We start from the raw sequence: 408,991 nt of genomic DNA on the forward strand, positions 1-408,991 counted from the left end.
CTCCTCTTCTTCTTCCTCTCCCCTCCTCTTCCTCTCCCCTCCTCTTCCTCCCTCCCTTCCTCTTCCTCCCTCCCTTCCTCTTCCTCCCTCCCCTCATCTTCCTCCCTCCCCTCCTCTTCCTCCCTCCCCTCCTCTTCTTCTTCCTCTCCCCTCCTCTTCCTCTCCCCTCCTCTTCCTCCCTCCCTTCCTCTTCCTCCCTCCCTCCTCTTCCTCCCTCAGCTCAGTCCTGCAGGAAGGGCCAGGGCGGGCCCAGGTCAGGTACCAGACCGAGGCGCCCAGGTTTGAAAGGCCGCATCTTCTCCCTGAATTTTATATTTTCAAAGTGCCCTCGTTGGAATGACCTAGGTGAACTCAGAGGGGCCCGAGGGAAACAAGAGGGTTCAGAGGTCATGAGAAAATAACAAGTCACTGCCTCAAAGCATCAGGAAGGACAGACAGAGGAGCCCAGATGGCTGCCAGCTGAGCGGTGGCTGCAAGACAGGAGCCCTGTGGGCCGTGGCAGCTGCACTCACACCAGCAGATGTCCCTCTGCCTTCGAGAGATCCGATTTCCTCTCTGCAGCTTCCTGCACTTCCTCACATTGCAGGAGAGCGTCCCGCAGCGCAGGACTGAGGTCAACGCTTAGATGTTGACAGAGTGTCTAGTGACAGAGACTAAAGCAGTGGCACAGCCAGAGAGAAAGTTAAAGAAAGGGAGGCGGAGACTGACCTGGCGCTGATGTTGCTGCCCCTACTGGCCATCGTCCTGCCCTGGGCACTGCCTGGGCCTGGAGCCTGGACTTCGATGCCCCTGGTGCCCCCAGCCTGGGACCAGTGTGGCTGCCCAGCGCTGAGCAGGAAGTGGGTGAGGCTGCCCCCAGTGGGCTCCACCCAAGTGGGGAAAATGAAAGTGGAGGTAAATACCCAGTGTTTTCAGACACTGTCTCCTCCTCCTGCAGCCCCAGCGTGGTTCTCAGCCATCAGGACAAGTGGCAGCAGGAATGGAGGACAAAGAGGGACAGACAGGACCTGGAGGACCCCAGCGAGGAGCAGGACCAGCCCCCAGGGGTCTCCTTGTTTGTGCAAAGACACCAAAAACAGGGAAGTAGCCTGAGCCAGGGGGCCGGGAAACCTGGAGAGCACAGAGGCAGCGACCGAGGAGGGGCAGGGGGCAGAGGACGTGCCAAGGGGACAGGCTTCCTTAGCCTCCCCAGGAGCAGCTTCCATTCGGATGTCAGTGGTGGGCTGAGTGTCCAGCCTGGGAGACCCTGTGGGGACAGAGTTTGTCCCTGAGACAAAGCAGAGGGACCTGAGAATTCACAGGCAGGAGGAAGGAGCAGCAGCAACAGCAGCCACTGGGCCGGAGGACAAAGACCCGGCGCCTCTGTGGACGCAGAAACGGAGAGGAGGGGGCACCAGGGAACTAAGGGGGAACCCTCAGGCCCCACACCAACGTCCCCTTCCAGGAGGGGCCCCTCAGTCGGCAGGACTCCGGGTCCCCCTGCCCTCCCCTCTTCCTGGGGAGACTCAGGCTGGGAGCTCTGTGAGGGTGAGAACGCTCCTTGTTGGGTCTCCTGGGCTCATCCTGCTGGAGAGGCCAGGGCTCTGTGCTCCTCCGAGCTCCAGGGCACAGGGCCAGCGGCCTGGAGTGTGGGGGGTGTGGTTGATTGGAACAGCCTGAGACCTTGAGGCTAAGCCCAGTTTCGGGGTTCAGACTGAGGAATGTTTTTTTGGCACACATCCAGCTTTTACCAGGAAGAAAGCTGGTATTTTGGTGCCCACCTGTCTCGCCTGCCTGTCAGTTGGTTTGGAACTCAAGTGGTGGAAAGGCATGTACTTTTGGGGCGCCCACGAACATGTTAAAATGAGTCAAGCACCTGGGTGTATGTTTTGCTCCTTGATTTCTTGTCCACTTTGTGCCCTAGATGGGTAAAGAGGTGGGTCGTCAGGTCCCCTTCAGTTGCACGGTTGTGTAGACTTGGTGGCACCTGGCGGCAGTATTTCGGCTCTCAGAGACTGAGGTGAGGTGGAGCCCCTTATCCCACTTAGTAGAGCCTTAGGGACTCGGCTCAGGGATGGTACAGCTGTGGACTCCTGAGTCTTCCTTCAAAGTTGGTAAGAACCCAGAGGGATTGATGGCGGTGAAATGTGATTATTTTTATAGCGAAGGCAGCGAATCCTTGGGAAAGGGTATGGGAGGAGACATCTGGGCAGAGGGGGCAGAGGTTAAGGACTGAGGGTTGTAGGGTGTGCAAGAGAGAAGGGGACCAGAGGGGAGCGCAGTAAGTCTGTCTGGGCCACGTTCGGAAGGTCTAGGGCTATGCACGAGAAACACCCGGAGGAAGCTCACAGTCCTTGTGCAGCCCAAGAAGGAAGGAGGCTGGCCCAAGGCCACATGGTCATCCCCAGCCCACAGTTGCCACCGTCACCACAGCCCTTCACCTGGAGCCCTGGGCTCCACCTCCGGGGGGTTAGTGACCTGCATCCACGCCGGAACCAGGACTGATCTCCCTGGTACCTGGTTACCGCTCGACAGCACCATACTCTCTGCAGCGCCCTGAAACCACCTCACGCCTCTCTCCCACGGCCACCCAGCCCCAGGCACACGGCGTGGAGCCTGGTACTGCCCTCGCATTTCTCATTTTAGCCCGAGTGTCCCCCTACCGCAGGCTGGGCAGCCCTTTCCTCCCCTCCTGGACTTGGCTCCAGCCACGTCTGCACTTCCCTCTAGGGGTCGTGCATCGTATTATTGTCTCCTTAGAGCTGGGTTTTGTTGCCTGTTCAGAGAGACTGAAAGCAACAATCCCTCTCCTCTCCAGGCTGCGTCTATCTAAGCCCCTCTAAATTAGCAATAGAAGTGCTATTCTTTCTTTCTAAATAAAGGTGAAACCACTTAAGGATTGGGTTCTGAGATAATTTTGGTATTTGGCTGTTCATCAGCATAAAAATGTGCTTATGACCTGGACAGAGAAGTCTGGGTTTAAAATTGAGGGGTTCCTGAAACTGTGGCCCCTTCCATCTCCCGGCAGCCCCTGTTTCCCAGAGAGTTTCATTCTGTCCGGGAGCCCCACGGTGACCCTGCCTTCTCCACCTTCCTGGAGACAGAACTCCTCAAACCTGTCCCTCCGCAGCCTGAGGCCAGTGTTCCCAGGGTGCACACGAGAGACTCACCCTGAGGTTCCTCCCAGGCATGTTGATTTTACTCGATGGTGAGCAACGTAAAGCAATTAAAATCATCAAACAAGTTTCAAACATGAATGGAATAGCCCTGGCAGGTGTGGCTCAGCTGGTTGAGCAGCATCCCATGTGCCACATGCCTGGGTTTCAGGCTCAATCCTTGGTAGGGCATGTGCAGGAGGTAGTAGATCAACGTTTCTCTCTCACATCAATGTTCCTCTCTCTCTCTCCCCCTCTCTAAAATAAATAAAAACATTTAAAAAAATGAACAGAGTAGAATGAATGATTAAGAGAAAATGTGAGACCACAAAGAGGTTGTGGGTGTCATGCAGACTTCAAGCAATGCCTGTCATCCCCTACCCCCATCTCTCTGGGGGATCGGCTTCACCTTCCTCCACAGTTAGGGTTCCCTTCCTCCTGGAGGATCGGAACCTGAGTGTCTCAGCTTCACCCAAGTCTTACTGACTCAGATGCCCAACTGCTTGGCTGGAAAAAAAAGGATACCTTTTATGAGGTTCACCATGGTTAATATTCTGGGAGTCCTGGCGGAATCTGCATGTGTTTTGTGAGTCCCCACTGGCACTTGCTGCCATCACTGGTGTATCTGGAACCAGGCAGTTCCTCATAAGCCTTGTCCCATAAGAAAAAAGCAAGGCTGTAGGGGCCAGCCCTGCCCTCAGGAAGGGGGAGGAATGTTTTGTGGGAGTTACCTTGACCCGGGGTCTCCCAGCGAGTCCAGAGTGTCAGCCGGGCTGGGTGCCACAAGGAGCAGGGATGCACCAGGGAAGGAGATGATCGAATGAGCAGGGAACCCTTTGCAGCGTCCCCAATTCTAATCTTTCTGCAAGTCCCCCTTCAGCCATTACTGATCAGGGTGACCTGGAATGGTTCCCTGGGCTGTCCTAGGCCTTAGGACAGCCCAGTGACGCCTGTGCAGGAAGAAAAGACGTGCACTTGGTGGCTCATTCTGATCATCCCCGCTCAGCACAAAGAAGGAGCCCACTGGGAGTGGCCTTCACTTCTTTTTGGCTTGTAAGTGGTGCTTCTGTTGAGAGGAACATCTTGGCAGGGACCTCAGAGTTGCTGCACGGAACAGAGACAGTGGAGGTGGCCAGTGCAGCTTCAGGAAGACCCAGTGGTCGTGAGACTGGAGGTGGGATGTCATAAGGGGGCTCCACCATGGGAAAAGGGCGAATTAAATGGTCCTCGCACAGAGGGAGTCAGAGGGATATGCACACAGAAGGATGCAGGAAGGACTTGGCAGCCCAAGTGTATTTCTAGTGTAAAGAGTGGTAGAAACAGAGCCACTTTACAATGGGGTGGAGCTGCCGGGCCAGAGGCACTGCCTTGCATGTCTTATACCTCAATCCTTTGGAATGTTAAAACAGGGCAAAATAACCTTTGGACTGGGACTGAGCAACCTTGTGTCCTAAAGAACTGTTTGGAAAGACAACAATAAAGCAGTTATGACTACTAGACTGATGACTACTGGACTGAAAATGAAAAATGTTGTTTAAAATTAGTATCACTGCGTCGTTACCTGCACCAGTAGAGATGCCTGTCTTCTATTGATGTCATTACTCCCCTTCCCTTTCTCATAAGTACCCTCTCATTGCCTCTGTTTCCTAATGGGGACATTATTTGGACTTCTGCCCGAGTGAATGTTTCCCGAAGAGCTAGTCTCATTGATTTCAGTAAATATTTGTTGCCTGGCACTTGAAAAGTTCTTTTTATTTTTAAGTTAACGCTAGCAAGGCCCCTGCACACCTGCTGACCATTGCCTGGAGGTGATATATAGGGAAGGCGTGGAGCCTGCTTTGCCCACAGAAGCTCTTGCTGGGCACTGTTGTGGTTGGGGAGACAGCTGAGACGGGATGCCTTGGGCACTTTCAGAGCACCTGTGCCCAGGGTACAGAAAGTCCTGCACAAAGGGAGAGGTGTGACTTCTTAGGAACACCAACTATAACAGCTCTGGCTCAGAGGAAACCTAAATACAAGCTCTCCCTCAGGGCCAAGTCCTGCGCTTTCCCTCTACCTGGTGCACGTGGATCTCATGTGTACACATGCTATGCCCATGAGGAAGGTTGGCATCCTGGCGGGTCCCAGCACACTAGCACAGGACAATCACGTGGGACTGGTCGGGTCATAAAGTGGCCCCGGGAATACACAGGTGTGACCCTGGAGCTCCACCAGGTTCTGGGGGACATCCAGTGTCTCACCTTGGCATGAGGCTGGTCAAGTGTAGGTGGCTTCTAGGTTCTCCACGTAGAATGGCTTACAGACGGACCATGCCCAGCATGGCTCCGCTGGTTTCTCAAGATGATTACATTGAAGTTGAAAACTCACCCATCTTATTTTATCTTGGGGCATAAAGGGAATAGAGGGAAAGTTCCCTGGAGGTCAGATGCCATTTCCACAGGTACTATTTGAGAACAGCCAGTGGGTTGTGTAACACATGGCACCCTCCTCTCCAGAGAAGGAAGACATCACTGCCTTCTCCTGCATGCCATCTGGACCCTCCCTTCCACAGAGAAGGAAGACCTCTCTGCCCTCCCCACATGCCATCTATAGCCCATGAAACTCCCTTCCATGAACAATTGTAGGGACTGAAGGCTGCTGAATATGGAGCCATGGGGAGTGAGAGTGGGAGGCTCACACATGCCCACGGGCCTTGGTTCCAGGCTGAGCTGTAAGTGAATAATGATTTCCTTGAGCTGTGCCTGCACAAACCAAGTACTGGAAATTGCAGCCTCACCCACTGGGGTGCTGGGCAGGTTAGACCTGAAGCCACCACTTGCCATCAGGCAGGAGTGTAGCATAGGCGCATAGGGGCTGCCTCGTGTTTCCTGAGTAAGCAAAAGCAGAGCGAACCAGTCAGCTCCTGCACATACTCCAGGTCGCACGCTGTGGCACAGGCTTGGCACAAACTTCGAGAGCAGACATGAACATAGGCATGCAGAGTGCACCCGCCATCGTCTCAGTCACCCTTCTCAGAGACCCCGAGGAGTGGTCACAGACACCACATGAGCCAGAAGCTGGACTGTGTCTTCATACAGCTCAGACTTGTGCTCCTGAGACCTCAAGGCTGGGGTCCTAGATCTTCCTCCCCATCCAGACACAGGCAGCTGTGGATGAGCCCTTGGAGGTGTGGGAGGCAAAACATGGTCCTCCCTGCCCCCCGCAGCTCTGGCAGAATGCAATGAAAGGTGCCAGACAAGTGACTCGGCCCAGGAGCCACCCCTGCCCCTGAACACTCCACACCCTAGTTCCCAGCTAAGGTATTGGAGAGGTTACCACTTATGAACATAGAAAGCACTGTTCTTTGTTATGTTTCAAAACTTTTAAATCCTCACCTGAGGATATGTTTTCTAAAACTTGATTTTATAGAGAGGAAGGGAGGGAGGGAGAGGGAAACATCTATATGAGAGGGAGACATTGATCGATTGCCTCCCATAGGCACCCCAACCAAGGATGGAACCCACAGGTATGTGCCCTGTCTAGGAATCAAACCAGCGACCTTGCAATGCACAGGATGATGCTTAACCACTGAGCCCCCCCAGCTGGTCAGAAGTTCCGCCATTCTTAAAATTCGGACCTGTAGCAGGCCTTCCTTACTGTCCACTTTCCAGCTTCAGGTAGTAATTAATATATTTAAGGCTGTCAGGTTCTCTTTTTAGCATATTAGTGGAGCTTAGACATAGCCAGGTCATCATACAGTTCTGACAGTTACCATTTCTTTGAAAATGCTAGACAACTGCATCAGTGCCTCTTCCCCTATCGCGCCTTCAGTTTCCCACAGGTGAATGTTTTTGCAACTGCACTGTTCCAGTACCCCAGGGACTATCAATATTGTGCCTGTGATCATCTGGCTAGACAATGATCCATCTCAGAACTCCATGCTTAGGGCTGGCTTGCTAAGACCATTATGCTAAGTTGGGTTCCCTAAAGGCAAAGCCTGAGATAAAGTCTCTTCAGTAAGCGATTTATTGGGAGAGTCCTCTCAGGAGGAGGGATAAGGGAAGCAGGGTACCATGGTGGGAAAAGCTCAGCAAGGGCGTGGTCATAGCTGGAGACTAACCCCAGCCTGACTCACTGGGGAGCACAGGATCGAGAGTCTCTCCACATGGTTGACTCAACCTTGATGCTGGGAAGCAGCCCCCAGGACACAGAGATGTAACCTTCATGTGAATCTGGCTCCATTTGGCCCAAAGCAATACACGGGGGGAGGTGGCATCGGCAGCCAAGCCTCATAGCAGCTGGGGGATGAGAAATCTGCCTGAAGCGGGACTTTCCAGGGTATTAACAGCATCCACCACACCAGGGAGCTGTTTTAATTTCTTTTCTGAATAGCAAAGACTTCTTTGAAATTCTTCTTAAATTCCTCCTCTATTCCATCTGAGTCATTGCACTGGGGAAAAAAACAAAACAAAACAGACAAAAATAATGACTCTCAACGTCAGTGTCATTAGACACCTTGCAATTAAAAATGATCAGGGCTCGTCTTAAACACCTAAGTCACATTAACCAGGTTAAGTTTAAACCTAGCAGCTGAGAGAGACTTCCTTCCTAGGAGCGACTTGTTTCCTCAGAGCATGGTTGTGTCTCGTGGTCTGGACGGAAGTGGGAAATCATGACCACTCCGAGGACCCCTGTTCATCGGGTTTGGGGTGTTTCCCTCAGTGAGAGTTAGAAAAGGAATCTAAGGTCTTAGTAAGAACCACCTATTACAGATGTTTCCACACAATCAGTGATCTTCCTTTCATGTGGTCACTTCTGTTCCCCTCTGGTGATCTGTTATGTGGTTCATTTACACGCAAAGGACTCTGCAGTTTGGGACTTGTGAGCGGCCCAACGGAGATATTTGGGGAGAGGAACAAGATGGTTTAGGAAGCAACCCTCCCCTCCTTTTGCAGCAGGGAGGACGGGACTCTCCTCAGTGGGCACGGAGTGGGATGACCTCTCGGGCGCCTGGAGTCTGGTTACCGGGCCGCCTCCTGACTCACTGTTACTCTCCCTGGTGAGCTTAAACGCTCAGCTAAAAACCCCACTCACCTCCTGAACCCTTGCTTGTGTAGGCTTGTCAGAGGATGGAGGAAACTCTAAAATTCCCCGGCACCAGGATATGAGGGCGGAGTGACTCAAAGGAAAGAAAAGGAGATGGGAGCAGGGAGAGCCACTTACGCTGGGGCCCTGAAAGATGCGATTCATGTCCCGCACAAACCCCTCCACTTGGGGGTAGCGTCTCTCAGTTAGAGTCTTTTTGATTTCATCCAATGTCTTAAGTTTCTCTAGGCATTGAGAAGCCTTTTCAACCTGGTGAAAAACAGATCAATAGGAGCATCAGCGACACAGTTCTGTCTGCGGTCTGTGGGTTCCCGTGACACCCAGCGGAAAACCAAGGTAAAGGAAAGGCCGCTGGAGCTCTCCCTCCCGCGGCGCCGGGTTTCAGGCCCAGGAGAGCCCCCGTCCAGGTCAGGTAACACCTCGGCGGCCTGGAACCCCGGCTTGTTGTTACTCACGTAATTTTCATGCGGAATAGCCCGGAGAACGATGCCCTCTAAACGGCAGTAGACCTTCAAGAGGGAGTACTCACATTTCTGCAAAGGAAGGAGGCAGACAATGAAGAGCAGCTTGGAGAGGACAAGCCCACACGCGTGCCCAGACACATGCATGACCACACCAGCCTTCTGAAGTTTCCCCAAACAGGCATTGCTCTTGGACGCTCACAGGTAATAGCTGGGTTTTTCCTGCGAACAGGTTCCGGCGGGTTTTCAGCGTGGTTGAGGCACGGTCAGAAGAGCAGGCGCTCTCGGACACCCCCCCCCCGCCCCATGACTGTTGACTTCTCACAGTGAGCGGGAAGAAGGCTTGGACTCAAATCCAACTCACCAGCTTCTCCTCGGGCCCCATCTGCCTCGCCAGGACCTCAGATTCGCTGTAACACTGCCGAGTTCTTGAAGGCTTTTTTATTGCGCAGAAGGTGCAACTCCAACGGGTCCTGAGATGTCAGATATAAGTGAGCAAGGCAAAGCCCCAGAAACACCCACTGTCCTTTCAGGAGTGGCCAGTGGACACAGCAGGGAATGAAGGGAACACCTCCCAGATTCTCCAAGTCTCTCCTGTGATAGCCCTCCTCCCTAGATAGTAGCAGCAGGGGGTTGGTGGTTCGAAGGTGGTGTCAGGGTGCATGGTGGGCTCTCCTTTCTCTGTCTGAGCTACTGGGAGCACTAGGAGCCCTGCCTGCCAGGCCTGAGTGCCAGAGACTGGGCCTTAACCCCTGGGGCCTCAGGCCTCCGTTAGCCTGCTGAGGACATGGCAAAATGAGGGAACCAGGCCATGTTTCCTGCCTTTTCTGAGTAAGCACAGAACACAAACAAGTAAACAGGAGTCCTTTCTGGGAAAGCTCTGGAAAGGACAGTAGTAGTATGTAGGCAAAGGACCCAGCCACTGGCCTCAGCCTCCCAGAGGAGAGAGGTGAATATTACCCTCTACCTGACACATCTTTAAACAGCTCCCGGGACCATACTGTTGGACCCTGTACCTCTGACCCTGCTCTTTCCCCACCAGGACACAAGGAGGAACTCTGATGGGGGATTTGCATGGCAGGAGGAAGGTCCCTAAAAGGAGAGGGGGTTGCATCTCACAAACCTCCCAGGTTCCACAGGTGGGAGGTGACAGTCCCAATGAAAGACGTCAAAACAAGAAATGCATTTGAAGAGCTTTCCTTCATCCAGGCAGATCTTGCATTTATCTGAGCTGTCCAGCTAGAAGGCAAAACAACATTAATGTCCCCAGTGCCACCCTGAAGACCAGCGCTGTGGGAATCTAGACCTTGTTGCCTTTGTGCGAACCTGCATGGAGAAACTTATGTGTTTCTCCTTGAGCTGTGAACTAACTGCATGGAGTGGTGGTTTCAGAAAAAGAATTCTTGGTCTGCAGTGAAGTTCAGGATGACTGGAAAAGTTCTTCCTATAAAACCAGAGATTCTAACACAGAGAGACTAGCAACAAAACAAGAGGATGCTTGTGACAGAAATGTGAATCATTTTATTACCTTGCTGATAAAACAAAGTCCTGTAATAAAGTGTTAAATGCATTTGCCTACACTACAATGACTAAGATGTGTCAGGGGAAGATGGTATATTGAGAAATTAGTAAGATGGAATAAACTTCTAAGAAAGCATGGCATCTTAGTTACTTGGCTGTAGGCTCCCTCTGAGTTGAAGGGCCTGGTAGGGGTTCCTGAACTATGGATTGTCCCTGGATGTCCTCTGAACCTGTGACAGTGTCTTTGGGCTGGAAAGACCATGGGCACAGATGACCAGGTGGTGCCAGGGAGGCTGGAGCTCTTTGGCTGTGGAAGCCTGGGGACTCAGCTTGGCATGCACGGTTTGGAGGCTCCGTCTCCGAATGGCCAGGGAGTGTGGCAATTGCTTTGTTCTATAAACAGTATAGAGAGGGCCCCCTTAAACAACTAATACTGGATTTCTTACGAGTCTCAATATGTGGCCTTTAATTAAATTTAATTTCACTTGGAGAAGATAAAATTAGGTAGTATTTCCTTCCACCCAATCTTGTAGTGTAACTCCTACTCACTGAACCCAACAAAATTTATAGAGTTGCCCGGCTGGGCGTGGCTCCAGCGGTTGAGCGTCAACCTAGGATCCAGGCGATGGGGGTTCGATTCCCGGTCAGGGCACATGCCCAGGTTGCGGGCTCGATCCCCAGGCAGCCGATCAATGACTCTCTCATCACTGATGTTTCTATCTCTCTCTCTCCCTCTCCTTTCCTCTCTCTGAAATCAATAAAGATATATTAAAAAAAAATTTTTAGAGTAGATATGAAAAAACACTGTGTTATATACAAATGCCTGTGTATTCCTGAGAAAGAGCTGGCCTGTGACTGAGCCCTTTGCTAATCAAAAAAATGTGGTGTAAGGACTGATATTAAAGCTCAATATTATGTGCTGCTGTGACATCTGGCAAAATTGAGAAGGCCTCGAACTGCCTATCTGCACTTTTCCCTCTGCACTCTGCTCCCCTGGATAAGGTCCCACAGCTAAACGATGCTCCTAGTCAAGAGGCCATGTGTAACCCTGCCCATCCTGGAATAACAGGTTTCAGTTCACTGTCAGCCACGGAATGACTTAAACAAGTCAGTCATGGAGACCAGGGGGCCAGCCCACCGTCCAGAGCCCTGGGTTGCTCCCTCCGCTCCCAAGGGCAACCTTGGTGAGCCCTGCAAAGCTGGCACTGCCCTCCTTCCTTGGTCTCAGAGGGTATGTGACTAATAAACACCTGTCAGTCCATCTGTCCAGTGACAGATGCCATTGCTTCCCCTCCCCAGACTGTCCGGTGGACACCACCTCCTTGTCAATGGGGTGAAGAGGAAGTGATTAAAACAGAAAACCACTTCATTCTTTTTTAAAAAAATGAGAATCAACATTTGCATACAAATCCAGAACTATCAGAAACTGTATTTGCTCCTGGTACTTCTACTGGTTCTGCCTTCTGAGAGAATCGAGGCAGTCTGAGAACATCTCTGGGGTAGTTCTATCCGAGGTAGAAGCATCCTGTCTATCCCATGGTCTATTACAGAAGTTTCTATTCTCTTGACCACTCAGGTGACAAAACGAGATTGGCTTGGGGACAGGCCCGCCCACTGATGAGTGCTGGGTGGAGGGAGAGGTCCCCCGGGGAGCAGGAGGCAGGGATGACAGCGTCCAGCTTTCTCTGCCACGGCCACTCGTGCTCCCTGCAGACGCGGGTGGTCTCTGCGCTCGCTCTCCTGGGCTGCTCCCTCAGCCTCCGCTCTGTCTGTTTCTATTCCCCTCCTTCCCCTCCAGCGTGTAGACAGAATCCCTGGTCTCCACCAAACTCTCTCCAAGCTGCAGCTCCAGCGCTGTCTCCAGCTCCCAGGCGTGCAGCCTGCCTTCTGCATTCGTGCACATCCCTGCGCTCACCAGCATCCTCCGGGCCCTTAAAGCACACCCCAAACTCATCCAGTCACAGCCGTGTGTCCTCCTGTCCCCACACCACTACGTGTTCTTTCTTGGTGCTGCCATCTCATAAAACAAATATATACCTTCCCCCGCAAACCTGAGAATCCATCCTGGTTCTATCCTCTCGCTCGCGTCCCAAATCCTATCTGTCCTCACTCCTCACACGGATTGTTAAACTTCTTTTGTTAGTTCCACTGTCTCTGTCAGGCCCGCTGTGTACAGGATGCGGAGACCCTGATGAATGGTTGGTTCCACCCTGATACACAGAGAAAACTGGTCTGTTTCTCAGTCTGTGTTATATCTCGGTTAACAGCCCACAAAGATCAGAAATGTCCTTCTGGAAGCAAATGGGCAGAGTAATTTGGAACACAGCTATGTTATTTCTCTTTGTGTAGAAAGTAGTTAAAGATGACCAGTCATTCTGGGCTTTTGGGTGAAGATGCTTATTTTAGGGGAATCAGGATTCTTGGTCATTTCTTTTGCTTTTAGAAATGGCCATATATGAGAAACTGCAAGGTTCAAGGAGCATCTTGCCAAGGGCTCCCTCCCCAACAGCACCATCCTCATGAAAAATCTGCCAATAATTTCTGCTTGACAGAGAATTCTGTATGTCTCTGTGTGTATTTTATGGAAGGATGGGAGAGGGTATAAAAAATCAGAAAAGAAATATGCTTTTAGTTGCCTATGTTATGAAACAGTATGTGGTTTTGTACATGTCTTAAGATAGACTAAGTATTAGACCTGGTTTTTCTGGATGTTGGCGAGCAAACTTTTGCTCCATCAGATTTCATTAAAGTTATGAAATAGTAATTTTTATGAAAAAAAATCAGGGATTAAGTTGGAGGTGAGCCTGTGACCTTATTAAGAAATGGTTTTATGTATTCCATAATTATGTTTGGTTTTACAACTTGGACACCCTGACAGCACCTGTATCTAGAGCTAAAACTCAGCTATGAGGCCTATTCTGATGGCTCCTGATCATCCCCATCTCAAATGGTTTGCCATTCAAAGATGACCTTGCGTACAACTTAATGCTGAATGGAGCAAATCTGAAGGCACTTGCAAAATAAATAACTAAATGAAAATAAAGGCAAGGGAGAGGAGAAAAGGAAACAATGTTAATTACACAACTCAGACCATAAAAAAGATGCTGTACATATAAAGAACTTGTATATAAGAACTTGTATAAAGTAATAATCACCTTTTTTTTCATGCCACACGTTCCTGGGGGGGGTGTAGGTAGGTCAAGATTCTGAAAGAGTAAAAGATCCAAGTGTGTGGTTAGCTTGTGTTTGTGTTTTGTGAGTCTGGCATTCTCACCTCCTCACAAATATTTCTACTTGGATGTCCCACCCTCAGCTCTAACCAAGGTGTCTAAGTGAGACACCATCTGTTCTTCTAGAATTCCTCAAGGGTAGCTGGAAAATCGTCGTCAGAATCTTTTCCATTTCTTTTGTGTTATTATTTGCTTAAGTTTTAAGAGGTTTTCCTTCACAATCTCATTGACACCTCTTGCTTCCTTTCCATTACTACCTGTGCCACTCAAGCTTACATCCTCACACCAGGGCTATTCAACCAACACACATGTATCCCACACCTACAGGGTGTCAGACGCTCTGGAAAATGTTGGGCACCCAAAGATGTACAAACCCTAGAGAGGTCTAGCGAGAACAAGAGGTTGCATGGGAGGCAAATATAACACAGTGTGAGAGGGGTCTTAATAGTGGGCCAGGGGGCCCAAGGATGGGATGACCCGGCAGGTCAGCCAGGGAATATTCCAAGAGGGGTGACATTGGAGCTGAGCAATGTAGGTTGACTATAGGTTTTTTGGGCTGAAAGACAGTGAAGTCATTTCTAGGCATGATGTTGTTTGAGATATTGTTTTAAATATGTCATTTCACACCTCAGGAGACCTTCCTGGCTCTGCATTTGACTATATTAAGAGTTTAAACTCCTTAGCCTGGCATTGAATCCCTCCACAAACAACCCCAACTGATGGATTATGCCATATCACACACAATCCGTATACCTCGACCCACAGAGCCACGTTAGTCATGGTTCTGGTTTCACCCCATTCTTTCTCTGGAGTGCCTTCTGCCCGCTTGTTTGGCTGTAGACTGTCTCCTTTCTTTCAAGGCCTAAAGTTGTGTGCAAGCACCTGAGTCAGAATGACCCTTCCCTCCTCCAGGCTCCTGCATCTACCCCCACAGAGCCCCTCTGACAACATCAATGTGCTGCCTTGTGCTGAGTATGAGGGTTGGGCACCTCTCCCTGGGACAAAGATAAAGTGAGAGGCCTGGGGGCTCTAGCCACAACTCAGCATGTATTTCATGAGGAAATAGTGACCTTATCTTTGACTACAACAAAAAGTCACATCTCCTGCCCCGTCACTGGCGTACCTCCATCAGGCATTTTAGGGTTTCCCCACCACAGCGCAAACTGGTCTTCCAATTACTTGATTTTTCGTAGCCTCCTTCGACTTCAAATTCCTTGGGGCTGAACCAGTTTCCATCTTCTGTCCTTATACACTTCACCGTGGCTCCTGAAAGGTCAGAGTAAGTTGATTGTGAAACCTCTTTGTCCTCAGAGCTCAGACAGTGGCCTCCCACCACATTGGACCTGAATAGCAGAAGAATCTGGCCTCACCTTTCATGCTTGAGAATCCCCAAACCCAGCCTGTAAGTCCCTTGTAAGGGGATTTCCTACTTTGGATTGAAATCTCAAGTGGGGGCCCCACTGTTCACAATGGCACTAAGGAAATATCTCTGCCCTATATTATAACAATTTTCTTCCAGGTGAATGGCATTATGGAACAGATATTTTTCCATCCCTGAAATCATGGGTAGCTAACATTAAAACAATTGTGAAATATATTTCAGTGGAAAATCTAACTTATACATAAAAGATAATCATACACTTAACAACACTAGTCAAAAAAAGGAAGTCAAAACGTCATGGAGGTGCGACATCATACCCACGAGGACGGCCGTAAGGAAAAAAAGAGACAATGGCAAGTGTTGGTGAGAATGCAGAGAAATTGGAGCCCACGGATTTTGCTGGGAGGAATATATACTGGTGCAATACTGCAGAAAATACTTTGGTTTTTGGTCAATAATTTTAACATGGAATTGCCATATAACCCAGAAATCCCCCTCCAGAGTATATAGTGAAAAGAATATAAAAAATATGTTCACCAAAAAACTTTACACAAAACTGCATTATTCATGATAGCTAAAGAGTGAGGAAACCCAAACTGAGAGGTAAATGCAATATTGTGTATCCATACCACGGACAATAAAAAAGAATAAAGTATAATACATGCTACTGCATGGATGAACCTTGGAAACATGCTGTGTGAAAGACCCAGGCACAGAAAGGCACATGTTACATGAGTCAGTTGGTATGAAATGCTTACAACAGGCCAGCGTATAGGCCAGGAAATAGATCAGTGGCTGCTCAGGGCTGGGCGGTGGGGTGGGCATTGGCTGCTGAGAGACCTGGGGTTTCCTTTAGTGGGGGGCAATATGTTCCAAAATGAGACTGTGACGATGGCTGTATAATCTCGAGAACAAATAATAGGAACAAACAAAAACTCAGCAGTGAATTCTACATGTCAAATGGTGAACTGTGAGTTATGTCTCAGCAAAGCAATTTAAAAATTAGTTAAAATGCAAACATTTACGTCAATTGGTGCTCCTTAGCCACATTGAGAATAATCTGCTATGAAGCTCATCATAATAGACAATTATTGGAAAGCTTTATAATGTTAAAATCACAAAATATTTTATATTTATTATGTAAACTAACTCTCAAAGTCACCGTGAGGCAGGTTTTAAAGGACCCATTTCTTAGATGAGAAGTTTCAGGCTCATTCTTTGCTCAGTCACTCTTGGCAGAGCTGAGGCTGGGGCTCAGGTCATCTGATTCTAAGTTTTGTGGTCGTCTCACTACATCAAACACCCTGTCCTGGCGATGATTTCCAGGAGGGGTACAGGAGATGAAGGTGGAGGCTGATTCAAAGTAAAATATGCAATATTTTCCACTCATAGACTGACGTTCCTGCACTTCTCTTGGTTCTTTGGGCGTCCTCATGGACACTTCCACATGGGAGTGAGCACTTAATATGCGCCATTTCTTAAAATATGAAAATATCATTTTAGGGACCCCTACCTCCTCTCAAGACAAAGGGGAATAATTCCTTAAATGATGGGTAATTCCATTACTTCTTGTGATTCCTTATAGAGGGGCTACGAATTAAAGTAGACCTTGAAACTTACCTCGTTTCAATTTTCTCTTAATTAACAGCCCCCTCTTCTCCCCACAGGTCACGGGAAGTATCTCAGAGCTAAAATCCACACTCTCTTTTTTGTGGCTTCTTGGCCCTGAAAGAGAAAATTCTTCATTCTGTCTCGTTTTACAATTGTACACGTGCACCTTCCTCCCACGTTGAGGTCGTTTCTATACAGACACAGGGGGACTTAGGAAACTTTATTCCTCAAATCTCCAGAATTCAAAGCTTTCCTTTCAGTGGCAGTTTGAAGCATAACCAGAGTGTCTACCAGGATTTTACCTCTCAAATCTCACACAATCAATACAGTGGCACCTCGGTTTTCGAATGTGATCTGTTCTGGAGCCCGCTCGAGCTCTGAAACGTCGGAAAACCGAGGGATCCACAGCCGACAGCTGGGCCTCGGGATCTTGCCCTCAGCGGGAGCCGCGGGGCATGTTCGACCTCCGAGAGGAGCTCGGAAGCCGCAGCATTTCCGTCCAGGTTCAGTGTTCGTAAACCCAAATGTTCGCCAACGGCGATGCTCGAACACCGAGGCACCACTGTAGTTCACCAGAGACATCAGGCACCAGTAAAACCGTCTCAGCTCCCGGCCAGCCCCCTCCCCACTCTTCCCTGGCAGCGAGACACAGCGCGTCCTGCTCTGCAGGAAGCCCCCGGCTTTGCTGTCCCGCTGCGGTGAGGCCCCGGAGACAGTCAGACTGTCCTTGTGCCTCCCCGGCTGGGGTCTGACTCAGGGAGCAGAGGGACAGTGATGGGGAACCTGGTGAGCGTGGCGTCTGCCCGCTCGTTGTGTTCTCTGCTTTGCCTCATTTCTCCCCACACCAGCTTTCCCCAGAGACAGAGGAGCTCAGGAAACTCTAGAACCACCTGCCAATGGCGCGGCCGGCTGGACCATTTGCCGTCTGACGATGGCGTGCCCTTTATGAAAAGCTACACCCAATACACTGATCATCTAACTGTGACCTCGTCTCCCCCCGTCTGCACACTTCTCCGCTGTGGCTCTTTGGTCACTGAAGGCAGCTGTCCCCAGTGAAGGCAGAAAGGGACCAGCTGCTTCCTGCATTGTGATCAGGACAAAAGTGGTGGGGATTAGTGGTATATAGGCCAACTCTGAACATCTGGATTCTGTTCTGACCACTGCTGGTAATGATGCTTCGTTCTTTCCCACTCTTCGGAGTGCCTGGAGGATTCAGATTTAATCTGGGTTATATGTTTTTTGGAAATGCCTTTGCCCTGCTTGTATCTGACCCTTCTGGATGAAAAGTCCGAGTGACAATAGGAGATTATCGGAAAGAAAGATGAAATTACAGCCAGTGGTTGGTACCGATTTTGTGGCACTGAAGGAAGAACATAGATCCAGGCACCTGAGGAGGAAACACCTAGGAGGTGTGGGAAGTGGAGAGGCATTAATGATATCTGTCTTTCAGAACTGCCCCGAGTTATCCTTCCAGAAGGACATCGTCCTGGTCCAGCTCTTCCACGACATAGATGCTGAGTCTGCTGCTCTGCATCAGGTAGGAGGGAACAGGGCTGGTGCCAGCATCTGTACAACCCACGCAGAACATCTCTGGACATGGTCCCCACACTGATTTTCAGCCATTTCAGGGGAACACATGCCATCTGGACATTATGGACAAAGAGAACAGATTGGGTAGAGTGTCTTGCCCCTACCTCCTTCCAAACCCCAGCGGCAATGAACAGAACTGAAAACTCTAAGGTTGCAGGTGAAGGAGCCCACCTTACCCATGGCTGATATATTCCCCTTAGGAACCTCAGCAGTTGTAAATGCCTCTTTCAGGGTCACTGTGTGTGTCCCTGAGATTGTAACACTTGTGTGAAAGCCAGGCATTCACTTGCCTCCCTCATGCAAACATGGTGACTTAAGCCTTGGCAGTGTCTGTGTGTATGTGTGTGTGTGTGTGGGGGTTTCATAGGAGACTTAAACAATTATGGTTTACAAAATTTGTTAAATGCTGAAGGAAACAATTTGAATGAACCTGTTTCTATCCTTCAGGGGTCAGATTAATCATAGTGTCTGGTGAGTGATGTACTCATGGGGAAACTGCCAGAATGTGCTGTGTGAGGTGAATTTGTTAGGAGGCAATTCTCCATGGAATTCCACATGCCCCAGAGTATCTTCTCAAGGACGTGTGGAAGCTAGAATTAATGTAAACCCACCCCCTTGCCCGCCAGGTCAGAAGGCACATTTGTTTCCTGACCAGTATAAAACCAGAGAACATTTCCCTCCTTCTAAACATCCCAGGATAGTAAAGTCTCTTCCTCAGGGGACAGCTGCTTATGTTCCAGGGTGATGGTCATGTTCTGTCCCTTCATAAAGATTTGGCTTTTACAGGAGAATACTTTAATCAGAACTCCTAGAATGACATAATTAATATTTGTACATCTCATTGCAAATTTCATCTCAGAAGAAAAGGAAATACAAATATTGAGTCTTGTTAATGATATGCACTCTAAAGTGTTTGGAGGGAAGTGTACTATTGTCTGCAACATTAAAATGTTTCAAACTTGAGGATGGTTAGTGGATGGATAGGGACATGGAGAGATGGAGAGAAATGTGATACAGCAAGAACAGTACATGTTAATTGTGAATCTATGATTAGTGTAAAATTTCCCAAGGTTCTGGTAGCCTTAAAATTTTCACAAGTCAATATAGTTGGAAAAAGAGATTTTTGCAAGAAAGAAAAGCTCCTCAAGCAAAGCATTCTAGTTAAAATACAAGGAGAACATTCATCAGTCACACAATAGATTCCAGAAGACAATGCAGTAATCATATTAGTTTACTGAAGAGAAATAAACGTTGACCTAGAATTTTTAATCTTGATAAAAAATTTCTTTCGAGCCCTGGCCAGTGTGGCTCAGTTGGTTGGAGTGTCATCCCATACACCAAAAGGTTTCAGGCTTGATTCCCAGTCAGTGCACACAATTAGGTCGCTGGTTCGGTGCCTGGCTGGTCAGGGCGCATACGAGAGGCAACCAATCGGTGTTTCTCTCTCACATCTCCCTCTCTCTCTTCCTTTCTCTAGAGAATCAATAAAAAAATTCTTTCAAAATAAAGGCAGATTTGCACATATAACTCTTGGCAGGTTTGCCACTTAGACACCCGCACTAAAAGAACCAAGGATTTACTCAGCTAGACCAAAGATGAAACCAAAGAGAACAATGAGTGCCTAAAAGGGTGAAAAATGATAATAGTTTCAAAATTTATAATGAAAAAATAATAAAATATTAAACTATAATAACTAAATGATGGGGATGGGATGTTCAACTTGAGGGAATCCCTGCTAAGACCCTTGTCATCTGTTGAGATTAGGGCATGGTTAAAGTAATTACACAGGGATTAATCAAAGAACTTCTATGCCGATATGCAGAACCCATGGACACAGACAATAGTGTGGTGGAGGCCTGGCGTGGGGGTGGGGTGGGTGCCAGGTGGAGGGGATTAATGTGGGGGAAAGGGTACATATGTAATACTTTCAACAATAAAGATTAATTTTTAAAAAAAGAAATAGAAGAAATTTTTCTCCAATTTCCAAACCAGCAGAGAAAAAAGGTAGAATACAAAATTCTATCTCAATCAATCAGAAAGTAGGTAAGAGACACACAAACACACAAAAATAATGGTTATGAATAATATAGATATATAAGTCCACATATATCAGGGACCATAATAAAAGTAACAAATAAAACATAACTATTAAGAGATGAGGATTATCAGGGGAGATTACAAAAAGTTAAGTGTCGTTACAAGAGACATAAAACAAAGCTGCCTAGGAGGGTATAGAAAAAGGAGAAAAAACATAAAAGTTAGTGTAACAATATTAGCATCCTGAAAAAGAGATTTGAAGGCAAAAAGCATTTATACGGATAAAGAGGAACGATAAAAAAGAAGTTATCTAAGTTATAAAAACCATAAATAGCATCCAAGTTTTTAAAGTAAAACAACAGAACATGGAGAGTTGGCAAATACTCAATCATTTGGAAAACTTAACACATCTTTATACGACATGATGGAACAAATACAGCCTCATTGACCATGGATCTAGTAGACTTAAACAGCTGTGCTGGATAAAGGGGATGTACACGGGAGAAGCTGCGCCCAACCAAGAGTTCAAATGTACACACTTCAAAGTGACATAGAACATCTACAAATATTGGTCACACAGGTTCCAAAGGGACTTTCAACACATTTTAAAGAGTTAATGAAGTCAATTCTTCATATCGTGCTCCAGAAACCCATTTTTAATTCTTTCTTACTAACATCTGCATTCTTGGAGATGTCATAGTCCAGACAAAATACCATAGTTCATAACTTCCCTAACAGCTGGCAGGGCGAACGGGTTAAGGCTTGATGAGTGAGATGAGAGCAGAATATTGTTGTGGGACGAAGGAAACTCTAGGAAAGCTTCCCACAAAGGGGACAGGCCTTCGCGGGAAGATATGTTCTGCTGTCCTCCATTTCTCTCTTGGATGGCCTAGAACATGGCCATGTGGCTGGGGCGCAGCAGGCGTGTTGGAAAGTGATGCGATCTTAAAAGTGGCTAAACTGAAAGATAGAAGAAGCCTCCATACACTCAGGGCCTAACATAGCCAAAACCATTTTGAAAAAGAGAAACAAAATTGTAGGCCTTCGAACCTGATTTTGGGGCTAATTATAAAGCTAGTAATGAAGATGGTGTAGTATTGACATAAGGGTAAACATATCGATAAATAGAACAGAAGAAGCGGCTCAGAAATACACCCGTATCGTCATGCAACTCATATGGCCAACTGACTCTCAGGAAGGATGTGAAAACAAGTGAATTCAATGTAGAAGGGATAGTCATTTCAACAGATGGTGCTGGGATATTTGGATATCTCTACATCCCACCCCCCCAAAAAAGTTCTTATCTAGCATCATAAGCAAAAATTAACTTAAATTGGATCACAGATCTAAATGTAAGGGCTAAACCATCAAACTTCTTGAAGAAAGCAGGATCTTGAATTAGGCAAAGATTTCTTAAATAGAATCCCAAATCACAGATTATAAAAGGAAAAAAACCCTGTTAAATTAGACTTCATCAAATATTAAAAATTTTTGTTCTTCAACAGATGTGCCAAGAAAATGAAAAGGTCAGCCATAGACCGTACGACATAATCAAGTAAAGGATTTGAATACAGAACATATAAATAACTTTCACCCGAAAAACAGAGCGAACCCAATTCAATAAGGTCAAAAGATGTTGACACTTCACCAAATGAGACCTGTGGGTGATGACAAGTGAAGGAAAAGACGCTCAGTACCTTTAATTATAAGGGAAATGCAAATTAAAACTACGAGGAAAACCATTACACACCCACTAAGAATGGCTAAAATAAAAAAAAAAACACAACTAACAATACCAAGTACTGGTGAGTATGCAGAGCAACTGGAAGTTTCATGCATTGTTAGTAGGATTGTAAAATAGTATGACCACTTTGAAAAACCTTAGCAGATTCACAAAGTGTCGACCATGCACTTATGTTCAATTCATATGACCCAGTAGTACTTCTTCTAGATATTTATCCAAGAGAAATTAAAAATATGTCCGCCCATATATTTGTATGAATGTGTTCCTCGTAGTTTCTTTGTAATAGCTTCAACCTGGAAATAGTTCAATGCCTACGAACAGGTGAATAGACAGTCTGCTTAGTCATAAGTGGAATACTTCTCAGCGATAGAAACGAAGGAACTACTGACACAGGCAGCAATATCAATGTCTCAAAGCATTATGCTAAGTGAAAAAGAACACATACAAATAAACTACACATTGTATAAATTCATTTACATGAATTTCCAGGGAGAAAAAGTGATAAAAACAGATCAACTGTGGTCAAGGCCGGAGGGTACAAAGAGAGAAAGAAGTGGACACTGGTGGATGATGGAATTGTTGTGTCAAGATCATGGTGGCATTTACATGACTATCCACATTTATTAAAACATATTCAGTTAAACCTTTAACGAGATGAAGTCTATTGTATATAAATTATATCTCAGCAAATCTGACAGGAAAAGTAAAAATGTGCACAATCTATATAAAAAAAACTATAAAATTTTATTGAAGAACAAAAAAGGTGACTTGAATAAATGCATAGGCCATTCCCCTTTAAAAAAGTTTCAATTCTACCCCAATTAATCTGTAAATTCACTGTACTTTTAAATTCCCAAAGGAATCGGAAGGTTTCAGAACATCTTGATTAGATTCGAAACCCACAGAGGTTCAGCATTACCAAACTGAAAATCCGTCTTTTCTGTTTGTCTTCAATGTATCTTTTCTTTTTTGCAACACAAAACATAATGAGTGAAAAAAGCAAATTTTACTTTAAAGCTTTCTAATTAAGCCAATTTTGTACCGAATTATAAACAGATGAGTGTCTCCGAGTAGATTGCTATTCACAGGCCCATGAACGCAGGGAAAGGCACCACCAAAGGGCATTTCAATCCACGGGATAAAAAAGTGTTGGGGTAATTTCTTGTAATTACCATCTCACATCACACACGAAGAGGTGAACGCTGTGCGGATTACAGGTTCTCGAGGTCAGCCCCATTCCCGATGCCCTTCCTCTGCCCCCGGAGCCAGCAGCCGTGCAGCTCTCTGACGGTTCTTCCTCAGCCCCCTCTCCCTCTCTCCACAGCCAAGAAGGCTTCTCCACTTTTTAAGGGCTATGGGAGTATATTGGGGCCACCCAGGTAATCCGGGATAATCTCCCCCATCCTAAGGCCCCTAGTTTAATTCAAAATGCAAAGTCCACTTGCCATGCTAGATAACAGATTAGGGGTTCCAGCTATTAGGACACGGCCATCCTGGAGGAGCCATTGTCCTGTCCACCACAATACTGTACGTAACAACGGTGGTGCTGAAGCCCTGCTATTTAAATCTCATTTCTTACAACAAAAGCAAATGAAACTTTAGTCTTACGTTTTTTCCTCCTGCCTCCCTCCGAAGTAGATGTCTCTCTAAGATCTGCAGCACCTAGAAAGTAACAGGCGGAGGTGAGAAAACCAAATAAATACACAGGACTTACACATTTTAGGATGACCCACACTGCAGAAGGCTTGAGTTTATAAGGGTGTTTATTGTTTCTTTTTTCTAAAGGAACTGAAAATCCTACTAAATTGAGAAGTAGGACTTCAGAATTGGCCCGGAGTCTTCCTTTATTTCTCAATAGCACTTTAAAAAATACTGTTAAATACTCAGAGGCAGGAATGGGTATCACATACTGTTTAGATCTTAAGCTTTTGATGGGGAAGGTTGTGCCAAGGTTTGTATGACATCACTGTAGAAACCTGTGACATGCTGGAGCACAGACATCCATCAAAAATATGTGCTGGCTTAAGAATAGTTGATTTGACGTCTTTTTTCCTAACAGTTTAGTGGCAGAATCAGTCGTTTCTGAGGCCTTGTTAAGACTGTGACAAAATGACACTATTATCTAGAAGCAAAAGAATGCTCGGCTTTCGTGGGTTCCACGGAATGTGTGATGGGGATGGAAACTACTGTATAAAACAAGGCTGCCCATAGCATTAGGCAAGCAGCATTTTGATAACCATTTCAACCTCCAGTTTTACAGAGGAAATAGCACAGAGTCCAGGCCAGTAGCCGTGCCTTTCCCGTATCTCCACGAGCCTTTTCGGGAGACCCTGAAACGTTTACTTGGCTGTTTCCTCACCTAGAAACAAGGCCAATGATGTCCGTCCTGCTTACTCCTCAGGGCTGTTGTCAAGGAAACAGTAAGACACTATTTGCAAAGGTCCTTTGAAAAGTTACTCCATGTATCAGAACTTGCTGAAGAACTCTGTCCAAAACAACACTTTGGGTTTCAAAATACCTTCTCCATTTCTGCTGACACTAGAGAGCTGGAGGAATGGACCCTTGACACTATTCAAAGTTTGTGATCAGATGGGAACATGACCTTCCAATCAAGAGATATTTAGCTTTCTCTTCTCTTCAGAAATAATTGTCTAAATCCAACACTTTATAGTCATAGAATTAGTTTTAAAATAAATCCATTACTTTGCCAGCCTATGTCTACTATACAATCAATAGATGGGTGCATAGGTGGATTAATAGGACCCATCAATCAATAGCCTTATCTTCAAAAAATATAAATATAATAACTTCTTATTGCCTTGCACATCCCAAAAGGTCAAGGAAAATAAATGCAGAGAATGGGATTCCAGGGTAAACTGGATCCATGGTACAGAAGGAACTCAGAATAGATGCCTCAGGAAACAGTAGCTCTTAATTCAGGTTCCCGCAGCCCAAGCCTTGAGCTCCCACCTCCTTACCAGGTCCCCTTTTCAATGCTGAGATGGAAGCTTGAGGGGGATTCTCTTCATTGCTGGATTCTGAGGATTCCTCACTCTGGATCACTGTGCAGAGGAGAAAAAGCCCTTAGTGTCTCAGGGCGGGGCCAAGGAGCCCCCAGACAGGAAACCCCCTCATGAGAGCTCTAGGAAGACCTAGAAGCTAAGCTAACTCAGGTCCCCCTGGTCTGTGCCCGATGTGTGTGACCTGCAGGTTGCTCCAGGTCCTATCCAGAAGGTGGTGAAGTTCAGGGGGCAGCTTTGGCCGCCCTGCAGCACTCTTCTCACCCCAACCCTCCCCCTGCCTCCTGCCTCCTGCCTCCACCCTCAATCTACCTCCCATTCCCACCCCCATTCTACCTCTTCACTTTCCTAGGGGCTTCAACAGTTTCATTAATTATGCCAAGTGATGGTATCTCTTTAGGACTCTCCTTGTCTGCATTACTTACTTTTCTTGCCTCTAATGAATATATTGGCTCTTCATTTTTCTTCCTTTTCTTTGACTCCTACGCCCATCACTTTCCTTTCTTGCATAGAATAGTCTCTCTGACATAAATACTTAAAACAACCATTTCTGCGTTTGCGTATTTTTTCAATTACTGGGGACATTTTTCTGCTGAATTCACTGCATAAGGCGCTGGTTCCCTCCCCTTCTTACATCTAACCAAGCCACTGGACTGTCTCCATGGCCCCTGATGATGTGTCCCACACCCTTGCCCAGGACCAGGATTCACATCACACGTGCTTTCAGTCTGCCTTGCCTATTGGGTCAGGTGGCTGGTTACAGTCAGTCCTTCCTTGAGCTTCCCATTCAATTCCTGAATTAAAAAATGGCTTTTCTTTCTTTATATCCACCAGGTATACAGAGCAGGAGTTGATTTGGTTTCCATGGTGGGGTGGCTCCGCTCCTGGACAAAATTATAATAAATGAAGCATTTCACTTGTCTTCCCTAAGGGAGTGAGCACCCTCACTGCAGGCAACAAGCCTTCACCCTGAAATTCCCCTGCAGGGAAAGCTCCCCCACCCCTTCCCTGCTGCTCCGCTCTGTCCTTCCTTCCTGTTGCTCTTCACTCTGGGGTTTTGTTTGTACTTTCCTGGAGAGGGGCCTATTTTATCTGAGAAGGCTCCAGGACCATTTTGATCACGGTGGGCACCTTACCTTCTCGGGGCTGTTAGGAACACCCCTTTGTGCCTTCTTTGTGGTGACTGTCTCCTCAGATGGGACAATGCTTGGTCCGTGCTCTCTCTACCTGGTCCACTCTGCCAGCCCTTCATTCATTGTCCTTCACTCATGCTCGACACAGTTCTCCTCGCCTCTCCCCCATTTTCTCTATGTACTGGTATTCATCTCCCTCTGCATCTTTCTCTCTTCATACTTATTTCTCTACATCACTTTATCATCGCCCACCAGGGTCCAGCAGGGTCTAGGGCACCAGAGAGTGAGCTCCTCCTTCCACGTGCCCCAGGGGCTCCCTGCCTCACCCAGTTTGGCCCTGCTGCCCGACCTGGGTTTCCAGTCTATCCATTCTCCCTTATGCTTCCTACTTCTATACTATTTCTGCTTCTTAATTATTCTAGTGACCAGTGAATGCTTCTCCTATATCCTGTTTGTTTTTCTTTCTACTTTCTTCATTTCTAGCATTGCAGTTAACACCACAGTCTGCCCTGGGCCTTTGCACACAATACAGAGTCCCCCCCCACTTGCCAGTTCCCCCACACTCATCTTACCTGCTGGCACAGACTCCTGGGCACGTTGTTCGTTTGCTTGTTGGCTTTCTAGGGCATTGTTGTTGCTACTGGTTGTTCCTGCTTCATTCGCACTTATCTCTTGTGTTTCACGGCGGTCCTCTGAGGTCCCATGTTCAGCTGTGGCTGTACCTAGACCACATTTTGTTTCATAGATATTTTATTCGTTCCCTGCATCAATCAGGGTCTAACAGGAAAATACAAAGCTCTCAGCTTTAGAGCAGAGGGAATTTAACCCAGGGCATTAGTTATGCAGCTGATGGAAGAGATGAGAAGTCCAAATGCAGGAAGGCCACAGCCTGAAGAACAGTCAACAGAAAGCTAAGGGGGCGGAACCAAGGGGGAGCCCAGGAGCCAGGGCCACAGGGTAGGTGGAAGCTGGACCATGGCTGACCTGCCTGGTGGGAGGTGGAGTCGTGGGAGATGCAGCTGCTGCCAGAATTGCTGCCCATGGCAGGGGTGGGGAAACGCGCGGTCTTTCCCTTGCTCCCACTCGCCACTCTCTTGCTCTGTCTCCCAGCTTAGGAACCCAGCAGGAAGCAGCAGCAGGGGAGGTGACAAGCAAGACTGCAGGGGCCTGTGCCCGGAGAGAGAGGGCAGAGCAGAGCAGGAAATGATAAGGAATGAATCCCGGGGTACACCACGCAGGGCAGGGCACCCCTTCCCATGGTGAACCTCCATCGGCCCATCCCACTCTGTTCCCACCAACCTCAGTAGTGTATGAATGGACAAATATTTTTACAGTGAAGTTTAGATTGTTTTCATTTAGTGGTATTTTTCTGAACAAAAAAATTTATGATGCTTTCTTGTGCATCATTAAGGTTGTGATGTCACTGCCCCCCACCTCCCACCACACTGAATCCCTTTTCTGCTCCTTAGTAGTCACAATTCCTTCCTCTCATCCCCTCCTATTCCCACCCGCTGCACGGATACAGTGACTACTAAGAGTATGGATTGATGCATGTGGGATTTTTTATGTTCTTAACTTTTTGACCTAATGTAAGTTGTTAAAAGTATCATAGTACTTTCAAAAATCACTCTGTAAAGTATTTCTCTTTTATAAAAATGTGTTAGTAATGTAGAACATTCATTCTTCAACAATACATCCCACAGGAAGCTATATAATAACGCCTTCCACGGTGCAGGAAGTTCCCCAAGTCTTGTCCATGTCACTCATTTCCCAAGGACAGTCATGGGACAAACACGAAACTTATTATAGACTAGTGTGCTCTAGGGTGGGGAACTTGTGTCCCTCAATGTATTTACCTGAGTCCAAGGCTAGCATTGGATTTGTCACTGCTCGGCCGCCCAGGGGATAATTGAATTCACCATGGACATCTGTGGGAAAAGAAAGCTCCACCGTTTACTGTAGTGGTTAAAAGCTTAGACTCTGGCTCAGCTTTTAATGATCAATAATGATCAGTAATGATCATTAAACGCAGTACTATTAACAAATGCATGGAACCCTGACGAAGTACCAGGCATGACTGTGAGTGCTTTTCATGACATCGCTTGTCTAAAATGCATCACCCTGGGAAGTAGGTATTTTTATCACCTTCATGTTATACACGAAACTGAGGGACAAAGAGGGGAAGTCACTTCCTCAGAGTCACAGGGCAGAATCTGAAGCCAAGTCATAGGCCGTTGGACCTTCTGCTCTGAAATTGCCCAAAGGCAGAGGCCCATCTCTAGTCTCAGTGGCTGAACTTGCACAAATTACCAGAGTCTCTGAGCTGATTCTCTGTCCTCTGAAAAAGGAGGATGATACACCATCGCTTTAAGTGCTTGAGAAGATTAAATAAATTATTACCTGTGTCAATATAAGGGATATGGTGACTGATCAGAACGCTACCTTTGAGTGATTAATGCCTTAAATTTATAATACTTCACATATTTTAATCACTTTAGTAAGAGTATTACAGATTAAGGGAAGGTCAAGAGTTGTAACAGTGGCTATCGTTCGCCTAACTATCCATGGTTTTTTCAGAGGCCCGTCTTGTGTTTTTAGAGCAGCACCAGGCCTGCTGCGCTGGGGATGATGGGAGAGAGTTTGCACACAGTGTCCTATGTAAGGGACTTGTGTAAAGGAGCCAACAATTGAGAGACTCTGCCCCCAAGGAACACAGACATCACCGCCGAACCTCTCTCCTGCAGTGCTGGCCGCCACCGGATGCAACGTCAAATGGCTGAGGCCACAGCCTGATTCAAGTAAGACGGCCTCAGAAAGCCGTGGAGCCAAGCACATGGGCAATGGGTCCCAGAGGTGTCAACAGCTGGCAGCAAGTGCATTTGAGAATGAGAGGACCAACCTCCCAGGCACCCTGTGTATGAAGAATCTGTTATCTAAGTCCTTGGAGAAACTGCAGAAGCGCAGACGGACCATTCTGGGCGATCAGTACGAAAAAGCAGCATCCCTCCCACCACAGCACCTGCCAGATGGGACAAGAACAGGAAAGGATCACACAACAGTCAACAGGAACACACCATTGTCACTCGAGGGATCCGGGGCCAGCCATGGCAATGTTTCATACAAGTTTTTAGCAATTCCTGGGGGAAGAAATGAGAAGTTTATATCAGAAATTGAAGAATGGGCCGTGCCACTCTCCCCTAATCCCTTTTAAATCCTTATAAAGTAAGAGCTGAAGACTCCCCTCCCTTCTGGTATCCATACAGAGCTGCACCGCTAGCCTCAGGCCATCTCACTGAGATCACCCACGAGCCACTAGGTAACCGGCAGTGGCTTCTCTTGTCACCCACAGCCACAGGGAACCTGTTTTGTCCCCAGTGCTACCCCTGCCTGGTGGCCATAGCTGACTTCCCATGGCCTGCACCCCACTCTCCCTCCGCAGGTCTGCTCCCTCTGTCTTGTTGGCCATTTCATCAGGATTCGGGGCCCGATTCCCGTGCCCTCCTCCAGCTCCTGTATTCCTCCTTCGGTGTCTTTCTCTCTGCACACGTCCCTATTTCTGTCTCAGCTTTCAGCCTCTGCCATGAGATCATCTAGATGTGCAGAGGGGTGAGAACACAGGCCCTGGGGTCAGAATGCCTGGGGCCATCCTCCTGGTCTGACCCCCAAGCCAACTACACACATGGTCTCTGTAGATTTCAGTCTCCTTTTCTGCACTTGGGCAGACAGTGAGCGACGCAACGCCCAGGGCCAGCTGTGAGCAGGAAGCCACAGCTGCCGGAGTAAACGCTCAGGAAGTGAGCTCTGAATAATGTGGTGGCTTTTATTGTTCTTGACCCCTTTCTCCTGTCTTTCATTTCTCTTCCTTCTCTCTCTCAAAATACCCGCATCCCTTTCTCAACACCTTGTCACTTCCCCTCCTCTCTGCCTACAGGACTGCCCATCTCCTTGAAGGTTTCTGCTCTTGAACAGCACCCCTGACAATTAAAGCGGTTCCTCAATCGGCCGTCATTAGGGGTCTGCTCTGTGACGATGACCTGGACCCAGAGTTCTCAGCCCTTCACAGCTTCACACTGATCTTCTCCTACGGGGGTCTCTCTAAATCACAGTTACTTCCCCGTCAGCATTCTCTTTAAATCTGGCTTCCTGACACACTGGGTTCCCGTTTCTCTGTCTTGGTTATTGGATTTATTGTCTCTTCTCACAGCTCCTCCTTCAGGATCAGCCCCTGGTCAGACTCTCAGGTGAACAGCCCTCCCTGCCCTCTCCATGCTCCTCAACAGTTCTTCCCTGATCCCCAAACTCCACTGAGGACTCAGGGCCCACCTCCCCTTCTCCTTTCCTCTTAGCAGATCAGAATTGATTTTTATCTGGTTGCAATCACCTTGGTCAAGGCTTAGCGGGGTGTTCAGGTTCTTTGCACTCCTTTCTCTATCTCTTGCTTCTTGACAAATTTTCTCAATGATCACTGAGAAAAGGGAGAGAGAAGACGACACTTAGGTATTTCCATCAGAGACCACGGACATTATCTTAAATTTACACATTTAGAAATTTCTAGTGCTGGGTCACTCAAAGCTCATTGAGTTCCTATCCTCATGGTTAAGTTCCCCATCAGCCCAGGGACAGAAGAGAGGACCCTCAACAAGGGAGCCCTTATGCTTCCTGTACAGAAAGGGGCCCCTCAAACGTCAGGATAAAGGAGTCATGGAAACCTTGCGAGCCTGCCTTTTATGTTACAAAAGTTACAGATGTCTGGGAGAGCATATATCAAATAAATAATGAAAGTGAATGGGTTTTCTGACCTGTTCAAATAGTAAGGAAGAAACAGGAATTTTGGGGGGAGAAGGAAGGCCCTATAGAAGTTTATGTGTATGAAAGGGAAAGCCCAAGAACTTTAAATAAATGGTTGGTGAAGAGAAGGTGGAATGAACTGGGTCAGGAGGATGAGCACTTCCCAAAGGGACACCAGAGGACACAGGAAAGGCTAGAAACACCCCCAGGGGGACCCAGATCCCAGAACAAGGGAAAGACACTTGGACGCTGCAAGCGGGAGTGAATATTGCGGCACTGGAGGGTGTACCAAGAGGCTGGGACAGGGGCCCTGGACGCTGCCAAAAGGGGAGATCAGTGCACCAGCAAAGGATTTCTGCATGCAGGTGACCCAGTGAAATAAGAGGAAGGAAATAAACCAAGAAGCTCAGGGTGGGTATCTGAGGGGCCTCCAGGCAGGAGGAGACTAGGAAGGTGGTGGGTACACTTTTCCCTGGGCTGACGGCAGGTGAATCTCCTGGGTCAATAAACCTGTCCTTATGAACCTAGAAGTCTGTATTATCTCTGTAATGCCCAGCAACTAAACATCGAATGCCTTAGCTTTGGATGTCCAAATTTCCAAAATCTTTCCAGGTTTATTTTTTTTAATTTTTAGAGAAAGGAAAGGAAGGGGAGAGAGAAAGAGAGAGAGAGGGATCCAACCAGGGATAGAACCCGACACCTGGGTATGTGCCCTGATCTGTGAAACCCACCACATTTTGGTGTATGGGACAATGCTCCAACCGACTGAGCCACAGTGGGCAGGCCTCAAATTTATTCTTTTGAACCAACTCCCACAATCTGCTTCTCACTCTCTGATTGAGAGAAATCTAATTTGTCCTTGTTTTGCAGATCTGTGGGACCCTTTGGCACTCTATACATTTTCCCATAGTATCTGCCTTCCTCAGCTCATATAGTTATTTTTCTCATGAATTCTCCATCGTAATTTGGACACTGTGGTTGATACCAAATGGTGTTGGAATAGAAATTTTTCCAGTCAAGTCAAAACCAAAATTACTGGAGAGACAAAATATAACCAGGGACAACCATCCAAAAATAATGGGAGGGACAGTTTCAACCACAAATTCAGGCTACAATGAAAAAGAATAAATTGTGAACTCAGGAAAATGTAGTGAATCAAATCTACAGTTTTGTGTAGTATGGAAAACAGTCTCTGGCCGAGCAAGTGTTTTTGAGGTTATTTAACTAATATTAGCTTCACCTCTGTGGAGAAAGAGCTCATACAACCATTATCCCTCACTAAGGCCAATTTGACCTGGGTTAACTTTCTCGCTCATAACTCTGGAAACTTGATGCAGGTGGTCTGTCTTCTGTATTACGAGGCCAACACTGGGTTTAGGGTGAAAAATGACCCCTGACTGAAAATTGTATGTGGACTCAGAGGGACTATGTGTAAACTAGAAGTCATAATTGGCCTTCTGCCATTGTGGTGGCCTCTGTAACTCAGCTGTCCTTTGTGGGGTCCCTGAAAGTTATGACTACAAAGTTGTTCCATGAGACATTGACTCCCCTGGGCATGGTGCTGCTAAGACAGGTGGGTCCTGCACTTACAACTAAGCTGTCACTTGAGGTGGGTTGTGGTCAACTTGGTGGACTGGTGTGTGGGCCCTTACAGAGGGTCCCATAAAAGAAGAGCCACTGATGTTGCCTTAGTAGGATGCAGTGTTTCTTGTCATCTGTCCTTGTAAGTAAATCTGGTGTGACTGTGACTATGACTGTGATTGCCCTGTGAGTTTAAATGCTTAGTTAAGCTGTCCTCCAGGTGGGTGTTGTATTCTGGTCCTTATACCAAAAGCTATGAGAAGGCTTACGATACGTCTCTTTTCTCAACTGACAAATTTCTACTGCCAGCATCGTGTGACACATGTTAGACACTTGATATATATTCATAAAAAAAAAAAAAAAATAGGCCATGGGCATCCAAAGGTAGGTAATAAACCCAATTACCACATCTGAAGCCTTCACGAATGCCATTTAAATCAGGGTAGCTCTTCATGATGACCTTGCAGAACAGTGTATCCAGAAGGGGTAGCTTAAATGTCTTCTCCAGTTCTTCGAGAACATCATACACCACCTTTTCTATAGGTAACGACTTTTCCCAAGATTTGCGAGACTCCTTAAAAATTAACGAATGAGGCAAATATAAATACAGACATCCAAGTTACAGAAGAGCCCTAGACAGTGATTTTATTGTTAATGCGTTGCAATTTCCCAACATAGGTACCTGCTCATGTAAAGTTTTAGAATTTCTCTATATTTGTATGACTAACTCGAACACCTAAATCCCTCCTCCTTAAAAATACCCATTTGTGAATCTGATCTCCTCGCCCTCATTTGCATTACATGGAAGAAAGAGCAATTGTGAAGAACAAAACCAGGTCCACAGGTAAGGGATGCGTAGCCTTTTCAGAGCCTGGCCAAATGTTTTAGGAAGAGACTTAGTGGTGATGAGCTGCTGTTCTACTAACTGGCAACCCTTGTCCCTCCCCCCAAGAGTGACCTGTCTTGGAAGGGCTCGAAGAAGCCAAGTGGTAATTTTCTCCCTTCTGTGAACTTTGCCATAAAGAAAGCCTATTCATGGGGAAAGAGAAGGCTTTCATCTCTGTATGTCCACCTATGTCTTTTGCTAAAATTAACCTAAATTACAAGACTCCAGAAATACCAAAAGAAAAGAAAACTGAAAACTACTGGAGAGAGAATAGCAAGCAGCTACCTCCAAATTTACCCTAACAAGACATTAATGCTCTGTAGATTTTAATCTTAGATCTAAGTATTTAAATTGATGTGCATTCAAATGAAATGCTGTCCTAATTATTTTATTAAATCATTATTTTTAATTTAATTTTTAATTTTCCCCCATTATCATTTACCTCCCCATACCTTCTTCCACTTCCAACCACCCATAACCCCCTGCAATGACCACACTGTTTTCAGTGTCAAAGAGTTCTTTCTTTCTCTCTTTTTTTTTCTCAATCGCTCCACCCCTCCAGCTCTACTGTTGACAGCTGTCAACCTGCTCTCTCCATAAGTCTGTCTCTATTTGCTTGTTAGTAGTTCAGTTTTTTCATTAGATTCCACATATGAGTGAAGTCATATGGTACTTGTCTTTCTCTAACCGGCTTATTTCCTATAGCATAATGCACCCCAAGTCCATTCATCTATTCATCCACTCATAAAATTACTTTAATTCCCAGTTCATGCTATATTGTATACATAATTCCTACATGGCATTAAACATCAGTGGAGCCCCCAGCTTCAGATGCTGCCTAATTTCAATGCTATTCACCCCAACTTCAGTGGGCACCATGGAGCCCTATTCCTTCAGTTAGGAGCAGGACTGTCCCCAGGAATGCCTGCTTCTCTTCTCCCTTTTGACCTTATAGGAACACTTAACAGCAGTACTCAAGAAGGTCCCCACACATAGGAGACTCCTCAGTTGTCTCATTGTGCCCTGACATTTGATTCCAAACTATGAAAACATAAGTAATTTGGGGCTGCTTTACCAGCTTGTGACAAAGTAAGGCTCACTTACTTCATAGATCTTGTCTGTGATGAATCCACGGTCACGAAGAATCTCAAGGAAAGGAAACACTTTTTTTATTGCATCTGAAATGTCAACCTTATGTTGTATGAAGTGCTTGTGTGCAATTTTCCTGAGAGCATTGTAGTCTATTTTCTGGTCTTCTGCAGATATCCTAGGGAGAATGGATACCATGATTTTGAGATGCTTGTGGAGGCTGTGACACTTTCTTTGGGAAGGATATAAAGATATATGTGAAGAATGAACGTGCATAGCCCAGAATAAATGGAACTGATACAATAAAAAAGATACAATAGAAGAAATCATGGCGGATCAGAAAGCCATACATATTATTGAAAAGTCCAGATTGTCCCAATCAAGGCCATTGTAAACATATTTTCTCCTAAACATGTCTGGACTTTTTTTTTTTTATGAAAAATTTCACTTCTATTCAACATAGTATTGGAAGTTCTAGCCACAACAATCATACAAGACAAAGAAATAAAAAGCAGCTAAATTCGAAAGGCAGAAATAAGTCTCTAGTTATTGGCAGATGACATGATATTATATTAGAAAACCCTAAAAACGCCATCAAAAAATTATTAGAATTAATAAATGATGTCAGTAAAGTTGCAGGATACAGAATTAATATAGAGAAATCTGTTGTATTTCTATATACCAATAACAAATGATTATAAGAAGAAATTAAGAAAACAATCCCATTTACAATTGCATCAGAAGTATAAAATACCTAGGGATAAATAAAACCAAAGAGGTAAAATACCTTTACTCTGAAAACCATAAGACATTGATGAAAGAAACTGAAGACGATACAAATACATGGAAGGATATACCATGCTCATGAATTGGAATACTATAGAGCAATGAGAAAGACTGAAATCTTGCCTTTTGAGAAAACATGGAGAGGCCTAGAGAGTACTATGCTAAGTGAATTAAGTCAGAAAGAGAAAAACAAATACCTTTTAATCTCACTTATATGTAAAATAAAATAAATGAATGAAGGAATAAATAAATAAATAAACAAACAAACAAAACAGACCCATAGACACAGAGAACAGCAAGCTGATGGTTGTCAAAGAGGAGGGAGTGGGGAAATGGGAATTAAAACAAGAAAAAAAATTGAATTTGTACAACAATGAGATGGAGTAAACAGGTCATCCACGGAGGAATAAAAAACAATGAAATAACAATAGAATTTAACCTTAAAAATGCATCTTCATTAACATCTAAGAGAAAAGTGATCTCAGAACAATAAATACAAAGTGTCCCCTCACTGACGGACATCAGTTAAGAGAAATACCACCCTGAATTATAAAACTAGTTCATAAATGATAAGATGTGGTTTAAGAACGATGTGGTATAACCTGAAATTTCACAAGAATATCAATTTTTTTTCCTGGGACTTCTGCTTTGTGTTAACATATATCTGTCTGTGCTATTTTTGTATATAATGAATCTTTTTAAGCATCTGAATTTCAGAAGTGGCTGCTGTTTCCTGTGACAGTAGTTGTGAACCCGTCTGTAATTCTGCTTCTTAGTTGGTCATTTTATCGCTCTGATAATAATGCTTTAATTAACATCTCGTATTCCTAAACATTATGAAGACTCAGAAATTTGTTCTTCAAACCAGAAGAGAATTATCTACTTCCCAGTATCCAACACGCATTAGGGAATAATAATGTCACATGACTGTGTCAAATTCTGTTTAAAATTTTTTTTGTTAAAGATAAAGATTGATGCAGTGTGCAGATGATGTTTTGCTGAATTGTACACTTGAAACTAATGTCACCCCAATAAATTCAATCAAAAAAAGATAGCAGATTGAAGAAAAGCATTTGTCTCTCTGTCTTATTAAAAATGCCACTACAATTATAATTTAAAATATGGTTTCACAATGACAACAAGAATGGCAGGGGGGCAAATAAGGGATTTCATCCAAAATCTATAGGACAACAGGCTGAAGAATCTCAGAGGGAAGGAGGGAGGGGCGGCAGGAAGAGATTAACCAAAGAACTTTTATGCATATATTCATAACCAATGGACACAGACAATTGTGTGGTGAAGGCCTAGGAGGGGGTAAACAGGGTGAAAATTGAGGGACATCTGTAATACTGTCAACAATAGAATAAAAAATAAAGCAAATGGGAAAAGGCAAAAAAAAAAAAAGCAGTAAAAAATAAAATTACAAGAAAACACAATTTGCATTTTTAGACAAAAGAAAACAATAAAGAGCATAAAAGTTAAAACAGGATAAAAAGTATAAAAGTATATTATTTAAAACACTAAATGTAAATGAAACAATGGTGATATTGGAAGGCACAGGATCAGAATCGGAATTCAACAAGAAACACGAGGAAGACAAAGTGCCACAAAGTTGTTAAAATCAAAGACAGACAAGCTACAGCATGCACACATCAGCAACACAACAGACGAAAACGAGGCTCATACCCATGTCACAGAAAAACTCAAAAGACAAATAGCTTATGGATATTGAAAAACATTCACCTCGAGTGTTTGAGTATTTACACATAGGCAAAAATGATCATACAGGCTCTGGAGAAATTACCAAGAAAGACATATTTCTTAATTTTATGTCCTAAAAACAGGGAACACACAATTTTCCCCAATACTTTTGAAACATGTATCAATACATCATAATCTTGGCCACAAAAGAAGTCTCAGAAAGTTATAATTGGTAGAAGCTAAACGGGCATGTGAAAAAAAAGAAAGGCCCAAAGATTTTATGAAAGAAAAGAGAAAACACTATGCTGAGTAAAAGAGAAAATAAATTTTGCAGTTAGAGGCTATTTTGAAAAAGAGGAAGAAAAACAGGGAAATAGTGTCAAGGGATGGACCAATATTAGAAAACCTCTTTATGTAGTTTATTGCAACAACAAGCAAAAGCAGAAAAAGCATTTAATTATATCCATAAATTAATTTAAAAGAAATTTGGAAACACCTAGCAGCTATTTTTAGAAAAACTATGTGAAACAGACGGAAGCTGACACAATATAAAGTCTCCCCAAATAGCAAATGCTACAGTAAACACTGAAATGATGAGGAGGCCATTCAGATACAAAAACAGTGGTGCCTACTGTTACCACAATTTATATATATATGTTTTAGCTAACATAATAGGACAAGAAAATAAATTTATTGGTATAAATATTAAAATAAGATACAACATTGTGTGGTATATGATTATATATGAAGAAACAATAGGGACCTAACTAAATTCTCTGAGTACTAGAAAAAAAATTTGCTAAGGAGCATGAATAAAACACACACACACACAAAAACAGGCACATAAAACTAAGAGGTTTGACTTACAGCAACAAAGATATATACTGAAAAGAAATAAAATAGGACTTCAAACACAGTAGTAAATACACACACATATATTTATAAGCATCTAAAAGTTATGAGCCTCTATGAAAATGACTATAATGTCTTACTGAAGAAAATTAAACAAGATCTAAATCAATGGAGATGTAGAAGGTGCCCCCAATCAGGAAAATATAGCTATTTGAAAATGTCAGTCCTTGTGAAATTATTGCAAAAGTGTGGTGCACTTGCAATTTGTAATCCCACTGAAACTGGATGAAGGAATTTATAAATTTATATGACAGACCAAATATCTGAGTCAAACAAAGAAAAGTATTTAAGAAATGTAAGTAGACAGAGACTTAATAAGTTTAAATGCTAAAAATACAGTAAGATTAAAAGAATGTAGGAAAATACTTTCAGTGCACATGTCTAAGCGTTCATATATCTGATACACAGAACACCAGCCTATTTACAAAATATGACAGACGACCCCAAAGGAAATGCACCTGAACAGTCACTTAGAGGACAGAGAATCAACACGTGCAATAAACAGATGACTACGGACAAACTGAAACGTCAGCAAGGAACCGTTTCTCCCGCACTAGGCCGGCAAAGCGATTTCACAGGTGGCGGTGCGGCGAGGGGAGTACAGGGGAGCCCAGGGGAGTCCAGGGGAGCCCAAGGGAGTCCAGGGGAGCCCAGGGGAGCCCAGGGGAGTCCAGGGAAGCCCAGGGGAGTCCAGGGAAGTCCAGGAGAGGCTGAGGGGAGCCCAGGGGAGTCCAGGAGAGGCTGAGGGGAGCCCAGGGGAGTCCAGGAGAGGCTGAGGGGAGCCCAGGGGAGTCCAGGAGAGGCCGAGGGGAGTCCAGGGGAGGCTGAGGGTAGTCCAGGGGAGCCCAGGGGAGCCCAGGGGAGTCCGAGAAGCTGACGGTCACTGCGGGTGGGAGCCCGAGCCGCAGGCCCTGGCCCCGGGGAAAGGGAACGTGGTCTCGCCTCTTACAGAACATATAGGAGCAAATCTCTGTGGCCTTGGGTTAGGCAGAAAGGCAGCTGTAACATCGAAGGCTTGATCCATAAGAGAAAAAACCTGATACCTTCGGATAAAAAACACCATTAAGAAAATGAGGTTAACCCCGTCCAGAGGGAGAGAAAAGACAAGATGGCGGCGCAGGGAACCGCTGCACCGCCGCCTCCCGCAAGGGCATCAAAATCACAACTGAAATCCAGAACCACCGTCACTCAGGGCCTCCTGCGATCCGGCTGCACAGAAGCCCTAACACCGGGGGCTGGAGAAGCCCCGAGACCGGCAGGAGGGGTGGAGACGCGGGCAGGTCGGAGACGGCCCCGGGCCATACCCGGTGCCCCGGTTTAAAACGGGAGGTGAGGGGCCATCTCGGCGGTGGAGGTTTCCCGGAGGAGGGAGGGGTCCCAGCCCCACAGCAGCCCCCAGCCCAGGGCTCAGGGCCCGGAAGAGACGTCCCCACAGCTTCGGGCTGTGAACCCAGCGGGGACTGTCCTGAGGGTCGCGGAGGCTGCGGGAGCCCCAGCAGCTCCTCTAAAGGGCCCGGCACGGACTCACTCGGACGCTCCCTCTGAGCCCAGCGCCGGGAGCAGCCTGAAGGGACCCGGGACACTCGGGGGGGAACTAACCTGCCTGGAGTCGGGGCGAGAGGCAGAGGGCGGCTTCCTCCCGGGCAGAAGGGCTGGCGGAGGCCATGGCTCCTGTGGCGGGTCCTCCCCGCACAGCCGGCAGGCAGGCGCCATGTTTGACTCGCTAGCACCTGATTCACCTTTGGCCCCGCCCCGTGACTCCCAGAGGCCCCGCCCCTCCCCACCTGCCGGTCATCTGGGCCATTCCCAGGGGCTTTTCTGTGCAAGTGGCCTCTCAAGCCTCATGCTTAGGACTTTCCTAAAATCTCTCAAACAAGCAGCAGCTGCCCCATGCGGCTTGATAAGTGACCCAGGCCTGGCACTAGCGGCAGCTGCACTGGCTCATAGCTGGGCCTCTCCTGGGCACCTCCAAGCCCAGCACAAGCAACAGCCAATTACGGTTTGGTGTGGAGCTCATGCTGGGGGGCCCTGGGCAAGGCACTGGCAGAGGCTGACTTTGCACCTCCTGGGAGGCCCCAGAGACAGTGCACCTGGTGGTCAGACCCAACCACGCTGGATTACAACCCTACCACATCCATGAATGACACACTCAAGGGGCGCACTTGGACAGCACCAAAGCCCTGCTGAAGTAAATCCTGCTCCATAGAGGTGTCTCCAGCACAGCAGCTCTTTGGCTGTAGTTGCAGCGGGTCCTCACAGCTGATTGGCCTGGGGGTCAATTCCTCCCAGTGAGGCCAACAGCAACCAAGGATCAGCTACAACAGGACAGTGCACACAGCCCACACAGGGGAGCACCTAGAAGGCCCAGCTCAGGGGACTGGGGAGGCTGAGCCACAGGACCCTACAGGACACCTAATACACAAAGCCACTCTATGAATTCCAGGAGACATAGCAGCTCTACCTAATACATAGAAAGAAACACCAGAAAGCAGCCAAAATGCAGAGGCAGAGAAACATGTCACAAAGGATAGAACAGAAGAAATCTCTAGAAAAAGAATTAAATGAAATAGATCCAAGCAAGCTAACAGACACAGAATTCAGAATTTTGTTTATAAGGATGCTCAACCATTATGGTAAGAGTAGTATGAAAATAACTGACAAAAATCAAAGACATAATAAAGTACCAATTTGAAATGAAGGCTACATGAACTGAAATGAAGAATAATTTACAGGGAGTCAACAGTAGAGTAGAGGACGCTGAGAATCAAATCAGCAATTTGGAACATGAAGAAACAAAAAACACCCAACCAGAAGAGCAAAAAGAAAAGGATTCCAGAAATATGAAGATAGTATAAGGAGCCTCTGGGACAACTTCAAGAGGCTCAACATTCGTAATATTGGGGTGCCAGATGGAGAAGAAAGAGAGTAAGAAATTGAAAACCTATTTGAAAAAATAATGACAGAACACTTCCCCTCCCTGGGGAAAGAAGTAGACTTACAGGTCCAGGAAGCACAGAGGGTCCCAAACAAGAGGACCCCAAAGAGGCCCACAGCAAGACACATCATCATTATAAACGCCAGAGGTTAAAGACAAAGCAAGAATCTTAAAAGGAGCAAGAGAAAAGCAGTTAGTTACCTAGAAGGGAGCACCCATACGACTGTCAGCTGATTTCTCAACAGAAACTTTTCAGGTCAGAAGGGAGTGGCAAGAAATATTCAAAGTGATGAAAAACAAGGAACTACAACCAAGATTGTTCTTCCCAGCAAAGCTATCATTTAGAGCTGAAGGTCAGATAAAGAGCTTCACAGACAAGGAAAAGCTAAAGGAGTTCATCACCACCAAACCAGCACTACAGGAAATGTTGAAGGGTCTTCTTTAAGAAGAAGCTAATGAACAAAACAATCTGATGTACTAAATAGATCCAGAGACATTGACACAGGCAACAGACGATCATATTTCAGAGGAAAGAGGGAAGGGGGGTGGAGGGTAGGACGAGATTAACCAAAGAAGCTATACACATATATGCATAACCCATGGATATGGTCAAGAACGGGGTAAAGGCCTGGGGAAGGGGGGGAGCGAGGTGAAGGGGGTCAATTGGCAGGGAAAAATGGGACACCTGTAATACTTTCAACAATAAAGATAAATTTAAAAAAAGAAAATGAGAACATTAGTCACAGACAGAGAATGAGAATCTGGGCTTGGGAGCAAGGAAGACAGATAAGCTTGTGATGGTCTTGCAGGGCTGGAGTGAGGGGCCCCAACACAGTCAGTTTCTCCCTCAGGATACACAGTCAACATTTTCAGGCCAAGAAGCTCAAAACACCGTGTCAGGGGTCTCTGAAAAGCAGAGTAGAAGTATCCGAAGGCTCACCTTTCAGAAATGGCAATGAAATTATGATGAGGTCCAGAGAACTTAGAGAGTTGAAAGCTGTGAAGTCACCTTGTGCTATGAAAGCATATGTCAGTTCTGGACACAGCTAGAGGCTGACTTGACTCAGGCAGAGGGCTCAGGCTTCAGGACAAAGAAACTAACAGAATCAACATTTAAAAAAAATTAGTAATAACCAGAAACCACAAGGGCTAATAAAAATTAAGTAATTGTCATAGGAGAAAGGTTTGAAACAACCATTATGAACAGAAAGTAAAAAACTAAAGGGATTATTTACTAGGGATAGGGAAAGCTGCGAAGGCTAAAGTTGCACCAATGGAGGAAAAGTTTTGCTTCCAAATTTAAAAAGAATATGTTTGTGAAGATAGTAGAGAAGAAACTTTCCCTGAAGTAAAGGTAGACTTGAATCCTCCACCTTAAGAAAGTGAGAACTGTGGTTAAAGACAGTGTCCATGGAGCTCACCAGTAACTTCCTTCACCACTTTTATTCGTAATAAAAAGGGTGCATCTATCTTATAAAATCAATGCTATAAGTTTTCACTCTAAATTTGAAAGCTTTAATAAGGTAGACGTCACCATAAAACAGTTAAAAGACAAGGAACTATATTTCTAAAGTTGAGACTTCGTAGCCAACTCTCCCTACCATTGAAGAAAGAACAATCACCCCAACTGATTACATTGGCCAAACATAAACCTGCAGTTGACAGATGAGGCCGTTTAAAAGGCCAATAGACACAAAAACCTGTTCGACTTCCCATGTAATCAGAGCATGCAAATAAACAGGATGCATCTCTTTATCCATCCTGTGTGGAGCTGGGGGTGGAGAGATGGTTCCTCAGCTGGTGGGAATTTAGGGCTTCAGCTGCTAGGAAGGCAATTTTGGAGGCTCTACAAACAACTGAATATTAGTCCCCTTTCCCTCAACCATTTTTTCCTTTTGGTTTTTGACACGAGACAAATACTTGCATAAATGCAAAAACAGAGAAATATATAATTGTTATTATCGCAGTTTGTTGGTAACAATTGAAAACAACAGAAATGGTTTAAATGGAACATAATTTAAAAATAATGGTATATCAATTCTGTGGAGTAATATGCAGCTGTTAAACTGAAGGAAGTAGGTGCATATGTTTATTAACGTGAAAAAGACCTCTAAGAATTTTAATGTTAAGCTTTTTAAAATTTAAAATCCTGCCACGTCCTCTTCCAACCATGTCGCCTGACAAGATCCGGACGTGGAGAGGAAGCTTCAAGGAAGGCGTCTTCTGGGGAGAGGACGTGGCATGTGGGTGGGAGGAATTGGCTTAATGGGAATATCTCTTCTCCTTGGAGGGGGATTTTGGGCCATAAATCAATAACTAACCTGGGAATGGTAAACAATGTTCTCACTTCTGAAGAAATCCCGATTTCCCCAAGTCCAGTCACTATCACATGTGCCGGATGCTTTAACAAATTGTCATTAGAAGAAGCTAGGAAAACTCCCCCTGGCGCCCCCAAAAAGGAATTTATGGAGGAACTAGAGAAAGCTGAGCTCACACAGCCGCCTATATTCAAGTGCCCCGCCTATGACTGCAGGATTAGTCGAGGACAGGAAAAAGGCCATCGCCCCTCGCCTGCTGTACAAGGACCACCCTGGGTAGCACGTAGAATAAATGGCAGATTGTGGCATCCCCCTGAAGGGGCTAACAGTGGGGAAAGGCCACCAGACCCTCCTCTGCCTTATACAGGTGCTTACGATGAGAACAGTATCAAAATAGTTAATGTAAGTGGAAGGCCTGTTCAGTGTGAGAACTTGCCCTTCATGAAACGCTCGGCAAGGCGGTGGCCACGCTGGTGCTCGCTCCCAAAGAAACAAAAGAAAAGCATTCTTAGCAGTTAATCCATAGCTCTGGCAAAAGGCACTCTTTTCTTAGAAGAAAATGGCAAGAAGAATATAATAGCTTATGAATAGGTCCATAGTTAAAATATAACCATAAGAAGTAGTAACCACAGGCAAATATTATATAAAATTTCTGTCCCACAAACTAATATATTACTGCTGCAAACAAAGCCGCATCTATCACTCTATAGGTCACTGATTTTTCCTTTCTCCTCTATTCTAAAAAATAAAAGTCAAAATTGTTCCGTTCTGATGAAATTGAAATTTGTATGGTTTAACCTATGAATAATATTTCTTGCTAACCAAAGAAATGTAATCATAGCCAAAAAAGAAAGTATAAAAGATTATGTTGATTCTCAATAAAGTGGAACAGTGTCACACCACCTCCGAGTCGTGTAGTTTGCTGTCTCCCAGCGCCGACGCCTTGCCCACCTTCGGGACCCCTGACTCCTGCTGCGGCTGGACCGCTGCAAAATCCAGAATGGTGTATACACGATAATCTCATTCATTAAAAAACAAGACAGAAATTATTTACTTAGGAAAATAAGTTATATGTGTAAATGCGGAGAGACATAAAACACTATGCTCACTACACTCAACAGGACCAAGCCTGGAAGCTGCAGGGCGTGGGTGGGACGTTCCCCTCTAGTAACATCCCGGCCATTTGAAGTTTTATGACCAAGGACGTAGAATGTATTTGTTTTGAATGTAAAGAACCAAATATTTAACATATTAAGTCATGTTATTTCTGACCCCTTCCTAGAGAAAAGGAAGGACTTCTGGCCTTTTCCTTGTCGAGTACAACCCGCTGCAGAGCAGGAAGTCAGAGCCCAGGTGGGGCTCAGCCTGCACTGCGCTGGCCTCCCTCCCTCCCTCCTCTTCCTCTCCCCTCCTCTTCCTCCCTCCCCTCCTCTTCCTCCCTCCCCTCCTCTTGCTCCCTCCCCTCCTCTTCCTCTCCCCTCCTCTTGCTCCCTCCCCTCCTCTTCCTCCCTCCCCTCCTCTTCCTCTCCCCTACTCTTCCTCTCTCCTCCTCTTCCTCCCTCCCCTCCTCTTGCTCCCTCCCCTCCTCTTCCTCTCCCCTCCTCTTCCTCCCCCCCTCCTCTTCCTCCCTCCCTCCTCTTCCTCCCTCAGCTCAGTCCTGCAGGAAGGGCCAGGGCGGGCCCAGGTCAGGTACCAGACCGAGGCGCCCAGGTTTGAAAGGCCACATGTTCTCCCTGAATTTTATATTTTCAAAGTGCCCTCGTTGGAATGACCTAGGTGAACTCAGAGGGGCCCGAGGGAAACAAGAGGGTTCAGAGGTCATGAGAAAATAACAAGTCACTGCCTCAAAGCATCAGGAAGGACAGACAGAGGAGTCCAGATGGCTGCCAGCTGAGTGGTGGCTGCAAGACAGGAGCCCTGTGGGTCATGGCAGCTGCACTCACACCAGCAGATGTCCCTCTGCCTTCGAGAGATCCGATTTCCTCTCTGCAGCTTCCTGCACTTCCTCACATTGCAGGAGAGCGTCCCGCAGCGCAGGACTGAGGTCAACGCTTAGACGAGTGTCTAGTGGCGGAGACTAAAGCAGTGGCACAGCCAGAGAGAAAGTTAAAGAAAGGGAGGCGGAGACTGACCTGGCGCTGATGTCGCTGTCCCCACTGGCCATCGTCCTGCCCCGGACCCTGCCTGGGCCTCTGATCCCTGCAGCCGGGGGTCCCCTGCGGCTGTGGAGTAGTGAGCAGGAAGTGGGCGAGGCTGCCCTGAGTCGGCTCCACCCGAATGGGGAAAAGGGAAGCGAAAGTAACTGTCTGAGTGTTTTTAGACACTGTCTCCTCCTCCTGCAGCCCCAGCGTGGCTCTCAGTCATCAGGACATGGGGCAGCAGGAATGGATTACAAGGAGGGACAGTCTGGACCTGGAGGCCACCAGGGAAGGACCTCCATGGAGAGCAGGGCCAGCCCCCGGGGTGCACTCATTTGTGCAGACACTGGAAACATCTTGCGATTCCCTCTGTCCTCAGCTGCCCCAGCCTTCTAAAGGGTGCAGAGCTCTCGTGGGCAGTGAACTCCTGGTCGCCCTTGCCTGTGTGCAGGTGGCTGTGGGGAAAGAGGGAAAGAGAAACTTCAAATCTGCAGTCGGGCCGAGGGCAGCCTGCAGCCACCTGAGTGGATCGTGGGGTCTGGACACGGGCGGGGAAGCAGATTCCCTAGAGCGACGGTTTCCACATTTGATCCCTGAGTCTGGTTGCTCCTGCTCTGACGAAGGTTCTCGCCCGGTGACGTAAGATACAGGGGCAGGTTCTACCCTCTCTCCACGTATGTGCTTTCTTTTTTCTTTTCCTTTTTTAAAATATATCTTTATTGATTTCAGAGAGAGGAAAGGAGAGGGAGAGAGAGCTAGAAACATCAATGATGAGTCATTGATCAGCTGCCCCTGCACGCCCCCCACTGGGGATCGAGCCCCCAACCCGGGCATGTGCCCTGATCAGGAATTGAACCGCGATCTCCTGGATCCTAGGCCGACCTCAACCGCTGAGCCACACCTGCCTGGGCCGTATGTCCTTTCTTTTCCCCACAAGAGTGAATATCAATCTTATTGGGACAGGTTTCAGGACACTGATGGGACATCTGTCCCAGTGGGCAGGGTCTCAGTGTGTCCCAGGTGCTGCACACATGGGGATCTCCCCTACCCCTCAGCTGAACCTCTGTAGGACCTGGCTGTCCTGTGTGCCTGGTCTCCATGGTGCTTGGGGCTCAGACAAGGTCTGACATGTGACACCAGCCTTTTCCAGTGTCCCCTCTCCTGTCCCTGGGCAGCAGCCTGACTAGGCCACCATTGTGCTGGGTGTTAGCACAAATGTGCCAGCTTTTCCTTGGGTTTGCTTAGAGGCACCAAGGTCACCACAGTCATTAGAGGCCGATAGCAGTCAGCTGGCTGGGAAATGCACAAGGACCAGCCTCCTGGTGGATGCTCCACACTGGGGTTGCCCTGGCCAAAGGGAAGGGGACGTTTTTGTGGGGCCAGAGAGAGCTGGGCAGCACCCCACTCTGCAAACAGCAGTGGTTTCTGAGGGGTCAGGAGGCCTTTGTGGAGAAATCAAAGATTTTTGATCCAGAAAACGTCAGACCCACCCGGGTTAGGAAGTGGGCAGGACCATCTTCAGAAGCAGGTTGAACCCCTAACAATCTGCTGAACTGATATGGAGGAAAGAAGGGAGGGCCTGGGGCATTGTCCATGGTGGGAAGGAGCACTGACAACAGGGACCATTTCTGCTGTCAGGAAGTAGCCCTGGCTCTGGGGCCGGGAAACCTGGAGAGCACAGAGGCAGCGACCGAGGAGGGACAGGGGGCAGAGGACGTGCCAAGGGGACAGGCTCCCTTAGCCTCCCCAGGAGCAGCTTCCATTCGGATGTCAGTGGTGGGCTGAGTGTCCAGCCTGGGAGACCCTGTGGGGACAGAGTTTGTCCCTGAGACAAAGCAGAGGGACCTGAGAATTCACAGGCAGGAGGAAGGAGCAGCAGCAACAGCAGCCACTGGGCCAGAGGACAAAGACCCGGCGCCTCTGTGGACGCAGAAACGGAGAGGAGGGGGCACCAGGGAACTAAGGGGGAACCCTCAGGCCCCACACCAATGTCCCCTTCCAGGAGGGGCCCCTCAGTCGGCAGGACTCTGGGTCCCCCTGCCCTCCCTTCTTCCTGGGGAGACTCAGGCTGGGAGCTCTGTGAGGGTGGGTCCGCTCCTTGTTGGGTCTCCTGGGCTCATCCTGCTGGAGAGGCCAGGGCCCTGTGCTCCTCTGAGCTCCAGGGCACAGGGCCAGCGGCCTGGAGTGTGGGGGTGTGGTTGATTGGAGCAGCCTGAGACCTTGAGGCTAAGCCCAGTTCCGGGGTTCAGATTGAGTAATTTTTTTGGGCACACATCCAGCTTTTACCAGGAAGAAAGCTGGTATTTTGGTGCCCATCTGTCTCACCTGCCTGTCAGTTGTTTTAGAACTGATGTTAGGACACTTGGGGATGTTTATACACAGCATTTTAGGTTCCTATCTGTGATTTTCTACCTCCTGAGATTTCCCCCTTCATTTTCAATGAGCATGGCTGCCCTGGGTTCTTCCCTGGCGCTGCTGACCAGGAAAAAACGACTTTCTACCAAAGTTTGAGTTTCCCCCACAAGTCTGTGTCTGCTCTGAGTAGGCAATCGTAAACAGGAAACATCTCTTGCAACAGGAAACATCTCTTGCTGGCTGCTCGAGGCTCACTTTATCTCCAGACTCACCCAGCTTTTGTTCTCTGAAAGCGATTCCTTAGGTAAGAGCTCACTCCGCAGATCAGAAGCAGAGCTCTCCATCCTCACTGGAAAGACGCAGACCAGCCCTCCCACTCCCAATCCCAGCCCTGCTTCTGGCTTCTTAGACCCCAGTGGTTCCTGTGCCCTGGAGCCCATGCCCACCATGGAAGGGAGATGCTACTGTGCCCTTAACTGTATACCGGTTAAGAGACACACAAGCCAGGCTAGGTACACTTTGTATTTCTGTGCTTGCTAGAGCACGAACACACATCCACTTAGAGTGGGCTTGTTTCATAAACAAAATAAAAGAACAAATAATATGCCTAGAAAAAAAGACATGGTTTATTGTGGAATTTCAGTTGGGGTTAATACTTCAAAATCATTTATACATAGGAGACATAAAAATTGTTGCTGAAAAGCTTAAGAATATAGTTTTCTTGTTGAAGGAGGAGGTTGGGTTATGATTGTTGAATCTGGTTTTTGTTTCAAGGACTTATTTACGCAGCAACTCTTTCCAAGGGATTTGGGCCAAGGCCTTCCTTCTGCCTCCTTCCGGCTCTAAATTCCCTGTGCCTGTAACAAAGGAAGAAAGGGCACCCAGCTGTGTATAGGTGAGAGTTTGGGCCATGTTTTTACAAGGTTGATTACATTCCTTTTATTTCAGCTTGAAGAATGCCCTTTAGCGCTTCTAAGGCAGTTCTAGTGGCGATGAGCTCTCTGCTTCCCTCTGGATGGGCCTTTCTCCTCTAATTCTATAGGACAGCTTTGCTGAGTGCTAACCTTCGTTAATAATTATTTTCTTTCAATATTTTCAATATATCATCCACTCTCTGTTGACCTGCAAAGTGTCTGTTGAGCAATTTGCTGATAGTCTTGTGGGGGCTCCGTTGTATGTGACATAGTTTCTTTTTCTTTGTTGAACTTCTAATTTTGTTCATGCATCTTTTTCTAATTTAATTTTGTAGTTTGTATGTTCTTGTTTTGTTTCCTGAACAGCAAACACTTCCTTGAAATGCTGCTCAAATTTCGCCTCCAGTCTAATTCCCCAGCAAAAGTTATTGCACTGAAAAAAGAAAAAGACAAAAATAATGACACTTATTCTTAGTGTCATTAGACACCTTGCAATTTGAGTATGATCAGAACTCTTGCCTAAAACACCTAAATTACATTAACCATGTTAAGACTACAAACTCATGTGGCTAAGAGTAATTTTTCTGTCCTAAGTGAATAATTATTTACTATTAACTAGGCAAAAATGAAAAATGATTACTGTACCTGAGGACTTTTACTCATTTGGTTTGGGTGGTTTACTTTAGTGATAATTAGAAAAGTAATCTAAGGTCTGTAACAATCAGATATTATAGATGTCTAAGTACAATCAGTGATCTTCCTTTCATGTTGTCACTTCTGTTTTTCTCTGGTGACTCCTGTTAACTATATGTTCATTTACATGAAAGGAACCTGGAGTTTCAAATTTCTGAGAAGTTGGACTGAGATATTTCGGGAGAGATAAGAAGCACAATATAACTTTAGGAAGCAATTCTCTTATCCGTTTGTTTGGAGCAGGGAGAACACAGGGTCCTCAATGGACACCTCTTACCTTTGAGGAGAGGAATGAACTCTCAGGGGCCTGAAGTTTTCATTGTAGGGACACCTAGTGACTTACTGTGATGTACTATCTTGAGTTTTAAAAGTCACTCACTTTTAGATCCCTTGCTTGTCCAGCCTTGTGATAGGATGAGAAAGACTATAAAATTTCCCTGCACCAAAAACTGAGGGCAGAGCGACTCAATGGAAAGAAAATGGAATGGAAACACGGGGAGCCACTTACCGTTTTAGATGCCCGGTGGACCTGAAAGATGTGGCGCACGGCCTGAACAAACCCCTCCACTTTCGGGTAACCCCGCTCACTTAACTTCTTCTTAATTTCATTCAACATCAAAAGATCTTTCATGCACTCAACAGTCTCTAAATTCTGGTGGAAAAAAAATATTGAGAGAATTTCTGACACAGTGCAATATCTGCCTTCTGTGAATTCCTGTGAGATCCAGCCGAAATCTAAGGTAAAGATAACGGCAGCTCCTGCCCTCCCTCCCGTGGGCTGCAGACCCCAGATCCCATGAGAGCCTGTGGCAAGGCCGGGCAACGCAGCGGCGGCCTGGAATCGTGGCCTGCTGCTACTCACCAAACAGCCAGGTGGAACCGCCTCCTTGCTCTCCGAATGGCAGTAGAGCTCCAGCAGGAGGAAGTCACACTTCTGCAAGAGAAGGAAGACATGAATGAACAGCAGCTTGGAGAGGACGAGCCCAGGTGTGCGTCCAGGCAGAGGCGTGGCCACACCGGTTTCCCAGAAGTTTCCTCAAACAGCTATGGCTCCAGGAAATAGACATGAAAAGGCTGAGCTTCTTTTCTGAAAACAGGTTCTGGTGAGTTGTCAGCATGGTTGAGACACCCTTTAGAACCCTACCCCTCACCCACTGACTGTTGACTTCTCACATATAAGCAGAAAGGAGAGACCTTGGGGTTTGAATTTGACTCACCAGCTGCTCCTCGGGCCCCATCTGCCTCGCCAGGACCTCAGATTCCCTGAGACACTGCTGACTTCTTGAGGACGCCTTCATCCTGCAGAAGGTGCAACTCCACGGGCTCCTGAGAGGTCGGGCATGAGTGAGCAAGGCAAAGCCCCAGAAACAGCCACTGTTCCTACGGTTGCCACTGTCCTGCTTTCAGGAACGGCCAATGGGCACAGCCGGGGGATGAAGGGGACACTCCTCAGAGACTCCAAGACCCCCAGGTGGGGTCTGAGCCAATGACCTTCCTCCCATCAAGGGTAGCAGCAGGGGGTGAGTGGGTGGAGGGTGGTGTCAGGGTGAGTAGTAGGCTCTCCTTTCTCTGTCTGAGCAGCTGTGAGCACAAGGAGCCCTGCCCACCACGCCCGAGTGTTGGAGACTGGGCCTTAACCCCTCAGTGCCTTGGGCCTCAGTTAATCAGTGGCAAAAAGTCATGTGTTTCCTGACATTTCTGAATAAGCACAGAACATAAGCCACTAGCATTTCCACTCCTATGAATAGGAGTCTGTCCTGAGAAAGTTCTGGAAAGGACAGTAGTGGTATGTAGGCAAAGGACCCATCCAGGGACCTCAGCCTCCCAGAGGAGAGAGAACATTATTCTCCAGCTGACAGCGTCTTTAGACAGCTCCCCGGACCATACTGCTGGACCCTGTACCTCTGACCCTGCCCTTTCTCCATCAGGACACAAGGAGAAACTCTCCTGGGGGATTTGCATGGCAGGAGGAAAATCCCTAAAAGGGGAGGGGGTTGTATCTCACAAACCTCTTAGGTTCCACAGGTGGGAGGTGACAGTCCCCATGGAAGAATTTCAAACAAGTATCACAGCAGAAGAGATTTTCTCCATACTGGCAGATCTCACATATGTCTGAATTTCCCAGCTAGAAGGTAAAACAGTGTGTTTCCAGTGAGACCCCTAAAGGCCACCACTATGAGAATTTAAAATGCACAACCTTTTGTGAACCTGGAAGAACACATATGAATCAGGAACTATCAGAAACTATATTTGCCCATGGTTGCTTTCCTTCTGCCTTCTGAGAGAATCGAGACAGTCTGAGAACATCTTGGGGGTAGAAGCATCCTGTCTATCCCATGGTCTATTACAGAAGTTTCTATTCTCTTGACCACTCAGGTGACAAAACGAGATTGGCTTGGGGACAGGCCCGCCCACTGATGAGTGCTGGGTGGAGGGAGAGGTCCCCCGGGGAGCAGGAGGCAGGGATGACAGCGTCCAGCTTTCTCTGCCACGGCCACTCGTGCTCCCTGCAGACGCGGGTGGTCTCTGCGCTCGCTCTCCTGGGCTGCTCCCTCAGCCTCCGCTCTGTCTGTTTCTATTCCCCTCCTTCCCCTCCAGCGTGTAGACAGAATCCCTGGTCTCCACCAAACTCTCTCCAAGCTGCAGCTCCAGCGCTGTCTCCAGCTCCCAGGCGTGCAGCCTGCCTTCTGCATTCGTGCACATCCCTGCGCTCACCAGCATCCTCCGGGCCCTTAAGGCACACCCCAAACTCATCCAGTCACAGCCGTGTGTCCTCCTGTCCCCACACCACTACGTGTTCTTTCTTGGTGCTGCCATCTCATAAAACAAATATATACCTTCCCCCGCAAACCTGAGAATCCATCCTGGTTCTATCCTCTCGCTCGCATCCCAAATCCTATCTGTCCTCACTCCTCACACGGATTGTTAAACTTCTTTTGTTAGTTCCATTGTGTACCGGGTGCCGAGACCCTGATGAATGGTTGGTTCCACTCTGATACACAGAGAGAAGTGGTCTGTTTCTCAGTCTGTGTTATATCTCGGTTAACAGCCCACAAAGATCAGAAATGTCCTTCTGGAAGGAAATGGGCAGAGTAATTTGGAGCACTTTATTTTTGTTTGTGTAGGAAGTAATAAAAGATGAAAAGTTACTAATTAACAATTATTTTAAATATTGTTATGGACTTTTGGGTGAAAATTCTGTGCTGGGCAAATTTAGATTCTGGTTATTTCTTTTGCTTATAAAATTGGCCATATATGAGAAAGATCAAAACAGAGAAACGTCTGGCCAAGAGGTCCCAATCAATGTTCTGGAAGACTCCTGAACCACATCCCCAGTGGGGGCTGAGGCTGCTCTAGTGTGGAGGCCTGGGGCCGTGTTCCTCCTCACTGTTGGGACTCCAGAAAGTGGTGGCCTCTGCCTAGAAGAACAAGGAAATAACAGATGTAGCCAGTACGTAAGAACCTTCCATCCTAATCTGCAATCCAGTCCAGGGCCCTTTCTCTTTGGCTCTTTGTTTCTTAGCCCAGCCGCACATTTGAATTGCCTGAGGAGAGCATATAGAATAAATTCCTGGTGCCAACATCAGAGATTCTGAATCAACTGGCCCGGTTTGAGGCACAGGCATTGGTATTCTCCTTAAGTCATAGGAGGAATAACTTGTGTATCAAAATCATCTGAAGACATTTTAACAATTCTAATGTCCAAGTCATACTCAGAATGATTAAATGGAAATTTTCCTAGAGTGGGATTCAGGCTATGTTATTTTTCAAAGGTCATCAGGTGATTCCAGTGGGCAACCTGAGTTAAGATTTAGCCTGAGCGCCCGGCTGGGCATGGCTCAGCGGTTGAGCATCGACCTAGGATCCAGGCAATTGGGGTTAGATTCCCGGTCAGGGCACATGCCCAGTTGCGGGCTCGATCAATGACTCTCTCATCATTGATGTTTCTGTCTCTCTCCCCCTCCTTTCCTCTCTCTGAAATCAATAAAGATATATTAAAAAAAAAAAAAAAAAAGATTTAGCCTGAGCAAGTGTGGTTATTAATGCATGAGGACATTAGAAGGCAGTGTTGGATTGGCCTCTAATATCTACCCTAGGAAAGACTATTAACAGGAGTGATGGTATTCTTGCTGGAACAGTTGCCTTCTCCTTCCCACCGACTCCTGACCATGGGTAGTGTGACATGACCCTCTGGGTCTCCATCTATTGTTCAAGGTTCTGGGAACCATACGATACCCCAAGGATAGCTCCACCATGTCCTGTAGCTCTTCTTGGCACTACCCCAAAGTTAAAATGAATCCAAGGTCCTTGGTGCTTCAATTCTTTTTCCAGAAGGCCATCCTCAACTCCCTTCCATCCAAATCCCAAGATGGCACCTGGCTGACTTTTCACAGGAAATTGACTTCCAGGTGCTACACTAACATTGCTTTTGTACGTTCAGTACAATGGCTTGGCTTCCTTCCCTTCAAGCAGCCTCAGCTTTTATCTCTACCCAGGGCAGAGAAATCATAGACAAGTGTGATCCACTGGAAAATGACCCGGGAAATGTCATGTCACTGCCTGCCTCCCTGGATAGCCTAGAATCCCTGCTCCCCAGTAGTTATTCCTCCATGGTAGACAATGAAGTTGAAACAATTCTTAAGGTCAGGGACATTACTTCAATCTTCTTCAATGGACACTGAGCATTTCTTATGCACTCAATAGTTGTATGTTGAATGAGTAAATAAATGAGTATTGCTTCATTTAGGAAAGGGGATTACTTGCTATCTCTGAAGCTAATATTAGCATACAATAAATGATTGTTTTGGCTGAGTATTTCAGGTTATTTGACACATAGCAGCTGTCACCAGAAAGTATAAGTGGCCCTCAACAGGAGACAGGAAGCTGTCATGGGGTGCCAAGTACGACACTGAAATTTCCAAAAACTTCAGGCTCCATCAGCAAAAGAAGTCCTTGGAGGCACAGAAGACCCACCGAGGTAGTAATGAGTCCTGAGATCTGCCATTTTGGGCCACTTCAGTTCTTGATCAAGGAGACAGAAAATATGGGGGCAATTGAACCTTGTTGCTGCAAAGTGTTGCACCCATGAAAAAAGATAGAACCTGGGGGTTGGGAGCTGCTTGCTCTTTTAGGTCATCTAGATTCAGTGAGCACAGAGCATGGTGGAGACACTGCTCTTTGAAGCAGTCAGTGAATAAAGTACGTTAAAAATATTTTATCTTCAGTAAACCCAGTGGATGAAATGGCCCAAGGACTGATAGTTCCAAAGACCCAGAACATCAGATAATGAAAAGGCCTGGACCTCACATTTCTAGCGTTAGCGATGTGCAACCTAATGTAGAATTCTGTGAAAGTCTTGGCTGGTGTTTCTACCTGATGTTCATGAGAGTGACACTTCTCACCTTCCCCTCCTTCTTAAGTCCTCATTCATACTCAGTAGTGAAAAACTATCACCTTATCCTGAATCTGCACTGCACATTGTGTATTTTGTTTGCTGCCTCCATAGTTTTCTTCCACAGAGGGAGAAACACTTTCCTAGGTAGACAGGAGGCCCGCACAGCCCTGGAGGTGGAGCCACAGGGGTGGCATCCAAGTAAACAATTTCCCAGGTCGACTCCTCATGTGAGATACATTGATCTCCCAAGGGCTCCCTCCCTAACAGCACCATCCTCGTGAAGGGCAAATAATTTCCACTTGAGGAAGAGAAGAAAATGTTAAAAATAGGAACAAAATCGGATTGAGTTGAAGGTGACCTTGTGAACTTATTAAGAAATTTTCTAATGTATTTCATAATCACGTTTGCTTTACATTTGACACTCTTACAACATCTGCAGGTATAGCTGAAACTCTTCTATGAGGCTATTTTGATGGCTCCTTATTATCCCAGCCTCCAATGGTTTACCATTCCCACATGACTTTGCATACAACCCAGTGTTCAAAGTAGCATCTCTGAAGGCACATACAAAAAACACAAAAACAAAAACAAAAAAATGGCTGGGGGCGTAGGAAAGGAAACTTAATGATAACCAATTGAGAAACCATAAAAAGATGCTGTTCATATAAAATCAGTTATATAATAAGAACTAGTATAAACTAATAATCACCTTTTTCTTCTTGCCACCTTTTCCTGGAAGTGTACGTATTATTCCTGCCTGAAAGATAAAGAGATCCACGTATACAGTTAGTCTGCGTTTTTGGTTTGTGAGTCTGACATTTCCAACCTCCTTGTAAATATTTCTTCTTGGATGCCCTGCTGTCAGCTCAAACCAAGGTGTCTAAATGAGACACCATCTCCCTCTCCTCACCTGTACTTATTCTAGAATTCATCAACAGTATCCAGAAAATCACCTTTAGAACCTATTGCCCTGCTCTTTTGCTTTTCCCATAAGCTTTCAGAGCTTCACAATCTTTTTGACATCTCTCACTCCTTTCTATTCCACTAGTGCCACTCAAGCTATGTCCTCACAGAAGGGCTATTCAATCAACACTCACGTATTCCACACCTACAGGGTGGAAACACTCTGGACAATGTTGGGCACACGAATATGTATAAACCCTAGAGAGGTGTAAAGAGAATAAGGGATTGCATGGAAGGCCAAGTATAAAACAGTGTGAGAAGGGCCTTAATAGTGGGCCAGGGGGCCCAGGGAAGGGATGACAAGGCAGGTCAGCCAGGGAATATTCAGAGAGGGGTGACATTGGAGCTGAGCATTGTAGGCTGACTATCGGCTTCTTGGGCTGAAAGACGGTGAGGTCATTTCCAGGCCCCATGTTCTCTGACTTATTGTTTTAAATATGTCATTTCACACCTCAGGAGACCTTCCTGGCTCTGCATTGACTATATTATGAGTTTAAACTCCTTAGCCTGGCACTGAATCCCTCCACAAACAACCCCAACTGATGGATTATGCCATATCACACACAATCTGTATACCTCGACCCACGGAGTTTCTGGTTCTGGTTTCACCCCATTCTTTCTCTGGAGTGCCTTCTGCCCGCTTGTTTGGCTGTAGACTGTCTCCTTTCTTTCAGGGCCTAAAGTTGTGTGCAAGCACCTGAGTCAGAATGACCCTTCCCTCCTCCAGGCTCCTGCATCTACCCCCACAGAGCCCCTCTGACAACATCAATGTGCTGCCTTGTGCTGAGTATGAGGGTTGGGCACCTCTCCCTGGGACAAAGTTAAAGTCAGGGGCCTGGGGGCTCTAGCCACAACTCAGCGTGTATTTCATGAGGAAATAGTGACCTTATCTTTGACTACAACAAAAAGTCACATCTCCTGCCCCATCACTGGCGTACCTCCATCAGGCATTTTAGGGTTTTCCCACCACAGCGCAAACTGGTCTTCCAATTACTTGATTTTTGGTAGCCTCCTTCGATTTCAAATTCCCTGGGGGTGAACCAAGTTCCATCCTGGCTTAGTATACACTTCGTTGTGGTTCCTGTAAGACCGGGGTAAGTTGATCATGAAACCTCTTTGTCTTCAGAGCTCAGACACTGGCTTCCCACCACATTGGATCTGAAGCCAACCAATTTGGGCTCCAGCAGGAGAGTCTGGCCACCCCTCCCAGACTTCAGAACCCCCAAGCCCAGCCTGTAAGTTCCCTTTAAGAAGTTTTCCTGCTTTGTGCACCCATTGCTTTGAACTTCATGCAACAAAAAAGTGATCATTAGCATCAAAATCAACATTATAAAAAGTATTCCAAATCGCCTGCAAGGAAAAGCAAGTGATTTTGAGCAATGATAGGTTTTCAATTTGCTATTGAATTCTGGGGATAGAGAACAGGCCAGACTCTCTGATGGCCTTGGGTGAGTGTGGAGGCAGAAACTCTAGTTGGGCTGAAACCTCAGGTGAGGTCTCCGCTGCTCAGAATGGCATGATGGTAACATCTGTACCCAGTATCATACCATTTTTCATCTAAGTTAATGATATTATTCAGCTGAGATTTTACCATCCCTGAAATCAAGGATAGCTGACTTTAAAATCATTGTGAAATATTATTCAGAAGAAATTTTAAGTCATACATAAAAGATAGTTATAACAATATTAGGCATTAGAGAAGTGGAAATCAAACCCACAATGAGACACTTACTACATTACATGCCCTAGGATGACTGTAATAAGAAAGACAGACAATAACAAGTGTTGGTGAGAATGCAGCGAAGTTGGAGCCCTGAGACTTTGCTAGTGGGAGATAAGCTGGTGCAATACAGTGGAAAATAGTTTGGTTTTTCCTCAGTAAGTTCAACATAGAATTTCCATATAACCCAGCAAATCTACTCCTCGGTATATTCCCAAAAGAAATGAAAAAACATGTTCACACAAAAGCTTCACGTGAACGTTCAAAATAGCACTATTTATAATAGCCAAAGAGTGAGAAAACTCCAACTAATGGATAGTTAAACAGAGTATGGCATATCTATACCATGGAATATTATGCTATTTGGCAGTAAAAAGAAGGAAATATAATACATGCTACTACACGGATGAACCTTGGAAACATGCTGTGTGAAAGACCCAGTCACAGAAAGGCACATGTTACATGAGTCAGTTGGTATGAAATGCTTAGAACAGGCCAGCGTATAGGCCAGGAAATAGATCAGTGGCTGCTCAGGGCTGGGCGGTGGGGTGGGCATTGGCTGCTGAGAGACCTGGGGTTTCCTTTAGTGGAGGGTAATATATTCCAAAATGAGACTGTGACGATGGCTGTATAATCTCGAGAACAAATAATAGGAACAAACAAAAACTCAGCAGTGAATTCTACATGTCAAATGGTGAACTGTGTGAGTTATGTCTCAGCAAAGCAATTTAAAAATTAGTTAAGATGCAAACATTTACGTCAATTGGTGCTCCTTAGACATATTGAGAATAATCTGCTATGAAGCTCATCATAATAGACAATTATTGGAAAGCTTTATAATGTTAAAATCACAAAATATTTTATATTTATTATGTAAACTAACTCTCAAAGTCACCGTGAGGCAGGTTTTAAAGGATCCATTTCTTAGATGAGAAGTTTCAGGCTCATTCTTTGCTCAGTCACTCTTGGCAGAGCTGAGGCTGGGGCTCAGGTCATCTGATTCTAAGTTTTGTGGTCGTCTCACTACATCAAAAACCCTGTCCTGGCGATGATTTCCAGGAGGGGTACAGGAGATGAAGGTGGAGGCTGATTCAAAGTAAAATATGCAATATTTTCCACCCAAAGACTGACGTTCTTGCACTTCCCTTGGTTCTTTGGGCGTCCTCATGGACACTTCCATGTGGGAGTGAGCACTTAATATGCGCCATTTCTTAAAGTATGAAAATATCATTTTAGGGATCCCTTACTTCTTTCAAGCCACAGTGGGGCCTTAGTTCCTTGAATGATGTGTAATTCTGTTACTTTTTATGATTTCTTCATATAGAAATTATAAATTAAAGTAGACCATAAAACCTACCTTGTTCCAACATGTTCATAAATAACATGCCTTTCTTCTCCCCACAGGTCACGGGAAGTATCTCAGAGCTCAAATTCACACTCCCTTCTTCGTGGTTTCTTGCCCCTGAAAGAGAAAATTCTTCATTCTGTCTCGTTTTACAACTGTACACGTGCACCTTCCTCCCACGTTGAGGTCGTTTCTATGCAGGCACAGGGGGACTTAGGAAACTTTATTCCTCAAATCTCCAGAATTCAAAGCTTTCCTTTCAGTGGCATTTTGAAGCATAACCAGAGTGTCTACCTGGATTTTACCTCTCAAATCTCACACAATCAATACAGTGGCACGTCGGTTTTCGAATGTGATCTGTTCTGAAGCCCGCTCGAGCTCTGAAACGTCGGAAAACTGAGGGATCCACAGCCGACAGCTGGGCCTCGGGATCTTGCCCTCAGCGGGAGCCGCGGGGCATGTTCGACCTCCGAGAGGTGCTCGGAAGCTGCAGCATTTCCGTCCAGGTTCAGTGTTCGTATACCCAAATGTTCGCCAACGGCGATGTTCGAACACCGAGGCACCACTATAGTTCACCAGAGACATCAGGCACCAGTAAAACCGTCTCAGCTCCCGGCCAGCCCCCTCCCCACTCTTCCCTGGCAGCGAGACACAGCGCGTCCTGCTCTGCAGGAAGCCCCCGGCTTTGCTGTCCCGCTGCGGTGAGGCCCCGGAGACAGTCAGACTGTCCTTGTGCCTCCCCGGCTGGGGTCTGACTCAGGGAGCAGAGGGACAGTGATGAGGAACCTGGTGAGCGTGGCGTCTGCCCGCTCGTTGTGTTCTCTGCTTTGCCTCATTTCTCCCCACACCAGCTTTCCCCAGAGACAGAGGAGCTCAGGAAACTCTAGAACCACCTGCCAATGGCGCGGCCGGCTGGACCATTTGCCGTCTGACGATGGCGTGCCCTTTATGAAAAGCTACACCCAATACACTGATCATCTAACTGTGACCTCGTCTCCCCCTGTCTGCACACTTCTCCGTTGTGGCTCTTTGGTCACTGAAGGCAGCTGTCCCCAGTGAAGGCAGAAAGGGACCAGCTGCTTCCTGCATTGTGATCAGGACAAAAGTGGTGGGGATTAGTGGTATATAGGCCAACTCTGAACATCTGGATTCTGTTCTGACCACTGCTGGTAATGATGCTTCGTTCTTTCCCACTCTTTGGAGTGCCTGGAGGATTCAGATTTAATCTGGGTTATATGTTTTTTGGAAATGCCTTTGCCCTGCTTGTATCTGACCCTTCTGGACGAAAAGTCCGAGTGACAATAGGAGATTATCGGAAAGAAAGATGAAGTTACAGCCAGTGCTTGGTACCGATTTTGTGGCACTGAAGGAAGAGCAAAGATCCAGGCACCTGAGGAGGAAACACCTAGGAGGTGTGGGAATGGAGAGGCATTAATGATATCTGTCTTTCAGAACTGCCCCGAGTTATCCTTCCAGAAGGACATCGTCCTGGTCCAGCTCTTCTGTGTAGAGTGCAGACACAGATCCATGAAAACAGGGAAAGGCACGTAAAGAGCATTTCAATTTATGAAGAAGTAAGTGGGTAAAAGTAATTAATGACTTTTACTACTTTCAAATATTCTAAGAACAAATATAAAATGTCCTTAAAACCTTCAGGTGGAAAAAATTTTATGAATTTTATATAAAACCTATAAACCATAAAGGAAAACCCTGACAGAGTTCACTACACAAAATTTTCAAATTTCTCTAGGACAAAATATATAATTAAAAACCTAAAAATTAACATTAAATGAGACAAAATATTAACAATATACATTTGAAAAATTTAACATATGTAATATAGTAATATACCGATTCTTGGACAGCATGGTTAAAAAATGACCAACATAACAGCAACACTGGTAAGACAGATACCAGGCATTTGTAGAGAAACAAATGACCAATAACCAGTGAAAAATGCTCAACTACACTAAAAAATTATAGTAATGCAAATGAAAACAGAAATGAAATAAAAGTATTTACAGTTAAATTGGCAAAATGTTGTGTGCATGATATACTGGTTAAAATAAGGGAAATGTAACAGTATGAATATATTAACTCAAATAAATAATATAATTCTAAATGTGTTAATGCATGGACAGAAAAAATCTGGAAAGATATCCAACAACGTCTACAAAGTTCATTGATTTTAAAATTAAAAAGCAATAGAAAGATGTGAGCATTTAAAAATATATAAAGTGCTGATTTAAAAGATGTAAACTAACTATATAAAGGTAAAGTATTCTTTTTGTTTGTTTGTTTTTTGGTCTTATGAAAAGTGGTAGTTCTCTGTTGTGGCTGTAATAAATTCCCATAAACTTTGTGGCCTAAAGCAACACAAATTTTTATCTTACAGTTCTAAAGGTCAGAAATTGGACACAAGTCTCACTGGCCTAAAATCAAGTTGCCCACAGGGCTTTGTTATTTTCTGGAGGCTATCATAAGAAAGAGTCCATTTTTTACCTTTTCCAGCTCTAAGGGGTGCACACACTTCTTGACTCATTGCCTTCTGCTTTCATCTTCAAAGACAGCCACATTACATCTTTCTGATCTTTATTCCATAGGCACAGATCTCTCTCTACACAGCAGGGCAGTTTTTCTGATTTTAAGCATCTATATGATTTGATTGAGGCCACCCAGATTATCTAGGATAACCTCCCCATCCCAAGATCATTAACTTAATCACATTTCAAAGTCATTTTCTCCATGTAAAAAGACAGATTACAGGTTTTAGGGATGAGACATGGATGTCTCTGTTTCTTTTGGTATAAATTTCTTAAGAACCTTATAGGTCTCCCATGTATATCATGGGGATTTGCTCCATTAGACAAGAGGCTCCTCCACAGATCTTTCCTATATAATCACATATCATATCTATTTTTTGACTTCTGCTGAGATGGCTGAGGGGATCTTTGAGTCACATGCTTAATCTCGTCAAAGCACCTTTCTGTGACTAAATACTCTGACCTTTCACTGCTTCTGAGGCTCTAGCAAAAAGTTGTACAGCCACACTCTTGGTCATTCGACAGAGCACACTTACCTGACAGTAAATCTCATAATTTTAGCATCTTTTGCAACCTGAGTAAGTTAAGAATAAGCCAGATCATCAAGTCCTGGTTCCTTTTTGTTGAGCAGCTCTCCCCTCAGTTTATCTTGTTCCCACATTTTACTTTAAGCAGCAAAAAAACCCCAGCTGCATATTCTTTAATTAGAAAACTCGTTAGTGTATATCCAGAAAGTTCCGCTTTTCACATATCTGCAGGACAGGATTTGGCTATGCTTTCTGTCACTACATAATAAGGATCCTCCTCCTCCAGTTTCCAAAAACATGTTCCTTATTTCCTTCTGAGCCCTCCCCAGTCACACCTCTAACCTATTTGTACATATCTGTGCTGTTCAGGATGATTTATGTATTCTCTGAGACAACACAGGTGTTCTCTCCTATGTTCTCCCCTCTTTCTGAGTCCTCACTAGGTCTTCAACATCCACATTTCTACAGACTGCTCAAAGCAATCTAGGCTTTTAAAAAACATCATTTTACTTAAAATTCTTCCAGCCTCTGCCCACTGCCCAAAGCCTTTGCCACATTTTTAGGAAAGTTTTATAGCCATAACCACTTTTAAGAACCAAAGTCTGTATTATTTCCCTATTGCTTCCATAACAATTTACTATAAATAGTGGCTTAAAACAACACAAATTTATTATCTTACAATTAATGTCAGAATTCTGACACGGCCTCACTGGGCTAAAATTAAGTTTTTAGCAGACCTTCCTTCCTTTCTGGAGGCTGTAAGGGACAATCTGTTCCCTTGCCTTCCTGCTTTTTGGGTCACCCACATATCCTGTTCCCTTCCTCCGTTTTCAGAGTCAGCAATATTGCATCTGTCTGACCATTCTTCCATAGTCACTTGTCCCTCTCTCCACAGCCAAGAAAGGTTCTCCACTTTTTTTTTTTTTTGGTAAATATATCTTTACTGATTTCAGAGAGAGGAAGGGAGAGGGAGAGAGAGATAGAAACATTGATTGGCTGCCTCCTGCACTCCCCCTACTGGGGATCGAGCCTGCAACCCAGGCATGTGCCCTGACAGGGAATCGAACCATGATCTAGATCCTTGGTCGATGCTCAACCACTGAGCCACGCCCGGCCGGGCAAAGGTTCTCCACTTTTTAAGAGCTATGGGACCACCCAGGTAATCCAGGATAATCTCCCCCATCTTAAGGTCCCTAGTTTCATTAAATCTGCAAAGTGCGCTGGCCATGTAAGATAACAGGTTATAGATTACAGGGATTCGGACATGGCCATCTTTGAGAAGCCATCATTCTACCTACCACAATATTGTAAATAACAAGGTGATGAAACTCTGGTATTTAAAAACTCACTTCTCACATCAAAAGTAAACAACATCTCATTCACTCTTACTTCTTTTTCTCTTGGCTTTTTCTACAGTAGAGTTGTTTCCAAGACCCACAGTACCTAGAAAAAAACACAGGTGATGGTGAGAAAACAGAAATAAATAAATAGAAGCTGCAGATCTTAGGGTGATTTATATTGCAGAAGGCTTGCGTTGATACGGATGTTTCATTTCTTGTTTCTCTCTTTCTTCTAAAGAAGCTAAAAACCTACCGAATTGAGAAGTAGGAGTCCAGGATTCGCCAATATCTCAATAAGACTTTGAAAAACGCCTTAAATACCTTAGTGCTTCAGTTTAGGCAGGGATAGGAACAGGTATCCTATCCTGTCTAGGTATTAAGATTTTTGTGAGATGTCAGAGCCCTCTCAGCTGGGTCCTCAAAAAACAGTTGAACTCCTTTATCCTTCTGTTTGCATAAAAATACACTTGCATTGCTCTTGTGCCATTGACCTTTTATACCAATTAACACAGCCCACCAAATGCAAAATGTTTAATGTGTATCATCTAAAGTCCCAACAAATTAATTTTTTTATTTTAAAGAAAAAAACAAAAATATTTGAACAAAGCCTGTGTAGCAAAGAAAGCTATTCATTACATTTGCTCTTAGGTCTTTTCAGATTTCTTATCCCCTAAATAGATTTGTTTTCAATGTCCACAGGATTTGGAAGTAAAAGAAAACACACCCAGTAATCTACAACTAAAAGAGTTGTGAATCCTATGGCGCCTCACATTGTAGAAGGATTTGGAACATAAAGACGTGATGATCATTTCTGTCTCTTTCCATCTACAGGAAAGAGATCTCTACTAAATGAAGCAAAGGCCCACAAGCCTTTAGCTCATGTGCAAAATCAAAGACGTTTTGAAAACCAACATTTTTTTTTATAGGTTTGCAGCTAACTAATTTGGCAGTGAATTTGGACTTAGCTGCCATGAATCCATGGAATATCTTTATCACACAATTTGCTGCAGAAACATTAATATATTTGAGAATGGGGTTCTGCCACAGACACTATTGGGGTCTTTTGTAACGTATAGGATATAAACCACAGTGTCTTTCTAAAATAATAAAATATAATTTTACACGTGGCTTCAGAGGTTTTGAATAAAGTATTGTGGGTGTTTGCTAGGAGTCCAGCTGTTAGTTCTGCTTCTTCTGGTAACTTTCCATGTGATGTGTAAAGATCATTAAAAACTCATAGATACATAGAGCAAACTGATGGTTTTCCCACTGTGGAATGGGGACAACAACAGTTATCGGGCCTAACTTTTAGATTGTTGTGAACATAAATAGATATCTTTTTTGTGAAGACATCTTTAAATACTAGGTAGGCCAATGTCATGTTGGGGTTCATCTGTCAAAAGCTATAAATGGAATTTGATAGTAATAACCAGAAGCTTTTCTATCAATAATGAGAGAATAATTAGAGCCTATTGAACTTTGAACAAGTTTGTAACCAATCTGACCAATAGCTGACTGTCCCACTTTCTCTGCTCTGCGCAGAGTAGGTGGTGAGTAGGGAACATCACTATGTGATTCACCGCACTGGAGGGTGGCATGTCAGCGAACATGGAGTAAGATGCACTGCCATCCAACTAGATTTGCCTTGTTAAGTCTCAATTTGTAGCGATTTCTTTCTTTGTAGTTTTACTTATTTTTTAATTTTTATTGAATTTATTAAGGTGACATTGGTCAATAAAATTATACAGGTTGCAGGTAATCAATTCTACAATACATCACCTGTATATTGCATTGTGTGTTCACAGCCCCAAGTCAAGTCTCCTTCCATCACCATTTCCCCCCCTTCACCCTCTTCCACCTCCCCTGCCCCACCTTCCCTCTGGTAATAACCATACTCTCATGTCTATGTATGAAGGTTTTTTTGTTTTGGGTTTTTTTATTGCTTAATTTCTTCACCCTTTTCACCCAGTCTCCCAACCCCTCTTCCCCTCTGACAGCTGTCAATATGTGCCCTGTATCTATGAGTCTGTTTCTATTTTGTTTGTTAGTTTATTTTGCTTGCAGTTTTTGAAATGGCATGAGATCAAGACAGGAATGGGCTCCTGGGCCTTGGTGTGTGTTCAGAGAACCAGGAGCTCTGAGCTCAGACTCCTGATGTCCTAGGGCCAAGCAATGGTAGTCCTTACCCTTCTTATCAGGACAGCTTCTCAGTGTACAGTCACAGGATCCTGGGGGCTTCTTATCCACACCGAATCCTGAAGACCTTTCAAGATTTCTCACTGCAGAGCCACAGGCTCCTGGGGGCTTCTTATCTGCACTAAATCCTAGAGACCCTTCAAGGCTTCTCACTGCAGAGCTACAGGCTCCTGGGGGCTCCTTATCTGCACTAAATCCTAGAGACCCTTCAAGACTTCTCACTGCAGAGCTACAGGCTCCTGGGGGCTTCTCCTCTGCCCTGAATCCTGAAGACCCTTCAAGACTTCTCACTGCAGAGCTACAGGCTCCTGGGGGCTTCTTATCTGCAATAAGTCCTGAAGACCCTTCAAGACTTCTCACTGAAGAGCTACGGGCTCCTGGGGGCTTCTTATCTGCCCTGAATCCTGAAGGCCCTTCAAGACTTCTCACTGCAGAGCCACAGGCTCCTGGGGGCTTCTTATCTGCACTAAATCCTAGAGACCCTTCAAGGCTTCTCACTGCAGAGCTACAGGCTCCTGGGGGCTTCTTATCTGCCCTGAATCCTGAAGGCCCTTCAAGACTTCTCACTGCAGAGCCACAGGCTCCTGGGGGCTTCTTATCTGCACTAAATCCTAGAGACCCTTCAAGGCTTCTCACTGCAGAGTTACAGGCTCCTGGGGGCTTCTTATCTGCCCTGAATCCTGAAGGCCCTTCAAGACTTCTCACTGCAGAGCCACAGGCTCCTGGGGGCTTCTTATCTGCACTAAATCCTAGAGACCCTTCAAGGCTTCTCACTGCAGAGCTACGGGCTCCTGGGGGCTTCTTATCTGCCCTGAATCCTGAAGGCCCTTCAAGACTTCTCACTGCAGAGCCACAGGCTCCTGGGGGCTTCTTATCTGCACTAAATCCTAGAGACCCTTCAAGGCTTCTCACTGCAGAGCTACAGGCTCCTGGGGGCTTCTTATCTGCAATAAGTCCTGAAGACCCTTCAAGACTTTTCACTGCAGAGCCACAGGCTCCTGGGGGCTTCTTATCTGCACTAAATCCTAGAGACCCTTCAAGGCTTCTCACTGCAGAGCTACAGGCTCCTGGGGGCTTCTTATCTGCAATAAGTCCTGAAGACCCTTCAAGACTTCTCACTGCAGAGCCACAGGCTCCTGGGGGCTTCTTATCTGCCCTGAATCCTGAAGGCCCTTCAAGACTTCTCACTGCAGAGCCACAGGCTCCTGGGGGCTTCTTATCTGCACTAAATCCTAGAGACCCTTCAAGGCTTCTCACTGCAGAGCCACAGGCTCCTGGGGGCTTCTTATCTGCCCTGAATCCTGAAGGCCCTTCAAGACTTCTCACTGCAGAGCCACAGGCTCCTGGGGGCTTCTTATCTGCACTAAATCCTAGAGACCCTTCAAGGCTTCTCACTGCAGAGTTACAGGCTCCTGGGCGCTTCTCCTCTGCCCTGGATCCTGAAGACCCTTCAAGACTTCTCACTGCAGAGCTACAGGCTCCTGGGCGCTTCTCCTCTGCCCTGGATCCTGAAGACCCTTCAAGGCTTCTCACTGCAGAGCTGCAGGCTCCTGGGCGCTTCTCCTCTGTCCTGGATCCTGAAGACCCTTCAAGACTTCTCACTGCAGAGCTACAGGCTCCTGGGGCCTTCTTCTCTGTACTGAATCCCGGAAAACCTTCAAGACTTGTCACTGCAGAGCTACAGGCTCCTGGGCGCTTCTGCTCTGCACTGAATCCTTGAAAACCTTCAAGACGCTCTCCTACAGAAGGAAGAAATGTTTCTTCAAGGTCTCAGTGTATGACAAAGTAACCAACAGAGTAAAACATCGGGACGCTCTGAAAACCCAGGGCTAGAATGCCCCTCTCTCAGACCTTTTATGATCTGCTTTTTTTATTTATGTAAACTGTAGGTCAGTATTTTATCCCTCACTGTCCCCTGAGCTGGGACTAAGACATTTCACCCCAGCGGGCTTCTCTGCTTTCTCTTGGCCCTACATGTTTCGCACTGCATTCTTTCTTCTTTTACATGTAGCTTTAGGGATTTGTGTTCATGTCTGTAATTTTATTCATTACTAGCTCTGCTTCACTCACAAGGTGGTCTTAGAAATCTGATATTGAGGAAGGCAAGTCTGTCACTTGGCTGCTTCTCAGAATGACTTTGTGAAATAGAGCCCCTCCCCTTCTAAAACCCCTTGGAATGTTTACTTGGGAAAAATAATTTAAATTCTACTGTGTTTGAGTCATTGACCTCTTTGGGCTTATTTGTCACAGCCATTAGCCTCAGTAATACAAAAGTTAAAATACAAACTATCTTAAATGAAAGCAAATTTGTATTTTACTATAAAGGACACAGCAAAGAATGAGAATGAATCTTGTGTAGAAAACACTGTTCATTTGTAACCACAAAAGGTTCCTACTTGCCCTTACTTGCTTTGCAAAGTCTCTTTCCAAAAGTAGGTGCTTTTCTTAAATCCACGGACTTTATAAAGTAAAAGGGAGAAAATAGTCATTTGTTCGCAATAGTCTTACATATTCTCTGACAACTCACACAGCAGATAAGGTTTGTGGCAATATCAGTGTTGAGATGATCAGTTTCTTCTCTTTCAGTAGAACCCGGTTCCGGTGCCCAGGGTCATAATGCTGGGCTCCTGCCCGGCTCTCCCCCCTGCTGCCCCGTGAATTTGTAAATGACCCTTGAACACTATTATCTCCAGTGTCCTCCACTATAATGCTGGGGGAGCCTAGTTACCCCATCTCCCTGCTAAGGTTGTAAAACAAAATGAACATTTATTCACAAAAACCCTGTGAAAAATCACAATGTAAGCCAATAGTGTAAGTATCATTTGAGTTTGAGAGTAGTTGGTCCAAGCCTTTTTTCCATTAATAATTAAATGTCCACACAAATTAATCTGTGAAGATGTTCTATGTTTTGTACTAATGACAATATTGCCAACAGATAGTGAAAACACTGTGCTCTCTTTGCTCTGTAGAATATAAACTTTTTAGCATTAATAGATATGACAGCATGTAGTAAAAAAGACTGTCATTTACTAGTATATGATTGCTACATTTTCAATATAGCAATTGATTACGCTCATCCAGTCAAACAACAATTTATAATGCCTCTTGCTTCCTCCTATTTTCCAATAGAGCTGAAAAAGTTAAATGCTCAAAATGGTATCCTAGATGTAATTGAATCAATGCATATAGAGAAAGTCCTTCTTTATATCCACCAGGCGTACAGAGCAGGAGTTGATTTGGTTTCCATGGTGGGGTGGCTCCGCTCCTGGACAAAATTATAATAAATGAAGCATTTCACTTGTCTCCCCTAAGGGAGTGAGCACCCTCACTGCAGGCAACAAGCCTTCACCCTGAAATTCCCCTCCAGGGAAAGCTCCCCCCCTTCCCTGCTGCTCCGCTCTGTCCTTTCTTCCTGTTGCTCTTCACTCTGGGGTTTTGTTTGTACTTTCCTGGAGAGGGGCCTATTTTATCTGAGAAGGCTCCAGGACCATTTTGATCACGGTGGGCACCTTACCTTCTCGGGGCTGTTAGGAACACCCCTTTGTGCCTTCTTTGTGGTGACTGTCTCCTCAGATGGGACAATGCTTGGTCCGTGCTCTCTCTACCTGGTCCACTCTGCCAGCCCTTCATTCATTGTCCTTCACTCATGCTCGACACAGTTCTCCTTGCCTCTCCCCCATTTTCTCTATGTACTGGTATTCATCTCCCTCTGCATCTTTCTCTCTTCATACTTATTTCTCTACATCACTTTATCATCGCCCACCAGGGTCCAGCAGGGTCTAGGGCACCAGAGAGTGAGCTCCTCCTTCCACGTGCCCCAGGGGCTCCCTGCCTCACCCAGTTTGGCCCTGCTGTCCGACCTGGGTTTCCAGTCTATCCATTCTCCCTTATGCTTCCTACTTCTATACTGTTTCTGCTTCTTAATTATTCTAGTGACCAGTGAATGCTTCTCCTATATCCTGTTTGTTTTTCTTTCTATTTTCTTCATTTCTAGCATTGCAGTTAACACCACAGTCTGCCCTGGGCCTTTGCACACAATACAGAGTTCCCCCACCCCCAAGTTCCCCCCACACTCATCTTACCTGCTGGCACAGACTCTTGGGCATGTTGTTTGTTGTCACTGGTTGTTCCTGCTTCATTCGCACTTATCTCTTGTATTTCAAGGTGGTCCTCTGAGGTCCCATGTTCAGCTGTGGCTGTACCTAGACCACATTTTGTTTCATAGATATTTTATTCGTTCCCTGCATCAATCAGGGTCTAACAGGAAAATACAAAGCTCTCAGCTTTAGAGCAGAGGGAATTTAACCCAGGGCATTAGTTATGCAGCTGATGGAAGAGCTGAGAAGTCCAAATGCAGGAAGGCCACAGCCTGAAGAACAGTCAACAGAAAGCTAAGGGGGCGGAACCAAGGGGGAGCCCAGGAGCCAGGGCCACAGGGTAGGTGGAAGCTGGACCATGGCTGACCTGCCTGGTGGGAGGTGGAGTCATGGGAGATGCAGCTGCTGCCAGAATTGCTGCCCATGGCAGGGGTGGGGAAACGCGCGGTCTTTCCCTTGCTCCCACTCGCCACTCTCTTGCTCTGTCTCCCAGCTTAGGAACCCAGCAGGAAGCAGCAGCAGGGGAGGTGACAAGCAAGACTGCAGGGGTCTGTGGCCGAAGAGAGAGGGCAGAGCAGAGCAGGAAATGACAAGGAATGAATCCCGGGGTACACCACCCAGGACCAGCGCACCCCTTCCCATGGTGAACCTCCATCGGCCCATGCCACTCTGTTCCCACCAACCTCAGTAGTGTATGAATGGACAAATATTTTTACAGTGAAGTTTAGATTGTTTTCATTTAGTGGTATTTTTCTGAACAAAGAAATTTATGATGCTTTCTTGTGCATCATTAAGGTTGTGATGTCACGGCCCCCCACCTCCCACCACACTGAATCCCTTTTCTGCTCCTTAGTAGTCACAATTCCTTCCTCTCATCCCCTCCTATTCCCACCCGCTGCATGGGTACATTGACTGCTAAGAGTATGGATTGATGCATGTGGGATTTTTTATGTTCTTAAATGTTAAGTTTTTGACCTAACGAGAGTTGTTAAAGGTATCATGGTACTTTCAAAAATCACTCTGTAAAGTATTTCTCTTTTATAAAAATGTATTACTAACGTAGAACATCCTTTCTTCAACAATACATCCCACGGGGAGCTACGTAATAACGCCTTCCATGGTGCAGGAAGTTCCCTGAGTCTCGTCCATGTCACTCATTTCCCAAGGACAGTCAGGGGCCAAACACGAAACTTATTATAGACTAGTGTGCTCTAGGGTGGGGAACTTGTGTCCCTCAATGTATTTACCTGAGTCCAAGGCTAGCATTGGATTTGTCACCGCTCCGCAGCCCAGGGGATAAATGAATTCACCATGGACATCTGTGGGAAAAGAAAGCTCCACCGTTTACTGTAGTGGTTAAAAGCTTAGACTCTGGCTCAGCTTTTAATGATCAATAATGGTCAGTAATGATCATTAAACGCAGTACTATTAACAAATGCATGGAACCCTGACGAAGTACCAGACATGACTGTGAGTGCTTTTCATGACATCGCTTGTCTAAAATGCATCACCCTGGGAAGTAGGTATTTTTATCACCTTCATGTTATAGACGAAACTGAGGGACAAAGAGGGGAAGTCACTTTCCCAGGGTCACAGGGCAGAATCTGAAGCCAAGTCATAGGCCGTTGGACCTTCTGCTCTGAAATTGCCCAAAGGCAGAGGCCCATCCCCGGTCTCAGTGGCTGAACTTGCACAAATTACCAGAGTCTCTGAGCTGATTCTCTGTCCTCTGAAAGAGGAGGATGATACACCATCGCTTTAAGTGCTTGAGAAGATTAAATAAATTATTACCTGTGTCAATATAAGGGATATGGTGACTGATCAGAACGCTACCTTTTCGTGATTAATGCCTTAAATTTATAACACTTCACATATTTTAATCACTTTAGTAAGAATGTTACAGATTAAGGGAAGGTCAAGAGTTGTAACACTGGGTATTGTTCGCCTAACTATCCATGGTTTTTTCAGAGGCCCGTCTTGTGTTTTTAGAGCAGCACCAGGCCTGCTGCGCCGGGGATGACGGGAGAGAGTTTGCACACAGTGTCCTATGTAAGGGACTTGTGTAAAGGGGCCAACAATTGAGGGACTCTGCCCCCAAGGAACACAGACATCACCGCCGAACCTCTCTCCTGCAGTGCTGGCCGCCACCAGATGCAGCGTCAAATGGCTGAGGCCACAGCCTGATTCAAGTAAGACGGCCTCAGAAAGCCGTGGAGCCAAGCACATGGGCAATGGGTCCCAGAGCTGTCAACAGCTGGCAGCAAGTGCATTTGAGAATGAGAGGACCAACCTCCCAGGCACCCTGTGTATGAAGAATCTGTTATCTAAGTCCTTGGAGAAATTGCAGAAGCCCAGACGGACCATTCTGGGTGATCAGTATGAAAAAGCAGCATCCCTCCCACCACAGCACCTGCCAGATGGGACAAGAACAGGAAAGGATCACACAACAGTCAACAGGAACACACCATTGTCACTCGAGGGATCCGGGGCCAGCCATGGCAATGTTTCATACAAGTTTTTACCAATTCCTGGGGGAAGAAATGAGAAGTTTATATCAGAAATTGAAGAATGGGCTGTGCCACTCCCCCCTAATCCCTTTTAAATCCTTATAAAGTAAGAGCTGAAGACTCCCCTCCCTCCTGGTATCCATACAGAGCTGCACCCCTAGCCTCAGGCCATCTCACTGAGATCACCCACGAGCCACTAGGTAACCGGCAGTGGCTTCTCTTGTCACCCACGGCCACAGGGAACCTGTTTTGTCCCCAGTGCTACCCCTGCCTGGTGGCCATAGCTGACTTCCCACGGCCTGCACCCCACTCTCCCTCCGCAGGTCTGCTCCCTCTGTCTTGTTGGCCGTTTCATCAGGATTCGGGGCCCGATTCCCGTGCCCTCCTCCAGCTCCTGTATTCCTCCTTCGGTGTCTTTCTCTCTGCACGCGTCCCTATTTCTGTCTCAGCTTTCAGCCTCTGCCATGAGATCATCTAGATGTGCAGAGGGGTGAGAACACAGGCCCTGGGGTCAGAATGCCTGGGGCCATCCTCCTCGTCTGACCCCCAAGCCAACTACACACATGGTCTCTGTAGATTTCAGTCTCCTTTTCTGCACTTGGGCAGACAGTGAGCGACACTACGCCCAGGGCCAGCTGTGAGCAGGAAGCCACAGCTGCCGGAGTAAACGCTCAGGAAGTGAGCTCTGAATAATGTGGTGGCTTTTATTGTTCTTGACCCCTTTCTCCTGTCTTTCATTTCTCTTCCTTCTCTCTCTCAAAATACCCGCATCCCTTTCTCAACACCTTGTCACTTCCCCTCCTCTCTGCCTACAGGACTGCCCATCTCCTTGAAGGTTTCTGCTCTTGAACAGCACCCCTGACAATTAAAGCGGTTCCTCAATCGGCCGTCATTAGGGGTCTGCTCTGTGACGATGACCTGGACCCAGAGTTCTCAGCCCTTCACAGCTTCACACTGATCTTCTCCTACGGGGGTCTCTCTAAATCACAGTTACTTCCCCGTCAGCATTCTCTTTAAATCTGGCTTCCTGACACACTGGGTTCCCGTTTCTCTGTCTTGGTTATTGGATTTATTGTCTCTTCTCACAGCTCCTCCTTCAGGATCAGCCCCTGGTCAGACTCTCAGGTGAACAGCCCTCCCTGCCCTCTCCATGCTCCTCAACAATTCTTCCCTGATCCCCAAACTCCACTGAGGACTCAGGGCCCACCTCCCCTTCTCCTTTCCTCTTAGCAGATCAGAATTGATTTTTATCTGGTTGCAATCACCTTGGTCAAGGCTTAGCGGGGTGTTCAGGTTCTCTGCACTCCTTTCTCTATCTCTTGCTTCTTGACAAATTTTCTCAATGATCACTGAGAAAAAGGAGAGAGAAGACGACACTTAGGTATTTCCATCAGAGACCACGGACATTATCTTAAATTTACACATTTAGAAATTTCTAGTGTTGGGTCACTCAAAGCTCATTGAGTTCCTATCCTCATGGTTAAGTTCCCCATCAGCCCAGGGACAGAAGAGAGGACCCTCAACAAGGGAGCCCTTATGCTTCCTGTAAAGAAAGGGGCCCCTCAAACGTCAGGATAAAGGAGTCATGGAAACCTTGAGAGCCTGCCTTTTATGTTAAAAAAGTTACAGATGTCTGGGAGAGCATATATCAAATAAATAATGAAAGTGAATGAGTTTTCTGACCTGTTCAAATAGTAAGGAAGAAACAGGAATTTTGGGGGGAGAAGGAAGATCCTATAGAAGTTTATGTGTATGAAAGGGAAAGCCCAAGAACTTTAAATAAATGGTTGGTGAAGAGAAGGTGGAATGAACTGGGTCAGGAGGATGAGCACTTCCCAAAGGGACACCAGAGGACACAGGAAAGGCTAGAAACACCCCCAGGGGGACCCAGATCCCAGAACAAGGGAAAGACACTTGGACGCTGCAAGCGGGAGTGAATATTGCGGCACTGGAGGGTGTACCAAGAGGCTGGGACAGGGGCCCTGGACGCTGCCAAAAGGGGAGATCAGTGCACCAGCAAAGGATTTCTGCATGCAGGTGACCTAGTGAAATAAGAGGAAGGAAATAAACCAAGAAGCTCAGGATGGGTATCTGAGGGGCCTCCAGGCAGGAGAAGACTAGGAAGGTGGTGGGTACACTTTTCCCCCAGGCTGACGGCAGGTGAATCTCCTGGGTCAATAAACCTGTCCTTATGAACCTATAAGTCTGTATTATCTCTGTAATGCCCAGCAACTAAACATCGAATGCCTTAGCTTTGGATGTCCAAATTTCCAAAATCTTTCCAGGTTTATTTTTTTTAATTTTTAGAGAAAGGAAAGGAAGGGGAGAGAGAAGGAGAGAGAGAGGGATCCAACCAGGGATAGAACCTGAAACCTGGGTATGTGCCCTGATCTGTGAAACCCACCACATTTTGGTGTGTGGGACAACGCTCCAACCGACTGAGCCACAGTGGGCAGGCCTCAAATTTATTCTTTTGAACCAACTCCCACAATCTGCTTCTCACTCTCTGATTGAGAGAAATCTAATTTGTCCTTGTTTTGCAGATCTGTGGGACCCTTTGGCACTCTATACATTTTCCCATAGTATCTGCCTTCCTCAGCTCATATAGTTATTTTTCTCATGAATTCTCCATCGTTATTTGGACACTGTGGCTGATACCAAATGGTGTTGGAATAGAAATTTTTCCAGTCAAGTCAAAACAAAAATTACTGGAGAGACAAAATATAACCAGGGACAACCATCCAAAAATAATGGGAGGGACAGTTTCAACCACAAATTCAGGCTACAATGAAAAAGAATAAATTGTGAACTTAGGAAAATGTAGTGAATCAAATCTACAGTTTTGTGTAGTATGGAAAACAGTCTCTGGCCGAGCAAGTGTTTTTGAGGTTATTTAACTAATATTAGCTTCACCTCTGTGGAGAAAGAGCTCATACAACCATTATCCCTCACTAAGGCCAATTTGACCTGGGTTAACTTTCTTGCTCATAACTCTGGAAACTTGATGCAGATGATCTTTCTGTATTACGAGGCCAACACTGGGTTTAGGGTGAAAAATGACCCCTGACTGAAAATTGTATATGGACTCAGAGGGACTATGTGTAAACTAGAAGCCATAATTGGCCTTCTGCCATTGTGGTGGCCTCTGTAACTCAGCTGTCCTTTGTGGGGTCCCTGAAAGTTATGACTACAAAGTTGTTCCATGAAACATTGACTCCCCTGGGCATGGTGCTGCTAAGACAGGTGGGTCCTGCACTTACAACTAAGCTGTCACTTGAGGTGGGTTGTGGTCAACTTGGTGGACTGGTGTGTGGGCCCTTACAGAGGGTCCCATAAAAGAAGAGCCACTGATGTTGCCTTAGTAGGATGCAGTGTTTCTTGTCATCTGTCCTTGTAAGTAAATCTGGTGTGACTGTGACTGTGACTGTGATTGCCCTGTGAGTTTAAATGCTTAGTTAAGCTGTCCTCCAGGTGGGTGTTGTATTCTGGTCCTTATACCAAAAGCTTTGAGAAGGCTTATGATACGTCTCTTTTCTCAACTGATACATTTCTACTGCCAGCACCGTGTGACACATGGTAGACACTTGATATATATTCATAAAAAAAAAAAAATAGGCCATGGGCATCCAAAGGTAGGTAATAAACCCAATTACCATATCTGAAGCCTTCACGAATGCCATTTAAATCAGGGTAGTTCTTCATGATGACCTTGCAGAACAGTGTATCCAGAAGGGGTAGGTTAAATGTCTTCTCCAGTTTTTTGAGAACATCATACACCACCTTTTCTATAGGTAATGACTTTTGAAAAGATTTGTAAGACTCCTTAAAAAATAATGAATGAGGAAAACATAAATACAGACATCCAAGTTACAGAAGAGCCCTAGAAAGTGATTTTATTGTTAATGCATTACAATTTCCCAACATGTAAAGTTTTAGAATTTCTCTATATTTGTACGTGCTCATGTAAAGTTTTAGAATTTCTCTATATTTGTATGACTAACTCGAACACCTAAATCCCTCCTCCTTAAAAATACTCATTTGTGAATCTGATCTCCTCACCCTCATTTGCAGTACATGGAAGAAAGAGCAATTGGGAAGAACAAAACCAGGTCCACAGGTAAGGGATGCGTAGCCTTTTCAGAGCCTGGCCAAATGTTTTAGGAAGAGACTTAGTGGTGATGAGCTGCTGTTCTACTAACTGGCAACCCTTGTCCCTCCCCCAAGAGTGACCTGTCCTGGAAGGGCTCGAAGAAGCCAAGTGGTAATTCTCTCCCTTCTGTGAATTTTGCCATAAAGAAGGCCTATTCATGGGGAAAGAGAAGACTTTCTCCATCCACCTATGTCTTTTGCTAAAATTAACCTAAATTACAAGACTCCAGAAATAGCAAAAGAAAAGAAAACTGAAAACTATTGGAGAGAGAATAGCAAGCAGCTACTTCCAAATTTACCCTAACAAGACATTAATGCTCTGTAGATTTTAATCTTAGATCTAAGTATTTAAATTGATGTGCATTCAAATGAAATGCTGTCTAAATTATTTTATTAAATCAATTCATTATTTTTATTTTTAATTTCCCCCCATTATCATTTACCTCCCCATATCTTCTTCCACTTCCAGAAACCCCTACACCCTACAATGACCACACTGTTTTCAGTGTCAAAGAGTTCTTTCTCTCTCTTTTTCTCAGTCGCTCCACCCCTCCAGCTGCACTGTTGACAGCCTGTCAACCTGCGCTCTCCATAAGTCTGTCTCTATTTGCTTGTTAGTAGTTCAGTTTGTTCATTAGATTCCACATATGAGTGAAGTCATATGGTACTTGTCTTTCTCTAACCGGCTTATTTCCTATAGCATAATGCAACCCAAGTCCATTCATCTATTCATCCACTCATAAAATTACTTTAATTCCCAGTTCATGCTATATTGTATATATAATTCCTACATGGCATTAAACATCAGTGGAGCCCCCAGCTTCAGATGCTGCCTAATTTCAATGCTATTCACCCCGACTTCAGTGGGCATCAAGGAGCCCTATTCCTTCAGTTAGGAGCAGGACTGTCCCCAGGAATGCCTGCTTCTCTTCTCCCTTTTGACCTTATAGGAACACTTAACAGCAGTACTCAAGAAGGTCCCCACACATAGGAGACTCCTCAGTTGCCTCGTTGTACCCTGACATTTGATTCCAAACTATCAAAACATAAGTAATTTGGAGCTACTTTACCAGCTTGTGACAAAGTAAGCCTCACTTACTTCATAGATCTTGTCTGTGATGAATCCACGGTCACGAAGAATCTCAAGGAAAGGAAACACTTTTTTTATTGCATCTGAAATCTCAACCTTATATTTTATGAAGTGCTTGTGTGCAGTTTCCTTGAGAGCATTGTAATCTATTTTCTCGTCCTCTGCAGATATCCTAGGGAGAAAGGATATCATGATTTTGAGATGCTTATGGAGGCTGTGACACTTTCTTTGGGAAGGATATAAAGATATATGTGAAGAATGAACATGCATAGCGCAGAACAAATGGAACTGATACAATAAAAAAGATATAATAGAAGAAATCATGGCGGATCAGAAAGGCATACATATTATTGAAAAGTCCAGACTGTCCCAATCAAGGCCATTGTAAACATATTTTCTCCTAAACATGTCTGAAATTTTTTTTTTATCACAAATTTCACTTCTATTCAACATAGTATTGGCTAGTCACAACAATCATACAAGACAAAGAAATAAAAAGCAGCTAAATTGGAAAGTCAGAAATAAGTCTCTAGTTATTGGCAGATGACATGATATTATATTAGAAAACCCTAAAAACGCCATCAAAAAATTATTAGCATTAATAAATGATGTCAGTAAAGTTGCAGGATATAGAATTAATATAGAGAAATCTGTTGTATTTCTATATACCAATAACAAGTGATTATAAGAAGAAATTAAGAAAACAATCCCATTTACAATTGCATCAAAAGTATAAAATACCTAGGGATAAATAAAACCAAAGAGGTAAAATACCTTTACTCTGAAAACCATAAGACATTGATGAAAGAAACTGAAGACGATACAAATACATGGAAGGATATACCATGCTCATGAATTGGAATTCGACTTAGCAATGAAAAAGACTGAAATCTTGCCTTTTGAGAAAACATGGAGAGGCCTAGAGAGTACTATGCTAAGTGAATTAAGTCAGAAAGAGAAAAACAAATACCTTTTAATCTCACTTATATGTAGAATAAAATAAATGAATGAAGGAATAAATAAATAAACAAAACAGACCCATAGACACAGGGAACAGCAAGCTGATGGTTGTCAAAGAGGAGGGAGTGGGGAAATGGGAATTAAAACAAGAAAAAAAATTGAATTTGTATAACAATGAGATGGAGTAAACAGGTCATCCACAGAGGAATAAAAAACAATGAAATAACAATAGAATTTAACCTTAAAAATACATCTTAATTAACATCTAAGAGAAAAGTGATCTCAGGACAATAAATACAAAGTGTCCCCTCACTGACGGACATCAGTTAAGAGAAATACCACCCTGAATTATAAAACTAGTTCATAAATGATAAGATGTGGTTTAAGAATGATGTGGTATAAACTGAAATTTCACAAGAATATCAATCATTTTTCCTGGGACTTCTGCTTTGTGTTAACATATATCTGTCTGTGTTATTGTTGTTTATAATGAATCTTTTTAAACATCTGAGTTTCAGAAGTGGCTGCTGTTTCCTGTGACAGTAGTTGTGAACCCATCTGTAATTCTGCTTCTTAGTTGGTCATTTTATTACTCTGATAATAATGCTTTAATTAACATCTCGTATTCTTAAAGTTTATGAAGGCTCAGAAATTTGTTTTTCAAACCAGAGGAGAATTATCTACTTCCCAGTATCCAACATGCATTGGGGAATAATAATGTCACATTACTGTGTCAAATTTTTTTTTGTTAAAGATAAAGATTGATGCAGTGTGCAGATGATGTTTTGTTGAATTGTACACTTGAAACTAATGTCACCCCAATAAATTCAATTAAGAAAAGATAGCAGATTGTAGAAAAGCATTTGTCTTCTCTCTTATTAAAAATGCCACTACAATTATAATTTAAAATATGGTTTCACAATGACAACAAGAATGGCAGGGGGGCAAATAAGGGATTTCATCCAAAATCTATAGGACAACAGGCTGAAGAATCTCAGAGGGAAGGGGGGAGGGGCAGAGGGAGGGAGGAAGGGGACAGGGGGTGGGAGAAGGGGCTTAAATGGAAAGAAAATTGGAGGACATCTGTAATACTGTCAACAATAGAATAAAAAATAAAGCAAATGGGAAAAGGCCAAAAAATGCAGTAAAAAAAATATAACAACAAAACACAACTTGCATTTTTAGACAAAAGGAAAACAATAAAGAGCATAAAAGTTAAAACAGGATAAAAAGTATGAAAATATATTATTTAAAACACTAAATGTAAATGAAACAATGGTGATATTGGAAGGCACAGGATCAGAATTGGAATTCAACAAGAAACACGAGGAAGACAAAGTGCCACAAAGTTGTTAAAATCAAAGACAGAGAAGCTACAGCATGCACACGTCAGCAACACAATAGACGAAAACGAGGCTTATACCCATGTTACAGAAAAACTCAAAAGACAAATAGCTTATGGATATTGAAAAACGTTCACCTCGAGTGTTTGAGTATTTACACATAGGCAAAAATGATCATACAGGCTCTGGAGAAATTAGCAAGAAAGACATATTTCTTAATTTTATGTCCTAAAAACAGGGAACATACAATTTTCCCCAATACTTTTGAAACATGTATCAATACATCATAATCTTGGCCACAAAAGAAGTCTCAGAAAGTTATAATTGGTAGAAGCTAAATGGGCATGTGAAAAAAAAGAAAGGCCCAAAGATTTTATGAAAGAAAAGAGAAAACACTATGCTGAGTAAAAGAGAAAATAAATTTTGCAGTTAGAGGCTATTTTGAAAAAGAGGAAGAAAAACAGGGAAATAGTGTCAAGGGATGGACCAATATTAGAAAACCTCTTTATGTAGTTTATTGCTTTTTCTGCTTTTGCTTGTTGTTGCATTTAATTATATCCATAAATTAATTTAAAAGAAATTTGGAAACACCTAGCAGCTATTTTTAGAAAAACTATGTGAAACAGACGGAAGCTGACACAATATAAAGTCTCCCCAAATAGTAAATGCTACAGTAAACACTGAAATGATGAGGAGGCCATTCAGATACAAAAACAGTGGTGCCTGCTGTTACCACAATTTATATATATATGTTTTAGCTAACATAATAGGACAAGAAAATAAATTTATTGGTATAAATATTAAAATAAGATACAACATTGTGTGGTATATGATTATATATGAAGAAACAATAGGGACCTAACTAAATTCTCTGAGTACTAGAAAAAAAGTTTGCTAAGGAGCATGAATAAAACACACACACACACAAAAACAGGCACATAAAACTAAGAGGTTTGACTTACAGCAACAAAGATATATACTGAAAAGAAATAAAATAGGACTTCAAACACAGTAGTAAATACACACACATATATTTATAAACATCTAAAAGTTATGAGCCTCTATGAAAATGACTATAATGTCTTACTGAAGAAAATTAAACAAGATCTAAATCAATGGAGATGTAGAAGGTGCCTCCAATCAGGAGATATAGCTATTTGAAAATGTCAATCCTTGTGAAATTACTGTGAAAGTGCACTTGCAATTTGTAATCCCACTGAAACTGGATGAAGTAATTTATAAATTTATATGACAGAACAAATATCTGAGTCAAACAAAGAAAAGTATTTAAGAAACGTAAGTAGACAGAGACTTAATAAGTTTAAATGCTAAAAATACAGTAAGATTAAAAGAATGTAGGAAAATACTTTCAGTGCACACATCTAAGCGTTCATATATCTGATACACAGAATACCAGCCTATTTACAAAATATGACAGACGACCCCAAAGGAAATGCACCTGAACAGTCACTTAGAGGACAGAGAATCAACACGTGCAATAAACAGATGACTACGGACAAACTGAAACGTCAGCAAGGAACCGTTTCTCCCGCACTAGGCCGGCAAAGCGATTTCACAGGTGGCGGTGTGGCGAGGGGAGTCCAGGGGAGCCCAGGGGAGCCCATGGGAATCAGGAGAGGCCGAGGGGAGTCCAGGGGAGCCCAGGGGAGCCCAGGGGAGCCCATGGGAGTCCAGGAGAGGCTGAGGGGAGCCCAGGGGAGTCCAGGGGAGCCCAGGGGAGTCCAGGGGAGCCCGAGGGGAGCCCAGGGGAGCCCAGGGGAGTCCAGGGGAGTCCGAGAAGCTGACGGTCACTGCGGGTGGGAGCCCGAGCCGCAGGCCCTGGCCCCGGGGAAAGGGAACGTGGTCTCGCCTCTTACAGAACATATAGGAGCAAATCTCTGTGGCCTTGGGTTAGACAGAAAGGTAGCTGTAACATCGAAGGCTTGATCCGTAAGAGAAAAAACCTGATACCTTCGGATAAAAAACACCATTAAGAAAATGAGGTTAACCCCGTCCAGAGGGAGAGAAAAGACAAGATGGCGGCGCAGGGAACCGCTGCACCGCCGCCTCCCGCAACCGCATCAAAATCACAACTGAAATCCAGAACCACCGTCACTCAGGGCCTCCTGCGATCCGGCTGCACAGAAGCCCTAACACCGGGGGCTGGAGAAGCCCCGAGACCGGCAGGAGGGGCGGAGACGCGGGCAGGTCGGAGACGGCCCCGGGCCATACCCGGTGCCCCGGTTTAAAACAGGCGGTGAGGGGCCATCTCGGCGGTGGAGGTTTCCCGGAGGAGGGAGGGGTCCCAGCCCCACAGCAGCCCCCAGCCCAGGGCTCAGGGCCGGGAAGAGGCGTCCCCACAGCTTCGGGCTGTGAACCCAGCGGGGACTGTCCCTGAGGGTCGAGGAGGCTGCGGGAGCCCCAGCAGCTCCTCTAAAGGGCCCGGCGCGGACTCACTCGGACGCTCCCTCTGAGCCCAGCGCCGGGCAGCAGCCTAAAGGGACCCGGGACACTCGGGGGGGAACTAACCTGCCTGGAATCGGGGGGAGAGGCGGAGGGCGCCTTCCTCCCAGGCAGAAGGGCTGGCGGAGGCCATGGCTCCTGTGGCGAGCCCTCCCGGCACAGCCGGCAGGCAGGCGCCATGTTTGAGTCGCCAGCACCTGACTCACCTTTGGCCCCGCCCCGTGATTCCCGGAGGCCCCGCCCCTCCCACCTGCAGCTCATCCAGGCCATTTCCAGGGGCTTTTCTGTGCAAGTGGCCTCTCAAGCCTCATGCTTAGGACGTTCCAAAAATCTCTCAAACAAGCAGCAGCTGCCCCATGCGGCTTGATAAGCGGCCCCAGGCCTGGCACTAGCGGCAGCTGCACTGGCTCATAGCTGGGCCTCTCCTGGGCACCTCCAAGCCCAGCACAAGCAACAGCCAATTACGGTTTGGTGTGGAGCTCATGCTGGGGGGCCCTGGGCAAGGCACTGGCAGAGGCTGACTTTGCACCTCCTGGGAGGCCCCAGAGACAGTGCACCTGGTGGTCAGACCCAACCACGCTGGATTACAACCCTACCACATCCATGAATGACACACTCAAGGGGCGCACTTGGACAGCACCAAAGCCCTGCTGAAGTAAATCCTGCTCCATAGAGGTGTCTCCAGCACAGCAGCTCTTTGGCTGTAGTTGCAGCGGGTCCTCACAGCTGATTGGCCTGGGGGTCAATTCCTCCCAGTGAGGCCAACAGCAACCAAGGATCAGCTACAACAGGACAGTGCACACAGCCCACACAGGGGAGCACCTACCTAGAAGGCCCAGCTGAGGTGACTGGGGAGGCTGAGCCACAGGACCCTACAGGACACCTAATACACAAAGCCACTCTATGAATTCCAGGAGACATAGCAGCTCTACCTAATACATAGAAAGAAACACCAGAAAGCAGCCAAAATGCAGAGGCAGAGAAACATGTCACAAAGGATAGAACAGAAGAAATCTCTAGAAAAAGAATTAAATGAAATAGATCCAAGCAAGCTAACAGACACAGAATTCAGAATTTTGTTTATAAGGATGCTCAACCATTATGGTAAGAGTAGTATGAAAATAACTGACAAAAATCAAAGACATAATAAAGTACCAATTTGAAATGAAGGCTACATGAACTGACATGAAGAATAATTTACAGGGAGTCAACAGTAGAGTAGAGGACGCTGAGAATCAAATCAGCAATTTGGAACATGAAGAAACAAAAAACACCCAACCAGAAGAGCAAAAAGAAAAGGAATCCAGAAATATGAAGATAGTATAAGGAGCCTCTGGGACAACTTCAAGAGGCCCAACATTCATAATATTGGGGTGCCAGATGGAGAAGAAAGAGACCAAGAAATTGAAAACCTATTTGAAAAAATAATGACAGAACACTTCCCCTCCCTGGGGAAAGAAGTAGACTTACAGGTCCAGGAAGCACAGAGGGTCCCAAACAAGAGGACCCCAAAGAGGCCCACAGCAAGATACATCATCATTATAAACACCAGAGGTTAAAGACAAAGCAAGAATCTTAAAAGCAGCAAGAGAAAAGCAGTTAGTTACCTAGAAGGGAGCACCCATACGACTGTCAGCTGATTTCTCAACAGAAACTTTTCAGGTCAGAAGGGAGTGGCAAGAAATATTCAAAGTGATGAAAAACAAGGAACTACAACCAAGGTTGTTCTTCCCAGCAAAGCTATCATTTAGAACTGAAGGTCAGATAAAGAGCTTCACAGACAAGGAAAAGCTAAAGGAGTTCATCACCACCAGACCAGCACTACAGGAAATGTTGAAGGGTCTTCTTTAAGAAGAAGCTAATGAACAAAACAATCTGATGTACTAAATAGATCCAGAGACATTGACACAGGCAACAGACGATCATATTTCAGAGGAAAGAGGGAAGGGGGGTGGAGGGTAGGAAGAGATTAACCAAAGAAGCTATACACATATATGCATAACCCATGGATACGGTCAATAACTGGGTGAAGGCCTGGGGAAGGGGGGGAGCGAGGTGAAGGGGGTCAATTGGCGGGGAAAAATGGGACACCTGTAATACTTTCAACAATAAAGATAAATTTAAAAAAAGAAAATGAGAACATTAGTCACAGACAGAGAATGAGAATCTGGGCTTGGTTAAGGACAAGGAGTTCTGCTGGGAGCAAGGAAGACAGATAAGCTTGTGATGGTCATGCAGGGCTGGAGTGAGGGGCCCCAACACAGTCAGTTTCTCCCTCAGGATACACAGTCAACATTTTCAGGCCAAGAAGCTCAAAACACCGTGTCAGGGGTCTCTGAAAAGCAGAGCAGAAGTATCCAAAGGCTCACCTTTCAGAAATAGCAATGAAATTATGATGAGGTCCAGAGAACTTAGAGAGTTGAAAGCTGTGAAGTCACCTTGTGCTATGAAAGCATATGTCAGTTCTGGACACAGCTAGAGGCTGACTTGACTCAGGCAGAGGGCTCAGGCTTCAGGACAAAGAAACTAACAGAATCAACATTTAAAAAAAATTAGTAATAACCAGAAACCACAAGGGCTAATAAAAATTAAATAATTGTCATAGGAGAAAGGTTTGAAACAACCATATGAACAGAAAGTAAAAAACTAAGGGGATGATTTATTAGGGACAGCTAAAGCTGAGAAGGCTAAAGTTGCACCAATGGAGGAAAGTTTTGCCTCCAAATTTAAAAAGAATATGTTTGTGAAGATAGTAGAGAAGAAACTTTCCCTGAAGTAAAGGTAGACTTGAATTTGCCACCTGAAGAAAGTGAGAACTGTGGTTAAAAACAGTGTCCATGGAGCTCACCAGTAACTTCCTTCACCACTTTTATTCGTAATAAAAAGGGTGCATCTATCTTATAAAATCAATGCTATAAGTTTTCACTCTAAATTTGAAAGCTTTAATAAGGTAGACGTCACCATAAAACAGTTAAAAGACAAGGAACTATATTTCTAAAGTTGAGACTTCGTAGCCAACTCTCCCTACCATTGAAGAAAGAACAATCACCCCAACTGATTACATTGGCCAAACATAAACCTGCAGTTGACAGATGAGGCCGTTTAAAAGGCCAATAGACACAAAAACCTGTTCGACTTCCCATGTAATCAGAGCATGCAAATAAACAGGATGCATCTCTTTATCCATCCCCTGTGTGGAGCTGGGGGTGGAGAGATGGTTCCTCAGCTGGTGGGAATTTAGGGCTTCAGCTGCTAGGAAGGCAATTTTGGAGGCTCTACAAACAACTGAATATTAATGTCCTTTGCCTCAAGAATTTTACCTTTTGGTTTTTGACACGAGACAAATACTTGTATAAAGGCAAAAACATAGAGAAATATATCATTTTATCACAGTTTGTTGGTAACAATGAACAACTGAAAACAACAGAAATGGTTTAAATAGAACATAATTTAAAAATAATGGTATATCAATTCCTTGGAGTAATACGCAGCTGTTAAACTGAAGGAAGTAGGTGCATATGTTTATTAACGTGAAAAGACCTCTAGGAATTTTAATGTTAAGCTTTTTAAAATGTAAAATCCAGAATGGTGTATACACTATAATCTCATTCATTAAAAAACAAGACAGAAATTTTTTACTGTGGAAAATAAGTTATATGTGTAAATGCGGAGAAAGAGACATAAAACACTATGCCCACAACACTCAACAGGACCAAGCCTGGAAGCTGCAGGGCGTGGGTGGGACGTTCCCCTCTAGTAACATCCCGGCCATTTGAAGTTTTATGAACAAGGACGTAGAATGTATTTGTTTTGAATGTAAAGAACCAAATATTTAACATATTAAGTCATGTTATTTCTGACCCCTTCCTAGAGAAAAGGAAGGACTTCTGGCCTTTTCCTTGTCGAGTACAACCCGCTGCAGAGCAGGAAGTCAGAGCCCAGGTGGGGCTCAGCCTGCACTGCGCTGGCCTCCCTCCCTCCCTCCTCTTCCTCTCCCCTCCTCTTCCTCCCTCCCCTCCTCTTCCTCCCTCCCCTCCTCTTCCTCTCCCCTCCTCTTCCTCCCTCCCCTCCTCTTCCTCCCTCCCCTCCTCTTCCTCTCCCCTCCTCTTCCTCCCTCCTCTCCTCTTCCTCCCTCCCCTCCTCTTCCTCCCTCCCTCCTCTTCCTCCCTCAGCTCAGTCCTGCAGGAAGGGCCAGCGCGGGCCCAGGTCAGGTACCAGACCGAGGCGCCCAGATTTGAAAGGCCACATGTTCTCCCTGAATTTTATATTTTCAAAGTGCCCTCGTTGGAATGACCTAGGTGAACTCAGAGGGGCCCGAGGGAAACAAGAGGGTTCAGAGGTCATGAGAAAATAACAAGTCACTGCCTCAAAGCATCAGGAAGGACAGACAGAGGAGTCCAGATGGCTGCCAGCTGAGTGGTGGCTGCAAGACAGGAGCCCTGTGGGCCGTGGCAGCTGCACTCACACCAGCAGATGTCCCTCTGCCTTCGAGAGATCCGATTTCCTCTCTGCAGTTTCCTGCACTTCCTCACATTGCAGGAGAGCGTCCCGCAGCGCAGGACTGAGGTCAACGCTTAGACGAGTGTCTAGTGGCGGAGACTAAAGCAGTGGCACAGCCAGAGCGAAAAGAAGGGTGGCGGAGACTGACCTGGCGCTGATGTCGCTGTCCCCACTGGCCATCGTCCTGCCCCGGACCCTGCCTGGGCCTCTGATCCCTGCAGCCGGGGGTCCCCTGTGGCTGTGGAGTAGTGAGCAGGAAGTGGGCGAGGCTGCCCTGAGTCGGCTCCACCCGAATGGGGAAAAGGGAAGCGAAAGTAACTGTCTGAGTGTTTTTAGACACTGTCTCCTCCTCCTGCAGCCCCAGCGTGGTTCTCAGTCATCAGGACATGGGGCAGCAGGAATGGATTACAAGGAGGGACAGTCTGGACCTGGACGCCAGGCGAGGAGGACCCCCAGCGAGGATCAGGACCAGCCCCTCGGAGTCCCCTTGTTTGTGCAAAACATTAAAAACATCTTGTGAATCCTGCTGTCCTTAAATGCCCCAGCTTTCTAAGAGGATGCCAAGTAACAGAACAGTGGCTGCTCTCAGGGTCAGGTGAGAGTCGACTGAAAACATCTCATGTTGGCTGCTTCTGAGATTTGACTTCCCTCCAGAGCTGTCCTGGCTTTGATCACTCTGCAGAAGTCTCAAGCATTGTTCTCTGAATATTGTCCCGAGTTTCTAGCTGTTTTCTTCCTGAGGATGGCTCGTTCGGAACTCACTCCTGGGAATAAGAACCAGAACTCTCTGTCTTCGCTCGGAACTCACTCCTGGGAATAAGAACCAGAACTCTCTGTCTTCGCTTGCGACCAGCAGACCAGCCCTGCCCATTCCCAGGCCCAGCCCTGCTTCTGGCTCCTTAGACCCCAGTGGCTCCAGTGCCCCAGAACCTGTGCCCACCAAGGAAGACAGATGCTGCTGTGCCCTGTGTCAAAGGCACTTCTTTGTTAGGAGATACACCATCTACAATGATGAGACATAAGTTGTTGCCAAAAAGTATAAGAATTAAAAAAATTATTATTATTTTGCTAGAGGAGGAGATTGAGTTATGGTTCTTGACTCTTATTTTTGCTGCATCTGTTTCCAAGGGATTTGGGCCAAGTCCTTCCCTCTGCCTCCTTCAGCGTCTAAATTCCCCAGGTATGTGACAAAGGAAGAAAGAGCACTCAGCTGTGTATAGGTGAGAGTTCAGGCCATGTTTTTACAATGTTAATTACATTTATTTTATTTTAGCTTGAAGAATGCCTTTTAGCGTTTTTTCTAAGGCAGTTCTAGTAGTGACGAGCTTCTCGACTTTTGTTTGTTTGGAAAAAATCTATTTTTCCTTTTTCTTAAATTTATTTTTAATTTTTAATATATCTTTATTGATTTCACAGAGAAGGAGAGGAAGAGATAGAATCATCAATGATGAGAGAGTCGTCATTGATCGGCTGCCTCCTGCACACCCCCGACTGGGGATCGAGCCCACAACCCCAGGCATGTGCCCTGACTGGGAATCGAACCACGATCTCCTGGATCTTAGGTCAATGCTCAACCGCTTAGCCACACCCAGCCGGGCTATTATTCATTTCTGAAGGACTGCTTTGCTTTGCTGGATACTATTTTTTTTTTTTTTAATCCTCACTGGAGGATATGTTTTTTATTGACTTTTTGTTTTGTTTTGTTTTTTGTTAGAGAGAGAGACACACACACACATCAATGTAAGAGAGAAACATCCTTGGTTGCTTCCCATATGTGCCCCGACCAGGGACTGAACCCAAAACCTAGGTGTGTGTCCTGACCAGGAGTCAAACCCACAACCTTTTTGTGTATGGGACGATGCTCCAGCCAATTGAGTCACCTGGCCAGAGCCTGGATACTATTCTTGGCTAACAGCTCCTTTAATTCAATATTTTGAATACATAATCCTACGTTTTCTTGACCTTCAAAATGTCCATTGAGAAATTCACTGAGAGTTTTATGGGGGGTCCCTTGTATGTGACGTCACTTACTTCTTACTGCTTTCAAAATTCTTTTTCTTTGTTTTTTGACAATTTAGTTATAAAGTATGTCGATGTAGCCCTATTCAAGTTTAACCTATTGGGTCCTTTGGGCTTTACAAATATGGGTGTTCATTTCTCTCCTCAACTTTGGAAATTTTCAAATCATTATTGCTTTAACCAGACTTTCTATCTCTGTCTTTTTCATTTTGCCTCCTAGGAGTCCCATAATGCGTTTATGTTTTCCTTGATGATATCTCCTAAGTCCTGTAGGCATTCTTCACTCTTTTCAATGCTCCCTTTGCTCCTCTGTCTGGATAATTTCAAATAACCTGTCTTATAGTTCACTGATTCTTTCTTCTACTTGATTGAGTCTGTTGTGGAAGCTCTTTATTGAATTATTCAGTGCAGTCATTGTCTTCTTAGCTCTAGGAAATCTGTTTGACTTTTTGATAGTTACTTTTACTCTGTTGAACTTCTAATTTTGTTCATGCATAGTTTTCCTCATTTAATTTAGTTGTCTGTCTGTGTGCTCTTGTAGTTTATGTAAATTCTCTAAGAGGATAATCCCAAATTTTTTGTTAGACAGTTTTAAGATCTCCATTTCTTAAAGGGGCAGTTATTAGCATTTATTAGTTTGCTTAGGTGACTTCATGTTTACCTGATTCTTCAAGATTCTTGATTCCATGTATTGGTATCAGCACATTTGAGTAAGCAGTCTCTTCTAGAATGTACAGGTTTACTTCAGCATGGGAAGACCTTCATCAATCAGCTCAGGTTGGGATACTAGATGGAATAGCTGGTAGCATTTATGGGCAGGGGAGGCATGTTATGAGGGTCTCAGTTCAGCAAGCCCAGTTCTGTGCTCTGAGGTTGAGGAGTCAATGTTGGTGGTTGGTTGAACTCCCTGATTGTGTGGGGCTGCTGGCTGTGCACTGCATTCAGAGGGGCTCACTTGCTTGGCTTTGCAATTATCTCTGATCTGGTGAGGATGTTAGGGTGGTGTTACTGGTTGGACTTTATGATTGGACAACGTTATAGGGTAGACCCTGTTTGGGTGAAGTTTCAGGCTATGTTCTCCAGCCTGGTTGTAACATAGGATGGACTCTATGTTTAGGAGGGGCCACAGGCAGGACTTCACTGTCAGATATGACTTCATGCTGTCATCTGTCATAAGGTAGAGCAGAAGCCTGTTCCCTGAGTCAGGCAGGGCCACAATCAGGCCACTGGCTATGCTCTGCTGTTTTGTATGGTTCTTGGCCACACTCTGGTTGGGATGGGCTTCCAACTATGTCCTGCAGTTGGTGGATCTAGAGACTGCTCCACTATTGGGAAAGATTGTAATCCATGCTCCCTCATTGGGTGGGGCTTAAGCTAAACTCTATGTTTGGGTGGGCTCACTGGCTAGGCTACTGCATAGGTGAGGCCACAGGTTGTTTTTTGACAATTGAGCAGGGCTCTGCTCTTGGACAAGGATGTAGACTGGGCTCTGTGACTCATCAGTACTGTAGGCTTATCCCCCTGGCTTACCCAGTTGCCTGGCCAGACTTCCTGAAAAGCCAGGACTGGGAGTTACTTTCAGTAGTTGGGCAGAGTTGCAAAGTTGCTTCACCATGTCGGCAGGGTAGTAGAACTGGCTCCATAGCTGGTATAACCTGACTGGGGACCTAAATCAGATATAACTGACAAGCAAGCTTTCTGGCCATATGGGACCACTGGCTTGGCTCTGCAGAAGGGCAGAGTCACTAGCTGGGATCTCTGCTTAGGTACCACTACAAACAGAAATGTGGTCCTACAAGGTCTGAGTGCTAGGTGCCGCATGCCACACCTTTGCTTAAGTTTTTAGTAGTAATCCCATAGCCATGAATCATCTAACTTTTCCAGAAGCCAGACTGCTGAATCACATGGAGATGTAATGGGGATTATTACCCTGGCATATTTAAAAATTTGCAGGTGGCACTAATCTCTGTCATTCTCTCCTTCACCAAGAATATGATACCACTTTTAAATTACTATTTTTACAATAGACTTCATTTTCAGGGCCCCTGCCTGGCCTTTCCTAAAATAGTCATTGCTATTTCATAGATTACGAAATGATAGGTTAAAAAATCAGTTTGGTCAACTACTATGTGTGTCCTGATTATATATTTAAGACCTTGGGATGTGACTGCTGAGTGGCTCCATAAATCGAGTGGACTCACTATTAGATGAACATTATTTTTCCTCCATACACTCTAATAGGTGTCATGCTGGTGCTTTGGGTCTATAAGTATTAACATCAGCTCAGATGCTATATCAACAGACCTCAATAGTTGGGTGTATTTTTTGTGTATGTGTCTGGTGTATGGTTACTTGAATAAATGGCCATAGGTCCTGTCAGTGAAGAACTCAGGGAATCACTACTATGTACATTTGCAAAGTTTCTTATGAGACTTGCACTCATTTCCATTATCAGGTTCTAGGTCTAAAAATTTGCTCAGATCTGGAAACTGAGCATAGGATCTTCACTTTTATTGGGGTAGATGGCCTTAGCCATCTGATCAGCTATTCTTAATTAATGTTGATGATATATATAAAGTAACATTCTTGTGACTGTTCATCTGTCTTGCTTTAACAAAACCATGTCCTATTAGCTATCTCTACAGATATTCATGGGCCACCCCTTGCTGCTTACAAAAGAAATTACTTCATCTAGCTCTGAAAGTTAAATTATGCCACCTGCTTTGAGTGTTCTTAAATCAAATCATTTTATTTGCTACTTGGGAATCCAGTCCTGTGAAACATTCCTATATTATTTCAACTTACCGACAACAGCTCCACTGAGCATCTCAAGGACGCTGGTGCCCCCTGAGCAGTGTGTGCCTGGTCACCTTGTTCATTCAGTGTCTAGGAGACCTCCTGAAGACACATCCACGTGATGGATGGGCTTTCCAGTTGTAGAGAGTAGAGCCATGCCATCTTCCCTAGGACTTTGGATTTCCCTTGTCCATAGTCTACCCTAGCGAGTCTGGTATCTGTACTTCCACTTCATCTAGTGAGCACCTTGCCTAATAGTGAGCCTCTAAGAGCCACCCAGGAGCAGCATGGAATCATCGCCTTGGCCCTTTACAGGCTAGTTCAACTCTGTGGCACAGGAGAGTGCACCTGTCTCAACAATTTTTCCTTTTCAGTTTCATATTCCCCTTCCTTCATAGAAAATCCACGCCCCAACTCACTCTCCTAGCACCTGCTGGTACATGTTGGTCAGCCTGGAGTTCCACTGGAATAGAAACCCTCTCCTCACCCAGCCATCCCACCCAGGACTTGTTCATTGGGTCATGCTGAGAGGACCCTGCATATTCTTTATTCAAGCAGGAGGGGAGGCTGGGTAGGGGGTCTGTCTTCCAAAATGGGGCAGGGAACTCTTCTGCAGGCCAGTGGGTTCAGAGGTACCTGGAGTTCAGAGCCACCAAAGTCCAGTTCTTATAGTTACTATTTCTCCCTTTGTAAATGCCAGTGAACTGTACCAGCTGGAATACTTCTTCCCCTCTATCTCATCCAGTTTCCTACAGGTAAAAGTTTTGTCAATGGCACTGTTATAGCCCCCAGAAACTATCAACATTCTGCCTGCATCCTCTGGCAGGACAGTGATCCAACTCACGAATCCCATCCTTAGGGCCTGCTTGCTAGGACTATTATGTTAAGTTGTGTTTCCTAGAAGCAGAGCCTGAGATGAAGTCTCTTAAGTAAATGATTTACTGTGAGAATTCTCTGAGGTGGACAGGTGGTGAGGAAAACAAGATTTTCTGGTGGGAAAGCTAAGAAAGGCTGTGGTCACAGCTGGGACTAGCTCCAGCCTGATCCCAGTGGGGAGCATCAGTCATGCCACTTATTGATTCCACGTTGAAGCTAGACCCAAGGCCAAGGAGGTATAACTGTTATCATCGTAATTAACTAGTTTGTTAATATTAATAACAGGAAGAGGGCAAAGGTGAGGCCAGACATTATAAGCATGGTCATCTGGGCAGTGTCACCAGGAAGCTACAACCCCATGCTCCCCAGGAAATCTCCAGTCCATTCCCTGCAGATGACTGTGTGCTTGCCTGTTCTCTCTCCATAGCCATGTGCCCTTAAGGAGCCACATGGCTCACGGCTGTGTGGACCCCACATGCAAAGGACTGCGGCTGAGAACACAGCTAAGTTGGCCAGATGCTTTAATATGAAACAGAAATCCTGGGCAGTGGCCTTAATTCTGGCCCTGCTGAAGATAAGATTGGACTTCTTCCATGGTGAGACAGATAGAGATGGGACCTTGGAGGGGAACCCCCTTAATTTTACATCATTAATAAAGCTTTCCAAAAAACCCCATCCTGCCATGAGGGCCTCAGGAAATTGTCTTCCTCGTGGCACCCCAAGAACTCCACTTCCGCTGATAACAACCTCCATGCCAAGAATGCTCCATTGATGGGGTTCAGTGCAATACTTTGGGGAGAGACTGATTGGCAGGCAACCCTCACAGCACTGAGGGGATGAGAAGTCTGCCCCCAAAGGGGATTTTCCAGGGTCCCAACAGCATCCACTATGCCAGCAAATTGTTCTCATTTGTTTCCTGAATAGCAAACACTTCTTTGAAATTCTTCTCAAATTCCGCCTCCAGTCTAAGTCCCATTAGGCCAAAGTCATTGTACTGGGGAAAAAAAGATAAATAACAAAAGTAATGCCACTCATGATCAGTGTTTAGAAACATTGCATTCAAGAATAACTGCCTTAAACTCCTAAGTTACATTAACCAGGTTAAGATAAAAAACTCATGTAGCTAAGAGTAACTTCTGTATCCTAAGTGCACAATCAATTCTTGTTAACTAGACAGAAATGGGAAATCATGATCACATGTGGGGACTCTCACTTATTGGTTTGGGTTGTTTATTTTAGTGACAGAAGAGTAATACAAATTCTTAGTGACAATCAGATATTACAGACGTCTAAATACAATCAGTGATCTTCCTTTCACATTGTCACTTCTCTTCCCCTCTGGTGACCCCTGTTAACTATCTGGTCCATTCACATGGAAAGGACTCTGGAGTTTGAGATTTCTGAGAGGTCTGATTGAGTATATTTGGGGAGAGATAAGTAGAACAACATGACTTTAAGATGCAATCCCTTTCTCCTTCGGTCTGGAGCAGGGAGGAAGACTGAAGAGACTGTTCTTAATGGACACCTGTCGCCTTTTCCGAGGGGAATGAGCTCTCAGGGGCCTGGAGTCTGGTTGTGGGGACACCTCCTGACTCACTGTTATTCTCCCTGATGAGCTTAAATCCTCAACTTAAAAACCTACTCACTTCCTGAACCTTTGCTTGTACAGGCTCATCATAAAAGGTGAGGGAAACTAAGATTTCCCAGCGCCAGGAAATGAGGGCAGAGTGACTCGATGGAAAGAAAAGGAAATGGGAGCAGGGAGAGCCACTTACCTTGTAAGATGCCTTGTGGTTCTCAAAGATGAGGCGCATGTCCCGCACAAACCCCTCCACTTGGGGGTAACTGTGATCATTTAGTCTCTTCTTGATCTTGTCCAACCACATGGGTTCCTTCAGGTGCTGAGAAGTCTCTTTGATCTGGTGAGGGAAAATATCACTGAGAGCATTACTAACACAGTGCGATGTCTGCGGGTTCCCATAAAATCCAGCAGAAATACACGGTAAAGATAACAGCAGCTCATTCTCTCCTTCCTGTGGGCTTCAGATCCCAGATCCCACTAGAGCCCGTGTCAAGGTCAGGTAACATCGTGATGGCCGGGAATCATGGTTTGTTATTGTTACTCACGTAATAATAATATGGAATCTTCGCAAAAAATGAGCTCTCCGAATGGCAGTAGAGCTCCAGGAGGAGGAACTCACACTTCTGCAAGAGAAGGAAGATGTGAATGAACAGCAGCTTGGAGAGGACCAGCCCATAGGCATGTGTGAGTATGATCACACCAGCCTTCTGGAGGTTTCCCCAAACAGGTATGGCTAGAGAAAAGAGTCATGTAATGGCTGAATCATTTTTTATTTTTATTTTTGCAAACAAGTTCTGGTGAGAGGCATGGTCAGAAGAGCAGGTATCCTTAGGCACCTTACCCCTCACCCACTGACTGTTGACTTCTCACATATAAGCAGAAAGGAGAGACCTTGGGGTTTGAATTTGACTCACCAGCTGCTCCTCGGGCCCCATCTGCCTCGCCAGGACCTCAGATTCCCTGAGACACTGCTGACTTCTTGAAGACGCCTTCATCCTGCAGAAGATGCAACTCCACGGGCTCCTGAGAGGTCGGGCACGAGTGAGCAAGGCAAAGCCCCAGAAACAGCCACTGTTCCTATGGCTGCCACTGTCCTGCTTTCAGGAATGGCCAATGGGCACAGCCAAGGGATGAGGGGGACACTCCTCAGAGACTCCAAGACCCCCAGGTGGGGTCTGAGCCAATGACCTTCCTCCCATCAAGGGTAGCAACAGGGGGTGAGTGGGTGGAAGGTGGTGTCAGGGTGAGTAGTAGGCTCTCTTTTCTCTGTCTGAGCAGCTGTGAGCACAAGGAGCCCTGCCCACCACGCCCGAGTGTTGGATACTGGGCCTTAACCCCTGGGGACCTCAGGCCTTCATTGGCCAGCTGGAAGGGTGGTGAAATGAGAGAACCTGTCCATGTTTCCTGTCTTTTCTAAACAGGCACAGAAAACAAACAGCTGGTATTTCCACTTCCATAAACAATAGTTTGTGCTGGGAAAGTTCTGGAAAGGACAGTAGTAGTATGTAGGCAAAGGACCCAGCCACTGGCCTCAGCCTCCCAGAGGAGAGAGGTGAATATTACCCTCTACCTGACACATCTTTAAACAGCTCCCGGGACCATACTGTTGGACCCTGTACCTCTGACCCTGCTCTTTCCCCACCAGGACACAAGGAGGAACTCTGATGGGGGGTTTGCATGGCAGGAGGAAGGTCCCTAAAAGGAGAGGGGGTTGCTCTCACAAACCTCTTAGGTTCCACAAGTGGGAGGTGACAGTACCCATGAAAGGATCTCGAACAAGTATCGCAGCAGAAGAGCTTTCCTCCATCGCGGCAGATCTCACACACGTCTGAATTTCCCAGCTAGAAGGTAAAACAATGTTCATATCCCCAGTGAGAGCCTGAAGGCCAATGCTGTGGGAATCTAGAAGTCACTGCCTTTGTGTGAATCTGCAGGGACACTTATGTGCTTCTTCCTGAGCTGTGAAGGGACCGCATGGAGTGGAGGTTTCAGAAGAATTGTGACTACAGTGAAGTTCAGGAGGAAGGATCTATGTGCCAGACCAGAAAAGTTTTTTCTATAAAACCAGAGATTCTAACAAAGAAACACAGGCAACAAAACAAGAGGATGATTTCATGGGAATCTGAACAATTTCATTCCCACGCAGATAAAACAAGCTCCTGAAATGGTGTTAAGTCCATTTGCCTACACCACGATGACGTCATATATTGGGTGAACAAAGCTGCTGTCCTCTCAGACTTGCTCCTTACTCCTAATCTGCAGGCTAGCCCTGCCCACTTCCACTTCACAGGCCTTCTCTAAGGACCCCGGTGGTGTAGAGCCCTGCCTCCCATACTAACGGGGACACAGGCAGGTGTCCACCAAACAAATGGAAAGGATGCTTTCACACTGAGACACTCAACTCCAGAACCGTCTATCTGGCGTGGGTGATGTGTCTGCTGTTCTCTGCTCGTCACACACAGCAACATGTCCCAACTGAGTGTGAGCACGCTTCAGGGAAAGGTGGCAACAGCATAGGTAATGTATCGAGGGAAAAGGCCTGGATTATTCTGGGGTTACAGGTTGGAGTTAGTACTTACATATGGATCAACTAAGGTATTGTCATGAGACTTTGAGATTCTCCGCTGAAAAGAGAGAAAGATTGAGTGACAATGCTGAATGTGACGTTTGCATCCATCACTTATTTAAACAGCCATCTCTTGAGGGACTCAATTCACAGTCTACCCATTATTTCACACATATATTTATGGATCTATATATCTACAAGGAGAGTGAAAAGTGCCAAAGTATCACTGTTTGGCCCTATCTAGTTACATTCCCTGTTTCTCAGACTCAAGGGGGGCCTCCGTGAAGTTATGCAGGGAGCCTGGCCCTGACTTCCACAGGTGAAATTGGGGGATCTCTGCTGGTTCTCCTACTTAGAGGAGCCCTCAGGCATTCTTCTCCATATTAATAAGTGTCATCCCACCAGAGTAGCTGCAATGAAAGTATCAAGCTGAGGACTCATCACCAACAGCCTCCAGCAACCTTAAGAGTCCAGATTCATGGAATCCATGCAAGTATCTCAGAGGAGAATTCCACTACCCTCTGAACCTCTTCTAGGGTGCAGCTTCAAAGGTAAAATGTGTTCAAGGACCCCAGCATTGCAGCTCTTCTTCCAGAAGGTCACCCTTCTCCATTCAAATCCCAAGATGTCAGCTGGGTGACCTTTCAGAGGTAACCAACTACCACCCATGAGACTTGCATTGCTTGTGCATATTCAGTAGAATGGCTTGATGTCCTTCCCTTCTGGATTCAGGCAGCCTCAGCTTTTACCTCCAGCCCAGGGCAGAGAGGTCATAGACAAGTGTGGTCCACTGGACAATCACCTGAGAGGTGGCCATGTAATTGCTCACCTCTTTGTGAGATTTCCCCAGCCCTACCCATTAGTTATTTTTCCATATTAGACAATGAAGCTGAAACAATCCTTGAGGTCAAGGGTTTGTTTGAATTTTCTTTAATGGACATTGGGCATTTTGTATGCACTTGACAATTTTCTGTTGTACAAGTGAATAAATGAATATTATTTCACGTAGGAAAAGAGATTCCTTGCCATCTCCTAAACAAACATTTGCATATAGCAAATGACTGTTCTTGAGGGTACCAATATTATTTCACAAAATATTGTCACCAAAAGATATTAGTAGCCCTCTTCAGGAGGCAGGAAGCTGTCATGTGGTGCTAAGAAAGACACTGAAGTTTCCAGAAGCCAATGGGCTCCATCAGGCAAGAGAGGCTGAGAGACAGAGGCAGTTATGGGCCCTGAGACCTGCCATTTGGGGAGCTTCTGTTCTTGATCAAGGAGACACAAAATATAGAGGCAACTACAGCTGGTTGCTGAACAGTGTTTGGCTCATAAATGAGGGAGTTGTGTTAGGAAGTTGCCAGCTCCCTTGGGTACTCTGAGTAATTCTTGACACATGGGGAATGGTACAGATGCTGGTCTTCAACATACTCACTAAATAAGTCTAATAATAGTTTCTAATTAGGAAATTCAGTGAATAAAATATCCCAAGGACTGACAGTTTAAACCATTCAGATCATCAGATGATGTAAAGGCCTGGACCTCACATCCTCAGTGAAAGATGAAGTCTCATTGGCCATCTATGTGTGACCTATCTTAGTATTCTTAGAATGTCTTGTATGGCCATTTCCACCTGAAGTATATTAGAATGGTATTTCTTTCCTCCCCACTCTACCTCGAGTTCTCATATTCATACTGTCTTGGAAAAGCCATCACTCTGTCCTGAATCTATACTGCACATTATTTATTTGTTTGTTGCCTCCATAGCCATCTCCCATGGAGGGAGAGATCACTTTCACAGAAGAAATGAGGTCTCCTGACCTCTTCTGTTGGAGCCAAAGGGGCAGCATCAAAGTAAAGAATTGTCCAGGTCAGGCTCTTCTGTATACATGGATCCCCAAAAGCTTCCTCCCCCAAAGCACTATCCTCATGAAGAGCAAATAATTTCCCCCTGAAAGAGAATTCTGTATGTCTCTGTGCACATTTGATTGGAAGGTGGGAGAGGATGCAAAGGATCAGAAGGAACATGCTTTTAGTTGCCAACCTCATGAAATGGTGTAAGGTTTCATATACGTCCCAAGATAGACTGTCTACTAGAGTGGGGCCATCTGGATGATGGTTAGCAAACTTGCTCCATCAGATTTCAACACAGTTAGAAAATAGTAACTGACTTAAAAATAAAAAATCTAGGTTTGAGTTGAAGATGACCCTGTGACTTTATTATGAAATGCTTTTATATATTCCATAATCATCATTGCTTTTACAACTTTGACACCCTTACAACATCTGCACCAAGAGCTAAAACTTGTCTATAAGACCTATTCTGATGGCTCCTTATCATCTCCATCTCAAATGGTTTGCTATTCAAAGAAGACCTTGCACACAACATAATGTTCAAAGTAGCAACTCTGAAGGCACATGCAAAAAAAAAAAAAAAAAGGGTACTTAATTATAATTATCCAACGGAGAAACCATAAAATAACATACTGCATATGTAAAATCAGTTATGTGATGAGAATCTGCAGGAAGTTATATAATCATTACCTTTATTCTGCTTCTTGGAGGATTGTTTAGAAATCCTTTCTGAAAAATAAAAATATCCAGGTATATGGTTAGCCGGTGTTTTGGGTTTCCAACCTCTTCCCAAATATTTCTACCTTGATGTCCTGCTGTCAGTTCAAACCAAAGTGTCTAAGTGAGACACTGTCTCCCTCTTCTCACCGGTTTTTCTTCTAAAATTCATCAATGGTACCCAGAAAATCACCTTTAGAACCTATTCCCTGCTCTTTTGCTTTTTTCATGTGTTAAGAGGTTTTCCTTCACAATCTTTTTGACATCTCTCACCTCTTTTCTATTCCCACAAGTGCCACTCAAGCTACGTCCTCACACCGGGGCTATTCAACCAACACACACGTATTCCACACCTACAGGGTGGAAACACTCTGGACAATGTTGGGCACACAAAGCTGTGCAAAGCCTAGAGAGGTCTAGAGAGAACAAGGGGTTGCATGGGAGGCAAATATAAAACAGTGTGAGAAGGGCCTTAATAGTGGGCCAGGGGGCCCAGGGAAGGGATGACAAGGCAGGTCAGCCAGGGAATATTCAGAGAGGGGTGACATTGGAGCTGAGCATTGTAGGCTGACTATCGGCTTCTTGGGCTGAAAGACGGTGAGGTCATTCCCGGGCCCCATGTTCTCTGACTTACTGTTTTAAATATGTCATTTCACACCTCAGGAGACCTTCCTGGCTCTGCATTGACTATATTATGAGTTTAAACTCCTTAGCCTGGCATTGAATCCCTCCACAAACAACCCCAACTGATGGATTATGCCATATCACACACAATCCGTATACCTTGACCCACGGAGTTTCTGGTTCTGGTTTCACCCCATTCTTTCTCTGCAGTGCCTTCTGCTCGCTTGTTTGGCTGTAGACTGTCTCCTTTCTTTCAAGGCCTAAAGTTATCTGCAGGCACCTGAGTCAGAATGACCGTTCCCTCCTCCAGGCTCCTGCATCTACCCCGACAACATCAATGTGCTGCCTTGTGTTGAGTATGAGGGTTGGGCACCTCTCCCCGGGACAAAGTTGAAGTCAGGGGCCTGGGGGCTCTAGCCACAACTCAGGGTATATTTTGTGAACAAAAAGTGACCTATCTTTCGGTGCAACCGGGAAAATGACACCCAAGCTCCGGTCACTGGAGTACCTCAATCAGCCATTTCAGGGTTTTCCCACCGCAGGATAGGCTCATCTTCCAGTTCTTCCATCCTGCACGGCCTCCCATGACTTCAAATTCCCTGGGGGTGAGCCAGTATCCATCCTCACTCTGTATGCACTTCCTGATGCCTTCTGTAAGACCAAGGTAAGTTGATCCTGCGCATTCTGTCCTCAGAGCTCAGACACTAGCCTCCTCCCACACTGGATTTGGAATCACCCAATTTGGGCTCAAGATCACTAGCAGGAGGGTCTGGCCTCCCCTTTCATACTTCAGAATCCCCAAACCCTGCCTGTAAGTGTCCTCCAAGGAGATTTCCTGCTTTGTGCACACATTTCTTTGACTTTTGTACAACAAAAGAAGTGATCATTACCACCAAAATCAACATTATGAAAGTATTCTAAAATCACCTGTAAGGAATCCTCTCATTCTGAACAATGACAAGATTTCAATTTGCTCTTGAATTCTGGGGACAGAGAACATGCCAGACTCTCAGATGGTCCTAGGGCGATGTGGAGGAAGAACCCCTAGTTGGACTGAGATCTCAGGTTGGGACCCTGCAGCTCAGAATGGCACCACAGAAACATCTGTGCCCTTTATTACAACATGTTTCATCCAGTTCAATGGCATTATTAAGCAGTGATTTTTAAAAAATTCCTGAATACATTGACAGCTGATAATAAAAATAATTGTAAAATGTATCCAGTGGAAAATTTAAGTTATATATAAAAGATAATCATATGCTAATTATTACTCATGAGAGAAATGAAAATCAAAACCACAATGAGATATCACTTCACACTCAGTAGTAGGACCATAATTTAAAACATCAGACAATTACAAGTGTTGACAAGGAGAGAGAGAAATTGGAGGCTTCATACCTTGCTGGTGGGACTATAAAATAGTGCAACCACTGTGGAAAAATATTTTGGTGTTTTCTCAATATGTTAAACATAAAATTACCATACGAAGCAGCAATTTTTCTCCTGGGAATATACCCAAAAGAATTAAAAACATGTGTTCACATAAAAACTTGCACACAAATGTGCAAAACGGCAATATTCATAATCCCAAAGAATGGAAATAACCCAAACTGGTAAAGGGATAAACAAAATATGGCATAGTCATACCATGGAATGTTATATTATTTGACAATAAAAAGGAATGAAGCACTAATACATGCTATTTACATGAATGACCCCTGAAAACATCATGCTAAGTGAAAGAAACAGTCACAAAAGGGTACATATTATATGATTCCATTTATATGAAATACCTAGAATAGGCCAATTTACAGAGCAGAAAATAGATTAGTGGTTGCTTAGGGCTGAGGATGGGGTGATGTGGGAACAGGCATTGACTACTGAGAGACATGGGGTTTCCTTTAGTGGGGGACAAAAAAGTGTTCTAAAATTAGATTGTAAGTTCACAATCCTGTGAACATACAAACATAACTCAACAATGAATCATACACTCTAAGTAGTGAATTGTATGGTTTGTGAATTATATTAGGAAACCTGTTTAAATATTATGCATCAATTATGTAAATTAATTCCTTATAGCTATACTATGAGGCAGATCATCTCTTTTTCGGATGAGAAATTTCAGTGTCAAGAAAGGTCCCCTTCTCTACTCAGATGAATCAGTCATTCGTGGCATAGCTGAGGCTGGGACTCAGGTTTTCTGATTCTAAATTCTGTGATCTCACTACATCAAACACCCTGCAATTGTAATATGACCCAGAAGGGAGAGAGGATATGAAGGTACAGGCTGAAGGCCTCTTCCCTTTTATTTCGGATTCACTTTTCTTTGGTTCTTTGGGCATTTCCATGGTCACTGCCATGTAAGTGTGAGCATCTAATATATACAGCTTCTCAAATTGTGAAAATACCATCTTCAGGATCCCCTCCTCCTTCTCTCGAGCCACAGTGGGGCCTTGAAAGATGGGTAATTTACATGGTTAATTCATGACTTCTTGTCATTCCTCCACATAAGAACTGCAAATTAGACCTTGAAACTCACCTTGCTTCAATTTCTTCTTATATAACATCCCTTTCATTTTACTACAGGTAACAGGAAGTATTTCAGAGCGAAAATCCACACTTTCACCTCTGTACCTTCTTGACCCTGAAATAAAAGGTTTCTTTATTCTGTATCACTTCACATGTACCCCTCTTCCCATGTTGAGTTTGTTCCTATAAAGACATAGGAGTACTTAGGAAACTTTATTCCACTACAAAATTAAGTGAAGACATTTAGAGATAGAAAAAAATAGAAATTCTGTGCATTAAGAAAAACCCTGGGGTGAGCTTACAGGTGAGAAGTGCATTATGCACATTGCCTTGAATGGAGTTATTTGCACACTTGTGCAGAAAGTGGTGTAAAAGTGAAGTAAATGTGACCAAGGGCTTTGTCCACCTTGGTTTGAACAAAGATATTATCAGCTAAGAAATGACCAGAAGAAGGCTAATCAATAGAAATGGGTAGAATTGTCTTATGAAACCTTAGTTTCAAATAGTAAGCAAGGATTGACTTGATAGATGTTGCAGCAGAGAATGCTCCTCTATTTGTAAGTTAATTGGCTGTGAATGTGCATCTCAATGTTTGCTGTCCTTCAAATGTGTTTTATTTTTTAGGGCAGGAAGACAATTCATTTCCTTCTCTCTGTGTTCAGTGCCCACCATCTGGTGGTGCTGGGTGGAGTTATGTAGACTTCAAGAAGAAATACATCCTGGACTACCCAATGCCCAGAGCAGTAAATGCTAAGCACATTAGGAGCATATTAGATCAGCAAAGTAAAAGGTACATTTCCTTCAATCAAACCCAAAATGGACCCTACCAGTTGGTAAAATCACCCCACTTTCTGGTCTTTAGGCTAAACAGTTACTGAGAGGATTTTAGCTCTTCAAGATCAAAGTGGCCCCCGGGGGACAAACATTAATAATTATACTTTATCACAAGATCAAACGAGTTATAGGCTGGCCAACTGTCACCTTATTATTGTGTAATCAAGATAATAGCAACTCAAACAAGATGTCTAGGGAGATTGATAAACTTGTGTAAGAAAGTCAAAGACTTGCATATTACTAGCCATGGGCCAAGAATTGTTAAAACGGAGAAGATGTGGTTTTGGAAGAGGCAGATTAATTATTTTGCTCCCTCTCACTTCCTTCCTCTGGAAGGTGGGGTCACTAGGCAATAGAAGACCATCTATTGCCACCCAAGCATGGCTCTCTGAGAGGCTCTCCTCACCTCTTTTCACCCAAGATGCCAAAGGATGAGGGACTCTGGAAGCCAGGCTGTCTCTGCCTCTCCCTCATTCCTCCCTCCTCTCCGGAAAGGCCATGCTCATGGCCCAATGAGAAGGGGTCCAGGCTTCTTATTCTTGCCTACCCCATATTCCAGTGAAGCTTGGCACTAAGCTCTAATTACAGCCTTGAAGGATCCAGCAAATACAGACTTCTTTCTGTGTCTCTCTGGTTACATCTTTCCAGAGACTAGTGGATATGCTGGATTTAGCTTTCATCACACTTGTTAGGTCTAATATTTTTAGGGGAAAAAAGGAAATACATTAGGAGTCTCAACAGTTGGGAGTAATTCACCAAGTGCCAAAAGGGGTCAGAACTATGGGGTACTCAGGGTCCAAGATTTTCAGTGGCAAACTGGGAAAGTCTAGGGCAAACCAGGTTGGGTTGGTCACCCCACATCCTAAAGGCAATGCACCAGGCCACCTATTCAGCTACCGTACAGAGTATTGGTGGAACTGGTTATGTCAGCTTTAGGTCTTCAGTCACATCCAGGCAGTAGAAGAAAGGCTACATTTCTTTTGAAAGAAGTCAAGCTGTGCTGTTTGACCCTGCCCTACCCTCATCGTAGAGCTGATAAGAGCATCTCACAGAGGACAGAGCTAGTGACTGTGCACTGTCCATATCCAGTGTCATCTCACAGCTGTGCCCATCAGGTTAGACACTTCCACACTCTTCTCTCTCTTCATCCTTCCATCTCCCCATCCTGGATGGACCCAAACCAACAGCTCTTGAGTGGGAATAGAGCCGAGAAAGTGAGAGAAGTGCTAGACTTTTCCATCTCTCCACTGCAGGTGTCCCAGTCCAAAGCTTGCCCAGGGTGAAGAAGGGAAGGTGCTTTGAATTGAAGAAAATATTGAAGTTTTAATTATAGACCAGGAAGGACTCTCAACTACTGAACAAGAGAACAGAAAAGCTACCAGGCCCACCCAAGATTGGGAAAACTCATCTAGAGGGTAGATTTGAAAGGTCAGTGAGAGAATGAACCTTCTTTCTGCTTACAGTTACCAAGTCCAGCCATTTTAATAAATCAGTGATGTAAGGTAAAGGCATTTCCATGAAAAGCAGATAATGCTCAGGGAAAAGATTATAGGTTTGGGCAGATAGGAGCTATGATATAAATGCAAACAATTGACAACCACAGCTCCAAACAGGATGGCTGTCTAGATTTCACAGCTCTCAAATTGACTGATAAGCTTGACTAGTGAAAAAGGAGGCTATTATCCTCAAAACCTTAGCAGAATTTGTAATGACCTATACATAGTACAAAGTGGGAGTGGCACAAAGTTTATCTTTTGCCAAAGTCTTGGCAGGATCCTGCAGATTTATTTTCACTGTCTTACTACTTAAGACCAACTGGCCAACAGCTTTGCTGTTGTTTAGAAACAGGCAGGGAAAATCAAGTTGGACAAAACTGCAACTGACGTGTGAGACCACCTTCACTCTACACTCAGACAAGAAAGCAAGTTAACCATAAGGGATCTCAAGCAGGTGTCCAGAATTCTCACTTTTAGGAAGGACAACTTTTAAACTACATACAAAATTTTACTGTATTTTAATAAGAAATAGTTCAAAATTTATCTATATACACATACACCTAAATGAAAATGTTATGATTATATCCCAATATTTGGTGTTTTGAAGATAACCATTCTTCAAGTGGATGCAACCACTTTCTTTTTCCCCAAAAGAAAGTGTACAAATTCACTAACAGGGCAGCCATGTAAATTGGCAAAAACATAAAATATGCAGATTGGTGAAAATTGGGAATGTTTAATTGGACTCTGAAATCTTATTATATAGATCTACTGATTCAGAACTTGCAACAATATAGAAAATGGGGTCTCACCCTCATTGTTTCAGAGAAAAGAGTTCCTTAAATAACTACTAAAATAAACAAAATGTCAGGAGTCTGATTAGAAGATATATATACGGCCACAATTAACTTGTTCAAAAATATCCTCCTAGGCTTTTCTCTTTGCATATGTTACTATTTAAATAATACTTTTTTTAAAAATAAAAGTTGAATGTGTTACTGTTTTTAATATGCACTCATACATTTATAAAACACAATAAGAATATAAACATCATCAATGACCAAATATAGCCACTGCATATATTTTTATGGATGAGCTGCCTTTGATTTTTCTACATATCTATATCTATGTTTCTCTATATAGAGAGATTGATGACTATGTATAAATAAGCATTTATACATATATAAAACATATTTGTACAAATATGTTTATGTGTATATATTTTTACCACATGTACACACATATAAACACATACAGTCTGCTTTCTTCATTTAGCCTTCTTTGGAATATCTTTCTTAATTGACAAAAATTTCTTGATGCAGTAAAGCCACATAGTGAGGATGGCAGTGTCTCCCTATTAGCCCTGGATCATTTAGCTCTGGAGGGTTACATGTATAAGAAATAAACATTTTGTTGAAGCCACTGCATTTCAGTCCTCTTTGTTACAGCATCTTAGCCTATATCCTACCTGACATAGTAGCTGGGAAACTATCACGGCCCTTAGGAGACTGAGGCTGTAAGGATACAATAAGCAGTGCCTTAGTAAACTCAAAAGGTGTGACTACTGTACTTCACTTTGCCCACTTACTTTTTCGATATATTTTTCTCTGCCATGTCCTTTTATTTCTTCTTGTCCAAGAGTACCCTTTATTTTTTCCTTCAAAAAGAAGAGAATAAAGCTAATTACTTAGAGCTATAAATATAATTCTCAAAGCCTCGTAGGTCAGTATTTTTCCAGACTTTGATCCACAAGAATGAAGCAACATTCTTAACTACCAGTGTAGCAGTGTGAGGTTGATTATAGAATTATATTTTACTGTGTGTGGACTTGGAAGACTGTAGGAAATGACCTTTCTTTGAAAATTAAAAATAAATCACATGTAAGCATGGGTTTATTTCCGAAATCTCAATGCGGTTCCACTGATCTATGTGTCTGTTTTTGTCCTAGTACCACTCTGTTTTGATTACCATAGCTTTGTAGTGTAGTTTGAAATCAGGGAGCATTATATCTCCAACTTTGCTTTCTTCTTTCTCAAGATTGCTTTGACTATTCGGGGCCTTTGGTGGTTTCATATAAATTTTAGGATTATTTCTTCTAGTTCTATGAAATATGCCATTGGCATTTTGATAGGGATAGCACTGAATCTGTAAATTGATTGGGTAGAAATAAACCCACACTTATATGGTCAATTAATCTATGACAAAGGAGGCAAGAATATACAGTGGGGGGGAAAGACAGTTGCCTCAAAAAATGATGTTGGGAAAACTGAACAGATACATGCAAAGGCAATTCTCTGTGGCATCTCCACACACATCGAAACCAAGTGAAACCTAATGCACTCGTACTTCTTTTCCTCCTGGGTCTCCTCAAAGTAGAGCTGTTTCCAAGATCCACGGTACCTGGGGAAAGGAGGTTGTGAGGAAACATTAATAGCGAAAAGTTACCAATCCTATGATGATTCATACTACAGAAGGCTTGAGCCTATAAAGTTGTTTGGGTTATCATTTTTCTCTTCCTTCTAAAGGAACTAAATATCTCCTCAATTAAGAAGGAAGAGTTCAGGATGGGCCCTGGGTCTTCCTTTTTTTTTACTCAATGTGACTTTAAAAAAACCTCTTCAATATCTACGAACTTCCATTCACTCACAGATAGGAACAGGTGTCCTATCCTGTCTGGGTCTTAAGATCTTTGTGAGGATTAAATAACATCTTACGTTCGAGAGTTTGTAGGAAAATACGATATAAATTAGTGGCATGCAGCAGACATCCATCGAAGATATGCGCTGGGTTAAGAGAAGTTGATCTGAAGTCTTTTCTCCTGACAATTAAGTGGCAGGATCAGCTGCCTTTGAGGTCTTTCTAAGGTTGTGTATAGCAGAAGTACACCTTGTTTTCTTGGGTTTTATAGAATAGTGGATGTGACAACAATGGAAATAACCACATAAATTCAAGGTGCTATGACTAGGATACCAATGTATCAAACTAGATATTGCCACTTGAAGAGTGTATTTCTACTACATCATCCATATGTAATCAATAGCCCCATCCCTTTAAACATGACATTATAATGGTCTCTTGCTTCCCTGCTGTTCCCAGTGAGGTTGGGTTGAGAAAATGCAGAGAACAGGCTAGTGGCGTGGACTGGACTGCCTGGTGTCCTGGTAACTAGGGCTTCACCCTCACACCATGACCCTTGTGCAGCGCCTTACCGCGGCTGCTTTCAGTCCTTGCTCCTGGCAGCTCTGTTGGGAGACACATAACACAGGAACAGTTTTCATTTCCAAGTGCTGGTAGTTCTGATCCTGGCCTCAAATCACAATTGGTGAAGCACATCACGCAGGAACACTCCTCATTTCCGTGTGTTGGCAGCTCTGTCCAGGGACAAAAATCATAGTTTATGAAGACTCTTATATGCCCCAGTGATCCTATTTTTGTCACCCTTGTGAATTTCTGTTTTGCTACTTCTTCCTCTGAAATGTATTATTAATCCTAACTCTTCCTTTAAGTCTCTGTTTTTTTCTTCTCTTGTCTTTTTATCTTTATCAGAACTCTGTTTCTCTAAGTCATGCTTACCTTGTCCATGATGGGACATTAGGCTGGAGGTGGGCTCTTCGGAGTCTCCTTCTCTACCCACTTGGGGAGCTTCTAGTTCTCCAGATACTAAAGGGAAACAAGAAAGTTTCTGTTCGGTGATGAGAGAAGGGCTCCTGGTGCTCTCTAGCGGCACACTGCTGTTCTGAGCTAAGATGAGCTGCTTCCTCGGATAAAATACACCTGCTCCAGTAATCACACCTGACTCCTACAGGCCACGCTTTCCCATCTTTTGCAGCGCATTCTGCTTCCTCTGCTTTTATTTTCCTACTTGTAGCCCTAAGTGTAAAATAAAAAGATTGCATTCTTCCAGGAAAAAACTATCTGTTCTTTGAAAATTGTACAACTACCAGAACCACTTTTAAACTCCTCCCAGTCGGCCGATGACTACTTATATCGCCAGCCACATTTAAAGTCAACTTATCAGTTGCAGCCATACCCTTTAAAAATTGGTCATAATCTATTGGCTGAAGAAAACCCATTGTGTAAAAAAATGTTAGAGTATCCAAAATTATCCAAAACCAATTCCTAAAAAACAAATGAGGAGATATATAGAATTAACTGGGTATTGAAGACAATAACTTTCAAAGTTTTCTGTACTAGTCTTCCTACATTTGACTACATCAAATATGTTAGAGCCACTTTCATGGAAACCACAAATTGAGCAGAGTTTCAGGACCTCAAAATACTCCCTCAACAGCCATCTACACGGATCCCCCATATTCTCAAAATCCTTTTATTTTATATGTACATAGGAAAATAGGCCATGGTCTAGGGGTATTAGTTCAATACACGACAGACATCAAAAACCCATTGCTAGTAGCCACAGCCTATCTTGGTCGCCTCAAAGCAACTGCAGATGGCCATTAGTTTTAGCTTTTTGAGATTTTGGACTTGAATCACCTTTACATCTGATGGATTCCATGCTGTACAACTCTGTTCTTAACTGAAAGCATTCAACAGTTTTCTGCCATTCAATTATTTATGAAATATTACTACTTTCTCTTTCTATCTCCTGTACAGACAAAAAAATTCTCCATCTAGCAACTCTGGAAGCCTTACTCAATGAAGGTGAGTCCTAGGATTTTGCTTCCAGTGTGCACTTCCAGAAAAGGTATTTTGGATACTTCCATGCTAAATCCTGAATAATATTACTTGGTGATAAGTATTGTCTTTAAAATAAAAATAAAGTAAAACAAAACAAAACAAAACAAAATAAAATAGCAAGCTGGTTATCCAATGAATGTTCCATTGTAGACTCCATTGCCTTACATAAAACAAACGAACTGTCTCAAGTAGCTGACCTTGGGGCCTTCTCTAGGACATGTCAAATGCTAAAACTGAAAGCCAACATGCTTTTGGTCCTAACTTCTGAATGCTATGGAAACAAAATGGTTTTAAATGTCTTCGGGTACCTGTATAGAAAATTTATATTAAATGAATTCTTGGATTTTTTAGCACCCAGAGATCCTCAGACATGCAGACAAATGTATAAAGTAGCCTGCTTCCACGCAAGATCAGAGTCAGATTTTCCCAGATGCCAGGGTTGTCACAGTGCTTGTCACATTCTCCTCTGTACTTTCACCCTTTATCTTTATAAACTTAGCTTTCCTATTTACTGATTTAGTGTCTAAAAACTCTGACTCTCCCAAAATGTACTCTTTACCACTGATTACAAATTTCCTAGATGAATTACACTTGGATCAGCGATTTTCAACCGGGGTGTCGCAAGAATTTGTAAAACATGCAACACCTGATTATTTAGTCAGGGGCACTGACCTCTTCCCCTTAGATTGTCAGATAAAAAATGACAACAGCCAGCACAATGGCTGTCTGGTGTGAAAGAATCAAAATTATACCTATTTTTTGCCAGATAGGCAAAAAATATATTTTTTGGTGTGCTGCAGAATTTTAGTAATTATTTATGTGTGCCATGAGATGAAAAAGGTTGAAAATCACTGACTTAGATGACAGCCACCTGAACTTTATAATTAATCTCTTCCAACATATTTCTAGTGTAGCCAATTTGAAGTATCTTTGAATAAGTCATCCCAAGCCAATTCCTGGAAAAAAAATAATGGTTTTACTTGCAATTATGAAATGAATTTTAATCAAGGATAAATAGCCTTAATAAATATTAGCCTGATAGCTACTGATGAACATTCAGGACAAGGTGCTACAAACTCCTTATATAAAGACCATGACTCAACCTAATCATAAGAATCAGCTTAAACCCAACTGTAGTTCATCTCTGAGATTTCTCCACAAACTGGCAAACACATCAAACACCCTTCTTTCCAAACAAGATTGCACACACTCACCTATAGAGCAGTCATGTAAATTGATAAGAAGATAAGATACGTAGGTTGGTGAAAATTAATAAGTTTTAATTGGACTTAAAATAAGTTTAATTGGACTTATAATATGTCTACTGATTCAAAATTGTCAATCATGTAGCAAATGAGGTCTCACCCTTATTGTCTAGAAGAAAGGAGTTCTTTAAGTAACTGCTAAAATAAACAAGATTTCAGGATCTGATCAGAAGTAGTACATATACATTACTGAAAAATTAGAAAATAAAAATTGTATGAAACATCATCTGCAAACGACCACAGTTAACTTGTTCAAAAACATCCTTCTGGGCTTTTTCTTTGCATATGTTACTATTTAAATAATATTTTTATTACAATAGTTGAACATGTTTACTATTATGAATACACACACAGTTTAAAAACATAAATAAAAATATAAACATCACCTATATTTCAATGACCAAATGTAATCAGTGCATATATTTTTATAGATGAACTGCCATTGATTTTTTCTGTATATCTATTTCTGTGTTTCTCTCTGCATATATGTTTATACGTATATATTTTTTACCACATGTACACATACACATACAGTCTACTTTCTTCATTTAGCCTTCTTTGGAACATCTTTCTAAATTAATAAAAATGTTTTACCCAGTAAAAAAGCCACATAGTGAGGATGGCAGTGCCTCCCTATTAGTCCCAGATCATTTAGCTCTCTGGAGGGTTACATGTATGAGAAATAAACCATTTTGTTGAAACCACTGTCTTTTCAGGCCTCTCTGTTACAGCCCCATAGCCTATATCCTACCTGACACAGTAGCTGGGGAACAATCATGGCCCTCAGGAGGACCCAGGGTACAAGCAGTGCCTTAATAAACTTAATAAACTGCCTCACTTCGCCTGCTTACCTCCTTGATGTGTGTTTCTTCTCCATTTCCTTTTATATCTTGACCAGGAATGCCCTTTCTTTTTTTCTTCAAAAAAGAAGAGAATAACATTAATTATCCAGAGCTGTGAATATAATTCTCAAAGCCTCATAGTTCAGTATTGTTCGAGTACTTTTTTCAAACTTTGATATACAAAACAGGGCAAAATCCTTAACTCCAGTGCAGCAGCGTGAAGTTGGCTGTAGGGTTATATTTTATGCTGCAAGGACCTGGGAGACAATAAGAGATGGCCTTCATTTAAAATTCTTTTTGAGAGTTAGAAGCTAAACTCCCGCTGGTGCCCTAGACTAAATGACAATTGTGGTGATAGAGAATTATGTTCCCTTTTCAGGGGTAGATTCAAAAGTGCAATGAGGAAACCTACCCCTCATTATTATATTCCTAAAGAGTGTCATGGGTAATGTACTGGTCTAGAAGGCAGGAAACAGTCTCAGCTTCGACGAGGAGTGTTTTCATGAAACAGTCTCTGAGCTCTTGCAGGTATAAAGCAGGTCCTCTCACTTGTATTTTAATCCAGTGCCTGAAGCTCCTGGAGAATTTAAAGACCCACAGCGAGTTTTTGTGTGGTTGTGTCTTTGCTTTCTCATGAACGACATGAGAACATGTGAATGGGAGAAGACCATGGGCTCTGGGTAAATAGAGGTCGTGTCTTGTTATCATCATTATAAATATCCTAACAGCCAGCCATTAGATTTTTACTGCTGAAAGTGAAGCTCAGTCCATGGAGGGAGGCCTGTGGCTCTCCTTCTTGAGATTCACATTTTGAGGTGGGTTGACTCAGCTCTAGGACTTACAAGGCAGGAAGGGCCAGGAAGCCTTGCTCTTCCAATGGAAGTGGTATATTCAAGAATGCAGGGACGTTGCCCCAATGGCACCTAGGGTTTCTGTTCTCTTTCACAGCCTGAAGCAAACATTGGCCTCACAGGGTCCTCAATTCCGCAAGATTCCCCTGGTGGTCTGGGCCTGGTGCCCTAATGCCTGGCCAAGCTGACAGCCGGTGTCCACTGGGCTGCTGTGGCTGCTTGGCCTCAGAGCCAACTGTGCGGAACCAAAAGCAAACCTGCCCACTCCTCTGCCTGGCAGAACACAGACAACTGGGCTTCCGGACGTGCCTAGATGCTTTGTCTGCCAAGTGGAAAACTACAGGCTGACAAGTTAAGGTACCCATCTCTCGGGCCGTGACTGAGGAAATGAACTTGTGGCGGTGACAGACCAGTCTGGGCCCCTCATGGGCATGCCCAAGTATCTGGTGTCTGCTGACAGAGGCTGACACCATAATTCTGATGCAGGGTTGAGTGCCAGGTTCATGACTCCTGCTAAAGCTGACCTTTCAGCCCATGGTCAGGGAGCCACATCACAAGGGGCTTTGCTCTGCCTGCCCCTGACACACTGATCAGGTCTCAGACCCTTCTTGGGGCTATGGGTGCTGGATCAACACAGTCAGCACTTCAGCTCACAGACCAACTGACTCTGACAACAGCATTGTGACCCTGGGAACTCACAGGTGGCATCAGCCTGGCTGGCTGGACTATCTGAGTCTGAGCATGGTGTGCCCTTCATCAAAAGCTACTCCCAGTGCACTGACTGACTCAACGCGCCTCATCTCCTCCTGTCCACACACCTCTGTAAGGCTCTTTGGTCGGTGAAGACAGCTGTTCCCAGAAAAAGATAAACTCCTTCCTGCATCATGATCAAGACAAGAGCAGTGAGGGACAAATGGTGCTGTACAGACCAATTCTAAGATGTCAGGATTTGGCTCTGACCATCCCTGGGGATGACGTCTCCTTTCACCCACAACCAGCCTCTGAGAGCGTAGAGGAGTCAGATTTAATTCTGATTACATTTTATGAAAATGCCTTTTCCTGCTTGTATCTGATCCTTCTGGATAAAAGATCTGAGTGACAATTAAAGATGATTGGGAGAGAAAGATGAAGGTACAGCCACTGGAATGTACACACAGATTCTGTGGCAGAGAAGAGCAAAGACCCAGGCACCTGAGGAAGGAGCACCATACACCTTAAGACATATGAGGGAGGGAGAAGCATTAATTATATCTGTCCGCAGGGCTTTGTTCATTTCTGGAGGCTGTGGGGGATAATCCATTTAGAAAAATCTTTTCCAGTTTCCAATTTCTCGGTTCACCGTCCCCTGCCTGCACCTTCAAAGCCAGCCTCACTGCCTCTCTCTGATCACTCTTCCACAGGCACACGTCCCTCTCTGCACAGCAGGAATGGTTTTCTGATGTTAAAGACCCATGTGATTTGATTGGGGCCACTCAGATAATCCAGGATAACATCCGCATCTCAAAATCCCTAATCGCATCCTCAAACTCTCCTTCTCCATGTAAAGAAACAGATTACTGTTTCCAGGGATTAGACAGGGACAGCTCTGTTCCTGTTGGTATATAATTCTCAAGAACCTCATGGATCTCCCACGTATGTCATGGAGATTTACTTCATAGATAAGAGCTCCTCCACAGATCTTTCCTACGTAATTGTATATCTGTTTTTTTATCTCTGCTGAGATGGCTTGAGGGGATCTGTGTCACACACTTAATCTTTTCAAAGAACCTTTTATGTGACTGAATACTCTGATCTCTTGCTACTTCTGAGGCATCAGCAAAAGTTATTAAGCCACACTGTTGGTCACTTCTACAGACCACACTTTCCTGACAGTGGATCTCCTAATTTTAGCATCTTTGCAACTTGAATAGGCTGAGAATTTTTCAGATCAAGTTCTATTTTTTGTTGTTGCTGTTGAGCAGTTCTCTTGGTTTATCTCTTTCCTCTCATATTTTACTCTAAGAAGAAAAAACAAACAACTGAATCTTTATCACTTGCTTAGAAATCTCCTTAGCTATATAGCCCAGAAAGTTTTGCTTTCACATATCTTCAGGAAAGAACTTCACTAGGCTTTCTGCCTTTATTTAATAAGAATCCTCCTTCTCCAGTTTCCAAAATCATGTTCCTGTTTCCTTCTCAGCCCTCACTAGCCACACCTTTAACCTCCCCATTTCTACTAACACCCGTTCAGCGTGATTTATGTATTCTCTAAGGCAATATAGGTTTTCTTCCCCTTGCTCTTCACCTCCTTCTGAGTCCTCACTCGTAGTCTTGGCACATTTCTACTAACAAGCGGCTCCAGGCCATGTAGATATTTTCTATCAATCTACTTAAGATTCTTCTCATTGCCCAATTTCCCTCTGCCAATTCCCAAGCCACTTCCACCTTTGTAGGAATGTGTTATAGCTGCGCAATAACCAAAATCTGTATTGCTTTTCTCCAGCTGCCATAACAAATGACCACAAATTTAGTGGCTTAGAACAATTCAAGTTTATTATCTCATAGGTATGTCAGTTAGAAGCCTGTCGAGGGTCTACATGTCTGAGAAGAGCTAAAATAAGGGTTTCGGGAGGCTCTCATTCCTTCCTGGAGGCTGCGGGGAAGCTATTTCCATGGCTCTTCCACCTTCTACATGTAACCCATGTTCCTTGTTTCTCTCCTCTGTCTTCACAAAGATTGCATCTCTCTGTGACTATCTTCCTCTCTCCGTATCTGGGGACAGTTCTTCACTCTAAAGTTCATTGATTACATTGGTGGCACCCAAATATCCAGGATAATCTCCCTTTTCAAGGACCCTAGTTTTATTATATCTGTAAACCCCGCTCTGCCATGGGAGAAGACACACTATAGGTTCCATGATTAGGATATAAGCATGTTTGAGAAACCATCGTATTATTTATTATCACTTATTTTTTTAAATTATCACTTATTATTGTAAATGATAACAGGCAACTCTGTCCCTAAAACACACATTCTCACGTCAGAACCAGGTGAAATCTAATGCACCCTTACTTCTTTTCCTCTTGGGTTTTCCCAAAGTAGAGTTGCTTCCAAGATCCACAGGATCTAGAAAATAAGAGGTCGATATGAGGAAACAAAGTAATAACTAAAAGTTGCCAATCCGAGGGTGATTCATACTCCAGAAGGCTTGAGTTTTTAAAGACACTTGGGCTATCATTTTTTCCTTCCTTCTAAAGGAACAAAAAATCTTCTGAATTGGGAAGTAGGAGTTCAGGATGGGCCCTGGGTCTTCCTTTATTTCTCAACAGAACCTTGATAAACACTCTTAGAGACCTATGTCCTTCAATTAATTCAGCGAGAGCAACAGTTACCCTATTCTGTCTAGGTCTTAAGATTCTTTAGTGAGAATGAAATAACATGTTACGTGCAAAAGTTTATAGGGAAATGCTGCAGAAATTAGTGACATGCTGGGAGACATCCATAAAAGATGTGTGCTGGGTTAAGAGCAGTTGATCTGAAGTCTCCCGTACTGATAATTAAATGGCAGGATCAGTTGTCTTTGATGTCTTTTTAAGGTGGTAAAAAAAATGACACCATTATCTACTAGCAGAAACACACTCTCCTTGTTTTGGATTCCATCAACTTTTCAGGTGGGACAGGGATGGATATCACTGTATAAATACAAAGTCTATTGCTGATATACTAATGTAGTAAACTAGATACTGTCATTTTAAGAGTGTATTTCTACTACATCATCCCTGTAAAATCAACAGGGCCCATCCTGCTAAACATCACTTTATAATGAATGGTGTCTTGCCTCCCCGCTGTTCCCAAAAGGGTCAGGTCAAGACAATGCAGAAAACAGGACAGTGCCATGGATTGGACCACCTGTCCCACTCTACCTGGGGCCTATGGTACCTGTAGATCCACGCTCATGGCATGACCTTCGGACAGCCTTACCTATTGTGTCACATGCTTGGCTACTTTCAGTCCTTGCTTCCGGACCTCCTGGCACGTCGTCTGAGAAGCACATAACACAGGAATAGTCCTCATTCTCACCTGCTGGTAGCTCTGCTCCTGGAACAAAATTGTGATTTATGAATATCTTTCATTTGCCCTAAGGATCCTCTCTCATGTAAATTTGTTGATCCCTGTTTTCTACTTCTCCTTCCAAAATCTTCCATCGATCAACCCTATATCTGACTCATCTCCCATTTTTCCTCTCTTTTTTTTTCTCTTTATCAGAACACTGTTTCTGTTTTTATTATTTTTTAAGTCATGCTTACCTTGTCCATCATGGCACATTAGGCTGGAGGCAGGCTCTTCTGAGTCTCCTTCTCTATCCACTTGGGGAGCTTCTAGTTCTCCAGATACTAAAGGGAAACAAGAACGTTACTGTTCGGTGATGAGAGAAGGGCTCCTGGTGCTCTCAAGCGGCACGCTGATGTTCTGAGCTAAGATGAGCTGCTTCCTCGGATAAAATACACCTGCTCCAGTAATCACACCTGACTCCTACAGGCCACGCTTTCCCATCTTTTGCAGCGCATTCTGCATCCTCTGCTTTTATTTTTCTACTTGTAGCCCTAAGTGTAAAATGAAAAGATTGCATTCTTCCAGGAAAAAACTAACTGTTCTTTGAAAATTGTACAAGTAAATACCAGAACCACTTTTAAACTCCTCCCAGTCGGCCGACGACTACGTTTAAAGCCGGCTTACACCGCCAGCCACATTTCAAGCCAACTCATCAGCTTCAGCCACGCGTCTGAAAGTCAGCCAGTCAGCAACAACCACACTCCAGAGAGCCTGCGTCCGTGGCTGGGTGCTAGTCTGTTTAAAATCACTCCTGTTTCTGCACGTCCGCAGTCCCTGAACTACATGCTTGCCAGAGCTTCATATAAAATCAATAGCTTCCATTTTAAAGAAAGTGTCCAATAAGTACACTGCCTCCTCCCACTGCATGCCTTGTGAAGCAGGAACTCAATCCCTCTTTGAGCTTCAGTTATTGTGCCATAGACGAGCCCTTCGAAATGGCATTTCCACCAAGATCACCTTAAAGACTTTTGCTTAGAAAGGCCCTGTGGGAACCTTGAACCGACAGGTGTAAATCCTCAGTTTCAAGAACTACTTGGGCTCTGACTAGTTACACGAGCTCTTTTTCCTGAATTTATCTCGTTATTTAATATGTGTATGCAATTAGAGGCAAAGCAGTTAGACATTTGGTTAAAGGTGTAGCATTCAGCAAGAATTCTGTTAATTTGCTTCACCTTTTAATACTTCATCTACTCTCACTCTCCTGTTTATTATAAAAAGTCTTTTCTCACGTGTGCTTGTTCGTGATTTTCCTGTGCTTCTTGACTTTTAGAAGAAAGTGATCCAAAGCAAATGGGTGGAGGGAGAGTCCCCTACACAAGCCAGCCCCAAAGACTAATTAATGGGTGTAGGTCCATTAGACAGTCGCCAATTTGTACAAAGCTATTTGGTAACACTTTGTCTTGAGTCCCTCACCAAAAGTTTCATGAAAGCACTGGACATCCTGTCAAATTGTAAAGAGAATAATTTTCTTTAGCACAAAATCTGAGGTCAACTATCATCATATAATCAATCACATGTCTCTCTTTTGGTCTCTGCTTGGTGGATGAGCCCAGTAGCCCATTCACATACAGGACTCCACTCACACTTATGGCTGAATGTTGTGGCCTCTTTGCTGTTTGTCAGGAGCTTATCTTTGCCAAAGCTACCGGCTCCCACTGGCAGACCTCCGCTTCCTCTTTGCACTCTCACTGTCATTCTAACTGTTGCACATATCTTTATAAATGACAAAGCTTTACAGACGATGACTTTGGGTTTCAATGGGGAACATTTGACACATCCAAAGTATCAGTGCATTTGATAATATTTTTATAAAAAAGAGAGAAAAATGTCTAAAAGTTCCTATGTCCCAATCACTAAATGTTACTTTCAGACCATTATCCAACAAACACCTCCTTTCCTTTAAAAAAAATTATTTTATTGCTGAAAGCAAAAACCTTATATATTTAATCAGTAGGGATCTATTCCACAAATGAAGCTAACAGATTAAATATCCTAAAGAAGGACTACTTAAGAATTTCTGGAAAATTCTTTTACACATGATCAATTTATAGTTAATGTGCACATTAGTACACATGCACTACGCATGGTTCAAGATCTACAGGCAATAAACAGAACAAGTAGGAAAGCCCACCCTGGACACTGAGGAAGACTTAGGCGGCTCAGGTATCTCCTGGTGGGAATGTCCCTGTCCTCACTCGCACCCTCCTGCTTTTGAGTTCCCCTGACCTAGAGGTTAACATGGCTCCTGTCATGTCACCAGAGGATGAGAAGAGTCCATCAGTCTCACTCCCTTCCCTTACATGCCATGCTCTCAATATTGTTCATCCTTTCCAGTTGGCTCTACACATTTCTGTTTGGATATGTGGAGGGGAGCAGGGTAGGAGGGGAGAAGAAAAGGGGAGATTTTCCTCCTTGCAGACAGACAAAGATTCAGTTTGTTACATGGGAAGTGAAATCACCATTACCTTCGCCATTACATAGTAGTTGACTGGACATCTCCTCTGGTTCCTCTTTAATCATTTGGGGAGTTTTGGGATCACAAGACACTGAAGAGACACAAAGAAATGAGCTGAGCCAGGCTGTCCAGGGCACCAAGGACCGCACCTGAGACCCAGCCAAACCCTCCCTGGCCTGCCTGTTTCCACCTCATTCGCTGCACTCTCCGCGCTCCGCTTTTCAGTTACCTATAGATCTGCCTCCAGACATTTCTCCTTGTGCACCAGGAGGCTGTTTGTGCATCTCTGATTTGTGGGCTCCGCTCCCCCTGACTTCTCCTATCTCTTTACTTCTGTCTCTTTTCCTCAGTGATGATCTGGATCTCTTCTTCCCTCTGGATTCTCCCAGCTATGCTCTCCTGGGCCTCTCCCATTCCTGCACCAGGATCCGGTCGCTCTCTCACTGGCTCTCTGGATTTCTGCCCTCCCTACCCACATGCTTTATTTGTGAAGTGGGAGTGTCTCTGCATCGAGCCTTGTTCTCCTTCCCCTGGGAGCTTACAGTCCCCCTTTGGACTCTATGTCACCCCGTTGACCCCCACCAGCCTCACACCGCCATCACCTGCAGTGAGACACGCGGGGCTTCGGTCTCTGCTTTCCCTCCTATTTTGATCTTGGGGGAAAAACAAGTATCCCTTTTCTGTGCTTCCATTTACTTAACTCTAAGGAAGGGTGATTACAGCTTCCCTGGCTAAGTCCTAAATTTTCGTGAGGAAATCACACGTGTCAAAGTACTTAGAAAGAAAGAAGTGCTATGTAATCCAATAACCTAATGAAGAATATGTGGAAAGAAACTAATTTGTGCTTGAAAGTCATTGGGGTTTTTTTTTTGACAAGTAGATCTAAGAACCATGTTTCTTTTGAAGCCCATCCAAGTGTTATGGCAACATATTATTATTATTAAGCACTAAATAAATACTAAGTTTTTATACTTTATATAGAAAATAAAGGTGGGCAGGGTTAAAATCACAATATTGAATCTTTAATATAAATAAGTATAAAGAATGTGAAAGATGATAGCTTTCCTTGATGTTTATCTATCACAAAAAGAAGAGGGTCCTATTCTAACACCAAGGGTCCTGCTACTCGGCTCTGGATTCAGCCTCCTGACACCCTGCAGCCCGGGGCTGGCAACCCTCCCTCCCTTACCTGACTGACACCTTCGTGGGAAGCTCAAGTCTTCCTGGAGCTCTTCTCCATCGCAGGGCTCCCAAGAGGCATCGCTGTCTTCTGCAGAAGGAAGTGAAATCCCACAGAGGTCTCAGTATACAATCAGGGGGAATCACGGCAAGGAAACTCATAGTGAAGATGTGGGAAGCTCAAGTATCCCCTAGGTGGGACTGTCCCTGTCCCAGACCACCCTGGTCTGCCCTTTGCATTCACCTGGCCTGAAGGTTGACTCCCTTCTTTCATCATCACCAGAGGCCGAGAACCATCCATCATCTTCCTCCCTTCCGTACACCGAACCCTCTCTCTACTTCTTTTCTGGCCCCATTGCCTCTGCACATTGTTTCTGTCTCTGCCCTGCTGCCTTCTGCCAGTGTCCTCAGGTGCTTCTAGTTGTTTGGATGTGTTTCTGTTTCCCCCACTCCGGTCTCTTTCTCTCTTGAGTCCTGACACTGTTCTGTATTGACTTTCTCCACCTAACTTTTCTCCTCCTCACTCCCTTCTGGGAAAGGCATCCTTGGATAGTATAATGTAACCTGCTCAGGCAATGGGTTAAGGAGCAGAGTAGGCCAAGGCAACACCACCAAACACAAGGCAAACTTGTTCACATGCAAGAGAAAGATCAGAGCGTTGCAATCACTGAGAATATTTGTGCTCTTGTTAGAGATGAGGCAGAAGAAACAGGTTGGAGCCCCGTGGTGAATGGAAGGCAAATAAACCCCAGGAACAGCGATAACTGGTTTAATCCAAGGGCGACAAAGGTCACCAGGTTTTGGTGGGGAAATAATGTGATCTGATTTACATCTTGCAAATAACAATTGTGCTCCAGTGAAGACAATGGATGGGCTGGGGGCAAGAGAAGAGGGAACATGCACGTTCCCTTTGCTGAGGAAGCCAACCCTGGAGAAGGAGGGGTTTCTGTCTCACAAAAGAAAATGCTGGTTTCAACCTGGGAAGTGTCAGTTCCTGAAAGACATACAAATGGACAAGGTCTTGGGATAAATGCCATCAGTTCATAGACTGGTCACCTTGGGAGACGGGTCTGCCTCACAGACATGCACTTCGGACTCATTCAGTTACCTGAGGGTAGCTGGGGGGCCGGGGAGAAGAGCATTATTCTGAGTGTGTTATGGGCACCACCCTCTTCCTGGGGAGGCCTTCACCTGAAAACTCACGACTGGGATGCCCCCTTTTGCTGGGAGATGCTTCTGTCTAGGGACCTGTACTTGGCCTTAGAGGATTCCAACTTCTCTCCTTTCCTCCTTGTACAGCAGTTTTCACTTTTCGTAGATTTTAAAACTATTTTGACATAACTCTTTCTCTGAGTAGTTTTCTTTGTGCTTCCTTCCATGTTGTTGTTGTTGTTATTATTTTTGGTATTCTTTATCCTCTCTATGTAATTTCTCTGATTTTTATCTCTGTATCTCATTTCTTATTGAGGCTATAACCTTTCTACTTTGTCTCTCACCCTCTCCTTTTCTCTCTCTGTTTCTCTGAGTCTTCACCTCCTGGATGCCTGTAATATTTTCCATTATTTTACATATTTTGCTCATTCTCACAGATCCTTTCTCCCAAACTGACAAAAATTCTTCCATTTCATGTGGACCACAGTGCCAGAGAGCCTCCCGTAAGCAGCCCTAGCCTACCAGTCTCACACAGGACCTTGCTAGATTGCGAGACTCTCAGTCATTCACAAAACTTATTTCTGTGTTCCTGGTACTTCCAGAAGCGGGCTGACAATGATCTCCTCCCTGATTTTCCAAAACCTGCTGATATCTGGATTTTGTGTGCATTTAAGAAAATCATCTGGGCACATCGGCCTTGGTGTCCCACCCTGCCTTTAGCATAGTCTGTCTTCCTCCATTCTCCATGCAGGGACCCCTTTCCTTCCAGGAGCCCAGCTCACCTTTATTCTTTATCTCTCTCAGTTTGGAAAAAAACAAAGCAATCCCATCTGTATGTGTGTGTAATATGAGGAAGAAAGTGGGAGAGTGGGGAAGCAGGGAGATTTTTCCCTGCTGACGGGAAAACAAAGACAGACTGAGGAAGCTGGGCATTTACATCATAATTACCTTCGCCCTCAGCAGGCTGCAGGCTGAGCACCTCTCCTTCTTCGTTGGTTATTTCTGGAGCTTCGAAATCATAGGTCACTGCCAAGAAACGAGAAAATGATGGGCATGGAGGGCAATCAGAAATGGGCCTCAGCGTGCTTGTGCCGCCGTGATGGGAAAGCGGAGGGCCTGCCCCAGAGGCTGCTCCTGAGAGTCACACTGTCTGGTTTTGCTTGTTTGCCACCATGTGACACTTCCTTCCCCTTCTCTCTGGTTCTCAGTGCCCTTCCCACAGCTCTGCATCCACAAATTTCTGTTTCCTCCCTGCGCGTTGCTTCAATTGTCAGGTCGTTCCCCCCCCCCCCCCCCCCCCCCCCCCCGCCTCTTCTTCTTAGGTCTAGTTTTTGGCTTTGGCTTTTTCAGGGATAACGCAGCATTTCGCCAGGAACGCTTTCTATCTGGCTGATCCTAGCTCTCTCCTAGCCCGGGTGGATGGGACATTCCTATGCTCTCTCTCTCTCCATGGTTTCCCTTCCCTCCCCATCAGCATTATTTTTTTCCTTAATTAAGGCCTTACATTGGAATCTGGGTGCACTCCAAGGGAATCTGCAGAATTCCTGACTCCCCGTTTCTCATCTGACTGTATGACCCAGCCCTGACCGCCTGCTGGCTCCCCTAAACTGTCACCCTTGTGCCACTCTTCCTTTTCTACTTTGCCCTTGAAAAGGCATCTCTGAGACAGAATGTCATTTCCACATACATTCACCCAATCAGTGAGCAGCATGGAGAGCGGAGGGGGCCGAAAAACGGCTCCAGGTGCAGAGCTAAGAGGCTCAGGTGAGAGAGAGTCGTCAAAAAGTCTAAATTCCTGGAGTTTTACACAAAGTTTTGGAGCGATTGCAGGAGAGGCAAGAAAGGAGCTGAAAGAACTGGTCTTTGTCTATGCCGACGAGAAAATAAAACTTTAATGACACAATAGGTCATATGAACCCTAATTACCTTCTCCATCATAAGGCAGTAACTGGGGCATTTCTCCCAATTCTCTTCTTTCATCCATTTGTAGATCTACGAGTTCCAAGGACACTGAAGAGAGACATGGGACCTTGATGAACAACTGAGGGCGACCTGAACTCCGCCCGGATGCGGGCACGTCCGGAGGGCTTCCCTGGGCAGTAAAGGTGCCTTGCACCAAACGAGCTTTGCCCTGCGCCCCGAGCAGGCCCCCGCCCCTCGCTCCTGCCCGCGACCCGGCGGACCCTGTGCTACACGTGGCTGCACCCGCGCCACGGGCCTGTGTGCCATCTCCGTGACTGTGGCTTCCTATCCTGGCTTCTACCTCCTCTGCATTCGTGTCTTTTTCTTCCTCCATGATGTTCTTGACCTTCTTGCTCCACTGTCCTTCTATTTATTCTTTTACCTACTTCCTCATTACCTTTCCTATACATGGGAGTTTGCTGTTCCCATGCAATCCCCAGACAGTAAGTTTAAAATGATCTCTTTCTCCCCAAACTCCAAACTGGTAGTATGGAGATTCCATACACATTTAGATAAAATTGGGCCTAATTAGGCAACTCCACTTGGTGCCCCAATCCACATTTTTATTACTTTGTACCCTTCAATTCTCCTCCCAGAAGAGTCCTTGTTAAGGGGCTTAGCCCTCCTGCCCCCCTGCCTCCACATACCCAGGGAAAGCAACCAAAGAGAAAGCAAAGAAGTGGGGATTTATGTTTGAGAGGAGGAGGCAAGCGTCCCTTGCATACAGGCAGGCAAACAAATTTAGTGAGGTAGGTGGCCATTTAAGTCATGATTACCTCCCCCATCACCTGGTAGCAGTCTGGGTATCTCTTCGGAATCACCTCCACTGGTCCCTTGGAGAGCTTCGTGCTTACAGGAAACTGAAGGGAAACATGGAAATGACTAGCCCGTCCTGGGGACCCGGGGACAGGCTTAGGGGGCTCGTGTTGAATTCCGGTGGTGGGCGCTCAGGTGAGCTTCTCCTTGGGCACAAGGTACAGCTGCCCAAGGACCTCGCCTAAGGCCTCCCCAGCCTCGCTCTGCCTCTTTGCCTTCTGTTTGCGCTCAGCCAGCTCATGTTCAGCCAGCACACACTTTCCTTCCGCGCCATGACCGATCGGTCATCTCCTTGACTTTCTGGCTTCCCCCTTGGTCCTTTACTTCTTCATTGCTCTTTGTCACTTTCCCACTGCGGCTCCCTTTTTCTTTCTAGCTCTTTCTAGATCTCTTGCATCCCACATGACAAGCCCCTTCCTACCATCTCTCTCTGCTTTCCCCTGCTCTCGCCAACGATAAATGCTTGTTGAATGAGAGTCTCCTGGCACCAGGTGCTGTTCCACTCCCCTGGTACCTGCAGACCTACTGGGCTCTCCTGAATGAACTCAGTCCAGGTGACCTTGGTCGCCCTGACCCGTTGTCAGCCCCACATGACCATAACCACACTGAGCCATCGAGGATTCTGGTCCATCCACTTGCTTAACTAATTTGAACTGGTGAAAGACCCTTAAACACTTCAGATAAAATGACACCTTTTTTGCCAAAGTTCTTAGAAAAATTGCATAACATAATGCAAAACATTTGACGAAAATTATGTTAGATTTGAGGGCAGTTGATCTGAAGGGCCATGTTTCTTTAGAGGGTTTTTCAAAGTTAGGCACAAAATAATAACATTATAAACAAAGAGAACAAAACTTAGATTTTTTTCTGTAGGGATGAGTAAGGGTGGGTAGGCATAAATTTAGGCCTTTAGTATTAACAGATGTAAAAGGCATCCCCTTTCTTTACCTATTTGCACTAGAATATGCATTTAGAAACATTTATGTGACTCATGAGATTTTAGGACACGCTGATCTTTGGACAGTGGACTATGTTCACAATTTACCGCATCAGGAAACACCAGTTCTGGTTTCAGCCACCTGACGTCCTGTAGCCCGGGGCCGCCAATCTCCCCGCTCTTACCTGGCTCAGGTCTCGGTGGGGAGCTCAAGGCTTCCTGGGGCTCTTCTCCATCACAGGTTACACAATAGGCCTTGCTGTCCTCTTCAGAAAGGAATGAAACCCCACTGACATCTCAATTTATGACCAAGAAGGAATCACCACAAGAAAATCATAAGAAAACCAAGAAAGTCTGAGAAGCCCGAATGCCCCATTCTGCAAAACCACCTGAGCTGAAGGTGAGCTTTGCTTCGGCCCGTTTCCCTCCTGAACGGCTGGCTCACTGCGGGAAATTCTCCTATTCCCACGCCTCATCCTCTTACCCACCTTCCTTTCCTGTGTCACACTGTAGGTGTCATCTGCCTTTGCCTTTGTTTCCTTCTGTTGGTGGCTCTTCCTCTTGGTGTGTTTCTCTCTTCTCCTCTGTTCTTACAGCTCTGTCTCCTGCTTTCTATGACACTGCCCTTTCTCTCTCACCCTTTACCCTTTACCTCTCAATTGTTCTTTCTAGCTTTCTTAAAAAACAAAAAAAAAGAGCAGGGGGCCTCTCTGAGAGAGTCTATTTTAAACAGGATTTAACCAGAGTGGAACATGAAGACTGTTCTGAAAAGGCATATGAGAAGGCTCAGAAATGAAAGGAAAATTTAACAATTAAAATGACTGGGAGAAAAGGTTTTTGCTGTCTTGAATGGTGTAGGAGGCAGGCGATGAGATGGGAAATAGGCAGTTGGCTCATTGTGGGTGACCTTGGGTGCCACCGACAGAAACATTTATTTAACCCTCCCCTATTAATAAAGTAAGTAGAAAAATAATACAATCTAATTTTTATTTTCAAAAGTCCCATGTAGCTGAAATGCAAATAGCTCATTTCGTGGGACCAAGATTAGAAAGAAGAGATGAGCAGACGGCTGTTGCTCTGAGAACCATGACCGAGATTAGGATCGGCGACTTGGGCTTGGGGATGTGACAGAAAGACAGGTGGGAGATATTCTAAAAGACAAACGACTGTTTTAAGGGGGACACAGGCAAGTATTTGAGGGCAAGAGCAGTCATGGTGACTCCTAGGTTTCCAACTTCAAAAACCACGGGACAATCGTGACCCCTCACTGAGACAAGAATGCTGAGCAGGGGGTAGATCCCGCATGAGCAATGAAGGTGCTGCTTTCAGGTCTGGAATTGCCCAGTTTAAGGTTCTTGAAAAAATTCAAGTGTAAATCTCTATCCAATCCCTGGTCCTCAGGTCCACGGGTAAATGGAATCTGAGATAATCTGGGTGGAAGTTTGTCTTGGGAATCATGGGAATATTCAGGGAGAGCCTGTTGCAATCTGAGTATTTTGCAAGAGCCACTTTGATAACTAAGGACAGTTCCGTCTGAAACCTCACAGCTAACGCTGTCAACCTTGTACCCTAAGATGCCTATACGTAGCTCTTACCTCAGACCTACTGTGTGCCAACCTGTGTCTCTCCCCGTTGCCCTCTTTCACTCTCAACCTATTTTCCGCCCATTCTCCTTTCATCCTTTCTCCACATGTTGCCTTTGTACCTCTCCCTGACTTTCCCTGTTTTTTAGCATTTATTTCCTTTCCACCTTTCTCTTCCTAGATGGTTTTCTCTCCGTTTTTATGTCCGATCGTTGAAAGATTTCTTTAGCTTTTCTGTCCTAGGATGTGTCTTAAACTTCCTCCCTTTTCATCCCTGTGTCTCCAGCTTTACCTTGACCTTCTGGCCGCCAATATGGCTTTAACTTTTGTCTCTCTGTGTGATTTAATCCTCCAGGTCCCCTCTCTCATCAACTCCAAAAGTCTCCTCTTGGACTTTGACTAGAGGACCAGGGACCTCCAACTGGCCAGCTGCACAACGAGGGTTTCCCACGTGAGCCTGACCTGTCACGTTAGTTCAGAGGTGCTCCAAACTGTTCTGGGAAATTAACTGAAAATTATCCCCATCCCAAGCTGGAATGCTAGGATTGTATGTTTCCTTTAAAAACCTGGATCCATTCCTGTAATTTGTCATATATTACCTCCTGTCTACTTTTTCCAATTTCTCTTTTTATAGTTTTCATCAATAGATACTGTCAACTCAGGAGCTCAGATTCCTTTCCTCATGGTGTCTCTCACCTCCATGGGCAGGTAAGGGCATTTAGGGAAAGTGGGGCCAGCGTAGGCCTAGGGCAGGAGATACGACGTCGTCTTAGCTTCCACGGGGTCAAGAAAACAATTGCTAAGTTAAATGATAGTTACCTTGTCCATCTTGAGGCAGTAAACTGGATCCATCTTCTGACCCTCTTATGTTATTCATTTGGACAGGTGAGTGTTCCCAGCACTCTGAAGAGGGTGACAAGAAAATGACAGAGCACAGTGACCAGAGACCTCTGTGAGCTCAAACTGAACTCTAATGTTCAAGCACCAAAGACTCCACCAGAGGCCCAGCAGAGCCTTGTTTCCCTTTTCCACCGACATGCACATTGCTTAATTGAAAAACAGTTGTGTAACCAACATCACAATCAAGATTTGGGGCATTTCAGGGGGTGGGGGAGGTAGAAGAGGGTATAAGGGGGATAAATGGTGATGGAAGGAGACTTGACTTGGGGTGGTGAACACAAAAGGCAGTATACAGATAATGTGTTATAGAAGTGTCCACTTGAAACCTATATAATTTTATTAACCAACGTCACCCCAATAAATTCAATTTAAAAAGTAAATAAAAGTGAAAAAAGGAAAACAGAAAGAACGCAGTAGAGAACGTGGCCTAGCAAAAAGAGCAGTCTGGTATTTGTTCTGGCTCTTGGAGGAAACTTCTAAACGCTTGGAAATTCCCTAGGGATGGAGTTTCTTTGCTATTCACAGTGAGGTCCTTGGACCACACCTAATAGTCTGCGTTAATGAGGCGACTCAGGTAGAGCCAGCCACTCTAGATGGATTTTCTGTGAGGGCTGGCCTCACTGCAAAACTAACCGCATGATGGGAGGTGGGGGCCAGAGATTCAATTCAACCACAATTCAATCAATCATACTTATATGACAAAGCCTCAGTAAAGACTCTGAACACCAAAGAGCGGGTGAGCTTCCTGAATGGATAATACCATGAAATATTGTTGGTGATGCTCTGAGTATGGCTACGCATCCGCGTCAGGGCAGTAATGCACCCTGAGAACAATGGAAGCTTTGACGTTGGAACCCTTTGGACGTCTCCCACACTATGCCCAGTGCATCTTTGGCTAATTTTAATGTATCTTTTCCCTGTAATAAATGTAAATGTAACTGTGAGTATAAAAAAAAAAGATTTGGAACATTTCCACCATGCCAGAAAGTTTCCTTGTGCTTTGTGTTCCACTCGGTTTCCACTGTCAGCAACCACTGTTTTGATTTCTTTAACCATTAATAAGCTCTTCTTTCTGGTACAGTGCCTGCCTGTACTGGGGCTCATACATATAGGATCACACAGTACGTACTCTTGTGACTGGCTTCTTGTTTTCAACTTAACGTACTGGGGATTGGTCCATGGTATCGTTCATTCCTCTCCATTGCTGATGGTGTTCTACTCTATAAATATGTCAGAGTTTGTTTAATTACTCTTCTGTTGATAGTCATTTTGTTTGGTTCCAGATTTTAGCTGTTTGGAAACTAGCTACTATAAACATTCCTGTAAAAATCTTAATTTCATCTCTCATTCTTAGGCTGAGTCATCAGATTAAGTTCATAAGACTCTACTAAACAGTTTTCCAAAGTGGTTGTATCACTTTACATGCCTATCAGCAAAATATACGCAGAAGTTTGAATTGCTTCATAGTCTCACAACATACGGTGTTTTCAGCCTTTTTAATTTTAGTGATTCTAGTGGGTAAATGATAGTCTGATGTGGTTTTAAATTTGCATTTCCCTGATGAATAATGACATAATGTACTTTATGTTCTTGTTGGCCATTTAATTTCTTCTGCATGAAGTGTCTGTTCAAGTCTTTTGTCCATTTTTTGAATTAGTGGTGTGTCTTTTTATTATTTGTTCATAGAAGTTCTTTATATATTCTGGGTAAAACCTTTTGTCAGGTATGTGTATTGCCCATATTTTCTCCCAGTCTCTCAACTTGCCTTTCTTTTCCTTAATGGTGTTCTTGGATAACAGAAGTTTTTAGTTTTGATGAGGCCCAATTTACCAAGTTTTTATTTTATGACCCATGTGTTTTGTGTCCTCTATAACAAATTTTTGCCTACCTAAGTTGCAAAGATATTCTCCTGTGTTTTCTTCTAGAAGCTTCATAGTTTTAGCCTTGACTTTTCGATTTGTGATTCAACATGAATTGTCTTTTGCCAATAGTGTGAAACAGGAGTGAGGGTTCATTTTCCCATGTTTGTGCTGCCTCTTTACAACCTTTCTACAGCTCATTCTACTTCTCTCCATTTCCCACAATTCTACTTCTAGTCAGGCTTCCGCTGCCGTCTCTGCCTCAGAAACTATTTGTGCATCCTTGGTTCTGAGGGCTTCTCTCTCCTTGGCCACTCCTGTCACTTTGTGTTTTTGCCTCTGTCTTCCCCAAGAAAGCTTCCAAGTCTTTCCCCCTTGTCTCAAGTTTTTCCCTCCCAGCTCTCTCTATGCTATCTTCTCTGTCTTGTGTTTTCCCCCCTCATTCCTTTGCCATATGAACCAGAGACCCTTTCTTGGTAAATATATGTCTTCTTATCTTAGACTCTGGTCTACTTTTCTGCCCTATTTCAGGCTCCTTGGAACCTCATTTCTGAATTACAACCACATGACATAGATCTTCCCCCCTCCTCATATGTGCCAGAGTCACTCAGATCATCCAGGTGAATGCTGGACTGAGTCAACCTTACCTGTTTGTTGAGATTCTTGGGCAGATTCATTTGTCATTTCCTGGGTCTCCATTGCACTACCTGGGTCACAAGCTGAATCTTCTTCCCTTGTGCTCATTTGCTGTCCATCACTGAAATACTCTGGGGTTCTGGCTCTAGGTAGGGTGTCACCTGGATCACATTGGGAATGCTGAAGAAATTTTTTCTCTTTTCTTCATCATAAACCTCTTTTACTCTTTACTAATATCTACTACTAAAGTTAGAATTGGTGGTTATTGGTGCTTATTGGTTACATAGTTCATATGTGAGCATCAAACAAGTTAATTCACATGAAGTGCTGACCTTATGCCTAGTGGTCCATAAAAGTCAGGTGTTGTTACTATCGTCATGGTTAAAGTTATTACTGCCCTTTACTCTCTTCTCCCCTTTGTACTCCTTTCCATTTCCTTCCTTCTTTCCTACACAGCACCACTCCTTCTATATTCTCTTCTACACACAAAAACTATTCACTCTCTTCCTCTCTTTTCCTATATTATGAGTAATATTTACAATAGTTCCTTCTTTTGGCATCCCAAAGTCTTCTTCTTTGGACTTGTTACAAAGGACCAAACCTTTACTCCTTCCCAGGCCCCTGAATTCCTAACTCACAAATGCTGCAGTCAGTTCTTCCCTTTATTCTGCCTTTTGTTCCCAGTAAGACCTCCTCTCTTGGGTGTATGTTCCAATTTTTTAGTTGTTACATCTGTCTGAAAATATTTGTGGATTCCACATCTGGTTGGTTAATTTAGAACCCATGCAACACACCACTCTGGCTTCCCATCTCCTTCTGCATCCCTTTCACAGGGTCTACTCTCCACTCAGGAGCGCAGTCCCCTGATCTGTGCTCTCCTTTCCTCTTAGAAGATGAGAAAACATGTTTCTACCAAGTCACAATTACCTTGTTCACAGCTTTGTTGGCAGTTGAGCATCTCCTTTGTCTCTTCATCATCAATAACTTGGTAATGGAATTTATCATGAATCACTGAGAAGAGAAAGAAAAAGGCAATTAGAGGTCTCAGGCAGTGACCAGCAGATGTATCTCACAATTGTACATCCAGATACATTCTGGACTCCAGTAATTCAGAGGGAACCTTTCAGCTCTCAGGGAACCCTGAGCTTTTGTGGGTCTCACATAGCCTGTGACTTGATGCTGCTCTGGGAATCCTGTAGCTGTTCCACACAGAGATGCGCCTCTCAAGTTTAAAAATGATGGAGAGTGGACAAGTTGTAAATCAGGGATAAACCCCTTCAGAACGATCAGAGAATGGTGAAAGCCAATATAAAATAAATAATATATATGGAATGTGTTTTGTAAATTCTACATGCAGCAGGAATAGAGAAGCAGCACAGAGATTTCTTCAGGAGAAAGGTAATGTTTATAGAGAAATAAACCTACATTTAGAAAAAAAGCCCCAGCATCTTTAAGGATGGAGAATTGAAAAGAAAGGAAGGAGAGAAGTGAATGAAATGGACTTGAATCCCCAAATGTCATTGAAAGTTATAATTACCATTTTGGAAGCTTCTGCAAACTTCATGTAAATCAGGATAGGCCTTCAGGTTGACCATGCTGAACAAGACATTCAGAACTGATATGTCAAATATCTTCTCCAGTTCATTGAGAACATTATATGCCACAGTCTCCATAGGGACCAGATTTCGACAAGCTTCTTGAAAATGCTTAAAAACATTGAAAGTGCAATTTTTAAAATATGCATTTGTGAATTATAGAATAGTCAGATTGTAAAGAGGCCATTTGTTGTCTTGTAAAATGTTAGAATGTTACATATATTTAGATGACTCCTTAAATATTCTCCACCAGAAAAATAGACTTATTCTGTGAACCCAACTCTCTGGCATTGATGTACACTTGAGAGAGCTATTTTGAAGAATAAAAGAAGGTTCAAAGTTGAATATCGTGCAGGGGCTCTAAGAGTCTGGCCAGGATGCTTCAAGAGTTGGCCTGACTTGTCATGATGGGCCATTTTGGTGACTAGACAATATTCCACTGCTCTCCACTGGTCTGAAGTCTCCAGGAAACCAGACAACCACTCTCCCCTGCTCTAGATCTGGCCAAAGGGCAAAGAAAATTCACAAATAGAAAGAAGGCTTGTTTTTAATAGCCTTAGGAAGACCCACTGCTAAGCTTTAGCTGCATTATAGGGCTCCAGAGATATCTAAAGAACAAGAAGCAATTTGGAAAGAGAGCAACAAGCACTTTCTTTCAAATTTATCCTAATGTGACACAACTTCCCTGTGAATTTCAATAATCTCAGGTCCAAGTGTGTCAAATAAGAGGGCTTTGTAAAGAAACATTACCATACTCACTTATTTACATTAATTATAGTTATCAGTGTTATATTGTATAAATATACCTAAGATGCTCTATAACTATGGAGCATTCCATTTCCAGTCTTGCCACATCTCCTTCCCGTGTCCCTCCATCAACACTTACTGCAGAAGAAGGAATACTTTCTGGGGTGCTGCTTTTCCTGTCACCTCCTAAAGTATAGGATGGTGAAGGTCCACACTCACAGGGGGCCCCTTAGCTTGTTCACTGCATCCTGAGGTTTGCAATAATAAACAGCGAGGGGCTGTTTATCAGGAGGAAAGTCTCCTTACTTACTTCATACTTCTGCTCAGGGATGAAGCCACGGTCTCGGAGGCCCATAAGAAAAGGAAATGGCTTCGTTATTGCACTTGCAATCTCCACCTTATTTTCTTTGAAGAGTCTGAAAATGAACTCAAAGAAAACCTGCTCCTCTAGAGTCTGGTCCTCTGGGCTCTGGTCCCTGATGAACATCCTGAGAAACAAAGACATGATATAAAGATAGTCATTGGGTTTCTAAGAGGCTTGTGGTGGCTGGAAGATTTTAGACATGAAAGATAGTCAATGGAGAGCCAACACATGCAAAATAGTGTTCTTGTGAAGAGGCCAGAATAAATGGAATTTATTTATTTAAAGAATAATCAAGGGTGCAATACAAGAAAACACTGAGCTTAAGAAAGGCTTGTACATAGAAGTGAAAGATTTCACCCTGTGCCAATCAAAACTACTGTAAAAGGACTTTTTCACCTGAACCCTCTGGGGAAGACATAGAATTTTGAAATGTTAAAATTTTTACAGGAATTAATATGATATTGTGATGCTTAATTTTATGTGTCAACTAGGAGGGTGTTTGGGGACAAGATTAACATTTAAATTGGTAAACTTTGAGTAAGCAGTTTGCCCTCTATAAGGTGGGTGGGCCTCATTCAATCAGTTGACAGCATGAATAGACCCAAAAGACCAGCCTCCCCAAGTAAGAAGAAATCTTCCAGCAAACTGTTTTCAGACTGCAAATGCACCATCAGCTATTTTGGTGTCTAGCCTACTGACGGCCCACACTGCAGATTTTGGATTTTCCAGCCTCCATTTTGTGTGAGCCAATTCTTGTAATACATATTTCATCTTTACAGAAATAAAAAACTGAACAAACTAAATATCAATGATTTGTCATGTACCTAACAGAAAATTGAGGTCACAGAGCAAACTGCCACCCCAAAATCTGTATTGATAAGCAAATTTGGAGAATCACAGATAAGATCAGCTACCTGAAGCAGAAGTCACTAGATCCATAGGCCTGCACCTCCCAGGAGAACCCAGAGCCAGTGTGCCCAGTGGACAGCTTCAGACCACATCGAAGCACCACCCACAAGTGAAACACTCAATGGGCAGACTCAGAATGCATCAGAGCCCCACTGAAGTAAGTCCTGCTCTGTAGGGTGGGCCCCAGCACAGCTAATAATCCACAGTGGCTGCAGCCAGTCCTTGAAACCAATCGGCCTGGGGGTAGATCCCTCTCCATGATGTGCCAAGAGCAATCAAGGTTCAACTACAACAGGAGGGTGTACACAGTTCACACTGGGGGGCACACCTGGATTGCCCAAGTTGGATGAACCAGGAGGCTGTGTCACTGGACCCTATACGACACCTAATAAATTAGGCCACTCCACCAAGCCCAGGAGACATAGCAGCTCTACCTAATACATAGAAACAAACACAGAGAGGCTGCCAAAATGAGGAGACAAAGAAACATGTCCAAAATAAAAGAACAGAACAAAACTCCAGAAAAAGTCCTAAACCAAATGGAGACAAGCAATCTACTAGATGCAGAGTTCAAAACACTGGTTAAAAGGATGCTCATTGAACTTAGGGGAAGCATAGATGAACTTAGAGAGAACTTCAACAGCATAAAAAAGGACATGGAAACCATCAAAAATAACCAATCACAAATGAAGAATACACTAACTGAATTGAAGAATAATTTATAGGGAATCAACAGTAGAGTAGATGAAGCCAAGAATCAAAACAGTGATGTGGAATATAAGGAAACAGAAAACACCCAATCAGAACAGCAAAAAAAAAAAAAAAAGAATCCAAAAACATAAGGATAGTGTAAAGAGCCTCTGGGACAACTTCAAGTGTACCAACATTTGCATCATTGGGATGCTGGAAGGAGAAGAGAGAGCAAGAAATTGAAAACCTATTGGAAAAAATAATAACAGAAAACTTCCCTAACCTGGACATACAAGTCGAGGAAGCACATAGAGTCCCATACAAGATGAGCCCACAGAGGCCCACACCAAGAGACCCACACCTAAGTAAAATGCAAAAGGTTAAAGACAAAGAGATAATTTTAAAAGCAGCAAGAGAAAAGCAATTAGTTGCCTACAAGGGAGCTCCCATAAGACTGTCAGCTAATTTCTCAACAGAAACTTTGCAGACCAGAAGGGATTGGCAAGAAGTATTCAAAGTGATGAAAAGCAAGGACCTACAACCAAGATTGCTCTATATAAATATAAATATAGAATCAAAGGACAAATAAAGAGCTTCCCAGACAAGGAAGGCTAAAGGGGTTCAGCACCACCAAACCACTACTATATGAAATGTTAAAGGGTCATCTTTAAGAAGAAAAAAAAGATTAAAAATATAAGTAATAAAATGGCAATAAATACATATCTATCAACAATTGAATCTCAAACACAAAATAAACAAACAGGCAGAACAGAAACTGACTCATTGATACAGAGAACATTTTCATGGTTGCCAGATGGGGGGCTTGAAGGAATGGGTGAAAAAGATGAAGGGATTAAGAAGTACAAATTTGTAGTTACAAAATAGTCATGGGTATGTAAAGTACAGCATAGGGAATATAGTCAATAATATTTTAATAACTATGTATGGTGTCAGATGGGTATAAGATTTATCAGGATAATCAGTAAGTTATATAAAATCTCATCACTGTAGTATGCACCTGAAACTAATATAAAATTGTATGTCTACTGTAATTGAAAAATAAAAAATTATTAAAATTAAAAAAAAAATTTTAGTAGTATCAAAGAACATGAAACAGAAATTGATAAACTAAAAGAAAAAAATAGACAAATCCACTAATGTTGAAGAATTTGCAGAAAGAGCAAAGATAGGGAATACATAAAATGGAGGAAAGACTCCATTCTTGTTTTAACTAGCCCGGGTACTTAAATTTTTTTGAACTTTCCAGTCCTATGTCAATGCCAAGATATACATCTAGACCTCCACATAGGCCTCTGATTATCCTCTTAAGTGTTCAAATATACAAACTTCTAGATAGGCTAACGAAGAAAAAAGAAGACAAATTGCTAATATCAGAAACAAAAAAAAAAAATCACTATTCATATCATGGATGTTAAAAGAATAATAAAGAAATAATACGGACAACTCTATGCCTACAAATTTGATAAAAAATGAAATGGACAAATTCCTTAAAAGACACACACTACCAAAACCCAACAACAAAAAATAGATCCTCTGAATAGGTCTATATCTGTTAAATGAATTGGATCATAATTAATAGCCCCCCTCCAAAAGAAAGCACCAGGCCCAGATGGTATCAATAGTGGATCTACCAAACCATTGCAACTACAATCTCTTTCCAAATATGGAAGCAGGGGCATCACCTCCTAACTCATTTTATGAGGTCAGCATTACCCCCACCCTCCCTTCTCAGTGCCTTTCTTTTCCTGTCTGAAGGCCAAAGGCTGTCTGGACTTCTAGCTCTACTCACTCATCTTCCCATGTTATGGGAGTCGGTGGAGGAGTGGTGGTCAGGATGTGCTTTCTGCTGCCAGGAGAGACGGTGCTAAGTGCTGAGGCCCCACCATACTGCACTGCTGCTGGCAAAAATGCAACTGCCTTCTTGGGGCCTGGCCAGTGCCAGAAATAGCCCCAGCTCAGAGTTCAGGGTTAGGGGAGTTTCCATACAATTATACCTTGTTTTAATTTTTACCAGCAAGAATATATTGTCTTTATCTTGTACTTATAATATTATTTTTTAACTTATTTTTTAACCTTGTATTTTATCTTTTATTTATTTATTTTTAATAAGAGCTAGTGCTTTATTATTATTTTTAATATATCTTTACTGATTTCAGAGAGAGGAAGGGAGAGAGACAGAAACATCAATGATGAGAGAGTCATTGATCGGCTGCCTCCTGCACGCCCCCCACTGGGGATCGAGCCCGCAACCCAGACATGTGCCCTGACTTCCGAACCATGACTTCCTGGATCCTAGGTCGATGCTCAACCGCTGAGCCACGCCCGGCCGGGCTTAATTTTGTATTTTATAAGACAATTTGCATGCTCCTCTAATCAGACAAAATAATTCACTCCCCACCTATTTTCACTTCCTCCTGTCAAGTGTTCAGAGGCACTTGGATCGGCTATGCGGCTCTGAATAAAACTGGCTCCCAACTACCTGGAAACTGAAAAAGGTTTGACAAGAGGCATTTTATTGGAATGTTAACTTTTCTAAAAAAGACCTTTTCTGGACAGAGTTGTCTTTGGGTGGGGATAGAGGAGGCGTGGGGGAAGTGAGAGGGCTCAAGAGTATGAGAAACCGTTGAGCCCTGCAGCAAGGCCCAGCTGCATGGCCGTTGCAAGGAAATACGGTAATGTGAGTCATGTGGCCTTAAATTTCCCCACTTTAATTTTAAAAACCTAATGTGCTCATTATGTATTTATTTGTAATCTCACTCTATTGCACACCTGCTGAAGGGGAGACAGAAATAACAAGAGTAGACGCTGACCTTACCAGAGATGAAGGACGGGAGAGGACACCAGGACTGACCTGCAGTTGAGATCAAGGCCTCCATCTGCCATCTGTTGTTCCCACTGGGCCATGGCCCTGGCCTAGGATCACGCTTGCTTAGACTTTCCCTGACCCTCTGCCTCCCCACAGCTCAAACGAGAACAGCTGCCCACTGAAGGATCCTTCAAGCCCGGTACCCAAAGGGTAAAAGAAAAGTGAAATGGCTGATCAGTGTGACGTGTCTGCCCCTCCCCCCAACGTCCAAGGCTGGTCTCAGTTCCGGGGAGGAGGGACATGACCAAATCTAGGCAGAATACGGGGGCCACATGTGCACACAAAGGAAAGATGGCAGGGAAGGCTCATTAACTCAAAGGAATCAAAGTTGTTTTGAGGTGAGATGGCACCGTCATATGGGGATTTAGTGAGCTTCATGTTTGCCCCTTCTGCTTGCTCGAGAAAGAAGAGGGAACGTAAAACGTTTCAGATCCTGTCCATGGGTTGTGCATATACGCACATAAGTTCTTTTGTTAATCTCTTCCCACCACCGCCACCCCCATCCCTCTGAAACACATCAGCCTGTTCCATGCTTCCATGTCTCTGGATCTATTTTGTTCCTTAGACCCATGGACAGGCAACGGTGTGGTGAAGGCCTGGGAGGGGGCCGGAGCAGGGTTGAGGGGGGTCACTGGGGGGGAAAAGGGGGACATCTGTAATACTTTCAACAATAAATTTATCAATAAATAAATAAATAAATTTCAGATCTCTTAGGCCTGTGGGCTGCCGGGCACAGCAGTGAGCCTCAGACTGGAGGAGGTAGGCCCAGCATTGGAATACGGGGCTGGGGACAGCCCAGAAGCCCAGTGTTATGAAGTGGAGAAGATGTCCTTCACCATTCTAGAAAGCAGCCAGAGAACTCTCCCAGCTCCTATAGAGGGAAGGGCCCAGTCTGGGCAGAGAATGTGGAATCCTAAGGTTGCCTGAATATGTGGGCACTTTACAAACACAGCCAGAGTTACTAGGACAACTCCTAGTTTCCGCTAGTCACTGAAATCTCGAGGAGAGCAACAGGCTTCTCATAGGATGGGAAAAGGGTTAGAACTGAGATACTCAGCCCTAATTCTGCAAAGGATTTGAAGCAATTTATAAAAACACACCGTATAAGCATAAAGTGGAAAGATAAAGAAATGGGAGCAGTGTGAAAATAAAATAAATACGCAAAACCAGAGGATTAAAATCCAGGCAGGACCATGGGTCAAAGACAGAAATGAATGGGAACCAGTGTGTCTGTGGAAGCCAGGGCCTCAGTCACAGCTGTGAGCCAAAGGGTTGGGAAGCAAAGCAATCTTTTTCCAAAGTGTGGTCCACTGAATCCTACTTCCTCTGGCTCATTATAAATGTGCTAAAAATTCTGCATAAATATGTTTGCAAAATATAGAAAGCAGGGATTCTACCCCTCTGCCAACTTGCTCTTTCTTTCCCTCTGACCAGATGCTGCTGCACACAAGGGGTCTCCCTCCCTCCCTCCCTCCCTCCCTCCCTCCCTCCCTCCCTCCCTCCCTCCCTCCCTCCCTCCCTCCCTCCCTCTCTCCCTCCCTCCCTATCTCCTGACTTTGTGGGGTAGAGGAGCTGATAAGCTGAGTCTCTGTTAGGCACCACTGTCCTCTGTTCTCTATGGGCCACAGTGGCACAAAGCCTGGCACAGATTACACCAGTCACTCTGGTGTCCTTTCTCCTCTCTGCCCTAGGCAGCAGGCAGACCCAGGCCACCACTGAGCTGGGCAGTGACATAAATGTATGTTTCTTTTGCTTATAAGCACAAGGTCTTTGGTGTTCCTCAGCTGACTGGTGGTGAGCCTGGGATTGACAGGTATTCCTCTCACATTTACGGGAAAGCCCTACTTTGCAATACCATGCACTGGCCCAGATAACAATGAGCTGGACCTTTAAGTTCTATTTTCCACTGTCTTGTTTTTCTTTACATTTACTAGAGAATCAGTCTCTCTGGGATAAAGGATTCCTGGACCAAGACTCTCAGAAGGTCCCTGTTTTCTAACACAAGTGTAGACCTGTCTTCTTTTCCTTCCATAGGGCCCATGGGGTAAGAAAATTCCAGCCTGCCTCCTTCCTCTGTTCTCCCATCCGGATTTAGGCCAACTAGGTGGTAACCTCTGAAGGCAAGTTGATGCTTTCTTTCTAGCTGGAAGATTTCTCTCCATTGTGCTAATCGTGCCAATACCTGACACTTGGAATTGGGAGTGAATAGCAGAGTCCTGATCACAAGCTAGTGCTACAAGTTCACTTGCTCTTACCCCTGCTTGCCGAAGTCTAGCAAACTCCCATCTTGGAACACTCGTGGGATGTTCACTACTTTTATGTTCAATTAAGTCAAATAACCAATCCCAGATGGATCATGTTTCTGTGAAGATCTGTAGCTCACCATTCACTCTCTGGTACCAATTTTTTAATCAGTTGGGTTTTGGGGGTACGAGTAACCAAATGGACTCTGGCTAACTCAGCAGAAAATCAATTTCTTGGAACTATATTCGGTAGCTCACAGAGCTTATGTGAAGGCTGGAGAACTGGGATAAGAAAACAGGCAGTCGAGGCAGTAACATCCCCAGCCCAGGTCATCCCACTGGCCTCAGGTACATGGTGTGTGTCCATTGATTTAGCAAATGTGTTCTGTCTATTGTGATTAGAAAGAAGAATCAGAAATAGTTTTCATTCTCACCTGACAGATAAGGGTATTCGTTTACAGTTTTGTCTCGGGGTACCATTAACTCACCTGCCCTTTGTCGTAATATAGTTCGAAGACTTCTGGGTCTCCTGGACATCCCATGGACCATCACACGGATGGGTTACATTGGTGACGTCGCGACGACCAGAGAGAGTGAGCAAGAGGTGGCCAGCTCACCCACTGCAGAGGAATAAATTACTGACCTGCAGCAACTGAAATGAGAAGCACATACTGGCCGTTTCCATCGGTGGAAACGCTAATCCAGACAGAATGAATCTGTAGCGACAGAAAGCGGGCCAGTGGTTGCCTGTGCTGGGGTGGCAGAGGGGACACGTGCAAGGGCCCAGGGGGATTTCAGGGCTGACTCTCCCACCGGGGCTCCGCACGCTCCCTGCTCCCAGCCGCCCGCCTGGCTCCCACACTTCCCTCGGGAGGCCCACCTACGTCTGCCTAATTCCAGTGTATATTCAGGTTCCCTTCATCTCCGTTTGCTTAGGTAATAATTGTATCCTGACAAACTGTAGGCATTTCTGAGGCCCCTCGTTTCCCCTTTCATTTCTTGTTTGTTTTTTAAGCTTTCATGGTTTCTAGTAAACGTACTCAGGTATGCGACTCTCGCCATCACTACAACCCAGTTGTAAAACATTTCATCACCCCACAAAGTACAGCAGGACGAGTCCTGGGAAATAGAGGTGGGAAAGGGACGAGGCCCTGGTGGCTTCTCAGAGCCCCCGGGCCCTGGGCCTGGACCCCAAGCCTCCCCCTCCACTCCCCTCCCAGGCTGGCCCCGATGGGGAGCGCCCCTGCCCCCGCAGCCCCCCGCACCAGCGCCAGCCCCAGGTACCCTAGAAATCTCCCGTGGCCAGGGCCGGGTGGGTGAGGCCGCAGCCCGCGGCTGCTTCCTGCCGGCTCCCTCCGAGCACTTTCGCTTTCGTTTCCCGGAGCCGGCGGGCTGCGTGTGCGGGGCTCAGACTTCCTGCCTCGCCCGCGTCTCCCGGTGTCCCAGCCTCCCAGGGACCCGGCCGCCCGCTCCCACCAAGGGGAAGGAGCAGGAGGGAAGCTCAGCATCCAGGTGGGTTTTCGACTCGGCTGCTTCGTTGGGATTTTTGGCGACTGGGCTTTCGTGGCTTATTTCCTGGCGGCTGCAGGGAGGAAATCCTCTGCTTACACCGCGGGGCTCGCCCCATTACACTGCTTCCCAAAGAAATGGGGTGTGGAAGATTTAACAGGAGGCTGCCGGGCAGGGACAGGCGCAGAGGGCAGAGCACGCGCAGCTCGCCTTCCCCCCAAATCCAGCCTGGTGTTGCGGGTGGGACAAGCTTCCCTCTCCACCCTCCAGGCCCAGGTCCTGTGACCCTGCCCCCTGCCCCCAGGGCAGCTCATTCATCATCCACTGTGCAGAGGCTCCAGGGAGCTGGGAAGCTGGTGGAAGAGAGAAAATGAGAGTGCATTTCACTTCCTGTAGTGTATTGTAAACTTTCTCTATTTTTTCTTGAAGCATATTCATAATTATTCCCCTCAAATAAATCCCTAGAGGTGGCATCTATCCGGGACTCAAGGGAGCACGAATTTGAGGACATTTGACGTGGTTGCTAAGCTGCCCTTCGGGGCATTGGGAATGTTTACATTTCCACCGGGAGAGTCTGCGTGGGTTGCTCTTATTTTCTGTCCGGTCCACCTGACAGGCCAACGTGTTATTAAGTTGTCTTCATTTGCACTGTTCCAACTCCTAGTGAGTTACCATGTTTTTTATTATATTTATTACACGCTGGACCTAATTGCCTGCTTATGTCTTTTGCTTTTTTTCTGTGTGGATGTTTGTCTTTGACTTGTTCATTTTTAAGACTTCTTTACATAATAAAAATCCGGGCACTCGTATATGAAATGTGTATCAGGCGCCGCTTGGGGCAGGTGCGCTCTCCTTCGCCACCGGATACCTGGGGCAGGTTTTTAACCTCTCTGTGCTTCATCCCTGGGCATCATTACAGACAGGAATGAGGAACGTCTGTCTGGCGGGGGGATCGCTCCATAAGGTATAGAAGTGTCTAACCACTGTGCTGTGCACCGGAAACTAATATATAATAAGGAATTTCAACTGTAATTGAAAAAAAAATTTTTTTTAAGAATGAGGAAACGGGGTGTTCTGTTCCGTATGTCACGAGGTCATCACAGACGCACCCCCAGGACCCCTCCGCCTCCCAGCATGTGTCCACCCTGACTGTCTCTGGCTCTGTGCTCTTTGCAAGTCCTTCCCGCGTGCATGTGGCGGATGGTAGATTTCTCTCCCACCTGTTCTCCATCCTCCAGGACTTCTTCACAATTATAGACCCCCGATGGCATTTTTCCTTGTTTTCTAGTACTGTTCTGGATTTTTCTTTTTTTATAATATTTTTTTCTGTCAAACTTAAAGGATTTGAGAATAAGGAAGGAGACAGGGGTGCTCAGTCTGCCACTGGGATTAAATCCCTGGAAAGGGGCATTAATTACTCTTCCATTTTCTCTTGGACACAAAGTTGGAAAAATAGAATCTGTGTTTGTTTGTTTGTTGAATATCTCTAGGTGAGTGAATATTTTGTTAATGCCTCCCTCTTCCTGACAGTTTGTCATGAATGTCATCTGTAAATTTGCTGCCTATTAAACTTACTAATATTTTCTCTTGACCTATAAATGGTGAATTTCATAAATGTGGCATGAGAAAAGGCACACGTCTGTTCTGAGGTATGAGATTGATGTATAGATCAGTTAAATCACCTTTGCTAATCGTGTCACTTATATTCTTGGTGCTTTTATTCGTGTTTTGCCTGTTTGTGTGTTGAAGGTTGTGGGCAGCTTCTTGAAGTTTCTAAGCACGGTCAGCGTCCATCTCTGCCTGTTTGGGCCGTCCCTCCTGCATGAGCATGCTAGTGAGCACTGCTCGTGTGCGCGGTGCAGGACATCTTATGACTGTGAGCCAGGAACCAGAAAGTCGGGATCTGTCCACCTGGACTGCTTCCGGTCGCACAGCTTAGGGCGGTGACTAAACCTCTCTCTGTCCCCCTGTCCTTGATGATAAAAATAGGTGGGATCATAGTGACCATCTTACAAGGGTTTTGTGAAGATCAAATAAGTCACTGCATGGGAAACCCTTAGAGCAAGGTCTGGTACACTGGAAGCACTCAATTAATATTCGCTATTTTTCATATTAAAAATATGATGTTTAAGCAGCAGCCCCTTTGGGCTTTCGGGGTCACGTTGCCCATCACTTTTACCTCCATTGTTGCTGGGGGTTGTCATTGCTCCCTATACCCATGAGTCTTTGAGGCAGACGTTGCTTTGCAGACTGCTCAGGGGTACCTTAGGGATCACAATGCCCACGGCATACAGAAGGCAGCTTTCCAAGCTCCACAACATCTTTGCTTCTCTTTTTGTCTTGTGCCGCTTCCATAGGATGTACACCATCACCCGAGACCTCCTAGAGACTCTTCGGCAGCACTTCATCCTTCAGAAGCTGGCGATCTCCTATGCCATATTCAAGCCATTTCCCTTCTTCGAAGGCCTCCGAGACAAATCCTTCATCTCCGAGAGAATGTACATGGTGAGTCACGTTGACACTCGCCCATGGCGGCCCAGTCCTCACCAAGAATGCCCAATTATTGAGGTCTAAAACCACAACCCCCTCAGGGCTTCTAGGGTTTAGAAGGCCTGGACCCAAATGTTGATTGTCAGGGAAAGAGGGTGTGATAGGGTGACCTCAAACCAGGTGACTTAAAAGAAAAATATGGCTCTGGATGAGTAGTTCAGTTGGTTAGAGCATCATCCCCATACACCAAAGTTGTGGGTTCGAACACCAGTCAGGGCACATACAAATACAAGAATCAACCAGTAGATACATAAGTGGAACAACAAGTTGATGTTTCTCTCTCTCCCTCACTCCCTTTGTCTCTCTCTTCCCTCTCTCTCTTCCTCTCAAAAAAAGATCAATAAATAAATAAATAAAAATTTTTTAATGTATTCTGTCACAGTTCTGGAGGCCAGAAGTCCAAAATTAAAGTGTTGGCAGGGTTGATTTTTCCTAGAGATCCTGAGGGAGAATGTTCCCTGCCTTTCTTCTGGTAGCACCAGCAAAGCTTGGTTCCTGTGACTTACAGAAACATCTCATCGCTGCTCCATCTCTACCGCACCTGACTTGTTTGGTGCCTTCTCCCTTTCTGTCTCTTCTAAGGACACTGGTCATTGTGATTTAGGGCCCACCCTCATCCAAAATGATCTCATTTCAAGATCCTTAACTTAATTATATCAGCAAAGGCCTTTTTTTTCCAAATAAGACCATGTTCACAGGTTTCAAGTGGACATATCTTCAGAGGGAGGGGACACTGTTTATCCCACTAATGGCACCATTCTAATTCCCAAGAGCATGTTACCCATAGTCCATTCTAATGTGAAGAAAGGCAAGCAATGGGAGATATGACCATGTGTATAAAAACGGCGCTCTTTTTCATATAATTTGGGGCATTGAAAGCATTTCCTGAGCCTAGGGAAGTGTTCGCAGTGGCAGAACTGTCTCCCCCAGTCTTGGCCTGGATGGCTCCAAGCCCTCTCCAGATCATAGCCCAGCTAGGAGGGAGAGGCGTCCTTGACCTACTAATCTAATTAAGACCTCCTTATTATTCCCTCTCCTAGAAACCTATGATTTCCCTTAGTAAAACTTCTCTCAATCGCAATTGGGTACTTCTTTAATTTGTGTTTATTACTTAATGCCCATCTTCTTTGCCTGACAGTGCCCTTCCCCCAGTAAAGATAGCACCATGTGGATCTCCTCCATTGCTTTGTGCCCAAGGACTAGCCCAGTAGGTGCTCCATAAGCATTTTACAATCAATTGTCTCCTGCCGTGTTTGTCATTTTAGCCATCCTCTCATCAAGAAGAGTTCTGTGGGTCGTTTCCTCATGGCTGAAACCCATCAGGCCATCTCAAGTCCAAGAGAGAAAGAGAGAAAACAGGCTAACAAAAATCAACAGAATTGCCACTAGGGACCGACCATTGGGTCAACTGCTGAAGTGTCCTGCCCAGAGCCTTAGAGAATTAATGACACCAAAACAGCCTTTGACTCCACTTTCCTTCCTTAAAATTTCTCTCTTCCCTCAAATGGACCTAAAATAAGGTTCACAAAACAGACTTATTTTTAAAAAGGCTAAATAATTTATTCCTATAACTAACTATCAAAATATATGTGATGTTCCCAAAGTAAACACGTGAAACTGTGATTTCTCCACATTAGAGAGTTAGGCTGTACATTTTACATTAAATTTCTTCTTAAAAGAGCAAAGTAGCTTTCTTACACCTTAGAAGTCCGCAAATGTATACTAAACCTTCATTTCCCTTTATAATCATGTACAATAACCCTCGTTTCGTTTCTTAAGGAGTCTGTGGAAGCCTGTAGAAATATGGTCCCCGTGTCCAGAGTGGCGTACAACATTCTCACCAAACTGGAGGAGCCGTTTAATGTGACGTTTCTGGAGATGTTGTTCAGCCCAATCAACCTGCGCGAATACCCCGACCTGAGGGCAGTGCACAGAAGCTTCATGAACGGTATGAGGCCTCCTGGATTCCTGCGGGGCTGCAGAGTACAGAGCCTGGGGTGTGAGGGAAGGTGCTGCGCTGAAAGTTTGCATTGCTCTCCAGCCCGTGGGGGGGGCACTGGAATTGCCCGCTTTCTCTCTGGCAGGGAGGGAGGCGTGGGCCGTGGCCTCTCACCGGCGAGGCAGCAAGGGTCGCCTGTGGCCCTGGCTCTCTAAGATGACTTTCCAAGTCACGAATGTTTCTGTCTGACCTGTTCTCTGAATTTGGGGGGAAATTGTACAGTTTAGCACCCTGGGCAGTCTCTAGGGAATGCATAATGTGACGGAAATGCAATGTTCCAGACACCCTTACTGATGGAAGGACAGGGAGAGCCAGAAAGGGAGAGTAATGGGTAGGGATAAGTAATAATATCTTTTTTTGCGAGGGGGTTTTTCTTTTGAGTGATTGGTATGTGCCAGGCAATATCCTAGGCACTTCATATGATTATCTCATATCACATTTAAAACAATCCTGTGACATCGTAATTATCCCATGTGACACATAAGGAAATTAATGCTCAAAATCACTTTCCCAAAGTTATCTGTCTGTTAAGAGCAGAGCCAGAAGTCCTACTTGGATCTCCTAATACCAGGGCCTGGGATGTTAATCGCTTCTCTAAAGAGGAGACCTGGGAGGCTGGAGGAGGGAAGAGGGGGAGGGGAATTGGGGACACAGAGACAGAAAGAGACTATGAGAAAGACGTGGAGCATGAAACACACTTAGGGGGGAAAGAACTGAATAAATAAAGGAGTAGTAAAAATTGCAATGATAGAGCTCGGAAAAAAGAAGTAAGAGGAGCAGATGATAAAGCCATTTTGGGTTTGAGCAGAAACACAAGGTTCACTTATCTGAGAAGGGCGGGGAGACAGCAGCCAAGCACCACCGCCGGTGGCCCTTGCTCTGCTCTCTGACACTTTTCCATCCAGAGGCTCCTCCCCCAGGAGAACCGAATCCTTGAGCTAAAGGGGCAAAAAGGAGAAGAGTCACCCTCCAGGCAGGTACAGCTGCATGGGGGCTCCTGCGCCTGGCAGCATCGGGGCAGGGCTGGGAGAAGTGTGTTCTCAGAGGCCGTGCCAGACAAGCCTGACAGCCAGAGGGGCCACACACTGATGTGTCCCCTGACCCGGCTGAGCTCAAACATCCTTCCAGGTCAACAAATCTGGTGATTTTTTTTCTGGGCCCCTCTCCAAAATCTCACCTTGCCTGTTTCTCTTCACTGGTTGAAACAACTTTACTCCTGAAGCAACGCTGGAGAAGAAGCCTAAGAGAAAGCCACCACTGGCTAAGCAGGGGACAGCCTGGGGGAAGCCGAGGGCCTGGGGTGTCAGGGGTGGGAAGGAAGCTGAGTGTGGCCAGGTCACAGGGTGCAAGGCGAGGAGGCACAGAAGCTGAGTCTGGGGAAACACTATGAAAAGAAAGTTATATTTTATCTTATTTGCTACAGGGAAGTGTGATATGTTTATTTGTTAAAACAGGGACATCTATTTCAATTAAAGCATTGTTGTTCATAATTGTCTAAATTCTGAAACCAAAATTAAGGAAAAGCTAAAAAAAAAAGTAAATCCCTGGGGACAAAGTGAAACTCAACTTTATGTGTGAAACCACTTTCATGTTAGATCAGAGGCGAGATACAGTTATTCTGGCGCTGAGCGCCCAGATCAAATTCATAAATTAGAAAGTGGCCACAGATGGACCGTGATGACAGATTGACTCCCCACACCTCGGGGACAGTGAATAACTCCATGCCCCAGCCTGGCGGAAGGCGCGTGGAAAGAAATCCCTGCCCCATGTAACTCCGAGTTCTCTAGGGTGCTGATGTGCTCCTTTACCATCCCCAGTCATCACTGCCTGCCAAGGATGGAGCAGAGCCACAGTGAACCTCTTTGAAGTCCCAGCCAACCCCGCAGAAAGAAGCCTTCCCCAGAACCGGCTGCCGCTGCCAGCCCCCCAGAGCCTCCCACGGAGATGCTCCACGGCTGTGCCCAGTGTCAGTCAGCCCAGAGCAACCCCTCAGTACAGTGCTACGGTCCTGCACAAGCCACCCAGCCCTGCCAGCCCTGCCAAGTCTCCTCCCAGGGTCGTCCAGAAAGGAAGGACCACTCCAGGTGAGAAACAGATGCTCTGACACCTGTGCATCGCTGGCCTGGGTGCCTATGGCCACGTCTAGAACCCCAGGGTCCCATCTTGGTGTTCATCTGCCCCTTCCATACACCCACCTCCCATCCTCAGCCCTTTCTAGAAGGATTATGGACACTGTGAGGGGCCTGGGTGGGAATAGGGCCCAGAGCACCTGCTTCCACCCCTGCAACAGCCCAACCCTCTGCCCTTGGACCTTCATACTCCATCTGCGCCAGGCCTTTTTTCCCTTCACTCTTCTCCCCCACATCCTGTCCCTGTAACTTGTAATGATTTTTCTTCCTCTCCTCAATGACCAACTTCACAGCCCACATAAATGACGAAGAAGACGCACTGCAGGAGCCCGACACTCCCCCTGCCGCTGCGCAAGGTAATGTACTTGGGGCTGGCTTAGGTTAGCTCAAGGTAGCTGTGAAGGGCGGACACACACCTGCAGACAGGGAGGCTGGTGGCAGGAACCCCAAGAGAAAGAACTGGGTATGACCAAGAAAAAGAGGGGAACCAGTGGCCCTACCTGGCGCAGGACCGCTTGTCAGGGACTCGGCCACAGCCAGTCCGATGCTGTGATGTCCAACAGGCCCGCCCAACTGACGCTCAAGCGCACTGTGGGGGGAAAGCGAGGGAAGAGGGAAGGACTGAGCCAGGGCGGGGTTGTGGGACTCGGTGACTCTCTGGGGCTACTTCATTAAGGTAGAGCTCAAAACTGCTCCATCAAAATGCAGAGCGAAGTCACTGTGTGGCCCTAACACTGAATCGGTGCCCTGGACATGGATGATCCTCCTTCTCAGCCCCCACCCTGACTGTGGGGAACTGTCACTGTCAACCCTCCAAATTTCTATAGGTTTGGATTTTTAAAATTGATATTAAAAATTTTTGAAATGTAGCAAATTGTTTAAAGGGTTTAGTGACTGTTTGCCACCTGCCCCAGTTCCCTGTTCCTAAACAGACCGGAATTTGAGCCGGATGTCACAGCCTTGTGAAAATGAAAAGGTGACAGCCTTTCCTGAGACAGGCCTCTGTGATGGCTTTGATCCCTCTGTCTCTCCTAGTGCAGCAGAAACTAAGAACTTTGTGTTTATTTGCTGTTAACAAGTGCTAGCAAGTGCCAGCTGGCGCCTGCTTTCTTCAGCTGAAATGTATAAGGCACTTAGCCTCTTTCCCTGTTTCTCAAGGTGAAACAGTCACAGGTAGAACAGGTTTAAAATATCCATTCACAGACGTCTAAGCAATAACATGCACTTTTCATATGGCAAACATTTGCCTTCACTGTGACCTTCAGAATTCAAGGCCACCACTTCCACTGCTCTCAGGCGCATTCCCCAAGTGAGGGCTACTGAGGGCCCCTCCCTGTACTTGTCTGCCATTGACTAAGGGGAGTCCGTCCACATGGGCCAAACTGAGCCCTCTGCTGGCAGCTGCTCCCTGGTTCTGTGATACTCACGCAGGTCACAGTAACCACGATGTTGATCGAATCAAGGCAGAACCAGGGAACCCTGTGGCCACACATGCCCTCCTTCCTTTTGTTCTCGCATTAAGCTCCCTCAGCACTTTCTCTTGAGCCCATCTGACCTCTGAAACGAATTGCTTCCCTTGTCAGTGATAAGAAATGATTCTCCTGAGCCAAAGGAGCCAGAGGAGCCCCAGGAGGCAGCCAGCCCAGCCCCCGTCAGGAAAGGTAAGGATGGCCTCCCTCCTGCAGACGTCGGGAGGGGCCTGCGGAGCTCTGGAGCTCCGTCCTGTTCTGATCGGATTTTGTCGTGAGCACTCACCCTGTGGTTGTAGTCATGATGCTCAGTTCAAGTCATTTCTGCAGCTCCTTCCTTTAAGCCCTTCACGAAATCATAGGAAAAGCAGAAGGCATTTAGGGTCACGCAGATAGACACCCCTTGAAATCGCCTGTTCTGAGATTGCCAAGCTCTCCTACATCCGCCGCAGCTTGGAGGGTTAGTTGTACCTCCTTTAACTGAAAGGTGGTTTCCCAAGAGCACGCTGCTGTCCCTTAAGATGTAGCTACATATTCTCTGCTGCTGCTCACCTCAGCGTGAAAGGCAGGCTGGATGTTCATGCCTGCTCCCCGCTGTCCCCAGCCAGCCCCTTGCTCCCCCATCCCCTTTTCTGAGGCTTAACCATTCAAGTGAAATATTCACTCCTTCATCAGTGTCACTCCGTGACTCTCTCTCCACTCCCCAGCAGAACACAATGGTGACTTGGAGTTTTTCTGTTTCAAGCCCTGTGATCATCTTGGACACCTTCAAGGTGCACGTGAATAACAGGCCCATCCAGCACCCTGACCTCTCCAGTCTTTCATCTGCTAGTTTCCAATCACTTTTCCTCCACCATTCTTGGCCTTCCACACCCAAAGACAATTCACAGGCCCTTCATCACTCAAACCTGGCTCAACTTCCCAATGATTAAATAATTCTTTTCTCGACACCAAATCCTTGAAGTCTCCTCCTTCTACAACAATCGTTCAACCTCTGATTTCCCTCCTCAGCACAATCTTAAAAAATTAATTCAAAAATATCCTTCCCTGATTTCTTCCTGTAGTGTGTTCCCTCTGTAGCTGCCCTTCAACCTCATGAGGATGACCAGTCTGCTGGCCTCTCCCTTTTCCAGTCCGTCATCTGCCTTTCCTCATGCCCCTTCATACCAGCTTAGAGCCCAAGAGCCATCATTTCAGTAGCCTATTGCCAATACCCAACCTGCCTTGACTCTACCTTTTCCTAGAACTCTCTGGAAGGCCTTGGAGGAGTCCATTGTTGCTTTCTGCACACTGCCTCTAAAAGCAGGCTCTGCTGGGGAGAGGCACACAGCAGGGCAGACTGCACCCACTGTGTTGTCACGATTTCACCTAAACGATCCCCCCACACCATGTGTCCATCCCACTTCCTATGATGATCCTTTCAGACCTTGAGCTCTTTTTGTCAAACTTCTGACCCTCTCAATGCTCCTTTTTTTTCTCAAGAGATCAGTTTTCCTCCTACTTCATAGAAAGGCCTCAGACAGGAATCCCCAAACTTCAGGCTACCAATGTCCCCTCCTCCCTGGCTCCCTCCTTCTCTCCAGGGCAGTCCTTCCAGCTCGCCTGACAGTAGGGTTCAGCATCGGCTTCCCACAAGGGTCTGCATCCAGCCAACGCCCAAGCCTATCCCAGCTCACAAAGGAACTTTCTCTTAACCCCCATCTCCCTTCACCTGCCTCCGTAGTTCCCCTCCATTTCAGAATGAAGCTTCTAGAAATCCGTTACCTAGTCTCCTTTTCTTCATGTCTCTCCCTCCGTGGCCACTTTAGAATTTCCTTTCCCTTTCCCCCATTACTCCGAGAAGCAGCATCACCTAAGGTCACCTCCTAGCCACTGTGGTTTGAGCGTTGTTGACACAGAAGCTTGTCAGATTTATGTGTGTGGTTATAAAAGATGATCTGTATTCTTTCTTTTAAGGAAAGAAAAGAAAAATAAGTGCCTGGTCAACTGAAAAAAAGAGACAGAAGAAAAAAAGGTTTTCAAGAGGTAAGATGACAGTAGGAGGCCGGAGGCTGGAGGCGGCAGGCGGCTCACGCTTGTGGGTCAAGGTGCGGAAGGTGAACTGTATTCTAAGTGCAGCGGGGAGCCATTGAAGCGATCTAAGCGGTGAATGACACGATCTGATTTTAAACTTGAGACCGATTTTGGTGCTGTGTTCTTTATTTCAAGAAATAAAGAACACAGATAGTCGTGCTGAAAATATACATACCACACTCTTACATGCAAAAAAGGTGGTGTTCTTTATTTCTGTAACAGTTCTCATTTCTCTGAAACTCTCCTTTTGTGACAGGGGAAAACATGAAACTTGCCAGTTAAAGGTAAAGAATGAATTGGAAATAGAAAAGAATGGAAACAGGGCAACCATTTGGAGAGTAGGTGCCATGAGAGTTGACAGTGTCCTGGGTTCAAATTGAGCAGTGGAGATGGAGAGAAGGGGGCCAGTGCAAGGCCAGTTCGGAGGGAATCTCACAGCAGAGCAGCAGAGCCCACACAATCCTCCTTGTTACCCCTGCTCTAGAGCAGGCGTGAGTGGTCTGCATGCCCTGTGGCCAGCATCCCAGTACGGAGGCATCCACTCCCATAGTGCTCCAAAGGTTTATAGGACCAGGACTGGGGCCAGGAATGTCTGTGTGACTATGCTACAGTGCACGATCCCCGGTCAGAGTGGCCTTGTTAGAAAAGGGGAGCCACCGGGGCTGGGGTCAGCCTGTTCTGTTTGGGTAACTGACCTGCTTAGACTTCCCTCCGCCAAGCTACCAAAAGGAGTAGGAAATGCCAGGCCCTTCCAAATTTGTCTTTCTTCCTCTTGTATTTAGATGAAAAATTTTACAGTGATGTTCCTAAGAGACACATTATTCTACGTTCAATCAGTCACTCATTAAAAATATTGAAAACACCTGAAAAGTGATACAAACTTTTGAGAAATAAGGAACACAGATAGTCATGCTGAAAATATACATACCACACTCTTATATGCAAAAAAAGTGGTATTCTTTATTTTCTGTAACAGTCCTCATTTCTCACACTCTCCTTTTAGACAGGGGAAAAGCATGAAACTTGCCAGTTAAAGGCAACTATTAGGCTCTTTTAGGTGGCCCCAATGTCTTTTGGATCAATACTCATTAACTGCCATGACTCAACTCCCTGCGGGTCTGGGTACCTCCTCTCCAACTTTTAGCCACTCCTGCCTCCTATATAAATAAGTGGCACTTGGATGTCTATATATATATATATATATATATATATATATATATATATATATTCATGTGTCCATCTGCCAGGAGGGGACCTGGCTGTGCCACATGTGCATTCCCCCTGGCTTCCATAGAGATATCATAGAGATATGTTTTCTCCACTGGGCCATGGTCATCCTACTGGGATCAGCTTCTAAGTCGACAGCCAGAGAAAATTGTGATCTGTTCTTTCAACAATGAAGCAGACTCTCCCTGCACACAGACACCCCTCCGCCCACCCCCATCTCTCCCGTTCCACACATGGGTCCTGGGGAACCCGGAGAGGTAACTTTAGAAGGCTCTGGGATGCCTCCAAATTTCTCTGGTTGATTTCAATAGGTTGAACAAAGAATGAGACCAGATGGTGAATTGGGGGCCGCGGGGAGAGTAAGGTGCACACAAGAAAAAATGTGTAATTACAGAGAAATAGCAGGAGAAAAGTAAGGCACAAGGGTACAGAGATCTCAAAGTTTGGGGGCTGGAGGCATGAGAAGGAAGATCATTAAGAGGGCGAGGAGGTGGTCCACTGGGGACCCCAATGGAAACTACTCACAAATCACTATTTGGCTCAGGAACCACTTCCTTTGGAAACATAGTCCAAAAGAAGCGCCAAATGGCATATCAGGCGACTCAGGACAACTCAAGCAGGAACTTAGTGTTGGTGACAGGGACCCAAAAGGCAAGAACCAAATGTGCCCAAATGTCTAAACATGAGGGTAAGGCTGGTGACAGAATCTGCCATTTGAAGGCTCAGGATGGGAGGGGCTCTTGTGCAGCGGGCACAGGGTTAGGTGGACCTGAGAAGTTAATATGAGGAGAGAGCAGTGCAGGGAAAGCTGATGAGGTGTGACAAGAGAAACAGAGAGGACACAAATACCTGTCACATCTGAGGAGTTTTTGTTAAACAGCTGTGATCACAGGGTACAGCGGACCCCAGCTGGGACCTAGGGCAGCAGCTCTCAAACTCACCAAAACTCAGCAAGGGAGAGGTTCTTAAAGGCTAGCTGTAATGTAGAATCTGAAACCACATCCATGAACTTTTTAAAAAAATATATCTTTATTGATTTCAGAGAGAGGAAAGGAGAGGGAGAGAAACATCAATGATGAGAGAGTCATTGATCGAGCCCACAGCCGGGGCATGTGCCCTGATGGAATCGATTGGTGATCTCCTGGATCCTAGGTCTATGCCCAACCGCTAAGCTACGCCCAGCCGGGCCATATCCATGAATTTTTCATTCTCTGTTGCAATAAACTGCATAATGCTATCTTGCATGTTGAATGAATCTTTTTATGCAAGGTTTATTAATATCATGAACATTTGAAAAACATTAGTCACTGAATTTTACAGTGAGTCGCATCTCAAACAGTCACACAAGTATTTTTCTTGAGACTCATGGAAATTCGAGGTGCAGTGAATGGCTTTATGTATACTCTCCAATTTTTCACAAAGACTATTAAAAAGGATGTGTACTCAAGGGTAGACATTTAATAAAATTAATAGTTTTTACTGGCTTATCAAGAACATTCTTAAATAAATCTGGCTTCTTGTTTTACAGCATGTGGCAGTGAGGATAACAATAACTGCTCCTAGGCTTTGGGGACAGTGCTTTTTTTTAAAATTTATCTTTATTGTTGAAAGTATTACAGATGTCCCCCTTTCCCACCCACTGATACAGTGCTTTGATTTGTACTAAGGCACCAGCAGCTCTCCCAGCCAGGGCTCTTGCTCCCTGTGTACAAAGATTTACATAGTGATAAAGGCAAAGTACACCTCATTATGAAAACAGTTTTGACTTCAAAAATCTCCTGAAAGGGTTTCCAAGACCCCCCAGAGGTTCAGGACCTCACTTCGAGCCTCTGGTTGAGGGGTTCAGACAACTGCTCTCCCGCTGGACGTCCCCGTTAGTAGAGGAGCCTGGCCCTGCTCTGCCGCCCGAGTGGGAGAGACCCTGTGGTGTATGCACAGGAAGGCCCCATGGAGGCTCTAGCAAGACCTCACCTCCAGCCTTCAGCTCCAGAAGGTGCAAGGTCCTTCCTGGATCTCTGGGAGAGTCCCCATGAAACTTCCTAGGGTGCGGCTACTGGGATCTGAACGGGATATCTTTTTATTTTTTATTTTTCAGAGGTCAGTGATGACACTTCGGAAGTGGATGAAGCAAAGAGTCCCCAGGGCCCACCTGTCATACCACCAAGAATCACACAAGGTACAGATGAGGGATTGCAATCAGAGTGTGGTCTCTGGAGCCCAGGTTCAGAACTGTTTTACTCTAAGCCAGAGTTCCTCAGCCGCTTCTTCACCATCACTGCTCTAGGAGCCCACACATGTTTGTTTTTTTCTAATGAAGAATACCCCTCATGATATTTTAATATCACAAAGGTATTATATATTGATTTAGGAACTGTGTATGTTTATTTGTGCCTTATAAGTAAAAAGAGTAAGATTTTCCCCCCACGAATCAATTTTTAGGCAACATCCCCACTGCTGAGAATTCATGCCCCAAGCATATTCTTGGTACTTTATTGGAAGTGCCGAAGCCATGGGTCAAGTTTTTTCCTAGGGTCCCAATCTCCATGTTTCTCACATGACTTTTCTGGGAAAACCATGAAGAGAACGTCTCATCATAAACACAAACGTAATAATAAAACTGGGCTTGAGCAACTGATGTTGTTGACATGGCTTAACTTAAATGTTAGTGATTTATATCTTTGTTACTTCTTTATTCAACCTTTTTCATTTCCAGGTAAAATGGAGTACTTTTTTCACACAGGTCCCATGGTTTTCTGCTTCCCCAAAGTGATGGGAAGACAGAAATAAGTTGATTTATAAAGTATTGACATCTGGAGTTTGTAGATCAATATTTATATCCATAAGAGATTTTTTTGTTCTGTTTTAGGAAAAGGGAGAAAAAAACCTAGCAGGCCAACTTCAAACTTAAGACAGAAAGGAAGGCTCCAGAAAGGTAAGCGGGAAGAGTGAAATCATCACTCCCTTGCTCTTCATGAGGATCCTCGCTTAGATGACAAGCCTGGCCTCGTTTCCAGCCGCATGGCCACCCGGTGTCCCTGGGACATGGCCAGTCCCATCCCTGTCCCCTAGGCCACCCCGTCCAAGGAGAACCCAGAGGCCCTGTTGATTCCAAAGGCTTCTCCTGCCCTTGGGGAGCAATGGGGCAGAGGTGGCAGAGGCACCAGGCAGCTCTGAGGTTAGGACTGTGCCTGGCGCCCGTTCGGAGCCGGGAAGAACAGACGGAGCAAATGTGGGTTCGCAGCGGGACTGACTCCCGACGCCAGGCCGGGGCCCACTTGCTGCCACGGAGCATCGCTCGCCACCTGCAGCGCCTCATGCCCACTCATCCCGCACCTACCAGGACAGTGGCAGCGCTGCCACACAGGAAATAGGAATTCGTGGAGGTTTTCTGGCCCCTCGGGTCGCTCTATTGTCTTCATCACCCTGTACCCCCCCCGCACCCTCTCCCCCCTCCTTTCTCCTTCCCTTTTCTCTGTAGCTCAAGGTGGCTCGTGCGCGAGGAGTCTCTTGGATTCCCTACCTTATGGGGGCCTGGGAGCCCTCTGAGGGGACCTCATCTCAGCCCCCGAACACACAACATCACACGAGCTCCCCTGCTTTGGACACACCCCATTCTTCTGCTTGCTTCCAACACCCCTGAGTCTTGGGGTTGACGGGACTCGGGCCTTCTTGCCTGCCCCCCTCCAACCCTTGTCTCTTCTCCCAGCTCCCAGCCTCGGTGCCTCCCTAGGCTGGAGGAAACTTACTTTTTGTCAAACGCTGAGTTTTCTGTGACCGGTGACTTCTATGAAAACTTTACATTCAGACCTCCAAACTTTTCTGCTTGGTACCTGAAGACAATTTTTGGAACTTAAAAATCCCCTTCGTTTTCAACAAATTCTGTGTTTCAGGATGAGCAATATCTCCAAAATGGTCTCAAATGAGCCGTGACTTCTTGGTGCTAGCCAGCATCTGCCCTCCCCCCTGAGACTTGTTGACTTAATAATTAGGGACATGGAGGTATATAAGGATGAAAAAGACATAGTTCTAGTACTTGCAGAAATATGCTGCCCTTGTATATTCATTCAACAAAGATGAATTGAGTTGGGGTGGGTGCTAGGCATGTGTCCTAGGTTCTTGGAACTCATCGGGGACCAAAACAGACATGGAGGTTACATTCTCACTGATACACTTGTAATTACAGACAAAATGAGAGGTCGAAGGGGAACAGAGAACCAGGGGGTATATTATGAGGAAGGAGAGGAGCATTTATAGAGAAACAGTAAGATAAAAGCAGGGTCCAGGGATACAGAATTTCCTGACAGTGTGGAGACAGGGAGCATGAAAAGGAAGGTCACTAACAGGGGAAGGAGGAGCTTCACTGGGGACCCCAGTGAAAACTACTCACAAATCACTATTTTGCTCAGGAACCACCTCATCTGGGAACAGAAGCCAAACGAAGCTCCAAGCAGCTCAGAAGAAGGACAACTTAACATACTCAGGGGTGATGACAAGGGCCCAAGCGGCAAGGGCTAAATGTGCCCAAAAGGCAAGGGCTGAATGTACTCGAAAGGCAAGGGCTGAATGTGCTCAAAAGCCAAGGGCTGAATGTGCTCAAAAGCCAAGGGCTGAATATGCTCAAAAGCCAAGGGCTGAATATGCTCAAAAGCCAAGGGCTGAATGTGCTCAAAAGCCAAGGGCTGAACGTACCCAAACGTCTGGACCTGAAGGTAAGGCTGGTGACAGAATTTGCCATTTGAAGCCTCAGGGTGGGAGGGTGTCTCATGCAGCAGGTGCAGGGTTAGGTGGACATGAAAAGTTAATATTAGAAGGACATGAAGACAGAACAAGGGTCTGTTGGTCTGACAGTGGTTGCTGGAAGAAGTAAATGTGTCCCCAGGGGGGCAGCTGACCTCAGCTGTGCCCTTGGACTCACAGGACCACTTCCCAGTGTCTGCTGTTTACATTTCTGGTAGTAGAGTTACCACTGCTCCACTAAGTCTGGGGGCTCCTCTCCCGTTCAAGCTGACCCAGTGAGGAGAGTGTCACCAATCCCCAAAGCAGACACATTCTCAGTAGTATTTCCAATGGCTAATTTTTAGAAGTGAGGTCAACCGGTTGATGAGTCTGTATATTTAAAATTAGCACATAGCGATGACCACATTATTGCCACTTTAGGCTCCCATTAACATCACGTATCCTTTTCCCTGTACCGTCATCAACGCTAGAAATAATGAGACCTTTCTGTGTGCGACAAATTAAAAGCATGGAATGATATGCCACCAGTTTCCCTCTGAATTTCTTTGCACTGCCCATGCGGTTAAACACGCTGCGACATTGCATCAGTGCTCGCCAATATCTCAAGGGTATATACCCCGGCCCTGTGGACCGGGGGACGGCCATGTGACTCGATGTAGACAAAGAAATGCAGGCAGAAGTGAGAGGGTCGTTTCCAAACCAAAGCTTTAAGAGCCCTCGCGGCGCCATTCTCTCTGCCTCGGGACCTGTGATGTTCTAGACAGAGGCGTCTCTGTCCCAGGCTCTGTTAGTGTCAGTGCTGTGGGACGTCACCTACCTTGTGTTTTCCGAAACTGGAGTTTGGCAAACCTCTTCTTATAAGGGACAGATAATAGATGGTTTAGGCTTTGCCGGTCTTACGGTCTCTGTTGTAGCTCTTCAATACTGTCATTGTAGCACAAAAGCCACCAGAAACAAATATATAAACAAGTGGACCTGGTTGTGTTTCCATAAAACTTTATTTACAAAAACAGGCATTGGGCCAATTTGGACCTCGGGCTATAGTTTGCAGGCACCTTTACGTAAACCGCTGAGGTCTGGGAGGATCATAAATGACCAGAACCTGGTTTTTAATAAGTGTTGTATTAAAACTTTTTTTCTTTTAAGAATTATATGTGTCCATTTTTGTATCAGAATAGCATTCTTTGTTTAATCAAAATCAACCCTTTGTTGTCATATTGTAATTTTGTTTTGTTTTTATCTTCTCACTCAAGAAAATTTTGGTTGTGGAAACTTTTTTTAAAATTTGAGTTAGACAGATCAGTTTACCTTTTCCAGTATGGTTTATGCCAGAACTTTACAAGGTTGGCGTTCCTGGTATATCGGGCCAGATAATTCTTTGTTGTGGGGCCTGCGCGGTGCGTCACCAGAGGCTTAGCAGCATCCTTGGCCTCCACCGGTCAGAGGCCAGTAGCACCTGCCTCCCACTCATGACAGAAAGAAAAAAGAAAAAAAACCCCCAACATTGCAAATAGCCCCTGGATTGTAAAATCCCCCAGCATTGAGAATCACTGCTTTACGCCCTGTACTTCTGTCTTAAAAAGCCCTTTCCACATAATATGTATAAGACTAATCCTTTATGAACTTCTAGCATTTGTATTAAATATATACATATACATTATTATACATATTATTCTATATAATAATTTGGAATTTGGGCTTCTGTAATATTTCACCCTTCCTATCTTTTAGCATGAGCTTGCTATGTTTACTTGGTCAATGCTATGCTTTTCCTTTCATAAGAATTTATATCTGTCTTTCTCCAAGCTGGAAGACGGGAAAAATTACTTCAAAGTAGTAGTTGACAAAACATCTAAATGTATGTTTCCAATTATAATGGACTGTTTATTTATTTTTTTAGAAAAGAAAAGGGGAAAAAAAGTCTCTTCAAATTCAACAAGAAGTTGTCAGAAAAATGTTCCCCCAAAAGGTAAGTAAGAGAGAGGCAGGGAAGCTCCGCCCTCAGGCCCGGGGCCACTGCTGCTGCGAGCTCCAAGCTCCGGCCGCCTCCCCGCCTCGGCTTTGCCCTCCCTCACTGTCCACCCCCCACCCCCCCTCGTCCCACTCTGACCTGGCACTGCTCGTGAGATCCCCGGGGAGTGCCAGCGTGTGGGGTGTGCCTCCCACCGGGCTGCCCGCGGCTGCCCAGCAGGCATTCTGCACAGAGCCCTAAGGGCCCAGGGATGACCAGGGATGCTGACCAAGCCCACGGGTCGAGTTCTAATACAAACGCCTGCCTCCTTCATTCTAGGAGTTGGTGAGAACACTCGCCCGAGCGAATCCCGAGAGGGTCCCCATTTTGGGTGGGACAAGCTTTCTCTTCCTGAGTTGGTCAGGGCGCAGGTCTGGGCTCACTTCTGCCCCTCTGACCTGTGCCTCCGGGGGTCACTGTCCTCTCCTCCCCCTGGCCCTCCTCCTCTCCCTGCGCTCACTTTTCTTCTGCTTTTATAACTTACTCAGCGTTCTCTCTTATCGCTCTCTCCTTCCTCTTTGGCACGAGCCACAGTGGCCTTTTTTGCCCCATTAACTTATAATTAAAGTAGAGCAGGTGGGGCCTTCAGGCTGGTACCGCCTACGAGCCTGTGCGTTGCAGGTCTGCAAAAGTACAGAGCCTGTGAATCAGCTGTGACACAACACAGTTTCCGTGGCCGGACCTCCTCAGCGTCCCAGGCCACGTGCTGGGTGGCACGGTACAACGCGCTTACGGACAGATGCAGGCACCGTAAGTGTGCCGCCTGAGGAATTAACAGAGGGCAAGAGCCCACGTGTACCCAGCACCTGGCCAAGACACAGAACATAATCCACTCCCATAATCCAATTCCTATCCACACCCCGTGGTCACCACCAGCCTGAATTCTCAGCCCATAGGTCCCTTTGACACTGAATGCTTCACCCTCCTTCCCGCTCAGGGCCTGCTTGGTGTGCCCCCCAACACACACGCGCACACAACACAGACGCACACACACACACACACACACACACACAAGCTCCCTCATCCCTCTCTTTGCTACACACTTTCAGGCCTCACCTGGGACAGAGCATTCCCTGCCCCGCAGGCAGGGGTAGGGCTTCCTGTATTTTTACTCTGTGGCACTTATCACAGCTGTAATTAAGGGTCTGTGTACGTCCTGTTCACTGTGGGAAAGTCAAATGAAGTCAGTAAATGGGTCAGTCTCGCTCTGTTCCCTCTCTGCCTTGCACATTTTATGCTTAAATAACTGTCACGTCATCAGAACCTTGCTGGTCCTCCCTCATCCCAAATGAGCGCCAGCACCAGGGCCTCCACTTAGCCGCATGCCGCACCTGTATGAACTAGAAAACCGTGCTCCCTCCTCACCCCTGCGTCCGCCAGAGCTGATGCCCAAGCCGTGGCCTTTTGTGCCCCCTGCTGGAAGGTTGTGGTAGGAAGTGTACAGATGGAGTCGGCCTCGGATGCAAATCACGGCCCCTCGGGGTGGAATCCCTGCTCAGTGCGCAAGCCACACAGCTGTACGCAGAGGCCCTGGCAGCAACGAGTGTGCGCATCACTTTACAATGGTCAGAGCGCTTGGCGGTGCAGTTTGCCGTTTAACCCTCTTATTTGTACGATTCGGCTCATTTTACACAGTCGATTAGAACAGAAAAGACTTGTGTGAGCTAAAATCAACTTAGGTGTTCAAATGTCAAGTCCTTTGTTTTTTACACTAAAAAAAAAAAAAATGCCCCTGTCGTTTTAGAAAACACAAGAGTAGGCAAGAATCCAGGCAAACCTGACAGCTGTCCAGCATCAGCTTCTCGTGCCTCCTTGTCATCTCCCGCTGGCTCTGCCATCTGAGTTAACGCAGTGGCTCTGTGCTGGCATCACTTATATAACAGGGAGCCCTTCTGATGGCACGGGAAGAGCACTAGACTAGGGACGGCACGTCCGGATCCCAGTGCCGGCTGCCCCTCGTGAACTGTGACGACCGCCAGGAATTCTCTCCAGATCTATAAAATGGGGACCCTTGGCTGCCTTCCCTGTTTCACAGATTACTGCGGAAATGAACACTACAATGTGTGTGCTGATCATAAAGCTCCCAGATCTTTCCCCAGGCTGTGTCTTTCCATATAATTTTCACCTAGTGCCCTTTTCCCATGTTCTGCGAGAATTCCTGGAGTTAGCCCTCGCCATCACTAGCTGGGTTTTTGCCCACTCTGCTCTTCCTTGTCTGTTAGGCTTTTCTTTTCATTTCCTCCACGGGGCTTTCCGTTTCCACGAACTCTCTCTGTTCTTCAATTGCTCGCTTTTGTAGCAGGCTCCTCCTGTTGGCCATCCCTTACCCATGGTGATCTAATCCGGGGTGGAGAGCTCCGGGCCGGCCTCCCCTCAGGGTTCTGCCCTTGAAGGCCTGTTTGCTGAGATGAGTGGGGAAGGCTGAGCCAAACACAAGATTTGGGGGAACACATCAGAAAGCTGTCTCCCTCCCTTGGGGACAGGGTGGTTGTTTTGGAAATACTGGGGACACAAGGTCCCCATGGCGCAGTGAGCTGCCTGCACTAGGTAAAGGAGGGGTGCTGCTCAGGCCCTTGGGAAGGGGGCTTCATGAGGGAGGTGGCATGAGGACTGAGTAGTGCACTGTGCTCTTCCACCTTCAGGAAAACCTAAAGACGAAACTGTGGACTTCCAGTCTCCTGAACTCCCTGTTACCTGTGGTAGTGAGAAGGGCACTTTATTTACGGAGAAAATGAAGAAAGGTGAGTTCCTTGATCTTCTGCTCTTTGGGACCCCTGGACGAAGGAGTCACTAGGAGGGAGGAACGCACCCAGGTGTGTGATTGTTCAGGAAATGGACCCTGAGAGCGAGGCTGCAGAAGAAAGAAAAAAAAGTATTTGCTAAGAAGGAATTTTCAAAGTTTTCCATGTCGTGGTACACCTGGTGTCCAGGCCATAGCACTCCCCCACAGGAGTCATCCAACCATGGACCCTGTGACACTGATCACCATGTCCTTGCCACAAAGGTGTAGGTGTCACATAAAATGCAAATTCTCCCCCAGCCCCTCACCACTCAGGCAGGTTTTAGGGCTTCCTTCCATCTGAGAGAGGAGGGACCCAGACTCCCTGCTATGGGTCCTGCCTCCCAGGGAGCCTCCCTGAGCCCAGGAAGGTAGAACACCCCGATCCGGGGTGGGGTGGTGGTGGTGGTTGGAGGTGTAGGGTGAGTTCAGAGGGTGGAAATGGATCCTGGAATGGGCTTTCTCCTACAGGATCCTGGGAGAAGTGCATTCAGAACGAGAAGGGAGCTTGGTTCACGCCAAGACAATTTGAAGTTAAAGGAAAGGGGTCAAGGTCAAAGGACTGGAAGCGGAACGTGCGTTGCGGAGGAAACTCCCTAAAACAGCTGATGGAGGTACTGCAAGGACCAGGGGCAGATAGGTGGCGGGTTTAATTCCTCGAAGGATGGGGGAAATGTCAATAGCAAAAGTGGGAAAAGCTTCCCATTAGGGTTCCACGGCACGATTGAGAAAGAGGTAAGCCTTCGCAGAAAAGAAGATGCGGGAGATAAAGTTACAAACACAGGTTGGTGCTCACGGTGGAGACCTTGGAGTACAAGCAAAGGGTTTTCAGGTCAGGGGGGATATAGGAAGCTGCGCCAGGTGGTATTAGGTAGGGTGGGCTAGAAGGAAACCGGATGAAAACATAGACCTCAGCCATAGCTTCCCGGTGTCCTCCACCCGCCAAACGCCTCCCCAAGCCCCCGTTGCATCTGGACCCCTGCCATCCTGTCCATGGTCAGTCTCCTCTGCACTTCCCAGCACTCTGTTCCGTCCTGTGAGCAACACGCTAGGGTTCTGGCGATCCCAACACAGAGCCTCTAAGTTACGCTCAAAAATTACCACTGGGGTGAAACCATAGATTTTATTTAGAGAGGAAGGAGTGCAAACTAAAAGGAGTGGGTGGGGAAGGGGCTGAGAGAAAAGAACCGACAGGCCTTAGGCTTGAGTAGCAGGGTGAAAATGATTTTATCAAGTCCAGAAGAACTGACTGGAGGAAGGAGCTCGCTTTTCTTTTAGACACCCTGGGTTTGAGACCCAGTAGGATGTCCAGGTACAAATATTCACTAGGAAGCGGGAACTTTGATAATTACAAAGAAAGGCCCCCAGCATAACCTAATTCATTGACCTTTTCTCTCTTTCAGAAAGGACTTTTGTTTTGCCCTCCAAGAATAAGTCTCAAGAGAGAGTAAATAGCAAGTGAATGTCTGCCACATTCTCAGTCACCATGTTGCTGACTTTTCATGCCCAAAGGCTCACCCTCGAGTCTTCGAGCTTCCGAGTCCCGAGTGACCACCACACTTAGACTCTGTGCCTTCTCCACGCTGCCTGCTTTAGCGCTCGGTGCCTGTACATGCTGCTGTTATTTTCGTAGCTGACTTGAGATAGGGAAGCAAATAACTCTTTAAAATAAAGATGAGGTCAAAAGCTGGTGATGTCTGTGTGTTGTAAACAAAGGGCTGGCTGTTTGGATGGTGGCAAACCCAGGGTCTCAGAAATCGTGTGCCCTGGTTTGAAAAGTAAACGCGGTGTTGAAATAGACAGGAACAGAAAGGGCAAGCTTGGGGCCCTTGGTTGAACACCGAGCCACCCCAGTTCAGCGAGCTCTTTAGCGAGAGCCCCAGCGTGGAAGGATGCGTTTGAACTAAGCTTTGTGTCTGCAGAGCCTGCGCGGGGTGGAAATGGCAGCCCACTGGCTGTGCCGGCTGCTTGTCCTCAGCTTCTTTACTTGCTTAGATGCGTCCTCCAGACACAAGTCCCATTCCTGGGCTTCCCATTAGACCTGAGCCTCCAGGAGAGGCCACGGTGCCACTCCCATCTTGCCCTGGAGGCCAGCTTGACCCTTGGCTGGCTCCCTTAGACGTTTGTATGACAGTGGTCCCCCAGTGCCATTTTTTGTATAAACTGTCTTTTCCATTCTGATTTGAAACACCTTGATGCGTACAGGGATGCTCCTTGTAACAGCAAAATATCAGGGAAGACTAAAATTGTCCATCAGTATATAAAATAACCTACGACATCTACAGAATTTTTTTTTTAAATGCATGGATTCATAAGTAAAGATTTATCCTTCCGCCAATGGAAAACCACACAAGGGTTTTGAGGTCAGGAAAGCTTTTGGAAGCTCATACGGGTAGATACTATGTGTAGAAGGAGCCCAGTTTTGTTTATGTGAATATGTAGGTCTATGACTTTAAAAAATCTGAAAGAACTAGTTATTTGGGGAAAGGATTATAGGGCAAATTTGCCTTCCATATTATACATTTATGTACATGTGGAATTTTTTAAATGACCACTTATTACTTTTGTAACCAGAAAACACACACACAATAAAGATATTTAAAAGCCAGATCATTAATCCATGGCCCCAGCATTATAGCTTCTTCTTACTCATAATGCCACCTGTCAGTACATGATAGCCGGGGCACATTGAACCGACCTGCCAGTCCCACCTAGCAGGAGCCGCGCTGGGTTATGAGAACGAAGTCTAGTTCTGACTTCAAACGGGCTAACGCAGGCCTTTCCTGAGACTTGTCACCCCATACATCACTATTGCTCCACAGTGACCCAGCCCCACTGGTGTGTAACTGTACGTGTGTACCATCAAGACTCCTGATGCCAATACTGCAAAGGTGTTTTGTGGCTTCTGAGCGCAGAAAAAGTGTTCTCTTATCCATGTTGAGTCCCTGCTGTCTGTCCGGGGGCCGGGAGCAGAACCAGAGCTTTACCCAGCAGTGAAAATGAGTCCTCACCTAAATCACTTGCAGAATTTACTGGGTCCTATTTCAAGGCCATGAGAAAGACCTTGAGTTCTCAAGCCCACAAAACGACCATTTCGCAGCAGCTCTGTCTTTGTGTGTGTCCTTCCGTCTGTCAGCCAGAACATTAGGGACCCTTCTGGGCCATCCCCATGCTTGCCTGGGATGGCACCTAGCAGGCAGGAACAGCTCGGACCCCAGGTATGGCCCGAGTGCCAGTCAGGTACTCAAGCATTTCATCTTCCCAGGCTTGTGAAATGAGGGAGTTGCCCAGAGCTGTGTTTTCTCACGTTTCGCAGACAAGGCCCCTGGGATCCAGGCAGAATGCAGGCTCTGACCCAGGAGGCCTGTGTTTCTAACCAGCACCCTGACCGCGCTGAGGCCCCGGTCCTCAGGCCAGGCTGTGTAGGAAGGACTTCCATGCTCTTGCAGTCCCTTCTGGGACAGCGAGGGCGGTGTCCCAGGCCCCGCAGTGTCAGTGCCCAGCGGGTCCTGCTGACCCAGCGGTGCCCGCGTTGTCTCCTCTTCCAGCGGGAAAGCTCGGATAAGTGCGAGGTGTGCTGTAGAGGGGGCCAGCTGCTCTGCTGCGACACCTGTCCGCGAGCCTTTCACCAGGACTGTCACATCCCACTCACGGAGGCTGAGAGGTTAGTGAGACGAAGCCTCCTCACCACACCCTGGTCCCAGCTCGGCCTCTGGCCCAGCTCCCAGTGGAAGAGCAGGCCCCGTGGGCATGGTGGGCCCGATCCGGCACAGCCCATGCTCCCTCTGGTGTCAGTGACAGCCTGTGTCTGCGAGTCTGCGGCTGGGCCACCTTGGCCCTAGGCTGTCACTGCCCCAGGGAGATGGCCTCTCCTAGGTTTGCTGCACAGGCTCCTGTCCAAGGGGTGAGGACCGGAAATGCCGGTTGTCTGAGTTCGGTGCTTACTCAGAAAAGGCAGGAAACACGGCCTGGTTCCCTCATTCTGCTACATTCTCAATGGGCCGATGGGGGCCCCAGGTCCCCAGGGGTTAAGGCCCAGTCTCTGGCACTCAGAGCCCTGGTGGGCAGGGCTCCTCATGCTCCCAGCAGCTGAGACAGGAAAAGGAGAGCCCACCACTCATTCTGATACCACCTGGGGGGCTTGGAGACTGGAGAGCGTCCCCCTCATCCCCCGGCTGTGCCCACTGGCCGTTCCTGAAAGCAGGACAGTGGCAACCGTAGGAACAGTGGCTGTTTCTGGGGCTTTGCCTTGCTCACTCGTGCCCGACCTCTCAGGAGCCCGTGGAGTTGCACCTTCTGCAGGATGAAGGCGTCCTCAAGAAGTCAGCAGTGTCTCAGGGAATCTGAGGTCCTGGCGAGGCAGATGGGGCCCGAGGAGCAGCTGGTGAGTCAAATTCAAACCCCAAGGTCTCTCTTTTCTGCTCACATGCGAGAAGTCAACAGTCGCAGGCTCAGAGGAGGGGCACCTAAGGGTGTCTCATTTCAGAGAATGGCAATTCAGTGCCCAAATATGCAGTTGGAACAGAATTCAGCCCATCTCAGGGCCTTTGCCAGATGCTGTTGGAGGGCCAATTATCTGGATGCTCCTGGTGCGTGTCTGGACACAGGCCCGCTGTGCGTCTCCCAGCTGCATTTCCCTTTAAAGCCCTCTTGACATTTTACAGAAATGTGAGTTCCTCCTCTTGAAGGCCTACTGTCACCCACAAAGCTCCTTCTTTGCGAAGACCCCACGTAACGTAAGTCACATTCGATGATTCTCATCTTCCAGCCGTCTCTGACCTAAAACTCATTCTAGGAACTTGGAGTATGAGTCTGCGGGGAGCAGGACATTTAGCTGCAGTAGCTGGAGCGGGACCAAGTCCACCTACCGTGCCAGCTTCACCTCCCTTGGGTCCTAGTTTTACCTTCCCTTAGGGGGCAGAGTCTTTCTTAAGGAGAGCTTACCAATTAAGGGCTCAAACTCAGGAGCCCAACCATGGGTTCAAGTCCCAGCTCTACCACTTTTTGCTGGGACATCTGGGGTAGGTTACTTAACCTCTCTCCCTCCCTCGGTTTCCTCATCTGTAAAATGGGAGTAATTATAGTGTCTATCTCATAGGGTTGTTGTTGTGACCACGTGTTATTATAGTGGCAGGGCTCAGAACAGAGCCTGGCATGTAGATGCCAGGTGGTCTTACCATTATTTCCCCGGGAATAAAGACTGGTCTCGTGTTTAAGTTGGACCCAGCCAGTCATGCTGGCTGTGCTAACGTCACCCCTCTGGTGGCTTTGTCCCTAGATTCGGGATTATGCTGAGCCCTTTAGGGAAGCCATGTGGCTGGACCTGGTGAAGGAAAGGCTGGCTGAGAAAGTGTATACAGTGGCATGGTTCGTTCGGGACATGCGCCTGATCTTTCGCAACCATAAAACATTTTACAAGGTAAAGGGCCTGTCCTGCTTCCTTCTCACGCCCTTTCTACTTTCCCCTAATTTCCGGGGTGACAGAACTTTGCAAGAACAATACCCAGTCTCTTCCTAAAGAGGGCTCAGAAGACAAGGATTCCAGGGGTGGGTGTCAAAAAGAGCCACACGCAGGCCAGGGACGCATCCTTGTGAACTGCCTGGTTGGCAGGCTGCTCCCAGTGAGACAGTCAACTTTATCCCGCCTCCTTGTGCAGACTGAGAAGGGCAATGCACGCTTCCACTGTTCCTCATGCCCTAGGAATGCTGAAATACAGTAATTCCTTAAACAAAAGGAAACCAATGAAACTTGCAGGGTGCCCGAGCTTGGACTTGTGACACTTGATTTACCAGTGGACTCAAACATCATCCGAGATTGTCCTCAGCTCTTGTCTTCACCTTCCTTTGTAGGGAGAGACAGTTAGTTGAGCTCTTTTGCAATCCAAGACATTTTCAGCTTTGGTTTCTTGAGTTTCTCCTGGTTTTTACTCTCACTTGTAAGGACATTTTTGGGGAGCTGGCTGAGGAAGATTCTATCTTCACCCAGCCTCCCTCCCTCCTCCATGCCACAAGCCGGCATGTCCACAAGCCACAAACTGTGTCCACAAGTGGAGCTGGAGGTAGCAGTGTCGACCCAGGGAGCCCCCACCCCACGCCTGGCAGTCTCTGCTTTGGAGAACAGGAGGGTCATCCTTCCTTTAAAGAGCTGGCTGCCAAGAAATGCTTTTACTTTACCTACGTGACACCAACCTCGGGCTTCGCAGTGACCAGAGTCAGCTCTTCCGTGCAGACCGCCTGCAGGCCCGAGTTAACAGCCAGGCGGAGTCTCATCCATTTCAGCAGCACCCCGACCCCCACCCTGCCTGAGAGCTGGGGGAGGGAGGGAGGGAGGGGTCCCTAAGACGCAGGACTGATTTAATGGTCCTGTCCTCCGTCTTTAGACACCTGCGCCTTTGCTTTTTTTCTCTTTCAGGCTTCTGACTTCGGTCAGGCAGGACTAGATTTAGAGGCCAAATTTGAAAAGGGTGTCAAAGAGGTGCTTATTTTCCATGAAGCCACTGGGGACAGTTTCCAGGCTCCCCCTTGATCCGTCCTGGAAGGACCGAGGCGCCTCTACGTCGGGATCCAGAGGACGCGACCCTGATCATGCTTAGCTGGCCAGTGGGCCTGGGGTGTGACCAGCTTGATGCAAACGCAAGCCCCTCGTGGCATCATCACCCCCCCACCTCCTTTTAGTGGTTCTTTTTGAAGTGAAAAAATTATACCTTGCACCTGAAAAGTTGACTACATCCTTAATACCATTAAATGCCCATCATAGCTTACATTCTCCCTGCTTCTTATAAACCCTTTACATTGATTTCTTTGCATCAAGGTTCAGCCGGCTTCCACACACTGCATTTGGTTCCTCTGTCTCTTAAGGCCCTTTCATTCTGTACGTTTGCCAACGTTTTCCTTTGCCGTCTACTCATGGAGAACCTGGGGCCCTCGACCTATAACATTTTTTCATATTCTGGGGCTTTTCTACTCTCATACCACTGTGAAAAATTTATTAAGTTGAATTCTAAATTTGTGTGGAATTTATTTTTGTTTTTGTTACATGTTTAATATACCATCGTCGAGAGTAAATTTTTAGGATTTTGATTTGTATTTGTAAATGAGGTTAGTCTGTAAGTCTTTGAATTTTGCCATAGGCAGGCATAGGGTTATCCTTGCTTGGTAAGATAGCTCATAAAACTTTCTACCATTTTATATGTTCTGGAATAGTTTATAGTGTTTTAAATTCATAAAATTATAGTGCCTAGAGTTCTTTAGGGAGGCAGTAGTGACTATTTTCTCTGCTTTTTCATGGCAATTAGACTATTTAGATATTCTATTGCTTTTTGAATCAGTTCCACGTTTATATTTTTCTAAGAAGTAATCTATTGCATTCGTTTTTTATAGTTGACCTTATTTTAGCATTATTTTATTCTTTCGCTTTTGAACACTTTCATATTATTTTTGCCTATATTTCTTTGTTTTTACCTCCTATTCTGGAGACATTGTAACAGTTTTTAATTCTTCTAATGCTTACCCAAAAGTTTCCCAAGTGCATTTTAACTTATGTTCTAAATATCAGAGCCAAAAATAAAATATTATTAATGTGCTACATGTTTAAACCAAGGTGTCTGTCACTTTTATACCTTCAGCTTCCTAATTCCTGTCTATCTGCTGTATTATAATATGGACATGCATTATTATTAATAAAATGTTTATATTTTACTCTAATTAATTATTTTAATTTTATTTAATTATATTACATAAACCATTATTCCCATTTTGCTCCAGACTGGGTTTTCAGCATGCCTTACTTCTAGCCAATATGAACTACTTATAAAGGCTCTTCAATTACCTGAACCTGGCCTAGAAATTCAGTGATTGTTAAGCAAATGTATACACAAAAATAAATCTGTAAGAATAAAAAAAATATATCATTATTTTGTTATTTTTACATTACATCAATTATTTGTTTGGTAATATATCATATAAAATAACTAAAAAACAAAAATTAAAATTTTGTGTTATATGATAATCCATAGTCATGGAAACAATATTGATGTATTTCTGGTTTTACTGTTCAGGTTTCCCCACTGTTTTTTTCTTGCATGACATCTCCATATGTCTTCTTTGCTCCATCTCTCAGTCAACTGACTATACCTTTAAGTCATTTTAAAAGAAGAGCACATGGGTGGTATGCTTTCTGAGTCTCTTCATATCTCAGAATGCCATTTATTGTTTTCATAAATTAACCACTTATAGTGCTACAATATATATATCTTATCACAACTTCTGATCTTCAAAATTGGCTTAGACTTTGTTTTACTGCCTTGGGGCATTTTGTTCTATAGCCCTGAAGTCTGAGTTCAGCCAAAATTCTGTCTCTGTTAGTGTGTGGACACATATGAGACTTATCTCTGTGGCAATGTATTTAATAAAAAATTTAAATATGTTTAATTATTGATTTTAGAAAGAGAGAGGAAGGAAGAGGGCAGGAGAGAGAGAGAAACATTGATCGGTTGCCTCCTGCACGCAATAGACTTGAGATTGAACCAACAACCTGGGCACATGCCCTGACCAGCGACCACATTGGCCAGAGGTACTTAGTTATTTTTGACTAAAATAGGATTCAATGTAATATTCTTATCATTGACCTTGCCTGGCACACTGAACCCTCTCAATATACATACCTAGTCCTTTCTTCAGCTCCATTGAATCTTCCTGGTCCATTTATCCTGGGCTCACTTCCAAGAACATCTATTATCCATATGCTGACTATCTGTTCTGTGTTCTCCCTATGCATCATTAAAACAGAAGAAAAAAGTTTCAGAAAGTACTTCTCTCCTAGATCATTGTATGAAACTTAAACATATTAACTTAAAACAACTGTAATTCTATGGTCGATATTGTAAACTGAATGATTTTTCAGCATTTTAATAATGTGAATTGCTATCTATTAACCAAGCCTCAAAGGATATAAACTTTTTATCACAATACTTTTCTTTCCTCAACACAAAAATAGAAAAAGTCATTGCAACTTACAAAGTTGTCCTGATCTGTATTTCTGATGTCTCATTCTTACTTAGTATCAAGGAGGATTGTTATGGACTGAATTGTGTTCCCCCAAAATTTATATGTTGAAGCCCTAATCCCCAGCGTGACTGTATTTGGCGAGAGGGCCTATAAGAAGACATTTAGAGGTCAATGAGGTCAAAAAGGTAAGGCCTTAAGCAGATGAAATTCGTGCCCTTATAAAAGAGGAAAGAGACAGCAGAGATGTCTTTCCACACAGGCACCGAGGGAAGGCCATGGAAGGATGCAGCAAGCAGGTGGCCATCTGCAAGCCTGCAGAGCGCTCCCACCAGGAACAGCCGGCTGACCCCCTGGTCTGCTGCTGAAGCCCCCCGTCTGTGGGGTTTGTTATGCAGCCCACACTGACGAACACGAAGCATGAGTGACACCCTCAGAGTCCTCCCCCCAGAGCAAGGCAGAAACTGTCCAACAGGGTCTCCCAGGTTCCCGGTGAGGAACTGCGAGGAGAGTGTGGCGGAGTTTCCAAGTAGGTACTAGTGCCACCGACGGATAAACAGAAAATGTGTAGACATCGCCTTAGCTCCTCCTTCCAAGTGTTTCCACAGAAATGTGAACTGCAGAATGGACTGACTTCGCCTGCCATCGGGAAAAGGGCGGAGGCAGTTTGAGCACGTAAGAAAAGCATGTAAGGAAATATTGTGTGGGAAGACGGCAAATATGGCCATAAAGACGGCCACTTCTGGTGTCATTTCGGGCGGGAATGGTGGCTCCTAGAAACGGTCATTCAATCGGGATAGACTTCGGATTTCTAAATCCTTCTAAGGGGTGAACTGAAGGTTTCTGTTCCTAGCATATTATGATAAAAGGTCCCCTTCCTTACTGGTTCCCAGTGGGCAGAATTGCTGTCTTTTACATAATCTTGCCTCCATTGTGACCCTTTCTTTCACTCTGGCACTGATAGGCTGAATTAACTCTCTCCCCCTCTCCCCCATCCCTGTCATGGGTCTGGGTTGCTCTGTTACACACACACACACACACACACACACACAACCCCACCAAAGAATCATTTATTTCTTTCAAGTGTGAGGTTTCAGCCGCCAGCAGTCTGGTTGCCACGGCAACCAAGACCCCTCTCTCTGGGCCCAGCTCTCCCTTTGGCTCCCTTTGGTTGCTGCACCGCTCTCCTGGTTTTCAAACTATTTCCACCCCAAGAGCAGGGTTCGGTGCATCCTGCTTAGCTCAGCGGCCTTCCCCCAACCCCTATGAGCTGTAGGCTCCGGACCTTTCTGACCCCGCTGCCCAGGCCCGCGCAGCGTCGGCACACACCTCCTTGGACATTAAAGACCCTCCACGCAGTGGCAGGGACAGCCCTGCACACGGTGCCATTGCCTCCCCGCGAGACCCCTTGCAGTCCTGCACCCAGCTCCCTCTCTGCTGGTCCAGCTGGGTTCCATGCCCTCCCTCCGCCGCCGGCGGGCTGCTGCCGGGCCTGCCTCCGGCCAGGCTGTGACGCGGGACATTAGAAACTACTCCAGGCTGGCCCCCCGGAGCTCAGCAACACGAAAGCCTCAAAAACGGAACAAAGAAAAGCTTTGCGGAAAAGCGGCTGGAGGAATGCTATGTAAAAACATACTCTCCCCTCCGGCTGCCACCAGAATTCAGCCTCGGAAAACTCATTTTTAGGGGCCGGGAAGGCACGGTCTCCTGGCCAGTGCACCCGCCCTCGCGCGGGGTGGGCTTCCTTGGCGGCCGGCGCCTGGGCTCAGGCCCGCCGGGCTCAGGTGCTTTCCCAGCCGCCAGGCCGGGCTCAGCAGCTGCACGCGGCACCAGTGCAGGCGACCGCAGCGCCGTCGCACCGCCAGAGGGCACTGGGCCCCCTCCAGAGACCCACGGGCAGCGGGAGTAAAACCGCGGGCGCTGGAGGGGCAGAGTGGTGAGGGCTTCTGAAGGCGCAGCCGCGCTCCCCGCGGCCCGGCTGAGCGTCCACCAGGAGCTCGCGCCAGGCCTTCCCGGCGGGGCCGGCCGAGGGCAGCCAGAGCTGTGTGATGACCCGGGTCCAGCTCACACCGCCCCGTGCGCCCGGTGTCGGTGACTGAGCAGCTGCCACAGGGCTTCCCAGGTGAGCCAGTGGAGGGCATCTTCGAGATACCTTGATCGGGGTCAGTCCTGAGGGACTTGAGATGTTTCCCTGAGATCCGTGCGGCAGCTTTTTTTTGGATGGTGGGCTGGTTTTCTATTTAAATGTGAAATCACCCTGGGCTGGCTGCAGGCGCTCCTGTTATACGGGGGCTACGAGCAGTTGTAAACAGCACCGAAGCCAGACCACTGGCGGGCCAGATGGAAACGCTTTCCTGCCAAATAGAGAAACAAAAAGTGAAGACAGGAGGGGCCTGGAGCTGAGCACCGGGGGCCCCAAGGTGGCAGTGAAGCAGCCATAGTCAAACTTTGAGACAAGCATTGGGGACACCCAACTTCTAGGGACCCGGTAAGGAGGGGAGACTGGAGGTGGGGGAAAGGGGCGCCCCTAGTATAACAACGCCCCTCCCTTTGAGTACTGTTCAGCTTTTCAGGGGATAAAGTACATATGCAAAGTGCCTGGCACACAGTGGCGGCTCCATAAAGCTAAGTCATCACGGTTCCCTGAGATAAGTGAGTTCCTTGCCCTTGACCTGAGTGGTCCCAGGTCCTCCCTTGCCACCCTGCCCATCTGTGTCCGTGGAGCTGAGGTCCCAGCATGCTTCATGCTTTGGCCGGGATAAAGAACAGGTGACCAGCTTCTGACACGCTGACCAGAATCAATGACCCTGGCTAAGGTCAGGCAGGGGGATCCCCAAAGAGAAGTGTCCCAGCCCCAGCCCAGAGGAGATTGTCTCCCAGGGAGTGAGATGACTGGAGACTAAGGGAAGCTGTGAGGGTGGAATTTCTGAAACTGTCTACCTTCTGTTCTTTATTTTCCTAGATACAGTTTTTACTGTGGGAAACCTTTTTTAAAAAGAGGGGGGATGTTTTTCTCAGAAACATTCACAGCAAGGCGTCATCCTGCCTTACTCTTTGCCCCATCCCTCCTCCAGCTCCCAGGGTGGAAATTCCCGGTCTAGCCCAAGGTCTAGCCTCAGTGACAATCCAGACAAGACGTGGGAAATTGTAAACAGCCAAAGAGCTGGCCCATGATCTGTTGGCTCTGCCTTTAAGTAGCATAAGTGTAGAATTGGCCACTAAGCTGTGGATTCCTTGGCCATCTGGAATGCTGGGTGCGTGTGGAAGGTAAGGACTGAAACGGAGTTTCATATGCCCCACTGCTAAAAATTCCCAGAGAAAAATATCTTTTGTAACTGCCAAAAATATGATAGGACTTTCCATGAAATCAGCAATAACAGTTATGAAACATGAGTCATGGTTCTGTTTGTTCTGAAACTATAAAAATCACAATTTCTCATCATGATAGAAATCAAACACCTAACTTATTCTAGATATCCAATCCTAGAACAAGTGGATATCTGTATGCAAAAAATTCCCAAAGATGTCTACTCTCTAACCCCCAGAACCTGTGAATATGTTATGAAATTTGGCAAAAGGGACTTTGCAGATATAATTAATGTTACAGACTTCAAAATATGGCAAGTATCTTAGAATATCCAAGTGGGCCTAATGTAATCCTGTGACCCTTTAAAAACAGAGAACTTTCTCCATCTGTGGTAGAGGGAAAATTAGTTTCCAATCATGAGAAGGACTCCATGTGCTTTTACTAGTTCTGAGAGTTAGGGACCCATGTTCAAGGATTAGTGAGAGGCCTCCAGGAGCCACAGGAGCCCCTGCAAGGAAATGGAGATCTCAGTCCTACAACCTCAAGGAACAGGATTCTAACAACTTGAATAAACTTGGAAGTAGATTCTTCTTGAGATTCTCAATAAGAACCCAGCCAACCAAGACCTTGGTTTGGGCCTTGTGAGAAACCAGAGCAGAAAAACCAGCCAAGGAACCCATACTTCTTACCTATAGAACTGTTAGATAATAAATTTGCATTGTCTTATGCCAAAAAATTGGTGGTAATTTGTTATGGGAGTAACAGAAAACTAATAAAGAGACCTTGGGTTAGACAAAGATTTCTAAGATAAGACATAAAAAACATAAACTAGCCCGGCTGGGCATGGCTCAGCGGTTGAGCATCGACCTAGGATCCAGGCGATCAGGGTTCGATTCCCAGTCAGGGCATATGCCCAGTGTTGCAGGCTTGATCAATGACTCTCCCATCATTGATGTTTCTATCTCCCTCTCTCCCTCTCCTTTCCTCTCTCTGAAATCAATAAAGATATATTTAAAAATAAATAAATAAATAAAACATAAACTACAAGGGGAAAAATTTGATAAATTGAACTTCATTAAAATTAAAACCATCTGTTCTTTGAAGATACTTTTAAGAAAATAAAAATTTACAAAACCAAGCCGAGACCAGGAGAAAATATCTACAAAACATATATCTGATGAAGGACTTGAATTCAGTGTGTGTGTGTGTGTGTGTGTGTGTGTGTGTGTGTTTATGTATATAAATATCTTACAACTCAATAATTAAGAAGATAGAACACCCAATTTTTTTAAAATGGGGACAGAAGATTTAAACAGACACTTCAAAGAGGATATACAAATGGCAAATTAAAGCACATAAAAAGATGCTCAACATCCCCAGTCATCAGGGAAATAGAAAGTAAAGCCCCAGTGAAATAGCATTACATACCTATTGCCACAGCTAAAATTTGAAAAACTGACAATACCAAGAGTAGGCAAGGATGCTAAGCAACTAAAAAACTCATACATGGCTAATGGAAATGCAAAATGGTACAGCCAAAAAATAGTTTGGAGGGGACATCTGTAATACCTTCAACAATAAAGATAAATTTTAAAAAATAGTTTGGTAGTTTTTATAAAATTAAACACATGCTTATCATTTGATCCAGCAACATCCTCCTAGGTGTTAAAATGAAAAACATAGATCCACACAAAGACCTTCATGGAATGTTCATAGTAGCTTTATTTGTAATGGCCCCAAACTGGAAATGATTCAAATGTCCACTGACAAGTGAATCATTAAACAAACTGTAGTACAGTCATGCAGTGGAATACTACTCAGCGATGAAGAATAACAAGCTGGTAAATGCAACATGGATGAGTCCCAAGAGCATTGTACTAACTGAAAAACGTGAGACTCAGAAAACTGTTGTATTAGTCTGCCAGGGTTGTCTTAACAAAATACCACAGACTGGGTGGCTTTAATAACAGAAATTTATTTCTCACAGTTCTGGAGGCTGGAAGTCCAAGATCAAGTGTTGGCAGAGTTGGTCTCTGGTAAGAGCTGTCTCTTCCTGGCTTGCTGACTCTGCCTTCTGGCTGTGTCCTCGCATGGTCTTTCCTCTGTGCATGTCCACCCCTGATGTCTCTTCCTCTTCTGTCCAATAGGACACCTGTCACACTGCATTAGGGCCCCACCCATAGGACCTTATTTAACCTTAATTATTTTGTTAAGGTCCTATCTCCAAACATAGTCATGTTCTAAGGTACCGGGTTAGGATTTCAATATGTGAATTTGGGGGAACACCATTCAGTCCATAACAGCTGGCAGTGGTATAATTTCATTTATATGGTGCCAATTATGTGACATTCTAGAAAAGGAAAAACCATAGAGACAAAGCACAGGTTGGTGGTTGGCAGTGACTGGATGGGGGAAGTGAACTGCCTGCCAATGTTCCTGAAGGAACATTCTGGGGTCATGGGACTGTTCTGTCTTGATTGTTGGTGTCACATGGCTCTATACATTTGTCAAAACTCCTGAACATACATTTAAAAGGGGTAAATTTTATTGCATATAAATTATGCCTCAATAAACCTGACTTCATGATCTATTGAAAGTAAACTGTAATTAAAAATTGAAAATTATAATTGAAGAAAAAAAAAAAAGACTACGTGATCAAGCAGTCTGACCCCCATCCCACCAAAAGCGAGACCCCACATTTGGGTCCCACCCGGCCCACATGACCCCCAAATTGATCATTGTGATTTGCACTTTCCAGTGTGTCTTCTAGACGTTTTCTGCAAGTACCTCTGCAGTGGGGGCCCATTTAAAGGCACAGTTCCCAGGGGAAGGCCCTGTGTGCTACAAGCCCTTCCCCCTCTAACCCCGGATAATGATTTAGAATAAACTGCCTACTTTCCTGCCCCCCATCCAGACTAATGTTTCATCGTCAGAGTCCGTAAGCGTCTGAAGAAAGAGCTCTGCTTATCTCATCTCAGAGCATTTGTTCCCCTTCCTTTTACGGAAAGCGATGGCTGGATTCTCAGCAGTGGGGACACGCTGGCTGCCATCCTCAGCTGTGCTGACAGTGGGCACCACAGAAAACAAACCCTCACCCCAGGCTTCCTTGGCACCAGCTACCCTACCTGGTACGGAGACGGTCACTTCCCAGCAAGATCAGGGCAGCGCCTGCCCGGGGCATCCCTGCCGTCTGCAGGCCAGGTCCCGGGTGGCGGGGTGACATCCAGGGGACAGTGAACGGAAGCCTCCTTCGTCCCGATGCTCGGGCCAGCTAGCTCAGCCACCGCAAGGCGCCGCAGCCCACGGGGTCGCTTATTCTGCCAAGGGCCACGGGGGGCACATGCCAGAGAGCGCGACCGGCTCAGAAACCTGCCCGTCATAACCGGGCCTTCCAGGGCCCTTCCAGCGGGTTCCTCCGCTGTGTCTTTCCCGCGGCCACTGTTTGCGGGACTCTGAGACCGGAGGTGGTGAGGAAGGGAAAGAAGACTGCAGATGTAAGTGCGCCGCAGCGCTTTCTTATTTCTTAGGGGTTGCACTGCGGCCTTAAAGAGCTTTTAAACTTATTTACACAGACTTCTTTAATCCTCTATCACCTATGGGCCCATAAAAATATAAATGTAAGGAAAATCCATTGCTTAGGGTGTTCCTTACATTGATTCGGAGTATTATTTTTCTGAATATATTTTATATCAAAGTCAAACTTTATAAATGCATTGGAATCTTTTTTATTAAATTTATTGAGGTGACATGGGTTAATAAGATATCGATTTTCAGTGTACAATTCTATGATACATCCCCTGTATATTGCATTAAGGCAAATTTTTTCTGCAAAGGGCCAGACAGCAAATAATTTAGGCTTCGCAGGCCACGTGCCCCACTCAACCTTGCTGCTGTGATGCTGAAGCAGCCACAGGCAGTGCTGAAATGAGCGGGCATGGGTGCGTTCAAAGCAATCTCAGTGGCCCAGGAATTTGGATTTCATATCACTTTCATGTGCTAGGAAATAGTCTTTTTCCTTTTTGTTTCTGTTTTTACTATTTAAAAATTTAAGAAACCTTATTTATTCACAGGCTATACAAAAACAGGCGGTGGGCCCGATTTGATCTGTGAGCCACAGTTTGCCAAACCCTGGTCCATGCCATTGTCTTTGAACAATCCATTCCACAGGTTTAGATATTGGGAAATATTCATCAGGAGAGACTGGGTTATGCCACAATAACAAAGAACCCAGTATCTCAGTGGCTTAAAATAACAAAGGTCTATTTCTCACTCATGCAAGGTGCCCTGAAGGTCAGGGCTACTTTCCAGGGCAGCTGCCCCCTGCAGTGACTCACCCTTACTCCTCCACGTGGACATGTGCCCCCTCAATACTGGCGAAGGTCAACAATGTGGAAAATCACCCACCAGCTCTTAAAGGATTTCCTCCAGAAGTGACCTGTGGCTTTTCATTGGCAAAACCAATTTATATGGCATGGTGGCTTTAGAATACATCTAAAAATTCCTTGATAGTCCCCCTTCCCTTGCAAGTGATCGAGACTTAGCCCCTTGCTGCTAACAGGTGGGCTGTGGCAGAGGGGTGCTTTGTGACTTGTGAGGCCAGGTGTCTAGTCTGTTCTGCAGCTATAACAAAATACCACAGACTCGATGGCTTATAAACAACAGAAATTTATTGCTCACACTTCTGGAGGCTGGAAGTCCAAGATCAGGATGCCAACATTGTGAACAGAGGGGGCCTCTTCTGGGTCACAGATTTTCTGTTGTATCCTCACAGGTTGGAAAGGGTTAGAGATCTCTCTGGGGTCTCTTTTATAAGGGCACTAATTCCATTCATGAGGGCTCCATCCTCATAGCTTAAGCACCTCTCAAGAGCCCTACCTACTAATATCATCACATCGGACATTAGAATTTTAATATATGAAGGGGGGGAAACATATTCAGACCATCATATAAAGGATACCTTCACCTGGTTCTTCTCTCTCTTTTTCTCTCTCTCTCAGCTCACTCTAGCGAAGGTTAGCCACCCTGTCATGAGGACATTCAGCACCCCCTTGAGAAGTCCATGTGTGCCAATGTCCATGTGTGCCAACGTCCACGTGGAAAGGAGCTAATTCACCAGCAACAACTTTCCAGCCAGGTCAGTGGATCCTCCAGCCCTAATCAAGCTTTTAGGTGATTCTAGCTCCTGAGCCTTCCAGCCGAGGTCCTAGCCATCTATGGCTATACCCTGTCTGAGCCTCCCCGCCCCACTCACCCCCCGAGTCTCATTTGAATTACTGACTCACAGAAACTGAGATAATAAATGATTATTTTTTTAAGCCTCTAAGTTTTTGGGGTGATTTGCTATCCATAAATAGACATGATGTGGAAGTCACTAGAATCTAAAAACATTGGGGGCCTTGTACCCCTATGTTCATTGCAGTGTTATTTACAACAGCCAAGATCTGGAAGCAGCCCACGTGCCCGTCAGCAGACGAGTGGATAGAAAAGCTGTGGGGCGCTTACACCATGGAATACTACTCGGCCATAAAAAAGAAGGAAACCTTACCTTTTGGGACAGCATGGATGGATCTGGAGAGTGTTATGCTAAGTGAAATAAGCCAGTCAGAGAAAGACATGTACCATATGATTTCACCTATGTGTGGAATTCAATGAACAAAATAGAAATAGATTCATAGATACAGAAAACACATTGGCAGCTGTTAGAGTGGAGGGGGTTGGGAGCTTGGTAAAAAAAGATGAAGGAATTTAGCAAAAATAAAAGTGACAGACAGACAACAGCATGGTGATTACCATAAGGAAGGAGGGTGGAAGAGGCAGGAGAGGGTGAAGGGGGGATATATGGTGATGGAAGGAGACTTGACTTGGGGTGGTGAACACACCGTACAAAATACAGGTAATGTGTTATAGAAGTGTCCACCTGACACCTGTATAATTTTATTAACCAATGTCACCCCAATAAATTTAATAAGAATTTAAAAATTTTAAAAATAAAATAACCTTTTTACCAGAAAAATAAAATAAATAAAAACAACGAGGAGAGAGGCCAAGGACGGGAGAGTGTATGCAAAGCGAAGGGTGAGAAAAGGCACTTTGCCACAAGCCAGGTGTCTGCACCTGGAGCAGAGGGAAGAAACAAGGCCCAAACATCCCAAGCAATTTGTCCAGCTCTCGGTAATGATGAAATGATCACCCTGGGCCAAGTCGTGTACATGGCAACTCTTAAAGGGAAGATCCTGGCCTCCTAAGCTCCTGCAGGGCCTTTCTAAGGCTCAGCTTTTCTCATCTGTAAATCAGGAATAGTAATACCTGCATTATAAAATTATTGTGAGGATTTAGCATAGTGTATATAAAATGGCTTGCATTGTGTCAGGAGCGTGATAGGTGCCCGATACATGGCATCTGTTTTCTTTGTTATCATCATAGTCAGTCGTCGTTGTTGTTACCTGTGAGTAAGGCTAAGTATTGTGATGGTGGATCTCATGGACTGGCTCGTTCAATGCTCATGTCATAAGCCTTTTGGGGTAACTACATTTCTCAGACTACTTTGCTCTTAGGGTCTGGATGTCAGGTATGTTCCACCAATTAGAGGCAATCATGTAAGAACTGGAAGATGGAATGTCTTCCTCTTGCTGTTTCTTTTGACAAATAAAATCACAGAGCTATGGGTGGCATGAGGCAGCAGGGGCCATGGTGGAAGCAGCTGCTTGGCCTCCAGGTCACAGCTGCTTGGCCTCCAGGTCACAGCTGCTTGGCCTCCAGGTCACAGCTGCAGTGATTGGCTAACATCAATCAGAAAGTCGGGTGGCTCTGACTTCCACTCCTCCAGCTTTTCCAGTGACTTTGTAAGCATCTAATTCCTGTATTAACTTGTTTCTGTTTAAAATACCTAGAGTGGTAATTCCTGTTCTTAGAAATGAATCCTGACTGATTCACAAACGGGTGTTTCATATAAAGAAATTTAATATGTAAACTTCTCTGAAAGAATTTATCTCATCCTGCTGCCTCAAACTTCCTTAGATTTAAACGAGTTAATTCTCATGTTTAAACCAGTCCAGTGTTCTCCTTATTGACGCCATTCTCTTCGAGCACTGCTGACATGACACAATTAAAGTTTTCTGGGATCCTGGACAGTTAATGCTGTATTTGATATCATACTAAAAGGCAGAATGTATTTTTGTGGCAATCATAATGCATCCATTCTATTTTTTTATACTTTATTTTATTGAGAAAATGATCCCTGAGATAGTTTTGCCTCCTGATATTCATTCGTCATTCCTTTCTTAGCATTAAGAATGCTAATTTTGAACTGGGCAGCTGGGGACACTACACCTGAGCTAAATAAAATTTATTCCCACTCTCCCTTAAAGCCAGGCATAAAGCCACATCACTAAATTCTGGCCAGCTATATGTAAAATAAACTGTTTTGTGTGACTTCTAGAAAATGTCTTCAGAAGGGGAGTACAGACCCTTCTTTGCCTCTTGCTTTTTCCTGTTGGCTGGAGTGAGAATGTGATGGTAGGAGCACTAACAGCCGTCTTGGGTCATGAGGCAGCATGCAAATTCTGTCAAAGGAAAAGAGAATGAGCCTCTTGCCTGCAGAGCTGCCACATTGGTCTGGATTGTCCAGACTTCTTTCACAGAAGAAAAAATCAATCTCTAACTTTTTAAAGCTACTGTTCTTTTGTTGTTGCTTTGTTATTATAAGTACCCAAACCTACCCCTGATTAACATAAGGCGAACAGCCAAACCTCTCCCTTTCATATCAGCCATGGACGACTTCTCTGTTTCTAAAAACAGGAGCATTCTCAAAAACTGCCCAACGACTGCAACACAGTCAGGCATGCTGCCAAAATGTTGATCTGGGTTTGGAATTAAAGACATAAATGATTTCACCGAGGACAAATCAGTATATGTAGCAGCGAAGCTTGTAAGTCAGATGAAACTTTGCCCTACGAATATTATCTTCAACATCAGATCAATGCGCCAATTTGAGGCCGAGTAAAAGCCAAGTCCTTAACCCTGGCCGATGGTCCACTGGGACTAGAGTATGTGACTCGAAGTGGCTGAGCTTCGTTCAAACCGGCCCTCCGCTGCTCATCCTGCGACGGCGCCACGGCCGACAGAACATCCAATAACACAGCCTGCTCTGCAGCTCTCTATTCCAGAGCCCGTAGATTAGAGGGTTAACACACTGGGCAAACGCAAAGACTCCAAAAAGCACCAGATTTAACGTAAAGAAAAACACTCCGCACATCTTTCCCAAACCTATGAATATCAGGGTTGGTATTACATGTAAGCTCAGCTGCACTAAATGAATGAGGATGGTTTTCCTTGCTTTGATATTTGACCTATTAAAATGGCCAGCACGTTTGCCTTCTTGATATATTAGAGAGTAACTTATAAGAATGACCAATAAAGGAAGGAGAAAGAAAATCATACCAATGACTCTGGCAGAAGTGCCGTTCAGAACCACGGGGCAGAGGGGCTCGGATTTTAAGACAGCGACCGGAGTGGGGATAGTGCCCTCCATGGCGAACAGGCCAACATTCTTGAGGACAATGGTTATCCAGGTCCCAGCCAGAACCCTATACTTCGTGGCATCGACAAAGGACAGAGATTTCAACGGCCAGCAAATGGCCAGGTAAGTGTTGACAGCCATCAAGGCCAGAGTAAACAGGATCCCTTCCCCAAAACTTATCTGGGCCCCGAACACCAGCCAGCACATCAGCACAGGGCTGTTGGCCAGCAGAGCCCGCATCCCTTGGAAAACCACCCCCAGGCCGCAGTAGGAGGAGATGCACAGCAGATGGTGGCAGAGGAAGACGTAGCGGACCTCTTTCCTCAGCTTCGAATCCTGCCACACGACTGCCACGATGACGGTCGTGATGAGTGTGGCGAAGGAGAAAGTGACCATGTACACAGAGGCCTTCACCGTCGCTTCGAGCCTCAACCAATCCGAGATGTTGCAGCGCTCAGAAGACGAGTTCATGATCTTCAGGGCAGCTTGGCTTCTGGGGAGAGAAGAGCAAGGGGCGTCTGTCTCAAAGCCCCTCGAGGTTTCCCAGCTCTGGCCTCGTGCACGGTCTCAGGAGCAGACCGCGTGTTTGTCAGTATAGCGGGTAACAGTTTTAGATCGTTGGACAGGGACCGAAGAAACAGGAGAAATCATCTGGGGTCTTCTCTTTATTTCGGGGGAGGGGCATACACTCAAATCACCTAAAAGGAAGATTTGAAAGACACTCTCCATACTCATCAAATTGCACAAAATGAGGTCAAGGTCCTACTCCCTAGGCACCCCCTTCCATCTCTGATTGTGAGAACTTTTAAAATTCGAAGCACAAAATTGTAAACGTCAATCAATGAACCAACAAGCCCTTGTTAACACTTAGCGCTTGCAAAGGTCTGGGCAGGAGCTGTGAGGAAGGCGGAGAAGTCGCTGATGTGGAGACTTAACTTCCTCTGGGTCCGTAAGACAAAAGAGGGAGATTAACAGTAGTGATGACAATGGGGGGGGGGGATATTTACTGAGCACTTTCTAGGGATCAAATCTGTGCTCAGAGCATTTTCCTCCCAAGCCCTGGAGGATGCTTTCTTTTCCACCATGTGGTTTTATTACATGCTTTTCACAAATGAGGAAACGGGGGCTTGGAGGGGCTCAGTAACCTGCTCCAGGCTGGCTGCGGGATTGTTGCCTGGTTGGGGCCAGCGTTTTAATTTGGAAGAACTCCAGAGCCCACTCACTCACCCACTACAGGGAGGTTTATGCCTAACGCGAGGCCAAATGAAAGCATTCCCTGAGTCTCCTTTGGCCAATATCATTGGACTGGACAATTGGAGCCCATTTGTAGGAATGTTTTTTCTATTATGAAGAAGCTGGAAGACTGAACATCTAGGAAGGTGCTGGTGTCTCAGGATTGCTGATGGACTGTGACCACTAGAATGGAAAGATGTGTGTGGCAGCCTCTAAAGTCCTCTCAAGCGTGCAGAGCAGTGAATGGTGCACTGTGTGGCAGCCTGGGGAACTCCAAATCACAGTGCCTTCGCTGTCTCTGTGGAAGCCTACTGTAGAGAAATCAGCTGTTGCCTCCCCACACGCACCCCATCCAAGGTCAGGAGCCCACCACGGCCTTGCTGCCTGCTTCCTTATGACCTGTGGGATCACCTCCTCCCCCCTCAAAGCTGACTGGACCTGGGGTAGAGATCTGACTCAGAGAAAATCATTCTGTAGATTACGCTGAGCTAACGTCTGTCTCTTAAAAATTCGACCTCAGGGTTTTCACATATGGAGTCCAAGTGTGATGTCATACAAGCGACCTGCCAGTCATTTCGGAGTGTAGATGAGCGGAAGAGAGAGGCAGAGAGAGGTAGGAGAGAAGCGCAGACAAGGGGAACCATGCAGCCCCTGAGGCCACAGAAGCCCTTTCAAGACAAAGAGAACAACCTTGGCTCCTGAACTTCTGAGTCCACCCAGATGCTCTGCATTTTCTGTCCTTTGGTTCTGAAAACATAACACACCCATCTATGACTTGAGCTAGCTTAAATGGGTTTCTATTTCTTTATTCTGGCCCCTAGAGTTCAAAGTATATAAAATGGACCCCAAAGAGGTACACTAAATTTTATTGATTTCCTAAAGGTCATATCACAATGGAGACACAACTATTGCAACTTCTTGAGAACCTAAAATGTCATAGCTCCTTACAAAATCCCTTGCTGAAGGCATACATTCCCCCCCTCCCCCCCCTGCGTACTGTGTTGTCACCCTTTGTGGAGAGTTTTCCCTGTTCTGATGGATTTTTTTTTTTTTTTTTTTTTTTGCCCTTGTCATGAGCTCCAGGCATTTTTTTGGCCATTGTATTGAACTCCAGGCATCTATTTTCTCTACCCTCCAGCTCTCAATAGTCCCCTATCAGGGCCTGAAACCCAGCCTCTGAGCCCCAGGCTTAGGGTGGTTGCTGCTGGCAGGCTCCACAATGATTGGAGGCCTCCCTGTCTCCTTGGGGCTCCCAACAACACCCACTCCTGGGCTCAGTGTTGCAGGTTTGCTCCAGCTGATGGACTATATTCCCATTATTGAGTCTTGCTCCCCACCCCCTATTCTGCCCAGAATCCGTCATCAGCTGTAGCATCCCAGCTGGAGTCCTGCTCAGCATGACTTCCCTGCACCTGGATGGGGCCCTCCTTCCCCCCTGGCCCCCATACCCGCACCTGTCGAGTTTATTTGGCAGCACCTCCCCAAGAGCAGCGAGCGGGGCTTGGCCTGTCTGTGTTCTAAGACGTGAAACCCTACACTGAGCGTGAGTGACTGCCATTGTGCCTCCTTTAGAATAAAATTCTAAAAGCTGTTCTTTCCCCTGAATTACTGCAGCTGCAGCTCCAATAAAGGCGAAACCACCGGCCACCCTCCCTCTGGATCTGAATGCTTTCAAGGAACTATTTATTGAGACTGAGCAAGGACTACTTTCTCTGGTTTCCAAATATGTTTAACACACCAATCAATGTGGCACCTTGTTAATCAATTCACTCAACCAATCCTCATCGAGCACCGAAATACACAGAGCACAATCCCCAACAGTGAGGTTCAAGGTGGTGAAACCCCATCACTGCCATACAGGAGCTTCCTGCCCAGTGGATTCGAATTACAGAATACAATATAATCAGGTAATAATCACCAAAAACATCAGGTCTAGTTTTACTCATTTACCAAAGGCGTGAGAAAGCTGGGTGTGCCCTGGGAGGGTGGTTTAGAAATAGAGGGATCGCAGAGGCAGTGAGAGAAAGCTCCCTGGAGGAGGTGAGACTTGCATTCACCTTCCAAAGATGTAAACCAAAGCAAAGCAGGGTCAGGGTGAGGTGGGGAGGAGAGAAGAGAGGCACAGATTCCAAGCAACAGAAAACCACAGGGGCCAAGGTGGGACCTGACCTGAACGGTCAGGGGACAATGAACAGTTTGGGTGGAGTGATGGCTTGTTTAGAGGATTAAGGGTAGACTGAGGCTGGGTCCAGACTTGCAGGGCTTGGGTACACTCCAAGGGTTAATATTTATTTGTTGGCCCTGCTTGATTAAAATTAGGAGCAGCACATGCCACAGGGTAAGAGCCAAGGTGAGAAGTCGACCCTTGCTTGCCTAGAGGCGTTTGATAGGAGGTCTGCAGAGCAGGCAGCTGGGCCAACGACAGATTTGCACAATGCAGACGCTGCTAGCAGAGCAGGCGGTTCAGAATGCTTTCTGTACACATGAAATCTCCAGGAGGGCTGCAAATCTACAAATCAACGAGGGCTAGTATCACTGCCTTTCATTTATTTGTGAGACCTCAGACAGATCAGTAATTTATTCAGGATCATGCAGCCAAAAAGAATCTTCCAATCTCCTAATTTAAATCTCTTTTCAGAAGTATATTTGCATATCAAGAGCTCATGGCAACCAAACCCATATAATAAGCCCTCATCTATTCATATTATCTCCACTTAAGGACAGTTCTTAGAGCCTTTTTCTTCTTCTGAAATTCTAAAATGGGGAATACACTTCCTTCTAGCCTAAAATGTTACTTTGGCTTCAGCTTTGAGATAAAAACCCTGGTGCTGAGACACTTCGGCAAAGAATTGCATTATATCTACAACTGCCCTGACACAATCAACACCAGCCACCACCGCTGCCTGCAAAAACCCCAAAAGGAAGCAGACGTGCGGGAAGGGCTGCGCTGCGTCTCATCCCTAATGTTTTGTCCCTGCTTCCAACCTAGGGCCAACCAGAGCAAGGCAAACATGCGCCCCTATCCAGCCACATAGGACCCCCACTTCCAGCTGGCCGCCTGGAGCTTCCCAGGACCACCTCCGCCCGTCGAGGCAAACCTGGCTCCTTCCCTTTCTCCTCCAGAAAGCTCTTCGCTCCTCTGTGTGACTTGGAGTCCCCACCAAAACCTAGGCGACAGTGGCTGCCTCCCCGGCTACAGCCAGCTCCGAATAGCGGCCGCTGCTTTTCTCCTCTGGTCGGTCCGGCTTTGTCCCCATGTCCCTATGCGAAATGGTGTTAGCGCGTCCGCAGCAGGACGTTCGCTCTGCGGGTGAGCTTGCGGGAGCCGTGCTTCCCCTCCATCCTGTGCCCCTTCTGGGCAGGCAGCTTGGGCCCAGTGAGCAGACCCTTTCCTGGAGGAGCAGCTGCTACCGTGGCCTCATCTGAGATCTGGGACAGTTTCCCGCTGCTCTCACCTCTGACGGTTCACAAAGCAGCCGTTCCTGAACAGACACCCCACATCCAAAGAAAGCCAAGGGCGTATTGGGTGTGTGCTAATGTGAGTGGAGGGCCTGTCTTTGACACAGACAAAATACACTAGTAGACAGCATGTGTTGATTGCTCACTGAGACGGCTCTAGTGGGGGCTGACTTCTTTAACCCGCACAAGCCTGTAAAGTAGGCACTATCATCATTGCTATTTTTCAGAAGAGAAAACTGAGGGATAGGGGAAGGAGGTAAGTTGGCCAGAGTTAATTAGCTCATGACAGTGATTCTGGAATTTGGACCAGGCAGTCCAACCCCAGGGCCCACTCTCTACAGCCCTGGGCCAGGTGCCCCCTGTCAGTGAAGGTCAATATTTAAAGGTTGTGAGAGGCTCCCCACACTTCCTCACGGGGACTCCCTGGGTAATGGTGAAGTCTTACTTCAAACCCAGCTCTTCTGAATTCTGAGATGAATGACATTTTGTTGAGGTTTTCCTAACAGCACCATATTGAAGTGTGTGAATTAAATTCTTTTAAAGAAAAAAAAAGACTGAGTAGGTGTTATGGTCTCAATTGTGTCCCCATCAAATTCAGATGTTGAAGCCCTAACCCCTGAACCCCCGAATGTGACTGGATTTGGAGATACGGCCTTTAAAGAGGTGATTAAGTTAAAATGAGGCCATGGGGGGGGCCGCAACCCAATCTGCCCTTGTGTCCTTGTAAGAACAGGACATAAGAGCACGCAGAGAGAGACCCAAGAGACGTGTGCACAGAGAAAAGACCACCTAAAGAGGTAGCGAGAGGAAGATCACCTACAAGCAAGCCAAGGAGAACAGCCTCAGAGGAAAGCAACCCTGCCAGCACCTTGACCTTGGACTTCCAGCCTCCCCTTTTCTCTTGTTTAAGCCCCCAGCCTGTGGCATTTTGCTATGGCAGCCCTGGCAGACTGGCACACAGGGAAAAGCAGTTGCCAGCTACCACCTTATTTCTGGGTATCTGAGAACGGTTTCTTGTGGGTCCTACCAGACTCACCCCAATACCTCCACCTGGGAATTTCGGAAGAAGGAAAGACCCCTGATCTCTGAGAGGGAGGAGGCCTTTCCTTCCTGGGCGCTCACAGTCAGGCAGGTGGTGACTGCCACCCTTAGGGACAGTGTCTGACTTGCCCCAACGAGAAGAACTCGTCAACTGAGAACAAACTTCAGAAATGATGTCAAGTGCTCAGTGGCTGCTGGCAGAGGCCAATGAGAAGTGGACACCTCCAGATCGGCCCCCCAAACCCCCTCCGAATGACCAGGCCTTCTCTCCCACAAGAAACGTGCCCCCTCCTCCTTAAGCGTGCCTTCCCCTTTGCTCCCATTGTGGCCACACTCTTTGGTATTTTAAAAACCTCCCCAGTCGGTGAAGCCTCAGAGATCTCCTGTTACCCTCCTCAAAGGGTGGAGGAAGGAAGGGAGGAGCTGGCGTCTACTGAGCGCAGGCTCTTGACTGCATAGTAGCCGTGATTGCTAAGCGTCTGAAAACGCTCTCGGAGACGCAGGGAGCTGGGGGAGTTACACAGCCTCTGGAGGGACATCCTGTGACTTCCGAGCACAGAAAAATAACACGTTTTTCTCATGAGTGCTTTCCCAGGCAGCTAACTTCTGAGTATTAACCTGCCCTTTTTTATAAAAACAGAAATCCTCTAGCTCTGCCTTCCAATTTTTTGTGAACAAAATTTTGATCTACAGACATTCTTCTAAGTACTCATAGGATTCATGAATCTAAAGACCTCCTGTTTTGCTGTAATAAAAGCATGTCCTTTTCTAAACGAATCAGTTCCTGAAAACACATCTTAAAAAGCAACGTATACACACACATTTACCGAACACCTTGAGATTTTAAACCAGCAGGCTGCCCATGGACCTGGGCGGGGTCGTACAAATCCACAAACCTGCAATATGAATAGATATTTAAGAAAAAACTATTGGAAAGAAGTAGCTCATAAGAATAGTGACGAAGCTATTTTCATTTTTAAAGTTAGATAATGATAATTGTGTCTGATCCAACTTACTGCAGCAACCATGAGCCCTGTGGAAACGAAGGGGGCACAAGTCCGTGACGCACTCCTCTGCCCCGTCTGCGGGCAGGAACGAGCCGTCGGAGCCATCCCAGGGTCCAGAAAGGCTCTTCCATACTAACCAGAATGGTGTCCTTTGTAACAGCACATTTCTTCTGAATCTTAGAAGCTTAAACAATGAGTTTATATGAAATGATGGTACTCTGATGAAAATAAAACCATCATTCAGTTCTACTGGGTTGGCGCTCTCTGCATTGGCCTGAGACTAGCCAAAAAAATGGAAGTGGCAGAGAGGGACATTTGCTAAATTCCAACCACCTCTGTGCCCCAGCACGAATCTAAGGGCTGGAGAGACACAGTGACCCGCACACACCGAGTCTCTGACGTCGCGGAGCTTGTGCATTCCCGAGTCCGCTTACCATTACCTAGCAGGTAGCAGACAGATGGGCCTTCTCTCTTCCTCCCTATCTCTCCGGATGCCAAAGGTCAATATGAAGTCTGTGAACCACAAAGAACAAACAGCCGCCATTCTGCAGCTGAGAAAATGATTCACTGCCAACCCTGTTCCCCAGAATCTGAGAGGTTTTCGTCTTCGGTCTGCTGGTTTTTCTCTAACAAGAGTTCATCTTGTAGCATTAACTTTTGAAATGCGCTGAAGCTATCTCAGTGTTGCATGACTGCAATTATTAAGCTAGTGAAAAGCTATTTTCCCTGTGTATGACTTTTTAAAAAATATGCTTGATTGGTTTCAGAGAGAGGAAGGGAGAGGGGGAGGGAGAGAGAGAAACATCGATGTGAGAGCAAAACATTGATGGGCTGCCTCCTGCACGCCCCCTACTGGGGATTGAGCCCAAAACCCAGACCGAAAATCAAACCAGTGACCTCTTGGTGCATAGACGACCCTCAACCAACTGAGCCACACGGGTCAGGCTTACTTACCTGTGTATGACTTTAACATTATTAAAGCTTACAAAATAATACATAGCAGCCAAATGGTGAGTTTTGTTAGTAGGCAATCCTCTACTCCATTGCCAATGGTTTTCTTTCACTGCATAGTTAAGGCAGTTGCCCCATCCTAAGCAACTGTCTGTCATCCTAAGACATCCCCTGCCTGTCTCACAGAGCATGCCTGGCTTCAGCCGTAGACCAAATGCTTCATTATCAGCACAGTCTTGGCAAAGCAGAAATCACAGACCCCAAGAAGTGCTTGGGTTTTTTCTCTCTGACTCAGCATTAAGGATTATTGTTAACTTCTGTCAGGTTTAAGGTGCAATTTAATTATAGCTATTCTCACTAAACTTTTTTGTATGCTGTGATTTGTTTCACTAATAAAAAAGAACTCCTTTAGCTTTGAAATCTACGTACGATATATATTGCTTTATTAAATACCCATCTTTATTAGGTATCTTTGCACCATTCATATTTTGCATGTCCTGCAAAGTCAACTTTCTAGACTGAAAACTGTATGATTTTAAATAAATCTTATCATTGAAAGTGAAAATTCATGGAATGCCTAAACCATTTGCCTGCTCTGAGAACTTTTACTTAGCACAGAATTGATTATTAATTTGAGCTTTTACTTAATTACATAATTGATTTCTGTCCATTGTCCAAACCTATGTATTTATAAAGTTCCTTTGGCAGTGACATAAGCCCACCTATCTCAGCAAATTCTCTATTCCCATTTGGATGGCATTGTATTTTTTCATAGCAAAGCCCATTATTCCACGTTGTTAATGTTCTTGGTTAATTTCAGTATCATTTGCATGTGTTTTTAGAACAGGTGCAGAACTGTGACTCATATTTATAGAGAAAATGACTGTTTCAATATTAGCCCTTGTGATCATCAGTAAATATGACCATTATATTTATCTTTTTATTTAATGGACTTATTCCTAAATAGAAAATATATTATTGTCCCTAATGCTATTTTTGTAAACATTATTTGTAACTCTATTTTGTATTTTTCAAAAGATCTCACATTCTCAGTGTTGGTGACAAAGAAAATTATTAACATTGAAAACCCCAGCTACATTATCATTAAACCACTTTCTGAATGATCCAAAATTTTTTATCAGAATTTAAAAATGCATGCCCGTATCCTAATTTCACTTATGCACTCACTCATTTATTTATTCAATGAACATATTGTGTACCTGCCCACACATGTCAGGCACCGTGCCGAATGCTGGACCTGCGAAGAGGAGTGAGATATGGTCTCTGTCCCCCCCAAATTTATTTTATTGAATGGAAAGTAGGAGAGGAATGAGCATGGGTATAGTTTATGAGAGAGAGAGTAAAAACATAGATCAGCTTCACATATTGCGAATTGGAGAAAATGTGTGAAAACCACAAACCTTTGGTTAGAGAAAGGTGAATTCCTTTCCCCTTTTTCCAAGAAGTTGATCTAGGGAAGGTGAAGTTCCTTCTGCTGCATAGAAAACCAGAGCAGCGGTGTTGAGGCGAGTCCCAGGCAGCACAGACGTGGGGCTAGCAGAATCTCTCTGGAAATAGCAAGGACACCGGAAAATTTAGTAAGGCTGCTTGAGAAACACAGAGGAGGGTGAGGCCCTCTAGAAAACCACAGAGCAAAAAATAAATTAAAAGGCTGGCACTGTGGATAGGAAATGAGGGCAAATCTGATAAAAGAAACTTATAGATAACACCTAAAGAAGGAACACAGACAAGAAATTTTCTAATTTAAGGAAACACGTGTTAGCTAGATCAAGATACTGGCCAATGTTAAGATTTGACCCAAATGACTAAGAGATTTTCAATGCCATCAGGATGCAGAAGTATGGAGAAACTACCCCATCAAAGAACAAAGGAGCAGTCGTCACAGGGATTCTCAGTGTAGGACACAGCTGGATGAATCCAGACCACAACACAAGGGCAGGGTGCAAGGCTTCCTGAGAGGTGAGGGTGGGCCTTAATAATACTGAGACGTGTAAACCCCAGCAGTGTCTGTGCAACAAACGCATGGTGGTGTCACTGCGGTCTAGTGAGACTTGCTCCAGCTCTCAAAGAACCTTCCAATAGAACTTCCTTCTCATTGCCCCCCCAGCCACTCAAACCACCCACATCCATCGGGTCAGGCCACACAGAATAGCAGAGAATATAGAATTCTTGGCCGCAGCAAACTGCCAAAGAAAGAGGCTCACATCACTCTTCCCTGGTTATCACCAAGTTTACATAACTTGAATATTTATCTTGTTTCAGCCTCCCAGCCTGCCCTGATCTTAAATGTGTGTGTGCCACTTAGTCTATGTCTTGACTTCCTAAGTTGCTGGTCTTAAAACATTGAGTATTACTTTGGAAGATCCAGGACTGGGGACCACATGGGGCCATTTGCTTGTTCAGAGTTGCCTGAGTGGTGGCATGCATACCCTGACCCCAAAGGAACACCACCTGCTCAGACGGCAAGTGCACCTATCAAGGAAGGGCAGCCTCCAGACAGAGACCACGGGTGTTAAGAGGTGAGCCAGAGTGAGTGCGGCCCAGGCTGGAGACTTCAGCTTTTGTGACCAGAGCTGGAAGAAATCACATAAGCCAAGAGAGATGTGCTATGTCACGGTGGCCCTCCTGGAAGTAACGCGCCCTACGCTTAGACTTGGAGACGGTTGGCTGGTAAGACAAAGTAAGGTGCTTCATTGTATAACAACAGGAGATGACTAATTTGATCCTGGAAATGTAACCCACAGAAACCATTTGGTGTATTTGTAGGTTCAACAGAGAGATACTGAAATGATAGCTGAAAATAAAAGGGTGCTTGTCCCCTTGGAAGCAGTGGAAAACACAGAGCAAGAAGTTAATATGTACCACCAGCAATGAAGAAGAAAAGGGGCCTGATTAACGGAATATCCTGACCCACTGAACGAACAGATCTCATGGCCCGAGAGCTATTCATGAGGTTGCCACGGTATTATTACTTTACTCAGTGAATATCTACTAAGTGCCAGAGTACTGTGAAGTGTCTCTAGTTAATGAAGTGAAAAATAAGGCAGAATCCCTCCATTTGTGGAACTCACAGTCTTTTAGGGAAGAGAGATATGTAAGCCAACCTTGGGATTTGACCCAAATGACTAAGAGGTTTTCAATGCCATCTGGAAGCAGACAGATAGAGAAACTCCCTCATAGTTTCAGTACTATGAGTGAAGTGTTTTCATCCAAAGTCGCACAGAAACCCAGAGGAGGGAGTCTAATATTCCTAGAGGGGTCAGGGGAAACTTCTCAGAGGAGAGTGGCTCTAGAAAATAATACCAGCTCATCCATCCAGCGAGCCGGCCTTCCGTTCATTCATTCATCGCAGGCGTGCTGAGTGCCTCCCACTGTTCTGCATGCTGTGGATACAACATCGAACAAGACAAGCAAATTCGTAGCTGAGTGAAGTTTACACTCCGGTGGGGTGTGGATATTACCAGTAGACACACAGGCTGGCTCCTTAAGACCATCCAGTACCCACCTTCTGGCCTCATTTCCTTTCCCACATGTATTTTCCTGCTGAGACAGAGCGCCCTGACCGCTTGGAGCATTTTGATCTTTTTGGTAAATGTAGCTCTCATCATGAAACCAAGATGCCAGTTTATTGTTCACCATCACAATGGAATAACTCCAGAAGGGCATGATCAGACAAAATCAACTTTCTCAAACTGCAGTGCTGAGAAGCAATTTCACAAAGAAATAAAAGTGAGAAATGAGATGTCTAGGCTGACATGAAAAATCCTTACCTTACTTTCCCAATGGAGGCCTTTTCTGCCAGTGGGGGAAAAAAATGGGTTCTCTTTCCCAGAAAAAAAGTTCATGGAAGAGCAGCAGGAGTTTCTTTGTGGATCCCAGGAAGAACTCCCAGTGCCCAGCCTCTAGCAGCAGTGAGCCAAGGGACATGCCCCATTTCCCATTCTCCCAGGACCCTGAGCTTTAGGCCTGGGGCCCTCAGAGGTGCCTGCAGCCAGTGTCACGCTCAGATTCACAGTGCACAGAGCCGCCGGACCCGAGACCGCCAGGGACTCGCAGCGGCCACTTCCTGAAGGAACGGTCAGCGCCTTCTCTCCGAGAAGGCAGCGGGAGAGCCGGGGCCAGCGCCTCCCATTCTGCACACAGGGTCCCTCTGCGGAGCGCCGCGTGCTCTCTGCACCCTTCTGGGATGGGGACCGCTCGATGGCATTCAAAGGTGACAAAAGAAAGCAAAAAGGCGTCCCCACCCTAACATGAGGGGGAAATTCAAGCTACTGCAACCAGTGGTTTTAAGCCAGGCCAGCCTTCAAAGATCTCAGACTAATCCTATAGAAATGACCACAATTTCATAACAGAACAAGAGAAAGGAAGTGAAAAGCTTCTGCAAGGCGCAGTTGGTATCATTCTGAACACGCATGGTTCCTGTTGGCCAACACGTCTGCTTTAAATCCCTCAAGCTACCAATTATCAGTGTTATAAACCAGCTTTTCCTCATACTTATAGCCTCTGTTTCTTTTAGAAGTTATTCAAATAATGCGTTTTTGTTGTCAAAAATGTAAAGTACAGGTACGCATAAAAAAGAAAATGAAAAATTCCCTATAATTCCACCACCTGGCACTTGGTTGAATATCCTTCCAGCCTTTTTTCTGTGGTGAGGTGGATCTTAGGATGAGCTCTCAACATCCATCCCACCCCACCCCATTCTGGAACGTTCCTTCAACTTTATAGGGTTTAATCCTATCCCCAGCTCTGACTAGGTCCTGATCTGGCTAAACAGAAGTTCAATAATTATATGACCTTGACACAATGTTTATTTTAGGAGCCAGCGCCTAACCCAGACCTAACCCAAGCAATACAAGGTGTTCCCCTCGTTGCCCTGAAAAGCGCGCGATCTAGACGGTCCTGTTGGAGGGAAGCCTGGGATTCTGGGATCCCTGCTAACTCTCCCTCTCTGGGCTTGAACCAAATGGTCCTGGGAGCTGTTGGCAGGCATCGTGCCACAAGACAGACCACTTTCAGGTGAAAGCAGATGGTGCAGAAGGCAAAAAGGAGATATAAAAAGAAATTCACTTGCTAAGGAACATTCTGAGCTGCTAAATTAAATTAACACCAAAATCTGTCTCACTTCTGGAGTTTCTAGTTATATGAACCAAATAATCTGCTTCTTGAAGTCAGTATAAATTGTGTATTTTATTACTTGTAACTAAATGCATCCTAAATGATTCGTGTAGTTATTTTTATTTAAAAATGTACATGTTGTTTTATAGTTTCCTATTTAAAAATGCATCATAAACCATCCTTCCTTTTTAAGATAAATACACTTTTACAAAATTATTAATTGCTTTAGAGTAGTCTGTTATAGGGACAGACACTAAATTACTTCTCCAACACCCTATTGTGGGGCATTTACATTGTTTCTGGGGCCTTTCCATATTATCTAAACAATTCTGTATCAAGTCTCCTAAATATTAGAGAACATACTTATTTCCTTAGGATACATTTCTAATATAAAACTTCTGAGTCAGATTATGTGCTACTTAAAAGGTTTTTGACTCACATGCCAAAGGCCCTTCCAAAAGATAGTTTCAATTATATTCCAACCAACAGAGCATGAGAATCCCCAAAACTCTCCCCATCTCCCAGCCCAGGGCCCTCGACACATATAAAGGCTCAACACAAATAAAATCTCCATCTATGTGAAAAATGGCTCCCATCGCTGTTTAATTCACATTTTGAAAAACCATATAGAGTGCTTGTAGTGTTTAATTTTCATATATTTATTTGTTTATTGTATTTCTTCTTTTTCTGAATTTCCACGGACATTCTCAGCCCATTTTAAATTGAAGCACTTGCTTATTTTTACACCTTAAAAGTGAAATATAGACTTAAGTAGTTTTTAATGAAAGAGAAATCTTCTTTTTATTTAAAGAGTTACTATATGACCTAGCAATTTCATTCTAAGATATATGTCCAAGAGAAAGGAACACGTATGTCCACACAAAAACTTGTACACAAATGTGTACAGCAGTGTTACGCATAACAGGCAAAAAGTGGAAATCATCCCAATGTTTGGCGAATGAATAAACAAATCCTGGCCCGTTCATACCGAGAATACTACTCAGGAACCAAAAGGAATGGTCACGCTACAGTGATATCCGCCGACACGCACAACGCGGGTAAGTCTCAAAAGCATTACACTAAGAGAAAGAAACCAGACGCGAAAAGACCCAAGTGAGAAATTCCATTTATATGATATTCTGGAAAAGCCAAAACTGTAGAGACAGAAATCAGACCAGTTGTTGGCAAGAGTTAGGCGCGGGGGAGGGAAAGGCACAAAGAGGTGACGGGGAGCTTTTTGTTTTGATGGGATTGTTCTAGGCCCTGTTTGTGGTGAAGATTGGACAATATAAACATTTGTGAAAACTCAGAGAACTGTGCACTTCAAAAGGTAATTTTTTACAGTATGTAAATTATACCTCAATAAATTCAATTTTTAAAAACAATAATAAAATCTAAAAAAAAAAAAAATTTAAAAAAGTCAACTACATTATTATGGCAACTTATTTTTGTAATTTGGGGAGATTCCACAAAAGAAGAAAAATCGGGAACATTTACTTCCTCAAAACTTACATTCACCATTTTCTAAAACACAATTAAGTACCTATGAACATTCACACATCACCAGCCTAATAAAAATTTTTAGCGACAGCTTACTTACTTTTTGAGAAAGAGATTAGCTTTGCTAAGGTTGTCCCTCCCTGTTCTCGTAACCTGGTCCCATTTGTTTTAAGGCTGGCAACGTGGCTGCTGGTGGAGAGGATGTTGAAAATGTTTCACTTCCTCTCCGAGGAGGTTACCATGAGCAATGATAGATAAAATCTGGAGAGATCAAATTAGATCCAGTCTGCTCCTATGAGGGCAAATATCTATTTCATGTGGTTTCGGAGGCAGTTACTCCTAAAGCTCCTCTCCTTCGCACCAGCTATCTCTTCTGTAAAAGTGTTTGTAATTCTACCATTAGAAATGATGAGCTCTTTAGAGTTCTCTGACTTTTTTAGTTTTCCAAGAAAGTGGTAGAAAAAAGAAAACCAAGAAAGCCAATGCAGCTTAACCTAAACAGGAACCTTCTTAAATTAAAGAGACAGGACGTGAGATTAGGAAGTGGCTCTCCATCACGGGCGGTGTTCAAGATCCGGTCACGACACGCAGGGCAGGTGAACAGGGTCTGGCTGGATCAAGTATTGTCAAACTTTGTGTGTAAAGGAGTAAATAGTAAATATTTTTGGCTTAGTGGGCCATATGGTCTCTGCCACAACTGCTCAACTCTGCCGTTGTTGCTACTTTATAGCACAAAAACATTTATAAATAGATGGGCGTTGTATTTCAACAACATTTGATTTCCCCCAAATGGCAGTCAAGCTGGATTTGGGCCAGTTAGCTGACCCCCGGCTTAGATAATCTCCAACATCTTTTTCAACCCTCAGATTCTCTGACAAAGTAACGTTCAAAATGCAAACACCCCCAAAAGTGGTTCCTTAACAGTTCAAACTTGAGCCTGGAATGAGTTTTATATCCAGGTCTATGGGAATGGGAGCCGGTGGGCCCAGGGATGCCTGGGGAGAGGCCAATGCCCAGAGGAGGGGCAAGGGCTGCTGAAAACTCTGGTCCTGCTTGACCTTCAGAGTGTAGGTGACCTGAAGTCAGAGGGGGCCCCTCCATGGCCGGCTTCTGTTGGGGCCCATCTCCCTACTGCCCCGCCCCCACAGCAGACGGGGTGCAGGAACCAGGAGAGTTCTACTGGCTTCGACCTCCATGTGTTGAAATGAGCGACACTAAAGCAGGTTTAGAGCAAGCGCAGAGGAAAGGCCGATTTCCTCATCTCCACAGTGAGGCGACTTGAAAGCTGATGCCCGCCAGTCCCTAGAGTAAGGGCCTCGGCTCCACGAGGGGCGCCGGCTGTCCAAGCGGCTCAGAGGTGGAGGGGTGACACAGCCTTCGAAGGGTTGATGACAGGGAAAAACGGAAACAACTGCAGCGGGCTTGCCTTTGCCTTTCCATCGATTACCTTCACTTCGAGCCATTCTGAACGGAGTACGTTCCGTAGAGCTCACCCAAGGACAGCGGGGGGGAAACGGAGCTCAGGGCAGGAGGGAGCCACAGCTGCAGGAATAGCAGGCCCTTGGCCCTCCTGAGTTATGCTGCTCAGGCTCAGAAGGGACACCCTCAGGGCGCCTGCTTCCCAGCCGCGTGCTACGTGGCCCTGCCAGACCAGAGCCCCCGAGGTCCCCTGAGAGTGGAGGGCAGACAGAACTTGTCTGGGCTTGGTTGTCCCAGTGTCCACCTTTTGTGCTCCCTCTTTCTGTTTCTCCTCACTGTGGGGAAACAAGACTGACCCATGCAAGCACCTGGGCTTGTGTGGCACGAAGTGTGTCCACGTGGGAGCGTGTGGGCCTCTTCTGTGCTCCGTCTGGCCCAGCGCGTAGGCCTTATCAGGGTGTTTACACATAGCAGACACTCAGAGAGTGCGAATGGGTAGCAAATGGTTTAACTCAGCACTTTAAAATGTCTGAATGTATGATATAGAATAATCACTAATTCGTGCAGCATCCTTAGGTATCCCGGGAGTGATATTCAAAATATGTCATATCTGGTAATGCAGTTAGTTACCCACCAGTCAGAATGGACCCAGTGTTGGCAGGGGCTTGTAGTGAGGGGTCAGGAGGCAGCTTTTTTCCTGTTTACCAACCATGATAGAAATGTGTCAACATGCTGACACCCTGTATGGCCATCCTGAACATCAGCCTTGCTGTCCTCAAAATGGACTGGGAGACAGTTTTGGACATATCACATGGCCTAAGCTTGTCTCTGCGACTCCTTTATCTCAGGCCCTTCCCTGCACACTCACCTTTTCCTGGCCTAGGCCTCCTGCACCCCTGGGTGCAATCCCTCCATTGCACCAAGATGCAGCTCAGGTTCTTGATACTTTCATCCAATAACAAAATGCCTCACCTATAACAAAATCCATGGAGAGTGATGTTTAAGGGAGAAAAGCTTTTAATCTTTTCATTGATTTTTAGAGAGAGGGAAAAGGAGAGAGGGCAAAACATCTATCGGCTGCCCCCTGCACACCCCCACCAGGGACTGAGCCCACAGCCCTGCATGTGCCCTGACCGGAAATCAAACTGGCTCCCTTTTGCTGCACAGGACGCCGCCCAACCAACTGAACCATACTGGCCAGGGCTAAGGGAGGAAAGCTTTAAACTGTGCTATATAGTTGAAGGGGGTTAGCTCTATCTCTTGTGCGTAAAGTTGACTCTGATTCCCAGAAACACACCCTTCCTGGGCTCTGTGGGGCTGAGCTGGATAAGTAAAAGGAGGGCTCCTCTGGCCATGCCACCTTCCATGGTCCACAAAGAGCTACCTCACCCGCTCCGGCCACCGAGTCAGTCGGCTGGGACTGTGAGACTAGGCCAGAACTAAGGGTCTGAACTTGAGGACCACCTCATCAGAACTCAGACTTGACCTGAGATCAAGGGAGTCCACAGCACACAAAACGAGGGGTGGGGGGACAGAGAAGAAGTCCTGTCTCAAAATATGCTTCTCCCACCTACCTTCTGTCAGAGACCTGAAACCCACTGAATCATACGATCTTTTTAAGATTACAGAGTCAATGATAATAAATACAACCCTTGGGAAAATGTCATAATTCACTGTTACTCATCTATTCATCTTTGTCAAATGTTTTTGAGCCTTGGAAATAGGCAACACATCTACAATTTGTACCATTTAAGAGTGATCAAAATACATCTCAAGCCCCCGAATCCCTCTGTATCACATCATCGCGTTGCGTTTTCATTTATCATGGCTCTGTCTTCATCACCATCTGGAGTGAGGTCATCTGTTCGTTTACTGGTCTACTTGTCTCCTTTCTCCCCTCCACTAACATGAACCTTACAAGGGCAAAGACTAATCTGCCCCATCGCTGTAATCCCACTGCCTAGAACAGTGCCTGCCACCTAACAGCCTTCCATGAATACATAGTTGAAAAAGTGAGGTTAAGATGGTGACGGTGATGATGATGATAGTGGTGATGACGACGGCAGCTAACACTGTGAGCAACTACTCTGCACCAGGCGCTATTCTGACCTTCCTGCATTTATTATTTTATTTAATCCTCACATGGTCCAATGAGGCCTGTGCTATTATTCCCATTTACTCAGAAAACTGAGGCCAGAAATTAAGTGAAATGCCCAAGGTCGCACAGCTAGGGAAGGCAGAGCCAGACTGGGACCCAGAGCTCATGATCATAACCACTGCCCCACACTGCTCTGCGGAGAGTAAGACCCACCTGGTCCCTTAGGGAAAGTGGGGAACGTGAAACAGTTGCAGTACGACAGATGCCCTGTGGCATGGCCCAGGTGAGGGGTTTGTGGACTATAAAGGGGTTCTGCAGAAAGTAACCTCTCTGGGTGATGTAATCATACATCTGGCAGGTCATGGCGAGTAGTCAAGCTGTAGGTACATAGCTTCTTTAGTAAAAGGTTTACCTTTGCCTCAAGTCCTGTCCATTGTTTCTGTGCACCTAGGTTAACACACCTTTGAAAGGGCTCTTTTCAGACCCCTCCGCACATAACCTTGTTAACTCTCCTATAACCCTCGCCCACCTTGCTCTCTCCCACCTCCCTGTAATCTTCCCTATGTTCGTCCCCTCCTTAATTTCAAATGCATAAAAGAAGCTGCAAAACTATTATTCTCTGAAGCTTTTGAGGTCTTGCTGCCCAGCAACTGTCTTCCGTTTACTTCGAATAAATTCTTATAAAAATTCTCCACAGGTTTGGAGGTTCTTACGTCGACAGGTTATTTCAAGGATTATCAAGAACATCTCTGCTGAGAGACAGAATAGGGTCGAGGTGTCCTTGAGGTAAAGAAAGGACCAGCAGGAAAAGATGGGGGAGAAGGGCATCCCAGGAAAAGGGAATTATACGGCAAAAGGCACAGGGGTAGAAAAACGTAGGGCCACCAAGCAGAGACGGGGCGAGTACAGGAGGATCAGCCATTCTGGCTGGAGCCCAGGCCGTGCAAAGGCCTGGGGACTAAATGGTGGGGCCTGGGGCTGGGAGAGGAGGAGGTGGGGTGCGGGTGCTTTCAGTGGAAGACTTGATTCTGCAGGGGTGTGTACCATGATCTGAGACTCACTTCTGAAATGAATTATGGTCATTAAGACACTGGGGACTCAGGAGGTGGCAGTTTGGCCACAGGGTGAGAAATATCATTTCCAATAGTCTAAGGTAAGTGATGTGAGACAGCCAGCTGGATGCGATTAGACAGAGGACAAGTTGACCTCAGTGACTTCGTGAGAAAGACACCAAAGGGAAAGGTGGGCCATGGAACTGGGAATGAGTTGCACTCCAAAGACTCTTAATTTGCTTGACAACTTGGCTCTGCACTGTCCTGGTCCTACTGAGACTGTCTTCTGCCCCTCCCCTGATGGAGAAATGGCTCCCTGTGAATCTAATCCTCTCTGTGCTGCTGCTAATTACAATGCCCAGAGGCAAACTTCAGACAGGCACACCCTTGAAATCCCCAATGTGGGGCTTTTGGAAAAAAGAAGCTGATGACACATGGTTCTGGACTGAACAAGTGAAAAGATGTTTTCCCACAGCAACTGTTTTGCTGTCAGCAATTAGAGAGAGTCTGATTTCCATAGACAGAACTAGAGAGGCCAAGAGTAGCAAACCAGAAGAAGCTCCCCAAGCCCCCTGGGAACAGAGTGGGCTCCTCTAACACACCTAAGAGCAAGGAGTATGACCCATCCAAGCGTGCCCCAGGCTTTACTGAAGGCCACTGAGAATCAATCACACGTGAGAGCCGTGGACACCATTGTAATACAAGGCACACGGGCCAGGTGTGATTCAGGATCCTCACACTTCAAGGGATGGATCTCAGCTCAAACTGACTTAAGAGCACACATTGGTTCGTGTAATAGAAAAGCGCAGAAGATTCTGGAAAACATGGCTGGGCCCATGCTGCTCAAATGAGGGCATAATTTCTATGCTTTTCCAACTCTCGACTCTCTTCTCTTTGTGCTGACTTTAACCTTACATAGTGCACCCCCCTGTGCTCCATGAGATAGCAAGAGTTCCCCCTGGCAGCCTCAGGCTTGGGTCCTACCAGCTTCGCAAGTCCAGCAGAGAATGGCTCTTGGCCAACAGTTACAGCCAAGGGGCTGGGACAGGGGTAGTTGGCAGGGTTTAGGTCATGAGTCTACTCCTAAGCAAACTTCTGTGTTCAGACAGCAAGAATGCTCCCATAGCATGGGCATGAATTCTGTAAAAGCAGCTCACTTCTCACCAGAGATAGCTGAGCGCCAGGCTCACTGTCAGCACGGTGACAATTCTTGGCCCTGAGACACCTGTGATGGGCCAGGTGAGTGGTATCACCTACCAGCTACTACTGACCGCTGTGTGGCCTACTTCATTCATGACTGGACCATCGCTCCATTCCACTGCTGTGACCAACTACCTAGAACTTAACTAACCTAGTGTGCATAGATTTGGACTTCCTTCCCATAGTCCTCTGTTGGAAAGCTGATTAGAAGCTCTGTGTTCATGGGCAGGGAAGAGTGTGCCAAAGAGTGAGTTTTGCTGGTTATGATTGGGTAGAAAGGCAACTTACTCACTGGGCACCTTCAGAACATTATTTGCAAGTCATTCTTCTTGGACCCAGTCAGTTTCTGCAGGGAAGGATCTTCCAGTCTCCTGTTTGGGAAATAAGCAGGATAGGTGAAAGGTGCTGGAGGTGTCCCTATCCAATGAGCAGATTTCACCAGTCCTCCGGCTCACTGCCTGAGCCACAGCCCCACCTTCCGCCCTGCCTGATAGCTGAATCCAAACGCCCCGTAGTTCAATTTCTCCAGAAAACAAACCCACTGTGGGGTTGGGGGTGGGCAGTTGCTTGGCATATTGTTCTGATGCAATTGGTCTGGAGTGTGGTCTGACCATCTGGAATTTTTAGAACTCCCCAGGTGATTCCAATGTTTGGCCAAGGCTTGGAACCACAGCCTGAAAGTAGCCGGTGCCAAATGTCAGGTATTTGCATACCATCTTGCTGAACAATTATTTACTGATAATTTTCTCACATGAACTCAGCTTTTCATTTAACTGTTGTTTGAAGAGGAAGTGTCCTAGTGTTGGTGGAAATGAAAAGCAACTCTACCTCTTGTCCAGACCAATCTAAATGTACAAGAGAACAGAGCAACCCTCCCCTCGCTCCTCTCAGCATCCTGGATTTTACTTTACAACACTCGTCTCCTTTCCCTTCCCCCTCCTCCCTCCCCCTCCTTTCCTTTCTTCTTCCCATTTTACAGAAGATGACCCTGAGCTGTAGAGATGCTAAGTGACCTCATTAAGAGGTGAAATCAATGGTGAAGGCTGGGATTTGAGTCCAGGCCATGAAGCTCCAGGGTATATGCTCTCAACCAATTCACACTGTCTCTCCAAAGGGCTCTGCTGTAGGGCAGCTTTTGCTCCCAAGTGGAACGGGTTTGGGTGACACCGTTACTGCTTCTTCAGAAACAAGTCCCCTCGGTGTACGCCGAGCGGGGCGCTGCCCGGGGCCTCGTCTGAGTTAATCCTCACGACAAGCCTTGGCTGTGGTGCTGTCACCATATCCACAATAGGGCTCATGCCCGAGCCACAGAGATGCAGGGGGCAAGCGGGGCCTCAGCGCAGGTCTGACCGACCTCCCGGCCCGAACCCCTAAGCACCGTGCGCCCGCGGCCTCTGTCCCACAGCTGTGCCGCTCACAACCAGAAAGGCCGGCTCCCTGATTTTCATAATCACTGGCTACCCAGTCCTTCAGCCTCCACAACACACTGAAATCACCTGAGCCTCTCCTGCAGAAGGGCCGGGGTAGTGGGCCCGGCTGGGGAACTGGCCTGGCGAGCGAGGTTACAGAAACAGGGATTTACTGTCGTCGAGGGGAAGGGAAAACCTAGGGACCTGAGTCACAGGCCAAGTCAACAGGAGTCAGGTAGAAAACAGAACGGAGGAAGGCCAAGGGCGGGGCAGAGCAGAGGTTCAAGAACATTCCTACAGCAGGTCTGAAGAGCTGCAGCCCATTCCGGTTGATCTCTGGCTAATAGCTGTCCTAGGTTTGTCTGTCCGGCTTAAAGGCACAGGGTAGAAGTATAAGAAATCCACCAAAAATGATCATAGGAAAGGGCACCATCCTCCTACTATGTAAAGTAAAAGAACCTGCCTACGGATTCTTCCCTAAACTATACATCATCCCGCCATAGCTTGTATTAATTTTACCAGATAAAACCTGTCCCACAAGAGAATAGTTCGAGTGCCCCCATCCAAATGCTTTTCTTCTTAGATTTACAGCATCCACATCTCACATCTTCAGCAGGCTTCATCAGAAACATTTGTTACTGCAGAGACGGCCACAGAGGTCAGGCCTAACAAGACGTGCTAGATCTTTCTCAGCCGTCCTCCTGGAGTCCCAAACTTAGTCCTATTTTTGATGGCATTTGAACGCAGGTGATGAGCAGTTGACCTTTGAGTATTGAGCATGAATGTTTAATGCCAATGATCCATTTGTGGGCACTCCAAATATGTTAAAAATAGCATAACTTACAAGTGTGCTCTGCTTTATGGGAAATAATAAGATTTAAATCCTAGGCTATAAAACCTAAATTCCATATATACCAGTACATGGTATCTATCAGAAGGATTCGCCAGGCATTTCCATTAGTGAATAACCCAAGAGCATTTAAAATAATATTTGATCCACATAACACTTTTCAGGAAAATGGGTATTAAATAAAAGAAGAAAAATCTATAGTTGCAGGAAAAAGTTTTAATGATTTGCTAACACCACTGATTTCATAAAAGCTCAACAAATAATGTATAATATTAACCAACAAAACTATCATACAACCCCCATGAACCAAGCCTGATTAAAGACCCATGTGTGAGAAAGTGCTTAATTTCCAAGTCAGTGACAAACTGGCATTTTTAGACCTTCTACTCTCATGAAATCATATGGTACTACGCAAGGATACTGGTTCTCAGAAAGGAAAATGTCAAGAACTCGGAAGCCTAAGGTAAAGACAGAGACATGGCCCCGAGTTTACCACATAGCCCTTCACCTTGCCCTGTTCTTTGAATCTGAATTCACAGTAAATGCGGGCTGGAAACCACCAGGGGCAGGACAAGTTCTGCTCACGCTTTCAGATAAAGTCAGGGGAGGTCCTAGACCAGGAAGAAAATTCACCAGGAAGCAAGGTTTCCTTCAGGCCCTTGCTTAGACTAAATACCCCTACGGGAGAGCAATGATCTCACGCGGTCTCATGCCCCCCAAATGCAGGAAAACGCGAGGGCTCTGTGGCAGCCTGCCCATCCGACGGGTGTGCCCGGGCTGCAGGACAAACGGCGAGGCTGCAGGGACCACGGAGCAAGAGAGAGGCCGGCAAACTTCAGAACAGTAGGCTCCTCTGTTTACACGCACTGGACAAATGTATGAGTGGAGCATCACAACCACGACCGCATAAAAGTCGCTGCTTAAGATGAGGCTAAGGAAGACTCACTGTATCTTGTTCCTCAGGGGCCTAGAAGCAGACTCAGCATCACGCTTAGATCAGAACCCATTCTCAGGACTGGTTCACATACGGCCCACTCGTCAGTTTGGGGGAGATTTTAGATTTGATTTTTGGTTTTGTTTTTTGAGGTTGTTTTTTGTTGTTTTTGCAATTCAATCGTTTTTGGGATATTCACAGATTTGCACAACCCATCACCAAAATCACTTTTAGAGCATTTTCATGGCCCAAACAAGCCCTGTACCCATTAGTAGTCCCTCTCTATTTTCTGCCCAACACCCACAGCCCTAGGCAACCACCAATCTACTACCGTCTCTATAGAGGTGCCCATTCTGGACATGTCATCTAAATGGAATCATGCCATATGTGGTCCTTTGTGACTGACCTCTTTTACTGATCATTATGTTTTCAAGACTCACCTGTGTTGTAGCACAGATGAGACAAATGACTTACCAGAACAGCCTTTGACGGGAAAAGAAAATCAGGATCTTGAAGATGCATCTGCACCCCCCTGTTCATTGCAGCATTCTTAACAAAGCCAAGGTATGGAAACAACTAAATGTCTATCGATGGATCCATGGCTAATGAAAAGCGGTATATATATATATATATATATATATATATATATACACACACACACACACACACAATGGAATATTATTCAGCCACGAAAAAGAAGAAAAACCTGCCTTTTGTGACAACACAGATGAAATTGGAGGACATTATGTTAAGTGAAATGAGTTAGAGAAAGACAAATACTGTATGGTCTCACTCATATGTAGAATCTAAAAACAAAAGTCAAACTCATAGAAACTGAGAGTAGAATGGTGGTTGCCAGGGGCTAAGGGATGGGGGAAATGGGGAGATGTAGGTCAAAGGTACAAACTTCCAGATATAAGATAAGTTCTGGGGATCTAATGTACAACATGTTGACTGTAGTTAATAATACTGTATTATATGCTTGAAATTTTCTAAGAGAGTAGACCTTAAGCATTCTTACCACCAAAATAAGGCAACTATGTGAAGTGATGAATGTGTTAATGTGATGATTGTGGAAGTCATTTCACAATGTATATGTGTATCAAATCATCACATTGTATACTTCAAATGTATACAATTTCAATAGTCAATTATACCTCATAAAGCTGGGGGGGGGGGTGTGAAAAACCTCCTGCAGGTATTTTAGATGTGAAGTATGGATCGTCCAGAATAGAAGTTTTGCAGATAGCAGATGAGAAGTTGCCTGGGTGTGTGGAGGTGGAGCAAGGACTGGATTACAAAGGGCACAAGGAAAATTGGGGAGTTATTTGAGGTGATGGTTCCACAGACTTATGCTAAAGCTCATCAACCTGTACATTTAAATATGTGTGGTTCATACTATATCCATTATCCCTCAATAAATCTTTTAGGTTTCGGAGAAAAAAAACACCAGACTTAAAAGCCTCACACACCTCTTTTCAAACAAAATGAGTCACCTGAACTTGAGATATTTGCTAGGAACCGCAATCCTGACTTGCCGTCAAAAGCCTGGCTGAAATGAATGATATTGGAAGACATCCCAAGAGAACACTAAGCACCCAATTGCTCATGTTCTGATGAGCAAAAGTAAAACATTTGGACCCATAAGCCCAGTGCCTCATCAAAATGTCCTCAGCCACAACTTCTCGAAATGTTCTCAATTATTTTTTAATCAAGACTTGAAATAAGAAGGGGCAATGTGAAATACATGTGACTATTCTTTTTTGCAAAAAACAAAAACAAAAAACAAACAAACCCAACAAGAAAAGAAGGAAATTTGTGGTGGACAGAGTGACAGTCCCTCAAAGGTGTCCACATCCTAATCCCTGCACCCTGTGAGTAGGTTACCTTACAGGGCACAGGGGGAATTAAGGTCACAGGTGGAATTAAGATCGCTAATCAGCTGACCTTAAAACAGGGAGATTATTTGGATTATCCAATAAGCCAATTACCATTGAGCAGGCCCAGTGTAATGCAAAGAGCCTTTGAAAGTGGAAAAGGCAGACTAGGAGAGGCAGAGGTGGCGTGACTATGGGGGAAAGGCACACAATGATGTAACATTGCTGGCTTTGGAGCCGGAGGAAGTAGCCATGAGCCAAGGAGCTGGGGGCTCTTGCCTTGAGCTGCCAGTAGGAACACAGCCCTGCCAACACCGCGAGGTTAGCCAGCTAGAACTTTCAGACTTCTGACCTCCAGAGCCCCAAGATAATGAAGCTGTGCTGTTTCCAGCCCCTGAGTTTGTGATAACTTATTACAAGAGCAACAGGAAACTACCATAGTACAAAAGCCTTCAGGCAGGTAAAACAGCCCTGGCTGCCTTTATCCCAGCTTTCCCTTCACAGATACCGAACACTTCCCATGGGCAAAGCATTGTGCTGGGAACAGGGGAGTCGCACGTGGAAATGAAATTTGTGCCCGGTGCCCATGAACCAACGTAAGGAAGAACAAACCTGCAGGTCCTGGAGGGAAAGCAGCGAGCCAGGGATCCAGCATGGGCCGAAGGATCAGGAGCTCCAGGCCTCTGGCCGAGAATACTGCGGGTCCTGCCCTCCTGGGCCATCTGCGAACTGCCAAATGCTGTGGCTCAGCCCTGGGTGGGGGGCTTTTTCCTCGCGTACCTCCTGTCCCAGAGAGAGGGAAGGCACACCGATTGTCCCCTGCCCCTGGGGTTGGGTTTCGGGCCCTGGCCTTCAGCTGTGAAAGTGTGCGGAGCATTAGGGAACCTCAGCCGCAGCTATAAACTACGACCGGCCACAAGAGTGTGCACGTGAGGTGACTGCAATTTTCTTTTTTTTTTTTTTTTCTGCCAAACCAGAATTAGCCGGTACAGGAATGAACGAGCCTGGAGCTTTGAAACGGCACTGATTGGAAAGGAGCTCGGGTTAGGTTTGGGCCACCTCCAAACGCACCCTTTTTAAAGACGCGCGGACGGAGGCCCGGAGCTCGGAGCTGCGCCGGGCGCACCTGGCCCCGCGGCCGCGGCGGAGGAGCGCGGGGCCCCGCGCCGAGCGCACGGAGCCGGGGGGCGCCGAGCGCGGGCACCCGAGTCCAGGATGATAGGCGACGCCGCAACAAATCTCCGCGCCCAGCCGCTCCGGGGGCTCGGAGGGAAGCCGCGAGCTCAGGGATCCGCGCCGGGGGCCCAGTGAGGCCGCAGCCCCGCGCGCCCCGGCGGTGAGTACTCCGAGGCCCGGAGATGGAGCGGCTCGGGGGGCGGCTGTGGGTGGCACCCCTGGGATCCCCTGGAAGGGGCGGCGCAGGCCCCGGGCAGGGTCGGAAAGGCTGCCTGGGGGGGGGGGGGGGTCGAGAGCAGGGCTGCTCCGAGGTGCGGTGGTTGCGCCCAGGCAGCCCGTCCGGGGGGGGGGGCTCCCCAGCTGCGGGCGAGGCCACCTCGGGGCGGGCGGGGCAGCCCTGGTCCAGGGCGGAGCCGGAGGATGCGCGCCTCGCTCCCGGCGGCCAGGGCCCCGCGCGTCCTCCCGGGGCACGCGCCCCTCGGAACCCGCGCCCGCCGCGCTCGCCGCCTTCCCTCCAGCCCCCCGTCCGCGGCGCCGCCGGCCGGTCCCCGAGCGCAGAGGGGCGGCCGGGCGCCGAGCCTAGGGGACCTTCCGGGACGCGCTGGCCGGCGGGTTCCGAGCGCGCCAGGGGACGCGGGGTGCCCGGGGATGAAGGGGTCTCGGGGCACCCCGGAGGTGGGAGGGCGCGCGGGGTGGGCGCGAGGCGGATCCCGCCCGGGGTGTGCAGATGCTGGCCCCCTGCCCCCCACCGCCCACATAGCGGTTCAGATGTAGGCTCGCAGGGAGGAAAGGGGGGGCTAACATGGGGCTACCAGGGGGCCAGGGGCCGGGAACGGCCATGTCGGGGCCAGATGCCGCCCAGGCCGCTGACGCGGGTCGGGTGCCCTTCTCTCCTTCCCGCGGGGGAGCGGAGTCAGGCCCGTGGGCAGGGCGCAGTGTGGGTCCCTGGGGGCACCCGACGGAGCCCTTTGCGCGTTCTCGGGGCGCTCGGCGGTTTAGTGAGGGGGTCGGGGTGTAAATAAGCTTTGCAGTCGGGCAGGCCTGGGCTCCAGTTTGGGCTCCACTACCTGCTAGTTTAGTTGGGACCTCTCTACACCTCATTGCCTCCATCTGACAAAGAGCCTCAGTTTCCTTATCTGTGAAATGGGACATTAACACCAACTGGACAGGATCGTTGTGGAGAAGCCACCAGCGCGGTCCCTGACCCATTGAAGGCATTTGCAGGCTTAGTCGCCCCCCGGGAGGCGGGATCCCTGGTTTCTCCTGCGACACCTGCTCGATCTTTTCAACACAAGCTCAGCTCCAGCCTCTTCAGCCCCTTGGCCTCAAGTGCCGCCTCTGAAGGCCCAGAAGCAGAGTTTCTGCAGAGCCAAGCTGAAGGTGGACCCTGGGGCACACCCTTAAATCTAATAAGAACCTGCTACCAACGGGCTCCATCCGCCTTTGCAGAAGCTTGTCACAGTTTTCATATTGCACTTTCCTCTTGGCTTGGTATTTATAATGAGCTCACCCCATGCTCACATAGTCACAGTGGCCAAATTAAAACCCAGCAGCTTGCTTATGAGAGGAGCTCGGGTGACAGAGCTGGGGAACTGTATTTCCGCTTTAATCTCTGCCACACTCCAGGACACTGACCCCCGTTTCCTGGCCTGCCTGTGTTACTTCATTTCCTGCACTTCTTTCTTTTTCATCACCCCTGAGCTCACACTTGGGGAGGGTGGAAGGTTGACCATGGTCCTGTGATCGCTACATTTGCTTCCTTCATCTTCTCCAGCGTCAGGCCCTGTTTTACGCTGAGCTTCCAACAGGCCAGCCCAGCGTGGGTAACCTTTCACAGGCTGACCCTTATCCGAGGCCCCACACTCGCTGCCTCCATTTACCCACATCCTGTGTGCCACACGCATGCTGTCATTTTACATGTGTGTCAGGACGTGGAAAGGGGTGGGGGGAGTCAAAGGCCTTATTATTTTTTTTTTAATATGTCTTTTTTGATTTCAGACAGAGGAAGGGAGAGGGAGAGAGAAACATCAATGATGAGAGAGTCATTGATCGGCTGCCTCCTGCACACCCCCCACTAGGGACTGAGCTCGCAACCTGGGCATGTGCCCTGACTGGGAATTGAACCGGATCTCCTGGATCCCTAGGTCATTGCTCAACTGCTGAGCCACACCCGGCAGGGCTCAAAGGCCTTATTTGTGGTGGAGAAAGACTTGGAGCCTGGGGCTGAGTGCTCCAGAGTCCCCTCCTAAATCTCCCTTTCTTTCCAGGTGCATGGAAGGGTTTAAAGCACAAGTGATTCTTTTCTGTCTCATGATTATAGAATTGCTAACATGCTAAAGAAAACTTGGGGTGGAGCGGATAGACATTTATTCTTCTGTTGGACTTCTTTTGTTGTTTGTTTTTTAAAGGGGACTTTTTAAAATTGATTTTAGAGTGGAAAGGAGAGGGAGAGAGAGAAAAAAAAAAAATCCATGTGAGAGGGAAACACCGATCCGCTGCCTCCTCTGCTCGCCCTGACCAGGGAAGGAATCGCAACCAGGGCATGTGCCCTGACCAGGAACCGAACCCGAGACTTTTCAGTGTATGGGATAACTCTCCGACCAACGGAGCCACTGGTCAGGGCTTGACTTTTTGTTTTTTTAGTGAACCTGGTTGGATAATAAGTCGACTGTGATTCGTTAACACAGGAATTACCTTTGAAGAGATTTAGGTGTGAAACGCAGATGGCCCTGGTCGATCTTGAGGACCTCCTGAGGACCTGATGGAACTTTGTTTCCCACCCCCAACCCCAGCAGCGCTCTCTGTCTGACACTGTAGTCTACATGCACAGCTGTGCCTCTTGAGTGAAACGGGTCCATTAAAGGCCATTTAACGTCCTTTATTTATGACCAAATAAACTGGAAATGTCAGGAACAGTTCAATGCCAACTGCATCTCTTCACCCATACAATAAATAATTCAGTAAGACTAGCAAGTCCTTTGCATTGCCTAGAAAAATGCTTACTATTTCAACTCATGGGCTGAAAAACTGTAACTTGTATTATTATTTCAAAGTCTTTCTTAGATGTAGAGGGACGTTAGGAAAATGCCAAGTTGTGTTGTTTTATCTTCTGAAACAGAGCTGAGCATTGTCCCACTGATTGTAAATGAAGTTATTATTACTTATATAGGCCAGTGACACGCGTTGTCCAGCTGCTCCTCCTGGCCCCTTGGGATTCTGCATACAGCTCGCAGGGCCCGAGGGAGGGCGACTGCCAGACACCCTCGGAACCCTTCCTCGGTTCACTCTCCCAGCCCTCCTGACAGTGCGGCAATTCCTGGGCTGTGAGCTTCGGAGAGAGAGGGCTGCCCACCCCTTTCTATCCCTGGGCAGGCTGTTCCCTCCTCGGGGGAGAGGAGGGTGGTGGCAGAGAGAGAGAGAGAGAGAGACACACACACACACACGCACACACATGAGCCTAGAGCCCAGCACAGACTGGACTTCCCAAGGACAGTGGCTATTGGATTGCCTTTTTCCCTCTTTCACATTTTAGTCACTAATCTATGGAGGCAAGAAGCTGATCCAGATGGCGTTTAAAAAATAAAGGGACCTTTAGTTTCTTATAAAGTTAATATATGTCTATTTAGGGTTTTGTTGTTTTTTTTACCAATAAGATAAATAAAAAGGAGTGAAAATTACTTGTAAGACCATCATCCAAAGAGTAATTCCATCAGCATCTTTGTTTTACTCCAGTCTTCTTTCCTATGGATTCCTGTTTTTTAACAGCAATAAAGGGACTGTGACACATGCCCCGTTTTGTGGCCCCCGTGTTTAATTCACACTTTCCATGTCTTCGGAGTTCGGTGTGATTTGATTTTTGATGGTGGGCGGGCATTGCTCAGCTATATCATGGCTGATTTACTCAACACCCACTCTATCTAATGTTGGGTATTTGACATGTTTGTGGGGGATTTTTTCTTACTATTTCTAGGTTCACTATTAGAATTTAGTTGAATTTTGAAGGCTGAGCAGGAGAGGACCAGATGGTTAGGACAGAAGTGTGTTCCTGAAAGAGGGGAGAAGAGAAGGTTACACATGAAAGATTAAAAGAAAGAGACTGTGCCAAGTGTAGGGAGCTGCAGGTGCCTCAGGGCTGGACAGCAAGATGCTAAGGCCGGGGGACAAGAGGCGGCAAGGGGCAGGGGGCAGATGTGCAGGAGAAGAGCCTGCAGCAGCAGAGCATAGGGTCAGCCCGAGCAACCACACCAAAGTGGGGGTGGACTTGGTCCTAAAGTAACTCGCCGAGGTGGGGAGATGACATGGCAGGGCACCATTTATCACTCCCAGCGTCTGGATCATGGGGAAGTGAGCAGCACTGTGGCGGGAAGTGTGGCAGCTGAGAACTGGACAGCTATCTAGGAGACAGAATCATTTAAAAGATAAAAATAATACCAAGAACGAGGTATGAGAGACAGGAAAAATCAGGATGAGCCCCAGACAGGTGCATAAATTGCTCTTCCACAGGCATCCCTGGTTCCCCGGAGCCCAGGTCTCCCCGACAAACTCTTAACCAAACCAACGCTATAGTCCACGGGTCAGCTCCGCCTTTGGAACTGCAGGGCAGTCGTTTCCACACGTGGCGGGCAACAGCCTCCCAGGACCCGGAGCGCCGAGGCCTTTCCGTAACCGCCATCCTCCCGGCTCTCAGCCGGTGCCCTGACTTCCTACCGCACCGAAGAAGTGAGCCCAACAGCTGTAACTGCCCACCCACCGCTCACCATCTCATCTCCGTCCGCCCTTTGCTTCTTCCAGTCTCAGGAGGGGGCCTCACCCCGACCAAGACCCACCCTCTGGTCCCTCCACCTCCGAGATTAGTCATCTCTCCGCCCTGTGTCTCCTTCTTTTGCTCCTAACCCTCGGTTCTTATGTGCACCATGAATGCTCATCCGAAAAGAAAATAAAACAAAACCAGAGTCCTCCCTGACTTAGCGTCACCCCCTCCCGGCTCCATCCAGCCTGCTTCCTCTTGTCCTATCATCTTGAGAGGTGTTTCTAAGCCAGGCACAAACCACCACCATTAGAAAGCTGGGTCTCCCTTTGTAAGATAGTAAGTTGACCGTCTACTTTATCAGTCTCTCCTGAGTGGGTGCACGAGTCAGTCCCCCTGGGGTGAATCCACTCTGGCTGTGTGAAGCAAACTGAGCACTTGGAGCCACACAACGAGAACCAGAATCTAGGCCAGGGCCCCACGAAGGCGAAGCTCCCTGGAAGGCTGCCTGAAGCCAGGTGCCTTCCGTCTCTGATGTCCTTCTCATCACCTGTCAGTATCCATCTCAGTGAGGGACACAGGTATGAGCTTTAGCACCAGGAAGCTGGGTTCGAATCCCGGTTTCCTGTCTGACCGCATACCTGCTGGCCGTGAGACATTGGGAAGGTGGCCTCCCTTCTGTATTTCCATGTGCTTAAAACAGGGATTATAATACATATAGGATGACTCTGAAGATTAAACAAGTTTCATGAAAGCGCTCGGTCCTGAGAAAAGGTGAGAAGTGTTCCCGACTCTGCATAATAACGAAGATTCACCTGGAGGTCTGATGATGGGGGGGGAGTGTTGTTGCTTTGGTTATGATGAGGGGGGAGAGCTGTCCAAAGAAGATGAAGATTGTTTTGTTGTGTTTTGATACCCAATGAAATGATTTGTCATTTGTATTTCAGAACATCTTGGAAAATGTATACAAGTCATGAAGATATTGGGTATGATTTCGAAGATGACCCCAAAGATAAGAAGACCCTCAAGCCCCACCCGGACATCGACGGCGGCTGGGCCTGGATGATGGTCCTCGCCTCTTTCTTTGTGCACATTCTCATCATGGGCTCGCAGATGGCCCTGGGCGTCCTCAATGTGGAGTGGCTGGAAGAGTTCCACCAGAGCCGCGGCCTCACCGCCTGGGTCAGCTCCCTCAGCATGGGCATCACCTTGATTGTGGGTATGTTTGCCCGAGACCTGCCGTAAAACCGAATAATTATAAAATGGCAACGCCCCCCGTAAGGGATGTTTTCTATTGTTGAAACAGTAGTGTTAGTGATGTTACTTTTTATTTTATTGTTTTTTAAATTTTTTTTCTTTTTTTTTAATATATCTTTATTGATTTCAGAGAGAGGGAGGGAGAGGGAGAGAGAGAAACATCCATGATGAGAAAGTCACTGATCGGCTGCCTCCTGCACGCCCCTGACTGGGGATCGAGCCCACAACCCGGGCATGTGCCCTGACCGGGAATCGAACCCCGATCGCCTGGATCCTAGGTCGATGCTCAACCGCTGAGCCACGCCCAGCCAGGCTACTTTTTTTTTTTTTTTTATTGTGGTAAAATTCACATACCATAAAGTTTACCATTTTAACCATTTTTAGGTATATAGTTCAGCGCCTTTGAGTACATTCATCGGCACCATCCGTCTCCAGAACTTTGTCTTCCCAAACTGAAACCTGGGACCCATCAAACAGTAACTCCCTCTCCTCCTCCCCCAACCCCTGGTCACCCCCACTCTATTTTCTGTCTCTATGAATTTGACCTCATGCCAGTGGAATCATGCAATATTTGTCCTTTTGTGTGATATTACTATTTGCATATTATAAACATTTGGAGTTTTTTTTAAATTGATCATTTTTAAAACTCTCTTTTGCCCCCAAATCTGTTTTCTTAACTGTTACAACACAGTTATATATCATTACAATATTTGTTTCTTTAACACTTATGAATATTTCTAAAAGATAAAAATTTTAGAGAAAACAGTATAAAACTCAACTAATAATCTTATTTCAGAGTTCTAATTAATTGGAAATATCGATCGTATGTTATTGGAAAATCTATTAAACTGTTTTTAGAAAGGTTACTGATATAGCAAACAGGAAGGAAGGAATAGTAATATATTCTTGCATTTTCTAGGGAAGCCACCCACACGGCAATCTATGAAACCAATTCTTACCCAGTTGAAAATACTAAACCAGAAAGTTATTATAAATGTAATATGTTATTTCATTCCCAGATGTATTTCATTTTGGGAACTAAGCAGCTTTCGCTGTCAACTAATACTCATTAAGCAGTTATTATATACCAGGCGCTTTCCTTTACATTAGTTCATTTAATTTCATTTAATTCTCTTAACAAACAATCACTATTCCCTAATGTTCACTTGTTTCACTTGAAAAGAACAGCTATACTTTTATGTCAATTTTTTATTTATTTAATGTATTTGTGATCTATTTTATACTGGAAACGTAAATGACCTCGAATGTTTTTCTGGTTTTGTGAGAGTATGTGTATGGCAAATGTATGTGTGTTTGATGGGAGTCTGTGACTTTTCCATGGTTTCTACATTAGCAAGTATTTGCTTAAATCCAACTCAGAGAGTTGCTGATCTTGGCTGGCACACAATCAATGCTATTTTGGGTAATACGCATGATATTAGTACAGTGTAGTACTCATGACAGAAAACAAGAACAAAGTGTTATTTCCCAAGATATGGGTGGGGCATGTGTGTTTATCAAAGGGAATTAATACTGATCTAGTTTTAAAATTATTTAAAATTAAATAAGGAATGTTGAGAGAAATGTTGAGAAGTCACTTTTGCCTATAACATTGATGAACTGATTCCTTCAACCCTGTGTTCGTTGGCCTAAAAGTAGGACTATTTGTCGTATGAAAAACGCAGGTAGGTTTACTGTAGTGTAGGGAAAGTGCTGGTTTTGTGGTGGATGTAATTCTACCTTCTCAATAAGTCAGTAAAAGAAAACTGTTCTTCTAGAATACTTAAAATCACGTGTTGGGGTTTTTTTTTACTTTTTAAAAAATAAAAATGTTAAGGGGTAGAGCAAAGTACTTATAGACTCCATCTAGGAAGTGTGTGTTTACAACAAAGGATTCTCAAAATGCCAGGGGCTGAAATGTCGTAACATTTTCCAAACCACCCGAGAAGGCTGTCTTAAGTAATGGAAACGAGTCCCGATATGACTGGATGTAGTTTTGAAGATGACTCCCCAAATGAGAACCCCTAACCCATAATGATGGTGAAATGCCATTGTCACCTTCACTTTAACTGGGAAGTCACTGTATTCAGAACTCTGAGTGCCCAGAGTCCCTGAATTCCAGACAGTGGAATTTCAGATTGTAGACTAACCTTTCTAGAGGAAAGGTACCTGGGAAACATTGTTTGCTGTGGGGCTCAGAAATCTTAACACGTCAAGGCTCATAGTTGTATCAACGAAAGGTCTTTGATTCTATCTATCATGACCCTAAATGGCTGTTCATTGTCTTGAGCTGACTGGTACAAGGGGCCACAGATGTGTTGAGTGCTTTTCCAAGTCAGAAGCCATCAAGAACGAGCCCCCTTTATTTAGCACTCACCACATGCCAAGCGCATATTACGTGCATGATCTCTCATTTGATCCTGCGGCAGTGCTGGAGGCCAGCCCATCATCTCCACCTGACAGGAAGAACGTGCAATGTTCAGAGACATTAAGTAATTTACCTAAGGTTGCACAGCCAGTAAGCATGGGACAGGCTTTAAACCTGGACCATTGGACTCCGAAATGGTGTCCACTGTGCCACATTGCCTGCCGCAAGTTCAAATAAAAACCAAAAATATGTTTGAAGTAGAGAAATACGAATTGTTTTTATTTTCTAATCATTGTAAGCACAATTGGGTTACCTCTTTTAAATTAAAAAAAATCTGTGAGCCCTGTGGTAAATTTGAAAGCCATCTCTCTGTTGTGCAATGATTTGCACATGGGAAATTCAGTAATTTCATTCTTGCTTTTGATAATTTGGTAGCATGGATCTTGCTAGTTTCCTGCAGAAACTTCCAATTTTTAACCATTTTTAACACCTTAGTCTGATCTACAGCGGCCTTTGCGATGGTTCTCGGAATAATTCTCGGTGGAAGCCACGCTGTTAGGGGAGTCTATGGGCTCACAAGGTCACTGACTTGCCAAGCAGATTTAGATCAGTGGGTGTCAATCGTGTCTACACGTCAGAGCCCCCTGGGCGCTTTTAATAACCACGATGCTAGGGCTGCACCTGGACCATGACATCAGTCTCCTGGGCTGAGACCCAGCATCCGGATCTGGGGGGAGGGAGGTGTTTTACTAGAGCTCCTAAGTGACCCCAATGCTCAGTCAAGGCAGAGGCCCCTCACACCTACTGCCTGCGGGGTTGTGCTCCAAGGCCAGGGGTGCAGTGACTATCTAGTCCCGTGCGTGACTTCATGCCAGGCCTCACCCCAGGCGGCTTCTCTCCCCGCGGAGCTGTTTCTAGCCTATGAGATGCTGGGGTGGCCGAGAGCTTAGGGCTTCCTCAGGCTGTTCCTTGCAACAGTGCGGCACTTTGTGTGGGAAATGGGCTGAAGTTTGGAGTCCCTCTGAGGAAGAGGGCTTGCTAATGAAGATAATCTCATTCCAAAGCGATGACTCCCTCTGTGAAAGTGGGGGTTGTCCCCAGAGGGCTGGGTCTCAGTCTCCCCACCCTCCGGCTGCGTGCGGAGGCCTTTCCGTCTGTTGAAATAGCAGGTCCAGCTCGGAGGTGCCGCTGACCCCCAGGAAACAACGGGCAGAAATAGAACAGCCCGAAAACCTGGGTCTGACCCCCTTTTTCTGACGTATCTACAGTTTGGAACTGTGGAGTCACTCGCAGCATTTCTGGGCCTGACGTTGCCCATCTGCAAATCATAAATGACCGAGCTCCAGCGAGAATGGGGCGAGAGCCGGTGAACCAAAGGCCAGACCCCGTTACCACTAATGTTCCTGTTGGTAAAGCGATAAATGCTTGCTTTCTGATATGTAATATCCCTGCAGACAGGAATATCTGCACTTGGGAATTTCCCCCCCTTTTTCTTCAAATGCTTGCTTCATGCAGGTTTCATGAGCACGCAGAAATACTTGCTTCTGGGCCTCCTGTAATGTGGAAAATATGTTCATGCTACTGCGCTGTGATCTGTTGACCTTTCATATCCTAAAAGGCCTATTAACAGCAAAGCCATGAGTCATGCATTTTCTCTTTTAAAGCCGTTCATTCTGGATTCGAGTAGTGGAATGACCACGGGTTTAGAAAAATAAAAATGTTTGTAAAGGAATCAAAGAAATATCTTCAACTTATGATTTGTTAATTTCAGTTGTCCCGAATAATTCCCCCAGATGTTTATCAACGTGCTTAGTTTATATATTTGTATAATGTGCTTATTTTATAATTCCTATAAGAGTACACTTATCTAGAATATATTTATTATATCTATTCTAAGAGGGTTATCTACTGAATTATTTTCTGTAATGCGACAGGGTTAATTAAATGAGTAAGTCTTTTCCTTCATAATTTTTAGGATTAGGCCCGCTCAAAACCATTAGAGCAAAAAAACAAACAACAACAAAAAAACACTTTTAGCTGACCATGTACTCAAATATGCACATGAATGTAGTTAGAACTCTACAGGACATTTTTCTGTTTGGGCTAAAAGGGGAAGGTCCTTAGAGTTCAACAAGTTTTTAACCTGATATAGTCCCACCTGATTACAGAGTCTCATAACTATGTAAAGTAATGATAAAAAAAAAGGATATTTAAAATGTACCATCTTACTGAATGCTGAGCATGGCCTCATACTTATTGCTAAAATCTGGGTTGCTATTTGGACAAGGAATCCTTGATCACGAGGCAAGCATTAGGCTTCAGTGACATCAGAAATTACCACAAAATCGGGGGGAAAAGAAGGTTGACAAAAACTAGAGCGTCATAGTAAAGCAAGCAGTCAGAATGCACGAGTATTGGGACATCTTGCATAACCGAGTGTGTCCCTGAATCTCCACATGGTGTCATAAATGCATAGCCTGATGGGTCCAGTCCAATGAGTCCTTTTCAGCTTGGTTAGCATCTCGGAGTCCTCACGAAAACAGGCTATAGGTTCCTTGCCTGGAGCACAGGAGTCCTGAGAACCCCGTCCTGTACTCCCTTTAGGTCTGGAATCAAAAACTGAGGCCAAATAAGTAATGTAAACGAGGGCCCGAGGCCGGATATAAGACTAAACGGAAGGGTGGAGACTGTGACAAACTAGAGAGGGTGTGATGCAGCCAAAGGGATCAGCCCCTGCACAGTTCCAGCTGATTTGAGCCGTGTGGGAAGATATTGTGTTGCCACTGAACTCTTTTTTGAATTCTCTTAATTTTAAAGGTGAAAAATTATTCAAAACATTGTTTGGGATAAACAAAACTCACCGATAGGCTGAATAGAGCCCCTAGACCACTAGTTTCAGACTTCTGTTGTAGGCAAGAGAATGAACCAGCTCCTCTATTTATTTCAGGTCTACCTTCCTTGAAAACCTAGCACACTGTGCTCTCCAGTGTGGTTATTAAAATCCATCTTTGCGTGCTAGAAGCTTTTTGCATATCAAGCAACGGGATTTTGACCCCTTGAAGGCCCCAAGGTGCATGACCTCATCCCTGGCTCAGAATGTCTTGTATACCTAGGTCCCCCTTTCTGCCTGAACCTCTCGTGCAGGTGGGGTCTCTGACTCTCTCATGTGTGCGGGATTCCCAAACATGTATGTATATGAAATTTGGTTATTTTCTCTTGCTAAAAAAATAAATAAATGCATACAGAAAGCAGTGGGGGTTTGGGTATGTTTTATTTCACAGCTCTGGTAACGTTTTACTTTTTGTCTTCGTATGAGGACTTGCTAAGCAAGCAGGACAGTGACCCGCCTGAGCCAATCCCTTTCCATGTGCGCAGGGCCCTTCATCGGCTTGTTCATCAACACCTGCGGCTGCCGCCGCACGGCCATCGTCGGGGGGCTGGTGAACTCGCTGGGCTGGGTGCTGAGCGCCTACGCCGCCAACGTGCACTGCCTCTTCCTCACCTTCGGCGTCACGGCCGGTAAGCTTGTTGGCTTTGTTTTAACTTCACTTTAAATCTTTTGATTGGGCATTTTGGCAAGGAATTGCATTGTACAGAAAGAGACGAATTGCATTGTACAGAAAGAGACGAATTGCATTGTACAGAAAGAGACGCATTAAAATACTCAGTCCTTCTGCCACCTCCACCCCCCCCACCCCCCCCACCCCCCCACCCCCCCACCCCACCCCCCGCACTCCGGGAAATTCGGTTTCATATGTTAAATGTGCCTCGAGGGTGCTGGGGCAGCCTAGCAACTGTCCCGGCCTCACCAGTAGAACTTAATTAAATCTTCCAAACCTGCTTCTAAGCCCTGTCCTTTCTCTTACAAGGAACAGGAAAGGAGCGTAAAAATACAGAGATGGCGAAATATTAAGGAAATTAGTAACATTCTCTCATTTAACAACTGCAGGATGGAGCATGAGTCACAGGATAATCATTCTCTCCTTCAGCCCTTTCAAATTAATGAAACAGCAGCAAAACCCACCTACTTGTAGGGACCTAAGGAGTGAATCTGGAGCACAGTTGGAGTGGCGGCCCCAGTGGTTAGAGTGGCGGTCCCCAGTGGTTAGAGTGGCGGTCCCCAGTGGTTAGAGTGGCGGTCCCCAGTGGAGAGGTAAAAATTGGCAGCTGGGCACCGCAGGCTGCATATCCGTTCTGGCAAATATCTTCCCAGCTATAATTTCCTTTATCAACAGGTAGCAGAATTCACACTGATAAGAAGTCATTTCTTATTGTACAGTTGTACTTCAATGAACCAGATCCAGCTGACTTTCTTTTTGAGTACAGACTTTTTTAGAAACTTTGCCCCATAATAGTCCAGTGAATAGAGCTAACACGGGATTTTTGTATTACAGGTAAGGAGATAAACACTCTTCCCGCTGAGACTAAGGAGACACACTGGGGTCTCTGGGCAGACACATGGGCCCCCTATGAACTTGGTGTTTGGTGCTATGGACTATGACTTGATCCTAATAACCAGGGCTTGAGATTTATTCTCATCATTTAGAGATTTCTATGATTAGACCCTTAGTTTAAATGGAATTTTGTTTGTTGCAGTTAATTGCTTATTGATCCTCAAATATCTCCATATGCATTCATTCATTCATTCACTTATTTATTCAATGAGTGTTTATGGACCCAAGGAAGTAGGAAGAAAATTAAGAGGCTGGTGAAAGGAAAGTATTTCTTGAGACACTCTGTTGCTCCCACTTGTTATACAGGAAAAATCCAAAGAAAGTCTTTGAAAATAAATTCACCCACCTCCCCCACAAATATCTATATATAGCTATAGTTAAGTGGAAAATTTAGCTAAATCAGTTACATTATATATGCAAAATGCTGTTGGGCTGTCACTAGTGGGTCATGTTGAAGCTGACTGGCAATCTAGCCTCTTTTTAATAGAAAAGAAAACATTTAGATGCAAAAATCTACTGCAAAAGGCAAGTGATTGATATGTATTTATATCGCTGTACAACTTGGGTTTGAAAGAAACTTTGTTGGCATCCTTCTGCATTCCTAAAAGCATTTCAGGCACATTTGTTTGTATCTTTATTTTTAACACCTAGGCAATTAAAATTGCATGGGAGTGTCCTCTTATTAAGCAGAAAATTAATGTCTTTTTGAGCAGTTTTACTTAGTTAGGCAAGGGAGTCTGGACAAATTTCTTCAGTTTTGCCAGAGCTCCATTGTCTTAAGCCTGGCTCTGAAGGCACCTTCTCCCCCCCATGGGTACCTGTGACCACAGGATTTTCCCTCCCCTCTGACCTCCTTCCTCCACCCACCTGTCAGGCTGCAAGTCCCTCCTTTCAACCTGAGCACGGTGAAGAATTGTCCCAGGGTCGTGTGCAGCGCTGGTCATCAGCAGGGCTTTGACTGACACGTGGGCTGGAGCCAGAATATCCATCCCAAGTCCTGTCCTAAAAGCTCAAGTAATAATTGTGGTAATTACAGAAGAGGCTTAAAATACAAATCCACAAATAGCAATGTGTAGATCTTACTAGGATCCTAATTTAAACAAGTTTTTAAAAAAATATCCTCATTTATGAGACAAATGGAAATTTGGACACCTTCTGGATATTTCATGATATTAAGGAACTGCTCAATTTTTTTTTTTTCAGATAAGATGATAGGACTGTGTAGTTTAATCATAACCAATATTTAGAGATTCATGCTAAAATGTTTGCACATGAAATGCTATATTCAAGATTTGCTTTAAATGTTATGAAAGAGGGCAATAATTCTGTGCCACAATATTTATATTAAAGAATTTCTTGGTTCTTTAACAAATATTTTTTTCCCCATAGCAACCACTGATACACTTATTTTGCAGCTGAGTTTTTTGTACCTTAACCATGGAAGTATAAAATTAATCTCATATGAAAGAAGTATTTATTATTCTAAAATGTGACCATTTATCTTCCCATAGAACTTTATTTCATTCCTTTGTTGTGCACCAGGCATTGTTCCAGGCACTTGGGAGAGAGCTCTAGGCCCATCAGCTTGTAGTCTAGCAAAAGGGGAGAAGCCGTCAGGTCATAAACAATACACACAATAAATAAATAAGCAAACTTCTGTGCCCGGGGGGGGGGGGGGGGGGGGGGGAAGATGAGCAGTCTAGGGTGAGAGGCAGCCTGGACAGGAGAAAAAGACCAGGATCTGCCGTTGGGTCTGAATTCCAACCTGGATTTCCAAGTACCAGCTAAGGGGTCTTGGGAGAGTGACAACCTCTATGAGGTTCCATGCTCCCTTTTTCCGGGTTATTGTGAAAACTAAATCAGATAAAGCCTGTAAAGCAACTGGCATATCATCGGCACTCAGCTGGTGGTAATGATGACTATATTTTCATGTGTGATCGCTCTGGTCTCCTTCCAAATTCAAGTACTGCTGAAACTTAAATGATGCTGGACTGGCGAGGCTGCGGCCTTGCGGAGCGACGGTGGTCAGTCCCCTTTATACTGTGTGCTGCCATCCTAACCCTGGGAGATCCAAATGTGGCCCCGTGGTCCTTGAAGTGGGGCTCATGGTTTCCCTGTCTGTCCCTAGAACTTGAGAACACAACCCACAACCTCTTGGCTAGTATTTTCATTTCACTTCTTTTCTTTTTTCATAGACTTCACTTTGTAGAGCAGTTTTAAGTCCACAGCGAAACCGAGGAGAAAGTACTGAGAGTTCCCATGACCACTGGCCCCAACACCAACGCCCCGACTGGCATTTTAAATTTTGTCAGTGCAAATCACAAACTCTGCCTATTTTCTAAAAAAAATACAAGTCAAAAATCAGAGGTACAAATAAGCGTTAGGTGGTTTCGACCTTGAGTACGTATATTTATGGACGCAGTATAACTCCTTTATTCTTCCAGTTAATTGCTGAACAAATTGGCCCCTTCCCGAGGCTTCTGGAAATTGCCTGGAGGTGATCTTCATTCCTTGTACATAAACACTTCCCTGGGTACTTCAAGCGCTTCGCCCTGACTCCGGGGCCCTCGGAAGCCCTATTCGATATATTTTTAAAAATACGTTTTTATTGATTTCAGAGAGAGCAAGAGAGAGAGAGAGATGGAAACATCAATGATGAGAGTCATTGATCCGCTGCCTTCTGCACGGGGCTCAAACCCACAACCCCCGGCATGTGCCCTGATGGGGAATCGAACCCTGACCTCCTGGATCCTAGGTCGACGCTCAACCACTGAGCCACACCGGCCGGGCAGAAGCCACCCATTCTTTCAGCACATCACTGAGCGCACAGGGCGTGCTCTGGGCAGTAGGGATGGCACCAGGGATGTCAGTGGAGACACGGCCCTTCCCGTGTGAGGATGGACCCTGTTCTGTTGTGAGAGTGGCCCGTGCTGCAGGGCCATCGTGGGGACTGATGGGCTAGACACTTGGGGGATGGCCGTCTGGGTGCTCGCCCACCCAGCTGCTTTTTTTACAGTTATGGTTTGTGTGTGTTTTTTAAATAGTAGGGAGACAGAGATAGCCGCCGCGGGGGTCTCCCAGCACAAGGCACTTACCCGCGCTGCGCTCCCCCCGCAGGCTTCGGCAGCGGCATGGCCTACCTGCCGGCCGTGGTCTCCGTGGGCAGGTGCTTCCAGCGGCGGCGCGCGCTGGCGCAGGGCCTCAGCACCACGGGCACGGGGTTCGGCGCCTTCCTCATGACCGTCCTGCTCAAGTACCTGTGCGCCGAGTACGGCTGGCGCAACGCCATGTTCATCCAGGGCGCCGTCTCCTTGAACCTGTGCGTGTGCGGCGCGCTCATGCGGCCCCTGGCTCCCGGGAAGGGCGCGCGGGGCGCTGCGGGGAGGCGCCCGCGGCTCCCGCCCGCCCACTCCCGGGAATCTGTCCAGTCAGGGGCGCAGCCCGACGGGGCGGCCGAGCCCGAGCCCGAGCCCCAGCCCGAGGACCGCGCGGGGCGCGGGGAGCCCCCTGGCGGCGCCGCCGGCCCCGCGCGCCCCGAGGAGGCCGGGCGCACCCTGCGGGTCCTGAAGGCCGTGAGCCAGCTGAGCCTGCGGGCCCGGCGGGGCGCCCGGGACTGGTACGCGGGCTACTTCGGGGCCGCCTCGCTCTTCAGGAACCGCGCGTTCGTGGCCTTCGTGCTCTGGGCGCTGCTCGCCTACAGCAGCTTCGTCATCCCGTTCATCCACCTGCCCGAGATCGTCCGCCTGCACGGCCTGTCGGAGCAGAACGACGCCTTCCCGCTGACCTCCGTCATCGCCATCGTGCACATCTTCGGCAAGGTGGCGCTGGGCGCCGTGGCCGACCTGCCGCGCGCGGGCGCCCGCGGCGTCTTCCTGGCGGCCAACTGCGGCCTGGCGCTGAGCGTGCTGCTGCTGCCGCTCGCGCGCTCCTACGCCCGCCTGGCGCTCGCCTGCGCCGCGCTCGGCTTCTCCAGCGGCCTCTTCTCGCTCATGCCCGTGGTCACGGAGGACCTGGTGGGCATCGAGCACCTGCCCAACGCCTACGGCATCATCATCTGTGCCAACGGCATCTCCGCGCTGCTGGGGCCGCCGTTTGCAGGTAACGCGCGCGCCGTGCCCGGGCTTGCGGGGGGCGCCCGGGAGGGGGGCGTTTCTCGGCGATGCTCTGAGGTCCCGGGTAAGGCGAGGCAGGCGGTGGCTCAAACCGGAACGGGTGGCTGGCCCGCGGCCCTGGAGGTCAGGCCGAATCGGGCCCTGATGACGCGGAGGTGGGGGGTGGCCCCGGATTAGCGGGGGGCCAGTGCCACCAGGGGGCTCTTCCTAGGTGAGAGGAGGGGGCAGGAGAGCGGGAGTCAGAGAGATGGGGAGATGCTGCAGGAAGGGGCCAGGAGCCCCAAAGCAGGCGGCCTCCAGAGGCTCTGAAAGGCCAGGAAAGGGAGGGCCTGCCTCCCAGTTCTGCAGGCACCTGGATTTTAGCCCCTTGGGATCCAATTTAGCCTGAGCTCTAGAACCATGAGGTCACAAATCGGTATTAAGCCACCAGGTTCGAGGCGATTTGCTCCAGCGACAATAGGAAATGACTACAGGGCCAGATCCAGCCCGCAGGTGTGTTCTGTTGGATTTGCAGTCTCGAAAATCTGGAATGTCACCTAAGAGTCCCAAGTCTTATTTTCTCTTGGGGAACCCCCCCCCCCCACACACACACACAACAATAGAAGATCTGACAGTTCTCCATACTGCTTAGTAACAGAAATCAGCGGGATCAGAGTTGCCAAGGATCCCAGGCTGCAAACCAAGGAACAGAGATCAGACTGTAGGGGGAGAAGGTTGTGGAAGACCAGGTAGGAGCTTGTCCCAAACCTCTGGGCTCTGAGGAGCTTCGTCTGCACGTGCTGGGCCGAAGCACGTGGTCCATCAGGTACAGTGTCTCGGGACTGCTTTGCATCTGAGCTGGAACTGAGTTGAGCTCAAACTAGAAGTATTAAAACAGGCACCAAAGAAGGAAGTATTTAAAAATAAATCCTAAAAGTAGATCGGAGAACGTATGGGATTTAATGTGACATAAAATTGGGGACGACTCCTCCAATTTGTATTGCAAAATCGTTTGGTGAAGTTGGGTGTACCTTTAAAAAAATTAACATATTAGTTACTTTTAAAGGCTGGGGTGTTAGGGAAAGATGCGAGATTTTAAAATAGAGTGAATTCAATTTAAGTTTGTAACAATATGTAATCTGCTTAGCAGACGTTCTCTGTAGTCTTCAGAGACAAGAGGTAGCATGGCGTGGTGGGAAGGCGATGCGGGTGTTCTGAGGGTGAAGGTGTTCAGAAGGGGGAGGACATGTACGGAAGAGGAGCCAAGCGATGTGACTGAAACTCCAAATATTCAGCATGGCTGTGCTCGTGTCGGCTCGGGCGGTAGGGGAGAGCGGCGGGTAGGGGCCACACCGCAGAGCCGGGAGCTTAGAGCAACCACTCCAACTAGAGTAAATAGTCTGAACGAAAAGCAACTGAATTTTCAGCCAGCTCGGATTCTGTCCTATTGTGAGGTGAGGTCCGTGTTAAGCAGCGATGGTAGTCAGCTCACTTCAGCTATTGGTATTTGTTGTTTAGAGCCACCGTTTCTGCTCTGTCACTTGACCATATGAAAAATGAGGATTTAACTGTTAAAATGACGAGGCTGGCTTTCCTGTGGGATGAGTGGAGTATGAGAACGTCATTTACAGTGACTGCTTTTAAGTGGTTGCTTATGGATGGTCCTGTTGTGTGTATACTCTGCTTACACGGACAGACCTCTCTGCATTACCTGCAAGGGGCTCATTCATTCATCATGATTCACAGTGGTCCACGGTCCCCAAATGGTGACACTGAGCAGAGACTCCTTCACTGGTCATGATTCACAGTGGTCCATGGTCACCAAATGGTGACACCGAACAGAAATTGGGTGTGTTTTTGTTTATATATCAGTTTCCCTTTCTGATTCAGTCCCGAGGCAGAATCATTATTTTTGGATTATATGTCTAATCTCTGTTCTGCTCACCTCAGACTGGAGATTAAGAAAAGATGCTAGAGCATCTTACTAAACCACATCGAAAGAGTCTGATATTTTCTTTTCTTTTTTTAAGCAAATAACAAACTCAAAACTTGGTTAACTTTTAAAGTATATCCAGAATTCATAGCTTTTGGGTGGTTAAAAAAATTGTAATTTTTAATGCTATTAGGTGTTTTTCTTTATGACTACAGTGACTGACCCAGGCACATTCATTGTGCGCTAGGGACAATGAACAAAGCAATGTAGACAACTACCAGGAAGTCAGAGGTGCTGGCTCCCCCTTTAAGACTGGCTTCTGTGTAGCTCTTTGTTGGTGGGAGAAGTTTAAGTTGCATCTATGCATTCATTTGCCAGTAAGATATTTTTTAAAAGATATTTTTGTAAAGTGGCCATGGAATGCTATGTTGGTCATTAAATCATTTATATTTTTCTTATGCCTTTGCTAATTTAATGCACTTGAAGTGGAAAAGTAAGTGCTTACATTTACATTTTTACCATAAATAAAATTCTTGTGTGTGGCTTAATCCTCTCAGTTTGCATAGCTGGCTCTGTGGGGACCATGGCATGTGACCCACTCTTAGAATTAATCACTGAAGGGAAAGAAACATCTTATTTCATAGTTTCTGAGACTTTTTATTCTTTTCACATTTAACATCTCTGAAATGGGAATGCATTTAACGAAGTCCTAAAAAAAATGGAGTCATATTTTCAGTGACAAGGATATTTCTTTCTTATTGATACATAAGGTAGTAATGAATCATGTAATTCATGGCAATTTTAGAATCCATGAAATATAGTAGTATTTTACCGAGTACCCAGTAAGATTATTATATGAAAGTATTAATATTAGAGTATAATTTGAAAAGAACTGATAATTTAGTCAGCATTTAAGGCTATCTCTTTGGCAACTAAAGATTTTGTAAATACAAACATTAAAGTTTTATAGCTGTAAATATAAATTTTATATAGCCTGGGAAGGTTAGTTCTTTCTGAAACAGATGTTACCCTCATACACCTCCGAACGGCAGAAAGTCCAAGTGTCTTGGGCTCAGCCTCTTGATATCCACTAGAAACATCTTCAAAAGCCTTTTGAGAATTACCCCGAGGGCTCTGAGCCAGAAGATTCTCCCAGTGGGTCCCCAGGCTACTGTTTCAGTGCCTTAAAAAGTGCCCTGGCTTCAAAGATAAATGCATCATGCCCAGGTACTGGGAACTCTTGGTTTGGCTTATACAGCCCCTACTTAAAAACGGCTAAAGGAAACGTTTTAGGCATTAAAGGACTTACTAGTAAATTACAGAAGTATTTACAGTTGCAGAAAGTGCTTGCTTTGTGTTCTTGACTTTATCAACCACGTGACACTGAATATTCTTTTTTTTGTTTTGCAGGGTGGATCTATGACGTCACACAAAAATATGATTTTTCCTTCTATATATGCGGTTTACTTTATGTGGTAGGAATCCTCTTTTTACTCATTCAACCGTGTATTCAATTTATAGAACAATGCAGAAAGAAATCCAGGGGAGGTGCACATGTGTAGTGTCACGTGATGTTTCATGCGCGATTTCTTTGTGGTTCTCACGCCTACCTCGCCTGGTCGCTGTGAGAAGCCAATGACATATGGTGGGAAAGCGCTCCGCAGGGTCCCCGGCACTGTCCCTTGTAAATGCCACCGTCACTGCTTCACTCACGGCAGCACTGCCTTCTTGCGCCGGGAGCGACGCTGAGCGCCAAGGACCCCGCGTGTTTCAGAGGTGACAGCACCCTCCGGACACAGCCTGCTAGCAACTGGTAGAAATGTCCTTACAAAAACCATCCTCTCGCCATCCACTGGGCAAGGGTTTTAGATGCGGCTTTTTAAAACAAAGACAAGGATTGAAAACGTCCCGGCCCCACTCTGGCAGACCTCGCTTTGTTGTGCTTCACTATTGCTCTTCACAGACTGTGCGTTTTTTACAAATCTGAGGCCAGACCCGCCACCAGCAGAATGATTGCGACTCAACGACTCGCTCTGTGGCCCCTCGCTTTGCTGCAGGGGCCTGGAACGGAGCTGCAGTATCTCTGAGGTCTGCCTGGACTGTGTAAAGTGAAAATAAAGTGTCTAAAGGCTTCTGAAAAGCTCACAGGTAAATGGGTTCTAAGCACAAGACTATGCCTAGGATTCAGAAATTCACTGTTTCAGGGAGCTATCGATTTCCCACTGTCAAATAAATACAGGCTCTAATTTCGAAGGTAATACATGTAGTACAATTACAGAAAACATTTCTATTTTTATGAAGTAATTCTGCAACTAGGGGGTACAGTTTCTCAATCTTCCCCTAAGAAAAGCATTAGCCATCAATCCTAATTCAGTAGGATCCAGTTATAAACTGAATCTTGAGACCAAACCTAGGTAACAATTTCCTTAGAGAAAGTCGTATTTGTACCCACAACTTCTGAATCAAGGGCTATGATTCAAGCACTTTAATTCATACCATCGGCCTCTTTGTTTATGAGCACGATCTGGGGCCTATAAAATTTTTCTTTTCTGAGTTTCTCATGCCCGGTAAATAAAATTCGTAGAGAACTAATTGCGGATTGACATGAGGTTGGTGGTTAAATGATTTGTAAAGTGAGTTACGGATCCAGACTGTAGGATTGTGAGGCTATAAACGGAATGCCCTTGGGGTAGGTGTCTGTGCGCCTGGCCTGGGAGTATTGGTAGCAAGGAGCCCTCTTGGGTACCTGAGCTGTGCACAGTTTAAAAATAGTCCCTTGATCTGTTCCATACAGGAGACAACTGTGACCCATGACATCCAATAATTCTCTTCCTTTATCCGAGAGCTCTATTTTTCTAAGCCAAACATTTTTCAGACTGCAGAATGCTCTTCCCAGGATCATTTTGAAATTTCTGGCTGCCTTACTTGTTTACACATATTTTAGAACTGTTTAAATTTCTACTCACAATTTGCTCTTCGCACACACAAAAATCCTTTCATATCATTGCCCAGTGTCGTAGGTCAAATTTATCTAAAGTGAGTGCAGACCACTCTCAGTTTTCCTTGGTAATTAGAGGCAAGAACAGTACTAGTAATTAGAATCACAGAATGGTAACCCCAAGCCTAATTTTAGCCAGCGGTTTCCGTCTCAACTCCACAAAACCCTTCAGAGCTATTAACAAGTAATTGCATAGACAAGTTTCCTTTTTGCTTTATCTTCATTATTTCCTGCCCTAATGCCTAGTGGGAGGGTTTGTGTAATGAGAGGGAACCCGAAAATAACAATAATAATAATAAAAGGCAGCTAATGGAAAGAAGAAACAAGAGCATGACTAATATACACACACAATATTACCTCCAACAATGTGAGTGTGCTTGAGCGTAGGTAACAAATCGCATGGCACACTCATTGGGTTCAACACGATGACCTATCCGACACCATTACAGCTTCGGCTGCTGTTAAAGAACCCAGCTCTCTATTTTGATAAAGGTAAATCTTAAATGCTGAGGCAATGCTCTCTCCCTCTATATATTTACAATGAAATACGGATGGTTAGATGGAAAAACGTGTTTTAGAACTGACCCCAGGACTTCATTACTTTCACATTCCGGTAACGCCAAATTGACAAGGGGCAGTGTTCGAGATTCTGCAGGGCGCTCCGGCCAACGCGTCCCGACGCCCGGCTGCTGGTTGTGCGACCATGAGTATCCGTTTTCTGTCCAATGACCGGCTTTAGTTTCAGGTCCACGTTAAACCTGCTCATGTTCAGTTCGTACAGTTGTTTGTTGACTGATTGTTTTTACAGAAGTGGTTTATACCACATCAGAAGGTCCCAGTTGACAAAAATAGAGTAAAATCTGACTGCAGTATTCATGCCAACAGACTAATAGAGAATGCTGTAAAGAACTATAGCACATATATTCTTTCCTGTTTAAAATATTATTTGCAGTTCTCTGAAGATATTATAGAAGGTTGTGTATTTATGTGCTTTGTAGTTTTCCCCTCATGTATCCAAGTAATTTTTATTTCCATACAACTAAATAAATGTTGTCCTGTTTAAAGATGGTAAGTTTTTGTATAAAATCTCTATTTTCTTGGCCTTTAAAGAAAAACTCCTAAAGTATAACTGCTGATTATCTGTTTGGTTCTGTCCCCTGGGAGTTTTTATTAAGTGTGGTCATACAGCCACCTGGACAGAACCACCCAGGGACGTGTCCAGCTATTAAATTTAAAAGGCACACACCCTGCCCAGCTGGGCGTGGCTCAGCCGTTGAGCATCGACCTAGGATCCAGGGATTGCAGGGTTCGATTCCCAGTCGGGGTGCAAGCCCGGTTGCAGGCTCTGTCCCCGGTCGGGGTCGTGCGGGAGGCAGTCAATCAATGAGATCAATGATGACCCTCTCATTGTTGATGTTTCTGTCTCTCTCTCTCCACCCTCCTCTCTCTGAAATCAATAAAGATATAAAAGGCACACACCTTTTCATCTAAAGAATGCATTCCTAAAGTTTTTTCCTACACATGAACAAAGACAAATGAACAAGAATTTTAAAAAATTTATTGTTTCTTATATGAAAGACTGGAAACAATTTTATTGCCCATCAATAGGGAACTGTTAAATAAAATGTGGTATTTATACAACTATTGTTTTAAAGACAGATTCCTATATAAAACAATATCCACGATGTATTGCCAAAAGAAAAAGGGCAAGATAAAATATAGCTAATGTGCTCCCAGTTGTGCTTTGTTGACAAAAGAAAGCGGTTCATATGCCTTGTATTTGTGTGGGACGTTTCTGGAAGGAAACGCAAGAAAACGTGAACGGTGGTCGGCTCCGCGGAGAAAAGCTTGGGGACTGGGGTGGGTCTCACTTTCTCCCTTATGCACATAATGCTTTTCCAATTTAAAACTTGTATCCAAGATTATTTCAAGTGCAGATTCCTGGGGCTACTGAAAACCTAATGAATTGGAATCTTGGGGGACGGGGCCAATAAACCTTCCCGTTAAATACGCTTATCAGTCGATTTTTATGCGCACTCAGACTGGAGACCTACCGCGGGCGTTTCTGACTCAAACACCCCGATGCGTTTCGAGCTCTGGCTGGGGCGAGGCGGCGCGGGCGGGGGCCTCGCCCTGAGCGCTGCTCCGCGCCGGGCTGCTGGAACCAGCCGCGCCTCCTAGTTCTCAGGGACGGGGACAGAGGCGGCCTGGATGCTGCAGAAAACCGCAGCGGCGCCGCAGGGAAAGAAGACCCGTGTCCCTAAAGTTGCCTGTCCTCCTCGCTTCCTCCACTTTGCTTCCTCTTGCGGGCCGGCTGCGCCTTGGTGAAGAACATCTGTCTCCAGCCTATGTCCCCGGCCAGGGCGCGCATGTCAGGGGTGACCTCACAGGCGGTCTCAACTATCCGCTCCCACAGCTGGTCAGACCTGCACAGCTGGGAGGCAAAAGTCAGAAGTGGGTCACGTGCTCGTGAGTGAGTGCGAGCCGGGCACCCACTCTCGAGATCGCTACCCGTGTCCCGCTGCCCGAGGGACACGGGAGGAGCACTCCGTGGGCACAGTCCCGCCTCTGAAGCTCCCTCTCGGAGGAAAGAGGCAGTGCACAGATAGCGAAAGGAAAAAGCATTTGGTTAAGGGAATATGTCCTGATCTCATTTACGATGCAGAATGCAAGAGAGTTCTAGGGAGTTCAAGTACAACATTGCTTAATTTCCAGGGAGCCACGTAGCAGAGACTGACGGTGGTGCGGCCAACAGATCTGCCGCCCAGCGCTGTTAGCTTCTCGAGCAGGAGCAGCTAATTCCTGCGAAATCTGCACCCGGTTTAAGCCCTCGCTCAAGCCATCTCTCCTCTGGGCTGGCACAGCGACAGCTCAGTCCCTTGCAGGCTACTCGGTGTTGAACTGCATCAAAATGACCACACAGCCTTTGGGGACTGGAGCAGGCACGAGGAAAACCCCCCCAGGCCTGTTATCTCTGGAGATGACCAGGGCCCATCGTGCATGGTGGATGAATAACAGCTGACCTGGCTGACAGGACAAAAATTAGACCGAGCTCATTCTTTCCACCCTTTAAGTTTTCTTTTTAGAGGCAACTTGACCACTTTGATAGGAGAGGCAGACAGGCTACAGGTAAAGCCCTCAGACTGCAGAACACTGGATCCGACTGTGCTCATTTAGAAAGGTGTCCGGGTTTGCAGGATCTGCTCCTGTAGAAACACAGGCACGTAGCGACAGGGAGGAAAAGGCCCCAGGACGGCGGCCAGGCCCCGATGTGCTGAAATGTGTGCACTTTCCTCTGTGGGAAAGGCCTCCACTAATGGCCCAGTCGCTCTTCCTTTCCTCAGAACTCAGTGTAGTTTAGTGCACTGCTTTTAGCATTTCAGCCACAGCTACTTAGAAGGGTGGTTGACGCTGAGGCAGAATAGCGAATGCATAGAAAAATGATAGGTTAGAAACTAATATTAAAGGTAAAAATGAAAAAGAAAAGTGAAATACAAACTAAAATTACTCCACTTGGGGCCAGATAAGCTACTTCACAACTTTCAATAGCCCATCCACCCATCCATCATCCATCCATCCATCCATCCATCCATCCATCCATCCATCCATCCATCCAAACTATATGGAATGCCTGTGATATTCAACAGGGCTCTTGGTTTCAGGCCATAGAATGTATTCTAGGTTGTTTAAGCAGAAGGGGAGTCAGCAGGGGCAATAGGTAGCTCACAGAATGTCTAGTAAAACCAGAGAGAAAGGTTCAATGCTATACTGCCAGGAACAATAGCAGCCAGAATTACAAAACAAAACAAAACCTCCAGACTGTTCTGGTAGAAACCTCACTGCTTCTGCTCTCCAACAGTTGGAACCTAGGATGCAACAATGCCTTGGACGAGACACTAGATCCTTCCCCATGTGCCTCCAGCACTGTGCTTGTGGGAGGAGCTGGTCTCCTAGCTCATGTCTCCCTCCCAAGACTTTCTTTCACACAGGTGGGTCTACTTGACAGAGACTAAGCTATATCCACAAACTAGCTATATCCCCACGCTAGCTATATCCCCACGCTAGCTATATCCCCACGCTAGCTATATCCCACGCTAGCTATATCCACACACTAGCTATACCCACACACTAGCTATACCCACACACCAGTTGCAAAGGCAGTTTTTACCTTTCTAACCTCTATGGTACACAGAGGCAACTCCATCTAGCAAAGGGATTTACACGGGTGTTGAGCAAACCAATCCACAGCATCCTCTCAGTCTGACCTGCTCTTCTCATCCACACAGACCCTCCCGCTGTCCTGCTTGGCTCCCTTGGGCCCTAGCTTGCCCGTGGGATGGGGAACATGGGTCATCTCTATTTCATGACCCGTTACACTCATTTCTGAGGAGGAAGCAGCTGGCACTCTTCGCTTTCAGACTTCATGCTCCTGTAAAAGTGCTCTAATAAGGGAAAAGGGTGATTAACAAACAGAAATGCGTAGTATAATAAAGCATACTCACTTTTGTTTCTTTCTGCATAAATATCAGACCAAAAACTATTGTATTTACAGAATGGTTACTGTTAAACAGCAACACTGAATTTAGGAAATGACAGCCCCCAAAACATTGTGATGTTAGGCAAGTTGGTCATTATCCCATCTTCAAGAGTCACTCAAGGTCTAGTTTCTCTACTTGGATTACAACATATTCTAAATATAAACACCAAAGGAAAAAGTTAAAAAGTCTCCTAATATTAAAAACAAAACACATATGAACTTCCCTTAAAAGGTTTAAACTCTAACACTATTGTAGATGACGATCCCCTTCCCAGTAACGACATTTCAGGATATCAGTGTGTCTTACATAGTGAGATTATGGGAGAAAACTGGTTTTAGGGGAAGGGAAAGAATTCCCAAGAGAGCTGAACTTTCCACCAGTGTAACTTCATCTATGACTCATTTTATACCGGAAATATTTACAGTTCTGTTTTATATTATAAGTTGGTCATAAAATACCCCCCATCTAAGACGCCCAAACCTTGGGGGTTTTTGCTTGGAAGAGGCCAAGTTGTAAAACACAAGGTACCCCTCTTGATTATGGTTCCAGTTACTTTGATTCCAAGCACAGCAAACTGTGGGCTTAGCGCCCCCTGGTGGTGGTGCATGAACTTAACATACATAAGCTATCACAAAGGTTGAAAGGGATCCCAGAGTGGATCTAATTAAAAAGTCTCCTTTTATAAATGGGGAAATTGAGGCTCAGAGCAGATAAAGGTGCAGCTGCTGAAGGCTCATGGTGGGGAGTGGCTGAGAAAGAACAGAGCCCAGCTCTCTGGCCTCCTGCTGACTTCCACACCCACATTGGCCTGCACACAGTGGAGAGAGGAGAGCCCCCTCCCACCCCAAGCTTCCAGCCTTTTAGAATCTCTTGAGATATTTTATTTGTACAGCTTTAACATCACTGGGTCAAATTCTTGGACTGGCCTCTTAGAATTGGGTTGCTGTAAACACAGGAAAAGATATTAAGAGCACAGACATTAGATCCACCTCAGCCCTATGGAATCAGGCCCTCAGGGCTGGGCCTGGCATCGCCTGTTTCACTGGCTCCCCAGGTGCCTCTTCCACGCAGCCAGAATGGGAAACCACAGTGAAAGGGCATGAGGAAAAGTGTGTTTCTTCATAGCCAAAATGACAGAGAAGTTTTCTCCCTCGGTGTTCCTGAGTCACGACCAAGGCGGACATGTTTATACACTAGTCATGACTGCCCCCCTCCTGTCTGGGCCTCAGCCTTCTCAGCCAGCTGCCGTTTGGGTTTCCTCGGGTCTACTCTGCTGCAGTTTGCAGAAAAGACATAGTATCAATGCCTGGTGCCACCGGAGCCAGCCAGCGGGCCCCAGGCAGATTCCCACGGGCGGCATTAGCTTAGAGGGCTACCGCAGTCCCAGGGTTCACTTTCAGGGGTGTGCTCCTATTAGCCAGGCTCCTGGAGGATGCCTCTCTGGTGCTTTGCCCTGAGGAATATAAACAGCCAGCCCACCAGACCTTCAGGTGCTCGTCCATGAGGCCCTGTGGCTTGGTTGACATGGAATCAGAGCAAGGGCCGGTAGCTGGCGGTCCTTATTGATGGTGGAGTTAAGTTTGATATGTGGAAACTTCCTACTTTGACTGTGGGGTGGCACCATGGGCTATCTGGGGCTAGGGCCCCCTTCCAGCCCCAAATCCACACACTGTGTCTCCATGTGTCTTTCCCTAGTCAGGTCTGGCCTTGGAAACCTTTCTGTCTCATAAAGGTAACGTTGAAGCACATTTTCAACAGGATCCATTAAAACAGCACCTGACCATGTCCCTGCCGATCTGCCTTCCCCCCCCCCCCCCCCCCCCCGGCTCCCCGGCTCCCTTCCAGCCAGTCCATTTTCCTGCCTCTGCTCCAGCAGCACTGGCCTTTTTCTGCTCTTCACTCTTCAGGGTCTCTGGCCACACAGTTCTCTCTGCCTAGACTAGGCTGCTTCCCACTCAGCCTGGCTAATGACCCCTGACAGTCAGGTAAATAAATGTCCCTTCCTCAGGGAAGCCCTGAGTCAGGTTGTGTCTCACAGCATCCCACGCCCGGCCCTCAGCGCTCATCACAGCCGTCACTGAACAACTGTTTGGACGGTTCACCGCGCACTGCCTCTGTCCCTCATTTGGGTGGAAGCTCCCTGAAGGCCGGGACCATGTGAATCTTTCCACCTTCAAGTCGCTAGCGCCCAGCAGTGCCTGGTCCATGGCAGGGGGTTGGTGACTACATGCTGACTGCACATGGCCCTTAGTGGAAAGTTTATAGCAGGGGCCCACAAACCGGCTCACAGTCAGAATACCTGGGGATCTCAGTTCTGCCCCCCCACTGGCTGTAGGACCCTGGGCAGGTTAATATTGCTGATTCTTAGCTTCCTTATCTATAAAGTAAGAATAAAAAATAGGCTCTACACTGTAAAGTTTTTTTAGAACTAAATGAAATAAAGAAATTAGAGCCCTGGTCAGTGTGACTCGGTTGAGTGTCATCCCATGCACCAGGAGGTTACTGGTTCGATTCCTCGTCCAGGCACATGTCCAGGTTACAGGCTTGATCCCCAGTAGGGGGCGTGCAGGAGGCAGCCAATTGATGTTTACATCTCTCTCTCCCTCTCCCTTCCTCACTCTGAAATCAATAAAAACATATTTAAAACAATTTTTTTAAAGTAAGGATACAACACATGCTTGCTGAAATAAATGCAAATAATAAATCACTGCTCTATTTTAAAAAGAAAAAAGAGAACTTTGAGAGAGCACAAGGAAAATTCTCTATAGACACAAAATATTTGACTATTACCTTTAAAAACCTGTGTGATGTTTGAGAAAGACTGGCAATGTCTTCAAGGTCCAGATAAGAAAGGATAATCAGGAGCACGTTGTCTGAGAGCCGCTCCAGGAAGTCAAATTTACCTTCGCACAAACCGAAGACATAGTCTAATATTCTTGCACCAAATATTAAGGCAATTTGAACTGTAATTCAAAGAAACCAACAAACCAACATGATTATCATGGGCAGTCACATAAAAACGTGATCACTGTCAGTAAGACAAAAGCTTAGGGGCACTTTCCCCCTGGGAGTGACATTAGATTATGCTGAGTCATCCTCCATTGGCCTGCACTTGTGACGCAACTGTTTCCTACCTGAGGTCAGACCTTTTAGGGACACTAAGTGTGTAACGTAGTGGTGGACTGCATCCCCTTGATCTCATCAGCACAAATTCCAGCACAGACAACGACTTAACCAGCCTCAGCAACATCTTCACCCCGACGGGGCACAGATGCTGGTCCATGCGGGTTTTCTGCCAGCCCTTTGCTCCCCAGATCGGCCTGAATTTTATTTAATTCTTGTTCTCTTATCGTTATATGTAGTGTCTCCACCAAGTTTTCTCCCTTCCTCTTTACCTTCTTCTCCTTCTTTTTAAAGAATAGTTTATTGATTTTTAGAGAGAGAGGAAGGGAGGAGAGAAACATCACGGCCGGCTGCGTCCTGCACGCCCCTCCCGGGGTCCGAGCTAGGAACCTGCACATGTGCCCTGCCCGGGAATCGAACCAGCCGCCTTTTGGTGTACGGATGGGGCTCACCCAACCGGCCAGGGCCCTCTGTACCTTCTTTTTATCTTCATCTTTACACAGTAGGAAAAATGGAGGCAAAAGGAAAAAATAGATAAATATTTCATGAAAATTGTGTGAACCTCTGCCTAATAGTATTCATACCTTTTTTGTTATTTCCAAATTAGGAAACAGTTCACAAAGAATCAGCCAATATGATCATCTACCTCACATGTTCAGTGTAGGAGGAAATAAGAGGTTTTGCTGGTTTTGGCTTTTGGTTTTTTTTTTTAATCCCAATTCCCTGAATAACCAAGAAATGGCTAATAAATAGGAAAACATGTCAGAAGGAAACATATTCAAATTTTAACAGTGGTTAAATCTGGGTGGTGACTTTTATTTTTTTGTTTTTCTGTATTTTCTAATCTTTCTACTGACAAGAAAAAATTCTGAGATGTCCTAAATTAAATTACAGCAGGCCAGAGGGTGGTAGGGAGACAGAGAAGCTAATCGGTTAACCGCAGGGCAAAACCGACAAAAGCCTGCTGACACTCCTGGTGCATGCTGAAGCTCCGAACCAGCTTCCAGGGCTCCTTCAGAGACTCTCCGGCCAGAGGAGCGGGCCACTCAGCGCCACAGCACCCGCTCCCCATTCCCTTTCCAGGCCGGGGCCCGCAACCGCAGCAGAAGAGCCAACGCTCCTTCCTCCGACCTCCGCACCTGCCCCGGGACGCCCCGCTTCCCCTGCACCCCTTTACCTACAGCCAGTGTCAGTTCTTTCAAAACAACTGGCATCTTTCTTCCACAAACTCAACAGAGAGAAGAGCGGCCAGCTCCGGGGCGCTAGCTGGCTGCGGGCCGGGCCCGCTCCTTTCTGGCTGCCGTGTCTCCATGGCCCCTTTCCTTCAGAAAAGCTTTCCGCTGTGAAGGTTTTGTTCACCACTATAATAAACCCGTAATACCTGTGTGATTTTTGCAGTCCAGGAAGGAAGGGGGGAAGAGAGGGAAGGAAGGAGAGAGGGAGGTGAGGGCAGAGGGAGGGGGACGGGCGGAGGAGAGAAAGATACATAAGGACAACTTCTAAAATAGCTGCTCTGCAGTCAGCGGGAGACTGGGGCCCAGCTGCACAGAGCAGGCAACTCCGCGGAAGGAGGTTAACAAGCAGGACTTGGCTCTTTCCTCGCACAGTTAGATTCCGGCCCGGGCTCCATTCCGCTACTCCTGCCCCAGGGTCCTTTATGTGTCTCACTTTCTAGGGTGTGGCTCTCACCCTCGGGGGCGCTCCCAAGGCGTCAGCCGCGGTGCAGCAGGTCAAGGGGCACAGCAAGGAGCGAAAGTGCGCATGGCCGCTGGGTCTGTCCCCGTCCGAAGGCCCCTTCCGGGAGCTCTGCGACAGGACTGGAGCCCACATCGCACTGACCAAAACTGGGTCACCCGGCACATCTGCAAGGTACCGGGGAAACGCCGCCTCCGTCTTGGGAGAAACGCAATAAAGAAAACGAAAAGAAAGCAGAAAACGGGAGCCAAACAAAAAAGCAAAGAAAAAGTCTCATCAGATAAAAGCCCAAGATAAGAGGATAGAAATTACGGCGAGCAGCACTCCTGATGCTCCTGGATGAACGAATCGGCCGGTACGGCTCAGATAAGTAACGCGCACGCTGCTTACAAGAGGCCTGGTGAAAACTGATGATGTGGGGAAGTGAAAGCGGCGGCCTGGGAAAAGACTGACTCGCACCACCAGAAAACCAGGTATTGCTAGCAGGTGGGGGAAGTAACAGGCAAATCCCCAACTACCTGGAAACAAAATGGTTTCAACAAAATGGTTATAAATAACCTGTGAGCCAAAGAAGAAATCAAAATGGAACTTAGAAAATATTTTAATCTGAATGAGACTAAAAATATAATTGATCAAAACTTACCTAATATAGATACAGAAGCACTTAAATTTAGGGGGGAAATGGCTGAAAACAACGATTAAGCTTCTATCTCAGGAAACTAGGAAGAGATCAACAAATCAGACCTAAAGGAAGTGGTAAGAAGGAAATAATAATAAAGGCCAGAACAGAAATCAATAACTACAATGGAGAAAATCCATAGGGCTGAAAGTTAGTTCTTCGAAAAAAATTAAACTGAGTAACCCCCAACAAGATTCATCAAGAAGAAGAAAAAAGGGGGAGAAAGCACAAATCACCATGATCGAGGAAAGAAAAAGAAAACATTACAACAGATACTACAGACGTTAGGAGAGAATATTCTGAGCAACTTCACCAACATATTAGATGACTTGGATAAAATGAAGTAAATGTGACTAATGTTAACGTCTTTGGTGAGTGGCGTTGGGTATCTGTAATATTCCTTTCTATTTTTTTTGTAGGTGTAAGATATTTCTAAATTTAAAACTTTTAAAGGTCAAGGTATAGATCATAAGGTACAAGGTTCTTCTTTCATGTTAACACATGTTGTATATATGCGCAGAGGATATGCAGGGAACTGCTCCCATGCTGTCTCCTAGAGCTTCTGCCCCAAACACGCTCCCATCCCACCCTCCACCCACATGACCCACCCCAGGTCTGCAGAAATTCTGGAAATCCAGGCTGACGACAGGGAGTGGCTGACCAGAGGAGCAGTCAGAGGTGGTGGCGAGGCCGGAGAAATTCGGTCCCAGGTCCAAGGCTGAGATGTAGGCCTGGAGAAAGGACCTAGAGAAACGGATTAGGGATCCACAGGTGGGGCTGGCCCAGGATGGGCAGAAGGTAAGGACTGCTCTTTCTCGCTTTCTGATTCCTGGTATACCAATACTCCTAGCATCTAGAACTCAGGCCAATATTTCAGGATACTAGTGTTTATTAGTATTATCAATTTTTAATTCTAGTCCTCACTTCAAACATTCAGTCCCATTCTCCCCATAATCATCTAAATGTCCAAGGGAATTTCAACACTTTAACATTGAGACTATATCTCCCACATTTCCTTTCACATACAACACCAGAAATAAGAAACCTTTGTCGTTTGGTTCAGAAAGTATGGCTGTTGCCATTTGGTTTTATCACAGGGATTTTTGTGGATTACCCTAAATGCTTAACCACCACTTAGAATCATTCGAAGATCTAAGCAACCAACTTTAAAATGAACATAATTGGAAAACAACTTATTTTTAAGTTGGATTCAATCTCAACCCATGAATCAGCACTTTCGATTGAGTTTATATTGGCACATTTTTTACCTGAAACTACGTTTTAAAAAAAGTTTCCAATAGCTAATTTCTTGATTGTTCGTATTTAACTTAGGGAAAAAAAATCTATAGCTGTTTCCTCAGATTGTTAAAGGTCTCAGAAAGAAGAAAACATTTGCAACTTCACAGACAAATGGACAAAGAATGCAAACAGGCAAATTACAGAAAGGATATAAATGGCAATTTAACACAGCAGGAGGCTCAACTTACTCGTTAACAGGATAATGTTAATTAGACAAGATATTAATTTCACCATTTGACTGGAAAAGATGAAAAAAAGACAGCAATATCTAATTAGTGACGGCAAAGGTGTAAGAAAACGCCTGTATCCTGGTGGATAAAGTATAATTAATATATCAGCTGTTGAGGGGGCGCAATTTGTGAGTATAGTGAAGTGACTGGCATCTTATGTAAGTTTTGAACCACTAGTGGACATTGGGTCCACAGTGAATATAAATCCCGTTCTCCTGAAAGATTCACACCCCAGCCACCTGCCTGGTCCCACGGGCCGACCGGCCAGGCTCCCAGGCAAGAAGGGTTATTACTGGCAGGCCAGCTCCAACACAATGACTGGCCAATGAAATATGATCGTATTGTTTAGGTACTAATCCTGTAAACCAAAAGTAGGAATAAATGTTACATGAACCCAGGGACATTTTCTAAGTGTGGATATTTTGGACAGGTCCAGATGTCCTGAAAGTGTTTTAAATTACTCAACATTGAAATATTGTGACATCAATATATTAACAAAGTCTCATTTTATGAACAGACGTTGAAATAATGGCTGCTGTGCTGAAAACAAACTATTGCGGAGCAAGGGCGGAAAGAGTGAGACCAGATGGAAGTCCAATTCAGTTATCTGGGAAAGAGGTTGTCCTTGGTTGGACCAGAGGTTCTTTTAGAGACACGTACTGAAGTCGTTTAGGATGAAATGATGTAACAATGGAGATTTGCTTCAAAATAATCCAGTGGGAACAGTGGGTTTATGTACATTTTGGGTATTGTGGAAGCTGGGTTAGGGGTAAGTGAGAGTTTTTAAAAAAAACATTATTGTAGTTTTTATGTTTGAAAATTTCACATTGTGAAGGGAAAAAAGCATAGGGGAAACTGGAGGGTAATTTCTATTAAGTCCAAGTATTTACTTGATTAAGATAACTTCTCAACCAAACCTTGATAGTAGAAGAAATGATAGAAATTTTAAATAAATAGCAAAACACATGAGTTGAAGGACCTGATAATTTGATTGTTTTTAATAACCTTTAACTTATTTTTAACTAGAGAAAACCCATTTAAATTAAATATTATTGCAAAAAATATATATTTACATGATATAAGATTGTTAATGGAATCTACATGTTAACCTGGAATCTTAAACACGTTAAGATTTTTCACAAAAGAAATTTAAGGCTATATTAACAATTTTTAAAAACAATTTTCTATTTTTTAAGAAGCCAATGTTCTACTGTATCAGATTAAGTACATAATGACATATCAATATTTCAAATGATGATATCTTCAATACTTCTCTGCCAAAATCTATCACTGATTAAAGGGAATGTAACAGCAATAAGTACATAACGTGCTCCCTTCCTTACTCTGAAGATGTGAATTCTCTAGGAAGTCTTCATGAGATTCTTTTGCTTCTCCAGGTTTTGTTGATTGATACCCACTCCTCAGAGAGATCTTCCACCATCTAAAGACGACCTGTGATTGAATAGCAGGTGGTCTGAATTAAAACTAATTTAAATACCAACAGCTATGGCCTGGTAACAATCACCGTGGTGGACACATAAGGCTGTGTCCAACATGGGCTATAACTTTGCAGTCTGGCCTCACATCAAATTAGAAGCAAGGTCTGAGCATCAATAAACAGTTTCTTTAGTGATCAGGGTCACAAAATCCAAGCTGGAAGGAATCTTAAAAATCTATCAAGTCAATTGATGTTAAAATCACCCAGGGCCAAATGACTATTTCTTAAAGATCTCTGAGAACATAGATTCTCTAACTTGGGAAGCCAATTCCAAGGTCATTGCTCCACTCTCCACCTCCCTTCCTGTCTATAGGACAGACAAAGTGAGTGAATGCTTTTCTCCTAGAGAGGGACAGTTACATGGACAGGGCTGGGGAAAGCACTGCTATGCACTGTTTGTTGTGTGAAAGGGTCCTTGCACAGGACACTGCTTGGTAATGGATCTGCTGACGGTCCATTTGACTTTTATAAGCATTTTGGTTTATCTGAAGCAAACTTCATTTCCATGGTTAGGGACTGCACTGGAGTTCTGTATTTATTTCATGGCAGTGTCAACTACCAGGCCCAATGAGAAGCCCTTTGAGGCTTCTCCAACTTATCTCATATTTTCCAACCTGTAATGGAACTGGGTAGTTGAGATGACAAAACTCCACCAACTTCAGCAACAAGCAGAGACTTGAGACTGCAGAGAAACTGTTGGCTTTAGGCAAAATTGTTAAGCAGGTGAAAACTTGCTATGGGGCCTCTCTTTATCTAGTTTCCTTTCCCCACCCCCACCCAGCCAGCACTCCCAGGGGTCCTTCCAGGTCCTGGGTGCACCTTCTTGGACCTCCATCCAGGTCTCTACCAGTTTTCTACTGCTGTGCCCCAGGCTTTGAACTACCCAACCTCTCCTTTCTCCCCACCCCTTTCCCATTGCCTGCAGGCCCAGGCTCGCTATTCCTCTCCCAGAGAGGCCTCCCTCTGCCCTGTTACCCTGAGGCCCTTCCTGTTCCTCAGGGCCTCCCCTTCCCTGATGTCTGAAAGATAACTGAACCCTAGGAGAGTAGAGACCTTTTACGCCACCTTACCAAGTACCTTGCCTGACAGAAAGTAGATCCTCAATAAATACTTGTTGAATGAATTAAAGAGTGATTTTCATTTAGATTTTGTTCTAATCACTAAAGGAGATGAGAGGTACCAGCCTCATTGTAGGATGCATACCATCATTTGGTATCTTTATAGAAATCATGTGACCAGTTTATGCATATTTAGCATATTTTTAATTTCTTATATATTTCCAGTAAATCTTTTTAATAAACTTGAAAATTGAGCTTGCTTATAAAAGAGAGGTCCGAGATTTCTAATGAATCCCTGGGCATCTCTCCTGCACAAAACATTAGAGCAAGATTACAAGGCAATTGTTGTTTGCCCAGTGGAGGCCCCTAGAGGTCAGGCCCTTTTCCCCACCAGGACCGTAGTGACTTGCTAGGCAGCCCTCAAGGGGGCACTGGGAAAACGTGGGCCCAACAGGCATCTCAGCATTTGAGTATATGTGGACAAGGCACATCCCACCCCTGGTCTGAGACTCTGATCCTCCCATCACTACCCTGGGCTGAAAAATCCTGCTACTGGGACAGAAAGCAGAGCCTCTGGTGTTAGGCAGGTCTGGTTTCAACCCTGGGCTCTGTCATTTACCTTGGGCAAATTTCTTAATCTCTTTGGCCTCAATTCCCTCATGTCCCAAATGCAAAGGGTGATGCCCACCTCACCAAAGTTTGGTGAGATGATGTGAGATAAACCCAAAGTGTCCAGTATGATGCCAAGTAAATGGAGCGTGCTCCAGAGAGGCAGGTCCTTGCCTGTTTTTCTCTGCCTTCCTCCTTGTTCACTCACTTCATATTCAAAACAACAAACTCAGCCCCAAGTACCAAGAGATCAGAACCATGTGTTTTTCTCAATTATCTAACAATATTCAACCATACGTCATCAAGGTCTGCTTTCTGAATCATGATCTTCAAAGACATTTATTCCAGTTTTTCACTCACACTTGGCATTTGATTTTTCTAATCATCAGTCAGCATTAAGAATTGCATTTTTATGCTCTGAGTATTTTCCCAATGACATAATTAAGAAGACAAATCCATCTATCCAGTTAAAAAACAAACTTGCTCCTAAAGGCTTAGGGTGACTTGCCAAATTCCACACACTCAATGGGGCATCTACCCCTGCTTTCTCCTGCAGAGTATTGTTATTCTACCAGATCCAACTCCTCCGTTTCGGAAACCATATATAATTAGGGGATCTTACTGAGTGTGGTGGAGATACTGTACCGCAGAGAGTTTATGAAATTAGGTCTTTTCTTAGGTGAGGAAGGATTTTGTTATCTGAACAGCCTACTGAGAAATGGAGAAGCAAAGACCACAAGGGCAAATGGCATGTAATTTCACCTTTAGATATTACTCAAGCGATCACACAGCACTGGCATTCCAAAAGGCAGGAAGATGTTATTTTAATGAATTATGAAGATAATTTCTTTTATTTTGCCCCCTATTTAAACTATAAGCACTTAATGCTATGTTTTTGGTGCAAATTTACAACATCGGGTATGTGTTCTTCTATGTATCTATGTTTGGCTCAATTTGTCCAAACACAGCAAAACTTAGATTTTCAGCTACAGAAAGTTTTACTATGGAATGGTGGTCATTTTTATACATTAAGAAGCAACATTTTTAATAATGGGAAAGATGAGTCTGAGGCCAAAATGAGAATGGAATAAACTGAAAATTTTAATAAGAACTGATGACACTGAAATGTTTCTTTCCTTCAGTAATTCAGAAATAAAGTTGCCCTTGGAAAGTCAAATAAATAAACTTCAAACAAAAAATGGATTTGTTTAAGAATTGGTGGCAGTCTTTGTTGGTAGTCACCCAGCATTCATTTGCCCAACTGCCCTTCCTAGATGAGCCCCTTTTGTTCAGAAGCCTCTCTCCTCTGCAGAGATCTGACATACTATATTTGTCATTTTAATTTAAATACATAGGTTAATGCAAATAATTAAGTTTGTATTTAGTGCTTAAATTTAGGAATAGTTTTAATATAGTGCATTCTTCATTTTAGGTGAGTATATCCTTCAACAGATTTCTCAGAAAGGGTCTATAGGAAGTAAATTTTTGTCTGCAAATGTGCATATTCTCTTCCAGGTTCTGGCCCTCTGTTACAATTATTCAGTGTGGGAGCCAGTGGCCAGTGCAGATGACCTCCAGATGTGCCCAGGTCATGCATTCTCTACCGGCAGCTGCTTCTACAGACCAGCTCTGGCCCTCTCTCTTCGGCAAGTTTCTTGCCATCAGCAGGCTACTCATTCTTGTTCCTTCAGTAGTCATACCCTCTCCAAAGAAATCTGAATCTCAGTCTTATTGGGGGGAGAAAGAGAATGGATATCCTAGTTATTACTGTCTACCTCCTCCAGCATACAGGGAGTAGCTGCTTTTTTTCTGGACCCTTTAGAACCCTCTTTTACCCCTTCTGAGTTGTTAACCATCTCCTATTAGTCAACAATTCTTTATAATAAATTGTCCCTGGTAAAATAACAGTGTGGTTTCTGCCCCCAAATGGACTTTTCTCAAGATACCTGGTATGATTCTTCTGTCATTTATTATGCAGGATACTTGACAGCTTTTAATCTGGGGACATACACTTAATATTTAGGACAGTTGTTGCATAACTTTTTTCCCTGGAACTTCTCTTTTTCAGATATTGGACCTCCTGGTCTAATTTTTTAATTGTATTAACCCCCACCCCCCACCCCATTGTCTATCTCTTACTTTTGGTTCTTTTGCTCTAGGTAATTTTTTAAAATTTCTTCTTCTAACCCTCCTATTGAGTTTTTTATTTTTCCTATCATACATATATTTTTGATTTTCAAAAAGCTCTTTTAAATTTTCTGGATGTTATTTTTTTCTTGTGTGCTGTTCTTGTTTCATGGATACAGTATCTCTTCTTATCCTTCAGATGATATTACTAATAAATAGTTTGTTTTGTCTTTGTGTATTGTCTTTATTTCCTCCACAATTATATTTCCTGTACCTTGATGTTGTTGATTTGTTTTGGGTTTCATCAAAAGCCTTCTAATTTGTAGCTGTCCATGTGTATTCAGGAGTGGGGCACTAGGAAGCTGATTGGAAGCTCTGGGAGTCTGAGCAAGGCTTGTCCAGAGGAGGGCTTCACTATGTATCTGGTGGGGCTCTTCAGTTAGAGGATCCTGGCTATTAATATCTTGCAATCTCTTTTCTTGGCCTGGTCTGATTCCCCAGAGAAGAACCTTCCAGATTTTGCCTGCAGTGTTCTGTGCAGAAGTCACAGTGAGTCTTCCAGTTCAGTATGTGGATTTTCACTTAATCCCTGGCCATATGCAGCACTGAGTCCCTCTGTTCCCAGTGCCTTGGGTCCCACGCCCATAGATCCCTAGCTTATTCCTCCACAGATCAAACTTCCAGTCTCCTCCTGGGGGTGAGGCAAAGCTGTTGCTGGTTGTACAGAGGAGAGGAGGGGCTGAAGAAGAACGTGGTTCTAACCACATCAACAGAATTTCAACCCTTCCTACTGTTTTCAGGTCCTTCGTCACCCTCCCTTTCCAAAGGATCTGTTTCCACCATTCCTGAGCACCCTGCTCTGAGGTTCTGGGCTATAAATCTGATTGCTTCTTGATGTCCCTAGTTTAGGTTTCAGCTTTCTCAGGGCTGCTAGATGAGCTACCAGTAGGTCATCTGCTTTCTAGCATGCAAAATTGTTGCCTTTGTCGCCTTTCCCATTCTCTTTGTTTCTGTGGGTTTATGATTTAGAAAAACCCTGTAATTGTCATTTTAGTGGTGTTGCCAGAGGGAGGGAAGGTATGTAATAGTTCTTTAACTAGAAGCTGCACTTCTAAACTGTATCCTTAAGATGTTTAAAATGCTACAGATAATCTGATATACTACATTTGTCATTTTCTGTAAATACATAGGAAAATGAAAATGATTAAGTTGGTAGTTAATATTTAAATTTGGGAATATCTATTAAATTTCCAATGATTTTAAGATGTTTGAAAGTTTAAAAGAGTTTGATCTACATATTCATTACAGTTTTTTAAACACTTGGATGATTTTGTTAGATTTGTAATTATGTCTCTTTAGATTTTAGAAATACTGAGAAAATAAAATATATTAAATTTGTGGTATACATTAAAAGGATTTAATCAAGTTGTAAATTGTATTTAGATTTAAGAGAATTTAATTTGTTCGATTTATAAGCTTTGTGACTTTAATTTACAATATTTAGATAATTTGATTAAGCTTGTAAACAGTGCTTAAATATTTAAGGGATTATAATTTGTTAAATGTAAAAGCTAATTAAATATTAAAAACAATGAAAATGATTGTTTTTAATTTTAATGCAAAATTACTTGATTTATAATTAAATTTACTAGGTTTGTAAGTTGTATTTGAAAGTTTAAAAAACAGGTTTTAATTTCTAACTTTAATTGAATATTGGTAATAAACAAAAACAATTGTAATAAATTTGTAATAAATCATAAATTATAAATAATTGCAAAGAATTGTACAATAGAGTTTCTTAAATCGTGTTTAAAAGATTGATTTAGGAATTCGGGGATCACTGGGTGGCCATTTGGAAAAAGATAATCGATCTGCGCCTGACGTCAGGATAAAGTCCAAACAGTTCAAAGATGCAAGTGAAAGAGTAAACGCAGGCAAGCGCTAGAAGGAAAAATGGTGAATTCGTTTATCTAACTGTGATTCAAAATCTGAAAATCATAGAAGAGAAGATTGATGAATTCGCCTATACAAATATAAACAACTTATGCCTGGTAAAGCCTCCCAAAGACCTGTATGGAAACGTTTAAAGCAGCTTAGTTCATAGTAGCTCCAGACTGGAAACAACCTAAACATCCATCCATCTGACAAAATAAGACTGTGAGCAAGGATGTGGGAAACCGGAGCTCGCGTCACTGTGGCATGAAAGCCACGGAGGAACGGAGCAGATCTAATAAGCTACAGATGGGAAGAAAGGGATGATTTATCTAATGAATGGTGTCACCACGATAAGCAGTCCATCTGAAAGCCGTAAACTTAAACTCCTACCTCCAGCTACATGCGAAAATAAAATCGAGATGGACTAATATGATAAAGCAAAAGGCAACACTGTAATATTTTAGAAAAGATATAGTACTTTTAAAAAATATGTTTTTATTGATTTTTAGAGAGAGAGGAAGGGAGAGGGAGAGAGTGAAACATGGATCGGCTGCCTTCTGCACGCCCCCTTCCAGGGATCGAGCCTGCAACCCAGGCATGTGCCCTGACGGGGAATCAAACCCGTGACCTCTTGGTTCATATGGCAGTGCTCAACCACTGAGCCACACTGGCCAGGCAAAAAAAGATATAGTACTTTAAAATAATAAATAATAGCATTTTCATTTTAGAAAACGGAACAGGAACTAGGGATAGCATCTCACTAAGAATGATGGCATGCTTTTAATACCACCCTTATTCTCTGGCTGAGATCTTGGAATCAGAATTCTAGAGGTGACTAATTAGACACTGTTATTTTAACTCAGTAATTAATTACAGAGATGGTAGCTATCACTTTTGCTTCCCCTCCTAGTCTTGAGATCCAGAAATGTAACTTTAAGCAATGTTCTTTATCAAAAAATATCCTATTACAATAAATGAAATTGGAGGACCTCCAGAATTCACGATCCTGGTCATTTTCTCCTTCCTATGCATAGACTTGGCTATTACACCTCAGAAACTATCTCACATTAGACAGGTTTCCTGAGAGCAAAACTTGCATAAGATTTTGCACCAAGGAAGGAAAATGAGTAAGAAAACTGTACCTGCTGCTGCTGCTGAAAATCCTTACAAAAGAACACTGTATACCAACCGCACTTAAATCTTAAAAACTGATGAAGTAAAAACAAAATGTTCTGAGAACTGATCAATACAAGAAATTTTATATTAAATGGAAATTTCAAAAAGTATATGTTGCAAAGTTAAATGTTAGATTTAGAGTAAATAATGAATACAGTACATTATGGACTCAGGGTGTGTTCAAGGATTTGCTGATGAAGTAAAGGTTCATAAATAAACAAATGTAAAATTAAAAAAAAAAAAATCTTTCCAAAAGAAAGTGAGGGCAAAACCCAACATAAATACTATGATCCGAGGAGTGGGGGAGTCACATAAGCAGTAAAAGGAAAAAACATGTGTCACGTCAAAGCAGATGGGATGTCACTGCCTGTGGTCCTACAGTGTGAAGACACAAGTGTGGCTTCAGGGCATCCAAGCAGGTGTCTTGGAGCCATGGGGCCCTAGAAGGGGGCCTGTGGGCGCGTCTCTAATGTTTGCCTGCTCGCTCGTGCCCTCTGGGAGGATTAAAAGGAAGAGATACCGCTTAGCACAGTCCCAGACACATCTTTATTTCCCTGTCCTATCAAGTTACTACTGGAATTTGTTAACACAACAAGTCGAGAACACAGATGCAGTTCCCTCGGCCTGGAAGAAGCACAGGCCCACCCTTGCAGCTCCAGATGAAGAACTTGCTGAAACCCACAACTTCCCAAGCCTGCATACGGTGAGGCCATTCCCAAGTGCAGGAAGTCAGGGGAGACAGGGCCATGCGGGTCAGTTTTAACACACACTCTGCAGAGGCCTGACCCTCAAACACTAAGTGTGTCTGCCAGGTGGGTGTGCTAAAAATTCTCAAAGAAATTCAAAGTACTCTACAAACAATAAGATCAAAAAAAAAAAAAAAAAAAAACCAACAACCAAGAAAACAACAACAGGCAGCTCTGAACACGGATGCAAGCAGAGCTTTTTTCTGTGTTAGTATAATATCTTCTGGAACAATGCCCAGGAAAAAACAAACAACCTGGAACCCTCTCTTCAAAACCTTCCTGGATGTGGGCAGGAAAGTGACTAAGCAGGTAGGAAGGCCCTGGTGTCTATGGTGTCACTTCACAGAGCACATCTGCCTCTAAGCCTGCAAGCTGCTTCTTCATAAAATTACTACTTACAACTCAAAGGTGTCTCTGCTTTCACTCTGGTACAAAACAGTAATTTACTGGTACAACATTTCTTTTAAAAAGTCCCCCCGTTCCTTGGTGGGAGCTAGTTACATCCCACCTTGTTACCTGGCCTATCATTGCTCTCTTCAAGTGCAACCTCAGGAAGAGCCCCACCAGGCAGTAAGGAGCCAAGTCATAGCTTCATTTCTGTGCCTTCTCTCAGGCTCCCTCCACATGGCACGCTTCCCTCTTCCCTATGGTTTCTTCTTGTTTGTAAAAGGAACACCTGCTACCGGATACTTGCATCTACGCCCTTTTCAGGGCTTATCTGCTAGGAAAAGAACCACCACTAAGGCACTTTTGTTGCCGGGAATTAAATATTTCTTAATTATTAAATATATCAAAATTGGATTTACTTGGTCAAAACCTTCCTTAGCTTGTTATGGACTGAACTGTGTTCCCCCTCTTTGCCCCACTGCCCTACCACCCCCAAATTCTATGTTGAAGCCTAACCCCCAATGAGACTGTATTTGGGGATAGGGCCTTTGAGGCCATAAGGGTAGGTCCCTAATCTAATATGACTGGTGTCGGTATAAGAAGAGGAAGAGACGCCAGGGAAGCACAAGCACAGAGGAAAGGCACAAGCACAGAGCAAGAGGGTGACATCTGCAAGACAAGGAGAGAGGCCTCAGGAGCAGAAGCCAAACCTGCCACCACCTTGATGTTGGACTTGTGGTTTTCAACACTGTGGGAACATACATTTCTGTTGTGTAAGTCCCCAGTCTGTGGTGTTTTGTTGTGGCAGCCCTAGTGACTGACACAGCTCCCAAAATGATAATGATAAAATAATAATAGATCATACTGAGGGCCTACCATGTGCCATGGGCATCTACTTTCGACTCTTTTCTTTCCAGCGACCCTAGGAGGTCAGTGTCACTGTTCACTTGACAGGTGAATAAACTAAGACTCAAGGAAGCTTAGAAAAATTTGCCCTAATTCATTCACTCCTCGGTGGGGTTTGAATCCAGGTCTAGCTCACCCCAAAGCCTCTAAATCTGTTAAGCACATTCAACATGTTGCCTCACTGGAAGGCCAGAAAGCCTTAACCTTTCGACGGCCGTGCTAATGTAGGGAAGCCGTGGTGTTAACAATCCTAAGGCTGCTAACCCACAAGCCGTAATATTTGGCATTGACTGGGTTGTTTACTTCCATCTGATGGGGGTGTGATGGATGTGCTGAGAAGTGATAGCATTTCGTTCATTCCACATTCCACCAGCACACAGAGCACTACATTGTTCTAGATAAAATAGACAAGCCCCTGCCCCATGGAAATTACATTCTATGGGGAGGGAGATGGGCAGTAAACAAAACAAGTAAAAATACGTGTGAGAACAAGATAAACGTGAAGAAAGATAAACAAGGAAAAGAGGGGAGCGCTGGGCTGGGGTGGGGGCGCCACTAAGGAGGGTGGTCTGGCAGGTGTCACGGGAGCCTTTCAGGATCCGATGGTGAGACAGGAGCTGTAAGCTGCCTTGCAGCTGGCGCAGCACGCCCCATGCAGGCCTCCCAAGCATGCAGGTGATAAGCCAAGCCACTCTTAGCACCCTCCCTACCCAAAGCTGAATGCTTGCTCACTGGAGACGAGCGGCACCTGCACCGTAAGTAGGAACACCAGGGCCACACCTAACAGGCTTTCCTGCTAAACTGCAGATTATAGGGGAGAGCAAGAGCTGGAAAGCAATCACGGCGCTCCCTTCTAATGCTCGCGCACTTGCTTTCACGTCCCGCCAGTGTGCTCTCCACAGCCAGGCCCTTGAAAGCCCTTGTCTGGGGCATCCTGGTTGCACAGCCCCAGGCACCTTCCATGTAGAAGATGCTCGCAAATGCAAAGAGAAATTGGCCTCCGGATGATCAGCACCGTAGCCCCGTCAAGCACCCATTTCTCATCATCGCCCCAGTGAGTTGTCTGGAAGTACCCTACTGTGATTCTCCCACCCTGGCTTCCTCTTCTTTCCAGAATATTCCCAGATTTCCAAGGCTGAAGCTCTCTGAGGACTCCTTGCCTTGCAACACCTCCCTGCATGTGCACAGGATGGCTGAGTCCTTCATATCCAGTAGTTTCTACGGCCCACATTCCCACTGAGCTTCAGGGTATCTGGAGAGTTTTATTTGGGGAACGTAGCCCACTGAACTATAAGTACTTGTTAATTTTTTGGTGACCACCACTTGCCTCCAATCTCCAAGTCTTAGAGGCTTTTTGAAAAACCTGTAGAATGCCCATAGTGGAAGGCAGAGTTAAAATCAATAAGTGCTTGCTGAATAAATTACTGAATAAATTAATACACTGACTTATCCAAGGGCACACAGCCAGTAAATGGCTGAAATCAAATCAAGAAAGGTCAGAGATTCTTTTCCAGTAGACTATGCTGTTGAAAATGACAGTAAGTTTTCTACGTATTAGAACTCATAAATATGTGGGATTAAAAACTACATAATTCTATACTTTGGAAGATAGAAAAATTTATTCATGTAATACTTTTAATTTCTATTTATAGATTTATATAAACATTTAGATTTACATCAATTCATTTCTATTTAAACATCTTTGGATGCATATTCATTATGCATTTATGTATTTATTTAATTTAAAAGTCAAAAAGAGTAAACTAAAGATAGCAAGCAATCTTTACCACAAAAACACTTTTCTGTGAATGAGCAGACTTTTTTCTGTTAAATAAAATTTAGTATTTTAATAGTAACTATATTAAATACATTTAAAAATTAAGACTGCAATTCAGCCACATCTTCTGATTTCACAGCAGACACAGGGCTAAAAAGGGGGCTAAGTGATGGCTGGCTGCCGCTCTTCTCCTTTTTTGAAATGCTAAATAGGGGCAGGTGCTGGTGACTCCATGTGATAAAAATGAAGGGACTCACAAGCAGTGTTACCAAAATGGCCATAAAAGAGGAAAAATACTAAACCCTTCAAAAGGGCTGAAAACATTCAGATTGGGCTGCAGACTATTTTCAGTAAAACTGGCAGGCAAATCTTCAAATGAGAAGAAAAGGGGGTGATTCAATGTTTTAGAATTTTAAAACTGGGAAATACTATAGCACACAGGCCTATATTTATAGATTATAATTAGCCTTACCTCTTCAAGGTATCCCACAATTTTATTCCCATTTAACTGCTACGAATTGCATAAATGCATCTCATTTCTTTGTAAATAAATTAAGCTTTTTCAACAAAAAACTAAAACAAAAAAATAATACATGACCTGAGATTGGAGTGGAGAGAGAAACTGCAAAGAGTTATTCTGGGGTAGGATCCCATCATTAAAAACTCAAAACGTCAGTGACATTGAGTTCGTATACTGTGTACATAATAAATATCTTGCTAGGTTTACTAATAATTCCTGTGAATATATTTCTAAATAAACAATAAAAACCAGGAATCCTACATTACTGAAGTTTACTTTGAAACCATAAATATATTTCCTTTCCCCACTCCAACTCCCCAGATCAATAAAAAGTAAAATGAAAAAATTGAAATATATCATCCACCAAGGTGATCTTTTAAGTTCCAATTATTTTTCCAGTAAAAAGTTCACAAATCTGCCAAGTAGGATGTCTCCACCTACTGTGGCCTACCACCGAAAGGTGAGTCAGTTTTCCTGGAGTGTGTTTTCATTTATTTGACGTTCAGAAACAACGGCCACACCTCTTCCTGAACAGTAAGCGGGCAAAACTCCTCACATTATTTCTTAACCATATTAATTTTTTAAAGAGAACATTTAAAACATTAGAAATACTTTATTATTATTATTTTTAATAACAATGATAAAGCTGATAGCAAGCAGTTTTTGAATAATGACAAAAGCATAGGGGAAAAGTAGAAAAAAAAACAAAACACACCCAAAATCTAAAATTTCATTTCTAGACATTAAAGAGTATTCTTACAGATTCTCCAAACATTTCTCAGCCTCTCTATATATTTATAGACTGAGCTGTGTGCCTGTGCATATGTGCGTATATTTACCAGTTTGACATGAGTGGGAACATAATAAACATGCTCATTTGCAATCTCTTCTTTCATTCTGTCAGACACTCATATCTTGGTGGCTTCATAGTGCTCCCTTACACAGAGATATACATGCTTTACTTAACCAATTTTCTACTGAAGGACTTGCCGTTTCCCCACCCTCCTTTTTTTGGTTATATAACAACACTGTGACGAGTATCATTTAGGTGTCTTTTCAAATTTGTGTAATTATCTCCTGGGGAAAATCCCCTGACTTGGGATGCCAGGGCAAAGGACACCCATATTGCCTGACTACATGTGGCTGAACTGCCTTCGGGAAGCATACTGGTCAGGATTAGATTTAGGTGAAAGTGACAAACACCCAACAAGGTGGCTCACGGAAGACAGAGCTTATGTAGGCCAGGAGGCAGTCCGCGACCCAGGGGACCTTCCACTTCGGCACTCTCCCCATCATATTCAGAACTTGTCTTCTTCCACGTGGTGTGAGATGGCAGCTTAACTCCTAGCCATCGAATTTGCATTCCAGCCAGCAGGAAGGAGGGAGGGATGAAGGTGTCCAACTCCCAGGGACTCTTCTGTGAAGAGTTCATCACATTTGCCAGCTTCCTATTTGCCAGAATTTGGTCATACGGCGACATTTTGCTTCAGGGGAGACAGAGAAATGTAGTCTTTTTTTCTGGGATGCCTAGATATATGTTCAGCAAAAAGGTAATTTTTTTACTATAAACAAGGGGAAATAGATATTGGGGCCAACTAATGGTTCTATGAAGGCTGTAGTAATTTACACTCTTGTCAACATCACACAAGACAAGCCATTTTCCATAGCTTTACCAGCACTGTTCAATCTGACTGTTCCCACTGCAAATGTATTTCATTACTGACAAGGAAAAACATTTAACTCATCCTCAGGTAATCTGTGTAGTTTATGCCACTAATACCAGTGATATATACTGCCCTCCCCCACCAAAAATTAAAAAGAGAACGCAAACACTGAGACACGAGTGTTCCTCTGCTTTGACTTGTGCTTCAGCGCTGAGCCTCTGTCCTGTGCTGACTTCTCTCCTCTCTCTGGGTACTCTCATCCAAGCTTTCAATGCTGCTGAGTCAAAATCTTTACTTTTCACTTCTGATCTCCAGAGTCCTCGGAAATTACCCAACAGATTACTGTGCCTACCCACCAGGGTAATTCACCAGGGCCTTACACTCAACTATAAGAAAACTGATTTCATCATCATCTCTCACAAACCTACCTCTTCCTCTTCCTGAATTCCTTATCTTCGGGGCACTTTCTTAACAACCCTTGACGCTGCCTTCATCTCCACTGTGCTCTTGAAGATCGTGATAAAATCTCATGAGGGCTCTCTACCTCCACTCCATCTTCAAATGGCAGCCAACAGTCTCTTAACAAAATGCTACTGTGAATATGATTTCTTTTGGTCACTTTAAGTCCTTTAAAGATTCTCCATGGCCAAAATCTTGGGATGGCATATGAAGGCCTCCAGACAGTGGCCCTTGTCCACCTCTTCTTCAACATCCTCTCATGCTAGGCCTGTGACTACACCCCACATTTCAACACATCACTTCTGGTTTCACAACTATAGTACCATAATTCAGTGACTTTGCTAAAATGGATCCCCACTGCCTAGAATCCTTCCTGCCATGTACTTCACTCCCTGGAAAATAGCTATTCCATTTTTAAAGACTCAGTCACATCCTGAAGAACACTCATCCTAAGACATGAGTCTCCCCCTCTTTGGGCCACTTCCTTGCTTTGTGTCATTTTTGTGCTCTTGCTTTAAAAATATTATAGCAGTTAGAATTAATATTTATTAATCCCACAAATACTTCCTGAATTCCCACTGCATGCTAAGCATTGTGCTAAGAGCTGGATTCACAGTCATGTCTGAGCTGAACACAGACCTTAGGCTCTTGCAGCCTTTAGTATACACAGCTTACATTAGTAAAGGCTAATTTCCACCTACCACATCCTGTTTGCTAGAAAAAAAATGCCCTCTTCTCCCCTCAATATCAATGAGATGCTAAGAAATTGATGTTGCTTTGTTGGTGAGCATGTCAAGAAATATATTCTTTAGTGTCTTATCACTTATTCAAATGTTTATTTTTGCTTGTGTGACACCATGCTGATGGCTGCCACTATCCAGAATCACTTGCATGTTTAAGATGGAACAATTTGGGGTAATTTTTATTTGATCTATTACTTCTCAAGCTTTCCCCTCAAACTTACCCCTGAAAAAGGCCAGGTTAAGGGGAATTCTGGCCTAGATGAAGGTAGACCCGAGAACAGGATGAATGACTAAGCCAAGATTGGGGAAAGAGTGTTCCAGGCGGAGGGGTAGAATAAGCAGACTGAGGGAGAGCAGTGACACTGTGTAAGTTCAAGAGATGATGTCTGTGCGAGGACAGGCCCCACACAAACAAGGTTGCAGAGGCTTAGCTCACAGCACACCTCAGAGCAGCAGAGCACTAAGACCTGGCCGCACCCCCTCGCTATTCCACGGCCCAGGGAAGTGCAGTTCTAAGGCCTGTTACCTGCCTGTGCTCCCCTCTTCCCTCCTGGGGGTGCACTGAAAAAGTTCCACTCCTGTTTATATTCCCAATTCCCACTTTGCTGTTTTATGCTCTATTCCAAACAGGAATAGTCTTAAGGAGAGAGAAGATAAGACAGAAGGAAATCCAGGTACACTACATTTTGGACTGAAAGAAATCCAAGGTAGGGAGAAACTGGTGATTTACAGTAAGAGTGCATTCCAGATCAAAAGGGCTGAGTGTATTATTCAGGGCTGCTGGCCTCAGGACACAGACACCCATCCCGAGAATTTTAGTGAGAAAGCATCATGTTGGGTTATGTAATTTGGAAAGACAGTGGTGTGGGTGGGCTCAGGCATAACAGGATCCAAGGGTGCAAAGTGACAGCACCAGATTACCAGCCCTTTCTCTTTCCTACCGTCTCCACTCCTCTTCCATTGGCCTCCTTATTTTCTATCGCAGATGTGTCCCTTGAGCAGTGGGAACCTAGTAGCTAGAAACTCCAGGTCTAATCACTCAACTTAAGGATCCCCACCCCCAAAATGAGAAACTCTCTTTGAGGGTGAAAAATTCCAGGGAATGATTATATTGGTCTAGTCTGTCAACTACCCACACATGTCCTGGCCTGGAAGCAGGGGGATTTCTGATTGGCCAGGCCTGGCTCATGGGCCCATCTTTGTAACTGTACCCCAGGGGATCCCGCAAAGGAGTGCAGATGGAAGGAGTGGGGAGGGCCAGTGGTTGAAATGAATTCTGGGCAGAAAAAAGACTGTCAGTTTGGTTGGAACAGAGACTTATGGCAGAGGATTAGGAGACAAGTTAGGAGAGGGTAAAGGGGCCAGGTTGCATGGATCAATATCCCATAAGTGAAATGGAGCGCCGATACCCTGAAGTCTATGACTGCGAATGCGTACAGCTGATTCTCATTATTCACAGTGATTGGGTTCTAGAAAGTCGCCGCGGACGCTGAATTATCCAACCCCAACCCCGAATCACTGCCCTCAGGGAACACAGGGGTAGGTTCCTGCCAGCCTCTGGTCACATTTTCATCAACTGATCAATACATACACTTGTTTTCTCTGTGTTTTTGTTTAAAGAGACTTTATTCAATATGTATTGCTGATTCATTAACATTGAACTCATAAGCAACAGCAGTATAACTCAGGTCTGAACGGAGCCAATACCTGCCTTTTCTCCGTAAGGCACATCGCAGCCTCTTGTACTTAGGACACTAGACAGCACTTCAGCACTATGCTTGGAGGCCATTTTAAACAATGAAATCACCAACAAAATGCACAAAAATGAGGAAAATATGGCACTGAATAGAAAAGGACACTTGTTTACAGAATGAGAGCTGAACTAAGAAGGCAGATGGTGGCCTTGTCCCACCGCAGCTGGGGACATGCCAGTGGGCGGGCTCAACCCTCTTTCTGCTCTGCAGATGTCCAGGAATGACTGCGAAAGCGCCAGGAGGATACTGATTTTGGGGTTCCAAATAAATTTGAGTGAGCAGGCAAATTCACAGATACGGAATCCGTGGGAAATTAGGGCTGACTGAATTGTGCCCCCTCAGTCTTTTGGAAGATTCATCTGTGGGCAGGAAGGAGGACCCGAGATGTGCAGAGCAACTGGGAGACGCGGCAGCACTGGCAAGAGGCGCTGAGGGAGCGGGGGGAGCGAGTGATGAACACGAGCCCAAAGGAAGGGGGACAGGACTTGATTTCCAAATGAACATGGCGGGAGGAAGGGCCAAGTCAGGGAGGGAGTCAGCGGCCTGAGCCCAGGAAAACGGGGAGCCAAGTCTGGAAGGGAACCGGACCTTGAGGGGCATGACGACGGATTCTGAAAGGAGCCTGTGGCCCTGTCAGATGCTATGTGTTCTTCACTGGGAGATTTTACATTTACCTGACTTAAAAGTACTATTCTAGTACTACGTCTCTCCACTTCCAACCGACCAACCTCATTAATACCACTACTAAACTCATATAGCACTTACTATACACCAGGCCTTTTTCTAGGTCGCTTATATTTATTAAGTCATTTATTTCTTACGGCCTGTGAGGTATCATTATTAGACCCACTTTTAAGACAGAAAAACTAAGGCAGAGGGTAGTAACCTGTCTGTGGTCCAACAACTGGTCAAGAGTGGGGTCTAATAGAATCTGCATGTTTAATTAACTACCATGTTATACTGGTAGAATTAGTTTGATTTATTGACAAACTCTCCTTTACCACATTGCTGCCTTCCTGCCCCCTCTCTGCCCCATCCCAATGATTCCCACCGCTCCCCCTCCAAACAATTTATGGCTTTGCCAATATTGCTGTTTCTCACCTAAAATAGAACAGTAATAAGCCACATTCCTCTCCTTTCTTCACTCATTCTTCTCCTAAAAAAAAAAAATCAATGATCTTTAGCTGTCTAAACCTTGTTATAAACTACAGCCCACAAATCCCTAAATCTTTAGTTTCTTTTCCGAATAATCAACAAAATTCTTTATTTTCTTATAATCAAACCCAGTTTTACTGCTTCTATCAGAAATTTAGCTTTTTCTCTTATATTTAAAATAGTAACATAGTCTAGGCTTCTAGGTACTAATAAAATAATTTTTCTTGCCTGAAACAACTCATATGATATCCTCCTGTTTAAAGAAGTGATAGTCTCTCAAGTTTGACTACTGTAATAATTAATATTTATATAACTAGAAAGTCATAAACTGTTAAATAAATGTAAGTGTTTTAATTTAAACTTGCCCAGAACATCTGTGCAAATTCTGCTTTGTTTGCGAGCTTTATTTTTGATTTCTCTTTGATTCCTCAAATGTGGCTGGTTTCCAGCGTAGAGAATATGGGAGATTTAGGCAGTCTTTGAGAAAGGTGGGAAAAATTTAGTGAACACAATATTTGTGTCAGGTACCTTTATTCAAGGCATATAACCTCATGCAGTGTTTACGAGCAGATCTTGGGAGATGTCCACATCAGCAGTTTGTCCAGGTCCAAATACACAGCCACAGTTGCCAGCAAAGTTGCTGATGGACCATGGCTCCTGGAGGCATCACGTATCTACTCACGTGCTTTACAAAGCAGTTTGTGCTTTGTTTGTTTTTTTGTCTTCTAACAATAGCCACCATGATTTATGAACTCAAACTTTTAACCTTGTCTTGCATACCCTTATTTACATTGGAGAGGCTGTACCACCCTCAGCTCCCATCACTGGGGCTGACCTTCCTTGAGCATATTTTTTTCTGCAGGTGAAATTTGGCCTGCCATCCCAGCCACTGACAACTGCACCAGGGCAGCCATCTGACTTGCACCATTTAGAGTGTTTCCAGTTTTAGGTGATGGAAAACCCCGTCAACCTGGTTGGAGTGAAAGAAAAGAACCTCATTGGCATACATAGCCGTAGGCCCTGTTGGCTCCAGAAGCAGCACGCACCACCACGAAGATCCGATTTCTCTTTACCTCTGGGCTCCTTCCTCCTGTGTTGGCTGCACCCACAGGCAGGTTGTCCCTGGTGGTGACAAGCTTACAGCTCCCTGGTGGCGACGAGATGGCTGCTTGCAGCTCCAGGCTCACATCACTATAGCTCACATCACTGTAAGTCCAGGGTAATGGGAATGCTCCATTCTCAACAGCTTCCACATCTCATTGGCTTGGACTGGGTTCTCCAAATCACAGTGGCCACCGACAACATTGGGTCCAGTCATTTGGACCACATGCAATATGGGTGAGGGAGGTGTGATTTCAGGGCACAGTTATAAGAAGGGAGACAGATGCTCGTTGCAAAAACATTAGCTCTTCATGGACACAGAAAATAGTGTGGTGTAGGCTAGAGGGGTCAATAGTGTGGAGGGGTCAATGGGAAAATAAGGGGGACACCTGTAATACTTTCAACAAAATACAACACATTAGCTCCTCACACATGACCCCAGGACAAGCAATATACAGGCTCTAATGGCCAATGAGGAGGTCTGGTGGGACAAAGCTCCCCACAGTGACAAGTGGCTGAAGAAAAATGTGATCCTCTCTGGAGGAGGTGGAACTTCAGGCCCATTACTGAGCAGCACAGCAGGACACAGAGCCTGAGACATGGCGGGAGACAGGGCGGCCGAGTTCTACAGTGGAGCAGCACGTAAGCCCTGACAAACTGCTGCTGAGTGAAGCCAGGCTAAAGCTGTGGTCCCTTTTTACCTGGCTAGTCCTGGGGCTCTTGGGACCTGCTAAGTCCTCAAGGCTTTGGGCTGTGACTGAGCTGCCAAGATCGCTATCATCTCCAGGTACTTCCTCAGGATGAAGACCCACTGCATGGAGTGGGATGAAGAACACAAAGGCCCTAACCAACCTTTTATGCAGGGAACGTAAAGACAAACAGGAAGGAAAACAAAGGGACTGAATGTGCATCTGGTGGAGGGGCAGAGCCCGCTATTTCCTGTGCCCCAGCAGCCCTGTCGGGCCTGGGGGTGGGGGAGGCTGCTGTCTTTCATTCTGCTTCCCACCCCCTGCTCCGGGTTTCATGCCTAAGCAGCCAGCGGGAAAGGCCCACACCCCTCCATGCCGTCAGCTTCCACAACTTCTATATCTTACTTGGTAAAACCTTCAAAACATTACTAGGAGGTAAAAAGTATTATATACTTTTTTTTGTTTTGGATAAGAAACAAGACCATTTCACTTGTTCATCTCTTCCAGTCGCCCAGAAACTTCCCGCTGCTTCGCGTCTTCCACATTGCTGTGCCAAGTCTGCCCTGTCCCGCAGCTCCGATCACGTCATTCCTCTGCAAGTCTGCTGTGAATCTCTATTACCTCGAACAATAGTTTTCAAATGTTCAGTTTTCGTAGAACACTTTTATGAAGGGAAAGCTGTACAGATTTTATCTGTATCATTATTTATGTCTACCTATGTCAATTTGTGTTTATCCTTTGAATAAAAGGGGTATTTTTTGGAGGTAGATTTTTTAAAAGCTCAGATTAATAATATTTACTTATTATCAAGTTAATCAGAACAAAGAAACTATTCTAATAAAGAGGCCTTTGAAATTAGGCAGTGAAATATTGGTGAAAAAAGAATATTAGTGTTACTCCACACTAGCAGTCAATATCTGCATTTTATTGTAACAAAAAGAAAATTCTGATCCATGCAGATCATCATAAATCTGTTCATATTTTATCCAGAATGAACCTTTAAAATGCAAACCTGAGCCCAGCCGGGCGTGGCTCAGCGGTTGAGCGTCAACCTAGGATCCAGGCGATCGGGGTTCGGTTCCCGGTCAGGGCACATGCCCGGGTTATGGGCTCGATCCCCAGTCGGGGGTGTGCAGGAGGCAGCCGATCAGTGACTGTCTCATCATGGATGTTTCTCTCTCTCCCTCTCCTTTCCTCTCTCTGAAATCAATAAAGATATATTTAAAAAAAAAAAAAAAAGAATTTAGTATTCCAGTCACTTCATCCTCTTAACAATCAATGGCTCTGGTTCTCAGTAACAGGACAAAGCTTCTGATTATGTTCTAAGCAGCCTGAGTGGCCTCGCCACCCTGATCTCTGCACTCCAGCTGCACTGGCCTTCTTTCCAGTCACCCAATCTTCAGGTGGCAGATCAAGCTTCACTTTCTCCGGAGAGCCTTCCCTACGTCTCCGAACAGCACTTGTGTGTCTCTCCTTGACGGCACTTACCATGGTGGGCATCTCGTTTGGTTCACATCTTAGTTCAGCCCACATGTTTATTTGCTCAGCATCTAGCTCCGTGAGGGCAGAGAACACGTGCTTTTGCTCTCTATTGTCTCCTTAGTGCTTGGCAAAGCACCCAGTAGCATCCATTACACAGAAAGCACTCAAACATTTGTTGATTGAATTAAAATAATTTTGTTTTAATTGCTGATTTTAGGATACTCTTCAATTCAGAGGATCCAAAAATGTGAGAGTAGTTAAGACTTTCATTTTATAGTTGAATCATTAACAATATCTACCAAATTCTGTGTCCTTATCACAAATACCAAGTTCAAACAAAAAGCATTGAAAATTACTATGTGTTAACTCTCTAGCTTGATGTTAGCATTACAAGGTGGTCAGTGTATTTTGTGGACTCTCAGTGTTCCAAGATCTGTGCTGAGCTGGTGCATCTGAGCTTCTGATTTTCAGGCTTTGTCTCTCTGATTGTACCTGCCTTGTACAGGCATGAATCCAAACAGGGTTGGTCACAGCTCAGCCTTCCCAAACAATGACACATTTGTGAGAAATTCTACTGTATTCACAGTGATGACAGATGCTTTTCTCTGTGGCCTGTACCAAAACATGTTCATCTAGATTTTGGAAGCACAAGTTAAGGTGTTAAAATTTGATACATAAACATTTGAGGGTGTAGGTATTTCCTTTGTATTACAACTTTTAAATTAGTGGGAAATATTCCCAAAGAGGAGATTTGAATGAAATGTTTGTGGAACCTCACTGGTCAACTAATTTGTAAAACCAAAGGGTAATTTGAAAACCACTGACTGGCTGGATCATGTCTTAATTTTTTATTTACCAGGCACTTCCTGATCTGCTCCCTGGCTGCTCCTCAGTGGTCCTGACACCACCTTTACAACCTGCAATAGCACATGACTTATCGCCCCTGGTACAAGTGCTGGGCTCACACATCCTTGGCTCACAGGACTGTTCCCAGCTCTTCATCTTCATCTCAGGTCACATCCAGTCCTCAAGAAGTCTTCACAGACCTACGTGGGATACCCTCCAAAGCTCTCACCAGATGGCTCAGATCTTCACTGTCCAATCCCCTTGCTATAATCTGCGTTGTCAGCATGGTACAGGACTTGGTGTGCAGCGAACACTTAATGAAGCCCTTTCTCTCTCAGCCTTGCCAACCTGGATGGTTTCAATTTTTGCCAATGAAAAAATGTGTGTCTTGTGGCTTTAAACTGTATTTCTCTGATCACTAGTAAGGTGAAGCATCTTTTCATATGTTTATTAGTCACATGTATTTCTTCAGTAACTGTTCAGAGCCTTTGCCTATGTTTCTATGAGATTATTTATCTTATTAATTTGTAGGATTAATACTCTTTGAATACAAAGTATATTAACCCTTTGCTTGATAAATATGTGGTTAACATTTTCTCCCAGGTAGTTTATTAAGTTTGTTTTAAGTATCATTCATAAAACAAAATTTTATCTAAATGTACATGATCTGCCATTCCTTTCCTTTATGGCTTCCAGATTTGGAGTCTTATGTAGAATCTACCTCCAGATTAAAACAATATTCTCTCTTTTTTCCTTATGGCACTTTCACAGTGTATATCTGTGTGCAAGAACTTAGCTCTTCAATCCATATAAAACTTTTCAACATATAGTACAAGATAAGGGATTCTTTTTATTTTGTGACAATTTTTATTGCCAATTGTCACAATAATTATTGAATGGTTCTCTATTTCCCCACTGATTTGAAATGTCAAGTGGGTATTTTAGATAAGACACAGTGGAGGGAGAGGATTTGGATGTGGGGAGTCTAACAGGAAGTGGCCCAGATGATTGGGCCCAAGTGTACAGTGACAGGGTGGGAAAGCAATGGGTGTTATTTAAGGCATGATGAGCACGGTGGTCCTGGAGTTGAGATATTTGATCTGAAGCATTATTTGGAAAAAACCATCAAACTTAAATTTTAGTATATAACTAAAAGATCATTTCTTGTTTTTGTTTTTTTAAATAAAATTCACCATCCATTCAAAATAGAAACTTTTAGCAAACTTGAAATAAAAAACCCATTTTTAATCTGATTTTTATAACCTAGAGCAAATACTATACGGCAAAATATGAAAAGCCTTCCGCATAAGTCCAGGAACAAGAAACAAATGCCTGGCATCATTTCAATATTTTAGTATAAGTCTTAGCCAATGCAATAAGACAAGGATAAAGAAGACGTGAGGATTAGGAAGGAAGAAATATATGTCATTGTTCACAGATGACATGAATGTGTCAGAAAATCTAAAAGAATTATAAATTAGTAACTGACTTAGCAAGATCACTAGATCTTGATAAAAGTTCTAGATAAGAGGAAATTTACTAGAAGCAAAAGTCACTCGTTTTTGTTACTAGGTACTAATAGATGTCAATTCACCAAACATAGGTCAACACATTCATTGTAATCCCAATCAAAACATCAATAGAAACATAATCGGACTGTAAAAATAAATAACATAGTTGTGAGATGACTAATCAGCTACTACAACCAGTTTCATTGAAATGTGAAGTTTGACTAATTTGTCATTGGAAGAAGACAATGCAGTATAAATACTTAAACATTTTTCAGTATTTGCTGCCATATACCAGGCACACTACTGGGTGTTTTCCAAAGAGCATTCCACAGAACCTCAGTTTCTGAGATACTCAGAGAAAACTGGGTTCCATAGGCACATGCCTGTAGGAAAAACTCCATGCTGCAATTTCCTCTTGGAGATTTCACGCTGCGCAATAGGATTTTAAAGGCTCTAAAAAATTCTGGAGAAGAGAAGCAAAAAGAATTCTGTTTAATCCTAGATTTTCCTAACTTATTTGATCATGAAAGCTCTCTTAGAGAAACAATGGTCTAGAGTGCTCTTTTTAGAAAAGTTTTTTTTATATGTTTATTGATTTTAGAGAGAGAAGAAAGGGGGAGGGAGAGAGAGAAAGATGGATGTGGGAGAGAAACATTTATCAGTTACTAACCTCTTGTACACCCGGGACCAGGAACCTAACCAACTCCCCTTTCGGTGTACAGGATGATACTCCAACCAACTGAGCCACCTGACTGGGGCTACAGGTGCTTTTTTATATACATTTGGTTGTCACCAAATCTGTTAAGCAGTGAAGGGTTGAACTGTTCATTTTAGAGATGAAGAAATGGAACCTCTGGCAGGTGAAGATTTACAGCAGGCCATACACCTAGCTAATAATACAGAATCTTTGGTGCAAAACTCAATTTTTCTAAAAAAAACCCAAAAAAACCCAGGGCTTTCTCCGGGGTAAAACACTACTTTCATGTGAAGTAGCATTTTAGAGGTAGAATAAACCTTAGTGATCTCTTAGACTAGTAACCTTATTATGTTGATGAGGCAACTGGGGCCCAGACAAATTAAGTGCCTTGCCCCAGGTCAAGAGCTTGCAGACTAGCAGGAAGAATAAAAGGATACATGACTCAGTGACTCCCAATTAAGTGCTCTACTGCCCCACATAATTAGGAGGCAAATCTGTATCAATGCAGGGTGAACCCAAATTAACTGCCCAGATTGAGTAGGCACTCACAGGTGCTGAATGCACCATTTACCTGGAAATAGATGATACTGGGGCTATGTCAAGTTGTCATGTAATTTTGAAATGAGGGCCTAGGAGCCACTTGCCTAGGCTATAACATGGTAAAGCACTAAATATTGTTACCTTTAAGAGTTTAATCACATTATTTGTATTACTTTCTCCCTCTCCTTCGATAAGTGCCACATACCACTTGAAAACACTAAAAGGAGTTGAAATTTTGGATTAAAAGCGATTTCACAACTCTAATGGGGCACATCCTGGAGTGTCACAGGTTGGGAATGGAGTTTTCTGAAGTGCGTCAGACATGAGGAACAGAAGAGCAATGTGGAGGGATAGACACCTGTGGAACCTGCCAGGCCAGGCCGGGCAGGGCTGGGCGGGGCCGGGCCTCTGCAGCAGGTGCGGCGCAGCAGGCAAAGAGAAGCCTTCGGGGGGCACAGCGGGGCTCGGGCTCTAAAATGCAGGGCAGAAGCGGACAGCCTACCTTTTAACCACAGCAGGAAACACACAGCGCCGGGAAAGAGCTGGAAAAGAGGCGGCTAAGCCAAACCATAGGAAGCGGGAGGGTAAAATACATGCACGCCAGAGGGTGTCTCCTCTTGGGCTTTTTAAAGCAGCAGCCGTGGCGCGAGTGAGAACACTCTGGCTGTGGCTGGTGCCACTGGGCAGAATGGGCAGGGTAGCTGTGAAGTCTGCAGAAACAGTCAGCTCATCAGAGGCGGGGTCCACCAGGGAGAGCAAAGAGTGAGCTTTCTCTCTCCATGTATTTGACTCTTGGGGACCTTCTGTGGGGGACAAGCCTACAACAGAACACGATTTAGGGGTTCCTGGGTTCCCTGAGAAAATACCATCATCTTATCAAGTTGACTGTACCCCGTCTAGCTCTTAAAATCTACAATCTGGTTTCTACTTAATATGATTTCAATTTATTTGAGACACCCTGTTCCCTGAGCTTTAGAGGGGAAAAAAATCTATTCAGCGCACCCTTTGCCTTTTTTAACCCTCCACATCTTTTAGTAGCACATTACTAATGTGCTATCGCACACCCAAAAAGGCAAGAGAGGGCAATCCTTTAGTTTCTCAAAAGTAATTATTACCTACATTCAAAATGAAAACAAAAGCAAAGATGTGAGAAGTTTCTAGACACTAACATCTCCTTAAAATTTCCCATGTTGCACCCCCTCTAAATTGGTAGAATTAGAATTATTTATACCCCCCCCCCAAAAGAAAACACCCCTCAACACAGCAGGACCTTTTGTGACAACAGTTATTAATACTGCCCATCATTTAATGTGGGAGGTGGTGCTGGTGGAACTGGTAGAGGCTGGTGCACAGAGGAGGGCAACTTCTCTGAGTAAGAGTTAACCATTTAAAACTTTATTGCTTTTCTGATTATAAAAATAAATACTCACTGTAGAAAAATTCAGATCTTTCAGAAATATGTACTGCAGAGAGTGAAAGCAATCCCTGAGAGTGAATCACTCCAGTTCTTCCCTCCAACATTTATTTAAAACAAAACTGTAGTTGTTTTTCAATGGGATCATCTGATGTTTAACCCAGCAACTTGCTTTTCTTGGTTAAGACTTTATTTGGCCTACTGAATAAATAAGAGATACATCACATCATTTAAAAAGGTTGTGTAGTAGTCTATAGAAAAGATGTTTTTACAATTATTTTACTTTGATGAACATTTTTGCTCACATATCCTTGTACACATGTGAAAGCATTTTTGGATATAAAATCCTAGATACGGATTTGCTAGGTCAATGCGTGCATGTGTTCATATTTTCATTAGACTGTTCTTAAATTTTAAATCTGGTCAGTGGCTTGAAATGGCATTTGCAATTCTTTGTTGCAAATTCTCTCGAACCATATCACCAAGTCTAGTTTTCTTTAATTCCCTTTTCAGGAGTCACTAAGGTAACAGTTTGGTGTCACAGGCTCCCTAAACAACCCCAGTTTGTCAGCGTAACAACTCTAGAGCATGTGAAAAACATTTGCCATTTTCGGGGGTGAGCTTTTGGATTTTTTTTTTTCTTTCAGATGGTATTAGCTTCAGGTATGTTTTTAGACTTTTGAGTAGGATTTAGAAAGACAGATAAAATAAGACAAATCTACTACCCAATCCCTCTCCCTTCCTTCATCTGCTGGAGAGAACATGATGGTGCTTTTGGGACAACCACCTGGGTTATTAGCTGCAGGCGGCCATATCTGCCAATGCTCATCTATTTAGGGTATGGGTACTATTTCTAGCAGTTTTTCAGTATTTGTCATATTAAACCTAAGCCACTAATTCTGACTACACTTCCATTTTGACAGCATAAAGAAGACAGACTGACTTTCAAGAGCAAAATACTTAGAATAGTACCTTCCTGAACCACCCATTCTACAGCGACTTTTGCTTCCTCTGATCTCACAGATTTTAAAATCTGTTATTCATTGACTTGGCAATTTTCCTTTGGACTTCAAAAAAAGATACAAAAGTTAAACCATTTAAGTGTTTATATAAATCAAAGGACTAACTATATTCTCCCCAATCTATTACATGCTTCATGAGAGGAGGGACTTTGTTTGGTTCACTGATGTTTCTCAGCATTTATGACAGTACCTGGCCTATAAAAGGTGTTCAATACATATTTGTTGAATGAATGATAAATTCTTGGAAGGCAGGAATCTTCTTATATTTTGCATCCCCATAGTAAATGCCAAGTTGCTGATGAAAATTAAGGGAAGAATCTTCATTCAGGAACACAACTTAAGACTTTCTTAGAAGCCAAGTGTGAAATATCCCTGACCTAAATAAAATTCAAGATTTTTTCCAGCCTTAACTTTTATGAAGTACTAGTTTTCAAAAAATTAGAATCCAAATATATATATACATGTATACTAAAATTAGAGTAAGAATAATTGGTTCTTTGACTTAGAAAGCAGTGTACTGATTTTTCTAAACCTTTAGATTATTATAAAGATCAGATTTGAGCATTAAACTATTTTGACCTCAAGCTGTATTCTATAAGGCCCTTTTTAAAAACAAAACAAAACAGAACCCAAACAAAAACATGGCATCAAGCTGTTAACTGCGGATGCCCCATAAACCTAAAAAAATATTTTTTAATGTTACTGTATAAGCAAGAAGGCAAAGGAAATATTTATGTACATTTTATATTCCGTACTTTGCCAACGGTGGTATGACACTAATGAGAGACATGTCTGCCTTCAAATCCATGTCAAATGTGCAGTTATTTGGATTTAAAGCCAATAAAAATAAAAGCAGTAAAAAAGTATAAAAAAGGGAGTCAGAGTGAAAGAAGGACCCATCTAAGCCTAGTCCATATTTTGAATAATACACAACATTTGGGGGAATAAAGGCAGAAAGAAAGTGAGAGAAAAAATACAAGAGTAAGTTTTAGAAAGTTACTCCAGAAAAAAGTCCATGTCATAAAACACATTTTAATTCTAGTCTTTTAGTACTTATTTATGTCAGACCACCTCTTACTGGATGTTTGGTTTCCTGTGTTGAGACTTAGAAAAATTACCTTGTGGTTAGAAAATAGCATAGTCTCAACACAGTTGACTGAAAAGACTATTTTTTTGGCTTACTATTTCTTACAACAAATTCTACTTTGAACCGAGAGTGAATTAATCAGATTTGAGATTAACTCTCACTGGTAAAACTGTAGTGAATATATTTAGTTTGCTTAAAAAAGAAAATGGACCATCTCTGGGAGAGGATTTTATACATAAGCAACTCAGAAAGAACAGGGCCTAGGATAAAGGAGAGTTTGTACTCTGTAAAAAAAAACACACAAAAAAAGAATACTTGGGGGAGGGAAGATTTCATAAAAGAGAGTAGTAGTTAAAGGAGGGCCCGTGCCCAAGTTAGACTAGAGGGCAAAGTCTGAAGAACATCAACAACAGAAGGGTTCTTGGGGAAAACTAGAGCCGGGGGCGCTCCTATGGTTAATTTCCTAAAACAAAACGGTGAACAAAGCATTCACCTTGCTGAGGCCATCAAGAGAAAGAATTGCTCCAAAAAAATTTTTTTTTAAACACACGTTATGGAAAAGACTGTAAAATAAAAATCAGAACATTCTTCCTTGAGGTGGATGAAAATAAAAAATGAAGTGGGAACAGGGTAAGAAGGTATCATTGGTTTCCGTCGATTACGTTCGAAAGCGAAGGACGGGTAGGATCATACATCTTAAAGCGAACGGAAAACAGTCGTTCCTAAGAACCGCAAAAAAGCAAATTTCAACAATGAAGAAATTCCAATTAAATACGTAAAAATTCCTAAAAAAGGTTTAACTAAAAAAAATCTAACTGGCAGGCTATCACGTGGTAATATGAATATTATGCTTTTAATATATATAAATTTCCGATTCAAAAAAAACAAAGTATGTATTATTTCTATTTTAAAAGGTGCTTTTAAAGCTACAGAAAGAAAAACAACGGTGATCTGCCTATTTTATTGAACGGTTCATGGAAAAACGGATGACACATTCACTCTGTACCCCAAAACAAATACAAAGTTCTCCGTGGGGCGTGATGGGAATACCGGCTATTAAAGCGCAAGGTGCGCGCACGTCCGTCTGAGTGACGGGCCGAGGCCGGGCCCGGGCTCGGCGCAGCCCCCGCGCAGGCCCTCACGTCCCCGGCACCGCGCAGCACCCCGAAGCCCACCTTCAGCGGCTAACGGGGTCCTCAGGACAGGCCGGCGGCTGCTCCGCTCCAGCGGCAGCCGAACCCCCGCGTCCCCGCGGCCGGGCCGATGTCACCATGGGCGGGGCTGACGCGCGGAGCCGCCGAAACCTGTTAGTACCACCCCCCGCACACTTTCAATGGGACAGAAAGGCTCCCCGAAGGTAAGGGCGACGCTCTCAACCCTCAGTTCCCACTAGAGACGAGGAAGTGGTGATGTGGCCGTGAGACGCGGCAGGGCCACAGGGAGATTTTCAAACCCCCCCCCCGGGATTGAGTCCTACCCAGGGAGAGAGATCGTCCCCCTCTTTCCGCCTCCCGGCCGGCTCCTCCTCGGGACACTCGGCCGAGTCTGTCTTTCCCTCCGGCCCACGCCGAGGCGAGGCCGCACGCAACCCCCGGACGCCCGCTTCTCTCTTCGCGCGGAGAGAACTCCACGGGTAGGAACCCGGGGGGCAGGACGGGAGAGGGCGGCTTTGTGGGGAGGCAAAGAAAGCTCGTCAGGCACGAGCCGGGCCGGGGTGGGGAAGGGACAGGCGGGCCGCCGGGCCGACCGCGGAGGCCGAGGTGACGAGGGAAATCTGCCGGCCGGGAGCCGGGACCCAGAGCTTCCGGCGGGCCACAGTCGCTCTCGGCCTAGCGCGGCTGGAGTCCCGAGCTCCACCGGGGCGGGCAGGTAGTTAGTAGAGAGAGTAAAGTGGGGCTCGCACTTGCCTGGGATCGGGTGATCAATAGCTGGTAATAGTCTTTGCTCGGCGCCGGGCCTTGTCCTAAGATTTCGTAGAGAGTCTCTGGCAGCCACGACGCCATCTTGGGACGCCACCGTCGTCGCTAAGACAACCAGGAAGGGGCGGGGTTTGGTTGGGGTCATGAGGCCAAAGCCCTAGTTTAAATCGAACTCCGCTTTTGCGCTGGCAGGGCGTTTCTAACTTGGGGCGATGTCCCCCTTCTCCAAGGGTCTCAGGGAACGCAGATCTGTGAAATTTCTACCTCAGGTCTCCGGTGACCCGAAAGGGAATTAGTTCCTGCTGCCACGGGGGGGCGGGGGGTGACCCCGGCGGAGGGATATCAAGTGAGCTGCCCATTCCCCTTCCTGGTCCCTCGAAGGGATCGGGAGGAGGTCGCAGGCCGCCGGGGAAGTCGGTCGGGGCGTTAGGGGAGGGAGGGGCGATGTGATGGGCCGCGAGTAGGCAGCGGGGCCGGTTCCGCGGACGAGCCCGTCAGCGCAGTCGGAGCGCAAAGTAGTTCCCGAGGGTGTTGGAACGGGCGGGGAGGGAGGCGGCGCGGGCGGAGGCGCACGCCGGCCGCGGTGCTGCGGCTCAGCTGATAATTGAAGGGACCCGAGGATCCGCCGCCGCCGCCGCCGCCGGGGGGGTGGGGGGAGCGAGTGGAAGTTACTGCCGCGCCACCGAGTCCGGACCGGAGACTTTGGGGCCCAACTAGGTAACTGGGGCGCAGTGGCGAGCGGTGGGGCCAGGCCTGGGGGAGGGGGATGTGCTGAGGGGTTGGGGGGTGGCGGTGGGGAGGAGCTGGAACAGAAAGTCCCAGGAAGCCCGGTGTCATCGCCGCGAATCGGCTCCGGCTCGGCCTGCTCCCGGAGGCAGCGGCGGGGCCGCGGAAGGACCGGGCCGGGGGTTGCCTGGAGAGGCGCTCGAGGGGCGCCGCGGCCGGAGGACCCCGGACCGGGCGGGAGCTTGGGGGGGGGGGCGTCGCTGGGTCCCCTCTCCGGTCCCCCGCAATGAGGAGGGCGCTTTACGGAGCCGGGGTGAGGCGTTCGGGTGTTGGAGCCCAGAGGGGGCCGGGGGGGCCGGAAGTGGGCTTTGGAGCTTGGAGGGCGTCTAGGAAGAGAGAAAGTGGGGGGCCGGAAGTGCAGGTGGGGGGTGTGAAGGCTGCGAGGGTTCCCCGGAAATGGGATGGGGGCCCGGAAACCGGGAGAGGGGAGGCTCCAGGGCCAGGGACGGCCCGGAAATGGAAACTAGGGAGCAGCTCGAGTGACAACAGTTGTGGCAAGCGAGGGTCAGGAGGGACAGGCCGGAGTGACTTTAGACCGCAGTAAGGGGTTTCCTGCCAAGGGGGACGGTTGAGGGCGGGCGAGGCCGCCGGCGGGTCCGCGCCGGGCAGTTTCGGTCGTGGGAAGTTGAAGCTGAGGGAGGCGGACGCGACGGGAATGGGCATGCCGGGGGCGCGGGGAGAGGCCGAGCAGCTTGGCCGAGGGGCGCGGAGCACCCCGTAAAGAGGCCGGTGGGGGAGTGGGCGCCCTGGACTTGGGGGAGGTGGGCCGATTGTCACTCCCATCGTGCTAGCATTCGGAGCGAGCGCGGCGATGAACTTATTTATACGTGGGTTACATAAAAGCTGGTACAGCGTTGGCCCGTTCGGCTCCCCCCCTCGCCGCCTTCTCCACAGCGAGTGGGTGTCTAGTCCCGAAACAACTTCGAGGGGAGTTCAAATAACGAAGGTGTAAAGCCCCAAATGCTGGCCTCCGGGTCCTCCCTTCCTCAGAATGGGAGAGAGCCTCAGCTCTCAGAGGGGAAATTAGTGAAGATTTAGAAACACATGCCAGTCGGGGGAGAGGAGGAGAGCGTCCCGCCGGGGGGCGGGAGGGAGTCGGTTGCCCTCCCTGCGAGGTGAGCGGGGGACGGAAAGGGCCGCCCCTCAGCCTGAGACAGATTTGTTTGTTTGTGATAAGGCCGGTTCCTCTGGGGGAGGTTAGCCGGAGCTTCGAGCCTGGCGGTGGGTAGTTTAATTGCTTCTTAGTTAATTGGGGGAGGGACTGTGTCCGTGTGTAAACATTCGTGTATGCGCGGGGGTGGGGGGGTGGGGTCGGGGTCCCCGATCAATAGAGCAGTGAGTCGGTCCTGAGCGGACTTCCAACTGCTCCCCTCCTGTCTCCCTTCCCGGTCCGCGTTCCCCGATCTTTCCGCGCTGCCAAATCACCCGATCCCCGGGCTTTCCTCCGTTTTGTAGGCCCTTTAGTGGTGTCTGTAACTTTCTAGTCCTTTCTTGTCTCTGTAGATAATTTTGGCATTTCATTTTTTAAAGACCCTGATAGTTGAGACTCAGGATCTCCTTTCTAAAAACAAAACAAAACAAAACAAAAATATATACAGGATAGAAAGTTGAAAGAGCTATTGAGTAGGGTAAAAAACCAAGTCTTGGAACAAAGGTCCTAGTTGTTAGGAAAAAGGCTAGAGGCCTGTATGTGAGGCTTCTGTGTGTCGAATTTACCCGGGGTGGGGGCTTGGAGAAGGTACATGGGGTTGAGGAGTGGAATTATCAGAGGTTTAGAGACAATAAATTACAAAGGTTGTTGGTGAGGTTTATTTTGATATTTATATCATGCAAGGAGGTTAATATTGTGTGAATTTTAGAGTAAGCACAATTTATAATTCTTTTGAAACTCCCTGCTCCATGTTCAGCCCCAGGAATATTGAATTAATGTGGCTTTTATATCTTTGTGAGATTGGGGAGTTTTTATTTCATTTATTTTAAGCTTAAGAGAGCACATTAACATGGTTGGGGTTTGTGGGCTTTTTCCACAACTGCCTTTCTATGAGCGTGCCAGTATCCATAAGAATTGAATAACTGTAATTAAGATTATCATTTTTTCCATTTGCTCCCCAGTTTTTCAGGAGTTTGAGTGGTTATTAAATCTGCTCAGCTGACATTTACTACTTAGTTTGTGTTCATGAACAGACTTTTTGTTTTAGTTTTTCATTTATTTTTAAAAGTTTTAGAATGTTCTAGAAGGTGCTAAACTAAAATAATTATATTTTAAAAATGAAGGGGATGCTAGTCCAGGGTAAAAGAAATGATTTCTAGCAAAGTAAATTTGAAGTAATGTTTACCTTTGCATTCTAACTTTTACAATTACTGGATTTATGTTATCTACATATGATTTTATGTTCCTATTTTAAAGACTTCATCCTAGCAAAGAGACCCAAACTGGTTTAGGAATTCGTACCCCAACAGTAAGTACTTGTGTGACCTTCAGTTCTTTACTGACCTTATCAGGTCTCCAGTTATTTTATCTGTAAAATGGGTGGGAGTTAGGGGGTGGAGAATCACTATCTTACCTTACCTTGTGGATGTGAGACTCAGTGAATATAATGGCTGTGAAAAACTGCAAACTGCTAAATAAGTATAAGATATTAGTTTCAGGAAATTACATTAGCTATTTTGAGGTCATTAAAGAAAAAAACAGTTTCTGCCCTGGCCAGTGTGGCTCAGTTGGTTGGAACATCATCTTGTACATTAAAAGGTGGCGGGTTTGATTCCTGTTCATGGCACATACCCAGGCTTCTGGTTCTGTCCCTGGTCAGGGTAAATGCAGGAGGCAGCCGATCAATGTCATCTCACTCCCCAACTCCTCTCTCTAAAATCATTAAAAACAGTTTAGCAGTGGTGATTTGGGGAGGTTGCTGGTAGTTTGAAGATAAGAAGTTATAGCACTTTATAATTTTAAATTGCTCCTAAATTGGTAGTGGAACTTGGGCCCAATGTCTGTCTGTTAAAATAATTTTTGTTTTGCATCACCATGCTAGATAATTTTTCATCTTACAGCCTACTGAATAAATTCGTTAATCCTCTTTAGAGAAATTTTAAATAAATTTATTTTCATTTTTATTTCTTCTGTGTCTATGAATTTGTTTTTTTGCTTAATCCGTTCACCTTTTTTACCCAGCTCCCCAAACCTCACCTCTGACAGCTATCAGACTGTTCTCTGTATCTTTGAGTCTGTTTCTATTTTGTTTGTTAGGTTTTTTTGTTCATTAGATTCTCACATAAGTGAAATCATATGGTACTTGTCGTTCTCTGACTGGCTTATTTCACTTAGCATATTACTCTCCAGGTCCATCCCTGTTGTTGGAAAAGGTAAGATTACCTTCTTTTTTTATGGCTGAGTAGTATTCCATTGTGTAAATGTACCACAGCTTTTTTACCCACTCATCTATCTACTGAAGGGCACTTGGGCTGCTTCCAAGTCTTGGCTATTATTAGTAAGTAACACTGCAGTGAACATAGGGGTGCATATATTCTTCGAATTAGTGTTTCAGGTTTCTTCAGATATACTCCCAGAAATGGAATCTGGGTCATAAGGCGGTTCCATTTTTTGAGGTAACTCCATACTGCTTTCCACAGTGGCTGCACCAGTCTGCATTCCCACCAACAGTGCACTGGGGCTCCCCTTTCTCCACATCCTCACCAACACCTTTTGTTATCACATTTTAATTATTGGCAAAATATTTACCTGTTCTTGGTTCGTGACTCTTACAGAACTGACTTTCTAATAGAGACTACAATTGAGGAATATTTCTGAATCTTAATCTCTTTTTTTAAAATATAGAATCTAGGAGGTTTTTTATTTTTGTTTTAATTTTAAGTGGACAGGTGGGGATCTTTTTGAGCAAATGTGATTAACGATTGCCCTTTTATTTTATTCTGTTTGCTGAAGTAATTTGATGGACTCAAGTTGAAAACTCAGCCTGCTTGTTGCTTCTCGTCTTCACTCAAGTTCTTGCTACTGCCAGCCTGACCACTTTTCCCTCATTTAAATCATTTTAGGTTCATTTCAGATCACTTTCTTAAAACTTTCTTTTATTTCTTGGTTGTTTAGTATGCTTCATTTTGGGATTGTAGTGCTAAATTTGTTCATGTGTTGCTTTTATTTCCATACTGGATTATAGGCTTCCTGAGAGTAAAATTGATCTAACATCACTGTGTTCTGCATGAAGGTGCACTCATAAACCTGATTGAAAATACTAGCTATTTTCCTTTCTACTCCAAACCGATAATGTTAACCTGGTCTTGCAACCAGTCTTCCTGCTTGGAAAGGATCTTGGCCCCAACAGATTCCTCAGGATGCTGTTTGGTTTCGTGATCACAGCCTCTTCACACCTTCCTGATTACTGTAACATCAGAGTGCCTAGATAGAGTGCTGGAATAAGAATTTGGTGGATATTATACAATAAATATAATTTGTAGATTGTTATGTAATCTTGGTGTTTGTAGTTCTTAACAGGTAATAGCATTATGTTTTGTATTTTCTAATTTTTATTTTTTTATTGATTTCAGAGAGAGGAAAGGAGAGAGAGATAGAAACATCAATGATGAGAGAGTCATTGATTGGCTGCCTCCGGCACAACCTCCGCTGGGGATCAAGCCCATTACCTTGCATGTACCCTGACCAGGAATTGAACCGCGATCTCCTGGGTCATAGGTTGATGCTCAGCCTCTGAGCCACGCTGGCTGGGCTGTGTATTTTTTTAAATAAGTGCCTGTGTATAGTTCAGATAGCTGTTACAGATTTCTTGAAGGCATAAAACCCTAGCAATTGTTCTTTATAATCTCTACCTGTTCTGCTGGTTTACTCAGTACATATTAGGTGCTTGCTGCTGAACTAGTCTCTTGATTTTGATTTAAGTAAAATTTAACTTGGCTAATGTTCTGGATTTTTAAAAATGCAGTTCCCTAGTACACCTGAAACTTATATAATGTTATTAACAGTGTTATCCCAATAAATTTAATTTTAAAAAATGCAGTTCTTTAATTAAATCTAATATCCTAATTGATAGTTTCAGGTTATTGGCAAAAGAAGTTGTTTCCTAGACTGATACACGTCTGCTTAATAGTTTATCTCTGAGGCCTTTTAGATTTTGGTTGTGGTTTTTTGTAGTTTCATTAAACTGGATTGGCCAGAAGAAAAAGGAGCTTGCCTGATATTCAGACTTACCTGTTTGGTCTTGAGTGTGTAGAAGCTGTCGGTCATAGTCAATTTTATGGTTATGCTGGATTTAAAAAGTCATTTTAGTGGCCTAGAGTAAAAAGGCTACCTGCTACTCTGTGCTCTTTGTTTCTAATATGTTTTTATTGATTTCAGAGAGAGGAAGGGAGAGGAGGAGAGAGAGAGAAACATCAATGATGAGAGAGAATCGTTGATCGGCTCCCTCCTGCACGCCCCCTACTAGGGATTGAGCCCGAAACCCAGGCATGTGCCCTGACTGAGAATTGAACCATGACTTCCAGGTTTATGGGTTGACACTCAACCCCACTGAACCACACCGGCTGGGCTCTGTGTTCTTGCTTTAGTGAATTAGCACTGTTGAAGCAAGAGTATCTGATGTGAAGGTAAAAGACTTGGGTTCCAGTTCTGGCTGTGCCTTTTTTATCTCTGTGTCCTTGAGCAAATAACCTTTGTGAGTTTCGAGTGCTTAATCTGAAAATTGTGGTTTATTACCTAGAATTGTCATTTATATGCTAAACACTATATTTAGGAAATTAGCCTACAAAGATGGATTGGAACACAGGGCCCTTCCTCCACCGGTTCATTGCAGCATTGAGATTGCATCGTTTGGTAACACCCTTCTACCTAGAACATACTTCTGTATTATATAGGTATACTACTTGAAAATATTTGAGTATCCATTAGTATTCCATAGCCGATTATGAATTTCTTTACATAATATGAATTCTTTAAATGTTTTTTGAGTGAATAAGTATTCTGAGAATAAAATGATAGTGTAAGTGAAAATATTTTGTAATTATTTAATGTCCTTTTTGTTTTGATAAACATTTGGGATTATTAATGCTAAAAAGATTTGGGGAGTTTTCTTTTTAATCTGTTGGTATATACTTTAGAGAAAGCTGTCTGCTACTCTGTGTTCCTTTAAAGTTGCTTTAAATCATACATATTAAAAAAATTAGGGCAAGCCATTTTATATTCCTTAATTGTCCATCTTTTTGCATATAGTAGCTGATCATTTAAATGCAACTTTGAGTACTTAAGTATGTTTTGATGCAGTGTGCACATTTATTAAATATAAGATTGGGTTTTATATATCATTCTAGTTTATTCTTTGTTCCTTATTTATTTTTATAAGTGTGATATTATTATCCATACAGGATTTTGAAGGCTATTTATAGGCTGAATTGTCTATCAACAAGCCTTCAAGACTTGAAATTACAGCATTTCAATGTGTATGTTAATCAGCTTGTTGGCTGTAATAACCAATGAATTTTCTACCCTGACTTCAAAACTCTTACTCATTCCACCTGTGGGTGGCATTCTGAATAAATAGATGTACCTTGTGCCATCTTCTTAAGGTCATATTAATTCATTCCGAAGTCCTGCTGGTAAACATGTATTATGCCTTGAAAACCCAAAGTGAGTTTTTACAAATAGTCTGTCTGCAATTCACTGTTGAGTTGTAATTTAAGATGCTTTGTGTCCTTAGAGAGCAGGTTCATGGAGATCATATGGAGGGCCTCCCCCAACCTCCTTTTTAAAATTCTTGAAAATCAAGTGCTTGTAGTTGCCTTGTAAATAGCAAATATATGAAAAATGCTACAACTTCTGCTATGGCTCAGTATTTGGTAATCCTGTCTGTTTTGCACTTTGGTTGCATGCAGTCAGATTGAGCTGCTTGTTCTTCTCTGAACATACTCAGAAACTGCAACACCAGTTTTGATTGTTTGCCTGGATTAATACCCCTCCACCAATTTATACCTCTTTTTGTTACATATACACACTTTCTTCCAGTAGCTTCTGTAAAATCTTTTCTCTCCTCTACTATGATAATTTCTTTTTGTTCCACCTATGGCATTCCGTCTGTCTTATATAATTAATTGTTTATGTCTTCTCTACTAGATCTTTGGCTTCTTGGGGTAGAGGTCTCATTTTTCTATCCCCACAGTGGTGGCACAAGGCTCTTAACATTAATGCATTGTATATGATAAGTGTCAGATTTTGTTTTGGTGACACATTGAGGAACTGTATTGTGAATTAATACTAGCATCATTTGCCTTAGTTTAGTGTCAACTTGCTTATTTTTATGTTTTCAGAGTTTGGTAGCTGAGGTAGGATCCTAGACTATACATTTCTCAGACTCATTAAAATCAGCTACTTAAGGGATTGTTAAGGCACTAGACTATTTTAGTGACTTGGTTACCCCAGGTTTATCATTTGGGGCTTAGGTTTATTAGTAGATAAAAATTTATTTACCGATACAAATTAAGTGCTTACTGTGCACCAGGGCTGTGTGGGAGGAGTACAAAAGGGGCTTAGACCTAGTTCTTGTCCTCTGAGTTGTGTTAATGTTTCATTTAGTTGATAATCACTTGTCTAACTTGATAACTTTATATAGTATAGTATTTAGCATACAGAATTATTCTTTAGGTATTCTAAATGCAGGTTTCTGATAATGAGAATCTAAATTAAGAAACAGATGAATTAGGTATGAGTTTTGGCTTTACTGAATTGTTGGAAGCACCTTCATTATACACATATTTCATCAGCAACTTGTGTATATTTCTGGTTCTGTACAAGGTCTACCCTCTTGAAGAGTGCTGAGGAGAAATAAGAGACTTATAAAATGAGATCTGTTATGTTAAAATGTACTTTATTGCAGATGAATTCAAATTATGACAGGAGAACACAACATATAACAGAAGTACAAAGTTGAGTTTTATACAGAGAGAGATTCAGTCCTGGGTTGAAGTTTCTGAGGACGACTTCATGGGGAGAGGAGGGACTTGAACTATTCCTGATTGTTTGGATTAGAAGAATGGGAGCTTAAAGATGTAATTGTGGCGAGGGTCTTATAATGGTAAGATTAACTGGCTCTCTGGAATAGAGGGTCCACGCTGATGAAGTAACAGAAAATGTGGGCCTAGATTATCCAGATTCTTAAATGGGAGATTAAGAAATTCCATTTAACAGATAGACATGTTAAATTTATTGTTGATTCCTGAATAAGCAAAGACAACATGACAAAGGTACAAAAATACTTAATTTGTAAATGAACTGAAAAAAACGCACACAAAAGTGCTTTTAGATTTTATCTTTTTATGAAATTACTTCCCTTTTTGGACTGCAGATAAGGGTTTTTTAGTAAGTTTTGGGGCAGTCGGAGCAGTGGAGGTAAAACTTCTTGTTCATGAATGTTTCCCTGTGTAATAGTTAAAATAGTTTTGTTCAGTAAGCAGCAGCTGGTTAAGTGTCTAATGAATCCTACTCCTCCTCAGTTCAGTCACAGAATTCTTCCTTTAGAGGAAGCTGGAAATCATTTTGTCTTAACACATTCAACTGTTTATTCATGTATGTATGTATGTATGTATGTATGTATGTATGTATGTATGTATGTGTGTGTGTGTGTGTGTGTTTACATTCAGAGTACTGTTTGAGGATTAATTCATAATTTCTTGTGAATAAACACAGTAAATGGTCAGCCTTATTTGTAGGAAAAACTTTTGCTTAGCATCTAATGTAGTAAAAAAAGTTCAGAACAAAATTGAATTGTGGTTTAAGTGCAAATTAATGCTACACAGTTTAATCCAGTTAAATATTTTAATTCTGGTTGATGTCATAGTAGACTGTATGTTATCCCTTTTATGAAAGTATATACAAGACTTTCCAAATGGGAAGTGAGGTTAGATGGTGGCTGAAGGGAAAATAAAGATAAAGAGAATAGCATTTTTACTCGGGTCTGGTGACCATATGTTTACCTTTCTTCAGTAGCTTTTGTTTCTAGTGTGTTCTTGTATACTCTGCTGCCTGAAGTCTGAGTCAGTTTGATTCTCCTTATGTGGAGATAGCAGAGATGCTGGCTGTTAGTGCAAGGTTATGACTTAGTACTTGTGAAGGCTATTTTATTTGTATAGTCCAAAATTTATGGAGTTTTGTGGCCTTTAGAATAAAAACATTTGTGAAGTATTTTACTACTACAACAGGCAAGAGTGCCTGTTTTTCTGTAAGATAGTTAGGCAGCTTCCTATTTTTTTGCCTTTATGAAACAGATATTTCCATTTCTTCTACCATCCTAGAGAAAACTGCTTAGTCTACAGAGAAAATCTGACTCATCTCTACTCCTCCTTCCCAGATCCAAAAGCATTTGTGCCCTTCTCCCAGTAGATGGCAACAATTAGTCTGAATGTTGAGAAGACTCAGTAGTTATTAACTTGATGATCAGACCTGTTTGCTAAATATTTCTCAACTGTCAATATGCATTTTAGTGTTGGTTTCCACATTTTGACCTCAAAATACTTTTCTTAGAAAACTTGACTCTTAATTGCAGAATCCATCTTTTTTACTCTACTCTTCACCCTGTCTTGAAAAGTTTTTCTCTTCCAGTTGCTGCTATGAGGTAGGACTTAGGGAATCCCAGCCTTTGGTGTGGTGCACTGTAAGATAACCTGTGTCTGCCTCTTCTAACCATCTAGTATTACTTTTCAGCTGCCTGTATATTAGGCCATGACATTTTTTCCCCCCCCAGGTATCTTCTCATTACACAAACTAAGTACTACTGAGGAATTACCCAGAGAAGAGACAATAGACCATCATTTGGGGTCTTCGTTGTAGCACCTGTTTTAAATGATACTTAATTTATATTTCTTGTGTTAGCTAAGGAATCGGTAAATTTAATGTTTGCCAGAATAGCATTTCTTTCTTGTGGGGTGAGCCTTCTACTTCATTCCTGTGTTGACTTACATTTAGCTTATGAACGCTTGCTTGCTTGTTACTAAAAAAGTAGTTTGTAATTGCACAGTTAGCTTTTGAGAGTTTATTGTATTTAGATAAACTTAAAACTTTTTCAGGATGCCTGCTAAGTTTATTTTAATTTTTAATTTGGTAGTAAAGAATTTGGGAAGCTTCCATATTACTTAGGAGAGTTTTAAAGTTAGGAATGGCTTAATCTAGACTTCTAAGGAATGGAAAGTCAAGAACTTACTAAAGCAGTAGTTCTAAAAATTCTGCAATTTTTTCTGTTTTAAGGGCTTGTTCTTGATTTCGGCAACTACTTGCTGTATTTACCTTTTAAAGATGTTGCTTGAATTGCATTACCAATACTCTCAAACTTAGAAAAACAATCATTTAAGACATCTCTGCTCTTAGTGAAGTTAGTCTGAAGTTAGCAATGGAGATAAAATTAATGTGTGTGAGCATTGAGCAAATGGTATGTATTATATGTATGTATTTTAGGACACTTTATTTCAAGCCCTAGGTCTATATTTGGGATTATGAAAATATGTAAGATGCGGTCCTTGGCCTTGAGTTTATAGTCTCATAGGGAGGGTGGTAAACTTGAGAACAAAATTTAACCATAAAAACTGTTAAACTGAATGATGAGACATTACTCAGAGGCCACCTCAGGTGACTGGCTGTTTGGAAGAGAGAATATGGTAAAAATCTTACCAAGGTATTTCTCAGAATAGTTGTCTTATATGCTTTTATGTCTGCTTGACCACGCTGAATTCCCAGTTTAATTCCCTCTTAGCTTTTTGATGGGTTTTCCTGTAAATATGTATAAAATACTCTAATAGTGATCTAGACCAGTCCACTGGTGTGAGAGACTAATGGGATAAGAATAATAAGAAAAGGCTTTATAAATAATAACAGCAGCCAACCTTTATTGAATCTCCCTTGGCTGAGTGGTACTTTGCATAGGTTAGCAGCCTCCAGGGGGCAAGGATGGGAGGCAGGGAGGATGGAGGCGGAGAGTGAGTTGCATTTTCTGCACAAGGAGTAACTGAGGCTGGATGAGTCTGTCAGGAGGCTGTGCTTTTTCAGTGACAGAGGAGAGTTAACTGTACTGAGTAAATACATTTTTATTCTGTTTATTCTATGTGGTTTTTATAGTGAGTTCTTTGCCCTATGTCTTTACATAAGAGGATGTGTCATATTCTTCCTGTGCTTTGAGTATCCCTGGGTTGTTCATAAACTCAGCTGGAGTAATAGGAAAGATGTGAATATAGTGGAAAATAAGACAAGAGTATGACCCAATTAATATCTATGCATATATTTACTTGAACATGTTATTGCTCTTTAAAGTGGACATTTTCATCATGTAACTTTAGTTTTCATAGAAAAAATTTGGTTTTCCATGGCTGTACATTTTTACAGATTTTCAAGACAGTATCACATAGAAAGAATATGGGCCTTCTTTTGAAGCCAGACTTGTGCATTTGAACAAGCTCCTCCATAGTCTAGCTGTGTGATCTTGGGCAAGTCATTTAAACTGTGAGGCTTAGTTTACTTGGGTATAAAATGGTTGCTGTTAGTATCTTGTATAAATAGTATGTATACTTGATAAATTGTAGGTATTGCTATTTTTATTTATACTGATAAAAATGTACATTAATTTGAATAGTTTAGAGGAGGGTTTACACAATATAGTCCTTGAAAATGGGTCAGCAGACTTTTTGCAAGGTGCCAGATAGTAAATAATTTTGGCTTTTCAGGTCATGCAATCACTGTCATAATTATTCTGCTCTTTCAGGGCAAAAGCAGCCATGGTCTGTGTTCTAATAAAACTTGATTTACAAAATGAAGTCACGGGCCAGATTTGGCTTGTTGGTTGTGGTTTGCCAACGACTGGTCCAGACTATTAATTGCTGCCTTTAATTTGTTCACAGGAATTTGAAGTACCTTTTTTAACATTTTAAAAACTGTGTGATGATTTCTAAGTGATAAAGGAATTTAGTCTAAGTAGCTTGAGAGCTACAAGTGGGATTCAACCTAAATTGTGGCTCTAATACTGTTATTTGTGTGACGTTGGGTAAGTCACTTTATTTTGGCATCAGTTTCCCCATCTGTAAAATGGGAATAATAATACCTATATGCTAGGTTTGTTGTGAGGATTAAATTAGTTAATATATATAACTTTGAGAACAATGCTTGGTGCAGGGTAAGTGCTCAATATTTCATCTATTGTTAGTAACCATTTTTTTGAGAGTAAGCATTTTTATTGATAGCCTATCTAAAAATACAGGTTTGAGAAGATGGATTTCTCTGATATCATCTTGGAATTACTTGAGTGGTAGTGTTTTAGGATTGAAAGGGGATCATTTGAGAGAGTATTGGTGGACTCCATAGTGAGATGGACTTGTGTTCTAGTTTCCTAGTTGTTTGACCTTGGGCAACTTACTAAGTGTGTAAATTATAGAAAATACATATTTTACAGGATTCCTTTGAGTTTTTAATGAGAGAGTGAAGTCAACACAGTGCCTGATTCACAGTTAAGTGATCAAATAGTTGCTGTATTATAATTTTTTTATTAGAATAATGGCTTGTAGAAGGAGCTTAATAGTAGCTTTTACCCTAATTCTTTTATTTTTTTAAAGCCAGAAATTAGTTCTATTTAAAAATACTCAGGAGACCTTAAAAAAGGCCCAAAGATGTCCAGGTTTAATATAAGATCATACTGAGGTGGTGTCTGTCAGTTTCTCCATTACTAGGGTATCAATTTGATCCTTGTTAATGAAACACCCTGATAATTCTAATTGAGTTGTGGTGATTTCTTCTAACTCCCGGTATCTTTTCATAAATGGCCCTCAGCTCATGAACAATGAAAATGTAATACCAGGAAAAAATCACGAAATGTCTTTAGATTGGACATGAATATCCTTTCTGCATTATTCTTTGAAACCAGGTCCAATGATTATCAATTTGAGTAGCGGAGATCATGATGAGTGTCATCTGCAAAGACTGGTATCAAATGCAGCTCTTTCAGAACAGAAACCCTTCCAGACGAAATAGCAACCTGATAATTCTTTTAAAGGATGACTCATTTTTACAGTTGATAGAAATGTGTAAAATTGCAGGCACAGTGAATTTATTATTTTGGAATTTATTATTTAGATGTTCAGTAAATTTAATGGACAACTAAAATGCAACTTTAAAGATTGAAAGGAAAACTATCCTTGACCTGGACTAACATGTTTTGAAAGCTTTTGGGGGACAGGTTCTTTCTACATTTGGTCTAAGTTCAAAGGTTTTATCATTGCTAATTATAATCTCCTTGACCACTAATAGAGTCAAATAAGTAAGGTCAGTGTTGGATGTATGATGGCTTACTGTTTTTTGATATCTTTTTGATACAATTTCAGATTTACAAAAGTTTTGTAAAAGTATAAGGAATATCCCATGTTCCCTTTACCCACTTTCAAGGTCATTTTTTATTGTTAGACGATAAATTTGTTCTTTTTCTCTCTTTTTTTTTTTTTTTTTTTTTTTTTACATCAGTGAAAAGCTTAATTTTTTAAGGAGAAATATATGTGGTATAAATCTGGAAAAAGGTCAGTATAGTAGCACATTTTTTCCATGTAGCTCTTTAGCGGTCATTGTACACTTGTTGACTTTTCAGAGCAATGTGAATGCACTTTTAGTGTTTTGTTCCTGACTTGTCAGAACCAAGTTTTTAAATGAGGTGTCTACCTCTTTATCTTTTGCACTAACTTGGGAAATGATTTTTTATTTATATGAGGGATATATTTGTGTGCTCATGGCAGCCCATGGGAAGAGCTGGCAGGCTCCTTATGACTTACAGGTCCTACGTGGTCTGGCTCTTGACCACTTCTTTGATGTCATCTCCTACTTCTTTCTCCTTTTACTGGTTCTTGCTGCCTGGAATGTCTTCTAGATCTTACATGGCTGTCTCATGAATGAGGCTCAGGTATTACCCCTCAAAGAGGCCTTAGTTGATTACCCTCTCCATAATAATTCCTTTTGTCTGATAGGAATATTTCACCTGCAAGGAACTTGACTAGCAGGGCCTTCAACACATTGGGGTTTATTTTTCCTCATACAGTGCGGTTCAGCTGCACAGTGGTCCCAGTGGAGGACCAGGCTCTGTGTGTGTTTCACCTCTCCCACTTTGAACAAGTGCTTCTCTTAGCAACCATCTAACTGGCTTGAAGTCATTGTGCCCATCATATTTGAGGCAGGAAGGAGGAGAAAATGGGGTCTTTCAAAATTGATAATGCAAAAGTATTTCTAGAGGATGCCTAGATACCTTGCCATACCTCTTATTGAGGAAAACTGCGTCATATCTCTGGTGAAAATAAAAGTGTAATGATATGTTTGTACAAAGATAGGTTTAGACCACTGGCTTTTAAATTCTTTTGATCTGTAATCCATAAGAGATGCCCTATTTTGCATCACCCAGTGTATGTGTAGATATGTGTATGTAAAACTAATTTCACAAAAAATAATCATCATGTCTGCTACTATTTTCTCTATTTTATTTGAAGCTTCTGGTGATGACCTTTTAGTCTGGGAATTCTAAACCTTTTTTGTGGTGTGGACTCTTCAGTAGTCTGAAACTGTGGATCTTCGAAGTAGTATTTTTAAGTATAAAGTAAATGCATAAGACAAAATCCTAAATATATCAGGATGTTGAAATCTAGCTCTCAAACTGTTAAACTAGTTTGTTGTAATACACTAATACATTTCTTTGTTAGCACTTTTAATAACATGATCTAGCAGCTGTTCAAAGTAGTGTTGGTGTAAATGATATTTTGAGGTATCCCCAGCAATCATAATGTGATATGATAATATCTGTGATTTTTCTTGGTCAAAGTCAAAGGTACTGCTACTAATGTTGTGGTTTATTGTTTATTCATAATCGAAGGGAATGCTAAATTTCAATTCAAGGGTAGTGAGATACTTTTTTTAATCCAAGTTCATGAACTCCTGATTATGAACCCCTGGTCTAAATTGATTTCAAGGCTCTAAGTTTGTAGTTTGGGGAAAATACTGGCTTTAGCACCATCATGACTCATCTCCTAGGGCCAAGGGAGAACCTACTTCCTCAGAGGTCACGGGATTTGTACCTCCTCTAAGGCAGGATTCTTTTAACAGGGAAAAGAGTGGGGTAGATGGAATTTGGGTAGGGAACACTATCTTCTACCTTCTCCCCCTCCTTTACACTCCCTCCTGATTGCTTAATTTTCCTCACAGTACTATCTCATATTATTTGCTGTTTGTCTGCCTTCCAAGTAAAATGTAAGTTCTGCAAGGGGAGAGACTGAAAATGTTGAAAGAATTGGTTGCTGTCATTAACCTGATTTTATTTTAACTTGCTGGTTAACCACATTTTAAATTTTCTTAAAGCGATAGTTCTGATTTATAAGACACGTCAGTGTCTTTTGCACAGTTGGAATGCAAACATCTGTTGATTGAATACATTTTTTTTTTTGTGGTCCACATAACTATCTCTCTACCCCCTCAGTCTTCAGGTTTTGTTAAAAAGTTTTCTCACACCTATAAGAATCACAATCATCAGTGAATTCACAGATGACAGGTGTTGGTGAGGATGTGGAGAAAAGGGAACCCTGTACATTGGTAGTGGGACTGCAGATTGGTGCAGTCACCATGGAAAACAGTATGGAGGTTCCACAAAATTTAAAAATGGAGCTGCCTTATGACCTAGCCATTCTACTTCGGGGTGTTTATATGAAGAAACGCCAAACACTAATTTGAAAGAATATATGCAGCCCTATGTTCATTCCAGTGTTATTTAGACTAGCCGGGGTATGAGAGCAACTCAAGTGCCCATCAGTAGATGAGTAGATAAAAAAGTGGTGGTCCATATATCCAGTGGAATATTACTGAGCCATAGAAATTATGTATTATATTTGGTATGCAGTTTGGCCTAAAGACTTTAAATATGCATTACGTATTTGGGGTGTCTTGTTTTGATTGTTAAGGTGTTTTCAGGCTTCTCAGCTGTCTCCAGTTATTTCCTGTTCATTTGTTCCTTCCTTTCTTCATGTCCTTAGGCCTTGAAGCTATTTCTCTGTCTGAAATGACCCCTTTGCCTCCAGGCTCCCCTTTTCTCCTGGGCAAATATCTTTTTCCACTCTTGGGAGGTGTGTTGCCTGCTCAGGGCTTGAGTTGCTCTTCTATAATACTAAAAGTAGTAATCTGTCACCTTTTACTCTGTTTATAGTTTGATCTTCCATTGGTCTGAGCCCCCCAGAGTTCCTTTAAATCTTGCACGAATCTTACCAAAATGTCTAGCATCACCAGTATCTGCTCACCTCTGCGCAGCACAACATGGAATTTCCTTATCCCTTTGTCACTTTGAATTTATTCTTGCTGGTTTTGTGATGCCCCCCCCCCCCCCCCCGCCCAGGATAAACTTAACTGTCCTGTTTTGGAGGTGTGGCAGGACCTTGTCTTTCTTTTGTCTAGTGTTTACATGCTACTTTCTACATCTATCTTTCTGTGTCCCTGTGTTTTAGATTTGTCTTGAGGTTGAAGTGTTCTAAAATCTTAGAGATTGAGTTTTACCGTTTTATTTTCTAATTTGTTGCTTTCATTTGAATTTATTATTTTTAATAGAGGTATGATTCTAGTCCTTGAATGGTTCTTTTAGAAACTAGAACAGTATATCTAACAAGGTCTCTCATTCATTGCTACCTTTACTTGTGGAAAATACAAAGACCTCAGAATTGTAGCTTGGTTTACCAAGCTCCTTGACCTTAAGATATTGTTGTCATTTTACTTTAATCAATTTTTAAAACCTCTAAATTTTATAGAGTTTATGTTTATTTACTTATCTGTATGTTTGTCACCTTTATTTCTTCTTGCATCTCAAAACTATCTGGACAAACTATCAGATTTTATCTGACAAAAACTTTATTCTTAGGTGATAACTTTCATTTGACGTAGAATTCTCTATTGGCACTTACCTTTAGTGTAATGAAAAATATACAATTTCACTGTCTTATGGCTTTCATTGTTGCTCCTTATAGCCTGGCAAATAGTAATGACCTCCCTCTCTTTGCACTTTAAGATTTTCTCTATCTTTGGTACTTATAGTTTTATTATGACATGTGTAGGTGTATATGGCTTTTTGTTTATGTTGTTTAGAATCGTTTGGACCCCTTGAATTTTTGAGTTGGTATCTTTCACCAGCTCTAGAGAAGTTTCTTCCATTCAGTGTTTAGCTATGCTTTTGCCATGCCTTTACTCTTATACTTCCTAAATTCTGATTAGACTGTTTGATCTTCTCACATCCCCTGTGTATCTTCTTTATTTTTAATCTTTTGGCCTTTCTGTGCTGCATTCTGCGTAATTTCTTCTACTTGATCTTAATGCTTTGCTATCTTCTTTGTCTTATACTCTGCCGCACCCATCTATTGAGCTTTATTTTTCATATTAGAAGTTCTGTTTGGTTCTTTTTGAAATCTATGTCACTTTTAGTAGTTCTTATGTGTGTGTTTTTTTGGCTTTTTCAAGTTTGTACTTTATACCCTTAAACATAGTGAGCATTTTAAGATTTGTCTGATAACTCTTAACATTTGAAATCTGTGTGACTGTTTCTGTTTTCGCACATTTTTGTTCATGGTGCTTTATGTACTTAGGTGTTCTCTATGTACTGTTCACTGTCCTTAGTTTATATTTATAGGGTTTTCCTGAGGCCTGGAATAAAGGTGTCTTTATTCACAGAAGCTATACTTTGCTTCTGTCAGGTATTTAGGTGCTCTGAGGCCTTACTACTCAAAGTGTAGTTCTCAGATTGTCAAGGGAGCTTGTGAAAAAGGCAGTACCTCAGGTCTCATCCCTCTATTTTATGACTCTGCATTTTAACAGGATCCCCAGGTGACCTTTCAGTGTACTACATGTTAAGCAGCATTGCACTAAAAGATTGGTAAGACTTGGGATGCCCTGGTTTGAAGTGTTTTGGTTCCACATTATTCAAAATATGGCTACACATCTTTGCCAGGCATGTACAGATTTTCAGGTATAGGTTTTCTTTTCCTCTTTTCTCTCCTCTGATGTCTCCCTTTGTCCCCTCACTGTTTTTTGCAGCAAGATGACTGTCTTAGCAGTTTAGTGGGCCAGGAATTAGGCATATATCTGGTCATCTTAATACTGAATGGGTAACATATATCTATATCGATATATAGATATATCGATATATATAGATACAGATACATATTTTTTTATGAGTTGATAAAGACTAACTTACAAAAGTTTGAAGTAAGATTGGGTTCTGGAATATTTTGGGTTTGGAGAGTAGGGTGGGAAGAACTTCAAACAAAAGTGATCAACATCTTTAGCCATTAGGGAAATATAAATTAGAACAACAGTGAGATAGCGCTACACACCCATCAGGATGGCTAAAATTTAAAAGACTGACACTACCCTCTATTGGTGAGGTTATAGAGCAGTTGGAACTTTTATACTTATTGATAAGACTGTAAAATAGTATAAGCTGCTTTGGAAGAAGGTCTGGTAGTTTCTTTAAAAGTTAATCATGCCGTAGCTGGTTTTGCTCAGTGGTTGAAGTGTCTAACCGTGGACTGAAGGGTCCTGGGTTCGATTTTGGCCAAAGGCACGAACCTCCATTGCAGGCTCTATCCCTGGCCCTGGTCAGGGCGCGTGCAGGAGACAACCAGTCGATGTCTGTTTCTCTCCCTTTCCCTCTCTCTCCCCCTTCTACTCTGTAACGCAATGGAAAAAATATCCTCAAGTGAGGATTAAAAAAAAAATTAAAAAAAAAAAAGTTAATCATAATCTTCCTGATGATCTAGTGATTCCACTGTTAGCATTTATTGAAGGTAAATGAAAGCATATGTCCATGGAAAGACTTGTCAAAGAATACTTGTAGCAGTTTTATTCATAATGGCAAAAACCTAGAGACGGTCCATGGGTCCCTCAACAGAAGAATGGATAAACAAAATGTGATGTTCATGTAGTGGAATACTAAGCAATAAGGAGGTGTATGCTCAGCAACATGAATGAATCTCATAATATCGTGCTGAGTCAAAGAAGCTTTATATAAAGGAGTATATGTACTCTGTGGTATGTGAAAAGGTAGAACAGGTAAAACTAACCTCTGGTAAGAAACATTAGAACAGTGGTTTTAGAGTTGGGATGAGCACAAGGAAACTTTGGGTGATATTCCATATCTTGATTAAGGATTTAGGTTACACAGGTATTGTGTATTTTTCAAAACTCATTGAGTTTTATACTTAAGATTTGGACATGTCACTATATGTAAATTTAACTAAAAACATGAAATAGTTTGAACACTAGTTAACGATGCATGCAAACTGTAATTATATCTGCAGCTTACTTTGAAATGCATCAAAAAAAGGATGGACAGAAGGATGCATAGATGAATATGTGGTAAAACACTTGTTACTTGTAAAAGCTATAGGTAATGGAATTATGGGTATTGAACAATTCTCAAGATTTTTCATATTTTGAAAATTTTCATAAACTGTTGGAGAAGGTAGTGTGAGAACTACAAAGGAATTAAAATGGAGAAGAAAATTGGATTTGTACAGCTAGCCTGCCTTACAAATTTTGTTCAGACTATATTTGTACCCATTTTAAGAATGCTAACTGTAACCTTACTGGTTTGAATATGGTTATTATTTATTATTAATATTTCATCATTATTCAACTGAGGAAATTTTCAAGGCTAGAAAGCTTCAGAACCACTTGTCCTTATTTAGTGTGTCAAAGACCCTTTGTAGCTATCATTAGTGCTGTGTTTATCCACTTACATATTAAGTAAAAGATCCAGTGCTCAGTTTAGGAGAAAGAGAACTTCTGTTAATACTATACTTTAATCTGTTGGTCCATCTAGGTATTTAACTTTGTTTTCAGTGTATTCCATGTTTACATGACATCTTAGGGCACTGTTAGTGCTTAAGATTTAGCAAAAGGCCTAAAGCATAAATGGAAAAGTTTTGTCTTTTGTCAGAGGAGTGTTATAATAGCTGCTTAGCTCCACTGCAAATTGTTGGTGAGGTGTTGAATTGATTCTGCATCCTCTGAAGTTCATTGTTAGGTGGTTGCATCTTGTATTATTGGAAGACTTGTGCGCAACTTCTTATAGTATATGAGAAGGAATTCTTATACATTCTAGAATTCTGAAAACAGAAACATGGATGATATATAGAGTTACTGTGTCCGCTTCTCAAATGGGTGGGAGACAGGATTTGTTTTATACCTTCATCTCTGAAAGATGTAGTGTTTTCTTTGATAGTCTCACACTGTGTCAGAGTTGGAAGATGATTTAAAGAATGAATTCATGAAATGTAGGCTGACATATTTAGGTCAAGGATGATTTGCTCTATATCCAGAAGCTTAATTTTTCTCTTCTCAGTTCTGATAAAAGTGATATCTTTACGGACCTAGTTTTTAAAAAAGTAAGTGGTGATGACTCTTTGAAAACAATCAAAAGCAAATCTCCTTCCCTGTTCAAAAATAATTATATATTTTAGTGTTTACTCTTTTTATAAAAGACTATTACGTAGGATTTCAAACATGTGCTGAAATCAAATTGTATAATGAACCTCAGTGTGTCTTAGACCTAGCTCAGGCCGCTCTTTCTTTTTTTTTTTAACTCATGCCCTTATCCCTGCCTCTACTCCCAAATTATTTTGAAGCAACTTTCTGTAAATATTTTAGTCTTCTCTAAAAAAGAACTCTTAAAGACATAAGCCAATACTTTGATATAATAAAATAAAGTTCCTTAATATCTGTAAATACCTAATTTAGTGTTCATAATTTCTATACCTGTATTTTTGTTGATGTGTCTTTTAAAACTGAATATGCAAGTTCTTTCTTCCTTTCCCTTTCAATTATCTTACTATGTTTTCTAAGTGTTTTTCAGTTAGTTTTCATAACTTAATAAAATATAGTTATCTCCATTTTATAGATGAGGAAAGCTAAGGCTTTGATAGGTAAAAATATTGTTCAAGGTAATGTGGTTTATGGTGGAGCAGGATTTGACTTGAAATAGGATCTCTTTACCACTTCCTTCTCTTCTTTACTATTAACATTTAGGTGTATTTTTCTAGATCTTTTTTCCTATGTATATTCAGACAAATACACATTATTTCCCCTAAAGTTTCTTTCTTATCGTTCAGGTCAGAGCTTAAAATACCACTTCAGAGAGATAGTACCAGCTGATTTAACCAAAAGTAGCTTTTTACTTGCTCCTTCCTATTATTCTCTACTCCCAGTGTTCTCCTCCTCTGTCCTTCATGGCTTTGACCACAATGTGCAAATGGCTTGATTATTTTCTGTCCTGCCAACTGAGTGTAAGCTCCCATCGAGACAAAATTATGCCTATTGATGCAGGAATTAAGGATGTCTGCCCTTCTGTATCAGTGCTGTACACACAGATCTACTCTTGTTTTTAACAACCTCTTAAGTGTGCCATAGAATTGCTGCCATGTGTTTATTTAACCATTCCTTTCCTGAGAACATTTGGATCTTCTCCATTTTTTCTACTCTGACATAACTGCAGTGAGCTTCTTGATTACATGTATCTTTACAAATTTGTATAAGTATTTCTTTACGTTAAATTCATAGAACGTTCTTAGAAGTGGAATTGCTGGATTCTAAGGACATGAGTGGCAGTTATTAATTATGGGATGTGGGAAAGTCATGTAAAGATTGCAAAGGATCAAGTGATTTGTATGAGAGCTAAAAAAAAAAAAGGTGTAAACCTGTGTTAGTTCTCAAACCTAGCTATTAGAATAATGTACAGAGCTTAAAAAATAGTTTAACTTCCCCTTACCCCCATTCTGATGGGGCCCAGGAATCGGTATTTAAAAAACTTAGGTTTCAGAACAGCAGCTTTAATAGTTTTCTTGCTGTAGGTTTGTACATGTTCTGTATAAACACAGTCATTATTTTACCTATTTTAGGTAAAAATCATACTAGTTGTAACGTGGGGCACTGGTCTTTAGAGTGTATGACATTCTAAATGTGGATATTTTTTTTTAACCTTTGAAAGATATTTTCTGAGACTAGTACTTTTGTTTGACCCACGGTTTGAAATCTGTGTATATGGAAGGCCAACTCAAGTTATATGTGGATTTTTGACTGGAAGGGGGTATTGGGCACCCTAATCCCTGTGTTGTTGCAGGGTCAACTGTACTTCTGAATTCAGGTACAATTCCTATGCCATACATGATCTTAAACAACATGATACTGTGCATTGTTTATCTTGTGTTAAAGTTACAGTCTCTGCCTTTTCTCCCCAACTTTGAGTTACATTTCATAGCTTGCTTTCACCAAGCAGCAGACAGTGTTGTTTGTTCTGAAGATTCTCCAGGTTCTAACACTTGATGACAGGCTACCTATCTGATATTTCGAAAAGTTTGAACCAATCTGTGATTATCACAATGTTGAAATCTTTTTTATTGTTCCAAGGCAGACATAACTTTCTAGTACAAGCTATGTTAAAGAAATGAACCTCTGATTTTATTACTATGGCGGAGTTCACAGCAGTGACAAGAACAATGCATTGGAGAAAATATTGTGAAAGCAGTGCCATATTATGTGTGTCCCTATGCTCTACAGGCCATTTGCCAAACATAAAATTGTTTTTGTCTATAGGTAGCAACTTTCTGTACTCTACAGGATATTTTGCATTTTACTTTCAGTAACCATGATTCTTACCCAGCAGGCATCTCTCTGTCTTTTGGTACAAGAGAGACATTTACAAATCATTCTCTCCTCCCTCTCTATAGCTCTTTCCTTTTGATAATCACTGTATCCAGTAGTGGTGTTACTAGGTCTTCATAAGGAAGAATTTAAAAAGCATTTCATTTAAGCCCTGGCTGGTGTGGCTTAGTTGGTTGAGCATTGTACCGTGCATCAAAGCGTTGCTGGTTCAGTTTCTGGTTGGGGTACATGCCCAGGTTGTGGGCTCAGTCCCCAGTAGGGGTCATACAGGAGGCAGTCAATCAACATTCTGCTCTCACATCAATGTTCCTCTCCCTCTCCCTTCCCCTCTCTCTAAAACTCAATAAAAAAGAAGCATTTCATTTAAGAAAAGCTAAAATAAGTATTAGATTATAGCATTATAAACTTCAGAGGTGAAGTGTATTTTAGAGACCATCTAGGGCAGTGATTTTCAACCAGTATGCTGCAAGAATTTTTAAAACGTAATACCTCACTATTTAGTCAGGGACACTCACTTTTTTCCCTTAGATTGTCAAGTAAAAAAATGACAACAGCCAACCAGTAGCCATCTAGTGTGGATGAATCATAATTATACCTATTTTTTGGGGGTCAGATTAGCAAAAAAATATATATGTGTGTGTGTGTGTGTGCGCGCGCACTGCAGAATTTTAGCAATTAGCTTATGTGTGCCATGCGATGAAAAAGGTTGAAAATCACTTACTTAGTTTAGTAGCCTTTCCTCTTGTCTTTTCATTCCTGGATGGGTAGAAAAGAACATCTTTAAGAGGATGTACTAAAACTGCTAATGTTAAGCTGACCTTCCATCCCCACTTTCTAATTATGGTAGCCAACAGGATTGAGACCTGTTAGGACTGGGTCCATGAGCAATCTTTGGCACATGGGCTAAAAAGTTGCTGACTCTAGGCTGGCTGGTATGGCTCAGTTGGTTGAGGGTCGCCCCATACACCAAGAGGTCACAGGTTTGATTCCCGGTCAGGGCACATGCCTGGGTTGCAGGCTCGATCCCCAGTAAGGGTCAAGCAGGAGGCAGCCAGTTAGTGTTTCTTTCTCACTGATGTTTCTCTCTCTCCCCCTCTCCCTTCCTCTCTCTCTAAGAAAGTCAATAAAAGCACATATTTAAAAAAAAGTTGCTGACTCTAGTTTAATCCTTGAGATTTTAAGAAGAAAAAAATACTCTATGAAATACTCTATGAAATGAAATATTAGACAAGCCAAGATAATTCATATTAGGGAATGAGTTGATCTGTATTTTAGAAATAGTTGGTCTGGGCAGGGCTATATTTTTTGGTGATATATTGATTGATCATTATAGTTTTCTACAAAGTAGACTTTTGTAGAGCATTCTCTGTAGTCATGTGTTTTAGGCAGTAAGAACTTCATTTTTGGAAACAGGATTTGGATTACGGAATTGCTTTTTTTTTTTAATGAACATGTATTTGGGATATAGAAACCTTTGAAAAGTAATCAGTTTTTAAGTGTTTCTCTAGTTTTTAGTAATTAGACCACGATTTAAAAAAAAATGAAAATGAGAAAAATCTGCTAATGGCTAATATTTGATGTATTTTTTCTGGTTATTTTTATCCATTAAGTGTCATCCTCTAGCGTTGAAATTACAATATACATAATTGCGTAAAGATTTTTTTAAAACATGGAAATACATACATGATTCAAAATGTAAAAGGCTTCAAAGGGTCTTGTTCTGATTTAAATAGTTTTTTTGTAATGTATTCTCTTGATAATATTCAAGCCACTGAATATTTATACATATAGTAATATAATATATGTAGTAGCTACATCATATTCTGTGCTGAGCATTTTGCTTAACAAAATCTTGACAGTAGTTTCATTTTTAGTACATAAGGCATTTTCCTGCTCATTGCAGTTAAACAAAACTCTTAAAGTTTTCTTCTTTCTGTTTTATAACTTGTTTTTAAAATTGTGCAATAGTACTTTTTCTTCTGTTTCATTGATTAACCATGTTCTCCCTTTTTGTCTCCTTCAGTTAGTTGTTTCAGACATCTTTTCACCAATTTGAATTGCTTCCTCTGTCGGGTAGTTAAATTTTCAGTTTTACTTTTGGTTATTTTTTCCCTTTGAGCAGAATAGATCATCTTCCTGGAAAACCTTTGTTCTTGGTGCTTTAGTAATTGTTTGCCTGGTTGATGTTATTTTTGGTGTTGCTGATTCTCTTATCTGCTTCTCTCTTTCTTTCATATTCTGTATGTACTTTGATCTTTTGCTTCCCTCACTCCACAGTTCTTAGTTTTTTCAAGGAACGGGTCATTTATAGGAACTGTCAAGATTATCTTCTTAACTATTTTCTTTTTAAAAAATGCATTGGTCTTTACCTCTTTCCTGTTTTTGGTACAGTTTTAATTGTGTCTGGCAAATTTTCTTCTATGATTTAGGGTTTTGCCAGCTTTTCTCTATAGTTTCATTATAAGTGAAGTTTTATTTTGAATTTTTAAGTATTTATTCATTTTGCTTTATTTCAGGGAGGGAAGTAAAAAAAAAAAAAATAGCCTTTACCTTGCTATCTCCTCTTTTTAGGCTTGCAGTTAGTATTTGGATTAAATAAAAAAATCTTTTGAATCAAGTGTGATTATAGTCAAGAAATATTGGCCCAGCCAGGCATGGCTCAGTGGTTAAGTGTTGATCTAGGATCCAGGCGATCAGGGTTCGATTCCCGGTCAGGGCACATGTCCGGGTTGTGGGCTGCAGCCGATCAATGACTCTCTCATCATTGATGTTTCTGTCTCTCTCTCTCCCTCTCCTTTCCTCTCTCTGAAATCAATAAAGATATATTTGAAAAAAAAAAAAAAGAAATATTGGAGTGTCTATTATGTTCTAATTAATCTATTAACTGAGACAACTGTGAATCTCAATTTCTGTTGAACAAGAAAAAGGATGTTTCTAGGAGTTATAGCACAAATTGTATAGATGTTAATTGCTTGGCTTAATGCTCAGAAGAATAACATACTTTGTGAAAATAATACCAAAATTAATCTCATTGACTCTGGCCAGATGGCATCTAGGGTAGATTCTCAAGGCATATTACAATTGTAAAATGTGGGTGTTGGCATCAATTTGTGTGCCCAGTGTTGAATTTAGTTAAGTGCTGTGTGACACTGGAAAGATCAAGTGTTTGCTGTAGGCACTTTAGTTTTTAGTATGCACTTCGTAAATGAACGTATAGTATAACAGTTATTCAGAATTTAGACTCTGGTGGGGGTCGGCTGTATTCTGTTTCCACTGCTAAATGGATTAGGTGTCAACAGATTAATAAAGAGAAAGCGGTTAAATTCATGTTTTGGGGCAGAATGGCAAGTATATTTCTCTCTCAGCTGGATTCAGCTGTGAGATGTGTCCCTAAATAGATAGATGCTGTGGAGCAGTTCGCTCTGGATGAGAATTTCCTCTTACATAAATAAGATAATCACATCAGGTGTGGACTTGGCACTTAAGTTAATGTTTCTTCTTATGTATGTTCTACAGGCCTCTAGGCAGTGGTCCTTGCCCATCTGCTTTATTTCAGTGGTTTAGGACTTAGTTGCAAAGGTTTTATGTGAAAATTCTTGGTGATTATTTTCACAGAAATGAAGGTGTATCCATGGTTAGAAGAGCAGTATATTTTGGGACTTTATAGTCAGGGTTATGAATAGCTGGATTTAAAACTTCTAGTGCCAACATCTTGAGATAGTCTATTAAGATGGAATCTTTTAGTTCCTGTTCGTTTCAGGTTATTAACACAAATTCTAGCAGCATAGTTTTTATATTACTGTGCATGTGTTTTAAAAATTAATAAAATGTGGTAGGCATAAGTAATTGGTCATTACCGTACAGAATATTCATATAACAAGAATGAAATCATTCTATGGTGCAAACTTTTGGGTTCTTACCTGGAGCCAGAGAGAAGGTAAATGTTGGTTGAAATTGAGGTAGCGGCGATCTCTGGAGAGGATAGGTCTCTGTAGTATCAGGATTCAGAGAACCGGTTCCTTAACACCTGACTTGACTTTCTTCTTTTGAATTTGTCTGTTATATAAAGGGTTGAACTTGATCACCCCGGTTTCCTTACAGCTCTAGATTTGTTGATACCTGGCAGAGGGGGAGATCCTGTATGTATCATATGTTAATCTTATATTTACTTTTTGGGAATTCAACCTTCAAAGTTTAACAAAGTCTAGCCTCCTCCTTTTAAAGATCAACTTATGCTTTAAAAGCAGGTAGCACTTTGATGGATAACTGCCTTATGTGCCACTCTTACTCTCGTAAGTCTCAAGAATTATTCCCAAATGGGCTTTTAGTTGATAATGGTGCTGGTTGATAAACTCTGAAGATGTTGGGAGCATTATTAAGGTTACTTTGGTAACTACAGGTCAAAGTAACCAGTGTGACTTACATTCATTTGAATGGCAACCCCCTCCCCCCCCCATGACATATAGTAGGCATTTAATGGCAAGAAGTGGACAGGTAAGATCTACCAACACTGTTTAATAATAGTATTCCTTGTTTTTCAAAATGAAAGCAGCAGTAACATGCTATTCTCTTATATCCATGCCATTTAGGGTCCCAGTGAAATAGCACTGAGATGGTGTTTGAAGTAGTAAAACTTCTTTGATGGATTCTGAAATAGACTGGCCTTTTATTTAATTCTTTAATGGGGTGTATGTAATTGTACTCTAGTGCAGTACAACTAAGAGCTCTTTTAAAATATGTTTTCAATTTCTTTACCCACAGAATCAGAATCTGAGGGCAGAGGCCAGGCATTTATATTTTGATAAAGCTTCCAGGTGGATATTTATAGTAACAACAATAGTAGTTAATATGTACTGAGCCCTTGCTATATTTTAGGCACTGTGTTAAGTGGTTTGCATGAATTTTCTCATTTAATGCCCACAGTTGCTCTATGAGGTTAAGTTCTTTATTCCTAGTTGATAGACTGAAGCACAGAAAAGTATATATAGGGGTGGGCAAAAATAGGTTTACAGTTCGTGTGGGGAAAAACATGCAGATTATAACTATAAAATACAAGAATAAACTTTCACATACAACTATAAACCTACTTTTGCCTGTGTATGTATACAAGGTCATACAACTTGCTGGTGCTGGAGTCAGGATTTGAACTCAGCTAGAGGCAGTTTGATTCCAGAGCTCTACCTTTGTAAATACTGTACTAGAGTGACCTACCTTGTTGCTTACAAAGGGTAAATAACAAAGTGACTTCTTTTATCTCAAACTTCAGACCCCCCCTTTTTCTTTCTCAAAGGCAGCCAATATTAACAGAATTTGTTTTGTGAATCCTTCCATCAATTTTCAATGTATAGACAACAAAAAGATCAGTATGCAGGCCTTTTTAATAAACACACTCACAGATGAGGCTTTTATACTGTTTTCCCCTAACATATCTTGGGAAGATCTTTCCATACCAATACATGTAAATTTAATCTTCTTTCTCTTTCTTAATGTTTGCATAGTACTTCCTCTTTTTTTCTTTCTGAACTTTATGACCCAAGCTTATTAAGTATATTAATTAATGATGTGCGTATGTGTGACAGAAAAAAGTCTTTCTACTGAATTGGGTCAACATGTAACTCAGAAGAAAACCCACTTTCCTGTTACAGTGCATGAAATCTCTTAAAATCTAAAAATAGATGTAGTTATGATTAGTTTGCATTCCCATCAGTGCATTCTGTTTGCACCAGTTTCTCTAATGTCATATGATCATTCTCTTCCCTCCCCAGTAAACAAAAATAATTAAGAGTCTACTGGGAGTCTGACTTGAGCCTTAAGAAAACTTGTGACGCCCTAGTTGGTTTGGCACAGTGGTTAGAGGGTCAACCCACGGACTGAAGGGTCTCGGGTTCGATTCCAGTCAAGGGCACGTACCTTGATGTTTCTCTCTCCCCCCACCTCCCTTTCACTCTTTCTGTAAAGCAGTGGGGAAAATATCCTCTGATAAGGATTAAATAAGAAACAGAAAAGAAAAATTGTGACATTTGCTATATACAAATCATAATTCTGTGATGATAATATTGGCCTGTTTTTTCAGTTAAACTGATTTTCTTTGAGTATCAGCAGTTTTTCTATATACTGATTCAATTTCTTACAGAAAGATGGAAAATTCAAATTAACAGCTGTGCTTTGAGCAAACTTGATACACTTATGAACTATGTTCACAATGTCTTGTTGCTAAAAACTCTGTGAGGTAGGTAATATATTGATTTTACAGAAGAGGCAGACAAAATCTGGAGATTAAGTTTCTTGTCCAAGGTCACAGCCAGCATAGTTGATATTGAAATCCAGGATATCTGGCACTGTTGCTCAATTTACTGTACTTGAGCTGCTTTCTCCTCATTTCTCCATTAAAATATGATAGTCTTATGGCTTCCTTTGTATTTATGATTTTTTATTCACAGCAGTACTGTGAAGTAGGCATGACATGTTATTTATTTTGTGGCTGAGGACTTTGAGGCCAGAGATTGGGGTTTGTACAAAGGTAGATTCCTTTTATACCTGCTCACAGGACTTGAGCCAAGGTGTTCTGACTTTAGATGCAGTGCCCTTTTCTAGTGTTAAAAATGTGGAAGCAGACAAATTTCTACTTTTGCTCTGTTTTCTTTAAATTGTGAATTTTCTGGGTGTTTCATGAGAAATCTTAACTTTGTTCTGGACCTCATGCCTTGAATTTGGTATATTTCTGACATAACACTAATCAATCAGACTTAGTTTTTTATTGTTTACGTAAAATTTCCCCTTCATCTTTGGTGTCCCTTATTTCTTCTGTGTTGTACTATGTATAGCTGATATTTTTTTCTATTTTTTTTCCTTTTAGTGAATGGTAGTGTCTAGAAAGGGTATGTCCCTTCAAGAGAGAGGTGCCAATGTCCAACCGGCCTAATAACAATCCAGGGGGGTCACTGCGACGTTCACAGAGGAACACTGCCGGGGCCCAACCACAAGACGACTCGATAGGAGGAAGGTATGTATCAAATGGTATTGGAAACAGAGTTGGGAATAAAAGAAAATATTTTTTAAGACCTCATTATGAGGACCAAAATTTGAATGGTTCACTGCAAATGAGTAATTTTTTTCTAATTTTTCAGCCAAGAAACACAAATAAAACTGGAATTCAAAGCAGTTATTTAATCATTCCCAAATATGCCAGGCTCAAAATAATAGTTTTCAGCCTTGACAATATGAAAAATCTAATTTAAGGGTTGTTAGTATATGGATTGTCATGTTTTGTTTGCTTTTTCTCTTTCACTTCCCTAAACACATGCTCCAACACATCTTTCAACCCTTTGTGGTCCCTTTCTTTGTGTATGTCTTGACTTGATTTACTTTATTTAATGGATGCTTCATTTGTTTTAAGATCTTGAGTTTGATACCTAGCTTTTGAGTTTTTTTTCTCATTGTTTTCACAACATGGATGGTGACAGGCTGGTGGGGCAGTCTAACTTTGTTAGCGCATCAGTTCTCATCATTTTCTTAGTGGTCTGGTGTTCAGCTGTTCTCTGTATTTGTAGTGGTGGTTGTATAGGAGGTAGTGTGAAGAATCAGATGTGTCGTCTTGAATGTAAAATTCCTTATCTGATTTAGCCCGGGACTGTCATTTTGTATATAAGATACTCAGCACCTTACCTGCAAGGCCTTGTTCTCCAGTCCATGGAGTAATCATGTTTGGCTTGCAGTAAATAAAGGCTATATGCTAATATGATTACCCAATGCAACATTCTGAGGCATTACCATGTATGTAGTGTCTAGTAAATTATAAAAAATGTTTTTAAATGTTAAAATGCAAAGAATAAACTGAGACACATCTTCTTGACACCAGGCTATTTTAATGATTGAGCATGTGGACTTCGGACTAGTATAGCTTTGTATGCAATTTCTGCCTCTGCCATTAAATAGCTGTGTGTTCTTTGTTAAATCTTTCATTCAGAAAACCTCAATTTTTTAGTCCACACAGTGGGGATACCTATTTCATAGGGTTATAGATTAACTTCAGTATTGTAGTCTTAGCACAATGCTTAATACAGAGTTGTGTTCTGAAATTGTTTTTTTGGTTTTTCAGATTCAGATTATTCTTTAGAGCAGCCACAGGTTATTTATCCTGTATCTTTTGATTAAATAATATCACTGCCCCATTATAAAAATGTTGCTTATTTATTTTAGAGAATTTGGAAAACAAAAAAGTGTAAAGAAAAACATAGCTCCACAATCCACTTATAATCACTGTTACACTGGCATATATCTCCTTAGTTTTGTTTACTGCATGTATGTGTGTGTATATATGTGTTTATCTGTGCTCATAAGTTAACTTGTATCTTTTGAACAACTGCAGTTCTGTAGACATTTATCCTCATGTTATGCTTGGAATTTTGCACATGACTGATAAACATTTTAGGCTGTCACACAGTACATTGCTTCTAAAATCCACAATGATGTTTTGGCACCATTATCTTTTCTACATACCAGTGTTATATAAAATTATTACCAGCCTGAAACAAATGGAAAGGGTTAATGCTAGTGATTAAGATGTGTTAGTTTACATAACAAAGTTGTAGTCGAGATAGAACTCAATTAGATTTATAGAATGACATATCTTTCACTGTAGTTCATGTGCTTTAATTATATATATGCTCAATTGTGAAGGAAAATTAAATTTTAAAATGTGTTTGGAATGTCAGAAAATATGCCAAAGAATATAAAGCAAAGTGTAATTAGGGTTTTTATAGCTTTAGCACCTCTCTTTCAATAATGTAGCCCCATTTCAGTTCTCACCATTTCAGCTTTTACATGTCTTCAAAAAACATTTCCCCACAAAAATAGTCCCCACAAAAATAGTACACAAAAGAGGGCCTGTTTACTTTTTAAAAACCTATTGTCATATTGTCATGTGTCATTTCCAGTGTATTTTAAAATTTTTTAAAAACATGACTTTGAAAGTCTTTATGTTCAATTGTATGGATATGCCATAATTTAGTAATAACTTTGAATATGTAGATTATTTTTATGTTGATAATATAATTATCGGGATATAGAAATTTAGATCTTTAGTCAAACATTTTATCAGTTTGTCTAACAATGCAAAATTAGAAGATATTTACTCAACTGAATTTCATTTTGCCTTCTTGATTCTTTTGCTCAAGATAGAATCTCAGAACTGGAAGGGATTGACTTTTGAAGCCCCAGTAGAGTGTGCTCTACTGGCAGTTTTCCAACCTCTAAGAAACTGCTCATGATTTTGGGGAGAGGATTGGGATTAATTGGGGAAGCAAATATAACTATATCTTCAATCTCTTTAACTCCTGTAGCTTAGCTTTCCTAAGTAAAATGCTGTTATTGTGGCTTTTGTTTCCTAAAAACAGTGGACTTGGTCTTGTAAATATTTACCGTGATAGTGATTCAAAAATGGTAATAAATAGCATCTCGTACAATAGCACTGATGTGGAGTGTTTTAAACTATATTTTATACATATTCTTTCAATTGAGACTCACAGAAACTCTGTGCTAAGTATGTAATCCCTGTGTAATAAATGCAGTAGCTTGCTCAACTCCACCCAGTATGTAGAGTCAAGGACTTGATTCCCAACCTCTTCAGTGTAAAGTCAGTGATGCTTTTCATTATGCAAAACTGTTTTTACTGCGTAAGACCACTTAATTCATATGACGAAGGCCTTAGAGGAAGGTATGAAGAAATTCTAATTGAAGAGTATATTGGCTTATCCAGTTTAAAAGTTAGTAGCAGTTTTTCCCTGGTAGGATTTTTTAATTCATTTATTTTTGATCCACTCTATTCTCTTCCAAACTTGCATTAAGTTGTCTTCTTTTCATAGCTTTCTTCCTGTGACCTCACCTGCCCTTCCCCCAAATCAAGGTCACTTACTTTTTAGAAGAGTTTTTTATCCTTAAGATAAAAGAAAGTTGGTTTTCTGGGATATAGTAATCTCCTGATTATTCCCTTTGCTCTTTTTCACCCATCCTTCCTCTTTCTGTAATTGAACTAGACATCTTACACCTCTTCTATTATTTTTTTCTTTTCCTTTTTTCCATAATTTTTTGGGCTATAGCTGATCTGTTCCTTTCTTTTCTGTTCTCTTTTTCTTCTTTAGGAAATCACTCCCTTCCACTGCTTCTCTGTTGGCTTGCTCTCAGGGATACTTCCTAGCCCTTTCCACTTCTAGTACAGGTATTTGTAGGCTCCTCCTCCCTCTTGGCCATGCAGTAGCCTTTTCATTATATCATGTGCTTTTTCTTGTTTTTCTCAAATGGCAGTGGTGGGATAGAATTCAATTTTATAGCAACTTTGGTTAAGATTGCTATAGTGGTAAGTTTCTTCTTCAATACTGTGTTTGTTATAAAAGCACAGCATGTTGAGAACAGAAAATTGAGAAGCTTCAGGAAAATTAAGAAAATAAAATAAATTTAATTTGACCACCCAGAGATAACCGTGGTTAATATTTCTACTCTTATTTATTTATTCCTTCTTATTTAATTTATTGAGGTGACACTGGTTAACAAAATTATACAGGTTTCAGGTGTCTATTTTTACTCCATGCTTTTCTTTGATATGAAAGCCCATGATTTAAATTTGGGCCTCTGGTTTCCCTCCCAATTTTTTTGCTGTAAAAAACATTGCGATGCCTATTGCATTTGACTATGGCTCTGATTTTATCAAGTTAAATTCCATAAATGGGTTTACAGGACCTAAGGGTGTGAATATTCTGAAGACTTAACAAATTGCTAACTTTTCTTTCACAAAGATCAAATTGCTTTATCTTTTTTGGACCAATTTATAATTCTACTAATTCGTGAGTGTGCCTATTTCTCCATATCCTAGTCAGAACAGCATGCCATTTTTAATAAAAGTTTGTGGAAAACAGGATTCTTTTGGTTAAAGCTCTCATTTCCTTGGTTACTATAGAGTTGAAGATCTTCCCACATATTGGCCATTTTTACTTATATTATGAGTTGTCTGTTACTGTCCTTTGTCTGTTTTAATTAGGAGATGCTACTTGTTCTTTTCTTAGAGCCCTTTATGGAAAGGGTATCAACCTAGTGACATGAGCAAATAATTTTGCTAATTTTATTACTTATTATGCTTTAATTTATAGAAGTTTTAACAATTAGGTAATCAAGTCTGTCAACTCTTTGTTTCTTAACTTCCTTTGCTTTCTCCATCCCAAAAGTAAAGTTTTCTTCTCAGTTCTGTTATGGTTCATTTTTACATTTTATTGTAATTTGTCAAATTTTTTAATGGTGTGAGGCAATGATTGAATCTAATCTACCCCACATCCCCACCCCCATTAAAAAATTTATAAATTTTTAATAATTATTACTGAGTAAAAACTCAGTTATAAGATCTGTAAGTTATAGCTTTATGTTAATATTATCAGAGCAGTGATACTTTTAGCTGGCATTAATTATACAGAAATAAATAGATTTGTTTTGCTTCAAAAACCATTTCGAAGGTATGGGATACAGAAAAACACAAAAAGAAAATTATCATCCAGAGATAAGTCTGTGTTAACTTTTTGATTTTTATCTCTTGAAAATACAATTTAGCATGTAGGTGATTACACTTTAAACATAGTTTTGGATTCTGATTTTTTTCAAAAATGAGCGTTCTAACATAAACATTTTCTCATGTGCATTTTTTGGTTAATTGTTTACAAATGATCACATGATTTACTCATTCAGAATACAATATTTTCCATGATTACTTTTCAGTTTTTGGATAGGATGGTTGCAGTGGGAAAAGTTTTTGCTTATGCTTAAATGTTTATATTTCAGGTATCTCTTAAGGATAGATTCCCTGAAGTAAAATTTCTTTTGTCAAAGGGAGTTTTTTTTTTATGGTCAACTTGCTTCACATAAATTTTTTCTTTTAATTTACTGTCAGGAAAAAGAATGCTTTTTCTCACCATTCTATTTGTGTTATCTCCATATTGCATAGTCCTGCTAATTTGATAAGGAAAAATTGCAGTAAACTTATTTTATTGATGCTTCCATAGTAGTGATGTTAAACTTTGGGAAAATAAGTTTAAGGAGTGAGATCGTAGAGAGAATACTTTTTGATGCATATGTACTACTAGTTTGCAAATGTTAATCTCCTTTTGTACCAGTTACAGGTGAACTGACCTTTAAATTTGTTCAGCAGATAGGAGCCCCTCTTCTTTTAACAGTAACCTTTATGTGGAATGATCCCACCTCAGTGCTTCACTGAATTCATTTCGAATGGCAGTTACTCTCTTTTTCACCATGACCTTACTCTGCTCCTGGCTACTCACTGCCTACCTTTTGGCTAGAGCTGGAAGAATCTATTGTCCATCTTTCTGAGCTCAGTGATGGGACTGGGATGATCACATGATCCAAGGTGGGAAAAACTGGAAGCTTTTCCCATTCTGGTAGCAAAGGGAAGATGTGAATCTGAAGTAGCCCAACTACATGTCTCCTTCCTTATGGAAGAAGGTGGACAGGCAGAGAAAAGCAGATCTACTAGAGAGTATGTTTGTATTATGTTCTAACAAGTTTTAGTTCCTTAGTTCTTCAGAGCTGTGTTGACTCTTGCCTTCTGTAGGATTATTTAGCTGTTTTGATTCTAGAGATATGCATGCATTATTTTTTTGTTGTTTTATGCATTATTTTAATAAAGCCTCTTTTGGCTTTAAGAGTTGAGTCTTTGCTTAATGTAATACAGACCCAGTATAAGATTGTATTTATTTGTGGAACATCATGCTAGTAAGCACTGTGTTAGATGGCAGTTACAAAATGAGAGTAGAATAGCCTTTGTTACAAGCAGTTTCAACTAGGAGGGGAAATGGTCATGCTGGTGACTATTAGAATCAGGTGAGAAACATTTCCAGGCGGTGACCTCATTTATCTGGGCTCTAAAGGCGAAAGGAGCAGTTGCGAAGCAGGTGGTACATGTCAGCCATATTCTTCTACTTCATGTGTGGAATCGTTCGTTACTTCCAGGGTTTGGATTTTATTACTCACTTTTCTGTGTCACTTATTGTTTTCATTATAAGCAGTATGTGTTCAATACCTACTAGCGTGGGGTAGAAATAAGGAGATTTATTTCTGAGGCATTTCTAGGCACAGAAATGTAATTTTTCTTTTGCTGAAAGTCATGAAAAGGTGGTTAGCATGGAGGAGAACCTAAGGTGTGGTTTAAATGGGCTGTGTAACAGGTGCACTAGATTATGCTATAGTGAAGAACAGCTCCTAATATAACAGTCTAGCCACTTGAAAACTTGTCTATCCTGGATCAACTTCAGACACTCTGCTCCATGTTTGCATGTTTATGTGTTCAGGTATCATCGCTGTGACAAGATAATACGGCGAATTTGCCTGTGGCTTTCCAAGGCTTCCCTTAGAAGTGATGTACTTCCACTCACACTCCCTTGACCTTAGCAAGTTACATGGCTGCACATAACTTCCAAGTGGTTTAGCAAGTGCTATTATACCTTGTGTCTGGAAAGAAGAGAAAATATTTGTAAATAGCACTTTATAGCCATCACAGGCTGTTCACACATCATTTTAAAATTCCTTTTCCATATCTACAACAGACCATTTGTTTCCCTAAATGCGTATTTCTCTTCCTTCTCCTGCTTGACTAAGCAGTGTGGGAGCCTTTCATATTCTTTTTTGTGTTCTTTCTGTCCCTTTTTTTATCCTGACCTTTGCTCAGTCAGATGGAAGGTCATGCTTCATCATCTTTGGAAGGAGTAGAATGTTAAGGGGAGACTTAGTGATAGACAAATAACTTCATTGTTACTAATGACTAAATTGAAATCACTTTTAAAAACAATTTACATACTAGAGTTGGTCAGGTAACTTGGGCCGGGGTCCTTTCAGCATTGGTGTATCTTACTGCTGTAATTACACACTTTGAGTTTTAGCTGCAGAGCCATGTGTGCACACATTCTTTAATTTTTAGCATTGCCTAGGTAATGCTGAGAAGGCTACTCCATCCCATCAGGCCTTGGGTCTGGGAGGCAAGATTTATAGCGTTGTGTTAATAGTGCATGGTCTAAGGAGGAACAGAGATTACTTTTTTCTAGTTGGAAGTTGAGCACATTAGATTCTTAATAGTATCCATATTAAATTCTTTCCTGGACCAACAGAGTAATATTTTATGTTTTATAATTTTCTTTGCAGCATATATTTCTTGCTATAATCATCAGTGAAATTTTGTCCAAAAGTCACATCATAAGCATATTGGAAACCTATAAGATGTCAGCTCCCATAAATTATTTCATATCATTAACTGTGGATTTGCTCTGATTCTTCTGTTGCTCAATATTGAGGGAATCTGATGTTCTACACCACTTTTTACAAGTGCTCTCTCAGTCAGAATGCTTTCCTAGATATGTATTAGTATGACTAAAAAATGAATATATACAAATGCTTCTTCAGTAATTGAACAGCAAGTTTTAATATCACATATGGAAAGCTATTTTTTAATGTAATACAGAAAGCAAAAGAAAGCAGGTGGGCTGCTTTTTAGAAGATTAAAAGAAAATGTGGTGTTTTCTTCCATTTTTCCCATTTATTAACTCCCAAAGCCTTAAGCCATTTATATTGACCTATATACAATTAGGGGCAGAAATACCAGCATGGATAGGAAAAATTTAATAACTATAGAGGCAGGCCTTTAGCTTTGACAACTGAGCCCCTAGATGTAGTTGCAGTGTTTCAGATTTGGGGAGTCGGGAGTATTGGCTCAATCTTACTTTCCTGTCTAGGGGCTATGTGATTTTTGGTGGGAGGGTGACTCATTTTCTACACCTTTAAAATGGAATTCACAGTAGGCGGCAGCTGATCCCATGTTTTTTCTTTATGTATTTTTGTTAATCTTCACCTGAGGATATTTTTTTCCATTGCTTTTCATAGAGTGAAGGGGGGGTGGGGAGAGAGACATTAATTGGCTGCCCTCCCACATGCTCCCCAGACCAGAGGTGGGAGTGAACCCACAACGCAGGTACGTGCCCTTGACCGGGAATTGAACCGGCCACCCTTCGTTGCACAGTCCCAGTGGGCTTGATGTTTCTCTCTTATGTCAATGTTTCTCTGAACTAAAAAATCCCATATAAAAATGCAAATATATACCTGCCAATATATACCTGTCTTGGGTGTCCTTTGAGAATTAAGTTGCATAATGTCTTTAAAGAATAAATATAATGCTTATTACATAATTACACCTTTAAAAGTATTCTGTTGTCCTCTTAATAAGTTTTTACCCAGGTGTTTATAAAAGGCAGTGTAGTTCATTAGTATCGCATCACTAATCTATCACAAATCACTAACTTACTTTTGATTACATTGGTGTCTATACTCCTCACCAAATTACTTTATTTGTGAAGTGAGAAAAAGTTAATTGAGCTGTAAGTTTCTCTTTAGGGGTTCATCTCTTCCCATGGTTTTGATTACATTCAGTCCCTCTGCCTTTTTTCTTTACACACTATTATAAGCTTTGTTGTTTACTCACCCATTCTCAGTGTCATTGAAGATACAAAATTTTTGCTCTTGGCTAATTGTTTCTAACCCTGTCAATCTGTTATTGCAAACTGTTGTTAAGGACAAAATCTAGGTCCTTCCATGAGCCGTTTAGACCCTTCCTTGCCTTTCCTTTCAACCTGGTTTCCTACTTTGTCTCTGTGCTCAGGGAAGTTCGTATTATTTACCAGGCCATATGGGTTTCGTAATTTTCTGCCTCTACCTTTGCCTATTGTGCTTTTGACTAGAATGCTCTTTTTCCTCAGCTCTTTTCATCTTTCAGGGTGTAGTCCAAATGCCATATGGCCTGTAAAGCTTCTATTTTCTTGCTAAAAGTGGTTTTTCCCTTTGTTGGGAACTTGATTGCAGTTGCTAGATCACTTTGTTTTATAACTCTGACCTCTTTGAGTACAGGAACTAGACTGTGTGTCATTCATATTTGTATGCCCTGTCATAACTTGACATATTTGAGTTGGCAAACCTAATTAATCTGTTGAAATGAATAGTTTGGTACAGTTTACTCTTATCAGTTTCATAGCTCCTATTCTATCATGTATATCATATAATGTATTTTGATGCCCCTTTAGTATCTTGAATGAAGAATATTTCAAATGTCTGCCTTCACAGTTTAGAATCATCAACATAATGTACAGGAATTTTACAAGGGTACAGATAAAAAAGCAAAAAGAAAGCAAGTGATAACAAAACATTACCTCAGCAGGTAGATTCTCGATGACACTATTCAGATGCTGCATCTATATTTGAATTTATTGAATGTGACAGCTACAGCAACAGACTTAAATGCCATATGCAGCATTTTCATTGTAGACTTTTTCAAAATGATGCATGACTCTTGGTAAAGCTATAAAACACAAATAAAATCTTTTGTTGATGCCTATGCCTTCCTGGACAATTTAATGTATATAAAAGCCATGTAAAAACAAATCTGAGGAATTATAAGCATATTTTTCACATGTCACAGCCAGATTTCAAATTTTTTCATGAGATCTTCATATATTACCAATGCTATTTGAAATGTATGGGTGGTGGGATGGTTTTTCATTGTGTTTGTTCTGTATATTTTATGAAATCTGCCTTTAGTTCAAACCTGCTAAATATCAGTAGCAATTTTGTTTCCCAGCATATGTTTTCAAAATGCTCCCTAGAGGAGAAACCACTGATGTTTAGAAACACTGCTTTGTAAGATAAATAAGGACTTCTTTACTTTATATGACAATCGTTTGGACTAGCATTTTGACATAAATAAACATAGGAACTTTGGTGAGGCCAGTCAGCTTCTGTTTTGTTTTTTGTTGAAAGTGGTTGAAATGAACTTTCCATGTTGATTACGGAAAATCAGTGGCTTACTTATAACATGCATTTTATAGTATCCTAAAGCACTTAATTTTTGAAAGACAAAACTATAGTGTTATAATTGTACATAATAATAGCATAAAAATGTGTGTACATCTTTATATACATAAAACAAATGTGAAGGTGTAATTAAGCCCCAAATCACTTATATTTGGTAATATGTACATGTATTTGAGTTGTGAATATGTCTGGAATAGAAATTAATTTCAAAACCATTTAAGACTTGTAATATAAGGAATTCACTAGCTATTTGTAACTAGCCACTTTTCTCATTTTGTCTAACATTAAGATAAGAATGTGCTCTTCTTTTTAAAATCCTCACTCAAGGATATGTTTTAATTTATATTTTGTGTGAGAGACAGAGAGATAGATCGATTGCCTTTTGTATGTGCCTCGACCAGGGATTGTACCCACAACCTAGGTATGTGCCCTTGACTAGGAATCAAACCCGCAGCCGTTTGGTCCATGGGACAATGCTCCAGCCATCTGAGCCGCCCAGCCAGGGCAAGAATGTGCTGTTTGATACAAGGTTTTGGCCCCTTTTTAGGTGTCCTCTGAATTAGAGATGGTTTTTAATAGCTTCAACTACCAAATATTTTACTAAATACCTATAAAAATAAATTAAAATATTTAAAAGGGACAGTCACTATGATTTGCCTAAAAGTGACCCAGAGACATTTGAGACTTGCTCTCAAGTTAATCTTGAAAGCATATAAAGCAGAGTTGATGATTGTCTGTTCTGTTGCAATATGGGTTTCTTAAATGTGAGTGAGCGCACATACACTTGGCAAATAGGAAAATGCTGTCCATATAACGTGGAAGTACTGTTCATAGGCAGCTTTCCCTAGTGTTAATATATGAATTGAAAATGGGTATAGGCCTTTGAATTAAAGAAAAAGATTTGGCAATAATCTATGAAGATCTTATGAAAAATCTTGCAGAAATGACTTGAAGAAATCATTTAGTGCAAAAAATAGCTAGTTTAGTGACTTCCAGAACCACAAAATTTTGCACTATGTTAAACACTTTCAGAAAGCTCAAAACCATTTACTCCTGTATTTGTAAAGAAAGAAAATGTCAAAAAGGAAAGTCTCCCTGGAAATGTATTTTTAATTCTGTTGAAGCTGGTCTTGAAAGAAAATGTCTTTAGAAGTTTACATTTATAGGAGAAGGTACAAAAATAAGACTCCGACGAGTAGATTAACTGTGATTATTAGTGCAAATGTTTGTGAGATTTAATCTTTTATTAAAATTGATGATGTTTTTGTTAGGACTTATAAAAATAACATAGGTTTGAGTATTCTGTGCTCAATCTTATTTTTACCATTAGCTCAGTTATTTTTAGTAGGTGATTTTTCAGAACTTGAGTTTTTTCAGGAACACCCATGATAGGATATAGAAGCTCCTGAACCACATACACCCACCTGTCCTTGGGCTATAATTTACTAAACGGGACTGATTCTTGTGTTACTTAAAAGAGTTTGTCATGAATTTTACTGTGCTATTCTTGCAAATTTGATTCATAGTGGATATAAATTTTACTTGATCTTAAACAGATTATGCCTTTTAATAAAAACGTTGAGCATTAAGATTGATAAATGATGGAGTTGGTAAAATGAGCTAAAAGGAGGCATCAAGGTTTGTTTAGTGCTGAATTCATACTGTGATATTGTAATTGGCTGTTCTAGAAGGGGGTATTACTATTTTATGGAGATTTACTGTGAAGTATTTTGAGCATTAATAATTTATAAATGAGTATAATCAAATAGAGCCCCATTTTGGGAGGCTCCATATTGTTACTTTAAGGTACCATCTGGTTGCCTCCACCTGTTGTGATGAGCCAAGGATTGGAAAACTATCACCCATGGGCCAAATCCCAGCCTACTGTCTGTTTATAAATAAATTTGAGTGGAATATGCCATGCCTATTTATTTGTGTATTGTTTATACCTTTTTTTTGACGCATAGTATCTCCCACAAAGCTGAAAGTATTTACTGTGCTTTAAAGAAAATGTATTAAGACCTTGCTAGCCCTCTGGTATGGCTCAGTGGTTGAGCTCGATCTATGATCCAGGAGATCGCTGTTCGATTCCCAGTCAGGGCACATGCCTGAGTTGTGGGCTCGATCCCCAGCAGGGGTTGTACAGGAGGCAGTCGATCAATGACTCTCTCATCACCGATGTTTCTCTCTCTCTCTCCCTCATGCTTCCTCTCTCTGAAAGCAATAAAGATATATTTTAAAAAAAGACCGTAAGACCATGCTAAACAATAGGCAGTACCGTAATCATCAGTATTTTATAATATTGTAAGATAATATTTTTAACCATTCCTCAGAATGTCACACTAAAATAATTTTAGAAAAGGTAGAATCAGATCAGTGAGGGCATAATTGGATTTTTAGCCACTTTTATGATCCTCAGTTTCTAAGATGATTGGATATTGTTAACTTTTTGGCACTCTGACGTTGTGAGTTTACTTACTAAATTCTTCAGTTCATTGAAGGTGTTCCTAAGAACATGAAAAATGTAGAAGTAGATTTGGGTGACTATGAAAAGTTAGATGTGTTTCAAGACCAGAGAACAATTTATTTGAGTTTAGGAGACGGGGACTGCTGCCTCTGCAGAGGAATCAGCATTAGGCTGATGCTGGTCAATTTCTGTTGACAAAGAAAATGGATATTATTATTTTTGAGATATACTAGGGATACACTATGACATTTTTAATATGTTTTTATTGATTTCAGAGAGAGGAAGGGAGAGGGAAAGAGATAGAAACATCAGTGATGAGAAAGAGTCATTGATCGGCTGCCTCCTGCAGACTCTGTACTGGAGATTGAGCCCACAACCTGAGCATGTGCCCTTACCAGGAATCAAACCATGACCGCCTGGTTCATAGGTCAACGTTCAACCACTGAACCATGCTGGCCGGGCTCCTTGACTAGCTGACTCTTGTACATGCCCAGACTGGGAATCGAACCTGCAATCTTGATGTATCAGGATGACGATCTACCCAACTGAGCTAGCAGGCCAGGGCGATAATGTGTTTTTTTAAATATGATTTTTAAATTATAAAAAAAGTGTCAAGGAATATTGTCAGTTTTATAATTGAAGTAGAAATTGTGATTTAATTAAAACTATGAAAATAAGAAACTATGAAAATAAGAATGTGGAGAATCTGAATGACATATTGTTCTATGGATATTAAATTGTATACCCTGAATAAGGAACATCCTACCCTCACTTTAAAAAAATAACTATGAAGTGATTTGACAATTTTCTCAGTCTCAGTTCTTAAAAAAAAAAAAAAGAACTCTCAGGAATGTTGTTAGAAGTATAATAAAAAAACAAAAGCAATTCCTAGAAGTAAAATCTCTCTCATAAGAAACTCGTAGAATAAAGCAAAGTTTTAGTTTGCAGTGGAATAATATCTAGGAAAAATAAAAACTAATTCACTGTCTACCAAAATCTTACAAGGTTCAGTTTGGCTATCCCCAGAGAAAATATATACCTTGACAAAATATATATTCATTAGTAAAGTGAAGACTAAGACACGTGAAAGCCTAACAGAGCTTTTTAGTAGTTGATCTATTACTATTCTGTCATAGATTAGAACCTTAAAAATTAAAATGATATTATGGATTCAAGAAATATTTCCTTTCATTGAGAAGCTAATCATTGAGAAGCTAATTTCATATCTTCTTTCAAGAATCCATTATTGAATTCTTCTGGGAAAATGGAATTAAAAATAATGATACTAATACAAGAAACAGATCTAAATCTTGAAGAGATGGTATAACTTGTATGTTATGTTAAGAACTGTATGGCATCCTTACAGATTCAATTAGAATTTTTGTGTGAGATTTTCAGCGACTTATTTCTAAGCTTTTTTCAGATTTTGTTTAGAATGAAAGCCTTTAAAAAAATTTTTAAACAGAGTAAACATCTTTGGTATTAATGAAACTGTTATTAGAATATGTTCTCTGTGATATTTACATGATTTATGTGGATGTTGACTATGATTTACATAAGTTGCATCTGTTACAATAATATATCACCTCTATAACACTAGCTTTTCTGGTTATATCTTAATGCATGCCTCCTTTGTTTATGTAAATCTCATGTAACTATTGCCAGGGGTTAAAAGAAAATAACAATATAAAAATAAATCCTGTTTCTCATACAACGGTAAACCTACTTTGTCTCACCCTGTTGTATAACCCAATCATGTATCAATGATAAGAATCTTTTTAATGTCTTTGGAATACTTTGTTGTAAATTCTTTATCTCTTGGATTTGGTTTTGGGTGTACTTTCTATTAATTAGTGCTTTAAATTCTTAGTAAATAGCACTCTGTTGATTTCATGTAAGTTTATTTACTCTTTAGTTGCTGCTAATGATTTTCTGTGTAAAATCAGGTTGAGAATTGATTTCATCTGCTTCTGCATTTACTGCGCTAACCTGAATTATAATTGGGCATCAGTAACATTGTAGGATCACAGGTTGCCATTTCTGTAAACCTTTTAAGCTATTATAGTACATTGTATTAAAAGTAGTGTCTATTAAAAGTAGTGTTTTGATCTAAAATCCAGATTTGCTTTTTGTAAAAATTGAGCATATTTGAATGTCTACAGTAAAATTGCTGAAAATTGTATTATTGCTTAAGTTACTATAATATTGCTATGGAATTATTACAACTGGTAATGAAAAAAATCTTAACTTCTTATTCAGGGAGTTGGTTCTAAGAGGCAGTTTCTTTTGCCAGATAATTTGATAGAACAGTAATTTAATAATAGAAATACTTGGGTAAAGGGTAGGGTCAATAATGAAGAATTGGGAGGATTTTTTTTTAGAAAATGAAAAGTGTTTGACTTTCAGCATTGTATTTGCATCTCATTTTCCTGATAGATTTCTGTTTTGATTTTCTGCTGACAGGTCACATTTAGGGCAGGCAAAACATAAGGGATATAGCCCTCCTGAGAGTAGAAAATCTAATTCTAAGGCACCCAAAGTGCAATCTAATACTACTGAACTGTCAAGGGGACACCTTTCTAAAAGGTAAATCTTCACATGGCTTATACATTTTCAAAGCAGAATTATTTGCATATGAATCATTGCATCATATTAAAACTTGCCAGTTTATCCCAAAATGTTACGATATATGTTTTCATTATTCTCTGAGTGTAACTTTTGCATTAATAGTTAGTCCGTCAACTTTGCATTGATGTCACTGTAATGTGCCCTAGACAATGTATTTTCTTTTGCTTAGAGAGCTATGAGGTTCCCCTTTTTTAAATAAGCCATTACAGGCTTCTGAGATGCCATTTTTCCATTTTCCTTTGTTTTTTATTTTCAGAGCCATAGGTTAATGTTTTCTTAAATCTAATTGGTAAAGGAGTCTTTGGAATGGAATGTAACTATAAAGATTTAATGATACTACAATACAACAATTTCTAACCTTCATTTTGAAAGTGCTTGTTTATTTTAAGCTTGAATAAAGAAGTTGTGTTTGTAAATAGAGCATCAATATTCTAGTTTCAACTGATTCTGAAAAAGCATTCTTTTTCTTGTAATCTGAGTTCTTGTTCTGTGATGAGGAGTGTTAGTGTCAGTAAGCTTTGAGCTAAAGAATTAACCCAATCTTTTAATACTTTTTACCATCCAAAGTCATACTCACTTTTCCCCCCCAATTTTGAACCATTTGAAAAGCTATGTTTATTATTGGACTTACCAGAAAAACTTTGATACTTTTTTAAAGCACTTGTTTCCACAGATTTGAGAAGTCATTAAAATATTTATTATGATAGATTTAATGATGGCAGGCTGATATTAACTCTCTTCTTATCTAACCTCTTAGAAGCTGCAGTTCATCATCTGCTGTCATAGTTCCACAGCCAGAGGATCCAGACAGAGCCAATACTTCAGAAAGGCAAAAAACGGGGCAGGTGCCTAAGAAAGACAATTCTCGAGGAGTGAAACGCAGTGCTAGTCCAGACTACAACAGGACCAATTCTCCTAGCTCTGCAAAAAAACCAAAAGCACTTCAGCACACTGAATCTCCCTCAGAAACAAATAAGCCACATAGTAAGTCAAAGAAGAGACACTTAGACCAGGAGCAACAACTGAAATCTGCACAGTCGCCATCAACAAGCAAGGCTCACACCAGAAAGAGTGGGGCCTCTGGTAGCTCACGGAGTCAGAAGAGAAAGAGGACAGAGAGCTCCTGTGTAAAGGGTGGTTCTGTGTCGGAGTCACCTGGTGCCGAGGAGATACCTGCAAAACCTACCAAGCTGGCTTCAAAATCAGCCGCCTCAGCCAAAGCGGGGTGCAGCGCCATCACTGATTCTTCTTCTGCTGCCTCTACTTCCTCCTCCTCTTCTGCTGTGGCCTCGGCCTCCACTGTACCACCGGGTGCCAGGGTGAAACAAGGAAAGGACCAGAACAAGGCCAGGCGTTCCCGTTCAGCATCCAGTCCCAGTCCCAGAAGAAGTAGCAGGGAAAAGGAACAGAGTAAAACTGGTGGCTCTTCAAAATTTGATTGGGCTGCTCGTTTCAGCCCTAAAGTTAGCCTTCCTAAAACAAAACTGTCTCTTCCAGGGTCTTCTAAGTCAGAGACATCAAAACCTGGACCTTCTGGATTACAGGCCAAATTGGCAAGTAAGTTTACGGAAAGAGCCTCTTTTTTTTAATTAAAGTTTCTCTCGGTTTGTCAAAGTGATCATGCTTTCAAGGTAGTCAGGTGTTGTTTTTCAGTCTGAGCCAGTCTTAGATTTATTACTATACCTGTATCTACACAACAGTACATAATAATGGAGATCACATTTAGTTTTATGGAGACAAATATGAATGGTGGCTTATTAATAAACCGTAATGTTTTAGTGTCTGTATATTTATCTTTACAACATCTGCTACTTATTTTTTAATATCAGGTGGGGCATCAAGTTAGATTTTCTTCTAAAACCAGATACAAAATTATTCTAGTTATGAGTTGCTCTTGACCAGGCGCGGAGATCAAATGTGATTTTGTTTTGTTTTGTTTTCTGGTATTATACGTTCCTGATGTACAGAAATACTGAGTTACTAAGTTATTAGAAAAATGTACCCTAGTTTAATTAAACCTCATTCTTATGTAATAGTTTATGGCCTTTACGGAGTTTAGTCTAAAGGTGAATACTTATATTTCATGCCCTGACTCTGGATCCTAGGTAAATCGGAAAGAATATTGCCCTCTTGAAGCTTATAGCGGGGTAGAAAGAACTAATGTTTGAGAATAATATATTCAAGTAAAATCAAACTAGATGGGAGAAAGGGATCTTGAGGTACAGTCTTCCTCTTCCCCCCCCCCAAAAGTCTTCAGGAAGCCATATGTTCATTTCATTAGAACTCTTGATGAACCTTTTCAATTATGCAATTACTGTAATGCTAAAGTTTTTTGTTTGTTTCTTTTTTCTATTTGAGAAATCTGAAAAACACACATAGAGAATAATATAGCTCTTACCTAGTTACTTTTAGCATTTAATTTTTGTAATACTTAACCAGAAGCTTGATTTTTGAGCTATATTTGTCCTTTTGCACCCTCATAGAAAATTTCAGATCCACATTTTGATAGGCCTAGAACCTTTTCTTGGTTATTAGATTTTATGTAGTATCTACTAGTACTCTTTTCAAAGTTTAGCTAGCATTGAATCAGCCTAACCTAATATTGAATTGGAGCTAAATGCTAGCTAGCTCTGTTTAATTTGACCCTGCAATTTATAACTACTTTCAGTTGATTCATTATTAACTAAACTTTGACAAGAACAGTAGTAGACACTAAATAAAATCTTTTGTTTAACCTGTATCATAGGGCTCTTGTGAAGGTAACATCTTTTACTCTTAGATTGTAGAGTTTTGTTTTATTTCATATTTTAAATATGTAGTGCATCTGTATAAAACCATTTTAATTTGAAGGTATGGGATTGGATTAAGATCAAGATTGGTGTCTTGAAGTCAAAAAGAAGTAAGAGGCTGGGTTCAAAAGGGACAGCCAACTATCAGGCCTGCCAAGGTTTTGACAATTGTAGTTATCCGTCTTCTCTTTTATACCTCTTCCCCTCTCTGCTTTTAAGTAGAAGAAGCATGTGCGCCTGTGTTTTGTGTGTGTGTGTGTATGTCTGTGTATGTTCCTGTCCTCATTGTGGTATCGTTGTTATCTCCACAGCCAGTGGGCCAGGTTGAGTTTGCAGCACGTTTCATGGGATTCACTCCTCACCTTTCTGCCCTCCAGTCTGCCTCACTTGAAGAGCTCATCTTTTTCAACTCTTATTTCTAGGAGGGTCCAGGCCTGGCTGAGAGCAGATTGTTGTTGAGTGTCATGTGCTCAGTTCTTCTCAGTGACCAGCTTTTGTTTTTTAGAGAGAACTCCCTTAACATGATTTTTAAAGGAAGCTCAACCCTGCCAGTGGCTGATCAGTGGCATTTCCTTGGTTGTGAAATTGCTCTTAGTTAGGAAGCACCGACTTTTGACACTGCCCCTGCACCATAATAAAACCAGTCTAGATAGTCTACAAAACAAACTCTACACTTGGTCACCAGCTGACTTGGTAGTTTAAAAATCTGCACATGTTCTGTGGTCACAAATAAAGCTTTTACATTATCACTGTCACTGTCCTAGTTCTGAGCTCTAATTATAGCCTAAGCTGTTGAAACAAGAGAAGGGAACCAGTATTTGTTTAGCATCTAATAAGTGCCATGTATTTTACATAGGCAGTCATGATTAATTTTAAAAAATAGTGCTTGGTGATAGTTATTAAGAAAATTTATTCCAAGGAGGTGAAATAAGTTGCCCGAGTTACATCTTATAAGTGGCAGAGTTAGGATCCGAAGGTGGGGGAACGTGTGACTTTGAAGCTGTTGCTTTCTTTCCTCTGCCACTTATTTTTCACCCATGTTCGTTCTCCTTGTTTTACTGGTGCAACATCTTTGGATCATTAAGGGATGTTAAGATCCTGGAGGAGACAAGATTTTACCTGATTCTTTACTGGTCTTGATTAATCTTTAGGGATGAATACTGTGTGAACCAGGGATTCATATCATCCTATTCACTCCCTATTTGCTTCTTTGCAAATAAGTGAAAAACATTTTTAAATAAAATAATAGGAAGTATTTAATGTGCTTACAAGTGCCTGACAAGTTGTAAATGCTTTACATGAATCCTCTCCTTTACTTCTCATCTGCCCTGTGTGGCAGGTACTATTATTCCTATCTTACGGGTAAGGAAACTCGGGGTCATTGGTCAGGTTACCTAGCCAGAGCCACAGAACTAAGAAGTGATGGAGCCAAGAGTTAAGCCCAGGCCATCTGAATAGGACTCAGAGGATTGAGTAGACTGAGTGAGCTAAATCTAGGAAGGTTTCCTGAAGTCACGTAGGCAGAGTGAATTTTAGACATGATTAAATGTGGCACAGCAGGAAAGAGTTAATGTAAGAAACAGTACTGCAAGAGAATTGGTAGTACTTGGTAATTTTATGTAAGAATATAGGGGCAAAGTACAGTATCTTAGGGGAATCTCTGGGTTTCAAGTAATGGTATTTTGGAGAGAGTGCTCTTAATATAGAGCTGAAAAACCTGGATTTAAACCCTAGTTCTGCCATTTCATCACCTGGTGAATATGGGAAAGTTTGTAGCCTTGTCATTGTAAATTGGGCACAATAGCTATCTGAGGAATAAATAAATATGTGAGCAGACTTAGCAGAGTGCTTAGTACATAAGTCAATCACTAGATATAGGGTGCACAGCTAAATTTGAGTATTTTAAAAGAGAAAATATATTCAGAGTAGCATTTTGAGAATGAAGGATCGATAAATACTAGCCATTTGTCAGTTTAAAATGTCTCTAACCTTAGATTTGGATGACCCTGGTTTTGAAGTTCTGTTATTTCCTTATAGTTTTGTGAGGTTGGGCAAATCATTGGCAACCTAATCTCTAATCTTATTTTGCAAAATGGTAATATTCATTCTTGTGAAGCATAAATAAGACAATGTATGTGAAAACAGTTTTGTAAAATTAAAGCACCATATAAATATATAATGATGCATTGAGAGTTGTTGCTATATATTTGAAGGGCTTTTCTATGCATCAGGATTTTTTTTCTTAAAACATTAATCCAGGAGATAGAATTAGATTCAGTGGGTAGAAGTTGAGAAACAGATTTCTGATTACTATATCTCAGGGAAACAAAATCTCTAAATTATCTAAAAAGTGGAGTGGGCCTACATTTTGTGAAATTGAAAGCATTCCAGATTGGGTAGATTGTTTTCTTCAACTTTTAAGGATCCGTGAACCTGTTAATTAGATTGTGACGTTTCCCCTGGTAAAGGCTCATTCTAAGATACGATTGGTCAGTAAAGCTTCATAGTACAGCAGATTTTTTCCAAATTGTAGGAATAATAGTATTCACATGATGCTTTGTGAAACCCACTTCCTCATGGTCAAATATCGTTCAAGGCTATTCAGGTTAGAAGTCTTACAGTAACTTCTGCTTAACCCAGTGTTTTATAAATTTATTAGAAACACCTGTATTACCTTGGGAACTAGCAGTGGTCCTTGGGACACACTTTTTGTTAGGACACTTAAGTAGGAAGACCTTTCCTGCTGTGCTGTTTCAGGCAGCCTTTATAGACTGATGAACACTTCCCGAGGGAGGAACTAGGGCTGCCAGGAGAGCTAGTGAAAGAGCTACATTTGTGATGGGCTCCCTGAAGCCTGTGGCTTGCCAGCTGCAGCCTATCAAAATAACTCTGGGACAAAGGTCGTCTTGTATCAATTGGTAGAAGTCTTAAGGTAATACACCAGAAAGGATAATGTTAATGTGACAGCTTTTAATGTGCATTAGGAAATTATTCTTGCTATGTGTTGTTTATCAGTCATTCTTAAAAACTAGCATAAATGTAAAACCAGTGGGGCAATGTAATGATACAAATGATATTTAGAAATATTTTTATAATGTTTCTCTTTTTTCATATTATTCTTTTTTGTTTCTTTTTAATAACTTCTTAAATATACTTTGCTAATCTTAATCTACCTTTTTAAATTAAGCTAATTTTGAGTTAATTTGACTTTCAAAGTGTATATGTCTGAATAGTAAGTAGATAATGGATGGCATAGAAATATAGGAAACAGTTTGTGATTAAATTTGGGTAATTATTTTTTTTACAGAAAAATTTAAAGGTGTTATATTTCCAGTTTGATGTGTCTATTTGTAGATCTAGTTTGCTCTCCATTATTGACAGTGGATATCATGTGCACATTATTAATAACATAGTTAGCAGCAGTTACCAGCTTATTTGCAGCTTGAGTTTCAAACTTGTCTGGTGACCTGGAGTCAGCCTGTGGCCATTATTAGAACTAGACAAGAACCAGGCAGATGCTGATTCTGGGAAGGTAATTCTGCTTGGATTAGGACTCTTTCCGTCAGCCTGAGACATGGTGCTTTGTGCCTTTAGCATAGAGGGGGTAAATGAGAATGAGTTGAGCAAGAGAAAAGAATTTAAAAGTTAAACTCTTGGTTTCACCTAATTGTGTCTTGTAGGGTCATCCCAACTGAGTTTATAAACTTGAATTATCTTTTAGTCTTTTGAGGTGTTGGGTAAGAAGCTTAAAGGGGAGAAGGTTGAGTATTAAAAGTTTTCTATATTATAAGGGAGCTGTTAAAGTTATTTAGACTTAAAACCTTAATAGTTCTAATATGCAACTGCGTTGAAAAATTACCAACAATGATTTCTAAAATATTTAAATTTTAGAAAATTGGTTGCCAGATTAAAAAAAAAGGTTAATATGTATTTTTGTATGCCAGGTTAGAATAAGATTTGTTATTAAAAAACAGCAGTCTTCTGCTACCTTGCCTTTCCCTATAGCTAATTATTTTGGTACTTATTTTATTGTCATTAAATTATGTGCTCAGATGTCTACTTGATATTTTTCCAGTGTGAACACTCTTGCATGTCTTTCATGGAAGATTTACACCACCTCTTCACCCACCAAACACATACTATACATACTTCTCGTTTTTCCAGTTATGATTGGTGCTCAATGTTCGCATGGATACATAAATGCTATTTAGAGCCATGTAGCAACTTTTCCTTTCTTACACACTTTTGTTTTTCCTGAATTTAATAATTTTGTTTATTATTTCCTTTTTATGAACCCAGTACTCAGCCTCAAACTCTGCTACTAATTGTCTAAATCTTTTCTCAAGCTGCCTACATGCATGTGTTTCAGTTTCCTGAAGAAAAGCAGCCTTTAGATGGCTGCTTTTTTATGCCTGGTTACACTGATTTTTAGCCTCAGGATTTTCTTCAGTCTTCCCTGTTTCCAGAGTCCACATCATCTTTCTGGGTTTACTGTTCTGTTTGGTGGAACATATCTTCCACTTGCTTTTTAAAAAGAAGTGCTGTGAGAATGTAAATAGCTTTTTAATTTTTCCAGATTTTGAATGTCTGAAAATAACCTTGATACTTGCTTGACCAGGTGAATATGGAATTCTGGGTTGGAAATAATTTTCCTTCAGAACTTTGAAGAATTACATTATTATCTTTTAGCTTTCCATAACTATAGACATTCTGATTCCTGATCTGTTGTATATGTAACTCTGTTTTCCTGGAAGCTTGCAGATCTTTACCTCCATTGTTTAGAAATGTCATGATACTGTCATAGCTGTGGGCTTGTTTTCATTCCTTGTTGGGGTGACTGGTAGTCCCATTTTCCCTGGGGTTCTGGGACATTCTCCGAGACTCAGGACTTTCAGCCTTAAAACTACAATAATCCTAGGCAGACCAGGATGATTGGCCACCTAACTGTTTCTTTTTTTCTCTCTTTGGATCTATTATTTTTGTATTTATTTGTTAATTCTCACCTGAGGATATTTTTTTCATTGATTTTTAGAAAGAGAAGAACGTAGGGAGGGAGAGGGGAAAGAGAAACACTGATGTGAGGGAGACACATCGATTGGTTGCCTCCCGCACACTCCGTTACCTGGGCTGGGGATCAAACCTGCAATCCAGGTATGTGCCCTTCACCGAGAATTGAACTGGTGACCCTATTGTGCACGGGCTGATGCTTTAACCACTGAGCAACACCAGCCAGGGCAGGATCTATTATTTTTGGTGACTGTCCTCTTTAGAAGGTTCTGATCTTAACTTGCTTTATTTTTTCTACTTTCTAATAGATTTCATCAACAACTTACTGCAGACTTTCTATTGATAAATCTTTCCATGTTTGCTATTTCATTTTCAGGAGGTTATTTTGTTCTCATTTTCTTTTTTATTATGGATGCATTTCTTCTTTGAGGACATTATGAGAGAATTTACCTTTCCTGCACAGTCCTCTTACATAGTTCTTTTGTGGGGTGGGTTAGTTAGGTTAGGTTTGGTTTGTTTTGGGCCAGAATTTTCCTCAGATTCTGGTAATTCCTGGTTGTTTGCTCATACTCAGTGTAGGGGAATCCAAAGTCTAATTTGTAAGCTCTGAGCATGTAGATAAGATTTGGATGGGCTATTCGTTTTGAAATTTCCTCTATCATTATTTTTAGATCTTTTTTTCTTTGGCTGCTAAAATTCCACAGGGAAGATGCTCTCAGACTTCTGCCTGGAGGTGAAGGCCTAACCTGTAGAGTTCTGAGCTATAGAAGAGACCTAGAAAAGAGGCCATATGTCACCCAATGTGTCTTTTCATATTCCCTCCATCCCCCCTCATTTGTGTCATGGTGCACCTATTTGCAACTGTGCACTTTAATTGAAAATTTTTTATTTTGTATTTTCTAAGGAATAAAGGTATTATGTTTTGCTGCCTCACGAGAAGAACAGTTACACAGCTGTGCAAGTGGGGGAGGGGATTTGGGGATCTGACTGCTTCATAAACAGCCTATGAACCAATCTGCAGTGTTTTTTTTGTTTAGTTTTTTTAAAAAATATGTCTTTATTGATTTCCTAGAGAGGAAAGGAGAGGGAGGGAGAGAGAGAGAAAGAAATACCAGTGATGAGAGTCATTAATTGGCTGCCTCCTGCACACCCCCCACTGGGGATCGAGCCACAACCCGAGCATGTGCCCTGACCGGGAATCGAACCTCAGTTTCCTGGATTATAGGTCAGTGCTCAGCCACCAAGCCATGCTGGCCGGGCTAATCCTCAGTTTTAACTACAAAGTCTGTCCAGAGTACCTGGTACCATCAATTCCTGAACCTTTGTGGGATTCTGAGTGTCATTCTAATTGGTAGTTTATCTCCATTTTCCACAGTCAGTTTTTTGGACCATCCAGAGCATTCAGCACTGGCATTTCTGTTTTTCATCTTCTACAACTGTGATGTGATAATTGTCTCTCCCATGCTTCAGATTCTTTTACTGCTATTTTAGTGGAGTTCCATGGGAGGACAGAAGTGATCCTTGTGTTCAATTTTCTGTCTTGACTCAGGCAGGCACTTTTCTACTTATATGCACATACTTTTTCAAAATTAGGAGCTTATTCTGTGACAATATGTGTTGGTTTTTTGGGGTTTGTTATAAGTTTCATCCTCACTATGACAGAATGAAGTGTAGTAGTCATGTTTTAGATATGAGGAAACCAAAGTGCTTTATCTGCCTAAACTCTTATTAATAAACATTTTTCCTTTATAAAAACTAGAAGTTACATAATTTTAAATGGCTGTATATGGATGTACCTTAATTTAGCTTATTCCCAGCTAATGGGCATTTTATAGTCTTACAAATTTTTAAATTGACTATAGCTATCTAATTTACATCATTATTTCCTTGTTAGATCACTAATTATGTTCCTTTTAAATATTTTTGTAAATTGCTCCTAGAAATATATGAATTTACATTTCCACTAGCAGTGTAAAAATGCCAATTTATTCATCAGTTATGAACACATTAACTAACATTGTATTCCTGCAGGGGTTTTTTTGTTTTTTTAAAAATATATCTTTATTGATTTCAGAGAGAGGAAAGGAGAGGGAGAGAGAGAGAGAGAAACATCAATGATGAGAGAGAGTCATTGATCGGCCACCTCCTGCACGCCCCCAACTGGGGATTGAGTCTGCAACCCGGGCATGTGCCCTGACCGGGAACCGAACCCTGATCGCCTGGATCCTAGGTCAATGCTCAGCCGCCGAGCCACGCCAGGCTGGGCGCTACTGAGTGATTTTAAAGGAAACATCTATGAACCCTTTTTATATGATAGGTTACTTTCTATTTTGTGAATTTATTTTAGCACAGTAACCTGTAATAAAGATGTATAAACTTGAAATAGACACACAACAATACCAAGTTATACCAGATTCTTACTATTCTGTGCCGGCTGGACAATCAAGAACTAGTTACTGAGAATATACCCATCATTAATTAATTCTCTTTATTAGGTCCAATTTTTCCAGTAGTAAAATGGCATTATTAAGTGATTCTAAATTGAACTCGTGTGCTAATAGTTATGTTATTTGGTGCTCTCTTCTTTCCTTTCATGAAGGAAAAAGGAGTGGGAATTGTTAAGCACCTCTAATCTAAGCAAGTCAGTTAATGTTTTTACATCTGAAAAATAAGAATTATCATAAGTTTATACCTGAAAATGCTTTTATGAAAAAACCATAGTCAGTCTAAAACTGTGAAGATAATATATTCTAGTATCATCAATTTGCTGAATAGCCAAAAAAAGGTTAAATTATTCACACTTTCTAGGAAGTATACTTGACTTACCAAACTGTTTTAGCTTTAACTTTCCTTTTTCCCAGAATTTATATAGTTCTTCCAAGAATTGACTTGATTTGTGTAAAAATCCTGGTGAGTTTCTAATTACCAGTCTTCACAACGTCTGAGATGTTCCCCTGTTCTAGTTTTTGGAGCAGGGTATGCAAAAGCTAGTTTTGTCTCCCATCCTGGGCTTGGGTAATGTTACAAATAGTGATACCTTTTTTCCACCAGAGAGAACTATATGTAGCAGCTCCTTTTCCATGGGATTGCCTTTCAGAAAACAATGTTTGGGGTTATATCTCCTAGTTTATCACACTAGATGGAGTTATGTCAATTAGCCTAACAGTCATTTTACATTGTGGTATGATTATGACATCAGTTATAAATATTTTTCTGTTGCACTCTGTTGTTTGGTTCTTCCCTCCCATTTCTCTGTAACTTAGTACAGTTTAAAGTTTAACACCAAGGATGGATAAAGAGTTTGTGCACATACGCAAAGAAATACTGTACCATACCATTCCCACTCCACAGTAAAAAGGAATGGAAGGAATGGTAATATGTAAAACAGCATGAATTTATCTCCAAAACACTGTATGATTCCATTTGTATGAAATTCTAGAATAGGCAACAGCAACAAAACATCAGATCAGTTATTGCCAGGGGCCTGATGTCTTGGGGAGATTAATTGCAAGGAGCACAAAAGAACTTTTTAGAGGGAAATGTTCTGTCTTGATTGTGGTGTTGGTTATATAGGTGAATACATTTGTCAACCTCATTGAACCCCATACATTTAAAATGAGTACCTTTTATCATATTGGAAATTATATTTGAAGTTAATTAAAAGAAAGTTAAACACCAAAGTCTAAAATAAAATAGTTCATGAGTAGTGAAGTATAAAAAGGTTTGGTCCAAAAGTATACAATCAGCCTCAAATTAGCATTAGAGCAGGAGCCCACGATGCATTAAATTGAGTATTTTATTTTGAATGTCACCGAATAAATGTAAAATTTTGTGCTGGTGTCTATTACTGTATCTTGATATGTATAAAGACACTTTAGTATTACATGAACTAAGTTAGTGACAGTAATACAAGGGTTTTTAAGCTGCTTTGTAGCACTTTGTTTTTCAGTGTTTTAATGTAATACGCATTCATGTTTTTTTCCTCTCTCTAAATTGTACATTTTTTAGTCTATTACCACTGGGTCACACAATTCAGATAGGTGTAATTTAATATTTCCTGAAGTACTAAAAATAAGTTCTGACTTTTTTAAACAATAAGAAATAGTGATTCTAAATACCTGAATATATTAAGCTAGCTTCATAATCTGTCCAAATGCCATGCTCATTCTTTCAGGTGACTAGACAAAGATAAAATAGTGTAGGATGTCAGGCGTAGATTTGTGATTACATCAAATAATTCTGGCAATATGCTATGTAGAAAATCAACCTGAAAATAAAATTTAAACCCCTAGGCCAATCTTCTTTACTCAAAGTTTTGTGATTTCATCTTTTTATGGTTGTTTGAGGACTGTAGATCATCTTTACAAAAGTGGTTTTGAAAAGGCATGAAACTTATGGTTTAGATTTCTAAATGGTAATGCCTGTCTGAACATAAGTTTTTGTCTTTATAGTTTCTGTTTTGCCATTAAACGTTCTTGAAGAGCTTGCTTTTCACTTGGCAACTTTCAATATATATGAAATAAGTACCATCCCAAGTTGAATGAGCTTAAGTTTTAAATTAAAAGTTTAAAAGGTCAAGAAGACCTAGAATCCTTTTTACCACTTCTTTCTAGACCCTTTACTGGTGTTTTTAAAAAAGTCAAGAGTAAAGAATTTCTTATCTTTCTACTTTAAAGTAGTGAAATGGTAAAAAATAAAAGCTTCCTGGGATCTGGAGAATTGTTACTATATAATTGGTCTGAGAAGCTAACCTCTATTTAAGATGAGGCCGTAGTTCTAATGGAAATATGCTTGATGACTTTGGAGGACATTCAGTGTTAGAGGTCTTTGTTTGGATAGAGCACACTGCTCAGTATGTCGTCATATATGGAACCTTGTTGGGTGAGGCTAGATGGATGCTCTGATGGCTTCCCCATTGTTCATAAAGTAGTAATAAACTTTACTTAAATGCTATACCGTTTTAGAATTTGTTACCTCTATAAAGCTGTTAGTTAGCTTCCAAGATAACATGTAAAGTATACTTGATGGACTTTCCCCCCTAATTATACAGTATTCTGTAAATTGGGCATTGTAAAACCTTTGTTCAAGTTTATATTCCTTGCTAACAGGGTGGTGTAAAGAAAAGAAAGCATTTTGTTCTCTCATAGCCTTATTGATGAACCGTATGTAAACTGGGTGAAATGGGACAGTGTAATAAAGTGACAAATGGTATGTAGTGAAGTTCTGAAATATATCGTATATACAAAAAACCCCTGTTGGCTTTAGTTAGGGGAGAAAAGTAGTGGAAGAGTAGAGATGTGGTAGGAACTTCCAAAGAGTATAGTTTGAGAAAAGAGGAACTGTCATTCATGGCCAAGGTTGGGCCAAAGTGAAAAGATTTATCCTGAATGGGAATGCCACGTACCACAATAACTTTCCTAGTTTGAATAGGCTAAGTAAAGGCAAACTCTGGAGGTAAACTTAGCAGACTGCTAGAGAAGCCATGGGGAAGATACTGTGGACTTTGGACCAGGACAATAACGTGAAGAATTTTGTAATTTTTAATTTAAGAGAAATTCTCTCTTTAAAATTTTACTTTTGCATTTCATATATATAGGTTTAAGAAAATCGACCAAGAAGCGCAGTGAATCTCCACCTGCTGAGCTCCCCAGTTTGAGGCGGAGCACACGCCAAAAGACCACGGGCTCCTGTGCTAGTGCCAGGTAATAAATTGGGTTTTTCCAATTTGTGATTAGTTTATCTGTGTTCAGCTTTCATCAAAATCATTAACTTTGTAAGATTTTTAAAATTATTAAAAGTTTCACTTGAACATTGAATAAAGAAATTTATTTTAATGGCCATTATTACTGTTTTCATTAATTCTTCCCCAGTATTTACGTTTTTGCTAAGTTTTAATCATACTAGTTTTTTGATAACACTTTTGTTGTTTATCTTTTCCGTGTTGCTACATTATTTTCACAGAGTTGTTGCCAAATAGTTGGACATTTGGTTATTTTTGGAGTTATAGTCTATCAATAAATCTCTAATGGGCATCTTTATGCAGATTTGGGTTATTTTTTAGAGGTAGCTGAATTTCCCAGTAGTGTGATTAATGGATCAAAAGGGATGCCTGTTTTAATGGCTGTAATATTGCCTAATTAGTTTCTAAAACTGTTGGCACCAGTTACTGAGTTTAATGGGTGAGTGGGAGAGATGTACTTAATTTTCATTTTGTATTACAACACCTACCCCGCAAGGAAATATGTAGGTTTTGTTTTGTATCCTTTTATGTCTCTAATTCCCATTTCTCCCAGTTGCTGTTTTGGAGCTCATTTTCAGAAAATCAAGTACCTTTGATGTGATAATGTATTATTTATTTCACAAACTTTTATTTATTAATTTATTTTTATTAACTGATTGGGAACCTTAGGTTAAAGTTAAAAATCTTTTTCTTGCGATTTCATTCCCACATTTTCAGACTTGGTCTTCAGTTGATCTAGCACTCTTATGCTGCTAAGGGTTCACAGCCATATAGACTTTTTCTTTCATTTACATATACTTTGCTCTCTTTACTAAATGTGCCAAAAACCATTGATGAGGCAACTGGTACTAGTTTGCCTTTTTTCTTTTCTAGCTCAGGTCTGTAGGAAGCTTTTAGCACCTTTTATTTCTTCTTTAAAGCAATCGACTTTGCCCTGGCTGGCTTGGCTCTGTGCGTCCATAGGCCTGTGAACTGGAGAGTTGCTGGTCCAGTCCCCGCCCCCGGTCGGGGTGCAGGTGTGAGGCAACCCCCCTTCCACCTCCCACCTTCTCTAAAATCAGTGGCAAAAAATATCCTCACTCCACGGGTGAGCATTAAAATAAATAAACGAATAAAGCAGTTGACTATGCTATTGGCAGTGAGTACAGTAGTGATGTAAGGAAACTGTATGACTTATTGCTTGAAAGTCATAAGAAAAGGACCTGAGTACTTTAATCTCTACTTTTCCATTTATTTTCTAGCTGTCTGGATTGTTTAAAATATCTGGAGTTAGTACACCTATTTGCTTTTGATGCTTCTTGGCAGTACAGGCAGCCCTCATTTTATTAGTGCTTCACTTTAGTATTGTACTTTGTAGATATTGTGGCTTTTACAAATTGAAGGTAAGACGCTTCACCAGTCACAAAAAGATTACAGCTGGCTGAAAGCTTAGATAATGGTTAGCATTTTTTTTTTTTAAAACAATAAAGTATTTTTTTAATTAAGGTTATGTACATTTTTTTGAAATATATAATGCTATTGCACAGTTAATAGTCTGCAATATAGTATGAACATAACTTTTTTTAAATCCTCACCCAAGGATATGTTTTTTTATTTTAGAGAGAAGAGGGGGGAGGGGCAGGGAGAGAAACATCGATTGATTGCCTCCCACATGCACCCTAGATATGTGTCCTGACTGGGCATTGAACCCACAGCCTTTTGGTGTATGGGATGACACTCCATCCAACTGAGCCACGTGGTCAAGGCTAAACATAACTTTTGTATGTATACTGGGAAACCAAAGATTCATGAGACTTAATTTATTTTGATACTTGCTTTTTTTGTAGTAGTCTGGAACCGAACCCACAGTAGCAGTGAGGCGTGCCTGTACTTTTGAGAAAATATTAGTTTTTCAGAACTTTTGTCCTACTTTGGGCCAAACCTTGAATCCAGTTTACCCAAGGTTTATAATCTGAGACATAAACTGAATTTACTGTGGTGGAAAATTAATTTTAAGCTGTATGTGAAATCAGGTAATCTAGTGACTTGTCTTTCCCTGCAGCCGCCTTCTGCTTTTGATCACTTTCTTAGTGCACGTGAGATTACTTACAGTATATGTGATCATGCTGTGCACAAGCTATCTAGCCACCTGTCTGGAATGCTCTTCCTCTCAAACTGTTTCAGAATTAGTTGAGACTCCGCAACTAATTGCTTTTTTAAAGCTTTGTCTTTGTCTCTGTTTAGACTAATGGAGGGCAGCACCCAAAGTGTTTAGCACAGCGTGTATCACATGGTTGGTGCAAATTAAGTGTTAAATAAATGAATTAATTTGAATCCCACGTAAGTTGGTAAATTGGATTTGGAATGAGCTGTTTCATTGTGAAGGAAAGATTAACCAAATAAATTCCCATTTAGGAATTGGAAAATCAAACTCTTCTAGTACTGTTTGGTAATTCAGAGCCTTATTTACATGTCTGCTTCTTTCTGGTTCTTTACTAGACTGCATCTAATTTCACTGTAGTTTGACTTTGCTGTTTAAACCATATCAAGTTGTAATAATCTGGGAAAGTATTTCTACCTGACTTTCTATTAAAATAGAAAAAAAGTCATCATTAATAGAATGTAATTTGCTTCATGAGAAATGACTTGACTGATCATTCTTTTTTCACAATTTTAAACTGTGCTTTCAGTCCTAAACAAGTGTCTTCCCAAATTTCATCTGTGTTTATAAATATCAAATCTGTAATTCTTTATTTTAAACGATGAAGCTATTGTCCATTATTAGGATAGTTACTTTTTGATTTATGAAATGTGAAACTTAGGTGATGGGAATTTTCCCCAACATCTTACCATCTTCCCACTTTTGTCAGGTATCAACCTGAAAGTCTGTATATTGGTCCCCTATTTTACCTTGGAAGTAGGGAGCTATTGTAAATGAATTGAATTCTCTCGGCAGAAGGAGTCACTTTTTCATTTAGTTGCAAGTGTTTAAAAGTCATTTCTTTCTGTAAGGATGACAGCAGCCCATAGCAACACAAAAGCCTGTATTGTGAATGCGATATAACTTGGAAGAATTTTAAATATACAGAGTCTTGGTTGTTACCCATAGTGATTTTCTGCAACAATTTTTATGTAAAAAGAAGAAACTGGCTTTGTGTTCCATGCATTGGAGCTTTGTGCTGTGTGCTCATTGCTCCTGGTCACTGGTAGTGCTGCCTATGATGGCATTTTTCTGTTGTAGTCGGCGAGGCTCTGGCCTGGGCAAAAGAGGAGCAGCTGAAGCTCGTCGACAGGAGAAAATGGCAGACCCTGAGAGCAACCAGGAGACCGTCAATTCTTCAGCTGCGCGGACAGATGAAACTCCCCAAGGAGCTGCAGGTAGAGTGGCACTTTTTATCCCTAAAATGCATTTATGTATCTTACAGGTTTATTTGGAAACAGTTTACTTTTTAGGTATACCAGATACAGTGGAAGAGAGGGGAGGAAGTATACTAGATGTTTATCATCAGTGAACTTTTTGTCCTGTTTTGTTTTTTTATTTTTACTTTTTACTTTATAGGTTTCGTTTTTTGATTAGTTGGATTTGGTTGTTATTGTTGTTAAGTTCTTTCCCAAATCCAAATTTGTAGTAGTTATATTCAGAGGGCTTTTAGTCTCTTTCTGGTTAAGCTTCTTATTTTATTAATGACTACATATAATAGTTGCCCATTTATTGTTTGAAAAAACATAAATTCATTATAAAACTGTAAGGATTATGGCTTAATCCACTTCATACATACGTAAATTTTAATTTAGAATATTGTAATTTCTAAAAAATAAGTATTCAGTTTGAATCTAAACAACTTCAAAAATACCGTTTATATTTTTATGGACTTCTTATTTTTATTCTTGACATCTTAGCACAGCAAAAGTTAAGCCACTCTCCACCCTTCAGCTTTTAACTGTGTAATCATTACCAATACCAAAAGAAGGCTAATTGTGGTAACGGGTTTTTAAATGTAGCTTTTCATTAATATTTCTCACTAGCATTAAGACCCAATTAAAAAAAAAGTTACAATTCATCATCATAAACATATGGGTATACGACCATTTAATCAGGAAGATAACACATTGGTTTAGGTGTAAGCATATGTATTCTTACTTTTAAACAAAGACCTTTCATGTACTATTGTTTAATATTAGAATATGTGCTAGGTTTTTTTTAATGCCTGTGGTTGATCAGATGTCTTCATTTGCCAGGAAGGTTCTGGTTTGCCCACTACTATCCATGTTTTAAACCTTTTTTTCCTCAGCTTTCTGTCCAGCTTAACATTTTTACCACTGATCTTTCCCAGTTACGTGTGATAAATTACTTGGTAAACTTACTATATCTCTTTTGGCAGGAGGGGACTTTTTTCCTGTACCTTTTTCTCCAATAGTTTTTCTGAAGAGTTAGATGGTAGATTTAGCGACAATAACAGTCCATTGCACATGGAGCTCATTGAAGCTTTTTGTGATACACAGCCTATCCTTCCCAGTGTTTTAATGTTTGTTTCAAGTCTGAACATGGAAGTGGGGCAATTCCCATATGGATGACAGAAATAGAGCTGCTGAGTGTGTTGTTAAAGTGGACTCATTACAGTAATTATAATAGCTAACAGTTGTGGTGGGTACACTCTACTGCAGACACAGTATTAAGCACTTTCTATATATTCTCATTGAATATTCAAAACAACCTGCTGAGGTGTGAGTGCTGTTACCCTCATTTTATAAATGAGGAAAACCTGAAGCACATAATGAATGGTTAGGCTTGCCCTGAGTTACAGCTAGAATGTGTGACTCTCAAATTCAGGTCTTAGAAAAGAAGTGCATATTTACAGTGGCCTTGGTGTTCTGCTTCTTTAGGGTATAAGAGGTTGTTTAATTCATGTAGATATAATTGGAGGCTGGAATTGGGGGTAATATGTAAAATTTAGGTATATTTACCTAAGAGGATAAAAGCTTCAAGGGATTAGGTTCTGAAGTCTGCCCTCCTAATCACTCGCCTGTGTTTCATTGTCACTCATATTTGAAACCACCGTGTGGCTTAGGTATTTTCCAAGTTTATGTAGAAGATGCATGTGGCATGTTCACTGGTATTAAAGCAACACTAGCTTCATTACACTTTGAATTCTTCTGCCAGCACACTACAGTAATTCTGGGGAGACAGGCGAATTACCTATTAGCTTTATATTAAGTTCTTGAGAGTAACGTGCTTTTTAAAAATTTTTTAATTACACTTAACATACAATATTATATTATTTTCAGATGTACAACCAGTGTAGTGTGTGTTAGTTTCTCAGTATGTAAAACTCTCTAAGTAAGTGTAGAGAATAAATCATTATCTTTTGGCAAGTATCCATTCTCAGACAACTCTTAGACAGTTGGTATAAGACTTCCTTCATTTGAAGCATTTATTTTGAAATAATGATTTTACTAATTTAAAGAGTCTCTTTTAATCCTCACTTGAGGACGTGCTTAGAGGAAGAGATAGAAACATTGATGGGAGAGAGAAACATTGATTGGTTGCCTTCTGTACATGCCCTGACTTTGGATCGAACCAGTGAATTTTTGGTGCACAGGATGACGCTCAACCAACTGAACCACTCTTGCTGGCATGATTTAATCTCTTTAATGTTATTTGTATATTCTTCTTTTTTTTTTCCAGTTTATTTTTCAAGATTCTATCTTCCTTACCTACTTCAATGGAATTGAAATAAGCGTATTTCTTTTTTGCACATGTAGATAGATATTAAAGCATTGACTCCATCTTTGGCAAACTTGCTTATATCACCCTGACTTTGCCAGTGGTGATGACACTTAGGAAAGTGTGTTGGTAATGGTGTCCCTGTTGGGTCTGAAGTATACTGTGATGAAGCTTAACCTCTCTAGCTTTTCATGGAAGAAATGCTAGTTCTTAAAGTTGAAAGTCATGTTCTCCACTTTTTCCCAGAAGTCTGGGGGGGTTAGTTTTGGGCTTGTAGTGCTGATACTGATACAGTCTTGGAAACAGTAGAGATACAGAAGTGGAGAAGCGTCCACAGAAAGCACTTCTCCCTAATTAATTTTGTTTAGCACCACTACAAATCAGATTGCTACCATGTCACCTGATACCAGGGCCCATAAAAGGCATAATTATATTCTTAATGACATTCTTTTGGCCTTGCTCACAAGTTTTCCTGTTGTCCCTATACTTAGGTATCTGGTGAACCCTTAGTGATTCCTGCCAACTAAAATTGAATTCTTTCAGCATTCTGATATTTTGTCTTTGCTTTCTGCCTAAGAGGATGCATCTGTTAAAGTATAAAAACTTGGATGGAGCTCCATAAAAAATTCTTGTGTTTTGATTTAAACAACAAATTTTCTCCATTGTTTTCATTCAGCTGTATGTTGGAAACTACCATGCATGGTGATCTGAAGATTGCTAAGACTAGATGGAAGAGATACCAATTTAAACAAAAAAAGAGATAGACATCTCTTAAACTCTGGCATTGGATTTTCTCTGCCAGTAGTGTTATTTTTATATTTGTGTCTGGGGACAGATCTTGTGCATGTTGCCCAATGAGGTTTGACACCCTTATTAAAGAACTTTGTCAGTAACACTTGTTGATAGATTACATTTCCTTACCTTCATGACTTTACAAACAGACACCCACAGACTAGGCTAGTTTGGTTTATCTGATTTTGTAAAAGCTTACATACAGGGAGCTACTTAAACAGATACTTAACTTGATATCAAAGAATCTTTTCCTTTGATCCAGTAACTGATTTCTGTCAAAACAGGTACTCCACCTCCATTGAAAATCAGAATATTCCTGTGACTTCTTGTAGTGGTTCTGTGGCTCCCTTAAGGTTGGGACCCTGCTATTATAGTCTTGGCAGCTCTAATAAGTTTTGTCTTGGCTAATGTCTTAGTGGCAGTGCAATTTCAGTCATTATTATGTAAGTCATTAGAATAGTATGCTTTACGAGGTAAACCTTTAAAATTATAGGTTGTAGATCTGTAGAATGTTTTAAAAACCAGTAGACACTCTGATAAACTTAAGATCAGCATTACCTTACAAGTGAATTTTTATTCTTAAAAATGTGTGGTTCCAGAGTGTGTGAAAAACATTTTTTGTCAGAACTTTGTATTTGCTTTCGATATAGTTGGGAGACTTTTAAAGCAAGTTTAAGAGCCACTTCAAATTTGCTTGTTATTGGGCCTAATAACAGTATTTATCACCCAGATTTCTGTATAATGTGAAGAAGCAGCTGTACTTGAATTAAAAGTAGAACTGAAGAGTGTATTTAAGGAGCCGATAGAGTTCAATAGTTCTGAAGTTAGACTGCCGGGGTCCAAATCTGTGATCGTCAGCTGTCTGACTGAGCAAGTACACGCAAAGTCACAAAGCCTCATTTTCCCCACGGCATGATAAAGCTTCTAATACCTATTTGTGTGGTTGTGAGGAAACACATAGACACAGCCTGCATATAACATAAGTACTCATTTAATAAATACTACCAATAAGTAGCACTAGAGTATCTGGTTATCTTCTTTTTCTTCTCCAGAATAATAGGTTTTGCTAAATTCTGAGACCCTTTAATATAAGCACTTCTGGTTAGCCTGTAACTCTAAACCCTGGGGTTGCTAACATTTTCTGTAAAGGGCCAGATAGTTGGTGTTTTAGGTTTTATACAGGTTCTGTTGTAACTAGTCAGCTGTGTGGGTGTATCCTGAAAGCAGCCACAGACAATATGTGGGTGAATGAGTTTGGCTATGTTCTAATAAAAGTTTATTTACAAATTGATGTGTTAAACTAGATTTGGCATGTGGGCCAGTTTGCTGACTCCTGTTCTAAACCATACATTTTTTCCATGATTAAAAAAAAAATCCCAGTGAAATGATAGAAAGTACTTAATGAGGTTGAAGAAAAGCATTAAGAAAACACACAGTTGATGGCTGGTATATAAGCATCTCTTTCTTCAGAAAAGTTTTTAAATTCATATGTTACCTGTGTGCCCCTTTAAATAATAATGACAAAATTATTCTTCCTGATTTGCATTCTGTCATTATTTGTTGATTTTACAGGGCTTAATGTATTGTAGATGATGTGGCCATACTTACAATTGTCTGTATGAAAGCATGCTTTAGGTCTTAACAGACACTGAGAGGAGGAACAGTAAACCAACTACTATTACAGGAACATAGTTTTGTCTCTTGATCAGATTTGTAACAGAATCAACCTCTGTTTTCTTAGACTGATTATTGGTTAGGTTAGCATTTGTGGTAGTCGAATCCTTCCGAATCTGAACTCTTCATTCTGTACTTGTTTTGACATCCTAGTCCATCTCTCTTTTGTACTACCGTGTTTTGCAGTCATTTGTTAGTTGTAATGTGTGTCTTCAATATTTTGTCCTGGAAATAAGAATATAATCTTCGCACACTCTTAAAATTAAGGAAAACAGATAAATGATTTTACCAAGACTACAGTCTAGGGATAAAGCAGACTGAAGAAGGAACACATCTACAGGAACATTTCCCCCAAATGTCAGTTTTGCTTTCTGTTGTTGTCATGTTTGTGACTAATTGCTCATCTATTAAATATCAGTAGTGTTGCCATTGTTATCTTCATGGACTTTTTGCAGAGGAGTTCAGTACAAAACTTAATTTTAGGAACAAAAAAGGAATGAGGAATCTTTCTAAGCCCTGTAGGAATGCAATGCAAAGGCTGTATTTTTATGGTTGTATAAAAGATGGTTGAGCCATCTTTTTATACAAGCCATAGGATGAAGTCTGGAAGAAAACTTAGTGTGCAATGGGCAGACATTCAGTTGCCCTTACTCATTATAGTCTGTAAAACTCCTTTTTCTTTTTAAAAATAAACCAGATGTAATGAGTTTAAATGTTCCTCTCTTAACCCTTCCTTTTTTTTATTTTCTCCTCCCTTTGAAGCCTCTAGTTCTGTTGCAGGGGCTGTGGGCATGACCACCTCTGGAGAGAGTGAGTCAGATGATTCTGAAATGGGACGCTTACAAGGTAAAGACAATTTTAAGGTTAGAAGAAACCGTTACTGTGGGCTGCCTGTTACTACTATTCTTTGTTTAAATTAATTGAGATAAGCTTGTTTGAACATAATCTAGCAATGCATGTACTTTCAAAAAAACTCCTTATTTAGTGATAATTTGGAATTAGAAAATGATCTCCTGGTTCCTCATTTGTACTGTTTAGACAAAATCTTATATTTCGAATGTTTTAAAATTTTCTTCATTATGTTCACATATGTCGCATAAGGAAAATTACGAAAGGGGGTAGCTTAATACATTGTTCTCTGGTACGTTACTGATACAGTGCATTTAGTAGGGTGCTTTTTCACCATGTCCTTTTGTATTCTTGATCACCTATTTCAAAATGAATGTAAAGTGTGTACATGAACTCCAGGTATTTTAATGTTGTAAGTGCTTTTTTAAAAGCTATATATATATGCTCTTTATAAGTGGATGGGTATATATTTTTATTGTCTTGAGGTGGCTGATTTCCAGTGTGAGACTTACAAGAAACGTATTATTTATAAATCAGGTTCAGATTGCTTTTAAGTTCCTGAAGGAACTTACAACAATCTCTTTGATAGAACCCTCATGAACACAGGTTTTTCACTTTTTTGGAACTGATAAAAATAACTTTTCATGTTTTTAAGGCTCTTATGACCAGTATCTGTTTGGAAAATCTTAGAGGAAGAACAGTGCAAGGGTGTTTAACATATAATTTCTTCAAAATAAATATTTATTTGGAGTTTTTCTTGGACCACTTACACAGTTCCTGCTGGTAAACTGATATTTAATATCTCCATAAAACCTTAAGATGGCTTGGAGTTGGCACACTAATATATATATATTAGTATAACTAATATGTGAGTGGTCTTGAAACTTTAATGTAGCTTATCTTACAGTTCAAAATGGAAAGTAACATTGTTTAAATGAATTATGTGAGGTGAATCAGTTGCTTTAAATTTTTATAAGATCTGTTACATCAACAACTCAACTACTCTTGCCTTTTTCTCTTTAGCTCTGTTAGAGGCCAGGGGTCTTCCTCCTCACTTGTTTGGCCCTCTTGGTCCTAGGATGTCACAACTTTTCCACAGAACAATTGGAAGTGGAGCTAGTAAGTACTTTTAAATTTGTCTCCTTGATGTAAAGAAGTTTTCATGAACTTTAACCTGTTTTTAAAAATAGAGCTTTTGCACATTCTTGCCTTAAACATAGCAACTCTAAGATTTTCTTCTATACTTTAATTTTTGATTGCTGAATTGGAATCATTAGAAAATTAAAGTTTAGCCTGGCCGGGTGTGGCTCAGTGGTTGAGCGTCGACCTAGGATCCAGACGATTGGGGTTCCATTCCCGGTCAGGGCACATGCCTGGGTTGCGGGCTCGATCCCCAGTCGGGGGTGTGCAGGAGGCAGCCGATCAGTGACTGTCATCATTGATGTTTCTATCTCTCTCTCCTTCTCCTTTCCTCTCTCTGAAAACAATAAAGATGTATTTAAAAAAAAAAAAAATCAAAGTTTATAGCAAGATTGACTTTGTTTTGTTTTATTTGAACTACAGAAGAGTAAAGAATGTCAGATGGTTACATTATCCTTCTGTTATTTACTTGAGAGAAAAACAAATCCATGTTATCTGCTTCATACATACTGCCTTTTTTAGATAAAGGTGGTAAACTTGATACACTTCACCTTGCTTTTAGCAGTATACTTTGGTGTTCACTCTCCATAGTTGCTGCATATGTAGATTGCAAAAGAAAGAAAGATTTCTTTTTCCTTTTGCAAAGTTCCATAGTGCTACAGTTTACTTAGCCAGTTTCCTGTTGAACTGGTTGAATAATTGAGGTTATTTCAGTCGTGGTTGTGCTACAGTGAAATGCAGCTTTCCTATTTTTCCTGTATTATCTGTAGGATAGATTTCTAGAGGGGGGATTGCTGTGTAAAAAGGTAAATGCATATAGCATTTGGCAGATGTTGTAAATCACCCCCTTTTGGAGTTTTGCCATTTTTGCATTCCTACCAGTCATGTATAACAATAGTGTGGTGCCATTTTTTGCTTATGCTAACTTCTTTCTTACATATCTTTATATACTTCTTTTACTGTTTATCCTAGAGATTATAATGTATGTCCTTGGTTTATTATAGCCTATCATATTCAAATAGTATAAAGAACCTTACAAAAATTTGGTTTTACTTCCTGCAATCCTTAATGCTTTTGTTTTAATTTGTTTTACTTATTCATGTTAAACATAGTAAGACGTAATTGTTATTTTAGAACATCCATATTACTTTATGTTTACCAACATATATGCCATTTCAGTGCTTTTAATTCCTTCCTGCATTTTCTTTTTCTTTTATGTTTGTTTTTTTAGCCTGAAGAACTTTTTTTTTTTCCATGTCGTAAATGATTGCTAGTAATTTCTCTCTGCATCTGTTTAAGAAATCCTTGATTTACCTTAATTTGTAAAAGATATTTTCCCCGGTGATAGAATCCTCAGCACTTGTAATGTCTTTTGGTTTCCCTGGTTTCTATTTCAGAGTTTTACTGTTGGTCTTCCAAGGTAATGTCTTTTTCCTCTGGCTTTTAAGATTTGCTTTTTCAAAATATAATTCATTTTTAGTAGCTTGGCTATATTGGGACTAGGGGGGGAAAAGGACTAGGTGATGTGTTTTTTTGTTTTGATTTTTCATTTTAATTCACTGAACCTTTGAGTCTGTGAGTTGATATCATTCATCAGTTTTGGAAAAAATCCTTGACCACTTTTCAAATATTCTGCTTCCATTCCTTCTGGGAGTGTCACGGTCATACATATTCAAACTTTGGATTCGTTCAGCATGTCTCTCTGACTCCATTCTGGTTTTATTTTTATGAGAATTTTTTTCCTTTTACCGAGTTTGAAAACTTTCTATTGGCCAGCTTTCAAATTCACTAATTCCTTTTTCTGCTGTCTTCAATCTTTTGTTAAACCAGTTGATGAGTTTTAAATTTTTTATGTTTTTCAGTTCTGAACCGTTATATGATTTTTATTATAGATTCCAGTGCTCTTTTGAAATCTTTACATTCTTACTCATTTTGTCCAACTTTGCTTATATTTTCTGCAAAGGGCCAGATAGTAAATATATTGGCCTTTGCAGACCATAGAGTCTCTGTTGTAACTCTGTAGGTCTGGCACTGTGGCAGGAAAGCAGACACAGACAGTGGTTGTATCCCAGTAAAACTTTATTTATGGACACTGAAATTTATATTTTATTTAATTTCATATGTCACAAAATATTACTCTCAAATTTTTTTCAGCTACTTGAAAAATGCAAAAATCATTTTTAAGTCACAAGCTGTACAAAAACAAGCAGAAGCAAGATTTGGCTCTTTATGGGAAATATTTGCCAATGAACCCCTCCTTGATCTGTGATAATGGTTCCAAAGTGTGGCCCATAGATTCCTGGGTAGTTTCTGAGACCCTTACATTGATTTTTTATTAATTTTTTCAATTATAGTTAATATTTAATATTATATTAGCTTCAGATGTATAGCATAGTAGTTTTTCATATTTATTAACTTATGAATTGATTCTTCTGGCACCTACCTGACACTATGTATAGTAATTATGATATTATTGATTATATTACCTAAGTTGTACTTTACATCCCTGTACCTATTTTGTTTATATTTCTTAATCCCTTTACAGTTTTCACCCAGCCTCTCAACCTCCCTCCCAACTGGCAACCATCAGTTTGTTCTCTGTATCTAAGAGTTTATTTCTGTTTTGTTTTTTCCTTTTTTTTTTTTTAAGATTTCACATATAAGTGAAATCATGTGACATTTGTTTTTCCTCTGTCTGGCTTACTTTACTTAGCATAAGTATCCTCTAGTGGATATTGATGATGATTTTGATCATGCCAAAATTATTTATGTCCTTAGAATTGCCAACCTCAATGTTTATAAGGTATCCAGTGGCATATGTGTCAGTTTGGTGTGTTTTTTTAAGGTGGTTGTGCTGTGAAGGCATACTTTGTATGAACTATTTCATTCTTTAAAAATGAACCAAGAAGCAACTGAGGATTCTTCTGTTTTCACTAGTTACTTTCCTCTCATTTTGTTTTTCCTTCCACATTATTTCAACACAAAAATAGGCCTGCTCTAACTAGAACTGATAGTTTGAAAATTTTAAAGATGGTATCCCTTTGAATTTGACTTTCTTGCAATATATTTTTAGATGGGCTCTTAATCATGGCCAAGGTAGGAAGGCAGTGACAGTTATGCAGTGCCTTAGCCATTCTCTAGTATTAGCAAATAATCGAGAAAACAAACCTTGCAGTAATCACCTGTGTCCCCATGAAGGCTTATGCCCTCGAGGAATACATTGAAGCTTTATTGAAATAAAAACCTTTGATTTTTCATATGAATTCCACATTCATTGATATTTTCCAAACATATTTCTATTCATTTTAATACTTAATCATATGGGAGTGAAAAAATCCAATACAAACCCAGTGAGCTTAAAAGGTGTAAGAAGAGAAAGGGCTTGAAAGTAACAAGTATAAATTTAGTCAGCATTGATTGAATTAAGCATGGTTACAAGTAGGAAGGTGTCCATGAAAATTTGAAATGCATTTGAAGACTATTTTTAAGTGTCTTGTTCAGCTTTTTGACAACTCATTTCCCAGTGTGTCTTAGCATTTTTCAGTTGTTTGGGCCATGGAACTGAGTCTCTTAAGTACTCTGATAGCAGCATCTGCAAGAGAAATGTGAGGAGGGGAAAAGGTTCTTCATTTGCTTTTTTATTGTTTTTAGAAAATACTTCCTTGTTCTTTCCATTCTCTTTTGTAAGATGCATTGTCCTGTTGTCTTTATTTCCTTGCTCTTTCACTGTTACTTGGATTCCATTCTTATGCAGATATTTAGAAGTATATGACATTTTCTTTGAAGTCTGGGCATCATTGTTTAGTGGGCTTTTACTGTTACTGAAAACTTTTGCTCACGATATACAGAATGTCCCGAAAAAATGTGTACACAACAGCTGATAGTTCAATTTTGAAAATGAAATATATTTTAATAAATACTGCCTTTATAATTATTCAGAGTATGTATACATTTTTGGGACACCCTATATATTTAATATATATATAAAACACACGCATATATAGTTAAAAGCAGATACGATAATGGTAATAGTTTATATTAGCCATGCAGATATTTTTTGTTTTAGCCATTAAAAAATCAGCTTGTTTCACTTAGGTAGATAAATATTAAGACAAAAATATATGCATAGCTGTGAGATCACTTTAAGGCAGAGTAAATTCAACTAATTTAATTGTCTTGAATTATCAGCAGCCTATCTTAACCCTGATACAGACCTAGTCTTCAGTTGGGATGCAAAGAAGATGAGCAGCCAGCTACCATGCAGAGTCACATCTTTTACCTAGTAATAATTTTCTTAAATGTTTAAAAATAATCATTTTTTCCCCCTGTGAAGGTTCTAAGGCCCAGCAGCTTCTGCAAGGACTACAAGCAAGTGATGAAAGCCAGCAACTCCAGGCAGTTATTGAAATGTGTCAGTTATTGGTTATGGGAAATGAGGAGACACTGGGAGGGTTTCCTGTCAAGAGTGTCGTTCCAGCTTTGGTAAGACAGAGTTTTCCCCTTATTTTACAAACCTCAGTTGTCCTCAATGCTGCCAGTATTTTTACTGAAAGTATGATTACTGTCATTCCAAATTTTGAAACATGCCAGAACTAAGAGACAGTAGAGTGCTTTTATTTCATGCTCATAGATATTTTGAGTGATTGCTAATGATGAATTAGTAAATGATGAATTAATAATTGCTAATGATGACTTAGTAAATTTTCTAAACCACTTCTTGATGAATAGTTAACCCCACCTTTGATATTTAAATTACTAATTTTAAATTTTAAATTGTTGGCAGCAGTTACCTCTTGAATTACTATGCCAGTATTTACATGCTTTCTTTTGTATCCCTGTGATGCATGGTGCAATTGCAAGCAGCTCACTTGTGGATTGTCTCTGTGGGCCCTACAGGTTATGTTTGATAATTGTGTGCATGGCAGAGCCATTGAACCAGAACACTAGATGGATGCTTCCAGCTTTAAAAGGTTTTTTTGTTAAGCAAAAACAAAAGGAAAAAATCCACAACCAAACAAAACAATACCCACAATAGAAAAGCAATTTATAAAAAAAATCTTTTAATGATTTTTCAACACAATTATGAGTTGATATTTAGAATTTATTAAACTTACTTGCTTAAGCCTTTAATATGCCACAACAGGAAGATTTAGGCTCTTGAGCATGTCTTTTAAGTAGTACTTGGTAAATTTTCTTAGCCGAAGATTATAAAGAAGTTGCCTATAATTGAACTCTGAATAAAATACTAACATAGACTAACATAAAAATCATGAATACATTCATAGCATATTTTACCCTGGAAGTTAAAAAATAAATATCATGTAAGTTTTTTTACATATCTGATAAAGTTGACAAAAAATGAAATTATGATTGATATATTAGTTTGTTTCATTTGATCACATTATCAAGTTATGGATAAAGCTGAGTGTTGAGAGAGCGGAATGAAGACCAGTCAGATACGCGGTGACATGGTCTTTTTTCTGCCTATGCTCAGTTGTTGGATGGCTAGGCTTTGACAGCGGCTGATAAAGATTAAACTTATTTTTTTCACCTGTTTCCACTCAGACCTTTGGATAATGAAAGTCAGCTCTTAAATCTTACCATTTCCTCTCTAATAGAGCTTTGCGTGTTGATTTTCATGAAAACAGTATCAGCCTTTGTATTTTTTTTTACATTTGACCTATGCTAATTTTCATTCTCAAATTACAGATTTCTTTAATAGCTAGCTTCTGTTACTCAAATTAAACTTTCTTGTTTCGTTGGTGGTGGTCATTAAAAAATAGCAACAAAGAACTAGGTTTACCTTTTACTGTCTACAGTTTTTATTAGTTAAATAAATGAGCTAATTAAATTTAGGCAGAAATGTTGACACAAAGTCAAATTTACTTAATTTGCTAGCTCTTGATTAGATTTAAGTGCTTATTAGACCTGCATGAGTCAGCTCATGCTATTAATAATGACTGTTGTTATCTTTTATCACAATTGAATGGTGTGAATATATATATATATATATATATATATATCTCCATTATCATACACTTGTGTGACTGTAGTCATTTTTGGTGGAAGGGAATCAATCTGTTTACAGCAACCCTTCCCAAACATGGTCGTATAAGGTTCATTCCAAACCTTAAGAATTGGAGAACTTGTTGCATTTTCTGTTAACGTGACAACCGCTTTCAATTTAGAGTTTGTGTTTTAAATGACTGATTGTAAGTGATTTGAGACATAGAGTGCCGTTAACCCTCAAATGGGGTGTGCAGTTTTGTTTTTTAACAAAAAGAGTTCTCGGGACCTCTGGTGTGTGTATATATAAATATATATTCCATACCCAACATAGTTCAGATCCTGGAAGACACTCTTATTAAAGGGTTATTGTATTAGGATATAAGATGTCAGTCATTGTACTTAGGCATTTAGTTGAAGGGTACTTTATAGCTTAAATTTAGTGCATTTCATTAAGACTTTCTGTTGAACTAGAAAGTGAATGATCTGTTTCCCCAAGTAGGAAATGTCTTTGGTAGCTTGACTGCTTCAGGAGAACGGAGTGTATGCCCTAACAGTTTTGCATTTCCTCCTTTGAAAAATGTGGTTGAAATCTGCTTAACGTCTTTTCCACAAGAGAAACTAAAATAAAAATCAGATATTTAGACTCCTTCATGCATTTGTAGAATAAATATATTAATTTAGGTTTTAATTAGTGCATAGTTAGTTTCTGATAATGGTCAAGATTGTGTTTAAACCCTGTACTGCTGTGTATTTTTCATTGAGTCAAATGGTGCTTATCTCAACATTAGAGAAGCTTATTCACGAGAGTTTAAGCTGTGGTCTTGAGTCTGTACTGACATATGTTAAATTAACTGCTGCTGTTCATGTATGTACTAAGTATTTATTGACACCTGTTAAGTCCTCAGTGGCATGTTAATGAGCTTTTGAAGTGAGGGTGGATTAGAGGTACCAGAAAGGTGGATAGTAAGCAACAGGAAGGCTGTTTTTGACCTGATTGTGAGATGATGATTATCCAGCAAAGTTCAAAAGTTAGAGCTTCAGCGTGAGTCACGTAATCATTTCTTGTGCGTGCATGGTAAGTTTTTAACTTGATACTGTTTTTGGATGGTGAAAGTCTTGAGTAATGTTTTCCCATACCAGTTGAAGTAGAGGAAGCAATACTTCCTATAGGACTTTTCTCTAAGAATATAGATAGCTTCTAATACTTTGTCATAATGTTTTAACAGATAACATTATTGCAGATGGAGCATAATTTCGATATTGTAAGTATGTCCTATATTTTTAAAAACACTCCAAATTTATATTTTGAAGTTGTTTTTTGAGTAAAAATGCCATCTTGTTTTCTAGATGAACCATGCTTGTCGAGCCTTAACATACATGATGGAAGCCCTTCCTCGGTCATCTGCTGTTGTAGTAGATGCAATTCCTGTCTTTTTAGAAAAGGTAATCCTAATTCTGCCCAGTTTGTTCAGAAGCAGGGGAGAGGAGTCAAGCTAAGGACTCATGACTGCTGAATTCTAAAGTTGTACATCACATTATGAGGCCACAGTAAAAGTTTTCACCATTCATTATCTAACTAAAGTATATTTTTTAGCTAAGATCCCAGAAAAGTATTTCACAGCAGTATTTTAAAGTTGATATTAATTAAACATAAAAACAATCCAGTTTTATAATTTTTAATAATCACAATTACCACATTAAAATCTTTTAGAGAAGAACTTAAAGCACGTGATAAAAACTAATTTTATTATTTCTAGAAAACATCTCCGAGGTTATAGCTATTTATACCCTCATTTTATAGCTGAAAAGGCTGAGACAGACTAATTGCCTTGTTCAAGGTCATAAAGTGAGTCAGTAGAGAAAGGGAATTTTTTTTTGTATGTGGTAGGTTGTGTTTTTGGTCCATCTTAAGGATCTTTTCCTTTTTAATGCATGATAAAAATTACATTATTTGATAACTTTGGAATATGTATACACTTTAAAACCTGATTTTAAAAATAGGTTGTATAAAACCCATTTATTTTAAATATGAAGAATTAAAGTTATATAATTGGATATAGTTTATTCTCAATATAAAAACATTTTCCAGTGTCTTAAGACAGAGCAAAGTAGTTGGAAGCTGTATTGGCTGTATGTTGTAGCTTAAGTTGGTTTCCTGTGGTGGGTTTCATGTTAGAAGAATATAGATTGATGGAAATTAGAGAAAATACTGTGGTTATTCATGTAGAAGATAAGTGGCTAAAAAAGAAACTTGAATATAACCTTAGGTTACTTATTTTTACGTTCCCAGCTGCAAGTAATTCAGTGTATTGATGTGGCAGAGCAGGCCTTGACCGCCTTGGAGATGTTATCACGTAGACACAGTAAAGCCATTCTACAAGCGGTAAGGGTTATTACCGAAGCACTATATTTCACTTAATGTTGGATTTTACATCCACATTTGCATCAGCTCCTAATCTCTGTAAGGTGCACGTGTTTTTCCAAAATGATGTTTGAGACTTTTTAGTAAGCTTTTAAAATTGCTGATGAAGGGTATTTCTTCACTTCTTTAACAGTTTTCTATATTGTAGGGTGGTTTGGCAGACTGCTTGCTGTATCTAGAGTTCTTCAGTATAAATGCCCAAAGAAACGCACTAGCAATTGCAGCCAACTGCTGCCAGAGCATCACGCCAGATGAATTTCATTTTGTGGCAGATTCCCTCCCACTGCTTACCCAAAGGCTCACTCACCAGGTGAAATATCAACTATTTTATGTATCATAAACATTTTCATTGCATTTTTAAAATGTCAGTTTTAACTAGGGTTTTAAATCTTCCAACTTGATATATAAATAGGATATGTTCCGAGCCACGATTTTTCCCGTGTTACCCAATCTCATGTACCATATTAGGTATTTTGTAAATATTGATAGATAATATGCAAATGAACAGTATTTGATATGTTTGATATCTTCAGCTATTTTGACTTTAAGGGATGAATTTGTTATTTTAGTAAAAATTGAGTGTTTACTATGTGATGTGATCAGAATTTCCTTTTAGAAAGATCATCTTTTCCTGAAGGGCTTTGGGTTAGGCAGACAATACTAGGAGGAAAAGATTATGAGAGAAATGAGACCTGTCCCAAATGGAAATGAAATGGAAAATGTAGACTGTGGCTGTCTGGGGAGAAGAGCAGGAGCAATTATTTAGGAGATGGAATCAATGGACCTGGTGATGCTGTTTGAGAAGGAAGACTTACAGAGGCTGGGGTTGAGAATAGATCATGAGTTAAGCTTTAGCTGAAGGTTGTAGAGAAATTGAATTTCTTTTAATATAAATTAATGTTTTAAAGTGTAATTGCTAAAGAGATTTTTTTTAAAAAGAAATCTGGCTTTTAAATCACCTTCACAAATTACGCTTAAAATCTTGGGACATAAAATATGTTAAATACGGGATTTATATAAGATTAGATAAAATAATGATTATTGAATCACTCTGGAAGTTTTTCTTCTGAGGTGATCAGGACACAAGTAGTGCCATTCATTTATTTATTTTTAAAAATTTAATTAGGCTGAGATAACCTTTATGGGAGCTAGAAATATGTTCTCTGGTTAGCTGTGATTTCAGTATCTTCTTTTTGAAGTAGGCATGACAGTCAGAGAAGTTAAAAGGTTGACCACGATCTTAGCACCTTTTCTAGACTTTGATAGTGGTGACAATGAAGTACTTATAGGGCTTTTGTAATACCAGAATTATTCTCATTTTTATACGAACAAGTCTTGTTTTCACATTGGAAGCCGATTTATTAAGAAAAAACAAAGTCTATCAAAGAACTTGTTACGCCATTACATTGTTCCTTTTGTTTTTATGGGGCTTATTTAAAATGTTTGCTCAGTGAGGCCGCTCTAATAGTATTTCCAGATGAACATATATTTAACTGTTTTCAACTTTCTATTGTATACATGTTTTAAATATTTCTACTGGGAATGCTTTTTAGGTTGGTAGGATGTTTTTCTTTATTACACTTTTTAGATATTAAAATTGCAGAAGTGCACTGGGGAGTCATGTAATAAGGTTTATCCATATGTGATGCGCAAATGAGCTGACATGTGCTCTTTCTCAAACTCCCACAAATAAAAACACAAATGAGTTAAATAAGTAAAATAAAATTACAGAAGTACAAAAGTTGTTCTTCCTTTTCTGTATATTTGCTTTTACCTATTGGAGTTTTAATGAAGGAGACAGATTCTATCAGTATGATTCTCTTTGCTTTGAAATCATATTATTGACTGTACTTTGCTTAGGCTCTTTGCATTTATAAAATTCACATCTAATTTAGCCAGCCTTAAAGAGTTTTGGGTTAGGAAGGAGAAAAGGTAGTGATGCAGGACAGTGAAGATGTTTTATATTAATAAACTTTATTTTCCTTTATTTAAAAATAGGACAAAAAGTCAGTAGAAAGCACTTGCCTTTGTTTTGCACGTCTAGTGGACAATTTCCAACACGAGGAGGTGAGCATTTAGTTCTTGGCGGTATTTCATGAAGTTGTTAAAATTGCTGAATCACAATGTAACAATTTTTTTTTCTTCTTGTATTTGAAGAATTTACTCCAGCAGGTTGCCTCCAAAGATCTGCTTACAAATGTTCAACAGCTCTTGGTAGTGACTCCACCAATTTTAAGTTCTGGGATGTTCATAATGGTGGTTCGCATGTTTTCTCTGATGTGTTCCAATTGTCCAACTTTAGCCGTTCAACTTATGAAGCAAAGTAAGTGCTATTTTATTATTCTACTTTAAGCAGAAGTGGCTTTTTAAAAAATCTAATAAGTCAAGTCAACATAGGTCAAGCAAGTAAAAGATTGCTAATATCATAGGACTGGATAATAAAGGGAAAATATTAATGTGTAATAAATTTGTGTCAGGACAATATAGTAATGCTTCCTACATACAATTTTTAAAGTATACAACATATTAAAATTTTTCCCTTGGCAGTTCTAGGGCTCAAGACCTAAGAAGATTGCTTTCTGTACAATATCAATTATGTAATGTTATTTAGATTTTTCTAGAGGTTCATCTGATTCCAGAATGCTTTCCTCCCTCAAAAAGTTGCAGCTTACACAGATGAGTGCTTTGCTACTTTAGTATTTCTGAGCCCTGCCCAACCCTACCCACTGTGCAGAAAATAAAGTTTTATTGTACTATTGCAATTTGCTGTTACTTTCTTAAACCTTAGATTTTACAAGTTAATGTGTGATGACAACACAATTTTAAAAAATATATGATTGTTACTAGTAGAGTATTAATCACTTTTGTATAAAACACCTATAATTTTGGGTAACTTCATATTCATAACTCTATATAATCTCTCAGGATGTTACCATGGGAGCCAGGGATGATATTCACTAACAAAACAGCCTTTGATCCCACTGCCTCAGATAGAATATTGAGTAGTATAACTTACTAAATGGTATAATTTAAACAACTTTGCGGGAAGGGGGGCTCAGTTTTAGTTTTAATTGCATTGCTCGTGATTTAGTGCATTGGCACATAATTTTTAAGAAAAATAGTATTACTGAAGTGATTTATTGATAAAATTCCTCTTAAATCATTGAGACATTTCCAAACTTGGTATTTCAGGAACACTGCTTTTCTTGTGCCATGAACAGAGTCCTCTCTGCCTAGATAAGTTTGGGAAAGGTTTAAATAGCGTCTTTTTTGATGTAGTTGCAATGCACTTTGCTTATTAAAAATCCCTAGGAGCCCACCGTTTTCTGAAGTTTGAGTACAGATTATCTCTTGTTACTATGTGGCACAGCATTTCCCTAAATACTGGTTTGGGAAATTGCTGTTTAACTTTTTGTTTAAACATTTTGGATTTTTTTTTCTTTTAATATAATGAAAATGTTTACCTTTTTTGCATACTCCAGAAAGTTTCCCACACCTTCATAATACAGAGGTTGCTATGTTTTCTTTCTATGACCATAATACAATGAAAACATGAACCTTTTCTCATTTCATTTTGTTGTTATCCTCTGACCTCTTAAAAAAAATTAATGAATCCTTGTGTACCATTGCCATGTTCACATTTCTTTGGGAAATTGGCAAAACTACTTTTTCAAGGAATTTTTAAACATTTTATTTACTGTTTGTGAAATTTCAAATCAATGGTGAATACTTTCTGTGACAACAGACCTTATTGATTACTGGCAAAACATTTCAATGAAATGTTTATATTTTGTCACGTGAATAGTATATATACAAATGCAGACACCACAACCAACAGAGAGCCATCCTTGTCTTAAGGCTGTTGCTGTTAGAGTGACTAAACCCTATAGAGGCTGAGAACTCTCCACTCACGCTGTCAGTACATCAGACTGACTCATGCAAATTCTTCCATAAACTGATGTCTTCTGGGAATGGGAAGCTTATGATAGATGATATTATTATGATTTTGGCTTTAAATGCCATGTTCAATGTTATGTAAGAAAATGTCTTTCCTGATCACAAAATATGGTAAGATTCAGATGCTTTTAATGACTTTGTTTTATCCTATTGGCCACACATTTTCAGTATATTTGAATTGAAGACAAATATACGAATATACTTGAATTGAGGGTTAAAATGCACGTTGAGTGCACTTTTGTACAAAGCACTGTGTTCCTCAAGGAAAGGAACAAAAAACAATTCCTGAAGTCTCCAGGTGGATCTGTGATTAGATGTTCAGCTAAAAGATTAGAATTCACACTGGGGTCCTCAGAAAGAAATTGTTGAAATTTTTAGGAATTTTTTCTTAGGTGTTTATTATAACTCATTTGAATTTTTTACTTTAATTTCAGTAGTATATTGCTGAAGAAGAAAATAATTCTGATTGTTTTTCCTCCTAGGGAATGATTGTCTTTTAAAGTAGGTAATAGAATTTAATAAAATAGGAACAGACACATAGATACAGAGAACAGAGTGACAGCTGTCAGTGGGGAGCAGGGCTAGGGAGCTGGGTGAAATAGGTGAAGGGATTAAGGAAAAAAATCAGAGAATTAGAGACAAAGACAGCAGTATGGTGATTACCAGAGGGAGTGTGGGTGGGGGATAAATGGTGAGGGAAAGATACTTGACTTTGGATGGTGAACACAGAATACATTACAGAAATGATATGTTAAAGAATTGTACACTTGAAACCTTTTTTTTTTAACCAATGTAACCCCAATAAATTCGATAAAAAATAAAAAAAATAAGGTAGGTGATATAACTAGTTTCACAGGCTTTTGTCTTTTGTTGTTGGTTTTACAGATATTGCAGAAACGCTTCACTTCCTCCTATGTGGTGCCTCCAATGGAAGCTGTCAGGAGCAGATTGATCTTGTTCCACGCAGTCCTCAAGAACTGTATGAGTTGACATCTCTGATTTGGTAAAGATCGAGCTAATGATAACTGCTTTATAAGAGGGTGTTTTACTTTAGAGACCTGACACTAATATTTTGGGAAACTATTTATTAAAATAATTGCACTTTTTCCCCCCAGTGAACTTATGCCATGTTTACCAAAAGAAGGCATTTTTGCAGTTGATACCATGCTGAAGAAGGGAAATGCTCAGAACACAGATGGTGCGATATGGCAGTGGCGCGATGACCGGGGCCTTTGGCATCCATATAACAGGATTGACAGCCGGATCATTGAGGTAGTAGTTTCATCGTACCGTTTAAATGTGTCTATTTTGATGGAGAGCGGGTGTAGGGATGGAGTTGGGGATGGTGGATATGTGTACTTGAACGTGCTCAATTTTGAATTAACTCAAGATTTTCTCATTTTGTCTCCTGAGAACAAGGTCCTCATTTCTGTTCAGGTCAGAAAACATGATGTTCTAGTCCTGCTTCTGCTGCTAACTACCTGATTGACTTGGAGCAAGTAATTTAAGTTCTTTGTTCCATAGTTTCCTCATTTCTGAAAGGAAACATTGGAGGAGTTAGGCTATATATTTTAAAAGTCCCTTTACTATCCAGAAGAAATCTTTTAAAAGCAGAGATTTACATAAAAATAGCTGTTTTCTCAGTATTTTTAAGAGCAAAAATGTGGAAAAAAACTGAAATATTTAGTTCTAGGGAAATAATTAAACTCTGGTGCATGCATAGGTTTGTATATAATCTAGACATTAATGAAATACATTTTTATGATGTAAAATTGATATGATAAATGAAAACAGTATTCAAAATTATGTAACTCTTTTGGGAACTCAGCAAATTAAGAGAAAAAAGGAATAATACATAGGAAAGAAATTAACCAAAAATATTTACAGTGATTCTTTAGTGAGGTTTTATGTGTGATTTTATTCTTATTTTCATACTTCCATATTAAGTTTGCACTGAAATATTTCAAAAATTTCTTAGGTCAGGAAAAATTTGCCCTTGTTCAGGAAGTGTTGGTAACTGCATTTTTTGAGATGCCATGCATCTCATATTGTTAATACATGATACCTTTAAGTATCAATATATTTTCTAATTTCAAACTGTGATATTTGAATTTTTAGAACATCACCCTTAAACAAACATTCTTTAAAGATGTCTTCCATCAGTTAGTTCCTAAAAAAGAATTTTTGAAAAACTGTGAAACCATAAAATCAGAAGTTCTTATGAAAATATCTAAATTCAGAGCCAGCTTTAATGAGGAAGTTAAGTATGACTGGTCTTTATTGTTAGCCGTAGTGTATAAGCAGGTCATGTTCTCTAACTGAGCATTCTTCTTTTTAGCATTTTCCCAATAATTGCATTTTCAGTATTAACTTTCTATCTTGTATTTCCTAAGAGTCCTGTCTTTCATTCAACCTTAGGAATTCCATAGTTTGTACTGTTACAAGAATGAATACTTTGTCACTTCCTAAGGCTGTCTGAAGTCAAGCAGACAGTGTAAATCAAACTGTCTCATTCTACAAATATACTGTGTAATGCCTGCAACCACTAGGGATTAAGATTACTCTCTTAGTTCCAATTGTGTCTGTGTCCCTTACAGTGTTAGAGCATCATTTAAATGGAAAGTTTTTTGTTTACCTGAGGACAGTTTTATAGAATCATTTTGTTTAAAGGAGGATTTTAGTGGACTGCTAAGAATTTATGATGTAAATAACTTTATAACCTAATAATTAGATACTAAGATTTATGGATAACAAATTTTTTTCTATCAGCAATGTCTTAGGAGCCTTCTTCATACAAATGGTGTCTTCATGTCAGTGATTCTACATGACTGGATCTTTCATCAAGATTTTTACCTGTTTTTATGTCTCGGGGGACCTGATAGGCCTGTGGTGTATATTTGTGTTTAATTGAGATAATTTGTTTAATGAATGAGTTTCATATCCACACTATTAAATTTTCCATATTCTGTTACTTCACCATCTAAAACCTGATGAAATAAATATGTAAGTTAGCATTAATGGAGGGTCCCCTGCTGTGTGTTAAATTAATAAATTTCTCCATGGTTATATTCAAGGTTTCTCTCTCTTTGCTCTCAGGCAGCCCATCAGGTCGGTGAGGATGAGATAAGCTTGTCCACTCTGGGACGAGTTTATACTATTGATTTTAATTCTATGCAGCAAATCAATGAGGACACGGGAACAGCACGTGCCATTCAGAGAAAACCTAACCCCTTAGCCAATACTAACACTAGTAAGTGCCTTTATTAAACTTAAGCGATTAATTTTTTGTTGTTTTTATCATGTACTTTACTTGACAAATAAACCAATATTTCTTAACTGGTATCTTCTGCATGATCTTTTACTTAAGTGAGTTGCATTGTCTTGAGCTCTGATCGGAATTGGCCAACTTAATTTTTTGTTTTGTTTAGATTTTATCTTGATTGTATTATCCCTATTCTACCTTTAGATCCACCCACACCCATCAGATTAGTTCTTGCCAAGCTTTTATTCTATACATTTCCACCAAAATTCTCTTCTTAACTATTGAAAAATAGATGACTGTGACTTTTTCCCCCCAGGTTTCTGAGATTTATTCCTCTCAGGGATGTAGTCCATTGCTTTTGAAGATGTAGCTTAGAGGGCGGGGATCAGCAAACTTTTTCTGAAAAGGGCCAGATAGTAAATATTTTGAACTTTGCAGATCAGAGAGTCCCTGTAGTCACCACTGCTAGTGTAGCTCTAAAACAGCATTTGCAGTATGTAAGCAAATGTACATGTTTGTGTTCCACTGAAATTTTATTTACAAAAATAGGTGATGGGCCAGATTGGGTCTTTGGACTATTCTTTGCCAACCCCTGGTCTTGAGCTTACTTTCCATCAATTACCTTTTATCTACGCCTGAGTAAAGTGACAAATTACCTTGTTTTTCTATAGCTTCTAACTAAATCCTCACTTTATTTCTTCCTGGTGGTTTAGCTGGTTAATGCTGAAGTATCCCCAACATATTTTGTTGAACATATGTTAGTAAAATAACAGGCACAGTGTGGGGGTGCCTTGTTCTCTTCAGCTGGCCAGAAGAGTGGGTGGTTTTCTAGCTGGCTAAATTTTGTCTTCATGCTCCCTTTAGTATCTTGATAGACCCCAGTTGATTCACATTAGATTTGTTTTATAATTTAAAATGTTTCAGCATTTCAAATAGTTACATCAGCTTGAATGCTCTATATTGTTTATTTCTGAAATCTGTAACTTCAGGATTGTACATTTTTTATAACAGGTGGATATTCAGAGTTAAAGAAGGATGATGCTCGAGCACAGCTTATGAAAGAGGATCCGGAACTGGCTAAGTCTTTTATTAAGACATTATTTGGTGTTCTTTACGAAGTGTATAGTTCCTCAGCAGGACCTGCGGTCAGACATAAGTGCCTTAGAGCAATTCTTAGGATAATTTATTTTGCTGATGCCGAACTTCTGAAGGATGTCCTGAAAAACCATGCTGTTTCAAGGTGTGTTCATGAAAATAGTGAAAATATTTTAGAAATTCAAGTCTCTGCAAGTAATTTCAGAAATCTTTTAGAGAAATATGTAATATAGGAAAAAATGCTTAAGACAATGTATTTGGAGTATGTGAGCCCTTTGTTGCTTTATATTTACACACATTTTGATGAATAATGAAAACAAAACTTAAGCTTTTAAGAAAAGTTTTTGTTTTAATAGACTGGTTTCATAATTAAAATATTTTGCTCTCAAATTTATCAAATTCAGACAAATGTTTTACATACAAGTGTGTTCTTTTTTTAGTCACATTGCTTCCATGCTATCAAGTCAAGACCTGAAGATAGTAGTTGGAGCCCTTCAGATGGCAGAAATCTTAATGCAGAAGTTACCTGATATTTTTAGTGTTTACTTCAGAAGAGAAGGTAATGTAATTTATGATAAATCTTTTAGTCTAAACAGTATTTCAGTAGAAGTATAGTTTTAGTGACAATTAAACTGTTACTTTTTATATAAGATATTTTCAGGGTTATAGCTCCAGTAGTACATAGTGTGTCTTTTATAAACCCATTAATACAGGTTGTGTGTGATTCACTGTCAATTGATGAGTACTTAGTAAGTTTCAGTGATTAAATGTTTGTGGGCGAGAAGCAATCATTGACTTTTCTTTTTATATTGATAACATACAGCTGCCCAGAAAGATTCCTTGAGGTCACTTTCTTTCCCAGGGAATCCTATTAGTGATCAGAACAGTTGTAAAGGGATTCTTTTATACTTCATTGTGTAGATGATAGAAAATTTTAAGGCTTGGAATCTTTAGACTGCAATTAGTCGTCCTCTAATTTGAGGAACTTGAATGTCGAAATCAGCCCAGGAGACAACGATATTTTTCCATTCTCCTTTTGAAGACCTCAAAGATGAAGAAGCTGTATCGCTCATTCAGATGTTTTATTCTTTTAAAAACTGCAGGATATTCAAAGAAGTTCTTTGTCATCAGCAGAACTCTCTTGATGACTGTTTAGGTCTTTTAAAATACTTTGGTCTTGTGAGGGTACAAAAAAATACTGGTGTTTTTCCCTCAAGTAATCTTTAGCTTTGGCTTTCATCGTACCACCAATCCTGGTTCTTTCTGCCCATGCTCTTTTTTCCATTTTTTGAGTGCCTTTTCTTGTGCTGGATTCATATTTCTTCACATCTTCAGAATGCAGTAGACATGCTAGTGGAATAGTGTTGAATCAGAAGAGGTTTTCACCCTTTATTAGTTCTGTTCGAATAATGATGGGTTTTCAAAGAAGTCAAACACCACATATTTACATGAAATAGAAGGTAGACTCACTGTACTTCCCAGAGATAGTAACTATGGTTAACAAATTAGATGTATGTACAAATAGGATGTGTTCTAGGCTCACATAAACATTTGGCATATGTTTCTCTTTTTAGCCTTCGGTTGTCCTGTGTTTTGCATTCTGTGTTGTGTTTTTGCTATTATGTGTTTTCGTTGTTGTTTGCTTTTACTTGTTCCACTTTTCTGATTTGGAAGTATATCAGAATCAGTCTTTTTTTCCCAGTGACTTTGTTTTACTTTGACAGGATCAGTTATGCCATCATGAAGTTTATTGGGGAATCTTGATTGTTTCTAGTGCTTTGCATCTGGTTAGGTCCACTGTTGCTTGAGGTTTCACCTATATGTCACTTATTTCTGAAGATCTTGCTTTACTTCTGTTAGATCCTCCTAGTCTATGCTCCAGCAGTTCTGTATTTTTCCTCTCATAAGCAGTTCACTCTTTATTTGTAATATCTTGCAAATTGTGTCTTTCCCACTAAGTCAGTAAGTGCCCTGAGTTCATTTTTTTTATATCCATGGCCATGACTATATTTTTAGTACCCAGCACACAGCCTGGCATATGATTGCTGTAAATATTTGTGGAATGAATGCCTGAGGTTTGAATTCATTTGGACTTTTTTTTTTTTTTTTTAAGAATGTGATGGAAAGCTCTGGATTCTTCCCCCAGAAAAGTGTGACTGTATGAACATGCACTCACATACATTCAGACACACACCATTGCATACAATTTGGTAGTTCTTGGACCATCTCCCATGTACTACATTCCATGATCCTAGCCTGGATATAACCCTGCCAAATAAGTTACTGTTTAGCTTTCCTATACACTTCCAAGGGTGTGAAAATCACCACCTTTCCATAGCTGGTGTTCTCTTTTTGGCAGCAGTGTTATTGAGATCTTGTCTCATTGTAGCATTTGAATTTAATTAATGATTTACTCCCTTTCTGATCAAGCCCCATAGGTGCACTTTGTTTCTGTAATTGATTATTGTTTTTATAATGGGCATTTTAAGTTTCTAGGAGGACTTTACTTGTGACCCTATTAAATTTCCTATGGTCAGATTTGAATATTATAAGACATTCAATATAAGTATCTTTCTTTAATTTTGAATTTGCCTACTACTTTTCTAAATGGAGTCAAATTGAAAATTCTGGCACCTAAATCTCTCCTCCCCTCCCCCTATTTGCCAGGTATTTTTTATTCATTCCCTATAAATCAGTGTTAGCGTGAAGGGGTTTAGTAATGGCAGGGAGGCAGTCCTGATTAAAACTGACTTTTTTTTGAATCCTTATTACTGTGTAGGTGTGATGCATCAAGTAAAACACTTAGCGGAATCGGAGTCTTTGTTGACTAGTCCACCAAAGGCCTGCACAAATGGGTCAGGATCCTTGGGGTCCACCACGTCAGTCAACAGTGGAACAGCCACGGCTGCCACTAATGCTGCAGCTGACTTGGGATCCCCCAGCTTGCAACACAGCAGAGATGATTCTTTAGATCTGAGCCCTCAAGGGTAAGTTGGAGTCACTGTGACTTCTGTGCCCATTGCCTTTAACTCACCTGTATTTTATTAGATGTTTAATGGGTATGGTAAGAAAAGAACATTTGTTGCAAAACCCTGTTGTATTGAGCCATGCGTGGGAACCACAAGAAGTATGTGGTCCATTTCCATTGATATACAAGGGAATTAAGGCTCAGAGAAGTTAAATGACATGCACAATGTCACACTTATTTTACAGATGTAGGACTGAACCCTCATTTCTGATTCAGTAATCTTGAATTATTTACTGCGTTACATACAACATACATACCAGCTTTGAGATATCCAGATACAGATGGGCTGAAAGAATAAAAAATGAGAATTTTTAGAATATAAAGGAAAGACCCTAAGTTCCCATTTCTCCTTAATTGGCAAACGGGAATTTTTGCTCTTAATAAAAGATAATGTGAGTTCTTAATTAAAGAAAATTCTCTACTTCCACCTCTTTATCTGTTTTTAATCCCTTTTTTATACTGTGCTGCTGAGAACATTACCACATCTTTGTGTTAGTATTTATGTTGTTGTGTTGAAACAAGCCACACTCAAGTGTTTGTGTTTCTTTGATGTTAGAAACTTACTATTGCTGTATGAATGGTGCAGTATGAACCGAACTCAGTTCTGAAATTCATAATGTATTCAGGGTGTAGTACTCCTTTTTACTCCTTTTAAGCTGAAAAGTAGATCTTGCTAGAATATATAATAAGTGGAGCCTGAAAATTTAATCTTGTAAAATGCGAGGTAACCTTGTCCTTTGAAACTAGCTTGTTCAGGATTCCAGCTGCTTTTGGTGCCACCTGGTGGCAGTTGTCTACTTTAGCTTAAATAATGATTTTGGCAATCCTGGGACTTTGGGCACAGACTGGGACCTCTGGTACAGTTGCTGTTACTTTAGGAAGCTGCTGAGTTTAGGTGGTACCCATGTTATGGGCCCAGTTTAAGGAGATTGGGCCTGGAGAACAGTGGGGACCCTCTACCTTTCTTGTTCTCAAGTTGTAATTGTCTTCCATTCTCCCTTGCAGCCTTGCCTGCCTCTCCTTCCTCCCCAACCCCACTCCCTCCCTCTAGCTGCTGCAGTAAACCTTGCTATGCAGGGTTTTATCATATATAGCACAGGCATAGTGCCTGAGATGTCATAGGTACTTGGTGAAATAGTATGCATTTCAGACAAATGCAGTATTTCTGAGCCATTTAAGTTAAGGAATTAGACTTGATTATTATTGGTTCTAACAGTTGATAATTCTAAAGAAAGAGGAAAGAATACTTCTCTTAAAATACTTTTTAAGTTTTAAAGTGGTCCCATTCCCTTCTAATATGGTTTCAAATGTGAAGTTCATAGAACTTTGTAAAGGGGTAAATTGTTCAATCATATTAAGTTGAAAAATTTGAAAGTTCACTTGTCCTGTGATGTTTTCAATGGACATGGCAGATGTTGGAAGAATTTTTCCAATTTTATTTGGATCACAGACCAACTGAACCATAATATTTTCCATCTTTTCTGTCGTATGTAGCTTTGTTAATCTAAGAATCTATTGATATTTCATACTATTTCTAGTGTTGTTAAGAATAGTGAAAATAACACATGCTACATGTTCTATTTAATATATTCTAATTCAAAACAGGCTATTCGCACTACCACTCACTAGATTTGTTTATAGGTAACTTGATGTTTTTTAAATTACAAAAGTATTTGTAATGGATTCATTTAGAATGTTATCACCATTGCACACTGTGAAATTCTTTTGGTAATATTGTAAAATATTTTGATAACATTAACACTCAATGCTATGTATTTGTCATTTAGGTTAGGGAAGAAATATCGTACTCAGATTTAATATATTCTTTTTCTTGTTTATGATTGCACAGTTCTTTTTAATATTGGCTCTTCGCATTGTATGCTTATTCTATGTACTTTTCTGTGTACTACATTTTAATGCAGGATTAATCAGATATTCTATTTGGTTGTATTTTGAGTAGTTTATATAGTCAAACAGCTAGCTGTTTTCTGAATTAATCATTTTTTGTGCTGTACACTTCTAGAACATGACAATCACAGAGTTGGCATTAAATAATCATAAATGAAAGATACCTTGTTATGGCAATCTTTTATAACTCCCTGTTTCTGCCATTTTAGCTTGCTTTTCAATGAGTGATGATAATAAATCGTGGTAATTGCTAAACTTATCCCATATTTTCCCATGTGATAGTCGATTAAGTGATGTTCTAAAGAGAAAACGACTGCCAAAACGAGGGCCAAGAAGGCCAAAGTATTCACCTCCAAGAGATGATGACAAAGTAGACAATCAAGGTAATTCCTTTGAAGAAACTATGGGGAGGTAAAGGGGAGATGGTAGCAGTTAAAAATATGTGCTTTATTAAAACTGATAGTTTTAAAGTTTCCTGTTCTTTTGGGCAATAAATCTGTTAAGAATGGGAATCTTGCCCTGGCCAGGTAGGTCACTTGGGTAGAGCATAATTCCCAATATACCAAGGTTTCAGGTTTGATCCCTGATCAGGGCACATACAACAACAACAACAAAAGAATCAACCAACTAATGCATAAATAAGTGGAACCACAAATCAGTGTTTCTCTCCCCCCCTTTTTCCTCCTTTTCTTAGTTCCTCCCTCTAAAATAAAAAAAATTAAAAAATAAAAGAATGGGAATCTTAAAATTCATTTGGTTTTTATCAATTATTCTAAAGTGATTTAACCATTATTCTCTCTTCTTTTCATAGCTAAAAGCCCCACCACTACTCAGTCACCTAAATCTTCTTTCCTGGCAAGCTTGAATCCAAAAACGTGGGGAAGGCTAAGTGCACAGTCCAACAGCAACATTGAACCGGCACGAACCGCAGGAGTCAGTGGTCTTGCCAGGGCTGCCTCAAAGGACACCATATCCAATAATAGGTGACATAGGAAAGATCTGTGTTCTGTTCTTAGATTAGAAAAACAGCACATTTATTGTATGGAGATGAAACTTGGACACAGACCTTTAATGTGTGCTCAGAAGTGGCATAGTTCAAGGATGCAGTAGAGCCTCAGTTTTTAAACCCTGTGCCTGGCTTTGACTTCCAATCTTACGTTTTAAAACTTTTGACCCTTTGACAGCTCGCTGTTAGGAGTCATGTATGTTCAAAACCAAACAAATTATGTTCCCCATGGAACCTGTTTCTCAGTTTTGTTCTGGGCGTGGGAAAACTGACATTTTCGTGTGAGCACGTCCATCCCCCCCCTTTTATGTTCCTCTCTTCTTTACAATGGAACTTAAAGATCTTAGAGGCTTTTTTAGGAACTTAGAAAAACAACCAACTGACCTGTTTTATACCAGCTTATGGCTTTTAAAAATTATTTCTTCAAAATCCTTGAGAATTGTTTTGTTTTTTGTCTCTGGGTGTAGCATACCAATAAAGGATTACTTCCCCCTGCAAATAAGAAATTTAAAATTATCAAATGTTACTGGAAAACAGATTCTTTAGGTTTGGTTGATTGGTTTGGTAGATTGGTAGTAGTATTTCTGAAGTTCAGTTAGTAAAAACAATAGAGCAAATATATTTCTAAAGCCATCAGAATTTGTGATTTAGACAGCAAGATCTCAGTCATTGTAGTTAATCATGTACCTAGTTGTTTCTGGTCTCGAGTGCTTTACGTCAACTCTCCAGGTAACACAGTAAAGGACAATGCAGCTATGTCTGTACCTTAGAAAATAGTCATGTAAAATCGCTCTCAGCTGAATGCCTAGGAAACTGCTACCTTATGGAGTCCCCAGAATTTAGAAATTTTGTTTACTCTTCATGCAATGACCTGAGGTATTTTTAAGCACATGTGCATTTCTCTAGGTACATCTTAGCCCATTTTCAAAATGAAACTTAATTCAGTTAATGTGGAGTCTGAATTTATTATTCTAGAAGCATAGGCCAAAAAAGGTTTTATATGTAACAGTTATTTGCCTTTGATTGGAAGTTATAATTGAAATCCTTTCTTTGTACACTGAGACTTTAATATCTCTTTTTTCCTTCTTGCAGAGAAAAAATTAAAGGTTGGATTAAGGAACAGGCACACAAATTTGTTGAGCGTTATTTCAGTTCTGAGAACATGGATGGAAGCAACCCTGCACTGAATGTCCTTCAGAGACTCTGTGCTGCGACTGAACAACTCAACCTCCAGGTGCATCCTACAGGCCCTTCCTCGGTGTCTTCAAGCCCCTCTCTGTCTTCCTGTCTCCTTCTCGATGACTCGCTTTTCACGGATTTAAATCTTGTTAGATAAGACTTTTTAGCCAGAAAATGTGCTTTTTATTTTAGCACTGACAGTTTTTTAACTTGCCCCTTGACTTTCATGCTTCATTATTTTGTCATTAAATATACTAGAAATCTCATCTTTGACTTTTTTTTTCTCGATATCTCATATTTCTTGACAAGTGAAAAGACCAGAAATGTCTCCAGCACATCTTTAGCTATAGTTATTAGAGTTCATAGGACCCCCTGAACCCCTCTCCCCTTGGTTCTAATAGTTGGAGAGGGTAGAGGTTCATTAAGCCTTTTATATTTCATCTGATTCTTTATCTTTTTACTTTCTTGATGTACTTTGAGCAGTTTGAGTAATATGTTTTTCAAGAAATTGTCCATTTCTTTAGATATTAAATGCATTAATTTTTAAAGCTGTGCCCTGTATTTTTAATTTTTTTCATATTATAGCTCTTTATTCCTTAATTTGTATTCTCATCCTTTTTTTTTTTTTTTTTTTTTAATAAAACTACATTAGTTGAATTTTGAAGACCTTTTTTATGTTAGTATGAACACTGGTTTTTCCTTATGAAATATTTAACTTTTTGTGAATATGTGTGTAAGATCCTATTTTCCAAGGATCTGACAAGAGTGCACATGCCCCTCCTTTTTTTTTTTAAAAGTGTGGAGAATGCAGTCATTTTCATTTGGGGAATGTAAATGGTGCATTCAGCAAGGGCTGTTGAAATTAATACAGAAATACTGTTTCTGACTCTTTCAGGTGGATGGTGGAGCTGAGTGCCTTGTAGAAATCCGTAGCATAGTCTCAGAGTCGGATGTCTCGTCGTTTGAAATCCAGCATAGTGGATTTGTGAAGCAGCTGTTGCTGTATTTGACATCTAAAAGTGAAAAGGATGCTGTGGCCAGAGAGATCAGATTAAAGAGATTTCTTCATGTATTTTTTTCTTCTCCAGTAAGTTGTCTAATGATGCGGTGTGTGTCTCGTAAGAATCATTGATCACTAATGTACTTTTTATCCCAGTAGTAATTTCCAGTAGGTTTTGGTCAAGATATTGAGGCCAAGTTTCTAGCTTGCTTATTCACAGTTGGATTCCTTGGTCTTTTTTTATATATAGGGTAAACGGTAAAACAGCAAAATGGCGATTTGAGGAAGCTAATGCCAAAGTTTCTGTGGTCAGTGTATGTTGAATCTTTGTTTTTTCCATAGGACAACCCATTAACAGTCTCTCCTCTGAATGTATTTTATTCTCAGTATTTGTTTCCACATGTGTTGGAGTTTGAGATAGATGCATACATGTGGAAAGACCAGTAGACATAGTGTGGCTATAGCCATAAGATAGAATAGACATATATATTTGCATTTTGTATGTAAAACATAGCAGATGCTTCTTGATTTAGGATGGGGTTACATTCCAACAAACCCAGTATAAGTTGAAAATAAGTAAAAAATGTATTTAATACACCATAGCTTCACCTGCCAAGCATCATAGTTTAGCCTAACCTACCTTAAAAGTGCTCAGAACACAATATCCCTAAAACACTGGCAACATAATACACTGTGGAGGATTGGTTTTTGGCCCTGATGATTGTGCGCCTGACTGGGATCCACAGCTCACTGTGGCCACCCGGCATCATAAGAGAGTATCTTACCACACATCACTACCCTGGGAAAAAAATCAAAATTCAAAGTAGGGTTTCTACTGAATGCATATCACTCTAGCATCAATGTAAAGTTGAAAAATCGTTGAGTCAAACCATCTTAAATTGGAGACCAATTGTCCTAACAGTTTCATTCAAAAGTGTTTAGTGACATTTACAATGTGGATTACAACGCCAGAATTCAGAGTAGCTCCCCTTTCTTTACTCTGAATGGCTGAGAGCAAGAGAATAAATAACTACTCTTGACACTTGATTTTACACTACTTGCTTACAACTGCGTAAGACAAGGCATCTCTAGGAAGTTTCTCTCTGGCTCATCTGTGTAGTAGGGCCCATGCTGTGTGTTAGGGAAACTCCATCATGCCTTTCCAGTGTTTGTGGGCATTTGAGCATTGCTTATATTATTTTAATTTGTGGGGCTACCTTAAGCATAGTTACTTATTAGAGTCATTAGATGTTGAGCAATATTGGGTGTACTTTTCCCCCATACTTAAGATTTCATACAGGTGTCATCTCTTACCTGAAACTCCTTGGAGTTTTATGGGTTTCAAGAGTTCTACAATATAATATATAAATCATATTACCTGACATTCCCAGTAGATTCTAAATATCATTCCATATACATCTAAATATCGCTCCATATACATTAAATACTTAAAAAATGAATACTTCTGCTAAATAAAGACTGCAGATAGTCCCATGTCTGTCTCATTCAGGTTTTGCCACCAAATGTGCTGTGTTCTCAATTTTGGACTTAGGAATTATGAATAAGGGACTGTTGGCCTGTACAAAAAGTATATTTATGGAAATAATTTATTTGGAAGCACTGTTCCAATGAATTCATCAAAAATGATAAAAGAATAGATGAATGGTTTCCTTTTGTAAAACTGTCTATTAAAGTTTCTTGTTGAGTGTTCCCTTTTTAGGAGGCCTTGTTTAACCTGTTGGTTTATTTATAACTTTAGCTCCCTGGAGAAGAGCCCATTGGAAGAGTAGAACCAGTGGGTAATGCACCTTTGTTGGCATTAGTTCACAAGATGAACAACTGCCTCAGCCAGATGGAACAGTTTCCAGTCAAAGTGCATGACTTCCCCAGTGGGAATGGGACAGGAGGCAGGTAAGGATCATTGCCTGAGTGTGCCCTTGCCCTTAGACTGTGCTTAATTCATCTTGTTGAGGTAAAGTGGCAAGGGGTTTGGTAAGGTCTTCGTCTGCCTGAAGAACATTTAGTTATAATTACTGAAGAAACTTTGAGTAGTCTAAAGAGTAAATCAAATACTATTTGCTTTTAAAATCACACTATTTCTTAAACGTGATTTTTTAAAAATATATAACTTAGTGACTTGGCAGTTTGCAGTCTGTTTTCCTTAAATTGACATACTGTAATATATAAAGCTTTTCTTCAAGAATTTTGTGGATATGGAAAATAAAACATTGACATTCAGTGCAGTAGTGTGATTTCATATGTGATATGAGTGTTCATAGCTTTTTATTGTGATGGGTTTTAACAAATAAGTATTTAATTTGAAGTTTTGCTGTTTTAATAAAACTTTGTTTATTCAATAATGTAGTTTATAGGACTCGGGAGGTATTATAGAAAGAATTTATTGTAGTAGTTATTTGTTGTGTTTTATATAAAGTTATAAGCTTCCTAGAATGACTAGAAGCCTGGAAAATAAGAAGTTAGTTCTTTTAATTAGTTTAGTTTTAAAATATACAATCTGATGTGTTTTCAAAACATACAAAATTTTGATTGAATTAAAACAATATGGCAGCACTGAATAGATAAAGTGATCGATGTGTACTCAGCTTTTTATCTGTGAAATTTAATGTAGAGTATGGCATTCGGTTTTGGTCATTATGCTACACTGGAGTATTTTATAAAATGGGACATTTTCAACTGCTGAAAAACCATGAAACTTTTCATTTTTATCCAAATATATGTAAATAAGTATGTTTACATATGCATGTGTCAGTATAATAGAATATTCTTTCCCATACCCCTGTTTGCATGCTTTATGGATCCTTATAGAGAGCCATATTTTAAGCTTGTCTGTATCTTACTCCTGCTGGCCCTTTTCTGAAATGAGCAGTTAAATAGCCTTACCAAGTTTAAATGGACGTAGCTATTAAACTGCTTTATTCCAAAGCATATAGCAAAGTTTATACACCTGAAACTAATAGGAATTTGTGTGCCTTTTAAATACAACAAAGTAGGTTTTAAAGGTTAGTCTTAAATGTAATTTTATAGCAGGAATCACTTAATTATTTTATAATAACTTTTACTAAATTATTTGCTGATAAGTGCTTGCTTTGTGCCTTAAGAAAATGCAGAGTTTGTATTATCTTGCTTTTATTTGAATTAATGTATGTTGACTTTGAAAATAATAGAATAACTTTTTTTCACAAATTATCTTGAGCTTTTCTCTTAACAGAGGATCGCAGGCTTTAAAATTTTTCAACACACACCAGTTAAAATGCCAGTTACAGAGACATCCAGACTGTGCAAATGTGAAGCAGTGGAAGGGTGGACCTGTCAAGATTGACCCCCTGGCTTTGGTACAAGCTATCGAGAGATACCTCGTAGTTAGAGGTACGCTTCATAATGTATATTGTGTTTTTGTACATTTAGAATGAAATTCTGTTACGGAGTATACAAATAATTTCCCTGTTTGTTGCTATTTCTGTTAAAAGCTAGCATGGGGAACCTGTGTTGCCGTCATTTATTGTGTGTGTAGTATGTGGAAATGTGTCCAGCATAGCGGAGGCTGACTTCTTACTTGGGGGATGAGTTAATTTTCCTGTTGGAATATAGTCAAAATGACATTTCGTACTTGACAGTTGTCTCAGATCTTTCTGCTTTGTAGATCAAAGTGTTTTTCTAAGACTGTGTTAGCTTAAACAATATAGACAGACTTCTCTTTATCATGTGAAATCTGCCAGGGTCTAACAGCTATCCTGGATTCCTAGGGTATGGGAGAGTGAGAGAAGACGACGAGGACAGTGACGACGACGGCTCCGACGAGGAGATTGATGAATCTCTGGTAAGGTGTTACTCTCACCAGGTCGCCGTGTGTGATGTTCAGGGCCTATAGGTTAAATAGGTTTTGTTTTGCTTCATTCAGGCTGCTCAGTTCTTAAATTCAGGAAACGTGAGGCACAGGCTGCAGTTTTACATTGGAGAACATTTGCTGCCATACAACATGACCGTGTATCAGGCGGTGCGCCAGTTCAGCATACAGGCTGAGGATGAACGGGAATCCACGGACGATGAGAGCAACCCTCTAGGACGAGCTGGCATCTGGACGAAGACCCATACAATATGGTACATCGCAAAATGGTTTTATTTGGTGTTTCACCAACTCTGACACTGTCTGTGTGTTTTGGAATTGAGGTTAATGGCTGAGTTGCATAAGGAGAGGGACCCTAAATCCTACATTTCACTATTAAGAGCCACTTCAAATATTTTATCTTACGTGTGTGAATTTATATTCCTCATTAAGTCAACTAGATACAAAACATGTATTCTTGGGTATAATTATAGTTTCTATATCTACTTTTCTAGATTTATTTTAGGTCTTTAATAAGACAAACATGTCTTCATAAGATGATACTCCATTAGGTATTGAGAATTTTGGCCTTTCTGAATCTTCAGAAGCATTTGGGTGCAACTTCCTGTCTTGTTTATGAATATTTGCTACTTACATTTAAAGAGAGCTATTCTTTTCAGAACTCCTAGGGTGGTGGTCTCTTCTAGGAAGCAGTGGCATTGGTAGTTTTCTGAATCTGTAAGTAGGGAGAGAGAGGATAGATCTCAGAGAGTTCTCTGGTAACTCTGGTATCTGTGGCTTACACTTTGGCCTTGTAGAATAATTTGCAGTTTTAAAATCTGCTTTTGGTTTACCTTCACCCCTGTCACTTTAGGTACAAACCTGTGAGAGAAGATGAAGAAAGTAATAAAGATTGTGTTGGTGGTAAAAGAGGAAGAGCCCAAACAGCTCCAACAAAAACTTCCCCTAGAAATGCAAAAAAGCACGATGAGTTATGGCACGGTGAGTTGCAGTGTGAGGGGACGACGGGCTGCCGAGGCCAGTATCTCCTTGCTTCATGGAGTGATTTATTTGTATCTAGCAGTAGTAAAATCTGAGTAGAACTTAGAAAGAAATGAAATCGCTACCAACGTTTGACTGCTTTTAATTGAACCCGTGACTTTAATGTCTAGAAAATGAAAATTTAAGTATGCAAAATTAAATTTGGAAAGAAAATTGGGGAAAACTCTTGTATTTTTTCCATGAAGAACTCATGTTTACATGAAGGCTAAAACAAATTCATTAACAAAACCCATTCACTAAAGAAGAAAGTGATCATTGGCAGGTTGGCCCTTAATTTTTATTGTCATTCATTATGGTAGTATAATCCAGTAATGTAGAAGGAATAAAAAATTTTGCCAGGTAATATAATGACCAACTGAGTGTAATAGCATCTCCCAAATGACTTCTTTTCCTTTGCAGTATTTTCTTCTAGTCTAATTTTGCTGGTTTCCTTCCCCCCTTTTTTATATGATGGTAGTAATGCCTTAGCATTAGTCTACATTATTATTCTACGGGAACTCCCTTTTTCGGGGATTTCTAAACACTGGTGTCAGTGGATGAAATTTTCCCTGGTCCACAGGAATAAGGACATTGTAGGAATTTTTCCCATGAAGCTAAGTTTGTTCTTTGTAAAAGGGTCTTTAGTTTGAAATGTTCTTTTCTGTGTTTTTGGTGCTAAAAATTGCCCTTTCTTTTGTAAAGTGATAGTGTTGTGATTTTTAATTCCTTTGCTCAGTTAAAGCAAATGGCAGCAGTGGTAATCCCTCATTTATTTTTATTTTCATGCTACTTGTTGAAATATAAGAACAGTGGAATCACAACTCCTGCTTGGAAACTATCAAAGTCTATCATGTCCTATAAGCCTTGTGTTAAATAACCAAACTAAAATATACAGGAAATTTCTATAACAGTGAATTTAGAGTCAAACATTTTGTCTTTACTCCTCTCTGGCTGTTTTATTGTTAGCTATTATTTCTGGTATAAGTGCAAATGAGTTAGTGTTTTTTCTTTATAATGTTTATTTGGGTATGGGAAGGGAAGTGTAAATTTCATAAGCCTGGACGAGTTAGGTATGAGATTTTAAAAAATGTTCAAGCTATCTGTATTCTACTGATAAGATACCAAGCATTAAATCTTAACTTGTAGGTAATGTTTTAGGCATCATAAGATGACACTGGCTCTGTTGTCTTGGCCTTTCTAACTTTGATCAACACTTAACTGAACTTTTCCCTCTAGATGGAGTGTGCCCATCAGTATCAAATCCTTTAGAAGTTTACCTCATACCCACACCACCTGAAAATATAACTTTTGAAGACCCATCATTAGATGTGATTCTCCTTTTAAGAGTTTTACATGCCATCAGTCGATACTGGTATTACTTGTATGATGTGAGTATTGTTGAAGTTTTCCATGATGTGTTATTCATTGTGTGTTATCTCATAGTTTCTGTCTAGTGATTTATGAATTTCCTGTTGTACTAGAAACAGAAATAGTGACTCAGCTAAATGTAGGGATCCTGGCCCAGGGAAATATGATGTACTCATCAGCAGGAACTTCTCCCCTTTTTTTCCTGGCCTAGTTTTTGGATTCGTTCTCTTGGCAGACTTGTAAAATATTCTCTAGCTGTAAATTTATTAAATTAAGCCACAGCATGAAATTGAACATACTTTTATTGTAGTTAAAAAAATTTTTTTTATGTACATTTAACCCAAAGTTAATTTATCTAAGTTACAGTGTATATTAAGTAGAGTTGGGTGAATGCGGAATAAGGTCTTTGATATTTATATAACATAAGGAAGAAGGAACGAGTTGGCCTTGCATGAAACATTAGCTCCCACATCAAAGACTGAGCCAGTACTCGTGGTATGTGGGGGTTGGGTGTTTCAGCTATGGCATTGTAGAAATTGTCATTTGGGTTGGGACACAACAGTGAGAAGCTGTATATTGTATTTTGGAAACCAGGTAAAATCTAGGCACTTTGTATACATGTTTGGGCGTAAAAGACGAGATAGTGAATATAATTCTAATGTTTCGTTACATGTAGACTTTTCTTTAACATTTTACAGAATGCATTGTGCAAGGAGATTATTCCAACTGGTGAATTTAATAACAGTAAGTTGACAGCAAAAGCAAACAGGCAGCTTCAAGATCCTTTAGTAATCATGACAGGAAATATCCCAACATGGCTTACTGAACTGGGAAAAACCTGGTAAGACTATCACTTCTGTAATGGTGACCTTGGGAGTGTTATCATTGTGTTGGTCTTTATATATATTGTTACAAAAACAGTGTTTAGTGAACCTGTTTAAATGTGTTTAGTAACATTGTCATATTTGATCACAGCTTGCTTACTAATGTAGCTTTAGCATCCAAACAGACTAGGCAAGCTGGGGCCAGTACTAAACCTATTTGATTGTATAAGTCTATATGAATAGGAAAGTACACAAGGATATTTGACTGAGATTGAAATCCTGTGCCACGATAAGGCAGATTCCAAAGGTGGAGTTGAGTGATTCTCTGAGCCTGCTTGGGTCCAGACCTGCATTCTTAGAGACTAGAGAACTGTACTGATCAGTACAGTAGCCATGAACCACATGTGACTGTTTACATCTGGATTAATTAAAATTAAATAATATTAGAAATCGAGGGGTTTTTTTAGTCACATACGCTCATGTGGCTACCTGTATTGGACAGAAACAGATACTGAACATTCAGGTCATCATAGGAAGTGCTCTTGGCAGCTCTGCATCAAGAGCAACCAAAATCATACATCGAGAAGCAGTAGAACCTCTTGTTACTGCAGGGTTTGTTCTTTGAAAGACAGCAGCTGCCTTTTGCATCTTTGAGTAACTTATACATGCCAGAGCTAAGAGAAAAGTCTCCAACCAGTAAAGCCAGGACTTGTATATATGTGGAATGGGGTGGGTTGGTAGCCTCATGAGTGGTGATCAGATTTTAAATTTTAGCTTCCACTAGTCATGTTATATTTCCTAAAGGTCTTTGGGTAGATTAAAGACAATCTTGGATAGACTTGATTTCAGACATAGAATTTTAATGGTTGAATTTCAGATTTCACAGTGAAAGGCTACATTTCATACAAAATTAAGATTCTTCAAAATTATTTTGCCTAGACTATTTTTATCATATTTATAATTGTAACTCTTTGTCATATCGAAAGTTGTTTCTAATACAGGGTTTTTTATGGTTTCTAATTCTAATTCAGATAATAAATTTATATTGCATCTTTTTACAGCCCATTTTTCTTCCCTTTTGATACCCGGCAAATGCTTTTTTATGTAACTGCATTTGATCGGGATCGAGCAATGCAGAGATTACTTGATACCAACCCAGAAATCAACCAGTCTGATTCTCAAGATAGCAGAGTTGCACCTAGATTGGATAGAAAAAAAGTAAGTTTCTCCCCCAAATTGTTAAATATAAATCAAACTGAGCTTTTCAAAATAATGGGAAAACGAGAAATGTGGTGCACCTAATTATGCCTGTTGGTTTAGAGGCATATCTTAGTCACAGTCATCTTTTTGCTTATCTTTGTTTTAATCATCTTTTAGCCATATTTTCATCTTTTAGTTTTTGTAACTTTTTTATCTTGTCTTTTCTCACTGAGGCTTTCTTCCTTTCCAAATGTGTAACTTAAATTAGCCCCCCTTTTATAATTGATCCCTTATGCAGTAGGTAGAATTAATCAGATGTTTCATTCCCTTAGCAAATTACTCCAGTTAGAAGAGACTGAAACAAAATCCTTGATATATTTCATGAATATGGATCAGTTAGCCCCCTGCGGTGGTGACTTCCTCTGCCTGTGCTTCTAGTCTGGGCTCCACATTCATGGCCCTAAAACACACAGCTCTGAGCCAGTTCCATCTGAAACCCGGCCCCACACTTATGCCACTACACTGCTTTTTACTATGACTCCTCTGCTCTGCCTTTTTCTTGCTGAGGGCTCGTATTCTAGTCTCAAAGCATTTATCCCCAAAAGTCTCCTAAGAGCCGTTGGTGATTACAGAAAGAGGAGCAGAAGGGCTGAGAAGCAAAGAAAAACTGAAACATACTTAAAAACAGACCAGAAACCCTCTCATGACTCCTGTCTTGATCTGAGTCATTAAGATTCCATGAATGATGGAGCTGCTAGAATTTGGAGATCTTACCAGATCTTCCTCAGCCCCATGAGTCTCAGGAGCTGCCTCCCGCAGTGCTTGTCAGGCCTCTGCAGGCTCAGGGCCAGTAGGTTCCCAGCTCACCTGTCCTCTCCATTCCCGTTTCTTCATCGCCCACCCATAAGTGCACCCAGGGAGATGTTAAGAAGCGATAGCCCTGAATTGCTTTGATGTTTGACAAGGTTTCAGAGATCCTTTCTTCTCCAACTTGAACTTTCTGAACTTACCATGGGCTCCAGATAAAACTTACACTTGCTTCTAGCTTTTCTTCGTGTATGCCAGGGTGCTGTTTGTAGCAATGTGGCTACTTCTTAACCTTTTCTGAGGTATGCTTTTTAAAAGAAATAATTTTTTAACAATTGAATATTTGCCCTCCCATAGATGCCGCCTGTTTATTAAAGTGCACTGTGAACTTGGTCTCCTCACTGTTGTACTTTATTTTGCAGCGCACTGTGAATAGGGAGGAGCTGCTGAAACAAGCCGAGTCTGTGATGCAGGATCTTGGCAGCTCACGGGCCATGCTAGAAATCCAGTACGAAAATGAGGTGAGCTTTGGAGTCTGGACAGTATCGAGCGTGATTTGTGTCCTTAATAAGATGTCATTAGAGTTTCTTGGTCTTGTGAAATTCTAAAAGACAATTGGGAATTAACAAAAATATGAAGATTTGTTCTATTTTCTCTTGAGTGATTTGTTCTAAGTTCTCCATTTTTCAAGGTTAAACTGTATAATAAAAGTATTTTTTCTGGCATAAGAACAAATGTTCCTGTAATCTACAGTTGATAAAGTAAAAGGATATTAAATATAACTTTCAAAATGTTTGAACTGCTTTTTTAAAAAACAAGTTTACTGAGATATAACTTCTATGTAATAAATGCACACTTTTAAGATGTAGAGTTTTAAGGGTTGACAGATATAGCCTGCAGTCACTACCACATCAAGATAAAGAACATAGTTCCATCACCACAAAACGTTCTCTTAGACCACCTTCACAGTCAGTATCTTCCTTCAGTCTGTTTCCTTTTATTGCTGAGTAATAGTAACAGACCATTCACTATGTGTATTTACCATAACATGTTTCATCACCAGTTGATGCACATTTGAGTGTTTTTAGTTTTTGATTCTTAGGAATAATGCTGCTATGAACATTTGTGTACACGTCTTCGGATAGACATAGGTTTTTATTTCTCTCAGGTAAGTACTGGAAGGTTGAATTGCTAAGGCATTTGGTAAAATATATTTTAAGTTTAAAAAAACACCAAACTGTTTTCCATAGTAATTGTCTCGTTTTTTGTTCCCACCAATAATGTGCTATGTGAGTTTCAGTTGCTTTACACACTCACCAGTACTTAGTGAGTTTATAGTGGTATCTTACTGGGATTTTTAATTTGCATTTCTCTGATGAATAGTGATGTTAATTTATCTTTTCATTCCTTATTGACCATTCATATATCTTGGGAGAAATGTCCAAGAACTCTGCCCACTTTTTCATTGGGTTTTATTTTATCATTGAGTTGTTGAGTTCTTTATAATTCTGGATACAAGATGTTTATGAGATAAATGTTTTGCCAAGTATTTTCTTCCAGTCTGTGATTTATCTTCTCATTTTCTTATGAAATGTCTTTGAAAGAACAAACGTGTTTACTTTTGATGAAATTTAGTTTATCATTTAGTAGTTGTTGTTTTTACTAGTTTGTGCTTTTGGATCTCAAGAAATTTTTCCCTAATGGGTCTCATAGATTCCCCCCCCCCCCCCCCATGTGTTCTGTAGTTTTTAGCTCTTATTTTTAGGTCTGTCATCTGCCTAGAGGTAATTTTTAAGTGTGGTGTAAAATGAGAGCTGAGGTTCTTTTTCCGTTTTTCTGAACATAAGGCTATTCAACCTTTCAAGCACCATTTATTTGGAAAAAACCATACTTTTGTTGAATTACCATGGCACCTACGTTGAAAATCAGTTGATTATGACTGTATCTATTTCTGGATTTTCTGTTCTTTTTTTATTAATCTTTACTGTATGGGTTACTATAGCTTTATAGTTAGTCCTGAAATCAGGTAATGGGAGCCTTTCAACTTTGTTTTTCTTTCTCAAAGTTGTTTTGGTTAAATTCTCAATTCCTTGTAATTCTGTGTAAAATTTAGCATCAGGTTGTCAGTGTCTACAAAATGTCTCGCAGGGTATTGATTGGGTGGGATTATTTTGAATCTTAATCAGTTTGAGACTCAATTCATGATACAGTGTAGCCTTTCACTTACTTAGGTCTTCTTTAATTTCTCAGTATGCTCTATAACAGGTCTAGAGGTCTTTCATGCACATATTTTGTTAAATTTCTCCCCAAATACATCACAGTTTTTGATGGTGTTGAAAAGGATACTGTTCTTGCATTTCAATTTCCAGTTGCTGTTCATAGAAACAGTTGATTTTTGTTTTATATTGATACTGTTTTTTGTAACCTCGATAAGCTTAATTATAGGTTCTAATAACTTTCTAGTACATCTTTTAGGATTGTTATAAACCCAGGGCTTAGGAAACTTTTCTGTGAAGGGCCAGATAGTAAATATTTCAGGCTTTGTGGGCCAACATGATCTTCACCACTACTCAGCTTTGCATTTGTAGCATGAATGTGGCCATAGACAATACATATGAGTTATCATGGCTGTGTTCCAATAAAACTTTATTTATGGAACTGAAATTTGAAGTTTATATCATTTTTACACATTGTAAAATGCTATTCAAGATTATTTTCAACCATCTAATATTCTAAAAACCATTCTCAGCTTGCAAACCATATAAAAACAAGCAGTGGGCCAGATCCGTAGTTTGCTAACCCATGTTGTAGACAGTCATGTCTTCTGTGAAAAAAGTTTTGCTTCTTATCTAAACTTTGTCTTTTATTTCTTTTGAGATGCTTTTAAACAGCCAGGACAGTACACCAACATAATCAAATAATGATTTTTCTATATATTTTAACTGAAGTATTGAGTCTTGGGAATACTTTTTTTCCTCTTTCATTTAATTTCGTAAGCGTTTTTGGACTTCTGAAACTCTTATGGGCATAACATTTTCAAACCGTCCATTATACTGATTATTTATTTATAATAGCCAACAACTCTGCTCCTCAGTTTTCTTATCAAATATGGGTTATAGTACAGCCTCAGCAGTTGTGACTGGGTTCACAGTGTGAAGCATTAGAATAGTGCCTGGTTCATGGTCAGTACTGTATAAATTTGGATACTATCTGTAGTTATCCAAGCAATTTTAATCATGACTTTGATTTTTCATTCATTTTTCTCCTCATTAAGACCTTGAAAAGTTAAGAATATTCAGTCATCAAAATTAAAATTTTAAGTAGTAGTACTGGGGAGTATACAACCAATGTGCAGAGTGCCTGCATTCAAAGGAGTATAGCGTAGTTGGGGAGACCCAGGACAGAGGTACAAATAGGTGTGGCAAATGAGCGGTATAGGTACCAAGTGAATGAGGCTTTCAGACGAGGACCACTGTCCCGGGGATGTGGGGGGGAAGGCTGTGAGAAGTAAGCCCTTGATTTAGACATTAATGGGGAGGGGAGAGTTAAGGGACAAAAGGATGTGGCTTGAGCAAAGGATTCTGCTTGGTGGGGAGTTGCAGAAGGGAGAAACTGCTCTGGAACTGATGGGAGGGAGAGGAGATGGAATGGAGGCCTTGACTGCCAGAATAAGAAATTTGATTTTCTTTAAAATCTACCCTCATCATGCCTACTGCTCAGAGGATACAGTTTTAGGTGTTTACATGCCCAGAATTCTTATTCATAAAACTGCAAGACTTTTGCTCTAGGTGACTTGTCTCTTTAGTTTATTTAAAGAAGCTTTCTCCTTTTTTTACCAGCATGTTTTTCTCTCACCAGGAATGACTTTTCTCTCTTATTCCTCGTGGCTTGTTCAAATTGCACGTTACATATTGGGTCTTACCTGTTGACTCTGGAAGAGATTCCAGGAGCTGATTTTATGGGGAAAGGGGGTTGGGAGGAGCACTTCTTATACATATGCATAGGACCTCAGGTTGTAAATCACATTCAACCACGCAAAGCAGCTGGTGGCCATTAAGAAGACTTTCTAACAACTCTACAGGAAACCAATCCAAAATGTCAGGTCAGAATGGGCTCTATCTTGAATAGGGATCATTGGTAAGACAGGGAAGAACTAAACCTGTCTCTGGACTTAGAAATTCACCCAAGCCCCGGGAATTGGGGCTACAAATGGCCCAGCCTTCCAGGATGGTGGAAGGTTAGAACCTGGAGTTGCCACCAGCTATATAAAGTTGGGCAAGTTATGTAGATTGCTCAAGGATAACTCAGCAAGGGAAATGATAGATAAAGCTACCTCCCCATACAGTTAGAATGACTGAGTAAACACGTAGACTATTGTCACACCTTAAGTGCCACTATATGTTTGAAAGAAAGACTCAAAGTTTTAAGTAAGGCAAGTTTTCAAATTTTTTTGTTCTCTGTTTTTGTTTCTAGAGCTTTATCCTTTCCCTTCCTGTAAAAAAACACAAGTGAAGCAAAGCCAAAGTACCTACCTTTTTAGTGGAGTAGTGTGGCTGAGCAAAGTGAAGGTCCCTGAGAAGATCAGGTTGATCTGCAGGGCTGTGGGCCAGCCCAAGATAGAGGCGAAGTCCCAGACCAGATAGAGCTGGTCCTTCCACCCTCACTAAGGCTTGCTGTGACAATACCCTTGTCATTTAACCTTTTAAATTGTCTGTTCTACCTATGGAAATAACAGTATTTGGGTGAAGGAAATAGACAGATCTGATCTGTAATTTTACTTAGCCTGTGATAAGTATGCTAAAGGAGGAAGAGCTGACTGACTTTAAAACACCATCTGGTGGATACCATGGAGTACTGCAGCTTTATTCTTTGCGGCTCTCACCTCTTTCCCCTCCTTTCCCCTCCAATGCCCAGGGTTCAGTGGAGAGCAAAATATACAAAATCCCTACCATCATGGAGCTTTCCTTTTAGTTTAGAGAGGTTGATACACCACCCATACTCATATGTGTTAGGCCTTGAGGCGAAGAAAAAGAAAGGAAAGTAAGATGGAGTGTGATGGGAGGGCTAGGGAGGCCTAAGGTGCCATTTGAGCAGAGGTGAGTCATTACTGTCTGGGGAAGAGGGTCTCTAGCAAAAGAACAGGCAAGCAAAGGCCCTGAGGCAGATAGTCCTGGCTGTGGGTAGGTGACTGGCTAAACTTAGGAGTCCAGATGGGAGGAGGGACCACATAGGACATGTGGGCAGTTTTTTGATCCTGAGCTTTTGCTTTGAGTGAGACGGGAATCCTCAGAGGGTGTAGAGGAATGATACGAACTTATAATTTGTAAGGCACTCTCTTGGTGCTGTGGGAACAGGCCATGAGATGCCAAGAATGCTGTTGCAGAGACCAAATAGGAGATGTTGGTAGTAACAGTTTAGAATATATTTTGAAGGTGGGGCTTATAGTATTTAATGATTGTTTGGAATGTGGAACAGCCATGAATGGCTCCCAGGTTTGGGTTGGAGTGTGGGCTGAACACTGATGCCATGCACTGCTGTGGAATACTAACAGGGGGTGGGGTGGATTAGGAAGGCATCACCAGGTCCCAGCAGGTCACTATTCGGAACGTTGAGTTAAACCTCGGGTGGACTGCATCTAATCTTTTAAGCTAGTGTGGGTACTTTTTAAAAATAACCGTGATAATGGTAGAGTAATGCTCATTATTTGCAAATAGTGTATACATGAAATATAGCCTTCTTGAAAGGACTGTGGTTAGATTTAACCTGTAGATTTTAGTATTAACTTGTCATTAGCTGCATATCTAGCTTGTTGTCTGAGTTGGTAGGAACTTGATAGAACTTGCAGGAATAACTGGGTTGTGAACACTGCCCCAGGCTCATGTGTCTCATGGAGCAAGGGTTTCCATTCAAGGCTGTATAGTTACCTTTGGAGCTTGTTTCAAAATACCAGTGCCCAGCTCGAAACCAGACCCACCTACTAAATCAGTCTCCAGGACGTGCCCACCCCCACGTGTGCATGTTGATTCTGCTCTCAGGAGATCTCAGTGCACCATGGGCTTGAGAAGGTGTACTTTGTGAGGCTAAGTTAGCCCAGCGGGTGCTGGCATGGGTTCAGACATTCCCCTATTTGTGTTTATTTAACAAAACCTCTCTTAAATGGCTGGTGTGTGCTCAGGCACTATAGAGGATACAGATGTGAATTGAAGTTACCTCAAGTGGGATATACAGGCAAATAATGAAATGGTGACAGTGTAAGATAAGTACTTAAGTAGCTGAAACGTAAGCCTAAGAAAAGGAGCAAAGTAACTGGGCAGATAAGGGGGCTTCTCCTGAGGAGGTGACATTTGAGCGGGTGTCAGGATTACCATTCACCAAAGAGAGAATGGGGGAGAGAGCCATGTGCAGACCATGCCGTCTTAGTGTCCCTGAGGGTAAGATCTATAGCTACAAAAGTACTTTTCTCAGGATACAAGCTCAAACCATACAATTACAATGTTAGGGCCATAGGGAGCAGGAACTTAGAAAGGGTTGCTAGCTCTTGTTCTAGGTGACCAAGACTGAAGGAATTCAGTCAGGACAGCTGGGCACATAATCTCTACTGCACCCCAATAAACAGTTTCTGTTAGTACCCACATTGCCAAGGGGTTAGCAGTGAAAAAAGGGCAGCACAAATTGTAAAATTTGAAATTGTTCTACTTTTGTTCTTCTGTAGGTTGGTACAGGTCTTGGGCCTACACTGGAGTTTTATGCACTTGTATCTCAGGAACTGCAGAGAGCTGATTTGGGTCTTTGGAGAGGTGAAGAAGTAACTCTTAGCAACCCAAAAGGTAATATAATCCGAGCGAGTCTGTCAGTTTGTGTTGCTCAGATCAGGTAAAGGGCCCTTATGGGTCATTAAATATATTTAACTTCTAGCAGAGGACCATGCTTTCTCACTTTAGTTTATTTCAGCCTTTGTTTTCTCATTTATTAAATAAGGGACACCCTTCTAGCTCTAGAGGATGTCATTCCATAATCTAGCAGAATACTGAATTTCTTATATGTTCTTAGTTACTAGGTTTTGTCTTGTTTTGGGAAAGAGCATCTAAAGTTCAGTGACTTGCTCTTTTACAGGAAGTCAAGAAGGGACCAAGTATATTCAAAACCTCCAGGGCCTATTTGCGCTTCCCTTTGGTAGGACAGCAAAGCCAGCTCATATTGCAAAGGTTAAGATGAAATTTCGCTTCTTAGGAAAATTAATGGCCAAGGCTATCATGGATTTCAGATTGGTAAGTGTATTTGCTTTTCTATAATTTGTGTGTGTGTGTGCCTACGTTCTATGAAAGTACCTATTCCCATGTGCTTAATGCTGTATTTTAAAATGGTGCTACGCAAACTTTAATGTGCCTATGAATTACTTGGGGATTTTGTTACAAAAGCCAGTTCTGATTTCTGTAGTTCAAGGGCAAGGCCCAAGAGTCCATATTTTCACAGCAGCTCCCAGGTGATGCCCAAGTGCCAGTCTGTGGCCCATGTTCTGTTAGAAGCAGGGGCTCAGAGAATCAGGCGTGGTTTTAATTATATATTTTTTAAGTGTTTGACATCAGAGTTTTAATTCAGTTAGGAAAGCTTGGGTATGTAACTAAACTGCAGTAAATTGCCACTAGAGAGCTGGAATGAAAATAACCCAAGAAAATCAGTATTCATAGAGGTATGAGTATTTCTGGACTTTCCTTCATTTCCTCTTCTCACATTTTCTGAGCTACTTTGTCTCAGTATATAGAAGACATTTTCATCTGATGTCAAATTCATGAGCTTACAATTTCACCGTAACTGAAGAGTGAGCCGTTAACCAGTTATTTTAGAAGTTTCTTTTTTCCTTTTTTTTTTTAATGATAATTAGTTGGTTCTTTTAACCTCTTTCCTCTAAACATCTCTTGATATTGAGCCCTTACGGAGACTATATATATCAGTCATTGAAAAATTCTTTTATAGGGTCATTGTTTAAATGGGATTCTTAAGTATTCTAAAATTTTCACAGTATCAGGGCTCCAGATTGAATTTAAATGGGGACAGTTTTATATAATGAGGGAGATAATTCCTAAATACATTTCCCCCCCTGGGGATTATTTGACTTTTTTAAATGACCTCTTGAAGTGTTACAGAACTGAGGCAATTGTAGAAGCTGTGACTGTGAAAATATTTTGCTTATTTCCTTTCAGGTGGACCTTCCCCTTGGCTTACCCTTTTATAAATGGATGCTACGGCAAGAAACTTCACTGACATCACACGATTTGTTTGACATTGACCCAGCTGTAGCCAGATCAGTGTATCACCTAGAAGACATTGTCAGACAGAAGAAAAGACTTGAACAGGATAAATCCCAGGTAGGCTTAGAAGATGAGCAAACAGTCAAGTGGGTCAGCTTCTAATTATAGAAAGATGGGGTCTTTGTTAAGTGGTTTGTATTTGACCCAGTTATTATTTTATATTAATATGTTATTTTATAAGAGTTTAAATTTTTTTTATCACAACTGAAACATGATTTTACAGTGGGTAAGGTGACCTATAATAACAGGAGTTGGTGAGTAAATGGCTTGATTAGCAAATGAAATAAACTCCTAACTGAAACCAAGGACTTTTGTTTGTTAAATTTTATAATTGCGTTATGTATTTGGGCAGATACTATATCATACTGAATTCTTTTAGTAAGCATTTGTATCAATAAAACTATTCTTAGGACAGATAGTTGTGTTTTTTTTTCCAGAAAGAAAGGTGGCTGAATTTAGGAACAGTCCATTTGTTTCTAGAGATCTCAAGAAGATATCTTTAAAGATCATAGTGGCCATGCACTATTTTTTGGTAACACATGTTGAAGTTTCTCTGTTAGGTTTTGTGGGTAATCTTGAGTTTTGTATCATTGATTTATATTTTTTATTAACAATAGATTAAAAAATTATTTGACTCAGTCTGAGATTAGTAGTGGTTTTGTATCTAGACATTAGAAGAAGGCAAAGTTGTATTTTAAAAATGGCACAGAATCAGATAGCTTATATTGGGCAGGTAACATGGACCAATGTTAAATCAGCTACCATTAGGAATAGAGAATGGAGATTTTGTAGAGCGAGAGAAAGCATCACATTTCTTGATACAATGGAGAGGAGCTTACAGTAGACAGGTGGGGGTTTTAGACTGCCTTTTTATCAGGGAAGATGATTCATAAGGGAATTAATCTTAACTTCTATATTAATTGGTAATTTTGGAGAAATAAGCTTATTAAGGGAAATGTCCAAGTCCATATTTTCTATACAGTATCTGTTGTCTGGATTTGTAGAACCAGTTAAGTTTATGCTTACCAACTTTGTAAGTTTTAAACTACTACAATCTTATTTAGGATCGATCATCTTTTAGGTAAATAATGGCTGGGGGTGGGGGCAAGGAAAGAAAGTAAAATCGTGGCACTGTTCCAAGTGCCTTACATATATTAATTCATTTAATCCACAACAGCCCTGTGAGACTTAGGTATTGCTGCTATCCCTGTTTTACACGTGAGAAACCCTAGGCAGGCAGGTTGAGTAACATGCTACCCAAGGTCGCATACCCAGAGTGGGGGAGAGTGGACTTCAAGCCCAGGCTGCCGGTTTGGAGCCTGCAGTCTCAGACTTGCAAACTGTTACATGTCCATGTCTCCACTGCATTCTCTTCCTCAGATATTTTGAGATTTTTTTCTCTCTTTTAAACATCTCAAGGATATGTTGTACATTCCAGATACCTATTGGTGGTAGCAGTTTGTGATGAAAACCTTTACAAATAAGTTATTGAAGTAGCTGTGGGAAAAGTGTCTTCCCATTAGCATAGCAGTGATTTCCTTGATCTGTAATGGGGGGGAGCAGTGTAGAGAGCTTTTTAGTAGGAGGACATTAAAACAGCGCTTCAGAATGATCATTGTTAGTCTTTGGCTGAAGAATGTTTCAGATGCAGAATGAAAAGCCTTTTTTTTTTTGGTGTCATCAAATGATGCACCTAACACTGAGACAGAAACATGAGTTTTTGCTGAGAAGTACAAGTGCACGTAATCCTCAACAACCAAGTTACTTTAATCTTTTAAAAATATATATATATTTATTTCAGAGAGAGAGGAAGGAAAAGGGGGAGAGAGAGAAACATGAATTGAATGATGAGAGTCATTGATTGGCTGCCTCCTGCACGCCCCTGCTGGGGATCAAGTGTGAAAACCTGGCATGTGCCCAGACTGGGAATCGAACGATGATCCTTCTGGATCATAGGTTGATGCTCAACCACTGAGCCACGTCAGCTGGGCAGTTACCTTAATCTTAAATACTGCTGCCACCTGCTATGTTTTGAATTATCAAGGATCGTAAGCAGCTTTCGGTTTCCTCTTTTAAAAAGGACTTAAAAATTATTTAATCATTAACCTGTTTTAGGGAAGCATATCCAATCTATAAACCCATTTGCCTTCTTTCTCCTGTACTGGATACTTTTGTTTACAGATAGGATTTGCCATTAGGTATGTTGGTCTTTCATGCTTAATAAAAAACAAATATTTTATATTTTTATAAAATACAACCATATAATCTTCTGTAATTTTAAGCCTTTAAAAAAGTGAATTAGCCTGACCAGTGTGGCTCAGTGGTTGAGCATTGACCTATGAACCAGGAGATCACGCTTCAATTCCTGGTTGTGCACATGCCCGGGTTGCAGGCTTGACCCCCAGTAGAGGGCGTGCAGGAGGCAGCCGATCAATGACTCTCATTATTGCTGTTTCTCTCTCTCTCTCCCTCTTCCATCCTCTCCCTGAAATCGATAAAACATTTAAAAAAATTTTTTTTATTAAAAAATGAATGATATAAATTGTTTTCAATATTTGTTTTTAGCATATGACTTGACTTCTCTTTGTTGGAATCTTTTCAGCGTAGTGCTGTTGTATGAATAGATATTTGTTATTCTAGGCCTGAATGAAGAATCTGCAGGGCATTCTCTGGACTTGGACTTTGCATAGAAAAACACTTTGTTGCTGTTACCAGATAGTGCATTATTTGTACTTATTATTTGTATTTCTCATTTCCTAACTGTATTGTATTACTCAGTATTGGCTATATACATATACTGAATTCATTAAGATTATCCAAGAATTTATGAAAAGTTTGTCTGCCCCAGAGCTCACACTTTTTTTTTTTTTTTTAATATATCTTTATTGACTTCAGAGAGAGGAAAAGAGAGGGAGAGAGGGAGAGAGAGAGAGAGAAACATCAATGATGAGAGAGTCATTGATCGAGCCCACAACCTGGGCATGTGCCCTGACCGGGAATGGAACCCCGATCGCCTGGATCCCAGTTCCACGCTCAACAGCTGAGCCACGCCCGGCCGGGCCAGAGCCCACACTCTTAGGTTGTCCATTATGCAAGTTATCAGGGGCTTTCTGTGAAATCTGATTTGAATATGATCAAATTGAGTAGCAAACATCTCGTTATGGAGGAACACTCACAATCTTGTTTCTCATATAAAGATAGCTATATTTGAAGTGTTTGATTCCTTTTTGATTTTGGTGACTTGTTCATGTATAGATTATGACAAAGTAAGAAAAAAATAGTCTAAGAGCTAAAAGAGCCCATAAAATTTGTTAGCATATCTTTTATAAACACAAAAACATAATTGAGTGAATGACTGCGCTTGATAATCCCCCTCCCTTTCGTTTAGACCAAAGAGAGTCTACGATATGCATTGGAAACCCTGACTATGAATGGCTGCTCAGTTGAAGATCTGGGGTTGGATTTCACTCTGCCAGGGTTTCCCAACATCGAACTGAAGAAAGGAGGAAAGGATATACCCGTCACTATCCATAATCTGGAAGAGTATCTAAGAGTATGTAATCGCGGCATCCTTTGGCGAGAAGGCCATGTGTGGTCATGCAGACCTTTGCTTGTGGGTACTGCTCGGAAGGGACCAGTCCAGTGAAGCACGAGGTGGCAGCTAGCTGCCTGCACGTACTGGCTTGAGGCCTTCAACCTGTGGGTTCGCTGCACGAAGTTGACTTTTTCAGCTTTAGCTTCTGTTTGCTCTATGAGGACATGTTGGATATTTCATAATGCCCTATACAATCTTGAGTTTGCTATTCTCAAGCTTAAATACTATCTGATAAGATCACATTTCACATTTCATCACAGTTGAGAAGAAATCGGTGAAAAGGAGCCATTCCTTGTGATCTTACTAACTTGCATTTCTGTCTTTCTATCAAGGCAAATAAGAATTGCCTGTAAAATACACACACACACACACACACACACACACACACTCTCACACACACGTTTATGGGTTTGATGAGGCTTTTCAAATTACTAATTCATGGTCCTTGACTATATTTGCTAAATTAAGGAAAAATAATTTTATATTGAACACAAGTTGTATTTTAAATTACAACCTATGTAGAGCTTTATTACTACTTTTTGAAAATATCTTTTGGTTTTTCCAGACATTGAGTGGAAAAAGCATTGCATTCAAGATGGAGTATTACCTCTATCTAAACCTAACATTTCCACCAACTTAACTGGGATTTTAGATAGAACCTCTGAAAAATTGTAGCTATGATTTCTTCATCAGTTTGAGAGAGAGAAAACATGGTAGAAGACCTTAGATCCTATTTAATCTACCTAACATTTATGGGACTCATAAGTAATTCATAAATACTCAATAGGACTGTCTTCTTACACTACCTGCTGCTTTTCTTTCAGTTTACTATTAAATGAAGAGTTAACATCCAGAATAAGGTTCTCTGAAAATAATTTACAGTAATGCTTTTCTTTTTATCTGAAAATATCTTTTTCTGAACCAAATGGGTTAGCCAAAGTGATTGATAACTAGATAATGTTGGACCGATGACAGATGCTTTTTGTTACACTTCAGTTACATGTGACTGCATTTCCCGAGTGTGCCTTTTCCTAAGTGGAGGTGCACACTGTGGAAGGGCTGGGTTCTAAGAACTTAACAGGATATAGAACTGAAAATTTCACATTAAAAACAACCATTGGTAGTTGTGACTCTTGAAGCATTATCTTTAGTTCTCGATAACATTTTGTCCCCTTGGGAAATTCTCATCTGGTAAGGTAATTTATAACTGTATACTTAGAGGGATTTTATATAAATGATATATTTTCTTCCTGGCGAGGCCCCAAATTTGAAGTTGACCTGACTAATCTTTTACTTATGCAGTTCTCTTGGAGATACTTTAAGGACTTAAAAACTTACCTTTTTTTTTTAAAGTCATGTTTCACTGTACTTTGTCACAGAAAGAGATTTGAAACCTTGTCACAGTTTGTGAAATATTGTTCTCTCTTGCAGCTGGTTATATTCTGGGCACTGAATGAAGGTGTTTCCAGGCAGTTTGATTCATTCAGAGATGGATTCGAGTCTGTCTTCCCACTCAGTCATCTTCAGTACTTCTACCCAGAAGAAGTGAGTAGCTTATATCTGAAAGAAATGTTCATTTCTAGTTTTGTACCTGTAATTATCTTAGTGGGGTATCTCTGTGCTATTAGTCAAAGACTCCATTGTTACAAACAAAAAGGGGGCGTTGGGAGCAAAGTGTGGATCTTTGGGAAAAGTAAGATCATTTCCTGAGCAAGGAAGAATATTAAATATCCAATATAGTGTTTTATACTGTATAAATAAGGTAAATGAACTATATAAGTATTAAATATAATATAAATATTGAATGTGGGGGAATGGGGTCCCTGTGTGATTGAGAAGCATAGCATCATTGTTAACTAACACCCCAATGCTTGTGGATTGGGACTTAGGTTTCTGTACTAGTGTGGTTGACAGGGAGAGCCAAGGGTCCAGAGTAATGAAAGGTTTTCTAGCCACCTTAAAGTGCAACAAGAGTCTCAAGAAACTATATGAAATGTCTAGAAGGTATTAGGTTTCCCCAGTATGGAAACCTTTTTTTTCTTTCTTTTTTTTTTTTTTTTTTTTTTTTAAATACTAGCTTTAGAATACATGTTTATTGCTGCTGAATCTGGAAATTTTTGAATAACTTAGCATTTTAATCTCAATTGTTATTTTTGTGCCCACTTTGGTTTGCTAATTATTGAAGCATGTGGCGTCAGTGGTACTTTAAGGCACTAAGTGTCATCTGGAATTGAAAGCAGCAAGTGTTGCTCCTAGAATTGAATCCTGGTCCCCACTACTTAGCTGTGTGACCATTTCCAAGTAATTGTACCTCATCTGGCTGCCTCGTCTATAAAATTGGGATAATCTCTGCCTCACTGAACAGTGTACATGAAGTACCTGACAGTGAGTGACATGTAGTAGATATTAAATTTCATATGCTCTGAATTGTACTTTCTCAAAAGTACATAGTCATTCCCCAGATGAGCAGTTAAACTAGAGAAAGGATGGTTTGATTTGAAACTGTTGGTAGATTTTCTAAGGACACAAAGGCATTTCTTGCTTTCTAACATGAGTCTGTAATGTCCCAGTGGGTCTCCATATAGCCCTAAACAACTGTATAGCATAGATGTGCCTCTTCACAAAACTTGAAAAACTGCCCATTTGCTCTGTCTCACTTCAACCTCCTCCCCAGCTCAGTCCAGCTCAGTCCAGCTCCTGGCTTCCTTTACTGAGTTCCCTTGTGATTCCAAAAGCCAGGATTTCTAAAAACCTTGGTTAGAAGTAGATTATCATTTTTAGAGCTTCTAAAGAAGTGAGAAGAGTTAGGAAAACCGAAATCAGGGGTTTGTCTCAGATGTTTTGTTTGAGATTAAAGGCTACTCTAGAACCTAGTCCCTACAAGTGAGCAGAGTACCTATTATGTGCAACTGAAGAGGAGACTGAATCTGTAAAGGCATTAGAAGAACACAATATATAGAGGTCCTAAGCAGAAGTCTTCAATTCAAAAATGATACTCTTACTTGATACATGCAGACCTTTATGCCAGGGTATAGGAAACAGACCATGTGTGTACTCCACTCTGTTCTACAGCTATTATCCTAGTAATTCTTTACCCTTATGTAAATGCACAGCTGGATCAGCTCCTGTGTGGCAGTAAAGCAGACACCTGGGATACAAAGATACTGATGGAGTGCTGCAGGCCAGATCACGGTTATACTCACGACAGGTGCGTGCTGGGATCGACCAGGTTTTCAGTTGATAGTCTAGAATTTGGTAGTCCATGTATGTATATTTCATAAACAATAAAAAGGGATTTTTAAATTTGTCTACATATTCAAGGAGGTTTTCTGATATTTTGGCCTTAATTCTCTCAAGACTGCCACTTTAGAGCCCAAAGGCTTCTTTTTCAAGTATTTCTGTGAAAATGGGCAGGGAAGGGGAAGAAGGGGGAGACCCATCATTCATGTTTATATATAGTAAAACAAATACCTGAGCAATCCCACACAAGTCTTAGTTATTACAACAGTAATCATTCCGCTTCAATTCTAGCTATACCAACAGAAGCAAATTTGATGTCAGAGTTCATTGTAATGTGAATTCACATGTAGTCATACTTAACTAGCTAATTGTAAGAGTTGGCAGTGTGGTGTGATTCAAAACTATTTTAATATGATGAAATAATATTTATTTCTGTATTTTTGTTGCAGTCGGGCTGTGAAGTTTTTGTTTGAGATTCTCAGTAGTTTTGATAATGAGCAGCAGAGGTTATTTCTCCAGTTTGTGACAGGTAGCCCGAGATTGCCTGTTGGAGGTGGGTACACTGTTGATGCCTGACCTTGATTCTAGCTACAGCTGTGTGTGTGTGTGTGTGTGTGTGTGTGTGTGAACTTCTCTACCAATAACAGGGTACTCTATTTGATTTACAGTGCCTCGTAGATATTCCAGTATGGTAATGTTTCTCAGCTTTTGATTTGTTGGGTAATTCATTAAGAGATATTACTAGCAGGGAAATTCACAGGGATTGACTGTCTTAAACACACTGAAGTAGGATTACTAATACACTATAATCAAATTCTTAGACATTCGTGCATTATGATCTCTTAGATGAGAAGGCATTTCAAAGTGTGATTTTTTTTTTTCAAAGATGAGTCCTAATATACTCATAATAGGTATGAATTGGTCCTCTATTTTAAAAGTCAGAAGACATAAGGAACTGTTGGCCTCCGTGTTATACAGTGACTTTTTATGGTAAATACCACGTTCCATGCACTAAATGTATATTGAATGTGTAGATTTAATTTCCAAGAAAGAAATAGCACCTCATGCGTGTGGAAATACAAGGTGTCCCAAAAAGTGTATACACACTTTGATTTATAAAGTCAGTGTTTATTAACATACAGTTCATTTTCAAAATTTAAAAGAATCCACAGAAATTTAAAAAATTTTTTCGTCAACATCTATTTTCAAACTGATGACCTCTCTGATCCAGGCACTGCTGATAATGGGAAGCAATGGAATTGCAAACAATAAGAATCATTTTGTTTGATATTTGTGTACCCTCAGTTTGTCAGCTGTTGCCAGTTTTGTACCCTAAACTTTATCTTTTATGTATCCCCATAAAAAGTCTAGTGGATAAATTTTCTTTGTTCAATACTTAGTCTGGTTTCACCCATTATTTCAAATCAGTTAAATCTGAAAAGGAGTGAAAATTAAGTGAGGTATCAGCTGTTAAAGTGTGTATACATTTTTGGGAGACACCCAGTATATACACACTTCGAGTAATTATAAAGGCAGTGTTTGTACTTCAACTGCATTTTCAAACTTCCGGTAGTATTTTAGGATGAATTTCCTTTGTTCAAAGCTTAGTCTGCCTGAAAAGAAAGAAACATCAATTGAGTTATCAGCTGTTAAAGTGTGTATACATGTTTTTGGGACCCCCTGTATTGTACAGCAAAGCAGTAACGTTTTCTAATAGTAGTAGCATAAAAAAGGCACACCTGTCATTCCAACTTGGCTCCTCTTGGCTAAGAAAGTGTTCAGTGAGCTAGCTGTGTGCATCCTGTACGCTTACTGAGTCCTCGGTCTCTCTTCCTTCCTTCTGAATCAGGCTTCCGGAGTTTGAACCCACCCTTGACAATTGTCCGGAAGACATTCGAATCAACAGAAAACCCAGATGACTTCTTGCCCTCCGTAATGACTTGTGTGAACTATCTTAAGTTGCCGGACTATTCGAGCCTTGAGATAATGCGGGAAAAACTGTTGATAGCAGCAAGAGAAGGGCAGCAGTCATTCCACCTTTCCTGATTACACCGAGAATTGCAGTGTCTGCCTGTTACAGCAAAAGAAAAAAATCATGATTTCTTTTCTAATGTATCACCTGAGTCAAGGAAACATGTTACGCCTTCTTGTTGTAGGAAAAACGGCTTGCAGATTATAAAAGAGACACTTGGTTGAAATTCATTAATGGCCCCATGGACTTAAAGTGATCAGGCCCTAAACTGTTGTTGTGATGAGGTTTCTTTAGCAAGTTCTTGTTTAAATTATCATTTATTTGATGAGTGAAGTTTTTAACTTGCTTTGCTGTGTGAAATTGAAAGGGATGTTTTCCAGGCTGAAACAATAAATGTCGCTGTGCAGTTTAATTCCGGGCTGTGTGTATCCATCCAGCTAAGTCTGCAGTTATGTTCCTCCGAAGACCACTCTTGTACATAAGTACAGAAGTTAAAGCTCACACGTATTTGACAAATACAGTTTAGTAGTTTAGCTCTATGTGCTTTTCACATCCCTCTAATTTTCTCTCCCATTCATGTATTGTCTGTGCAGTTCACACAGGTTTTTGGATCTGACATTCAGTTGTTACATTTTCATTAGCCATGGGCTTTTGTTTTTCCATGTTCTCTCAAATTAAGATATAATTTAAAAGTCAATGAATTGACGTATACTGTCAATATAATCCAGCCTTTGTAACTGGGTGGACCTTTCTTAGAGCTTAGTTTTAACATAGTTGTAGGGTATTACTGGCTTTCTACCAGTGACACATTATGAATGTTTACATGGTGATTCCAGCAGCAGTAGCCCCTGGAGCAGAGGCAAGGAAAGCTCATCCATTCATTTCTCTTGTGTGGGTGACAAAGTCTGCAACTTGGGCTGGCTGGTATGTATTATTCTATTGCCAGGACATTTTGAATTGATGTAAAGTTTTAAAGAAAACGAACAGTTTTCATTCCCTGTTGGAGTAAAATATTTTTTTTTCCTCCCATGTTCTTATTTTAAGTTTCTGTTCATAGTCTTCTTTCTTCCACTTTCCTCTCTCCCTCCTCCCAGTGCTAACTTGGGACAAACAGTTCAGCCTTTGTCTCCACACAGATGGAAGCACCTGTAAGCAATGCTCTGTCCAGTAGTTCTGTGTGCTGATTTCTCAAATCTGCAATAATCCACCAGGCTAATGTTTCTACCTGAAAATAAATAATGTTTGCTTCACCTTTTTGTTTATAGTTCTGTGCTGTATGCATAACGTGTGTAGATGTATTTCTATGAAGTAAATTGTTACATCTCCATGATTCCGCTTCATGGCTGATTGTGCTATTCAAAGAATTTATAACAGCAACTTGTAGAACATAAAATGTGGAGAGAAAATGGGAGGAGATGCCTTCCTTCCGAAGGTTCAAAATTAAGCCTGTTGCATAAATTTGAATTTCCGTAATTCAGTGTTTTTGAAAATGAGAGTTGAGCTCATTGTTTCTTTTATTGAACTTTGAGAAATCGATTTTCTTTTTTTTTACTGACTCTTCCAGAGTCTTATTTAATTGATGTAGAAACCCCTACGTTCCCCATCCCACCACCAAAAGAAACTGAGTGGCTTGTTTTATTCCGATGACTTTGCCATTTTCCACTTAAATGGCCTTATGTGGAGCATCCCCACAGTGGGTGCTTGGCCGCATGTGGCGCATCCTTCACAGTGGACTTGGGCAGTGACCTCTATGAAGTGTGAGGAGCTGTAAGAAGAGCTCGGGGGGCTGTCTCCCTGGTCCCTGCAGAGGGTCTGATAGGCGAGAGCGGCTGTTCCTTGAAGTGGAGGAAGGGCTCACAGTTCTGCAGGCCTGACAGCATAGGAGCTAAGCCCGTTAATCCAGCAGAGTGAGTGCTAAAGAACAAACCTATTGGTTATCAACTGTCTGACAACTTTTTACAAACCAAGCACAAAGATTTCTGCGTGAACATGGCATTTTGTTCCTCATTTTTTTTACAGGGTTCTAGTGTTAAAATTTAAACACGTGTACAAACAAAGTAATATTTCCTATTGAAATATCTATATTTGACATTTTACCCATGTTGTGGCCCTGGCAGATTTGACCTCATTGATTTCACCATCTAACGAGTACCTAGGATGGTTTTGAATCCAGTTTTGGAGCTTGGGTGTTTCAGTCAGTAATTACCTGTTGAAACACTTCAGTCTTCAGCCTACACCTTCCTCAGCAACCCTGGGTTAGTGAGGGGCAGGAAGACTCTCCTGTTGTAAAGCAATCTCACTCAGCAGAGGCCTTATTATTGCATCGTAGGAAAAAGGTATTATACTTCATTTGCTGTTACTCCTTTTATGCCTTAAATTGAGTTTCTTAGTAATCCTACCAACAGGCACTAATTTCAGGTATGCTTTACACACCGAGACCGTTGGGTAGTGAGTGGAGATTCTGTTGCCCTTTCATTTTGCTGAAGCGGAGTCAGATGTTGGCTAACGCCGAGTATGTGGTGGTGTCGTTCCAGTTACTGGTTTGCCCTGCTTTGTACATGAGAACATATTTTTAACTATTTTTTATTTTTAAGAAGGGAGAGGCAGTTACATGTAATCCCCTCCTCCCAGAGCCTGCCCCCTTCCCCCCAAAGTGAATTGTAAGCTCTAGGTAGTCTATTCGGGGACAGACATGGAGAAAGTTCTAGATGCCTTAGCCTAATTCAGCAGAAACGGTTCACACAGCCACTCCCAAGGATACAGATTTCTCTCCTGTTCCTCAGCTCGGGTTCCCTATGTTGATGGTGATGGAGAACTTCCTCTCACCTTGGCAGTGATAAGGAAGGTAGTACCCAAGGCCCCTCTTTTCTGCGTTGGACACGACTTCAGTACATAACATGAGAAGGCTGTGACCAGTCACCTCCTGAGCTTCCCTAGGGCACCCTGTGCATAAAGGCCCTAAGGCTGAGGGACTGAGCCCCAGCTTCTGCATCCAAGAAATTAGGTTCAAGTCTTGATTTTCCGCAGGAAGGCTTCTCGCCTGCACTTGGGAGGTCAGCCTGCCCTCCACTTCACCAGGTTTTGAGGCTGTGCTCCTGATTTTTGTCAGTGCGTATGAACTCAAGAAATGGTGATGTCTCTGGTGTTCACCAAAAAAAGTGTCATTAAGAAAGGATTGTTGCTGGGGGAAGACATGCTGGTGCGGTAGAAGCCATGTCCTTTTCGGGTGTTCCGGGTGCTATTGCCCATCTCCGTGAGCAAGGAGGATCAGACTTTGATCCATTCCTCTTAGTCTCTGGGTTTTTTCACCCGTTTTCCCGACTGTATTGAGAGTGTTGTTTGGAAATTCCATACTCTGTATTTCTGATTCTCTGAGAGATGCTTTTGTATGAGCCTCAGGTCTGCTGCAGCAGGTGCTGGCATACACGGTCAAGGGTAACTAGTGACAAGTCACTGAAAACGCTTCCTTTGTTACCTCAAAAGAAAAAAATTTCAGACAGAATAGAGCATTTATATTTCTAGAGAAGGGAGGACTGGCTGTTTTCCAAGAACTTCACATTAATGCTTGTGCAAGGAAAAGTTCTTACCTCTAAAGACTTACCTACATAAAGGAAACATCCTTTAACCATGGGAGCGGCGGTTTTATTTTTACAAGCAGCCTACTCATGACTAAACCTATAACCAATTGCTGATTTGTGTAAAGCATTTTTTCTCTGCTCTGAAACAGTGGTTTATATGAACTGTTGGAACAATGGAACCTCAGACTACGGATGTGTATGTAAAGTGGCATAAATGCACTGACTTCTCCCTGAATGTATTTTTAATAAACAACATTATCTTACATGGTCACTTTTGTTAAGTTATGCACAACTAGGGGGTTCTGAGCAGTGGCATGCTTGTCTGGGTGTCTTTTGGAAAGCTTGTTTCATAAGTAATAGTAACCTTAGCATTTTTGGAGGCAGGTAGTGGAAAAGGTACAGGAGACATACATTCAGAGACATGATCCGATGTGAAAGCACAACGTTGATCGATCGGCTGCCTCCTGCACACCACACGCGGGAGATCAAGCCCGAAACCCAGGCATGCACCCTGACTGGGAAACTGGCAACCTCCTGGTGCACTGGATGACGCCCAGCCAACTGAGCCACACCGGCCAGGGCCACACATACATCCTTACATACTGTCTTGGTGTAACCGCCTAAGGATAAAACCATATTTTTCCTTTGATGAATCTCTTGGTCTGTAAAGTGACTAAGTTCCAGGTGAAAGGGGCTGCTAAAGCGAAGCCTACACAGGGCAGGCATGTACATGAAGGCCGTCATGCATGCAGTGTCTGTGCTGCCAGTTCACGTGGGGGCTGGATAGCATCATATTTTTGGTTGATGTGATGATGTGAATCAACATTGGCGTGTGGGTGGAGTGTGCAGGATTTTACATGTTAGTGGCAGTTGTTGGCCAGTATTCCAGTAGGAAGCACAATGTTCCTTCAGACCCTCGACACCAGTGCATTCTGGGGGGGGGGGGGGAGGGTGTATGTGGCCATTTAAATTATGACTCACATCCTTGCGAAGGAACCTACAACATCCCTTCCTCTGGTCCTCAGCCAGGTTGGAGCCCCAAGGTTCAGCCTGTGCTCCCGCGCTCCCACTTTGCGTGAGAAGGACTGGAAGGGGCAGTGCTGGGGCCTGAAATGCCGCCATCCTGCCTGTGCAGGGAGCTCCCAGGCGGGCAGGCCCCAGAAATCCTAAGTGCATATTTGGTCTCCAAGAGTCGGCCTTGGGACTTGGGAACCTTGATAGATACCTAAGGCGTTTGCATCTCAAATGCCCTGTTGTGGCTTCATGGCCCAGGCACGTGTTGGGGATGGAGTTCTCTGGCAGCTCAGGTTTCAGGACTAGATTTTAATGTCCTCTCTGTGACAGATGCATTCATTAGGGACAGTAAGAATTTGCAGAAAATGGTGCTAAGAAGTAGGAAGGCAGAAGACACAATTTTTTGAGATTGCAAAAGGGACAGGTCTGTGTGCACTGACCGGTGGTTACGTGTGCAGGTAGCTGCCATAAGGGAGCAGGTTGGTTGAAATGATTGTTGAAAACCCAGTGATGGGAGGAAAGCCCAATGTGCCCCCTTTGGTGTTGCCTTCTCGGAGGGGATCTGGGTCTCTATTTAAAGACCCGGTCATCCAGTCAGTTCTGTTCTGTTCCCAGAGTGCGTCCTGATCAGGCCTTTAAGTAAGACAGAGCGCCCAGCTCAGCGTGCAGGCAGCTGGTACGGTGCAGAGCCGTGGGAAGGCGGCGCGGGAAGCGCCCTGGCCCCTCCCGCTGGCCATGGCCCTAGCCTCTCGCTCTTACTCTGCATTTGTCATCTCCAGGCGTGCGCCTTAGTGTTAACATCATTACAGTCCTGGGAGTAAGTCTTAGAAATACCTTCTGGTGTTTCTCAACAACGGGAGGTGGGCATTTGGGTTGGCACGTTGTTGCTGGTGGAGGGCTGCTGGCTCTGATGGCAGTAGTTCCCTCTAGTGGCGGCGACGCACACTGTTGTCTCACACCTTAACCCCCCCCACCCCGGTGCCACCCCCAGCTGAGCAGCAGTGATTGCGTGTTGCAGCTTTGGGAGGCATTCGGATTTTATATTCCGCCAGGCGTTGCGGTTAATAACAAACAAAACTGTGCAGAGCTTAGGAGCAGCACAAGGTAAGAAGAGAAAGGTGTAAATGACCTACTCAGCCACTGTTTTTATCCCTGTTTCATAAGGAAGACTGAGGTTTGAGGACTTACTGTGACTTGCCGGTGTCCCCGAGCTAGTAAGGGACATCGGACATCCTGAGGTGGAAGGGCCGCTGTATGTATCAGGCGCTTCCTCTGTGCGTGTGCGTGTGTGTGTGTGCGCGTGTGTGTGTGCGCTTGTGTAAGAGAACAGTAAGGAGAAAAGTCACCTCACAGCCACAGAGAGAGTGACAGGCCCCACTACCTGACCGGTACTGCAGCATTGACAAGCTCATCAGAGCCATTGACCTTAAAAAGTACTATGAACATGTTCTGTATTTTTTCTACCAGTAAAAAGGGAAATAGCCCCGCTTCAGGGTTTATTGAAAATTGAGAGCCCTGGCTGGTATGCTTAGTTGGTGGAGCCGCGTCCCATGCCCCAAAGGGTGGCGGGTTCAGTCTCAGCCAGGTTGCGAGTTGGATCCCCAATCAGGGCACTTTCGGAGGCAACTGATGCATGTTTCTCCCTCACATAGATTTTTCTCTCTCTCTCATAAATAAAAGTAGAAAAGCCAAAACTGAGAAAAGGTAAATAAATGTTTTGGCTTAAATAGAAAACAGGGCAGAGCCGCTTCTCCTGCCCCTTCGTCCTGGTCCGCACAGAACTGGAAGCAGGAGGCCTCGGGCCTTGTCATCTAAGCAGCCACTGCCGGCCGCCACCTGGACCCAGGCAGCAGCTGGGCCACTGAGAGGACACTGACCTGCCATCCTCCTCTGTTAAGGGGTCGTTGGCCTTGTGTTTGCGGAGCGTGAATAGACGCGGGTGGTTCCAGGACAGAGAATGACACCCGATAACTATCTCTCTTCCACTGCCAGTAGGAGGTGTTTAATATTTTAACAGCAGATTGAATTATTCAGCGGCATTTCTTTTCTCATGCAGGTGATAAAATGTGCTGTGAATCACATAGAGCTTAAAAACAAGTTATTCAATTAAAGGGTTTGGTTACCTTTGCAGTTTCAGGTTGGTGTCATTAACTGGCTGCCTGGGTCTTACTCCCTTTTTGGGTGACATCAATTTTGAATATGTGTGTGAGCATTTTCGTATGGAAGTTCATTTTGTCCTGGTGTATCTGGTCTCTTAAAATAGTCCTATGGTTAATAGTATGGCAGTTGTCTCGGGGTCCAGTTTAATTGTTAAATGAATGCGGAAGGTGTACAGGGTAGGCCTCTCTTTGCTGTCTGAAGCCTACCATCCAGAGCTGGCAAAGTTCGTAGCCATCACCCGGTCCAGCTTTCTCATGTTCCAGGTGGAGAAAGAAGTCGAAGAAGTTCAGCGACCCGATCATGTGGCTGATAAGTGACAGAGCCAAGACCGAGCCTGGGCTCTCTTTCCTACACCTGGACCTGGACGCTGGGAAAGCTCAGGTCAGAGGGCATTGGCGTCCCCCCCCTTCCCATTCAACACAAAGTCTCTTCCCGCCCCTCGCTCACGGGCCCCTCCTGTTTCTCAACCTGTCCTTGAAAGCTCAACTTACTATAAGTTTCTTCCCGTTTTCTTAACTTATGCTGGAAAAGCATTTTCTATTCATTTCTATTTCTGACTTTTTAAATCTAGTGACAAAAACGTTTACTGGAAGTCTGTGCTCTTTTATTATTTTTATCATTGGAAAAATGGATGGTTTATAGAAAATTACCATTCCTAGGGAGTTTTTCTCTCTACTCTCCCATATTTCCCTGAGTTTATTATCAGTAATTTCATAGAAATCTTCCTGAAGCTACTGCCCAAGGGAATAGCAGACTGGTTTCTTATCTAAATGGCCTTTAATTAACGTCGAGGCTAAGTTATGCCGAACAGAAGAGGCCATTTCTGGGAAGGAAAGCTCATCGTGGTGTGGAGGCGTCGGCCTCCTCTCCCCTGGTCACTCTCATGCTCGCACAGCCCTTTCTAGTCGGTCATTCTCAGTAGCATATAACCCTCTTTCCATGAGGTGGCTCTGAAAATACTTGGGATGCAGTCTCATCTCTTCTTCTGACTTCCCCAGGCCAACTTTTTTTTTTTTTTAATGCTAAGCATAACTTAACATTACTACTTTTTTTATTATTGTTGAAAGTATTACAGATGTCCTCTTTTTCCACCCCTCATTGATCCCCTCCACCCGGGCCAATATTTTTCTTCTCTAGCTACACTTCCTACACTTCCTTAAATTCCTACTCTGTTTCTTTGACAATGCCGGTGTTACTCAGTGTCCCTCTAGTACCTGACATCTTGCCATTTGCTTCAAATGGTAGTTCTTAGACCTGAGGGAGATGCCCTTTCACTGTACACACTTCACCTACATCCACAGAGCCCGAGAGTGTATTCACTTTCTTGGCTACTGTGTGAACGTGTGAATTAATATTGAACGTGTGGTAGATGTTCCCTCTCATTCTATTTCTTCCAGCTCAATGCTTCCATCCGCCCATGTCCCATTCTAGGTCTTGTCCCTGGGCAGCGAGTCATACGAATACTTATTTATGCTTGGTTCAGAGATTCAGGGCCATGCTCCCAGGGACCGAGGCTGGAGAATGGACTGTCTGAGCCCTGGACTCCTCGCTTAGTGCGCAGAACTGGAGACAGTGCCAGCCACACGCCTCTCCCTTCTTCCCATGTGTTCCTGGGACCCTTCTCAACGTTTGCTACGGTCACTGCAGGTCCAGAGCTCTCTCTGTCGAGGGTCTTTTCTCTCCTTGTTGCTGCTGATCCAGCCATTTGCTGGATGGTTTTGCAGAGGATGGGAAAGCAGCTCTTACAATGACCGGAAGAGAAAGTGACTGGGGGTGGACACAGGACAATCCTAGGTGTGACCATCTTAGAGCCATCAAGACTTGGAGTCTTGACCTTGCCTCTGGGAACAGGAAATGCACAGCGTAGGTGTTTCTCTCTTATTACCTGTCTGTCCCATCACTGGTAACAGTGATACTCTGTGGAAACCTAACACCTCAAACTCTTGGCTCAGAGACACACCATCAGCACCCTGACGTGCTGCCTGTGAAGATGGCTGTGTCCTCTCGTGGGCTCACTTTCCCAGAGATAACACACAGCGACTATTATTTCCATTCCAAGCTGCGCTCTTTCCTTCTGCTCGCTTTGCATGTAGACCGCTCTTTCCAGTTTCCTGAGGTGGAAGGCTAAGTTACTTAGGAGATCTTCACTCTTTATTTACTGTCTCATTACTGATGACCTCTAGTTGTGGAAACGTTTTTATCATGCCTTTAATTGTTGATAGTTTCTCTTAATTCTCTGAGCCTATTTATTAGAGCTCTTTAAAAATCTTTGTTTAGTAAGTCCACAAGAAATCTGCGTCTAGGTGTCTGTTGACTACACCCCCGCTGTGTATAAAACATACTTTTCTGTTTCTTTGCATGTCTTCTAATGTTTCTGGTAGAAACTGGATATCTTTGATAATACAATGTAGAAATTCTGGAAATCATATTTCCCCTTCCCGAGGCTTATTGTTGTTGTTTGTTTAGTGGCTTTTTTGGACTAATTTTGTATAATTTGTGTTTTTTATCATGTGTCCACTGGTCTCTGCTTGGCTAGTCTAATGGACAGCTAATGATTGGACCTTGATTTCTTTAAATGCATGAAACAGTAAGTGCCCGAGTCTTCGCTGGGAGACCCTGTGTGTGTGTGTGTGTAAATAACTCTACCTGACTTCTTTTTTAAAAATACATGTAACAATGGGAGAGAGAGGTAGAATTCATCAAATCACTCTTTTCTTAGCCAGAAGGGTGCACCCTGAATGAGGACTTGATCAGAGTGGAGGCAGGGGTTGGTGAGAAATCAGGATGAGAGAACAGGGCCGAGGAAGATGAGGCACCTGAGAGAGCGCGCTTCTATTTCCCTAATTTCCTGAAAATCCCTCCTGTGGGTCGGGGCTGATGGGTGACAGGCGTGTGTGTGTGTTCATGGTTAGAAATCCCGGGAGAGGTCAGGAGATAGAGAGGGTTGCTCCTGGATGGGCGTTGGGAGGCAGGAAACTGCTCCTCCAGGTCCTGGGTCTCTGGTTGGGTCCCTCTTTCTGCCTTAGTTTTAGTGTCAGTGAAAACACTGTTGAATTGCTAGTCTAAGGTTCTTCTGGCTAGAAATTCTATAGTACTTTGAGATAGAAGCCTGCAAAATAGAGCAAACCAAACTTAAAGTGAGGTAGTAAGAGCTTGAAACTTTTTGAATTTACTATTTTTTGAAAGTATTTTTCCCTTTTTATACACAATGAAACAAAAGAACTACTGAGTCCCACACGGAGCTGAGACGTCTTTACTCTTTACTGACAATGGACTGAGGGCCCTGATTCAGCAACTGCCCCCAGCGTGGCCTTTCTGGGAGCAGAGCGCGGTGTGACTCATTGGAGGAAGGAAGCTGCCACTTGCTCCACTAAGGACAGATTACACCAGATGGGGTCGGGCCACTGTCACCAACATTAATAATGGAAGCCGGATGGTTGTGTAGGGCACCAATAACGCGTGCTGACGAATTCTCTTTCTTGAGAGCTGATTGGAGTTCTGCTGAGACCAGGAGCTGAGTTAGCAGCACATTTGTGAGCTGAAATCCCCACTGGGGACCCCAGGGTCTCTTCCAGTTGCCCCTAATTTCCAGGAGGTTAAATTTATCAGCTTAACTTTATCAAGGCGAGTTCACTTTGAGGCAAAATAGTGGAAGAGGCAGTTTCCTGCAGTGCCTTGGAGCCCCAGGCCTGCACTGATTGCGGGCTTTCCCCTCCGCACGGGCCTCCAGGTTCACTCCCAGCTTCTCCATTCACAGCCGGAGGCAATAGCTAGTGAGAGCTTACAACCTCCCCAAGGATGCTGTCAAAGGAAGAGGGAGGGCGGTTTCAAAGGTATCTCCTGTGGCTCAGGAACAGCAGATAAATGGCACCCCTGGGCTGGTCCCCTTCCCGCTAGGGTTGTCACAGGTGCTGGGAGGAGGCGGCTGGTGCGGCCACATGCGAAGGGGAGGGAGGGAGAGTATCCTGCCGGTGAGTGATGCTGCTGGTGAGCCGGGTTGTCATGGTAACGAGGCCTTGCCAGGCCGCTCTGCGTCCATCAGGACTGGGCTCGATGAGCCCCGATGCTGATCTATGGGCTGAGTTACCTGGAGAGCGAAATGCGAAGATGGGACTTAGATGCGAAGATGTGCGGAAGGGGGTCAGCGCAGGAGGGATTGGCAAGTCCCTAGGCTGTGAACTCCCCAGGGGTTCACAGGCCTGTCTCCCATCTTTGCCTGCCCCGCAGCGCCTGGCCCACAAGAGGCCTCCGTCTCTGTTGGACGTGGGCTGCCTCTCAAAACAGCCAGAGGAATGAACCTAGTGCTTGGTTCTGAAGACTCAGCTCAACAAAGGGGGAAGCTTTGGGCAGGGTGAGGGGAGGTCACTGGTCACTGGGGCGTTCCCTACAGGCCCCTGAAGTCACCCTGGCTGGGTTTCCTCCTATTATTTTAAACTTAAAAATTATTATTGAAGTAAAAGAAACACACAGCGAGGTGTGCAAATCATAAGGGGAAATAGCTCAATGAATTCTCACACACCCGTGGAACCAGGATCCATGTGAGAACGTCAACAGCGGCATCCCAGAGCGCTGGTATTGCCGCCTCCCTTCCCCCAGAGAGACCCCTTATCCTGACTTGTGACCTTAGTTAATTTTGCGACGTACAACCAGTGGTTGCATGGAGCTGTAGTTTGTTCGTTTTCATTGAGGTTCCACCCTCCAGTGTATGCTGACGCCAGAATCGGTTCATCTGTTCACCTCGGGGGGAGCATTCGGGCTGTTTCCAGTTTGGGGGCTGTTACCAATAGAGCCGCTGTGAACTTCTTAGGTCATGTCTGCTGGCGCTTTTGACCTGCACTTCTCTTGGATGTGAGTCAAACCTTGGAGATTGCCAGGCCCTAGGGCATGTTATGTTTGACGTTGGGAGATAGCACCATGGAGTTGTCCAAAGTGGTTGCACCAATTTGCGCTCCACCAGCAGCGTCCACAAGTCCCCACTGCTGTGTCCTCGCTGCCACTTGTCATTGCCGGTCTTTTAAATTTTAGCCATTTTAGTAGATGTGTAATATTATTCGTTTCCATTTTAATTTTCATTTCCCCGATGAGTAATGCAGTTGAGCATGTTTCCATGTATTCATCGACCCCTTGAATGTCCTCTTTATTGACTCTTCCTCTAGCTTTCAACACTGTGCCTTACCATTGGAATTTTCGTTTTTAATAGATGTTATTGATTGTACTTGCTAGGATTATCAAATCCTGATTTCCATAAACTAAGGACTCCTATAGTGCACTTGTTGCTAATTTCTTTAATGAGAAAGCTCAGCATTTAGAAGTGTATTTTCTCTATTTTCTCCAGCCTCAAGGAGAGCTCTCATTCTTTCGGGATGGCCATCAGGTACATTATATTGTGTATTTTAAAACTACATTTAAAATAAAAAAGGGAAACATTCTCCTGCCCAGCAAAGGCCCAGGTCTGGGCCAGGGCTACCGTGTGGCTTACCCACGCATCGCCCTGCTAGAGAGAATCCAAACGCTGTGTGTATTTTAGATCTTTCAGCAGCGTGGCCGAGCCGGGTGGTGGACGCCTGCCCGGGGGCTGCCTTTTCCTGGTGTCCCTGGTTCCATCCATTCCCTGCACCTGGACTCTGCCCCGTGCCCAGCCCCTTCGTGCTGACTCTTTGGTTGGACTGTTGGCCTCAGATGCTGCCTGTTGCCTCAGCTGTAGCTCCAGGCTCTGCAGCTTGTGGGCCACTTATGTCCCCTCCGACCACCCTGCCACCACCCAAGCCCTGCTCGGACCACACGGTTCCGAAGTGTTTGGCTCCATCAGTGGTCCTTTGGAATTTATTCCCAGGATGTAAGCATGAGTCAGCCTCAAAAAAATCTAAGAATCTTTCTGAAATTGAAAAATGCCCTGTGATCCCTGGATTATGTGGTGAGCATGCCTAAATATTTGATTTCTAAAATTCACCATGGTTGATAACCAGGACAGTGATATAAAATCCTGATGGCTTTATAATGCAGTGTCATAAATGACATGAAATTCACAACTTAAGCAGTTTGCCGAATAGGGGGCGGGCTCACCTGGGCTAATTGGTACATTCAGAAAAATCCCTGAGCACAGTTGCCCTGATGAGCTGTCGTGCGTATATGAATGCTGACTGGCTGTGTCTGTTAATTCTCGGCTCAGCAGCAAATGGAGTATTTGCTACTGAGTCGTTTTTAATCAGTCTGTGACACCTGCATCTAAATAAATGGGCTTAATCATGAGATAAACGATTGCAGTTGGTATGGCTCAGTGACACGAATGTCCTTTAATAGTGCAGCCTGTTGTTTGAAGGATGCTCAGACTGCACGTTGCCCCCTGACGCACAGAAGGTCACATGGGGCCGTGATGACATTTGCTGATGACGTGGATCCAGTGCTTCAGGTAATCAGGAGACAGTGACACGGCAGCCAGGACTTCCAGGGGAAAACTTCTGCCTGTTACCAAGTCTTCAGCTTCCCCTAAATTAGATCCCATAAAACAAAGCCGCTTTCTTCGGTGGCTGGTCAGCTGAAAGAGAACAGGCACTGTTTCCCCAGTTGCTGATTTTATGTGGAGAGCAGTTAGGCCCAATATTTTCCGTATTTCTTCAGTGGCACTGTTTTTGGAAATGTAAGTTAGGAATGTATGACATGTACCAAATAAAATAAAAGGCTTTTGTGGGCTGAAAATAGCAATTTGGGTGTCAAATTTATTTTTACTCATAAAATAACTGGAAGTAGCTAACGAACCGCTTTATGTACAGAGTTTGAAATATAAGTTAACCTTCAGCAACACTTCCATCTCTGTTGAATCACTCTCGTCCCTTATTTTTCTTCTCCCGATCACCTGTCACCCTGCCAGTAAGGTGCCCCCCACTGAAGTAACCACGTCTCTCCCTCCACCACACCCACCCCTTCCCCTCTCCCCTTCCCTTCCCCCTTCCTCACCATCATAGGAAATGGCAACTGCATTTATCCAGTTGTTCAGGACCCAAGCTAGGGGTCCCCTTTCACTCCTTTCTCAACTGTACTCCGTGGCCAGTGTGTCTGTTGTTGCTTCTATCTGCCCAGATACATCCCACATGTGACCCCGTCTCCCCACCTCCAGCACCCTCCTGAGTGAAACCGCCCATCACTGCTGTCGCCCACCCTCTTTGAAGTCCATGCATCCGCAGGGATCTTCTCATAATGTGAAGTCAACTGTATCGTTCCCTTGCTTCCCCACTGGGGAGAAAAGTCTAAGCTCCGTATCACGGCCACAACCCCGCTTCCCTCTAGCCCTTTCTTGCTCATGTTCTGCAGCTGGTTAGTTTTATCTCAGTTGCATGAACCAGCTTCTACAAATCAGTAAGAAAGAAACTAATAATAATAGAAATACGGGCAGTGGCTCCTCCGAGACGAGACTGAGTTTATTGCTCACAGAGCCTTGGCAAGGTCTCAGAAGGGGAAGGCAAAGCTGGAGCCTACTGGGAATCGGAGGTCTGGTTGAAGGCAGATCTTTGAATTCAGGGGCCTGATGAGGGTTGGGTGAGAATCATGATAGGCCAGGATCTGAATGTCCCAGAATGTGAGAACCTCACTGCTAAGAGGAGTGTTGCTCATTGAGACCAGTGGTTCCCAAAGGCCTGTCTATGAATTTGTGCTGGCCTGGAAAGATGTCTTCTGTTGTGTCAAAATGCAAAAAATACAGTCAATTATATTGCATTGGTTTGTGACATTTTTATAACCCTACGGTATAACTCAGTTGAGTTATAACTTTGGAGTAGATCCATGAAGAGAGATGAGCCAAACTGGTTCTTGAAAAATTTCTGTTCCATTAAATCCAAAGGCCTTGGAATCCTTAAGTGGATCCAGCCTTATCCCACAGGACTAGCACACCGGAGCTAGCTGGTCACGCTGCCTGGCTCATAAGGAACAGTCAGATCTGCCCTGTCACTTACCAGTGCGTGACCTGGAGTTATTTCTCATTGCTAGGACTTAGTGGCCTAAAACTACAGTGGTCTGTGTCCATTGCAGGTTCCCATTGCTTTACCAGGTGGTCCTCCCTCAGGGACACCGGCTGAAGGAGCCTCCGCCTCTTGGAGTCTTGCTGGTTACCACGGTCACATGACATGCACTGCATTTTAAAGGATCCCACCTGGAAGTGGGGTGTGCTATTCCCCCTCACATTTCATTGGCCGAGGCAAGTCATATGACCCCACCTCACTTCAAAAGGAAGTCCTATGAGCAGCTCTGGGACGGAGGAGAGGTAGCAATATTGGTAATAGCAGTAAGGTCAAATGCACTATCATTCACTTCAGACCCTACTTTTTATCTTAGCATTTTTACTGGTTGAGATAATGTTATGTTTTGGTTCCAGTATGAATTGCATTAGCTACCAAATTTTGAGAGTCTATGGCATTTCCCAAAAAACTTCATCTAACCTGATAGTGGTCCACTGATTAGTATCTTCAGACTACAGTTGCTAAATGGTTTCAAGCCCACTTTTCCCAGAAGGTGATCTTGAGAAATTCTGTCATGTTCTTTGCTGAAATCAGATACCTTATTTGGATATTTTGCCCTTGGCTTATTAATGTAGAATCTCTACCAAAAAAAAAAGAGGTGAGATGGATTAGGGTGAACATTTGATGTTCTGTAAGTTTGGAACAGCATGAACCAAAGGCCTGGATAATTGAGTTTTTAGCTTTTATTTAAACAGAGCCATTATTTTAATAACTTCTGTTAAAAAGTCAAGGACATATATTAGTTGGACTCTTTAATTGGGTACTTGGGGGTCTTGTAGATGGTTGGAAATTGTCAGCCAAATACCAAATCAGCCTTCAGAACCACAGAAGTGACCCATGTCTCCGAGAGTGACCACAGCAACAATCACAGTGAACACTCGCTTGGTATTTAATGCGGGAGGGTTTGAGCCATGGCAGGGACGCAATGCATATTCCGTTGTCCAGAACTAATCTCATGGCTCCACCTAGAAGTAAGGGGGCAAGAGATGGAGTCTTCCTTTCCAGCTTGGACAAAAATGAAATGGTCTCCAATTGTCTGTTCCATAACATGCCTTTTAAAGATTAAAGACAGGATACTTAAAAAAAAAAAAAAAGCTGAACGTTATCTTCAAAAGTCAGAAATAGACCTTCAGAAAATAAAACCACTTTTCTTCCATATTTTTAAATTCATATACACGGGGCTTGCTAGGCAAAAATAAAGTAAACTGGATTGGGATTTTAATGAGCTCACAATCTTTCTTACACTTGATTTTGCTTGGGGTGTGTGTGTGTGTTGATGGGAAGGAGTGAACACTAGTCCCTTAATCCAGGGTTTAAGGTCAGAGAAAGAAGGCCTTCTCCAGGGGCACAGTGGAAGG

General features: G+C 42.7%; 8 protein-coding genes and 1 long non-coding RNA gene across 24 annotated transcripts; 4 read left to right on the forward strand and 5 right to left on the reverse strand.

Annotated features, from left to right (window-relative positions):
• Positions 1–7,125: 7,125 nt before the first annotated feature.
• LOC107530746 (nuclear body protein SP140-like protein) lies at positions 7,126–14,638 on the reverse strand. Its single transcript, XM_087819527.1, has 7 exons — positions 14,555–14,638; positions 13,357–13,407; positions 9,804–9,919; positions 9,045–9,153; positions 8,675–8,752; positions 8,337–8,468; positions 7,126–7,563 (listed from the first exon to the last, which is right to left on the reverse strand). Exons 1-7 carry the CDS (start codon positions 14,558–14,560, stop codon positions 7,486–7,488), a joined length of 570 nt encoding a protein of 189 aa, XP_087675653.1. The 5' UTR covers positions 14,561–14,638; the 3' UTR covers positions 7,126–7,485.
• Positions 14,639–48,654: 34,016 nt separating this feature from the next.
• On the reverse strand, positions 48,655–86,361 carry LOC107545995 (uncharacterized). The gene is made up of 16 exons (XM_087819966.1): positions 86,330–86,361; positions 76,925–77,087; positions 75,330–75,498; positions 72,942–73,025; positions 71,635–71,697; positions 69,155–69,274; positions 65,063–66,811; positions 62,926–62,979; positions 58,479–58,583; positions 56,340–56,482; positions 55,148–55,195; positions 51,053–51,168; positions 50,261–50,369; positions 49,906–49,977; positions 49,552–49,695; positions 48,655–48,783 (listed from the first exon to the last, which is right to left on the reverse strand). The coding sequence occupies exons 1-16, from the start codon at positions 86,359–86,361 to the stop codon at positions 48,655–48,657; spliced, it is 3,300 nt and encodes a 1,099-aa protein (XP_087676092.1).
• Positions 86,362–92,376: 6,015 nt separating this feature from the next.
• Positions 92,377–140,164, reverse strand: SP140 (SP140 nuclear body protein). The gene is given in 31 exon segments (XM_087819523.1): positions 92,377–92,768; positions 92,771–92,866; positions 93,648–93,791; positions 94,000–94,077; positions 94,369–94,477; positions 95,180–95,295; positions 96,034–96,078; positions 98,562–98,600; positions 99,721–99,863; positions 101,752–101,856; positions 105,660–105,728; positions 106,418–106,471; positions 107,281–107,442; positions 107,645–107,731; positions 110,886–110,951; positions 114,779–114,832; positions 115,688–115,804; positions 116,014–116,100; positions 118,285–118,365; positions 119,464–119,544; positions 121,554–121,631; positions 122,532–122,615; positions 123,344–123,427; positions 124,506–124,586; positions 126,723–126,806; positions 129,310–129,459; positions 130,226–130,309; positions 130,836–131,004; positions 131,951–132,128; positions 139,222–139,385; positions 140,018–140,164. Coding segments are annotated over 29 exon segments (2,979 nt in total). The 5' UTR covers position 132,128; positions 139,222–139,385; positions 140,018–140,164; the 3' UTR covers positions 92,377–92,513.
• A 50-nt stretch (positions 140,165–140,214) lies between these two features.
• Positions 140,215–167,742, forward strand: SP110 (SP110 nuclear body protein). Its single transcript, XM_087819525.1, has 19 exons — positions 140,215–140,245; positions 142,600–142,747; positions 144,572–144,740; positions 146,609–146,875; positions 147,202–147,276; positions 148,504–148,581; positions 150,346–150,414; positions 152,234–152,377; positions 156,096–156,209; positions 156,378–156,398; positions 158,327–158,395; positions 161,080–161,178; positions 161,688–161,830; positions 162,620–162,665; positions 164,766–164,880; positions 165,492–165,600; positions 165,881–165,952; positions 166,495–166,635; positions 167,629–167,742. Exons 2-19 carry the CDS (start codon positions 142,601–142,603, stop codon positions 167,740–167,742), a joined length of 1,992 nt encoding a protein of 663 aa, XP_087675651.1. The 5' UTR covers positions 140,215–140,245; position 142,600.
• Positions 167,743–172,162: 4,420 nt separating this feature from the next.
• LOC107525510 (uncharacterized) lies at positions 172,163–185,260 on the forward strand. The gene is made up of 4 exons (XR_001602060.2): positions 172,163–172,341; positions 175,514–175,562; positions 178,524–178,660; positions 184,892–185,260. It is a non-coding gene; the product is annotated as an uncharacterized LOC107525510 (long non-coding RNA).
• Positions 178,520–207,904, reverse strand: LOC107525508 (uncharacterized). Its single transcript, XM_016197680.2, has 4 exons — positions 207,823–207,904; positions 202,429–202,511; positions 191,157–191,303; positions 178,520–182,537 (listed from the first exon to the last, which is right to left on the reverse strand). Exon 4 carries the CDS (start codon positions 182,513–182,515, stop codon positions 181,601–181,603), a length of 915 nt encoding a protein of 304 aa, XP_016053166.2. The 5' UTR covers positions 182,516–182,537; positions 191,157–191,303; positions 202,429–202,511; positions 207,823–207,904; the 3' UTR covers positions 178,520–181,600.
• Positions 207,905–208,371: 467 nt separating this feature from the next.
• On the forward strand, positions 208,372–231,306 carry SLC16A14 (solute carrier family 16 member 14). Of its 2 annotated transcripts, XM_087819543.1 has the most exons (5): positions 208,372–208,546; positions 214,081–214,352; positions 220,134–220,277; positions 224,330–225,310; positions 228,647–231,306. In XM_087819543.1, exons 2-5 carry the CDS (start codon positions 214,094–214,096, stop codon positions 228,796–228,798), a joined length of 1,536 nt encoding a protein of 511 aa, XP_087675669.1. In that variant the 5' UTR covers positions 208,372–208,546; positions 214,081–214,093; the 3' UTR covers positions 228,799–231,306. The 2 variants fall into 2 exon arrangements, with proteins under 2 accessions (XP_087675669.1, XP_087675668.1); XM_087819542.1 differs by lacking the exon at positions 208,372–208,546 and having other exon boundaries at positions 213,994–214,352.
• A 469-nt stretch (positions 231,307–231,775) lies between these two features.
• On the reverse strand, positions 231,776–272,884 carry FBXO36 (F-box protein 36). Of its 2 annotated transcripts, XM_016197693.2 has the most exons (4): positions 272,609–272,781; positions 243,142–243,250; positions 237,563–237,735; positions 231,776–232,668 (listed from the first exon to the last, which is right to left on the reverse strand). In XM_016197693.2, the coding sequence occupies exons 1-4, from the start codon at positions 272,702–272,704 to the stop codon at positions 232,495–232,497; spliced, it is 552 nt and encodes a 183-aa protein (XP_016053179.1). In that variant the 5' UTR covers positions 272,705–272,781; the 3' UTR covers positions 231,776–232,494. The 2 variants fall into 2 exon arrangements, with proteins under 2 accessions (XP_016053179.1, XP_016053180.1); XM_016197694.2 differs by lacking the exon at positions 243,142–243,250 and having other exon boundaries at positions 272,609–272,884.
• A 387-nt stretch (positions 272,885–273,271) lies between these two features.
• TRIP12 (thyroid hormone receptor interactor 12) lies at positions 273,272–396,713 on the forward strand. Of its 14 annotated transcripts, none has more exons than XM_087819535.1 (43): positions 273,272–273,337; positions 302,971–303,117; positions 317,947–318,069; positions 318,869–319,521; positions 319,609–319,668; positions 331,504–331,609; positions 334,868–335,004; positions 340,580–340,663; positions 341,690–341,785; positions 346,140–346,288; positions 349,042–349,077; positions 349,163–349,258; positions 350,106–350,198; positions 350,386–350,547; positions 352,236–352,304; positions 352,395–352,560; positions 355,080–355,197; positions 355,310–355,469; positions 357,291–357,444; positions 358,468–358,696; positions 358,992–359,110; positions 361,331–361,538; positions 363,770–363,870; positions 364,299–364,470; positions 365,586–365,727; positions 366,568–366,759; positions 368,432–368,583; positions 369,887–370,059; positions 370,437–370,510; positions 370,592–370,791; positions 371,391–371,518; positions 372,794–372,945; positions 373,624–373,766; positions 374,811–374,967; positions 376,179–376,277; positions 382,469–382,583; positions 382,870–383,024; positions 383,958–384,122; positions 387,454–387,618; positions 389,092–389,205; positions 390,774–390,868; positions 391,350–391,453; positions 392,750–396,713. In XM_087819535.1, exons 2-43 carry the CDS (start codon positions 303,020–303,022, stop codon positions 392,944–392,946), a joined length of 6,111 nt encoding a protein of 2,036 aa, XP_087675661.1. In that variant the 5' UTR covers positions 273,272–273,337; positions 302,971–303,019; the 3' UTR covers positions 392,947–396,713. The 14 variants fall into 14 exon arrangements, with proteins under 14 accessions (XP_087675661.1, XP_087675662.1, XP_087675654.1 ...); XM_087819536.1 differs by having other exon boundaries at positions 355,310–355,466; positions 369,902–370,059; XM_087819528.1 differs by having other exon boundaries at positions 318,869–319,668.
• The last annotated feature ends 12,278 nt before the right edge of the window (positions 396,714–408,991 follow it).

This window comes from Miniopterus natalensis, chromosome 8 (assembly GCF_054644295.1).
Source record: "Miniopterus natalensis isolate mMinNat1 chromosome 8, mMinNat1.hap1, whole genome shotgun sequence".
NCBI classification, from domain to species: domain Eukaryota; kingdom Metazoa; phylum Chordata; class Mammalia; order Chiroptera; family Miniopteridae; genus Miniopterus; species Miniopterus natalensis.

Coding starts and splice junctions, on each gene's coding strand:
- LOC107530746 (XM_087819527.1), bottom strand. Junction 8,753..9,044: donor TGGGGCCCGAGGAGAAGCTG/GTGAGTTGGATT, acceptor CTTCCTTTGCAG/AAATGTGAGTACTCCCTCTT. Junction 7,564..8,336: donor GCATCTTTCAGGGCCCCAGC/GTAAGTGGCTCT, acceptor TTTTTTCCCCAG/TGCAATGACTCAGATGGAAT.
- TRIP12 (XM_087819528.1), top strand. CDS start 303,020: ATGTCCAACCGGCCTAATAACAATCCAGGGGGGTCACTGCGACGTTCA. Junction 352,561..355,079: donor CGTTCAACTTATGAAGCAAA/GTAAGTGCTATT, acceptor TTGGTTTTACAG/ATATTGCAGAAACGCTTCAC. Junction 363,871..364,298: donor TGACAAAGTAGACAATCAAG/GTAATTCCTTTG, acceptor TTCTTTTCATAG/CTAAAAGCCCCACCACTACT.
- LOC107525508 (XM_016197680.2), bottom strand. CDS start 182,515: ATGAACTCGTCTTCTGAGCGCTGCAACATCTCGGATTGGTTGAGGCTC.
- SP110 (XM_087819525.1), top strand. CDS start 142,601: ATGTACACCATCACCCGAGACCTCCTAGAGACTCTTCGGCAGCACTTC. Junction 158,396..161,079: donor GAAAAATGTTCCCCCAAAAG/GTAAGTAAGAGA, acceptor TTCCACCTTCAG/GAAAACCTAAAGACGAAACT. Junction 161,179..161,687: donor TACGGAGAAAATGAAGAAAG/GTGAGTTCCTTG, acceptor TTTCTCCTACAG/GATCCTGGGAGAAGTGCATT.
- FBXO36 (XM_016197693.2), bottom strand. CDS start 272,704: ATGGCGTCGTGGCTGCCAGAGACTCTCTACGAAATCTTAGGACAAGGC. Junction 243,251..272,608: donor TATTGATCACCCGATCCCAG/GCAAGTGCGAGC, acceptor ATTCAATCACAG/GTCGTCTTTAGATGGTGGAA. Junction 232,669..237,562: donor CATCACACAGGTTTTTAAAG/GTAATAGTCAAA, acceptor TTTGCCTCCCAG/CTGTGCAGGTCTGACCAGCT.
- LOC107545995 (XM_087819966.1), bottom strand. CDS start 86,361: ATGGCCAGTGGGGACAGCGACATCAGCGCCAG. Junction 75,499..76,924: donor TCACAGACAAGATCTATGAA/GTAAGTGAGGCT, acceptor TTATTTTTTAAG/GAGTCTTACAAATCTTTTCA. Junction 73,026..75,329: donor TCGTGAAGGCTTCAGATATG/GTAATTGGGTTT, acceptor CCTTTTTCTCAG/TGATCATTGAGAAAATTTGT.
- SLC16A14 (XM_087819542.1), top strand. CDS start 214,058: ATGATTTGTCATTTGTATTTCAGAACATCTTGGAAAATGTATACAAGT. Junction 214,353..220,133: donor GGGCATCACCTTGATTGTGG/GTATGTTTGCCC, acceptor CCATGTGCGCAG/GGCCCTTCATCGGCTTGTTC. Junction 225,311..228,646: donor GCTGGGGCCGCCGTTTGCAG/GTAACGCGCGCG, acceptor TTTGTTTTGCAG/GGTGGATCTATGACGTCACA.